This window comes from Aspergillus chevalieri, chromosome 3, assembly GCF_016861735.1.
Source record: "Aspergillus chevalieri M1 DNA, chromosome 3, nearly complete sequence".
NCBI classification, from domain to species: domain Eukaryota; kingdom Fungi; phylum Ascomycota; class Eurotiomycetes; order Eurotiales; family Aspergillaceae; genus Aspergillus; species Aspergillus chevalieri.
This window is the reverse complement of record NC_057364.1, coordinates 2,867,908-3,414,818: the sequence shown is the minus strand read 5'-3', so window position 1 is coordinate 3,414,818 and position 546,911 is coordinate 2,867,908. Positions and strand designations below refer to the sequence as shown.

The 546,911-nt window shown below is 48.4% G+C and overlaps 170 protein-coding genes and 1 non-coding gene across 171 annotated transcripts; 83 read left to right on the top strand and 88 right to left on the bottom strand.

Annotated features, from left to right (window-relative positions):
• Positions 1–5,343: 5,343 nt before the first annotated feature.
• On the bottom strand, positions 5,344–10,308 carry ACHE_31185S (putative NRPS-like protein biosynthetic cluster; the record flags this gene model as incomplete). Its single annotated transcript, XM_043277886.1, has 3 exons — positions 5,344–9,364; positions 9,412–10,224; positions 10,286–10,308. 3 exons carry the CDS (start codon positions 10,306–10,308, stop codon positions 5,344–5,346), a joined length of 4,857 nt encoding a protein of 1,618 aa, XP_043135720.1.
• Positions 10,309–17,653: 7,345 nt separating this feature from the next.
• On the bottom strand, positions 17,654–18,949 carry ACHE_31184S (Zn(II)2Cys6 transcription factor; the record flags this gene model as incomplete). Its single annotated transcript, XM_043277885.1, has 1 exon — positions 17,654–18,949. One exon carries the CDS (start codon positions 18,947–18,949, stop codon positions 17,654–17,656), a length of 1,296 nt encoding a protein of 431 aa, XP_043135719.1.
• Positions 18,950–20,321: 1,372 nt separating this feature from the next.
• Positions 20,322–21,441, bottom strand: PP1_2 (serine/threonine-protein phosphatase; the record flags this gene model as incomplete). The annotated part of the gene is made up of 4 exons (XM_043277884.1): positions 20,322–20,338; positions 20,459–20,714; positions 20,769–21,170; positions 21,265–21,441. The coding sequence occupies 4 exons, from the start codon at positions 21,439–21,441 to the stop codon at positions 20,322–20,324; spliced, it is 852 nt and encodes a 283-aa protein (XP_043135718.1).
• A 2,157-nt stretch (positions 21,442–23,598) lies between these two features.
• On the bottom strand, positions 23,599–24,286 carry ACHE_31182S (cysteine hydrolase; the record flags this gene model as incomplete). Its single annotated transcript, XM_043277883.1, has 2 exons — positions 23,599–23,811; positions 23,873–24,286. 2 exons carry the CDS (start codon positions 24,284–24,286, stop codon positions 23,599–23,601), a joined length of 627 nt encoding a protein of 208 aa, XP_043135717.1.
• Positions 24,287–25,560: 1,274 nt separating this feature from the next.
• Positions 25,561–26,205, top strand: ACHE_31181A (uncharacterized protein; the record flags this gene model as incomplete). Its single annotated transcript, XM_043277882.1, has 1 exon — positions 25,561–26,205. The coding sequence occupies one exon, from the start codon at positions 25,561–25,563 to the stop codon at positions 26,203–26,205; it is 645 nt and encodes a 214-aa protein (XP_043135716.1).
• Positions 26,206–27,769: 1,564 nt separating this feature from the next.
• ACHE_31180S (transcription factor domain-containing protein) lies at positions 27,770–29,813 on the bottom strand (the record flags this gene model as incomplete). The annotated part of the gene is made up of 4 exons (XM_043277881.1): positions 27,770–28,777; positions 28,837–29,593; positions 29,660–29,724; positions 29,769–29,813. 4 exons carry the CDS (start codon positions 29,811–29,813, stop codon positions 27,770–27,772), a joined length of 1,875 nt encoding a protein of 624 aa, XP_043135715.1.
• Positions 29,814–33,127: 3,314 nt separating this feature from the next.
• Positions 33,128–35,824, bottom strand: nip1 (translation initiation factor eIF3 core subunit c; the record flags this gene model as incomplete). The annotated part of the gene is made up of 2 exons (XM_043277880.1): positions 33,128–35,403; positions 35,479–35,824. The coding sequence occupies 2 exons, from the start codon at positions 35,822–35,824 to the stop codon at positions 33,128–33,130; spliced, it is 2,622 nt and encodes an 873-aa protein (XP_043135714.1).
• Positions 35,825–36,803: 979 nt separating this feature from the next.
• YAK1 (putative protein kinase Yak1) lies at positions 36,804–39,875 on the bottom strand (the record flags this gene model as incomplete). Its single annotated transcript, XM_043277879.1, has 8 exons — positions 36,804–37,552; positions 37,604–37,962; positions 38,016–38,135; positions 38,196–38,455; positions 38,510–38,669; positions 38,722–38,921; positions 38,977–39,263; positions 39,326–39,875. 8 exons carry the CDS (start codon positions 39,873–39,875, stop codon positions 36,804–36,806), a joined length of 2,685 nt encoding a protein of 894 aa, XP_043135713.1.
• A 1,840-nt stretch (positions 39,876–41,715) lies between these two features.
• On the top strand, positions 41,716–45,369 carry ACHE_31177A (DNA-dependent ATPase RAD26; the record flags this gene model as incomplete). The annotated part of the gene is made up of 2 exons (XM_043277878.1): positions 41,716–41,928; positions 41,977–45,369. 2 exons carry the CDS (start codon positions 41,716–41,718, stop codon positions 45,367–45,369), a joined length of 3,606 nt encoding a protein of 1,201 aa, XP_043135712.1.
• Positions 45,370–46,345: 976 nt separating this feature from the next.
• Positions 46,346–46,876, top strand: ACHE_31176A (uncharacterized protein; the record flags this gene model as incomplete). Its single annotated transcript, XM_043277877.1, has 1 exon — positions 46,346–46,876. One exon carries the CDS (start codon positions 46,346–46,348, stop codon positions 46,874–46,876), a length of 531 nt encoding a protein of 176 aa, XP_043135711.1.
• Positions 46,877–47,466: 590 nt separating this feature from the next.
• On the top strand, positions 47,467–48,416 carry ACHE_31175A (uncharacterized protein; the record flags this gene model as incomplete). Its single annotated transcript, XM_043277875.1, has 3 exons — positions 47,467–47,560; positions 47,607–48,212; positions 48,280–48,416. 3 exons carry the CDS (start codon positions 47,467–47,469, stop codon positions 48,414–48,416), a joined length of 837 nt encoding a protein of 278 aa, XP_043135710.1.
• Positions 48,417–49,097: 681 nt separating this feature from the next.
• Positions 49,098–49,598, bottom strand: ACHE_31174S (uncharacterized protein; the record flags this gene model as incomplete). Its single annotated transcript, XM_043277874.1, has 1 exon — positions 49,098–49,598. The coding sequence occupies one exon, from the start codon at positions 49,596–49,598 to the stop codon at positions 49,098–49,100; it is 501 nt and encodes a 166-aa protein (XP_043135709.1).
• Positions 49,599–49,623: 25 nt separating this feature from the next.
• Positions 49,624–50,757, bottom strand: ACHE_31173S (RNA polymerase II mediator complex subunit MED27 domain-containing protein; the record flags this gene model as incomplete). Its single annotated transcript, XM_043277873.1, has 3 exons — positions 49,624–49,773; positions 49,828–50,472; positions 50,542–50,757. The coding sequence occupies 3 exons, from the start codon at positions 50,755–50,757 to the stop codon at positions 49,624–49,626; spliced, it is 1,011 nt and encodes a 336-aa protein (XP_043135708.1).
• A 2,698-nt stretch (positions 50,758–53,455) lies between these two features.
• On the top strand, positions 53,456–55,846 carry ACHE_31172A (uncharacterized protein; the record flags this gene model as incomplete). Its single annotated transcript, XM_043277872.1, has 2 exons — positions 53,456–53,566; positions 53,621–55,846. 2 exons carry the CDS (start codon positions 53,456–53,458, stop codon positions 55,844–55,846), a joined length of 2,337 nt encoding a protein of 778 aa, XP_043135707.1.
• Positions 55,847–58,314: 2,468 nt separating this feature from the next.
• On the bottom strand, positions 58,315–60,551 carry ACHE_31171S (uncharacterized protein; the record flags this gene model as incomplete). Its single annotated transcript, XM_043277871.1, has 8 exons — positions 58,315–58,783; positions 58,850–59,071; positions 59,132–59,389; positions 59,446–59,563; positions 59,618–59,894; positions 59,956–60,006; positions 60,067–60,285; positions 60,363–60,551. The coding sequence occupies 8 exons, from the start codon at positions 60,549–60,551 to the stop codon at positions 58,315–58,317; spliced, it is 1,803 nt and encodes a 600-aa protein (XP_043135706.1).
• Positions 60,552–61,602: 1,051 nt separating this feature from the next.
• On the top strand, positions 61,603–62,691 carry ACHE_31170A (uncharacterized protein; the record flags this gene model as incomplete). Its single annotated transcript, XM_043277870.1, has 1 exon — positions 61,603–62,691. The coding sequence occupies one exon, from the start codon at positions 61,603–61,605 to the stop codon at positions 62,689–62,691; it is 1,089 nt and encodes a 362-aa protein (XP_043135705.1).
• A 12,327-nt stretch (positions 62,692–75,018) lies between these two features.
• Positions 75,019–75,273, top strand: ACHE_31169A (uncharacterized protein; the record flags this gene model as incomplete). Its single annotated transcript, XM_043277869.1, has 1 exon — positions 75,019–75,273. One exon carries the CDS (start codon positions 75,019–75,021, stop codon positions 75,271–75,273), a length of 255 nt encoding a protein of 84 aa, XP_043135704.1.
• A 485-nt stretch (positions 75,274–75,758) lies between these two features.
• ACHE_31168A (uncharacterized protein) lies at positions 75,759–76,301 on the top strand (the record flags this gene model as incomplete). The annotated part of the gene is made up of 1 exon (XM_043277868.1): positions 75,759–76,301. One exon carries the CDS (start codon positions 75,759–75,761, stop codon positions 76,299–76,301), a length of 543 nt encoding a protein of 180 aa, XP_043135703.1.
• Positions 76,302–76,375: 74 nt separating this feature from the next.
• ACHE_31167S (uncharacterized protein) lies at positions 76,376–78,234 on the bottom strand (the record flags this gene model as incomplete). The annotated part of the gene is made up of 3 exons (XM_043277867.1): positions 76,376–76,471; positions 76,525–77,777; positions 77,832–78,234. 3 exons carry the CDS (start codon positions 78,232–78,234, stop codon positions 76,376–76,378), a joined length of 1,752 nt encoding a protein of 583 aa, XP_043135702.1.
• A 1,657-nt stretch (positions 78,235–79,891) lies between these two features.
• Positions 79,892–81,040, top strand: ACHE_31166A (uncharacterized protein; the record flags this gene model as incomplete). The annotated part of the gene is made up of 3 exons (XM_043277866.1): positions 79,892–79,964; positions 80,017–80,118; positions 80,199–81,040. The coding sequence occupies 3 exons, from the start codon at positions 79,892–79,894 to the stop codon at positions 81,038–81,040; spliced, it is 1,017 nt and encodes a 338-aa protein (XP_043135701.1).
• Positions 81,041–86,299: 5,259 nt separating this feature from the next.
• ACHE_31165S (uncharacterized protein) lies at positions 86,300–86,642 on the bottom strand (the record flags this gene model as incomplete). Its single annotated transcript, XM_043277864.1, has 2 exons — positions 86,300–86,555; positions 86,617–86,642. 2 exons carry the CDS (start codon positions 86,640–86,642, stop codon positions 86,300–86,302), a joined length of 282 nt encoding a protein of 93 aa, XP_043135700.1.
• Positions 86,643–87,142: 500 nt separating this feature from the next.
• Positions 87,143–87,946, top strand: ACHE_31164A (uncharacterized protein; the record flags this gene model as incomplete). Its single annotated transcript, XM_043277863.1, has 1 exon — positions 87,143–87,946. The coding sequence occupies one exon, from the start codon at positions 87,143–87,145 to the stop codon at positions 87,944–87,946; it is 804 nt and encodes a 267-aa protein (XP_043135699.1).
• A 495-nt stretch (positions 87,947–88,441) lies between these two features.
• On the top strand, positions 88,442–88,975 carry ACHE_31163A (uncharacterized protein; the record flags this gene model as incomplete). Its single annotated transcript, XM_043277862.1, has 1 exon — positions 88,442–88,975. One exon carries the CDS (start codon positions 88,442–88,444, stop codon positions 88,973–88,975), a length of 534 nt encoding a protein of 177 aa, XP_043135698.1.
• Positions 88,976–96,084: 7,109 nt separating this feature from the next.
• On the top strand, positions 96,085–96,802 carry ACHE_31162A (uncharacterized protein; the record flags this gene model as incomplete). Its single annotated transcript, XM_043277861.1, has 2 exons — positions 96,085–96,593; positions 96,664–96,802. 2 exons carry the CDS (start codon positions 96,085–96,087, stop codon positions 96,800–96,802), a joined length of 648 nt encoding a protein of 215 aa, XP_043135697.1.
• Positions 96,803–97,468: 666 nt separating this feature from the next.
• On the top strand, positions 97,469–99,550 carry ACHE_31161A (uncharacterized protein; the record flags this gene model as incomplete). The annotated part of the gene is made up of 1 exon (XM_043277860.1): positions 97,469–99,550. The coding sequence occupies one exon, from the start codon at positions 97,469–97,471 to the stop codon at positions 99,548–99,550; it is 2,082 nt and encodes a 693-aa protein (XP_043135696.1).
• Positions 99,551–101,001: 1,451 nt separating this feature from the next.
• Positions 101,002–105,828, bottom strand: ACHE_31160S (uncharacterized protein; the record flags this gene model as incomplete). The annotated part of the gene is made up of 1 exon (XM_043277859.1): positions 101,002–105,828. One exon carries the CDS (start codon positions 105,826–105,828, stop codon positions 101,002–101,004), a length of 4,827 nt encoding a protein of 1,608 aa, XP_043135695.1.
• Positions 105,829–109,422: 3,594 nt separating this feature from the next.
• Positions 109,423–110,748, bottom strand: ACHE_31159S (uncharacterized protein; the record flags this gene model as incomplete). The annotated part of the gene is made up of 1 exon (XM_043277858.1): positions 109,423–110,748. One exon carries the CDS (start codon positions 110,746–110,748, stop codon positions 109,423–109,425), a length of 1,326 nt encoding a protein of 441 aa, XP_043135694.1.
• A 10,890-nt stretch (positions 110,749–121,638) lies between these two features.
• Positions 121,639–122,124, bottom strand: ACHE_31158S (uncharacterized protein; the record flags this gene model as incomplete). The annotated part of the gene is made up of 1 exon (XM_043277857.1): positions 121,639–122,124. The coding sequence occupies one exon, from the start codon at positions 122,122–122,124 to the stop codon at positions 121,639–121,641; it is 486 nt and encodes a 161-aa protein (XP_043135693.1).
• Positions 122,125–126,425: 4,301 nt separating this feature from the next.
• ACHE_31157A (uncharacterized protein) lies at positions 126,426–126,861 on the top strand (the record flags this gene model as incomplete). The annotated part of the gene is made up of 2 exons (XM_043277856.1): positions 126,426–126,433; positions 126,486–126,861. 2 exons carry the CDS (start codon positions 126,426–126,428, stop codon positions 126,859–126,861), a joined length of 384 nt encoding a protein of 127 aa, XP_043135692.1.
• A 1,836-nt stretch (positions 126,862–128,697) lies between these two features.
• On the bottom strand, positions 128,698–129,087 carry ACHE_31156S (uncharacterized protein; the record flags this gene model as incomplete). The annotated part of the gene is made up of 1 exon (XM_043277855.1): positions 128,698–129,087. One exon carries the CDS (start codon positions 129,085–129,087, stop codon positions 128,698–128,700), a length of 390 nt encoding a protein of 129 aa, XP_043135691.1.
• A 7,553-nt stretch (positions 129,088–136,640) lies between these two features.
• Positions 136,641–137,306, top strand: ACHE_31155A (uncharacterized protein; the record flags this gene model as incomplete). The annotated part of the gene is made up of 1 exon (XM_043277852.1): positions 136,641–137,306. The coding sequence occupies one exon, from the start codon at positions 136,641–136,643 to the stop codon at positions 137,304–137,306; it is 666 nt and encodes a 221-aa protein (XP_043135690.1).
• Positions 137,307–140,836: 3,530 nt separating this feature from the next.
• On the bottom strand, positions 140,837–141,154 carry ACHE_31154S (uncharacterized protein; the record flags this gene model as incomplete). Its single annotated transcript, XM_043277851.1, has 1 exon — positions 140,837–141,154. The coding sequence occupies one exon, from the start codon at positions 141,152–141,154 to the stop codon at positions 140,837–140,839; it is 318 nt and encodes a 105-aa protein (XP_043135689.1).
• Positions 141,155–146,030: 4,876 nt separating this feature from the next.
• On the bottom strand, positions 146,031–147,038 carry ACHE_31153S (NAD-dependent epimerase/dehydratase family protein; the record flags this gene model as incomplete). The annotated part of the gene is made up of 1 exon (XM_043277850.1): positions 146,031–147,038. One exon carries the CDS (start codon positions 147,036–147,038, stop codon positions 146,031–146,033), a length of 1,008 nt encoding a protein of 335 aa, XP_043135688.1.
• Positions 147,039–153,323: 6,285 nt separating this feature from the next.
• ACHE_31152S (uncharacterized protein) lies at positions 153,324–155,671 on the bottom strand (the record flags this gene model as incomplete). The annotated part of the gene is made up of 4 exons (XM_043277849.1): positions 153,324–154,245; positions 154,302–155,023; positions 155,103–155,542; positions 155,608–155,671. 4 exons carry the CDS (start codon positions 155,669–155,671, stop codon positions 153,324–153,326), a joined length of 2,148 nt encoding a protein of 715 aa, XP_043135687.1.
• A 2,312-nt stretch (positions 155,672–157,983) lies between these two features.
• Positions 157,984–162,291, bottom strand: ACHE_31151S (uncharacterized protein; the record flags this gene model as incomplete). The annotated part of the gene is made up of 1 exon (XM_043277848.1): positions 157,984–162,291. One exon carries the CDS (start codon positions 162,289–162,291, stop codon positions 157,984–157,986), a length of 4,308 nt encoding a protein of 1,435 aa, XP_043135686.1.
• Positions 162,292–169,414: 7,123 nt separating this feature from the next.
• On the bottom strand, positions 169,415–173,897 carry ACHE_31150S (uncharacterized protein; the record flags this gene model as incomplete). The annotated part of the gene is made up of 4 exons (XM_043277847.1): positions 169,415–171,193; positions 171,246–171,277; positions 171,599–172,840; positions 172,907–173,897. 4 exons carry the CDS (start codon positions 173,895–173,897, stop codon positions 169,415–169,417), a joined length of 4,044 nt encoding a protein of 1,347 aa, XP_043135685.1.
• Positions 173,898–178,580: 4,683 nt separating this feature from the next.
• ACHE_31149A (C2HC-type zinc finger protein) lies at positions 178,581–179,624 on the top strand (the record flags this gene model as incomplete). The annotated part of the gene is made up of 2 exons (XM_043277846.1): positions 178,581–179,128; positions 179,198–179,624. 2 exons carry the CDS (start codon positions 178,581–178,583, stop codon positions 179,622–179,624), a joined length of 975 nt encoding a protein of 324 aa, XP_043135684.1.
• A 4,676-nt stretch (positions 179,625–184,300) lies between these two features.
• On the bottom strand, positions 184,301–188,092 carry ACHE_31148S (uncharacterized protein; the record flags this gene model as incomplete). The annotated part of the gene is made up of 1 exon (XM_043277845.1): positions 184,301–188,092. The coding sequence occupies one exon, from the start codon at positions 188,090–188,092 to the stop codon at positions 184,301–184,303; it is 3,792 nt and encodes a 1,263-aa protein (XP_043135683.1).
• Positions 188,093–190,549: 2,457 nt separating this feature from the next.
• On the top strand, positions 190,550–191,496 carry ACHE_31147A (C2H2-type zinc finger protein; the record flags this gene model as incomplete). The annotated part of the gene is made up of 2 exons (XM_043277844.1): positions 190,550–190,939; positions 190,996–191,496. 2 exons carry the CDS (start codon positions 190,550–190,552, stop codon positions 191,494–191,496), a joined length of 891 nt encoding a protein of 296 aa, XP_043135682.1.
• Positions 191,497–192,163: 667 nt separating this feature from the next.
• ACHE_31146S (putative MFS transporter) lies at positions 192,164–193,963 on the bottom strand (the record flags this gene model as incomplete). The annotated part of the gene is made up of 6 exons (XM_043277843.1): positions 192,164–192,323; positions 192,377–192,844; positions 192,891–193,305; positions 193,360–193,645; positions 193,699–193,724; positions 193,771–193,963. 6 exons carry the CDS (start codon positions 193,961–193,963, stop codon positions 192,164–192,166), a joined length of 1,548 nt encoding a protein of 515 aa, XP_043135681.1.
• A 1,292-nt stretch (positions 193,964–195,255) lies between these two features.
• ACHE_31145S (uncharacterized protein) lies at positions 195,256–196,269 on the bottom strand (the record flags this gene model as incomplete). The annotated part of the gene is made up of 1 exon (XM_043277841.1): positions 195,256–196,269. One exon carries the CDS (start codon positions 196,267–196,269, stop codon positions 195,256–195,258), a length of 1,014 nt encoding a protein of 337 aa, XP_043135680.1.
• Positions 196,270–197,229: 960 nt separating this feature from the next.
• Positions 197,230–198,076, bottom strand: ACHE_31144S (ESCRT-II subunit protein SNF8; the record flags this gene model as incomplete). Its single annotated transcript, XM_043277840.1, has 2 exons — positions 197,230–197,542; positions 197,601–198,076. The coding sequence occupies 2 exons, from the start codon at positions 198,074–198,076 to the stop codon at positions 197,230–197,232; spliced, it is 789 nt and encodes a 262-aa protein (XP_043135679.1).
• Positions 198,077–198,399: 323 nt separating this feature from the next.
• On the top strand, positions 198,400–199,921 carry RPL7 (60S ribosomal protein uL30; the record flags this gene model as incomplete). The annotated part of the gene is made up of 3 exons (XM_043277839.1): positions 198,400–198,416; positions 198,994–199,105; positions 199,295–199,921. 3 exons carry the CDS (start codon positions 198,400–198,402, stop codon positions 199,919–199,921), a joined length of 756 nt encoding a protein of 251 aa, XP_043135678.1.
• A 193-nt stretch (positions 199,922–200,114) lies between these two features.
• On the bottom strand, positions 200,115–201,423 carry ACHE_31142S (TDA10 family protein; the record flags this gene model as incomplete). Its single annotated transcript, XM_043277838.1, has 5 exons — positions 200,115–200,260; positions 200,307–200,422; positions 200,475–200,498; positions 200,555–201,057; positions 201,109–201,423. The coding sequence occupies 5 exons, from the start codon at positions 201,421–201,423 to the stop codon at positions 200,115–200,117; spliced, it is 1,104 nt and encodes a 367-aa protein (XP_043135677.1).
• A 623-nt stretch (positions 201,424–202,046) lies between these two features.
• On the top strand, positions 202,047–204,918 carry mfp (putative peroxisomal multifunctional beta-oxidation protein (MFP); the record flags this gene model as incomplete). Its single annotated transcript, XM_043277837.1, has 4 exons — positions 202,047–202,202; positions 202,261–202,597; positions 202,650–202,739; positions 202,796–204,918. The coding sequence occupies 4 exons, from the start codon at positions 202,047–202,049 to the stop codon at positions 204,916–204,918; spliced, it is 2,706 nt and encodes a 901-aa protein (XP_043135676.1).
• A 462-nt stretch (positions 204,919–205,380) lies between these two features.
• On the top strand, positions 205,381–207,702 carry ACHE_31140A (uncharacterized protein; the record flags this gene model as incomplete). Its single annotated transcript, XM_043277836.1, has 1 exon — positions 205,381–207,702. The coding sequence occupies one exon, from the start codon at positions 205,381–205,383 to the stop codon at positions 207,700–207,702; it is 2,322 nt and encodes a 773-aa protein (XP_043135675.1).
• A 5,715-nt stretch (positions 207,703–213,417) lies between these two features.
• Positions 213,418–215,049, top strand: ACHE_31139A (uncharacterized protein; the record flags this gene model as incomplete). Its single annotated transcript, XM_043277835.1, has 2 exons — positions 213,418–213,659; positions 213,783–215,049. The coding sequence occupies 2 exons, from the start codon at positions 213,418–213,420 to the stop codon at positions 215,047–215,049; spliced, it is 1,509 nt and encodes a 502-aa protein (XP_043135674.1).
• Positions 215,050–215,413: 364 nt separating this feature from the next.
• Positions 215,414–216,116, bottom strand: ACHE_31138S (uncharacterized protein; the record flags this gene model as incomplete). The annotated part of the gene is made up of 3 exons (XM_043277834.1): positions 215,414–215,440; positions 215,505–215,562; positions 215,632–216,116. 3 exons carry the CDS (start codon positions 216,114–216,116, stop codon positions 215,414–215,416), a joined length of 570 nt encoding a protein of 189 aa, XP_043135673.1.
• A 486-nt stretch (positions 216,117–216,602) lies between these two features.
• On the bottom strand, positions 216,603–218,589 carry ACHE_31137S (putative MFS drug transporter; the record flags this gene model as incomplete). Its single annotated transcript, XM_043277833.1, has 6 exons — positions 216,603–216,933; positions 216,988–217,041; positions 217,098–217,163; positions 217,215–217,404; positions 217,453–218,380; positions 218,440–218,589. The coding sequence occupies 6 exons, from the start codon at positions 218,587–218,589 to the stop codon at positions 216,603–216,605; spliced, it is 1,719 nt and encodes a 572-aa protein (XP_043135672.1).
• An 855-nt stretch (positions 218,590–219,444) lies between these two features.
• ACHE_31136A (putative cysteine synthase B) lies at positions 219,445–221,084 on the top strand (the record flags this gene model as incomplete). Its single annotated transcript, XM_043277832.1, has 2 exons — positions 219,445–219,634; positions 219,706–221,084. 2 exons carry the CDS (start codon positions 219,445–219,447, stop codon positions 221,082–221,084), a joined length of 1,569 nt encoding a protein of 522 aa, XP_043135671.1.
• Positions 221,085–221,417: 333 nt separating this feature from the next.
• On the top strand, positions 221,418–223,499 carry ACHE_31135A (ferric reductase family protein; the record flags this gene model as incomplete). The annotated part of the gene is made up of 5 exons (XM_043277830.1): positions 221,418–221,563; positions 221,612–221,983; positions 222,032–222,283; positions 222,329–223,435; positions 223,493–223,499. 5 exons carry the CDS (start codon positions 221,418–221,420, stop codon positions 223,497–223,499), a joined length of 1,884 nt encoding a protein of 627 aa, XP_043135670.1.
• A 7,292-nt stretch (positions 223,500–230,791) lies between these two features.
• On the top strand, positions 230,792–231,385 carry ACHE_31134A (uncharacterized protein; the record flags this gene model as incomplete). The annotated part of the gene is made up of 1 exon (XM_043277829.1): positions 230,792–231,385. The coding sequence occupies one exon, from the start codon at positions 230,792–230,794 to the stop codon at positions 231,383–231,385; it is 594 nt and encodes a 197-aa protein (XP_043135669.1).
• A 34-nt stretch (positions 231,386–231,419) lies between these two features.
• On the bottom strand, positions 231,420–232,732 carry ACHE_31133S (uncharacterized protein; the record flags this gene model as incomplete). The annotated part of the gene is made up of 5 exons (XM_043277828.1): positions 231,420–231,569; positions 231,614–231,715; positions 231,763–231,840; positions 231,892–232,056; positions 232,109–232,732. 5 exons carry the CDS (start codon positions 232,730–232,732, stop codon positions 231,420–231,422), a joined length of 1,119 nt encoding a protein of 372 aa, XP_043135668.1.
• Positions 232,733–236,499: 3,767 nt separating this feature from the next.
• Positions 236,500–237,255, top strand: ACHE_31132A (uncharacterized protein; the record flags this gene model as incomplete). Its single annotated transcript, XM_043277827.1, has 1 exon — positions 236,500–237,255. One exon carries the CDS (start codon positions 236,500–236,502, stop codon positions 237,253–237,255), a length of 756 nt encoding a protein of 251 aa, XP_043135667.1.
• Positions 237,256–237,809: 554 nt separating this feature from the next.
• ACHE_31131A (pyrroline-5-carboxylate reductase family protein) lies at positions 237,810–238,485 on the top strand (the record flags this gene model as incomplete). The annotated part of the gene is made up of 2 exons (XM_043277826.1): positions 237,810–237,855; positions 237,905–238,485. 2 exons carry the CDS (start codon positions 237,810–237,812, stop codon positions 238,483–238,485), a joined length of 627 nt encoding a protein of 208 aa, XP_043135666.1.
• A 4,071-nt stretch (positions 238,486–242,556) lies between these two features.
• Positions 242,557–244,402, bottom strand: ACHE_31130S (catalase; the record flags this gene model as incomplete). Its single annotated transcript, XM_043277825.1, has 7 exons — positions 242,557–243,047; positions 243,098–243,182; positions 243,253–243,672; positions 243,735–243,827; positions 243,887–244,121; positions 244,177–244,306; positions 244,369–244,402. 7 exons carry the CDS (start codon positions 244,400–244,402, stop codon positions 242,557–242,559), a joined length of 1,488 nt encoding a protein of 495 aa, XP_043135665.1.
• Positions 244,403–245,379: 977 nt separating this feature from the next.
• Positions 245,380–247,275, top strand: ACHE_31129A (GMC family oxidoreductase; the record flags this gene model as incomplete). The annotated part of the gene is made up of 3 exons (XM_043277824.1): positions 245,380–246,919; positions 246,975–247,138; positions 247,195–247,275. The coding sequence occupies 3 exons, from the start codon at positions 245,380–245,382 to the stop codon at positions 247,273–247,275; spliced, it is 1,785 nt and encodes a 594-aa protein (XP_043135664.1).
• A 3,079-nt stretch (positions 247,276–250,354) lies between these two features.
• farA (CeGAL family transcription factor) lies at positions 250,355–253,725 on the bottom strand (the record flags this gene model as incomplete). The annotated part of the gene is made up of 7 exons (XM_043277823.1): positions 250,355–250,403; positions 250,466–251,479; positions 251,530–252,936; positions 252,987–253,117; positions 253,179–253,196; positions 253,424–253,448; positions 253,583–253,725. The coding sequence occupies 7 exons, from the start codon at positions 253,723–253,725 to the stop codon at positions 250,355–250,357; spliced, it is 2,787 nt and encodes a 928-aa protein (XP_043135663.1).
• A 983-nt stretch (positions 253,726–254,708) lies between these two features.
• MCD4_6 (mannose-ethanolamine phosphotransferase MCD4) lies at positions 254,709–257,690 on the bottom strand (the record flags this gene model as incomplete). The annotated part of the gene is made up of 1 exon (XM_043277822.1): positions 254,709–257,690. One exon carries the CDS (start codon positions 257,688–257,690, stop codon positions 254,709–254,711), a length of 2,982 nt encoding a protein of 993 aa, XP_043135662.1.
• Positions 257,691–258,132: 442 nt separating this feature from the next.
• Positions 258,133–259,855, bottom strand: ACHE_31126S (putative chromosome segregation protein (Pcs1); the record flags this gene model as incomplete). The annotated part of the gene is made up of 3 exons (XM_043277821.1): positions 258,133–258,368; positions 258,426–258,860; positions 258,922–259,855. The coding sequence occupies 3 exons, from the start codon at positions 259,853–259,855 to the stop codon at positions 258,133–258,135; spliced, it is 1,605 nt and encodes a 534-aa protein (XP_043135661.1).
• Positions 259,856–260,188: 333 nt separating this feature from the next.
• ACHE_31125A (protein-degrading AAA family ATPase MSP1) lies at positions 260,189–261,490 on the top strand (the record flags this gene model as incomplete). Its single annotated transcript, XM_043277819.1, has 2 exons — positions 260,189–260,251; positions 260,303–261,490. The coding sequence occupies 2 exons, from the start codon at positions 260,189–260,191 to the stop codon at positions 261,488–261,490; spliced, it is 1,251 nt and encodes a 416-aa protein (XP_043135660.1).
• Positions 261,491–262,492: 1,002 nt separating this feature from the next.
• ACHE_31124A (putative LysM domain protein) lies at positions 262,493–264,364 on the top strand (the record flags this gene model as incomplete). The annotated part of the gene is made up of 2 exons (XM_043277818.1): positions 262,493–262,820; positions 262,884–264,364. 2 exons carry the CDS (start codon positions 262,493–262,495, stop codon positions 264,362–264,364), a joined length of 1,809 nt encoding a protein of 602 aa, XP_043135659.1.
• Positions 264,365–267,425: 3,061 nt separating this feature from the next.
• ACHE_31123S (uncharacterized protein) lies at positions 267,426–268,463 on the bottom strand (the record flags this gene model as incomplete). Its single annotated transcript, XM_043277817.1, has 2 exons — positions 267,426–268,218; positions 268,282–268,463. The coding sequence occupies 2 exons, from the start codon at positions 268,461–268,463 to the stop codon at positions 267,426–267,428; spliced, it is 975 nt and encodes a 324-aa protein (XP_043135658.1).
• Positions 268,464–268,876: 413 nt separating this feature from the next.
• Positions 268,877–270,497, bottom strand: STR3 (cystathionine beta-lyase STR3; the record flags this gene model as incomplete). Its single annotated transcript, XM_043277816.1, has 3 exons — positions 268,877–268,945; positions 268,999–270,042; positions 270,126–270,497. 3 exons carry the CDS (start codon positions 270,495–270,497, stop codon positions 268,877–268,879), a joined length of 1,485 nt encoding a protein of 494 aa, XP_043135657.1.
• Positions 270,498–272,057: 1,560 nt separating this feature from the next.
• Positions 272,058–272,504, top strand: ACHE_31121A (uncharacterized protein; the record flags this gene model as incomplete). Its single annotated transcript, XM_043277815.1, has 1 exon — positions 272,058–272,504. The coding sequence occupies one exon, from the start codon at positions 272,058–272,060 to the stop codon at positions 272,502–272,504; it is 447 nt and encodes a 148-aa protein (XP_043135656.1).
• Positions 272,505–273,299: 795 nt separating this feature from the next.
• ACHE_31120S (mitochondrial fission process 1 family protein) lies at positions 273,300–274,587 on the bottom strand (the record flags this gene model as incomplete). Its single annotated transcript, XM_043277814.1, has 3 exons — positions 273,300–273,656; positions 273,710–274,262; positions 274,451–274,587. 3 exons carry the CDS (start codon positions 274,585–274,587, stop codon positions 273,300–273,302), a joined length of 1,047 nt encoding a protein of 348 aa, XP_043135655.1.
• Positions 274,588–275,340: 753 nt separating this feature from the next.
• On the top strand, positions 275,341–275,752 carry ACHE_31119A (ATP19 family protein; the record flags this gene model as incomplete). The annotated part of the gene is made up of 3 exons (XM_043277813.1): positions 275,341–275,388; positions 275,519–275,652; positions 275,704–275,752. The coding sequence occupies 3 exons, from the start codon at positions 275,341–275,343 to the stop codon at positions 275,750–275,752; spliced, it is 231 nt and encodes a 76-aa protein (XP_043135654.1).
• Positions 275,753–276,062: 310 nt separating this feature from the next.
• ACHE_31118A (uncharacterized protein) lies at positions 276,063–277,070 on the top strand (the record flags this gene model as incomplete). The annotated part of the gene is made up of 1 exon (XM_043277812.1): positions 276,063–277,070. The coding sequence occupies one exon, from the start codon at positions 276,063–276,065 to the stop codon at positions 277,068–277,070; it is 1,008 nt and encodes a 335-aa protein (XP_043135653.1).
• Positions 277,071–277,562: 492 nt separating this feature from the next.
• Positions 277,563–278,611, top strand: HIS2 (histidinol-phosphatase; the record flags this gene model as incomplete). Its single annotated transcript, XM_043277811.1, has 3 exons — positions 277,563–277,721; positions 277,779–278,315; positions 278,375–278,611. 3 exons carry the CDS (start codon positions 277,563–277,565, stop codon positions 278,609–278,611), a joined length of 933 nt encoding a protein of 310 aa, XP_043135652.1.
• Positions 278,612–280,316: 1,705 nt separating this feature from the next.
• Positions 280,317–280,838, top strand: ACHE_31116A (uncharacterized protein; the record flags this gene model as incomplete). The annotated part of the gene is made up of 1 exon (XM_043277810.1): positions 280,317–280,838. One exon carries the CDS (start codon positions 280,317–280,319, stop codon positions 280,836–280,838), a length of 522 nt encoding a protein of 173 aa, XP_043135651.1.
• A 762-nt stretch (positions 280,839–281,600) lies between these two features.
• On the top strand, positions 281,601–282,080 carry FKBP3 (FKBP-type peptidyl-prolyl cis-trans isomerase; the record flags this gene model as incomplete). The annotated part of the gene is made up of 4 exons (XM_043277808.1): positions 281,601–281,734; positions 281,798–281,862; positions 281,915–281,975; positions 282,038–282,080. The coding sequence occupies 4 exons, from the start codon at positions 281,601–281,603 to the stop codon at positions 282,078–282,080; spliced, it is 303 nt and encodes a 100-aa protein (XP_043135650.1).
• Positions 282,081–282,964: 884 nt separating this feature from the next.
• On the bottom strand, positions 282,965–286,300 carry ACHE_31114S (putative mucin family signaling protein Msb2; the record flags this gene model as incomplete). The annotated part of the gene is made up of 3 exons (XM_043277807.1): positions 282,965–285,084; positions 285,178–285,363; positions 285,478–286,300. The coding sequence occupies 3 exons, from the start codon at positions 286,298–286,300 to the stop codon at positions 282,965–282,967; spliced, it is 3,129 nt and encodes a 1,042-aa protein (XP_043135649.1).
• Positions 286,301–289,302: 3,002 nt separating this feature from the next.
• On the bottom strand, positions 289,303–289,587 carry ACHE_31113S (uncharacterized protein; the record flags this gene model as incomplete). Its single annotated transcript, XM_043277806.1, has 2 exons — positions 289,303–289,494; positions 289,567–289,587. 2 exons carry the CDS (start codon positions 289,585–289,587, stop codon positions 289,303–289,305), a joined length of 213 nt encoding a protein of 70 aa, XP_043135648.1.
• Positions 289,588–296,693: 7,106 nt separating this feature from the next.
• Positions 296,694–297,940, bottom strand: ACHE_31112S (Zn(II)2Cys6 transcription factor domain-containing protein; the record flags this gene model as incomplete). The annotated part of the gene is made up of 2 exons (XM_043277805.1): positions 296,694–297,194; positions 297,245–297,940. 2 exons carry the CDS (start codon positions 297,938–297,940, stop codon positions 296,694–296,696), a joined length of 1,197 nt encoding a protein of 398 aa, XP_043135647.1.
• Positions 297,941–298,565: 625 nt separating this feature from the next.
• MDR1_3 (GTPase-activating protein) lies at positions 298,566–299,325 on the top strand (the record flags this gene model as incomplete). Its single annotated transcript, XM_043277804.1, has 2 exons — positions 298,566–298,970; positions 299,029–299,325. 2 exons carry the CDS (start codon positions 298,566–298,568, stop codon positions 299,323–299,325), a joined length of 702 nt encoding a protein of 233 aa, XP_043135646.1.
• A 3,366-nt stretch (positions 299,326–302,691) lies between these two features.
• Positions 302,692–304,905, bottom strand: ACHE_31110S (uncharacterized protein; the record flags this gene model as incomplete). The annotated part of the gene is made up of 1 exon (XM_043277803.1): positions 302,692–304,905. The coding sequence occupies one exon, from the start codon at positions 304,903–304,905 to the stop codon at positions 302,692–302,694; it is 2,214 nt and encodes a 737-aa protein (XP_043135645.1).
• A 402-nt stretch (positions 304,906–305,307) lies between these two features.
• ACHE_31109S (ESCRT-II subunit protein VPS36) lies at positions 305,308–307,300 on the bottom strand (the record flags this gene model as incomplete). Its single annotated transcript, XM_043277802.1, has 3 exons — positions 305,308–306,927; positions 306,979–307,114; positions 307,200–307,300. The coding sequence occupies 3 exons, from the start codon at positions 307,298–307,300 to the stop codon at positions 305,308–305,310; spliced, it is 1,857 nt and encodes a 618-aa protein (XP_043135644.1).
• Positions 307,301–307,774: 474 nt separating this feature from the next.
• Positions 307,775–309,400, top strand: ACHE_31108A (SAC3/GANP domain protein; the record flags this gene model as incomplete). The annotated part of the gene is made up of 3 exons (XM_043277801.1): positions 307,775–307,856; positions 307,911–309,126; positions 309,184–309,400. The coding sequence occupies 3 exons, from the start codon at positions 307,775–307,777 to the stop codon at positions 309,398–309,400; spliced, it is 1,515 nt and encodes a 504-aa protein (XP_043135643.1).
• Positions 309,401–310,638: 1,238 nt separating this feature from the next.
• Positions 310,639–312,880, top strand: BEM1 (phosphatidylinositol-3-phosphate-binding protein BEM1; the record flags this gene model as incomplete). The annotated part of the gene is made up of 4 exons (XM_043277800.1): positions 310,639–310,644; positions 310,730–310,831; positions 311,065–311,889; positions 311,942–312,880. 4 exons carry the CDS (start codon positions 310,639–310,641, stop codon positions 312,878–312,880), a joined length of 1,872 nt encoding a protein of 623 aa, XP_043135642.1.
• Positions 312,881–320,586: 7,706 nt separating this feature from the next.
• ACHE_31106S (double-stranded RNA binding motif domain-containing protein) lies at positions 320,587–321,280 on the bottom strand (the record flags this gene model as incomplete). Its single annotated transcript, XM_043277799.1, has 3 exons — positions 320,587–320,852; positions 321,087–321,146; positions 321,223–321,280. The coding sequence occupies 3 exons, from the start codon at positions 321,278–321,280 to the stop codon at positions 320,587–320,589; spliced, it is 384 nt and encodes a 127-aa protein (XP_043135641.1).
• A 2,920-nt stretch (positions 321,281–324,200) lies between these two features.
• On the bottom strand, positions 324,201–325,582 carry ACHE_31105S (uncharacterized protein; the record flags this gene model as incomplete). Its single annotated transcript, XM_043277797.1, has 2 exons — positions 324,201–324,378; positions 324,441–325,582. 2 exons carry the CDS (start codon positions 325,580–325,582, stop codon positions 324,201–324,203), a joined length of 1,320 nt encoding a protein of 439 aa, XP_043135640.1.
• Positions 325,583–327,831: 2,249 nt separating this feature from the next.
• Positions 327,832–328,149, top strand: ACHE_31104A (uncharacterized protein; the record flags this gene model as incomplete). Its single annotated transcript, XM_043277796.1, has 1 exon — positions 327,832–328,149. One exon carries the CDS (start codon positions 327,832–327,834, stop codon positions 328,147–328,149), a length of 318 nt encoding a protein of 105 aa, XP_043135639.1.
• Positions 328,150–328,563: 414 nt separating this feature from the next.
• ACHE_31103A (uncharacterized protein) lies at positions 328,564–329,067 on the top strand (the record flags this gene model as incomplete). Its single annotated transcript, XM_043277795.1, has 1 exon — positions 328,564–329,067. The coding sequence occupies one exon, from the start codon at positions 328,564–328,566 to the stop codon at positions 329,065–329,067; it is 504 nt and encodes a 167-aa protein (XP_043135638.1).
• An 815-nt stretch (positions 329,068–329,882) lies between these two features.
• On the top strand, positions 329,883–330,290 carry ACHE_31102A (uncharacterized protein; the record flags this gene model as incomplete). The annotated part of the gene is made up of 1 exon (XM_043277794.1): positions 329,883–330,290. The coding sequence occupies one exon, from the start codon at positions 329,883–329,885 to the stop codon at positions 330,288–330,290; it is 408 nt and encodes a 135-aa protein (XP_043135637.1).
• A 792-nt stretch (positions 330,291–331,082) lies between these two features.
• Positions 331,083–331,499, top strand: ACHE_31101A (uncharacterized protein; the record flags this gene model as incomplete). The annotated part of the gene is made up of 1 exon (XM_043277793.1): positions 331,083–331,499. One exon carries the CDS (start codon positions 331,083–331,085, stop codon positions 331,497–331,499), a length of 417 nt encoding a protein of 138 aa, XP_043135636.1.
• A 4,832-nt stretch (positions 331,500–336,331) lies between these two features.
• Positions 336,332–336,742, top strand: ACHE_31100A (uncharacterized protein; the record flags this gene model as incomplete). Its single annotated transcript, XM_043277792.1, has 1 exon — positions 336,332–336,742. The coding sequence occupies one exon, from the start codon at positions 336,332–336,334 to the stop codon at positions 336,740–336,742; it is 411 nt and encodes a 136-aa protein (XP_043135635.1).
• A 587-nt stretch (positions 336,743–337,329) lies between these two features.
• On the top strand, positions 337,330–337,785 carry ACHE_31099A (uncharacterized protein; the record flags this gene model as incomplete). Its single annotated transcript, XM_043277791.1, has 1 exon — positions 337,330–337,785. One exon carries the CDS (start codon positions 337,330–337,332, stop codon positions 337,783–337,785), a length of 456 nt encoding a protein of 151 aa, XP_043135634.1.
• A 401-nt stretch (positions 337,786–338,186) lies between these two features.
• Positions 338,187–339,482, bottom strand: ACHE_31098S (uncharacterized protein; the record flags this gene model as incomplete). The annotated part of the gene is made up of 3 exons (XM_043277790.1): positions 338,187–338,388; positions 338,448–338,940; positions 339,080–339,482. 3 exons carry the CDS (start codon positions 339,480–339,482, stop codon positions 338,187–338,189), a joined length of 1,098 nt encoding a protein of 365 aa, XP_043135633.1.
• A 1,011-nt stretch (positions 339,483–340,493) lies between these two features.
• lap1 (putative aminopeptidase) lies at positions 340,494–341,792 on the top strand (the record flags this gene model as incomplete). The annotated part of the gene is made up of 3 exons (XM_043277789.1): positions 340,494–340,682; positions 340,759–341,508; positions 341,559–341,792. The coding sequence occupies 3 exons, from the start codon at positions 340,494–340,496 to the stop codon at positions 341,790–341,792; spliced, it is 1,173 nt and encodes a 390-aa protein (XP_043135632.1).
• Positions 341,793–342,528: 736 nt separating this feature from the next.
• On the top strand, positions 342,529–343,608 carry ACHE_31096A (inositol monophosphatase family protein; the record flags this gene model as incomplete). Its single annotated transcript, XM_043277788.1, has 1 exon — positions 342,529–343,608. One exon carries the CDS (start codon positions 342,529–342,531, stop codon positions 343,606–343,608), a length of 1,080 nt encoding a protein of 359 aa, XP_043135631.1.
• A 453-nt stretch (positions 343,609–344,061) lies between these two features.
• ACHE_31095S (uncharacterized protein) lies at positions 344,062–344,417 on the bottom strand (the record flags this gene model as incomplete). The annotated part of the gene is made up of 2 exons (XM_043277786.1): positions 344,062–344,136; positions 344,181–344,417. The coding sequence occupies 2 exons, from the start codon at positions 344,415–344,417 to the stop codon at positions 344,062–344,064; spliced, it is 312 nt and encodes a 103-aa protein (XP_043135630.1).
• Positions 344,418–344,935: 518 nt separating this feature from the next.
• ACHE_31094A (DUF1774 domain-containing protein) lies at positions 344,936–345,928 on the top strand (the record flags this gene model as incomplete). The annotated part of the gene is made up of 4 exons (XM_043277785.1): positions 344,936–344,945; positions 344,990–345,200; positions 345,253–345,692; positions 345,741–345,928. The coding sequence occupies 4 exons, from the start codon at positions 344,936–344,938 to the stop codon at positions 345,926–345,928; spliced, it is 849 nt and encodes a 282-aa protein (XP_043135629.1).
• A 931-nt stretch (positions 345,929–346,859) lies between these two features.
• chsB (chitin synthase class II) lies at positions 346,860–350,353 on the top strand (the record flags this gene model as incomplete). Its single annotated transcript, XM_043277784.1, has 5 exons — positions 346,860–347,143; positions 347,207–348,927; positions 348,981–349,165; positions 349,215–349,381; positions 349,438–350,353. 5 exons carry the CDS (start codon positions 346,860–346,862, stop codon positions 350,351–350,353), a joined length of 3,273 nt encoding a protein of 1,090 aa, XP_043135628.1.
• Positions 350,354–351,461: 1,108 nt separating this feature from the next.
• Positions 351,462–352,151, bottom strand: ACHE_31092S (uncharacterized protein; the record flags this gene model as incomplete). Its single annotated transcript, XM_043277783.1, has 1 exon — positions 351,462–352,151. One exon carries the CDS (start codon positions 352,149–352,151, stop codon positions 351,462–351,464), a length of 690 nt encoding a protein of 229 aa, XP_043135627.1.
• A 2,036-nt stretch (positions 352,152–354,187) lies between these two features.
• On the top strand, positions 354,188–355,692 carry ACHE_31090A (uncharacterized protein; the record flags this gene model as incomplete). Its single annotated transcript, XM_043277782.1, has 5 exons — positions 354,188–354,501; positions 354,563–354,879; positions 354,931–355,238; positions 355,298–355,460; positions 355,511–355,692. The coding sequence occupies 5 exons, from the start codon at positions 354,188–354,190 to the stop codon at positions 355,690–355,692; spliced, it is 1,284 nt and encodes a 427-aa protein (XP_043135626.1).
• Positions 355,693–355,970: 278 nt separating this feature from the next.
• On the bottom strand, positions 355,971–356,894 carry ACHE_31091S (AN1-type zinc finger protein; the record flags this gene model as incomplete). The annotated part of the gene is made up of 1 exon (XM_043277781.1): positions 355,971–356,894. The coding sequence occupies one exon, from the start codon at positions 356,892–356,894 to the stop codon at positions 355,971–355,973; it is 924 nt and encodes a 307-aa protein (XP_043135625.1).
• A 553-nt stretch (positions 356,895–357,447) lies between these two features.
• TMP1 (thymidylate synthase) lies at positions 357,448–358,449 on the bottom strand (the record flags this gene model as incomplete). The annotated part of the gene is made up of 1 exon (XM_043277780.1): positions 357,448–358,449. The coding sequence occupies one exon, from the start codon at positions 358,447–358,449 to the stop codon at positions 357,448–357,450; it is 1,002 nt and encodes a 333-aa protein (XP_043135624.1).
• A 469-nt stretch (positions 358,450–358,918) lies between these two features.
• Positions 358,919–360,643, bottom strand: ACHE_31088S (tRNA-ribosyltransferase family protein; the record flags this gene model as incomplete). The annotated part of the gene is made up of 8 exons (XM_043277779.1): positions 358,919–359,105; positions 359,161–359,348; positions 359,400–359,477; positions 359,531–359,588; positions 359,649–359,969; positions 360,020–360,103; positions 360,162–360,412; positions 360,470–360,643. The coding sequence occupies 8 exons, from the start codon at positions 360,641–360,643 to the stop codon at positions 358,919–358,921; spliced, it is 1,341 nt and encodes a 446-aa protein (XP_043135623.1).
• Positions 360,644–361,409: 766 nt separating this feature from the next.
• ACHE_31087A (AFG1 family ATPase) lies at positions 361,410–363,163 on the top strand (the record flags this gene model as incomplete). Its single annotated transcript, XM_043277778.1, has 3 exons — positions 361,410–361,776; positions 361,844–362,811; positions 362,864–363,163. 3 exons carry the CDS (start codon positions 361,410–361,412, stop codon positions 363,161–363,163), a joined length of 1,635 nt encoding a protein of 544 aa, XP_043135622.1.
• Positions 363,164–363,928: 765 nt separating this feature from the next.
• CAT1 (catalase A) lies at positions 363,929–366,200 on the top strand (the record flags this gene model as incomplete). The annotated part of the gene is made up of 3 exons (XM_043277777.1): positions 363,929–364,108; positions 364,164–364,589; positions 364,644–366,200. 3 exons carry the CDS (start codon positions 363,929–363,931, stop codon positions 366,198–366,200), a joined length of 2,163 nt encoding a protein of 720 aa, XP_043135621.1.
• Positions 366,201–368,329: 2,129 nt separating this feature from the next.
• ACHE_31085A (putative di-, tri-valent inorganic cation transporter) lies at positions 368,330–368,969 on the top strand (the record flags this gene model as incomplete). Its single annotated transcript, XM_043277775.1, has 3 exons — positions 368,330–368,471; positions 368,521–368,600; positions 368,661–368,969. 3 exons carry the CDS (start codon positions 368,330–368,332, stop codon positions 368,967–368,969), a joined length of 531 nt encoding a protein of 176 aa, XP_043135620.1.
• Positions 368,970–369,505: 536 nt separating this feature from the next.
• On the top strand, positions 369,506–371,455 carry ACHE_31084A (uncharacterized protein; the record flags this gene model as incomplete). The annotated part of the gene is made up of 7 exons (XM_043277774.1): positions 369,506–369,787; positions 369,842–369,940; positions 369,989–370,062; positions 370,112–370,211; positions 370,259–370,680; positions 370,738–370,861; positions 370,916–371,455. The coding sequence occupies 7 exons, from the start codon at positions 369,506–369,508 to the stop codon at positions 371,453–371,455; spliced, it is 1,641 nt and encodes a 546-aa protein (XP_043135619.1).
• Positions 371,456–373,672: 2,217 nt separating this feature from the next.
• On the bottom strand, positions 373,673–377,053 carry ACHE_31083S (histone deacetylase hosB; the record flags this gene model as incomplete). Its single annotated transcript, XM_043277773.1, has 1 exon — positions 373,673–377,053. The coding sequence occupies one exon, from the start codon at positions 377,051–377,053 to the stop codon at positions 373,673–373,675; it is 3,381 nt and encodes a 1,126-aa protein (XP_043135618.1).
• Positions 377,054–377,725: 672 nt separating this feature from the next.
• Positions 377,726–378,025, bottom strand: ACHE_31082S (uncharacterized protein; the record flags this gene model as incomplete). The annotated part of the gene is made up of 1 exon (XM_043277772.1): positions 377,726–378,025. One exon carries the CDS (start codon positions 378,023–378,025, stop codon positions 377,726–377,728), a length of 300 nt encoding a protein of 99 aa, XP_043135617.1.
• A 1,276-nt stretch (positions 378,026–379,301) lies between these two features.
• Positions 379,302–380,156, top strand: ACHE_31081A (YggS family pyridoxal phosphate enzyme; the record flags this gene model as incomplete). Its single annotated transcript, XM_043277771.1, has 1 exon — positions 379,302–380,156. One exon carries the CDS (start codon positions 379,302–379,304, stop codon positions 380,154–380,156), a length of 855 nt encoding a protein of 284 aa, XP_043135616.1.
• A 315-nt stretch (positions 380,157–380,471) lies between these two features.
• Positions 380,472–383,427, bottom strand: ACHE_31080S (AP-2 complex subunit alpha; the record flags this gene model as incomplete). Its single annotated transcript, XM_043277770.1, has 4 exons — positions 380,472–380,573; positions 380,625–382,543; positions 382,591–382,925; positions 382,976–383,427. The coding sequence occupies 4 exons, from the start codon at positions 383,425–383,427 to the stop codon at positions 380,472–380,474; spliced, it is 2,808 nt and encodes a 935-aa protein (XP_043135615.1).
• A 399-nt stretch (positions 383,428–383,826) lies between these two features.
• ACHE_31079A (DUF924 family protein) lies at positions 383,827–384,537 on the top strand (the record flags this gene model as incomplete). The annotated part of the gene is made up of 1 exon (XM_043277769.1): positions 383,827–384,537. One exon carries the CDS (start codon positions 383,827–383,829, stop codon positions 384,535–384,537), a length of 711 nt encoding a protein of 236 aa, XP_043135614.1.
• A 108-nt stretch (positions 384,538–384,645) lies between these two features.
• ACHE_31078S (putative copper resistance protein Crd2) lies at positions 384,646–385,031 on the bottom strand (the record flags this gene model as incomplete). Its single annotated transcript, XM_043277768.1, has 2 exons — positions 384,646–384,815; positions 384,872–385,031. 2 exons carry the CDS (start codon positions 385,029–385,031, stop codon positions 384,646–384,648), a joined length of 330 nt encoding a protein of 109 aa, XP_043135613.1.
• A 1,614-nt stretch (positions 385,032–386,645) lies between these two features.
• Positions 386,646–388,452, bottom strand: ACHE_31077S (homeobox domain-containing protein; the record flags this gene model as incomplete). The annotated part of the gene is made up of 5 exons (XM_043277767.1): positions 386,646–386,998; positions 387,049–387,496; positions 387,559–387,691; positions 387,747–387,884; positions 387,944–388,452. 5 exons carry the CDS (start codon positions 388,450–388,452, stop codon positions 386,646–386,648), a joined length of 1,581 nt encoding a protein of 526 aa, XP_043135612.1.
• Positions 388,453–390,914: 2,462 nt separating this feature from the next.
• ACHE_31076A (uncharacterized protein) lies at positions 390,915–391,307 on the top strand (the record flags this gene model as incomplete). Its single annotated transcript, XM_043277766.1, has 1 exon — positions 390,915–391,307. One exon carries the CDS (start codon positions 390,915–390,917, stop codon positions 391,305–391,307), a length of 393 nt encoding a protein of 130 aa, XP_043135611.1.
• Positions 391,308–392,142: 835 nt separating this feature from the next.
• On the bottom strand, positions 392,143–394,634 carry ACHE_31075S (THO complex subunit THO1/HPR1; the record flags this gene model as incomplete). Its single annotated transcript, XM_043277764.1, has 7 exons — positions 392,143–392,734; positions 392,787–393,100; positions 393,155–393,304; positions 393,358–394,011; positions 394,074–394,192; positions 394,244–394,322; positions 394,395–394,634. The coding sequence occupies 7 exons, from the start codon at positions 394,632–394,634 to the stop codon at positions 392,143–392,145; spliced, it is 2,148 nt and encodes a 715-aa protein (XP_043135610.1).
• A 269-nt stretch (positions 394,635–394,903) lies between these two features.
• ACHE_31073A (RNA helicase aquarius) lies at positions 394,904–399,318 on the top strand (the record flags this gene model as incomplete). Its single annotated transcript, XM_043277763.1, has 4 exons — positions 394,904–395,139; positions 395,200–395,300; positions 395,360–398,827; positions 398,888–399,318. 4 exons carry the CDS (start codon positions 394,904–394,906, stop codon positions 399,316–399,318), a joined length of 4,236 nt encoding a protein of 1,411 aa, XP_043135609.1.
• Positions 399,319–399,716: 398 nt separating this feature from the next.
• On the bottom strand, positions 399,717–400,019 carry ACHE_31074S (uncharacterized protein; the record flags this gene model as incomplete). Its single annotated transcript, XM_043277762.1, has 1 exon — positions 399,717–400,019. One exon carries the CDS (start codon positions 400,017–400,019, stop codon positions 399,717–399,719), a length of 303 nt encoding a protein of 100 aa, XP_043135608.1.
• A 1,154-nt stretch (positions 400,020–401,173) lies between these two features.
• Positions 401,174–402,226, bottom strand: ACHE_31072S (PaaI family thioesterase; the record flags this gene model as incomplete). Its single annotated transcript, XM_043277761.1, has 8 exons — positions 401,174–401,249; positions 401,304–401,382; positions 401,452–401,470; positions 401,522–401,568; positions 401,631–401,702; positions 401,763–401,805; positions 401,862–401,927; positions 402,128–402,226. The coding sequence occupies 8 exons, from the start codon at positions 402,224–402,226 to the stop codon at positions 401,174–401,176; spliced, it is 501 nt and encodes a 166-aa protein (XP_043135607.1).
• A 249-nt stretch (positions 402,227–402,475) lies between these two features.
• TFB2 (TFIIH/NER complex subunit TFB2) lies at positions 402,476–404,020 on the top strand (the record flags this gene model as incomplete). Its single annotated transcript, XM_043277760.1, has 3 exons — positions 402,476–402,599; positions 402,656–402,743; positions 402,802–404,020. 3 exons carry the CDS (start codon positions 402,476–402,478, stop codon positions 404,018–404,020), a joined length of 1,431 nt encoding a protein of 476 aa, XP_043135606.1.
• A 342-nt stretch (positions 404,021–404,362) lies between these two features.
• ACHE_31070S (uncharacterized protein) lies at positions 404,363–405,235 on the bottom strand (the record flags this gene model as incomplete). Its single annotated transcript, XM_043277759.1, has 1 exon — positions 404,363–405,235. The coding sequence occupies one exon, from the start codon at positions 405,233–405,235 to the stop codon at positions 404,363–404,365; it is 873 nt and encodes a 290-aa protein (XP_043135605.1).
• Positions 405,236–406,291: 1,056 nt separating this feature from the next.
• On the bottom strand, positions 406,292–409,951 carry tof1 (putative DNA repair protein (Tof1); the record flags this gene model as incomplete). The annotated part of the gene is made up of 4 exons (XM_043277758.1): positions 406,292–407,334; positions 407,394–409,514; positions 409,570–409,807; positions 409,865–409,951. The coding sequence occupies 4 exons, from the start codon at positions 409,949–409,951 to the stop codon at positions 406,292–406,294; spliced, it is 3,489 nt and encodes a 1,162-aa protein (XP_043135604.1).
• Positions 409,952–410,251: 300 nt separating this feature from the next.
• On the top strand, positions 410,252–411,331 carry ACHE_31068A (3-hydroxyacyl-CoA dehydrogenase family protein; the record flags this gene model as incomplete). Its single annotated transcript, XM_043277757.1, has 3 exons — positions 410,252–410,377; positions 410,449–410,548; positions 410,601–411,331. 3 exons carry the CDS (start codon positions 410,252–410,254, stop codon positions 411,329–411,331), a joined length of 957 nt encoding a protein of 318 aa, XP_043135603.1.
• Positions 411,332–414,028: 2,697 nt separating this feature from the next.
• ACHE_31067A (uncharacterized protein) lies at positions 414,029–415,411 on the top strand (the record flags this gene model as incomplete). The annotated part of the gene is made up of 2 exons (XM_043277756.1): positions 414,029–414,080; positions 414,159–415,411. The coding sequence occupies 2 exons, from the start codon at positions 414,029–414,031 to the stop codon at positions 415,409–415,411; spliced, it is 1,305 nt and encodes a 434-aa protein (XP_043135602.1).
• A 790-nt stretch (positions 415,412–416,201) lies between these two features.
• arp6 (actin family protein) lies at positions 416,202–417,779 on the bottom strand (the record flags this gene model as incomplete). Its single annotated transcript, XM_043277755.1, has 4 exons — positions 416,202–416,340; positions 416,397–416,459; positions 416,510–417,221; positions 417,287–417,779. 4 exons carry the CDS (start codon positions 417,777–417,779, stop codon positions 416,202–416,204), a joined length of 1,407 nt encoding a protein of 468 aa, XP_043135601.1.
• A 616-nt stretch (positions 417,780–418,395) lies between these two features.
• On the top strand, positions 418,396–419,499 carry ACHE_31065A (uncharacterized protein; the record flags this gene model as incomplete). The annotated part of the gene is made up of 1 exon (XM_043277753.1): positions 418,396–419,499. One exon carries the CDS (start codon positions 418,396–418,398, stop codon positions 419,497–419,499), a length of 1,104 nt encoding a protein of 367 aa, XP_043135600.1.
• Positions 419,500–419,764: 265 nt separating this feature from the next.
• On the bottom strand, positions 419,765–422,875 carry ACHE_31064S (uncharacterized protein; the record flags this gene model as incomplete). Its single annotated transcript, XM_043277752.1, has 1 exon — positions 419,765–422,875. One exon carries the CDS (start codon positions 422,873–422,875, stop codon positions 419,765–419,767), a length of 3,111 nt encoding a protein of 1,036 aa, XP_043135599.1.
• Positions 422,876–424,013: 1,138 nt separating this feature from the next.
• ACHE_31063A (uncharacterized protein) lies at positions 424,014–425,045 on the top strand (the record flags this gene model as incomplete). The annotated part of the gene is made up of 1 exon (XM_043277751.1): positions 424,014–425,045. The coding sequence occupies one exon, from the start codon at positions 424,014–424,016 to the stop codon at positions 425,043–425,045; it is 1,032 nt and encodes a 343-aa protein (XP_043135598.1).
• Positions 425,046–426,178: 1,133 nt separating this feature from the next.
• ACHE_31062A (uncharacterized protein) lies at positions 426,179–427,672 on the top strand (the record flags this gene model as incomplete). Its single annotated transcript, XM_043277750.1, has 1 exon — positions 426,179–427,672. The coding sequence occupies one exon, from the start codon at positions 426,179–426,181 to the stop codon at positions 427,670–427,672; it is 1,494 nt and encodes a 497-aa protein (XP_043135597.1).
• A 659-nt stretch (positions 427,673–428,331) lies between these two features.
• RPL13 (60S ribosomal protein eL13) lies at positions 428,332–429,490 on the top strand (the record flags this gene model as incomplete). Its single annotated transcript, XM_043277749.1, has 5 exons — positions 428,332–428,334; positions 428,480–428,513; positions 428,591–428,637; positions 428,770–428,928; positions 429,053–429,490. 5 exons carry the CDS (start codon positions 428,332–428,334, stop codon positions 429,488–429,490), a joined length of 681 nt encoding a protein of 226 aa, XP_043135596.1.
• Positions 429,491–429,857: 367 nt separating this feature from the next.
• Positions 429,858–431,816, bottom strand: ACHE_31060S (uncharacterized protein; the record flags this gene model as incomplete). The annotated part of the gene is made up of 2 exons (XM_043277748.1): positions 429,858–430,824; positions 430,885–431,816. 2 exons carry the CDS (start codon positions 431,814–431,816, stop codon positions 429,858–429,860), a joined length of 1,899 nt encoding a protein of 632 aa, XP_043135595.1.
• Positions 431,817–432,166: 350 nt separating this feature from the next.
• ACHE_31059A (uncharacterized protein) lies at positions 432,167–433,069 on the top strand (the record flags this gene model as incomplete). Its single annotated transcript, XM_043277747.1, has 1 exon — positions 432,167–433,069. One exon carries the CDS (start codon positions 432,167–432,169, stop codon positions 433,067–433,069), a length of 903 nt encoding a protein of 300 aa, XP_043135594.1.
• Positions 433,070–433,750: 681 nt separating this feature from the next.
• On the bottom strand, positions 433,751–434,077 carry ACHE_31058S (uncharacterized protein; the record flags this gene model as incomplete). Its single annotated transcript, XM_043277746.1, has 1 exon — positions 433,751–434,077. One exon carries the CDS (start codon positions 434,075–434,077, stop codon positions 433,751–433,753), a length of 327 nt encoding a protein of 108 aa, XP_043135593.1.
• Positions 434,078–434,691: 614 nt separating this feature from the next.
• On the bottom strand, positions 434,692–435,519 carry ACHE_31057S (uncharacterized protein; the record flags this gene model as incomplete). The annotated part of the gene is made up of 2 exons (XM_043277745.1): positions 434,692–435,360; positions 435,415–435,519. The coding sequence occupies 2 exons, from the start codon at positions 435,517–435,519 to the stop codon at positions 434,692–434,694; spliced, it is 774 nt and encodes a 257-aa protein (XP_043135592.1).
• Positions 435,520–436,528: 1,009 nt separating this feature from the next.
• Positions 436,529–440,009, top strand: ACHE_31056A (uncharacterized protein; the record flags this gene model as incomplete). Its single annotated transcript, XM_043277744.1, has 4 exons — positions 436,529–436,543; positions 436,618–437,142; positions 437,191–439,773; positions 439,824–440,009. The coding sequence occupies 4 exons, from the start codon at positions 436,529–436,531 to the stop codon at positions 440,007–440,009; spliced, it is 3,309 nt and encodes a 1,102-aa protein (XP_043135591.1).
• A 254-nt stretch (positions 440,010–440,263) lies between these two features.
• On the top strand, positions 440,264–441,101 carry ACHE_31055A (DUF3245 domain-containing protein; the record flags this gene model as incomplete). The annotated part of the gene is made up of 2 exons (XM_043277740.1): positions 440,264–440,436; positions 440,504–441,101. The coding sequence occupies 2 exons, from the start codon at positions 440,264–440,266 to the stop codon at positions 441,099–441,101; spliced, it is 771 nt and encodes a 256-aa protein (XP_043135590.1).
• A 615-nt stretch (positions 441,102–441,716) lies between these two features.
• Positions 441,717–443,707, bottom strand: ACHE_31054S (uncharacterized protein; the record flags this gene model as incomplete). Its single annotated transcript, XM_043277739.1, has 4 exons — positions 441,717–442,954; positions 443,023–443,090; positions 443,148–443,246; positions 443,340–443,707. The coding sequence occupies 4 exons, from the start codon at positions 443,705–443,707 to the stop codon at positions 441,717–441,719; spliced, it is 1,773 nt and encodes a 590-aa protein (XP_043135589.1).
• Positions 443,708–445,154: 1,447 nt separating this feature from the next.
• Positions 445,155–446,771, top strand: ACHE_31053A (F-box domain protein; the record flags this gene model as incomplete). The annotated part of the gene is made up of 4 exons (XM_043277738.1): positions 445,155–445,237; positions 445,288–445,453; positions 445,509–445,882; positions 445,931–446,771. 4 exons carry the CDS (start codon positions 445,155–445,157, stop codon positions 446,769–446,771), a joined length of 1,464 nt encoding a protein of 487 aa, XP_043135588.1.
• Positions 446,772–447,264: 493 nt separating this feature from the next.
• TCA9 (succinate--CoA ligase (GDP-forming) subunit beta) lies at positions 447,265–448,964 on the bottom strand (the record flags this gene model as incomplete). The annotated part of the gene is made up of 7 exons (XM_043277737.1): positions 447,265–447,399; positions 447,451–447,790; positions 447,843–448,388; positions 448,457–448,556; positions 448,618–448,690; positions 448,764–448,841; positions 448,911–448,964. 7 exons carry the CDS (start codon positions 448,962–448,964, stop codon positions 447,265–447,267), a joined length of 1,326 nt encoding a protein of 441 aa, XP_043135587.1.
• Positions 448,965–449,440: 476 nt separating this feature from the next.
• ACHE_31051S (uncharacterized protein) lies at positions 449,441–450,141 on the bottom strand (the record flags this gene model as incomplete). Its single annotated transcript, XM_043277736.1, has 3 exons — positions 449,441–449,798; positions 449,858–449,952; positions 450,007–450,141. The coding sequence occupies 3 exons, from the start codon at positions 450,139–450,141 to the stop codon at positions 449,441–449,443; spliced, it is 588 nt and encodes a 195-aa protein (XP_043135586.1).
• A 33-nt stretch (positions 450,142–450,174) lies between these two features.
• Positions 450,175–450,631, bottom strand: ACHE_31050S (uncharacterized protein; the record flags this gene model as incomplete). Its single annotated transcript, XM_043277735.1, has 3 exons — positions 450,175–450,223; positions 450,287–450,511; positions 450,591–450,631. 3 exons carry the CDS (start codon positions 450,629–450,631, stop codon positions 450,175–450,177), a joined length of 315 nt encoding a protein of 104 aa, XP_043135585.1.
• A 615-nt stretch (positions 450,632–451,246) lies between these two features.
• On the top strand, positions 451,247–452,902 carry ACHE_31049A (putative C4-dicarboxylate transporter/malic acid transport protein; the record flags this gene model as incomplete). Its single annotated transcript, XM_043277734.1, has 4 exons — positions 451,247–451,658; positions 451,714–452,029; positions 452,088–452,498; positions 452,551–452,902. The coding sequence occupies 4 exons, from the start codon at positions 451,247–451,249 to the stop codon at positions 452,900–452,902; spliced, it is 1,491 nt and encodes a 496-aa protein (XP_043135584.1).
• Positions 452,903–453,564: 662 nt separating this feature from the next.
• HPT1 (xanthine phosphoribosyltransferase) lies at positions 453,565–454,467 on the top strand (the record flags this gene model as incomplete). The annotated part of the gene is made up of 5 exons (XM_043277733.1): positions 453,565–453,597; positions 453,721–453,827; positions 453,888–454,200; positions 454,258–454,367; positions 454,422–454,467. The coding sequence occupies 5 exons, from the start codon at positions 453,565–453,567 to the stop codon at positions 454,465–454,467; spliced, it is 609 nt and encodes a 202-aa protein (XP_043135583.1).
• Positions 454,468–455,121: 654 nt separating this feature from the next.
• Positions 455,122–455,547, bottom strand: ACHE_31047S (dolichol-phosphate mannosyltransferase subunit 3; the record flags this gene model as incomplete). Its single annotated transcript, XM_043277732.1, has 3 exons — positions 455,122–455,283; positions 455,352–455,420; positions 455,500–455,547. 3 exons carry the CDS (start codon positions 455,545–455,547, stop codon positions 455,122–455,124), a joined length of 279 nt encoding a protein of 92 aa, XP_043135582.1.
• Positions 455,548–456,301: 754 nt separating this feature from the next.
• ACHE_31046A (putative GTP binding protein) lies at positions 456,302–458,556 on the top strand (the record flags this gene model as incomplete). Its single annotated transcript, XM_043277731.1, has 6 exons — positions 456,302–456,644; positions 456,699–456,833; positions 456,884–457,003; positions 457,054–457,188; positions 457,243–458,414; positions 458,467–458,556. The coding sequence occupies 6 exons, from the start codon at positions 456,302–456,304 to the stop codon at positions 458,554–458,556; spliced, it is 1,995 nt and encodes a 664-aa protein (XP_043135581.1).
• A 369-nt stretch (positions 458,557–458,925) lies between these two features.
• On the top strand, positions 458,926–461,126 carry ACHE_31045A (ABC1 kinase family protein; the record flags this gene model as incomplete). Its single annotated transcript, XM_043277729.1, has 3 exons — positions 458,926–459,486; positions 459,549–460,888; positions 460,949–461,126. The coding sequence occupies 3 exons, from the start codon at positions 458,926–458,928 to the stop codon at positions 461,124–461,126; spliced, it is 2,079 nt and encodes a 692-aa protein (XP_043135580.1).
• Positions 461,127–462,799: 1,673 nt separating this feature from the next.
• On the bottom strand, positions 462,800–463,910 carry CYC3 (holocytochrome c synthase CYC3; the record flags this gene model as incomplete). Its single annotated transcript, XM_043277728.1, has 3 exons — positions 462,800–463,049; positions 463,108–463,766; positions 463,827–463,910. The coding sequence occupies 3 exons, from the start codon at positions 463,908–463,910 to the stop codon at positions 462,800–462,802; spliced, it is 993 nt and encodes a 330-aa protein (XP_043135579.1).
• Positions 463,911–464,231: 321 nt separating this feature from the next.
• ACHE_31043S (uncharacterized protein) lies at positions 464,232–466,510 on the bottom strand (the record flags this gene model as incomplete). Its single annotated transcript, XM_043277727.1, has 5 exons — positions 464,232–464,979; positions 465,037–465,161; positions 465,244–465,569; positions 465,645–466,142; positions 466,459–466,510. 5 exons carry the CDS (start codon positions 466,508–466,510, stop codon positions 464,232–464,234), a joined length of 1,749 nt encoding a protein of 582 aa, XP_043135578.1.
• Positions 466,511–467,399: 889 nt separating this feature from the next.
• ACHE_31042S (uncharacterized protein) lies at positions 467,400–467,567 on the bottom strand (the record flags this gene model as incomplete). The annotated part of the gene is made up of 1 exon (XM_043277726.1): positions 467,400–467,567. One exon carries the CDS (start codon positions 467,565–467,567, stop codon positions 467,400–467,402), a length of 168 nt encoding a protein of 55 aa, XP_043135577.1.
• A 1,151-nt stretch (positions 467,568–468,718) lies between these two features.
• On the bottom strand, positions 468,719–469,081 carry ACHE_31041S (uncharacterized protein; the record flags this gene model as incomplete). Its single annotated transcript, XM_043277725.1, has 1 exon — positions 468,719–469,081. One exon carries the CDS (start codon positions 469,079–469,081, stop codon positions 468,719–468,721), a length of 363 nt encoding a protein of 120 aa, XP_043135576.1.
• A 3,213-nt stretch (positions 469,082–472,294) lies between these two features.
• UBC6 (ubiquitin-conjugating enzyme E2) lies at positions 472,295–473,254 on the bottom strand (the record flags this gene model as incomplete). The annotated part of the gene is made up of 3 exons (XM_043277724.1): positions 472,295–473,021; positions 473,079–473,158; positions 473,228–473,254. The coding sequence occupies 3 exons, from the start codon at positions 473,252–473,254 to the stop codon at positions 472,295–472,297; spliced, it is 834 nt and encodes a 277-aa protein (XP_043135575.1).
• Positions 473,255–473,537: 283 nt separating this feature from the next.
• Positions 473,538–475,291, top strand: sam50 (SAM complex subunit SAM50; the record flags this gene model as incomplete). Its single annotated transcript, XM_043277723.1, has 4 exons — positions 473,538–473,570; positions 473,648–473,764; positions 473,836–474,022; positions 474,078–475,291. 4 exons carry the CDS (start codon positions 473,538–473,540, stop codon positions 475,289–475,291), a joined length of 1,551 nt encoding a protein of 516 aa, XP_043135574.1.
• Positions 475,292–475,638: 347 nt separating this feature from the next.
• Positions 475,639–476,659, top strand: ACHE_31038A (transporter YIP1; the record flags this gene model as incomplete). The annotated part of the gene is made up of 2 exons (XM_043277722.1): positions 475,639–475,989; positions 476,063–476,659. 2 exons carry the CDS (start codon positions 475,639–475,641, stop codon positions 476,657–476,659), a joined length of 948 nt encoding a protein of 315 aa, XP_043135573.1.
• A 387-nt stretch (positions 476,660–477,046) lies between these two features.
• On the bottom strand, positions 477,047–479,383 carry ACHE_31037S (putative ubiquitin fusion degradation protein (Ufd1); the record flags this gene model as incomplete). The annotated part of the gene is made up of 1 exon (XM_043277721.1): positions 477,047–479,383. One exon carries the CDS (start codon positions 479,381–479,383, stop codon positions 477,047–477,049), a length of 2,337 nt encoding a protein of 778 aa, XP_043135572.1.
• A 400-nt stretch (positions 479,384–479,783) lies between these two features.
• ACHE_31036S (uncharacterized protein) lies at positions 479,784–481,637 on the bottom strand (the record flags this gene model as incomplete). Its single annotated transcript, XM_043277720.1, has 3 exons — positions 479,784–479,834; positions 479,889–479,981; positions 480,045–481,637. 3 exons carry the CDS (start codon positions 481,635–481,637, stop codon positions 479,784–479,786), a joined length of 1,737 nt encoding a protein of 578 aa, XP_043135571.1.
• A 2,410-nt stretch (positions 481,638–484,047) lies between these two features.
• Positions 484,048–485,466, bottom strand: RPT6 (proteasome regulatory particle base subunit RPT6; the record flags this gene model as incomplete). Its single annotated transcript, XM_043277718.1, has 4 exons — positions 484,048–484,077; positions 484,155–484,383; positions 484,460–485,135; positions 485,232–485,466. 4 exons carry the CDS (start codon positions 485,464–485,466, stop codon positions 484,048–484,050), a joined length of 1,170 nt encoding a protein of 389 aa, XP_043135570.1.
• Positions 485,467–486,416: 950 nt separating this feature from the next.
• ACHE_31034A (calcium/hydrogen antiporter) lies at positions 486,417–490,005 on the top strand (the record flags this gene model as incomplete). Its single annotated transcript, XM_043277717.1, has 5 exons — positions 486,417–486,543; positions 486,633–488,458; positions 488,523–489,452; positions 489,516–489,679; positions 489,741–490,005. 5 exons carry the CDS (start codon positions 486,417–486,419, stop codon positions 490,003–490,005), a joined length of 3,312 nt encoding a protein of 1,103 aa, XP_043135569.1.
• Positions 490,006–490,405: 400 nt separating this feature from the next.
• ACHE_31033S (FGGY-family carbohydrate kinase) lies at positions 490,406–492,339 on the bottom strand (the record flags this gene model as incomplete). The annotated part of the gene is made up of 3 exons (XM_043277716.1): positions 490,406–491,458; positions 491,538–492,098; positions 492,166–492,339. 3 exons carry the CDS (start codon positions 492,337–492,339, stop codon positions 490,406–490,408), a joined length of 1,788 nt encoding a protein of 595 aa, XP_043135568.1.
• A 971-nt stretch (positions 492,340–493,310) lies between these two features.
• Positions 493,311–493,994, top strand: ACHE_31032A (uncharacterized protein; the record flags this gene model as incomplete). Its single annotated transcript, XM_043277715.1, has 2 exons — positions 493,311–493,870; positions 493,928–493,994. 2 exons carry the CDS (start codon positions 493,311–493,313, stop codon positions 493,992–493,994), a joined length of 627 nt encoding a protein of 208 aa, XP_043135567.1.
• Positions 493,995–494,369: 375 nt separating this feature from the next.
• On the bottom strand, positions 494,370–496,049 carry ACHE_31031S (F-box domain protein; the record flags this gene model as incomplete). The annotated part of the gene is made up of 2 exons (XM_043277714.1): positions 494,370–495,178; positions 495,245–496,049. The coding sequence occupies 2 exons, from the start codon at positions 496,047–496,049 to the stop codon at positions 494,370–494,372; spliced, it is 1,614 nt and encodes a 537-aa protein (XP_043135566.1).
• Positions 496,050–496,720: 671 nt separating this feature from the next.
• ptpA (putative protein tyrosine phosphatase (Pyp1)) lies at positions 496,721–499,207 on the bottom strand (the record flags this gene model as incomplete). The annotated part of the gene is made up of 2 exons (XM_043277713.1): positions 496,721–497,491; positions 497,591–499,207. 2 exons carry the CDS (start codon positions 499,205–499,207, stop codon positions 496,721–496,723), a joined length of 2,388 nt encoding a protein of 795 aa, XP_043135565.1.
• A 1,293-nt stretch (positions 499,208–500,500) lies between these two features.
• ACHE_t30018S lies at positions 500,501–500,615 on the bottom strand. The gene has a single exon. It is a non-coding gene; the product is annotated as a tRNA-Arg (tRNA).
• A 963-nt stretch (positions 500,616–501,578) lies between these two features.
• On the bottom strand, positions 501,579–506,225 carry ACHE_31029S (uncharacterized protein; the record flags this gene model as incomplete). Its single annotated transcript, XM_043277712.1, has 1 exon — positions 501,579–506,225. One exon carries the CDS (start codon positions 506,223–506,225, stop codon positions 501,579–501,581), a length of 4,647 nt encoding a protein of 1,548 aa, XP_043135564.1.
• A 1,934-nt stretch (positions 506,226–508,159) lies between these two features.
• COX16 (cytochrome c oxidase assembly protein COX16) lies at positions 508,160–508,618 on the bottom strand (the record flags this gene model as incomplete). Its single annotated transcript, XM_043277711.1, has 2 exons — positions 508,160–508,240; positions 508,295–508,618. The coding sequence occupies 2 exons, from the start codon at positions 508,616–508,618 to the stop codon at positions 508,160–508,162; spliced, it is 405 nt and encodes a 134-aa protein (XP_043135563.1).
• Positions 508,619–509,103: 485 nt separating this feature from the next.
• Positions 509,104–512,519, top strand: nic96 (linker nucleoporin NIC96; the record flags this gene model as incomplete). The annotated part of the gene is made up of 5 exons (XM_043277710.1): positions 509,104–509,549; positions 509,624–510,269; positions 510,324–511,305; positions 511,381–512,111; positions 512,193–512,519. 5 exons carry the CDS (start codon positions 509,104–509,106, stop codon positions 512,517–512,519), a joined length of 3,132 nt encoding a protein of 1,043 aa, XP_043135562.1.
• Positions 512,520–512,926: 407 nt separating this feature from the next.
• On the top strand, positions 512,927–514,801 carry RIB7_2 (RibD family protein; the record flags this gene model as incomplete). The annotated part of the gene is made up of 1 exon (XM_043277709.1): positions 512,927–514,801. The coding sequence occupies one exon, from the start codon at positions 512,927–512,929 to the stop codon at positions 514,799–514,801; it is 1,875 nt and encodes a 624-aa protein (XP_043135561.1).
• A 568-nt stretch (positions 514,802–515,369) lies between these two features.
• On the top strand, positions 515,370–517,075 carry ACHE_31025A (RCC1 domain-containing protein; the record flags this gene model as incomplete). The annotated part of the gene is made up of 2 exons (XM_043277707.1): positions 515,370–516,176; positions 516,251–517,075. The coding sequence occupies 2 exons, from the start codon at positions 515,370–515,372 to the stop codon at positions 517,073–517,075; spliced, it is 1,632 nt and encodes a 543-aa protein (XP_043135560.1).
• Positions 517,076–517,471: 396 nt separating this feature from the next.
• Positions 517,472–518,419, bottom strand: CSM3 (Chromosome segregation in meiosis protein 3; the record flags this gene model as incomplete). Its single annotated transcript, XM_043277706.1, has 3 exons — positions 517,472–518,002; positions 518,064–518,142; positions 518,205–518,419. 3 exons carry the CDS (start codon positions 518,417–518,419, stop codon positions 517,472–517,474), a joined length of 825 nt encoding a protein of 274 aa, XP_043135559.1.
• Positions 518,420–518,877: 458 nt separating this feature from the next.
• On the top strand, positions 518,878–519,693 carry ACHE_31023A (putative NADH-ubiquinone oxidoreductase 21 kDa subunit; the record flags this gene model as incomplete). The annotated part of the gene is made up of 5 exons (XM_043277705.1): positions 518,878–518,934; positions 519,007–519,023; positions 519,077–519,282; positions 519,353–519,555; positions 519,619–519,693. The coding sequence occupies 5 exons, from the start codon at positions 518,878–518,880 to the stop codon at positions 519,691–519,693; spliced, it is 558 nt and encodes a 185-aa protein (XP_043135558.1).
• A 225-nt stretch (positions 519,694–519,918) lies between these two features.
• TAD2 (nucleoside deaminase) lies at positions 519,919–520,778 on the bottom strand (the record flags this gene model as incomplete). The annotated part of the gene is made up of 5 exons (XM_043277704.1): positions 519,919–519,998; positions 520,062–520,159; positions 520,208–520,416; positions 520,541–520,645; positions 520,698–520,778. The coding sequence occupies 5 exons, from the start codon at positions 520,776–520,778 to the stop codon at positions 519,919–519,921; spliced, it is 573 nt and encodes a 190-aa protein (XP_043135557.1).
• A 455-nt stretch (positions 520,779–521,233) lies between these two features.
• On the top strand, positions 521,234–530,087 carry atrA (protein kinase MEC1; the record flags this gene model as incomplete). The annotated part of the gene is made up of 26 exons (XM_043277703.1): positions 521,234–521,828; positions 521,885–522,546; positions 522,605–522,888; positions 522,941–523,339; positions 523,414–523,566; positions 523,621–523,717; positions 523,815–524,306; positions 524,358–524,606; positions 524,663–525,892; positions 525,967–526,507; positions 526,563–527,037; positions 527,106–527,397; positions 527,455–527,552; positions 527,601–527,693; positions 527,751–527,912; positions 527,970–528,069; positions 528,118–528,312; positions 528,367–528,634; positions 528,679–528,876; positions 528,945–529,069; positions 529,132–529,214; positions 529,263–529,385; positions 529,444–529,531; positions 529,577–529,661; positions 529,719–529,837; positions 529,896–530,087. The coding sequence occupies 26 exons, from the start codon at positions 521,234–521,236 to the stop codon at positions 530,085–530,087; spliced, it is 7,398 nt and encodes a 2,465-aa protein (XP_043135556.1).
• A 1,575-nt stretch (positions 530,088–531,662) lies between these two features.
• On the bottom strand, positions 531,663–533,974 carry AFG2 (putative AAA family ATPase; the record flags this gene model as incomplete). The annotated part of the gene is made up of 2 exons (XM_043277702.1): positions 531,663–532,391; positions 532,448–533,974. The coding sequence occupies 2 exons, from the start codon at positions 533,972–533,974 to the stop codon at positions 531,663–531,665; spliced, it is 2,256 nt and encodes a 751-aa protein (XP_043135555.1).
• Positions 533,975–535,127: 1,153 nt separating this feature from the next.
• Positions 535,128–535,875, bottom strand: srgA (Rab family GTPase srgA; the record flags this gene model as incomplete). The annotated part of the gene is made up of 3 exons (XM_043277701.1): positions 535,128–535,450; positions 535,519–535,786; positions 535,846–535,875. 3 exons carry the CDS (start codon positions 535,873–535,875, stop codon positions 535,128–535,130), a joined length of 621 nt encoding a protein of 206 aa, XP_043135554.1.
• Positions 535,876–536,736: 861 nt separating this feature from the next.
• Positions 536,737–538,903, bottom strand: NCA2 (NCA2 family protein; the record flags this gene model as incomplete). Its single annotated transcript, XM_043277700.1, has 4 exons — positions 536,737–536,983; positions 537,033–537,158; positions 537,207–538,763; positions 538,818–538,903. The coding sequence occupies 4 exons, from the start codon at positions 538,901–538,903 to the stop codon at positions 536,737–536,739; spliced, it is 2,016 nt and encodes a 671-aa protein (XP_043135553.1).
• A 913-nt stretch (positions 538,904–539,816) lies between these two features.
• Positions 539,817–540,878, top strand: ERG25 (sterol desaturase family protein; the record flags this gene model as incomplete). Its single annotated transcript, XM_043277699.1, has 4 exons — positions 539,817–539,818; positions 539,873–540,119; positions 540,177–540,262; positions 540,314–540,878. Coding segments are annotated over 4 exons (900 nt in total).
• Positions 540,879–546,028: 5,150 nt separating this feature from the next.
• Positions 546,029–546,352, top strand: ACHE_31016A (uncharacterized protein; the record flags this gene model as incomplete). Its single annotated transcript, XM_043277698.1, has 1 exon — positions 546,029–546,352. The coding sequence occupies one exon, from the start codon at positions 546,029–546,031 to the stop codon at positions 546,350–546,352; it is 324 nt and encodes a 107-aa protein (XP_043135551.1).
• Positions 546,353–546,911: the final 559 nt, after the last annotated feature.

The window sequence follows — 546,911 nt, the reverse complement described above, 5'->3', positions numbered from 1 at the left end:
GCCAATATATGGTGGAAATTCACCATGGACATTCTATGACTAGTTAGAAATCACTTGGAGCATTGTAAAAGATTTAACCAACCATTTGGGTATGCCGCTTAAAAACTGGCTTGCAAGTTGGAAGCTGGTCAATGCATGCATAACCCTTATTGAAAAATTCATTTTTTGACCGATAATAGCTAGAAGTACTTAGTAATTGCTTCAAAGCTGTTTAGGAGATGTTTAAATACCTGTATGCATTTCGTTTTCCAATATTTGCCTCCAGGATTTGGATATTCCTCTGAGTATTTCGAATCACATCCCAACAATCCTCATCAACAAATGTATGATGATAGGATTGAAGAAATGGATTCAAAAATTCACATGCGTAGATACCAGAGCATTTCCAAGTCCATCTTTTAACTAAACAGTTGAAAAATGGGCATTTGACTGGTCTCCTTGGTCCATGTTGTTGACGCCGTGAGTATTGAATCTGTAACTGATTAGCAAGCACTTTAAAAGCAATTAGAAAGTACTCAACAGTACCTCATGAACAAGCTGCTCCATTTCATTCTGTGATCGCCCTCTAGATGCAACAACATATGAATATCCATGAATATGACTTGTCGGATACTCTGGTAAGTCATCAATATATTCAATTTTTGATGTCTGGAGAGAATGGCTTTTTGAATTTGTGAGTTGTACAGGAATGCCCTATTTCCGCATTGAGCCGTTAGCAATCAGTTAACAAATACTCAATTAAAATAAATACCTCGACATTGGGATCAGTCTCTGGACTTGATGAAGTAAAATCTTCTAAATTGAAGATTTCAGGCTGAGGATCCATAGTAATGAGAAGATCAACGTATACTTTGAAATCACATACAACTGTAACATAAGAAGAAAATTGAAATTGAAATTCAGAGTAATGGGTATTGTATTTGAATAAATCGCGTGTCACGTCCTCGCTGATTAATGGTCTTGGCGGTCATAAGTGTCACGCGTCCACGTTTTTGAGGTGGCGTGATCTGTGGACACGTATTTAATTACCTCGTGCGGGATAAATCGGCTTAATAAGAGACTTGGCGCTCACGTGCGGGGGGTCTAGGCCGCATGAGCTCACCGCTTGGCTCATGCGACCTGCGTACACCCGCTTCAGTTGGTACCTGTTGGAGTTGCGGCTTAGTCAGGGTCGAAAGTACGTATCGAGCGTATATGGTTGAGGTCTCTGATTTGTGCAAATGAAGCTATCTAGGATCCTATATAAGACCGTAGCTACCTAACAGAGTATCCTAAGCGAATGTGCGGTTTTAATAGCAATAAGGGCAAAGGAATGAATAAGCTGCTTGCGCCATATGATATCAGTGAGGCATCAATCAGGCATCAGTTGGTATTGTTCGGTAAGGAACCTCGATATTCCGACAGTACCCAGCGGGTCACGTGCCTCACCGCCCTCGCTTTCTGCCTGGTAGTTATAGTTAGCCTTAGGCCACTAAACAATCAACCATCCATCACACACCAAAAGGTATACCAATTGGGTCTTGGATACGGATACTCCGTACACCCTGAATAGAATTGCGGTGAACCCACTGATCAACACATCCACCAATAAACTCCCTGTCAGGCCACCTGCCAAGAGCCCTAAATTTAAGGCCTCCACATGGCCACTTTAAGGTTAACTAGAATTAAGGATAATAACGACGCCTTGGAACCTTTTTTTTTTTTTCTTTTTTACGCCTGAACCTTCACACAAACTAGTCGTTTCTGTCCCCATGGCCTCCGAGTCACAACACCGGCTCTTACGGCCGACCGAATCGAATCCGTTCTCGGATCCTGCCCCTCTCTCCCCTCAACAGTCGTGGGATCCACTCAGTTCCAGCCGGCAGACGGAGGATACAGCGTATCACCTAGTGCATGACGACTCCGGTGTGCTGGAACCCGAGTCCAGAGAGACGGGACTGGGGATCAGCCATGCCCAGACAATGCCAGGGGTGAGGAAGTGTACGTCGCAGGAGAGCTCCAATGCGGCGACTAGTCCGGGGCTGTTGACGCCCTCTCCGTGGGGTCTTCCGAGTCCGGGACCAAATCTGAGTCCGAGTGCGAGTGCCAAAGATAGCGCGTTTCGACACGTGAAATGTCCGAGTCGGGCGCCCATCTTGCATCGCCGGCTGTCGTGGGTCTCTGTTACTATTCTGTTTCTGGCGCTGTACGCGACGGTCTTTTCGGGCATTTATCTCGTCATTGGATTGTTGAAGCCGAGGTGGGAGAGCCGAATTGGCGATGGGGGGTTGGCGCCGTCGACGGCGAATCTGCTGAGTGCATTGTTCGCCAAGACGATTGAACTGTCGTATGTCACTGTCTGTGTGGCCTTTCTGGGCCAGGTGCTCAGTCGGCGCGCGTTGATGCAGGGCTCGCGCGGGATTAGCCTGTCGGATATGAGTATGCGGACGTGGATCATGCAGCCGGGATCGCTGATTATCCACTGGGAGAATGTCAAGTATTCCGGGTTGTCGTTTCTCGGGATGATTACCTTGACGGCGACGCTGGTGGCCATGCTGTATACCACCGCGGCCGAAGCTTTAGTCTCACCGAAGCTGCTGATGGGACCGGTAAAATTGATCACGCTGCAAGGTAATGTGGCCACCAGTTTTGCGAATACGTTGTATCTGGCCTCGCACTGTGACACGCCGGTCACTGTCGCGATGGACCCGGTCAATCGCAACATCACCTGTCTGGAAATGGAGCATGTCGGCCACGCCTATCACAACTACCAGCAGTGGATTACCGAATGGAGTAACCTGGTTAACCATGGCAATGGGACGTCGACAGAGCAGGCTGCGCGCCCGAGACCAATGGGGTCCATCCACGATAATACCACCATCACCGGCAGCTGGATCGACATTGCCGATATGACAGCGCTCTCATCGCAACACGGTCGACTGGTCAACAATGTCACCATGGCCATGCCACACGGCGGGATTTTATCCGCAGCCAAAGACCCCATCAACCGCATCCGACAGCCCCATGAAGCATCCGGCCAAGGCAAATACAGCCTCGAAGCATCGGTCCCCTCGCCCGCCGTGAATGTGCTCTGCGTGGGCATGACCAAGGAGGAACTCTCGCCGTTGATCTACACCGAGTGGCCCAATACCTCGTACCCGTTCAGCCCGACCAACTGGAGTGTTACACCCCCGCCGGATATCCCGCAGTATCCATCGTGGCTGAACCGGACCGTCGTCGACGATCTGTTTGGCTTTGGCGAGAAGTATGGTCAACGACCGCCGGTTTTTGGCAAGTATCCGAAGCCGTACAACAGCATGACTAACACGACGGGGTTGTGGCCCACCGACACCATCTACCTGCTCGGGGCGTCGCCGGATTTTATCAACGACCCGCCGTATGTGCTGTGTTCGCTCAAGGCGAAGCAGACGGGCGTCTGTTCGACGCGCTACGAAGCAGCCTCCAGCGGGGCCTCGCTCTACAGCCACTGCGAAGACGCCGCCAACGACCTCCAATACAACCGAACGAACAAGGAGGTCACCGAAGGCGTGTGGGAGCCCGACTGGAAGAATGTCGCCTCGGTCTGGGCCAACGCTCTCAGTCTAGGTTCCGGAATCGCCGACGGCCAAGCCAGCAACGACCGGCTCCTGATGCAATTCGTCCCCGGCTTCGACAACACCAGCCATACTTTCGCGCTGAACCGCACCCTCCCTTCCATCAGTGAAGCTCTCGCCGTGATGGCCGGGAGCACCCTCATCCTCAGCTCGCAGCACAGCCCCCTCGTCCACTTCTGGAACTACACCGAGCATATCCTCTCTCAGCCCACGCGCCAATCCTTCTCTGCCTCCGTCCAAGCCGTGGGATATGCTTCAGGGGGCGCCGAGAAATGGCATGGTGTCTTTTACGTCATTCTCGTCTTTGCCTTTATCACCAGCGCCATTTGTTTCGTCTTTCTGTTGCTTGAAGTCCGCGGCAAACAAGTGACGGATTTCACGGAGCCGCCGAATCTCTTCACACTCGCCATGAACAGTCCTTCTTCAGCACGGTTGCAAGGCGCGTGTGGCGGAGGACCGGAAGGAAGACAGCTGAAGGAGAGGTGGTTTGTGGGGATGGAAGAGGAAGACGAGCATTATTATATGAAGGCCAAAGCGGAGGAGAGCCAGGCGAATGTGTATCATTCGGGGGAGCGCGAGTCAATAGAGATGGAGAATATTCAGCTGAAGCCGGTAAGTCCGGCCGTCAATGACTTTAGGCGAGTGTCGCGGGGGAACAGTTTCTTTTCCAAGCTATATTGATCTGGTTTTAAGTGATCGGCGTGATATTCGATAGAGACGGTGGGTACGGATCTACATGATAGATCATGAATCTCCGGTACAGTAATAGTGAATGTATATAAGATTAATATATTGATTACTCTCACTGCGTCTCTATCTCCACCGGCCGCTGCACCGGATAAGCCGGAGTGTAGCCTGTAGCGGCACCGGCCCAAGCACCACCCGCACCGGGCATTCCTTTTGGTCTCCCTACTCATGACGGAGCAGGCAGCCCAGCTTCCTTCTGTAGCAATAAGGCGGGAGCTGGCAGCAGGCTACCTAATGCAGCACGAGTTTCCACATGAGAAGTAAGCTGCCGAAACCGTTTGGCCTTGTTGGCTGACAGTCAGGCCATCCAACGATCCTCGAAGCGCGCATTGGCCTCATGTTGGTATTCACGAAATTTGCGGTAGACCTCACCATCGCTAGGGGTTCTTTCATTGGAATATTCGTCCACGAATGCTGCCTGCAAGCCTGGGCTAATGTCCGCATGGTGGGAACGTTAGGAATCCACAAGTTCTTTTCTTTATCAAGGGAGAAATAAAGGTGGGGAGAAGCATAGGAAATTTATTGATGAAAAAACAAAAGAGAAATGAATAAAATCATAGGAGAGCGTACCATTCAGATAAAGGTCAACAGTCCACCACTGGCCGCTGGATGGCAGAAGTTCCTCACCAGCCTTGAGGCGATGTTGACCGTGGACACATAGTACCCGTCCAGTGGGAAACTGTTCGTTATTATCTACTATTCCGAGCCCGTGACACACCGATTCTCTTTTTGCTATATAAGATACCCCCCCAGTAAGACGATATTCGCGTTAAAACGATGGTAGCAGCTGGATAGAATGGATCGTCTTAATGAGGTTTGACTGTATGTACTTGAATCATAAACTCATAAATTGCAGTCGATCTAAATATTAACACCGAGATATTAAGGTGCCGTCAAAATTTAATAGTTCTATATACAAATATTAGGGATATCAACTTTTTATAACACAATCAAAACAACAAAAACCCCAGAAGGAAGAAGGTAAAGATAAAAGTCTAAGCGTTTAAGCACGCTTCCCCTCAAAGCCCTCAGCAGGCCATCCCTGCAACGTACTCCCATCCTCAACATGGTCACCCGAAAGTACCAAAGTATGCTCAAGAAGACAAGCATCCTGGCCCATCGAAGCACCGGACATCAACCGCGATCCAGCGCGCATGATACTCCGGTCCCCAACGTTCAGAGTGTGCAGCTCGAACTCACCACGCGAGTTCAAGTGGCAGACCAGACTAGAGTCGTCGACTGCAACACGGTTACCAAGAGTGAGAAGGTCAGGCTCAGTGAAGAAAATGTTGGGCGTGCCGTTTGCGTGAATCGCGCAGTCCTTTCCGATCTTTGCGCCAAGCAGGCGGTAGTACCAGACGATATAGGCAGAGCCGGTGAGCATGGGCAGAAGACCAGTACCGCCGTAGCAGTCCTTGATGAGTGTCTCGCAGGAGAGGAGGAATTGCCAGCGCTGGTTGTAGCTGCTCTTGTCCCAGTGGAAGGTGCCTTCCTTGCGGCGGCCCATGACCATCCACTTGATGCAGATGACGATGCCAAGGGCGATAAAGGCCTGGGCGGCGCTGACGCCGGAGAGGATCGAGGCGAGCAAACCGTACAAGACGAATGGGCGCCAGGGGCCTTGCTTGAAGCCGGCGGCGTCGCTGTGGGTCAGCGCAGCGCGGACGGCAAACAGGGAGAATAGGATAGTGAGGAGCCAGTAGACGGTGGTGATGACGACGGAGAGAACGGAGTAGATGACGATGTCCCAGATGCGGAGGACGTGGTAGTTGGCTTCGTGGCGGTAGAAGGCGCGACCGAAGGGCTTGCAGGTATCCTTTTCGTTGGTGCTGCTGTCGGTGACGGTCTTGTTCTTGGAGCTGATGGGGGTCTGCTTCTCGTTGGAAGTCTTCTCGCCGGCGCGCTTCTCGTCTTCGCTGTCGCCGTTGGCGCTGCTGCTGCTGCTTGCGACGACGGTGGGAGCGGTCGAGCTCGGCATCGTGGTAGAGGATGTTGGGAACTGCACGGCATCACCACCCTTGCTACCAGTCCAGATGGTGTTAGAAGCGTAGTCACCGTTGCGACGGAGCAGAGCACCAGAACCAATCATAGCCTCACGACCGATGGTAACACCAGGCAGAGCAACGACACGGTCACCAACCATGGTACCATCACCAATCACAACGCGGTCACGGCCATAGCCGTCCGAAGTGACAATGTTAGAGCGAGAACCGAAGACAACATCGTTACCAACCTCGACGAGGTCAAAGTCCGGAACAGCGGGACCAACACTGGGCCAGTAGACGCGCTTGCCAACCTTACCACCAAGGGCACGAATAGCCATCGAGACGAGTTCGTAGTGGCGACCAACAAGACGGGTGAGCTCGTGGATATCACCGGCGGGCAGGATCTGTGCGAGCACAGCGCTGCGCACCTTCTGGCGGGTAGTCTGCTTCGACGCAGGACCGGGCTTGGGCTTGCCGCAGATCAGATCCAAAAGGCTCTTGATGATCAAGACAGCGATGAAAAGCACAATAGGGCCACCGACAGCGCGGCAAATCTTTGCGGTAATGTGGAAGCCAATCCGCTGGCCACTGGTGAACCATTCCAGCGTAGCCAGGAACATATCAGCCGAGGGAACGGGGTACTGGCGCACCATGGGCACAAGACCACCCATCCAGGTGAGACGTGAAGCAACCCAGACGAGGATCTTGATTGGCTCGACGATGAACAGGCTCCAGAGCCAGTGCGGCGCAGGGATACGGGAGGTGAGCAAGTCACGGTTAGACTCATCAGCGTCCTGAAGTTCCCAGCTGGACGAGTTGGGACCGATGCAGGTGTTCTCAGGGATATCGGCACCAGGGGCGACGATGGACTTGATGCCGACTGACGCGTCCTTACCGATGCGGATTTTCTTCAGAAGCATGGAGGTGTTACGCTCCACGGCGAAGGGGCGGACCTGGCATGTATCGAGGACGACATTGTCTCCGATCTCGATGAGATCGTATTCACCGAGCTTGGCGGATGGCGAGAGAGTGACGTTTTTGCCGATCTTTGCACCGAGCAAACGGTAGAAGAGTGCACGGGACCAGTTGTAGCGGTTGAAGATACCCTTTCCGCACACCTGCAACGCCTTCTGGGTCAACCACCAGCGCGTGTGGTACGGACCCCACATGGGGAACATGCCCTCCTTGTAGCGGCCGATGACAAGCCACTTGAAGATGATACCACAGAAGGGAAACACAATGTGCGCAGCGACACGAGCAGATAACACAGCCAAAACAATCAGAACCAGACGACCAATGAGGACGTCGCGAATGGGGAACCGGGTCGAGCACTCAGCCATGACGTACGCGAACACAAGCCACTGGAACGCGCGCTTCATGGGAGCAAAGAACGCTATCGGGAACAGATGCAGGACCAGAAGAATCGGGTTCGTGCTGCTGTATGTCTTATCGCAACCAGGCAATTCGACTTCTCCATCATCGCCCTTGGCAGCCTTGATCTCGACAGCTTCGGTGATCTTGCGTTCCATGTCACCAACGGTGCTGTTGTGGAAAAGAACATCACCGGGAAGGAAGATACCAAATTCGCGACGGAGTTGCGAAACCAGACGACCAGCGCTCAGACTGTCACCGCCAGCGGCGAAGAAGTCGGTAAGAGCAGAGATGTCTTCTGGTCCGCAAGACAAGGCGGTAGCAAAGATCTCGCGCACGCGGCGCTGGATAGGCGACAGGTCGCCATCCGAGTTGCGGGCGCGGATGGCATCGTCGATGGCGCGCTGGTCGGGGTTTCCGAAGGGGTCAAGAGGCATGGGACCCTGGAGAAGCGTGATACGGCTAGGGATGAGGTAGCCGTCGAGCTGGTCGCGGAGGTCGCCGGGTGTGACATGGTCATCGTCTGGATTGTCCACAAACAGAACAGCCTGCGCGAACCCGTCGCGCGGGTGTGTCTGGATGTGGACGTCGGGGGTATTGGCCATCTCACTCAAAACCGAACGGATGATGTTGTCGTTGATGACACATTGCTGCTTCGGAATGGATGCACTGAGCGGCGTGCCGTTGGGCGGGCAGACAGCCTCGTAGTGTCGGTCGGCCAGGGGCGTAGTGGGGGTGAGAGTCTCCAAGCCCAACCGCTGGGCGAGCTTGATACGCTGGATCTTGTTGTTCGACTTGGGCACGCGGTCCATGTACACCACCACAGCGGGCCACTTGGGCTGGTGGATAATTGGGTGCAGCGCTTCATTCAGCTGGCGAAGATCAGGCCTGGTCTTGCCAGGGGGTGTAACGATGACCGCACCAACGACTTCCTGCAGGACCTCGTCGGGGGCAGAGAAAGCCAGTGTCTCGGTGACGCGGCCAAACAGTGGGGAGTTGGGATCCTTGGCCGCGGCCAGCACGGCATCTTCCACTTCGACGGGCGAGATAATTTCACCACCACGGTTGATGACCTCCTTGCTGCGACCAGTGATGTACAGGTACCCGTCAGCATCGAGGTATCCCAGATCACCAGTGTCGAACCAGCCGGATTCGTCAAATGCACTGAGATCGATCTTGCCCTCGGGGGTCAGGTATCCCTCAAAAGCGGGCGATCCACGAACACAGATGTGTCCCAGCATCTCAGGCCGCGGGACGGGCTTGCCACCCTCGAGGATGGCAACCTCAGGACCAACGATCCGTCCGGAAGTTCCCTGGCGATCAAGGGTGTAGTTCTTCGGTGGTGCAGCGATAGGCATGCACTCTGTCATACCGTAACTGGGGAGGATAACGCAGCGGAAAGTATCGCGGAGCTGCACGGCAAGCGTCGGGGGAAGACCACCACCAGCGTTACAGATGAACTGGATGACGCTTTGCTTGACAGCGTCGGGACGGTGCTCGGCTTCGCCAAGGATCATCTGGTGCATCGTGGGTGTGGCGTAGTACCAGGTTGGTGTCATATGAGGGCTTTGGACGGCGTCCCAGAACATGCTGGGGTCGAAAGAGGGACAGCAGATTGTGGCGCCACCGGCGAGAAGGGGGGAGAAGATACTTCGGAGGATACCACCGCTGCTGCTGTTAGTATTTACTATGTTTTGGTTTGAGAGGGGACGTACACATGGTTCAGCGGCATCATGTTAAGACAGGTGTCGGTTTCAGACAGTTCCACCGATTCCATGGTGGCCATGGTACCTGCAACGAGGTTGTAAGTTGTGATAGGAACCAGCTTCTTGTTACCACTGGTACCACTGGTAAAAAGGATAATGGCGATGTCGTCCCCGGCATTTGGGGCGAAGTCAACGGCACTAGAAGCACGTTGTGCAGAAACCACCCGGAATGTCAAATCCTCCAGTTGCTCGACGCCAAACACCGGCCGAATACCGTTGTCCAGCTGCAGCTTGCCAATATCAGCGTCCAGCGCCACAACAGCATCAGCTTGCACCTGCTCGATATCCATGTGCAACTGTTCTGGTACCGTGTTCGGTGCCATAGGCACAATCGTGTATTTGTTCGCAAAAGCGATAACAGCGACTGCCATAAGAGGGCCATTAGGCAGGATGACAGCGACACGGGGCTTGCCATGGCGGGAAGGCCCAACAGGCAACTGAAAGTTCTGCACGAACTGCCGGATGGCACCATGTGTCAGGTGTCGTCCAGTGCTGACATCGATGAAACCGGGGCGGGAGTCTGTCCCGATCAGTTCTGCGACGTTGGGGATGGCTGCTTTGACTTGTGCGCGGAGGCGGATGATGGATTCATCGTTTTTGATTTTGAGAGATTCGGGAAGGGATTTGTAGATGTCCTGGAAGCAAGCAAGGAGTTGACGGATGGGCCAGGGACCGGAGTGCGAGGAGAGGAGAGCGGAGAGATGGTGAGCGGCATCTGGGTGAGAGGCCTCACTGCGGAGGCGAAGTAGTTGTTCCATAAGGCTATGCGAGAGTCAGTATGGTGGAAAGAGACTTCAATAAAAAAAGAAACCTCAATACATACGAAGATCGTGGCGAATCCGCCATAGTGTACCATCAGAAGAAAAAAAAAATCTCCGCTGGTCAAAGACACGACACGTTTTCCTACAAGCCTGCGCAGTCGCACATTAAAAGGGGACCTCTTCACGTCTTATATGGTTGACATTGCTTCCCGATAATGCACACGATCCACCGGTAATTTGCAAATTATGGAGTACATCGAGGACCCTATTGCGTTTGCGCGTTCTCCATATGGCGGGACACTGGGTCAGACCATCGCTCAGCTTGGCACCAGGTTGAATCACAGCTGAACTGGATGGGATGGCACCAGCCAGCCAAAGGCAATTGTTTCGTCGTCTATTATTCCGTGGGCGTCAGCTAATCACAACCTAGAACATTGATAGACATTGTTCGGACGAGGGCCGCAGACGCCGAATGTCACAATCTGGTCCCTGTTTGGGGTCTATCGAAATTAAGTTTCTTTTTTATTCTGTTTGGACTCTTCCATTCTTTTGCCTAATCCGGTATTTACAGAGGGACGATCATGGCAAAAGATTGCCCCAGCTATCTACTTTCGACATTAATCTTGAGGGGTGATTATCGATGCTTTCCACATTCTCACTTGCTCTGTACTTGCTCTGTATGCTCCACGCAATTTGAATACCGCCACAGTCCGTAAATAACCCATCCTTCCAATCCTGCAGCACCAACGGAATTACCGCCAGGTGAAGTGGCCGTACGTGTTCGCAGGATCGTCGCTGATCGTCGGATTAGGGCTGGATCCATACCGCAGATCACGTGGGCCTGCGACGGCGGCTTCTTGGCGGTCTCTTGGCAAGGCTTGGCATGCGTCCCCTATTTTTCGGTCGCGGAGTATGGGTCGCGGAGTAGGCCAACGTGTATACAGCGACAAGAGGTGACAGCAAAAAGCAATATCAACTATTAGTTCCTGCAAACCGATAGTAGGATAGGATTCTCCGAGGCTGACTTGGTGATTCCGCTCTTCTTCTCTCCACTGAAACCATTTGTGTATCTCTTAGAGTCCGACGCGGAGTCCGTATTCCTTTACGGAAGGCCCCGGAACGCCTATCAGAATTTTCATAGGGGTTCCAACAGGGGGCTCCCAGTAAAGGAGGGAACCCCCAAGGTTCTGTCAATCACTGACATCCAATTCGAGAAACACCGATCTGCTTTAGTCCGTCAGCCTGGGGATCCCACATAGTAACTACTGGGGGCGATCAACGACTAGTTTTCGGTCAGGGCCCACAGCACGACTTTATTGAATTTTAATGGGTTTCATAATGACAAAATAACTCATGGACTGAAAACTTTGCCGTAGGGCAGTCGGTGTGCCTTCCCAGTGGCTTTCGGTCGGTGTACGTGTCCAATATTGTTTGTCCGCATTTCTTTATGTGCAAAATGTGTATATTCAACTACACTACGGCGTCTCCGTATTCAGGGTACATAACCCCGGGCAATCCCCCAATGATCCCTGATGATTTCAGCCTATCCCGAATATTAATACCAAGCCGAAGTCCCCATAGGATCATCGGAACCCGTCTTGGCTCGGCCGCATTACGCAACGTTCGGCTACAGAAGCTTTCTGCCTTATCAGATTTTCCGCAGCCGAGTTAACATTATCAATCAAGGACCCTCGCCATGCTCGGTACCAAAGTAATACTCTTTCGGCGCCGGAGCCCTCCGGAGTAAGCATCCACGGGTTATCAGTAGAAAAAAACATCCCACCACACTTCCCGGTTGGATTATTTTATCGGGGTCCCGGGGCCCGATGTCGGTAGACCCGGTTGTCCGAGTGGTGTGTGTGCGTATGTGCGTTCTATCAATATATTCAATATTCATGCAGACTGCAGAGTGCGTAACGGGTCTATTATATTCTTGGGTTACATGTCAGATCTAATTATTGGCTTTCTTTTTTTTCTTTCTTTTTTTGTCTATTGAAATTGTCGGGACCCTAGATCGAAGCTATTTCACACATGGCGCCGCACGTGATTGCCAATGGAGTATTCCGAGGGAAATTTTTTTAAGGAAGGACAAAAACTTGACAGATAATGCACAACAAATCCACAATGGCGAATCGCAACGTACTTCCCCTAACCGTTGATCGGTCCTTTAACCAATATGGTAGTGACACCGGCTGCTTTCGTAGGCCTCCGTGGGATGCACGGAATACGTCCTGGTACCTCGTGGGTAGCTTGCCCTGATGCACGTGCAATAGGGGTCCTACGGTTGAACGCCTACGCGATTGGGTATCATGAAGCGATAAGGGGCCAGCCCGAGTTCCCCCCGAGTCAGTGTCCGTCTGCCACGCGATATGTGTGCCTGAAGGGTACCTGAAGGTTGATATGCCGAAGAAACTTCCAGCCGGGTGTTTCGGAAAATCCAATCTAACCGAGATTCAACCCTGCTCGTAAGAAAAAAGGAATCTCGTAGGAGAAAAAAAATCGGAAAGTTTGTCTCATGTCCATCACCCCATGTCAGTGTCAGGTCCAAGAACCCAAAAAGTAGACCAAGCCCGTCGTTTACTCGACTCTTTCGAGTCGTTTCGACGAGATTTCAGGTTTAATCGTTGGCCAACGAGATCTCAAAACCACTACAATCATTAACTTTGTCCATGCACCTTCAACCTGTTGTAGGGCGGTGGCAAGATAACTTTATACTCTTGATGAACGAATCATAACTGCATACCCATGATCCAGGGGATTTATTCCTTTTCCACTGAGTGCTTTTTACATGCTCGCTGATGGTTCTAGTCCCAGCCATTCAGCGCCCGGCATCACTTCGGCATTTCGAGCGTCAGGCTGAACTCTGGAACTTTATTCCTAGTACGGGAATCGGCCAGGCTTCTTGAGGACCTTTACAGCACGCAGACGAAGTGCGGAAGGAATGGCCTCCCCGAGAGAGCTTGAGTGGTTTAGGGTTCTGGCCTCTAGTTTTGCATTGGGTGGATTGTGGTATGGCGTCGGCCAAGAAAGCGTTTCTTTTCTTCAAAATAGAGTGGCGTCTATGCGGGTTCGTGCCTGGTGGGGAGCTCTGTTTGTTCATCTTTTGGATGTTGCTGCTCTCAATTGCACCGTGCCTTGGACCTTCGCCGGATTCTTACAGGTGGCGAAAACTACTTCAACTGAAACAATGACATAGCAGCTCAATCAATTTGTACAGCTAAGCATGCCCAGTTTCCTTTTCTAGAGTATGCACAAGTTCTAGACGCCACCGGCCCAGATCCATCATGACGAATTGCAAACAAGTTTCATCATATTTGCCTGATACCGCCTGCACCTCGACAATTATGTACAGTATCACACATCTCTGACAGCGTCTGCCATACCTGATAGTAAAGTGTATGTCACCGCGGCGCACTGATCAACAGCCCTGCGTATCACATAAACATGCGGTATCTATCATCTGCACAGTACTGTACGTCTGCCGGTCAGTTCATTTCCCCAAAACGGAAACTCGTGCAGCGCTTTGCAGATAAGCGAGCAAGCCCAGTTGCCCAGCCTTGCCTCCAGCTGCTTCTCTTCGAATGATGTTAGCCTACACCCGCACGCGCATGCGGATGTGCATCCTCCAAAAGGAAAAGGCCACACACACCGCCAAGCATCTCCTCCATGTCCCTGCACCCGCCGGCCGTTGGTCTAGGTGCTTGACGGGGCGGGGAACAGATGGTGCGAGCTCTGGGCGGAAGCTCGCCACCGTTCAGCTGGTTGGAGGAAGGCGCTGACGTAGTATAGTTTGGTATAGTGGATTGAGGGAATTGAGGGGACTGGAGAGTAGGGTGGAAATCAAGGCCCACTTCCCAACGGTGGGGAATTGATCCTCCGCTTTGAGTGGTGGCGAAGATAACAGCTTGCACGAGGCTCTGGCTGAGTTGACAGGGCGATGGTTATGCATACGAGTACGAGTTGTTTGACGGGCTTTGAGAGCATGTGGTACGGAGTGACCGCTGGCACATTCTACGCTGAAGGCAATTTGATTTGTTATCTAGCAGTATTTATCAGCTCGGCTAGCAGATATATATTTACGCACTGGCACTTCGAACTGGAAAGATTTACACGTGAGACATTCCTGCCATTATTGCAGCATGCAATGGAAAAAGAGTTTTCTTTCAGTCAACAAGAAATAATAGTTACATTTCGGTAAAAACCAGCATGTTGTTACGTGGCCCCGGTACTCGGTGCATAAAATTATACACAACTATGCTTTTGCACTACCGCAGTTTAATATATGTTTTACCGGCACTAAATTAACACCACTGAGTTTACAAATTAATCCGAGACAATCTGACTCGTAGGCAGTTTCCGAAAAGTCCACAGCTCATTTCAGACCGGAATGCAGTCGAAAACACACAGTCCGGAATCACCGTTGACGACCGTCGCGACAAATCTGTCAAGTCGATCAAAGCCACGCCCATCCCACGATTCGTATGCCGCTCTCGGGACGAGTTATTATACCTGAGTCTGAGATCAGTGCCGTGCGCGTTGATCGGAACCACGGTAGTGCTGGTGATCTTTCCGGCGGCTTGTATACGAGCAGGGGCCAGAACATACGCTTGCCCTCCAAGCATGGGTTAAGCGAATTTTCAACATGCCTGCCGCGGTGTGTGATAACTTGAAGTATGGTGATAGGTCAACTCTGGCCTACTGTTGTCTTCATCACACAGGAACAGTCAGCGATCTTACTCTTGGTTATGAGCTATGTTCAAGCTCCGGATCTCCTCCATTTCTCCTTGAAAGCATGTTTTGCTCTCCCAGTGTCTTGCATGGTTTGGTTAGTTATTTCGCACATTCTTGCGGCTGGGCAGGGCGCCAACATTCCACAAGCTGATATACGCGGATACCGTTGTTGAACTCACCCAAATAGCTCTGACAAGCCAGGTCCTTCAGAACAATTCAAATTAAATAAGTAGGTGGCTTTCGACGCAGAACCTGAGTACAAGAGGCTAAACTAAGCTCAAACACAGGAAGGGGAAATCATTCGCACTGTTTACAGAGAGTACTGTTTAGCTCACACGTACAGGCCAAAAATCCAGTCGCAGCGTGTCGATATACAGCGATTCGTTCTCACAATCTTCAGATTTCGTGCCGTCGTTTACCCTCCCGATCGAAACAGACCCCGCGCTCATTTTCTTAAATAGTTGTACTCCGTACTACGCGCAGCTGAGCCACAGGGTTGAGAAAAGCATTCTGCTCCGGCTTCAGGATGCTGGGGTGCAGCCTGACTGACGCTCGTTGTAGAGCAAATGGAGTAGGTGCCTGAATTGGCGCTAAACAAAAGCCAGAGTGTTGATGATTCGAGGTCGAGCCAACACGCTTTGGAATACGGGCCAATATGCGGGAGGAGGGTATCTGGTAAGGATGTCGAAGGTGGTCTGCGAAATATTGATGTAGGTGATGCAGGCAAATCTTGAAGCATCTTTATTGCTTGTGACATTTTTGATGCTGAGCAGCCCCACTCTTCGTATGCAACTTGATATAAATGAATATACTCGAAGTCGGAGGTGCCGTCCGGGCGGCGGGTAAGGTCCAAGCGAACGATTTGGCTCCCATCACGCGGGTGATGGATCTGATGCAGAAATATGCCAAGGATGATGGGATCGTTGGTACTGACAATCTTGATCGCTGACGGAGTTGCCCAGTTATAAGGACACTCGTTCATGTACGTAGCTTAGTTCTTCGCGATCAATTACAAGTCATTCAGCATTGGTTACCTTTCTAGTTTCTGACTCGTCCGCACTTAACCAACAACTCAGTATACGTACTCGGTTGGCCTTGTTTCTCTATTCATTACCTTTACCGATTCTACTTGTTGATTATGTTACAGAGCCTGGAGGGGCGATATACCCATCGACATATTATCGAACCGGACCCGGAGGGGCATTGGGCATATGATTACTTTGGAAGACACTTAGGGTAAGTGTCCCGTCTCGAAATACAACTAAAACCCTAGGTACAATACGAGAGAAGCCAGGTTGTGACAACACTATGCCTGGCACATCCAATTAATTCAGGGGTGCCACAGGGCTCACCAGTGTCACCTATTCTGCTCATCATCTACCTCAGCGATGTGTTTGATGCAATCGAGAGGAGCATGGTTGGCATCCAGTCTCTTTCTTTTGCAGATGATATAGGTTTGCTTGTCTCAGGGCACTCTGTCAAAGAGATCTGCGACAAACTGCAAAAAGCAGCCAAGGTGGCCATTGAATGGGGGCACGATGATGCGGTCCAGTTTGATACAGGAAAAACAGAAGCAATCCTGCTTCGCAAATAAGGCCGGGAACTGAGAGATCAGATTCAACAAGCACGAGTGGAAGTGGCCACTGTGTGCCCTTCAATCAAGAAGCAACCCGATGGCTTGGTGTCTGGCTTGATTCTGGGCTGAATCTCAAGGCCCATTATCAGACCTGCATGCGCAAGGCACGGGCTGCAGAAAACTGGGTACAACACCTATGCCAGAGTCATGGACTCGCTTCAGGACTGACTCGCCAGGTCCAAGTTGCAGCGATGCAGTCGGTAGCCCTGTACGGAGCAGAACTCTGGTGGCAGGGCCAGAAGGATCGGAGGCAATTAAAACAGGAGAGGGGTAGCAGGGAAGGTAGCCTAAGCTGAGAGTCAGCCTCAGCCACACCCATCTTGCTCTGAAACACAAGGAGAGCACTGTGCTTGAAAGCCCTGCGCATACAGGCGGTTTGGGGCGAGGAAAAGGATCAGAGAGACTATAGAAGGGGGCTAGCGCTTCAGGAACCTATAGGTACAAGAGACTGTAGAATGACTGCTGACCTTGAGTCCATGAATCATGGTCTGTCATAGCTCTAGGCCTCGGTATGGACAATAAATTTGATTAAATAATAATAATACTCGCAACAGGTCCTCCCAAGCACGTGACAATTATGTTGGATGCCCGATGCGTTGGGCATACATTTACGCGAACCTTCATATGCTAGCTTCTGACCTTAGCAGGCGTTCTTCCTTCCTTTCTTTCTCTCCCTATCGAATCCTTCCTGTATATAGCTAGATAATAGCTTTGAAGGTCTAGCCCTTTACACCTTGTCATTAATTGCTGTGCTTTTCCCGTGTAGTATGAACTGTGGCTGCCTTGTGGGAGAGTCAACTCAAGAACTGGACATTTCAAAAATCAATCCTTTCATCGAATCCAGAAGTGACAGTTGCTCCCGTCCAGCTCTTCACTGGATCGAGGGAAAGCAATAGGGCGACTGTTGGAATACCCCCAAACAAGAGATTTTTCGTAACTGGTCCATGTTCAAGATAATGATGCTGTTTTTTTTTTTTTTTATTTGTAATAAGTTGTTATCTCACCAGCTAGTTTTTTAAGACCCTGATGAAAATACAATAGTATATAGAATGTGATATTTATGTCAATCACTGTGGGTGCATCTCATAATCGCATACAGCATAGTTCCATACTCGTCAAGATTTTCCAGCCAGCGATCCACTCTCGCATGCCTTCTAGAAATATCAGACGCAGTCATACCCAAGAAAGGAGGCCAAAGTTCATCAATAGTTAGACTACCCTCCATCCACTCCGCCATGTGGATGTTGTACTGCCTCTCCCACTCGAATCGACTACTTGCCTGCCACAGTAGTTTACTAGCTGGAGCTGGCAGACCCTGCAATTCAGTGCCGAGGAAAGTGGGCAGTCCCTCTTGGGTAGAAAGGATGCTATCGAACAGATACATCACAAATAGGGTCCGCCGTTTGGCCTCGACTGTAATCCACTCTTCCCATCTAGGACGCGCCCGTCGTTGATTAGCTGCACACAGGAGTCCTTGCTGAGATGAGGCGCACGCTAACTCTTGCAAATTTGTCATGATGTCACGGAAATGATCATTGCAGGCGTGGTTGAGCTGGAAGAAAAGGATCATTGAGTATATAAGGTGTGCCTGGAATGCAGCAAACAGACACTTGTCATCGTATTTGTCCCGTATTTTGTAAAGATTGTGCATTTCTCGTTGCAGAACCTTGACTGCAGCATCTTCGGTACCAGGTATGGGGTTTGAACATATCCGAACGAGACTTAAGCAAGTAGTAAGTGGAGACCCGGTTGGTTGTGCCATCATCTGTTTGGGATGGATGAACGGCAGAATACCACGACCATTCACCGCAACAACTGCGTACGACTTCAAAATATGGTAGATAAAGTTGCTGACACCGGTGGGGTATTGCTTGACGGTCTGGCCAGGAACAGGAATATAGGCTTGAATCCAGCGGTTCTTGATCTCGTCAGCGCTGATGGGACAAACTAGGTCGAGGCCGGAGAAGTCCATGTCATCCAAGCTTTCTGGCATGCGCGCAGCAGTATTAACAAAGCCTTCGTTCAATAATGGCAAAGGCCTTGATGAGGTTGTACTTGGGGATTTTGGCGGACGCGTTATCGGATCGTTGTACATGTTTGTTGCCAGCAGCCCCCTTTCGGGACTTGCAAATGACATATCTGATATTGAGAATGGGCTGGGTGGCTGGACCCCATTCAACCCCGGGTTCGTCATGGTTGGTGCTTCAGGAACATCTGCGTGAGGATAAGCACATGGTAGGCCTCGCTGCGTACATCTCGTACAACGTTCATTCCCGGCTTTGCGATCACATCTCACTTTTGCACTGGAACATTGCTGGCAAGCCTTTTGCCGAGAAGTGGAATATCTTGACGTTCTCATGTCCTTAGTGTTGTCATAACATTAGACGCAGGGAAATAGTAAGGTTATATGTGAGATGAGTGACTCCGGAGTTTTCGGTGACCAACCATCGGAATTCCGAGCATAACGGAGTTCCGAATTTTTGGTTTTATTTTGACTGCAGGGTGACGCCTTCGGCGAGCACGCTGGATGAGAGCGCTGCCTCCAGCTCTCAGGACGACGAATTCTCACTTTCTCATGATGTCCGGTGTCAGTACTCATCATTTGACTGAGGAAACCAAGAAGAATTTCCCTGTGGCGGCGATTGTGCGAACGTGTTGTTGTCCCTCAGCGCGCCCGCACAGAATGGTTGATAACAACAAGGAGTAGCTAAGGTTCCTGCCTGTCTTATCTCGCTATTATCGTTGAATCATAATGCCATGATACACTGGCATCGTACTGCCATCCGATTGGAGCACATCCTGTGGGCAGTTGTCCTAACCAGGCGCGTTACCATGCGCCCACCCTGTATTGATTCTAGGCTATGAGACGAGAGGACAGCTGGGGTTCCCCTGGCCTCATCATGCTATCCGACGAATTTGCCTGCCATGCAGCTGACTTCCACACTCGTGCCGATCTGCCTGCGAGAGATACGCTGACACCACACTGCACACCTGCAGACAATTAGTCGCGCCGCTGTGCCTGCGACCATCGACAATGGATCGTGCCGCTATGCCTACAATTGATTGGGATCGGTAGCGGCTGTGTTGTGGTACACACAATGAGCAGGCTCCCAGGCAAGGGATTTTGCTGAGGTTTTGCCCCAAAACTGGGGGTCGTGGGTTGGATTCCCGCCGCCGACTCAACATCTACCACAAAACGCTTGAACTTTACTAGCTCTGCCTAGTGTGGTCCTCAGACTCCTAGCACACCTAGTTTCCCCGGACAACCAGCTTGAGCTGGCAAAGAATACCACGAACATGAGGAGGGTATGGAAAACTGCAGGTCCCTCGAGCCACAGTTATTGTGGCGCTAGAGGAATACTCTGCGATGAATACTACCCAAATGCCCTGCGCAAATCGGCGGAATAGGGCGAGGAAAAAGAAACTGAACGATCAAAGATGTATCTAGAAACTCAGTAGGAGCTTGTGCTCACGAGCCGCACTGTTTCATAGCCCATAGGGCTCGGTAAGGACAATAAACTTGATTACTACTACTACTACTACTACTACTACTACTGCGGGGTGACTTAAATAAGTACAGTGTGGGCTATGAATTTATAAATTGAGGAAATAGATTGATGATTGAAAACGACTGATAAATCTCGATTTATTACGATTGCTTCTGTTGCTGATCATCTAAAGAGCTGGACCTGCCCCATTTCAGATTTCTAGAGATGGGCTTTTCTTTCTTCTTAGCTGGTTTCAATATCTAATTAATATAATTAGCAGGGCTTATATGATATCGAAAAAAAAAAAAAAAAAACTAGATTCCAGTTTCCACGCATCTGGAAGGAACAGAGAAGTTCCTCATTGACACTGATCATTGCACCTGCATTGTCAAACTCGCCACAGTAGTTCGGTGCACTGAATAGCGTCAATAGTTGTCGGTTGGCGAAGAATTCATACCCATCTTCCACACACTGGTGGGCGCGGCAAATAAGGTCTATATCATGTTTCTGAACGAAACGATTGACGACGTCCGAGCCGAATGTGAACGAGACACCACGGTCATTCTCACCCCAGCCATTGATATCCCTATCTGGATCTGCCCATAGAAGGTCACACAACAGACCGCAGTCGGGTATCTATAACGGTCAGCGCATAAGGATTTGAAAGGAGCTTGAAATTAGAGAACCTACATCTGTGGGACGCATGATCCGACGGATTTGCTCCATTGAATTTAGATCAGGACTAAGCCCTCCATGCATACAAAATATCTTCTCTTCGACAATAGCAGCGATTGGTAAACAATTGAAGCAATCGATGAACGTCTTCCATAGCTTGACACTATATCTGCGCTTGCACTCATCGTAGAAGCCATAGATTCGGTTAATTGAAGCACACTCGTGATTCCCGCGTAGAATAAAGAAGTTTTCAGGGTACTTGATCTTGTAGGCTAACAAAAGGCAGATGCACTCAACAGATTGTTTGCCACGATCGACGTAATCACCAAGAAACAGATAGTTAGCCTCTGGCGGGTAGCCACCATACTCAAACAGGCGCAGGAGATCGTAGTACTGGCCATGGACATCGCCACATATCTGTTTCACCCACAGATTAGAGCTGAAAACTTTCTGTACGGGGCTTTTATGTTTGAAATGGCGTCATTGAACGAATTGAGGGTCGAAGGCATACCTTTATGGGTGCCTCAAGTTCTAGTAATATAGGTTGTGAGACCAATAATTCTCGCGCTTTGTGACACAGATAACGAATCTCCGATTCCTGGAGTTGGACATATTGATCCGGTCGAGTACCTCTCACTTTAAGCAGCCTATTTATAATAGACTCCAAATTCACGTCCCGATCAGTCATAACGTATGATGCTGGCAATGGAGTGTGTTTAACTACTTTAATAGCTGCGAAACTGGAAAGCACAATAGGGCGAGGAGGAGATGCGATAAAAAACCAATTGTACAATTAAAAATCAAGGTATAAAAATAGTAAGGCTGGAAGCACCACATATAAACAAGTCCTCTATATACCCGTATAACCGGCTGGTGAGTTCGCCTTCGGACTTGAGGTCGCATTCGGACTTGAGATTTCAGGCCCGGGGATATTCTCTTGAACAAATATCTCGCTTGCCTTCGGTACATGGCCGGTGCCGAACTAAAAGAAGTCTTTTCGGACAGTGGATTCCGCTGGCATTTGCGTATTCTCTCGATAATAGTAATATAAATCTCCTTTCGAGCTCCAACTCAGTACATTGCTACGGCTTTTTTTTTTTTTTTTCCCTTTTATTACAACTGGTGTTTCAAAGGTCACTATATCTTGAACTTCCGTTTCTCGACCAATGAATGACGACATGGAAATCGAGCTTGCCCGGACGCCTGAGCGTTCAGGTCACAGTTCCACGACTATTTCGCAGTCAATCCAGATTCTCGATAAGTGGATTGAAGATTTGATGCACTGCAAGCCATTGCCAGAGGACACTGTCCGACGTTTATGTCTCCAGGTAAGACTTTTACACTCAATCTTCCGACCTTCCAAAGAAAGCAGCGTCTCATTAATTGCTGTCTCATTATAGGCAAGGGAAGTTGTACAGAGTGAATCAAATGTGCAGCCAGTCGTGCGTGCACTCCTTCAATGCTATCATTGATTGATCCAACTGATAGCCACTGTAGAAATGTCCAGTCACAGTGTGCGGCGATATACACGGCCAGTATCATGACTTAATAGAGCTTTTTCATATTACGGGGCCATGTCCAGATACAAACTACCTCTTCATGGGTGAGTCACTGGACAAAACACTTGTATGGGTGACTTGGAAGTGGGCGTTGATTCGATTCTTTTCCCTTCTTCTTCAAGGAGACTATGTCGACCGAGGCTATCATTCTGTTGAGTCGGTATCTCTTCTCATCTCTCTTAAGCTCCGGTACCCAAAACGAATTACGATTCTTCGCGGAAATCACGAATCTCGCCAGATCACGCAAGTTTATGGCTTTTATGATGAGTGTCTACGCAAATATGGCAGTGCTAATGTTTGGAAGTACTTCACTGACCTTTTTGATTATTTTCCTATTACTGCCCTTGTTGAAAATCAGATCCTTTGTCTGCATGGAGGCTTGAGTCCTTCTGTCAATACTCTTGATGAGATTCGTGCCATAGACCGAGTCCAGGAACCTCCTCATGGAGGCTCCATGTGTGATCTCCTCTGGAGCGACCCAGATGAAAGAACTGGTTGGGGAATTTCTCCTCGTGGAGCCGGCTATACCTTTGGACAGGACGTATCAGAAGCATTTAACCATACCAATGGCTTGAGTCTGGTCGCTAGAGCACATCAGATGGTGATGGATGGATATCTTTGGTCTCATGACAGACATGTGGTCACAATATTTTCCGGTATATCCCTGCAAAGTAAGGTACTTATTCTGAAGAATCATAATGCTGATGAAATCTCTGCTAGCCCCAAACTATTGTTACCGCTGCGGTAATCAAGCCGCAGTTATGGAAATCAATGAACTCTCTTGTTACAAACTGTAAGTTTTATCTTTCAGAATGAGTTGGGTTTGTATTCACACCTGCTGTCTTAGTATACAATTTGACCCTTCCCCAAGAACCGGTGAACCTACGATACAAAGACGGACACCGGATTACTTCTTATAAACCGTGTTTAACCAGGAAATTTACCAGAACGACGTTGCCCTTAACAAGCTATTCCCGGGAAATTGAACTATAATTAATATTTACATAACTATTAGGTTAGCTTACTTAACATAAGTATTTTACTCATACTTGGCAACTTACCTGTAGTTATACTTTTTTTTTCTTGGTCTCACCTTATGACTGCATCTTGTCCAAGACTGCTAATAATAAATCCGTCGAATTCCTCTATCATTCCAATAAGGATATTATCATTATCAGCATAAATTTGATTCCACTCTATGTGCAAGCCATAATAAGCCATTTGTCTGAGATTCAAGAGGATATATATCGCTTTTTATCCCACTATCCACTCTAAAGAGAACCATACTAAGAATGCTCTAGCGCCCCGAGAGCCTCCTCAATAGAAACAACCTTGATATTCATCTTAGGCAAAAGCATTTCGAGCATAACCTCAGAGAATGCAGGAGTTTGATCAACTGGCAACTCCAAGACATTATCCCTGATGACGTAAATGTTATAGTCCAAGTCAAACAGCCGGTAGATAGTGGACATCACAACACCAGAGAGAGTCAGGCCGGACTGTGACAAACAGGTTAATATAGCCTTGACTTGGGGGGATAAGAAAGGAAGAGTCACATACTATAATAACTGTCTTGATATTGCGCGCCTTCAAAATTTGCTCCAAGGCATTGCCCATCGTAGCGGACCATCTGGTCTTTTGAAGCACAACGTCCTCCTCATCAACCTTGAAATGCCCATCGATTTGCACTTCAGGGGAGCCGTTTCTGAACTCGCCATAGGGAACAATCAAATTGGCAAATGGTGAATTAGGCTGAACCTCAGGCTGGCCAGGATTGAAGGAGAGGGTGGAGAAAACAGTAAGGGGACGAGGAGATTTCTGGTGCACTGCATCATTCCACTTAGAGCAGTTCTTAATCATGGCCTGACCTTCATGGGTATCCTTGGCAGCGTTGATCAGCACCGACATCCAGTCCAAATTGAGGACTGCGTAGTTGTCACCAAAGCTTAGGGTACCGTTGGTCACAGAGGCCATGATTATTTGGTAGGTAGGGCCAGGGTCAGGCGTGGTAAGAAAGGAAAGGAAACACAAGACTGAATATTTTTGATTCTGTGCAATACAAAAAAGGAGCATCTTTGGAGCATTTATTACCATCCAGATAATGCTTCAACTCCGAACCCCGAAAGCCTTGTCGGAACTCCGAAGACCCCTTTCCAATTGCTTACGTTACGCAGTTCGTCACGCAGTATATATACACTTCATACTCCATTGTCTGTTTAATTCATTCTTTTGCTTCACAAATCCTGCATACTGCCTTAACTTACCTATCGCACACATCATGCCTTCAAAAGATGGTACTAGACCGGTTGATTTCGACGCTACAGCAAATGCAACTACTACAACTGAGACGTCACCGAGGGTTGCCACTCTAGAACCACCTTACAGCATATTTGATAAAAGACAAAAGTGGCTAATCATTATAATTGCTTCAACTGCTGCAACTTGTGAGTCTGTCTGTTGTAATAAAAGTTGAAATGGCTTATTGATATCTTGAAACAGTTTCAGGGTTCGCTTCTAATATATATTTTCCCGCCTTACCGACCATTGCGAATGATCTGAACGTCTCCCTCGAACTTGTCAACCTCTCTGTCACAACATATCTCATCTTTCAGGGCCTAGCACCCAGTCTCTGGGGTCCAGTCTCTGATGTAAAAGGTCGTCGCATGGCATACATATGTACATTCATTGTGTTTCTCTGTGCTTGTATTGGTCTTGCAGAAACTAAGAACTATGCTACACTTATCATCGTGAGATGCCTTCAGAGCACAGGCAGCGCCAGTACAATTGCAATTGGGTCTGGGGTGATTGGGGACATCACCACTCGTGCTGAACGTGGAGGCTATATGGGAATTTTCCAAGCGGGATTGCTTGTTCCTGTTGCTGTGGGACCTGTGATTGGAGGTGCAATTTCTGGGTCTCTGGGTTGGAAGGCCATTTTCTGGTTCCTGACTATCTACAGCGGCATCTTTCTCTGTTTTCTTATTCTCTTGCTTCCTGAAACCCTTCGATCAATTGTTGCAAACGGAAGTCGAACACCATTGAACCGATTGGCAAGATATCCGTTGAATATCTATCAGAAGACAACAAAAGTTCAATGGCAGAGCGAACGAAATAGTCAGCCGCAGTCTGCAACACCGAAAACCATCGACCTTCTGGGACCTTTTCGAATGCTTCTGAGCAACCACGCAGCTCCTATAATCTTCTTTCTTGCCGTCTACTATGCTGTATGGCAGATGAGCATCACTGCCATGTCCTCTCTTTTCAAGAGCCGCTATGGTTTGACTGAGATCCAAATTGGTCTGACCTTCATCGCCAATGGTGTGGGATCGATGGTTGGAACGCTAGTGACAGGCAGAATTCTTGATGCCGACTACCGCCGCGTCAAGGCCAAGTATGAGGCTTCATTGGACACCGAACAAGGAGATCAGGCCCACCAAATGAGTCAGGAGGAGGACTTTCCTTTGGAGAGCGCCCGCCTTCGACTTGTGCCCATCTTCTCCGTTCTGCAATGCTTCTCTATCATTCTCTTCGGATGGACCATCCAGTATCCCCACAAGGTGCATATTGCAGTACCTATCGTGTCAACCTTTATCACAGGATGGACGGCTGTATCCACACAGTCTCTCATCATGACCTACCTAGTCGACATTTTCCCTGACAGAAGTGCGGCGGCCAGCGCTAGTATGAACCTTGCGAGATGTCTGTTCGCTGCTGGTGGCACGAGTTTTATCATGCCCATGATCGACGGTGTTGGGGTTGGTGTGGCGTTCACAATTTGTGTCGCCGTACAGCTTGTAGCGTTGATCGGTCCTCTTATTCAGTGGAAATTTGCTGCTGGGTGGCGGAAGAAGGAGGGGGAGGAAGCCAGAGTAAAGGCTGAAATGACGGGCTAACGTTTAGGAGGTCATGGTTGGGCTTACTGCCATAATTTTTTCTGCGTCTTGCGTTTTCGTGGTAGAACACGAAAACTGCCGGAATATTATAGATACGTACGTTAGTTATAAATAGGTTAATGTATAATTTCCAATTCATCTCGGCAGTAGCTTTGTATATGTTTCGAACTTCAAAACAAATGATTGAAATGACTTCGTTCTCTTGATACTTTCTCGAACTGCAGTCTCCAACGAACTTCATGTACTAGTTGACAATAAAGAGCTACTCCTCAGTGGCGACCTCCCCCTCTACCTTCTGAGCGAGTTCCCGCACAGCGAAAAACTCAAATCTTATATTGAACGTCACGCTGAATTGATTGGTACTAGTTATTTGGACGTCGTTCTCCCCATTTGTCACTGACAATGGGGGTGCAAGGAAAAATGGGTGGTCGGAGCCTAGGCCTCGCTTAAACCCGTGGGCTTTTGGCAGGCGCCCATGGACTGTCAAACAAAGCAAGCATAGGAAATCCCATGAATTGCACATTTTATGCGGTTTCTGGCTGTATTTTATTATTATTATTATTATAATTCATACACGCATCTGTCAGCCTTGTAGGCCGAGTGGCGGCAGGTCCTGCGGGGCGGCCGGGTGAGCCGCCGTAATGATAATCGCTATGTACATCGTCGCCTTTCTACACATATCCTGATATATTATTCCGCATGTTGTATGTCCTGTGCTGCTGGTTTCGTACTGCTATTCCCGTGGCCAGGAAGATCCATGGGCTTGTTGGATACTATCTCGTTTCCGGCCCTACTTTTGCAAGCACATAATCTTGGCTGCGCTATGCTGCCGGTTGCTTCATGTCCATTGCTTTGACTCGGTATGTGGTTGGTAGATCCTGAAACTGGCCCAGAAGGTCTGTCTCAAGCATGTACCGCACCGTCTTCGGTACTAAGTCTGGCTGAGTTAGGTAGGCCCGGTAATCCAGCTCCCGCCTTGACCCCTGTGCAAGATGGCGCATCCGGGGTCTTGCCTGGTTTGTACAGTGGAGGAGAATATGGTGTGTATCTTGAATGTCACGCCCGCAAGGGCATTCGGTCGATTCCATAGCCCTAAAGGTGCCAAGGCAACTGGCGAGCGCAATCTTCCCAGTCTGCATTTGGATGAGGACTGATGTAGCGGCTCTCCGTATGCCTTGATATAGTTGCATTGGTGCCTTTGAAGGCTCTCTCCATAAACGACGGAGGGAGCTCCCGTGGGTGGAAGCGGCCCATTCAGTCTTCCATACACTGGCTGCCTCTATGCGGAGGGTTGGCCAAGAGGGTCAGTTCCTCCACAGCGTTGGATGCTGGAGAGTTAGCAGCTTCTTTTGCAAGAGCATCAGCACACTCATTGCCATAGACGCCTTCATGACCAGGGAGCCAACACAGCCGTATATTCCAGCCGCGTCCCTGCAGCTGAGATGCCGTGCGTATAGTCTCACTCAAGATATATTGGCCAGAAGGCCTTCCTGGGACTGAGCACGCTTGTACAGAGTATCCTGGATGAGCGTATTTAGAGACAGCAGTCGCCCAGGGCATAGAATCAGTTGATATGTGATATTACATTGTCTAATAACCAAGACCCGCTCCAATCAAATCCAACACCCTCCCAATTCCCACTCAACAGGTCCAAACCTCCAAAGTCCGTCTTACCGGCTGACTGCAGCAATACATCCACAGTCGCAGTCCCAGTCCCAGCATGACCGAGGGATGGCAGCTCAGTTTCGAGCGCAAGATTATTCAACATCCCCTGCGGAACCATCCCTGTCACCGCCATCTCCTCGCCACCAAAAAACACATTCCACTGCCGACACAACCCCTTCCCGAAATCTTCAAAGAATGGTACCATCTCCTCCTTCAACACCGGAACCGGATCCTCCCTATTCGGCTGCTGGCTTATCTCACCCCCAAGCCTCTGTAACGCACGCAGTGCGCCAAATGCAGAGCCCCATTGTTTCGAAAGAAGTCGTAGAGAATTTATCAACGTCTGTAATTCCTCAATAGCCGTACCCCGTACAATGGGGAACCGGATCGCGGGGATCAACGCAAGTCCTGCACACAAAGCGTAGAAAGCAAAAATAGGTCCTAGGCGAGAGAGCTCGTCGCGAGATAGGAATTCCTTGTATATACCTGAAATGAACGATGACGCGACCAAAGACCTGGCAGATGGAACCCCGTCGGATGTCGGTGTGCGGTCGAGGATAATTAGGTTCGCAAAGTACGTGAGCATGATCTGTCGGGCTTCAAGAGTGTATTGCAATGATGAACCAGGAATGAGGGTAGTTATATTTCGGAAGTCCTGTTTGACCCAGCGGTAGAGCGCGTTCTCGAGGGATTTATGGTGTTGATTGGGTTGTTGTTGAGGACGCAGACAGCTTTCCACAATATCCCCTAGAAGCTGGCATATTGATGCGTAGACGAGAAATAGCCGAGGTCTCGTTGTATCCTCGTCTTTATCAAAGTCATCCAGCGACGGAGGAAACACATCACTATCACAAAGGTTTATAGTCCGAGGCCGTCCAACACCAGCTGAAATAATACAATCTCGGACCTTATTTGTTAGCCACACTTCTTTTCCTTTCTCGTCTAATTCAGGGATCTGGAACTCACGACTAAAGTCCACCACAACCTCCTCTTCAACGCCCTCTTCCTCTTGCTCTCAACTGTGCCAGAACCCGGTGCCGGCTCCTTATGCAATCCAATCTGAAACGCGATTGCCTCCGCAGTTCTTAACCAAAACCCACTCGTATCAGTCGATATCATCTCCGGTCCGACGGGATTATACCAATGCAGCAGCACCGCGCTGACAATAGAAATAAGCGGATTTCGCTCATGCCCAAAGAAAAATAGTAATTTTGCGCGGCGGTAGAAATCCGCACTCGTTCCATGGGTACTGGGCTGCTTCGTCACACGGCTTGCTGCTAGTAGTATGGATTGAAGAAGGAGGTAGGACACCGATTGACCATGAAGCCATTCACGTTCAACAATTGGCGTCCATACATTGCAATACTGCATATAAGTCGCTATATAATCATCCTGCACTGATTTCGGTGGTAATTGGAATGCGCCTTGGTGCGTGAGAAGCTCAAGATCCAACGGCGAGAGTCTGGACCCTGATCCTGACTCTGGTCCTGAGTCTTGCTGGTCAGGCGAGGCGATTGCTTCGTCGAAGGACACGTGCCGTCCTAGGTAGCGGTCCCGGCCGCGATAGGTTTCAATCATATCATTTTTTCTGGATCTTTGCGTGGCTGGTGTCTGTGCTGTATAGCTTTGTGTTAGAGTTATATCGTTCTGGTTATGCTGCGGTTCCGCGCTCTCACGAGGTGAGAGACTGTTCGTGTATCGCTTGCGCTTCCTGGTATACATCCTATACCACCCAATTCATTCAGTCATTCGTATGCAAATATACATCGCAGCAATGGAATTATCTTACACGCATTCCTTCCCGGCCCTGTAACAATTGGAGCATGGGCGCCGACTGGCCAGGTCGCATTTGATCTTCGCCGGTTAGCCTCCCTCAATACAAAACATACTAGACAAACCTTTTTCTTGTGGCATATTATGCAGGCATTTTGCATTGTCCTCATTTTAGTGACTTTGAGAGTGCAGGTACGCGGAAATAATGCTAAGTTTAAAGCACCCCCGGGAATGCGGGGACTGGCCCGAGGCAAAAGGGAAGTGCCGGGAAGGACTTTACGACCTTTAAAAGCTGTTAGCTTAAAAATATATGAAATTTACTAAATAAAAGTTACATCAACCACGGCATCTTTAATATATCCGCGCCAGCTTAGGGTATCGACGTCTTCTCCCAGGTCAAAGTTCGGCCTGCACCAAAGGAAATAGCCGAAAGCCTGATTGGTGTCAAGTTCTGCAAGTAGCAACTATAGCCAAAGCGCAACGAGCACCGTACTTATCTTCTTGTCTCACGAATTTACCCGGGATGATCGGTAGTCTTCTTTAGAGTGCACCAGTTATTCCTAGTTAATGATACAAAAGAGACCATTGGGAGATTGTGGGGAAGGGTTAGGAAAATTTGACTTACTAACAAAGGCATGCTACGTAGCAGTTCTTCATCAAGTGTACAAAGACAAAACAGTAGTCCTTCTTATTCGGCTCCTGAAGGAATCCTAATCAGTGCCATTCAAAGTGATATTCTGAGATGCAATAGGGGTTCATGAGTCTAGGAAGTGGATCTATCTGGAAATTGGCAGTCAGAGGCCAGGTATTCCTCTTCTCTCAGAAATGGGTCCAATAGTCTTCACAGAATGGATAGAAAAAGAAAATAGAGGATAGTCTAGCTGGTCAGCCTAATACTGAAGCTGACCTTCCAATCCCCAGATTAAACAAGATGTGCTGTGTGTCCAAAGATTTTCTTCAAGAAGTCAAGAAATTCATCAAACTTACCGAACTAAACCTAGTGGTCGGTTGGACTTCCGGGACACAACACTGACCTCGAGGATCCTTTGACGACTCGCCAGTTTCTTGTTTCTGTGCTCAGTTATGTGTTGAGCATAGGTCCAGCACGTAGCATTTTCAAGTCGCGGGCCCATTCTGCCAACATTAAGCATCCGAATAGGCTAACAACATCTCTTAGCGATAAAGCATGGTTACCGGGATGTGTGTAGTAGTTTCGGGAATTCGTCTACTCCCGTTATTGTGATGGTTGATAAGAGATTTCGAATACATTGCCGTTGAGCACTGATTGCCTCAGGAGACAACACATGTCATTAGAGCATATATTTCTCCTCTTATAGAATTTGACCTGGATAAAGGCAACGAGTGGTCCAATTTGTATCTGGTAGTCACGGTGCGTGGTATAGCAGCAAACTGTGAAAACGCTGTGTCATAGTAGCATGTATCGAGGCTTTTCACGGGTCGATAAATAACGAGATCTGGGAAGCTTTCTTCACGTCTTACTCTATTTCGGACGCCTGGTCAAGTAGGGCCGTGGATAGATATAGTTCGCCTGAGGGCCATCATTCGAGGTCCACGAATGTCATGTTGTGCCGTTTACCGTGACGTTAGATCTGTGATCCTTCAATTTAACATGGCCCTGTTCCGAAAAAGAAACTCTCTTCTGCAGTTAGCCCACCGATCCTTCTTTTTCACTTCGCCATAGTGACAAGCAACGTGAAGAACCTTTCATTTGCATGATTATAGGGATTGTTTCCTGCATCGTAGAATATTCGCTTGTCAACTGTGGCATCTCCTCGCTGCAAAGGTAAGCCATCCCTGCTCCTGACCATACAGAGGTAGCCACGAGTGAGTGTTTTCCAATGCTCATTATCTAGTGTTGCGGGAACAAGCGTATGCATCCCGTCCCTAATTGGCTTCATTGTGTCTAACCGTCGCTTCGGCAGAAGACACAGATTTCCTGCAGTTGTTTCTTTCTGAGAAGGATACGGTGTGTTGAGCTCGTATTTGTGTCACGTATGTTATGATCCGGTCGCCATTCCACGTGCTTGCTGGCCAAAGCACAGAGCTTGCCAGGCCTAGGGAGACCTCTAATCCCCCGGGTGCACCATAGAAACAACTGATTCATCTTGATCTTCGAAGACATAGATCAGAGGCTAGCATTCATCACGGCAGGTGTCATTGTAATCCCTTCCTCTCCTTCGAGACGTTCTTCATGGCGTAAAACCGCGAACGGTATATTTAGTAAGACTATAAATTTTTCGTAAGCCTTCCGTGCAATGAAAAACGGGGTAGTCTATATAGGAGAATCGAGTTCAGTGAGGATACAACCTGTGGTATGAATACGCTGGTCATCTGTGGTTTCTCGCAACTCAAATGGCTTTGACAGCCTTAGGCATGTTTTTATAGTGAAGGGAAACACCCATGGGGGGCACGCCACCGACCAGAAAACATATGCAAATGGTTGTGTTTTGGGACTAGCTGGTATAAACCTGTGCTTATGATCAGCACAACTCATCTCATTTCATTCACAGACGCCTCTGACAAGACATGCCTTCCTTTCTATTCGTTCCAATGAGCCAAATATCCTTTCCGTTGGGTTCGACGTTGCTCTGATACAACACACCATATGTAGAACCATTGTTGCCCTTTGATACCTTTCGCTTCATCAAACATGGCGTAAGAAAATGAAAACAAACATACTGCGTGCTCCTCTGAATTCTTCCGGCGTCCTGCCCTGCCCGACCGTCCCGACTCCCTTAAATGATCTGGTTTCTGCGACAAATGGTCCGTACTATGCAAGGCCTCGTGGTATCAGCATGGCTCGGTTTGTTCAGATGACGAATTCCTGGTCAAATAGAATACCCAACCTGGTGCAGCTCGTATTCTAGTAACAATTTTTCAACGCATTGTACTGGAAAGCTGCAGGACGGAGAACAAAACGAGCCAGCCAACCAGTGCGCGATGGAAATCGACAGACGCAAATGGGCAGGCTGTGAGAAAGATCCGTGCCCCGTCTCTTTGTGTTGTATACGAGTACAGATCAGTCAGTTTGAATCGAAAGAGCTGTCTGTTTAGATTGGTTTAGCTGATTATCTTTCGTGTTAGCTAGTTTTTAATTTGCCATGGAGATCCACTGGTTATAAAACAGAGGAGTCCGGTTTATTGAAACCAGTAGATAGGCAGATCGATATAGATAGATAGATGCTGCAGAGATTCACTTGGACCGGTCCGTCGAGCTACAGAAAAGAAGTGAATGAACATTCTATTTTTGCTTTCTCCTATCACATTTTAGATCATCTCATCTCAGACATCAATTCATCTGCAAACTGCAAATCTGATAGGGCATACATGAGTTAAACACTGTGGGCTCCCGGTACCAAAAACAGCCATTAAAACGACTCAAAAACAGTAAAGAAAAAGGAAAAAAGGGAATCCGTAAAATGCCATTATAAACAAATTTTAAACAATCTCAACCTCAATCTCCTTAAGCCTTGATCGCTCCTCCCAATGCACCACCCCCGAATTGCTGACCACCAGGCCGACGGCCCTGCTGCCCGCCAGGTATTCTGGGCCCACCACCTCGAGCCTGGCCGCCACCACGGCCGCCACGGCCACCACGGGCGCCGGCGCCCTGATCGCGCTGGAAGGCGTTGGCCATGCCTTGGGTGCGCTGTTCGAGGGTCTTCTCGTTGGCCTCGAGGAGGTTCATGGATTTGTCGGCGAGGGTGACGATCTGGGATTGCAGGCGGGAGAGCTCGACGCCCTTGCGGAAGACGACGGCGTCATTGACCTGGTCGAGGGCGGCGGCGAGTTCCTCGTGCGAGATCATGCGGCTGATGACAGCGGCGATCTTCTTGGCGGGGAGGTCGAACATGGAGGAGAGCGTGGTGAGAGAGACGCTGTCGTAGAAGGGGGCGTAGGTGAAGAGGTAGGTGCGCAGGCCTTCCTCCTGGATCTGCGAGGAGAGCATGGCCTTGATCTTGTCGGGCTGCGGCATGAGGTCCCAGATCTTGATGGAGTTGAGCATGTTGGCGGCCTTTTGCCAGTCGCCGGCAGCGAGGAACTTGGCAGACATGATGACACCGTCGCGGGTGTTTTCGGCGGGGCCGGTGAAGACCTGGCGCTCGTTGTAGTCAAGCATGCGGCGGAAGGTCTTGGAAATGACGCGGCGCTTCATCTCAGGCGAGGACGACGTCTGCGCCATCAGGGGAACTTCCAGGAACATGCTCGAGGTGAGGTAAATGCACTCCAGAAGCTCCAGGTTGATGTGCATGTGGAAGGGCAGCTGGCGCTGGCGCTCGAGACGCTCCTGCTCGGGCGAGACGGTCGAGTACCGCTGGAGGATGATGCCCTGGGCGAGCAGCTCCTTTTGACGTCCGCTGCCGCAGACCTCGGAGAGGGTGTTCTGGGCTTCGTAGATGAGACCGGCACGGAACGCGCACAGACCGATCTGGACGAGCGTGCGGTTGAAGAGGATCTGGGTGCTGACGTCGAAGTTGGCAATGCTCTCAGTCAAATGGGACATGAGCATCAAGTCGCGAGACCGGTAGTATTGGTCGTGGAGGGCAAGGAAGTAGATCTGGCAAAGCATGGCACGTGCCTTGATGATGCCGTCGCTGTTGACGAAGAGGTAGTTGCAGAGGGCCTGGACGAGGTTGTTCACATCGCTGGCCTTCTCGCGAGGAGTAGTGGCAGACATCAAGGTCTCAGGAAGAGCCTTCCAAGCGCTCTCCTCGAGGATAGCAACAACCTGAGAAGGCTTGAAGTAGACGTGCTCCAACCGTCTCATGACGATTCTGTTGACGCTGTCCTGTCGAGGGTCGCTCTTGTCGGACTTGCTGATGCCCTCGACGTAGATCTGGGCGCGGACAAGGTTACTGTACAGCTGCTGCTCATCGCTCAACCGCTCAATGTACTCAGCAGTGTGGGGGTCGATCTGCTGCAGTGACCGGGTGAGTTCGTCGTCCAGTCTCTCGATGTACGACACGATGCTGCCGGGGATGTAGAAAATCTCGCCCTCGGCAGGCTGGGGCTGTCTGTCATCGTCATCCCACTCCTCAGCACCCTCAGCAACAACAAAGTTGCGGTTCTGCTCCAGAACACCCAAGAGAGCCGAAAGTTCCTTATCAGCAAGCTTCCACTGGTCGGGGCTCATGTAGTTGGCGGCCGAGGACGAGGAAAGGTCGAAACGGGTGGAGATGAGGGTCAGATACACACGGATGCGCTGGTAAGAAGTCTGAGCAACCTCTAGAAGCTTCTCCATAGTCTTGATTTGCTCCAGACGGTCGGTGTTCTTCTTTCCGCGGGACTCGAGGATCACACGGAGGTGCTTGAGGATACTCTCAGGAGTGTACTGCAGAGTCTTACCACCGCGACCAACAGTAGCAAAACCGTCGTCCTCCTCAACGGCGGCAGCGGGGGCCTGAACACGCTCGACCTTCGAGGGCTTGGGGGCAGCAACGGGGGCGGCAGCGGGCTTCTGGGGGGCAGCCTCCTCCTCGTCGCTCTCCATAAAGTCATCCTTGGCGGCACGGTACTTGTCGACCAGGGTGGCGTATTCCTTGTTGTTCTTCTTGATACGCTGCTTAACGGCGTTGAAGCCCTTGGAGTTGCTCTGGTTCATCTTCTTAGCGGAGGTCTTCTGCTTGGCGATAGTCTCGGTGACGAAATCCTCGAGGTCGGCAACAGTCTTGATGTAAATCTTGGGGGTCGGGCCAGCCTGTGTGATCTTGACGATCTGGCGGTTCAACTTATCGAATTCTGTCAAAATCAGCTTCCTATTCACATATCCCAGTCCATCCCCATCATCCACTCAATATGAAGGTGGTCACTCACCAGCCGAAATAACAGCCCAATCCCCAATCTTCTCAGCATTCTCAATCAACCGCACCGTATTTTCCAACTCCTCCAACCTCTTATCCTTCGCGCTCTTAACAACAGTAACCTTCTCCTCATCCTCACTCTCCTCGCTCTCTGAAACATCCTTCAAGAACGCACTAGCACCGGTCTTCCCACCGGCCTCCTCATCCTCAGACTCGTCCTCGTCCTCCTCAACATCCGAGTCCTCCTCGCTAGATTCTTCCTCTGCTTCGGATCTCTCCTCCTCCTCTTCGGAGAGGACCTCGTCCTCGGACTCGGAGGAGTCGCTGTCGCTGCCGGTGCCTTTGAAGAATCGCGACATGGTGGCGGGTTTTTTTCGGGGGTGTGGTTTTTTCGGTGGGGAACGGGGGGGGAGGTAAAAGGTAGCGGTCGCTCGTGAAGGGTCAAAAAGGCGTGTATAGAAAAGGAGTCGAGCGTGACTCAGACCGGCACAGGACAGGGGGTGGGATGGATCAACGTGGTTCCCTAAGGCTGGACGTTTCTTTGTGAAGGTGAGGGTTCCGAGCCGCAGAGGTTGGCCGCCGCGTGCCACACACGAATTTTAAGCGAGCGAGCACCTTTCCCCATATGGTAAATCTATGCCTGAGGCAGTAAGGCACCAGCTAGAAACCTGGGGATTCTACTCCGGATTATTACTGGTTTACTAGTGTAGATAACCGGATCATATTTTGCATATAAACAGAACAAGCAGAGGGTATACGTTTTGATCGCCTCGACATTACCGACCTGCGTCCCAGCTTAACAAATGCATCAACAGCATACAAAACGGGAAAAAAGATACAACAAACGCATGGCGAGGAGATAACATAGTAATGCCCAGTGGAAAATGGGAATGGCAATATGGAAATGTAACAAATACAAAGACTAGCATGGATCCTGACGCTTCAGGCCATGCATAAACATTTGGGGGGTTGCTCTTTGCGGAAAAGACATCTGTCTTGGACATACCCTCCGGTGGTCTGGCTTGTACATTCTTTTGACACGGCGGAGGGTTAAACACCAGATTTGCCCTTCGCTATTCCATATTCACTTCTCCCCTGAACTAGTAACACGGAAAATATCCGTTAGAAGGGATAGCTGACGGACGAAAAGAGACAGCAGTGAAAGGAAGCTCGCGGTATCAGGCGAGATTCCAATAACAGACAAACCACGGTAGTTTGGTGTAACCCTGCGTTAATTCCGCGTGGAAAACGCGTCTCGTCTTGCCCGAGTAACAAAAGAAACGGCTGAAATACCAAATGGCAGGCACCCGGCGGTGCAACTCACGAGCGATAACACGATCAATGCCATTGATTCTGGCCCACGAACCCTTCGCCCCCCAGGACACCATCCTCAAGAGTACGGATAAAGTCTCGGTTGCGCGTAGCACCGGCGCGACTTCCCCGTCGCCTCTGGTTCGCCGAATTCGAGTCAACATAGCCATCAGGTGGCGGCGGGTAGTATGCCGGACTGGGTTGTAACCGGATGGGCGCGTTCGGGTCGAGATGACTAGCAACCCGCTGGATCGTTGGCGGAACCCCTTGTGGGTCCATGGTGGAGGCACGCTGGCGACCAGCTCGAGTGGTCGCCTGGGCATACAAGCTTTGCGACGGCGCGTACTGTGTCTGAGGCACTTGTCCTGGCATAAGATGCATCTGGTTGTAGCCCGGCGGCTGTGTGGGATACGGGGGCGGTGCACCTTGCTGGCCAGTGAACATTCCGTTGTACATCGGGGGTGGCTGCGAGTGAGATGGATGAAACTGGTTCATTTGCATCGAGTAGGCATTCTGAGCTGCGGTGTGTGCGTGTGCCGCTTGTGCTGCTCTCTGTTTGCTTGCGGCCTCAGCCTGCTGTTGCTGCTGGATTCCAGGCGGGACGGTCTTGTTGAGCGAGGCGTACTTCAGATTCATCGGCGGTACAAAGGGTCCGGTGAACTTTTGCTGTGTAATGAACGGGTGCAGCTTGGCCTGTTGCGGCGACCATCGTTCAAGCGGGTTGATTGACAGCAGACCACGGACGAAGTCGATAAACGCCACTCGGTTGTTTAATTCTGCGATTGTCAGCTTACCATTTGGGAAACCTCGACAGCAAGGATAAATACCTCTCTCAACTTCCGCTTGCTTCATATTCTTCCGCGGCATGGGGTAGCTCCGAATGATCTCCTCCAATGTCGACGCCTGGAAGTACTTCTTGCTCGGCTGCTCCTTGGTGTTGTGCTCGCGAGAATATTGCTCCAAACTCTTCAGGCGGTAGGACTTCCTTCCGAACTCGTCTTGGGTCTTCTCAAAAAACTGTCCCGATTGCTTACCCATTTCAAGCATCCACGTCGGGGGCAAACCGAGCATCTCGACAATCCGGCATACCTGGTTGTATTCCGAAGAACCAGGGAAGAGCGGGAGACCGAGGAAAAGTTCGACCACAATACACCCGAGCGACCACATATCAATTGCAGAAGAGTATCTGTATGCGTTAGTATGAGCGCGGACGAAACGGAACAGAAGAGCTGCACGTACGGCAATCCGAGGAGAACCTCAGGAGAACGGTAGAATCTCGACTGGATATAGGTGTACACTGTCTGACGTTCGTCGCATGCAGACCCGAAGTCGATAACCTTGATGATCGGGCTCTCCAGACTGCGCGGGGTCGGGTTAGCTGTTGTGGGATCACCAACTGTCGCAATAGGCGGAACTAACTTCTTCAGCAATATATTCTCAGGTTTGAGATCGCAGTGAATCAAGTGCGCCTTGTTCAGAAGGCTTAGGGCATTGAGAAGCTGCTGCGCAAAGACGCGCACTAATGTCGTACTCAGTCCTCGGAATTGATTCTGCTTGATCAATTCGTAAAGATTGACGCTAAGCAACTCGAAGGCCAGGCAGAGATGTTGTTTGTGAATGAAAGTATCTTTCAAACGGAGCAGGTGATGGTCGTCGTTCTTGTCGTACTTGCTATTGAGCTGTGCGAGCTGGATATTAGTACGAATCTACCAAAATCGACGCAGGAAACTCACCAAGTCCAGGACAGATACTTCCATCATACTTTGGTTGAAGTATGCGGTCTTGTTCTTGATGACCTTGACGGCAACAACCTCTTGCGTTTTCAGGTTCTGGCACTTGACGACTTGTCCGAATGTCCCTTGTCCCAGCACATCCAGAATGAGGTACCGGTTCCTGCAGGGTCAGCGTACGTGTCGCACGAGACAGTGAAAACAGTAGAGCTTACTTGTGGCCTGCATCTTCACTTCCAAGGATATCGTTGACGTATAAGATGTAATCGCTATCTTCGTTATCGTAACCATCGTTCTTCACACCCTTGCTCGGTTTCGTCAAAACTCGTCGCGGGTTTCTGGAGGATTCGTAATTGAAGTTCGGGTTGCATATCCGATAAGAGGCAGGAAGGTGGGTCGTCAACGCGTGCAGCGGCTGTGTTGTTTTAGATTCTTGGTCGCATATTCGGGGACCCAGACTCGGAACTTACACTGATGAAACCTCCCTCGGGGTTCGCACGTCTGTAGGCAGGTTGTGCGTTGACCCGTGGTTGGAGCTCCTGGAGCGACTTTATTTTCTGGAATTTGGGCACCGGACCCCTGCCAGGAGTGGGCTGTTGACTTCCACCAGAAATGGAGCCAGATCGCGGTGACCGTCCATCGTATCCAAACGGAGCACTCAATTGCGACGTAGCCGACGATGGGTAGTATTGTTCCGGGGGAGTCATTTCAGTGGACGTCGACTGCAACGGAGGAAGATGCGGGGGGCGAGACGAAGCTGTTGAGACCCAGTCAGCATGCAATGATTGAAGGAAAGAAACCCTTCGCGAATGTACTCACATAGAGGCGACTGATACGCCTGGGGCGGCGACATGTAATTCGACGACTTTGTTGGTGAGCGCCGAAGATTGTTATTTTGACCGGGCGGCAGAGCATATGGATTGTGAGACTTGCCCGGACTAGCATTGTACGGGGCCGATGGGGAGAGAGCGTTCTTCGGGGAATATCTGCGAGCGGCGGTGGATTCCTCGGTAGGAAAATATTGAGAGGATGGTCGAGCGTAATGGTTCGTTCTGACCGAGTATTTGGCCCGGTTGTAGGGGTCGCTATCGTCCATCATGGTATCCGCATCAGGGACGAAATCCCGATTCCGTGGAGGCGCCGTGGGCGACGAGGCAATGGACATGGGTTTGGAGCCTGAATTCATCGAGAGGGCACGAGAAGGCATGCCGGCGGGCGTTTGGAAGGCCTCGTACTGGTATCCCATAGGTGGCTGGGACGAAGCCGGCTGGGCGCCATATTTGGAGGGAGTCGACGTCAATCCATTATTGTACTGCGCGGGACGGCCACCCATCAAGGGATCTTGATATGGCTGCCACTGAGGATCCATATCTTCTCTTCTTGTTGTTCCAATCCAACACCTGTCCAGCAATTATGTCTGCAATGTTGTCTCCGAGGGGGTGACTCGGGAGGCAATTTGAGGGAATGGGCGTCGTTACCGTCCGAGGGCGAAACTGAACATCCGTCTCTGCTGCGATCGCGTTGAGGAAACAAGTCGAAGAAAGAAGGGCTTGAGTACAGAGTACAGAATACGTAATACTCTATAGTTTAGCAGTAATGGGAGGTGGTGCTGGTGCTGGTGGAGGGCTATGACAGCAGCGGGGACGGCACACGCACGTCGTAGCGCAATCGATCGGGCGGATATCTTGTGTGTACCGGAAAGAGGAGGTAGATTCGGGCGAGAGGGGCGACAGACACGACGCAGGCGACACCCAGATGAATTGATTCGAGAACTAGATCTTCTGAGTTGTTTCGCACCGCATTATACCCGGGGAGATTCGTGAGTGGTCGGTTTTTCGTGGGCTGTTGGACTGCTATCGTTGAGCGGTCGCAATTCACCAGTGGAAATGAAGCCACAGCCACAGCCACCAATAGGCACGATCGCCTCGAGATATGAACTCGAAAGGGGCAAAAGAGAGAAATAAGAGAAATAAGAGGGTAAGGGGGGAAACAGTGAACGAGGGAAGAAGAAATGAAGGTGTCAACTGCTGGATCCGGGAGAGCAAATCCGGATGAGGGGGGCCAGAAGCACTGAAATACAGGGCCACAATAGGAAAGGCACCCCGGTTAACAGGAATGCACAGTGAGTGCAGATACAGAGAGAACGATATACAACAACGACGACAACGACAACAGAGGAAACAAAAGGAGAGAAGAAAAATCAGAGTCGACGTTGCCAGGTGAGGGAGGTGAGGTGGAGTTACTGGCGAGACCTCAGGCGGCGGTTGGGCGAGACTCGGGAGACAGATGTACAATTGAAGAGTAGGCAGTAGACAGTAGATAGTAGACAGTACGCAGTATATTAGAGACAGAATAATTATAGAGAACTAGTATAATTAGGATCCAACTGAGACAGGTAAGCTACAACTGCACCAGCCTCACCTAACTCAACCTCATCCGTGGATATATTTCGTGGATGTATGGATGATGACGAGGTTACCATCACACATAAACCTCGACCGTTGCGATATCTCGCACGGCCATCAGATAAAAATGCATGTGCTCTGGCTGTAAGTCTACTATGTATATAAAAGTAGCGGTGCTCGTGCACGGTGTGAAGGAATCCATGGTGTGCATCTGGCATTGGTGGCCTCGATCTATATCTTCCTAGACGCATGCAAGGATTACATGATTGACTGTGAGACAGTCCTCGCCCCTATAGCCATTACACACAGTCATTGTACAGAACATTCATTTCTCTCTTTTTCTAAGGCCACGGAATACTTTGTATAATTGCCATGTTTTATTCTGCGATGTTGAACATGTTTCTTCGTGACGTGACCCCGAAAGGCGGTAAATAGATCAATGTCACGTGGCTGTATTCTGCCACTCAATCAAGGCGGTCTGCTGCCATGATCATTCGCATAGTTACCTGTTGAGCCTCCATCTCTGCTGCCTACCTGCCAACAGGGTTTATACTGGATCTGGAGGTCGCTGGAAGGACTTCATTTATTTACCCAAAGTACGACTCACCAGTAAGTCTGTCATTTCTAAACACCCTTGAGCCCTTCAAAATCTGACAACGCCACCGCCGCAGATATGACTACGAGAGATCTATAGCCATTTTCTTTGTTTTATTGCAGCTACACTTTGGCCTCTGGCAGACTTTGTTGGGTACACCTCTGATTTATTTGATTTAATTTGTCATATAGAAAGTACAGCGCAGCAGCATGGACCACGTGAAAGAGGACCCAGAGGCGCGGACAGAGGAGACTCCTCTCAATACTATCCCGCAAGACGATGGACCGGTCTCCTCAGAAACACCGGAGTTAAAAGAGGAAATCCCCCCGGAGCAAGCGGACATGGACGAGGCAAGCCGCTTGAGGGAGCTCCATGCTGACGTCCGCAACCAAGATGATCTCGAAAGGGACATTACGCGCCAGGTATGATATACTGCCAATGGAAGCTCAGTATAGCTCTAACCTCTCCAGGCGGACCGGCTGCTCAACGAGCAAGCGGACGAACGCGACAACAAGAGACTAGAAAAGACCCGTCATGAGAAGGAGAAGATAGAGGCACAGATTCTGAGACTACACCAACGAGCTTCACAGCCAGTTGGAACAGCCGCTCGAGCTCGCATACAGAATGATATACAGAAGCTTGGGTCTCAGGACTCATCACTGGCGAAAGACCTGGAAGAGATTCAACAACGTATCGATGCCAGACGTGAAGGCCAGGAGACGGCCTCCCAGGTGACCGGGACAGGAAGAATGCCCAACGAGTCACGTAGGGACTACCTTATCCGGACCGGAAAGATTACACCGTTTGCCAAGATGAGCGGCGGTCCTGAGGAGGGGCCTCTAGCTAGTTTACGGGATGCTCTAGTGGATGCAGAGGACGAGCGTGACGAAAGCGAAGCTCTGGAGCAAATGAAGAATAGAATGGATGTGTCGCATCGAGACCTTAGACGTCCTGGGTTTGGTTTTGATGAAAGCACTGAAGTCAGTTCGGAGGCACCAGAGGATCGTCCGAAGAAGAAGAGAAAGTTGCAACAGCGTAGCCGTGCCGAGGATCGCCATATCAAGCGTGAAGAAGAAGAGGCGGAAGTCCCTTCAGATCAAGAAGATTCCGCAAGCTATGTGGCATCAGAAGTTGCAGGCGAAAGCGACGACGACTTTGTTGCGGAGGAAGACGAAGAGAAAGGCAAGAAACGTGCTAAGAAAGTGACCAAACCTGAAGATGGGATAGAAGATCTCAGTGTGTTAGACGATGGAAGAGAAGAAATCTATCAAGCCAGACTGCAGGATTGGGTCAGCCGGAGAAGTGCTGCCAGAAAACGTGCACGGGAAGCCCGACGTGCAGCTGGGGAGGACGAGAATGAAGACGAACAGCCAGAAGACGAGGAATGGTTCATGCCACATCCGACCGTGCCTGATCTGGACTATGACAATGGCTACCGTGCACCTGGCGATGTCCATCAATACCTGTTCGACTACCAGAAAACCGGAATGCAATGGCTTTGGGAGCTCCACCAGCAACATGTAGGAGGCATCATCGGTGATGAAATGGGCCTTGGGAAGACTATCCAAGTTATCGGCTATTTGGCGGCTTTACATTACAGCAAACAGTTCACCAAACCCGCGCTTGTCGTATGCCCGGCAACGGTGATGAAGCAATGGGTGAACGAGTTTCATCGCTGGTGGCCGCCGTTTCGAGTCTCGATTCTGCACACCTCGGGCAGTGGAATGGTGAATGTCCGCAATGAGAGCAGTCAAGAAGATGCGCTTCTCACGCAGAAGTACAGCGGTGGTGGTGCTCGTGGGTTGACCGGGGCCCAGAAAGCGGCGAGGAAAGTTACCAAGCGAGTAGCAGAAGAGGGCCACGTTCTTGTCACTACGTACGCTGGACTACAAACGTATGCGCCACTGCTGATTCCTATGGAATGGGGATGTGCAGTCCTGGACGAAGGACACAAGATCCGCAATCCTGATACATCCATTACCTTCCATTGCAAGGAGCTTCGAACACCGCATCGGATTATCCTCTCAGGTACCCCGATGCAGAACAACCTAACAGAGCTCTGGTCACTGTTTGACTTCGTCTTTCCTATGCGATTAGGAACACTAGTCAACTTTCGAAACCAGTTTGACTTCCCTATTCGACAGGGAGGATATGCGAATGCATCGAACCTACAAGTGCAAACGGCTGCCAAATGCGCCGAGACGCTAAAGGATGCTATCACCCCGTATTTGCTGCAGCGATTCAAGATCGACGTGGCGGCGGATCTCCCAAAGAAGAGCGAGCAAGTGCTTTTCTGCAAGTTGACGGTGCCTCAGATGCAGGCGTACAAGGCTTTTCTGGGGTCGGAGGAGATGCAGTCTATACTGACAGGACGGCGTCAAGCATTGTTTGGTATTGATATACTGCGCAAAATTTGCAACCATCCGGATCTCTTGGATCGCAAGGTCACGTCTGGAAATACAAATTATGGGCGCGCCAGCCAGTCCGGCAAGATGCAGGTAGTCAAGTCGCTGTTGCATTTGTGGAAAGACACGGGCCATAAGACCCTGCTATTCACACAACACCGCATCATGCTTGACATTCTGGAGAAACTCGTCCGATCGCTGCCTGACTTTCAGTATCGTCGCATGGACGGTAGTACACCGATCAAGCTCCGACAGTCGATGGTAGACGAGTTTAACAACGACCCAAACCTACATGTCTTCCTGCTGACGACTCGCGTTGGTGGGCTGGGCGTGAATTTGACTGGCGCCGATCGGGTCATCATCTACGACCCGGACTGGAATCCGTCGACGGATGTGCAGGCGCGCGAGCGGGCATGGAGACTTGGGCAGAAGCGCGATGTCACAGTTTATCGTTTGATGACTGCCGGGACTATCGAGGAGAAGATTTATCATCGACAAATCTTCAAGCAGTTCTTGACGAACAAGATCTTAAAAGATCCCAAGCAACGATCGACCTTCCAGCTGAGCGACTTGCACGACCTCTTCACACTTGGCGACGAAAATGGCCAAACAGAAACGAGCAAACTGTTCCAAGACGCCGAAGTCAAGTACGAAAACACAAATTCCGAAGAAACTCAAGACCTCAGCAAAGTAACCGGCATCGCATCAATGGAAAAATTCCACGAACCCGAGCCTGAAACAAATAGCGCATCAACCCCGGATCCCAACGCCAATGATAATAAAACCGAGTCCCGCATAATGGAAGGCATATTCTCGCGAGCCGGCGTCCACTCCGCCCTAGAGCACGACCAAATCATAAACCCCAACGGCAAGCGAGCGGTTCGAGCGGACCCCAAGATCATCGAGGCAGAAGCCAAGCGCGTCGCAGCCGAAGCCGCAGAAGAACTACGCAGGGCTGGCGAAGCAGCACGCTCAGTACCCATTGGCACGCCCACGTGGACGGGGCAATCGGGGATCGCAGGACGGCCGGAGGATCAAAACCGTTCGTCAATGTTCGGGGGGAGTAGTAGCAGTGCCCGTCGTCGCGCGGCGGGCCCTTCGTCTGCGAACATATTGGCTAATCTTTCCGCGCGCTCTGCAACAATAACACCGAGGAGTGGTACTAGCACTCCAACAGGTAATACTACTGCCAGGGGCAGCATCACTTCTACCGCAACCGACACCGACACCGGCGGATTTAGCATACACATGATCCGGGATTTCATCCTGGCGCAAGGCGGGTCCGCATATTCGCAAAGTCTGGTCAACCAGTTCAACCGGTTCTGCACGACACCGCAGCGCACAGCGGAGTTTAAGGAGATGCTGAAGCGGATAGCGGTGCTGGAGCGGGGAGCAGGAGCCGGGGGTCGGAATGGACGGGGGAAGTGGGTGTTGAAACGGGAGTACGCCAAGAAGTGAGGAACCCACCGTTTGCGATGTTTTCCGATTATTTGGTGGGGTTTGGGCCTTTGAGTGGGTTCTAGGGGGCGAGGGTTTTGTTTTCTTGTTTTGTTTGGTTTACATTGGCTTGGGCATAGAGGTGTTTGTTTTGGGGGTTGGACCACGGATCGATATGGATCATTTCATCAGGGATCATCTGCATAAGATAGGGGTATGCATAATTTATAGTACATAGTAGAGAAATCAATTCGAATCATACGGAATCTCGAGAATACTACTGTGCAGGCGAGCTGCTACATACCGGCCGGTTACAACGCTTGAGAATGCGGAGTAGTCGCCTTAGAACCGAATCCCAAGTCTAGCATAAATAATGATACAAACGACAGAAAATAGAAGATAATGACATCAAACCAAACAAACGAAGCAATGAACCATCCACAGTTCACGACTGGAAATGACATCAATTCATCAACCTGACACTCTGACCAACATGCACACCATCACAACCCAACTAAACCAGACTAAACACACCAAATCTACAATTCACAGATAAAAACCTGAAAATCACACACTAAGCACCACAATGCAATAAATCTACATAGCCAATCTTGCCAATCTGCAATAAGACACTGTACATTTTGACTCGGGCTGATTACATCGAGCGGAAAATTCACACAACCCCTGAACTTGATCCGTGGATGTAGTGCACATCCTCATCTCTACTGTATCTGGGGAGATAAAAATAGGCGATCGACATGAGTAGTATGAGTGCTTTTTGTAGCCTTGTAGGTGATTGTTGTGGTCGAAATTGCCTCCCGTACTGCGTATCGTATCTCCATGTCTTGAACTCTTTTTCTCGTGTCGGTTCCGATCAAAGGAGTCCTGCAGGATATAAATACATACCACTCCCCCTTCTCTCACCAACAACACTCTTCTCTCCGCTCACTACTACACTCCATTCAATCCAAATTCTCAATTCTCAACGAAAACAACAATGAAGCTCCTCACCTCCCTCACAACCACCCTCCTGGCCACCGCTGCCACAGCCTCCCCCCTCATCTCCCGCGCCTCCTCCGACGAAGCCATCACCACCAAGAAATTCCACCTCAAGACCACCGCCAGCGACGCCTCCGCCCACAACAACCTCTACGTCTACGCCTACCACACGGGCGCAGGCCTCAACGACGCCGTGCTCAGCGCCAACGCAGACGACGCCAGCAAGGCGTTTGTCAACGGGACGAACGTGCAGTTTGACCTGGGGACGCCGTTTCCTTGGGGAGTGAATATGGTCGGGGCTACCAACTACGGCGCCTGGCAGCCCGTGCAAATCAACACCGGTTACGGCACTTCCGGCTTCGAGCTGGACAATGCGCATTTGAAGTGGAGTGAGCAGAATGGGTTTGGGGGATGGTTGGTGTGCGACTGGGTTCACAACGCCCCTCAGCTGTTTTACCTGTATGAGCCGATTAAGGCGGATGTGCCGTCGAGCTGCAGCAAGGTTGAGTTGCAGGCTGTTTATCTGTAAACACTACGATCGGGATATGATGGACGAAAGGTAAAATATGGATGGAGGATATGATTGCTTATGGCTCTGTTGTCGCTGTATCACTATGAACTTAATGTACAATAGTAATCTGTCTATATGGACTAGTTATGATTGCTCAATAATTGGCAAAATACTCCGACTCTGCTTCTTGTATGGCCAAAAATAGATGTCTCACATCCTCCCAATCGGGTTAGCTCCAGCGATCCTCCAGACCCTTTCTGTCAGTTTCTGTCTTTTCTCTTGTGCTATCATGCACTATTCTCTACCTTAATAAACAATAGTCACTCGTTATCCTGCTTCTGTATATTCCTCCTCGTTGACATCCTCTGTACATATCATTCGACCCGTGTCGCATCATCCCGATACTGTTTCACCGGACACCATCTGACTCGCTACCCCGGTGTTTCTAATACACCACTCTTAATAACCTCGTTTCGCACAATTCTTTTCGAAATTTACACCTGGCATCGACATCGAAATCCTCTCTCAGAAGAGGCTCATTGATCCTGTCCGATCCCCGGATATCGCATTGTTGACACTGTCGATCGGTGATTTACGGGACGATCAATATGCGGTTCTTTGTGTTTTTCAGTGTGCTGTGCATGCTGTTGGGGGTGGTTGCTAGTTATCAGGGGGATTCGGGGGAGATAGCAAGACGAGATGGTGAGCCGCACTGTATTTTGAATATCGACATAAGCTAACTCTTCAGACACGACTACTGCAGAAGCAGTCACCGGCGACGCTGCCTCTACCACTGAAGCCTCTGCGACTGCGACCGATTCAGATACTGCCTCTGCAACCGAATCCGCTACTGAACCTGCCAGTGAAAGCGATATCACTGGCACAAACACAAACACCAATACCGCAAGCGCAACAGGAACTGCCTCCAAAACCCAATCCTCCAGCAGCAGTACCTCCATCGACCCGCGCATGGGCGCCGGCGGCATCTCCATGCTCACCCCCACCCAAGGCGCAACCTCCTACTATAAAATCGGCGAAAAAGTCACCTTTGCCTGGAACTACACCTCGCTCGCCGTAACCCCCTCCGCCATCAACGTCGTCGCCTCCTGCAGCATGAACGACGCAACCTACACCATCTCGAACAACATGAGCGTCGCGGAGACGGGCAAGGTCACCTGGGACACGGGCAAGTACCAGGCGAACGCGACGGTGCCGCTGCTGACCGCGACGTATACGCTGATTGTGTACGACGTGGATGCGGAGATTGGGGATACGGCGAGTGCGGGGCATTTGAGTTCCCAGAATCAGTTTAGTTTTGGAATGTATGTGCCGCAGGCGTATACGCCGTTGAATGGTATGTCCCTCCCTCCCCCTTTTACCTGATTGGGATTTTTGCTGGATAGTTGGGCTGACGGAGGCAGAATACAAATGCGCGACGTGTAATGGTGCGCTTCCGGAACTCGATGGCCATGCTGTGAGGTTCGCTATGGGCATGGTTACTCTTACGGTACTCAGTTTCACATGGTTCGCTGGTGGATATGGTGTTTTTGCAGTTTGATGTTTTTTCGGATTTAAAGAGATGTTGATTTGATTTATATTATGGCATGGCGTTGTAAATGATGTTATGGGCTCGCATGGTGCATATATTTAAGTTAATACAGCACGCATTAATGGCATATAGCAACTTGTTCCGTTTCTAGAATTGGAGATTGGTTACTGGGCGCCGATACAACCCTGTCTCATGCACATGTTGCTTACCCCCGTCAAACAAAGCATATAGCAAGACAGACAAACCAAAGCTAGACAGAGTAACCTCATGTAGGCCAACGCTGTATAAAGAAGCTTTACGCAGATGCGGTACAAACAACGGTCTTTTTACACCGTCCCATAGCCCCAATTAGGGACGCCGCGGACGGACGTAGACAACGGAGGTGCCATGTCTCAAAACTCTACGGATAGATGAAGCTAACTTGCCTTTCTTCCCATCTTAGTTTGTTCATTGTCCATTGTAGTATTAAGTATCAAACCAAGACCAGTTATCGTTTTCCAAACGGAACATTGTACCAAGACCAGAACCACCCACCATAAAAATGGAAGCATACACCCTCCATCGAACCCGACCACTTCAAAACGATTCTCCCAAACCAACACAGCCACACGACAACCACCCCAAAAACGAACGAAAATGCCCTCATCCCACGGCTGGATCTGGCCCAAAGACCCCCGTCCCGGAAACCCCTCACACTGGCCGCACCGCTGGCGCCTCTTCGATATCCTCAGGAACAGAGGGCCGGATATTTTCGTTGGACGGATCAGCAGCACCAAGGACAAGAACAAGAGTAGGGACAGCAAGAAGAGAGAGGTCGAACTCGCGGCACCAATCGAACAACGTCCTCCGCGGAAACGGGATTGTGCTTGGGCACGGTGGGACGATATACACCCTTCCAGCACCAACACCAACACAGCCGGATCTGGAGAGAAGAAGACGAGATACGTGTACGCCTCGGCATTCCCCTGGACAACGCGCAAGCCGAATGAGCGGTACGATTTCCGGACGAGGCGGTATGCCGTACCTGACAGCGGGACGTGGAGTCGGGTTGAGCATTGTTCTGGAGATTTGGAGGGCCATGGCGGATGGACGGGGAGGGGGAAGAGGCATGTTATTCCAGTAAGGTATTGGGATAAGAATGGGGATATGTATCCGGCCGGGTATTGGCATGATGTTGTGTATGGGGGGCATGCGCGTTGCTGTGATTGTGGGTAGGTTAGAGGCATGCTGGGTGGAAGGCTTCCCAGGTTGATTGGGGCGGAGGAGACTGGCGACGGATGGTCGGGAGTTGGGCAGTTGAGTCGGTCATTTTGGTGCATTTTGCACAGGGGGTTTGTTTGATGGTTGTGTAGGAGATTATCATGTCCTGTTGTTGTTAATTTTGTATGTATGTTGATCCAGGACAGGGGCATGGACGTACCAAGACGAAAGCAAGATCCCACTGTCGCTGACGCGAATTCAAACAATCCACAACCGCAGCTTCAAGCTTGCTCACCGGCTTCCCAGGCGCGACCTTACTGCTAACCACCCACTTCAACCCCTCCTCACCATCGCGGCTCTGCACCTCAAACGCCATCCCCGCCTTAACCAACACTACAAGCACTGCATCCCTCTCCTTCGCCCCAACCACCCGCACACCAGGAACACCCCTCCCCACAAACCCCTCAACAACCCTCCTCCAATCCCCATCCACCTGTGCGCGTTCGCTGTCTTCTTGTGCTCTCCGCGCCTCTTCTCCCCGCGCATCCTCCTCCTTCTCAATTCCTTCAAGCAACACTCCATAATCCCGCTCCCACATCCCACTCGGCTGCAACAACACCCCGTTTCCCTCCTGGATCTTGGCGTCAACATGGTCCCAGATTTCCTTGAGTTCGGGACTCCGCCAGAGATCCTGAAAAGACTGCACCTCGGCGACGCCTGCGCGCGCTGTGGAGGAAAGCTGCTCGTAAAGCATTTGCGGGGATTTAGGGAGTGCCTTGCTGCCGCTTGCTGGGACCTGTGGGTTTACTATTGGGACAAGGGGTTCCAGTAGTCGTTCTGGGAGGAGGGTGCGGAGGTCGTGGATCTGCGGTCATTCATCAGCCATTATTCCCAAATTCAACATTGATATAAAGGGAAAGGAAGGGAGGGGTACCATAGATTCAAGTTTCTGCAACTTCGCCAGCGACGAAACGAGTTGTCGCTCTGTTGTCCAGACATTTGCATCGGTGGATTCTGCCGGTGCTGCTGGTGCCGGTGCTGTCACGGCGTGCTCGACTTTCGCGTCTGCCATTTTCGGGACGACGATTGAGTTTGAGCGGGCTTTGAGTGTTGCTGCTGGGATTTGGTTTTGGGGTTGAGTGCTGGCCATTGCGCTTTTATATTTTTATTCGGGGCGCAGGCGCATTGGACATGCAAACAGGTTCATTCACTATGTTGCGATGGCGGGTGGTTTTAGACGGGTAGATGTTTGATTGTCGGTTGTGGGTTCTGGGTCAGACGTGTCTCGTCGCTGCTTATCAGATGACTGGTTTATAAGACTTGCATGAGTAGATGTCGGGGATTGCTATTGTTAAAGTCTACAGTTCGATATCGACACGATTGGAGAAATGTTGGAGGTGGATCGCCGAGCGGTGATGTTGATGGCACCAGCCACACTGTGGCGGGACTGCAAAATTGCATTCCGAGATTAAAAATGCGAATTTTAAGTTGAGATTTGCACAAAATTTGCATTTTTGATTAGGTTGCCTAGGGCTTGGACGACAGAGAGAGAGAAATATGTAAATAAATATAATAAAATAGAAGATGACTTGTTTGCTAAAGTAGTGTGTATAATCAAATGTAGCCATCTTCAAATCCCAATTGCATTTAATGAGTGTTAGGTCAAGACAAAGGGAAATTCCCACCTGCATGACAATGGCTGTGCGGAAATTAATGAGCAAGTTGGCAGGCTAGGCCAACCACTCGGCTCTTTGTTAATCGTACCATCTCAAAATATCATAGTCAGGGAACGGAGGCCGATCGTGTCAAACAAACTCCAGCGCGTTCTGGCTCCCACCAAGCGCAATCCCACTCAGTTTGGTCGGTTGGCCGCTGATAGGGCACCAACTTCAAGAAGTGTGCCGCGCCATATGATGCGAGGTAGAGGATTGAGGTTATATGAATGGGTGGAAACCGTCTGCTTGTGCTCGGTGGTCAGAGGTCATGACAAGATAAGATTAGTCTGTCTAGGGCCATACATGTTCTCCCTAACTCATACGTTGACAAGATCACTTGAGTCGAGTGTCAACTGATACATATATAACCCCCAGGGACGCAAAGTGAGCACCAGGAACGCTTCCCAATTCTCATGATTACCTGTTAGATTATGCTAATGGCATTACCAAGGGATGGGACCACCAGAGAAAAAACAAGCTTGGGTATCCTCTGAAGTATTGTTGTGCTGAGCGTCCCGAGCTTTAATATGAAGACCAGCCCCATACACTCGGGAAACGAGTTTTCAGCCACTCCGGAGAAAAGCTTGGTATAGTGTTCGGGTCTTGAATTGCAGATCCGACGGAGGTCCACGTTTTTGTGACTGTCACTCCGTTAAAATCCTCTTTCATGATTCCGTGATCTCTGCCTAGATCGGGAACCCCCAGTTTATGGGATAGTAAGAGAGCCGTTGTCAACAAATTCTGTCTGCGAAGACGTCTAGCTAATTAGTAACAGAAAAGAGGCATTTCCCATCTGAAACCCTTCTTCAATAGGTTGTACAAGTTGGGAAAACTAATTTAATGTCAGGACAGACCAAGTCCTGTCCTGCCTTACCCAGAAGACTACAGACACGAGCGCTCATTTATTGTCGGTGACCAGCTCCAGAAAATTTGAAGTCCACCAAGTTACTGTTACACAATTATGATTCCTTAGGCGTCTTGTTACCTATCACAATGCCATCTTCTGTCGAACAGTACTTACACACTCAGGCTTAATGCACAAACTGGCATATGGAAAGTGATCAAGAGGGAGCCGAGGTAACGCCCACCACTGCAGACTCAGTGAGTTATTATGGAAGAAGGAAAGCATTAGCCGAGAAGTTTCATTCGGGGTATCGATGCCTCGACTACCGCGCGTTAATCATCACCAAGTCACAAATGACAGTATGACATGAACAGCGCCGAGGGATGGCCTCAATTTATGTTATGTGTCCGCGGCCGGACAATAAGGTAGTGGCGCCCCAGAATTACAGAACAAGACCGCGATTATGCATCGACAGAGAGCCAAAGCGTCCTTAAATCAAGGTATAGAAGAAGTTATACAACGACTGTTAAGCGCTTAATGCTCAATAACGATAGGGATATATGGGATGAAGGGCTCGTTGACGTCCGAACAGTCGGTATGCCCACCACAGAGCTCACTACGCTTGAGGCCAGGGTAGCATTTGTGGCAGATGCCAGGCTGAACCTACTTACAGCAAGAATATACAAGCATAAGGATTGACCAAATATTGTCGCTGAAGCCATGACACCGGCGAACTATGATACAAGGCTGCAATTATGGATCGACAGAGACCCAAAACTTCCCCGCATTGAGGTTGGACTTCTATTACGAACGAAACGCCAGCGGTTGGATATATACATTGAAAAGCGAATATCTCGTGAAGCTGAGGCTAGGGCCCAAGAAACGGCAAAGCCCTCAAGAAGAAAAACTAATAAGCTTCACTTCATTACAGGCATTTTATGCTATCGCCAATGGTTGTCTGCACGGTTTTGGTATCTTTATAGACATATGAGACCGCTATACATATTTGCGTCGTGGACACCCAAGGGCAAAAAAAAAATTATGTGAGATATTTCCTGAAGCAGTTAATAAACAAAACGGATTTAACTGACATAGGATTAATGTGGAATGAAACATAAAATAAAGCAAAGTAACGGGGATTCGCTGGCCCGGTGGGTTGGTGCCTGGGGTTGCCTGTTGAGGCTCAGGGTCGAGGCTGTGTCAAGAATGAATTTTATATAAACCCACCCCATCTCCCAGATATTTTCTAAATTCTTTCATTTCATTCCTCCCTCTTACAAACAGCCAACATGGCAGACATCGCGACTTCTGAGATCCAGGTCTACAACCTCCCCACCAAGACCGTCAACTTGACGCCTACGGGAGCGACCGTGGTCCGGGAGATCACCACCAAGATCCAGGTATGTAACCCCGCCCCTTTTGAGATTGAGATCGTATTCTAATCTTTCCGACAGCCCGGCCTGAATGAGATTACCATTCTGGGACTCGACCCCAAGGTCGACGTCGACTCCATCCGCATCGAAGGCTCCGGTCCAGCAACCATCACGGACATCCAGACCGAAGTAGTCCCTCGACAGCTGCTTTTCGAGGATGTCTATGGAGAGGAGTCCGATGATGACGATTCTAGCGACAGTGAAGACCCCAAGTTGAAGTCGCTTCGGGATGAGCGGACAAGTGCTGAGGAGAGACTTGACAAAGCTCGCAACAATGAAAACATGGCAGTCCGGGTGCTGGGTCTCATGGATTCTTATGGTAACAGAATGCAGCCTCAGCACACGGAGAGCGACAAGTTGCAGAATTTCCTCGAGTGCTACGTCGAACGATATGTGACAGAGAGTGAAAGGCACCGCAAGGCAAAGGCACAAGTGTCGAAGGAGGAGAAGGAGATCGGCTCACTCTCGGACAAAATACTGAAACTTGAACTACAACTTCAACGACGTCGTGACAAAACCCAGCGCGAGCGTGAGCAGGGGAAGTCGCAGGAGATGCGCAAGAGACAGGAGCAACGTCGTTTTTGGACGTATTCTGTGGGACAGGTCGTCGTGCACCTTGACAGCCAGTCGTCATTTACGCCCGGATCGAGCCGACGCAGTTCTTTCTCCGTTGTCGAGCAGGCGGCCGACATCCCAGCCGATTCTAGCGAGAGAGAGGTCACCCTGCGTCTGAGCTACGTCGTGCCTGGTGCGAAGTGGTTCTCTCGCTACGAGATGAGCATCAACACCCCTTCTTCAACCGCTCGAGTCACATACGGCGCAGAGTTCCAGAACCAAAGCTCTGAAACCTGGAGTGATACCAGAGTCACTCTGTCGACATCGCAGACTGCGTTCTCTGGGCTTCACGAGACCATTCCCTCTCTGCAGGTCTGGCATGTGAAGCTGATCAATCAGGATGACAGCAACGAACAGCCTTCATGGGAGAAAATCGTTCGCAGCGTGTCTGAGGGAGGACAGTCGACTGTCGACCGTCGTACTGCCAAAGAGGATTATCAGACGCAACTAATTTTATTGGAACAACAGAACAAACGCAGACTTCTAATGGCACGCCAGGAGCAAGATGCGCTGGCGCGAGAGGCACCGCAAGCACCGCAAGCACCGCAAGCACCTCCACCGCCGCCGCAGACCGGAGGCCTCTTTGGAGCACGACGGGAACCGGGAACGAGTCTTTTTGGAACGGCAGCACCGCGATCCTTTGGGGAAAATGTGCCGAACCCTTTTGCCTCAGGTGGCACGGGATCTCTCTTTGGAGGAACAGCATCGCAGGTGGCACCGGAGAGACAAGCCAACCAGTTCGTCAGCCAGATGCAGCAACAGTCCGCACCTATGGCAATGATGCAGCAGGCCGCACCCGTGGCAGCATCTGCACCTCCGCCCCCCCAACGACTAGCGGCAAATTCCTACGAGAATAACGATGACAATGACACCAACGAAAACAACGAAGAAAACTACGACGACGGAATCCCCGAGCCCCCCAACCTTGAATACCAAGACTCAACCCGCCAAGAGTACGGCCTGACAACAACCTACGACCTCCCCGGCCGCCGCACCCTAATCCCCTCAAGCGTCAACCGGCGCCACGCCCTCGCCAAACTTGACCTCAAATCCATAACGCTCCAGCACGTCATCGTCCCGAAGCATCGCTCCGCAGCCTTTTTCCGCGCTCGCATCCGCAACACATCATCTATACAGATCCTCCGCGGCAAAGTCGGTATGACCGTCGACAACGCCTTTCTCGGAACAACGACCATGCCCAACTGTGCACCTAACGATTTCTTCGACATTTCCCTCGGCGTGGACCCATCGATCCTGGTCACCTATGCGAAACCCACGGTGCGCCGCGAGACTAGCGGTTCTTTCTTCGGCAAGGAGGACACAGCGATTTTTAGACGCAGCTGCTGGGTGAAGAATACCAAGACCACCCCTGCGAATATCATCGTGCTGGACCAGGTCCCCATGAGCAACGACGAGAAGCTACAAATGGCGATTTCAGAGCCGAAGGGACTGGCTAGGGAAGGTGATAAGGTGGCCATCGCGGTGGAGGAAAGCAAGGGTAAAGGAGACGTGTTTCTGGGCAAGGACGGAGAGGTCAAGTGGGTTATGCAATTGGAGCCCGGGAAGGATGTGAGATTGGTGCTGGAGTATGAGATGAAGGCGCCAAGGGGGAATGATGTTAGCGTGTCGTGAGTCGCGTGACCATGATGCTTGCTATGGATTGATGATGTTGTTCGTGGATTGCTATCCTTGGATGGCTTCTTTTCATCTCAGTATCAGTAGCCAGAATACTCTTAAATGAATATAACTTTAGACATGAAACGTCGACATTAACGACATGAGAGAGATTATCTGATTCGTAGTATCGTATTAAGAACTCATACGTCCATACCCTTAGCGTAAGCAAACAGAATGCCTGATCTTCTTGCAGCTACACCGAACATTCTAGAGAGACTCACTCTTTCTCCCATTCTACAAGTCAATCTCACTTCAGCGACGACAGCAAATCTCGAAGATGATTGGTCAATATTACTTTCCCTGTCCATGCCCTTTTATTGGTTGCATACTGCTCTGCTAAATATCATGTAGTTTGCTTTGCTTACTGCGATGATTGGCTGTGACTTGTAATTCCCTAAACCGGCATACTCACATGCCATCTTTTCTGCATATATCCAGTAGTTGCTTATCCCTGTGACAAACAATGCATTGATGTCACCTACATAGATACCCCTCTCCACTCAGCTCGTACGACATTACTACTATATAAGCCAACGTATCCAACCGTAGCACGAACACCCCAAGCTCTCCAACCAGTTCTCCAATCAACCCAACCCTATCAATATATTACCAGAAAACCACAGAAGACCAAGCCAATACTACATTTTCTACCCATCCTCATAACAAACATGTCTACTATACCAATTACCGATTTTTCTTCGCCGGCCTCGCCCTCGCCCGTACCGGCCCGTCGAGACAGCAATAGCATACTCCCTCTGCCTCTGGCAACTCCGGCTATCGACGATGCTACTTCCTCGCAGGCGTCTACAATTTCAACACGGTCCGAAGTGAATGTCCCGGGTACGACAAGGTCCGAACGGACTATGTGGATTTTGAGGTTTATGAAGAGGAGGACGGGGCGGGTGTCGAGTTTGGAGGAATACTGATCTGTGCGTGTGATGTGATGGGTGTGATGGCTCTTTGATGCTGTCTTTGGCGTGCTGAGATAGCTTGATAATGCCAAATTTCTTGATTGTCTGATTTCATTGTGTGAGCAGGCTAAAAGGGTGAAACTTCTTCCCACTTATAAAAAGAAAACGACATGAGTAAACATGACACGAGCCAATCACAATTGCAATGAGAATTATATCCTCCCCCCAACCTTGGCCGCCAGCTTCCCAACCGAGACATCATCATCATCATCATCATCATCATCATCCAGCGTCTCATGCGTTTCCAGCATCACACCAAACCTACTCTATGTCCAATTCTCCAAGTCCACTACGAACAAGGAGTCAAATCCGTATGAAGCGAGTGTTCCTGATTGGCTAATAGCATGTTCGTCGATTGATAAGAGTTTAGCTAGTGTTCAGATTAGGACAGTTATCATTGGGGTGAATAGAGTGTTCGTGTTTGGAATCAGTTTGTTATTGGAAGGGCATGTTATCTCACTTGTCTGCCCCTCATATGGTGTCGTGGGGCCGATGCATCCACAGTACAATGGGGCGAAATCATTTGCTGAAGATCTCAACGAAGGAAAATATTCATTTTTATTCACCCACCTGCTCACAGCTCTCCTGTTGCCAGATGCTGAACAGCATTCTCCAAGTGTGATTTCAGAACGGCGACATGACGCAGGATGTCAAGGAACTCGCTGGGCCTATCAGAAATAAAACATGTACAGACCTTTGAGTCCATATATGATGACTTGCACATCTTGTATGCCTTGTTTTTTTATGCACAGGTAGCTAAGATGAAAGATGATAGTATCGGAGGAGTACAGCTATGCAGCCAGCATCCTTTGAGTATGGCCAAAACACACTCTGTATCATCTGGCGTTCATCTACTCTGTATGGGTCTTGGAATTGGGTCAACGGAGGATGGAAGATGGTCAGAAAGCTGGATAGCACAGCTCCGATCGGAGACAACGGGTCCCGTTCGTGCCAAGCAGAAAGATTATTGTTCATATAACGAAGCCGTGAGGCTCCACCGGGAGGACTTTAGATTTGTATCTAGCAACTAACCCTGGCAAAGACAAGAATACCCTTGACGTTCTTTTAGGTTCCAAGATGCTCTCCTTTCTCTACAGATCTTGGCGACCTGTCTATGTGTTCTTTGCATCGAGAACCGGCAGTATTGTGCAATCACTTAAAGTCTACCTTTTGCTAAAACTGCTCAAGAGAATGCATATCGATCTGTCCTGTAAGGCGCAGTGTGGATCGCTTACCTTTATCTGCTTTTCGAAACCAAAAGGGACTTGGTGGGTTGCTAGAACACATTTTCGATGGTGAAATGGCCAGGAGAGTATATTTATTTGATGCAACATAGTATGTATCGGCTTGTAGCATGTATGTACTTTTTAACCGCAATGGTAATTATTCCTCGAGACACATATTTTTGGCGCTGACGTGCTATAACAATCTGATTTCCCATCTTGACTGGCATCACTTTTCATCTCTGACTTCCAAGCTCTTGCTAATGGCCGCGCTGCATCCAGAAATCAAGTCTTTCTGCACCGCAATCCACTCGTTCGTCCACTTCTTCAACTTCTCGATGGCCTTCACATTATCCAGGTCCCCCGGATCAGCATAGTCATTCAACATCGGTTGTTCAGATCCCCTGATGCCATCCCATATTTTCTTCCATTTGCTTTTCTCAGGGGCCTCCTTGGCAACATTCAATCGCCAATACTTCTCTTTACCCGGGTTAGGAGCGAAAGCATTGATCAGCCCGCTGAACAGCAGATGGGTACTCTCAGTGTTCGTAGCAATGGAAGCAAAGCTCAGCATTGCTTTGTAAAAGGTAAGTCCGGGCTGCGACACTGGCACGTTCGGCGCCATCCCAGTCCCAATGCTCAAGAAGCAGTCTGCCGCTCGCAACTGGCCGTATTCAGATAGGACCTCGGTCCAGAGCCTAGGATGTTGAAAAATCAATATTAGCATGTGAAGCTATCCCAGATTTATCGAGTGAAGTGCATACCATCCCACCGGGTTATTGGCTAAAAGCCCACCGTCCACGAGCTTGATTTTGCCTATTTGCATAGGTTCAAAGTACCCTGGTGCGGCTGACGTAGCGCGCGCCGCCTCCCAAATTTTGATATTGGCAAGGTTAGGGTCTGGTGGATCAGAATCGCTCTTATATGAACGGAGGAAAACGGGTGCGCGGTTGCTGCCGCTCTCCTGGCGCACCGCCATGAGGAAACTAGAATGAGACTATTAATAATAATTCGACAAGCCCAACTTGAGGTACAGAATGTCATACATTTTGCATGAATCTTTTTCATCCAAGAGAAGAGCATCCTCGGGTTTCTCTACCCGGAGTCTTCGGCGGAGGAGGCCCTTGGTCACCTCCTCAAATTTAGCAGCAGAATGGAAATCACCGGTCGCGATATAGCGAACTTGCTTGCCGCCATAATCATTCAACCAGCCAGAGCCAAACACCTGCTCCATGAGCGCGCTGTATTCGTCCAAGCACTCTTGAACTGTCATCTTCAGCCGTCCCAGCATCAGCGCGATCAGCCTGTATGCAATTAGTATCCGAACATAGGATGCATCGATGCTTAGCATTGTGCTCACCCGCCCGTGCTGGTGCCAGCGATCATGTCAAAAACCTCACATGGCCGCTCGCGACCTACAGATTTCATAACCTCTTTGAGAATCATCAGGGATGAATATCCCCGCACGCCGCCCCCATCTTCAAACCGTGTTAGCTAAATAACAAGGACCATAACAAGACTAATTGACCTACCCAAAGACAACACGCGGAGAGGAGCCTTTCCCTTGCCGGTGTAGGTGTCAGCCCGCTCAGACACAGTTTTCACTTCGGGGGTGTATGCATCGTTCTCGATGTTCTGGGCGTTGAGTAGCTTCAGCATCCGGTCCGTGGTCCTCGCCGCTTCGGCATAGCTGGGAGGCCGCTCGGTATTTTCGTGCTCCCCGATTTCCAGTACGAGGCGCGCATTGCGTCCGAACACCTGCCAATTGCGAAAGCGTGCACAAGCCCTGACCGCAATAACATTTCCTTCCTAATGCGAAGGTGTGAGTGAAATCTGGCCGGACGTACTTGAATAGAAGGTGTATACATACTTCTAGACTAGTCAATAGGTCATGTTGCTGTCCAAACTTTTCACCAGGAAGCTAAAGGCACATTAGCCGGAATCGGTGCAATGTTGGCACTGCGTGCCCGGAAACACTTACCCAGACAAATTCATTTGACCCCATAATATTTTTGTGGCTTTGCCACACCAGCTTCACTCCCTCCTTGACCCTGGGGGTATCGGAAGATGCATTCTCGTAGATGGCTAGTTCCAGCCACGTCCAGTTACCCAAAGCACGGTCGCCGACGTAGTATTGGTCATGCGTTTCGGCAAAAAGCTGGACAGCTTTGAGATACTTAGTCAAGTGCCTATCAAGACTCTGTAAATAAATCGCGTGAGTGAAAAAGCCATTGAGGGCGGATTTTCTTCTCTATATGGCTGAAACATGAAGCTTACTGGAGTCTTGAACCATGTCGTGGTCGCAATTATCCCATCGTCTGCCGTGACAAGGGGGTCTTGATCATTTATTTCTTGGGGACGAACAAAAAATTTGCCTGGAGAATAACGCGGCTCTTGATCGGAGCTTTGCAAAGCAAACGGTTCCAAGTCTTGCAAGGATTCCGGGAGGGACGGATCTACTGTCATGATCTGGATTTTCGTGAATCAAACTGCATAAATTGACGAATCTCTGACGCCGCAATAGCGAGGCAATTTATATAATAACAGGAAGGGTACACTATTTTCATGAGCTGAACAATGACGGCTGAGAGGGGTTGACACCTCATGATGCATCCCTTCGATCTTCTCCCTCGCCAGTCATGGTGTCGACACGAAGATTTTCCAGTGCACTGGTGGGCCATATTCATGCATGAACATGGGTTTAATGCTTTCTCCACCGTCGCCCCGTAGCCTGTAGATAATAAGGGGAGACATTTCCCTTATGGCATCCGTGGTTTAATTTGTCGAAGCAGCACTGAGGGCTGGGCCCGCCACCTTCCCAATCGGGTTGAACGCATACTCAGCCTCGGGCACTCATTCAGACGACAATCCTTCGATGAAACAATGGATGCATAGACTGCTTTACCACGCTTTAATTCGCAGTGTTTTATCACGATAGAAGCTTTCTGAACATACACTGCGGAGCAATGCATGCGTTGTGTTCAAACATTTTTGGCGACATCTCGCGCTATAAAGCCAGAGAAAGAGCAATGATGATCCACAAAACAGATCAAACAGATCAACCACTATAGAGTACACCCACTTGTGGCTCAGTTGAATAGAAGTTTAGCTGGATCTTGCCCATGCGATATGCGGATCAGAAAAACGTGGCTGGCTGAATTTGCAGTGAGGCAAAGCCTCATGGATATGCCTTGATGATGTCAATCCGAAATATGGCCGCGATCATCGACCAATTGGAGAGTCGTACACCATCCACACCCGGCCAGTACAAACCACTGTCGTACACGATTTATCGACAGGAACCCTGGGGCCACATACCCCAACCGGATAATCAACCATCCAAAGGGGGGGGAGAAGAAGAGTCAGGCCACTACAGGCACTTCATCGGACCCTAAGTAGGCCGAAGTACTCGTTAAAAAGCTTGGCGCCTGGAACACCAAAATCAGCACCCAAGGAAAACACGTCTTTTTCACGCGTCATTTGACCGATAGGGGCCTCTAGGCACCTATAAACCACCATGGAGGCACAGGAACTCTGTGGTGGTGGTATATCGCACGCGTCACCCCCCGGAGTGGACAACGTGGCCTCCCAGTTCGCGGAAACAGAAGATATGCCAGTCACCCCAACGCCAATCCGTTGGCGATCTGGAAACATGATGCAACCTGAATTCAATGAAGGTAGCATGGAGAGTGCGAGCATGGATGAAAATGAGGGCCAGGAACACTGGCAAATCAGAGGATCCAGCCGGGCCCCCAGCCGGGCCCCCAGCCGGGCCAGTGAGGCCAGAAGCGGAATCAGGCAACGAAAGAGTCTACAAAAGACATTGATTGGAAGGCCAAAGCATCAAACCTCTTTACTAGATGTGAGCAAACACGCCCAGGTGTTGGTGGGTGCTTTGGAAGCAGCCCAGAACCAACAACAAGAAATGTTTCAAATGGTCCAGGAACAGGTACAGGCACACCTAGCAGAGGAGCTGTCCAACTGGAGAGCAGAACAGCAGGTTCATGGAGGACTCTATCTAGAGCGGGTCACAAAGCTGGAACTGGAAGTTAGCAAGCTTCGCACAGAGCTCACAGAAGCCCAGAACACTATCCAACGAATCAAACCAATGAAGCAAGACACACCAACAACAACCAATGCCCAATCAAGCCAAATGAACCAACACAATAGCAGCAAGGTCCCCAAGATAAGGGAAGCAACAAGCCAAAAGTCAAGGCAACAACCCACATTTGCAGACCTAGCTACGCTGCTTTCCACTAGACCTGGAGGGCAGGAATGGCAGGAGGTCACCAAAAAGAAGCAGAAGAACCGGCAAATCCAAGCAGTTGCTGCAGTTAGCCAGCCTGACCCAACCAAGCTTAAGCCAGCCAAAGACACCCCCAAAGAGGCACGGAGATTCCTATTTCGCCGGGAGGGAGGCAAGGCTGCCCCAAGATCAGAGAGAGAGGATATCATTCTGGCCATCAACCGAGCAGTAGCAAAGGCACACTTCCCAGCATTCATCCGGGTAGTGGACGCAGGATATACCAACACTGGAGCGATCACAATCCTTTTGGAGAAAGGTACCCTAGGCTCTATGCTCCTACCTGATGTTACAGACCCCTAAGGCACTAATCTCACGTGATTATGCGGGGAGTCAAGGCAGAATCATTGGACTATAAGCTCTGGTAATAATGCAGGAAGGACAGGGATCATAGGTGATAGTTAACAGGCGCATCACGTGATCAACTACCATATACCATGGCTTGGCATTGGTAGATGGTATACAACTACCACAATCACTACCATCAGAATGGTAGTCCATATGGTATACAAGCGGAGGATATATAAGGACACTCATTCATGCACCTAGTTAGTTCTTCGCGATCAATTCAAGTCTTACAGCATTGGTTACCTTCTAGTTTCTGACTCGTCCGCACTTAACCAACAACCCAGTATACGTACTCGGTTGGCCTTGTTTCTCTACTCGTTACCTTTACCGTTCCTACTTGTTGATTATCTTACGGAGCCTGGAGGGGGCGATATACCCATCAACGACTATTGAACTACGGAGCCTGGAGGGGGCGACATACCCATCAACGCATACGACATACCGAACCGGACCCGGAGGGGCATTGAGCATACGACTACTTGGGAACACTTAAGGTAAGTGTTCAGTCTCGAAATACAACTAACTAGAACCCTAGGTACGACACGAGAGAAGCCAGGTTGTGACACCTGACTATAAAGACCTATTGGTCACTGCAGCTCGGCAGGCGGATCCAGCAGTGATATCGGTCGAGCTACCTGAGCAATGGTACCGTGTCAAGGTCCATGGGGTCCCAATTAAACGTTATCTCACCTGTGGCCTGGCTCTGGCCCGTGAAGAGATTGAGCTGGGGACTGAATACCAGCTGAAGAGGAACCCAACATGGCTCCGGAGCTCAAAAGAGCTACACACCAGCAACCAAAAGTGCTCAACTATTGTTATTACAGTTGGCTCACTAGAGGAGGCTCGAAGGCTTCTTATCAACGGCATTCGCTTTGGGGGGTCCCGATATAAGACGGAGCAATACTGGGAAACAGGAGTGGATACAGTCTGCCCCAGGTGCTGCAAGCTAGGCCACCGAAGCTTCAAGGCCTGTGGTGGCCACCCACCGTGCTGCTTTATATGCGCGGGGCCCCATGAGGGCACTGAACATGTCTGCCGGGTGGTAGACTGCCCAGCCAAACCAGGAACCGCCTGTAAACACATCCCGGCCAAATGTGGCACCTGTGGAGGCCCACACCCCGCAACAGTAGGGAATTGCCCAGCCAAGCGAGCAGTGAGGAAGGAACTGAGAAAGAGAACTGTGGAGTCTAAGGACATATCCCAACTGGCTGAGAGACCTCAGCAAATGACCAGTGTGGAACCAGCTATTCTGAGCTCACCAGGATTCGCTTTCAGTGTGGTCAACCGAAACCAGCACCAATCACGACCACGGAGCAGCTCAGCTCCTAACAGCCCCCAGACCCAGCGATATCTGGGGCCCAGCCTGACAACAGGCCAAGAGGACACTGAGATGAGGGGCACTGACACCCCAGGGCAGTCAATGGCCCACTAATGCGACTACTCCAACATAATTGCCGCAAGACTTATGCAGTCACTGTTGCGGCTTTGGAGGCAGGACTGGAGCTAGGGGTGGGACTAGCATGCCTACAGGAACCATATATTGATATGGAGTTCCGACATGGAGGATATCAGATATATTGGCCAGAAGCAGGATCTCTTCGAGACCGGCGAGTGGCAGTAGCAATCCGGCGGGATATATTGAATGAAATGATTGTGGAGGCCCGAACAGATCTCCTTGATCACCCATACCTCATGGTAATGGATGTATGGGAGTTAAATCGGGCCCGGGAAAAAGCACGAAGAACCAGGATAATCAACTGCTACGACAATTGGTTAGGAATCGGCCATTGTTGGCATGGGGGGAATGAGAGACAGAGAAGAGCACTAGAGGATGTGCAATGGGACCAAGTCCTTGAGGGAAGATGCCTGCTTGTGGGAGATTTCAACGCCCATAGCCCACTATGGAACCCTCTAGCAAGAGCCCGTGTGAACGCCAGACCGCTAGAGAACTTGATAGACGAAGCAGGTCTCTACATCAACAATGAGCTAGGAGTTTCCACTCGACCGAAAAGAACTCCAGGGATCTCAATTATCGACTTGGCTCTAACCACGGTTAGTATGGGGCCTCTGGAAACATGGGTGATTGACCAAGAACACCCAACTGGTTCAGATCATGAACTGATAGTCATGGAATGGACCTCTCTGGAGCGAATACCCACAACGCCCTCACAGGATGTAACAGGGTGGCAGATCCAGACGCTTCAAGCCAACCCACAAGCCCTGGAAGAAGCCAGGGGGATTGGCAAGCAAGAACAGAATCTAGACCCTGTTTGGGGGACTCTTGCTCATCAGAAGACCTAGCTGGGGAAGCCACATGGATCCAGGAGGCCCTGACAGCAGTATTAAATCGACATGCAAAACAACTACGGGTGACTCCACTATCAAAACGCTGGTGGGGAACGGAGATTAAAGAGGCCCGTAGGACCTACAGTCAGGCAAGACGGGCATGGCAGGGTCAAGAGATCTCTACAACAGAATTGAGAGAGGTCCGAAATAACTACTATCGAGCCATCCGACGAGCGAAACGCACCTGCTGGGAAACCTTCCTGGAAGGGACAACTACCCACCCTGGCTCTGTGGACACAGTGAGATGCTGGCAAGCTCTGAAATACACAAAGCCCAGAACAGCTACAACTACGCCAACCCTGCATGGACCCCAGGGGCAGCTAGCCAGCTCCCTTGAGGAAAAGGAGGCCCTAATTCGGGAAACAGCCTTCCCCCAGGTACCAGGAGATAGCCAGGAAGTTGAGATCTCCCAAGGGTCCTGGCATAGTCAGGTGGATGAAGAAATAGTGAGACATGCTCTGTTTCACCAGGCAGTACAGAAGGCTCCAGGAATCGATCGTTTGAATTTTCGAGCCCTCCGGCTCTTGTGGGAATGGGACAGCCCTAGAATTGTTGCTCTGGCCCGACAATGTTTCCGGTTGGGTCTACATCCACCAGTATGGAAGGTAGCGAAGGGTATTCTGTTAAGGAAACCTAATAAACCAGACTACACAGCTGTGAAGGCCTACCGGGTGATTAGCTTACTAAACTGCCTAGGGAAGGTGGTTGAAAAGATAGCGGCAGATGCTATTGCCTACCACTGTGAGACTATGGGAGTACTACACCCAGGACAGATGGGAAGTCGCAAGCAACGGAGTGCAATTGACGCAGTGGCATGTCTGATACAGAACACCCATGAAGCCTGGAAACTCCAACAACTTATGGGAGCACTATTCCTTGACGTGAAGGGAGCATTCGACCATGTGAACCCAAGCCGACTGATAGCCCGACTGATTGAATTCAACCTAGATGGGGATCTGATCCGATGGGTACAGTCCTTCTTGACCGACAGATGGGTACAGCTACAGATTGACAACACACAGTGCCCAGCACACCCAGTTAACTCAGGGGTGCCACAGGGCTCGCCAGTGTCACCAATTCTCTTCATTATCTACCTCAGCGGTGTATTTGATGCAATTGAGAGGAGAGTGAATGGTATCCAGTGTCTCTCATTTGCAGACGACATAGGCCTGCTCGCTCCAGGATATTCAGTTAGAGAGGTCTGCAAGAAGCTGCAAGAAGCTGCCAAGGTGGCCATTGAGTGGGGGCATGGTAATGTGGTCCAGTTTGATGCAGGGAAAACAGAAGCAGTCCTACTTACTCGCAAACGGGGCCGGGAACTGAAAGATCAGATTCAACGAGCACGAGTGGAGGTAGATGGCCACTGTGTGCCCTTCAACTTAGAGGCAACGCGATGGCTTGGTGTCTGGCTTGATTCTGGGCTGAATCTCAAAGCCCACTATCAGACCTGTATGCGCAAGGCACGGGCTGCAGAAAACAGAGTACAACGCCTATGCCAGAGTCATGGACTTGCCCCAGGGCTAGCTCGTCAGGTTCAAGTAGCAGCAGTGCAATCAGTAGCCCTGTACGGAGCAGAGCTCTGGTGGCAGGGCCAGAAGGATCGGCTAGTGGGTATACAGCTCATGATCAATCGACAGGCCCGTGCAATCACCGGCATGTTGAAATCCACTCCTGTAGGGCCACTGGTCCGCGAAGCGGGCCTGGCACCAGCAGAGGCCCTACTGGAGGCCCGACAATTGAAATACACTACCCGGCTGCTCAGCTTACCGGAGAACCACCCAGCTAAGGAGATCCTCCCAGTGAGCTTCCGGGAAGGGGATCAGCACACCCAACCTGGGGAACAGACCCCAGGGAACCGACAATGGGCTGAGAGAAACAACCGAGGCCGATGGTCCCTGGGACAACACCTTGCTCGACAACTAGCCAATATTCTACCAGTGGACCCATCTGGGGGCTTTGAGAGCACAACACAGACAACCAGTAGCCAGTTCCCAGGCCAAATAGAGATGCTACCAGGTCCAGAGGCCCTAGTAGCAGCGCAATCTCTCCCTCCAGAGCTAGCAATCTGGTCAGATGGATCAAGATTAGAGAATGGCAAAAGTGGGGCAGGGATTGCTTGGCGAGAACCGGGAGGAACATGGAAGACCCGGGGTTCCCATTAGGCAAGGGATATGAGGTCTTTGATGCAGAGCTTCTGGGAGTTGTGCGAGCACTCCAGTTAGCAGAGAAAGTGGGGGATCAAAGACCAGTCACTATCCTGTTGGACTCCCAAGCAGCCATTGCAAGGATGCGACACACCCAGCCAGGGCCAGGTCAAGCATTAGTGATCCAAGCACATGCTATAGCCAAGAGACTACATGCCCGAGGTTGCCAAACCACTATCCAATGGGTGCCGGGACATGCAGGAATAGAAGGGAATGAGAGAGCTGACCAGGCAGCAAAACAGGCAGCCAGTAAGCCACCAGGAAGAGGCCCAAGAGAGATATCCCTGGCCTTCACCTGTAGAGCCCGAACAGAAGCCATTATAGCACAAAGGCAGAGATGGCTCAGCGAAGAACTTGGACAGCGATCCCAACAAGGTCAACGAACATACAGGCCACAGAGGAACTGGCGGCTCGACCCAGCAGCTGCAATAGCTCCCAAACACCTAGCAAGCCGTTATTTTCAACTGAAGTCAGGACATGCAGCCATAGGAACATACCTACATCGGATCCAGGTCCGGGAGGATGCAACCTGTGAGGGATGCGGTATATCAAGGGAGACAATACACCATCTTCTCTTTGAATGTCGGGAATGGCGACACCAACGAAACAGGCTCTACAAGGACCTGGAGACAGACGGAGTTATGAGGCCCACTACGGCAGAAGAATACCCACAAGGACGACTCCTAGGAGAGCCCAAAGCTACAAGGGCATTGCTACAACTCCTAGCCAGCGCCAGCATAGCTCTACCCCGGGCGCACCTACAGCAGACGGCAGAAAGGGCCCGAAGAGATGACGAATGGGGACTGGAAGCACTGGAAGAAGCAGTTAGAACAGGAGAGGGGTAGCAGGGAGGGTAGCCCAAGGCTGAGAGTCAGCCTAGGCCACACCCATCTTGCTCCAAAACACAAGGAGAGCACTGTGCTCAAAAGCCCTGCGCATACAGGCGGTCTGGGGCGAGGAAAAGGATCGGAAAGATTATAAAAGGGAGTGTTGTCCCGGCAACTTATAGGGACAAGAGACTGTAGAATAGCTGCTGGCCTCGAGTCCATGAATCATGGTCTATCATAGCTCTAGGGCTCGGTATGGACAATAAACTTGATTAAATAATAATAATAATAATCATCGGACCCTTCTTCACCCCAGAAACCATCCAGTAACCGATCAAAGATATCAAAACTTTGTCCTCATTGCAAACGAGGATATCACAAAATTGAACGCTGCTGGGTACTACACCCAGAACTCCGTCCACCAAAGGAAAAGGAGAATCCTCCATCTAATGACGCGTCCCCTAATGGGGATAATCAATCGAAACCTCTTACAGACACAACTGGTGTTGCCAATTTAGTCCGTTCAACAAGGCGATCGGACGATTGGATATTTATACTGGAGCCACATGCACTATCCACAGTGATAGGGCCGCATTTGCCAGTTATATGCCATTGTCTGTGGCATTATCTGTTGAGCCGTGTTGAAGGAGTTGGGTCTATTTATCTACCAATTGGAGAGCACATGGTAGAGTTGAAGAACACCCGACACGTCCCTACTTTGCATACTCGCTTATTATCCTTCAATCAGCTTGAAGACCAAGACTTTTATATCAACTGACAATAAGCCTTACCGTTTCCGGATAACCACGCCTGATAGATTATCATCTTTTCTTATTTCTCGGACAACAGCTGGAGGCATGTTTGATAGTTTAGAGAGTGAGAAAGGAGTGATAAATGTTGTAAATGACGCAAATGACCGGCTGGAAAATAAAGCGCGTAATTTGACGCCAAACCGGCCACCACCTGCATCTATTGAGACATGGCATCATCGCCTATCTCATATGAATCAGCATGGTTTGCAATACCTTCACCGAGTTGGACGAATCAATATTCAAGGGAAGAAGCTCCTCCCTACCTGTGATTTCTGTCGACGAGCGAAGACCACCCGACGCATGGAAAATGGCCCTACTCCTAGAGCCACACGCCCTGGTTGATGACTACATGTTGATATCTTTGGAGGCGGGCAAAGCTTAAGTCTGCCATCAGATGATGACGTTCCGCCAGCAAATGGCAAATACAAATATGTGATGATATTAACCGATGATGCGACGCGGATGAGATGGACTATCCCTTTGGAAAATCGTGTGAATCCCAATCACCACATCCGTACCCATATGGATTTTCTTCGACGTCTCGGTTATGAAACGGCCTACCTGCGCGGTGATGGCGAGTTCTTCAAGAATCCGCGTGAATGGGCAGGCATAAAGATAGAGCCATCAGCTCCATATTCACCCTGGCAAAATGGTGTCAGTGAACGGGGGATTCGGATCATCTTGGAGAGAACCCGGGCAGTTCTATACGCCTCTGGCTTACCTCGCCGATTTTAGCTAGAGGCCTTGATGGATACCACCCAAAAGGCCAATTATCTGCCCACATCGACACCGCTTTTTAACGATCCAACTCCCAACGGCAATATCTTGAATGAAAATATCAAGAAATCTCCCTTTTACATACCCGCTGAAGCATGGGAAAATCGTCCAATGGACATCTCTTATTATTGCCCATTCGGGGCGAAGATATGGTATCATCGTCATGGTACTGAGAAACCAACTGACAAGATGGATACACGCGGAGCGTACGGCCTACTTTTGGCCAATCTATCAAGTACAAATCAGTTAGTATGGAATACTGACAAGGATTCGATAATCCATGTTACGAATGGAAATGTAGATGAAGGGGATATCCCACTTACTGATTCAACATTCACTCCCCAACCTATCTCACTCGCTTCCTCGACCAATGAGACAACTCCTCCAACCCAACCTTATTCAAACGACAATCCACCCAATGATGGCATCATGATACGTCCTGCCAAAGGCTTCATAGCCTATGTCGCCGGTGCTACTTCTCGTGATATCCCGAGAACCATGAGATGCGCCATGGAACGAAAGGATAAGAATAAATGGCTCAAGGCCATGCAGCGCGAATTCTCTAAACTGCAAAGCAAAGAGATATTTGAGCTGGTAAGAATTAGCGATGTTCCAAAAGGGAAACGGATTTTTCCAGGAAAATGGGTGTACGACAGTAAGCAGGACTACCCACCTGACGATGAACGGTCCTATAAGGCCCGGTGGGTAATACTTGGCAACCTGGTTGAGAAAGATGACATGCAGTATGACTACTGCAAATATGCCCCAGTGGTATCCACAGCAGTTACCCGGCTACTTTTTGCTTTAGCCGCTGCATTTGGATGGAAGTTGCGAAAACTCGATGTCGCTGTAGCCTTTTTGAATGGCGATTTGATAGATGAGATCTATATGCGGCAACCATACGGGTTTCAACAAGGCGAAGGTTTGATATGGCGGTTGAAGAAATCAATATACGGCCTGACTCCGGCCGCACGTATCTGGTATGATACCCTCACCGCTGCACTTCATCGCCTAGGCTTTCGTACATGCTCGTACGATCCAGGCCTATTCATCCATCAAGAACGTCGACATCTATATATCACCACCCACGTCGACGACTTTCAGCTCGTCGCTGAACGCGACGAAGATATTGAATGGACGAAGGATGCTCTAGCTAAAGAGTGGGAAATCAAGGATGTTAGCGATATGACGTACTACCTTGGCATGGAAGTGGAATTCGTCAATGGACATATCAACTTACTCCAGCGCGAGTTTATCAAGAATCTTATTCAATCATTCGGGCTTGATAACACTAATCATCAAACAACACCTCTACCCCAGGGATTTGAGGTCGACGACGAGCCTGATAGGTCCATAATTACCCGTGAATACCAACAGGGAACTGACAAACTGCAATGGCTGGCAGTTAAAACTCGCCCTGATATAACTATCTGAAGCGGCAGGAACATTAGCCCGCTTCAACACTGCACCGACAAAGAAATGCTGGAATGGCCTCTTACACGTCATGCGTTACCTCAAGGGGACAATGAATGATGGCCTTACCTATGGCCCTGCCTTAATATCATTAACAATTAACTGCTTGCTAATCGGTTACTTAGACTTTAACTGGGCTGGTCCTAACTCGGGTCGGAAGTCAATCAGGGGTTATATCTTCCTGTACGAAGGATCCCCTATATTCTGGCAGTCAAAGCGCCAGACGTGCGTTGCGACAAGCAGCAATGAGGCTGAGTATATGGCAATATCAGAGGGTGTGCGAAATGCACGTGGCTATCCCAGAATCCCCACCTATCCTCCTCCACACGGATAGCGAAGGCGCCCAGGCGTTGGCGCCAACTGGGGGAACGAAGCGGTCAAAGCATATTGACGTGCGCTATCATCATACGGGAACTGCAATCATTGGCCCTGGTTAGCGTCGAGGGAATACGATCCCAGGATAATCCAGCTGATGGACTTACTAAGATCCAAGCACACCCAAGCATTGACATTTCCTTCACCTTATCAATATGGATCGCAACCATCTACATCCTACTTCGGATGGAGAGTAGATGAAGGAAGGATTGAAATGGTCGAGGATGGGCAAGCGACGCCTTTATGTATCCTCGATTTCTTTGGCACGCTATTTCAGCGAGCCAGTCATTGGCGAATATTTTGTCTGCTATTTCGTTTTCTGTCCATCTGCCCGATTCTCGCAATCATCTTTGTATTTAGAGGTTTTGGTCCGCGCTTCAGCTCGTTCGAGGGGGTGGTAACCAGCGGGTCACGTGCCTCACCGCCCTCGCTTTCTGCCCGGTAGTTATATAGTTAGCTTAGCCGATAGGCCACCAACCAATCAACCATCCATCACACACCAAAAAAATCATACCATGCTAAACTCTTAATAAACCACTCTTACGGACGCACACTCCCCAAATATCGCCGCTTAGTCATCGGTCTTTAAAGAGTCCTGGAGCCATGCGAGCGTTGGTGGTTGTAAAGTATTGAAATGAAAAGGTCGCGTTAGGTGGGGAATTTCTCGTATCAGGTTGTGGATCACGTGAACTTTTATCCCACCTGACACGACCTTCGACCCACCTACAGCTGACCTTGCGGTCATGGTGATTTTGCAGAGTACCATGAGCGCTTTAAACATGAGGATGCCTTGCTGACATGCTCATGTGGCTGCAGAAAGGAGCCCTCTCACTTCTATTTCTGCCGTGAGGGCCGCAAAGCAGCAGCCCACCCATGGGGCCAACAACCAGTGGCAGACATCCTCAAGAAAAAGACAGGATTCATTGCCTACGCGGATTGGCTGGGAAAATCGCAATTTTATACAGCCATCTGCAGGCGTCATTAGGATGCTAAATGCATCAAATCTGGGAACCTCTAGGCCTACCTCTGCCTGCCTGGTCCTCTCCTCCTCCCTCCTTTTCTCTTTCTCCTCCTTTTTCCCTTTTTGTTCATCCCCCCCTTTTCCGTTCCCTTCCCTCGGTTTCCCTTTAGGAAAACCCCAAGAGGCGCAGTATGCTGTTCAACAGTCATGAAAACCCAAGCAGTCCCCCGCGCGGGGGGCTACCTGTATTTAGATGATAGATGGTAGTTTAACTAGTTGACAGGCAGTTCCGATCTGCCCGTCGTATGTCCCGCTCCGGGACCAGGGTTCCTCCGCTTCCGAGATGCCAAGGAAGCATGTAAGGACCCGACCCTCGACGTTAAATAGATACATACATACATACACGTATTTAGATAGTTAAGCACTCAAGCACTTGTTCTACGTGTGGTTACCATAGACTTCAATATTACTCCTTTCGGCGTATACTAAACTTTCTATCTTCTGTACGTCATATAGCCTCGTGCAGTCGGATTATCGGCTCCCGATCCCCCGAACCTGAGCTACCCGCTTCAGTTTGCTTTGTTGATAAATACGACGTCACCTCCTTTCTTCCTTCCTCATGTTGATTATTCTCGTCGATAGCTACCTAGGTAGAACACATGAGTTGGATGTTCCATTATCCTAGTAGAACGTCGTGACAATGAACTTGTTGTGAATCAGGCTCACCTACTTCGCGGATAGTGCGCAGGCAGCGTGCATGAGAAGCGGAGACGAGAGGACACACTGTGCAACTTCGTTCTGATACATAAGAACAGTCCAACGTGTCTGTCCATTCCCCTTTTGATAAACTCTCAAGAGACTGGCTGTCTCGTCAGTCAAAATGATGTCGCATGTGCTCTTTGGCTGAAGGTCACACGTGGTTGAGGTCTGGTCGGGACAATAAACCTGCTAAAACGTCTCATATGTTGACTCGGGCCTATGGGTGTCCGATTTTGTTAGTATTTGGCGTCTGTCATCTACTGTGGTCGTGGCTGGAGACTTTGACTACCGTTCCGGCATAATAATTCGGCCGGAGTGCAGTTCAGGCTCCTTCGAATGCAATAGCCACAGGGAACCTTTTCATCGCATTTAATCCGCCGATTGCGGCAGTTTTGACTATTGCTACGCTCGTGAGCTCGATCAAAAACAAAAAAAAATACAACAGCCGGGATTCGCTGGTGGTCACCCACCCAACTACTAACCGGCCGGTGTGGGGTGCCTCCCGGGTGAGTTAGAGGGTGATGCCGCTTTTCGGTTGCGCGACCAGGAGTGAGTCTGAGTGATGCGCTGTAGAGAAGGTGAGCCATCACCCAACATCGCGCAGCGCTGCGCAATCTCAATCCTTAGAGATCCTTCTAATCCATTAGCATGCTACAGCCACTATCCATTGGCTGCCTTGTTCCAACTTCAAAGGCTGAACTACTTGGTATCTGCACATAGCCCCAAACAGAGCCCCCATCCTCTGATAAGTAAGCTCTCCTTGCCCTTAACGTAATCAACTACCGAGCTGCGCAGCTCTGTATTCCATATAAAATGGCACTTTTTATAACCTCAGATTCGAAGGTCTAGACCAGGATGTATGCGGATTGAGTTGGCGTACCTTCTTCATCTTTGCGTATAACTATATAATGAAGATAATGAGATATGAATGAGTGAGATTATGAGTGTTGAGGATGATGGAGCTTATCAATGTGCTGTGTAAAGCCTGAATAGCCCTAGACACGATAGGATATCCAACGGTCCTCAGGCCACCGAATCCGTCTTTCAAATGAACCAGCACAGAACCATGGTTAGCGTGTGTATAATAACAAGTTTTGCAGTAAAAGGGATTTTGAAGACAGATAGTTTATCGTAACCAGAATTCCATTATTCCGATTCAATAAATTTGCAAAGGATTCCTGCCTATGTATGCGCTAATGAAGTAAACACAAAACAATGGTCTTGGGTATATACGGCGAGCTTTCATATGCAATGCGTTGATTCTCTGCTGGTGATGGTTCGCTTGAGAATAGGAAGCGTAATGTACCAATTTGTGGTTCATGCGATTTCTTTGGTGTTTCTCCATGTTAAGGGCTAAGCCCGCAGTGCTAATGACTAGCTATCATACAAAAGATTTCGTTGAAGAAGAGAAGAACAGATGTCCGATCGGACAGTCTTATATACAAAAGTGCGTTATGCAGGGTAGGTAGTCAGATAACTACTCCGATCATCCCTCCGAATAACATTATTCACTCTACAGGCGCAGCCTGTGACACTCCAACCCGGATCCTTATCTCCGGTCGATCTATTGAAATACGCTGTACCTTGATATTGTGGGTAAAACCAATGTTGTTCACGATACTGTTGAGCGTGTGAGGGTCTAGTGTTGCTGAGCATGCAAACCAAGGTTTCACTTCTCCCAAGATACTGCGCAATTGATTCATTCGAGTGTAGACAGGCCGGAAGTCTCGTTCCCACAGGGATACAAAATGGACTGCATCAATCACCACAAGGCCGAGGCGTGCTTGGAACTAGGGATTGCGCAGCACGGCCGCAAACTGGTTGCCGATAGCCAGCTCAAGGCTGATAAGTATGTGTGTATATTTTCCTTCATGTATCTGCTCAAGGACATTGCCATTGATTGTATTCCGATTCAGGAGGCAGGGTTTGCCACCAATCCTTTTGATATAACTGGTCTGCTCTTCAACAATCTGCTGGAGAGGGAGAATGACGAGCGTTGTTGACTGTGATAGCAGGACTGACACGACCTGCAAGATCATACTCTTTCCAAACGATGTTTTGGCAATGAGAATGAGGTCTTTCTCTTCGTATATGAGGGTGTGGAGGCGAGTCTCTGTCCACTCCGTGGCCAATAAGCATAGATCTCGTTGGTTGCTTCATCAATTGCGATCAGCTGTTGGTCTTTCGAGGCTTCTCTCGCATGCTGGATTATCGCCTGCGCTTTTATGATCCTCTCTGGTGTTACTGAATCCTATCTCGGGCGATCGCATTGTCACATACCTTTTCTACGGGTATATCTGCTATCAACTATCCCTCCATAATCTAATTTTCCCTTGCTATTTCAATATCTGAGGTGTTGAAGGAGGTGTGAAGGCCTACACCTACGACCTTGATATATTCGGTGGGGAGAGCGAGGCGTTTCGGCCACGTTTGAACCATATCGATTCCTTGAAATTAGAACGTATCCGGCAGGCTTAAAGCTTTGATCATGGGTCATGGCACGGATAAGTCCTCGTTTGATTGGCAATACGTCACGGACATGATGGTTCAAAGATACGCTCATACGCTAGAGAGTGTTGTTTCTACGGATGTCACAGCAAATACGAAGCAATTGCACGACGATCTCAAGTTGTTGGATCCATTCTTCAACTTTGGAGGGCGAAACATCACCGCTGAGGCAGAGCGTCGCGCAACCCAGTTTATTCCCTTCAGAGCCCCGACCCAAGGCGTAGCAGCTCATGCTGTGCGTTCCATTGCAGACAGTGTCTGCTTCACACTATTGGAGGCTTTTGATGAACCGGACTATCACACAGCCGTGTCCATAATTCAAGACTTGATTAACTACCTTTCCTGGACAACCTTGAAAGAATGCCAGGGCTGTGCGGACAACGAAGTCTGCGTGATACTTATTCGGCCGATGGGCATATCGGAAAACTGGGGAAACCCGACATTTCATGATATCAAGAATCCTGGGGTGGAGTATTGGGGATGGGATTTCGTCCCGGGGCCAACGGAGCTTGATGATTCATGAATGCTATGTTTATTCTGATACCCTGTATGTATACAAACTGACGAGATAGCTATGGAATAAATGCTATCACTCGCCTATGTATAATGCAACGTCGGTTCATAAGTCTGCAGCACCTCTTCCCACCTTGGCGAGCCCATAAGAAGCACATTCGGCACCTCTCTCTCGACATACTGTCATAGACCGTCAGTATACCCCCTGATTTCAGAAGTAAATGGGTACTTACATCACGATACTTCCCCTCCATCCTCATCCTCAAAAAGCACTTAAATGGCATCGTATCCTGCATAAAATACTCCGCCACCTCCCTCCCCATCCCCTCTTCCTGCTGCTCCAAAACACCCCCAAGCACCTCCCTCACAATCCCCCACCCCCCGTCCCTCTCCAAACCCAGCGCACTAACAATCAACCCCACATGATTCTGCACAAGCGCATGATGCACTTTACTCCACACATTATGTAAATCATCCGTCAACGTTGCACCCCCAGGAGGCAAACTATCAAAGTTGACACCGAACTTTTTCAATGTGGGGACATGCATCCGCACACCACCGAAATCTCGCACTGCAAAACCTTTCACCTCACCGGTTTTCTGGCAAATGCGAGCAACGAGGTTCTGCCCATGCGCTTCAAGACCAATACCATACTGTGCTAGAGGCGGGAGGACCAGGGTGAAGAGCCGGGTTACATATGTGCGTAGCCAGGATTGTTTGTCAGTTGTTGTGTGAAGGTTGTATAAAATCTCTGCGTAGCTGCGGGTGTTGTTGTATGGTTGTTGGGCGAGTGCTGCTGCGATCACAAGACGCTCATTGTTGGCGTCTGCGCGGGCCTCAAGGTCATCGCGTAAGATGCAGGAGAGATGTTTCGCGTCGGCGAAGTTGTCCTGTGCGCCTGAGACTGCAGCGACTTCGCGGAAGACCCAGAGGTCTGTTGGGAGGAATTTCTCAAGCAGGGTTGTTTGTACTGGACCGCCGCATGTTGTCCAGGGGGTTATTGTGCGCAGGGCGGAGGTGATATGGCAGGCTAAGGAGAGTTTTATGTGGTAGCCGAAGTCACATTCTGGACGGAGAGTTAGTGTTCGCATTGACGCCTGTGCGTCTGCAATGTTGTCGATGGATTTTAGCACAATGGCGTTCGGAAAGCGTTGGTGCACGGAGGGGAGTTGGCGTGAGAGACAGGGGACTATGATCCTGTCGGGGGTTGGACTTGGGATCTCCAGAGTCTTAAGTAGGGGCTGGATGGTTGCTTCGAAGTCACCCGTTACGCGAAGCTCTGTCCGTGGGACAGAAAGAAAGGCGAGAGTTGGGGTAAGCATTTCAGGGATGTCAGAGGGTTGGGTTTGCTGGAGAGGCGGTTGGGCATAGCACAGGCGGTGATATGGGTGGCTTGGATGGCCGTATATCAGGGCTCGTTCCCAGGCGGCGGAGTTGTCGTCCAAGCTGAGAATTTTCTGGGATTCGCCGATGTCGAGCCATGTTTCTGCTTTCCATTAGCACTTATCCGCTCATTCACCCACAGGGGTTCAAGGCTTACCCTGATTCCGTGCTGAGTTACCCAATTCGAGGGCGATCTCGTTCAAGGTATCCTCATCGGCATCTTTGATTAGCCACGGACTTAGAAACCGGAATAATATTTCTGGATTGAGCTCTTCCTCTTGTCCATCGCCATTACCAATCACCACAGGCGGCTGCAAGCTATCTGGTCGCACAACAGCTGCAACCTTTCCATCTCTGGTCTCTAACACAGTGCCCGGCCGAAGACCGACTTTAAACCTTTTGCTAGCATTCTTCGCAGCGGGAAGATGACTGTGCAGATACAGATATTGGTCGTTTTTCGACCCCCCGATGGTAGCATCCACCAGACCTTCATTGACAATTTCGGCAAGGAGTCGCTTGGTAGTTTCGAAAAGTGCTTGGCTGTGCTTAGATATCTTCATTTCACCACTATCTGAACCAAGTAGAATCGATCGCAGTAACGATAAAAGAGAATGTATGGTTCTTGGGATAGTCATTTTGTCTTGTAGTTGTGAAATTGTATCTTGCCATCAACCAAGACGGGCCGTCGAGCCCTTTTATATCTCATCCGATCTATATTTCTTTTGCTCCGCTTCCAGAATACACTTTCCAGACATCTACCCACCTGCTCCAAAAGAGTCTCCGATTCGATGGCCAGTCCACAGCTCAGTAGACCTGCAGCCAGCCCCAGCCACCACCACCTGAAATGGAATCCATTTAATCTCCCGATCGGCGCGTGCCAGTCTACTGTCCATTTCCAAAGGTTACCAAAAAGAATCATCGGTCAGATAATCACGTCGGCACTTGGTGGCATGTCCCAATGCAAGGTCACCTTGTTTTCTAATGTCTGGCCCCATCCTGTGAGGGATGTACAGATGTATAGCTGTAGCTGACTATCGCATGTTATATTATTCGCCATCGGTCGGGTCTGCGTTAATCCATTTGGGACGGAGTACCCCTACGAGTATGCCTTTCTACGGCCCGTGTCCGGAATCTAGATTGTGCGGAGGCCTTGGTACAAACCGCTAGACTCGCCAGAGAAGAAATATACCCTTGTCGAGAGTCCGATGTCGACGACCTTCTCCATCCCACCTCGCACTTGACGCAGCAAGAGAAAGGTTATCTGCCATATGATCGACTATTATACGGGTAAATACAGGGGAAAGTAATCCGCAGCTTCACTTGACGCAGTGCAGGTGCATACACAATACTCGTACGGCAGGTGGTATGCCAATACATCCCTGGGACCTGCTAACGTTCCCATTTGCCGCGGACAGGATCTTCCACCCAACGTGGGGAAAATTCTCTTCCCCATTCTGTCAGGAGGATGCACTGCACTGCGCTGCAGGTGCAAGCCAGCTGGCTGGTGGAATGTGTAAAGAGTATCCGTACTTGCATTATTGTTGAAATTTAAAACGAAATCACGACGTCCACGTATATTCCGACGACTGGTCTGGTATTTTCTTATTTGTGCAGGTCGCCATTCGGGAGGGCTCTCAGCCAGCCAACGACCGGCTTCGTAACTCTGTGCTAGAGCCCTCCACAAGTGGGGATTCGGGCAATGAGTCTCAGAGACTTTATGCTCAGCTGAGCTGATTCAGTTGGAGGCAGAGCAGAGTATTGGCCTATTGGGGGCTGGCTTTTTGTAATCCGTCCAGGCAATTTCCATAGCCGGGTTGGTGTTTATAGAGAAATCTGATGTTGTGCGTTTTTATCGATAAGATGGTTTTGACCAAGATTTTGTGCATCCCCAGAACACCGTGAGACTGGTCAACCAATAACATCACCACAACGATCATTACTCTAAACACATAGTACGATACCAGATGGGATCCACCTCCTGCGATAGTAAACAAAGTAAGTTCAGCTGAATACACACTCCAGCTGAACTTCCCTCTAATACGCAGCTGATGTAAACCAGACAACGTGTAAAACCATAATTGGGAAGATCTACAAATGCAAAGAGGGGCACTAATGTAATCCTACTTATGACTTTGCCTATTTATTTAGTAGATTCAGCCAGGAAACGGATTGAACAATTTCATCTTTATCGGACTATAAGTCTATACTGGTATCAATATGACAACTTCAACAGAAACCATCCAGAAACCTCTGGAGAAATATGTTCATCCTCCAGAGACGAAGCACAAGCGTGAATACCATATCCAAATAAAATAGATCTAATATAAACTAACTAAAGATAGTGGACTACGCCAACCTAATTACCCTCGACATGGCCGAATTCGATCGACCAGGAGGAAAGGAAAGACTTGCCGCTCAACTCAAACAGACGGCCCATGAAATTGGTACCTCCCCTACCTTAACTATATCTATATGTGCTAATGAGTAGGCTTCTTCTACATCACCAACATTGGCTTAACCCAAGAACAAGTCGACCAGCAATTCGCCATCGCAAGAGAATTCTTCGCTTTGCCCGAAGAAGAACGCTTCAAGTTCCGTGCTCCACTCGAAGAAGGAATCTACAATGGTTACCGACCTCTTGGATCGATTGAAGTTCTCCCTGGGCTGTATGATAACCTGGAATCCTACAGCATCTTCAAATTCATCCCCGAGACGCAACGCAGTCAACCCGAGGTGATCAAGCGGTACTGGGCCGATATTGAGAAATTCCACCGTCATATGCATGAGAATGTCTCATATAAGATTCTTAAACTGCTGGCTATAATTTTGGAACTGGATGATGAGGATGAATTGGTTAAGGGGCATCTCTATGAAGCCAACTGTGATAGCTCGCTGCGGTATTTGATGTATCGAGCGAGAACGGAGGAGGAGAATACCAAATACAAGGATACGTATATCCGTGGCCATACAGACAAGGGTAGCTTGACGTTTGTCTTCCAACAGCCTGTTTCAGCACTCCAGGTGAAAGCAACTGATGAGTCCGACTGGGAACATGTCCGCATCCAGGCAGGTGTGGTAGCTGTGAACCTAGCACGCATGGTACAGATGCTCACAAATGGCTATCTCAAGGCTGGAATCCATCGGGTCATTGCCCCGCCTGAAGATCAAGCCTGCAATGATCGGCTAGGATTGCTGTATTTCGTCCTGCCGAGTGATCGGCTCAAGATGAAGGCGATGGATAGTCCATATTTGAGACGAGTGGGATATGGGAAGAATGAGGGGAGCATTGATTCTGATATTCCGGCGAATGAGTGGGTGAGGGCCAGATTTAGGAATAATTGGCTACCGTTTAATCAGAGACCCTAAATAGATTTGTCAGTGCTCAACACCCTGGGTGGACAATTCAGCTTACAATAAGTCAAAGTCTTTCTGAAAAGTCGCGTTAGCTTCATGGTTTAAAATTGGGCGGATCTGCTAAATCAACTGCGGATCATGATTCCCAGTGGTCTGTTGAGCATCCATGGACTGTAGAGCATAATTAAATGTGGGCTTTAAAAGTAAATCAAAACAATTTTACAGAACCAGTATCCGGTAGTTATATTGTTTGTAAACTCTTCTACGACACAAAACTGGCGTGGTATAAGTATTGAACAGCTATGCAGACAATATCACGGTGTATTGACAGATGGATGAAGCTATCTAGGAGGTAAAGGCGCATGGGAGATAATATCTCCTACGCATCTATGTGCTGAACCTACCCGCAGATAGCTGAACCATCCCGACGTACGGGAACGTCCAACAATAAGTAACATCTAAAAAAGCTTCTGTCTAATGTAAGAGATTACGGCCATCCACATGAAACACGGATTAGTAGAGTGCCTTTAGTTTCAGGTTACAAGGTGTCTAACGTAATCGGCAAACGAGCTGGACATGTAAGCGAGCTGGACATCCCACCCAAATCGCGTCCATGAATTAGAACCTTCTACTTTAAACACCCACCATGCCACCAAATCACGCTCGAAGCTCTAGAAATTTAGTAGAGCAAGAGGGTAGGATCTTGTTAGCTATTCAGGCTATTAGGAGGCAAGAAATTCCCTCAATTCGTGAAGCAGCACGCCGATTCAATGTACCGAAGTCAACTCTCTCCACGCGCCTTCATGGAACGATAAATCGCTCCGAATTACGCGCCAATAACCATAAATTGACAGAAATTGAAGAGGAATCGCTTCAAAGATGGATTCTCTCACTTGATGATCGTGGAGCAGCACCCCGACCTACTACTGTACAAGAAATTGCGAATATTCTTCTGGCAGCACATGGAACTACCCCGGTTCAAACAGTTGGGGAAAAATGGGTCTATAACTTTGTGAAAAGGCATCCTGAGCTTTCGACCCGATTTTCGAGACGCTACAATTATGAGCGCGCAAAATGTGAAGACCCAAAGATTATCACAGAGTGGTTTGATCTTGTGCAAAAAACAATACTTCAATATGGCATCAGCCCGGACGATATTTACAACTTTGACGAGACTGGTTTTGCAATGGGTTTAGCAACCACTGCAAAAGTCATTACAAGGGCTGAATACTATGGTCGACGATCACTCTTACAACCTGGGAATCGCGAGTGGGTGACTGTTATTGAATGTATAAATGCCTCAGGTTGGGCCTTGCCGCCGTGTGTGATTTTCAAAGGCAAGGTTTTCATTGAGGCTTGGTCTGATGGTCTTCCGGATGTTTGGCGATTTGAAGTAAGCCCAAATGGCTGGACTTCTGATGAAATTGGACTTTGATGGCTTCAAAAGCTCTTTATCCCATCGACGATTACTCGTATGAAAGGGAAATATCGGCTTTTGATACTTGACGGTCATGGTAGTCATTTGACACCAAAATTTGATGAATTATGCAGCCAAAATGATATTATTCCAATCTGTATGCCTGCACATTCATCACATCTTTTACAACCTCTTGATATCGGCTGTTTTTCGGTGTTAAAGCGATCATATGGCCGGCTTGTTGAAACCAAAATGCGTCTTAGGATCAACCATATTGACAAGTTCGACTTCCTTGAGGCTTACCCACACGCACGATTTGAAACATTCAAGCCTGAAACCATTAGAAATAGCTTTGCGGCTGCTGGCTTAGTACCATTCGATCCTGACAGAGTGCTTTCAAAGCTAAATATTCGTCTTTGCACACCAACCCCCCCAGTGAGCCGGGGTAGCGAATCAAGCCGCAATTTCACACCAAAAACTCCTCAAACGCTTAAGCAACTACGTCGACAAGCTTCATCAATTAAAAGGCTACTTAGACAGCGCTCACAAAGCCCACCAAGCCCAACACATCGTGCACTTAATCAGCTAGTAAAAGGCTGCCAACTCGCAATACAAAGTGCTACAATTTTAGCAAAGGAAAACACTGAATTACGTGCTGCCAATGAGAAGCAGAAGCAAAAGCGCACTCGGTCTAAAAGGCAGATACCTCATGAAGAAGGCTTGTCAGTTTTGGAGCTTCGTGAGCTAGTCACACAGCCAGAAGAAGCAATTGAAGCACCTCCCCCCCCCCCTCAGCTAAGAAGGCCTTCACCACCTTTACAGCCGCGAACAAGGGCTTTACCAAGGTGCGGAGCCTGTGGAAATGAGGGACATAAGAGAAATGCATGTCCAGTTAGACCTAATTAGCTAATTTCCTTAATTTAATGCCGTTTTGGTTGATACAAATGCATTTACAATTTATAGGTGGGGGTTGGTGTCCAGCTCGCTTACATGTCCAGCTCGTTTACCGATTACGTTACTGCTAACTAGTTAGCTTTATATACCATTCGTCCGCTTGGGCGATTCTATATACATATGTGCGCCGTGCGCAGTGGATATCCTATTAGTAACCCCCCCGTCGTCTCTCCCATTAAGCATACCGTTTATATGACAGGCGCAGCATCACATCGAGCGCATTGATGTTGTCATTGCCAATGCGGGAATTTGCAACCCCTAGGGTCCGGTGCAGGAAATGGCTGACTCGGACGTGCTTTCTCACTTTGAAGTGAACACGCTGTGACTGCTTAGACTGTTCAAAGCCAAAGCCAGTACTCCCAACTTCGTTTATATCTCTACGCTCCTGGTGAGCATCCTTGAGATTGAACAAATGCCTTCGTTAACTGCCGCTTATGAAATGTCGAAGGTGGCTGGAAATTATCTGGTCAGTAAGATCGATGCTGAAATAAGCACTTGACAGCTTTGTGGATCGATCCGGGTGGGTTCAAATTCCCACCCCCCCCCATTCCGCAAAGGATTCAGAAGACTCATGCTGGCGGTCTCATTTCTTAATGATAAGACTTGTTCAAACCGACATGGGTGGCCGCGCTGCGCAGTTCAATGGACTAGAGAAGGCTCCGGTGACCGTTGAGGATATTGTTCGTGGAATTACAAACCAGCTGTGAACAAATACTGATTATTATGACTATCTGAGGATTGCTAACATGTTTGCATATCGAAGCAGCGAAAAAGTCAACTACGTCTGGCCAATCTATTAACTATAATAGGGACAGGGTGCCCTGGTAGACGAGGCTCGAAAGTATCAAATACTCCCTTGGTCTATGACCTACAAGAATGACTATTTTTTGCCACACAGCACGTAGCATGATTCTCTTATTTCTAGATGAAAATAGATTACAAGACTTTAAACCCGCGAGACAGTGGAGAATCTATGGATCATTTACATTCCATGATCTGAAGCAATTTAAATTGTGATAGCAAATGTCAGTGAATATGCGCTAAAGGTTATGGAGTTCAGAAAACAGATATATCTACCGGACAAGAAGGGAGTGGTTTGATTGTTCAACGCAAGGACAACCCGTCCATGATGCATCGCCCTTAAGAGACAGTTCTGATAACAAGCCCAAACGCGCTTCATGTAGAGCTTACATATTCTCATGGAATCAATACATCGACTTCGAACTCCACTAGGTGCTCTGGAAATGGCAGACTTTCGATGCCCACCATGGTGAACAACGGCTGGTGATGAGGGCACCACTTCCGGATGTAGTGGACCATATTTTCCCGCGCTTGCTTCCGCATATTCGACAATGCTACAAAATATGCGCGCAGTTTCACAACATAATCCCAACCAGAACAATTCTCTTCAATAGCGTGCCCCGCCTGAACGAGTATGTGGGTGATCAGATCATTCACGTTTGTTAGCGATCTGTTCCTCGATCTTTGGGGAGGTATTCCTGGTCAGAGGGTACATACCCGCTATTGGAATATTATTAGACATACTGATAGGAGCGGTTATGGTATACTACTTTGTCCGGTTATGACTAGCCGATTGCCGGTGATGCAAGAATCGCTAAAACCATATCTCTCGCGGCATTCTTCTCCAAAGCCAGGTAGGTAGCTTAGTAAAAAGATAATAATAACCTGACCTTATTTTCGCTTCATGAGCAACCAAACATAAATTTAGAAAAAGGACAAAAACATACAACAGCCGGGATTCGCTGGTGGTCACCCACCCAACTACTAACCGGCCGGCGTGTGGCTTAAGTACGGCTGAGCGGACGGGAAGCCCTGTTCTCCACACCCTATGGTCGTATGTACTTACAATTTAGTAAAAGAGGAATATATGGGAGACACAACTATCTGACTTTCGCGCATTCGAAGTCTCACCCAGTGTTTCGGACATTGAGGCGGAGTGAGCTGACTGAAGGACTCGGGCCGTGAGATTGGCTTACACACACAGACAAGAAATATTAGAGAACTTTAATGCAGGTGAATAGCCCATTTAACCAATCCCTGTTTGGATCTCCACCATCCCGGATAGAGCTGACACAAAGGAGAGGCTCCGATCCTTGGGCTGTGTCTTTAGGGCAAAATGATCACATCGTTGCGTCAGCCAAAAATATGTCCGTCAAGATGATTTCTGAATTGAATTATACATCAGCGCCGAGATCTATAACCAAATCTCACAAAGACGACACAAATTGTAGTTTCTACGAGGTCAACTTTGCAATCTGACCTCCCCAAAGCGTGTTCAAGATAAGCGAGCTCTACACGAAGTATTCAGACAGCCGCGGGAGCGGTATCGAGATGGCAGTTTTTGCCAATTAGGATGTGAAGGCCGTTAATAAGAGTGCTTCTGCTTACCCTTGGCGTGATAGCAAGGGGTATTCGTGAGTTTTACTGCCATTCATGCATAATGAATTCCTTCTAACTATTGCAAACAGCCTAATGTCCTTTACCTGGAACTCCACAGCCGCCCGCCAAGCATGTGACGCTGGGAGCTGCTGTCCTGCTATCGTTCTTGTGGATACTTAGGGGGTATGAGATATTTTGTCTGGTGGCACAGGCGCACCAACTCAGGTGTCTAGATAGCAAAAGTACAAAGCGGTGACTATCCAGATGGGTTACCCATATTTTCTATAGCTAACAGTGTGGATATGGGGATCGGCTCTCATGCACATCAACAAATATGGCTAGCATTCATTTTCACAGTGCCGAGGTTAATATTATTAACAGTGGGAACTAGAAAAGTTGAATGCTGCATGGCATAGAAATTACATGATAGAAATTGATGAATTTCACATATAAATGACAACTCAACACCACCATAAGAAGAAAGGATAAAAGTGACTAAATCAATCTTCACTGGTGATGAGCCCAATTATCAAGTCACCATAGATCTCCCCCTTCAATTTGATATCTAAATCCAAGGCCAAATCCGCATTGACCCGAATCTTCAAGCCTTCTTTGCCTTCGTATCTCTTATCCCTGTTTGGGTCTTCTCGGGCCAGGTTGGTATACCCGTAACGTGGTCGCCTCTGTGGTGCTGGTTTGTTCGTGTTCGTAGGGTCCTTGGAAGGTTCATCCTTTGAAGGATCATGGGTACCTTCGCTAAAGAATTGTCAGTATCAGGCATTGGAGAGGCATAGGAGCGGGAAACATTATTGATTACTTGGTAGGATCTTTGCCCTGGAACATCGTGGGTGAAAAAGAGGTTTGGTACTTTCCGTGAAGTTGATAATGTTGCGAAATGACGCCGGTGCCCTGATAGGACCCTAATAGGAGGCACTCGGAGTACACTTTTAATGTGGACTGAATGATGGTAACTGTAACCCTTTCCCTCCTAGTGATGGCAATATTCATAAAATTTCTTTCAGCTGGTGAGTGTCGTGTTCAGCTGGCCATGGACCACTTTTAGTATCAACCATTCATGACGATCGCGGCCAATGCTCCAAGGGGTAAAGTTTCCCATATTAAAATGATCTCATAAAGTTAGGACGAGAACGGAGATGGGTGACGGTCGTCAGCTGGATGATCAGATACGTTGGTTTTTCCGCGACAGAAGTACCAATTAGCTCGGCAATTGGAGGCATCTTCGGACCACTGGCAAGAAGAACAGGTATTAAAGCTGTTATCCGCTATCTACTGGTGCTCTCCATTCTTCTTGTTGTTACTGCCAAATATATGACCACTACGCAATGCCTTTCTATTCGATTGCATTGAACTATGATTCTTCATGGCAGGGCGACGACGAAGGCCCTCACAACAACCGCTTTATTATCATCACCCCAGACAGGGCAACATCTGACCTGGTGTTTCGTGTAATTCAAGACAATCCGAGAAGCCTCACAAGCCGGATTTCCTTCCAAGAAGTGCGACGAATCTCCCCCCAGATGTGGTCATGGAGTGCGCCAGGCCACAACGACTACACAGCCCTGGAACACACCATTGTGGATATAAACCGCGGCAAAGTAAACTGCGATCAAAAGCACCTGGAAAAGCTCCGTGGGAAGGTGACACTGGACTATATCGGCGACTGGACCAAGCCACTTCCAATCATCCCACATCTGGACGCCGCCGATCATATCTCAGGGAACCACTTCTGCATTCGCAATAAACGTGCTCCCACTCAGTTCTGGGCCTATCCTTGGGTCAGTGAGGGGAAGCCCGTGACGGTATCTACAGCCAGACGCGCAAAATTTAGAATCAGGGCGATCGATGGCAGTGTGAGAAACGGAGAGACATTAATGGTGGATACCGACATGGTTTCTCTTGAACTTGTCTTTCCAGATCGTGGAGGGACAAGTTATTGGCCGGTCACTCTGGACAAAACAGATGGGGTTCTCATACCACAGCGGTCTGGATCCTCGGACACATTCACCCTTGGTTCACTCTTCTTAGGAGGATTCAGTGTGGACTTCTTCCCAAAAAATCTTGACAAACTGTACCCGTTCAAAATTCGAGATGAATCCGAAAGAGGGGAGCTCTGGGAACTATGTTGAGTCTAGCTGAAGCGAGTATCAGATCACCAGGCCGTGCGCGATAACAACATGTCAGAAGTGTTTGCGAAGGGGCCCATAACGAGAACCTCCAGCTGAAAATCCATTGTATTCCTGTCATGTAATACCACTTCGGAGTACATTTCCGCACAGAATGTAGAGCTGCATCATAAGCCAGAATTGCGGTATGCATGTATTTACAAATGCGAACAGTGGGTCGAATACACCGAACATGTTTTGTCAAATGAGCTAGACTAAGAGAATAGTCCAAGTAAGCAAGCACCAGCCATGGCTTCGACACTTAAAGCTGAAATCTAAAAATCACAGGAAGTGATCTAATTCCTGCGGTATTTTTGTTAAAAATACTATAAGCTGTTTGCGTTAGACGTAGACACATTTATACATCCTTTGCGATCCCGAGTAACTACTTCAACAATATCCCCTGGCTAATTGTGTTTCTTCTGCTTCCGATACACCATACGCTCTATACCCTCGAGAATGCAACCGTCCATGTTACTTGTCCTGCTTGGGACTCATTTCACCGTGGGGCAGCAGCAGGTATTCAAAGGCCTGGCCTCTGGAGTGGATGCCCATGACCTGGACGATACTAAGCTTTACCACTCTGGTCTATACAATGGAGGTTTCCAAGGATACGATCATGCCCCAGCTGCTACGGCCCAGGAATCTCAGACCTGTCCCGTTGGTCACTACTTCAATGGCGAACGCTGTGTTCGAAACCAGCAAGGTCACCCATGCATCCCAGGATGGGTGTATGACCCTCTCGCTGGGGAATGTCAGCATCAGGGCGGCACTCCCCCTCCCCCTCCCCCTTCAAATTGCGAATCAGAGAAGCAAAAATGCGAAGCAAATCTGTCCCAGTGTCGGAATGAAAACGGTCTTCTTTCCAACCAGAAGCAAGAAACCGAGCAAAAGCTCACCACATGCGAGCGCGAGAGGGACGAATGTAGGAAGCAGCCGCCGCTGCCGAGTAACCCTGGAAAATATGTCCCTGATCCTTCCGGTAAGGCATAAAAAGGGTACACTGTTCATGAGTTTTGTAACTAATGCTGGCGCCAGGGAAATACAAATGCAGTTTTATCCCGAACGGCGGCGGCGAGCCATGCAAAGGAAGATTAAGGACTTGGCCGCCCACAGGGACGCTTTTTTACCAAAAATTCTATTGGAATGACGGTAGCACATTCCCCAATCCATGGGTGACGTGGATAAATGGCCCAGCAGTCCTGGAAGTGGTGGATCAATGGTGTCGTGTGGCTCAATACGAGGTCAAAATCAATGGACAGTCTGCGGGCAAAACAAGCGACGTGGATTTCCAAAATAACTGTTACGCGGTTTCATGCCGCCCTAACAGGGATGAGTGTGTTAGTAAAGGTTACAGTCAAGGATTGTTCGAGATACCCCCTGGCAGGTCTCACAGAGTCGAGGTATATTGGGTAGATGGTAAACTGACCAATGCTTGGGGAGGCCTTTGGACGCACAATCAGGGGCTTTATCGGGTTTGGGACTCTTGTTCTTAGGCACATTATTCTCGACTGAAAAACACACAAAACTCATTGCAGAAGAATGCCTTGTAGCAACCGGCAATAGTGGAGTGAGAACTGTTCACACGATCTGGAGTGTCAATACCATGTTTAACGTTGAAGAATGGCATTTTCCACGCCAGTCATTCCATTCACTGGTCATAGCTGACTTCAATCAAGAAATATCCGTTATCATTGAAGTTAGGATCCTTGTAGTGGAAGGGCTAGACCAGCGCAGCGGCACTGCAATTGCAAGCCGATAATAAGCAAGTTGATAAGCACTCATTCTATTAACTATTGAGGTGTCTATAGATTTCAATATCACATCCTTCTAACAAAAAAAAAAAACTCCTCAGTGGCGAGCCCCCCCCCCCTACCTTCTGAGCGAGTTCCCGCACTGCGGAAAACTCGAATCTTATATTTAACTTCACGCGGAATCGATTGATACTACTTTCAACGTTGTTCTCCCCAGTTGTCGCTGACAATAGGGGGTGCAAAGAAGAAAGGGGTGGTTGGAGCCGCGTCTCCGTGGCCTGACCACTCATACAACCATAAGGACCACGACCAATGCGCCCATGCAGCTGCCATCCTCACAGAAACGGCAGAGCTGAAGCAAATAGCTGACCGGACCTAGGGACTGCCTCCCAGGGACCTATTCATCCGGTTCATGAGTTCAGTCGAAGACCTCGCAGCAAAGGTGCGCGACCGCCAAAGCAACAATGGTAGTGAAGACCATGACGGCCAGAAAGAAGTGCTTCAACAAATCCAAAACATGTTTGATAAGCAGACACAGGAGATAGTAACATTCATACTAGACACGAAGTAATGAAGGTCTTATTCTCTATTTTACGAGGCCAATATGGCCTAGCTGACGAGGGTACTAAGGTCGGAGAAATGTTCTAAATACAGGAAATTAGTGGTAAATCAACTGGTAATTTGATCGGCTAAATGAGTGCTGAAATATGGAAAAATCGCTCTTCTAGCGGTCATATTCGCATATACAGGTTGACATTAGATGAAAGAAATCAAAGACCTTGAATTCGAGTTTCAAGCGCTATCCCTTTACTTCTAGAGACACTCTAAAAACAAATCATAACACATTCACAGCCCTCAGCGTAGATCACCCCCCATTGTAGCCCCCAACTCCCTCGATGTACTCATGTATGCCCGTTTCCATCAGAAGAATACCCACAGTCTTCCACAAGATCGCTTTTGAGCAGCTCTATTGCATTCACATGAAAATGCTCATGAATTGAGGCGTCATTTGACAAGCTGAAATGGCCCGAATTCCCGCAAACTACTAGACGAGCTATGCACTGCTGAGACTCGAGCTGATTGGGCGAGGCTGAAGCATTCTCATACTCAGATGAGATCAGTTGGCCTGTTAAGGTCGGACTCCCTCCAGCTTGGTCAAGTAAGATAGAACATTCTGCGGTCCCTGATAAAGGGTGAAATACGCGGTGAAGAGGTGCTAGCTGAACCATGAAAGGCTTGACCGTTTCGTCCTCCGATCCTTTAGGTTCGAATAAACCAAAAATAACATCATGATTCTCGCCCCTGCCGGAAACTAGGAGAATTGATGGTGTTTGAATTGGAATTTGATGTTTCAGCTTATTCAAGTCAAGATGATCTCCTCTCTCAGACCAAGAAATAGAAATGTCCTGAGGAAGAACATAATGAGGTAGAATTATATCCAGCTGGCTTAGAATAGGAGGACTCAGGATGTTTGCTGAAGAGGGTATTTCCCGCCGGGGAGATCGAATAGATGCTTCTTGGAGGACTGCCCGCATTTCGTCTGCTGATAGAGAGCCTTCTTGGGGAAGGGGCTTGATCGATGTAAATGGGCCCAAGAGTTGATAGATACCCCGAAGTAAAGTTGGCTGTTGGAATGAGCAATATTATCAGGAGTGGGAGAGTAGCATTGAAAAACTAACCATGTGATTCTTGATAACCTGACTGAAATTATTCCAAGTGATTCCTGTTGCGCTTGGCTGAAATACTGCTAACATGCAGTCGGTGACTTTTTCTACCTGAATACGCCACGCTGAAAGATTGCTAAAATTAGCACGGCTATGGTATAAGTTCAGGAATATCATAAGCCGTAAAAAAGATCGGAAATCCCCAGTTGGAATTGATTGATCAAAATTCTTCGACCAGGAAGAAGGGAAATGTGAAGGAGGGGGGCTCTCAGGGCCAGAGATCATAACTCTAGGATTATTGGGATCTCGCGCCCGGTTCCTAACCATCCAAAGAGCTTTTTTCAAATGGTAATCATCATCCTCGTCTCTTGGCCTCCTATCCTCCTGGGCCTTGTCTGGACTGAGGCCTGCCATACTTTGAAACATAATGACGAGAAGATAATAGTTCCCAGCAAGATCTTCTGGATCACTGCTGAAGAGAATACATGCAGTGCGCAGAACATGAAGGACAAGAAGTTTCTCTGGGTTGTTTTGGTAAGGGAATGAGCCCATGTGCAACAGGGTTCGATGCAAGATGGGGATTGCATCAATAAGGAATGGTGTAATTTCTGTAGGAAGACTGCTCTGCATAAAGTCCTTTAAATTGGACTCAGACCAATCTTAGTCTAGTCAGCTTGAATTATCTTCAAATCATCTTTTCCTCACTGACATTTTGTTGACTCCAATTGGGAGCAAAAGGTGTTGAACACCGCTTCAAGCCAACGCTGTTGCTCATCACTGATTCCCTTGGGGCCAATTGCTAGACGGTGTGAATATCTTCGCAAAAGTTCATCTGATCAACATCAGTGGTGCATTAAGAGGGGTAATGCAGGAAAAAAAGATGATACCGCGGGTCTGCACTGAAGGGGGGAAAGCGAAGTCATTCTCACGAGCAGTTGAGGGAAATAAGCCCATGACTATTCCCACTTCAATCTTTCGTTTTCTTGTTAAGAGAAATAAAGGAGGGCGTCGTTGTTGACTGGCAGTGGAAGATGATGGTCTTGGCACTTGACAATTCGTGTTTCAGAACACTTCTCTTGCTTATTATTAAGAAGTAGTTGAATTTCTGCTTGATAAGTTCTTAGGACGCCTAGGTGTATAAATTGATTATCAGATATGATGCCTAGTCATGGGGGCCAAATGGCAACTTGAAGAACACAGCCTCCGCGTTGAGCTTACTTTAGTGTGCGTGTGTGTTCTTCTATTTATCGTCGGGGGCGAGTGCTTCCACGGAGGCGATGTGGCTCTGGTCCCAGAGCAGGACATTCGACGGGCAGATCGGAATTGCCTGTCCTCTAGCTAAACTACCATCTACCATCTAAATACAGGTAGTCCCCGCGCGGGGGGGCTGCTTGGGTTTTCATGACTGTTAAACATCAAACTGCGCATCTTGGGGTTTTCTTGAAGAGGAAACTGAAAATGGAAGGAAACGGAAAAAGGGAGGATGAACAAAAGGGAAAATGGAGGGGAAAGAGAAAAGGAGGGAGGAGAGGAGGAGGAGGGAGCCAGAGGTAAGCCTAGAGGCTCCCAGATTTGATGCATTCAGCATCCTAATGGCGTCTGCAGATGGCTGTGTAAGATTGCGATTTTCCCAGCCAATCCGCGTATGCGGTGAATCCTGTCTTTTTGGTGAGGATGTCTGCTACTGGTTGTTGGCCCCATGGATGTGCCGCTGCTTTGCGACCCTCTCAGCAAAAATAGAAATGGAAGGGCTCCTTTCTGCGGCCACATGAGCATGTCAGTAGGGCCTCATCATGCTTAAAGATGGTGCACTCTGACTGATAGTGCCCGTCGTCTCTGGTCCAGAAATAGTTCCATGGGCTGTATGGCTGCCTCCCGGTGGAGTGCTGTTGTTTGGGTGGTCCTATAGACTGGGAGAGTTTTTAGGAGCGCGCCGCGGAGTACTTAATCCAAGCGAGCTAACTGGGCAGCCACCCCATTGGAGACCAATTTCTGTTCGCCTATGATGCTCTGCCTTGGTCTGTGCCTTCCTGACCACCATTCCTCTGCTCCATAATACAGGACTGAGACCACGCAGGCTACTGTTGCTTGCCGCAGTAAAGGGGCCTTAACCCCTTGTACAGTGTTGGCCAGGGCTTGGATGCCACTGGCTGTGAGTTTGGCCTTGACTGCGAATGTTTGGGTGACACTCTGATTTTCAGTTTCCGGTCAAAATATATCCCAAGCCAGCATGCGGTGCTATTGAGTGAGGGAGGGGCGATCTCCACTGCTCCCTCTCCCCCTGGGGGTTGGATGGAGCAGCTGGGTTGTTCTTTTTCCAGCCTTTGGCGAAGTATTCCAAGCTATAGTAGTTGACAGAATCTCCTGACCTCGCTACTCGGGCCACCATTTATCCGATCTATCCTTATGACATACGACAGGCGGAGCGAAACCGCCTATCTGGTAGCTAAGCTAATTCTATCAATCACACTGGCGAAGAATCCCTCGCAGAAGCTTGCTGAAAAGTCCTGGGCTGCAGAAACGGCAATATACACCCAGGGGGAGGAAGGGGGAGAGAAAGAGGTGAAAAGGGAGAGGAGATTTTTGGGGTCAGCGTTTGAGGATAGTGTGCTGGGCATATTGTGCTGTAAAGGTGAGACCTCTGCAACCGTTTATGGCCTTTGTCGATATCAGCCACTGACGCGGTGTTGAGGCGTTGAGCCGCCAAAAATGATGAAAACTTATCCCTTGTATTGTATTCTATGCCAGCTCTAATCACCGATGAATAAGAGAGTAGGAACAGACCAGTGAGTAGGGATAGACATAGACAGGTGAGTAGGGTCAGACCGGGGAATAGGGACGGACTAGAGGATAGGGACAGACTAGGGAGTAGGGGTAGACTAGGGAGTAGAAATAGATTTTGAGTGAGAGTCACCAAAAGGGTTCGCACATGTCAATGGACAGATAAGATTATTCACGGAATAAAGCCTCACCAAGAAAGCACGGAGTTTGCTAGCAACCCACTTGGCCAAAGGGTCAGTGTATTAGCACAAAAATGACTGCCATGGACATGCTATTGTTGAAATACGCCACCTTGCATTTGAGAGTGATTGTGACAGCAGCTTGACACCTTCGTGGCTGATATCAACAAACGCCGCCATCTGAGCAAACCAAGAAAGTACCTAGCGCGGCCACACATCATGTAGATAAAAGCCTCTTTTCCTGTAGATAGATTTCCTCTCCTCTTTCCTTCTCCAGATTCGATATTCTCGTCGATGGCTACAATAGTCTAGATAGGAACATCGATTCATTATTATCTTCTATTCCGAGGCCGTGAAGAGTATGTCACGGAAGCTTCTAGAATGTGACATCTAATACAAACAAAGGAAAGCCTGGGTTAGGAGATAAAGAAGGTGGGATAACAGCAGTTTTGTAGATGAGAACAGACTTCAAAGGGACAGGAAGTGCTGCAAGAGATGCTCATGGGAGAAAGGATGGAAGCAGGGAAGGACACAGTCACCACAATGGGGCTTATAACTGGAGAGAACATGATGGTTGAGGGGGTATTTTTGGCTCCCCTCTGCAGCGACCGCAGCGAGAGCGTCTAGGTAGGTGATGTCGAATGAAGAATAACAAAAGGTCCATTTGAAACTAGTGTCACGGGCTCGGAATAGTAGATAATAACGAACTGAATTCCTATCTAAACTATTGTAGCCATCGACGAGAATATCGAATCTGGAGAAGAAAGAAGAAGAGGAAATCTATCTAGATAATGAAGAGGTTTTAAGAGGATTGTTGGCGACATGACTGGATGGTGTTTGTGATGTATCATCCATTGCCGTAGTGTTGAACCGCCATATGAGCTATCATATGTGAGCCGTCACAACTAGGGTTATGGAACCCGCGGCCTTGCGTGGAGGAAAAGCCTATGGACGTGGGAATATGCTCACCTGATGCTAAGACGGGAGTTGGTTAGCAGGATTCCTAAGACAGCCGCCGAAGTAGCCCTTTTCGGCCGCCTGCTAACTGTCAAGAATATAGTCCCTCGCTCTAGAGAGAGAAAAAAAAAAAAAGAAAACATACAACAGCCGGGATTCGCTGGTGGTCACCCACCCAACTACTAACCGGCCGGCGTGTGGCTTAACTATGGATGATAGTTCGGTGGGTGCCTCCCGGGTGAGTTAAAGGGTGATGCCGCTTTTCGGTCGCGCGACCAGGGGTGAGTTAGGGTGAGTGCGCTATAGATGAGGGTGAGCCATCACCCAACGTCGCGCAGCGCCGCGCAATCTCAATCCTTTGAAATCCTTCTAATCCAATGGCATGCTACAGCCACTGATCATTGGCTATCCTTTTCCAACTTCAAACACCGAGCTATCTTGGCATCTGCGCATAGCCATAAACAAATCTTTCCTTAAAAGTGATTCAGCATAGAAAGGTTTATATCTGCATCCATCATTGGCTGCTTCAGTAAACAGCATGATGCTGGCCTCATGCACTACCCCCTCCATGGGCGGCTATTGCAGCCATGTGGTTGGTGGGTGCAATCGCGAGGCTGCGGACAAACAGCCTCATGTCTCCCACGACTTTAGCTCCGTTTACCCTCCAGCTTCAAACGCTGATATCTTCGCCATCTAGTCGTTGACACAGCAAAACCTGTGTAAACCTCTGTTTTTGAAATCTGTGATAACTCGCGCTGTTAGCTGAAATGCGCCCGAGAAGCCGGAACGACTTTGCAATCGCGATTATCTGCGCCCTTCCCCTCGAGGCTGATGCCGTCGAAGCCCTTTTTGATGAAACGTACGATCGGTTAGGCAAACACTATGGCAAACAACCAGGCGATGCAAACGCGTATATCAATGGAAGAATTGGCAAGCACCATGCGGTCCTGTGCTACTTGCCAGGCATGGGAAAAGGAAGCGCTGCAAGTGTTGCCTCAAGCCTACGAGTCAGCTACACTGGCATCCAGCTTGCTTTAGTTGTTGGCATCTGCGGTGGTGCTCCACCACTACCGAAGTATGATGAGATATTTCTCGGTGATATTATCATCAGTGACACCGTGATGGAATACGACTTTGGCCGACAATACCCCGGTGGTTTCCAGCGAAAGACTGGTGTCAAGGACACACTTGGCAGACCGGATCGAGAAATTCGGATTTTCCTTAAGAGCCTTCAGGCTTATAATACCCGCGTTGAATTTCAGGACCAGGTACTCCAGTATCTTCACACACTTCAGCAAGCGGGGACAATGTGGCAACATCCAGGGGTTGATGATGTTCTTTTCAAGGCTTCTTATCTTCACAAGCATCATGGAGAGACTTTTTCTGTCAAGTGCTGCTGCTTGGGGAGTAATGTACCGGATAGTATTTGCCAAGATGCCTTGGAAAAAAATTGCGAAGATCTTGGATGTGACAATGATCAAGTGATACGTCGTCGAGAGCCCATCAAAGCAGCTAATATCTCTGTGCATATTGGAACGGTCGGCTCGGCTGATAAAGTAATGAAATCGGGACAACATCGTGATGCCATAAGCAGAAATGAGGAGGTCATTGGGTTTGAGATGGAGGGGGCAGGAGTGTGGGATAATGTTCCATGTGTTGTTATTAAAGGTGTGTGTGACTATGCAGACAGCCACAAGAGCAAAGCATGGCAAGCATATGCAGCAGCAACTGGAGCCTCAGCGGCAAAAGCTTTCTTGGAGTACTGGAGGCCTGTAAACCATGAAGGTCAGTGGACTACCTATCAACAGAAGTCAGTTTATATCAAATATCTTACTATGCTTTATAGATGCGAGCAAAACCCGTCACTTAATGATTCACTTTGAAAGAAATCCACGTTTTGTGGGCCGCCAGGATGAAATCCATAAATTAGAGGATTTGATCTCCATGCCTGACGGAGCAAAAAAGCTTGCCATTACTGGGCTAGGAGGAGTTGGGAAGACACAGGTAGCTCTAGAGCTAGCTTACCGAATGCGAGACAGGGAACCTGGATGTTCAATTTTCTGGATACCTTGCACCAGCAATGAGGCTGTTGAGCAGGCCTACATAGCAATTGCACAAACAGTAGGGATCCAAGATGTGAAGCCAGCAGAGATGAAAGAGCGTATCAAGGCTTACTTCAGCCAAATCGACAGGAAGTGGCTTCTGATCTTCGACAACGCGGATGATTCGGACATGTGGATGAAAGACAGCGGTGCAGCCTCAGCATTAAGAGACTTCCTTCCTTATAACACCCAAGGTCATATTATCTTCACCACTCGCAATCGAAAGTTAGCCGTGAAACTGGCATCATCTGACGTGGTACATGTTCGCGAGCTCGATGAAAAGGCTGGCTTGGAATTTCTGGAAAGGTCCCTGATTGAAGGAAGCCTGCTTAATGATCATCATGCAATGATCACTCTTCTTGAACAGCTTACCTTCCTTCCATTAGCTGTTACCCAAGCTGCAGCATACATGAATGAAAACAGCATAGGAGTGTCTGATTACTTGCTGCTTCTTCAAGAACAGGAGGCAGATGTTGTGGAGCTACTAAGTGAGGATTTTGATGATGATGGACGCTACAAGGATACCCAGAACCCAGTAGCCATGACATGGCTAATCTCCTTTCATCAGGTTCAGAAGCTTGATAGACTTGCTGCTGACTATCTATCACTTATGGCTTGTGTCGATCCGCGCAATATCCCAGAATCCTTCCTTCCACGGCCAGCATCAAAAAAGAAAATGATTGATGCCCTTGGGCTTTTAAGTGCCTACTCTTTCATTACTATTCAACCTGGAAATGAGTCCATAACTCTACATCGCCTGGTGCATCTGGCAACTCGGAACTGGATGAAAAAGGCGGATCAATTTACACTCTATATAAGAAAAACAGCAGACCGATTGAGCGAGACCTTCCCCCGTAACGATGATACCAACCGACAGCTTTGGAGGGAATACCTGCCCCACGCCCTATTCTTGTTGAATGAGAGCGTATTCCGTCAACAACAAGGGCACTATACTGACTACATACAGAATGTGGGCACCTGCTTGTACAGTGACGGGAGGTATAATGAAGCCGAAAAGCTGTTGGTGCAGGTGATGGAGACCCGGAAACAGGTGCTAGGGCCAGAGCATCCTGACACTCTGACCAGCATGGCCAGCCTCACAGCAACATACTGGAACCAAGGACAATGGAAGGAAGCAAAAGAGCTAGGGATACAAATGATGGAGACCCAGAAACAGGTACTAGGGCCAGAGCATCCTGACAGTCTGGCCAGCATTTCCAACCTCGCAGCAACATACCGGAATCAAGCAAGGTGGAAGGAAGCAGAAGCACTAGAGGTACATGTGATGGAGACCCAGAAACAGGTACTAGGGCCAGAGCATCCCTCCACTCTGATCAGCATTTCCAACCTCGCAGCAACGTACCGGAATCAAGGACGATGGAAAAAAGCAGAAGAGCTAGAGATACAGGTGATGGTGACCTCAGAACGGGTACTAGGGCCAAACCATCCCTCCACTTTGACCAGCATTTCCAACCTCGCAGCAACATACCGGAATCAAGGACGATGGAAAGAAGCAGAAAAGCTAGAGATACAGGTGATGGTGACCTCAGAACGGGTACTAGGGCCAAACCATCCCTCCACTTTGACCAGCATTTCCAACCTCGCAGCAACATACCGGAATCAAGGACGATGGAAGGAAGCAGAAGAGCTAGAGATACAGGTGATGGAGACCCAGAAACAAGTACTCGGGCCAAAACATCCCTCCACTTTGACCAGCATTTCCAACCTCGCAGCAACGTACCGGAATCAAGGACGATGGAAAAAAGCAGAAGAGCTAGAGATACAGGTGATGGAGACCCAGAAACAAGTACTCGGGCCAAAACATCCCTCCACTTTGACCAGCATGGCCAACCTCGCAGCAACATACCGGAATCAAGGACGATGGAAAGAAGCAGACGAGCTAGAGATACAGGTGATGGAGACCCGGAAACAGGTGCTAGGGCCAGAGCATCCTAACACTCTGCCCAGCGTGCACGACCTTGCCTATATTTTGAAACAACTGGGAATAATCCCAGATGCCTTAACTCTTATCAAGAAGTCTGTCGAGCCTGAAGAATCAACCCAAAGAGACTCAAAGCTTGTCACAGGCGGCAAATGGCGAGCATTTACTAGGATTTTCAGAAGACAATGATCTGCAATTCTAATTGATTAAACAATGACTTATATTTCAAGGCCCGGCCAGGCCTTTTGAGGACGAGTACTTGATCCTCTTCCTACTATGTAATTGGCGTGAATCCTGTATTGGTCTGTCTGCTGATCGCAAGCTAGTACGGCATTTGTCAGCTATGTATGTTGGGAGAGAAGTTGCATAAATGACAAGGGTGGAGAGGTATGACTGAGGATGCATGAGAAAGAGAAGATAAATCTTGACAATCTGCTAAATGTTGGTACCTGTCGGAATAACGTAATCTATCACCGAGCTGGCCGCCGCCCGCAGCGCGGACACACTAGATGCATTTTTTGAAGTCTTTCTCCCACAAAATGGATATATATTCTCTATAAAAAATATAGACTATTTCTCAAGACATTTTAGCCGATTGTGGCCTATTTTACCACATGTACTGCAGGTTGGTGGCTTACGCAGCCTGGTAACTGGCTGGTGTGCTTCCTCTACTATAGTCTCCTGTTCTTGCGCTTTTTGTAGTCCTTTAGCACCTGTCAGACTTCCTCCAGTCTGTATAAAGGCCCTAGGAGCTGCTATTCTCTGCCTTTGATGCCTATTTTCCATGCGAAGCTGGTGGACTTCATGCTGTAGTAGGATGGCATTTTGCATGGTCATCTCCACCCCTCTAATGACCTTTCCCATTGCCTCCTGCATAGTTGATGTGGATACCTGATGATTTTGGAGGTGATTAATTCGCTTCTTTTGGGCCTCAAGCTGGTTTATATCCGCTGGAGTCTTGCCTGCACCAAAGGATTGATTGCTATGTGATGATGAAGGCGGCGTCGGTGTTCTATGTGGTATACGAAGCTTTGAAGGGACTCGCTCAGGTGAGAATGGGACCAGGCCAGTTGCTGCAAAGCTGCTTCGAATATTTGATGATGATAGAGCTTGGTAATGGACAGTAGGGTATATATAGAGGAATTCTGTTTTATCAACAGCATTGATTTCCTTCTGCATTTTGTTCATGATTCTTTCGCTATATACGCGCTTCATGTCACGGGGCCAACCCGTGACCTATGCACGTGACCTTTGCACGTGATGCACAGAGATTGTTAGTATGAAACGGGGTCTCTCGGATCGTAGCTCAGAAGGGAAATCGGGAGTCGATTTATTCCGGACTAACGAGGTCTATATGGAGAGGACCAGCGGAAGGTAGAGCTATATTGTCTATCGAACGTGTATGCGCGTATGTAGCTGATTGAGTGCTTAATCTACAATATGTGTGCACACGTTGACTATAAGAATCTCCTGACCTCGCTACTCGGGCCAACTATTTATCCGATCGATCCTCATCACTCCCCTTCGTTCAATCGCCGCATATTCAAATCAATCAAAAACAATATCTGGCAATTTGATAAGCGGCGGTTGGACGCACGCTTCAACTTCTCATAGATGTTGAATTCTCTTTTCTCGCTTAATTAAGCGAGCCCCAGGTCTTCAACCAACCGTCCTTGACTAGCATGGTTGGTAACCTTCGTCAAGCCATCGGCAATCATCTTGTCGGTAGAGAGGTGCTCAAGGCAGATCTCCCCATTACCTATGTGGTCCCGGATGGCATGGTATCGTACGGCTATATGCTTCGTCTTTGGGTGATTGATTGGGTTGTCAGCAATCTTTATGGCGCCCTGGTTGTCCTCATAAATGGTAGTCGGAGCGTCACGATAAATGGATCCCTTTCCTATTGCATATAGGAAATGTCTAATCCAAACCGCTTGTTTGGCTGCCTCCGATACGGCCATATATTCAGCTTCCGTCGAGCTCTGTGCAGTAACCGATTGCTTTCTGCTCGACCAGGTGATTGGCGTGCCATTAATAAAGAAAATGAAACCAGTAGTCGACCGGTTCTTTGCTGAATTAGCGTACGCGGAATCAGCATATGCATATAACCCTTTTGGACTCCCCTTTGCACCAAACGTTAGGCCATAGCCCATGGTGCCTTTCACATATCGAAGCACATGCTTGGCCGCTGCCAAATGGACCTTCCTTGGCTCCGCGAGGTATTGAGACAGTTGATTGACTGCAAAAGCGATGTCCGGCCGTGTGGCTATCACCAAGAAAATCAACCGCCCAATTAGTCTCCGAAATAGCTTATGCTCAGCTCGTCCAAGCAGTGAGCTATCCGGCGCTTCCAATTTAATGCTCGGGCCAATGGGTGTGCTCACAGGCTTGCAATCAGCCATGCCAAATTCATCAAGAATTTGTTGTGCATAGGACTGCTGGTCCAGTTGAATAGACCTGTCTCTTCCCCATGTGAAGCGAATACCCAACAGCTTCTTGACCAATCCTGAATCAGTCATTGGATGGAACTCCTTGAGCTTCTGCTTCACCACGTCGATGTCATTGGCATCCTTGCCAAATATCACTATGTCATCCACATACACAGCGATAATCAGGCCCCTACCATTGATGAACACACTGGGGTCTGCAGTAATCGGTTTAAAGCCTATCTTCTTCAGGAAATCACTAATCTTTCGATGCCATAGATTAGCAGACTGGCGGAGGCCATACAGCGACTTCTTCAGCTCCAAAACTAGGCCTCTCGTGCTAGTAACATCTGGATCAAAGTCCTGCAGTCCTTCCGGGATTTCCATACAATTAGGCTTGTCGAGGTCGGAACCAGCGAATGCATTATTAGCATCAAGCACATGTGCCAATAAGCCTAGCTGGGCTGCTATAGCCAACAAGATTCGTAGGCTATCTATTCGAAATACTGGTGCAAACGTCTCGTTGAAATCGTCATCTGATTGCTCATTTCCCCTGGCAACCAGCCTGGCTTTGAAGCGGTCAATTCGGCCATCCGGGCCTAGCTTCACATCGAACACCCATCTGGTTGATGAAATCGTGCCTTCGGCTTCCTTCCGGGGAATTAGCTCCCATGTGCCAAAGCTTATTAAAGTGCTCAACTCTTTGTGAATCGCTTCCTTCCATTTCGAGCCATATATTGGATCATTAACGGCTTCGCTATACGACTTCGGTATACGGATTCCAGCTTTCTCACGTGCAGCACATGCTTTCTCTGCAACCTCATATTCTCTATCAGTCTGCAATAGCTCTGCAGCTACTGCTAGCCTAGCAAAATGGGCCCGCATGCGCTGAGCTGGACGATCACTATTCCCAGTGTCCTCCCCTTCAGCTTTGCGCTTGCGGCCATACATTTGCTCTGTCTGGCGGCTCTCCATCATTCTCTCTGATGGTTGACGTACGCGAGCAGACCGCCGTTCCATTTCAAGCTCAGACCGGTGGCGTCCGTCTTCAGGAACCGGTTCAGGCCTAGGCATATCCTTTGGTGTTTCATCAGCCTGCTCTCGGGGTTCTTTCTCAAGCACTTCATTGTTTGTATGTTCCACAGGAGCTCTCTGCTCCACCTCCCCTTCAGGCTGAACTTCAGACAGTTTCAACGGCTTATCTGTTGTGCCCCCAGTTGATGAAGAGGAATTCCTTTCCTTCTCTCCATCCTCTTTATTCAGTCGCATATTCAGCAATTCTGGCATTGAATTAATTGTCGGTTCGTTGGTGTGGAAGGGCTCATTGACTGGCAATCCTGCTCCAGCAGGCTCTTCAGTAGGCCTCTTAGAAGTCATTCCAATGGATGCTTGAGCAGGCGCTTCGGTAGGTGGTCCAACAGGTAGAACAGTACTGGTCAGCAGGCTTTGTATGTCAACTTGACCAGCTGACAGTTCGCTCAAATTGCCATTTTCCCGCTCTCGAAACTCGGGGTTAGTGACCAGCTTCAGTTCACTACCACCTCTAGGCAATACTAAATACTGCTTGTTGCTCTTCCCATACATCAGGAATGTGCCCTCCATTGCTCTGCTTTCCAACTTGCTCTCTGGTTTATGATAAAAGAGCACTCGGCAACCCCAAGCACGAAGATGGGCCAAGTCAGGCCTATGCCCATGCCATAGCTCATATGGTGTTTTCTCATCTTTGTCAACTTTCTCATGGCCATCTTCTTTCCTCTTCACCAATAATGTCCGGTTTCTCAGGTAATTTGCCGTGACAGCAGCATACTTCCAATAACGCTTGCTAATACCAGAGTCAATCAACAAGGCGCGCGCTATATCCATAATAACACGGTTGTATCGTTCCGCCACACCATTCTGTGCTGGTGTTTCAGCCTCAATAAATTCCAGTTCAATGCCTTTCTCTTCTGCCCATGGTCTCAATGCCACAAACTCAGCAGCATTATCAGTACGGATGACCAATAGCACTTTCCCTGACTGCCTTTCAACCTGGCGCAGCCAACTATCCAGTGTGTGCATTACACTTTCAGCCCTTCGGTCCATCTTGATGAAGATCCATGAATATCGCGTGCAATCATCAATCAATGACAGGTAATACCTTTCCTGCCCTATTCCTTCGCGATTTGGACCCCAAAAATCCATGTACACTCGTTCAAGCGGCTTTCTAGCTCTAGGAATTGGCGCATGGCTTTGCTTCTTCACCTTCTTGGCCTTCGCACACACCTCACAGTTATCATGGAGCAACTGGTCTTGTTTCCCCAGTTTCAGCTCATCTAGCTCCATATATTCAACACAGGTGTTAAATCGGCTTCTTCCTGCATGACCAAGGCGTCGATGAATGAGCTCCTGTTTCATTCGCGTTTGCTCATCGGCAGATAGGGCCATTCGGGCGTATTGCTGTCTTTTCGCTGCTTTTGGGCCAATAAATAGTGCATTGACGTGCCTGACTGAATGCAAGTATGTGGTCCGTCCATCTCGTTTTCCTTGGGCTACCACTTTCCCATCCTTCTTGAGCACATACCCCTTTCTAGAGCCAATTGATTGAAAGCCAGCCATATGTAGAACCTCTAATGACAGTAGGTTCTCTGCTAGGCCTGGCACATACACCACCCTACCTAACCTGGCTGACATGCCGTTTGGCAGGTTGAATCGAACGATCCCTCGTCCCTTGATGGGCATCTCAGTACCACTAGCAATAATCAAATGACCTCGGCTAGTCTCATCAAGGTACTCAAAAATGCTTCGATTGCCAGAGCACATACTTGTAGCCCCACTGTCAAAGCACCATCTTGATGGATCCATTCTAACTCGGTGTGCTCCTTCTATGATGTATTTGGCCCACTCAATCTTATATTCAGTGATGGGGCTAGCTTGCACATCCTCTGTTGCACAAGCATCATGCTCTTCAGGGAATTGGGCTTCTTCACATGTGAAGCCATCTTGCACGTCACTATCTTCATCCACATGGCCATCTCCAACGCAGCTACCTGCATCTTCAGCAGTATATTCAACAGCACATTCAGCTGCATGCATAGCAGTTTCCTCACTTATGTCTGCCACCTCAATGGCACGAGTACCATACTCGCTCATGTATCCGCCATCATCATTATCATCATCATCATTGTTGTTGCCAGCCATGCTACCTCCTTCCTTTGCAGACTTCCCTTTCTGCTTGGAGAATCGATTGGGCTTCTTGTTCCGGCCATCTCGGCCACCTTGGCGCTTGCTTTCATCAGCGCTAGCATCATGATCATCACGCTTGCTCAGACAATTCCTTGCTCGATGTCCAGTTTTCCCGCAAGCAAAGCACTTTGTGCCTTTCTTTTGAATCCTTGATGCCTTCTCAGTTGGTCCGCCTCGTAACTGGTCAAAATCTATTGCTCGTTTGAGCACATAGCTCTTGTTCAGGTTAACATCTGAGCTCATCACAGTCCCTTTGAGCATTGCATACTCTTCCCGCAGGCCACGGAGATACCAAATCACAACCAATTCATCAATATCGATCTTTTTGCTGCCGTTCATGTCGATTAATTCGCGTCCTAGTTGTTCGATTTCGCGGTAGGCGTCTTTGGCATTCACATTGGAACCTTGATACCAATTGGCCATTTTCATCAACTGCATGGCCTTCATCGCATTTGATGATTTCAGGTACGCCTCTTTCAGGTAGTCCCATTTCGCGCCGGCATTTGGCAGGTCCTTGATCTCCAGGACAATAGTGGGAGTAAGGCCTTGTTGAATAATCATGTCCGCCTTCATATCTACCTTCGTCCATTTCAAATTGTCTTTCCGTATTTGGTTATATGTCTCCTTTCCTACTTCGTAGTAGTAATCAATCGCCTGCCATGCAAATTGGACCTTTAACTGACTCTCCATTGCATAGAACCAGTATCGAGCGTTTTCCTCGTTCAGCTTCTCGATATTGAAGGAGTAGATCTTTATGCCAGGATCCTCTAGCGGCTCCTTTGATGGCATTTTGCTCTCACTTCCAGTCCCTACCATCATGACGTTCTCACAACCCAATAGGCTCCGCTGAGCAGATTACTGGCCGATAATCGTGTAGGGAACTAATCGAGGGTGAGGCCCGTAGTCGGAATCGTATCGATCGGTCTATAGAAGATGTTAAGCGACTATAGAACCCCCGGGGTGCCACACGCTGGTTAGGCGTCGATATATCCAAATATCTTGGGCAGGCCCGGGCTCATAACCAATGAAACGGGGTCTCTCGGATCGTAGCTCAGAAGGGAAATCGGGAGTCGATTTATTCCGGACTAACGAGGTCTATATGGAGAGGACCAGCGGAAGGTAGAGCTATATTGTCTATCGAACGTGTATGCGCGTATGTAGCTGATTGAGTGCTTAATCTACAATATGTGTGCACACGTTGACTATAAGAATCTCCTGACCTCGCTACTCGGGCCAACTATTTATCCGATCGATCCTCATCATAGTACCCAGCGGGTCACGTGTCTCACCGCCCTCGCTTTCTGCCCGGTAACGTAATTCACGAGCGAGTGGGCCACACAAGCGAGTGGGCCACCAAACGCGAAACACGTCGGTTTTATATACCCTTCCTTCTTCAACCACCCACCATGCCACCAATTCGCTCTCAAAGCTCTCGGTATTCACTAGAGCAGGAGGGTAGGATCTTATTAGCTATTCAGGCTATTAAGAATCAAGAAGTTAGCTCTATTCGCGAAGCAGCACACCACTTTCAAGTGCCTCGCTCTACTTTACAACGCCGCCTTGCTGGTGACGTCTTTCGCCCTGAATCACGCGCCAATAACCATAGATTGTCTCAAACAGAAGAGGAATCACTTGTAAAATGGATTCTCTCAATGGATTCCCGCGGAGCAGCGCCTCGGCCTACTGCTGTACAAGAAATGGCCAATCTTTTACTCGCGGCTCGTGGATCTACCCCAGTTCAAACAGTTGGCAAGAATTGGGTTACAAACTTTGTGAAAAGGCATTCTGAGCTTTCAACCCGATTCTCAAGGCGCTATAATTACGAGCGTGCAAAGTGTGAAGACCCAAAAATCATTCAAGAGTGGTTTAATTGTGTGCAACATACAATACTTCAATATGGCATTGACCCTGATGATATCTACAACTTCGATGAGACTGGCTTTGCAATGGGCTTAACTGCAACTGCAAAAGTGATTACAAGGTCTGAATACTATGGTCGGCGACCCCTTTTACAACCTGGAAATCGTGAATGGGCCACTGCAATTGAGGCAATAAGCGCGTCAGGCTGGGCCTTGCCTCCATGCATCATTTTCAAAGGCAAGGTCTTTATTGAGGGTTGGTTTGACAATGTACCAGGTGATTGGCTCTTTGAAGTTAGCCCAAATGGATGGACTTCTGATGAAATCGGGCTTCAGTGGCTCCAAAAAATTTTCATTCCATCAACAATCACTCGTACAAAAGGGAGGTATCGGCTTTTGATCCTTGATGGCCATGGTAGTCATTTGACACCAAAATTCGATGGAATTTGCGATCAAAATGATATTATCCCAATTTGTATGCCAGCACATTCATCACATCTTTTACAGCCACTTGATATTGGTTGTTTTGCAGTGTTAAAGCGATCATATGGTCAGCTTGTTGAAACCAAAATGCGTCTTGGGATCAACCATATCGACAAATTAGACTTCCTTGAGGCCTACCCACACGCACGAATTGAAGCTTTCAAACCCAACACCATCAAAAATAGCTTCACGGCAACTGGCTTAGTGCCTTTTGACCCTGATCGGGTGCTTTCAAAGCTCAACATTCAGCTTCGTACGCCAACCCCCCCTGGAAGCCGGGATAGTGATTGGGAGCCAAAAACGCCTTTGAACTATAAGCAATTACAAAAGCAATCCTCATCAATCAAAGCATTGCTCCGTATGAGATCAAGAAGCCCACCAAGTCCACTTAATACTGCGATAAATCAGATTCTTAAAGCGTGCCAAATCGGTATGCAATCAGCTGCTATTCTTGAGAAAGAAGTAAGTGAATTACGGGCTGCAAATGAGAAACAGAAGCAAAAGCGTACACGGTCTAAAAGGCAGATACCCCATGAAGGTGGCCTTTTAGCTCAGGAGGCTGTTGAACTAATTGAGACCCCGATTGAGGTCCCAATAGCTCCAGCACCCCCCTGGCCAAGACAGCCTTCACCACCTTTACAGCCGCGTACGAGGGCTTTACCGAAGTGCGGTATCTGTGGAAATGAAGGACATAAGAGAAATGCATGTCCAGACAGACCTAGCTAGCTTGTTTTGTTAATTATATGGCGTTTGGTTGAAATAAATGCATTTACATACTATATATGGGGAGTTGGTGGCCCACTCGCTTGTGTGGCCCACTCGCTTGTGAATTACGTTAAAGGCTATCTCAATCCCTTCTCATTTTAACCCTTGTTACATACCTCATTTCACACCTCTTAAAATAAAAACATTTCTTCTCCTTTTTCTCCATCTCTTTACCTTTCCAGTCTTGCAATCTTTCAGCTAAACTGAATTGATATGTCTGAACAAAAACATTCAGACCATAACTCCCATATGAGCCCATATCCTTCCAGTGATGAATGGAATTGCAGCACTTTCCTTGGCCCATTTTCACGGTTCAGAGACCCTTTCATGAACACAGCAAATGGATGTTCGAACCCTACTATGGGATAGACTGCGACATATCCTCATCCGCGGATACCACTTTGCTATCCACATCCAAATCCGCACGGATTTGGATATGACTCAGGTATCCAAATCCAAATCCAAATCCGCGTGGATAGGATGCGGATATCCGCATGGTATCCGCATTTGCACAATTCTCGCTAAATTAACTACATTCAGGCTGTCATGTGATGCATAACTCGCTGATTCAGATTCGTAAATATCAGTTATTTACGCCTGTTCTGATTGTAATAGGATCAGTTGGCACTTTTCCATTGTCCTCCTTATGAAATTTTTGAAAATGCTTAGGTATATTAGACCCTCTGCATTTGAAGTAATTCTAGTATCTCAAATTACAGGCGAAGTGGTGGTAGCTACTAATGATTTAGATATTAAAAGCTGACCTTGGGTGTTACAGGTGAAAATATATATTTACTGCTGGAGTGTGCAGGTGTATCCTCTACCAAGAGAACTACTCTCATGAAGATTGATTTAGGGGAACATTTGCCTGAATAAGATATCAAGCAGTAGCAGGAGCTGATTTTTATATATTTCCAATGCCTAGTCCATATAGTTCAATATGTAATTGTTGGAAAATCAAGAAAATGGGAACTTGATGATTTTATCGTGAACTTTGCGGATCTACATGGATAACTAATGGATATCATGCGGATAATCCAAGGATATCCATATCATATCCGCACTAGTGTTCATTTAAACCTATCATAATATAGAGCGTGTAATGGGCCGAAGCCTTGCTATCTAATATATAGATATGTACAAAAGAACTCGTTGGGGAAAGGAAAGAAAGAAAGAAAGACACGCTGGCGGTGGATTTATATACTCGTGATCAGGTGATCTACGATCACCTGACTTCGGCACGCTCTTGTGAATAGCTTCAATCGAGAACCATTTATGGTTCGAGGTGCCTTTCGGGCCTAGCCCGTTACATTACCCCCCTTCCTCGTCGCCTCCGCGATCGCCCCCCGGCGTGGGGTGGCTCATTTGGTATACTCAAGGCCGATTGGACAACAATCCCATTCATCGTTTTGTAGGTTTCCCAGTCATCCAATGCTATGGTATCCTCCATGTTCCTCGCATCGTTCCATTCCGGTTCCTGCCAGCCAATGTATTTGACTAAAAACTCATGTCTTTCGCCTCGTCCCCACCGTCGAAAACGCTCATCTAGTATTCGTTCGACCATATATTCTTCATTCCCATTGATCATTTCTGCAGGAGGTTGGTAGTCATCTTTCCGTTGGCTAGGGAAGGGATCCATTGCCGCTGGGCGGAGGAGCGCTGTATGAAACACGTTGTGGATTGTGCCTGGTGTGTTGAGGCGGTAGGCGTGGGATCCAATCTTTTCCAACACAGTAAATTTTGCCTGCCTGCTTCCCAGTTTCTTGCTAGGGCGTTCTGTTTGTATATTGCGCAGGTCAAGCCAGACTTTCTGCCCAACCTGGTATTCAGGGGCGACATCTCTTTGACGATTGGCATAGTCTTCTTGTTTCTGTTGGGCGACAGCCAGTTCTGTTGTGGCGATGTCAAGAGCTCCCCTTAGCTTGGCTGCAATTCGTTCACCTCGTTCACGCATGGTGCCCAGGTCTGGTGCTGAAAGGTTGATTTCAACATCCTCTTCTAACTGAAAGGGATCGACGTGGTAGCCGTGGTCAAGGAAGAATGGACTGACACCTGTGGAGGCAGCATCCCGGCTGCATATTGCAAGCTGTGCCATTGGTAGCAATGACGCCCAGTTCGATTGTGTGTGATCACAGAATGAGCGCAAGAATAGTTCAATAGTAGCATTCATTCGCTCAGTTTGGCCATCGGTTTCAGCGTGGTAGGCAGTTGATAATTGTCGTTTGATCCCCAGTAGCTCACAAAAACGCTTCCACATCTCATTGGTGAATTGTCTTCCTCTGTCTGATACAATACTGGCTGGAATGCCATGATAGCCAATGAAACTCTGAATAAGCTTCTGTGCTACTGTGTAGGTGTCGATCTTCTCACAGGGTATGGGGATGACACCTTTTCCAAGGCGATCGACAATAACCATGATGTTTTCATAACCATTTGAGATTGGTAACTTCTCGATGAAGTCAATTGCAATATATCTCCATTTTCGGTCTGGAATTGGTAGAGGCTTCAGTAGGCCTTGTCGGCGGTCTCTCCATACATTGTTGGCACTGCATTTGTCACAGTTCCGTACAAATCGTCTGACATCCTCAGAGATTGCAGGCCAGTAGACCCTTCGTGCCAGGATAGCATACATTGCGCTCCTCCCTGGATGGCCTGTAAGTACTGAGTCATGTGTTTCTTGTAGCAACCTTGTCCTCAGAGATTCAATGTCAGGGACCCATCGCCGGCCTCGGTAGCACAAGCGGTTGTTCGGTTCAATAGAGCATTCTGAGATTGAGGCTTTGATCCCCAGTTCACGTGGGAATTGATGTGCTCCTACTTGCACTGCTTCTCGTATACGACCATACTTTTCATCTAGTGGCTCTACCCGAGCCCAATGTTCATCAAGAGTCATATCCAGTAGCTCTTCCAACGATGGTCGCTCACTATTGAGATTGGTAGGTTCGTTCGCCTGTTCATATCCTTGAGGTGCGCTTGGCTCACTGTTATAGGGCTCCATGCCGACTGGTGCTAGAAGGATCCGGGACACATTAATAGGATGGGGTTCTTCAACTAGTCCTCTTTTGCTGCTTCCTTCCACTGGTCCGTCCTTGAGGATCTCAGGATCGAATAGTCGTTGTTCGCGATGCTTTAGCCGTTCATCACCCAATACAGGAACATCCTGCTCTCGTCGAGACAGTGCATCAGGGCGCCCTGCAAGCTTCCCTGGTCGGTAATGAAGTGTGAAGTTGTATCGGCTCAATAGATCTGCCCATCTCATCTGTCTCTCATTCAGTCGTCTCATGGTAGTAAAATAACGGAGATTGCGATGGTCTGTCAGTATCTGGAAATTTACCACTGATATGAGCTCTGATTCCCACTCTTTCAATGCATTGATGATCGCCAAAAGTTCCTTGTCATGAATCTGGTAGTTGCACTCTGCAGGAGTGTTTTTCTTGGAAAAGTACGCGCAAGGTCGTAATACACCATCATCATCATACTGTGAAAGTACGCCACCAGTGGCCCACCCTGATGAGTCAGTCTCGACGACAGTCTCGCGGTCTGGATCAAATTGCATGAGGATTGGTGCCGTTGTAAACATCCTTTTTAACTGTTGGAAGCTTTCCTTGCATTTATCATCCCACACAAAGGGTTTATCTTTTTGAGTCAACGCTGTTAGTGGAGTTGTAAGTTCAGAATAGTTTCGGATGAAACGTCTGTAGAAGTTCGCGAATCCCAAAAATGACCTGACACCTTTCACAGTGGTAGGGGCAGCCCAGTTCATGATTGCTTCAACCTTTGCTGGATCCATGCTGACACCTTTTCCTGCCTCAATAATGAATCCTAAATATTTTGTTGACTTCACTTCAAATTCGCATTTATCAATATCAATCTGTAAGCCAGCCTCTTGGAGACGGCCTAATACTTTGCAGACATGCTCTTGATGCTCTGACAATGTTCCATCCGTAAATATCAAGATGTCGTCAAGGTAAGCAGAAGCAAATTCATCTAGGAAATCTCGTAGGACCCAATTAACATAGCGTTGGAAGGTGCTCGGTGCATTGGCTAGTCCAAATGGTGTTACAAGCCATTCAAACAGCCCAAATCGAGTTCGGAATGCGGTCAACCATTCATCGCCGGCAGCGACACGAATCTTGTGAAAAGCAGCAATAACATCCAACTTGGTGAACCATTTTGCTTTCCCAATTCTTTCCAATGTTTCATTAATTAGTGGTAGGGGGTAGCGGTCCTTCTTTGTAATGGCGTTCAGTGCTCGGTAGTCAACACAAAATCGCAAGCCTCCACCAGGTTTCTTGACAAGCAATACAGGTGCTGCAGCAGGCGAATTGCTAACACGTATGAAGTTCTTTTCCAACAACTCTGTCAATGTCTTCCGTAGCACAAGCAGTTCATCCCTTGACATATTATAAAGGGGGCCCCATGGAGGTTCAGGGGTCGTTCCATCAGCGTTCTTATTGAGTTCAATCTTATGGTCGATATTTGGTCCTCGATATGGTGGTTGCTTGTCAGCTTCCTTCCGGTCAAATACTGATAGGAATTTATGGTAATGAGGTGGTAGTTTGGTGCGGGGGTCTGTCAGCAATTTGGGTCGTAATGCTTTCTCAATGTCCTTTAAACTTGCGGCGAAAATCTGTACGCTGCTGTCCTTTTTCTTTTGTCGGTTCCATAGTGCAAAAGCGTTCGCCCCGATGGGCTGGATATCCATTTGTGGTTGATCTTCCATGCTGCTAACAACAATGCCATTTGTGAAGCGCAATTTCGGACCATTCGGGTCGATAAACACTTGTTGGTCGTCTATCCATGCAAGGCCTAAAATCATGTCGAGTCCCCTACCCAGTTTAGGAACAACATACAGCCATGCAGTGTTTTGGTGGTTTCCCCCACGTTCAATGAGATTTTCGCTACCTCCCTTATACAATCATCCGTTGGGCCCTTGTAGTCGTCGATAGTTCGTGGTTTGATGGTTACACGCTCCAGTTGATGTTTTCGGGTAAAATTCTCAGAAACCATACCATATGTAGTACAACCGGTGTCCACTAACGTTCTGCTGACCTGTTCTCCATTGACTAATGCGGATACTCTGAATTCAGGTCTGTCAAACTTGACTCTTTTTCGGAAGTCGTTCCACTCCTTCTGAAGGTCTATCTGAGCTGCTGGGGCCGGTCGCCATGTAGGTAGATCCATCAACTGCTGGTGGTGCTCCTGCAAGAGACTTTTTGCAGGAGCTATTCTTTTCCCAGCTTGGGTTGTTCCCTCAACTGCTCTTCTTCATCTTCGAGTTCCGGCCCATGAATGTGTGAGCGAGCCATGCGGGTACTGTTCCTAGGACTGTCGTAGGGGCAATGGGAGATAAAATGCGTGGAGTCACCACAACGAAGGCAACGTCGTTCTTGTCTGCGGCGTTCCATTTCTTCTCGTGATACATGCTTAGCCACGCGTCGAGGTTGGCTGCGTGCAGAAGTTGTTGTTGTGGGTTCCCAGTCCATATCTTGGGGTGGAGAGGAAGCACGGGTGGTATTCACAGGGTGAGCTGGAGAAGTTGAGGTGGTATGCTTATTGTTCCGTGAGTACCGCAATTGGTTCTTCTCCATCCGGTCCGCAATCTGCTGTAGCTGGCGGCAATAGTCTTCAAATCCATTTTTCTTTTCAACAGTTTCAAGGCGTGTGTTCATCTCACGGTTTAATGCATTGTCTAGGTAGGACCTTTTTGTGTTTTCAGGCCAGTTATGGCCATCAGCTTCCATGAGTAGTCGGTTGAACTCAGTGAGAAAGACTGTGAAGGGCTTGTTGTTCTGTTTCAAGCTTGCAAGGTCTCGTACAGCCTTCTCCTCCAGATTCCGGTCCAGAAAGATGAAGTCCATTTGATCAAGCATTCCGTCCAGCTGGCTCTCAGTAGCTCCTTTCTTAGCAAACCGCTCCATCCAGGGCAGCACCTGCATAGCAGCCCCATCTGTTAGACGGCCAAAAGCATACCACATACGATCATAGGCATTGCCCAAGGCTTCTTTATCGACCTCAAGTTTAGCGCGCAGCTTGCTTCGAAACGGACGGTAGAGACTTCGGTTTCGACCATCAAAGACTTCTGGGTCTGTCAGCTTGGGTCGAGGTCTCCTAACAGGGTCCGCCATTGGTTGGGGGGCTATCTCTTCAATAGTCGGTTGTGGCAAGGGCTCTCTGGGTGGGCTCGTCAACTCTTCTTTGAGACGACGAAGATCTTCAATCCGCCGTTCTTCCATTTGTTGCAGTTGTCGTTGAAGTCCTGCAATAACTGCGACAAGATCTTGTGGGACAGGAGTGGTGGTCCCTCCTGAGTGTATATTGTCTCCCATGTTGCCGTCGGTTTGGTCGTTTGACTCGTGGTCGCTGATTTCCGCTGAAAATGTGGTCATATGACTGACTTGACTATTGATTTGTTTGTAAATAGCTCAACTATCCGTGAATTTCGATGTCTGATATCCGATGTCCAATGTATCCAGTTATCCGGTATGTCCAATCGTTCAATGTGTCCAGTGTGTCCAGTGTTTCCAGTGTGTCCAGTGTGTCCAGTGTGTCCAGTGTGCGATGTACGATCCGTTGCGCGTTCAATCCGATGCGTAATCCGTTGTTCAATAAATAAGTAGATAGATGAGGGCGAACGAGTTCTAATGTAATGGGCCGAAGCCTTGCTATCTAATATATAGATATGTACAAAAGAACTCGTTGGGGAAAGGAAAGAAAGAAAGAAAGACACGCTGGCGGTGGATTTATATACTCGTGATCAGGTGATCTACGATCACCTGACTTCGGCACGCTCTTGTGAATAGCTTCAATCGAGAACCATTTATGGTTCGAGGTGCCTTTCGGGCCTAGCCCGTTACAGAGCGGTACTCCATAATAATAGATCTATCTACTCTACATGTAACTCCCTGCAATAGTCAATGTCCCCTGAAGCCATGTTTAAATCTTTCTGTGAGTCCCTCACATTTTGCTCAGTGATAGTTTCCTATTTACACATTTTTCAATATGTCACAAAACCAACAATCTCAGTTTTCTGATTCTTTCTATGATTCTGACTTTTGTTACAGAACTCACTGTATCAGCCTCACGTGATGATACAGAGTTAAGACAGGCTCATTGGATAACAGCTCATGGAGAATATGCAAGAAGGAACAGGGATCAAATTGATATTCGGCGTGTTGGCACCTGATGATCACGTGTTTCACGTGATATGCAAGGAGTATACTAATATACAAGACGGATGTTATACCATCAGCCTGGTATAGGTATACAAGTATACTATGAAAACATCATACCAGGAAAAGGGAGGATATATAAGAACACTCATTCATGTACTTAGCTTAGTTCTTCGCGATCAATACAAGTCAATCAGCATTGGTTACCTTCTAGTTTCTGACTCGTCCGCACTTAACCAACAACCCAGTATACGTACTCGGTTGGCCTTGTTTCTCCATTCGATTACCTTTACCGTTTCTACTTGTTGATTATCTTACGGAGCCTGGAGGGGGCGATATACCCATCAACGCATACGACATACCGGACCGGACCCGGAGGGGCATTGAGCATACGATTACTTGGGAGACACTTAGGGTAAGTGTCCAGTCTCGAAATACAACTAGCTAGAACCCTAGGTACGACACGAGAGAAGCCAGGTTGTGACACATTGATCGCCAGTCAGTACGAGTCAGGTTTCGAGACTATATTGACTTAAAACACGAACCGCAACCATGTCCAACAACAGTAACAGCAACACTACTCCTAGATCCTCTCGTGGATCTGAGGGACGAACTCCGACTTATGAAGAGCTCTTTGGAATGGTTAGCCAGCTGCAGGAAAGCATCACTACTTTGGAAGAACGACAGTCAACCAAAGCTATCAAGGTTCGACCACCGGAACCCTTTGATGGTACTCGATACAAGTTGCGACCCTTCATCACCCAGTTGGACTTGTATGTCCGCATGAACCGGAGCAAGCTCATCTTTGAATCCGACAAAGTTCTACTTGCAGCAACTTATTTGACTGGACCAGCATTTGATTGGTTTGAACCTACTTTGCGCGACTTCCAGGAGAAAGATGAACAATACCATAACGACAATACCACTGAGGTTTTCAGCAGCTTCACTGAATTCAAGAAACGACTCCAGGGAACGTTTGGAGATATTGACGCCACACGGAACGCTGAACGGAAGCTATGGCGACTCAAACAGACAGGATCAGTAGCCAAGTTGGTATCTGATTTCCAGCAGATCATCACCCATCTGAACTGGGATGAAACGATGTACATTGCGAAATTCGAGGAAATGTTGAAGCCGGAGATCCAGGAGAAACTGGTCTGGATGGAACGACCGACTTCATTGAACGAACTCTTTGAACGAGCCGTCAAGATTGACAACACCCTGTATGACCTTAGAGTCAGACAGAAGGAGTCACGATATGGGAACACCTTTAGGGGAAACCCACGAACGAGCCACTATCGATCGAATGATAAACGACCAGCTCAACCACGAAGCCAAGGGTATGAAGATCCCTATGGACCACGACCAATGGAGCTGGATGCCACACAGCACAGGCCCTTCGTATCCGACAAGGAAAAAGAACGAAGGAGGAAAGAGAAACTTTGCTTCACATGCGGAAAGCCGGGCCACATGACGAAGGCATGCAGGCAACGACAGAACGTTAGGCCTCAGCAACAACAAAACGATAATAAGCAGCTGCACGCTACCCAGGAGAGAGGAGCGTATGACACCACAGGAATTGTGAACCCTGAACTCAGAGCAACAAATGATTATGGATGGCACATGCAAGAGGCTTCGGATGAGCATGGAGGACCATGGAGACCCAGAACTATGATAGTACCCAACCTGAGCCCATTGAGGAGGTTGATGGAAGAACAGACGACCCTCACACCGGAGGAGATTGATGAAATCATGAGTTCAAGTGAAGATGAATATTGGCCCAATGAACGGACGGTGGGATCCGACAGCGGAAGCGACAAAGCCCATATAAGGACGGATGGGTCCAAAAAAGCCATCAACGAGCCAGTTCAGGAGAAATCACTCGGCGAACTGCCCAACCAAGATTGGCCAGTTAATGATTTCCTTGACGAAGAGTACGGTGCTCAGTGGAATGGCCACGATCCCAACGTGGAGGAACTCCATGAGATACCGGAGACACCTCAGAACGCAACTCCCGAAAAAGATGAACAAGAAGAACAGAGTCTGGCAGAAGATAATGAGGGATACATGAAGTCCAGTGTGTATAGCCCTATCTCAAGACAACAGCTATGGTCCAAGCGATATACGGAACAACGAAAAGCCGATGAAGAAACAAATACCGACGTTGCCGCGTACTTCATTGATGATATAGTTATTTCACTCCAGGAGAACCCCAAGAGGCTCTCTAAAGGATTGAAGGAACTATTCAATGAATTGAACACGTATTGCCCACATCAGAACCTGAAATGTTGGGAACGAACGAACGAAACTTGGGATGAACACCTACGGAAATGCGACCAGCACCCATACACGTGCCACTACTGTGGACAGAACAATGGAGAACTATGGGGATACTTACGAGACATCACGACCAAACGACTACGAGGCCCCATCCACAGCTCATGCAAGTATGATTGGTGTGACTGTGTGCACTATCGAGAGCACCCAAAGCATAACCAATTACCTTGGATTGTGTGTTATAGCCATGCATGTGGAGAACACTATGATCGAAAGAAAATGGCGCATTATTTTCCAGAACGACCTAGGAAATATAACGACAGTTGTCCTTGTTGGGATTGGAACTGTGCATGCCGAGGATATCTACTGCATCCAGAGCATTCAAGTATGCACTGGACTGCTTGTTATGAAGATGACTGCATAGTCCACTTTGAACCCAAGGATTACTACCCAAGTCCACGACATCTACGGCAACCAAGATGGCAAGCGAGCCTATCAGCGACACAGCGAGGTTACCACTTGAAGTTTATGACTCCAGTTCTCAATCAACTAGCCAGAGTGATGGTTGACTCAGGAGCTACTGGAAATTACATGGATCCTAGATTCCAGCGACAATTGGGGATCTTAGGAATTGAGAAGGCGCAGCCAGAGCCTATCTCAGGACTGAATGGTGAAAATTTGGGAAGTCACTTGACAGTCGAATCGGGATTTGTCCCTATGGCTGTAGCGGATCATGAAGAAAGGATCAATTTCGACGTGACACCGCTGGGACAATACGATATAGTGTTGGGGATTCCCTGGCTCAGGAATCACAACCCAGAAATCAACTGGAAAACTGGACAAATGAACTTTGCGAATTGCGATTGCCCAAGAACCACAAAAGGACCGAGTCAACGGGAGGCCGGGACCTCACCACGATCTACAGGCAGGAGACCTGGTAGATACATGAAGCAACCAAGAGGTGGGTTGAGTAACAGAGAAATGAACGACACAGCGACGAACATCGTATTAGCAGCCACCAGGGCCTCAGAACGACATTGGCTGATGAACTTACCCGGATGGGCACCGGACACGACCCAGAAGTATTGCGAATGCTTGATGAACGAGGATACATCCAAGAGATCAGCATTGATTGAGGAGTATCGCTCAGGAAGAGTTGATAGCAACCAAGAAGCATCAGACTCAGAGCTAAGCTCATGGGAATGGATTGACCATAAGGAGCTAGCAGCAACGACTCAGGAACCACAGATTCCACAGGAGTATATTGAGTTTCAGCACTTGTTCAAGCAGCCCGAACGACCTGAACTACCAGACCACGGACCACACGATCATCACATACCCCTTATGGAAGGGAAGACACCGACATGCAAAAAGATTTACCCGATGTCAGAACGAGAATCGAAAATACTACGGGAATATATCGAGGAACAATTGGCGAAAGGATTCATCAGACCATCAACATCACCAGCAGGGCACGGAGTCCTATTTGTACCGAAAAAGGATGGAAGCCTACGACTATGTGCAGATTACCGACCACTCAACGCCATCACCATTAAGGATCGACATCCATTACCACGAGTTGATGAAATGCAAGACCGAATCAGAGGAGCAAAGTGGTTTACCAAATTCGACCTTGTAGACGCCTACAATCGACTACGGATCGCCAGAGGGGAAGAATGGAAAACGACCATCAGAACGAAATATGGACATTATGAATATTTGGTCATGCCATTTGGGCTTACCAACGCACCAGCATCATTTCAACGATTCATCTATGATGTACTTGGAGTATATCTCGACATCTTCGTGATAGTCTACCTTGACGACATCTTGGTCTTCTCCAACACCTTCAAAGAACATGTGCAGCATGTCAAGAAAGTACTGCAAAAACTTGAGGAAGCAAAGCTACGATTGAAGTTGAAAAAGTGCGAATTCCATGTTCAAGAAACTGAGTTCTTAGGACACTGGATCACTACAGAGGGAATCCAGATGGATAAGAACAAAGTTCAAACAATCTTGGATTGGCCAGAACTGAAGAACACCAAGGAAGTTCAACAGTTTACAGGACTTGTGAACTACTACCGACGATTCTTGAAGGACTATTCACAATTCATGACACCACTGTTCAAATTGTTGAAAAAGGGACAAGAGTTCCAATGGGGACCAGAACAACGACGAGCATTTCAACAAGCCAAGGAAAGAATTGTGTCTGCACCAGCACTTGTGCAGTTCGACCCAGAAAAGGAAACCACGATCGAAACAGATGCATCAGACTACGCCATTGGTATGAGGATGACTCAACCAGGACCAGATGGAAAACCACGAGCCGTTGCATTCCACTCAAGAAAACTAGTTCAAGCGGAGTTGAACTATGACATCCATGACAAGGAACTGCTAGCCATAGTGGTAGCATTCAAGACTTGGAGAGTTTACTTGGAAGGAGCACAACACACTGTACTTGTGAAAACAGATCACAAGAACCTGACCTTCTTCACAACAACCAAAGAGTTGACCCGAAGACAGGCCAGATGGGCTGAAGTACTATCACAATATGACTTCAAGATCATCCACTGCAAAGGAAATGAGAATGGACAAGCAGACGCACTCAGTCGACGACCAGACTATGAGATCAAAGACAGAACGATCAATCCAGCGATATTGAAAACGAACGAAGATGGAACCATCAGCTACAACCACCAGGTGTTAGCAGCGACAATGCACACCTCAAATGAACCTTTGGAAAGAAAAATTGTTGAAGAAACACGAAAAGATAAAATGATCCAGGATATGATTGAAAACTCAGCAGAAAACGACAAATTGACCACTGATGACAATGGATTAGTGTACTTGCACAATCTCATCTATGTGCCAAAGAGCATGAGAAGTGAGATCATCAGCATGCACCATGACACTCCACTCCACGGACATTTGGGAACAGAGAAAACAGCTGAACAAATAATGAGAAACTACTACTTCCCAAACACACAAAAAGTTGTTCAAGAATATGTGAAGAACTGTGAAACTTGCATTCGAGATAAAGCAGCAAGACACCAACCCTACGGAAAAATGCAATCCCCAGATGCTCCAACACATCCATGGGAATGGGTTACTATCGATTTCATCACACAGTTACCGACATCACAAGGATATGACTCCATCACAGTCATCACAGACCGAATGACCAAATATATCCATTTGGTACCAGCCAAAGGAACCATGACCGCAGCAGATATGGCACAAATATTCCTGAAGCATGTTATTACCAACCATGGAATGCCTCAGAAGATCACATCAGACCGAGACAAGCTGTTCACTTCAAAATTTTGGACGACACTCACGAACTTGATGGGTATAGAGCACCGCCTCACCACAGCCTACCACCCACAAGCAAATGGTCAAACTGAACGAACCAACCAAACGATTGAGCAATACCTACGGCACTACATCAACTATGAACAAGATGATTGGGTTAGATTCCTACCCATGGCACAGTTTGCATACAACAATGCAGAGCATTCAACACTCAAAGTAACGCCATTTTACGCCAATTATGGATACCACCCAGTGCTATATGAAAAGCCACGACCACAAGAGTCCACATCAGAAGCAGCAAACGAGACAGTTCAAAAGCTGAAGAACTTACACCACCAACTGTCAAGAGGCATTGACTTCATGAACCTACGAGCGGCTATATATTACGACAAGCACCACGGAGAGGGACCTACCTTAAAAGGGGGAGAAAGTATTCCTACTCCGCAGAAATATCAAAACGAAGCGACCAAGTCAAAAGCTCGATCACCAGAAGATTGGACCTTTCACCATTGAAGAAAAAACAGGACCAGTAAATTATCGCTTGAAACTACCGAAATCAATGAAGCGCATACATCCAATATTTCACATCTCGCTATTGGAACCAGCACCGAAAAACGCCATACCAACGGAAAACATCGAAATCGAAAGCAACGATGATGAATATGAAGTGGAACGAGTACTGGATTACCGACAAGTCAATGGACGACCATGTTACCTGATCAAATGGAAAGGGTACGATACCTCTGAGAACACATGGGAACCTATCGCGAACTTGACTGGTTGCCACCAGTTGGTGAAGGAATACCACCAGCGACAGCAGAATCGAAGTTCTCCCAGAAGGAAGGAGAATTCATCATCTGAGTCAAACTAGGATTGTTTGATGTCGCAGCAAGTTGAGCTGCCTCTGCATCAAGAAGGCGCTCAAATTCCTGAAGATCTTCATCAGGCACAGAAGACTCTTCTCCCATTCCTTCCAGCGCACCGAAATCATTATCCAGCATTTTCAAATTCCGCGATTCAAGAAAACGCTTCTGTTTGCGAAGACGCATCACTTTCATTAACAACTCATCGGACTGACGCTCAGCCTCTTCAAGCTGACTAGCAATACGCTCTCTCTCGCGATCGATTCGTTTCCACTCAGACTCTGCATGAACATCACGCTCGCATTTGCGACCAGAACGGACACAATGGCCACATTTCTGGGTAGAAGGAATTCGCTTGCACTCGACAGGGCGTCTCTCACTCATTTTCGAACAACGCTTACAAGGAAAAGATATCTCGCCTTCACGATAAATCCGATCAGCCAGCCTCAGACGATTGCGGTATTCAACTGACATGATGAGTCATGACATGAAGAAAGAAAAAGAAGTTGAACACCTCAGCGCTTACCTGGAAACTGCCGCAGCTTTATGACTTTCGAGGACGAAAGCCTGAAAGAGGGGGAGGTAATGTTACAGAACTCACTGTATCAGCCTCACGTGATGATACAGAGTTAAGACAGGCTCATTGGATAACAGCTCATGGAGAATATGCAAGAAGGAACAGGGATCAAATTGATATTGAAGCGGGTAGCTCAGGTTCGGGGAATCGGGAGCCGATAATCCGACTGCACGAGGCTATATGGCGTACAGAAGATGGAGAGTATATTATACGCCGAAGGGAATAATATTGAAGTCTATGGTAACCACACGTAGAACAAGTGCTTGAGTGCTTGACTATCTAAATACGTGTAAATATCGACCTATATAAAGATCCCCTGGCCTCGGTAATCGGGCCAACTATTTGTCCGATAGATCCTCATCAGATATTCGGCGTGTTGGCACCTGATGATCACGTGTTTCACGTGATATGAAAGGAGTATACTAATATACAAGACGGATGTTATACCATCAGCCTGGTATAGGTATACAAGTATACTATGAAAACATCATACCAGGAAAAGGGAGGATATATAAGAACACTCATTCATGTACTTAGCTTAGTTCTTCGCGATCAATACAAGTCAATCAGCATTGGTTACCTTCTAGTTTCTGACTCGTCCGCACTTAACCAACAACCCAGTATACGTACTCGGTTGGCCTTGTTTCTCCATTCGATTACCTTTACCGTTTCTACTTGTTGATTATCTTACGGAGCCTGGAGGGGGCGATATACCCATCAACGCATACGACATACCGGACCGGACCCGGAGGGGCATTGAGCATACGATTACTTGGGAGACACTTAGGGTAAGTGTCCAGTCTCGAAATACAACTAGCTAGAACCCTAGGTACGACACGAGAGAAGCCAGGTTGTGACAACTTTCTTCAATCAGACATTATACAACCATTCTCTGATAGTCAGCAAACCATCCTTTCTGCACCTGATTCAGACTTCACTTTTCCACCACCACGACCTCGTGCTCCTGATACTCTTGCTCGGGTTGGTCCTAAATTCCGCCAGAATTGGATTCTTTACAGCAATATGGCAAAAACCGACTTTGTTGAATGGTGGTTAAAAACAGACTTTGGATCAAAGAGGGAGGTGAGGAATACAATACATTGGGATGGTAGAAAATCATCCAAATGCTGGGAGCAATTTGAACAAGTTGCACATGAAAAGACTGGCGAGCCAAAGGTCATGTGTAAACGCTGCCATAATATCCTTGTTCACCCACATCATCGCCGTGCAGGATCATCTCCAATGCAAGCACACCTCAAAGGATCTGGCTGTCGCAGTCTAATACCAAGAAAGCGAGGTGTTGATCAGCTTCTACAGGACTCAGTAAGGCTAAGTGCTGATATAATTCTTTTTCTTACTTTAAGAACACTAATAATGTTAATAATTTCTAGTCACATTTATCCGCCAAGAGAGTGTTTACCCCAGATCTATGGATGGAAAAGCTGCTTAATTTCATCACTATTGCACGGCTTCCCTTCCGTATTGTTGAGCATCCTGAATTTAAGGACCTTGTTGAACTTGCACAGCTTGCCCCATCAAGACCAGATATCCCTTCCACCACAACTATTCGACGCCATCTACACACAATGGTTAAAGAACGACAACAAAAGCTGCTCCAGAGGCTTCCACCAGGAGGGAAGCTTTCAATTGCACTTGACTGCTGGACATCTCCCTTTTGCCAAGCATTTATGGCAATCACTGGCTATTTTATTGATCAGGAATGGAACTACTGTGAGATCCTTCTTGGCTTTGAGCCGCTTTATGGAACCCATACTGGCAGTAATCTAAGCTCAGTCCTCTTCAATATTCTCCAGGAGCATAATGTCACTGACCGTGTGCTATCAATCACAACTGATAATGCATCGAACAATAACACCATGATGTCAAGCATTCAAGCATCTGTTCAGGCACAAAATCTTAATAGTGATACCATTATTATCCGGGTTCCATGCATTGCACATGTTATTCAGCTGAGCTTGAATCAGCTCCTTGGGAAAATGAAAGCAAACCCAGTCAACGATACAACAGAGACAGAATGGTCAGATGCATGTACACACTCCCTTCATACAAGATATCAGACAAAGGAGATTGCAGACACATTAAACAAGGTATAATATGCTCTTATCCTCTACCCTAATATCTAATAACTACTAACAGTATTGAAAGGTTCGGAGCCTTGCTATCTTTATCAATGCAAGTCCACAGCGCCGGGAAGCATTCCTAGATCTTCAGACCAAACAGCCAAAGCTTGTTCCTTACCAAGATGTTCGTACACGCTGGAATTCTACATTTTTGATGCTTCGCCGTGCCAAACAACTGCAGCCTATTTTCGATGAATACTGTATGATGCATCAATATCTCCATTTCAAGCTCAATAAGGAGGAATGGCGCCAAATTGAGTATCTTCTTTGGGTTACCCAGCCTTTCTTTCAATTCACCACTGCCCTTTCAAAGACAAAGGATGTTACTGTTCATCTGATCTTTGGCATTTACAATAAGCTGTTTGACCACCTTGAGGCATCTATACAGCAGCTTCAGCGCAAGAAAGTCCCCTGGAAGAAGACAATGCTTGATGCACTAGAAGCAGCGCGGTCTAAGCTCTCTGATTACTATGGTAATACAGATAATGAGCTCCATGGTGATATCTTCGCAATTAGCACAATTATGGCTCCATCAAACAAGCTTCAGTTCTTTTCCACTAAGGATTGGGAGGATGATACAATTGACTATTGTGCACGATACCGCAATAGCCTTGACAACTATCTTGAGCGGTATAAAAAGCAGCTTTCTGATAAGCACATACTGTCAATGCATCAACCATCTACAAGCCCTACTTCTGAGCTTGAGATGCTACTTAACTCTACAACCCCCAGATCTCAGCATTCACAAACAAGAAAGAATAATGATGAGCTTACACAATATCTAGAGAGAGGTCAGTGCTTATTTTATGTCTTGGATGATTATGACTAACACTAATAGCAGGTCTTGTTTATACTCCTCCAAGACTCTTCTGGAAAGAGCATGAGCTTGAATTTCCAGCACTATCAAGCCTTGCTCGGGATATCCTTTCTATCCCAGCTAGTGGTGCTGGTGTTGAGCGCCTCTTTAACTCTGCTCGTGATATCTGTCATTATCGTCGAGGAAACCTCAAATCTGATACAATCAAGGATCTGATGATGTATATGTGCACATCAAAGTTTGAGATTAAACAAGAGGAGCTAGATTTGATAAAAGAGTATCTCTCAGCTGGTGAAATTACAGGCATTGAGGAGGAAAAAGCCCTCTCTCAGCCCCAGGAAGATTTGGAACCAATAAGCGACAATGAGGAAGATGATATACTATATAACTCACAGCCTGCAGCACCTAGTGAGCGTGCCCTAGGGAAACGATGCAGAAGCATTTCTTCTGAGCCAAGGGATGAGATAGACCATGAGCTTGATGATGATGATGGTGATCATCCTCTACCTAATATACCAGAAGAAAAGAGTAGTATGCAGGCACGTTCAAGAAGAGTTCGGAAACAGCCAAAGATGCCAGCTGGCTTTGAAATTGATAGATACTAGTTCCTATTAGAAGAATTACAATAAATTGAGTTATGACAAAAGTTCTCTTCGATCCAATATCAACAAATGTGAATTATTCAACCAGTAGACTTTCTTACAACTACAATACCATTTAATACTGCCAAGGATCGCATAAATTATGTAGACACAGATTCGTCAAATTTGCACTGTTTACATATCCACATGGATATCCAAATCCACATGCGGATAGCAAATGCTATCCAAATCCATATCCGCACGGATATGAGGATGTCAAATGCTATCCAAATCCGCAAATTTGCGGATTTGGATATGTATAATTTGGATATTTTGCGGATCGTGTCGCAGTCTACTATGGGAGCAAGTGGAGTGATACAAGAATATCCAATGCAAGGACTTTCCGCAGAGCTGGATGAATCTAATAATCCCTATAACTTCGGAAGTGATTTTCTTCCAGATGTGGGAAGTTGGCCAAACGAGTGAGTTTAAGTCTTGGCAAATACACATTATGCCAACTGACCAACATCATTGGTAGAGCCTATCAGACAAGTATTGATCCTTCGGACATGTTTAAGTATGATAGACGCTGAGCTTTGCTATGTTTATGATGGCTAAGACAAGAGTAGTGAGGCTGAAAGCCAACATTCATCCCCCGATTTCATGCATGACAATGGTGATGGGTTTTTCCCTATGGACAATCTCTCTATGGCCATCGATAGCCTTCCAATAAACATCCAGGGCCCCTCGGCTACGGTTCAGATGCTTTATTCCAGTGTAAAGGGCATGTCATCTGCCATTAAACGCTTATCTGCAGAAGTGGTCAGCACATCTCTGGCGGTCAAAAGCCTTAATGCAAAGACCAATCAGATTGCTGATACTATTGGCAACCTGTCTGAGACTGTGGATGAAATTGTCAAACGAGAACGGATAGCAATGGAGAGGTTTGGCAAATTCCCAAGCCAAGAGGGCCGACCTAGTCCTATTGCCTTTCGGCGGCCTTGATATGGTATACTATATGTTCACTGATCTCCCTTGTGGGACGACCTGCTCACATTGCTGTATTCCATGTGAGGTGCAGTTGTTTGTTTTGTTGATCACTACGGCGTTACCTCCTGTCTTCCTTCCTCATGTCAATTATTCGTCGATTGCTAACTAGGTAGAGCCAATGAGTTGGATGTTCCATTACCTTAGCTGAGCCCGTGACACCTTGCTCTTTTCTTTATTTCAAATTCCCTAGCTGCCTTCATCGCGACACTAGTCACAATGGGCAGATCTATATGGGAATAGATTTATATGTGATATAGAGAAGTAGAGACAATTAAGAAGAGGTAATTAATGGGACAAGATGTATCATAGCCATGGTTGTGAACAGAGCGTGGTCATGGATGAGGGCCATTCTCTCATCAGCGCCATACTTGATCCTATCATACACATGCTCCCGCCATATCATTACCCTAATTGAGCTTGAACAAACATGTTGGTTTGCCACTGTAAGTGTGAGCGGTTTGGTTGTACCCAAAATATTCTGATCCATTGTCCTCGGATGTTATTAGCCTCAAGTCTAGGATAGGAAGATGTGGTTTTGACGGTTAATCTGCGGTTCGTACTTTTGGCAACACTGACGATCATCCCCCAAATTCCAGATTCAGATTAGTGTTGGTCGCTTGTTTCCAACATATAATCCACCGGTGGCGTTCAAAGCTAGAGGTATATTCGCCCAACAAAGTTTGACAGCGCCCGGCCCGACAAACCCGTCCAATCAACTTTCATACAGAGTGAAACCCTGCTGTCTATTTGCTGATTGGATATTCCTGCTTAGCGACACTGTGTAGCTGTGAAATTGAATGGGTCCGCATTCTTTACCTTAAAGTTTACTGTTATGTAGGTGGAGCTCAAGAGTTTTGCAGCACAAGTGCTTCGCCAACCCCTGACCCGACAGTTCGGTTCAGCCGAATCCTGATAATTGTGGGCACTGATCTCCATTCATGGTCTTTTGCTTGAAATTAATACGGAGTACGGAGTACGTGTCCGGTCTCTTTCCATAATCAATGCAATAAGAAGTAAGATACATAATTACGGGATGGGCCACATTTCGCCACAGGCATCGGTTGGATAAATAGTCGGTCCAACTAGCAACGCCTTGGATGCCACTGTGGCCATACCATAGATTACTAGTTAACTATAAGGCGAGCTCAGCGCTTCTCTCAACAATCCAATCGTCTCTAGTTTCATATCATATCCACTGCAGGTTGTTACAAACTGTTAAGGGCTAAGCCCACAGTGCTAATGACTAGCTATCATACAAGAGATTCCGTTGAAGAAGAGAAGAACAGATGTCCGATCGGACAGTCTTTTATATACAAAAGTACCTTCTGCGGGGTACGTAGTCAGATAACCACTCCCATCATTCCTCCAGATAACATATCATTTATTCTACAGGCGCAGCCTGTGACACAAACACAAGTACGAAAAAAAAATTAAGTCCACACTCCAACAGTCCACTATGGCTTAGAATGCCTGTTGACTGAACCTCAACAGTGCAAATAGCATCCTTCTATGGCATCACTCTGTGGAAGCCAGCACTAACCTCAAAATCATGCTCCTGTTTTATTTTCACGAGTTTTCCACACCTGTAAATTATAACCAAAGCCAGAAACCCTGAAGCAGAAAGGCCGGTGGTGATAATGGTCAATAATGCCATAATTGACCAATTTCCTTCCCTTGCCGTGTAAATATTGACAAGTGATGTGACCAGCCCTGCTGTAGCATTGAGAAGTGTTGGACTGTAAAGGGCAACTCAGTTGAGTACAGTTACCCATATTGGTGCTTGAGTGTCACTTACATAAACAGGCGGTTGATGAGCCATATATAGTTGTTTTTTCGCTCCCAGAAAAGCCAGGCAGTCAATACGGCACCGAGGACAAAGAGAAACACTGCAATTGCTACAAGCGGGGGATTCTGGATGGTATTGAGGATGGCTTTACCAGCCTCAGTCTTGTCCAGACTCTTCTCTAGAGCATCCGATTTCTGAAGTGAAGTAAATGTGCCGGGAATAACCAGATACCCAGCAAGGAGCGCCCAGTGTGCAAACTCAGCAACTAGGTTTAAGTACCAGGGAACTTCATCAAGGAGCATCTGCTCATATCTGGTTTCGATAGAACGTAATGTGTTGGCCCGATTCACAGAAACATTTTCGTGGGGAGATGCTGGGGCCTGAGAGGCTTCCATCTTTGTGGAATAACTATGGAGGAACGGGTGTTCCTTAAGTACTTATAGAAGACCATTTGAGTGGGGCGAGCCTAAGACGTGTACTGTTTCAGTGGCCATTGGTTCCATGTTAAACACGTTACTAGGAGTACTACAGCCGAGTTTTTTGATGAAAGATTTAATCAACTTAAAAGATCAATAATTACTCAAGGCAAAACGGCTCCATAAACCTTGTTCACAAAGAAAAAGGATCAGGTAGTTCACTGGCTATGTGGCTTGACTGCCTTGAGCTGCACCCCAAGACCCAGCCCAACCTCTCTAGACAGTCTCTGTACATTGCTTTTTACTCTGAGCAATTGTACAAAGTGTATTAACAGGGCGAAGGCACCATGGCACCGCGCTGGTCTGTAGAAAAGGATGCTTGCAAATCTGGTCAGCAGCAATACAGCCAACTTATTCAATGGATCTTACCTCTAGGAGGTCATCAGCAGTTGTTGTAGGCGGCGCGCCGGCGAAGTCCTCAGCAAGCAGGCCAATCGTGCCACGTACTCTAGTTGGTTGCTCAAGTCGAAGCAGTCTCCGGGCTGCGTTGCAGACAGCCTGAATGTCTTTGGCCTTGCTGTGTATGCTACTTTTAGGCTTCTTTAGGAGAGTCTCGCCAATACCAGCTGTAAAAGTCAGGTAAACCCTGTATTGTGCTGGATTGACTGGATGTAATAGGCCGAAGCCTTACTATCTAGTATATAGATATGTACAAAAAGAACTCGTTGAAGGAAGGAAGAATCGTGTTGGAACCCAGGGTGTAGTGGACATATGGCTCAACCAATGGAATCTCAAAAGAGGTCTGTCTTGCTATATAGCTCCTATCTGGCAATTTTATGAGGGGCAAGCTGACTAATACAAAACAATCGGCAATTTAGATAGTCCACCTCCGAGCTATGGATTCCGACAAGAACCACCTCGAAGTCAGGTGACCTCTGGTCACCTGATCACGAGGACACGTCCAAATTCATTGCCCGCCATACTAACGATTTGTCGGAATCCATAGCTCGGAGGTGGACTATCTAAATTGCCGATTGTTTTGTATTAGTCAGCTTGCCCCTCATAAAATTGCCAGATAGGAGCTATATAGCAAGACAGACCTCTTTTGCGATTCCATTGGTTGAGCCATATGTCCACTACACCCTGGGTTCCAACAGTTATGAGCCCGGTTCGCCGCCGAAATCGTCAGTTTTGAAGCTATACACATAGGCTTGTGGTAGCGAGTGTTATAGGACAATTACCCCTGAGCAAGTTGAGCAACGAGCAACTGAACCCCTACAAAACAGAGTGGATTCATAAAACCATGGAGTCAAACAGTGTGGTCTCCGCCATGAAGGGCGATAAACTGAAGGACTCTCCTCAATGGAGAAACTGGTTTGCAAGAGTGAAGCTATTTGCTCGCCAGAAGAAGGTGTGGGACCTAGTAAACCCACAGATTGAGGAAGATTACCTCGAGCAGCCAATGCGCAAGCCGAAGAGGCCTCAATACCCAGAAGGTGGATCTGAGAGTGTTAAGCGTGAATGGAGAGATCGGCTTGACATCTATAAGCTTGATCTAGCGGAGTGGGAGCAGCAGGCAAAGGGCTTGGATGCTGTGAACGAATGGATCATCACTAACCTTGATCCAATTCACCATGCCTCCCTGCTTGACTATGAGACTCCGTATGAACGTTTGGTTTATCTCACAACTCGATTTGCCCGATCGAATGCATATGAGGAAGATATCCGTGCTCAGTGGAAGTGGTTCTCATCATCTCCGCCTAGAAAGGGCGTTGACATTAATCACTGGCTAGCCGACTGGAATACTCTGAGGGAACAAGCAGTTAGTTTAGATTTGCCTGAAGTGAAGAGTGCGAACAAGGATTTCCTTCGTGCAGTGAAAGACGTCTTGCCTACCTGGTGGCAGGCGAAGTATGAGTCAATCATAATGAACCATGAGGATTGGGAGACTCGAGATCTGATTGAAAACTTCCGAGGGTTCTACCAAGAGATGGTGCCACAGAAACCAACCAGTACTATCTCAAAAGCATCATTTTCGACATTCCAGGACTTTGAAGAGGCAGAAACAGACCAGCTGCAGAAACCACCACAGAAGCAAGGAAACAAGCCACCGATCCCTAAGCGCTGGTGCCCCTGTGGTAACCGAGGACATAAACCCTGGCTTTGCTATATAATTAATGAAGCCATACGCCCACAGGGCTGGACGGTGCAGAAGGCAAAGAAGCAAAAGGTGGATAAGGCCCTTAAGGATGATCCTCAATGGAAAGACTGGATTGAGACAAAAGTCAAGGAAAATAATGAGAGGCAGCAAAAGGAAGAGAAGCCCAATGAGTCAGCCAATAGTGCTCTGCCCTCACAGATATCCTTCTTCACGTCGACAGATATAGCAGCACTTAATAGTGCTCCAGAGAGCTTCCAGGATCTTAGATCTCGATGGATCCTTGATAATGCCTCATCGATGCACGTCTGCAATGACCGAAGCAGATTTGTCACCTATACATCAACGAGTTCGAGCCTGAAGACTGGTGACTCAACCACAAGAGTAGAAGGACTTGGTACAGTGAAGCTTCAAGGTGTGGACCCGACAACTGGTAAAGAGAAAGCTATCACACTTAGCAATGCCCTCTATTCACCTGGATTCCATACCAACCTTGTGTCATATGGAGCATTGAAGAAGAAAGGCGGCCGTTGGGATGAGGATGGGGATTGCATTCGTGACCCTAATGGTACACCAGTGGTTAGCCTTAAGCCAATCGATTCATTGAACTTGTGGGCATTTGATATACCCTATACAGCAGCAGGTCATGCACATGCAGTCCGAAAATCTGAACAGCCACTAGTGGCAGAAGCACCTGCAGAGATATGGCATCGAAGACTTGGACATGTTGCTCCACAGGTCATACAGAAAGCAGCTGATATGGTTGATGGTGTTAAAATCAAAGGTGAACTACCAGATTCGACCGCGCCAGAATCGACAGAGACAAGTATTTGTGAGGTCTGCAAGCTATCTCATGCACCAAGACAGATCTCAAGGCGTCCTATTGGACAAACATTTGGATGGTGTGGCCGAATCCATTTTGATTTGGTTCAGTTCTCACCTGGATATAATGGGCATCAGTGGATGACACACTTTTATGTTGAAGGCATCCGATTTCACTGGTTATACACTCATACATTCAAGTCTGAGTGTAGAGAAGCTGTCAGAAAATTCATTGCTTTGGTCAAGAACTGGTGGAACTTACCAATCAGAGCATTCCACTATGACAATGAGCAGTCCGCTGGAGATAATGTGGAAGCCTTTCTAAATAACTGTGGTATAATTGTTTCCCACAGTATTGTAGGGCACCCTGAACAAAATGGACCGGCTGAACGGTCAGGGGGTGTCATACTTGAAATGGCCCGACACCTGCGGATTGAGGGTGGCCAGCTACCAAAACAACTATGGCCTGAGTTTGTTAGCGCTGCAGCATGGATCCTAAACCGAATCCCCACTTATCTGAAGGATGAGAAACGATGGATAGTGCCCTGGGAAGAGGCACGCCATGAGTTTGCAGGAGATAGAATGAAGAAAACAAGCCTTGCAAACCTTCGTGTGTATGGTGCTCTATCCTACTGTCGAATCAGAAGCATTCCACGCAAAGAGAAGACCCATCCAAGAGCAGAAATCGGTTTCCTAGTTGGATATATTGCTTCAAACATATGGAAGATATGGTTCCCAGCCAGAGGGAAAGTTGAGGTCGTACGAGATGCTTTCTTTGATGAATCGAGGAAGTGGAAGCCAGATATGCAGTACTGGCAAGATGTTGACCTCCCCACGCAAGAACCAGTTATTTTAACTGAGTATCAACAACTAGATGCTATTCGACAGGACCTTAGTATGCCAGCTTCAGTACTACCACTCGAGGAGGATCAGAATAGGAACCATACAGATGACCAGCATGAAGAACCGGTTGACAGTCAGAAGGTGCAGATTCCGAAGGAAGATGAGATAATAGCTCAGGAAAGTGCTACGCCGGAAAAGAGATATGAGGCTCAAGAAACCATGCCTCAAGCCTCGCCTCAAGACACCTTACCAGGAGCGTTTCCCACAGAAGAACAGGTCCCACTACCACCTACTCCACCGTACGAAGCGCTGCAAAACACGCTGCAGGAAACAGATTTGAGCCCTGTCACTGCTCAGGGGGTGGAAGACCAGCTTGAACATCAGACACAGGAGCTGGATAATCAGGAGCAGACACCAGAGCTCCAAGTCAATGAGGAAGAGGAACAACTCTCCGACAGTGAACAACAGCTACAACAAGAGTTACAAGCTCCACGCAGCGGAGATGATGGCATTGACATATCAAATATCATCAGCGGTGGTAGAAGAAGGAAGGCCAGGGAGGATCATGAATATGTGGCTTATGCCACTACTGAGACTGAGGACCCCCTGAGCTATTGAGGGCATTCGCAGCTGCCTTATACACAGAAAAGCCGATCCAACGTCATCGAGATGACTTGCCACCACCACCAGAGAACTGGAAGGAGATGCTTAAGCATCCACATGCAGAGGGCTTCATGGAAGCATGTGCAAGGGAGATTCATACATTAACAGAGAAGTCAACGTTCACCATCATTGAGAAGCCAAAGGATGTTTCAAAGCAAGTCCTACCCTTACGCTGGGTTTTTGCATATAAGTTCAACCAGGATGGCTACCTTGTGAAGCTAAAGGCTCGAATTTGTGCCCGTGGAGACCTTGAGATGATCAGTCCTGAAGAGAAGAGAGCAGCTACATTAGCTGCCCGTACAGCAAGGATGATCTTTGCCTTAGTGGCCGCATTTAATCTTGACCTCCGCCAGCGAGATGCTGTTGGTGCTTTTCTCAACAGCAAGCTACTGAAGGAGATATACACACAGATGCCACAAGGTTTTGAACAGCCACGGAAGTGCTGGAAGCTCAATTGCGCACTATATGGCTTACGGATCTCACCGAAGCTATGGCAACAGGAGGCATCAAAGGTGCTCACCAAGCTAGGTCTTAAAGTCGTTCCAGAAGATCCTTGTGTGTTCGTGAAGGAAGGCATCATTGTCTTCTTCTATGTGGATGATATTCTTATTGCAAACCATCCAAGCGTACGAAATCAAGCAAGACAGCTTGAGAGAGACCTCGAGGCACATTGGGAACTCACCGACCATGGTGAAGCAGAGTGGTTCCTTAATATTCGGATACTGCGAGACAGACAGCAGCATAAGCTATGGCTGTGCCAGGATACATACATTAGCAGTGTCGCTATGAGATACCACCTCACACATCGCGCACCTGTCTATACGCCATTACCTGTTGAAGAGTTGATGCCATATGAAGGAACAGCTTCAGCAGAAGATATCAAACTATACCAGCAGAAAGTAGGATCATCACAGTATGCCACCACAATCACACGACCAGATGCAGCCAAAGCAGCAGCCAAATTGTCTCAATTCCTTATGAATCCAGGCCCACAGCATCAGAACGCAGTTGACCGAGTGATATGTTATCTATACACAACGCGTTTTAGGGCCATTGAGTTCGGAATTGGCAGCGGATTAGAGTCCATTGAATTTGCCAGCGATGCGTCATATGGGGATAATCCTGACCGGAAAAGCTCAGCAGGTTATATATGCCAGGTGTACGGAGGACCAGTGGATTGGAAAGCTTCAAAACAACCCACGGTCACCACCTCTACCACTGAAGCAGAACTGCTTGGCTTGTCAGAAACAGCACGCTCTCTCCAATGGTGGAAGCGGTTCGTTTCCAGGATCCAGTTTAACCCTGATCATACAATATCGATTCGATGTGACAACAGACAGACAGTTGAGCTGTTGACCTCAGAGCAAGCCAAAATCAGTACAAAGCTTCGACATGTCGATATCCATGGACACTGGTTAAGGCAGGAGGTCAGAGAGGGTCGAATCAAGGTTATATGGGTGCCAACAGGCCAGATGGTGGCAGATGGACTCACCAAGTTACTCCCTCGTCAGAAGCATGAGCACTTCGTTAAGATGCTCAGGATGGCTGATATAAGCCATATAACTGACTAGCCCAAGCAGAAGACAGAGGCCAGTCTATAGAAGGACCAGAAATGAAGGATTCCAGGCTGTGCAGCTCTCCCTGAAACAGGTAGAGCTGAGGGGGTGTGTCGGAATCCATAGCTCGGAGGTGGACTATCTAAATTGCCGATTGTTTTGTATTAGTCAGCTTGCCCCTCATAAAATTGCCAGATAGGAGCTATATAGCAAGACAGACCTCTTTTGCGATTCCATTGGTTGAGCCATATGTCCACTACACCCTGGGTTCCAACAGTTATGTACATGAATGAATAATCAATGCATAATGATGTATAAATCCGCATTGCGCAGCAATTCCGCATTGCGGAGGCCGCACTGTTCTAACACAAGGCCATAGTTGTTTGATACCTTGGCTCAGGGTGCAAAGTGCCGAGTGGGGTGGGAAAGTGAAGGAAGTAATGGAGAGGTTGTTAGCCTGTGTGCAAGGTGAGGTGATGAGGAGCATAAGTATGTAGACGAAGTTTCAACATGTTACTTTGCTACTGCATACTGCTGTTATTGCTAATTGCAGCTTCAGTTATTACACGGTTGAGTTGAGCTGACTGGACGCTATTCTTTGAGCAATTATGCTGTTACATACCAGGATGCAGATATGTCAACATTTAGGAATACTGTAACTACGATTGGCACAACACCTTCCACCCTGTGATACATCGTTCTCCATCACCCGTTGCACTCCTCCTGCCTTCAATTTCACCAGGTCCACATGCACCAGCGCAAAATGGCGCAGTCCCTGACCAGTATCCAATCAGATCCATTGCTGATATAGGAGATGGGCGCTCGCTGCTTGATAGGAGGGATTGGACGTTGTCTTGAATGTTATTAGCAACCGCTTTTTACTGACAAAAAAGTAAAGATGCCCTCAATATGCTTACTGATGTTGGAGTCGGACGGCGGCAGGACTGATTCTGTGCAGCCGCTGACCAGCAGCAGCATGCCTGGGAGAAGAGCGCTGGTCAAATGCATTTCCAACAGAATGTCACAAATCCGTACAGAAAGGTCCGCATAATCTGTATGTAGTTCTTTTAGTGGAAAGGAAGCGAAGCTGCAAAAAAACAAACAGCAGGACAGCAGGACAGGGGGAAAACTGTCCTGACTTATATATGTACTCCGGAGTGATCGCCAGTTGACCCCAGGGAGTGACGCGTGCACCGGAGTAAACATCGCCCCCTCATCATACTCCGTACATGCATACATACATGACACTATGCAAATCTTCAGGTTGCCTTTCAGCCAGCCACCGTGTCGATCAGTGGTTCAACTATGTGATATTAATAAGGTGCTGATGGGGATGGTGTGTGAGTAGTAGTAGTATTTATTTATACACACTCCTGCTCCCATATTTTCCAGAGAACTTACTCCGTAGTTATATCTTTCGTCCAAAGCCCAAACTAGTTTTTTTTTTTTTTTTCCCTTTTCCCACGGAGTACATTAATCAAAAACAGAAAATGAAGGCCTTCTTCGCCATTCTCTCGGCACTGGTGCCCTTCACTAACGCCATGACCCTCTCCGGAAACAACGTGGACATTCTGCGCTCTGCCGAATCCATCCTCCACGCTGCACAGGATCTTCCCAGCAGCGGCAACGACCACACCATGCACACCAACGACGATGGTCTCACGTTCCTCACCCACATTGCCCTCTACTCGGAGGTCCATGGGAACCTTACCTTCGCGGACACAGAAGTCCGGGCAAGTCACGACGTCGAACCCACAATCTGGCGTCTCTACATGGATTGCCGCGACTATTCCAAAGGGTTCGAGTTCCAGGCCCTTGACCCCTTCAATCGCCAGATCTGGTGGAATGTCAACTACGACCGAGTAATTGTCGGTGGGGGCTCGTATGACATGGCGGCCCGGTTCCAACTCCGGATCGGTAGAAAGAATGACAAGCAGAGTGACGGAGCCGGTACTGAGGACAAGCATCTGAGCGATGGGAATGACGAGCGCCAATGGATGTATATCATGAACAATAACAACGGATGCATCTTCTTCAACAAGGACGGCTTGGCCCGGACTGGAACTCTGAGCGCCTGCCACCCCATTAAGTTCAAGCAGATTGACGAGAAAGAATTGCCCATCTGGGAGGACCCGCTCAAGGCCTGTTCTTCTTAAATCACTTGGTATTGTGAACGATGATCGATATTCGAATACTATCTGTCTCGGTGGGAGGAATGGTGGATGGCGTTGGCATCTGCGCAACTTGGGTTATATATATTGTATTGTTCTATTAGGTAGAATAGCAGACAATAACGAACTGATATTCCTATCTAAACTATTGTAGCCGTCGACGAGAATATCGAATCTGAAGGAAAGAAAAGAAGAGGAAGGTCTATTCGAAGAAGTCATGAACAACCAACACAGGAAACCTCAATTCCCTGTTCCATTGATGGTGGCATCGCTATGTTGAGGGGTGTCAAAGCGGTGACGGTCAAAAGCGCTACGAAGGAAAGTGGACACAGGTGAAGCTCTAGCGCGGTACGTTTTATTGAGGCTACCTTCGTCAGGCTACTCACCCTCTGCTCAGTCTCTACTCAGTGATCAGCTCAGGCTGCTCAGGGCGTGCTCAGGGCATGCTCAGGTCTACGCAGTGAGCAAAAAGCGGCGAGGGGTGAGCACTAAAACGGAAAGGGAAGGCCTTCGAGCTGTCCAGAAAATCAAGTACGTATGTATGTACCACTTCATTTACCCTGGCCCCTCGCATCGACGGCGATATGTAGGATACAACAATAATATATATCTTGTACAAATGAGATAAATTACAATGAGAAGCAAGGAAAATGGGTTAAACAGCACTAAGAGAAAAAAGATGGTGTGTCAACTCGTTTAGTTAACAATAATCCACGGCCAGTCAACATGCGACCAAAAGATTGGCTGTGGATTGTTGAGGGATCAACCAACGACTTGTGGTCCAACTTAGAGCCACAGAGCTTTTTGCCACCAAACACACCTCATATTGGCGGTGTCATCTGTCTGCACCTTGACATTGGCCCTGTTCCCACCGATACCGAGCATGGTAGCATTGTGCCCCTGCTTCGGGAATATAGGCAGTCCAGGTCCATTCGGATTCCCTGTAGCAATGAAGTTGGTGATATATCCCTGCATTAACTTCGCAATCGAGGCCACCATGTGTGACACTCCAGTGGAGTGGTCTGTCGCCTCACCATTCCAGTAGGTATAGGAAACATCCTGGCCATGAAGAGCCGGTGCAACTTGAAATTCATAGTTGTAGGTCTCATTTTCGAAGGCGCGAGCGAGATAGTTGGTGTTGCAAGTAAATATCTCCTCATTCACCATGGCGATAGTTCGATTGATGCCGGAGTTATACCGTGCGCTGATCGCTGGGTCGCTGAAGTTGGCCGGATATAGTGTATTCACGATGTAGTCGATGACAGACAAGTCAATGCCGGGAAACAGAGCTCGAATTGCAGCAGTATTGTTGGCCCATGGTGGTGTAAATGAAGGACTCTCGTTCTTATTATGACCCACCATGACGCTAACGTTATGCGAGAAACCACCATTGAGCAGTGAAATTCCAGGAAGGGCAGGCACAAAGAGGCCATCGACAACTGGGCCCCATACATAATCGCTGTAGGAAGCATTGCCAACTTGCCAGGAATTAGCATTGATAAGAGCGTCGGAGCTCAGCCGGCGAGCTTCCTCAATTGTGCTGACATTCAACAGGGACAGGAAGGTCTGTGTTTTGTTCTCTTGTTTAAACTGCGAGACCGTCGGTGTTAGGCCAGGAGACTGAATAATAGCACGCTGGAATGGCGAGGGCTTATTACCCCCATAGGCGGTAATTTGGTGCATAATACTACCACCACCGGCCGACTCGCCCATCACAGTGACTTGATTGGGATCGCCGCCGAAGAGATGTATGTACTTCTGTACCCACTCCAAAGCCAGGCGCTGATCATATAGGCCTGCATTTGACACACCACCCATACCCTGGAGTGTTGGTCCTGCAAGCCATCCAAAGGCGCCAAGCCGGTAGTTCATGGCAACGTGAATAACTCCAGAAGCATTATTGGATTGGCTAGCTTTGATCAGTCCGGCAGGGTTGACACCTTTGCTACCTAGGGTATAGGCTCCTCCGTAAATCCTAGAAAGTATTAACTCCACATCCCCAGATTCACGCATGGACCTTACCAGACGACGACCGGAACTCTTCTGCGAATAGAGCGGTTGAAGACCTGCTTAGGCACCGTCACATCAAGAAATAGGCAATCTTCCGACACTGCAGTCCCGTGGTTGAGCTCAGAGATCAATGTAGGTAGAATTTCTGGGGCCATCTCGGCAAGATGAGTGTAGTTAAACCGGGATAGATCATTCAATATATAAGCCGATTGAAATGAGTTGGAAATTACTCCCCAAGCCGGTCCCGCCTGTGGGCAAATGTAAGATACATTGCCAGTTTGAACGACTGGGTTGCGACCAGTCGGTGGGACTGGTGCCGCGAAGCGCAGGTCGCCGAGCGGAGGCTGAGCATATCGAATGTTGGTGAACCGATAAAACTGACCAGTTTCCTGTAAAATTTTCGATTGGGGTAAGCCTTTGGTTGGTTTGAAATAACTGGTATAACCTACGTTGTAGGAGAGAGCCTGGTGTATCTCATATCCCAAATCAACTTTCGGCAGTGTCTGCTCCGCTGAAGAGAGCTGAAACAGCAGAGCCACAGTGGTAGAAAGAGACACAAACAAATTCTTCATCTTGAATGATACTATGGTTTCCAGCAAGATTCAGTCTATCCAATATCTTTTTATAGTTGCTTCTCCTGATGCTAAGCCTATCTGAAGGTCCACGTACGAGTATCATGGAACCCTTCGTAATTATTTCCAAATGAAGAGATATGTCCGAATAAATTGACCTGGACGCTATATAGAAACTTCTTTCCGCCATGTGGACCAAACTAGTTGCAATTTTCTTTTGCGATAGTCTGCCCGTTTCCAAGGGAAGAACAATGAAGAGCAGATTCTCGCTTGGTCAGTTTCGAGGGTTCCCACCTGTTTTTCGTAAACTATACCCGGAGCGGTTAGGGTGGTGTCGATCCACCACTCGTGGCAAACGGGGCAACTTGACGTTCAGCCCTGAATCTTTTCAATCTCCTCCCTAACACCGGAATAGCTAGGTGAAATTTTGAAACTATGGATTCTGAACAGCAAAGATTGGTAAATCACCTCAATGGATCATTCTTGTGCCTCCGCTTTTCAAACTAAGCGAACATCAAAGTTGGGTCAATCCGAAATATTCACGCAGTACTGTTGCGGACAGTCGCCGGCACATCCTGACGTACAAGGGGCAAATTTATATAAAAGGGCTATGCTTTCACAGTCGTTCCTCCCTGTTCGAACTCAAGTCGCCATAATTATACTTCTTCTATCAACCTCACGCACAATGGGCTCCTCGCAGCATCAGTACCAGCAAGCTGCTCCTCCCGAATATGGCCAGCAAACCCCAATGATGCATCAGCATCAGGGAAACCCTGCCCTATCATACTCTCAAGAGAACGAATGGAATTACTCTCTTTTCGACTGCTTCTCGCCAGGAGATGTTTGTATGTGAAAGGCTTTCACGGGTAATATTACCCCTTGTTCATCTTGGATACTTATTTGTGTATCAGGCCTCATTGGATGTTGCTTTCCCTATGTGACGTTTGGAAAGACCTCGGCTAGAATGAAGGACCCATCTCTGAGAAACTTCAGCATCTTCAACGGCGAGGTAGGTTCCGACTCAATATTTGGGATTCTCAAAAGTCCGCTGACTTCTGTCCTCAGTGCCTCTTGTGGGGTTGTCTTAGCCTCGGGTGGCTCAACTGGACCGTTCAGACTGCAAGGCGATCGGAATTGAGGAAACGTTTTGGTATCGAAGGTTCCTGCTGTGGAGACTGCATGGCCGTGTTCTTCTGCTCCCAGTGTACAGTCATCCAGGAAGAAAAGGAGGCCACAATGCGTTTGCACCATGAACAGAGCGGGTACAATCTGACCCAGCAGATGGTATATCCATGAAGGCCCTCGTTTCCTCCCCTGAGATATATACAGGAATTGACCGATCGTGGACCGGTCCGTTCAGCATGTATAATAAGAACTTAATATATAGTCCATATTTTGTATCTTAGATCACTCAATACCGACAATTTCCATTGGCCAGACCATTGATGACCTCCAACATGGATGAAGGTTGTGCCACACAGATAGTAAGACCCTGCGGCCCCACCCTTTGAGCCACCAGATGCTATTGCAGTAATGTAAGGCCACGGAGTAATGGGCCAATATTACCAGTGCAAGTGGGCATCGATTCTTTATCAGGTGAAGAAATCCTTCCGGTACCTTCCGCCCCCATTCCATGACAATAGTCGGATTGCTCTTATCAATATGCACTTTGTGTAACACAAGTCTCAATAAGTGGATAGCGGCCTTGTATGAGTCTGTTTCCGAAGCAACGCTAGGCGCGCCGTTGGCGATTATTAGCTCTTCAAGTCGATCGAGAGCTGTTTTCCCGGGATAGAGCGAAAAAGGGACAGGATCGGGCCTGTGTATGCCATCAATGAATGAGGCAATATTTAAATGCTTGCTGGCTTCAGCGAGGACAATGAACCAACTTTTGCAAAGACCGAATACTTGAAGTAGCTCATCGACGGGTGCAAAAGTAACGTCACGAGGTTGGGCTCGACCACTAGCAAAGCATATGATCGTGATGAGGCTTGAGAAGGTAATGGTTGCTGTAGCATTGGTAGCATTGATATCACCGATCACGGGCCGAAATTTTTCTAGAGCGTAAGCAAGATGTTGGTTCGCGTTCCGGACGTGAGTCGCTCTCAGAGGCATTGCACCTTGCACAGCGAATTGAAAGGCCGATAGGGCCATCATGCCATGTAATAGGAAACCATGAGCTTTTGCCGCATGTCTAGTTACAAGGTGGGCTACTCGAAGGGATGCCTCGTCAAGGGTGACGGTGTAGATCGTCGATGTAAACCAATTCTTGATCAGACACATGCCCTCACAGCTGAGATTGAGGCGAGGTACATCCGAAGCCATGCGATACAAAGATTTCCTTGAATTCAAAGGCATGAGAATATTCTCGGTCCGGAACTGGGCATGGCGGTTGATCGCACCCGGAGATACTGCACCAGGAGCATGGCCAGCTGATGGTGCTGAAGCCCATTTAATCCTTGCTGATGACTGATAATGGCAGTTCTGGCCACGAGTAGCACAATTTTTGCAGGCCGGTTGTTGTTCATCACACTATATCTTCCTTTCTTAGTGCCTGGCGGGTTCAACTAACGCATATAAGTTCGACAAAAATCGCACCTTCACCCGCCTTCGTTTGCATTGATCGCATCCATGGTGCGATTTTGGATGGCTACGACGCGAAGGCATGAATATGAAAGTAATCTCTCAGGGTTGTAAAGTTTGGGGTCAGCAGACGGTTACTGAGGGCGCTGGAAGGGTGATGGAACATGACGAAAGTCAAAAAGTCCTGGCGACGTGATCTGTCGGAATCCATATCTCGGAGGTGGACTATCTAAATTGCCGATTGTTTTGTATTAGTCAGCTTGCTCCTCATAAATTGCCAGATAGGAGCTATACAGTAATTCAGACCTCTTTTGCGATTCCATTGGTTGAGCCATATGTCCACTACTCCCTGGGTTCCGACACTTCATGATGGTCACATGACTGTACTATGTACATGAATGAATAATCAATGCATACTGATGCATAAGTCCGCATCGTGCAGCAATTCCGCATTGCGGAGGCCGCACGGTTCTAACACCAATGGTGGATTTCCTTTCCAAGAATACGTATCCAAGTCGCAGTAGCTGGGATATTGAAATCAAGCATATCAGCAGGCTGGTTTCAAGCAGGGGCCAAATGCTCGACAGAGAGTCATTGATCCAAGTTTCTCCATGTCAGTTGCTGTATGCGTTCGAGCAAGATGCGCGCATAATTCATTGAAAGATATCCAGTCTCGGATCCCTTGTTGTCTGTCTCTTGTGTCGTCCTTGTAGTCCTCGTTTAGGTCTGAAGGGATCTTATTTAGTATGCTACTTCTCTATTCAGAAAATGCAAGTTCCACATACCATCCCAGTCCTCCTGCGCGCCCCAGGTCAGCTCGTCTCGAAACCGTGGTGCTAGCTGAGAGAGAATCTTTTTTGCAATTATGCAAGTGATATTCGCAAGCAAAGGGCGAATGAGATGCGGCGGCATCAAAAAGGATTCCATGGTACCTTTGGAGAAAGTCCCAAGCTGTGGGCTCTGGCTGTAAATTTATTTTTGCTGCAATTGACAGGGCAACTGTCTCAGTTGTGATTTCCTTCTTCTCATGAAAATTCTTGAGCTCCATGAGAACATCCTTGATGAATTGTAGAGATTTCTCAGGCATGGGCATGTCCAGCCAGTCGCTTAGACAACGCTCGTACCATCGATCCATCTTTTCCCAATAAATGCCGATCTAGAATGACAAATATAAAAGGAAGAGAAAATCCCTCAGCTATATAAGTATTCCACTCTTGCCCACGCCTGAGAGGGGGTGAGCAATGGTCGTCCCAGCGGCCCAGAGAGATAGAACAGAAAGCACAGCAGTGATCTTCATAGTGTGAACAGACAAGTTTTGTGAGTTCGATGTTGCTGGTTCCTACTAGTATAGGGCTTGGACGTTCTTATATCCCTAGAGACAGGACAGGTAGCAAAAAAAAAAAAAAAAAGCCTTACCTCTTGCATTATCTGAGACATTTGATTCTGTGTCCAAGCCATCTAGCATAATTCACAGTGTCGACTTTTATGCCTTGTTCAATTGGGAAGGCAGGTGTCGGGACACAGCGATAGTCCGCTTTCTGCTGGGCAAACAGTGGAGATTCATAAGGCTGGTGGAGTTTAGGGAAGGGGGACTTTGCTTTATAGGGCATTTTGATCTGTCGCGATGGAATGATCATTCCCCATCTACTACAAGATATGAGTGCGGAGTAGAGCAGGTGGAGCCCTGAACCCACTCCTGTGACATCATTCCATTGGCTTCAGCCTCTGATGGCAATGTCAACCAAATCTTTGCCCATGATGATACCCCAAAGTGTGGTGACCGTACGTGTTCCCCTGTCCGGCCCTTTTCCCGGCCGAAAATGGCAGCCATTTGGCAAATTCAAATTGTTGTGGAGAACAAAAAGATATCTTTAATAAAGCATAAAAAACATACAACAGCCGGGATTCGCTGGTGGTCACCCACCCAACTACTAACCGGCCGGCGTGTGGCTTAAGTACGGCTGAGCGGACGGGAAGCCCTGTTCTCCACACCCTATGGTCGTATGTGCTAGACTTTCATTCTAAGAAATTGTATATGCTGCAAGACTTGAATATAAGATCACAAAATTCACAGTATACTATTCATGTAGCGCTGGGGAAATGGCAAGGATTGATTTTCGATCGCTTGCAGGTCTTGCATAAGCGCGGTCAGGGGCTTTCATGGGCTGTGAGTGAGATGTGTCCCCTCACAGCTCTTGCCATCATCTTCGCAGTGCTACAATATGGATTTCGACCCCCTCGCAAAGCAGCAATCAGATCTGGATCCAAAATTTACTTAAGAATGCGCCCAAGAAATTGGCACGCAAGCTTGCTTCCCGGCATTGTCCCGGTACACCAGCCACGGCTTCGTGGCGTTCGAATGGCGCTTTCAATATATGTTATCGAGTCACCTTCGACAATGGCCGTCGCGTCCTGGTTCGCTTCACGACCATTGGTCGAGTTGTTGCTCGTAAGCAAAAGGTCGAAGATGAAGTCGCTATCATGCAATATGTGGCCCAGCACACAGTGATCCCTGTTCCAAAGGTCTTGGGATTTGGAAAGTGCGCAGTTGGCCCGTATATTTTTATGGATTATATTGAGGTGGGGTTGTTGAACGGATGTCTCAGAGATCCGTCTCGGGAGATTGCCACTCTGCGTCCGATTCTCCACATGTCTGTCTTGAGAAGAGCTTATTTTGGCATGGCTGAAGTCCTGCTAAAGCTGTCACATTGGAGCTATGAGGCAGGACGAAACAGGCGAGTAGATCGTGTAAAAGCGACCACTCACCTTCAATATGAATCGATTTGCCCAGTTCGCTAATAACCCCCACAAGATACTTGGTTAACAGCGTTTCAACAATGCAGCGGATTATTTCGAGAAGCTTGCTCAATAACATTTTTATCGTCTTGAATTACAACGCAACGACGCAGTTACGGATGAAGCTGACTGCCGAAACAAGTATATCGCGCATTATCTTTTCCGTAAGTTGTCGCGTGATATATCCAAAGAATGAATCGAGGCTTTCTGTCACTGGAGTTGTTGATTGGGAGTTCACCTATGCTGCTCCTGTTGAATTCACGTATGCAGCTCCTTGGTGGCTCTTGTTGGAAAGACCAGAGAACTGGGAAGTTAATCTTGATAAATCCTTGGTGCGTTATATGCCGAGGTTTCACACTTTCCTTGGGGTCCTCGAGGACTGTGAGACCGAAGAAATCCAGACGGTTTCTTGTCACAATCTCAACAACTATCGATCTCTATGGAGAAATCATTGGAGACTGGGTTATTTTGGATTTTCCTTGTTTCACGACATAGCTTTATGTTTGATGACATCTATTAGAAGTCCATTGATCCGAGATTCTATGGTCCGTTCACAACGCTCAAGGATCGATTTGGTCTGCTCAGTGCGGAAGAGCGGGCAAAAATTGATACCATCGTTAAGGATAAAATGCAACAGAGAAGCAAGGGCACTTTGGTATCTCTTACAGTATTGACGAACTGGTTGAGCTATAAACATCTGATACTCCGTGGCGAATCCGAATCATTCATCTGCACCCTTACACCGAGTTTATCGCTTCGTATAGACTCCTGTGCTTACAGCATGATACCCTTTCTTGCCGACTCTCGCTGTTAGCTCACTCTTCCATTCCCCGCCGCTCACCAACCTCTCCACTGTCTTCTCAAATGTATACCTAGGTTCCCATCCCAGCTCCCTAATCGCCCTGCTTGAATCATAAACCCGATCAATTCTCTCATGATGCTTCCACCCTTTTTCCTTAAATAGGACATCCAGCTCCGGGAAGATCTTGTTTAACACCGCCGCTGGGTCCCGGTTCAGTGCATCAAGCGTATGCGCATCACTCTCGAAAGGCGACGGTGCGCTAATGATATACTTCCCCCATTGAATCTCCCTCGCCCTTCTCATTGCACATACCGAGGCACCCACAATATCCTCAATGTCACATCGCCGGTAAGCCAGCTCCAGAACCTTCAAATTTTCATCCCCCATAGCCGAGCGCCGGTCTTCATCATCATCTTCCTCGGGGAAAAAACGACTCGTGCGGAGAACCAGCACGGGCAAATTACTCTCCTTCTGCACCAGAGAGCATACATCCTCCGCCGCAACCTTCGTCACGCCATAGATATTCTTCGGCACGGGTGTTACAGATTCATCGATCCAGACGGCTGGCGAACCCGGTTTGGGACTCAGTGCGCTGCCAAACGTACTAGTTGTGCTGAAGAAAATAAAGCTCTCAATTTGGGCTGTGAATTTGGAGGACTCTTCAAGGAGGACTAGAGTGCCGAGAATGTTGGTTGAGATGAAGTCCTCCTTACTGTGGCTGCATATGTGCGGCTTGTGCAGGGTTGCAGTATGAAGGATGTGCTTGATGGGGTTGAAAGCGAAAATAGAGGCGATGAAAGCGCGGTCGCTAACAGAGCCTACGATTGTTGTCGTGGGTGAGGGGAGGATGTCGATGCCCAGGGGGTTGAAGCCCAGTGAGGGCAGAGTGAGCATGAGAGCGGTGCCGAGATGGCCAGCCGAACCGGTGACGAGAACATCGTATTGTGAAGACATTTTGAGAAGCCGGGAATTCACAAGGGTCGTTTCTGAGGGGAATTTTGGGAAGTTTGCGAGAATCTCGTCAAGAGATGCTTTCTGCTAGGAGCGGTACAGTTTATAGGAAATTCAATGGTGTCGTTACAATACCTTACAGTGACTCATACAGGAAACTCCACCAGCGGATTGGCGTTGCTTACATGTGATGGGGTGCTGGGAAAGTAAATATAATGCCAACAAGCACCTAGAAATTGAACCCTACTTTTATACAAATGATGTCAGATCCTGTTGGAATACACGTACCATAACCGAGGTAGTTACCACTCGAGAGATCTGCTGATTGGGACTTTATGACGTTTCTAGATCGAAGGATACATATTGTATTGCCCTTTTTCTACATGAGCAAAGATATACTGGCTAACAGGTAGAAAGATCGCATAGCTCGGCTATCAGAATCTGAATGTATCCACCTTGCTTTCCCAGTTAGAGATAATCACACATGGCTCCGCCACACGAGACAATATCTGTCGCTTCTCCCTGGCACAACAGTACTCAAATCACCAACAGGGAGTGAAATAGGAAAGTCCACGACTTCCAGCGTTTGTGTGATAAAGATCCACCAAACCAGTATACAAAGGGCAAAGTTAAATGCGCCTCCGGCCTGTTTTCCGTTAGCCATATATTTCATAAAAGGGCCATGGAGGCGTGACAAGTTGTCATTTCAAGCTAAATGCATTTTTCCAGCGGTGATAGAAAAGTACGAGCCTGCAATAACCCAAAGCACATGATCAGGCATAGGATGGTTCAGATTGGGTAGACTGGGTATACAAATATGAAACCGTCAGGGAGACAAAGTAGAGTCCAATACATGTGTTAATAGAGGATATGAGTTTAGAGACTGGATAATTCACCAAGGCTTGTATTATACATGTGACTTGTTTCACCTTCTAGAAAATTTCCTGTCGACAAGAAATGAATTCCGATGGTGAAGACATAAATAATGCCCCCTTGTACTATGAACAATGTACCAGCAGTATCATATCACACATCAGTGTCAACCCATCCCACACACTTGGAATTGGCAACTCAGTCGAGAAAGATGAACACCGCGCTGCATGTATTCCAGGGATAATGTCACCCCATTGTAAAAGCATAATTGTATAGAGCATAACGTACTCCACATGCGAATGTAACACACGGGCGAATGTAACACGAAATCGCTCCGCCGCGATGTTAACTCCAACATTTCCACCAATGCACTAAAATTCCATTAATACTATTTAGAATCATCTTCCTCAGACATCTCTACTACTATCTGACAGGAACGCGCATTGTGTCCGGCCTTTCCGCAATTGCCACAGCGCCGCGCGCGTGTCTCAGTCCGCGGTCGCCGACCAGCCCTAATGCGTGTTTCCTCCTTTAGTTGCACCTCAACCTCCATTTGATCCCCTAATTCCTGAGCTTCCAGTATAGAAAGCGACCCTCCTTTCCTTAGACGTGTTTTTTTAGCCCTCCGGCGTTTGCTAAGGGCCTCGTTTGCTGCCCGAAGATCATGAATCTCTGCTTTCATCAAATCCATCTTATGCATTATTCTCGTCGTTCCTTTCGCAAGGATGTCAACAGCATTCAATATTGATGTTGGAGAGCTATCTTGGTGATGAGAGATTCGGCGTTTTATAAGGTTTGTCTGGGATGATGCTTCAATTGGGTTATTTGGCGTTTTAGAGACCCAGCTATGGGAGGTACTCGGTCGTGAATTTGATGGTGTTGGCGTTTTGAATCGGACATCAAGCTTAGATATTACCCTCTCAGGGTCAAAAGGGATAAGTCCAGCCCCTCGAAAACCACCTTCAATATTTTTTCCTGTCATGGTGGCTTGGTACGCGGCGTAAAATGCAGGAAAGAAATCTTCTTTGGTGACATGGGTAATATGCGCCCGCATCAGCCCTTCAATATGCTTACCATAAGCAATCTTCAAAGGGCTAAAGTATCCGACATCAAGAGGTTGAAGGATATGGGACGAATGTGCAGGCATACAGAGTGTAATAATGTTGTTATTCTTGCAATAAAGCTCGAAGTCGGTTGAGTGGTGACTCTCATGGCCATCAAGGATCAGGAGACGATAACGACCGATTGTTCGGGCCTTTGTGTATTTGTCAAAGTGCTTGATCCATTCCAAGCCGAGTTCATTTGTTATCCAACCGCTTTCTGATGTAGCGATAACCCAATCCATTGGTAGTTGATTATTCTGATACCAAGAAAGAAGGTGATATTGACCTTTGACAATGATGTATGGCGGGATCGCCCAGCCACGAGCATTAACTCCCTGGATCACTGTGACCCATTCGCGATTGCCAGGCTGTTTTGCTTTTGCCTTGCCATGTCGTTCAGAGCTTGTGACAACCATTGTAGTCGAGATCACTCCCATCTGAAACCCAGTTTCATCAAAGTTATAGATATCTGCTTCCTGGATGCCATACTTCGCAATTGTGTTTTGAACAAGTGTAAACCAACGACCAATAACTTCTGGGTCTTCGCATAGAGCCCTCTGATAGTCATATTTCCGATTGAAACGAGTTGTGAGCTCTGGGTGCCGTTTGACAAAGGTGCTAGCCCAGTTTACCCCAACGCGTCCCGCGTCGCGCGTTGTGAGTAGTCTGCTGGCCATATCTTCCACACCAGACAACCGAGGAGGAAACCCTTTGGAATCTAGATCAAGTATGTGTTCGACAATTGTTGATTCCTCTAGATCAGTGAGCTTCCGTGAATTGGCTGATATATTGCATCGTGATCGCATGCCACCCCGGCGGCGACTAAGCTTCACATGATCCACGTGATAGATCCTGCCAGCGGCTCGAGCGCTTAGATTTTTATCATTTTGCATAGCTTGAAGGGCCAATATTACTTGGCTTTCATCATGTTTCTGAGGCATCGTTGGGTGTGGTGAAATTTGTAGTAGAAATCGGAAGTCGCGGCGGAGCGATTTCGTGTTACATTCGCCCGTGTGTTACATTCGCATGTGGAGTACGTTATCTCACACTATGGCAGTTCCCTGCCCACCGGCACCTCTCCATCCCAGCAAAGTACAAGCATTCAATGTCGATGCGAGCAAGATCCCAAGCAATGAGGTCAATGTGGGATTCTCTAATTTTCTGCAGAATTACCCTGACATGCGCGGGTTCTTCGGGCTCAGGTAGAGTTCCTCGAAGCTTTCGCGGGAGATTAGCAGGAAGATGCTCTCTGCCGTGACTGAGCTTCATTTATCTCCCATTATGTCACGTCACGCATTCAGCATTTAGCTAATACATAGAAGGTTGTGTGAAGAATTGAGGGGAAGTATCTATTTGACTGGTATGAATCGACTTCTCCACATCCGCACCTTACGAGACCACTCAGATGACCTAGTGTTTTCCATCAGGAGGTGGCGATCGGTGTTACTGCAGACAAGGGAGCTAATAATATCAATTGGTGAATTGACATGAGCTAGTCCCAAGGAACAGAGACAATAGTAATCTCGGCTCTCCAGAATAAAACGCCTCGGATCATCATTGCCTTTACCGACAGTTCTGGTCAACGCCAAAACGCCTATAATTCGAGCCTCGGTGACAGGCTCTATTTGAGTCTATTGGATAATGACAGCAAATGATCTCGTGTTGACTATCCATTTCGGCTGGTTGTTGTCGTCTATCATTACATATCGCGGGTGCTTATTTAGTGGACCTCTAAATTGCTATATATTCCGCGGATACAAGGATGCCGATCAAATGTGGTGGCCAAAGGCCTATCCTCGGGCCTAAGACATGCCCTTAGATCACCAATCCCCACGGGTCATAGAGAGACCCTCTTAGGAGGTCGATCCAATTAAAAAAAAAAAATACCATCGTGGATTGACTGCAAGAAAAGAATATCTATTTGAAAGATTCCGTCAGTGAAGAATGTATCTCCATCCGACCTTCAACATCATCCACCGTTCGGAATTCCAGATGGTCTGTAGTTCCGCGAAAAGATCTCATACCGCGCTGTAGGCTTGAAAGCCTTCCACTCGCCCTCCCTTGCGGACCCTGCATGTTATAGTACATGTCCTGTTTATACTCATTCGACACTTTCTGGGAATTATCACCATCTTGCAGAAAGCTCAGGATGCCCTGCACTCGCGCGCCAACGTATTGACCAAGAAAGCACCACAGCACGCAGGCCGTGATCAAGAGGGCGACTGCTGCTGTGGCGGCCATATAGGCAATAATGGTATGGTCTGGGATCCCATTCATGCTGAATATACTGGCTGCAAGTCCGGTAGGCAAGAAGAAAGCAGTGACGTATGTGAAGAGGGTGATATTCTCCGCCTCCTTGAGGGACTTCTTAGACCGGATGGCATCCTGTGCATTTGTTACAAGTGTGCCTGGCAATAGGGGATGGGTTACTTCTATTGAGTGTGTCAACTCTATGGGCTGGGCCTTGCCGCCATGCATCGTCTTCAAAGGATCAGTTCATATTGAGGGCTGGTATCAAGATTCGAAGCTACCACACAACTGGAGGATCGAAGTTAGTCCTAATGGATGGACATCAGACCAAATTGGACTCCGCTGGCTTTGAAAGGTCTTCATTCCTGAGACTATTAGCCGCACAACTGGAAAATACCGCCTCTTGATTCTAGATGGCCATGGTAGCCATCTAACCCCTGAATTCGACAAAGTATGCAGTGAGAACGATATCATTCCTATTTGTATGCCACCTCATTCATCGAATTATTGCCAGCCTCTTGATGTGAGCTGTTTTTCACCCTTAAAGGGAGCATACGGATCCTGGGTTGCAAATCGGATGCGGCAAGGTTTCAACCATATGGATAAACTTGACTTTCTTGAGGCGTATCCAGAAGCTCGGAAGCAAGCATTTACTCCGGATATATCAAGAGTGGATTTAGAGCTACTGGCTTGGTTCCATTCAATCCAGAGGAGGTGCTTGGGCGTTTTACTGTCCAACTTAAGACCCCTACACCACCGGGCAGTCAGTCAACCAATTCAGCACCAAAGACACCTTATAACTTGCGGCAACTGAAAAAGCAGGCATCTACAGTTAAAACTCTGCTTAAAAGGCATACAGGAAGCCCTATATCTCTTCTAGAAATGCGGTTGGACAAGATGATCAAAGGTCATGAAATGGCTTTAAATGAAGGTATTCTTGCTCGTCAAGAAATTCGGGAATTGCGAGCTTCACATGAAAAACAACTTCAAAAGCGCAAGAGATCTAGGAAGCAGATCACTGCTGGAGAAGGCCTTTCTATTCAGGAGGGCCAGGCTCTTGTACAGGGAAGGAGCCAGGAGGAAGAAGTCATGCCTACTACATCTACGGAACCAGCGCCCATGGCAGAATACCGCTCTGCACGGGCACCACCACGATGTAGTGATTGTAATATTTTAGGACATAAACGGACTCATTGCCCTAATCGCAATGGTAATTAGATTTTATATAGAAATACATTTTTTTGGTGTTGAAAAGACCCTTGTTTTCTGACATAGGTCGGAAGTGCGCAGCTCGCTTGTGGATTACGTTATCAAGCGTTTTTTGCTTTTCTCCGCGGTACGCGGTTTCCACAGCTGACCCCAGAATTCATGATACTTTTGTGTGTGTATGTCGAGACTTTTTCCTTGTCCGACCATTTTCGGTGTCTTTGGCCCTTCCGAATGTCATCAACCCTCACATAGCAATCGCGACCAGCAGTTAGACCATTTGTAATGACCTTGCCAAAGTTCTTTTCATTCCTAATACTAGGCGGAGCTTCTCCTTTGATGCGAAACAGCTCATCCTCGTCTATCGGTGGGGTAAAGTCCAAGAAATCGGGGTACTTGTAAAGCCATTCCTCCGGTACCTCGACTATGTTGCTAAGATCAATGAGTCTGCCGTACGGATTTTGTCGTTTCAGTGTCCTTTCGATTGCGAACGTCTGGCCATCGCTTCTTAAATCCAGATAACCTTGTAAAGGGCGATCAGCGATGGTGTCACGAATAGGCGAACCATCTCTGGGCCTGCTTTGCGAGCGTGCTTCTCGGGTTCTCGCTGGAGGTCTTGTTTGCTGCTGTACCTGAACAAACCCTAAATCCACCACCATTTCTTTGGAATCGCCGACAGGACCTCCTCCAGATTGTGACTGCGATTGCTCCACTTTTTCTTGGGATCGCAACAGAATATATGGAATCTCAAACCCAGCATGGAAATAGAAATCTCGAAATATCTCTCGGTCAAAAAGCGTAGGTTCTTTGTCATCGTTTAGCTGACCAGGAAAGAGCCCATTCTCGGAAGATGAATTCATGATGACCGTCTTGGCATGGATATGTCGGAAGCCGGAAAGTCGCGGTCGAACTGGTGGTTTTGGTTGGCCATTTCAATCGCCAACCCATACCGGAGCGGACTATCCCACTGAGATTCATCATTGCAGTCTTTGTCATGCTCAGTCTGATTTTGTACGAGCCGCTTCCAACCCTTTTCTTCGCCGTCAAAGAACCTCCACTCCAGCCCATAATAGAGGACGGTGTCTCTGTCGTGAAGCAAAAAGCGAGTCTCACGTGCACTGCGTGTTACACTAAGCATATGGCTTCTAACCACATCATTGAATAGGGTGAAGCGACGGAGATTCTGTTTGCGCATTCCGTCTGCGGTAAAGTCCAGCTCCGTGCCCGCCTTTGTTTTCCGAACTCCACGGGAGTAGAGATGGTCTTTAATATGTAAGAACTTCTCCAGCGTCTCGTTATATGTATCCTTCTGCACCGTTTCAACTCGACTGACAAGATCCTCAATGTTCTTCAATGCTTTCCAGATCCAGACTTGATCACTCAGACGGTATTTGGGAATATCCGATTCGGCTGAGTGCTGCCAGGTTGGCGTGAGATGATTTTTAGTTTTGACCAACTGGCCAAACCATTTTAGGGCAAATTCACGTAGCCAGCGACAGACGAACACTAAATCACAAGTGTTTTGGAACACCTTCAAGTACTCGGTTGCCTTGATGATGTGGCTTGGCATGTTCACTGGGCTATTGGCTGGAAGATCTGTTGCATCTGACTGGTCCGCCTCTCTACCGTCAACCCAAATGTTGGAGGAGAAAGCTGCTCTGGCACCCAAACGTGATACCCACTGAAGATGACCCGTGCATATCTCGTATATTCGTTGACGTACTTCTGGGGCGTCAGACAGGCGGCCGTGCATTTTCAACATGAACATGAATGCAAAGCTGTGCTGGGTCGGTTAACTCAGATTTCAAAGATGGCAATACACCAGAGCACTCACTAGCTTCCGGACACACTGACTCGGTGGTCTCCGAAGTCACCGCAGGTCAGCGCTATTGGTCTTATTGGTCTCGATTTTGGTGCTCTCCGGGAAAGGATATTAGATTGACCATCAGGAGAAGTCAATGCAATTGTCGGGCCATCATTCTTCAAGTTGTCAACTGATGCTGAATCCTTTCCATCAAATCCAGCGATGTCGAGCGGAATACTGCAGACGGACATAATATGTTCAAGGTTGCGACAGAGATGCCAACTCAAATTCGGATCTGTAGTAAACAACGCTGCCGAATCAGCCAATGTGGCAGTCTGGGGATCGAAAACAATATCCTTGCTTGAAATCAGGAATTTTCTCCAGTCTGCTCCAAATGTGATCGTGTGCAGCTTGAACGCTGCAGTGAATTCAACTGACTCATCCTGGCCCAAAGGGTGTGTGATGGGGATAGGTTTGACCCTTGGGTGTGTCGCTCTTTCCTCTTTGATGACATTCCATTGAAGCTCTTGCGCGACTCCTTCCCTGAACAAGCCTATCAGCACACAGATATGTTCTCGGTTGTCGTAAAGCCTTTCCTCATTGCTGCTGAGCTCTGGCAGATCTTGTATGACAATGATTCCATGGTCATGGATCCCTTTATAGTACTGTGTCCGGAGGTTGTCCTTCCTCTTGAGGTAGTCCAGATCTTGCATGGAGAAATTCGGATCCATTTGAAGCTTCAGCTCCGGGTTCTTTTCGCCAGTTGTGAGTTTCGGGTTTTCAACGTGTATTTGTTGCACGACCACATCGTGCTGGGCACCACAGCCTCACAGTGACCAAAAAGCCTTCCTTGGTGCGATAAGAGATGACCGGCCAGCGGCCATCCAGAAACTTCACCGTCGGCGGGTCAGAAGATAAATCGTTCTGGACCCTCAGACCAAACCCATTGGTGACGTCCTGGGCATTTTCCAGAAACTCAGTCGCGCGCCCAGAAATAAACCAAGACTCTGTGTCGGTGGATTCCAATCCGATCATGCCAGATTTGGGAGGATCGCGTGAGCCATTGTTCACAGGGCGACAGATACGTAGCAGAGAGCCATACGCGCCCGCGCTCGCCGTTGTGCCCTGGTCGCCGAAGGAAACGTACGGTTCGCGGCGCTTTGTAGTTTCTCGTCGCTGTCGGTGTTGTGGCTTCAAAGACGTTGGGCCAGACGTAGTTGTTGTTTTGGACGTTTTGTGGGGATGGGGTGTTTTGGAGACGCGACGAGGGCCTGCGGGGTTCGGTTTAGTGACTATTTATATACATATTTAGCCATAGCTTCGTCATTAAACTCACGCTTAACTAGGTTGCAAAATTCCTCTTCATCTTTTGCTGGAAGACTATTGAAGGGGAAGTCCATTGCGTCTTCAAATGCATAGGCAAGACTGCATCGCGCAGTCTCGAGGCAATCGCTTGGACGTTCAGTTTGCTTTAAGCGATGACAACCAAGCTTTTCTTTAGTAACTAATTGATTCAGGCCTGAGGAACTCAGCCTCTTCAAATGTTTTCTTTTCCCTCATTTTCCTGGGGTGAGGGGTTCGCCCGCGACATATCCCATAGCGTGACCGATCTGCAAGGCTACTGCACGTAGCAAGCATCTCAGCAGTAATTTGCATTCTGAGCTCTACGCCGCCTTCAAACAATGAAATTTGGATCATCTGCCTTTTGGAAAGCGCCATGTATGGAGTATAATTATAATGGTCGCGCGAGAAAGAGTGGTTCTCACCTAGCTTCTCACCCTGTCTATTACGCACTTACCGTTCTCGCCCATACACTCACTCCTGCTATATATTCTCCTTGACTATTATACATGGTACAGACGACCACAGGATGTGAAGAGCTGGGCTTCCCGTCCGCTCAGCTACTTTAGCCACATGCTGGCAGGTCAGTAGCTGGTGGGTTACCGCAATGGAATTTCTATTAACTCGATAAAAGAAGGCTAGGAAGCCCTTGACCTGTACCAAGATTCTAATCTTCATGAGGACCTGATGGAAGATTGGCAAAGGCACGGTCCGCCGCGGGAGTGGGACTTTCATGTGCCTTCGTTGACAGTCGCTGTCGGCTTTTGCACCTGGATCATGAAGGCGGTGGATCAGGGTTTGCTACTCTTTCTCCGCATATTCTAGTCGCTTCGATGCCTCTTTTGCTGTCAAGATCCTCATTGCGTCGTTGGAGAAAAACTAACCAAAGCCAGACCAGACGGTGACGACTGCCACAACATATCTATTTTCCCCAGCGTCAGCGAGACGGAGGAATCTGTTTGTGGCTATGTGCATATGCCAGATAGTCCAGTGTTTGGAGTTGGAAGAGGACAACCAGTGATCAGTGGCTCCAGCAAGCTAGTGGACCATAATGGAGGATTATATGTCATTCTTAAAAAGATAGTACATACGACCATAGGGTGTGGAAACAGGGCTTCCCGTCCGCTCAGCCGTACTTAAGCCACATGTTAAGTGCGGCAAGCCATCAATTCTGCCCTTTTCTCATTGCTGCTCTAAGGGTGATGCCTTGGTGAGCACTAGTTGGGTGCAGGTGATTGGGGTGATGCCTTTAGAGTCGAGGGTGAGCGTTGGGGTGATCAGTGGGTGAGCATGGCCTTGCGAAACCAAACGGTGTTCTGAAAGACTGTTTGGCATAAATGGGCTGCTGCTTCGCTTGAGCATCACCTTTTTCTTCTTCGTTTTTCTGCCTTGTGCCTTTCTAGAGACAGTTCTAAACCTAAAAGGAGTAATATTGAAGTCTATGGTAACCACACGTAGAACAAGTGCTTGAGTGCTTTTACTGTCTAAATACGTGTAAACACCGGCCTACATAAAGATCCCCTGGCCTCGGTAATCGGGCCGACTATTTATCCGATCGATTCTCATCAATTGAAGCTGGGTCTCTCGGATCGTAACTCAGAGGAAATCGGGAGTCGATTATTCCGGACTAAACGAGGTCTATATGGAGACGACTAGTTTGACGAAAGAGGTATATTGCCTAACGAACATACGTGCGTGTACACAGCTGATTGAGTGCTTAATCTACTATATGTGCGCACACCGCGACTATAAGAATCTTGATGAAGATCGGATGAATATCGGCCCGATCTAGTGAGCTCCGGAGAGGTTTTATCGTACGGCGATGAAGCTCTTAGTCAGTTCTTAGCAAGCACTCTACAGAAGACTCAATACTACGTATATTCTCTACTGCGCGATACTGTCGCTATAGTTCTCGGCTGTCATATAGGCCTCGTACGGTTATCCGGAGAATCGGCACCGCTGTCCCGAAGCTTCCCCGTTTCAAATCTCCTGGCCTCGCTATTCGCGCCAACCATTTATCCGATCAATCCTTATCAGAGACATCTGTCTGCTGAATCTATTGTCGCAACCCAGGGTGTTGTGGATATATGGCTCAACCAATGGAAATAATCAAAAGGTCTAAATTGCTATGAAGCCCCTTATCTGGCAATTTATGGGGGGGGGGGTGTCAGGGTGCGGGGTCAGGTGCAGGAATATGGTAAGAATTGACGAACAGATTAAGCTACAGGTCAGGCTATCTACAGGTTCATAGACAAGACGCAGCTCGAAGAGCTGCAACAGGATCGCGTTGGCGCAGATAGATAACTCTGTGGGTCACGTGCCCGGTCACGTGCATATATCACGGGCTAGCACCGTGACAGTACTCCCCTCCTCAAGGCCGAGCTCCGTCGAGGCCAGGCCCAGGCTTGTAGGGATAACGGCGATGGTAATTTGTTACGATCTCTTGAGCATGCTCCAGGTATGAGGCAGGTTCTTCAGTCAGCTCATCATAACCAGTCCATTTGACAGTATACTTCAAGCGAGGTCCTCCACGGCCTCTTCTTTCCCAACGGGAATCCAAGATGTCTTCAACTTGCCATTCTTCGAGTCCATCAACTTCAACAGGTGGTGGGGGCTCTTGTCTTTGGCCCGGGGCAGGGTTTCTGGCAGCAGGGCGAAGTAGGCTGACGTTGAATACTGGGTGTATCCTCATGCTGGCAGGCAGGTCAAGCTTATAAGCGTGCGGACTGACGATCTCAGTAATGCAGAATGGCCCTAAGTTCTTCCAGTCTAGCTTCTTCTGCGGGCGAAGGGTCCGGATATTGCGAGAATCTAGCCATACATACTGACCAACTTGGTAACAACGGGCAGGTTGTCTCTTCCGGTTGGCTTGTTCCTCCTGGCGAGCCTGGGCAGATATAATTTCTGTACGAACAAACTCAGTGATTAACTTCATCCGGCAGGCGAATTCCTCAGCATCTCTGGTGGGCTGGTTGGTAGGCTGGACAGGTTCAAATCCCATTCGTGGATGAAATCCATAGTTTGCAAAGAATGGGGAAACACAGGTAGTCTCAGAGCGGGTAGAATTAGCAGCAAACTCTGCTAGTGGTAGCCATTCAGACCAGTCATCTTGCAGGTAGGATACATAGGCGCGGAGGTATTGTTCCAGAACAGCATTAGTCCTCTCAGTCTGGCCATCAGTCTCAGGGTGATATGCAGTTGAGAGCAAGTTTGTGATTTGCAGGCGGCGCATCAGATGTTTCCAGAATTGGGCAATGAATTGCGGACCTCGGTCTGATACAATAGTTCGTGGCAGGCCATGGAGTTTCCAAACATTGCAAGTGTACAGGTGGGCAACTTCTTCTGCATTGCAGGTTCCCTTGCATGGAATGAAGTGTTTCATTTTTGTCAGTCGGTCTACTACAACCAGGATTGCATCATACCCATGGCTTGGCGGGAGATGTGTGATGAAGTCCATGCTAATGTCTTGCCAGGATCTTTCAGGAACAGGCAGAGGGCGCAGGAGGCCTTGACGGGCTTCTCTGGATGGTGTTATGCGGCGGCATGTGTGGCAGTTCTGGGTCCATTGCTCAACATATTGATACATTCCAGGCCAGTAGTATTCTCGGGACATGAGCTCATAGGTTTTGGATCGGCCAGGGTGTCCTGCAGCTGGCTTATCATGACATTGTCTCAATAGCTCGGCTTTTAACTCTCCATGATCTGGAACATAAAGTCGATTCCGGTAGAAGAGATAGTTGCCTCTTCTCTGGCAGTCAGCCAAGGTGATCTTAGGGTGTCGTGTGGCATTCTTGTCCAGGGCTTCCAGGATTGACTGTACTGTCTCATCAAGTGGGTATGCACTGTCCAGCAGATTCTTGATATCTTGTGGTGGTTCTGGCACGTTGTGATTGGTCTCATCAGCAAATCTAACTCTCCTTGTTTGAGCAGGTGTTCTGGGTGGGTTCACAATAGGGTTCTCAGCAGAATGAGCTTGGGCTCTAGTTGTAACGTTCAGGGTAACAGATGAACTGTCAGGTGCAAGCTCAAGGTTCTCTTTCTTCAGAACAGTCTGGCTTTGGTGTAGCAGGCGCTCATCCCCCTCCTTAGGGAGATCCTCTGACCTCCTGGTCAGGGCATCAGGTTTCACTCCTTGTTTGCCTGGGCGGTAAATGATCTTGAAGTTAAAACGGGACAGGAACTCAGACCAGCGGGCCTGTCGACGATTCAAGAGCTTGGTTGTCATGAAGTATTCCAGATTCCGGTGATCAGTGATAACTTTGACAGGAGATGGGGTTCCTTCCAGCTCAGGGCGCCATTCTTCGAAGCAGCGGATAATAGCCAATAACTCCTTATCATAGATCTCATAATTGCATTCAGTCACTGAGTGTTTCTTGGAGAAGAAAGCCACAGGGTGTAAGACACCATCATCGTCATACTGAGACAGGACTCCAGCAGAAACATAGTCAGAAGCATCAGTTTCCAGAATAACTTCCTTATTCCAGTCAAATGGTCTAAGGACAGGTGCAGTGGTGAAGGCCTTTTTCAGCATATTAAAGCTTAGCTCACAGGTAGTGTTCCATTTAAACTGGATGCCTTTCTTTGTCAGGTTCACTAGGGGTGTAATGATCTTGGAGAAATCCTTGATGAACCTCCGGTAGAAGTTTGCAAAGCCAATAAATGCTTGGACATCAGTCACACAAGTTGGGGTTTCCCAGTCAACAATAGTCTTCACTTTGTCAGGATCCATGCGTAGGCCATCTCGGCCAACAATGATACCCAGGAACTTGGTCTCAGGCACAGCAAATTCACACTTGGACAGTTTGGCAAAGAGGCCTGCATCTCGCAGTTTCTCAAGAACCAAGCAGACATGGCGGGTATGCTCCTCACGGGTCTTACTATAGATCAGGATGTCATCCAGATAGGCAGTGCAGAAGGTATCCAAGTAGTCTCGCAGGGTGTCATTCATGAATCGCTGGAATGAAGCAGGTGCACCAGTCAGACCAAAGGGCATCACAAGGGATTCAAATAACCCTAGTCGTGTACGGAAAGCAGTCAGGTATTCAAGTCCTTTCTTGATTCTCAGGTTATTGAAGGCAGAAATGATATCAATCTTGGTGAAATATTTCATCCCTTTCAGGTTGTTCAGGGTCTCCTTGGTCAGTGGTAGTGGGTAGCGATCTTTCACAGTGATGGCATTCAGGGCGCGATAGTCAACACAGAACCGGAGGCCTCCTCCAGGCTTCTTCACAAACAGGACAGGTGATGCAGCAGGTGATGAGCTGGGGCGAATAAACCCTTTCTTCAGGTTTTCCTCAATCCATTCCTTCAGGGCCTTCAGCTCTTCTCGGGACATTGGGTACAAGGGCCCAAATGGGGGCACTTTCCCATCTTGTAGCTTAATATCATGATCATATGGGCGGTGGGGTGGCAGGCGCTCAGCCTCCCTGGGTGAGAATACATCTGCAAAGTCTTGGAACTCAGGTGGTAGTTTCGCCATTGGGTCTTCTTCATCAGGCACAGGGTTCAGGGCAGCTTCAATATCATCAACGGTGACAGTAAACAGGCGATAACTCCTTCGGGCATAGGCACAGCAGGCAGACATGGATACAGCAGCAATATCTCGGTGTTTCAAGCGCTCAGGTCGGGGAGGCAGGTGTTTTGGGCGGGTCTTTTGTGGAATATCATGTAAAGCTCGTATTTTTGCAGGTCTCATGGGCATGTTGCAGTGTTCCTGGCAGTACTTGCTATCAAACAGGACAGTATGCTCAGCAAAGCCAATTCGGGGATCGTGGATCTTTAACCAGGGAAGTCCTAGTACAACAGGATAGTGCGCTAGCTGTGTGACCAGGAAGCAAGCCCTTCTCTCTTGGTGATCGTTAATTCTCATATGCATTTGGGCATAGTGGGTGATTGGTCCACTCTCAGCTTCTTGACCGTCAAAAGTCTCAAGGCGGATTGGTTTTTTCAGTGGCAGTAGCTCAAGACCTTTGTCTTGGGCCCATTCCTTATCAATAAATCTCTTTCCTTCGGCACCAGTGTCAAGCATGGCATAGCTTAGCAGTTCTTTTTCATGTCGGGACAGGGTTATGGGCAGAATCATCAGGTTTGAACGGTAGGATTCCTCTTCAACAGTTAATCCTTGGGTGGCAGCAGCAGAGATACGGATAGTGCGCTCATTCATCGTCTGGTCGCGACTTAGGCCAGACTCGCTCCTTTTGCTGACAGGTCTGGGGATGGGGAACGGTATCGTTCTGACACAGGTGTAGGTTCTGGGCTTGCGGGGAGAGTGAGGACGGGGGTGATAGATAGGCTGGGCGGACTCCCACAGGGCGATTATCAGGTAGTGGGCAGTTTCGGACCAAGTGGTTTTTGGAGCCACAACGGAAGCATTCCCCACGATCTCGACGGGAGGTTGTGTGACGGTGAGCAGAAGACAGATCCATAACATCAGTATTGTTTTCAGCAGGCTGCAGTGTAGCAGGGTGTTCAGTGGGTCTGACAGGGTTGGTGGGTTTTGTAGCTGAGGCATAGGTTCGGGCAGCAGGTGGAGGGTTATTCTCATAGTGACGGCGGCGGTTTTCCAAGTCTTGCAAGAAATTGGCAAACTGGTGATATTCACGGTTTGGGGGTTCATTATGCATGAGCATTCCTCGGAGTTCTCGGTTGATAGCTTGTTCCAGCAGGGTAGGCAGAACATCTTCAGACATTTCCCCTTCTAGAGCAAGGCGCTGGAACTCAGCAAAGAACATACCAAACTCTTTGTTGGCTTGGCGCAGGCGGAACAGTTCATTACGGGCATTGTTCACACGGTTCGGGTCACCAAAGGCTCGGTCCAGGATTTTTAGGATTTCTTCATAATCCTTTAACTGGCAGATTCCTTTCTTGATATATGGCAGAACTTGGGCATATGGAGCCCCTCTCAGGCGATTGGTAACATAGGTCATGCGGCTTTGCGGGGTGGGATAACGGTCATGGTTGACATTCATCTTCTCATGGATTTGGGAGATGAATCGGCGAAGATCCTTCCGGTCACCTTCAAATCGGTCTGGGTCAGGTAGGCGTTCAGAGAGTCTGGCAGAGCTGGTAGATGGGGGATCAACCGACGCAGGCGTTCCCACTGGAGCAACTGTGTGTATTTCAGCAGTGGGTTCAGGAGTTCGGGCAGGTGTATTAACCACAGGAGTTGCTAGGCGTAGTGCTTCATCCTTTTCCTTCAAGGCTTCTAGATATTTCTGCTGTGATTCCCGTAGTTGTTCCTTCTGATATTCAATGATTCCCTGGTCTCGGGCTTGGTTTTTCTCTTGTTTGAGGTGTAGGGCAGAGAGTTCTTCCTTCAGGCGGCTCACTTCCGTTTCAGAGGCTTGAAGCTTCAGGCTGGTCTGATCAGCTTGTCCTCTTGCTTCAGTAATAGCAGCCTCTGCCTCCTCAATATACTCATAAGCAAGGCGACAGTATTGAAACCATTCAGAGTGGTGGGTTGCAGCATGTTCAGTGAACTCCTCTAAACTGCCCGGCAAGAATGGTGGACGCGGGGCTGCAGACATCTTCAGGCGTCAACTCCTAAGGGTAGGAGCTGCGTAGTGTCAGGGTGCGGGGTCAGGTGCAGGAATATGGTAGGAATTGACGAACAGATTAAGCTACAGGTCAGGCTATCTACAGGTTCATAGACAAGACGCAGCTCGAAGAGCTGCAACAGGATCGCGTTGGCGCAGATAGATAACTCTGTGGGTCACGTGCCCGGTCACGTGCATATATCACGGGCTAGCACCGTGACAGGGGGGGGGGACTGACTAATACAAAACAAAATGTTGGAACCCAGGGTGTAGTGGACATATGGCTCAACCAATGGAATCGCAAAAGAGGTCTGTCTTGCTATATAGCTCCTATCTGGCAATTTTATGAGGGGCAAGCTGACTAATACAAAACAATCGGCAATTTAGATAGTCCACCTCCGAGCTATGGATTCCGACACACCCCCTCAGCTCTACCTGTTTCAGGGAGAGCTGCACAGCCTGGAATCCTTCATTTCTGGTCCTTCTATAGACTGGCCTCTGTCTTCTGCTTGGGCTAGTCAATCATATGGCTTATATCAGCCATCCTGAGCATCTTAACGAAGTGCTCATGCTTCTGACGAGGGAGTAACTTGGTGAGTCCATCTGCCACCATCTGGCCTGTTGGCACCCATATAACCTTGATTCGACCCTCTCTGACCTCCTGCCTTAACCAGTGTCCATGGATATCGACATGTCGAAGCTTTGTACTGATTTTGGCTTGCTCTGAGGTCAACAGCTCAACTGTCTGTCTGTTGTCACATCGAATCGATATTGTATGATCAGGGTTAAACTGGATCCTGGAAACGAACCGCTTCCACCATTGGAGAGAGCGTGCTGTTTCTGACAAGCCAAGCAGTTCTGCTTCAGTGGTAGAGGTGGTGACCGTGGGTTGTTTTGAAGCTTTCCAATCCACTGGTCCTCCGTACACCTGGCATATATAACCTGCTGAGCTTTTCCGGTCAGGATTATCCCCATATGACGCATCGCTGGCAAATTCAATGGACTCTAATCCGCTGCCAATTCCGAACTCAATGGCCCTAAAACGCGTTGTGTATAGATAACATATCACTCGGTCAACTGCGTTCTGATGCTGTGGGCCTGGATTCATAAGGAATTGAGACAATTTGGCTGCTGCTTTGGCTGCATCTGGTCGTGTGATTGTGGTGGCATACTGTGATGATCCTACTTTCTGCTGGTATAGTTTGATATCTTCTGCTGAAGCTGTTCCTTCATATGGCATCAACTCTTCAACAGGTAATGGCGTATAGACAGGTGCGCGATGTGTGAGGTGGTATCTCATAGCGACACTGCTAATGTATGTATCCTGGCACAGCCATAGCTTATGCTGCTGTCTGTCTCGCAGTATCCGAATATTAAGGAACCACTCTGCTTCACCATGGTCGGTGAGTTCCCAATGTGCCTCGAGGTCTCTCTCAAGCTGTCTTGCTTGATTTCGTACGCTTGGATGGTTTGCAATAAGAATATCATCCACATAGAAGAAGACAATGATGCCTTCCTTCACGAACACACAAGGATCTTCTGGAACGACTTTAAGACCTAGCTTGGTGAGCACCTTTGATGCCTCCTGTTGCCATAGCTTCGGTGAGATCCGTAAGCCATATAGTGCGCAATTGAGCTTCCAGCACTTCCGTGGCTGTTCAAAACCTTGTGGCATCTGTGTGTATATCTCCTTCAGTAGCTTGCTGTTGAGAAAAGCACCAACAGCATCTCGCTGGCGGAGGTCAAGATTAAATGCGGCCACTAAGGCAAAGATCATCCTTGCTGTACGGGCAGCTAATGTAGCTGCTCTCTTCTCTTCAGGACTGATCATCTCAAGGTCTCCACGGGCACAAATTCGAGCCTTTAGCTTCACAAGGTAGCCATCCTGGTTGAACTTATATGCAAAAACCCAGCGTAAGGGTAGGACTTGCTTTGAAACATCCTTTGGCTTCTCAATGATGGTGAACGTTGACTTCTCTGTTAATGTATGAATCTCCCTTGCACATGCTTCCATGAAGCCCTCTGCATGTGGATGCTTAAGCATCTCCTTCCAGTTCTCTGGTGGTGGTGGCAAGTCATCTCGATGACGTTGGATCGGCTTTTCTGTGTATAAGGCAGCTGCGAATGCCCTCAATAGCTCAGGGGGTCCTCAGTCTCAGTAGTGGCATAAGCCACATATTCATGATCCTCCCTGGCCTTCCTTCTCCTACCACCGCTGATGATATTTGATATGTCAATGCCATCATCTCTGCTGCGTGGAGCTTGTAACTCTTGTTGTAGCTGTTGTTCACTGTCGGAGAGTTGTTCCTCTTCCTCATTGACTTGGAGCTCTGGTGTCTGCTCCTGATTATCCAGCTCCTGTGTCTGATGTTCAAGCTGGTCTTCCACCCCCTGAGCAGTGACAGGGCTCAAATCTGTTTCCTGCAGCGTGTTTTGCAGCGCTTCGTACGGTGGAGTAGGTGGTAGTGGGACCTGTTCTTCTGTGGGAAACGCTCCTGGTAAGGTGTCTTGAGGCGAGGCTTGAGGCATGGTTTCTTGAGCCTCATATCTCTTTTCCGGCGTAGCACTTTCCTGAGCTATTATCTCATCTTCCTTCGGAATCTGCACCTTCTGACTGTCAACCGGTTCTTCATGCTGGTCATCTGTATGGTTCCTATTCTGATCCTCCTCGAGTGGTAGTACTGAAGCTGGCATACTAAGGTCCTGTCGAATAGCATCTAGTTGTTGATACTCAGTTAAAATAACTGGTTCTTGCGTGGGGAGGTCAACATCTTGCCAGTACTGCATATCTGGCTTCCACTTCCTCGATTCATCAAAGAAAGCATCTCGTACGACCTCAACTTTCCCTCTGGCTGGGAACCATATCTTCCATATGTTTGAAGCAATATATCCAACTAGGAAACCGATTTCTGCTCTTGGATGGGTCTTCTCTTTGCGTGGAATGCTTCTGATTCGACAGTAGGATAGAGCACCATACACACGAAGGTTTGCAAGGCTTGTTTTCTTCATTCTATCTCCTGCAAACTCATGGCGTGCCTCTTCCCAGGGCACTATCCATCGTTTCTCATCCTTCAGATAAGTGGGGATTCGGTTTAGGATCCATGCTGCAGCGCTAACAAACTCAGGCCATAGTTGTTTTGGTAGCTGGCCACCCTCAATCCGCAGGTGTCGGGCCATTTCAAGTATGACACCCCCTGACCGTTCAGCCGGTCCATTTTGTTCAGGGTGCCCTACAATACTGTGGGAAACAATTATACCACAGTTATTTAGAAAGGCTTCCACATTATCTCCAGCGGACTGCTCATTGTCATAGTGGAATGCTCTGATTGGTAAGTTCCACCAGTTCTTGACCAAAGCAATGAATTTTCTGACAGCTTCTCTACACTCAGACTTGAATGTATGAGTGTATAACCAGTGAAATCGGATGCCTTCAACATAAAAGTGTGTCATCCACTGATGCCCATTATATCCAGGTGAGAACTGAACCAAATCAAAATGGATTCGGCCACACCATCCAAATGTTTGTCCAATAGGACGCCTTGAGATCTGTCTTGGTGCATGAGATAGCTTGCAGACCTCACAAATACTTGTCTCTGTCGATTCTGGCGCGGTCGAATCTGGTAGTTCACCTTTGATTTTAACACCATCAACCATATCAGCTGCTTTCTGTATGACCTGTGGAGCAACATGTCCAAGTCTTCGATGCCATATCTCTGCAGGTGCTTCTGCCACTAGTGGCTGTTCAGATTTTCGGACTGCATGTGCATGACCTGCTGCTGTATAGGGTATATCAAATGCCCACAAGTTCAATGGATCGATTGGCTTAAGGCTAACCACTGGTGTACCATTAGGGTCACAAATGCAATCCCCATCCTCATCCCAACGGCCGCCTTTCTTCTTCAATGCTCCATATGACACAAGGTTGGTATGGAATCCAGGTGAATAGAGGGCATTGCTAAGTGTGATAGCTTTCTCTTTACCAGTTGTCGGGTCCACACCTTGAAGCTTCACTGTACCAAGTCCTTCTACTCTTGTGGTTGAGTCACCAGTCTTCAGGCTCGAACTCGTTGATGTATAGGTGACAAATCTGCTTCGGTCATTGCAGACGTGCATCGATGAGGCATTATCAAGGATCCATCGAGATCTAAGATCCTGGAAGCTCTCTGGAGCACTATTAAGTGCTGCTATATCTGTCGACGTGAAGAAGGATATCTGTGAGGGCAGAGCACTATTGGCTGACTCATTGGGCTTCTCTTCCTTTTGCTGCCTCTCATTATTTTCCTTGACTTTTGTCTCAATCCAGTCTTTCCATTGAGGATCATCCTTAAGGGCCTTATCCACCTTTTGCTTCTTTGCCTTCTGCACCGTCCAGCCCTGTGGGCGTATGGCTTCATTAATTATATAGCAAAGCCAGGGTTTATGTCCTCGGTTACCACAGGGGCACCAGCGCTTAGGGATCGGTGGCTTGTTTCCTTGCTTCTGTGGTGGTTTCTGCAGCTGGTCTGTTTCTGCCTCTTCAAAGTCCTGGAATGTCGAAAATGATGCTTTTGAGATAGTACTGGTTGGTTTCTGTGGCACCATCTCTTGGTAGAACCCTCGGAAGTTTTCAATCAGATCTCGAGTCTCCCAATCCTCATGGTTCATTATGATTGACTCATACTTCGCCTGCCACCAGGTAGGCAAGACGTCTTTCACTGCACGAAGGAAATCCTTGTTTGCACTCTTCACTTCAGGCAAATCTAAACTAACTGCTTGTTCCCTCAGAGTATTCCAGTCAGCTAGCCAGTGATTAATGTCAACGCCCTTTCTAGGCGGAGATGATGAGAACCACTTCCACTGAGCACGGATATCTTCCTCATATGCATTCGATCGGGCAAATCGAGTTGTGAGATAAACCAAACGTTCATACGGAGTCTCATAGTCAAGCAGGGAGGCATGGTGAATTGGATCAAGGTTAGTGATGATCCATTCGTTCACAGCATCCAAGCCCTTTGCCTGCTGCTCCCACTCCGCTAGATCAAGCTTATAGATGTCAAGCTGATCTCTCCATTCACGCTTAACACTCTCAGATCCACCTTCTGGGTATTGAGGCCTCTTCGGCTTGCGCATTGGCTGCTCGAGGTAATCTTCCTCAATCTGTGGGTTTACTAGGTCCCACACCTTCTTCTGGCGAGCAAATAGCTTCACTCTTGCAAACCAGTTTCTCCATTGAGGAGAGTCCTTCAGTTTATCGCCCTTCATGGCGGAGACCACACTGTTTGACTCCATGGTTTTATGAATCCACTCTGTTTTGTAGGGGTTCAGTTGCTCGTTGCTCAACTTGCTCAGGGGTAATCGTCCTATAACACTCGCTACCACAAGCCTATGTGTATAGCTTCAAAACTGACGATTTCGGCGGCGAACCGGGCTCATAACTGTTGGAACCCAGGGTGTAGTGGACATATGGCTCAACCAATGGAATCGCAAAAGAGGTCTGTCTTGCTATATAGCTCCTATCTGGCAATTTTATGAGGGGCAAGCTGACTAATACAAAACAATCGGCAATTTAGATAGTCCACCTCCGAGCTATGGATTCCGACACAAAACAATCGGCAATCTCAATATTCCGTCTCCGAGTACTGGATTCCAACATCTGATCCTGTCGCAGCTCGAACAGCTGCGTCCTGTCTATGAACCTGTAGATGTCTGACTGTAGCTTATCCTGTTCGTCAATTCACTAATATATTTCTGTACCTGACCCTGCACCCTGACATCCTACTACTACTATCGTGGCCCAATGCAACTGACTGGATTATGTGTTTCTGAAGCCAGACAAAACTTCACCATGATATGTATACCTATTTATTATTATTTAATCAAGTTTATTGTCCATACCGAGCCCTAAAGCTATGACAGACCATTATTCATGGACTTGAATATGTATATCTACAAAAACAAACATTTAATGCGGCATAAGTACCTATAAACTATAGTTATCACAATCAAAGACGCATCCCAACGGTGTCTCAACCTGGAAAGCTCGTTCAACCCATCCTTCTCAAAACGACCACAACTTCCTGTATAGTGCTTAACCATCTATCATCAAATCGCGGTGGCTATATGAACTTTCGGCGTCGTCTATCGGGCTGATTATTTATCCATCCGATTCTCATCAGGTACTAACAAAAAGGTGACCAGGCCGTCACAAGAATATTGAACCTGAGAAAGAAAAGATGGGAAGAAGAAGACCTATTTACACGAAGAAATTTTATAGGGGTTGTGGCGTCGCTAAGCAGCCGTTCGTCTTAATTGCTCGCGTGGCATTGTAACAATTGCTTGCCATCTTGATGGTGTTTGTCGAACGTCGAGAGCGGTGCTGAGCTGAGCCGTCACGGATATGAAGGAAACCCTTCCAGATGAATGACCAAGGCCTAATATACCTGCTTTAAATCCCAAGCACGTTGGACGAAATTGTGGGGGAAGCCATAACACCCTTCTGCCCCGAAAGCAGAGCCATTCGTTTTCTAGAATAGATATATCAACATTGATTTCGGACAAGACTGGGCTGGAATGGCCGTCAAGGGCTTGGCGCAGATCGCCTGTACTGGGATCCCAAATCTTGACAGTCTTGTCACGAGAGCCAGATGCAGATGCCAGCAGCTGGCCATTGGGCGAGAAGGCCACAGACCGGACCCAATCAGAATGGCCTTCAAGTGTGTGGTGTAGGTCGCCTGTGTTGGGGTCCCAAAGCTTGACAGTCTTGTCATTAGAGCCAGATGCCAGCAGCTTACAATTGGGCGAGAAGGCCACAGACTCAACCCATCCAGAATGGCCTTCAAGTGTGCGGTGCACCTTGCCTGTGCGGGGATTCCAAAGCTTGATAGTCTTGTCATAAGAGCCAGATGCCAGTAGCTTACCATTGGGCGAGAAGGCCACAGACAGAACTCGACTATAATGGCCCCGAAAGGTCTGGCGCACCTTGCCTGTGCGGGGATTCCAAAGCTTGATAGTCTTGTCATAAGAGCCAGATGCCAGCAGCTTGCCATTAGGTGAGAAGGTTACAGACTTAACTGTTCCAGAATGGCCCTGAAGGGTCTGGTGCAAGTCACCTGTGTTGGGATCCCAAAGCTTGATAGTCTTGTCATGGGAGCCAGATGCCAGCAGCTGGTCATTGGGCGAGAAGGCCACAGACTCAACTCGACTAGAATAGCCCTGAACGGTCTGGCGCAGATCGGCTGTGATGGGATCCCAAAGCTTGATAGTCTTGTCCTGGGAGCATGATGCCAGCAACTGGCCATTTGGCGAGAAAGCCACAGATTCAACCCATCCAGAATGGCCCTCAAGGGTCTGGCGCAGATTGCCTATGATGGGATCCCAAAGCTTGATAGTCTTGTCCTGGGAGCAAGATGTCAGCAGCTGGCCATTGGGCGAGAAGGCAACAGACCGAACCCAATCAGAATGGCCTTCAAGGGTATGGTGCAGGTCGCCTGTGTTGGGGTCCCAAAGCTTGATAGTCTTGTCATGGGAGCTAGATGCCAGCAGCTGGCCATTGGGCGAGAAGGCCACAGACCGAACCCAATCAGAATGGCCTTCAAGGGTATGGTGCAGGTCGCCTGTGTTGGGGTCCCAAAGCTTGATAGTCTTGTCATGGGAGCCAGATGCCAGCAGCTGGCCATTGGGCGAGAAGGCCACAGACCGAACCCAATCAGAATGGCCTTCAAGTGTGTGGTGCAGGTCGCCTGTGTTGGGGTCCCAAAGCTTGATAGTCTTGTCATTGGAGCCAGATGCCAGCAGCTGGCCATTGGGCGAAAAGGCCACAGACTCAACCCATCCAGAATGGCCCTCAAGGGTTTGTAATTCCACGCTCCAGTTCTCCTCAACCCGTGGCAATTGGCCCCAAGCCGCCAACTCACTATGAAATTGTCCTTTAATTGTTGAGTTGTTGGGGGCAAAAATAAGCCCTGATGAGTAAAGTTGCAGTGGAGCACTAGCAACTATTTGCCGATTTTTACGAACAAACCGTTTTGCATCATAAAAGAACCCTGATATTTCTGAATATTTGTCGCCCTGTATACATTAGTATAAGTGGGAACCACAACAGCCCTCCGTGGAGACAAACCTGTATAAGTGACTCCAGCTTCTCAATAGTCACTATTACCTCAGACATATATCCCAAGATACTCATTGCTTCCAGCCAGTGAAGAAAATGCCCTTTAAAAAATGAAAACGCCTTAATCAACTCTGTAACTGGATCCTCGCTCTGTACTAAGTGTTGAGCCCAGTATCGACAAGAGTATCGCAATTCAGGAGGTATATAGGAATCAAGGCAAGACCTGACAATCTCACTGCGGTGCGTGCCGTCGCTTTGTAGATTGCAGATATTTTTTTTCAGATGATGCTGCATAATCTGAAGGCATCGTGTTGTGAGGTTCTGATTTACATCCTTCTCATTTACCCAGAATTGGTTTTTACCTTTCTGATGATCCAGAAGAAAATCTCGGAATGATAGATGGAAAACTCTGACAGGGGTGTCAAAATCATTTGGTATACTGAGAACTGAGTGGAGTCGACCTAACCGGCATTCAACATCCTCTCGCTCTCTGTCCAGCAGCTGGCTAAGGGCATTTATTGAGAGTGGGGTGGCAAGAATAATCACAGCTCCAACTATCCTCTTGAAATCTTCAAGTAATTGCTGTGACTCCTCCTCATTCTGGCCAGTAAGGAGTTGCTTTAGCACAGGAACATATATCCTATCCATCTTGGACACATAAATTGTTTGATCTGATAGAAACTCGTCAAGCCGTTTCTTGGGGTTCCAATTCACATCACCAATAAATCGACATAAGGTAGCAGCTGCAATGAACAAAGGGAAGGCTTTGTCAATCAGTATTTTAACAGTTGCATCCCCGGGCCAAGTTGATGAAAATGAGCGCTCTCGTCTTAAACGGGAGAATTGATCCTTAAAATACAATGATATATCGCGCTCTATCACTGGCTCGGGAATCTCATGAAGAACCAAATCCTGGTAAACACCAGTTATCTCTGTGAAGCCCAGCTTGATTGGCAACTCAGGTCTGCTTGTTAAAAAAAATCGAAGTTGCATTGAAGTCGACCTTCGTACTTGTGGCAGAAGCCGGAGAATGACCCGTATATCATCTTCACAATCGCATTCATCCAGAGCATCGATCACGATCACTCTGGTTGTCGTCTCCCCGCCCTGTTCAATTCGAAGCAGTGGGTCAATAAGAAGCTTTTCAAATTGTTCCTCCAATTCGTTTTCTGAAATATTTGGATCATCGTCGATTGCCATTTGGACTTCTGGGAACATGTGGGGTAGGCCATTGATCAGTTGCTCTACCAATGTTGGGAAAAGCTTCTTTGCTGTTCCTCGGTCCTCTTCACCTCTCTTAAAGAAGAAGGTTGCTCCGAGTAGATGTTGCCGTTTAAGACAACCCGCAACTGTTCGGGAGATTGTTGACTTTCCAGTCCCAGCCATGCCGTTCAGCCACAATATGGATTTTCCGTCCGGTGATTTTGTCCAATCTTCAATTTCTCGCAGCAGCTCAACTCGGGTTCCTGAAAGACATTCGGTGTGTTGATTATCATAAGAGTTAAATGCTGCTCCGGCGGCAGTTTTCAATCCTTGCAAATCTATTTTTTTGACAACAGAGTTGGTACTACTGTTCAAGCTTTTCAGTTCTTTGGCAATTGTTACTAAGGTAAATTTGTAAGTCAAACTGCAGTTATAAAAAGACTATGAAATTTGTAGAGGTTACTTACAAGTATCCGTCACCAATTTCTCTTGTGATACCTGACCATGAGGCACATAACTAAGTAGTTCTTTTGTATAGGATGCAGCTGCCAATGCAGCATAACCCTGCCATCTCTTGGTCTTGTGAGAGTCGGCATAGTCACAAAGACCACGAATAACAATACATGGAAAGTCTAGCATCAAGCCAGCAGCCTCCATTTCAAAGCACAATGCACCAGTATCCTTCTGCAGCCGCTCCCTTGTTTTCCCATGTTTAACAACAGCATTTCCTGATGCAATAATACCATAATGTGGCTGTGGTTCATTGTCCTCGCGCTCAGGCCTGCTGACCTCCCATTCTGCCAAACAATTGTCACAGGTATCTGCGGTGGGGGGATGCTCATACTCAGTTTGGAAGAGCCGATCATTTCGCGGTTCTGGTCTGCCGAAATTCCGTCGTGTGCGCGCGTTTTTCTGGATTACCTTCTCAATATAATATGGGTAGGAAGGATCTTTTGTTAACATATGAGTCCTCATCTTGTCAGCCGCAACCAACAATAATCTAGGTGGACTGTTCAATGACCCAGTACGGGTGAGTTTTCCATCTTCACCAATTCGTCCCATATCATGCTGGAGTACGCCACCACATGTATCCGTAGGATAACTGATTACAATATCACCCAGTCGGATATCATTGGTGGCGGTTGGAATTCCTCCTCCAATCCCAACCATCAACCCAACTCGTAATGACTTTGAAAAAGTCCGCATCATATTATTGGCAACTATTGTGGCTGAAGTCGTCCCATATCGCCCTCCCATACATGCAATCACAACATGATGTTTGCCGATTCGACCCAAGGTATATATGTTTGTGTCCGCATTGTCTTGTTCATCAAGTGGACCAAAATCCTCATCAAGCATTTCCTCAGCGGCGGCCGCCTCAATAGGTAAGGCACAGATCCAGCCAATTTGGTAACTTTCCAGTGGTGGAGAAGACGCCATGGTGTTTCCTTTGGTCATGAGCACAATACCGATCACATCAGTTCCAGTATCGGAGCCGGTCCAAGCGGATGGAAGATAAAAGACAGTATAAATGAGGCCTTGAAGAGAAAAATGTCATTCAGATGGCAAGAGAGAACATGCTGAGTTGGCATTGCCAACCCCACCTTGGTGAGGCTGACTGACTAGGTTCGGTTGATTAGTGTGGGCCGACAGCGGAGTAATGCCATCCGACCTGTAACCTGTAGTGGCTGTACAGTAATTCAGATCTCTTTTGCGATTCCATTGGTTGAAAGATAGATCAACTCTCTGGACGACTACCAGATGATTCAATAGCACATTCTATATTGTCCATATAGCTTCATAACAGCTCCTCCTCTTTCAATCTCCGGATCTAATAGTATCACTGCCGGATTATCTGCAGCCCCGACCGTACCGCTCTACATGAGAGCATTTCATCATGTTGGAGTGAGGTTGATATAGCGCTCCATTTAGCGGTGTCACGGTGCCAACCCTGATGATCTATCGGACAAATAGTCGGCCCGATTACCGAGGCCAGGGGATCTTTATATAGGTCGGTGTTTACACGTATTTAGATAGTTAAGCACTCAAGCACTTGTTCTACGTGTGGTTACCATAGACTTCAATATCACTCCTTTCGGCGTATACTAAACTCTCTATCTTCTGTACGCCATATAGCCTCGTGCAGTCGGATTATCGGCTCCCGATTCCCCGAACCTGAGCTACCCGCTTCAATACACCGATGGGAATCCATTACCCATCTGCTTCTTCCCTTTGGCGCTTCCTACTCTGTGCACTCATAGAACCTGCCTCAACCAATCATTCTGATATCCTACGTTACTGCTCTGCTTCTCTACTTACAGATACATAGACAAGACGCAGCAGGTCATGTGCCTCACCGCCCTTGCTTTCTGTCCAGTAGTTACATAGTTAGCTTAGCGATAGGCCACCAACCAACCAACCATTCACTAACCAAAAGGTGGACTGCCAGAATGACAGAATAGTAGAAAGATTATCCTTATGTTGAATCACTGTTAAGGAAAGATTTGTTTGTGTTTAGGTGCAGATGCCAAGATAGCTCGGTGTTCGAAGTCGGCAAAGGACAGCCAATGGTCAGTGGCTGTAGCATGCCATTGAATTAGAAGGATTCCAAAGGATTGAGATTGCGCGGCGCTGCGCGATGTTGGGTGATGGCTCACCCTCTCTATAGCGCACTCACCCAGACTCAACCCTGGTCGCGCGGCCAGAAGGAAGGGGCATAGGATAGTTCTACAATAAAAACTAGTACATACGACCATAGGGTGTGGAAAACAGGGCTTCCCGTCCGCTCAGCCGTACTTAAGCCACACGCCGGCCGGTTAGTAGTTGGGTGGGTGACCACCAGCGAATCCCGGCTGTTGTATGTTTTTGTTTTTTTTTTTTTACAGTGCTCATCACTGAACAATAATTGTTTTTGCTCGTTTCTCATTGCCGCTCTAAGGGTGAGCATGTCCTTGCAAAACCCCATCGGGTCACACGCCTCACCCGAGACAGTCAACTATGTTTGCCCATTGAAAGTCCCGTGGACTCAGGTGACCCACAGCAACTTGTTGAAATCATGGCTTAGTCAGGGTTGAAAGTAACTAACTACGTATCAAGCGTATATGGTCGAGGTCTCTGATTTTTGCCAATGAAGCTATCTAGGATCCTATATAAGACCGTAGACTACCTAACAGAGTATTCTAAGCGAATGTGCGATTTTAATAGCAATAAACGATTGCAATAAGGGCCAATGAGTGAAAAGACTGCTTGCGCCATATGATATCAGTGAGGCATGAATCAGGCATCAGTTGGTATCGTTCGGTAAGGAACCTCTCTATTCCCAGGTTACAGGTCGGGTGGCATCGTTCTAGAGGTGCGGTGCCGCGCTAGTGAGTCACATGACTCATTTAGCGGCTTCCGGCACTTACAATACCATGTTTTAATTACCCGGCATCTGAGTTTTACAGATTCCTGACCATTAGATATCATTATCTATTTGCTGTAGTTTTGCTCGCCGTTCCATAAGTTCCAACTCTTTTTCTTCATTTAGAAGTTGTTTTGCCTGGTTTTGGAGCTGTTTCTCTCGTATTTCTTCCTCTTTATCCTTCAATTGAAGCTCAAACTCACAGAGCTCTAGAGCTTGCCGTTGTTGCTCAATATTTAATATATTCTGTGAGGAGATCCGACGAAGGCTTTGTGAAGTGGATGAGGCAGAACTAGTTTGTAACTGGTTAGTAACTGGTTATTGATTGATTAGAAAATGCGTACCCTGAAACCCGTGATTGGGATCGAAACCTTTGAGGTTGCGGTTCTTGTTGAGAGTCCATTGATAAATGATCTGAGGATGAGCGACGACGCTTTCAAGATTCTAGGCAATTTCCAAGTCATTAACAAAGATTGCCATCATAAATGATGGATATATATATATATATTACCTTCCCGTGCCATGTGTCGTAAATAATTAACTTCCATATTTGCTGTTCGATATGAATGGTGAATCCCAAAGCGAGTCTGATTTATATATTGAAGAACATCATTTTTATCAAGTTTTGCAGAACTAGAAATCATTAGCAACCACTTAAGATGTAGTCTTTAACTGGTTGTAAACTAGTTTTCAACTACTTACTTTTGGATTGCTGCTACTAATGTCAATCGCTTTCCTGCTGCATTAGCCTTGTGATGAGATTGCTCAGCTGAATTAGTATGATTTCGAATTGAATCATAGATAGAGGCAGGAATATTAGAGCAGCTTTTATGAAGGCCAGCTTTAATAACTGGTTGCCTCTTATGCTCAGCCCAAGCCTGTACCTTTGGCTCTTCGTGAACTAAGGCAGTTAGTAACTGGCTGTTAACTGGTTGGAAACCAGTTGAGGAATACTTATCAATAAATCACACAACTGATCATAATCGTCTTCAGACTTGCAGTCAATCAGAGCCGCCATTCGACTCCATATTCCTGACCCTCTATTATTATTCCCCACTGCTTCAGTGATAGTTCGAAAAAAATGAACACGGCAAAAAATAATTATTCCCTTTAATTGCCAGAGTATTGGTCGGTGGAGAGGGTCAATTTCTTGAAGGAAGCGCCCAAGGCCTATACAGTTAGTGAGTACTTTGCAAGTGATTTGTAACTAGTTACTTACCAGTATACTGTTTAGTATCCATGTCCACAACAATACCATATATTCCAGTGGAATGTATAGAACTAAACTTAATAGCATCTCCAGTGACCTTTTGAATAAGAGAGAATACTCTTTTAAACAAGAGATAATAGCCCTCAGTTGTTTCCTGATTTGTGAAAACTCGGAAAAGGGTGATGACTATTACAACTAGTCAGTAACTAGTTAGCTAGTAATTGATCATTGGATACCTACTTTTTCCATGTTCATGAAGATAAGTTGCAAATGCAACTTCATTTATCTCTTTTTCTCGAATTCGTTTGTATGACATGTCGACTTCAAAAGAAGATAATTGACTCAAGAGCTGGATTTGCTCTTTAAAAGCACAGAGAATCATTATACCCTCAGTATCAAAATATTTCTCTTGAATGTATTCCTATAATGAGTTAGTAACTAGCTTCCAACTGGTTTGCAAGTACTTACCCTGATAAATGGATTTGTATTATATATATACAAGACCCCATTATAGCCCTGACCAGCTGGGTATGAAAGCAATCGTTGTTTCTGTATGATAGCAGAAATGCGATCTAGGTTTGAAAAAGATGTGTGTATTTCAGCAGGTGTAGAAGCATTATACTGAGAACAAAAAGCCTCTAGTTCTGGACTTCGTAGGAATTGAGCCATTAACTGGTTAGTAACTAGCTTAAAAGTGTTGAAGAAGCATTTAGCATTTACCTCGAGTTAGGCTTGGGTTTCTCATCTGCCTAATTATGTTCTGAACCCCTTTTAGAATAAGCTCTGGTGGCTTATGTGGAGGAGGAGGAGGAGGAGGATGTTTATGGATTCCCTGAGATGTAAAGACAACATAAGGACAATCTTGAATATCAATTGGTACCAGTGCAGTAAAAGTAACATCACATTTAAGATGTTCTAATCTGCCAGGTCCTTGAATATGATCAAAATCTAAATAGTTCATAAGTACTGTGCAACCAGTTTCCAAGCAGTTAAGAACCACATATGACATACCACAATACTTTCGACGAGATGTCAGTGGCTCAATGACAGCACATTCTTCCTGAGATGGCAGGATTGAATCATTGAATAACTGCTCTAGGAAGTCAATGTCAATTGAAGTATGGCCTTTAACTGTCACAGGCTGCGCCTGTAGAATAAATGATATGTTATTCGGAGAGATGATCGGAGGGGTTACCAGACTACCTACCCCGCACGGCGTACATTTGTATATAAAGCTGTCCGATCGGACATCCGTTCTCCTGTTCTTCAACGAAATCTTTTGTGTGATAGCTAGTCATTAGCACTACGGGCTTAGCCCTTAACATTAGATTTCGTTCCTTTCCTTTCCTATCGGCGGCTCAATCGTGCGATAGTGGGATCGACCGAGAATAGTATAATCACGCACGACGAGAACCACGACGATAACCACGACGATAACCACGACGATAACCACGACGATAACCACGACGATAACCACGACGACAAGAACTATTGCTCTACTATATACAACAGCAACTGGCTAGAACTCATGCCCACATATGAAGCCCCTACCATTAGCGATCACGAAGAATCCGCACTGAGCGCTGAACCGGAAACTACAGACTCACAGGAGACCCCAAGCACTATGAGCCAAAGCAATGATAGCAATAGTGTGCACCAGCGCCCCCGACAAATCCTACCGGATCCTGAGGTGTTTAAGGGAGATATTGCTTCCTATCAGAACTTCAAGCATCTCCTGAAAGCGAAGCTCCATGTTGACAGGAAGGCCCTGGGAGGTCCTTACGAATGCCTATGGTATGCCTATGGACGATTGTCTGGCAATGCAGCTAGCCATATTCTTCCATGGATGATTGCCAACGCTGATTCGCCCACTATGGTAAACGACGATACAGTGACCAAACTCTTCGAACATCTTGATTTCAACTATATGGATAAGGAGCTCCAGAGGAAGGCTATGTACAACCTCAGCACATTGAAACAAGGCAACAAAACCATCAATGAACTGCTTGCAACCTTTGACCGTTATCTGATGGAGGCTGGCCAACAGAACCAGCCCGACAATATGAAGATTTTTTGGTTGGAAAACACCCTCAATGATGATATATTCAATCGGCTTGTTAACGCGCCTACCTGCAAAACATTTAGCGAATACTGTGTTCAACTCCAGGGTATCTATGATAGGCATCAGAAATACCAACAGCGCTCTGCAGAACACCGACGTCCCCCTAATCGACGGACAACTACACCCATGTTTCCTCCTCCAGCAACCTCCCCCACAGCTACTTCTACCCAAGGAGACCCCATGGACTGGGAGCCCACCATTTCTCGTGCCCGAAACCCCCAACGCAAGCGGGCTCGATGGGTCAGTGGCAAAGAGATTGAGCACCGGAAGCAGGAGGGATGCTGTTTCCGATGCGGCTCTGCTGGTCATCAGATTAGCCAGTGCCCATTTCTCCCTGCACAACGTCCTACACCTAGGGTTGCTGAATTCACTGCAGAGGATGTCACAGATGCTGTCCTGGATGACACTCAAGCCACACCAGTGCCTGATGTACCTTCGGGAAAAGCCTAACTCCTGTGCAAAGTCGCCCACAGGAGTCAGAGCTAGATCGGTTACAGAGATATTGGCGTACCTTCAATCAAAACGTTCACTTCAATGGTCCCCCACTGCTAGTTAGCTCCTTAGTCAATGGAAAGAGCAATTGCAAAACATTAGCAGATTCTGGTTGTACAACATATGGTATCATATCTGAACGCTACGCCTCACGTCACCGATTACAGCGCATATCCATCTCCCCCGGAGCATGCGAGGATTTGATGGTCCACGAGATGGTCTAATCACAGAAGTCGCCTATTTTTCTATGGACGTTGGTGGGAATAAACAACAGGAAATGTATGCATACATTGTTCCCCGCATTGATGGTGAAGACCTCATTCTTGGCCTACCTTGGCTTTACCACCAAGGAGTGTCCATTATTGCACACAGCCCCCTGGGTGTACCTGCTCTACGTCTGGCCAATGGTGATCACGTCCCCTCGCTGCAGCATGAACCAGACATGGAGATCCATCAGGTCAGCGCTCAATCATTCAGGGTCTGGATGGATCGCCGCAAGAAAAACCATAGTGTACAGATATTTACTGCCAGCATGCGGGATATTGAGAAGGCCCTAGAGGTTAAACATCACTCTGACCCTAGAGAAAAGCTACCCAAGCAGTATCATGCCTGGTTAGAAGTGTTTGAACGGAAGAAGGCGGACACCTTGCCCCCACACCGTGGACCACAGGTGGATCACAAAATTGAGTTAGTAGGGAAGGATGAGAAGGGAAGCACACCTGAACCCCCCTGGGGTCCACTATACAACATGTCCCGGGGAGAGCTCCTTGTACTGCGGAAAACCCTGCGGGAACTCTTGGACAAGCAGTTCATACGTGTTAGTGATTCCCCTGCAGCTGCACCAGTCCTATTTGTCAAGAAACCTGGGGGTGGCTTGCGATTTTGTTGTGACTATCGTGCCCTTAATGCAATCTCCAAGAAGGACCGATATCCACTACCCCTGATTAATGAGACTTTGGAGCGTATTGGAAAAGCTAGATGGTTTACCAAGCTGGATGTTATTGCCGCCTTCCATAAGATCCGCATTGCGAAGGGATATGAATGGTTAACTGCATTCCGCACACGTTTTGGCCTCTTTGAATGGCTAGTCACACCTTTCGGCCTCGCCAATGCACCAAGCACCTTCCAACGCTATGTGAACTGGACTCTACAGGAATTCCTTGATGAATTTGTGTCTGCATACCTAGATGACATTCTAGTTTTCTCCTCTGGATCCCTTCAGGACCACTGTGAAAAAGTCTCCAAAGTCCTGCAACGGCTCAAGGATGCTGGTCTTCAGCTTGATATTGACAAGTGCGAATTTGAAGTACAATCCACCAAGTACCTGGGCTTTATTATTGAGGCAGGCAAAGGCATCCGCATGGACCCTGCCAAATTATCAGCTATCAAGGATTGGGCAGCCCCAACCAGTGTACAGGGGGTGCGTTCCTTCCTAGGGTTCGCCAATTTTTATCGACGGTTCATACGAAACTTTGCAAATATCACAGCACCACTCACTTCACTCACCAAGAAGGAAGCAAAATTCACATGGAATTCAGACGCTGACAAGGCTTTCAACCAGCTCAAGGAGATGTTTACCACTGCACCTATCTTAACGCAATTTGATCCAGACCGCGCTACAGTGGTAGAGGCTGACTCCTCTGGCTGGGCTACTGGTGGTGTATTGTCCCAATATGATGACAATGGGGTACTGCGCCCATGTGCCTTCTTCTCAAAAAAGAACTCACCTGCAGAATGCAACTATGAGATCCATGACAAGGAGTTGCTAGCAATCATCAATTGTTTGAAGGAATGGGAATCAGAGCTCATTAGCACACCCAAGTTCATCATTATCACTGATCATAAGAATCTCCGCTATTTTATGAAGCTGCGACGCCTTAATGAACGACAGATGCGCTGGGCAGATATATTGAGCCGCTATGACTTCTACCTCCAGTACCGACCTGGGAAACTTGCCCTTACTCCTGACGCCCTATCTCGCCGAGATCAAGACATGCCCAATGACCCAGGTGATGAACGACTGCAGATGCGAGAGAAGCGCCTCTTGGACCCTAATGCATTTGTTGAGACCAGTGAATGCACCATATGCTGTGTGTCAGCTGTACAGGTCGACAAGTCCATTCAAATCCTACCAATCCATACTAGTAATGGAACTACAGAAAATGAAAACACCACCTCAGATCTTGAACAGCAATGGAGCCATGCAGAAGCTGAGGATACCACTATGCCCATACTTTGTGATGCCATCCGTGCAGGATTACCTCATTTCCCTCCTGAATTGGGAATCCGGGTCTCAATTGGCGAATGTGAATTAGACTCTGATGGTCGGATCCTCTTTCGCAAACGACGATGGGTTCCCAATAATGAACCTTTACGAACAAGATTAATGCAAGAAGCCCATGACTCCCCACTGTCTGGGCATCCAGGTAGCACTGCACTATATAGTCTACTTGCTCGACAACTTTTCTGGCCCAATATGAGTGCAGATGTGAAACGTTTTGTCAAGAATTGTGACCAATGTGGAGCTACCAACATATGGCGAGATCGACGACAAGGACTGCTGAAACCCTTACCTATCCCAGATCGCAAATGGCGTGAACTCTCCATGGATTTTATAGAAGGACTGCCAGAGTCAAATGGTTACAGTGCTATCCTGGTGATAGTAGACCGCCTCACAAAAGGGACTATCCTAATCCCTTGTGCAAGGACAGGAAGTGACTACATTGTACCAAAGTTCCTGCAGCATGTTGTGGCATACCATGGCCTCCCAGCTGCTATCACCTCTGATCGCGGCTCACAGTTTGTGGGTGAACTCTGGGAACGCATGTGTAGCCTCCTCAAGATCAATCGACGCCTATCCACTGCCTACCACCCCCAAACTGATGGGCAAACAGAGCGCATGAATGCAGTTGTTGAGAGCTATCTCCGTAACTTTTGCAACTTTGCACAGGACAACTGGTCAGAAATCCTACCTATGGCGCAGCTTGCAATTGCCAACCAGACTGCAGCTTCTACTGGGTTCAGCCCCTTTTTCCTTGACCATGGGTTCCACTTGGAGACACTTCAACTAGTTGAACCAGTCACTGAAGAACTCCAACAATCATCCAGTGGGTCTGCAGGTGCACGAATAGCTGACAAACTCAAGAATGCATTGGAGGTCGCTCAAAGTGAGTTAGCTGCAGCCCAGGAACGACAGGAACAATATGCCAACCGTTACCGAAACCTTGCACCACACTACAAGCCTGGTGATAAAGTTTGGCTCGCCCTGCATAATATCCGAACAAGCCGTCCCAGCAAGAAGCTTGATGTGCGCCAGGCCAAATATACCATCCTAGCACAGATTAGCCCGTATGCCTACCGACTGAACACACCAGAGGGTATCCACCCTGTCTTCCATGTTGACCTCCTCCGGCCAGCAGCAAACAACCCCTTTCCCAGTCAGCGCAATGACGACTATCAGCCCCCAGCTGTGCTTGTTGACGGCGAGGAAGAATACCAGGTGGAGCGTATACTGGACTACCGACAGATCCGCCGTGGACGGGGATTTCAGCGACAATACCTAGTGAAATGGACCGGTTATCTACATCCTGAATGGACTGCTGCGCACAACATGGAGAATACCGCCGCACTGGATGAATGGGAGCAACGCCACAGAAGCCAGAGCCCTGTGAGGGATGGGGATGATTCTTAGGAGGGGGGTGTTGTCACAGGCTGCGCCTGTAGAATAAATGATATGTTATTCGGAGAGATGATCGGAGGGGTTACCAGACTACCTACCCCGCACGGCGTACATTTGTATATAAAGCTGTCCGATCGGACATCCGTTCTCCTGTTCTTCAACGAAATCTTTTGTGTGATAGCTAGTCATTAGCACTACGGGCTTAGCCCTTAACATTAACTGAGCTATAGTAATGCTTTTGGAGAAAGTCTGCTGTTCCGTGTACACACCCAATATATGGATGGTATTCATTGTTCACGTCCTATGTAACTAGTCAGAAAGCAGGGTTAAACTAGTTATGAAGTAGTCTTACAGGATAAAAGTGCCTTTTGAATTTTGGTGCACAAGTTGGAAGTTGCTCAAGGCATGCATGACCCTTTTGAAAGAATGCTTTCTTTGACCGATAAAGACTAGAATATCCATAATTAGTTAGTAAACAGTATTTGCTAGTTATGAAGCAGTTGATGCATAGCTACCTATATGCATTTCGTTTTCGAATGTCCCTTTCAATCAAATCAATATTCTTTCGAATATTCTGGATTTCCTCCCATGCAGTCTCATCAAGGTAAGTGTGATATAGTGTACGGAGGCTTGGCTTTAAATATTCACATGTTAAAGCTCCAGAACATCTCCACATCCATTTCTTTACTGAACAGTTTAGAAATGATGATTTGACACTTGCTCTGGCACCACGGATACTTGCGCGGGAGTGTCAGGGTGCGGGGTCAGGTGCAGGAATATGGTAGGAATTGACGAACAGATTAAGCTACAGGTCAGGCTATCTACAGGTTCATAGACAAGACGCAGCTCGAAGAGCTGCAACAGGATCGCGTTGGCGCAGATAGATAACTCTGTGGGTCACGTGCCCGGTCACGTGCATATATCACGGGCTAGCACCGTGACAGTACTCCCCTCCTCAAGGCCGAGCTCCGTCGAGGCCAGGCCCAGGCTTGTAGGGATAACGGCGATGGTAATTTGTTACGATCTCTTGAGCATGCTCCAGGTATGAGGCAGGTTCTTCAGTCAGCTCATCATAACCAGTCCATTTGACAGTATACTTCAAGCGAGGTCCTCCACGGCCTCTTCTTTCCCAACGGGAATCCAAGATGTCTTCAACTTGCCATTCTTCGAGTCCATCAACTTCAACAGGTGGTGGGGGCTCTTGTCTTTGGCCCGGGGCAGGGTTTCTGGCAGCAGGGCGAAGTAGGCTGACGTTGAATACTGGGTGTATCCTCATGCTGGCAGGCAGGTCAAGCTTATAAGCGTGCGGACTGACGATCTCAGTAATGCAGAATGGCCCTAAGTTCTTCCAGTCTAGCTTCTTCTGCGGGCGAAGGGTCCGGATATTGCGAGAATCTAGCCATACATACTGACCAACTTGGTAACAACGGGCAGGTTGTCTCTTCCGGTTGGCTTGTTCCTCCTGGCGAGCCTGGGCAGATATAATTTCTGTACGAACAAACTCAGTGATTAACTTCATCCGGCAGGCGAATTCCTCAGCATCTCTGGTGGGCTGGTTGGTAGGCTGGACAGGTTCAAATCCCATTCGTGGATGAAATCCATAGTTTGCAAAGAATGGGGAAACACAGGTAGTCTCAGAGCGGGTAGAATTAGCAGCAAACTCTGCTAGTGGTAGCCATTCAGACCAGTCATCTTGCAGGTAGGATACATAGGCGCGGAGGTATTGTTCCAGAACAGCATTAGTCCTCTCAGTCTGGCCATCAGTCTCAGGGTGATATGCAGTTGAGAGCAAGTTTGTGATTTGCAGGCGGCGCATCAGATGTTTCCAGAATTGGGCAATGAATTGCGGACCTCGGTCTGATACAATAGTTCGTGGCAGGCCATGGAGTTTCCAAACATTGCAAGTGTACAGGTGGGCAACTTCTTCTGCATTGCAGGTTCCCTTGCATGGAATGAAGTGTTTCATTTTTGTCAGTCGGTCTACTACAACCAGGATTGCATCATACCCATGGCTTGGCGGGAGATGTGTGATGAAGTCCATGCTAATGTCTTGCCAGGATCTTTCAGGAACAGGCAGAGGGCGCAGGAGGCCTTGACGGGCTTCTCTGGATGGTGTTATGCGGCGGCATGTGTGGCAGTTCTGGGTCCATTGCTCAACATATTGATACATTCCAGGCCAGTAGTATTCTCGGGACATGAGCTCATAGGTTTTGGATCGGCCAGGGTGTCCTGCAGCTGGCTTATCATGACATTGTCTCAATAGCTCGGCTTTTAACTCTCCATGATCTGGAACATAAAGTCGATTCCGGTAGAAGAGATAGTTGCCTCTTCTCTGGCAGTCAGCCAAGGTGATCTTAGGGTGTCGTGTGGCATTCTTGTCCAGGGCTTCCAGGATTGACTGTACTGTCTCATCAAGTGGGTATGCACTGTCCAGCAGATTCTTGATATCTTGTGGTGGTTCTGGCACGTTGTGATTGGTCTCATCAGCAAATCTAACTCTCCTTGTTTGAGCAGGTGTTCTGGGTGGGTTCACAATAGGGTTCTCAGCAGAATGAGCTTGGGCTCTAGTTGTAACGTTCAGGGTAACAGATGAACTGTCAGGTGCAAGCTCAAGGTTCTCTTTCTTCAGAACAGTCTGGCTTTGGTGTAGCAGGCGCTCATCCCCCTCCTTAGGGAGATCCTCTGACCTCCTGGTCAGGGCATCAGGTTTCACTCCTTGTTTGCCTGGGCGGTAAATGATCTTGAAGTTAAAACGGGACAGGAACTCAGACCAGCGGGCCTGTCGACGATTCAAGAGCTTGGTTGTCATGAAGTATTCCAGATTCCGGTGATCAGTGATAACTTTGACAGGAGATGGGGTTCCTTCCAGCTCAGGGCGCCATTCTTCGAAGCAGCGGATAATAGCCAATAACTCCTTATCATAGATCTCATAATTGCATTCAGTCACTGAGTGTTTCTTGGAGAAGAAAGCCACAGGGTGTAAGACACCATCATCGTCATACTGAGACAGGACTCCAGCAGAAACATAGTCAGAAGCATCAGTTTCCAGAATAACTTCCTTATTCCAGTCAAATGGTCTAAGGACAGGTGCAGTGGTGAAGGCCTTTTTCAGCATATTAAAGCTTAGCTCACAGGTAGTGTTCCATTTAAACTGGATGCCTTTCTTTGTCAGGTTCACTAGGGGTGTAATGATCTTGGAGAAATCCTTGATGAACCTCCGGTAGAAGTTTGCAAAGCCAATAAATGCTTGGACATCAGTCACACAAGTTGGGGTTTCCCAGTCAACAATAGTCTTCACTTTGTCAGGATCCATGCGTAGGCCATCTCGGCCAACAATGATACCCAGGAACTTGGTCTCAGGCACAGCAAATTCACACTTGGACAGTTTGGCAAAGAGGCCTGCATCTCGCAGTTTCTCAAGAACCAAGCAGACATGGCGGGTATGCTCCTCACGGGTCTTACTATAGATCAGGATGTCATCCAGATAGGCAGTGCAGAAGGTATCCAAGTAGTCTCGCAGGGTGTCATTCATGAATCGCTGGAATGAAGCAGGTGCACCAGTCAGACCAAAGGGCATCACAAGGGATTCAAATAACCCTAGTCGTGTACGGAAAGCAGTCAGGTATTCAAGTCCTTTCTTGATTCTCAGGTTATTGAAGGCAGAAATGATATCAATCTTGGTGAAATATTTCATCCCTTTCAGGTTGTTCAGGGTCTCCTTGGTCAGTGGTAGTGGGTAGCGATCTTTCACAGTGATGGCATTCAGGGCGCGATAGTCAACACAGAACCGGAGGCCTCCTCCAGGCTTCTTCACAAACAGGACAGGTGATGCAGCAGGTGATGAGCTGGGGCGAATAAACCCTTTCTTCAGGTTTTCCTCAATCCATTCCTTCAGGGCCTTCAGCTCTTCTCGGGACATTGGGTACAAGGGCCCAAATGGGGGCACTTTCCCATCTTGTAGCTTAATATCATGATCATATGGGCGGTGGGGTGGCAGGCGCTCAGCCTCCCTGGGTGAGAATACATCTGCAAAGTCTTGGAACTCAGGTGGTAGTTTCGCCATTGGGTCTTCTTCATCAGGCACAGGGTTCAGGGCAGCTTCAATATCATCAACGGTGACAGTAAACAGGCGATAACTCCTTCGGGCATAGGCACAGCAGGCAGACATGGATACAGCAGCAATATCTCGGTGTTTCAAGCGCTCAGGTCGGGGAGGCAGGTGTTTTGGGCGGGTCTTTTGTGGAATATCATGTAAAGCTCGTATTTTTGCAGGTCTCATGGGCATGTTGCAGTGTTCCTGGCAGTACTTGCTATCAAACAGGACAGTATGCTCAGCAAAGCCAATTCGGGGATCGTGGATCTTTAACCAGGGAAGTCCTAGTACAACAGGATAGTGCGCTAGCTGTGTGACCAGGAAGCAAGCCCTTCTCTCTTGGTGATCGTTAATTCTCATATGCATTTGGGCATAGTGGGTGATTGGTCCACTCTCAGCTTCTTGACCGTCAAAAGTCTCAAGGCGGATTGGTTTTTTCAGTGGCAGTAGCTCAAGACCTTTGTCTTGGGCCCATTCCTTATCAATAAATCTCTTTCCTTCGGCACCAGTGTCAAGCATGGCATAGCTTAGCAGTTCTTTTTCATGTCGGGACAGGGTTATGGGCAGAATCATCAGGTTTGAACGGTAGGATTCCTCTTCAACAGTTAATCCTTGGGTGGCAGCAGCAGAGATACGGATAGTGCGCTCATTCATCGTCTGGTCGCGACTTAGGCCAGACTCGCTCCTTTTGCTGACAGGTCTGGGGATGGGGAACGGTATCGTTCTGACACAGGTGTAGGTTCTGGGCTTGCGGGGGAGTGAGGACGGGGTGATAGATAGGCTGGGCGGACTCCCACAGGGCGATTATCAGGTAGTGGGCAGTTTCGGACCAAGTGGTTTTTGGAGCCACAACGGAAGCATTCCCCACGATCTCGACGGGAGGTTGTGTGACGGTGAGCAGAAGACAGATCCATAACATCAGTATTGTTTTCAGCAGGCTGCAGTGTAGCAGGGTGTTCAGTGGGTCTGACAGGGTTGGTGGGTTTTGTAGCTGAGGCATAGGTTCGGGCAGCAGGTGGAGGGTTATTCTCATAGTGACGGCGGCGGTTTTCCAAGTCTTGCAAGAAATTGGCAAACTGGTGATATTCACGGTTTGGGGGTTCATTATGCATGAGCATTCCTCGGAGTTCTCGGTTGATAGCTTGTTCCAGCAGGGTAGGCAGAACATCTTCAGACATTTCCCCTTCTAGAGCAAGGCGCTGGAACTCAGCAAAGAACATACCAAACTCTTTGTTGGCTTGGCGCAGGCGGAACAGTTCATTACGGGCATTGTTCACACGGTTCGGGTCACCAAAGGCTCGGTCCAGGATTTTTAGGATTTCTTCATAATCCTTTAACTGGCAGATTCCTTTCTTGATATATGGCAGAACTTGGGCATATGGAGCCCCTCTCAGGCGATTGGTAACATAGGTCATGCGGCTTTGCGGGGTGGGATAACGGTCATGGTTGACATTCATCTTCTCATGGATTTGGGAGATGAATCGGCGAAGATCCTTCCGGTCACCTTCAAATCGGTCTGGGTCAGGTAGGCGTTCAGAGAGTCTGGCAGAGCTGGTAGATGGGGGATCAACCGACGCAGGCGTTCCCACTGGAGCAACTGTGTGTATTTCAGCAGTGGGTTCAGGAGTTCGGGCAGGTGTATTAACCACAGGAGTTGCTAGGCGTAGTGCTTCATCCTTTTCCTTCAAGGCTTCTAGATATTTCTGCTGTGATTCCCGTAGTTGTTCCTTCTGATATTCAATGATTCCCTGGTCTCGGGCTTGGTTTTTCTCTTGTTTGAGGTGTAGGGCAGAGAGTTCTTCCTTCAGGCGGCTCACTTCCGTTTCAGAGGCTTGAAGCTTCAGGCTGGTCTGATCAGCTTGTCCTCTTGCTTCAGTAATAGCAGCCTCTGCCTCCTCAATATACTCATAAGCAAGGCGACAGTATTGAAACCATTCAGAGTGGTGGGTTGCAGCATGTTCAGTGAACTCCTCTAAACTGCCCGGCAAGAATGGTGGACGCGGGGCTGCAGACATCTTCAGGCGTCAACTCCTAAGGGTAGGAGCTGCGTAGTGTCAGGGTGCGGGGTCAGGTGCAGGAATATGGTAGGAATTGACGAACAGATTAAGCTACAGGTCAGGCTATCTACAGGTTCATAGACAAGACGCAGCTCGAAGAGCTGCAACAGGATCGCGTTGGCGCAGATAGATAACTCTGTGGGTCACGTGCCCGGTCACGTGCATATATCACGGGCTAGCACCGTGACAGGGAGTATTGTATCTTTTAACTAGTTAGTGGCCAGTTGCCAACCATTTGATAACCAGTTATAAATGAGTGTACAAGTACATACATCTTGTATTAGATGCTCTGCTTCCTGTAATCGGCCAACAACAGATACAATATAGGTGTACCCATGTCTATGTGTTCTTGGGTACTCTGGCAGATCATCTGTATACTCAATAAACAGTGTTTGAAGTGGATTTGATTTTGCATCTGTTAATTGAATGAAAGCGCTTGGTTGCTAAGTGATTTGAAAGTAGTTAGTAAGTAGTTGGGATTACTCTGGTAACCAAATTTCTCACCTCTTCAGCGGCATCAATATTTGAAACTATATCTTCCTCGCCAAAACTTCCTGAAGAATCTTCTGGATCCATATTGACAGTCGTAAGCAGTTAGTAACTGAGTGGTAACTAGTGAAATATAGTCTGGATCTTTTAAGCGAGAAGAACGAAATATTTACAGAAGGAAATTTAGAATTGAATTTCACAGTTCGTACAAACAGTATTTAAAGGTCAGGTGCCGCGCCGCTTGTGCCAAGAGCGGCGGGGCCGGCTTCCGGCTTCTCTGAACCGGCACATGACCTGTGTACTCCTCTATTCCGACACAACTTAATAACAACTTCCTCACAAACTTGTGAAGAGAACACGTTAGTCCAGAAAAAGAGATAGTATCATTTGTCTTGTTTCAGTTTAGCGCCACACGTCGCGCCCCATTGCTCTTGTCAGTCATGATAAAGAGATCTATGACTTAGAACCTCCCCAGCTTTCTCTCCATCTTGCCTCAGCCTTTTTTTTTCCATCGTCTGTCATCAGTTGGCCTTTTTCTCTTCATGGTCTGTGGCAAGCTGCAAGGATGTTCGAGTGCGAGGAGTGTGGTGACGAATTCTGGTACTACGAAGACCTCACCGACCATCTGGAAGATTACAACCACTGGCGTGAGTGCGAGACTTGCACAAGAATCTTCACCACCCAGCGCGCTTGTAACCAGCATATGAACGCCACCGACCACTGGGCACCTCGATATGAATGTGAGACTTGTACTAGAGAGTTTATGTCTCAGAATGCTGCCAACCAGCATATGAATGCTCTTGGACATTGGGCGCCTAAAGTTCCCTGCGAATCGTGCTCTGTGAAGTTCCACACTCAGCAAGCTGCGGATCAGCATATGAAGGCTCGGAATCATTTCAGAAATTACTGCAGAACTTGTGATCGTCGATTTATGAATGAAAATAATCTGCGAGCTGTAATTATCATGTCCCTTTCCAGGCGCAATTGATGCTAATGAGACTTTTACTGTAGCACCTCAATTCCAAGACCCACCGTGGCACCAACGTCCCCTGTCCTTTCTGCAAGGCAAAATACACATCAGCCAATGGCCTCGCTCATCACCTTGAAACAGGTTCCTGTCCTAACGCCCCCAAGCTTAATCGCGAGACTATCTACCGTATGATTCGCGAGCGTGACCCCCACGGAGTCATTACTAAAAGGCAGATTGAATGGCATGGAAGAGTTACCGCTGGATACACAGCGACTGATCGCGCATTTAACGGATCTTACTGGGAATGCTACATCTGCCATAGACAGTTTCGGCTCAGACCTCACCTGAACCAGCACCTCAATTCGCCTGTCCACCAGCAGAAGGTGTACCATTGTCCGAAGCGGGCTTGTGCGAAGGAGTTTGTTGCCTTGGCTGGTTTATTCAATCATCTTGAGAGTGAGAGTTGCGGTATGATGAGATTTGAAAATGTGCAGCGACACGTAGGCAATTTCATTCAGGGACGGCACCTCATCGCTTTCTAGTGGTGTTTATTTGGTACGATAGTCTTTCCTGGACTCATCACATAACACTGGGGAATTCAAATCGGTCTATTTCTTGCACTGAAGGCATTTCTGTTGTTCAGGAATTCCATACAAGGGTATCTCGCTAAGCTGATCATAGTTATAGTCTCTTTTGAACATATCATAGATAGTCAGGTCCCGAGACACTGTGTGCTGCCTAAATTGGTTGCCTGTTCCTGTGTAACTGGATAATTCTAGAATGATTTTAGAATGAAGCTCTTTTCCAGATGTGCAGTGCATGTTACGAATAGACCTCGCCAAACCCTCTTTGAGAAGGATTTCAAAGGATCGAAATTGCGCAGTGCTGCACAATGTTGGGTGATTGCTCACCCTCTCTATAGTGCACTCACCCAGGAGGCACCCACTGAACTATTGACTGAAGGTAAGCCACACGCCGGCCGGTTAGTAGTTGGGTGAGTGACCACCAGCGAATCCCGGCAGTTGTATTTTTTTTTTTTTTTCAATGCATGCCTTTGAAAGGTTCTATTTGTTATTGTGACATATTTCGTACTTCCCCCAACCCAGAGGCACATATTTTAACACTATTTCGTCTCTGGAGTAGGGATTCTGGCTCAGGATCGGTATTGGGAGTCAATTGTCATAACCCATTGATTCCCATCCAATTATATTATAACGCGTATCGAAAGAACGGGTTCTGCTTGTCAGTCAGGTCGTCGAAGGCTATCTTGTCTCGCTGCACCTCGTCCAGGTCCAACATGTCCCGAGCTCGGTTTTCTCTCCACAGCACCAAATAAAGCACGGCGGCAGCGGCAATAGTGATACAATAGCTATGAGATTGTCAGACTGTATACACAATTAAACATCTAGTATGCAAACCCACCAGATAATAAGGCCCTTCCACAGCTCTGGATAATGCTGAGCTTTGGACCCGCTGTTGACCAACTGCGGTCCGATAATGTTTCCCACAGAATAAGCAACGAAGACTGTGGCTGCCATGACAGTTTTCTTGGTGGCGCCGGCCACATTGCTGGCGCCAATGGTGATAATGAGGCTAACCACCGGTCCGAAGAAGCCGGTGAGTGCATAGCCCGCGACCGGCGTAGTTGGTTGATAGCCCCACTGCGACTTCCAGATCATCGCACAGCCGGCTATCACAGGAAGGCAGCAGGCAATCAGCATCGGGATCCGAGTATTGGGGACGCGGGTAGGGATGTATCCACACAGCGGGATGAAGATGACACAAACGCCTCCAACAGGAAATTGGAATAGGATAGAATCAAGTGTGTTGTAGCCAAAGGTAGAAACAATCAAAGGGCCGAAGCCAGAGATGGCACCATTAATGGTATATCTATGCTGGTAAGCATGTGCATATAAGATTTGGAAGGGAGACTTACGCCGCAGCCATCATGATGGCTACCAGGTAGATCTTGAAGTCCAACAGCGATTCTTTGATTTGGTCGAGTTTGATCCGTTGGCAGCGGACACCGGTCTGGCCTTTCCGCAGTCGCTCCACTGCCACCATTCGTTCTTCTGGAGTCAGGAACCAAGCGGAGACTGGGGAGTTAGGCATCGTGCAGCACCAGAGACCGAACAGGAATGTCAAAGCACCCGCAAGAATGTAAATATACTGCCATCTTGTCAAGGAGCCCGAAGTAATTTGTCCGAAGCCGTAGTTGAGTGCTCCACCGATGATCGTGAACCAGCCGGTGCCGGAGAACCACCAAGCCTGTCGGAGAGCCTGCTCTTCCTGCGTGTAGTAGCTACTGACGATGGTCATGAACCCGGTTGGAATTACGCTTTCGATGAATCCTGGTCCTGGTTAGATAGGGTTGCTATACACTCCTGGGCCCATGTGAGGTGTACCAAGAAAGAAGCGCTGCACAAACAATCCACGCCACGATGTCACGCCGGCCGTGGCCGCACATACAATGGCCCAGAGGAGGACCACGGGCCCCAGGACATAACGAGTGCTAAACCTCTGGAATATGAAGGTCATTGGGTAGAGACCCGCCAGCATTCCAAAATAGAAAATTGACGTTGCCCAGCTGAGCCGTGAAGTGTCAACTGATGGAGGAGAAGTGGAATGGTCGACTACTTGTAACGCCAAGTCGGTTGTCATGCCGAAGAGTGATGCACTGCCCAAGATAGCCTAGCAAGCAGATCAATGTATTGTCCCCAGAAAGAAGACTGGTCCTATCGTACCTTGTCATAGTATACCATACCATAGCCTGCACGAGTTAGCCAGAACCTCTGATGGTCAGGAATATTACTCACCTATTAACATAGCAGGCATGAAAAACAGATCAATTTTTCGCAGCACCCTTTTTTCTATGAGAGGGTTGATCTCCTGCGCCACATCGCTGACCAAAGCCAACGCTGCATCTTTCTCGGAGCTGATATTTGCAGGGTTGTTAGCATTTGCAATGTCTTGGAGCTGAATCATTTTTCCACATCCACAGCATTCCATAGAAACATCAGGCGAATTCCGTCAAACTTTGATGTTAAGATCGACAACGGTTGACTCACCGCCTTCGACGAGAGGCAGAATTTCATAGTGACAATTTGATGGTTTGATAATATCAACGTCGACTTTGTGAGCAAAGCAGCGGCACATCCATGGGGCCAACAACCAGTAGTGGACATCCTCACCAAAAAGGCCGGGTTCACTGCATATGCAGATTGGCTGGGTAGATCACAATTCTATACTGCCATCTGTAAACGCCATTAGGATGCTAAATGCATCAAACATGGGAACCTCTAGGCTTACCTCTGGTTTCCTTCTCTCTGTTTCTCCTTTTCGTCTGCCCCCCTCCCCCTCCTCTTCCCATCTCTCCCCCCTCCTTTCTCCTACTTCTCCTTGCCTCAGTTTTCGTATCAAGAAAACCTGAAGACACTCAGTTCGCTCTTAACAGCTGTGAAAATCCAAGCAGCTCCCCGCGCGGGGAGCTACCTGTATTTAGATGATAGATGGTAGTTTAGCTAGGTGACAGGCAGTCCCGATCTGCCCGTCGTATGTCCCGCACCGGGACCAGGGTTCTCCCGCTCCGAGGTGTGAAGCTCCAAGGATGCGTGGAAAGACCCGACCCTCGACGTTAAATAGAAACACACACACACACACACACACACACTTTGTGAGCAGACTGTAAGTTATTTCTTATGAATTTGTCAAGGTGGGAGGCAATAGTCAAAACATATAGGCCTTTGCTACATGAGAATCTATGTATATATAGCTCGTTATTACATTCACGATACAATATGACATGCAATTATAACCAAGAAGCATACTAATCACTCTTCATCCGGTGATGGAATATAAAACCCTCCCCAATACCTCGGTCCCGGAATATCCAGGTTTTTCACATCACGGCATGTTGGATGGTCATAATCTTCCGCAGCGCCTAAGGGCGAGACGGGAACCATGCACATCTCGTTGTCTTTGCAGCCAGTGCATTCCTTCCGCGTTGTCCAAGAAAGGTACTCTACAAGATAGGTGATTTTGCTCATTGTGGTCTTGTAATCGGCTTCCCATGCCTCAAGCAATGCCCAGCAGATTTCCTGGGCAACAGACCGGACGGCCAGTGCAGCTGCACCCTGCGTGGGAGCAAGCAAGGGAATGAATTGGGGTTTTCAGCGGTCAGCTTCGAGCGTGATGTTCCTCCTGTGGTACTCAACGAACGGCTTTAGGAGTCGTTCGATATTCTCACGTACTTCCGCCTCGTCGGGCACGCCAGAAGCCAGATATTTCAATGTATGCGAGTATCACTCGACGATCATATCAGTAATAGCCTGCCAATTGAACGAGGAATCGCTAGGATCATGCGTCATGACGAGAGTTTCCAATCCCTGTCTGATTGGTTCCAGTGACGACGACTCGAGATGCTCCAATCTAGGCCGATACTTTTTGCTCTCCCCACCAAAGATATCAAGATCATGTGCAAATGCCGTGACAAAGTGGTCGTAATTCAGACGCACCCGGTTCCCACCAATCCCATGATACCGCGACGCGACGGACAACCACGACCCTACATCCGGCTGAAGATCGGCTAGAGTCTTTTTCTTCGACCGATTACCCTTATCCAGCGACTTTATGGGCTTCGCCCGTACAGCGCGAACGAATTTCAGATCCCTCTCGAACGAGCATAGGATAACCTCGGTACCGATCTCCATGCGTAGTATCCCGTCTAGGCGATCGCCCCACGTCTCGCGGAGGATTCGACACATTTCAACTGCGGCCTCGGCTTCGTCCACGATTTGAGATTCGTGGATGGTGTCGTCGAGGAAGATGCGTTTCTGCGAATCCTGCGTTCCGTTATTCGACCATGCTGCTGATAGACCGTCGATGTAAAGAAGGCGGAGGTCTCGTGCAGCGGCGTACGTATGTAGCCAGCCACTTTCTTCGTCAGCTTCTGGTCCCGATGACAGTGGCTCCTGGCCCTGGCCATGGGCTGGTGCTCTGCATGGATTATGAGATTCGATCAAGGGCGGGGGTAATTTGGCAAATAGTATGGCTTGTGCTAGCTCAAAAGACAACCACTCCATTCCAGTGGTTGGGTTGGGAGTTCCCGTGCCGTGATAAAGCTGCGTGCCGGCTGGCACAGAGGCCAAGAAGAAGGACATGCCATAGTGGTAGAGAGTAGAGTCCCATTCTCGCATGGACGAGTGAATGGCATTGAAGATGTGATTGGCGTTGCGGACAGTCAGCTCTTCATGAGCAGCAATAGCTGCGGCTGAGAAGCCAGCTAGGAGGGCCAGAGAGGCGAGTTGTACTCGCATAGTAATTCCTGTTTCCTCTTTTGGAAGAAATGAGGCTGTCGAGAAGCTCAATGGATCAGGACATACAGGACACGGAACACGACGGCTCAATGCCTTTAAGTGAGTCGGAAATCGCGAGCGGATCACATCTGGGTTGTTTACATATCAAATTGGTTTCCTTAGATAAGGTTTAGGGCGACTGAGGCGCTCAGCGAGCTCGGGGCTGAACTCGCTGCAGAAAATCAGTTCAGCTGAGGCGGGGCAGAGTCATCGCCGCTAGTTGAAAGACCGTATGGATCAATAATGGAGAAGTGCAGCTCGCCGCTGGGCGATGGAATATCCCTGCCGCGGTATTCCCTTCCAAAGCTTCTTCCCAAATTCTTCTATTCGGTTGCAGGACACTGCTTTGGTGCTGACTTCCGTGCTTTGTTGTAGTAGTATGGCTGGGACCGATTGATATGTTGGCTGGCCAGAATGACCGATCAGAGAACCCGTCGATCACCCGATCGCTTGATCCATAGTTGTGATGAAAAGATGATAGGATCAGGGGACTACGGCTATGCAGCCTGCATCCTTTGACTATGGCCAATGCATACATTCTTAATGCACTGTACATTCTTCCTGTCTCTTTGAACTTCTGTCGCAACGATTTTCTTTAGTAGTTAGTTGATGACCATGACTAGAGCTCAGTATTGTAGGCAGCGGTATCATGTTGCTGTATCAATGTGTATGTCTTTGTGTTAGAGTAAGAAGTATGTACAACTCTATACCGCGCGAACACGATCTATGTCGTGGGAGGCATTCAAGGCAGTTGTTTACTAACTGGCGCGTCCAAGACGCTGGGCATCATGCTTGATGCGGTTTGCCTAATTCCTTCAAGCGCGGGGGTTGAAGGTTGGCAGGTAGAGACCTGTCTATCGGGGCCGTGATGGGACTGGGAACGGGGAGAAGTCGATTGCATATATTTTTGTCCAAGGGCAGTCACCCACTATCATCCAACAGGTTTTGCGGCGACCAATACTCATTTTCATCGCCCTGCGCGTCTAACCAAACCAGACCATCCGCCAGAAGATCATCAACGACGGTCTGCGCTCTTGCTTTCTCCCAGTTCAGATTCAAACGTAGCATAGAGACGCTGACGAAACCTAGAACTTGGATTGCTTCGAGAACGGTAGCCTGGTCTGTGTTGAGCTCTTTGGGAACCGACCGGATGTACTGCTTGCTGCCGACGGAGATGATGGAAAAACCGGAGCCGAGGGGTTCGAGGGATTTTACGGCGCGGAGGATATCATCTCTATTCAAGTAAGCATATTAGCAATAATCCTTGTTCATTCGAGGGTGGAGATGCCCACTCAGTGACCTCCAACCCACTCCCAATCGCCCTCCCCTTCCCCACCCTCCTCCGACACTCCTCAACCCCGATCAACCCCCCATTCTCACTCCTTGTCTCCCGACAAAGCTCTACAACTCTCACGGCAACCTCGAAATAAAAGTCATTCATATCCCCGCCCATAATCTGCGTCCAGAAACTACCCCCCTCACCCAGTCCCCTCCGTCCATTTTTCCCTCTCACGTTGCTGGCTGCCAGTGGATCAACTCCGATCGCATTGCACATGCGCGCGAATTCAGCGCGAAATGTGGGATTCGAACGGATCGTTGAGCTGTGTTCTAGGGCGAAGCTGTGCAGGACGGATTGGAAGACGGAGAGCTGGGTTTGGAGGGAGGAGGTATGCGTGGAGCGGAGGTTGGCACCGTGGGTGGCGTAGGATTGGGTTGTTTGGGTGCGGTTTGTGAAGGCGCCGAGGCCGACGCCGCGACGGGTTGACATGTTGATGCAGAAAAGGTATCTACTATGGAGTATTATGATAGGTTCGACATCCGTATGCGCTGTACTGTGATCGAGGTTGAGATGAGGTCCAGATGTTATCTCCGCATCGGCCATGTGACACAAGCCCTTATCATGATACAAGATAAGGGTTGATTACCGCATCCGGTTTAGCAGATCAATAGGCTGGACTAACCACACTAAGCCTAGCCGGACTCCACCCACAAACTCGTTTTTCTCAACTCCCGCCGAACATTTTCTCTTCCTTCTCAGCACGACAACCTTCGCCCATCGCCAACTTCGCGAACTCTTTAAGGACCGTCACAATGGCCTCGACTGCTGTGTATGCCTCTCTTTGAATCATTGCGATTCGCTACGAGCATGTGAGGTTCAGTTTATGGTCGTCCTTCTCGCTGGAGATGCTTCGGTCGATTCTGACCGAATGGCACCAGCTCGATTTTCCCGCGACCTTTCATATCTGTCTCGTCTGATATACCTGAGGGAAGGGATTGGAAGTGTCTGGGGTGTTGAGGTTGAAGGCGCAATGGCTTTCTCCTTGAAAAATATTGTTGTGGGCTGTCGTTGGATTGGTTTTGGTCTTGCGAAATCTTGGCCAGAAACAATGCAACGAGTGGCATCAACAGAAATTCCCGAGCGTTATGCTTGGGGTATTGTCGGATGAGGATGCAATACTGTTTGTTCAGCACCACTGAGAACTCTGCGAACCTTGTCGCTGGAATACGCACAAGTAGTAGCGGAAGCGGATGGTCGTCTGGCAAATGTATCTGGCCTCACCGATTAAAATTATTTCGTCGAGTTTTCCCCCCTTTAGCCTTCAGTTGAGAATGTGGCGCTGTAGCTGCAATTCTTACACTCGGCGAAATTTTACCTTTGCGGACAGACTGAACTGACCTTCACAGTACCGTTCCCACCAAGGACCAGGTCCTTGTCCCCGAGACCCTCCTCAAGAAGCGCAAGAGCCAGGAGCAGGCCCGCGCTGTCCGCCGTGAGGAGCTCGAGAAGAAGAAGCAGGTTAGTGAAGATTTTCCTCTTATTTCGTTCTTTCATTGTATGATGTATAAAACACCACCACGCGACTAGACTTACCAGGTCAATGCTGTCGCTTTCGTTAACCATCTTTCGGGGCTGATCAATGCTCATCTCTATTTTTTGTTGGAGTTTTTTTTTTTGAGACACCAACGCTTACTGAATGAACTACAGGCCAACAAGGAGAAGCGCTCCACTATCTTCAAGCGTGCCGAGTCCTACGTCAAGGAGTACCGCGACACTGAGCGTGAGAAGATCCGCCTTGGTCGTGTCGCCCGTCAGCAGGGCAACTTCTACGTCCCTGACGAGGCCAAGCTCGTCTTCGTTGTCCGTATCAAGGGTATCAACAAGATCGCTCCTCAGCCCCGCAAGATCTTGCAGCTCCTGCGTCTGATCCAGATCAACAACGGTGTCTTCATCCGTCTCACCAAGGCCACCCAGGAGATGTTGACCATTGTCAACCCCTACATCGCCTACGGTTACCCCAACCTCAAGTCCGTCCGTGAGCTTGTCTACAAGCGCGGTTACGGTAAGGTCAACGCCCAGCGTGTGCCTCTCACCGACAACCAGATCATCGAGGAGCAGCTCGGCAAGTACGGCATTGTCTGCATGGAGGACTTGATCCACGAGATCTACACCGTCGGCCCCAACTTCAAGCAGGCCAACAACTTCCTCTGGCCCTTCAAGCTCTCCAACCCCACTGGTGGCTTCCACCCCCGCAAGGTCAAGCACTTCATCCAGGGTGGTGACACTGGTAACCGTGAGGACTACATCAACGCTCTCATCCGCCAGATGAACTAGATTCGCTCTGGGGCGAGGGTTTATTTTTCTTCTAAAAAATAAAAGTATTTTTAATGGGTTGTTTGGGTGGCAAGCATGTTCTCAATTAGCGCTACGATTTATGATTCCCAATTGAAACGTTCAGACAACCCAATCATTCTCACGAGTAAATATTTTGTAGTATTCGTCTTGAATATATGTACAGACCTCTATCCTAGTACAAAAGGACCTCCTGAACCCTCCTGTTCTTATCAACAACCAGACGCAACTGCTTCCCCTTCCATTTCGACTCGGGAACTCCCTCTTTTCTAAAAGCGCCGTTGCGGAGTGTCTCCGTGAAGAGTTCGTAGGACGGGTAATCTAACATCATTAGTTTCTACCGCGTAGTCGAATTGTTGCAACGTACAGCCATCGACAAAGTGGTTAACTTGTTCCTCGGTCATGCCAGTGCCTTTGGTCGCGCGCAGAGTGCGCTCTTGCTCCTGTCGCCACTCATAGACATAGTGGATGTTTTGCGCGTCGCTAGACTCAACAATCAGTATGCGATAAAGCAAGTCTCAGGAGGTGGTCTCACATGTGAATTAAAGCATCAAGCTGGCTGTATATCAATCAGCACACGCCCGTCCCCGTCAACTCAGAAAAGAAGGAACGTACTCCGTCAACGCATCATACCCCCTCAACGCCTCATTAACAGCCCTCACATCCTCAAATCTCACATGCCCCAATCTCCCATCATAATTCTCCTCCTCCTTCCTCCTAACCGCATTTTCCCACATCTTCCTTAGCGTATCATCACTCCACGCCCGAAACCCAACACACCACCCCTCGAAAATCACCACCCCAACCCTCCTCTCTCCCTCTTTATTAACAGCCTCCCATTTTCCCTCAGGCACGCGATCCCCCTGCCCGCCAAATGCAGACTTATCATACTGCGGGATCTTCGTGGGCCGGCCCTCACGTAGCGATTCGAACACTTTTAGGCCCAGGGACAGGTCATGCGTGGAAGGCTGGCCGCGGTGCTGCAGGAGGGGGTTTTGCGGGTTTGTTGTTGCGAGGTGTTGTTGGTCGGCATGAGTCAGGTAGATATCGTCGAGGGAGAGGGTAGTTACGGGGAGGGAGTAGGGGGGGTTGCGCAGGGTATGGTGCAGCGTGGAAACCTGTGCTTGTTAGCAACCAGCGTAATCAATCCGGTGAGGAATGCGACGTACGAGAACCGTCTTGCCCGCTCCTTGAACACCGTTCAACCCCAGAAACAATGGCGGGGCTTGGTCGGGGTTGGATGCATAGCGCGCTTGGTGGGCTTTTACGCGGTCGAGGAGGAAAGGGATGCAGTGTTGGGATTTGTCGTCGATGATTTCGGGCATTTTGCTTGTTGTTCTGAGACCCGAGTTGTGTTGTACGGGTGGTAGAGTATATGTACTTGTGGAGAGGGGAGATATATATATCAGCGTCGCAGAGCGGAGAGAAATCCGAGCGGAGGGGGAATTGTTTAGGCTGAATGTTCTAATGGCATGGCGGTGCATTCTACAACTTATTCAATCTTCAACTATATAAGAAAGACTATCCAATAGATATTTTCTGCCAGAGCATTGTATAGAGGGTTGTACTGGTTGGAAGCACATGACAATGACGTATTGCATAAATATGCATCACGTGGCTGAGTCAGCGCTTGCACAGAATTATGCAGCATCATGCGCATATGAACGAACACAGGATAACACTATTACACTTGACACAGGCAAGGAAACAAATGAATTAACATGGAGTAGCTATCCCCGGAATTGCCATTCGTAAGAATACCAGTAATTAACGCACTCCGGCAGCCATCGGCATGTGAAGCAGGTCTGTAATGTAATTAATTACATCGTTTCCAGACCAACTCCGAGCCGAGGTCCCAGAAGCAACCGAGAGCTGTTGCTCGACCGTTCTTAATACCCCCGGATTTCCTCCCCTCTTCTTTCTTTTATTTTCCTCTGTATCCTATCTTTGCTCTAATACCTATCACTCATCACTATATTATTGTTTGATTATATATTACTCTCCTCGACTCTCCTTGACTAACCGCGGAGATACGTGCGGAGAGTACGGAACTGAACCTCACCTCAGATCTCCTGTCTTTCTTTCATCCTCATATCCTCATCTGAAAATGTCCGACTTACGCTTCGATAACCAGACCGTCGTCGTCACCGGTGCCGGTGGTGGTCTCGGAAAGGCTTATGCCACTTTCTTCGCCTCGCGAGGCGCCAACGTCGTCGTTAACGACCTGGGCGGTTCTCACGCCGGCGAGGGCAAGTCGTCAAAGGTACATACACAGACACTTTCCCCTTCAATCAAATATCAAATAGCTAATAAGTGAAAAGGCCGCAGACGTCGTGGTAAACGAAATCCGGTCCGCCGGCGGCAAGGCCGTCGCCAACTACGACAGTGTCGAGAACGGCGAAGCCATCATCAACACCGCAATCCAGAACTTCGGCCGCGTGGACGTGCTCATCAACAACGCTGGTATTCTGCGCGATGTCAGCTTTAAGAACATGAAGGACCAGGACTGGGATTTGATTAACAAGGTGCATACGTATGGTGCTTATAAGTGTGCTAAGGCTGCCTGGCCGCACTTCCGGAAACAGAAGTATGGGCGCGTGATTAACACTGCTTCGGCGGCGGGGTTGTTCGGGAGCTTTGGGCAAGCTAATTATTCTGGTGAGCAGCCTACGATATTATGGATATTAGATTTAGTGCTAATGGCGAATAGCTGCCAAGTTGGGTCAGGTTGGCTTTACGGAGACCCTCGCTAAGGAGGGTATCAAGTATAACATTATTGCCAATGTTATCGCTCCTATTGGTACGTCCCTTGGTTGGTTATATCTTACAAGTGATCAATCCTGCTAACATCAACAGCTGCAAGCCGTATGACCGCTACTGTTATGCCCCCCGATGTTCTCGAGAACCTGAAGCCCGATTGGGTGGTTCCCCTGGTGGCTGTCTTGGTCCACTCCTCGAACACTTCCGAGACTGGCTCGATCTTTGAAGTCGGCGGTGGCCACATGGCTAAGCTCCGCTGGGAGCGTGCCAAGGGTGCTCTCTTGAAGACTGATGCTTCGTTGACCCCTGGCGCCATCGCTAGAAAGTGGAACGATGTCAACGACTTCTCTCAGCCCGACTATCCCACCGGCCCTGCTGACTTCATGAGCCTGTTGGAAGACGGCTTGAAATTGCCCAGTGCTACCGCTGGCGAGGAGCCCAACTTCAAGGGCAAGGTTGCCCTTATCACCGGTGCCGGCAGTGGTCTCGGTCGCGCATACGCTTTGCAGTTTGCCAAGCTTGGTGCCTCCATTGTTGTGAACGACTTGGTCAACCCCGACCCTGTTGTTGAGGAAATCAAGAAGTTGGGTGGCAAGGCTGTTGGCAACAAGGCCTCTTGCGAGGATGGTGATGCTGTTGTCAAGTCTGCCATTGATGCCTTCGGACGTATCGATATCCTGGTCAACAACGCTGGTATCCTGCGTGACAAGGCTTTCACCAACATGGACGACAACCTGTGGAACCCCGTTGTCAATGTCCACCTGCGCGGTACCTACAAGGTTACCAAGGCTGCCTGGCCGTACATGCTTAAGCAGAAGTATGGCCGTATTGTCAACACTGCTAGCACGAGCGGTATCTACGGTAACTTTGGCCAGGCCAACTACGCTGCCGCCAAGCTCGGTATCCTTGGTTTCTCCCGTACTCTGGCTCTCGAAGGCGCCAAGTACAACATCAAGGTGAACACCATTGCCCCCAACGCTGGTACCAACATGACCCGTACCATCATGCCCGAGGAGATGGTCCAGGCTTTCAAGCCCGACTACGTCGCTCCCTTGGTCGTTCTCCTTTGCTCCGACAACGTCCCTGGAGCTGGCACCAAGGGTCTGTACGAGTGCGGTAGCGGCTGGTTCTCCGCCACCCGCTGGCAACGCTCTGGCGGTCATGGCTTCCCCGTGGACGTGCAACTGACTCCCGAGGAGGTTGCCAAGAACTTGCAGAAGATCATCAACTTTGATGACGGCCGTGCCGACCACCCCGAGGACGGCCAGGCTGGTGCTGAGAGAATCATGGCCAACATGGCCAACCGCAAGGGCGGTGATTCCGAGGGCGAAAGCAGCATCCTGCAGAACATTGAGAAGGCCAAGAAGCTGTCTGCTGACGGTACACCCTTTGACTACGTTGACCGCGACATCATTTTGTACAACCTCAGTTTGGGTGCCAAGCGCACAGACCTCCCTCTAGTCTACGAAAACAACGAGCACTTCCAGGCCCTGCCTACCTACGGCGTGATTCCCTGGTTCAACACGGCCACTCCCTGGAACATGGAAGACATTGTGGCCAACTTCTCGCCCATGATGCTGCTGCACGGTGAGCAGTACATGGAGGTCCGCAAGTTCCCCATTCCCACTGCCGCCAACACCCTCACCTACCCTAAGCTCATCGACGTCGTCGACAAGGGCAACGCCGCCCTCGTGGTCGCCGGCTACACCACTAAGGACGCCAAGACAGGCGAGGACCTCTTCTACAACGAGTCGACTGTTTTCATCCGCGGTAGCGGTGGTTTTGGTGGCTCTCCTAAACCCGCTGCCGCTCGCCCCAAGGCCGCCACCAACCCGTACAAGGCTCCCCAGCGCCAGCCCGACGCCGTCGTTGAGGAGAAGACCTCGGAGGACCAGGCCGCTCTGTACCGCCTGAACGGCGACCGCAACCCTCTGCACATCGACCCCGAATTCAGCAAGGTCGGCGGCTTCAAGACTCCCATTCTGCACGGTCTGTGCTCGCTGGGTGTCTCTGGCAAGCATGTGTTCGGCAAGTTTGGCCAGTTCAAGAACCTCAAGGTCCGCTTTGCTGGTGTCGTTCTTCCCGGTCAGACTCTTAAGACGGAGATGTGGAAAGAAGGAAACACGGTTGTCTTCCAGGCTACGGTTGTGGAGACCGGTAAGCCGGCGATTACGGGCGCTGGCGCTGAGCTCTTGGAGGGCGCTAAGGCTAAGCTGTAAACTAGTAATATGGTAATGGGGGACATCGGAGTATCAGAATGTGTATATATGATTTGTTTGTACGATGCAATTTATGTTCTATTTTGTTCTGTCTTGGGTTTGATCAGATCTAACTCCGTACATTCCGATCTATGGCGTAGACGAGGCGATCTGGCGATGCGCTGACATGTAAGCCGGATCAATAACCATTGGACATTCAAACAGAAAGCAATAAAAAACACGACTGAAAGAAATCCAATAAGACATTGAATCTGACTCACTCTATACTATACATAGTAGAAAAAGAAAAGTGGAGGGTTACATAACCACAGCTGAAAGAAGCCCCCGCAGTCTCCGAAAAAGAGCACCTGTCAAGTCACACCTCGTCATCTCTACCCTCCAGTATCCACCCCTCTACAACACAACTGGCCTCTACCGTTACGATCATGTAGCACCTTCTTCATTCAAAGCAGTTGAACAACTATGGTGCTCTCGCTATCTGTCCCTAGCTTCTCCAGATCTTCCTCGTCCTCATCCCAGGCGACACCTGAAACTAACAACAACAACAACAACCAGAATCAACGACGCCTTCACCGACCATCAACCTCAACAAAACACCCATGGCGTCCAACGTCTGTCATCTCCTCCTCCACCGACCACCACCCATCCTCCTCCAGCAATAGCACCAGCAGCACCATTCTCCGCACCCCATTCACAACTTCCCGCACCCGCACTCTCCCAAAAACAGAAGAACAACTCGAAGAACACCACCGCGAACAAGCAGAACTCAACACCGCGCTAGAAACACTCGCCCGGGTCTTCCCGGATGTCAAAGTCGAGGTCTTCCGGGAGATGCTGGTGCGGTTCGATGGGAATAGTCGAGTCGAGGTTTGTGTCGACGAGTTGATACGGCATAAGAAGGAGTGGGTTGCGGGGAGGTGGAATGTTCCTGATGGTGATAACGCTGGATCTGGGACAGCGGCAGGTGCAGCTGGAGGTGTGGTTGGGGGTGTTGGTGAAGATGAAGGGGCGGTGCCGTACGAAGAACGATTCCGGTCCGACGAATATAAAGCCGCTGTTAAGGCTGCGTTGGGGAAAGAGTTTACTGCGCTGAGCAAGAGTACCATGGACGCGGTTCTCGCGGAGGTGAATTTCTGCTATCACCGGGCGAGACCTACCCTACGGGATTTGGCGAGACGGACGTGGCGCGCGACGTTTAATAATTTGTTCCCGTCGTTTAAGCGGAAGAAAGATCGCGATGAGCATCCGTTACTGATGTGGCAGCGGCGGGCGGATGGGGAGGCTGTTCCCAAGTTGAAAGAGACGGGTTGTGCGGAGTTAGATCGGGAACTGCACGAGGCGTTACTGGCGCCGTTGTTGCGGCAGAAACAGGAAGAGCAGGAGGGGAGGGACTACCAGTTAGCGGAGGAGTTGAACGAGAGTGAGGCGAAGGCTGCGGATGCGCTGTATGAATGTGAGTGCTGTCTGGCGGATGTGACGTTTGAGCAGATATCGACGTGTTCGGTGGCTGGGCATGTTATATGCTACGGATGTATACAGAGGACTGTGCACGAGGCGCTTTTTGGACAGGGGTGGAATAAATCCGTTGATATGGAACGGTCGACGCTGAAGTGTCTTGCGCCGCTCTCGCATGGGAACTGCGAGGGGAGTTTACACCCTGGTATTGTGAAGCAGGCGATTCTGCTGGATAAAGCTGGGTTCGAGACGCATCAGAAGTTCGAGGATCGTCTGGCTAGCGAGGCGCTGCTGAAATCGCAGTACAAGCTTATTCGCTGCCCGTTTTGCTCGTACGCTGAGGTTGATCCGGTTTACCATCCTTCGGTTAGGGGTGTGCGATGGCGGTTTCGCAGTAATGGAGCGCTGGCTGCGATTATCTTGGTTATTGTCTATATCGATTTGATCTGTTTACTCGCAGTGCCTGCGCTTATCCTCTGGTTGATGGATCCGTCTGCCATCCCTGCCATCCTACAGAATTCGCTGCTGAATCTGTGTCTCAAGACCCGTCCGAAACGGTTTACTTGTGCGCATCCGGCCTGTCGACGGGCTAGTTGCATAACCTGCCAGAAACCATGGCGAGACCCGCACGTTTGTCACGAACCATTGCTCCTCGATTTACGCGCAACAGTCGAAGCAGCGCGCACGGCAGCCGTGAAACGAACATGCCCCCGATGCGGTCTATCGTTTGTGAAGTCGTCCGGCTGCAACAAACTAACCTGCGTCTGCGGCTACTCAATGTGCTACCTCTGCCGCAAAGCCCTAGGACCACCCCTTGAACCAGCACTCCAACTCCGTCGTCGAAGACCACTCCGCCGAAATCAGGAAAACATCCCTCCTGGTGAAGAAGAAGACATATACGAAGACAACGACCAACCCGAAGAACCAGAAGGCTACCGGCACTTCTGCGAACACTTCCGTCCGAACCCCGGCTCGCGCTGCACCGAGTGCAACAAATGCGACCTCTACCAATCCGAAGATGAAGATGCCGTTGCACGACGGGCTGGTGAGCGTGCGGAGCGCGAGTGGCGGATACGTCAGGGTATGACCGGCGGCGCTGGCGCTGTTGTCCCAGGTGTGGGAAATCGGAATGTCAACCTTGATTTTTCGACTGAGGGCAAGGGGAAAGGGAAACGTGGTAGTGAAGGGATGTGGTGGGATAATGGCAAAAGCGATTGGAATTGGAAGTATTGGATGGTTGATATGTGGTCCGATGGGTCGTGGAGGGTGGAGGGGCAGACGGCGGTGGATTGGGTTGTGGAGAGGGTTGTTGTTGTTGATGAGATTTAATTTCCTTTTTTCTTGCTTTATTCGCGCTTTCGGGGTTACTTTCTTGTGTTTGTCTTATTCTAATACTCTTTTGACTGGCGTTGTTGGGGTTAGGTGGATGAATTTGTTGCATGACTGATGATGAGATGACATTGCTTTTTTCTTTTGTTTCTTAGTTGCTCAATTATATAGTACGGACTTGACTTAGGGTCACTAATACAATACAATACAATCGATTGGATAAATCACCCTCTCTCTATGGTAAAAACGCTTTCTTCGTGCGCTTATTCCTTCAACGAGCGTTTTGCTCCGGTTTGTACCTTTCAATGGCAGTGCGAAAACAAAACTTTACACTCGGATCCGAACCCTTCAGGGGTATTGAAACCGCATGTTGCTATCGTAGATCACTCGTGCTGATGCCTAGCATGATGCCTTGGTGTTAGGACGGAAAGTATGTCCTACCCGATCTTTCAAACAGACGGATGACAACAGTGTCGTTTGTACCTGGTACAAATGCACCATGTGTTCTTGCATGGCTGTAGGAATGCTGAATATGAGGAGGCTGCTATTGATTCTGAATGTACTCGCTCTATTTGGCTTGGTTCAATTTGGGAGAATGTAGTCTGCCGGGCACAATGCAAGACCCGACAGACTGCTTTGAGGCGATGTTTCTCGTGTAACTATATAATCGAAACTGTGTGGTAGGACAAAGGCAAGAAGCTCGACGCCTGTCAATTGTCTGTTCGATTCAATTCGATATTCATAACCCGGGATATCTCTTTTTGACCGACTTTAATCCAAATGGCTGATTTGACAGCCGTGGCTGCACTCTCGGCTCTTCTCTTTTCTTCAAGTGTGCTGTTTCGTGTTACCTTGACTTCGTCGCGGATGTGCTGAGGTATTGCTTGAAAGGCCATGCTTGGTGGACTGGAAAAGAAGACGTGTGTGGCTTACTTGCGGAGGAAATGGTTTGATGGAACCATTGGTGTGCACATAGGTCTCAATGTAGGTGCAGCTGTGCACTGGTCTAAGATGTTCATGTAATCTAGACTAGACAGTCTGAGGCAATGGAGACACCATCGAACCAAGCAGAAGTTGTGCAACAAGAGGAAACCATATATCCACCAGATTTGTGATCTCGACTCCGTAATAGTAGGGGGTTTGATTGCCAGGAGTAAATCCAGGACGATGTAGGATGCCGGGCACTGTACACCGCGACCATGTTCAGGCCATATCTCTTTAATTTCTTCTGTAGCTGTTTGATTGAAACTGTCTTATAGGAAAGAAGCGCGAAACTTGGGAATATAATATGTGATAAGTCCTTTGGCCTCTCGCTAGTATCGACGCGGATGCTTCGGCACCTCGACGGCTCTATCTTTTCGAGCTGTTTCCAAACGGAGTTTTCATGGCGTCTTTTTCGAAACAAGACAATGATGCCACAGCCTTGTATCCGTCGTTGGAAAGGGCCGCACATTGCCCAACATCGCGTTGGCGGGTAAGTCGCACAGAAAGGAGGAACAAACGCATTGGATATCATACAGGTCGATAGCACCTAAGGAATGTAACAGCATTTTCATCCTCCAATTCAATCTCCAGTGTATCCATGTAGGCGGCCCTAGCACGTCCTTAAAGTTTGCGACTTCTTCCAATACGAGGCTGTAAAAGCTGGATAGGTGGTGACTGGTAGCTATAACCACGCACTCAACTCCTCACTTCATTCACTGCAGGAATATGAAGCCGTAGCTTTTTTTGGCTCTTCTCTGATGTATGCAGGGCCCCATATTCTTGAGCATTAAGCCCCATTTGGACATGGGGTTAACTTCTCTGGCAAATTGAGAGGAAGTAAGCAGGTGATTATCGTCTCCAATTTGGGAGTGTAACTCCTGTTCAATCAGAATCCAGACACTCTGATCCATAAGTATCTCACAAGGTTCAATACATACAATAGCTGATGGAGACGCCTGCACTGTAGTGAACTGAGTGAAGGACCTACCTGTAGACAGGTCTAGCCGGGATAAGCCTACAAGATAAGAACCAAATGTTAGAACATGTTGACCCTCTATCTGGGTTTTCAATAAAGATATGTCAACATAAACAGCCAGTATAAAGAAATTGTTCTGAGTCGGATCTATAAAATTCTCATCGACCAGTGTATCTAACGTTATGACCTTAGCAGTTATTATAATTATCTAGTGATATTCATTTGATTACGAAAGAAATGATTAGGGCAGGCCGTACGGTCTCCGAACCCGAGGATCGGAGTAGCTGCTGTTACCGAACCACCAGCATTCGGTCCGGATTTCGTTTGGTCAAATGCAAATGCACATGTTCTGATAAATGTTTAATCGTTTTTCAATGGCCGACAAGTAGTCCGGAAGGGGGATGGTTCATTTTTGCAGCCAATGAGGCTGGTCCTATTTGTCCGGTTACCGGCAGAAAATAACGTTCTCGGCCTGCATATCTAAAATCTTAGCGCCTTGTATAGTTCAGTTTGTAGAGCATAAGTATCACATTTATGTCTAGTACTTTACAAAATGCCTTCTGATCTTTTCGCCGGCTTTTCTTCGCAATTCATCGCCACTTCTTTGGGTGCCCGTATATTTGTGCGAGTTAGCGAGCCGAAAGGAACGAAACCTCCTTTGCTGTTACTGCACGGCTTCCCTCAAACTCATGTTGAGTTCCACAAGATAACGTTCTTCCTTCTGCCACATTTCATCATAGTCCTCCTCGATCTCCGTGGTTATGGTGCCTCTTCTGTTCCACACAGTTCCAATGGCTCCGGTTATTCTAAACGCCTAATGGGACAGGACTGTGCTTCTGTCATGGAGCAGTTGGGTTAAGTGATGAGAAATTCGCCATTTGGTCATGATCGTAGCGCACGGGTGGCATATCGAACTGCATTTGATATGCCCGAAAAACCTTCAAAGGTTGTGGTTGTCGACATTGTCCCAACAGCATCGATGTTCAGGGCTTTGGAGATGTCAAGGCCGGATTGAAAGCCTGACATTGACTGTCCCTTGCACAATCTGAACCATTTCCTGAGAGGATGATCGGAGCAAATGAGGATGGTAGGGTATTTTTGGAACACACCTTGTCCTCGTGGACTGCGGCTGAAAACTTTGATTCAGCAACAATAGAAAAGTATAGAGAAGCCTACTGCAATGAGGAGAAAATCCATACATTTTGTGAGGATTATAGAACTGGAGCTTTCTTCGACAGGGTTTACGATGAAGAGGAGTTGGAGCGAGGAAGGAAGATTGAGGTCCCTGTGTTGGCCGTTTGGGGGTGAAAGAGGCCTTTTCGCAGAGGCCACGAAGAAAGACGCTCCTTTGGAAGTAAGTTACAAGAAAGAGAAAAGCAAGCAAGACCTGTAGAGATCAGTGAGCTCTTGAAGAGTCCCTGGGCTTCTGCGATGTGTCTTTGACACACTGTCCAGACCACTTCCAATCATCCGACAATAGTAATCGCTATAAGAATCCGGACACAAAATGTGATCGCTGATACTCCATGGACCAAATGACTCGCAGCTGCGCAGATATCCGCCATATCATTTTGCAAAGGATATCACAGCAATGGCGACCAAACGCAGCTGAGCTGCTAGATCCGACGTGTCAGAAGACGTTTGTTATGGAGCGGAACAAACCACGAGAATATGGAGCACTTAAACATAGGGCCCAGTCCTGCCGATGGTTAGGAGGTCAGTCTCGTAATGATATAGAAAGTGAAGACCACCTACATCATTAGCTAACTCCAGTCCGTCCTGGATAAAAGATGTTCCATGGTTGTTGTCAATATTTGGGAGAGTCTTGAAAGCACGTCATTCTGCCTGTTCTTTTCACTTGCAACAGGAAGTAACCGAACGTATCAGTTTCGTAAGAAGAGAATAAAACCAAAAAGGCAAATAGAACTAGTGATTTGTTTCCCGCGTACCCTTTCCCTTCGAATGCTCCATTTCTCTCCGTCGATTCTTCATAACAAAGACCCTTGAGTGTGTTCACGTGAACTCCAAGAGAATGAACCGGGGTCAAGGTTGCATGTCATCGAGTGCCTGTCGACAAGGTTGCTTCTGTAGAGCCCTCTTTGATATCAAAGATCTCGACATTTGCGCAATTGCGTGTGGCCTCTGGGGTTCTCGGTGCTGAGATCCGTTACTGTCAGCATGATCTCTACGAAGATGCATTGAGCTGTGTTCACTCGTGGGAGCAGGTGCGTCCTAACGGTTGTCTGGAAACCTAATTAGTGGATTGCTCAAGCGACCTGAAGAGGCAATATGCTGAATTTACCGAGCCTGAGCGGAAAGTGCACTTGAAAGGCAGCATTTAAAACGCAGTATTTTCTCCATTGCGGTTTCCCACACACCCTAACCTGACAGACTTCCCACTGACAGTGTAATGGAGACGAAGATTGGGACAGCCTCCTCATTTCGATGTCTCCGTCGGGAGGATTTTTGCTGCTAGTGCGACTAAACGATATCAGCAATCCAGGTTCCCGGATGATGCTCCCCTGTGAAGGAGCTCAAGTTTGCACAGAATAGCCCAGCAACCGATTTCAAACATCATCTAGTGCCTCGACACAGCTGACAAAACGACGTAATGTTAGCCATGATGATGCAGTGGCCAGGTAATGAGCAACCTACCATGCCATGCCTAGAAATATTATGAGGGAGCCCTAGTTCCTTACCCGTTGCAGCTTGTATATAAAATATTTCAAAACAAGACACCACAAACCTGAAATTCAGCGTCAGTACTGGCAAAAAATTAGGTCAAGGCTTGCAGATACATACAGCACCATCAAATTCCAGTCAGCGTTGGATACATCAAATGAAGCGTTTGATATAAACTGGAGAGATGTCCACGAGGGCAGAGACGCCTTTCATGTTGGATGTTTAGCCCACGAGAACAAAGCAATTTCTCTTGGAAATCCTTTGTGGGCTCCAGAAGTCGAACCACATAACAAGTTGTATAATTCCTTTTTCCTTCCACTGCCGGGTTGTGTTCCAGGCAGGAACCGGGGTGATCATTTGTGGCGTCACGGGGCAGTTGATAACACTGTATTAACATGGTCTCGTCTTTTCCATACGAATAGGTTTATCCATTATGGAGCAAGCGATTGATTCAACCAGAGTTCAAGGTCGTGAAGACGGACCGGACAGGACTCATTGTGTGCGGATGCCGTCAGAGTGGTCTCCGATGATCCGTAAAGCCACCCGTTCGTATAGACTTAGACAATAAATCGTGTTATTGGTGCTTTTGTTTATATATCCAACCCACCAGAACTGTCGTTGATCCAGGCCCCATCTGGAGTATGTTTGTCAGTACCATCATGGTCGAAAGGAAGGACCTATACGTACATGTCATAAAACCCGGGGAAAAAGCCGTGACATCTGATTCTTGCACGCAGGCGAAAGCATACTCTGGACGTCATCACATTGTTACACGCAAACATATCGAGCTGTATGTGAGTCCAGAGACACCAGTAAAGTTGTACGGGAAATAGAGGGACAGAGTGCTCTACCGTATTTTTTAAAGAAAGGAACTGAAATATAAAGGATCTAACATCATCGCAGACCAAGCATAATAATGACAAAATAGTGAAGGTAAAAACTATATAGAAACCATAACGTATTCAACGGGCGAGCGGCGAATACGGCCGAAGTGCGAATTTTCCCCGCAACCACCAAAATATTCAACACAACCATTTTTAACACATCATTTCTTCTACTTTTTATACACAAAAATGCCTTTATCTAAGGAAGCCCGTATGCAAATGGCTATTACTGCATGGAAAGAGAAAAAAGTTCAATCAAAATTGAAAGCCGCCCAGATATATGGTGTCTCTGAATCCTCCCTCCGCAAGCGGCTTAATGGAATCAAACCACGTACAGAAACACGTGCAAATGGCCATAAATTGACAGAATATGAAGAAGAAGTGCTTGTCAAGAGTCTACTAGATGCAGACAAGCGAGGATTCTCAATTCGGTCAGAATTCCTGCGTGGAATGGCGCAAATTTTACTTCGTGAGCGTACACAAGATCCAACTGCAATTCTTGGAATCAACTGGGCCTATTCCTTTACCAAACGTCGTCCTGAACTACGTACAAGATACAATCGAAGAATCACATACCAGCGGGCAAAACAAGAGGATCCAAAGGTTCTTAAAGAGTGGTTTGAGATTGTACGCAAGGTTATCCAAGAACATGGTATACATGAAGATGATATCTGGAATTTTGACGAAACTGGCTTTGCAATGGGACTCTGCACAACATCCAAGGTTATTACTGCAGCAGAACGCAGTGAGAGACCTCGTACAGTTATCCAGGGAAATCGTGAATGGGTCACAATCATTGAATGTGTGAGCTCTAAGGGCATTCTTATTCCAGCGGCAATTATCTTGAAGGGGAAAGAACACCAGGCTGCTTGGTATGAAGAGGATAATCTTCCCCTGGATTGGAAGCTTACCAACAGTCCAAATGGCTGGACAACTGATGCGATTGGTCTCAAGTGGTTAAAGCAAATTTTTGATCCTTTTTCAAAGCTGCATTCAACTGGCGCGAAGCGGTTGCTTATCCTTGATGGTCATTCAAGTCACCAAACTGCTGAATTTGATGATTTCTGCAAGAACAATTCAATTATCTGTCTTTGTATGCCTCCACATACATCTCATCTTCTTCAGCCCCTGGATGTCGGGGTTTTTGGGCCGCTCAAACGCGCATATGGAAAACTAGTGGAAGGTATGATGGTGGCTGGAAACAACCACATTGACAAGGAAGATTTTCTACATTTATACCCTCCTGCACGCAAAGCAGCATTTACCAAAGGGAATATATGCAGTGGCTTTGCAGGTGCAGGTCTTAAACCATTGAATCAGGGTCGGGTTCTTGAGAAAATCACCTTTCAACTTCGTACACCAACACCACCGCCAAATCTAACTGAAGGCTCAATCTCGTCTGCTTTTCAAACACCTCAAAATCCTCGCCAGTTAGACCATAAGGTTCGCAGCCTACAAAGAAGTCTTCGGAAAAAAAGGACACTTTCTAGCAGCCCAATCTCTCATATTCAACATCTTGAGAAGGCTGCACAGATGGCGATGAATATGAACCTCATTCTACAAGAAGACATCAAGGTTCTACGGGCTGAAAATGAGCGGAAAATGAAGAAGAAGGCAAGGAAACACACTTCTCTAGGGGATGACCTCTTTATCTCTGTACAGGAAGGCCGTGAGCATATTCAGCAGCTTGATACTATTCAGCAGCTTGATGCACAGCTTAATGAGCAACTTAATGATGCTACACCTCGCCAGCGAGCTCCACCACGCTGTAGTGGTTGTGGGATTATTGGGCACACTATAAGGAGATGTCCTAGTAAATAGACATGTATTTAACTAGGAGATAGTCTCATTCAGTCAGATTGAATGGTGTTGGTGGTTGAAAAGCTTCGAAAAGTAATGGTTGCGGGGAAAATTCGCACTTCGGCCGTATTCGCCGCTCGCCCGTTGAATACGTTAGTATATGAAGTGATCTCTGTATACGGCCGCAGAAGTCAGAAAAATCGAAGAAGAGAAGAGTGAAGAAAAGAAGAAAATGTATATATGCCCAACAACTACTGAATCAGCTTTTCTAGCGGTGAATCAAATGCCCAAACGACGCGTGATGATGAAACTCATACATGCATAAATACAGCAAACAAAGAAATCCAAGACCTCGATGCCTTTATCAGCTCCGGTTCCCTGCGGATTACCATCCTTGTTCGTTATGATCCATCTATGTATCCCGCGACAGTCAGTGGCACTGTTCCTTCTAAAGAGTAAAGGTTGTTTGCACTTACTAATTGCAGTATCCTCTCTGTCGCTGTCCATTCTTCTCCCTCCCCGTCCGGGACATCACTGCTCATCTCACATCAGCCACCGCGTCAAGAAAAAGCAGACCAATGAATGCAACAGAAAGAGTCTCACACTTGAAAAAAAGAAGCGACATCCCCAACCTCTGTCATTACTACCTCTCTCACCCCCTCCACATCCATCCCCGACTCTTTCCTCAAAAACACAAACCTCGAACCCCCCAAAAACATCCTAACCTGCCCGAACAACCTCCTCAACCCCTCCTCATACTCCGCATCCCTTCCCACATCTCTATTCACCCTCCCATTAACCCCATTAGCCCAACTCCCACCACCCCGAACACCCGTACCACTCCCCCCCTCAAACACGACCGCATTAATATGTGTAACCCCCGCAAGAAGCAGCCCCCTCACAGTGCCTACTGCATCATACTGCGAAAACAAATCAATTTTAACGGGGATCACAAGCGATGTGTCGTGTTTCGGGAGGTGGAAGAAGGAAGTCGAGATTTCGGGTGTTAGGAAGCGGGTTGCTGCGAGGAGGGTGGTGTTAGGGCGGCGGAGGAGGGTTGAGGAGATGAATTTGGGGAGGGCTGTCATGTTATGGCGTGGGTTAGATTTGTTTGCCAGTTTTTTTTTTTTTTTTGTGCTTATTGGGTCGGATCGGGTATTAGGATCGAGGGTGGATTGGAATGGGGGAGGTACTTTACCTTGGTCGGAGTTGAGGATTAGGTATGTCGGCATATTGCTATAATATTGTTATGATTTGTGATGTTATATGAGAAAAGAATAAGAAACGAAAAGACTCGATGCACTCCGTATATATTTTCGATAATATACATGCCCGACCACCAATTTGTCAAACGCACGCCCGTCAGTTCACAATTCGTCAATATCCACGCTTCTTTGTTCCCTCGCCTCGTATTAGCGTCCTGTCGCCCGATATCAACTCATGATTAGCGCCGAACAAACAATGAACTCGTGTGATAGTCGTTTTTAGCGTGCATTGACGTATTACCCCATTGAGTAATAATAGTAATAGCGATGGTCCATTCTGATCATGTACTATCACATTCACGTTCACTTTCACTTTTTCTCCTCGTCGCGATTCCCTTTCTCTTTCGCAGCTTCGATCCGTTGCCGTCCTTCCTCTTTTAACTTCTTGTCGTCATCCCGGTTCAGTGCAACCTGTGGCATGAGCACGACAGCTAACACGAATGCGAACGCTGAGAGCGCCGCGCCGATGATGAAAATTATCCGGAAGCCCTTGCGATAGGCTGGGATTATTAGCGAGCGGGCATGCTCGGCTTCGTCGGCGGGGAGCTTGGAGAGGTAGTTTGTTGGGCTGGCGAGGAAAGAGCGGGTTTCAGCGGAGGAAAGGCCGAGGGAAGAGATTGATGATGAAATCAGGTTGTTGCTGGTTCAGTTAGTTGTCTGGAATCTGGATTATTGGAAATTGAGGAGGACATACATGATTGTACCGGCGATGGCGAGGCCGAGGGTTCCTCCGAGGTTACGGACGAAGCTGGACGGTGTATGCGTTAGCTATTTGTCGATGTTGGGAATGGAGGTGATAAATACTTCCGGAACGCAGTGACAACAGCCATTTCGCGTCGTTCGACACCAGCTTGTACGGCAATAAGGGCCCTATGCACTATGTAAGTATTTGGAATCGCTCCATGGCGAATGAGGACTCACGGCTGCAATGTATTTCCAACACCAACACCCGTCAAAATACCGTATCCGATTTGCTTTCCGACTCCGGAGTTCTCATCCAGAGTCGAGAACAGTCCCAGGCCAACGGCCCAGATCATCCATCCGAAGAGAATACACTCACGGTAGCGACCGACCCAATGCACGATCAGGCCGGAGGCGGTGCTACTCACAGCTGCTCATGTTAGCATCCTGCCATAGGCAATGTGATAAAAGAACATACTCTGGAACAAAGTGATGGGCAACAACATCGCACCCGCCTTAACAGTCGAGTAGTTAAACACCAATTGATAAAACGTCGGGATGTAATACACTTGCACGAGAAAGTTCCACCCATTGACGAACATCGTCAAGCAAGCACCATTCACAATCCTCGATTTGAAGATGTGCATAGGAACCAACGGCGTCGAAGCGCCCTTCCACTGCCAGAGCACGAAGCCAATGGATACAGCGACACCAACTACCAGCGTCGCGATGACGTGCGCTGAGTTCCAGACATATTCACCACCACCCCAGTTCAATCCGAGGAGTAGCACAGCTGTACCGCCCAGGGCAAGACCGGCACCGACAAAGTCAACAGCTTTGAGCTTAGCCTTCCAATCGCCCTCTACTGGACGCAGAGGCATGAAGAAAAACACAGCCAGCGTGCAAATAGCAGTGAGTGGCAGATTCAATCTGAAAATCCATCTCCACGAGTCCTCGTTGACACTCGCCAATGCACCTCCAATAACCGGTCCAATGCCATTCGCAATGGCAACAACCGCGCCCAGAATACCCTGATACTTCCCTCGTTCTCTCAACGGCACGACATCGCTCACAATCATCTGTGCCACACTCATCAACCCACCACCACCAATACCAGTAAAGGCGCGGAAGATGATGAGTTGCGTGGCCGACTGAGCAAGAGACGCGGCCAACGAGCCAAAGAAGAAAATCGCTAACCCGACGAAGAGGACGAGTTTGCGGGACCAGATATCGGACAGACGGCCGTACAGTAATTGGAAGCAGGTCGAGGTGACGAAGTAGCCGCCTGAGATCCAGGAGGTTTTGTCGCTGGCTCCCAATGCATTGCCGATAATGGACAAACTGGCCGCGAGGGTGGTTTGGTCCATCAATGCGACAAGATCGACTGTTGAGCAGGCGAGGAAGATCTATTCGTGGGGTACATGGTTAGCATCGTCTAAACACCAACCAGGGTGTATGTAGGTACCGTGATAATAGTCCTCTTAGGAACATAATTGGTCTGTTCATTGAAAACAAACCCGCCATTATTGCCATTGCCTTCAACAGGAGTCTCTGGCTGCGAGACTGACTGCGGCGTGCTTGGACTGGCCTGCTTAGCCTCGACCTCGGAAGCCATGATGCTTGTCTGACCGTGACACTCAGATATCCTCCGAGACGTTGACAAAAAGAAAAGAAAAAACCGCACAAAAGCCGCACAGAAAACACCGGAGCTTAAAACGCACCCCGGTCCAATCTTCCGAATTCTTCATATTTCGGTCCCCTGCCAAACTAGTTATTTCCCTGCTGTCATAATTTTTCCCGAGGAGAATCTCCGTCAAAGTGGCTTTGTAGAAAGCCGCCGATCATCCTGCCAAAGATCTGCACAAGAAAAAGGACACTAAATTAAACCCGCTCAAACACTCTCACCCAAGGTCCTCTGCCTTCTCGCTTGCAACAGAATACACACGGTCGATTGCGCTTGGCAGTGAGTACCCTGTTCGTGAGGATAGCGATCGCTGGGCGCTTGTGTGCTTCCTACCCTCCTTGATAGAGTAACTCAAGGCTTCAGCCGACATTACGGGGCTGATCTTGACTGCATCAAGCATCTCGAGGTTTCTGGGCATTGGCCTCAAAGGTACTTTTTCATATTGTCTGGGCTTGCATGGCGAATGTATCCCGTCGGCAAACAACTCGCATATGAGGGTTCAATGCGTGTTGTTGTCGGATGTTTCCCGCATATACCGAGTATAGTAGTAGTTTCGCTGTCACTGGCATCCGGAGGGTTGCTGTATAGTGGGGTACGTTGACGCGGTTATTGGCAAAAGTTAATAGGACAAGGCGAAATATTGAAAGTTCAAGGACGGGAAAATAAACGAGAATTAAAGAGGGGAAGCTTGTACGCGCAGGGCTTTATAAGCTACCCCTCTGCTGTACTCTGTGCTCCAACCCTAGACCTGTCATTCTTCCTTCAGTTCTTCATCTCAGAGGCACAATGGCGGGAAACGAACGAAACGTCTACACGGGCCCAGACGCCCTGAAGAAATACTTCGACCCGGACTCAGCGCCTCCGCTACCGTTGGTTGAGCTGCCGGAGCACTTGAATCCATTCTACAAGGATGGCGTCCGCATCTATGCAAAGATGATGACCATGCATCCTGCCAACAATGTCAAAGCCATGCCAGGTAACATTACCCACCCCGAGGGAAAAAGACCCTACGTGTCGCTGCATCGATACTAATCTAATCCTGCATAGCAATGAACATGCTCCAATCAAGCGTAACACCCTCCACCAAAACTGTCATCGAATACAGCTCGGGCTCAACCGTGATCTCCATGGCCATGATCGCCCGGGTAATGCACGGCATCGACGACGTGCGCGCGTTTCTGAGCAATAAAACCTCCGAAGCTAAACTGCGCCTTATGCAGTTCTTCGGGCTCGACATCACGCTCTTCGGAGGACCTTCGCAGCCCGAGCCGTTTGATGAGCGCGGGGGTATTCAGAATGCGCGATCGATGGCCCTGGGATCCGGGGAGATCCTTAACCCGAACCAGTACGAGAATGATGATAACTGGGGCGCGCATGTGCGATGGACGGGGCCACAGATCTTCAAACAGTTACCCGAGATCAACGTGCTGTGCGCGGGGATGGGGACCTCAGGGACTATGACGGGTCTGGGGACGTATTTTAAGGAAGCGAAGCCTAGTGTGGTAAGGCTGGGAGTTTGTACGGCGGCGGGAGATAGGGTTCCTGGGCCGAGATCGTTTGCGTTGTTGGCGCCGGTTGAGTTTCCGTGGAGGGCTGCGGTGGATGTTATTGAGGAGGTGAACTCTTATGACTCTTTCTCGTGGTCGTTGGATTTGTGCCGCGAGGGTATTGTTTGTGGGCCGTCGTCTGGGTTCAATCTGAAGGGGTTGTTCCAGATGTTCGAGAAACGCAAGGAGGCAGGGACTCTGTCTGAACTCGCCGGTCCGGATGGCCTCATCCACTCTGTGTTCCTTTGCTGCGACTTGCCATACCAGTATATCTCCGAGTACTTTTCGAAGCTGGGAGCTGACAAGTTCCATCCCATTCGCAATGAGGACCTAACACAAGTCGATCTCTACCGCTACGACGAAAGCTGGGAACGCAGCCCCATCGTCCTCTTCACCCACTTCTACGAAACCCCGAAATCTCTCACCCAAAACCTCCTCTCCAACCTCATCCTCCGCCCGCAATGCTGCGTCCTCGACCTCCGCACCGCTCCCGACTTTTCCACCTGGCACCTCCCGGGCTCCGTCAACATCCCGTTGCAGAGTCTGAACTCCCACACTCCGAAGCCGTTCTCGGACCCGCAGGTCCTGGAAGCCGAGTGGCGCGAATTAGAGGGGATTTTCAGTGAAGAAAAGGCCATTGCGCAGTTAAAGGGACGCCATGTGCTGGTGATTTGCTATAATGGGGACACGGCAAGAATCGCGACGAGTGTTCTGCGGGCAAAGGGAATCGAGGGTGACAGTCTGCGGGGAGGATACCAGGCACTGCGTGACCACGGTCTATGGACCGAGGGTGGTGTTGAGGTCCCTGCGCCGGTGGAAGAAAAGCATGAGATGCCCTATCCGACCGCAGTCCCGGTGGCATCTGGCCCGATGAATTGATCGCTATCATTTGTGTATATTTTCATGTTCAAATGTGTCTTCAGATTGAATACGAATAATGGTACGGAATCAGCATCCGCTGTCAAAGTGTGTAGAAATAAATGCGCGCAAATGTGCTCAGCACATCCCAATTAACTCCCGGCGCTAAAACGCTTGAAATCTGCTCAATTGTGAGCATTGCCGGGGGTTATTAACCAATCAACAATAACCATTTCGAATGACCTTGTTGCCGGCACGTGTTCTCGTATTTTAATCTTAAGTATGAATATATCAATAATGCTTCGTCCTCTTGACTTTACACTGTAGAATACTAATAATACTACTAACTGCAAGATGATGGACATGGACATGTCGGGAGGCTCTGGCTCCGGGGGCGTCCCCTGGTTGGACCAACCGGTGATGTTACATTCTTCCCGCGCCGACAGCTGCTCCATGACTCCCGAGCAATGCGCATATCGCAACTACCACTGGAGATACTGGTAGGCACTTTTCAACTGCTTCCGGAAGAGGTTGACTAACCGTTGCAGGTATGAGGCTGACCACGTGTACTCGCTCAATACAGTATATTTCTTCTGTGCGACGATCGGGGTCTTCGCCATCGCCAATTTTCTAGCCAAGTATGCGCCGGTTCAAGTCAAGAGGAGTGCCGCTTGGAAGAAGGCCACGGCGGGGTTACGGTATTTAGCGTATAGGGGGTATGAATTGCCGGTCGTGAGGTATTGGTCGCCAAGTTTGGGGGTTATCCTACTCGGACTTGCGGGGACAGTGTTCTGTTTTGCGATGACGCTCGGTCCGAAGCCCTATTACTGGCCTGAGGTGCAGACCGGCTCTTATGGGAGCAGTCCGCCTATTGCAACGAGGACGGGGTGGATGGCTTTGGCTGTGCTGCCCTTTGTTTTGTACGTCTGGAGGTCTGGAGTGTGCCGCATATGCTGACAGGCTGATAGGGCGTTCGGAGCCAAAGCGAATATGATCTCGGCGTTGACTGGTGTGCCTCATGAGAAGTTGCAGGTCTTTCATCAATGGTCTAGTTATGCCATGTTCGTTCTCGGCCTGATTCACACCTTCCCGTTTATCGTGTATCATATCCACAAGGGCGATATGGTTATGGAGTGGAACACGAGCTTGACATACTGGACCGGTGTTGCAACGCTTATTCCACAGGCTTATTTGACGGTCATGTCATTGCCATCTATACGGTATGCCAACACTCGCATGGTGGTGAGATGATGCTAATTGTATAGGAATCGGTACTACGAATTCTTCAAAGCAACTCACTTCATCGTCGCATTGCTGTTCATTCTCTTCTTTTTTTTCCACTGCGACTTCCGACTATCCTCCTGGTACGATATCCCGCTTCATACACTGATGTCCGCTAACTCAACTAGGGACTACTTCATCGCCGCCGGCGCAATCTACCTCCTCTCCCTCTTCACAGCCCAGATCCGCACCTACTTCATCCACGGCGTCCACTCCGCAACCCTCGACCTCCTCCCCTCCGGCCTCCTCCGCGTGAAGGTCCCTACCATCATATCCTGGCACCCCGGCCAACACGTCTTCGTCCGCTTCTTCACCCTCGGCCTACACTCGCTCACAGCACATCCGTTCACGATCAGCTCCATCGCCTACGATCCAGAAAGAGTCGGGAAAGCATCCGAGATTGTCTTCTACATCAAGCCAAAACACGGTGTTACAGGCCGTCTTGCCAAGATCGCTGAAAAGAGTCCCAGTTGCACAAGGAAGGTTTTGTTGGAGGGTCCGTATGGGGGGCTTTCTGAAACACGTCTCGGACAGTTCGATCATATACTTGTGATCGCTGGTGGCTCAGGTGGCGGATTCTCATTATCGGTTCTCGAAGAAGCGCTGAAACAACCTTCCCTCGCACACGGAAATATCCAAATTGTCTTCGCGACTCGCCAGCAGAACATGGCAGATTGGTATATCGACGAAGTCGAAACAAAACTATCCACCTTCAACGCTTCCAAAAACAACTCCATCTCTGTCTACATCACATCTCACAACCAACCCGCCCCTACCAACAAAGACACCACAGACCCAGACCCAGACGCCGAACCAAGCGATACCAAAAACAAAGACCTCCCCGAACAAAATGTAACCTCTGCATCCACATGCTCGGGATCATACAGCATCGCTGTGAATAGACCGTTCCGGCCTAACCTCCCCGAGATCGTCGCTGCTGCTACCAACAGAGAATCGGGGAAACGGGTTGGAGTGTTTGTTTGCGGGCCGGCTAGTATGTTGCATGATACGCGTAATGCGGCTGCGCGGGCGCAGAGGGAGGTGCTAAGGGGGAATGTCGAGGAGGTGTTTTTGCATACAGAGCCTTTTTCGTGGGTTTTCCTGACCTTTTCTCTAGAGTGTGGGTGATGGCTAACTGATTTTTCTAGGTGGTGAGCGAAATGTGTGTTGATTATGTTGATGTGGAATTGTGTAAATACATGAAAAGTTTTGCATCGGGAATGGATACTTGCATTATTCTGTTTCTCTGTTCTTCCCTGTATGATCATGCACCTGTGTGTCTCTGGTCAACCGGGCTGCCGCATCTGTTTGCATCTGACATGTCATCACTGACTGTTCCTGCACGCGCCATAGGCAGTAATCAAAGGATATTCCCTTTCTTTGCTGATCGAACATTCTAGCTGCTTTCTCCATTCAATATAGTTCTTCATGGAAAGTGTATATGAGCGTCTTCTTCAAAGCATTCACATCACCTTTATCTCCGTATATACCAATCCCATCCTTCTTGCACCTATTCTATATACTTCTATATACGACCGTCTTCATTTGAAGAACTATATATCGTCTATAATTGTTTTTTGCTTCTCATGATCTGTTTGCTGTGACCATATACCGTCCTGGACTTGATCAAGAGCATAAAGCTTTGTGGAGACCATCTCACCAGCACGAATGGTCTGTTCTTGTCAACGAAGTCGATACTCCAACAGATACTTCCAGATCGCCCTGATTATCCGTAGTCGACAAGAGTTTCCGAGCGCGAACGAGGTGGAACGAAAGCAAGTACTTTATGAAATCGATGAATGTCTGCGCAATGCTTTCTTTGGGTTTGTAGTGCTTTAAGAGTTGCTAACCTATCTACAATCTAGGAGACCAGACCTGCTGGAAGATTCGACAATTTCTTCATCGGCAGTGGCCCCTGGTAAATTGGATGAGTTCATATATGAAGCAGCTGTGGTTCTATTCTGTGAGTGTCTCTCCTTTTACAGAAGACCTGATAATAACGTACCATGCAGATATACGCTCTATATATTACCATGCTCAATCGTTCCGTTAAGACAGGCAAAACAGACGCGGCATACTCCATTGATCACCTCCAGCGAGTGGCAATATTGAACTGAAACCATGCTTGACGGCTGTCTGTGGCTTGGCTACATAATTGATTGGGCGTTGATGAAATGGCTCCAAGATAGCTGTCCTTCTATACGAAGTCACCGGCTTTGGATGCATCTTAACATGTACCCAATATTGCTTTGATCATATCAACCCGCTGTTATCGTGCTTCGATATTTGGGTAAATGCTCTTGGCCACCGCCATTTGTTACCGAGTTCTACACGCCGAGCCGTGCCCACTGAAAGACCGCACACAACAGGTGTCGCAAGGGTGCAAACAGCACCTTCTCTCACCAGATGTCACACAACAAGTGAAAGACAAGCATCAGCACGAATGGTATTTCTTGCTGCCGACCAAGTCCTCCTGGTACGCTTTTTCTCCCGATACTTGATAACCGAAAAGAACCAGAAGAACTAGCACCATAAAGCCAAAGTCAGGGCTTGCAAAGATAAACACCCGAAGGACTCTCCGCGAACATGTAGAGCCACTGAAGATTTGTTCTTTTTTTTGTTTTTGGGGTGTGGTGGATTAAATCCGATGTCAATTATGCCGAATTTCGTTCTGTTAGTATATCCCTGCTGAAGAAGAAGGATGATACGAGGCTAACATACTGTCATAGATATATACGGTCCCGTTCACCTTGGCAACAAGTCGGTTGAGAGGATGAAAGTCATATGGGCCACAGCTGTTGCCTTCCTTGAATGCCAATATCGAATTTAAGCTAATCCGGACACGTTGTCTGTGTTTATTGTTCATGAATGTTACGGCTCTGAATTCCACCGTTATGTGAGTGTTAGCCCCGGATCGAGATACGCACAGCGACCTCCCGCACTGCTGCGTGAGTCAGCCAATGAATCAACTACACTCGAAAATGGCGGTAGCAGATATTTTGGAGCCATGAAGAAGCGTTCAAAGTAGTATGGAAGAGACCAGGTGGAAGCCAGAGGAAAAAGAGGTGGCCAAACCTCTAGAACTAGTCCGGTAACGCGAACTGTGGTTACATCGCAGTTTTGACCGATTCACAGCATAATGCCTCCGTCTATCTCGCCCTGAGAGCTTTGGTCTGGTGCCATCCGGTTGGATGCTCTTGGTCGTTTGCCGTTATTCGCCATGAATCCTACCCCATGGTCAGTTGGTCGGGGCTGTGGTTGAAAGTGAAACGTACTGGCACACGAAATGGACTTCAGGTTCGGAGACAATCTCGTAACCCAATGCTTACGAGGACAGACAACAATCAGGCAACATTCGCATATCTCTGGGGCACATACAATGGGAATATTGTTCTCATACTGGTATCAGACATCTCGGAGGGCTTGCACAAGTAGGTATCTTTCCTGTGTGAAAAATATGTTGGTATCCCGCCCCCTTAAGAAAAATATGGCACTCACATGTAATACTTTGCAGAGATATGACAACAATGTTCCTATCAGATTTGCGTGCTATATACTATACTGCCCTGCAGCACAGCGGAGTGAGGTGCAGAGTTCAAGATGTTCTGTACATTGACCGTGGCTTGCTTTTCGCTCTTTATGCTACAATGGAGCCCGTTACGCTCTCCGCGGGCTCCATTGTTCGAGGAGATTGTCACACAAGATGCGGCAACCATGTCAATGAGAACATAACGGTATTTGCATGGAGCTACCGACTCCAAAATAATCGTGCCTCCGCAAGTGCCTTTATCCATGCCGTAACCAGCGTAGAACACCTGAAACTCAGTTCGTGCCTCTGGGCGACCACGAGTGAGCAGATACCGCTGAGAGTGAGGGAGTGAAAAGCAAAGCTATCAACACGCTGCAGATATTGAACGCAAGACCAGTTCGACACGATTAACAAAAATGGATCAATCCGTGCCGTTTGTGCGCAACGAGAAATTCAACACCATATAACCCTCCCTGGCCTTGGTGGCTTGGTGCTATCAATTCCATGGGGAGAGCGCAGCGACACGCTGACAATGAACCTCGCGCTGTGGTGGCTGATTATGCTAGCCTATTAAAAAAGTAATCTGGTTTAGCATTGGGTCTCGCTGTCGTATGTTCCGTCGCAAATACAAGGCTCCGAGGAAGACGTTGGATACGAATGAGCTAAATGTTGCATTTGCAGAAATCCATGACGCTGCTCGTATGTGACTTTCATTATTTATCAATTTGATTTGATGCAGAGACGCAAAAGCCTTGCTTGGGCTGACAGAGAAGTGTATGTCGGCGAAATGGGGTTCTGGACAAGACTTTCGAAGGAGTTGCCATGCCCTGTTTCTAATATTATGGAGGCACTGTCCAGCAAACGGTTTGATTTACATCGGGGATATCGGGGAGATAGCGGCGACTTACTGGTGGTCGAGGTGAAATGTCCCTTTCCTTTGCTGCTGTCTACGGAGTTCCGCGTTTCAACATCAAAAAAAAAAAAAAAATAAGATGGTAGTAATTAATATTACCTTCTTTGATCATTCGCTTCTGGATATATTGTGTGCTAGTATGTCTCGCTCTAGAAGGAAACGAGTTACTGACCTGGCTTTACAGGGATATATACGCTCTATATACCGCTAGTTTTCCCGCGTCCTATGTGTCCTTTTAGGCACCAAGTTGCCGACCACTATAATTGTCGTCTGTTCACAGTGAAAGGATTCTGGAATGATTAACGTCCGCGATCCCGCTTGTAAGGGAGTCAAGCAAAGACGCTATGTTATCGCCGGACTGGGACATGATTTTGGATGTAATGGACTTCTCTCTTCTACTCGAATCAACTTCCCATTTTTCTAACCAAACACAAGAATCGATCCTTACAAATACACTGGGCCGGTTCTCACGCGGGGCTATGCAGTACAGCATGATACTCTTTGACACTTCCACGCCGCATGCTGACCGAGATTTTGCCCTAGAGTCCAGACCTATTAGCACGCTACACCAGCGATATCAGAGCACTTCGCGTCTGCATGGGACAAGCAGATGGAAAACATGGCAAAACGCCCTTGGCCATTGTAATAAGCGCTCGCCAAACGCCGTTATACCTGTGGCTTTCGAATATTTCTGTCATGAATATCGTCATTGGGTATCGCCAAACGTTAAGGCATCTTTGGCTTTTCCCTGCTGTTAGAAATACTCATTAAGGTACGAAATCCATCTCTATAGAGGCGAAATGCTTCTGCTTTGTTGCTTGTGTAGCATGTGCTACACTCTACGTTCCCGGATCTCAGTGATGGTAAGTGTCCATCTCTACCTAAATCAGTACTCAAGCCGGTCAACTGAAGACGGACAGAGGATTCAAAAACCAAGCTTATTGAAGCGGAGAACCAAAGGGTGGCGAATGATTTTCTGTATTCCTTCAGCTACGAGACGATCCCGGTGCAAGTGCAACAATTATCCACGCCTTTTGGACTCCGCCGACCAAGCTCCATCTTCCCATTTAGTTGGAAATATCATTAATTCATCGTGGCTCCGATAACCCCCCCACCCCTCCCAAATCCGTACACGTCTCTCTTCACCAGGTGGTATGACCACTCACATCGGACATGGGCTTCAAAATTAAGATCTACATCAGGTCATTAAGCCACGGTTACAAGCCCTATCTTACGGCGCTGATATGCTATAGATCCGATATCCATGACGATACAGAACTCAGTGATTTTACAAGCAAGACGAATACCGCCACATTGCACCCTCACCAAGTATAGAGGATTCCTTTACCAAACTTTGATCCGACTTCGTCAGTACCAAATATTTAAACACGCACACGGGAACAGACATGCATGAACCCAATGTCTACAGGGCTACGGCCTCATTTGTTTTCACTGATTGGTCGTGGGTTCAAAAAAATCCATGCGTGAAATAGATGAGCCGTCACTGGGAAGAATCCCAAGCGCCAGCCCGATATGATCACCACGTCGACGGACATCGTCATGGGCAATACATTTTTGAATTTGAGCGAGGGGTAATCGGCCTCTATATGGGTTGATCATGATGGGTGGCTGGCTTCTGAGCCTCTTATCATTGTTCGTTTGTTTCATCAATGCACGGTTTGTCCGGTTTAACCAGATACTTGAGGAACATGATAATCGAAACACTCCACGGACTGTAAAAAGTGAGGGGATGCAAGCAATTCTTCTTTCACTAACGGGGAAGCCCCGTAACCAGGGGCCAATGCTACCTCAAAATCGGAAGACGGATACCGGCTATATCTATCCTACAGTCGTGACCGTGTGACAGGAAGCATCGTGTCCCAAAGTATTTCGAGCAACAAGTGGGAAGCCTCTGAATCTGCTGAATTAGGACTTCAACATACCGACTTCAACATCTACATAAACGGAGCCCACAAGGGACCATTCCCATACAACGCTTGTTGTTTTGGTTCATAAATGGCTATAGAGTCAATTCCGCCGTGGAAATTGAGCTATGAAGTCGTAGACTGGTGCTGCTAGGCCTCTAATGGTCTAAGAAGATTAGCAGATGATCGATCCATCACAATGTAATGCTATACCACACCGATGACCATATGATTAATGGCCAACAGACGGAGATCCGAATACCAGCGTCTGACGGACATTTCAACTCCTGAAACGCGTATAGATGATCCAGGGTCAAGGTTAGCTATCCTTCGAGGCAGACAGTCCTTGAAATGTGACACCTGGTGATGACTTTATATTGTGGCAAAGATGATCTTCTCTGGTTACCGAGGGCATCCATTCTGTGCGACCAGCCGGGCGTCTAGTGACGATTCCAACAACGCGAATTCGGCCAGTATTACCTGGATAATCAAACCTGACGTTAGTAACTATACGATCTCCTGCTAGTATTCTAAACTCATATTCTCGTTTTACAGATCGGCTTTAGAGGTGATCGCTTCAACAAAGACCCATATGGCAGCGACGGGAGATCCATGAGGCAAGACAAAAACCATCCTTATTGAGCATCACCATAATTTCGGGAATGGCACTACCGCCATTCAAAATCTGGCAAATGCCAAAAATTGAGTGCGCCGATGATGAGAACAAGGTTCAACTACTGGCACTGAGTATTGACTCGGTCGATGTTCCATGGCCTGCGATTGGACAGGAAGACCACACAGGCTATCGCGCTGGATATACTTTTCCGATTGCCATTCTCCTTTAGTCGTGTCTAAGTCGGTAATTCTGTGGTCTCATATATAGTCAGTCTCACCTCATACTTCGTGGAAGGGCTCAGCTCCTTCAGATGTTTTCTTCCCCGTCGATCGGCTAAAATGAGGATAGGGAGTCAACATTCACATACACCACTTCGGAATAACGACAACTGCTTCCTCGGGAGAAACTTGAAACCATTCGATGTGTGGCTTAGACAGCCATGGTAATTGACCTTGATGTTGTGATTCTTCAGTTCTGCGTGACATAGAGCTTGTACTTGATGAGTATTTGGGATAGCCACTCGAAGGATCGGGCAACAGGATACAGGGCTTTGGGATTTCTGTTACAATCAAAAAGCCCATTCTTCAAGACGCTCTTCTAAGGTACGACGGGTGTTGTTGAATTGATCGCGAAGAACTAAGCTAAGTACATGAATGAGCGTCCTTACATATCTTTCTTGGTCGTATCAGTGATCGGTTATTCCATATCACTGCTATGATATCTCGTAGTCCTGCTATATTATTTCGTATCGTCGTTATGCTGTAACATGATAAGAATCGACGGATGAATGGTTGGCCCGAGTAGCGAAGTCAGGAGATTCTCATAGTCGACGTGCGCACACATATTGTAGATTAAGCACTCAACCAGCTGTGTACACCCACGTACGTTTGATAGGCAATATACCTCTTTGTTAAGCTCGTCCTCTCCATAGACCTCGTTAGTCCGGAATAAACCGACTCCCGATTTCCCTTTGAGCTACGATCCGAGAGACCCCGCTTCAATATCAACTTGATCCCTTTTCCTTGCATATCTACCTCCAACTATCATCCAATGATTCTGCCTCGACTCCATATAATCACGTGAAGCTGATACAACAAGGTCTGGCAAATAAGTAAAGAACTTATAATGCCTGCGCAATGCATACATTCAGCCCCAGCCACCCTATTTCTCAGCCAATACCATCAACTGGATCAAAAAGCAGGATATCAGATATCCTATGAACAGGTTAACTGAAGCTTTGAGATTATTATTCGGCCAACATGAATAACATAAACCCCCCTCTCACAAGACTGTCCTCCATCATTCCCGGTCAACTAAATCATGACCAGCATGACAAGATACACTGACCAAACCATTCCCTGAAATGCGCATCTCCCAAATGTCAGGAATGACGCCCCCCGCGTATTCAACGTTCTCAAATCCGGTGGTCTCGCCATCGTCCCAACAGAAGCGGGCTATGGATTGATGGCATCCTCGGCTGAAGCCATCGAAAAGGCGTTCGCGGCCAAACAACGTCGGCCAGGACATGCTCAGGGGATTGTAGGATCATATGAGCTTCATCGTGAACTGCATATTCTGGATGAGAGACGTTTTGAGATGACGCGTGTGCTTACTCAAGATATGGATATGGGGTTTGGGATTGTGGCGCCGTATAAGAGCGACCATCCGATTTTGCAGACGTTGTCACCGCAGACATTGGGGAATATTACCAAGAATGGGACGATTGCTATGTTTGTGGGTGGGGGATCACTATTACGAGAGATATGCAGACTCAATTATGAAGCCGGTCAGATAATGGTTGGATCCAGTGCGAATATTACTGGGAGTGGACAAAAGTTTAGAGTGGAGGACATCGAAGATGAGGTTAAAGATGCAGCGGATTTGATTGTGGACTATGGCCTGCAACGGTATCATATCTACGGACGACCATCCACCAATATGGACTTTGGACAGATGAAGGTTCTCAGAATGGGATCGTGCTATGAATTGTTCCGAGAGCGGATGCGCAGATTCTGGGGGGTGGAATTATCGGAGGATCCCGAGTACAAGACTGATTGATTGGCTATAGAAAGTTTATGTAGATGTGACGATATCAAGCATTGGCTTCCTTCTCAGACTCCAGCAACCACCGTCCAACCAAGACTTTGAGAACAGTTTGCGCCTTGAGCAGGTCACCTTGGGATATAACGCTCTCTTCATCTTCGGTAGAATCTTGGATCTGGTTCTTCGGCTCTTCCTCGGTCTGAAAAGTTAGCTTTGAAAAATCCGTACGAGTGTCCAACGTACCTGCTTCTGGTTACCAAACTTGTCAAACACCTCGATGTATTTGGCACTCTCGCTATCCTGGGTAACAGCATCGTATGCTTCCTGAATATGCAGATCCTCAATCTGTTTGTTGTTAGCACCGCAATCTCCACCGAGGCATATCAACATACCAGCTTCTGGGGGTCTCCCAACTTGGAGGCTGTGGCCTCATTTTCGACATTCTTTTTAACCAGGGTATTCACCTCATTCTATAGTAAAGCATTAGATGAATTCGATAACTAGAAAAGAAGAGAACATACCTCTATGATCTGCCAAGCAGCAGTGTCATCATCTGCTTCTAAAAGGACTGCATTTCTATAAACCTCGCGCAAACTCAACTCGAATCCTGATGGAGCTCCAGCAGAGATGGTCATGCCACCCGATCTTTCTTCTTCAAATTGCCGTGCTGCAATTTGTCTCATTCCCTGCGGTTCTGTTACTCTATATTCCTTATGCGAAGCATATACGAGACCTTACCCTTTCCAAACGGCGCAAAAGATCAAGCATGGGATTCAGAGATGGAATTTTGTCAAGATCAGGGAGTTTGTGACGCAGGTGGCTGTACTGCCACGTCTTTTCCACGTACTTCCATTTCTTTTGAACTGCCCAATAGCTCGCCTCCGCGAACCAGTAACAATTGTATGACGCAAAGTCGTAATTCCGGTGCTCTTTGGTAGTCCCGGCTAGGACATTAGCCAGATCAAGAACGCCGAGACTGTTATCCTGCAGGTATATCGTGTACAGAGGCAGGGGAAGATCAACCCCACTGGCAGTATCGCCCAGACTATTGCCTGAGCTGGAAGATGAGATGCAACCGAGGCTTGCCAACGATTTGGCGGCCCATTTCCATCGACCGATGATGATTTGGTCCTGTGCTTGTTGTCGCTCAGCAATGATGCGAGTGCGAGCTCCTGTGCTGGTTTGTTCGATTAAAATCTGAAGATACTCGTGGTACCATGTGTTGTGCACGTCTTTGACATGAGTGATGGATTTGACCACGCAGTTTTTGTATGCGTCTTTGTTGGCGAGGAGGAGGCTCTCCCACTTCTCAGTTTGTATGACATCTTGTTTGTTGACGAAAAGATGGGGAATTGGAGACATGATGGTAGATTGTGGATAGAGTAGAAGTTGAAGAGTTCTGAATGATTAATGTTGAGCTGCCAGAAACAGTCTTTATATACCTTTCGAGTGCGCCATTTTTGTCATTTGCCTTTACCCTTCAGCTCTTCAGCTCTTCAGCTCTTCAGCTTTTATCCATCTTTCAGCTTTCATTTTTCAGCTGTATATGACTGCCGACACGTCATGGTGCAGATCTTTCAGCTCGCGCCTTTTCCAAATATCGGTCATCGTCAAGGTCCAATGTGAGTTGATAATGCATCAATGGGTATATCGCCCCCCTCCAGGCTTTGTAAGACAAGTATGATTAGTAAGGTAGCAAATAGAGAAACAAGGCCAACTGATTATGTATAGTTACTAGGTTCCTGGTTAAGTGCAGACAAGTCAGAAACTAGAAAGGTATCACGGGCTCAGACTAGTAAATAATAACGAAATGATATTCCTATCTAGGCTATTGTAGCCATCGACGAGAATATCGGATCTGGAGAAGAAAAGAGGAAAGGGAGTCTTTCTAGACAATGAAGAGGTTTTAAGAGGATTGTTGGCGACATGGCTGAGTAGCAGTATTTGTGATGTATCATCCATTGCTGCAGTGTTGAGCCGCACCGTCACAAAAGGTAACCAACGCTGAATGACTTGAATTGATTGCAAAGAACTAAGTTAAGTACATGAATAAGCGTCCTTAATATATCTTGGTCATATCAGTGATCCGTTATTCCATATCACTGCTATGATGCCTTGTAGCCCTGCTATGTTATTTCGTATCGTCATTATGCTGGAACATATCACTGATATGCTGACCATGTGACATGACTGCCAAATATCGACTTGATCCCTGTTCCTTCGGTATAAAAACCCTTACTCGGGAACCACAATTTTCCTAATCCCATCATTTTTGGCGCTGCAGTGGGATGGCAAAAGTATTCGAAATCCACATTTACAGTATAGTGCTAGATAGCCTCTACCGCTTGTCAAGAATGGTGATTTTGCCTGATGACTTTTGACATGATGGTATACATGTTTCTAGAGATCTAATGAGCCCTTTGATTGGCCACATTGAGTTCGCCCAGTGGTTCTTATTGCTGATTGGCCAATTTGAGTACACAATCGGTCCTTCGGCTCTGATTGGTTACTTCGAGTACATTTTCGAGTTCCAATTCATTTCTTTGTCATTTTTGCTTAGATGGCGTGTTTAGATCGAGAACTCATCTATTGATTCCCGTATCAAAAAAGAACGGTTCAACAAGTGCTTATAAATAGGAGGGGGTTCGTCTCCCCAGACAGCTTTGCAATTGCCCGCTTCATTGAACACTTTCTTTTCGACCACTTCTCGCTGAGCATTTGCAGCTACTGAAACCAAAATTTTCAGATTTCTCTGCTAGAGTCTGGTGTGGGCTTTGATGAATGCTTCTCACGCGTCGCATAACATGCAGACGCTCATTGACAGTAAACGGCCTTCTCCATCTTCGGATGTCGAAAAATTCACAGACTGCCTCCCTCCAACAGCCGAGTCCAACCCCGAGATTTCCGAAATCACTTACCCCGAGGGTGGTCGAGATGCCTGGCTGGTGGTGCTGGGTGCATGGTGTGGTTTGACAGCATCAATGGGTATTTACAACTCTGCTGGCGTGTTCGAAGTCGTTGTCTCCGAGGTGCTTCTACCAGAAGAGAAATCATCTACCCTCGGCTGGATATTTTCCATCTACGCTTTCGTAAATTGGGTCTGTGGAGCGCAAGTTGGTCCGACATTTGACGCAATGGGTCCTCGTGCACTGCTCATTGCGGGGACTGTTTGCACACTCATTGGTATTTTCTCGCTTAGTGCCTGTACAGGTAAGATGCTCTTGCCTAACATGGGCCAAAGAAAGAAAATAATATCCATTTGGTCTGGTTCTTAAGACCTTCATTCGCGTACTAATACAGATACAGAATATTATCAGATCTTCCTTTCATTCTCCATATTGACTGGCATCGGTTCATCTCTTCTTATTACACCATCGATGGGCTGCGTTGCTCATTGGTTCATGAGGCGACGTGCGTTTGCCAGTGGTATAGCTTGGATAGGATCTAGCTTCGGCGGTATCATCATTCCCCTGATGATACAATCCCTTCTACCTCAAGTTGGCTGGGGTTGGTCAATTCGAATTGTCGGGTTTGTTTTGCTTGTGCTATGCACAATCAGCGTGGCATTTTGTCGAAGCAGGGTTCCACCGCGCAAAGGGGAAAAGACGACCTGGCGAGATACATTGCCGGACCCGCGAATATTCATGGATGGGACAGGAGCTATGGCGCTCACTACCGCTGGAGTTGTTTTGATGGACTTAGCCTACTTCATACCGATCACATACATTCCAAGCTACTACATTGATCGGCAGGGGTTGTCCCATCAAGATACTTTGACAGGATCGGCGGCATTTGCATACCAGCTTCTCGCCATCCTCAATGCTGCTTCAAGTGTTGGACGGTACGTGGCGGGTGACCTAGCGGACCGATTTGGTCGATATAATACCATGATTGTTTGTTTATTTCTTTGCGTCATATCTGTTGTTTGTTTTTGGCTACCAGATATTGTCGTACCAAGTCTGGGGAATGACGCACTCCTGATGGTCTTTATACTTCTATTCGGGTTTCTCAGCGGCTCAAATGTGAGCTTGACGCCGATCTGTCTCGGTCAGCTTTGCAAAACATACGACTATGGGCGCTATTATGCAAGCTGTTACACAGTGGTAGCTTTCGGGGTGTTGGCAAGTATCCCTATCGCTGGTAGCCTTCTCGACGCAGTAGAGGCTACAAGCAAAGAAAGATACTGGGCAACTGCTCTTTTTGCCGGACTGTGCTATGTGGGTTCTTTTCTATGTTTATTGAGCGTCAGAATCAGAGTGAAAGGCTGGAGTTGGAGAGTGAAATGGTAAATATCCCGTGCAACATTGGCAAATCTGTTCATTCTGCTTGCATGGTTGGGGCGATCCATTGAATCTATGTTATATCCAAAACATTTGAGTGGCGCCATTCCTCGTTAATTGCTTGGAATTCACTTTGTCCGTTTACTTCCAACCAAGATTGGGGGGGGGGGGAAGAAAAGAAAAGGAAAACGCGTTTGATATAGCATCAATCGATATTCCCCCTGGTTAGGTACACAATATGGACATACCTGGGCCTACAGGTCGCTCTAGAAATCCTATGCATAAGTTTCAGAGCCACGCACCCGCTATGGCTTGCCGTACACCTCAAACGAGAAATGATTTATAATAATCAAGCAGTGACCCTGAAACCCTCGGGTGTCACGGGTGTCAACCCGAGGATACTCCTATCACATATACCTGAATTTGGTATAGCCAGGTTACAAGTGAGCCGCCCTCGTTCAAAAATGAAGCGGGGGTCTCTCGGATCGTAGCTCAAAGGGAAATCGGGGGTCGATTTATTCCGGACTAACGAGGTCTATGGAGAGGGCTAGCTTAACGAAGAGGTATATTGCCTATCAAACGTACGTGGGTGTACACAGCTGGTTGAGTGCTCAATCTACAATATGTATGCGCGCGTCGACTATGAAGAATCTCCTGGCCTCGCTACTCGGGCGAACTGTTTATCCGTCAAATCTCATCAGGTACTAACAATCGAGACACTCGCTTCCTGGCACATAGACTTATCGCATACTTAAGAGCCATGTACTTTACGCTCAATTTTTAATGCATTGACTCTATTAGCTTTGATTCAAGGCTTTGCCAGTTCCAGGGCTGCATTTCAAGCTCAAGATGCAAGCACCTCAGTTAAGCCCCTCAATCACTCTTGATGGCTTTCGAGACTGCCACTCCCGCTGGCTCGCTATAACGCACCGCGCTCCTGCTTCGCATTTTTCTTTTGTCTACGGTGTGGTATCCACGAAGATATACTGCCGCCCCACCTGCGCGGCTCGTCCTGCCCGGAGAGCGAATGTTGTATTCTATGACACAAAATTCGAAGCTCAGCGTGACGGGTTCCGCCCCTGCAAGAGGTGTAAACCGGATAACGCTCTATTCTTTGGAGACAAAGAAGAAGTTGTTTTAAAGACACTAGCACTTCTACGGACACAGCATGGTGGATCTGTGATGAAACGAGGCTTGAAGGAGTTGGCAAAAGAAGTGGGGGTTACGCCGAGCTATCTTTGTCGCGTGTTCAAGAAGACTCTGGGAATCACGATAAAAGTGTATATGATGGAGTTCGAGAGGAGGCCTGGTGATGCTGAAATACAAAGATTCTCTCACTCACCGAACAACGTCGGGTCGGTTGTGCAGGACGCCGGGGAAGGTCCTCTTACGCCAGCATCAACAGCAAGAAGCCCTCCGGTTCCCATTGGGGATTGGAGGAATCAGTTGGCAGAAGGATACGTTGGAAATTTGGAGGTAGATTCGGCGTCCAATTTCAACCTCGATGAATGGTTCTTGACTGAAGAGTTCATGGATCTAGCATCTTCCTATGGGGACCCTCAAGTGAACCACGATGACATAAGCCAAGAACATGCTTCAATATGACAGCTGCATGCTCTTTAGCGTAGTATACCCTATCAAGGAGGAAGTGAAAACCTGATTTGTCGCCTGACGCTCTTGATCACATTCTCAACCCATTTCCTTCGCGTCATGATCTAGAATCAAAATGAATCCAATGCATCTAGACTAATATTAAGTGCTCGAAGTAAGTTGTTAAAATCTACTACCATAGAAAGGATTAATGGGTTGATGAGGTGCGAAGCGAGGATTTTAAGGTCAATGGCAGCATGGGCGGTTCTTAGCCAATGCGGAGATGGAGACAGTGGGACCCCATCCTCGGACACTTTGGGACTTTGGAGATGGTCTATAGTCGGGACTTCATTAAAATAGAAATATAAGCACTGATTAGTATTGAACTGCTTCCTCCAGGGCTTGACATTGCGAAGAAGAGGAAGGCGGGTCCTCATCGGAAACGTACCCGATGAGGGGGAGAAATGTGAGTACGCGCAGTAAATGCTACCTTCCGTTCTTTTTCCCTTCTCTTCCGCTTGCACTCTTTCAAGTGCTGAGACTAGATATTCTGGTTATTCAACCTCATCATGGCAAAACACCTCAGCAACGTGACTCTCTGTTTTCTAGGGTGTGGTATGTGGACATTCTTGTAATGGTCGTATCTCGAGCTGACTTGTAATAGGGAACCAGGGAGCTGCTATCCTAAAAGGAGTGCTCTCTGCTTCATCAGACAAAGCAGAGAAGCCTCTATTCACTCGGTTAATTGCCTGTGTTCGCAGCCAAAATTCTGAACAAAAGCTAGCGGAGAGGTTCTCTCAGCACCTCGACAAACTCGTGGTTTCTCACAGTAACAATGTCCAGGCAGTGCAAGCGTCAGACATTATCATCCTAGGCACTGATCCGGCCGACATTGAGACTGTCCTAAGACAGCCGGGACTCCGTGAGGCCTTAGCCAACAAGCTCCTAATCAGCATTGCGGCGGGCTGGACGAGGGAAAAGCTCGAGCAGGTACTCTACGGTAGCGAAACTAGGGCTCGCAACACTAGTGAGAGGGCCTGGGTAGTGCGTGCCTTGCCCAACATCGCCGCGCAGGTATCCGAATCGCTCACAGCCATTGAAATGTCCGAGCCTGCTGTACCCGAGCCATATATTCAAATCACAAACGAAACGATGTGGGTTAAAGCAGTCTTGAAGGAATTGAAGCTAGTTAACACTTGGTGGTGCAAGCAGAGGCACGACCGTCAGGAAGGCATCAGACTGTAGAGAAAGGTTTTCCCTGAAAGGAGCACAGATTAGAGATTGCCGGATCATCCTTTGGAATGGAGGAAATCGACTTATCATGCTCTGTATAATTTGAATATTTGATATTACGCTTAGATGGCCTGCCAGCAGGTGCTCATGAGTTAAGAAACCTGCGATGATGGATATTGGCATGTGGAAAAAATGAAAGAGGCCAGTCAGACTATTCCACTTGAATTTATGCCTCACTGGTGGGACAGAAGGAAAATGACCGCAATCCCCTGCCACATTGATGATGCCGTCTCCTACTTGAGAGGGTAAAGGGCAATGACGGTGAAAAGTACTAGAAGAAGGAAATGAACATGGGTGCAACTCTAGCGTGGCGCATTTTATTGAGGCTACCTTACTCAGGCTACTCATCTCTCTGCTCAGTCCCTGCTCAGTGCATCAGCTGAGGGCGCTTAGGGCGTGGTCAGGTCTACCCAGTGAGCAAAAGGGGCGAGGGGTGAGCACCAAAACGGAAAGAGGAAGTGTTCGAGCTGTCTAGAATCTGTCTTTATCCACTTTCTTGTTCGGCTTCAAACTGGAAAAAAGAAAAAGAAAAAGGTTCTTTATTGAGCTTCAATCTAGACTGCAACTCGCTTGGAGCAAGCCTTGGCAGCAGAAAAGTAGTCGGATTGAGAGAATGCTTGCAGTACTTTGCGCGCGCGTTGTATAACCTTTAAAATCAGCATTGATCTGGCCGACAGAAAAGGAAGGATTGTACGTGAAAACCCATGCCATAGGACTCAGGGGTATAGGTGGCCAGGATGCCACGAGGGAAATATAACACGTGCCCAGGTTTCGCACTCACCGTCTGCCCTGTCTCGTCGGAAATATTGAACTCTCCTTCAGTGATAAACTTCATTTCATCATCATAATCATCATCATCATTATTTATTCCTACACACATCTGTCAGCCATATTGGCCGATTGGCGGCAGCTCACTGCGGGACGATTGGGCGAATGGCCAAATATTTACATGCTGGCCCAACGGCAGCCGAGAGGTGACGATATATAACTATACATAATATATAGACGCCAAATCGGTTGATGATTCCGGCTTCGCAGGGTGGTCAGGCAAGCTTGTACAGTTGAAAAAGCTGTAAATTTAGCGGCCTCAGAGAGGCGGCTAGCCCTAGTAATCTGCCTTGTTCCCATCTCATCTATTGCAAAGGACAACTGGACATCTCGTCTAGATCAGACGGATGGCCAGTTTTAACAGCCCATGTAAGGACGAATCTGACTGGCTCCTTTTATATTAATCTCGTGTGGAGATTTGATACGACGTTGGTAAGGCATTGAACTGCCCAAGGAATCTTTTGCTCAGCGTAAAGCGTGCGGCTTTGGTGACTAGATCTGGCCTTGTTAGAAATGACCGCCAATCACGATATTGCGTGCCAGGGGCAATGGAGTAGTATGTGGCGGACATCTTGTCGACCTCAGCCACATGAGCAGTCGGTGGTCTCCATGGCATTGAATGTGCCAAGGTAACTAGCGAGGGCGATCTTCCCTGTTAGCATCTGAACCAGCGCTGAGCTGGCGGCCCGGCGGAGCCTGTAGTGCAGATGGAGAGTTGCACGGGTGGGTTCACTGAAGAGACAGCGGAGCAAGGCCCCGTGATCGCTAAACTCCTATGAAACCTTCCACTGCTCGTTGGCGTGTGATCGTATTATCTGGCGTTGACTGACCTGGAGGACAGGTTTCATACTAGCATTGGCGTCTACTGGGGCGTCTACTGGGGCGTCCGCTGTTTGGCGTGCAAGTTCATCAGCTTGTTCATTGCTGTAAACTCCTTCGTGGCCAGGGATCAATTGCAGTTGGGGATCCCAGCCTCGTTCCCGCAGCGCGTTCACCATTCTCGCAATAGATCATAAGATATATTGCCCAGAGCTCCACCCAGGGTGCTCGCAAGCCTGAATAGCTGCTTGATTATCTGTAAACATTACCACCTGGCGGCTCCGATCGAGGTTAAAATGCCGCCGGACTGGGGTGCTAGCTCATATAGTCCGTTGAAGTGCTATGAGTATCCCCTGCAATTCTGCTGCGTAGACCGTGTGTCTAGCTAGGGTGCCCAGGCAAGCGGTGTATCTCCCTTGCTGGGAGACCACCGCTGCCGCTGCCACCCCGCGCTCTGTTGCGCTGCGACTAGTATAGGCAATGATATCGGCTCCCTTCCGGAGCACTGATTGGTGGGCATTGAGGGCTGATTCCGGGTGTCAGCAATGTTGATTGAGGGGCCGTCCCACCAGGGGGGACAAACATACGGGTGAACCACTTCCATGCGTTTGATGGCCAAGTGCCACTCCAGTCTCTCTAGTGGGGACATCAAGGAATCATTATTGGGGTCAATAAGTCGTGACAGCCGGGCGTGATCTCGTTGCGTTTTTGGTAGTGGGCGTTGACCAGAACGTCGGATCTCATGGAGTAAATGATGAAGCGGCGAGGTATATATCCGGAGGCAGCCTTCCTCTGCCTGGCGTGCCACAGTGATCGGCGCCGGAAGCACATGGAGAGCAATCTGCAGCGTCGCTCGGGAGGTCGTTCGAAAAGCACCGGCGATCCGATACAAGATTTGCCATTGAATAGAATTCAATGCCTTGGTGGCGGCCTTGATCGCGCCTTGAAAGCCATGTCCTGCTCGAACGGGCCACGTTAAGGAGGCATATGTGATCTGTGGCCAGAGAATTGCAGTATACATCCGGCGCAAGTGCAAAAGCCCTATGCTCCATGTGGATCCCGCGATCGAGTGAAGAGCTGCAGTCAGCTCCGCCGCTCGCTCACCAGATAGGTATACTTCCTAGTTGGCTCTAATTATTTCGGCCTTGCACCTGCATATCTCACTATTTGGTTAGTCAACGCCATCTATATTTCCCTGCTTCTGATCAGCATCAGCCAGTCAGATGCGCTGACATTGCCTCGTATTTGAGCGCTATAGGTACAGATTACAGGAGCAGAATCAATGATGGCGTCCACATTCGTAATGTGGCCGTCGCACATCTGTTAGCTTTGGACAACAAAATCCCAGAAAAAAGACTTGTTCACAGGCGCGTACAGCTCTTGGATGAAAGTGCAGAGAGTGCTGAGAAGCAATTGTTTAGATATCCCGGCCGATGGATACTAACAGGGCTGGGGCCAAATACAAATGCAGCGCGATCATCTGCACGATCTACCAAAAATGTAGAAAAATGCGGGGTTCAGCAAGGCGGGGTATGTAGATTTGAGACTCAAATGTCACCTACTACGTGTTCCGTAAGCATAGCATGTCGGCGGAATTGTATGTGTTGCCTGGCAGCTGGCACGGTTTCGATGGCTTGTTCCCATTGACGCGATAATATATAGAACGTATATCCGCAGGGTACGTTATTATCGGGTCTTCTGTAGAAGGAAAGATGCTCACAGAATAGAACCACAGCTGCTTCATATATGAACTCATCCAATTTACAAGGGGCCACTGCCGATGAAGAAATTGTCGAATCTTCCAGCAGTTCTGGTCTCCTAGATTGTAGATAGGTCAGCAACTCTTAAAGCAACCCAAAGAAAGCATTGCGCAGACATCCATCGATTTTACAAAGTACTTGCTTTCGCTGCACCTCGTTCGTTTTCGGGAAATCTTATCGATTATGGATAATTAGGGTGAGAGATGACTGGGTCGCGTCTGATCAGTGAGGATGGTATGAATTTTCTACCAGAAGTATCCTTAGAATGCAAGACATTATGCAGATCATTGAACAACGAGCCTGAGATTATGAATTACCAAGTTCAAGGGACAATTTGTAGTTCCCAACCTGGATAAATTATACAGGCATTTCTTCCGGTTGCAAAGGAAACAAGGAGGTAAATATGGTATCCGAACATCCTCAGGAACGAGATCCAGAGTAATGAGACGTTCTTCCAGCCATACTGCGAATGCTTCCAACCTCGGAAACTCTATACATGGTCTGGAATTTGGCTCTGAACAATATCATGCTCAAACAGGCATTTTCGTTTGTAATATCACTGAAATTTAGGGTTATCTAACTATCCATTACAGTATCTGACCACCAGCATCACACCTTACAATCTAGCAGTCTCCCTAATCCTCGCTGCAAGCATATTCCCCATCTCCAAATCCACCCTCCCAAACATCTCAATAACACCCCTTTTCAAGTCATCCGAAACTCCCTCCAAACTCCCCGCAACATTCGAAACCCACAGCCTCCGTTCCGCATCATCAAATACCCTCCTCCACAACTCCCTCGGCTGCACATAATCATCCTCAGTATCCGGAACCTCATTTAATCCAAGAGTAGTTCCCCCTCGGAGCCATTCGTCATGTCGCACCGCTTGCGCAGTCGATGCAGACTCGCTCCTAATGCCGTGTCGGGTGGATCCGTTGCGAACGTAACTCGGCGTTGCTCCGTAGTTGGAAGTGATTGTGGCCGCGCCGTCGCGCTGGTAGGGGGCGTTCACTGGGGCAATTGGTTGGTTAGGGGGGAGATGCTGGTAGTTTGCGCCGAGACGGTATCGTTGGGCGTCTGGGTATGCGAACATGCGTGCTTGAAGCACTTTATACCGTTAAGTAATCTTCTATTACTTCGAAAGGGCCAGTACTTACTCGGATCTGGGGAGGAAGTAATGCCAGGAACCATGTTTGACGGCGAAAAAGCCGCTTGTTCGATTTCCGCGAAGTAGTTTACCGGCTATTATTCACCATCAATAACGGCTCAAATAGAACGAAGAGGAAAGAGTCAAACCAATAAAGAGACTTACATTCTTATTCAACGTCATCTTCCCAACAGGAATCAACGGAAAGTCTTTATGATTCCAGACCTTGGTAATATCAAACATCGCCAGGCCGTGTCTCTCAGCCTGTTTAGGGTCCATAACCTGGATATACAAACCCCACGACGGGTAATCTCCGCGAGAAATTGCATCGAACAGCTCCTGTGTGTGGAAATCCGGATTCACACCGGCAAGGCGCATGGCCTCGTCTGAGGACGCGTTGCCTACCCCCTGCAGCAGACGGAGGTGGAACTTGCAGTACTTAAAGGACCCATCGGGGGCAAGTAGCTTGAATGTATGCACACCAAAGCCTGTAATGCGGCGGACTGAGGCCGGGATGCCACGAGAGCCAAAGAGGTGAACTAGAGCATGAACGCTTTCAGGGTTGTGGACGTGGAAGTCCCAAAACTGGTGTATCTTTGAGTCAGCTTTGCAAGAGGAAAAAAAAAAAAAAAAAGCCCAATGTTTACCATGTTTGCATCGGCCGTATTCGACTGCGGATGCTTCTTGTGACTGCGATTTACCGAGGGGAACTTGACAGGATCCCGGACGAAGAAAACAGGCTGTTAAAGTCTCCGTCAGATTCTTTCTCCATAAAAAGGGATTCCGTTTTGCGACATACCACATGGTTTCCCACAATATCATGATTGCCTTCCTCAGTATAAAACTTAACAGAAAACCCCCGGACATCTCGAACAGTATCCGGGCTTCCCTTTTCACCTCCAGTTGTACTGATCCGGCATAGCACTGGCGTCTTCTTTCCAACACTCTGAAGGAATTTTGCCCCAGTCAGATGTGAAACATCATGAGTGACTTCGAATTCACCCCAAGCACCGGCTGCTTTAGCATGGACGACTCTGCATGGGTCAGCCGAGGGGGTTCATAAGACTCAGTTCCAAGTGATGAGCTTACCTTTCTGGAATCCGTTCCCGATTGAAATGTGCTAAAGTCTCGAGGAGTAGTGTGTCTTGGAGTGGAACCAGACCACCTCCCCCGAAAGTTGGGAGGGTTGTGCTGACTGCAGGGTCTGAAAGGGGCTGTCCTGTAGAAGAGAACGGCAAGGTTAGTGATAGATGTGCATGTATGAGTAGGATGTTACTCTACCTTCGCCCAAGGTAAAGTTGGAAGCGGGCTTCATGGCTTAGATGATTACTGCGTGTAAGTAAGAGTGATGGAATCAGAAGTGCTGAGAGAATAGGGATAATAGATGTTTCTCGCTTGAGCCTATACATTCGTCCTTTATATATAGATTTCGTGTCTCCTCACATCCATACTCAGATATGTCAGCCCCAAGAAAGCCAGCGTCGTCCGTTACTTGCCGATGTCCCGATTCTACAGCCAGTTGTATTAGAAAACATTCTCCTCTAAGTGGCGTATCAGTGATTCCTCCAGGAAGATTGAGATATCGGGATGAATTCGGACACACACGCCGGTAGCCCGCAACTACCCTGACGATATCAGGTACATATGCGGAGAACAATTTTTTTCTGCTTTGATTTTCCCCTCATCTATAATTAAGTTATACATTGTTGTTCCGTGAGGGGAATAGCATGTCCGGAGGCATGAAAGATTATTCACTCCGTCCAATCTGTGGGTGCATTTGAGAAGGGCAAGCACCTATACACAGCATGGAGATCCACATTTCTCAACAGGATTCCCCTCACGATGGATACCGCGGATCATAAATGTATTTATTCTGGAAGAGGAAATACTAATTGACCTCTCGGCGAGGGACAAGCTATACTCCGAGCGAATCCCGATGCTTTGCCGACGCGGTCTAGCTTCGGGGAGTTCCACGGAATGTTCGACGCTGGTTCCTTTTTTGTGGACCTCGCCTGTCATGGAAACTAAGTTGAGACTATGAGTAAGACTGTCACGAACCCGTTGAATGTATGGAATAGTAACTCAACGACGTGAGGAGAGAATGGAATGCACACGGAAGTCGGCTACCTCCTCATCAGCAATCATAGAGGCAAATGGGCCCTACAAGACTGATCATGACCATGAAAAAAGAAGTATTTATATAGATCGAGGGACCCCTCCAGGACAACACTACATTCATCACTCAGTTTCAATAGTGAATATCCGAATTCTTCACATCTTCCCCTCGGTACAATGGCTACCAATACAAACAATTCTCGATTTGACTTCATCATTGCCGGCGGCGGCACTGCTGGAAACGCCGTCGCTGGCCGTTTGGCTGAAAATCCAAACGTCCGCGTCCTAGTCATCGAGGCCGGCACTGCCAACCCACACCAAATTGAAGACATCACCACCCCATCCAAGTCCTTCGGAATCCGAGGCAGCAAGTACGACTGGGCCTACAAGAGCGCCATGATCAAGCGCGACGACTATGAGCGTACCGAGAAACCAAACACCCGCGGCAAGATTCTTGGTGGCAGCTCCTGTGCCAACTACTTCACCTGGATCCCTGGATCCAAAGCCACCTTTGACGACTGGGCTGAGTTTGGCGGTGATGAATGGACCTGGGACAATTGTGTCGAGTATCTCCGCAAATGTGCGACCTATCACGATGATGAGAAACTGTACCCGTCCGACCTCGACAAGATCGGAACTGGTGGTCCTGTTCAGATTGCCCATGCGGAGCTTGTCCCAGAGCTCCAACCTTTCCGGGAAGCACTGACAAGCGCCTGGGTGTCGAAGGGTGAGCCTCTCTCGGAAGACATCTACTCGGGTGAGATGCATGGCCTCACTCACTGTGTGGACACGATCTATAAGGGAGAGCGCCAGGGCAGTTTCCTCTATCTGCAAAACAAGCCGAACGTCACTATTCTTTCGTCCTGCAATACTAAGCGCCTACTGATCGATGGCGCGAGCAACACATGTGTGGGTATCTCCGTCATCAATCCATCGACCGGCGCTGAACACGACTTCTATGCGGACCGGGAAGTCATCGTTTCCCAGGGCGTCTTCGAGACTCCAAAGTTGCTTTTGCTTAGCGGCATCGGCCCTGCAGCAGAATTGGCCCAGCACGGAATCAAGACTGTAGTTGACTCCCCGCATGTTGGAAAGCACTTACTCGACCATCCTATTGTCCCTTTTGTCCTACGACTGAAAGATGGCTATGCGCTTGACGACCACCTTTTGCGTGCGGGCCCCTCCAACGAAGCTGCAGTTGCCGCCTACCGCCGAGACAAGACCGGCCCAGCAGCATCCGGCCTTCTGGAACTCGTAGGCTTCCCCCGAATCGACGAGCGTCTGGAAAAATATCCCGCCTACCGCGAAGCCAAAGCAGCAAACAACGGCCTTGATCCCTTTGGACCAGGCGGCCAACCACATTTCGAACTGGACTTTGTGGGCATGTTCAGCACTGCGTTCCAGTGGCATTACCCTGTGCCGAAGGAGGGCAGCTACATGACGGTCATAGTGGACCTTCTGCGCCCAGTGTCTGAAGGTGGCGAGGTCACGCTCAATAGCGCGAATCCGCTTATTGACCCCAATATCAACTTGAACTTTTTCGCCAATGACCTGGATATCTTGGCTATGCGTGAGGGTGTCCGATGGACCTATGATGTTCTCCTAAACGGCCAAGGATTCAAAGACATTGTTGTCGGGGAGTATCCCTGGGAGATGCCCATCCACTCGGACGAGGCTATGAACAAAGCCGTGTTGGAGCGGAGTCAGACCGGATTCCGTAAGTATCTATCAATCTCCTTTTCTATCCGTTGCAGTTACTAATTGTATTTCAGACCCTTGTGGCACAGCGCGTCTGTCGAAGAGCATTCGCCAGGGTGTTGTTGATTCCAAGCTCCGCGTTCATGGTGTCAAGAACCTTCGCGTCATGGATGCTTCTGTCATGCCCGTCATTCCTGACTGTCGCATTCAAAACTCAGTGTACATGATTGGCGAGAAGGTAAGACCAAACCTACGTCCTTCCAAAGCATGGCACAACTAACGAATAAATTTCAGGGTGCCGATATTATCAAGGCCCAGCACAAAGACTTGTATGAAAGGCAGAATATCCCATACTTTGTTCCAAGTAGGCTGTGAGCAGGTCAAGAACGGTGTTGAACATGGGATGATTGCACATTGGAGTTTTCTGGCTTCTATTGTTTTCTTATGTATTGGTTAGGCTTTGCATAATATCAGAGAAAAATTGAGATGGTTGACAAATGTATGCCGAATGACGATTCGTCGATAAGGAAGCCAAAGGCGTAGAGTAATGTTCAAGGACTTGATTTCTCTTTCTGTTTGCTTATGGCGCTTGGCTTTGCATATTTTGACATAGATCCTGGGTAGATGATGTTTATACGTTGGCCCAATTCAAGCGACCCTCCATTTAAAACATTGGTCGTGGGAGCTTTAATGTGATTGTTTGTCACGAGGCTACAGTGAATGAGCTACCTATCACTATTCACCAAAAGCCTATCCATTCCTTCTGATCACCATGCATGACACATACCCGGTACCTCTCAACTATCTCGGTGGTCGGTTACTGGCATTGCTTTTCAATGCATGATCAACTACCAAAACGCGGAAGGTTTACTTGAAGTACATTTGTTTGCCTATGGCTGCTGCAACAATTCACCTTTTATTTCTCGCACTTTAAGGAACTTATTGGGCTCATCGAGCATCTGGTTGAAGCAATCATTGACTCCTGGCTCGACCGAAGGGAAGGAAAACCGGACAATATTCAGATGTGGACGCCTATGAAAGAACTTACAGACTGTCACGAGCACCTTCGGGGGCAGATTGGTCGAAATCACTCTTCGGAAGAGCATTATGCTGGAATTGTAAGAAATGGCTACGAGAGGGAGAATGATATAAAACCAACAGCCACTACTGACGCTCCTAATAGCCAGACTGGACATATCCAGTCAAAAGTTTTTGGACTGTCCGTCGCTCAAGCCAGATCGACACTCTGGGCGTACTGGTTCCTAGCATGCATCGCCCACAATACCCCGTGTTTGGTGACCATACATTGTTGGAAAGTCGAAACATGGAGCACGCGCTGTTACAACCCACTCTACCAGGGAAGCCGAGAGACAGATCTTCACGAACGAATTGCAAACGGACTAAGCATTCTGACAAAAAGTGCTCGAGATTGCCACAGGGCTCTCGAGAAGATTCGCTGGAAAAGAGTATCGCGGCATAAGCGAATAATGAATGTGTATTGGGCAATCTTGAGGATGTCATCGAAAACGAATTCATAGCAATGGGGTTACTCAGTTGCGGAAGATTTATACCTGTGACCTACATACCTGCGCAATGATACTTGATTTCCTGGGAGAACTAAAATACTCCGCAATCAATAATGAGATCATTTAGCCCGAAGTAGTGTTCTCACAGTCGCAATGTTACCATTACTATTTACAACGGCAAGCAGGAGTGTGAAAAAATACGATACCCACAAGGGAAAGCAATCAGTAAACTTAACTCCGTCTCAAAAACCTCTTCAGTTTATAAAAGATGAGATGTACGAGTTGTATCAACTCACTGAGGATAATGTGGCCGGACCTACCTTTGGTACGATCTACCATCCAATGAAGACCCATTGCCAACAAGCCATTATGACCCGGTTCCTCAGTCAAAAACTGGACGAATCCCGCATTCTTCAGAGGCTAAAGCCGTGACCACCTCACTTCCGTGGTCCGATATGCTTTGTCTGTCTTTTCTACTATCCACCACAGAATCGCCCCACACATAGACTTTATGGTCACATAAGTATTGCAAGCCCATAATTGAATAAGTCAATGCGAATGATAGAATAAGATAGAATAAGGGGTGTGACTCATGCTCCTATCTATCTACATATCATTCAGTCGACCAGCGTTTCACGAGGATATCCATCCTCTCCAAATTGGCCCCAATCATCTCGGCGCACGTTGTGGTGCGTTTTCTGCCAATCTTCAAGAACAATTCCATAGGTTGTACCCTCAACGTTGATACTAGTAACCATGTTAGAAAGAAGGTCTGAAAAACAACACGAGTCGCACTCCCATAGAAAACCCCAAAAAGGGGCCTAACAATAACGCAACCAATGCCACTTCGATGAACTCGAAACCAAACCTCACAAACAAATAGTGTTACCAATTGATATGATCTCCGAGGCAGGAACACAACCGTCACAGAAATGACAAGCTTTGGAAATTAAGCGGTATAAACACGGGTGCCCACGTCAAATCCGCGTTGCACCCAGGCATATCAAATCACCGATTCATAGAACGTATACGTACTTACTGATTAGCGATAAGTACATACACGATTTCTTTTGCCATATGCATCATGGCATATCAACCGCCTACCAGAGCACAATGCACTCGAACAGTTCTGTCGATTTATGACATTTGCTATCCATCGACGTAGTGGCTGATGAAACCGGGGATGAATGTTGATGAAAGATCGTAGCAGACACATCAGGCTGTCCTTTAGTTCTATGAAGCTTGGAACAGAGAAGATGCTCCAGAACGATAGATGGATTTTATACGTCTATGGGGGCGGCAGAGGTCCACGACCTGAAAACGGGCTTTTCGTATGTCCGTTTGACTTTTGGTCAACGTGCCGTGCTATGAATGTGTATCAACGGCAGCGAGAGGATACATCAGCTGGGAAATGAGAACTTGGGATTGATGGGTACTCTGAGGAGTGGCCAGCGAGATTGAGTCGAAAACGCTGGTGTCGATATTCGGAAACTCATAAAGGAATGCTAATATCCTGGTACGAATTGGACAGGAAACAAATGGTAAAGATAAGGAAACCAAGTCCGTGCCATGCTATGTATAGATAAAACAAGCATGAAAAGGTCACAGTCAAACAAAAGAACAAAACCATAGTATACTCAGAAACAGATCACAATTCACCGAAGATGGTAGCGCTGAATCGAGCATCTGGGGCCCCATATGCCATCTATTACCAGAACTATCTGGTCCAGGGAACTCATCAATTAAGCGATGGAAATGTGAAGTGTTTGAGAATGTATATTGTTGAATCACAGAAAACAAATTCCATCCATAACTAGATTACACAACCGAGCGCCAGCCAGGGTAGTTCCAAACAAGCACAAGACGCAAAAACAAATCTATATACATAGAAAACACCGATAAAACCAAACCCAACCTGACTCAGTAAATCAACCAGCCATTTCGCCAAAACTACCGTTGATACCGAAGAATTGGAACCTGCAGAGCACACGGTTAGCACACACACACCAGTTACAATAGATAGAGGGAGAGGGACGTACCAATCCTCAACATTCAACGTCGTCGGCGCAGTAGGTCCACTCCGAGAACTACTACTCCAGTTATCATCTTGGCTGGCGTTTTCCAGGCCCGCCGTGCTCAGCGGCGGATCGAGGCCTTGCATCGGCCAGGTTTGCTGGTTCTCGACATCGAACATCTGCTGTGATTGTTGCGGTTGCACGCTTATTCCGGCTGGAATGGCGGAGAGCATTTCTGGGCTACCTTGGGTGCCGGCGCCGGAGACTGTGCGGGGCATGTGTTGGTTGCTCACCATCATGCGTTGTTGCATGTTCTGTGTTTGGAGCTGGCTTTGCATTTGCAGTTGGGGGTCGACTGCACCGTCGTGTGGTGAGGCTAGTTCGGGGAAGAAAGCTGTGCCGTCGGGGAACAGTTGCTCGGGTTGGAAGTTTTCCCAGAGGGATGGGGAGAGGTTAGGCGAGGTTCGTGTGACAAGGAAGAGATCGGGGGGAGTCGCTGGCAAAGAGAATTGTCCATTGAAGGGCGTCGTTGGTCGTGTATTCCCACGGGAGAGACCCGTGCCAGTCAAAGATTCTCGAGGCACACCAGGCGAACCATGGGGAAGATTCGATGCCGAATGCTGTCCCAGTTCATCCCTGGATGGCGTGGCCGCAGGAGTTTGCGGACGAGATCGCTCGTACGAGACTGGGGGAGTGGGGCCTCCATTCGGCAGACTCAGATCCATGTCGTCGAACTTGCGCTTGGGAGGTAGGTCGGGTCGTCTCGGGGGCGGAGGTGGATGATGAATTTGACCTTCTGGCCGTACGCGCTGGTGTCGCTTTCCGGCAGCCTTCTGTAGGCGCTCTTCGAGAACCTTGTTGCCCAGAATGGACTCAAATAGGGTATGCACCATTTTGGCCACCAGCCACACCTTCGATACGTCCTTGAGAGCTTGCATACAGATGTTGATTCTCTCTTGGCAGGTAGCTACGATGGAGGGCACCGACGACCTCATTTGATACACGTGCATGATCAATGCCGAGAACAGACTGTAAACACTGCAGGGAGTTAGCGACTGACCATGAATAAAATGAGCAAGCTGACGTACATGAACGCAGGAGTATATCTGATCTCATCATGCGTCTGCAAATTCTCGACAATAGACGTGATCATCCCAGCGGCTTGGAAAGCAATCGTCCGTGACGGGTATGCCATTTCCTCGACTCTGTAGCTGCTCGGCACTGACGAGGCTGGCGGCATGTGCGCACGATGAAGAAGACAGAGAGTAGTGTAGTAATTGGCATGCAGAAGAGCGGCCCAGAAGTGATGGCGGGACCGTTGCCAGCAGACTTCCTTAGGGCAGTTCTGAAGCCAATCTGCCAAAGCCATGTCCGAATGGGTGAGATCCATGGCATTCATCCGCCTGGACTTGGATGCCACCGAGTACTGTTGCGAGAGAACCAGTCCCATGATCTCACAGAGTTTGACATATTGAAGGAAGAACTGCACATGCACCGGATCAGGGCCATACTCAGCAGGAAAATCGATTTCGTCCTCGAGGAAGTCCTCCTCGGTCAACATTCCGACATCCGAATCGTCCGTATTGATGCCAATCGGGCGTCCAAGGGCCACAGCGACAGAGCGATCTCGCGTGAAGAGAGTCCACCATATCCGCTTCCACAGTCGCTTGTCCGGCTTGCTGAGCTGGGACGATTCGACGCTTCTATGCATGCCCGATCCTTGCGCGACGACCATGGCAACCCTCGTCCAGTAGAAAACATTTTTTGTGACATCTTCAGGGCCTTCCCAGTACCAGCCCAGGAGGACCAATGCCTGCACGATGGTCACCCGATCATCCTCGTAGTTGGCATCATACAACGCCTTTGCCCGTTTATAAAATGTCATAGCCGCTGGCGTGGTCGAGCCATTGGCATCCATGAGCTGCGAGTTCGTGCACACTCTAGAGCCTGCAAGGAGAATGGCTTGCAGCAGCAGCAAGGATGGGGGATTCTTAGGATCACGATATTGGCGCATGAAGCGATTACGGTTGATGATGGGAACGACGGGGGCGACCCATTTAAAATATGCATCCACCAATTCATCGCAAAGTGGCTTCGGCGGCAGCAGGAATGCACCCCGCTGGTGGAGGATATCGAGTTCGAGACTATCCAGATCCGTCAAGGTAGAGCGCGACCCCCTAACATTCGGCGGGAGAGGATAATGGACGACATCCGTGGTGCCATGGCGATCCTGCACCAACAAGGACAAGTTCGAGGATTCTCCGAGATAGGCGACTCGACCTGCTTCTTTTATCGGGGCGCGCGCGAACTTGGGTTTCATAAGTTGGGCATAGGCGGAGTTGTCGGATGCCTGTTGCTCGGCCTGCGAGTCAGTAAGGGTTGTAACCGGCATGCCGTCGACGGCCATGCGGTCCTTGCGGTACCCAAAAGCAGCATCCTTTTCCTGCGATGGGAAGACGGTTTGCCGGGGTTTTATGTCGTTGCGCTCGTCGTTCCTACAAACCCATGTTAGACCGGTCGCGGAACACGCGCGGACAATATATACCCAGTATCATACCCATTCGGCTCTTTCGACTTTGCATTCTTTTTTCGCTTTGGCGTTGGAATTTTGCACTCGATGGAAAAGGCTACACAGTTGGTGCATGGCACACCTAGACTGGCCGCATCGCAACGAACCTGGACACGGGCGCGGTCAGCGGTCGGGGGATCAGACGGAACAGCGACGGGGACGACTCACTTTTCGAGCGTGGCAGGTCTATAAAATCAGATATAACATTAGCCATAGTCCAATAAATAAGAAAAAGAAATGATAGCGTTATCTATGCGACAGTATGCATGTTATGCACACCAACGTGCCTGCAAGCCATAGCCACCGCCCAAGAAAAGCCTCGGCACCTCGGCTCATACACAGTCGCGTCGACCCTCGAAGGAAGCAGAAAAGGACCAGACAGCAACGAGAACAAATAAAAATAAGAGACGTACCTCGCAAGCGCGCGACGCCCGTTGTCTGTCAGATTAGGTAAATATTAGCATGTGTTTTCCTTTCCTTTTACCCCAGATATCCATCCAACTCTCTTCACTTCCCCCTCAACCCCGCGACAGCACCGCAACCATCACCACCACCAATCTAAGACAACCCACCTTCTAAAACTCATCTGGCCGTTTGGACCGGTGCGCACGGTAATTCCCGAAGTACCCGTCGAGCCCGCAGTACTCGGGGCCGGGGAGGCTTTGGAGGAAGCAGCTCGAGCAGAATCGTGGTAAGAGTCCGCGGCGGTGTTCATTGCCTGGTGTAGAGCAGTTTGGGTGAAATTATTTCTCCATCCAGTCCGGTGGTTTGAAGATAGGATAATAGAAATAAGACGCTAAATGGGTGTGTTGGATTGTCGTCGGGAAGAGAAAGAGATCAAAAAAGAATAATGGAAGCGCCGATAGTTTCGGGCGTGTCGTTAGTCAGGCTGGGTTTTTTGGCAACTCGATTTTCGGGGTCGTGAATGAAAACAGGGGGAGAAGAAGGAAGGGGGCTTGAAGAGTATACAGTAGTAGTAATAGTCACCACAGAGAACAAACAATAAACAGGGCAATAGGGAAGAAAACACCAAAGAATTTCTCCTGCAATGGGATTGAACAAGGGTCCTCTGGGGTTAATCCAAGCCAGGAGGGAAACGGAGTGCGAGTCCACTGGGACGGTGCGTGGAAATACCAGTTTCACTACCAACTAGTGCTTCGTACGCATATGTCAAGTCTACTGCCACGCTCAGATCAGCTTTTGGCCCTGAAAAAGCCTTGTGGCTTCACTTTTTGGGAAGAGTTTGCGATCGATCAATACTTTTACTACGGAGTACTACGAAGGATGTACTCTGTATCTACGTACCCCATTATATACACCAGTTTTCTTCTCCCTACACATCGCAGTATACACATACCCCATACTCCGTACTCGTATCCCCTCTGCATACACTGACGCAACCCCCGCAACCCCAGACTCTGAATCCCTTGTGATGCCGAGGTCCAGCATCCCAGATTCTTTAAGTACTCTGTCATTATGCCAACCTCCCGCTTGGCAGTGTCGATCTGGAGGGTCGATATGTATCAGGGTGCTACTAGTACAAGGCAAACGCCAATAATTGGTCCATCATTCCATCCAGAATCTATAAGCCACGCCAGATTAGATATATTACAACATGTATTGGCCCAGAATTCTATTACACAGTAGATGCGAGAAAAAGAAAGAAAGAAAAAAAACATTAAAAGAAAAGACGACAAATCAGTGCCTCCGGTCTGATTCCACACTCCCATCAACAGCCTCAACTGCTGCACTCGCAGTCTTGATATCCACTCCGCTAACAAAAACCTCGCTCAGAAACTCCAACCCCGCCACAAACGTGCACAGGAAACTCGCTATGCAAAAATGACTGATCGTGGTGCCAATGTCGAGCCAAGATCCTTCGTCCTTCACCATGTAGAAGAAGTTCAGCGTCATCACGTCCGATATCGACATGACAACCATGAATAATGCACTAGGGGGCACTTGTAGTCTGCGGTTGAGGATGCCCAGGTTTGCGCTGATGATTGCAAAGGGGATGAGAATCTTGAGGATGAGGAGAGCGCCTTGGCTGAAGGGGCTGAAGGTGGGGATTAGGCGGTATACGGATTCGAGGGAGAAGGAGGAGATGGAGGCAATGTTTCCCGTGCTGAAGAACGCGGATTGGAGCAGGAAGAAGAAGAATAGGGCGACGCGGGTATCGGAGAGCGTTAGCGAGCGGTAGTGGTATGTTTGGTCGGAGACGGTTGTCGCAGATTCGGTGCTTGGTTTCTTTGGGACGTTGTTGGCCTTGCCGGTTGGGTTGGCCGGTGCGGCGGTATGGACGTAGATTGCATGTTCGAGTCGAACCCAAGTGATCAGGGTCATGCAGAACACAAAATAGAACAGTCCTTCGTAGGAGATGGTGAGGATGATAAAGGTAGGCGAGAATGTGAGGAAAAGCACCATCAACCGGTGGATATAGTGGCCGTTAGGATACAGACGGTGGAGGAAGGGCAGCAGCAGTGATGCAACCAGCACGCCCCATCCGACCACCTGGTTACCAAGCGGAAGTCCCTGCTTAGCTTGCAGAGAAGCAGCACTGGAACGGGTAACAATCGTCGCAAGCAAAACCATACCGATCTGCATACCCATGATGATCCGCGAACCACTGTTGTTCACAGCATCTGACACCTGTGTTTTGCTCCGCTTCAAGATGTCGCCCTCAAAGAGAAGATACAAGAGACCGGTAAAGAACATCAACAAGGCACCTTGTGTTATCGTGGTGATGCTTTCAATCTTCACCACCGGCAACAGAGTAAATGTACTCATAAGACAGCAGCCGATAGCCCATGTCGCCGATAAGAAAGCATGCTTCTTGACAAAATTAATGCCATACGCGACGGGCCACAAAGCACCCAACACAAAACAAACTGTGAAGATCTCCCGATGGAAATAAGATTGGACTAATCCTTCCAGAACACCAAGGAATATCACAATCTGAATGCCAAAGCTTAAATACCCCGCGGCAGAATTGACATGGCCCAGCAAGATCGCGCGACCAGCAGACAACGCCTTTCTCCGGGCAATCACTTCCTCCCAAAAATAGATCGGGAATGCCGCATAGAAGTAGTATCTCCATGAGGACTGCTGGTACAGCAGAACGGAAAACAGAGCGGCCAAAACGGACGAGAAGAACATGGTACTCCCTAGAGTCCGGTTCGAATCGGAAGTTCCATGCAAAACGTGCAAGTCAATGACAGTGGTCAGCGCGTAGGCGATCCATCCCAAGTAACCCAGGGTGACAATAGTTCTTAAGAACAGCCAGTCATACGTCTGTAAGTAGCGAAGACCTTCCAGGGCGGTCACCATGAGGGCGGAGGACATTGTAATCGACTCGTCGTATGCACCAGCGGCGATCAAATCGTCAATCGACTTGAGGTGCTCCTCCACAGAGGTCTCACCGTGGTCCGCTAACGGCTCGTAGGGCGTATACCGAAGCAACACAGCCCGCTTTTGCTCCTCCTTGACACGGTACATTTCCAGAATTTCCCGCGCGTTCGCGAACGAAGCCAGTGCCTTCTCCTTGGGACTAGCATCGATGTAATCCAATGGCAATTGTCCCACAGAGTTGACGGGAAAGTCAAGTCCGACCAAGTATGTCATCAGGGCAGCGACATCAGCCTGCGCGACATCGTGGCGTTGGAAGCTGTCCAGAGCCCAATCAGATGAGACGCCATCTTCATGGCCAGACGGAGTGCCATCCTGCGGCATTCGTGGAGTAGCCACGCCCGATCCCCAAGCGACTAACGGGGTTCTGGTGTTGTCGGGGTGTCCATCTCCATGACTGCCCAGGTCACTCATGCCATGGTCCGCGGTGAAGATAAACGCAGTCTTATCGTCATTGTAGAAGTCCTCCACAAGTTTTGTAATCTCGTTGACGCCCTGGTCAACGATCTTGATGTTGTGCAGATATTCCTTGGAATAAGGACGGTACGCATGGCCGGTAGTATCGAGACCGAGAAGATGCAAGAAAAAGACCAATTTATCCTCGCGCAGTTTCGCATTCAACTCTGGATCATGTTTTGCCGCTCCAAACAGCCCCTTCACTCTATCAAAAACCCAAGTATCCAGCTGCGTCGCATCGGTCGTAAAGTCCTCCGCCTCTTCGCCGTACATGTCTGCATCAACCCTCCCAGGAACCGCACCCTCCTTGAACATAGCAAGGATATCCGGACTTCCCCAGCTCCATGTATGCCGACTCCGGTTGAAGACACTATCAAAATTCACTGGGTTTAACTTCCACCCCGTCGTCACCGACGACACATCCTCATACAATCCCGCAATAAGCGCAACATGACCGGGTCTCGACTCGGTAGGCACACGGGTATGCGAAATCCCAAACGTCCCATGCGAAAGCGCTCGCGATCTAATAAACGGCGCAAGATGTATCGGTTCACTGTTCTCGTTCTTCTCAGCGTCCGCAGGGTTCTCCGGCGACGGGTCAGGTAGTGCTTGGAAGGCCTTGTCGGCACGTAAGCCGTCCGCGACGAACAGGAAGAGGCGTTTTGCTGGTGCTTCGATGTTTGGTTCGCGTTCGACGCCAAATGGCCTCATGCCACTCACGATCGGGCTGACGAAGTAGATATCGAAGATCGAATAGGCGTATATCAGGTGGAATATTACCGCGAGGGTCAGGAACCCAACGCGGCCGAGTCGCGCCATGATTTCCCACCCAAGAGGAATTGGGGCAAAAAGAATGTAAGCTATAGAATCGCCCCTCGATCACGGCCAAGGACAAAATATAATCGGAAAATAACAAGCAGCTGTCAATCCATCTCAGGATTATTTGGAGGACACTTAATCTGCTAAACCGCGGCGGCATCATTCGCCGGTGTCACCGCCAATCAGAGACGGCTGATGGAGCACGGCGGTGGGCTACGGTACGCTGCAGTCCACTTTACGCAGCCCCTGGAGGACCTTACGAGGACATGTACATGTGTATACAAGTAGTTAAGTGACGCTGTTTATGGACCAGTCTGCATACACAAATGCAAGTTCCTAACGCCTGTGCTATTCGAAAGAATCCAATTGTGTCACCAAGACTCCTGCTATGCGAAAAAGGCAAACCCTATCAAGTCTTTAAAAATTAACAATCGCTGCGCCATCAACCAGAAGCAGAAGCAGAAGAGCTATTCCGTCGCTTGGTGAGCGTATCAATAACTCGGGTATAGAACTTTGACGCCTGCTGACGGGAGAACGTGATGTCCACCGTGAGATATTCGGGCAAGATAGCAACCAAGTCACGGTCCCGGTTCTCATCCAAAAGGGGTATATATTGGAATTCAGCTGATTCAAAGTTGGCAGAGGACACATGAGGAACGGTCAATTTGAAGTGAAGTGCTATCCTTAGGTTAGCGCATTCTCTAAATTTGCAGAACAGATTGCCCAGAAACTTACTTCCGTTGCTACCGGTTTGGATACAATCGTATAGGCTGTCAGCTTCTCTCCTCTTCACGTCCCGGATGATCAGGCCTGTGAGATCACTGTAAAGGTCTTCCTTGAGCTGCGCGTACTGAGCTGCGTGGGCAGCTTCCGCACTCGCAGCAGCATTGGCACGGTTAGCACCACCCTTGATGGCGCTCCCCGGGACCTTCACTACAGCACTTTCGAGACTTGCAGCCGTGTTTCGAGCAGCAGAGAGTTTAGTTTGCAATGCCTTGACTTCAGACTGGGCGGCCGCAAGTTGACTAGTCGCCTCTTCGGCTTGTGACTTGAACTGAGCCACTTCCGCATCTCGGTCCTTCAATTGTTTTTGGAGCGCGCGGCTTTGCTGGCCAAGTGCCCTCTGCGCTTCGAGTTCCTGCTTGAGAGAGCTAATAAGATCATTGGAAGCTGTAAAAACGAGTCAAATTAGTATCCGCACCCTTTGAACCCTTTGGTTTGAGATACATACCAATTGTCATTGCATCACACTGTTTTCGTAGCTTCTCCATGTTGCTGTTTGCTTCAACAATTCCTATTTCTCTCAGGTTACGATACCTGTTTTCCAAGGTATCGCATTTCTTCGTAAGGTCACCGATTTTACGTCTCAGCTCCGGCTCTGTGCTAGTCTTCCCGTCTTCCAACCTTCGTTTCTGTGGAGAGAGGGAGAAACGGGGAATGGAAGACCTGTGGAACATGGATTTCGTTGGCGATAAGGAGCGCCTAGGTGCTGGCTCTTCAATGATTGTCTCATCGACAACATCAGCAGCAGTCTTTTGACTCTCAGGAACTGTTTCATCGGCTTCATCAACCTCCATCTCCTGTTTCACGGGCGACTCTGTTCGCTGCTTGGGCTTGTCAAGAGACTTGGTCTTGCGGGGGGTTGGCGTGTATTGAAATTCACCATCAGATTTGATGAGCTTCTCCGCATTGCTGCTGGCTTTCTCCCGATCACGGCCATTTGTAAGTTTCACATCTTTCGCATTCTTGGTCGCCTTTGGAGCATTATCCTGCGCAACTTGTAGGTCGTCATCCGATCCAGCCTCATCATCCCTCTCTTGCGATTTCGAATTCTGTCGTTTTGTTTGTTTGGGTTCCTCCTTTTCCGACACCTGTTCTGCCCCGTCCGTCGAAGAACGACCTCCGCTGCCCTTTGGCCTCCCTCGCTTTTTCTTCGCAGGAACTTCATGCGCCTGAGTCTGCACAGTAGAATTCCCCGAGCGAGTCTTCATTGGCGGGGGTAGCTTGCTTTCCGTAGCTTTCGCAGCCGGTCTTCCTCGCGCGCGTTTAGCAGGACGTTCGGTGTCTGGGTCGGGGCCGCTGTCGGTGCCATTGACCTGCATGACATCCTCATCGTCGGAGCCGACAAGGCCCGATAGCTTGGTTGTCGCCTTTCGCTTTGGCATTTTGAGCACATTTGAATTGATCGTAGAGCTGATTGTTTGTATTTCTTTGTCCCACGCGACAGCAGCACCACAACAACCGCGCATGCTTTCACCGCCTTCACACATGTGACGCCTCGGGCAAGCCACACTCGCCGATCACCGCCACAACTGCGTTCGCCGAACCGACAGACGAACCTCAGCCTGCCAGCTGGATCGCATCGCTGGACTTTGGCTCTGTTGCTATTTATTATTCCTGGAGGGTCCAGAATTGCTGCGAGTGTCTGTTCTCTTCTTCAACGCTGATTATTTCGAGTTATTTGTATCAAAGCTCTTGAATTGGGTTGCTTTGCGGTCATGGCGGCGCGCAGTGCACGATGGCAGCAGTTCCTACAAGAGCTGGTGATGGTGGCTGGGACAGTGAGTCAACTACTTTTGTTGATGATTGATATGGTCAACTGATGCTTGCAGTCGGTTTCTGCATACTTCCTCATCAGATATCTCTTGTCACGTCTTGATTTCGATCCCGAGAGTCAGAAGAAAGAGGAACAGCGGAGGAAGTCGGCTGCTATCCTCCGACGACTGGACGGCGGCGATGACTCGGACGATGGTCCAGCACAAAAGGGGGGCAAACGGGGTCGAAGAGAGAGGAAGGGGGATCTGGTCCTGACGCAGTATGAACAAGCAATTGCCATGGACGTCGTGGCACCCGACGACATCCCCGTGTCTTTCGAAGATATTGGCGGTCTATCCGAGATCATTGACGAGTTGAAAGAATCCGTTATCTATCCGCTAACCATGCCCCATCTTTACGCTTCGACGTCTTCCCTCCTCACTGCTCCATCTGGCGTTCTGTTATATGGTCCTCCTGGTTGCGGAAAGACGATGTTGGCCAAGGCTCTCGCTCACGAAAGCGGAGCGTGCTTTATCAATTTACATATCTCAACATTGACGGAAAAGTGGTACGGTGATTCGAATAAACTCGTCAATGCTGTTTTTAGTCTGGCCCGAAAACTGCAACCCGCGATTGTTTTCATCGACGAAATCGATGCCGTGTTGGGCACAAGGCGGAGCGGTGAACACGAGGCTAGTGGTATGGTCAAGGCTGAATTCATGACACATTGGGATGGTCTTACCTCGGCCAATTCGTCAGGAGAGCCCCAGCGTGTTGTCGTGCTTGGTGCTACCAATCGTATCCAAGACATTGACGACGCCATTCTTCGACGGATGCCCAAGAAGTTCCCTGTGGCACTCCCTGCGGCTGAACAGCGATTGAGGATTCTCAACCTCGTTCTCAAAGACACCAAGATTGATTTTGACAATTTCGATCTCCAATATCTTGTCAAGGGAATGGCTGGTATGTCCGGCAGCGACATTAAGGAGTCTTGCCGTGATGCCGCCATGGTTCCTGTCAGAGAGTTAATCCGACAGAAAACAGCGGAGGGTCAGATGATGACTGCTGTTGATCCAACGAACGTCAGAGGCCTTCGAACGGAAGATTTCTTCACGCAGGCTGGAGGTGTTAAAATCATTTCTCCGCCAGGGCAGTCTCAGTCTCAAACCAGCAAGCAGGCCTCGGAGAAGGAATGGAGCACCGACGACGCAACATCCGAAGTTGATGCACGACCCTCTACGGAGATGGCAGAGCCTCCCGAGTAAGAGTAAGCGTGATTGATTCACGCTCGTTTGTTTTGTTTGTTTCATATGACGCTTGTATATGCCAGCCATCTACAGTGCGAGGGAAATGGCGTTATGTTCTGGATATTCATCCAAATCTCCTTTCTACATGGCCACAGGGCCATCCATGTTTAACGAGATATACCACTTTGTTTCAAGCCTTTTGTGGATAGACTATCTGATCGTTCTGTACTATCTATTGCAATGGGTACCATCTCCGTCCGTGACTTTCGTATACAGAATACGTGTTGTGGCGTTCCAGTAAGAGGATCTCAATTACAACTGCAGGTAATCAACCTGATTATTCTCCGTGTTATGTCTGTACATTGATATCTTGCATTGTATCCTCGTGGTAATATATGTCCAATGCGAGCCATACAAATGGCCGAGAGATAGTACGAATTTCCCTTTTGGGAGCGGCGAGTGTCGATCTAGCGACCGGAACACCTGACAGCTTGGGCGCGCCCAGAAAACACACAATCCTGGCAATATACCATTTATTACTTTCTTTCTCCTGTTTAAGTCAGTGATTCTTTGCTTCTTTCCTCCCCCTGTCTACTTTGTAGCAGACGCTGCAACTTCCCCGTACTGCAGCTCACGCCTCCCCGCCGCCCAGCCCTGTGGCTACGTACGCTCCCCCGAGGGTCGGCCGACATCATCAAGGAGGCTCTCACTCCTACCAAACTCTCACCTTTCCTATATTGCTCCTTAGGACAATCTCTTGCCACATATTCTCTGTCTCCTAACTGTTCTGAATTCATACGGATTCGAAAGAGGATCCCGATTCATGCCTCCTGGAGTAGTGCTACGCTCTCTTGCCCCCCGAAGCTTCAGGACACGGATGCGAAACATCGGCCGAATTACGAACGGTCTCTGCTAGGAGACATCGATGGACGGTCTATAAGTCGAGAGAGCTGGCTCGAAGGGATCTGAACGATCTACGATAATCATCCTACGATCACACCCACATTTCCACCAACGGGAATGAGTTCCAGTAGCGGCCTTCGCGATGGCCTCAGCCCGGGTACCTCAACGAATACAACCTCACGATCGAACTCCGCAATCCGATCACGAACACGCCGTTTAGTCTCGTTCAATGACGATGAGGAGGATAATAACGGAATGACACGACCGTCGTCTGCGCTATCCTCGAGCCTTCCGTCGGATCGACAAACTGCCCGATCTCGAGGTGCGACGCCATCGCCGTTCACATCAAGAGGAGCTTCCCCCCTTCCCATGAGTCATCCCTCGCGAGCTACAGAGTCCGTGAATAATCGTGGTAGACAAAATGGTGGGGTGGGTGGTTCTTCAGGTGCGTTCAGTTATGATGGGAAAGATCAGTTTGGATTTGCTGAGTCGTCGCGGGCTGCTGTAGATCTTTTGGATGCGTCTTGGTCATCGCTGCAGAGTCTGGCTTCCTCCGTTTTAGGGAGTGATATTACACGGCCAGCTGCCAATGGTAGTCCCCGGACGCATGCCAGGAAGCCGTCTCGTCCGGATCCGTGGATGCGGAATACTTCGAGGACCAGCACGCCAGTCTCGTGGGGACCGTCATCGCCAGGAACGCCGGAGATTGGATCTGGGACAAGAGAGGAGCGACAAGCGTACGTGCAGGCAAAGAAGCGGGAGGCATTGCTTTTGGCGGATGCAGGGCCGAGTATTAGCGGGAACACTCGACACAAACGGCGAGATTCCGGCGATAATCCGGCTCATTTAGCCATTGATCCTGACCAAGACGAGGAGGCGTTGGTGTACATACACCATGTGCAGAAGACTGACACCATCACCAGTGTTACCATCCGATATGGTTGCCAACCAGCAATCTTTCGAAAGGCCAATGGCTTTTGGCCTAGCGATAGCATTCAGAGCAGGAAGACGGTTCTTCTACCGGTCGATTCTTGCTCCGTGAAGGGGCGACCTATCCGTCCTACAACAAATACAGATCTTTTGGATAGTACGGAGGACCTGAATGGGAGCTCGATCTCCCCAGCACCAGATGGCACCACGGACCGGAAAGAAGCGACATCGACCGAGGTTGAAGGGGACCGGGTGTGGAAGCCCGAGTCATGGGTGCAGATCGATAACTTCACAGATCCCGTGGAAATCGGACGTGTCCCTCGAAGGGCATTGGGATTCTTCCCTCGCACACGCCGGAAATCCATTTCTTACTCTGATGCAGAATCGCCATCGACATCCCAGGGAACAACGACCAACACAGCATCATCGTCTGTGTCCTCTCTTCACGATTCGCAGTCCTCGCAATCCACCGTCGTCCCACCAAGCCGGCCACATGTGGATCCGTCAGGGTCGAAAAAGCCCGGCGTCCGCCACCAGCGCCAACGCAGCAACATCCAACTCGCAGGCCCAGGAGTAGGTACACTAGATCGCAGCACAATGGCCCCCGGACCAGCCCTGGATGGCCTAAGCAAATTCCTCTCCCAGCACCTCCCAACCCTAGCGCCCCCACCACCACCAGCCACAAACCCAGACAGTGGCGCCTTCGAATCAACCTCTACCACACACGGTACCGCAACAAACAGCCTCGATAATATCGGCGGCGCGTTCGAAGGCTGGTTCAAGAAAGTGACATCCCGTGCAAAGGCCGGCTTCAACGAACTCCAACAAACCACCTCAAACCCAGGCAGCGGCCGGCTGCAACCTACAACGACGGAAAGCGACCTAATCGAAATGGATGATGGCCTGGAATCGAGAAATAATTATAATCTTTTGGGAGAGCCAGGGAGGAAACCTGATTATAACCGTACCGGATCATCCGCATCTGCCCTAGGAGATCGCGGCAGCACCGGGACGAGCAGGACTCGTACCCCCGGTGGATCGAGTTATAAGGATGACTGATTGATCCTGAATCATCCCTTTTGTGCCAGTACATACATAATAGATTTTTGCGTTCGATCCAGAGTCTATGCTTTTTTGCTTGCGATTATCCAGCGCTGAACTTGAGCTTCAATCGGCTTTATATTACCCCCTTCAGTGAATCGTGATTTGTTTCTGAGTATACTATTTCATCATTCTTTTTTGTCTTGACTTTGGCTTTTCATGCTTGCTTTTAAGTATACATAGCATGGCGCAACAGGAAAATCCGATTTGGTTCTTTGAATTACATATATAGCTCAAATGTTTGTTCTATTGTTGTTTACCTACTTAGTTGGTTTTCCAAACCATGTCAGATTATGCGTGCCCATTTCTTCTGCATGTGTCCTCTGTTACGGCCCTGGGTGTTCTTCCTTGGCTGTGAGATGATGAGCGACAGTTCAGTGAGCTGTCTGTTGCAGATATGTCAGTTGGGCTGTTGGTGGATTTGTTCGAGACAATAGCATCATAAGTGTCAGAACCACGTGCATTTATTTGGCAAGACTGATAGTTGGAGCAGGTGGGATGGGCGCACCCCTTCATCGTTTTCGCAGGTGTTCCCAATATCAATGCCAACGTTCTTGAAATATCGAATCTTGCCAGACTGGCTCTTTGTGTTGAATTATACCCACAAGTCAGATATACGAGAAACCCGCTGCCAATTCTGTGCCTTCGGGCATTACAACCGTTATGCCAGAGCGTTAACTAGCTTGAGGCAACCTCTAGCTTTCTGTTCTCTCGCTTCAAGAAGCCACGGCGTCATCACACATAGATCGACTACATTAGAGAACGAATTTCTTTCGCGAATATCATCTTCGATTTTGATCTAGCAAGATATCGACTGAAAATACTTATCGCCAACCAGCAAGTACACTGTGTGGGTTAGTCTGTTGATATATCTGGAGTGGACACTGTGCATTGTGACATGCAGATAAGCACCCATAGTCTATATAGACCTTATTGGAGTGGTTCGTCCATCTTCCTGAATCCGTGTCATAGTTTGCATCAAGCGGTGGCAATCTTCCGTTATCGTGCTCGGTTTTGAATATGTCGAGAAGGCTTTAGGGCGATCTCTGCTCTGTTCAGTAGATCTGACGGGGATATGGTGAGTTTCATAGGTTATGTGTTGAAGACCCAATTGGTGTATGGCTACGTTCATCACACTTGCTGGGTCATAACGTCACGGTATTCTGTGGTTGTCGGCACCCGGAGTAAAATCAACTACGTGTAGCAGGTCAAGGATAGCGAAGTGATTGGTGATATGAAGGTCTTATAGGGTCTTCGTCCAGGGAACCCGAACTGCAATATCCTTTGCAACGGCCCTTTACCTGGAAAGCTTCTCGGATGTGGATGTTTGTATTGATGGGAAAGGGGAAGGAATAATGAGACAACTCGGATAAAATTGATAGTTCGCGATTCGCGCTGAAGTAGCTACCGTAGCAAAGTAGCCAGTGTAAGGTGAGCTGACCTGGTCAAACCAGTCCCAGCTACGCTGGCCTATAGCCTTTAGTCTAAATGTACTCGGCGGAGACTTTGCGCAGTCTATTTATGTTCAGGTCAATGTTGACATCGAGACAAGAGATGCTATAGTGGAACAGGATATGTTCCTCAAGTTTGATAGCCTGTGCAGCAGCAATGCAGATAGACAGCTCCAGGAATATTATCTATTATTGAGAATCAGCCAAAACACGTCCAATACGGGAGGTCTCGATAAACTTATCTCTCTCTATAACAGGGTTACTCCAGCACCAAAGTTCGATATCCCCTTTCACCCATCTGTCCTTCACACATGACCATTTCATAAGCAGTGCAGCCTTCATGGTTCTCACACCACCCACAAGCCACACATCACGGTCAGAGCACAGTTGCTTGCGCCTCTCTGACCAGCCACTTTCGACAACCAGTATCGGATGGGTTAACCCTTCTGGGATAAGGCACCTACCTGGCTTCCTGCGTGTAGAAGTATAGGGTGCAAAGAACCCGCCAATATCTATGATGGGTGCCAGTATCTATTAGTAGGGAGGAAAGCTCTCATTGACTTTGAAATAGCAACGTTTCTTGCTATGAGGAGATGCTCAATACCCCATGCAATACGTGTGCTTTCTCATCTTCCACGACTGCTGTTTGCTACTAGACATAATATGGTAGCGTGGCGAAAGCGAGAACAATTGCCTCTGTGTTTTGACTGACCGAGGTATCTGAATTCCTCAGAAAAGCAAGCACCGCACCAAGGACTAAGATCCCAGGCACTATATATATACCCTCCACTAATTAGTATGGCTTTGCTAGTATCGATATGTGTTGTAGAAGTATGGAAGCAGGATCAACATAACCCGCCATACATTCATTGCTCATTTCTGCAGCGATGTTGATTCCAGTGAATTTAAGAAGCCTCAACAGTTGCTTGAACACGTCCTTTTAGCCCTTTATTATTCTGGGTGTTTCTCGTTAGAATTTGACCTGAAACACGGCGTGGTGTCGTCCGACATTTGGAACCCTAAAACCTATACAGTATGCGATTTGAGTTATAGCCTGTAGGTATGTATCTAAACTGAATGCCTGCTATGATTACGGCTATACTGGATATTCTAGATAGGTGCTTTCTTGATGCAATGTACCCTTTTATATATATATCTAGGATACGGCGCAGTGTTATTTGATCATAGGGCTCGTCAATATCAAGTCGATTATATATCAGGCCAGTTTTAAGCAACATGAAAGAAACTATTGCCATGGTAGATACATTCACCATTCTATTATCTGCCTTTCATCTTCTATACCATGTTGTAAATACAAAATATATCCAAGGGTACACGCATATTTAACAAACACCAATAGTCAACAGTAACCCGATAGACGCCTTTTAAGCCAACTCAATCCAATATAGACATAACCAAACATCGTAAGTGTGAGCGGAGAGTGTCATCGACCAACATAAAAGTGATAATATATACAGAACATCACCCAACAAGATCAAGTAACAATCAAATAACACAAGAATCGAAGCAAAATGTCCTCTGAAATAAAACAAGACCCCCGGAGAAGGCTACCCCCCCAACAACCCCATCAACCCCTCCCTCATCCTAACATTAACAACACCCCCGACGCCGTAAGCCGGCACAATCTTCCCCATTCGCGCAAACGAACTACTCAAATAATCCCTTCGAATCCGCGGCCACCGATCACCCCAGAAACTCAGCCCCCCAGCCGGCTGCCGATTATACAGATCCAAGCCCAGAAGATGCATAGGCGTGCTCACGAATTGCATTAGAGCGGGACACGAGAATTGTGCTAGCGCGGTTTTTGTGGAGGGCGACGTGGCGAGGGTGTCGGGGATGTAGGGGGCGATGAGGGAGGGGATGTTGAAGGAGGCGAAGATTGTGATGCTGTCGCGGAGGCAGAAGAGGGTGTAGGAGATTTTGGGGACGGTTTTGGTTTGGCCGTGCGGGTGGCAAGTTGACGGGGATTGGGAGAAGAAGGATTCTTTTGGTGTTGAGGTCGACGACGACGAGGAGGATCGTGATGTTGACGAGGAGGGAGAAGCACCGAATAACTTCGCAAACACCGCATCCTTGTATACGCATATCCCCATGTTCACGCTCGTGGTAGCCAGGAACTTGGCCGTTCCCGGGAAAACGGTGGAAAAGGGTTTATCCCGTAGCGTTGACGTTATTGTGTCAATTGTGTTTGCTGTCAGATACGTCCCTGTGTAGAGGGTGTATATAAGGAAGAACGGCGTGCTGAGGAAGAATCCGGCCGGATGACGCGCCATCGACTTGAAGCATGAGGTGATGGTGTTTCGGATTGGGAGGCCTTTGGCAGCTTTTTCGATGATTGCCCTGGAGCAGGGATATATTAGCTTCTCATTTTCTGCTTCTTTTAGTTAATTGAGGTGTAGATACCGATCAATAACAGTGATAACCGGGCAGGTCAGTAGCCCGGCCGTAGCAGCACTGGCAACATCAACACCCAACCGAGCGCCTAACCGGTCTGTATTCCATTTTCTCGACGACGAGGTCGAACGCTCAGAAAGGGCAGTCATGGTGAGAGACGGTGTTTCCTGAGGAATTGCATTTCGAGTCATTCCCGGAGCTCAGCGATAACGGAGCTGAACTTGGCTTGGCTTGCGCGAGGATTAAATCGCGACGCCTGGGAAAGAGATGAGAAGGGAATGGAAGGTGGGAGGAATGCGAATGCAACGGAGGTTAAAAAGAATTACAAAGACATGGCTCTGATAAGTGCAATTATAAGTTGCGATTCGCAATCGCCATGCAATTCGTCCGGGGAAAAAGAAAATATGCTCGGTGAGTCTCGGCTCGGATCTGGGCCCGATGCCGTCCGGAGATCCGATGATGCATACACTTAACTATACATGTATACACTTATTTAACGAACAGATATACCTGTAGAGAATGATATGCAGTTTTCTATTTACCCCAACGCCATGATATACCCAAGCATAAAGCATACACATTGCACATATAACCCTTAACGTATCTACGCAGAGGCCGCGTTCACGGCCTGAAAGTCGTCCGGAGTGATGTGGACCGCGCCGGCTTGAACGAGCTGTACGGCATATTAGTCTGAGTAAAATATATCTAGAGAAGAGGGGAACCTACCGCCCGGCGCAAATCATCAATCAGATCATCCACATCCTCAATACCGACACACAACCGGATAAGATCCTCCGGCATGGCACGCTCCTGGCGCGTCTTGGCGTCGATACTGGCATGACTCATCCGGCACGGCATACTGATCAAGCTGTTGACACACCCAAAGCTAACACTGATAGCCCAGATGCGCGCACTCTCAACAATGCGCTCGCTAACTCCCACATCGCCCGTCTCGAACGACAGCACTGCTCCAGACCCCCGCGCCATGGAGTGGTGAAGGTCGTATTGCGGGTGCGACCGCAGGCCCGGGTATCGCACCTTGAAACCGTGGGCCTCAAGGAACTCAGCAATACGCTGGGCATTGCTCTGTTGTTGGTCCATGCGGACCTTGAGTGTCTTGACACCACGCATCAACAGCCATGAGTCGAAAGGCGAAAGACCGCATCCCGACGCATTGATCGGGAAGTACAACCGCTCTCCCAGAGCCAAGTCGTTGACTGCGATAACACCGGCCATGAGGTCATGATGGCCCGACAGGTACTTGGTACCACTCTCGTAAACAATATCAGCGCCAAGATCGAGCGGGCTCAGCAGCAGCGGAGACATCATTGTGTTATCGACCGCCACCAAACAGTTGGGGTTGATCTGGTGCGCGGCAGCCGCGATCTGTGGGATGTCGACGACCTTGATCAGCGGGTTGGTGGGGGTTTCAAGCAGGACCATGGCCGTCTTGGGAGTCAGGACTTCGGACACCTTCTCCGGCACGGTAGTGTCAACGTGGTGCACAATAATACCACCGTTGGTCGACAGATACTTCAATAGCCGGTTCGTACCGCCGTATAGGTCATCTCCAGTGACAACTTCATCGCCAGGACGAAGCAACCGGGTGATCACGTCCAGCGCAGCCATACCCGATGTCACGACCAGGGCGCGTTGGGCCGACATGACCTTGGCGAGATGGCGCTCAAGATGGGTTCGAGTGGGATTTCCGGAGCGAGTGTAATCATATTCACCACCGCCATCGCCAGACGCTTGTTTAAAGGTAGCGCTCTACAGAGATCATCAATTAGCCTCACATTCCCTTTAGTGTCAAGCGCAAACCTGAACAAGCTCTTGCTACCGTCATGACTCACCTGGTAAATCGGGACACTGCTAGCATTGTATTGGTCGTTGCTCTCGGTGTACACTAGCTCGGTGGCAATCGCATATTTCCTCCCTGTGCGTGGGCTCGAGGGAGCCGGCGATGGAGGAAGATTGTGACCGTCAATGTCAACGTGAGGGACGGCCTTCTTCAGCACGTCCGAAGACGATGGCGCGGGCGCCGACATCGCTGCGGGGCGGGGCGGAGATTTAAGAGAGAAGGAGAACCAGGGGAGGACGAGGGCGCTGTCAGTACAGAAAGAACAGGTATAAACACAGCGATAGCAATTGAGACGAAACAGGCAATCTGGCTGCAAAGAAAGAAGAATCCAAACAAATGCGTTGAGAAGTGGGAGGCAAACCATTGATAGAATTCCCCGGACTCCGATCTGTTCACAGTCCCGTGACTGCTCAACGCTGATTGGTCAACTCCGATGTCGTCATCGGCCTTGTCTTAGTAAGATCCAAATCGGGCATTATGAGTGGCTTCATGTTCCCCGTGTATATTTTAGGGCTTTAATGTGCACTCTTAACACCCCTTATGTTTTCCCTCTTGTGTTGGACCCTTATGGTACCAATAGCTGCCAGTGAATTAAATGGATTAAGTGGAAACTCCGTCATTTCGCATAAAGGATAGCACTAGTAATGCGTAACTATTGTGAACCCCGAGGAAAGACCCCGTAACAGGTAAATGGAACTCTACTTCCCTCTCCCTCTCCCTCTCCATCGACACTCCAATACAGCTACCAATACATGATGTAGTTATTTAGCGCCACAGAGATACGTTAGGTTATACGATTTGCAAAGAGGCTGTGCTGATGCACTGAAGCGCTGAACGAGGGCCGTGTCAAAGCAACCAATCCAACAATCATTATAAGAATCTCACATTTGTCTTTTCTCTTCCTACTCTTCAACTTAAACATAAACTTCGAAAATGAGTGAGCCGAGCGTTGACTCATTTCTAAGATACTCCGGAACGGATAGATGGTACATCTTTCCAATAGCAGCAGCAAACGACTAGCAGCATCCAGACCAGATCCACCAACTCTCTCCCTCTCTCTGGGGTCCCTAAGCTCTTCAGCCACCCTGAACAAAAATGGAAAGCCCGGAATCCTCATAATCATCTACCGATCACTAAATGATACCCCTAGCTGCTTTCGATTTAACTGTTCTTCTCTGTTAGTGTTTCCGCGGCATATATCCCTGAGCGGCGAGCAGATAAGAACCAGCAGAGCTCCAAGAAATGAGAAATAGCAAGATGATGACAACAACAGCGAGCCCCAGATCGAAAGGGACGGCACAACATGCACATCCGAGCACAAAAAAGTCATCGTCGAAGAGTTCTAAAGCGCCATTACCATGACAGAGCAAGTACAATCCGACCTCCACAAGAATTGGCTACGACACGATATTTGCATTTACAGGACTATGGTTAAGCATTTGAATATCCGTCGTTATGTTGATTGCTCCGGTAGATATCCCCCATCTTCTGCTATTTACAAGGCAGTCCAGAGATACATGCTGAGGATATGCAGGTTCTGGTGCTATCTTGTATGAGATCCAAACATGCCCGGATCCCTTTTGCGCATCATGATTGGTACTAATTTGATTCATCAGAGTGGGTTGTATAATTTTAGTTGGAAGAATGTCGAGGCTCTAAGTTATTCGTAATGTGGTGTCGTGCCGATGCCGACTGTCTAGCTCGTTAAATTAACTGTCCTCTACAGTGATAATGATGGTAACACAGGCAAGTACTTGATAGCAGGTATATTCTTGCTTATAGTCATCACATGACTACATAGATGATTTAGCAGTTTGTTAATCGTTACACAACATCCCTATATATTCAGACCACAATAGACAACCAACATTGAAAGAACAGCTACCCATCCATTCTTTCCAAAACCCGTCCAACCATCATCAAAATGGGCGGCGGTCCAGAAATCCCACAAATCCCAGCCATCAGAGCACGCCACGATGCCCTCAAACACACCTACCGAACGGCCCTCGACAACATAGAAGAAATCCTCCTCGGCCCCAGCGTCCTGCAAAACCTGCACATCAAAAACGTCCCCTTACCACTGAATAATGGACATCCCTGTCCAGCCATTGAGCCATCGTTCTTCACGCCGTTAGATGAGAACATCACATTCAGGAATCCTGACGATGGATTCATGCCGAAGAAGTACCCATCGCTTGAGGGACTAAAACCGCTGTACAAGGCCTGTATGATTTCAGAGTACATTGCTGAATATATTCGGGCTACGCTGGAAGACACGGAGGATATTAGTCTTGAATATTGGACTCAATGGTATGATACGATATCCTTGCTCTACCTTACTCTCCATGCAGTTATGACCTACTATTATTGAGAAAGTGACAAGTACTAAAAAAGCATCATTAGTCCCGACGGAGACAGTGGGACCATGTTGTCTAATAGTAAACGGGTGAACACTGCCGTTTGTCGTCATCCCAGATACTACCCGCATTATAAAGTCCTGATGGCGAGTGATGTCGAATTCAACGATGACGGTGACGATAATAGACTTACATATGGGGAATTACTGAACATTTGTGAGATAATGATGGACAACTTCAAGGACTACAGGATACATGCTGATTCTACGTATATGAAAGCTCCGGTAAGCTATACCATCTAGTATATTCGTTCATAGATTGATACTGACTCTGATTCCGATGTTGATGTAGGTTATGATATTATCCTGCCTGGGATCTCAACATGTCCGGATCCTCATGGCTCATCATGATGGTACTGATCTGGTTGTTCGTCGAAGTGAGTTGTTTGATTTGAGTTGGAAGAATGTTGATGTTTTGAGGTTGTTTTTGAGATGGTGGTGTTCTGATGGTGTGGGGGATGCGGAGTGTATCTAGCTCCCCCGTGACTTGATTGTTATGAATGAGTGTGGTTAGGTATCTGAAATCAGATCTACAATGCAGCTTAGCCAGTTCATGAGACTAAAATATGAACAGTGGTATTGATATCCATCACCTCAAATTCAATATACAAATGCAACACCTCCGGAAACCAACAAACGAAAATAAAAAATGAGTTGGGTATGTAAAAATAACACAATGGAAGGAGAAACCATAAATCCATCACCAATCCACCTCTGAAGTGCAACCAACACCCCCCCTTAAAAAGAAGATCAATCACCCTTCTTCTTCTCCCCCGCCCCAACCAACTCCTTTAACATAGCCACAGGCCCAGAAGACCCCTTCTCCGCACGCTCCTGTCTCCGCTGCTCCTTCGCCCGCTGTCTCTCCTCGCGATACTCCTCCCACGACAGTCCATCAGTTGCAGAGGATACAGGGATGGCTTCGGGGTTCTGGGAGTCCAAGAAATGAGAGAGAGAAGTCGAGTCTTTTTCGTGGTCAGTAGGAAGAGACTTGATGGCATCCTGGCCGAAGTACGAGCCGATGGCGGCGCGGAAACCGTATTCGACGGCTTCGTCAAGGGGTTCGTCGAAGATGTAGGGCAGGAGGGGGACAACGGAGAGACCGATCTGCTCGCGTTAGTATGCTTCTTGATGTATTAGGTTCGGGGCAAGGGACGTACTCCGATAGGCGCCCACGTGCGCAAGAGCGTACTCTTATAATTCTTCATCATGCGCCCCGAGTACTTCACGACGGAATGGATAGTAAATGCCGGCAGCGCCATACTCGCCAACCCCTGGAACACAGCTCTCTTCGCCATGACGACCCGGTAATCCTCGATCAGCGGGATTCCCGTCGTCTTCCACGGCATCAGATTTCCATCTGCATATTCAGACGGTCTTGAGTTGTTTCCAGTAGTCAAATCGCCCGTCGCCATTCCCTTGAGCACCTCTTCTTGCGTAAGATCCTTGGCATCCTTGTATGCCTCTCCCGCGGGTGCTAATGCGCGACGGTTCCGGAGGTAAGCCTTGTAACCCTCGTGTCCGACATCACCGAGAAGGTACGTCCAGGAGATAGCGTATGCAGAGCGCACGAGGTAAGGATGTGCGACTGGACGGAAGGATTCACCAATGTCGGAGGTGTAAGCGACATAACGGTGGGCAGAGAGAAGGAGGGTGCGGATGCGATTCGCGTAGGCGGCGTAACGGTAGGAGGTATCAGTTGAGTTTACAGAGCTGCTTGATTAGCATCTGTAGGAGTAGCAAGGTGATGGTGGTGTTGGTAACCATGACGCGTTGAGGCCCGATGGTACTTGCGGGGATGGATTTGCGGGGTGGACGCGGAGATAGTGCATAGCCAACGTGACCGGTCGAAGAGAGGGATGCAGTAACGCAGTGGGAAAATTGTCAATGGAGGAACATACTACGGAGAATAGACATCGTCGTAAAACCCATCATCATGGTCTACCAGTTTCTGAAGCTGAGGAGGAAGCTTGCGACGAGGGACAGGCCCTAACGTCGCATCGGACGAAGGGGACTCTTGCCGGGATTCCCAGACCATATTGATTGGGATAGTAGGGAGCTGTAGTATTAAGAATGAAAGAGAGTAAAGGGATAGAAGGGAAATGAAGTAGAAAGAAAGAAAAAAAATCAAAAGAGGACAATCAGGAAATGGGAAAATAGGAAAGAGGAAGTGGAGGAAGCTCGCTAAAGGGTTACAGCCAGTATTAAAACGAATGGCATGACCGGCCTCACAGCCGGTGTCAGTGTGTCAGTCTAATATCTTAGTGAATATTAACTACTCTAGTCCGGTCCGTCGCAGAAAAAGCTCAATAACCGTACAGCCGACAGGGAAGAGATCACTTCCCCGAGGTAAGCCGTACTTTAGCCCTCGCCCATGTTCCTTCGCGACACACAGTATCTATACACCATATACTGTAGTACTTCAGCATATATAGTGCCCCCGGGTACTCATAGAGTCATGAATCAACAATTAACTTCATGACAGCATCGGGATGCCGTATCTCGTTCTACCGGCGGTGCAGTCGTCAAATGATGTCACGCTCGTGTTATTCCCGCATCCAATCCCGAATATCACGTGCATCGGACCGTTCCGGGATATCACATGATAGCAGGTGCTGACTCAACCCTCATTCAGATTCTCCCGCACTAGTCCCAATATGGTAACGACCACAGGTGACCCGAACCTCACTCAGTCCCGTTCCGCAGGTCCTTTTCGCATCAACGCTCCATTGAGTCTCCGTGAACCCTCTGTCAACCCTTCGAATCAACTTCCCTCCTCAATACCGTCATAATGGTTGTCTACTACCAAATCGCCGGCAAGAAGGTCGGCTCTCACGTTGTATGTGCCGTCCTTTAACTGTGTTCCTCCCCTCCTTCGGTCCGATTGTCGGTCACCGTCAAACACACGTCACTTCACCTACGAAACTACACCTTGAAGGTATACAATACTAATCAGACGGACGAAATAGCTCGCCATGGGCGTCCTCGGTAGCACTTTCGGTGGTACCTTCCTCGCTACCCGCGGTGGCAGCAAGGAGCAGCAGCAGAAGCAGCAGGGCCCCCCGGTCCAGGCTGGCTCCAAGGACGAGGAGGACTTTATCCAGTGCGTTCCTTTACTCCCGGGCATATCGCATATCATGCTAATGCAAAACAGGAAATTCCTGCAGTCAGCGGACGGCGGCGACCAAAAAGCCCAGCAGTAAAAGTGACATTCGCGCGGTACCCTGACAGAACGAACATCCACGCGAGAGTTTCCTAATCGATTGGAACTGCTTTTTCACGACGCAAAAATAATGAGATGTGGCATTGCGATTCATCAGTTATGCTGGTGAACGCGGGGGACGGTACAGAAGTTGCATTGACATTGGCCATTGTGGGAGATGTGAATCTGTACATATAAAGGTATAAATGCATTGATTCGCCTTTACCTCGTTCAATTGGTTGCCATCAAGTTTGGTATGAGGATGGGATCAATAAGCTATGCAGTACTCCGTAGATCGATAGTTATCTGATATGCAGAACAACAATCGCATTGACAGTCATAAAGTTTTATCCGCGGAACTGACTACGCCGGACTATGCCCGAGTGACATGCCGAGCTGATCGCAACGAGGCCGGTAGATCTACAACTCCAATATTTTCTACTCTACTACTTCAACTTTCAATCTCTCAATTTCCAACGTATACAATCTACCTCAATGCCCTAAATCCAAAGCAAAACCACCACGTGATTGAACCAAATTCCCCGCAATATCCTCCGCTGTCCCGAATCCAATCCCACCACCTCCAGTTACTCCTCGCACCCCTACACCACCCAAAGAGCGAGCAAGCCAAGGAAAACACCATGAAACCACACCCCTTCCCCCTTTCCCTAAACATCGGCACCGACATCGTCCACCTGCCCCGCATCGCCCGCCTCGTTTCCCGCCCAAACGGCTACCTCACCCGCTTCACCCGCCGCATTCTAAGCGACCAGGAACAAGCCGACTTCCGGAAACGATTCAACCTACCTCCCGGTGAAGACGTACCGCTGGAGTCGCGGCTGTACCCTACGCATAGGCGACTACACGTGCAGACGAATGTGAATACGAATGCGAACGGGAGTACAGGTGGGATAAGCGCAAGCGCAGGACCAACATCATCGCTAAGCACAGAAATGGCGCGCTGGCTCGCTGGCCGGTTCGCCGCGAAAGAAGCCGCTAGAAAAGCTGCGCCGGGGGGCGCTGCGAATGTGGGGTGGAAGGATGTGGTTGTTATTCGGGAGGACGAGGGGACTACTGGATTTAAACCCGAATCTGGGATTAGTACAACAGCAGAGGAGTCGGAGTCGGCGTCGGGGACAGGGAGTAAGGGTAGGACTAAGACGTCTGTTGAGAGGATCCGGGAGATGCGCAGGGAGAGGGGCAGTGGAAGGCCGGGGATTCTATATTTGGATGCGAATGGGGGGCCTGGGAGGATGGGGAAGTTATCAATTTCGCATGATGGGGAGTATGTTGTCGCGACGGTATTGGCGACGGGTTAGCCTAGCCTAGCTATCTTTGTAGTGAGCTGTTGGAGAGATAGGATGTCTGGACCGAGGTGTATTGATAGTGGGATGTTTGTACGATAATGGCGATTGACAGATATTATCTCGTGTAGTTGGATATCTGTCATTGTAAATAGCTAAAACAATCAGTATATGAATGATACCCTTATATTTTGTTCTGTCCTGGTGTCAGTAAATCGAGCAGCATACAAGTACCGAGTTCCTATCACGGACCTCCGCAGCGCAGTTGATATTTTCGCTGCTCCTCAGTCCTTCACCTATAGACTCAGCCAATCTCCCTATCTTTAATCTTTAGCTCTATATTATTTATACGTATTCCCTATTCTTGAAACCCGACCCTCTCCCTTACTCTATCACATCGACTCACGCGGGGTAAGCACAAGTATCTCCGTCGAAGTTGCACTCAACGCAATCTTGAAGCATTAACTGACTCACTCCAGCTAAGAAGCTCGCCCAAATAAAAATACAATGCCATTCTCCCACCACAGCCACTCGGGCCAATTCTGCCCTGGCCACGCCAAAAACACCCTTGAAGAGGTCATCCAAACAGCCATCGCCAAGAACTTCAAGGTCTTCTGCCTGACAGAGCACATGCCCAGGACCCAAGAGGATTTATATCCAGAGGAGGTACTCACCACCTACTACTCCCCGTTATGTTATAGGGTCGCTAAATGTTGTATGTAGATCGAAGCCGGCGACACCTACTCAGGCATGCTCGCCAACGAAGCAGCCTACTACGAAGAAGCCCTGCGCCTACGCGAGAAGTACGCCTCGCAAATCAAAATCCTAATCGGCTTTGAAATTGAATGGATTCGTCCCGTTTCGTCTACATTAGTCCAGGACTCACTGTCGCGTTACCCATTCGAGTTCTTCGTCGGCTCCGTGCACCACATGCACACGGAACCGATTGACTACGACCGTCCTATGTACGAGCGTGCTCGTGAGAAGGCGGGTGATACTGATGAGCGGTTGTTTGAGGATTACTTCGATGCGCAGTATGAGATGCTGAAGGAACTGAAGCCGTTGGTGGTGGGGCATTTCGATCTGATTCGGTTGAAGAGTGATGACCCTGAGCGCAGCTTTCGGCAGTGGAAGGGTGTTTGGGAGAGGATTATGCGGAATCTGGAGTTCGTAGCTGGGTATGGGGGGATGTTGGAGTTGAATTCGGCGGCGTTGAGGAAGGGGATGAGTGAGCCTTATCCTAAAGGGGAGATTTGCAAGGTATGTCTCCTATTCTATTCCATCATATATCAAAAAAAGACAGGAACCTGACGGCTCAGGAATTCCTCTCACTCGGCGGCCGCTTCTGCCTCTCCGATGATAGTCACGGCATCGACCAGGTCGGATTGAATTTCCACCGGGTCCTCGACTTTATCGAAACCGTTGGTATCTCAACCCTGCACTACTTGCAGCTGTCAGAGACCGATACGGATACTGCATCTAGCGCCGATGACCGATTCCCCCGGACGCAGGTTGCTTCGATTGGCGTTGCTGATGCCAGAGCGTTGTGGACTTAAGCCCTGTAACTAATTAACAACATACATGCCTGGTTTCCTAGACACATTGAAGATTCTTCCTTCCGGGTTTAGCGCTCAGTCCTTGCCTGTTTAAGCTCACTGTAGCACATTGAGGATCTAATTGAGCAGCCAAGTCGAGAATGTAAGTAAGCATTCAAGCGCAACGACTACTTGATCAATTCGATCCGCTATGCCTCCATGTATGCTTTTCTAGAAACTGGATCCTATTGAGGAGCCGATCTTCCTCTTCTACGTTCTAGGGCCAGGCACAAATCGGGGTATGGGGATGAGGGACAGGTATTCTTTACAGCTGTTCCTATTCAGCTCTTGCATGATGCCCTGAGATAATGGCGAATAATTTACAAACTTCCAAATTCATCCACGCCCCCTCTCAATACGAAATTGATTTTCTCCGGCTCTGGCCGCTTTCCTCTTTCCGTGTTAGTGCACGCCCTGAGCCCTCCCTGAGCAGATGGCGTATAGGAATAGCGGCTGATGGCGACGAGATATGAACCGGAAACATGGCGAATGGGTGGAAGAAGCGCCGGTGGACGATAGAATGGAGCAGCGCAGAGGCCACAAGGGGAGGATATGTGTCTAGGATCATGATAGGAACCTTACGGGCCGTATTTGCTGCAGTGTAACAGAATTCGCGATATTTCTAGAAGAATTTCAGGTGGATGTTTCTTTGTTGGAGAGTCTACTCGGGGTCGGGGCAGAACTATCTTGGGTTATCATCGCCAAGTGGTAAGAATAGACACATTGAGAGCGTCTGGGAATAATTGGGATTCCAAAGGATTAACAATTTTACCAAAGACAACCATATTTTCAGCACAATGAACGGCCATTCGGACATGATCCTGGGTATGAGAGGCGGGAGGAGTTATTATTATCATTATTATTTAATCAAATTTATTGTCTATACCGAGCCCTAGAGCTATGACAGACCATGATTCATGCATGGACTTACGAATCTGTATCGAACGAGCTGGGTTCCGACTACACGTGCGCATTTGATCCTTCAAGATGCTCATAGGAAATATGGGGAAGTGGTGCGCATTGGGTCCAATGTGGCCTCATTTAGTAATCCGGAAGCGATTCCGACTGTGTATCCTGTGAGGCCGGGAGTGCCAAAGGTAGTCCTTGTTCTGCTTCTTCATATTCAATATTCGGGTGACGGGCAATTCAACCAAATAGGGCGATTTTTGTGTGACTTTACGTCCCTACACCAGAAGTGATGGTGCATTACACGCCGTCTTCAACACTACTGATGAGCACATCTTCAAGCAGATTAAGAACCCCATTGCACTCATTTTTGGCATCACGATTACTGCAACCTTCGAGCCCCTTGTGGAGGAGGTATCACAGTGCATTCGTGACAGGTTCGACGAGCGGTTCGCCATCACGGAGCAGGTCTTTGACATGGGACAATGGCTGCATTTCTTCGCATTTGACGTTATGGGCACAACGAGATTCTCCAAGCGATATGGGTTTTTGGATGAAGGGAAAGACGTGGGCGGAATGCTAAGGACGATTGTTGATACATGAGGACTGCTGTTCCGGTGAGATTGAGCTCCAAGCTCTTATCTGGATTCTGGGGGACAGAATCCTTTTTAAACTGACGGTAGAGGCACAGATGACACAATCCCCTTTGTTAGATAGGGTTCTAGGAAAGGATATTCTTGCCGAGACGTTCTGGCAAGCCATGCGGGGCACCGCATCCCTCTCAATCCTAGGCTTCCTCACCCAGGCCATCAAGGAAAAGAAAGAAAGGCTAGGAGAATGTGGCGACAAAATTGACGGCAGTCACATAGACCTCCTCTCACGCTACATCCATCTGCAAAAGAACAATACGGGGTTTCCCGCCTGGATGTTTTCCAACGTTATTGCCGGCTCCGACTCGGTCGGTACTGTCATGCGCACCCTCCTGTTCCACCTCCTAGTCTACTCGAGCACTCTTGAGAAACTCCACGAGGAGCTGAAAGCTGCGGATCTCTCCCGTCCCTTTCCTCGTTATAATGAGGTGCGCAAGCTTCCCTACCTCGATGCATGTGTTCAGGAAGCGGCCCAGATCCATCCGCCTTTCGCTTTACCCTTTGAACGGGTCGTTCCGGACGGCGGCATCACGGTCCTTGGGCGTAATCTCCCTGAAGGTACGGTCGTCGCTGGTAACCCGTACGTTGTGAACTGGGATCCCAATACGTTTGGTGAGGATGCGGTGTTTTAAAGGCCGGAAAGGTGGCTCCGTGGGAGATGTTTCGCATAAGAAGAAGCTGGAAGGAAGTATTCTAACGGTTCGTATTATATAAAACCCTCCTTCTTCTTCTTTTCTTTTTTTATCATGTGTATGCTTATTGTGCCGGGCGATGCATCTGTCTCGGACGACACATAGGAATCCTTGAAATCAAAAAGTTGATCCCGTTCTTGATTTTGATGATGCAAGTATCTTCCTTTCGTGAAAGTGTGAGCACAGGTACTGACCGGGGGTAGATGCGGATTGTTGATCGAAAAAGATTCGAGGTGGAGAAATGCCCTAAGGCTGAGTAGAACCTGCGCTCGAGCACATCTCTGTTATCCGATCAGGACATTGGACTGATACGTTCTTTACGACCAGAATGGACATTATTTCTGGCCATCTTCTATAGTTAACGTTTAAGGAGTTGCTCAGTGAAATTCTTGAAATTCTCAAAAAGCATCAGTTGATCTTGGACGTAGGCGACTGTCTTTTTAGAGGCAATGGGGTGCTTAACCCAAATAGGAATGCTATAGCACTTCGAGTAATTCGGCGTCACTCAAGTGTACTCTGTACAGTGCATATAAACCCCGCCACAAACCCCCAATTACATCAAACTGATTGGATGCCGCAACCTCGACCCCACCATATTTAACCACCATTTTCCCACCTCCCACTTTCCACCCCCTAATCTCAATTCCCTTCTGTCTACATTTATCAATCAATAAACAAAAGAAAACAAACAAAGTCAGCAAAATGGGCGTCACCAAGCAAACCCTTCAACCCGGCAACGGCGTCGACTACCCGCAGAAGAACTCCCTGTGCGCTATCGCCTACACCGGTGCTCTCTATGACGCGTCCAAGGCTGATAACTATTTCATGGGAAAGGAGTACGTCTCTCTATTTTCTTGAAAAATAACTGAGTTCAGTGAACGGTAATTGACGCGAAGCAGATTCGACTCGTCGAGGAGCAGGGGTCCGTTGAAGGTGAACATTGGCATGGGGAAGGTTATTGAGGGTATGTTACCCTTTTGTCTACTTGGCTGAACGTACTAATATTATCTGTGCAGGCTGGGACCAAGGAGTCCTGCAGATGAGTCTCGGCGAGAAGGCCATCTTGACAATTTCCAGGTACGCCTCTCGCCCACCCCCAGCCCCTCTTCTCTGTAATAAACACATGCTGACAATCACAGCGACTCTGCTTACGGTCCTCGGTTCGTGTCATCTCATCCCTAACCCGGGATATAGATATATGCTGATACTAATCAATGTAGTGGTTTCCCGGGCCTTATCCCCCCGCACTCGGATCTTGTTTTGTAAGTTTCCATTCTCGAGACCAAATTAATCCAATGGCATTGTACGGGCTAACGGTTGTTTAGTGAGTGCCACCTTGTTTCGATTGACGGCAAGTCTGTCTAGACTAGGTTCGAGTTCGAATATAGGAAATGGAATGATTCGCTTGGGCGTTTCTCAGTGCGTGTTAACTGGCATTCGTAGCTCGTGATCCAACTTCGTTAGTAGAGTGCAGCGTGCAGCTACATATCCTAAACTTACAAAGTCCTACAACATTCTAGACATCACAAGGAAAAATCAACTGTACAAACATATTGATCATTCATGACGCGACATTACAATGCCCCGTCTCTCTACTGTGACTGACTGTACAACTGTACAAAAACTAACAAAACAAAACCAATCCAGAGATAGACTATAACTGTTCAAAATCGGGGATAGGGAAAGGGTGGAACAGGACATCACTCATCAAATAACCTACCACCCGACCATTAAGTGAGTACAAAAATAAGAGGAGAAAAGACGGGTGTAAGTAAAATATAGGAAGAAGAAAGATGTAAGAATTCGGTGGGAGGAATAGATATTCCACTCGCTGATCACCAAAGGATAGTAAGAAGAAAAGAAAAAAAAAAAAAAGCCACACAAACATATGGGGAATAAAGTAAAAAGAAGAGAAAATAAGAAGAAAAAGGGGTCTCCGCGAGTAAGACCCATGAAGAAAATTGATACAGGTAGAATATCAAAGTAATGTCCAACATAATACACACATCTTCTTGAATATGACAATGCCGAAGAATCTTTTAGTGGTCTGTTTCCTTATGAAACCTCTAGTTCCATCCCAGAGAGTTCTCGGCCATAACAGGCGCACTGATCATCTGGGTCCGGTTGCTCCTGAGACTGTGCGGAGACAAACGACCACCGGTAGCAAAGAGAGAACCGCCTCCGCGGCCCTCGCTCTGCTGCTCGACATTCGAGTTGGTGCGCTGATGAAGTTGACGTCTCTTGCGGTAGCGACGGGCCACCCAGAACATACCGGCACCATAGGCGGCAGCACCACCAACAACACCAACACCAATACCGACAGAGCTGGCGCGAGTGGACGAAGAGCCGCTGGCACCGCCGTCGGCGTTGTCATCAGTAGAGTTGGAGTCGTCATCGTCGTCGTTGCTGCCGTTCGATCCACCACCACTGGACGAGCCGCTTCCGCTGCTCGAAGAGCCAGACTCACCAACGACCAGAGGGATAGTGGGGTCGATCATCGACATCAGAGCGTTGACAGACGGGCTGGGTTGGTGGTAGAGACGAGATCCGGGGTTGTGCAGCTGGTCACGCAGCTCTTCAATTGCGTCCGTAGGGATGTAAGCCATGGCAACAGTCGCAACATAGCCCGTGCTGGCAGAGTTGTCATAGGGCTGGATCGCAAACATCGAGATCTCATCACCAAGCACGTCCAGAGCGTATCCCAGACCCTGCGGGATGTACAAGAAGATCTGCGATGACGACAGAGTCGTGCTTGCCACAAAGCTGTAGCGCAGCTTGCCGTTGAAACCGATCTGGATGAGGGACGAGTTGGCGGGGATGTCTGGCACACCACCGGCAGGCGAAATAGATCCAGGAAGCTGAGTAGGCTGGCTGGTCGCAGTGGCAGTGTGGTGGGTCTCAGTCTCGTGCGTTGTGCTCGGAGGCTCAACCAGAATAGTTGAGGGAACCCAATCGTTGTCCTCCGTCGTGGTAGGCTTGTGGGTGACGGCCTGAGTAGTAGACGAGGTCGTCTGCTGCTCAGTAGTGGACGTAGGAGTCGGGCTGCTGGATGGCGTAGGAGTAGGCGATGCCTTGCTAGTGGCTACCACCGATGGCTTGCTGGAACCGAACAAACCAGTAGAAGGCGTAGGGTGGGCAGAGCTACCAGGAGCAGCTTCACCGGTAGGGGAAGGAGACTTCGAAGTACCGAAGAGGCCGCTGGAAGTTGCGCTGGTAGAAGACTCGGGGCCCAGAAGGGAGCCCAACAGTCCGCCCAAAAGACCCTCCGATGAAGTTGCGGAGGCAGGTGTCGATGTAGGGACGTTGACGGAGATGGATTGCAGACCAGACGAAGAAGGTTCACCCAACAGACCACCCAGAAGGCCGCCAAGAAGACCTTCGCTGGGAGTGGGAGTGGGCGAGCCAACTCTGAACGATGAAGCAGATCCACTGGGCCGAATGAGGGGCTTGCTAGAGGTCGATTCACCTCCAAGAAGGCCACCAACCAAGCCATCGACCAGACCCTTGCTAGTAGGGGAGGGAGAAGCGGATCCACTGGATGACGGGGTTGGCTTGTCATCATCTCCGAGCAGACCGCCGACAAGACCGTCAACCAGACCCTCGCTGGTGCTCGAGGCAGCAGGTGAAGCGACAGTAGAAGATGGCGAGCCCGAGTTGCTAGCGGTGGGCGTAGTACCGGAGTCATCACCTCCCAGGAGACCACCAAGCAACCCTTTTTCTTTGCTGGAACTTGGAGTGCTAGAGGGCGTAGCACTGGTGCTGGCCGAGTCATCGCCTCCCAGGATGTTTCCTAATCCGAGAAGACCGCCATCATTGGTGCTAGTGGGCGTAGAAGAGGTCGTGGTCGAGTTGGATGCGCCGGTCTTGCTGGCCGTAGGCGTGGCAGAGCTGTCATCTCCTCCAAGGATGTTTCCTAGACCAAGCAGGCCACCATCGTTGGTGCTCGAGGCGGCAGTAGAAGATGGCGAGCCCGGGTTGCTAGCGGTGGGCGTAGTACCGGAGTCATCCCCTCCCAGGAGACCACCAAGAAGACCCTTCTCCTTGCTGGTGCTGGCGGTGCTCGACGCAGAGTTTGTCGTAGTCTTCGAATCCCCGCCCAAAAGACCATCAAGTAAACCACCATCGCTGTCCTTGGTGGCGCTCGGAGTGCTGGAAGCAGGAGAGCTTGTCGTCTTGGATGAACCACCTCCAAGGAGACCATCAAGCAGTCCACCGTCATTGTCTTTGGTGGCGCTGGCGGTGCTCGACGCAGGAGAGCTGGTCGTCTGGGATGAACCACCTCCAAGGAGACCATCAAGCAGTCCACCGTCATTGTCTTTGGTGGTGCTGGCGGTGCTCGACGCGGAAGAGCTGGCCGTCTGGGACGAACCACCTCCAAGGAGACCATCAAGCAGTCCACCGTCATTGTCTTTGGTGGTGCTGGCGGTGCTCGACGCGGGAGAGCTGGTCGTCTGGGACGAACCACCTCCAAGGAGACCATCAAGCAAACCACCGTTATTGTCCTTGCTAGCGCTCGCAGTGTTCGACGCAGGAGTACTAGCGGGAGTCTGAGACTCGGTGCTGGAGCTGGAGGAACCACCTCCAAGGAGACCATCAAGCAGTCCACCGTCATGGTCGTCGGAGGTGCTCGAAGAGCTAGGCGCAGGAGAGCTAGACGGGGTCAGGGACTCGGAAGTTTCGCTCGAAGTGGCTGGGGCGGACGAAGAGCTCGAATCACCTCCCAAGATACCTTCGAGGAGGCCACCACTCTGGTTGTCGGAGGTGCTCGAAGAGCTAGGAGCCGGGGTAGACGAGGCGCCCGAATCACCGCCCAGAATGCCTGCAAGGACGCCACCATCATTGTCATCGCTCGAGCTGGGCGCAGGGCTGCTCGATGTCGTTGGCTCGGGAGAGGACGGGGCCGGAGACGATGTAGGAGACGGGGAAGCGGATTCGGGTGTTTCTTCGGTAGGGGTAACAGAGCTGGCAGCGGACGAAGCGGGAGCACTCGAGACAGCCGTCTCGGAGGTCCAAATTGAAGTAGTGACCGTCGAGGCACCAGCTGCCGTACTGGAGGGCGTACCGGTGATGGTGTGTGTCTGACCATTGAGATCGACGGAAAGTGTCAAGGGCAAGAGAACCGTCGGCGGAACAGAAGCCGTTGGCTCGGGAGTGTTGGATCCACCACCCAAGATGCCATCCAAAAATCCAGAATTGCCCTGGGCGCTCGATGCGCCCTCGTTAGGATGCTGCGACTGCGAGCCAGAGTTGCCTGTGAGGGCATCAATGAGGCCTCTCTTGGCCGCTTTGGGAAGATACTGGGGTCTCAATTCTTGCGCGTCTGGGGCGTCCTGCGCGGCGACGAAATCTAGACCTCCCATGGACAGGAAGGCCGCGAAAACGGCGACAGTTTTGGGCAGCATGATGGGCCACTAGGCGTACGCAATAACGTTAGTATCTCCAACCCACAGTCCACGTAATCGCAAACAACGGGAACACAAGTGCACGCACGCTACCCGGAAACAATCGTAGAGAACGTATATGGCGTTTTTTTTCGAAGCAATAGAAAAGAATGGACAGAGCAATGGGCTCAATGAACGAATCGCGAAATCTTCAAAGGTTGAACAGCGCGGTCGATTGGCGAGTCATATAATTCATCGAACAGGGTATAACCGATATAAGACGAAGGTATGGTATCGATGTCGACGTCTTTGTTCCAACTTAATCAAAATCCTTTGTATCAACCGATGCGACAATAGCGAGGAAGCGGTCGATTTGAAAGATGCGTTGCGAACGATCAGCCCGAGGCGGTGCTTTCCAACTCTTTTCTTTTCCACCACACACAATATGTATAACGTAGCCTTGGGAGTGGCGGTGACTTGAAGCTGGTAAAATGACGATTTTATTCTAATTATTTTAACAGAAATTCAAAACGAGTGGAAAGGAGAAGATGGCGATAAGCCAAATTCCCGATAAAACGAGCGTGGTTGGATGCTGTAAGGAGCGAGCGAGCGACAGAAAAAGGAGGCGTTTAAAACGAAGCCAGTGTTGATGCTTTAAGTGGAGGGAAATCGGATGCGCGACCGGGCTGTATCTGTTATTATGTCCGTTGACGTGAAGTGATGGGGGAGGACGTCAACGACAGCACCGACGAAGCAACAACGACAGAGCAAAGAATCGTATATAATAAAGGAGTGAAAAGGGAAGGAAAAAAAAGAAGGGAAAAAGAGAAAAGGAAAGGAAGGGAAAAAAAGACGCGAGTCGTGCAGGTGGAAAAAAGAGACACAGTCAGAAAGAGGCAGAGAGGCAGACAAGGAGGGCGGGTGCCATTGAATCGGGTTTAGTGTAGGGGGGAAACTGCGCCCCCTCTTCCTTGGTATTACAATACCTTACCATATGGGAAAACCTTAGGCTAGTAATTTACCAGCCTACCGCATGTGCACGGTGGAGTGACAGGTGGGTCCGGAGATGCAGCAGTACGGTATCTTTGATATCATTATCTTGCAGTATCTTGATACAGCTCTGTGCTATACTATATGAGCAATACTATAGAGTATCAAAAGTATCAAGAGTATCATTACTTGTATAGTATGGAATTCTATACCAGCAGTTATCAACAAAAGAAGAGGTCAAAAGTACAGTGGAGTCCTTCTCCGTCATCCCACAGGAACCGTACCACCCCGTATCCCTTTACAATACCATACACCAGCGTTATTTGGATCGACACAAGTTCTCGAATCTGGGCGAGTGCTGCTTCCTTTTGCCAGGATTTGCTCAAGGCTAGTGCGAATTAACCAAACTATCACTTATTATTTGCTTCCTATGCACTCCTTTCTGCACTTCACAGCAAACGTTGAATCGCATCAGTTCTCCGTACTCTGAACGATCGAATGATCTGTCCCATGTACTCTGCACTGTCCACTGCTATGGATCAATGATAAAAAGGTTCGGACCACCGCCGGACCTAGACCAGGCATTATTTTATGGCTCGTGTTTCGGCAGGTATTGAGCTAAGCAGAGGTACCGTATGGTAATACGGTGGCTGTACGGGTGGAGCTCAGATGAGTACGAGTATTTGTAGAGCACAAGTACGTACCAGCCTACAACATGGACACAGAGATTAAACGGTGGCAACTTAAAAAGGAGCTACCGGAGCTTTTAAGAAAGCGCATAGAGAAATATCAAATTCTTCACTGTTGACAATGATGCAAGCCATGTGCCTGAAGAATGCACTGCCCGATCCGGCATCCTGAAACTGCCAGCCGGGAATCAAACCACATTCCAATCGTGTTTCAATCATCCATCCAGACTCAGCCCAAGTGAGAGTACTCTGTACTCCGGAGTAGAATACTTCATACGGATTAGGCACCTCAAGTTAAAATGAGAAAAATACTCAGGGTCCACGAATTTCTTTTTGCCCTACACAAATCAAATACGGGCGAACAGACCGCACGCTGATCCTCATGTCCAGATCTGAGTTTGCCGATTTTCGACGTGTACTCTCGGTTTGCCATCGGATTCTATGGATATCGTTACTAGGCTACGGTATTTATGAAGGATGGGCTCTTCTCCGTACTTGTAACGCTCGTGCTTGTGCTAATGGGTGGTGGTCTTGGTGTACTTGTACAGTATGTATGTGCTTGTGTAACCACGGTATTCGGGTACGACTACCGAATCTATTTTTATCTTCACATCACAGCATTTATACCTGCCACCTACTCCGTAGGGAGATTCTCATATCTACTCTAGTTACATAAAATTGTATAGGTGTAGCAACTCTACCAGTACAGAGCGACATAAATTTTTCTTCTACTTGTCCTGTACTGTACCTGTACTGTACCTGTACTGTGTGTACAGTCCCACCGCGGAAATTACGCTAAGCCTGTTCCTGAATCAGTCAGTCTTATGAACCCACTGCGTTCCACGGTTGGCGGAATTGCATCCAGGTACCTGTACGGAGTACCTGTACCTGTACCGTTGTACAAGGTACGGAGGTTATCATAACGGTCGGATAGAGTGATAGGTGCATGGATAATGGCATAATCTCCGTACCACTAGATTCCGCATAATTATGCAGGTATGCTTAGCTGCCAATGGTACATCGATCCGGGTAAAGACCTACAATTGTCCAAAGAGGAAATATACTTCTCACCTGAGAGTATACATACTTGGTACAAGCGCATTATATAGAAGTGAACAAAGAGGGAATCAATAAATTTAGCAAGAAAAGTTGTCATGTAGGCAGCACATCAGCTCTGTAGCTGATTAGTTGGTGCATCGCTGAGATATATATCCTGTCACTCTTCGACCTTCGACCAACTCCAACAACTATGAAAACGAATATTGAGAATTAGACGCTTTGAAAGGTGAATAGTCTCGCTTTAATTATACACATAGAAGAAAAGAACGAGAAAAACAACGGCATTTACCGAAACGCAATAAAACCATGTTGATCCTTGATACCCTCATCTTCCTTCACATCCTCCTTCCTCATCTCCTCACCACCCTCCAACATTAACTCCTCCCTCAACGCCGCGACTCTCTTCTTCTTCCTAAATATCTCCGCCTCCTCTCTCTCTCTCTCCAGGGCGACCGTGAGCCGTTCAAGTTCCTTCCACTGTCGAATCGACAAGCGTCCGTCAGTCAACGCATTCCTGAATCGCGCCAGGGTAGACAGAAATATAGTCACCTTCTTGTCAAGTCCGTTCATGTTGCCGGTGCCGCCCTTGGTAATCTCTTGGGTGTTGTTCCTCGTGTATTTTGTGGCTTTGTGGGTGGAGGGTGTGGCTGTGGATAATGGCCATTGCGCGCCGTCACGCTGTTTGGGGGAAGGGCTTTATTTTGCTTATGCCCTATTTGTTGGATCGGCAATCAATCATATGTATGAAGATAATATTCTTCTAATAACCACCTACCTGCGATGGAGCTGCTGAGCGGTTTGTTGGAACCTGACGTGGGATAAGATGAGATGAAAGAAGAAAGTGCGCAAGTTGGGGCAAGTATTTCTCTACTGTAGATGGTTTCTGTGGAAGCCTAAATGCAATCTTATCTCACCAAACCAACCCTTTGATATGAGTGATGCTGAAGAGTAATAAGCCACATTTACAACTGTGGTCTGCTTTATGAGTAACAATTACTGCCTATCACTGCATTGTGAGTTTAAGACCAGTGCTAATTGTAGCTTCTCAGCATCAGTCTCATGAAACATTCCAACTTGCACTATGGTAATGCGTGATTCTTAATGGGAACTTCATAATGAAGACTAACTGCATTGTATCTAAGGATGCTAACTCTCCACAAGTGGCATTTAGAACTTTTTAGGGCAGCAAAATGAGCTATATCAGCTGCTACACATCGAATGATGTCTGCTTTTATTACATACTCAACCTGGAGATCCCAGGGTCTACATATTCAACTGCTAGCAGCTAACCATCGCGCTGATGCGTCTCGTTTCCTTGTTAATCGACGAAAGTTATATAGTGGTGGGGAAAGCTAAGATATCAAGTGTTCCTTAATGGGTCTAGTAAGAGTATGCGAGCATAAAGCGGTGTGCACATACCAAATCCCTATATGTATAGCACAGAAGGCACCATCATACCCTAGGCGGGCTATCCTGTATGCAAGTCGCACGGTATGGTCAGCACCCATGGATATGCGCACAAACTGCAAAAAGCATCATCCCAAACTCATCTGTCGACTGCACCCACCGCCCGATCCGCTTCCTCCTCACCTCTGACCCCGTCTCCGACGATCCCCACAGCTCCGAAATTTGCAACATCCCATCCTCCCAAAAAAACAACTCCTCAGTGGCGAACCCCCCCCTACCTTCTGAGCGAGTTCCCGCACTGCGGAAAACTCGAATCTTATATTTAACTTCACGCGGAATCGATTAATACTACTTTCAACGTTGTTCTCCCCAGTTGTCGTTGGCAATGGGGGGTGCAAAGAAGAAAGGGGTGGTTGGAGCCGCATCTCCGTGGCCTAACCACTCATATAATCATAAGGACCACGACCAATGCGCCCATGCAGCTGCTATCCTTACAGAAACAGCGGAGCTGAAGCAAATTGCTGACCGGACCCAGGGATTACCTCCCAGGGATCTATTCATCCGGTTCATGAGTTCGGTTGAAGACCTTGCAGCAAAGGTGCGCGACCGCATCAGCAACAATGGTAGTGAAGACCATGACGGCCAGAAAAAGGTGCTTGAACAAATCCAAACCATGTTCGATAAGCAGACACAGGAGATGAAAGCTTTACAATGGCAGCCCCCAAAAGTAACCAGCAGCCCCCCAGCATCTAGTCCCTCCGGCCATGCAAAATCATTCCGGGATGCGGCTCTAGCAAGTCACCTGACATCAGCAAAATCTTCTTTGGTCTCGGGCTGGGTGCAGGGCAACACCAATGGATCTGTCGGTACGAATGGAACACCAAGCACCTCTCCAAGCAGCCCAGCAACACCATTCCCACTGAAAACAGACCTGGAGATCCATATCCGAAGCACTGATCGCCAAATTGTTGACCCATTGCGCCACCAGAAGGAGGCCAGGGTCGTGGAGCGAGCAAACCGTGCTATTAAAGAATCAAACAACAGTATCATTGCCCACCGATCAGTCTCAACAGGCCGCATCCTCCCCAGTGGGGACATCATCCTACGTGCAGAGAGCCTGGAGGATGTGGAACAACTGGTCAGAGCAGCAAAAGACTGGTGCTGTGCCTTTGGAGATAATGCAACCATCAAAAGAAGAACATACCGTGTTGTCATGAATGGCGTCAACTGCCATCTTGACCTAGCAGCTGCACCAGCTCGCATAAAGGCCGATAACCTAGGGCGTCTGGCCTCTGCCCCCACAACAATCACATATACTGGATGGCTCCTTGGCCCCCGACATATAGCAGAACATAAACCAGAAACATCCAAGCTAATTGTTGAGTTTGATAATGATCGAGCTGCCAACATTGCCATACTGCTTGGCCTGGCACTTGATGGCCGCGACCACCCATGTGAATACTACGACCAAACTCATCGGATCCAGCAGTGCTTCAACTGCCAAGCATATGGCCACATAGCTCGAAACTGCAAGCGACCTACCTCATGTGCATACTGTGCACAAAACCATTCCTCTCAGGAATGTCCCACAGCAAGAGACCGCACTAAGGCCCAATGTGCAGTCTGCCAGAAACAGAACACTAAGCGAAGTGAGAAGGTCTCAGGGGACCATTTTGCCTTTGACCGCAGCTGCCCAGCCCGTGTGGAACAGGTGGAGATTGCACGTCATAACAGAGCCAGTGGACGTGGATGGTATGAGAGTGCTCCAGTCTCCCTCAGCTCTGTAGCCCTCTCAGGGGAGGAACAAGACCCCACCCCTGCAGAAGCTGCAGAACACCACACTCAACGCCGTGGCCCAGGCCGACCCAGAAAGAGCAATAAAAGACCTCGCACAGAAGATGAACCTGAACTAAACAGTGTTATGGCGGATACCCAACCAGAAATGGAGACAAACACCCAGACCCAAACTCTGCAGCTCAGGGAGGGCCCTCGCCAACAGTCCAGAGCAAGAGCTCTCAGACAGACCAGAAACCGAAGCAAAAGCTATACCCAGCACCATGGTCGAGAGTCCGATGATGAGCAAAACCAGTATCCCTCCAATGAAGACCAAATGGAGGAGGAACTGTGATCAATAATGGACCCTAAACAAATTCGAATCCTGCAGGCCAACTGCTGGAAATCACGAGAGAAAGTGATGATACACCTCTTTGGTGAGAAAGAGGTGCGCGACCTAGAGATCCTGGCTATCCAGGAGCCCTACATCAACAGACACACAAACCAAGTGACCACATATTCACAAATGCTTGGAAACCGCTTTCACCTCCTGATCAAGCCTACTAGCAAGGACACTAATGGGGCTAATATGCCACGGGTATGCTTCTTTGTTAGCAAGGCACTGGATCCAAAGAGGTGGGTGATAAAGCATCATACGAAGGACCTGAGCACCTTGACACTTCACACAAAAATAGGCCCCATACATATTCATAACGCATACAATCCCAGCCCTGCAACAGGCCAACCCAGTGTCATTGGTGCATTGCACAATGCACTGGCTGAATATCCCAACCAAAAACATATGGTAGTGGGCGACTTTAACCTCCATCATCCGATGTGGGCCCGACCTGACTACAACCACCGCCATGAGGAAGCAGATGATCTCATCAGGGTAGCTGAAGACCACGGCTTAGAACTGCTTACACCACCAGGCACCATTACATATGAGAAGTATACAGGCAGAGGTAGTCACCAGACTACAATTGACCTGGCATGGGCCACCGCTGAGGTAACAGATCTCCTGGTGCACTGTCAAGACCGACGGGACTGGATGCATGCAGCAGACCACATACCGATTCTCACAGAATTGGATATATCTGTGCAGAAAGCTCCAGAGAGGCTAAAGATGAAGTGGCAGGAAGCTGACTGGGATGCCTTCCTGAAGGCATTGACCACAAACCTCCAGCCCACATGCTCCCTAACTACCACCAAGGAGATAGACACCACAGTCGACCACCTGATCAGAACCATCCAGCAATCTGCAGAGGGCACAGTCCCTGTAGCCAAGATCACTCCCTACTCCCGCCCAGGATACCCTCTGGAACTGAAGAGACTACGCAACAATGTTAACCGCACACGGCGCTGGGCTACCTCTGGCCAGGAGGAAGATATCAAGGCATTCCATCAGGCCAGGCACAGACTGGGCCGAGAAACCACTAAACTGAGCCGGAACAACCACCGGAGCCGTGTGGAGGAGGCAACTGAGTCAATAGAAGGCTTCTGGAAACTAGCCCGATGGGCACGCCGCCGTGGAGGTGTCCAACCAACCTACACACCAACTCTTCATGCGGGGAACCAAGCATATGACACTCCAGAAAGGAAAGCACAGGCGCTGCAGGAGGCTCTATTTCCCCCAATTCCTGAGGCAGATCTCTCAGACATCCCTGGCTATGAATACCCTGAACCACTACAGATGCCTACCATCACAGAGAAAGAGGTCTGTCAGGCAGTCCAGCGGGCTGCACCAAACAAGGCCCCCGGTCCTGATGGAATACCGAACCTGACATTACATCGCGCCATAGCCATTCCGGCCTTCCTAAGTCACCTCACCAACCTGTTCAATGCATGCCTGCAGTTGGGATACTGCCCAGAGCACTTCCGAAAGTCAACTACAGTGGTACTGCGAAAACCTGGCAAACCGGACTATGCAGATCCAAAGGCATACAGACCAATAGCCCTGCTTAATACAATTGGAAAAGCATTAGAGGCAGTTATTGCAACCCGCATAAGCTATATGATTGAAGCATACAGTCTCCTACCACAGACCCATGTTGGTGGCCGCAGAGGGAGATCATGTGAACATGCTATTCACCTCCTGCTGGAACGAGTCCATGCATCATGGCGTACTGGTGCATTGGTAGCCACACTGCTCACCTTGGATGTTAGTGGTGCATTTGACAATGCTGCACATGAACGCTTGATCCATAACCTCCGGAAACGAAGGGTCCCAATCAATGCTGTCAACTGGATAGCAAGCTTCCTACACCACCGCATCACAGATATTGTACTGATGGAGGGTGCAACAGGCCAGTTTACCACAAACACAGGCATACCCCAAGGCTCACCTCTCTCTCCAATTCTTTACCTGTTCTACAATGCAGACCTAATCGACCGAATACATGAGGCTTACCCTGGAAAAGCTATGGTGACTGGCTACATTGATGATATATGCATACTTGTCTGGAGCCGAGCTGCTGCAGCTAACTGCCGACGTCTTGAGCAAATACACAAGATAGCAGAACAATGGGAAACTCAACATGCCTCCAAGTTCGCCCCAGCAAAATATGGCCTGATACATCTATGGCGGAAGGTCCGAGGTGTTCCTAGACCCTTGAGCTCAACCAATGCTTCAGTCAAAGTGCAAGGGGTAGAGGTTAAGCCAGTGCCTACCCTTCGCTACCTTGGTGTCCAGTTAGACCAGCATCTCACTGGCATGAAGCAAATTGAACACGCCCAAGTTAAAGCAACTGAAATGATAGCAGCGCTCCGCTCCATAGCAGGCTCAACCTGGGGAATTACCCTATCCCATCTCCGCCAAATGTACACGGCAGTGTTGTGGCCACAGATCACATTTGCCAGTTCCACATGGTTCATACGGGCTGGATGGGGCTTCAAGGCGGCAGAAAATGCTGCTAGGAAAGCCTTGGAATCTATCCAGCACAAGGCCCTCTATAGGATTGCTGGTGCATTCAGAACAACCTCTCGAGCTGCTTTAGAGATATGTCTCAACATACATCCTCCAATGATTGCACTGGAACGCGCGGCTAAAGAATCATATCTCCGGATAGCCACCTCTCCCCTTATGGCCACCCTCATTGAGATACGCCACTCTGGCCAACGACCAGCACCAAAGAATGCATGGGAACGACGGCGACACATGCAATGGGCCACCACCCCAGAACACGACCCTCTGACATCACCGCTAGAACGGTGGGGACGGCGAATTGCAATCCCTCAGAACAGACTGGAGGTTATACACCCACATGTGACCCCTCCATGGTGGTCAGGTCTGGAATCCCACATAGCAGAAACTCGGGAAGATGCCTTAACAGCTCACCAAGCCACTGTACATAGCGGCGCTGACATCATTGCATACACAGATGGCAGCTTGACAGAACAGGGAGTTGGGGCAGCAGTGGTTTCACCTCTAGGGCGCCAGGCAGTTCACATTGGCTTCCCAGCTACTCATACTGTATATGCAGCGGAATTGCGAGGCATAGAGATGGCTCTCACCCAAATAGGCAACATGTTCAGACTGACATCACAACGTTCCCATCGGGCCTATACAGCAATCATCTTTACAGACAATCAGGCGGCAATTCAAGCATGTTCAGCTCCAGGAAGGTCTTCTGGCCAATATATCCTGAGCAAGATTACACGCACTGCATCTCAACTACAGGAGCGCGGCTGGGATATACAGCTGTATTGGCTCCCGGGTCATGAAGGCATCTATGGCAATGAGTATGCTGATGCTCTTGCAAAAGAAGCCGCTAACTCCCCAGCACCCAACCCCAACGGTGTGGAGGAGCTCACTCTCAAAGCTAGCATCCGAAGAACCCTCCGCATAGAAGCAGCAAGTGCATGGAAGTCTGAATGGGCTACCTCCACCCATGGGAACTCCCTCCGTCGTCTATGGAAAGAACCCTCAAAAGCACCGATGCAACTATATCAAGGCCTACGAAGAGCCGCCACATCAGTCCTCATTCAAATGCAAACTGGGAAGATTGCGCTGGCTAGTTATCTTGGCACCTTTAACGCTATGGAATCAACTGAATGCTCTTGTGGACGTGGCCTTCAAGATATACGCCACGTTCTCCTCCACTGTACAAACCAGGCAGGACCCCGGATGCGCCATCTTACACAGGGATCAAGGCGGGAGCTGGATTACCGGGCCTACCTAACACAGCCAGACCTGGTACCAAAAGCAGTGCGCTTCATGCTTGAAACAGGCCTCCTAGGCCAGTTTCAAACTCTACCAACCACATACCGAGTCACAACAACAGACTTGGGGCAACCGGCAGCATAGCGCAGCCGAGGTTACACGCTTGCAGAAGTAGGGAAGGAAACGAGACAGTATCCAACAATCCCATGGATCTTCGTGGCCATGGGAACAGCAGCACGAAAACCAGCAGCACGGGATATACAACAAGCGGAATGAGATATCAGGATATGTGTATAAAGGCGACGATGTACATAGAGACTACCATTACGGCGGCTTACCCGGCTGCCCCGCAGGACCTGCCGCCACTCGGCCTATAGGGCTGACAGATGCGTGTATGAATAATAATAATAATAATAATAATAATCCCATCCTCCCATTTCGACAGGTGCCGATTATATTCCCTCGCCCAAGAACCCCGATCAGAAGCCTCCCATAGCGCCTTACTCTCAGGGACAAGAATATCCCTCAACTCATCAGACAAGAAATTTGGAAGACCTTTGTCGGCGTTGTACACATTCGTAAAGAGGTACATTGTGAACAGTGTGCGTCGTTTGGAAGAAGCGATGATCCAGGATTCCCAAGTTGGTCGCATTCGCGAGAGCTCGGCTTTGCAGGTGAGACCTGCTTTTGCGGTGCGGAAGGCGAGGTCTTGGAGGGTTATCATGCTTGGGTCATCTACTAGGGAGACGTTTTCGATTGGGGAGAAGTACGCCGTTATTAAGTAAATGAGGTATACTTGGAAGGAACATAGTGTGTCGAAGTCGCTTGTGACGTCCTAATTCATGGTCAAGGGAGTATTTTCAATGGAAGGGAACAAAATCATACCTCTCGGGAGAGTCTCTCCATCTCCTGTCTGACGGTTGACAAGACCATTGCCTCGCTTCCCGCAACTCTGTTCATCCACATGCGCACCAGAGAAATGCAGTTCGCTATTGTTCGGGGCATCGGTTTGTTGCTGAGTTGCAGTGGGTGAATGAATGGAGGAAGGCTTTCCTCATCGAGTAGATAGTTGGGGTATGAGCGAAGCACGCAGACGAGGAACTGCACGGTAAACGGGCTGAACAGCTTGGGGACATGCCCCGTTACGGTGAAAAGGTAGGGCTGCAGCCAGCGATCGCGGATCTCTTCGGCGTCTGCCATTGGCACGAGGTCAACATAATCAAAATTCAGATCGGTGTCCACCGTCTGCGTAGGTTCATGCTGAGAGTAGATATGCGGTATATCCGACGCATAGCCAGACACAGGACCCGGAAACGCTGCTGCTGTTGGGATAGTGGAAAAGTCCGCAAGTGATGGCTCAAAGCTGAGACTATCTTCTGCTGAGTTCCTGTCATCTAAAGTCGCAGGACTTGATCGATGTACGTGCGAAACCGCGGGATACCGACAATGCTTGCCGCGGGCCCGGCATCGCGAGCAGGTCGGCTTCTCGAGGCCGCATCGGGCTTTGGAGCTCGTGCAATTCTGGCAGGCCTTCTTGCGGGGAGGGGCTTTTTCTTTGGTTCCCATGGATTTTGAATCCATGATGTGAGTGCGTCACAGTAGAGGGCCCCGGGACCATGATCTAGATCGATGGCCCGGAACCCCGCGCTCTCTACAACGGAACTCCGACCCTATATAAAAAAGCTCCATTTTCAACCTGGAACTCAAACCCTGCAACTCCCAGACAAGACCAACTGCCAAGTCTATACAATCAATACACCTGATCCAATTCAATTAAAATGCTCAAAGTCTACACATCAGACCATTCCACCTCTGTACACTTCTGTACTGCAAACCCACAGCTGGCCCTCTCCAACTCAGCACTCTATCTGTTCCCGAACATCCAACCAGACTTACAAACCCTAGACGTAGGCTGCAGCCCAGGAAGCATGGAAACCCAAGCTGTGAGGCGTCTGTGGACCCGGAGTCCCGAGTCCCTTGGCTCAAAGCTCATTTTTCGGAATTCAAGAATTGAAGCCACCTGGGCTACATCGTTGCTCGGAATTCCGAAAGCAAGGTGAACAATGGACGATAAAAGCCCCCTATATTTGGGAAAGCCCACCAGCTATTTATTTCGCTTCACTCTCTTGAGCATGCTGATACATCTGAGAAAGCTTATTGCAACCTGCTCCTAAGCCATCACATCTTTTGCCAACGGTCTGACAGGATGAATGCTCTAGTCCGCGAGAGCTTGTTTGGACGCCTTTCGAATTTTTTGACCAATAACAAGTTCTTTCCATACCCTGAACTTGAAGCGCCTAAGATTAAAGCGCTGCCAGTGTCAGCTTCAGTCTCAGCTACATCGAGCACTTCGACGGCGCCCGAGCCCATCCAACAGTTTCTGATTGAATTCTCAGGTCCCAATGACCCGGACACACCCAGGAACTGGTCAAAATTAGCAAAGACGCTCGTCATGTTGGATGTGATGTTCCTGAACTTCAGCTTCTATGCCGCATCAGCAATTTTTACACCGAGTATTACTGGTATCGAGGAGCAACTCGGCGCCACCACCGCTGAAGGAACTCTAGGGCTATCGCTCTTTGTCATTGCCTATGGCATCGGACCCTTGTTTGTACGTACAGCCAAACCAAAATAAGACTTCGGCTAATAAGCCGATTTACATTTTATAGTTGTCTCCTCTGTCAAACCTCCCAGCTATCGGACGTACACCGGTGTATGTCCTGGGATCTCTTGTCTTCTGTCTGTTCAACATCGGCACCGCTCTTGGAAAGAACATTGAAACTATCCTCATACTCCGATTTTTTGGTGGCTTCTTTGGAAGCGCCCCAATAAGCGTTGGAGGGGCAACTCTGATGGAAGTATACGGCCCGAGCGAAGTGCCGTATGCTATTGCTTTATATGCAGTAAGCGGAGTTTGTGGGCCGATTTTAGGACCGGTATGCCATCCGTTCTACCATCAAACATGAAAAATTAAGGTCAGCTAATTTCAGCTCTCAGATCTTTGGCACTCTAGTCATGTTCGTACCTGCCCAGCTTTGTACCCTAGCTATGATTGCTAACTCACATATAGCGAGCGTTGGAACACTTGGGAAGCAAGTTTATGGCTTCTCGCTGGAATTACCGCTTTCACAACATTGTTCATCTTCTTTTTATTACCGGAAACCCTGCCTTCCAACATTCTTCTTCGTCGAGCGCAACGCCTACGCACACAAACTGGAAATTCTTTATATCGAAGCCAATCTGAAATGGATATATCAACGACGAGTTTTGGCACCATGATTCTAAAGCAGACAGTGAACGATTTCAGAATATCCTGCATGGATCCGGTAATTATTTTTGTGAACATACACACGATGCTGATATATGGCATTCTCTATCTATGGTTTGAATTTTTTCCGTTTGGTAAGACCATTCAGTCCAATTCCGCAACTTTTACCCCTTGACTTACAAATTTTTCATAGTCTTTAATGGGATATACCATTTTACTCCCATAGAACAAGCTCGTGGGTTCCCCTGCTACTCAATATCGTGGTAATATTAAGCTTATATGTTCTTTGGCAGTTGCGTTTTTCGGTATCCTCGTCGGCGCGGTCATATCCGTTGTGACATACGTGCTCTGGCTTCATTTCTCCTACCAGCCCCGTGCATCAAGACCAGATACCAGTATTGATCCTGAAGCAAGACTAATTCCCGGGCAAATCGGTGCCATTTGCATTCCAATATGTCTGTTCATATTTGCGTGGACATCACGACCAGAGTACGTTTGAAACGGTACTAATAGGAAATGCTGCTTACTGAATATATTTAGTGTACACTGGATTGTCCCAATAATCGGCACTGCTTTTTTTGCACCGGGCTTCTACCTCACTTTCCAGTCTATTCTCAATTATCTTGGAGAATCTTATCCGAGACACGTTGCCAGCGTGTTTGCCGGCAATACCTTTTTTAGGAGCTCATTTGGAGGTGCATTACCTTTGGCTGCCCCTCGGATGCTACAGTCTCTTGGTATTGGATGGGCGTCCAGTACTTTGGGATTCATTTCCATTGCCATGCTTCCGCTTCCTTTCATTCTGGAAAGGGTATGTTGAAACGTATTTCAGAGTTGTCTTAGTCACCAGCTAATTCATTTTGATAGTATGGAAAGAGGCTACGGTCGTGGAGCAAATTCGCAAACTAGGGTATAGGACCCAGGCCATGCGAGTGTTCACAACAATTCCACTTGACCGTGGTCGCTGTTTCTGGTGTGGGTGGTAAAAGCATAAGTTAAGCGGGCCAGTAAACAGAACCACGTCGGCATTCGTATTGTTATCCAAGGCAATCCCGTAACGGTCATTAAATTCTTTCAGTCGCTTGAGGATCTTATGTCGTTGCTTGCAGATTTGTTCTCGCTGGGTCCGATTGCCCGAACGGGCAGGCATTGGTTTGGTTTTTGTATCCGTCATACTTAAGTTCCTTGAGATCTTGACTCATCTGAAATTACGAGCAGAAATACCTATATCTATTTGAGCTTCTAAATCCAATGGAGGAGCTCGCAGAATAATATCACAATTATACGCCAACACACCCGCACATCAGACGATCATCAGTGGCTGATATTAGCCTAGGTTGCTATAATTCACTATTAATAGTATTGCTGGCTCATTCTTATTAATTCATATTGAGTAGTTATATCGAGTTTAATCAGTGAAAGATTCTACATGCTCCCTAGGGTTTATTCACAGCCGACCATTATAGCCTTTAGATAGATATACATAGGAACCAACGAGCAATGAATATCCGATCTTCTCATTTTGCCTTCAATCTTTTTTTCGCGCCCCTCCAAGCAGTCATGATTATTTCTTTTGGTTTGGTGACATGTCAAATCCCCTATTAACACTGCATGAGTATCTGGTGCTCTGTACAGATGGTGTTACCAGGGACATATATCTCTCTCAAAACACCCATCAAAAACTTGAGCAATAACACAGTGAGCTCACACATGTTATACAACCTCCGTATCATTCGAAGAGACCTCATGCTGTATACTCTGCTTGACTCATTCAGCGGCACGCCCGGGATGACGAGTTATTGTCAAAGCAAGAATGGGCTAAACTCCGAAATATTTGCCCAGGAGGCACTTGGAGCAGAATTCATGGCAGCGGTTGAATTCGTCCTTGGCACCCGAGAAGGTTCAAACCTGGAGAAATCAGAAACCAGGATCTTGTACAAAATATCCCAGCGTTTGACGTAGACTCATTCCATTCAGATGCTAATGCGTGCGGGTACTCATTGATTTGTCCAATGACCAGCGCACTGCGTCAAGCTATGCTGGAATCTACAAGTACCAAGCGAGAGCTGACAGCATTCTTCATCTAAGAACGGACTTGTTCAGGGCCACGCCTGTCTCTTGAGCCATGTTGACGCTAATATATGAGCATATGCAGCCTTTACACTCCCCTGAAGCTCTGCAGAAGAAATCCAAAGAGCCAGATGTTTCTGTCCGGGTGGTTATCAGAAGATATCTTCTGTTGTTCTGGGTCTCGCTCGCAGCCAAAGACTTCCCAGAGAGAAATGTCGAGGAGAAACTCCTTCCCACCATACTGCAAGTTCATTCCACAGTTACAGTGAAATAGTAAACCAGCAAGCATGCTTGAAATACCACCTGGGTTGATGGAAAGGCTAGATTTGTGAGAATCCTAAGATAAAGTGACAGATGACTCTGCGGACACCCGCCTAGTAGATGCTTTTTACCAGGTCACACCGGTCAACGTTCATCAGAGAACAGTGTCAGCCACCTTGATCTCTGTCGATATAATACTTCGTCTGGACGCGACTTAAGAGGCTTGGAGAAATCTACCACAGCCATCCCGAAAAAGGGATGGTGCCATTTTGATAGAAATACAAAAAAGCACAAAAGAGAAACTAATACTAATTAATTCTGTCATGACAACTGCGCGAACACAGGGATCTAAATACAACGGACGAACTGAATCAGAACGATAATTTCAGGCATCCAGCTAAGTTGTTTGATCCCAGCCATGCTGGCGAAACGACTTTGTGAAGAGAAGAATAAAAGATTCACCGTTAGCAACGCATGTTCTTCCGGTTTCGTGTCAACGGTACACGCGTGGTCCGGATGAACGAGTTCAGGCCTCAATTCAGAGTCTATGGTGCCGAGTACTGTGGCAATATTTTTCAAGTATTATTATCCTTATATCATTGTGAGTGTAGAATGTCATGTATAGCTAAATTTACTAGGAGAGTGTCCATAAGCAGTTAATTATACATAGTCATAAAGTCATAAACCCAAGCTATCCAAAGCCAAATAAGTGCCCTTCTGACAAATAAGCAATCTAATCCCTACGCCGTCTCTCAGACTCAAACACCGTAAACGCATCAACACCACGTCCATCAGAACCACCGGTACGGAAGTACTCCGTGACAACACCAAAGGCATAGCATGTTCCCGCGGCTGCAGTGCCAGTGAAGAGCATCCGGCGGATAGCGTTGTTGAATGCGGAGCGCTGCCTTCGTGGAGTTTCCGTCTCTGTTTTGGAGGTTTCCGTCTCTGATTTGGGGGGCCATAATAACGCATTCTTTTCAACGAGATATTTGTCAACTGGGTTCATGTCTATGTCTTCATATTCCTTGGCTTCGAGAGATGGCTTGTCTGATGGTTTCTTTTCAGAATCGGGGAACTTCTTGAATACGAGAATATCACCACCACCAGACACAATCTCAAATCCTTCCTTCCGCATTTCCTCAAAGTAAGGCAGGAACTTCGCCGGATTGCTCAACCGGGGAAGGACATCGCTGGGACGGAGGATCTCATCTGAAGGAGCGAGCGAACTGTCCGTGTCCGCCGTAGTAACCTGCATAGTAAATGGATCGTACGCGAGCACACGGTACGTCGCTGGAGATGCAGATTTAATAGGAGAGTGTGTTTCGGGAATGTGGTCAATGATCTTTGTGGGGTCCTGAGGTTCATCTTGTACTTGCGGTTGAGTGGACTGAGGGGCTTCTGTTTCCTGTAATGAAGACTGCGTCTCGGTATAGTTTGCTGCTTTTGTGCTTCTCTCATCAACAGAGCCCAAAGCATCTTGAGACTCAGGCTTTAATTCAGTGACCGAATTCTCATCTGCCGGAGTAATTTCCTCCAAAGTGCCGTCAACCTTCTTACTCTGGGCATCGGATTTGATATCCAACTCTTTTGAGGGGTAAGAGGCGCGGATATCGCTTGCACGCAGCAGATCCAGCTCTTCGTTTTCGGGGACGAGGAAAGGCTCTGATTGCTGTGGCGAATCCTGAATCTTGAGCTTCTCTGGCTCTTTTTTGTCCACGTAGAAGAAGCCCTTCATTTTTCGACCTCCATTCGGCTGCGCATCAAGATTGAGACTCTTTGGCTGCTGGGTATCAGCCAGACTGGAATTTTCGGCGCCTGGGTGTTGTAGGGATACGTCTTCATTCTTGGGATCAGCCACAGCAGACGTAATTCCAGTCGGCGCTTCATCAATGGCAGTGCTCTTTGCGGTGGATGGCGCTTCATGCGATGGCCAAAGTGTGTGGTCATAATTAACACCATGGTCCTCAGGTCGTGCTACTTCACCTGCACGTTGTTCTGGTTCTTTGTGCTGCACGCCGTCAATGTCTGGATCGGATGTCACGGCCGTAGCCTCGCTAGAGCTCTTGGTAGGAGATGAAAATCCAAGACGATCATCTTCCAAATTCGACTCGCTGCCCGGAACGTTTAATGTGCCGCCCCTAGATGATGCGCCGGATTCACCCGTCGTAGCTGATGCGGCAGGCTTCGGAACCATACGGCCACTAATCGGGTCAAACTTGAGACCACTTCCTTTGGTTTCCACGAAGCCCTGCGGCTGCGAAGCCTCAAACACTGGTGCCACATTATCTTTTGCCGTTGGCGCATCTTTTGCCCGCGCACCGCCCGCATTCGACTCGCTCCCCTCCGACTTAACACGCGCCGTGGTATCCGCATCCTTCACCTTCGCGTTCACATTCTTTGTATCCCCATCGCTTTTCTCAAATCCAAATAACGACCGACACAGGTCCGTAAACGTATTCTCCCGCTTACCCCATAGCCCCATCCCCATCCCCATCGCGCTCGAATAAGACCCATACCTCCCAAACAACACCCCATACGGATCCCTCTCAATTTCTCCTTTCACCTCCTCCATCCGCTGCCGCGCTCGTAGTCTCTCCGCTTCAAAGAAGTCTTTTGTCCCGATTTTATCGAATCCAGCCCATCCGGACCGCGATCCCAGGCTCCAGCTCCGCCACGGATCTGAATTCTCTAGCGGTGTCTGGTTTTGATAATGAGGAGGTTTTGGGTTTGGGTCTGTGACTCGTCGACGGATCTTTCTCTCTGTTCGGACCCAGTTGATGCCGTTGTAGGTTCCGCGAGAGTGTCGGTGGCTTTGCCATATCGTGCGGTGTTGTTGGAGGTGTGCGGTAGTAGGGGTGCGGATGGCGTGGTGGGTGTTCGTAGCGGAGAGCATCCTGGGACATCGGGCTGCCCTGGTGCTTGATGCTAGACTTGCGAGAGTCATGATGATTTCATGCCATATGGCGCGTTTGGATGATGGAGTATAGTCAAGCTTCGCGATAGGAGTATGGATGGAGCTTAAGCTTATCACAGCGGGATTTAAGAGGGTATTTCACGAACGGAAGAGGTATTGATTTGTTTCTTTGGATGATAAGTAAAGCTAGTACAGAGTGAGTTCTGATATATAAGCACGCACAGCCCAAGGGATAAACTGAAGGCGTTGGGGATGGAGTGAGGTCAGTCGGCGCTGGAAGCTTCCCCGGGCGCTTTTGCGGGGTTACCGGACCGATCCACCGCCGATTGCGGTGATCGCTACATAATAGGTGAACAAAGTACGGAGTAGTATTCATTCAGCAAGTCTTGGTTCTATCATTTTATCATTGCCAATGAATAGTAATGTAAGAATCTATAGGGCAAGAAGGGATACACCAGTATCGATATCCTTGCTAGGTTCAGAGGTGATATAGTTTCTCCAAAACCGTAGACCTTCGATACCCTCTTCTCTGCACAGAAGCCCCTTATCCTCAGCCATTTCCAGTTCTTCGGCTGCAACTCCAACACTCCATTTGAACCGTTGGGCGGCTTCTTGCGCCGTCACGGCGCGGCCAAACAGACGCCAGTCCCACGCCACAGGCTCGGTTGGTGGAATGTGCCGGAGTTCCTCCATCCAGTCTTGCAATATCTTAAGCGTCTTTTCGTCACTCCAGTCATATCGCTGGACGACCAGGAGACCGGTCTTGAAGCGGCGTAGGCGAACCGGCAGCTTGAGCTTTTCCCATAATTCTGCTGCTCGCTGGAAGTCGGCCGGGCTGACGAGTTCGACACCGTTTCGGGACCTGTTGAAGATTGCCCAGAGGTCGATAAGACTCATGGTGCCGCCTTCTTTATGTAAAACGCCTTGCCGATCGTCAGTGAGATACTCAGCCAGGTTCCGCGACAACTCGGACAGATAGAGATTCTCTGCTCCAGATCCTAGCATATCCTTTGTCGTTGACATTCCCAGGGCAGCAGCGGATTCCGAAAGGACCGCATTCGCTTCGACGGTACCCTCGCCACTTGACATGCCCGATTCTCTACCCAATGTTTCCGCAAGAGAGACAATCTGTTTCGCGGACGCCATCAAGGCCTCAAGATCCTCAAATGCATTACCGATGACAAACTCATTGTTCTTGCGAGCTTCAAGACCACGTCGCTCAAGGCCTGCAATTCCAGCCATTGATCGAGCAGGCATCGGGAGACCCGTGTCCGCAGCTGACGCAACTGCTCCTGGGCTCGGGGACGAAGCAGCCTGCGACGGCATAGGCACGGGTGGAGCATCGTAAAGAAGCCATTTCCTTTGGATTAAAGCACTCTTTAATCGTTCGTAAAAAGATTTTTCGCCACCTCCGCGAAACGAAAGTTTGACGCTCTCTGCAGTATCCGTATTTTTGATACTATCTTGTTCGAAAACCGGAGCAGGGGATTCAGAACGACGCTGATCACCGTTCAGCGTTTTCAAGGCGTTCACGGAGGCCAACGGTGCACCACAGATTTCACATTCTAAAAGGGACGGGTGGTTCACGAAAGTACATCGAGGGCAAGAAACGGAGGTGCCCGTCTCCGAAGGCAATTGCAGTTGACTGCCGTCAGTTGGGACAGGACTCTCGGGTCCTGGTTGAGCGGTTGCAGGCTCCCGATTAGTTGCAGCTGTGATCGCAGCCTTCAAAACCGTCGTAAAAGGAGGTTTAATGCCACATGCCAAGCAAGGAGGGAGGTAAGTCGATGCCGTAGCTGTAGCTGGGTCAAAGTTCGACGGCACAGGGTTCGAGAAGGAGCATATTGGGCAAATCCAAGTAGCATTCACGGGCTTTGGTGACGGCGACTTTGGCTGCGAGGCACGCAGTTGCGAAGTAAGCGTCTTGGCAGGTTGGAGATTCGAGGCTTGTGGTATCGACGGACTACTGCCCACGCTTTTCGAGCTATCAAGCTTGTTCTTCGCCGGCTTCGGGTGTAAAACGATCTTCGGTGAGGACTTAAGGAAGCCGGCCTGGGAGACGTCAGTTTATAGCTAAAATCTGGGGCGCATTCATTTCCGTACTTGGTAATCTGGTTTATCAATCTCCTTCAGGTCAATCCCAACAGAGTATTTCCGGGGCTCGTCCACGGCGACGTAGCAGATTCGGTGGGAAGTAAGATAGGCATGTCCATTTTGGTAGTTTGGGACTTTGTATTTGCTATCAGACCGGTCAGAAGATAAGTACATAGGTAGGATTGACCATAAAACAAAGCAAGCAGCTTGGAGAGGGCGAAGTAGCTCACCCTTCATACAACCCCACTGCGTCCTGGACAAAGATTAGAGTCTCATCGGGTAACAGTGATGGACGGAGAGCGGTGGTCAGGTCCAGAGCCTTGAGAAACATCTAGTAAATGCAGCCAGCATTTCTCCACCATTGGAACTCGGGCAGAGAAACAGTTAATGGCAGGTTTATCTGTATGCAGGGACATGTTGGAGAACCGGAGGGACCATCATCATATGGGGGATTACGGGAGCCCACAGCGGCCACTTCCGCACCCAGAATTCCTAAGCGAGTTCAGCGCTTTTCTTCTGTTCCTCGACTGTGTCGACGCATCCGTCTTTCTACCCACCCTACAATCTTGCTCTTTGTTTTGTCTTATTCCTTTGACATATCTCGGGCTCTCTTTTCTTTGTCTTTTGTGGTTTATTCCACTCGAATCTCTTGGTGTACAGCTGTTGTACAGATTATAGGGGTTTTCACATAAGGTCATTTTCGTAGTCTCCTTCGGTTCTATCATTGCTCCTTTTTTATTTCTCTCTTATATCTATTCTTCTCTTTTTTTTTTCTTTTTCTTCTTGCATATCTTCAGTTTTCGGTATGAGTTCTGGAATCCCACCATGGCGCGCAACGGCGTCAGCAACAACCACTGCTACAACTCCCTTTGCCGGACATGGACATGGTAAGTTTTACCCTTGCGGGGGCCCAACGGAATCGGTGCTAACCTTGAGACCAGCGACACCTGCATATATCCCAGTTCAAGCCCGCCGTAGCCTTGCTCAACCCAAACCCACCCCTACTCCCTCGCAATCGACCTCCTCGGAAGCTCCACGGAAACGAGTAGCTTGGCCGCCCGCTCTTCGGTTGTATGTACAGCGATGTTTCGTACCGGAACATCAGATCCCCAGCGTCACCAGACAAGAGATGGAGGCCAAGTTAAAATCGGTCATTACCGAGGCCGCAGAGGGTGACAAGCTTGATGCAATCAATTGGGACACCCTGCCGCTGCCGCAAGTCATGGTACAGAACGAGCGGAATAGGATCTTGGCCAACCCCAGCGTGTCAGCGTGGGGTGAGGAGGCCTCGCGAAAGCGAAAGTCCACGGAGTACACGCCTGCGGATACGAAGAATAATATATCTCCTCCCTGGAGACAGACTAACAATGACCAGAAGTTTGAAGATCGAGTGACTTACAGCCCCACAGACAAACGTCAGCGGATAGATTACAAGAACCCAAGTAAGTCGAAAGCTAATCTTGAGATGCGGCGGAAACGGTTTGAAGAACCTCGATCCCGATTCGGGTCGTCGCCGTCGTCCCCACGTGGCGAATCGCCCGTTGCTACTGCCTACCAAGGCCCCATTGTCGGAAGGTGCCAGGATCTGGAAAAAAACTATTTCCGATTGACATCTGCGCCTAACCCGGACACTGTGCGACCGCTCTCGGTGTTGCAGAAGACGCTGGATCTACTGAAGAAGAAATGGAAACGGGACAATAACTATGGCTATATCTGCGACCAGTTCAAATCATTGCGACAGGACTTGACGGTGCAGCGCATCAGGAATGAGTTTACGGTTAATGTGTACGAGATTCATGCGCGGATTGCCTTGGAGAAAGGAGACCTTGGTGAGTATAATCAGTGCCAAACCCAGTTGCGCGCGTTATATACACAGCAACTTGGCGGACACCCAACGGAGTTCAAGGCATATCGCATTTTGTATTTCATCCACACACGCAACTGGACGGCGATGAACGACGCGTTGGCGGACTTAAGGGCGGCCGACAAGCGGGACCCGGCCGTGAAGCATGCCCTGGATGTCCGGTCGGCGTTGGCCCTGGGGAACTACCATCGGTTTTTCCAGCTGTATTTGGATACGCCGAATATGGGAGCTTACCTGATGGACATGTTTGTGGACCGCGAACGCCTATCAGCCTTGACGGCAATTTGTAAAGCGTGAGTGTTTCTAAGTATTTTCTTCCACCTCTGTTGGGATCAGGCTAATGAGAACAGGTATAAACCCGATGTGAATATTCGGTTCATCACTGAAGAGTTAGGATTCGAGTCGGACGAGCAGAGCGCCCGATTTGTGCTGGACCACACGTCGGAGGAGCTGCTGCAGGAGAAAGACGGGGCTGTGAAGCTGCTAACAGGCGGCCGAGCTGGGCAGATGTTTGAAGCGGCCAAGAATGAGGCGCATCGGGTGGTCGACATCAAGGGACAGATATAGTTTTTTTTTTTTTTGTGCCCTTTTACTTTATTCGTTGTTCGTTTATTGATGATTGAGACATGGGATATGCGGGAACGGGCCCGCGATGATGCATCTACGGAGTTATACCCCGGGGAATTTTTCGTTTACTGCAATAAGGCATGTGGATCATGGCAAAATGTACAGAGTACAGAGTCGGATACGAGTACAAGTACAGCAATTATAGACCGTTAGTTTTCACTCCACCACGTCCAGCGGAACAGCAGTCGTAAGTGCCGGCAAATAAAGGAACAAGTGGAAACCCGAAGACTGGCACGGCAGCAGCTGAAATGCAGCCCAACTCCACCATATCCACCGCGAGATACAAATCAGAAGCCAGCATGCCCGACGCTGTTGTTTTGTCGGGACGAACGGTCCAGCAAGTGGTCCTGGAGATGAAAAGCGCCCCGGTCCACCTGTCCGCCACGAGGCATTTTGTTGTGTCCAGAATTCGGTGGTCTGGACGTCTTTGTATGAAGCACCGAGGCAGTGCACCTTGCATGTGTATTGTATTCCGGAGAGAGCTGCATGGTTATTCCAGCAGGATAAGAGTAATATGCTGAATCCTTGCCGATGTTTGCGCTGGGCCGGATTGACAGCCGCGCCATGGAAACACAAGGATGAAAATTGAGAATGCAATATTAGTACACGGGGGAGCACAGCACAAGGAGACTAATTGATAATTAAAAATGTACTAGTATTTTAGGCCGCAGATGGGCAAGTAGATTGTCGTTGATTGTACTGGAATATCATCAGATCGCCTTACAGACAGCCTTTCCTTTTTTTCGCCTCTTGATTTTCCTACCTTTTCTTCCCTCCTTTCCCCGCCACCAGATTGCGAAGTGATTAAAGAGTGTGTGTGAGTGAAGGAAAACCAGAAAGAAAGAACCAAGGAATAAAGGCTGAAAAGGGAATTTCGAGAAGAAATCAAAAGATCGCAACAGCCCATCAGAAAGCAGAGGCGTTAAAAAGTTACAGTCAGCCAGGGAACTCGTTCAACAACCACCTTTGGTCCTTTTGCTTTCTCCTCTGCTCGTTCTGATTTGCTTCTCCTCGGTTTAATACTAAAGTCTATCGCCATCGCATCTCATCGCGGATTATCATCATCATTATCATTCCTTCTTTCTATCTATCATCTGTCGAGTCGCTACTCGTCTGATCCATCATTACTCGCTGCTGTCTGTTTCTGTCTGTCTCATATATCCTATCTTCCTCCAGGCATGAAGGTGAGTCTATTGTTCCTCTTCCTCGGCTTCATATCCTCTCTCTGTCTCCCCCTCTGTCTATGTACTTACTCTATTCTAATAACAGGCCATCCGTCGCTCCCTCAAAGGGGACAAGGACCCCAAACCTCACCATCATCACCTCTCGCTGACCCCCAAATCCGCTATTGCCATCCTCCCACCCAAAAAGGTGAGTTTCCTTTTTGAGGCTCTTTTCTTTGGCCTTCCCCCTTTTTCTCCCCACCATTAATATCATTACTCTACCACTCCCACCACCACTGCTCCACGCACACAAATCTCACATTCTTTATATCCTTTTCACACACTCTTTATATTCTTCTTGCTTGTCTATATATATATATATATATATTTCTCTTCTTGTATTATTATTGTTAAAACCCCCGCTCATTACCAATCTCTTAGGTCATCAAAGCCCTCTACGACTACCACCCCGACCACTCCAATTCCCAGGAACTCGCTTTCAGCAAGGGAGATTTTTTTCACGTCATCAGCAGGGAGGACGACGGCGACTGGTACGAAGCCTGTAATCCTCTCATCCCTAGTGCTAGGGGGCTGGTGCCCGTGTCGTTTTTCGAAGTCGTCGGCAAAACCGAGAGAGACAGTTCCGGCGCCGGTGGTCGTTCTTCTTCCTTGATCGACCTCCACCAGCATCACCACCATAAAAAAGAACCCCACGACTCGGGTTTTTCGGATCGCTTGCTCTCCCCTTTGGGTTCTTCCGACTCTGCGCATCATTCCTCCCCGTCCAAATCGTCTTCTATCTCCTTCCCGCGACTATCAACAATGGGCAAAGGCTCGGGTGCGATGGTCTACGGCGTCGTCCAGTATGATTTCCAGGCCGAGCGACCGGATGAACTCGACGCCAAGGCCGGCGAGGCCATTATCGTTATCGCTCTATCCAACCCGGAGTGGTTTGTCGCCAAACCTATCGGTCGTCTCGGTGGTCCCGGTCTTATCCCCGTCTCCTTCCTAGAATTGCGGGACATGCAAACCGGTCAAGCTGTCACCGATCCGCTCGACGCTGTCCGGCGCGCCGGCGTTCCAAAGGTTGAGGAATGGAAGAAAATGACGGCCGAATACAAGAATAGCAGCATCACACTGGGCCATCTCGATTCTGCTGCTGCATCCTCTGGCGGCGGCGGCGGCAGCGGCAGCGGCGTCCCGTCCATCACCGCGGGCATGAATAAGATGTCTATGAGCCATACAAGCCAGAATGGCAATACCTATGTATGTATCCTCCGCTGAATCTAAGATAATGAACACTACTGACATCGCATAGGGATACCACCAACGCAACCCCAGCAAAGGAACGCTGTCCTCTCACCACGTCTCGCATCCCTACCCGCAAAATTTCCACCCACCACCGCTCATGGCCCCCGTCGCAGCGTCCATTCCTCGATACTGTTTCGACAACGATAAATACTGGTACATTATTGAAGCGAAGATGGAGGACGGTCGTTGCTGGGAATTGCCGCGATATTACCATGATTTTTACGACTTTCAGATCGCGCTATTGACCCAGTTTGAAGATGAGGCCGGAAACCGCGGCAAGGCCCGAACTCTGCCGTTCATGCCCGGACCCGTTACCCATGTGACCGATGCCATCTCGAATGGTCGTCGACAGAACCTGGACGAGTACATTAAGAAACTGTTGTCCATGCCCCCGCACATCTCCCGCTGCACATTAGTCCGTCAGCTGTTTGCCCCGCGCCCGGGCGATTTCGAAATCGATCCGAGCGCCTTCGGGGAGGACGCGCGATACTCGGCCGGATCGCACCAATCCTCGTCGGCACAAGAGGCCTCGCGCACCGCTTCGCGCCAGTCATCCCAGGTACACCTCAGCGCGCAACCCGACCGGGCCTCTCACCAGCGGGGTCAGGGATCCATCTCTCAGTCCAACGGAGCGCCCCCGGCTATGAACCGCCAACCCAGCTCCCTCACGCAAGTGTCTAGCTCGAGCGGTAACGCGAGCGGTGGTGGCGCCATGAAGGTCAAGGTCTTCTTCCAAGATGATCTGATCGCCATCCGCGTCCCCAGCGACATCAACCTCCAGCAACTCAAGGAGAAACTCACAGACCGGCTCAAGATCGGCGACGGCATTGTGGTGCAATACAAAGACGAACCCTCTGGCACCGTGGTTGACCTGAACAACGACGGCGATCTCGACACCGCCATCCAGCGCAACTCCAAGCTGACGTTGGTGGTCGGAGTGGCATAATCCTTGTTATTCTTTCACTCATTTTCTCTTCTTCGATCTTAACTCTTTATTATCGACATCACGATAGATCCTGGCATCTTTTTTTGTCTTTCGCCTTTTTTTTTTATAACTATATTCCACGGTGGCCATGGTGTCCCGGCGTTTTTACTTTCTACTATTTTCTGGTTGACGGCTGATATTGATCGGCTTTCGTTTTGTTAGGAGCGCTTCATTTTTTTTTCTGCTTGGTTTCTGAAGTTGATGATTGATAAACGTGATGTCCGACATGTTTATGTGATTATGTATTTGTCTCCTGGTTTTTGATGATTGTCTGCTTTTTCATACCCTTGTGGCGTGTCTTGTATATAGTCTAAAATTGTTTATTTTCTTTTGGTTTTTTAATCGTGCAAGCATATCTTAATGGTACTCTAATACCTCGAATCCACCGAACCTCGAATCTAGAATTCGAATTCGAATACAGACAACCCACGCTACGCTACCGGCCAGCTACAGATCTGTGCACCGTATGACATGTACCACCATAGAGAGTCGACCGCGTGTAGCAGCGCATGCAATGGGAAAAAAAAAAAAAAAAAGGCAAGTATAGAATAGCAACGTGGTACAGAGAAATGGAAAAATGCAAGTGCTCTACATGATATGACTAGTTTCCTGCACTGCATACCGGCGTTTGGATTCAATGCTCTATAACTGCTTCAAAGTGCAGTGATACTAGATTGCTATAGTGAGACTAATTGGGGCGCAATCAAGATGAATCCCGTAATATCAGTAGGGAGTGACTATCTATAAAACTGTCGCTCTTCCAAGATCTCTTCTATTCCGGAGACGGAGAGTATCTATTCATCGGCCAAATATACCATTGAGCTGCCTCTTCATCATATCCTACTCTAGCCAAATATGGGATAGTTGTTGGCACTGAATGAATGCTATATGAAGGATAGGTAAGTAGCTGAGTATCTAACAAGCAGTGAAGGTTTGGCTGGTTATGGGGAGTAAAAAGTGACTTGTCTGTTTCTTCCAACAACTGTCATCTATTATCCTCCACCATCCTCTTACCTTATCTCCATCGGCTCCTTTTCCTCTTGTTTTCTCGGTGCTCGTCAAGAGCGCATCGTCATTATCCAACGACTCTTTTATTGATTTCCTTTTTTCTTCTCGTTCGAATCCGTCTTCCTAAAATTGCATCTGGAATCTTAGGAACGATGCTTTTAATGACTGTTTCGTGCGGATACTACGTGGAACACGAATATATCAAGCAGACATGTTTTCGAGCGAGTAAGTTCGTTTGCTCGTATAGACTTGACATCGCCAATCCCTGGGCTTTAGTATACAAAACACCAGACGGCGTTCATTTGTCCGGCGTGGGCTCGATGACACGATTCCATAGACGATAAAACAAATCTTCTGCCAGCCAGTGTTGCCCCCGACGGAAGCGAAAAGTGGGAGCAATGGGTGGTCGCTGCATGGAGCTGAACGAGGAAGACACTAGGTCATGTATCCAGAACGCCTTTGTTTTCCATTTGGACCGTTGGGAGTCTCTCATGGAGATATTTTGAGCCCGGTCAGTTGGATCTGGACAGGCTTTGAAGCGTGTAGAGTAGCGCCAAGATTGTTGGGTGAGTACTCGATATATAAAATGCTGTTAAACCAGCTGGTCTCTTTTCATTACTGATCTGTTGGGGGGGGGGTTTCTGTAGTAACATGGCCGGTTAGTCATAAATACAGTGAGCGCTTAGACAAGCTGACAGTTGACGACTTCGAGAGCTTGGCAAAAAATTTCCAGAATCGCCCGGAAGTGATCTGGTGAGGGAGAGCACAACAGACTGTTTTAGATGGCTTCCGGTGGAGATTCGAGAAATGATACCCATCAACCTACCAACCGACGAATTCCTCAAACTTCGATGTGTGTCCCGGTCAATGGCAACCCTTTTCACAAGTCCGGCATTCTGGAAAAGCAGATTTTCTCTATCCCATGAACAAGGATTCCTCCATGATATCCCTCAGAAAAACTGGAAAAGTGCTGATGATTCCCGACGAAATGAATCGAGTACCGACTGGCGTCTTCTCTACCACTGTAGTAACCCCACTACCAAGACAGAAAGGGACGGTAACTTCAGACTCCAGATCAGGAGAGGATTCTGGCAGATAAACCGATGGCTGGCGCAAGCCTGTTTCATGAGAGTCCGTGGAGATGGTAAGGGGAATCAGTGCACTAAGTGCACATATAAGACCGATGGGTGTATTGCGGGCACATATTGCTATACACAAGACCCCAAATTCAACAAGGATATCTATATTGGGCGATTTCTTGTCAAGATGGTATCTTTTCTATTCGAGACTCTCACTCTGGGCGCACGTATATATCTGGCATCGAGCTATTCTTTGATGACAGGCCGAGTGTGATCCTGGGTTATGAGAGTGTGGAAGTTCATATCTTGGACGCCAATCCATTTGAAGTGCTCAACGTTGCATATAGCGATGCTGTGATTCATGTGCTGCAGGTATTTATTGGCTCGTCGCCTTCAATCTGGGTGGGAGAACCAGACGAGGCTACTGATAGCACAAAAAGGTTGATTCTGGACGAGATAGATATCTTGTGCTCGAGATTCGATGTATGTTTGACCCTGCATCTCATTTTATATCTTTGTTTATGTTCTGGACTAATGTTGACAGGGAACAAAGTTAATAATGCTTGAGATTGGAGGGCTGGCTACAAGAGACGCGAGGAGCTTTAAGAGGCCGGGGTTAATACAGTAAAGTTTCTATTGTGTCCAGGCGTGTGAATAAACATAAAACTTTCATTTTTCTGTCTTCTTATTTGCCACAGCAGTAAGTGTAGACGTCTCAGCTGAGATAAACTGACTGCACTGCGAAAGAAAGAAGGGTAATGGGAGAGGGTAAGCATTTGAGGCGGAAGTTGAGAGACACGTTAGACCGTGGGAGAGTAATTGAGCATTAATGTACGCAGTATGCATTTGGTTAATTTGTTTGATGAGAGTTTTGCCTCGGTTTCCCCTGGTCCTTCTTGTAATATTAGATTTCCGTTGGAGCCTTAAAAGGAAGGTTTCTGTAATTAGTTAACTATCCCTTCTTTGCTCACCTTGCAGCCATATAGCGCGATATTGTAGCATCTCAATCATTGCCACTTCGCCTCGACGTCCATCTATTTCGACCATTCATCCAAACACCGTCGTCTGTGCCGGAAAATCGTAAAACGTCTGAACATATCCCGGCCGAGACGAGGCGCGAAGTCCGCGCATTTCCAATTCTCGCAACCCTAATCAACTCGCCCAGCCTTTCTCGCACCATTTATCTCATTCAGGTACACGTTAAGGAACACCACAGCCAGCCACTGACCCGGGAATCCCTGCTGTTGCTTTTCCACCTTTTATCACGTCTTGACGCCTAGTCGACTCTTGACGCCTAGTCGATGCCCCAAAAGAACTAGTCTCGCGGATGTCCGAGGTGCCACAAGCAAAAGGAGATAAAAAGAACGATTAGCGCTTTATGTGGTCGTTCTGATGATGCTCAGTTTGGCTTGAATGGGAGAAGAATGGGAAATCCACACCATTCCCACACAACGTTCGCCACGAAGACGAACTTTTGGCCCGATCACAGAAGTCCAGACATTTCTTGCTGACTGGCGCCTTGCGTTATTTGGTCAGGCGCCATACATACATTGACCATTCATGTTTGCACTGACTGACCCAACATAGAAGTTCTGAAACCCAGATAAATTGTCCGTAGTCTTCATGAATAGACTTTGGGGTTTATTATCGGCTTCCAGTTGCCAATAAGGTTTGCGAAGAATGTAGTAGTCAAAGTTTGAAACATCCCAGTGATAGAGATGTAAGTGTTGACGGAGTCATCACGCAAACATACACTGAGCTGCTGCTGGCGGAGCCAGCTGTACGTGACATCAACTAAGCTTTTTTTAAATGGTCATTGTCAAACCGGTTAGACTTGGCCTCAATTTAGACCTTATCTCCATGATCCAATCTTCAATACATAACAGGGCCGGGATATAACTAACTGGGGCCGTTGGAGCGGTTGCGAGTGTGCATATTGTTCATGAGAGAGCCAGGAGATTCCTAGGAAAGCTCTAGAACCATGTATTGCTGGTTTTCTGGTTTTCTCTACCCGATGGCCGGAGTAGAGGGCACCATAAACATGATGCTTGGGACTTTAGGGTGATGAGACATGAAGCCCGTCTCTTTTCAGGGTTAGCATAACGACATCAAAAAACATTATATAATCGACCCTCAAACTGACCAGGCCACAAGGGGAGCTCTCAACGGATCTGAACTGCCCTGAATCTGTTTCTTGAAGAACGCAAAAAGAAGAAATATTCATCTTGCTCTTTGTTCTATTGACTTTCCTCCAGTTTTCCATCTCCTGAACTACGCACTCTCTTGTCGGGAGCGTGAAGCTGGCCTCCTTCGTACATAAAGTAGATATCACAGTTTACCACTGTTATGGGAAGTACAGCTTAAATTCCAAAAACAGTCAATATAGCACTTCAAATATCTCCAGTTTCTCAAAGTGACCTGCGCAAAGAAGTGTCACTCTCGGCAGGGCCTTTTAGCCGTCAGGCCGAGGCTTCGCATTTGCGACGTATGGGCCATTTGGCCCATTGAGACAACGGGGCGTGGATCCCACGTCCACGTGGCTGAGAAGCCATTAGCCTTGGTTGAAATCCTCCGCCCCTTTGGCGCTGGCGGTAATGCCAAGGTAACCAGGTAACCATAGCAGCGTTACTGTCTGGTTGCGAAAACTCTGTAGGGAAAGCCAGGTAGAAAGTGGGACTTCGCCTTGTCAAAGGCTGCATCAATCTATTATCCAAGACCGACAAGCACTTGAGCGATAAGGTAGCATCCTGAAGTCATCCAAGCGCTATTGGATGTACATTAGTTCTCTTGTCCATATCGTAGCTGACTATCACTTTCCTTTAACCTGCTATTCACAGTTTAGTAGCGATTGGAATCAGCCATTGTATGGAATGATATGCATCTGATGTCGGCGGCTTCATCGTCATCTTCATTTGATCATTTGCATGTAGTAGCGGTATATCCAAGTACTAGCATAGATTCTAAATATTGGATATGGAGGTACGTCGATGATCGTTTGTTATGCTGGTAGACTCTCACGTTCTACTTGCAAAGAAGGCCAAAGACACGGGAAGCTGTCCAGCATACTATCTTTGCCGTGGTCTGCCAAAGCCGATAGAATTGGTCGTTCCGAGGTACCAAGGTTGCTAAAGGATCTTTTGTTGTAGTAGCGATCTGGTGCATCATAGGTGCGACTACATGACTTCCTTGAGCAAGATGACCTTCTCTTCCTGCTTCATGCTCAGGAGCAAAATGTCCCATATAGCATGACGACACGGATGAATATGATGAGAGCATTTCTGGCACCCTCATCCTCCAATTCACATCCTACGCAAGAGCCACTCCAGTATCTCGCGGGACAAGGGAACATCATCCAATAGAGCAAAGCGAACGTTTTTTTTTTTTTTTTTTTGACAAGGGCGTCAACGCGAGAAGTAATCAACAGGCGGCTAATATAGGAATACCACTTAAGGCGTCTCTTGCTTCTCGTGTACACGAGTCTAAGTAGATCTTCCTACCGTCTGTTCCGGTTGCAATTTGCTTGTAGATCGTTTATACAAGTTGTCACAGTATGACTTCCATAAGTCATTTGCTGCCATCGTTAGACGTTCCGCAAGAAATTTTGCTTGCCTTTCTTCACCAGCAGAATGTATCGCACGGCATAGCGATGTGAATGGAAACGACTTGTTGCTGTACGTGGCAGAACCAACAATATGCTCTTGGGCATATTTAAAGGGGACACCATAGAATCGTTTGAAATTCTCCTTCCAGGATTCTACGAGTGCCGGTTGCAAAGGACAGGCACCGCTTTTCTTCCAATCGCAGCCTGCAAATGAGTCGCACCAGTGTCCTGGTAAGCGCCATTAAACAAAGCCATACGGGCTTTGCTTGGGCGAGGCGTACGGCAATGGCGCCCGGGAACAGTACTGGATCGCTCGTTGCATCAGGCTACCTCCTAGGACCAGGCTGCTCTGCTTGTTTCATATATCAGCCGGTTCTAGGCCGAACTGCTCTGCGTTCGCAATTTGTCTGGAGATCTTCTGATCATTAGATTGCAGAGCAATTTGAGAAGTCTGTTTTCGCTCGGTCAAATTTCATCTAAAAATAAATCCCAGATGGCACGAAGGATCAACGATTGGAGCCGGTTTCTCAGTATGGATTGATAGACCAGTGATGTATGATCCTCCTGTCTCATCAATCTAATTTCATAACTCAGCAGGCGAGGCAAAATTTATATCCAGAATTAAAACAGAAACCCGAAATTTGAGTCAAAGATAAGCCAGCCGAGAAAGAGGAAGAAGTGGGAAAAGGCCAAGAAGTTTATTGATACCGGTGCTGACGAGACTAAGAGCAGAAGAACACAAAAGAAGAGAAGGAAAGAAAAAGAGAACAGTGCCATTCATTGAGATATAGTCACCATGAAAGCAAACTCTACAACCCCCCTCCCTGAGACTCGGATAAACTTATACGAGTTTACGGGACGATAGACCACGGTCAACACAAACTCGGCGCATTCCTGGAACGCCTGAGGACGTACCAGGGAACGGCACGTGCATCACCCGAATTAAGGTTAAGCTCATGTCAGGCTAACTATACTGAGGTCTATCAACCTGGTTGCATCTACGAGTATCTACATATAGATCTATTTGCTTGTCTTGAGATAGTAGTAGAATGAATTCGAATGGATAAGTAGAAGTCCTTCTATTTTTGTAGAACAAATTTACCCGAATAAAATGCCATACGTACTGTTATTTCCGAGTGTCGAAAAAGAGGCTAAAGAAACCAAACCAAGACAAGAATGAAGAATACAAATAGCAGAAACATAGTGAAGATAGAACCCCATGCAATATCAGTCAATCATAGTCTCCAACTAGCAGCCTCCAACAAATCAAATCAGATCCTCGTTCATCGTTAAAATCTTCGCAAAGCCCGGAGGGGAAAAACCGTTCGGGAATAATAAATAAATGAAAAAAAAAAAAAAAAAAAAACAAGAATACACAAGAGGGAAAAAAACAAAAAAAAAAAAAAAAGACCATTCATCGCAGATCTTGTGTCATGATTATTTATCGTCATAATTCGTAAAACGGGTTGAGTTCTGTTTTCGGGTTCAGGTTGTCGCGTAAAAGGAAAATAAGAACGAATACGGAGTACATAAGTGAAGTGGATCAAGAGACCTATCACTTGTCCTGGTGTAGCGCAGGTCGGCACGAAGGGAAAAAAGAAAAGGAAAAAAAAAAAAGGATCCGCAACGGATAGGACGTGGCACGTTCAGATCTCGAGATACGTATCATCCACCGAGAATGGTGTTCACCGGACCGGCGCCGCTTCTTTCGAGACATTGTGGGATGGAGAATGCCAGCAATCGGAGCCAGTTGTCGGACACATTTCTGTAAGACCGAGGTGTCGGTGTCGTTTCGGATCCGTCGCATGCGATTGAAATAAAACGTAAAAGAGGCAAAGAGGTCAAGGTGAAGAAGTGGAGGGCAAAAAAAAAAAAAAAAAAACCAATGAGAAGGCAATTGCAAACCATCACAAGAAAGTAAACCAACCAAACAAAATAACCACCCTAACCGATTCAAGTCAAGCCAAATCAAACCGAAATCAATAAGGCCACATTTGGGGCCATGTCCGTAATTGTCCCTGGAACGGGGTGCTGGCGTTGGCGTCGGCCATTTGATTTTCAATCTGTCCCTGGTCCGGGGCACTCGCGATGGTGCCGGTCATTTCTTTCTCACGTTTGAATACCATGAGTGCCACCTCGGCGGCATCTTCTCTGGCATTATGGACGTAATTCCCGTCGTACCAGTATCGTGCTCTGAATGTTCGGCCTTGGACCTTAACCACGCTGGACCAGGCAGTGCGGCCGCCTGGAGAACAAAGAAAAAAAAAATAATCAGTATCACGGATTGTTGCTCAAAAGTCGGTGAGTAATTGATTTCTTAAGCTCCACCATTTTGATGCCGGCACACGCAACAGGAAATGTTAGAAGATTGGAGAGGGAGTGAACGGTTCGATCCAGGTTGGTGGAAGGGGAAGGGAAAAGAAAGCAATGCAAAGAAAGAGAGCAAATTAGAAGAAGTAGGGAAAGGAAGGCAATATACCTCGACGATCGGAACAATCCTCAAAAAATGGAGGTGGCATTTTGGCATTTCTACAGAAATCTTGAATATCAGAGTCAACCATCATTCCGGGGCATGATATTTCCAACCAAATATAAGGGGCATTGGCACGACATACTTTCAAGAAGCCACTGCCAGCGACCACCGGTCTCTTGGGAGTTCGAACCATAAGTCATCGTTGCAATTAGGTAAAGAAGGCAAAGTCCGGCAAATGTTTGGTCTGCTTGTGGTGATCAAGAAAAGCGAGTGTATATATATTTTTGTGTGTGTATCAAGCCCACACGACACCTCGACCGTTAGGAATAATCGACTGTGGAGCGATAGTCCGGCAGTAAACGGAAGGAGCAAAGAGAGAGAAGAGGAAGAAGGAGAGAATGATGTTGGGCAAAAGTCAATTGGAAGAACGAGGGTTGTTTTCCTGGAATGATTTTCGCTTTTTCAGACTTTTCCTCTTTTTTTATCTTATCCTGTCAGTCTTTTGAACGGTTTTCCAAGAAATTTGTATGGGAAGCGGGGAGTCAGTCATATAAACTGTGGATCATGAATCAAAAAAACCCCAAAACGGTTTCGTTGAAAAAAAAAATCTTTTTTCTTTTCAAAAAAATAATTTTCAGTGTTTTTTTGTCATGGCAAACACGGGGCCTAACCAGCAAACCTAACAGAAGGGGCTTATGCAGGTTGCTGTGGACATGGAGACAAGGCAGCGTCATCAAATTTTCCTTGCCCCTCCGAGTCTTGTCTTATCTGCCCACTCGAAGAACCGCAAGTTGCATGGGGAACATGCGGATCATTTTGAGGCTGCAAGCTGGAACGGCCCGGCGCACGCCGATTGAATGTGCACCCTTGAAGAAACGCCAGATAGAACCAGGGAGAGGGAAGCACTAGTCTCCACCCTCAGCCCAGATCCATTCAGTGACAGGGCAAGAATTGACAGAAGGAGAAGCAAAGAGATACAGGGCCGATACAAAGTGTCAAGAGAGCAGCAATTGACCATGATACAACAGCCAACAGTTTCCCGGACGGTTTCTGGACAACTCAGTGCACTATCTTTTGTTTTCTTTTTCTTTTTCTTTTTTTTTTGCCGCCGTTTTTTTCGCCTCCCTCGCTCAATGGTTATGTTGTGTCCGACGAGTAAAGCAACCGATGACTATGATCGGTACCCAAAGAAGCGGGAGAACAGAATTGGTCCAAAACACAAAAAGACCAAAAAAAAAAAAAAAAACAAAATCAGCGGGAACGCTCCCGACTCGAACGGGGAAAAAAGTAAAGAGGCCCTTCTGGAATGAAAAAACAAAAATACTGGAACCGTCCACCAACCACCTATGGAGGGGTAAAGCAAAGTAAAGTTGACTTGACTTCTCGTTGCCCAAAAGCGGAGAGGGCTCCATTGGAAAAAACACAAGAGCGACGAATTGAAGTCAGAATCAACCCGTTTGGGACCACATGGAGGACCGCAAAGCGGGCCCCGCGAGGCCACCATCGAATTGCCAGCTCATCAATCAATCCGGCCGGGTCCAAATTGTCGAGACAGTTCAAGGCTTGAAGCGCACCCGTTCCTCTTTTTTTTTTTTTTTTCTTTGTCCAGCCAACTAACTAGCCACACAAATTCTCTCCACCGGGCTGCTTTGCATGAACGGGGAATTGTGAGAGAAAGCGGCTGCCGTTGTCGGAGACTGGCAGATAAATTTGACGGTCGAAAGAACGGCTGATTGGAACATGGCTCTTTTCCGTCTTCTCAAAATCGACGTCTGCAGGGGACTAAAGCTAGGTTGATGCCAGCAAAGTTGACGCAGGAAAAAATAAAAGTAACGGAGTGAAACGGATCTGATGTACCCTATTGCAACCCCGATGGAGGAATGGTTATGATTCGCTGATTAGCATGTTGAGGTCTCCGCGGTCTCGTTGTCGATGCAGGCGTTAATGCCCAACATGACGGCCTTTGTCTGTATCGGGGTTCGGGACAGCATTTCACGATCATCGAGGTGAACCATGGAAATCAAGTCTTGATGGGCGATGTAACAAACATTCCTTATCCAATGATTGGGTTAAGGCGTCGTCAAGAAAGCGCCGGCGCTGAAGCGAGATAGGAACGTGGAAGGGATAGGAGGAGAGGAGAGGCTCAACTGCCCCGCAATATCAAGTTTGGTACTTTCCCAGAGCCAATGAACCGGACGTACCTCAACAATACAGAGAGAGGGCTGGAAAAGAATTGAAAAAAAAAAAAAAATAACCATGATAATGATAAAATAAACAGCAGGTTTCTGGACAGAAACAAGAACAGAGAAACGAAAAAAACAGGGGTCGGAATTGATATCGGGCCTCGTGGTCCAATCAGTCTCTCACCCGTAGCAGTGAGTCTCTCGCTTATATCCCGTATTTCGGTCATGGTTCGTCCCATCGTACTCCGTATAACAGTGGATGCACGACAAAAGCAGTCACATCTAGTCCGTTCCAGAACAAGGTCAAGATGGAAAGTCTGTACAAAAGAATCAATTTGTCCGGTTCATTGGGACGGAGACCCGTAAGGCCATTTTTGCAGACAGGTGTCACTGCGCAGTATACATGCTGATCATATATAACTAAAAATGGAAACAAAACACAAGGATTCTGGTCCAATCGAACGAATATTAGTCCAGATGCAAGACACATTGACGCCTAAAAGATTCATATAGCCGCCCAACCCTAAGTAACCAAGATGCCTAAGTTGAAATGTCCAAAGATGATATTAAACAGGAGTGAAAAGTAATAAAAGAAAGTGCCAGTCATATGCAGTGTCGTCAAGTCATTAGTAACATAGGAAAAATCTAGGCGTAAGCTCAGGTCGATGCAGATGCGCAAGGGTGATCAAAGACCGAGTGCGAATGTCACGCGTGATCTCCAATCAAAATGGAGAGTATTATTCCGACAGTAGTCCGGGCTCCTCTTCTGTGCTCGAGGAATGGCGGTGGGATTTTGTGCTGGCAACCCCCGCGATTATATCAAGGAAGGCTGCAGTCACTTTCGACTACCATCCCTTGCCATGTTGCACCATCCGAAAATAACATCCAATGTAAGTTTCCTTCGTGGTCGTAATCATCATATCGTCGCAATTATAGCTCATGCTGACCCGCGGCGGTGAAACACCTCATCAATGAGCCGCTTGGGCCCCAGCAAGTCGATACTTTTGGAGGAAAAGGCCCTCATCGGGTCCAGAAGATGAGCAGATCTACTGGAGTGCCAACGGCGCCGGATGCAGTCGTCAACCAAGACGATCAGTCCAGTGGCCACAATTGCACTGCAAACGCTTTTGTTAGCTGCAGCCCTGTAAGAAAAAGAGAGGGCCCATGATCTACTTACTCCGCAACATCCGTCATCCTCTCATATTCTGTCGATTCGCTGATCCACAGGGATGATGGTGGGATCCAGCCGCCCTTGTCCTCCTCCTCAATGGCTTCCATGGGGGTCATGATATCGGGAACCAAGTGGGCGACTGTCTTGGACGTTTGCATGTTGACCAAGTAATATGACACCAAGTCGCGCAAATTGCCCTCCTTTCGACATTGTCGTCGCCATTGGTACTTGGTTGTCCAGTACTCGAACTCATAGTGCTTTGATATCCCCCTTTTCACCTCCACGTGAGCATAGTTGGAGAATTCCATCATTGTCGTGTCGACGAATGGCATCTGCTCTCGATCGTCGTCATCTTGGTCAAACTCTTCATCAGTCGGGACGACTGGTGCATCGTTCAAGGATTTCGATCCCGAATCCCGGCGTCTTCTCTCTGGAGACCCATGGTTTGATCGCAGACTTGCCAGAGCAGTGCTCCACGAACGAGTCAATCGCTTGTCGAGACCAGGTGACGAAGCCCTCTTTCTCTCGGTGTGACAGACCTCGCGACCTGAATCCCGACAGTAGCGACGGAAAGAAAACTTCCTCGAGAACAAGTCGTACATACGAAGATGAAACAGCGTGATATCTTGCTGGAACCCGGCCCGGTGTGGAACCATTGTATCCACACGCAGGTTCATATTCCCATCAAGCGTCGAATCGTCATGTCGAATGAGAAGCCGTCGCGACGAGGGAAACAAGTCGCCAAAGCTGAGCGGATTCGAGGGAAGCGGATCTGTCGGAAAAAACTCGGGCCTGCGTTCGACAACCACATAGCGAGGCTCCTCCTCAGGAATGTCTTCGGGGACGGTTGATGCATATGTCGACGCAGAGTCTTTGGGGCCAATCGCGGACACTTCATCATCATCGCCGTACTCGACACTTTCCAGCACCTCTGCTTCGTCGTCATCCTCGGGATCCACTGGCTGCTTCTCCTTCTGCTTAGACGTGGGCCGGTGATCGCTGTAGATCGTAGGGGCCGTGCTCTTCGAGCGTGCGGAAGCTTCACTGCTCGTTGAAGAACTGGTACCTGGTCGAAAACAGTTATGGCAGGCACGACGCGACTTGTGGTAGGCTTCCATAATGGCGCGAATATAACAGCGCAAACGCATGCGGACTCCGGGATAAGTTGAAATAATCTTTGCGACAGGTATCGTATATAAGTATATAACTCGGTTTGGGCGCGGTATGATGCGGGCTGCTGAATCGGGAAGGCCAAAGAAATGGTAGTAAACAAAGCAAGTTATACACAGAACAAACAGAGCTCAACCACGCAGTCAGACACAAATGCACATTCTTCAAAGAGAAGAAAGAACAGAAGTGAGTCACAAGGTTTGAAAAATCTGCGAGACTTGTGTGTTATATGGTCGACAACACATTCGCCATTCACGTGGGCGGATGTGGATGGATGCAGGAAAAGAAAAGGCAAGACACGATGAGAAGGGATCTTTGGGTGCAATGTTACTGGGGAGAGTTCTTTGAAATAAAAAGGGAGAAAAAGAAAAAAAAAATAGAAGATAAGAAAACAGCGGTATTCAAGTCTAATAATAAGAATGAAGCAAGAGAAACAGGAATGTCGCCCAGAGTGAGCAAGCAGGCCAGGCACACACAGGTAAGGCAGAGGCAGTGTGGTGGATATGGCAGCAGCACCGGCAAAGCGGAAAGGGAATTAAAACAGGGCGACAATTTGGGTCCAAAAGAAAAAAAGAAAACATGCGGGATTTGAGCATTAAGTGGCGCAGGGAAATAAGATACATTAAGATACAGATGATGCCGAAAGACACGTTGATCGCCCAAGTATGAAAAGGAGCACTGAACTGTCCTACTCTTTTTTTACAACCACCGCCGGTCTTAGTCGGTGCTCCTCCTCCACAGACAGCTGCATTCTTGGGGCTTTGTTGGGTCTGGCATTCTTGGGTGTCAGAATTGTTTCTTATTCATTATTTTGTCGTGGGGATGAAGAGGTGAACCCGCGATGTTGATAATCCGGTCGGTGTCAGCCAAAGTCGTGATATGAATTTTTTTCCCTCTAAAAGTGACGCTGACGGAATCGATTGGAAATAGTGGAAATAGAGAATATCCATTGACACATACCACGAGACAAGCTATTGCCTCACCAGCAGCCTGACATCCACCGCAATGGACACCGACCCCGAAGATCTTGAAAGGATCTCTCCCATTCGCGCCTGACGTGCAGGGCCCTGCAACCACCTCATTCCAGAACTTAATATCCATCCGGCGGTCGAGCGTATTACTTGGCACCAAGTGTTTTAAACTTCATACTATTGACATGGCTGGTGATCGAAAAGCCGCAAATCGGAAGGATGGGTATCATGGCGATAATAATCGGCGCCATTATCATTACGGCTAGGCATTGACGCTGACAAGAGTAATCCCCGGAGTCCTATGAGTGCTTTATTATCGGCCGAGCGGTATTACAATAGCAGAGCAGCGACTAAATCCGGTTCCTGTCGCAATGAGCTACACCGTTTGTGGAGAGAGGTCGTGCGGTGTATGTGTCAAACGGATCACGCTCACGGAGAGTATGGAGAACAGAGGACGGAGTACAGAGTACAGTACTCTGTACGCAGTTACCATTGCTACCCCTGCAGACTATACCCGATTGTTTCACCTGTCATGCAGGTAGGCAACAGGATCTCAAATTCAAGTTTGTTGGGCCTAAAGACCTGGGGAGGAGACCGGAGAACGTTCTCGTCCCGGGCTCGAGTAATTCTCCAACTGCGCCTTGTGGCTGCCCAAGATGGCGCAGTCTTGGCCATACTCGAATATAGGAAATATTTATAGCATTATGAGGGGTGGAATGTGCAGAGCATCGCGAGGCGGATATTACAATTGGGAGCACAATTAGGCGAGGTTGTACCACGGTACAACTGCGGATCGGACCGAATCACTGACGGTCGGTTATTCTCCCTCAACAGGGATTCCGACTTCGCTCGAGAGTTATCACACGCATATCTGACCACTCAGATTCACATGCGATGCGATGACAGCTGGATTTCACTAATCGAGTACTCTGTAAGGACAGCATTCCTGCATACGGTGTAAAGAATGACATCCCATCTCGTGACCTCATAACTATCCCGTTCAGGGCATGTCCATCCACGCTGGATTGGAGGGGAAATGGCCCGATCGCTGGCGGATCGCCTGGAAATCTGGAGTTTTGAAGACTATGACATCATCGCGTTCTGCTGTTGTTAGAACACCACGTTATTCATCGGAAAATATATTCTTCACAGCCAATTAACATTATCATTTAGACCTACGGCGTAAATGTTCCATGGTTTCTCGACACTAGGCACCATGAAGGATTTTTTCTTCTTCGATAACCATAATCGCCTCAATGTTCTATACCGTAAACAAACTAACACACAGACCATCAACAGTGAGCCAAATCATGCGAAACAACACGCCAAACGAAGACCACCAAACCTTTTACTCCCTCCCTCACTCCCCTCGCACCATCTTCCTCTCCATCAGCTGTGCAGACACCTACATCCTCATGAATAACCTCACCAAGCCCGTATCCCCCTTCATGTGCCATATCTCAAGCTTCATTTGCGCTGCGAGTCTCAGCGTGATCCTGTCATCTTGTGCCTATGCTGTTGTTTTCGACTCAGAGACGGTTTATACCACGAAGAGACGGGTTGAAGGAAAATGAGAAAAGAGGACGTGCTATCACGGTGAAAAGGCCGTTGATTTGGGCTTGAGGGCCAAAAGTATGGTCAGAAGACGCCGGAGCATCTGGGGGATGTTTGGCTGGATGGTGTTCGTCATGAGACGGCGTTTGTTCGTATTGGGTAGGGCTGGCTAGAATGTGCTGAGCTAGTTCAATTGAATTGATCGTCGTAATTGCGATTGAGATCATATCTAATGGAGTTCAACAGAGCATTGAAATCCGCAGCCGTACCTGCCCTCACTCCGCACGTGAATCGCTCCTTCCATTCACTGTTAGCACCACTAGACCAAACCAAAACCGTCAGAATCCCAAGGCTACTTTCTTTCTCGCCACCATTACTATCCTCCACGTGGATATTCCATATCCTTCTGCTACCGCTTACAAGAACTGCCCAATATGGCATCCGGAAGGTTCCAAATTCTTTACAGCGTCCCCTACGAGCCTACATTCCTCTTCCTCCTAATTCTTCCCACGATTATTATTTACGCCTGCGCCATGGCCATGGCCTACGTGTATTCGCCTTGCATCTGCACCGCCCTGACCGTTATCCGGGGTATTCTACTCACCTTTATCGCCGCTGTTTGTCTCCTCGCAATCATACTCGATCCGAAGGTGAACTACGTCTCCAAGGAGTACATCATCAAATCCAATGACGAAGACATCATCGCCGACCATCACTTCGACCATTCCCATCCACCTGCCACCAAAGGCAAGCAATGCACCGCCGTCATGACGGTCGAGGGGAAGATTGTGGGCTACGTGAGCACAGTCGATCACGATGAGAACTCCGGTGATAAGGAAGCCACAGTCAGCGAGGACAGCTTGGGGAAGGGAGCAATTGGGGATATCGTGAGGCTGGCCGTGGAGACGGGCGTGTTGTGCGGGTTATACGACCTTTGATTGGATTCCGCAGTCAAAAGATTATTCTTGACGAGGAAACACTGCCAAAAAGCATTCAGTTCGGGGACAATCTGTTCAGAGAAGCATACATGGAGATCTGAACGGCCTGTGTCGGTTGCGCTCTTGTTTCTGTTTGGTTCCGTTGTGCTGGATGATATCTGAGCGTTGATGTGTCGGCTGGCTTGGGGGTTTCATGTCTTTCTGGCTTTGCTGGAACGGTGTCCATGCGTTAGTGGTTTCATGATTAAGACGGTTTGGTTGGGTTTGTTGCTGGTTTTCGTGGTTCTTTTAGTGATGGCTTTGGTCTTCGGAATCGGTTACGCTTCATATATTGATTACGGTTGATTTTATACTGGCTGTCTGTAAGCAAAAGAATGATAGCTGCTTCGAATCTTCATCTTACTGGAAACATCATCTCTACTCTGTGTAGCCGGCGGACATGGTCCATGTGGTCGTTTACTGCTCAATCATGCCACTGAAGCAGCATGTAGCTGATGTATTCAAATTTATTTTCCTGTTCGCGAATCCATACTCCTATATCTAGATCTAATGGTGGCTCATGAAGCCTACAAGGCTCTGGTTCCTGCTTGTATTTCATACCACAATCGCTCCTTCCTCCAGTCTCGCCCTCGCAAATAGACCAAAACAAACGCCAGCGTTCTCTTGATTCATTTTCTCCCCATAGCCACAATCATCCTCTACTTTAATCTGTTATTCTACCGCACTCCTTCCAGAATCTTAAAGTACATTCTACTGAATCAACAAACGAGCGCATCTTACTCGCCTCTTCAACAAACCTCACGGAAACCCGAACAATGCCGAACGAGAACGTCCAGACCTTCTACCGTCGTCCCTATTCTCCGCTATCCTTCTTCGTCATAATCTCATTCAACCTTGTCACCTATATCTGTCTGAAATTCGCCACCGCCTTCGCAAAGCCCCAAATTGCAGCGACCCTAACATTGATCCGCATTGCCGAGTTTACGTTCGTCCTGGGGTTGTCTTTTATCGCGATACTTCTTGATCCCGGAACTACGTTCAGCAGGATGAGGAAGATCCAGAGGAATGGCAATGGCAATGGCGGTGGGGGTTCCTACAAGTACAAGGTTAAGCGTCCGCTGTTTGGCTTTAAGAATCTCAAATATAGCTTGGACTCGCCGGCTGGGATGGCGGATGTTTGGTGGGATGGGGTGCGGTATGAGCGGGCTGTGTTTGAGCTTTGATTGATTGGAGTGTTTGTTGGTGTGTTAATGTTTGGGCTGTTGTCGGTTCTTGGTTGGGAGGGTATTTTGGTAACTTATGTCGGGGCATTCGTCTTCGTCTTTTGGTAATGGATTTTGTGCGGTTCGGTCTCGGGACTTGAATTTTATAGAAGCTGGCTGGGAGTGGGGACGTGATTTGCGAAAGAGTCGCCCGGCCGGAGAAGGGGTTGTTCTGCGGATTTTGGATAAGATAAACAGCGGATTTATCAAGCTGTATTCAATTGGTATTACTCATGTGCATCCCGCTCAAGGTTGATGTATAGCACTACTACCTTAATGATCTTTTACTGCATTCGTCATCCACGTCCTTGATCAGCTATTCATCTTCGAGATGTGTGTACTCGCCGTTATCTTCGACTCATCAATCGAATACACCACGAAGAAGTGGATGATTGAAGAAAATGTCGAAATCGGATGAGGGCAAGCCGGGTGGAGAAGTGTGTCCATTTCCATAGAAAACACCAGTAGGGTAGTATGTCTAACCTTACCAAATTGTATTCGTACTGTCTATACCAAACCAAAAATAGAAGTCCCTTGTTCTTGCCTGTCATACGGGTATCGCTCCTTCCGTTCAGTCAACACTACTAGATTACCAAAACAATCCGTCCCGGATTTCTTCTTTCCTGCCACTTACCATCACCATCCTCTACCCGAAGCCTTTTGATAAGAAAGATCATACTATCCCACAGAATCCTTCCCAAATCCCAGATCTACGTCCAAATCAACCTTTTATTATCTCCACGACGCAACAACATGTCTGCTGCTACCCAGACTTTCTACCACCGGTCATATTACCCGCACCGCGCCTTCATTGGCATTTTGTTCTGGATCATCACCTACATCTTTTGCACGAGCATCAACGCCTTCGCCTCCCCCTCACCTCTTTTCCGTTTCGGTCTGAACTTCATCAGCGGCGCTGCACTCGGCTCCATCATCGTGACGTGCGTGTGGCTGATCCTTATCGATCCGGAGATGACTTGGAATACAACCAAATGGGTTAGGGGCGCCTGGGATGGGGGAGAGGGTAATAGACGGATGGTGGCACGGCAGATTAGAGTCAAGAGACCGATCATGGGCTTTGCGTGCATGAAGTATTCTGTGGAGAGTCCGGAGGATGGGGAGGTTTGGGTCGATGGTTATAAGCATGAGGAGGCGCTGCTTCAGCTTTGAAGGAAGTGGATTGGATTTTGTCTGTTGGTTTGGCGTTGTGCTGGTGTTCGTCGTTTGGGTTTGATGTTGGTGGTCCAGAACGGCTGGGGCTTGGTCCTTGGTTTCGCGCGTTAATATCGGGAAGGGGAATCGTCTTCGGTCGTTCTCTGTTTTGGTCTGGTTGTTAGTAATATCCGGGACTTGGTTGATTTTATATTGATGTCGATTTTACTCCAGGAAGCATTGAAATCGTTTTACAGAGTCCAGAATGCAGCCCTCAATCCTTATCTTAATTACGTTGCTAATGGATATATAGAGTGAGAATTAGAGTCCTTAGACAACCAACGACGAAGAGAGGCATCATGGTTCGTACCTGCCTGTGAATTGACCGCACTTCTCCCAGTTCTGGAAACAGCAAAACAGCCCGCCAGGATTTCCCAGGCCTCTTCTTTTCTGTCCCACCACCACCACCTTCATATATTCCTCTCCAAAGTATCGCATTTACACTCGAATCAGCTCTTATCTCTCAGTTCCTTCTACCATTTCGAGCTTCCACCCTTCCAACCCGCACAATGGAACCCGAGAAAAACAATGAAACGACGACCGCCGAGCCAACCCATTAGCAGACTTTATCACAATCATTACTCCCGTCGCTTCTTCAACTTATCGATTGTTGTCCTGATAAATCCTTTTTATTTACTTCCATGGATTTCCACCTGGATACTCTATCCTCATCTATCTCCTGCTTAGCGCTGCGATGGGATTTGCTATAGACGCCATCCTCATGGACCCGGACACCGCAATCCGAAGCACTTGGCGTCTTGAGGGTGAGGTAGTGAAAATGGCGAGGGAGAAAATGGTGGAAATGTGGTTATCGTCCAGCGTCCTCTGCTCAGTTTTGAACACTGCAAGACTCGGATTGAGATACCGGACTGTATTGCTGTTGAGCTTTTTGGAGGCGTATGTCATGAAGAGGCTCATATCCGGCTTTAGTCGCTTGGGATTGGGTTTGTCGTTGTCGGTGTTTGGTGCCTCCGTCAGGTCGGTGGTTATCTGTCAATGACTTTGATTGACTGGCTATTGATTTGATGTTACCTTGTTTTCATGGTTCTATGGGCTTTTTTGCGCTTCTTGTTTTGGTTTTGAGTTCTTCTGCGTCGAAATATTTCGCTTGGTGCGTCACTGTTTGGGGAAGCGTGGTTTGTTCTAATCACTGTTTGGACTTGATCAGTTTTTACGATACGTCAATCATCCCTATAGGGTTATCGATTGGGTTCAATGCCCGTTATTCAATTACTTGGTTACATTTCCTATGTTAACCCAATTAAACTAACCTTCTTTCTAACCAATGTAAAGGGGTAAACTCGACCGAAGACTGCAGAATTTCTTGAGAAGCCTTCTCTCTCTCTTCCTTACTCTTCCACCATCACCTTCTTCTCTTACCGACCCATATCAATCAGCTCAAGCTATCTCATCATAGCGCACTCTTCTTTTATCAAACTCTCCATTCCAATCCAACCAAAAACCCAAATCAAGCAAAGGACAGCCGCCATGGTGAAGAACTACCAGATAATCTACATCCGTCCCTATCCCGTCTTCGCCGTGTGAGGCATCATCGCCTGGCTTACGCTCGCCTTCGTCTACGTTCACTACTTTGTTGGTGTGTACTACGCTGCCCAGTCCCCTGCCATCCTCGGTGCTTATGCGAGACTCGTGGTTCTCGTCTACCTGCTTGCCATTGTCACCAACCCAGATACGGAGTTCTACTTCAGGAAAAAGATAGAGGAGAAGGGGGATGGAGAAAAGGGAGATGCTGACGGAAATGAACGGGAGGCACGATTGTGAGGCCGTTGATTGGTCTTAATCGTTGGGAGGTTCGGTTTGTGATGCCTGAGTTTCTGGGAGATAGTTGGATTGATGGGGTCCGACACGATGAAGCGTTGATTAGGATTTGAGCTGGTTGGATGGTTGGTTTCCATAGTTATGCTCGCGTCTCAGCTTCTTCTATTTGTCTCGTTCTTCGCGGTTTTTGTTTGCTTCATTAGGTTTCCGGTGGCGTTGGGGATTGATGGTTTTGATGATGGGTTGGTGTTCGGTTTTTCGTATCTGGTTTGGAGGTTTCGTTTAGCGTGTGGATTATTGATTTACATGATTATACTGGGGATCTCTTTGTACCCTAACTTTGGGGCATCCTTTCGTTTATAAGGAGCAACTACCAGAGTCTGCAGCCAGATAGCTTTTACGTTGTGTATGTTATGCTACGTTCATGGTGACTCGGAAATGATACCGCTCCATAATATTTGAGAACTCATAATTCTCCAGATATTTAATTAGACTGTACCAGTAATATGCATATGACCCGATTGCCCGTATAAGTGTACTTCGTCTTACTTCTTCATTCCAATTCAGCCTCCACCTTCTCTCTTTCATGACCACCATCAACTTCTCCAAAGCATCTGACCTTAAACCCACCTCTATCATCCAAGCTCATTATCAACGTCCCTCAAATAATTCCGCAAGCAATCTGACACATCCACAGAATGCGTAACCGCTACCAAGTTCTATACGATTATCCCTACAACGCAGCATACATATTCGTCCTTATTGCCATCCTGACCATTGCTTTTATCTCTATTCACATTAAATTTGCCGTCCACATGCCGTCTCAGCTTCCCATTTCCTTTGGTCTCCACTGGGGCCTTATCTGCGGAATCTGTCTGCTTGGACTCTTCTGTGGCGTACTTGACGACGAAGCGCAACGTATCTGGGAACGGCGCGGGGGTGGTGATGGTAGCGCGTGAGTTGTCACAGTGAGACGGCCGCTGGTTGTTTTTCGGAAATAAAGAGTGAATGTGCTGCTTGAGAATATTGAAGCGGTGGCGGGTTGGAATTGGATTGATGGAGTTATGTATGAGGAAGCTGTGTTTGAGCTTCGATTTGGTTTGTTTTGTTGGGGTTTCGCTGTGTGTTATGTGTATGCTGGTGTTGGGTGCGTTTTTGAGTGGTGTCTGGGCAGAATGGAGGAAATAATTCGAAATACAGGTTGCCATTGTATGGGATTCTTAAATGGGTGGACTTTCTGGTGTTATTCTTGGGGCTTCTTCAATCAGTTGAGTCGAAGTTGACATGGGAATCGCTAGTCCTTCAAGAAATGTATATAACCAAGAAATTGAATTGATCGTTCTATTTAGCAATGAAATTTAAAAGTACCGTATAGGTCAAGTCGAAGCTGAACAAAGTACAGAGAGACCCTGGCTCCTACCTGCTTGTGCCCAAAATCGGTCCTTCCCCTTTAGGTTCACTGCCACATAGAACGTACCCCAAGATCTCTTCTCTTCCCTCCCACTTCCCACCACTACTATCATCGCCTTTTCTACGAGTGCTATATATTTCTCATCTCAATTCCGGTGATCCTCAAAAAAATAAATAAAAATGTAAATAGAAAAAACTCCCGTATCCTAAATTCTTTCCTCTTATGATTCACACTATCCTCTTCTACTCATCGATTGCCATTTACTCTAGATTATTATCTCTCTACAAATCTCGAGAGTCGCTACCAGAAAAAGCCACCCCAAATACCTGCACATCCTCTATTATCTTTTGTTATAGCTCTATGGTCAATGATATACTTATAGCTAAGCCGAACAACTCCCATTTTACAGTACGAAGCTGAACAAAACAGGAAGTCGTGGTTTCCACCCCAGTGTGGCCGTTTCGGTCCTTCCAACTCAAGACAGAAGACCATAACCTCAGGGCTTCCCCATATTCTCCACTTCTTCTTCTCCTCCACCACATATCCACGAAATTAATATCTACCTCTCGGACGAACATAATAACTTCCAATATCCACATCAAAAACCAATATTAACAAAAAAAAACCACCTTCCGCAAATAATGGCAACCCAGAGAGTCCTCTAGGACCGGCCCTACCCTCTCCCAATCCTCTTCATCTACTTTTCCATTGTCAGCATCGTCTACGCCGTCTGCGAAACATCTGTCGCAGCGGAGGCTCCTTCGCTTCTCGAAGTTTATCTCAGATGACATATAGGCATCGTTTGTGTCGTCTGCTTTCTAGCTGCCGTACTTAATCTGTATGTGTTTCGCTGGTCCTCGACACGCGTGGTGGGAGGCAACGGTGACGGTACTGGTGAAGGTGGCAGAAGTGTGGAGGATCGACAGCTTGTGAAGGTTGTCAGGCCAATTATCTGGTTCAGGCTTTTCGAACATCATGTTGAGACTACAGTTTGTGCTTGGATTGATAAGAAGAAGCACGAAAAGGTCATTGTGCGGATTTGGCTGTGTGGTTGTTGTTCTGTGGTTCTGTTAGGGCTTAGTTGGTGGTTGTTGTGTTGGATTGGCAAAAATGGGCGGTCGTTTTGTTCTGGGTGTTTGTTCCTTTGGTAGGAATTGAGGAGGAAAGCTCAGGTGTAGGATTCTGTTTTGGGGGTTTCACTGTTGGTTATGTGTCGTTTTGAATTTGGTTAACAGGTGAATGAGGTTGAAGCAGGCGCGGCAGGACTGGGAGTTGGAAGCTTTATTCTACAATCATTAGCATGCTGGCTAAGAATTATACAGCTAAACCAATCGAATTCAACTTTGTGTTTATCAGTTGACGCTCCTGTATATATCATATAGACCTGGATGGAGTCTGCCGACCTCTTACCCAGCTGCATCGTACCTTCCGTTCCAACCTATATGTCTGGACAGACTGAATCGCCAGAACGCCCTCGGGAATCCTTCGCCTCTACCATTCCAACCACCTCACATCTAAACAACGTCACTCTACTTATCAACTTCCTTAATCAACTACGGACCGCATCACAAACACCCTCAATAACAACCAACCAACCAAAATGCCGCCCTCCAAGCAAATCTTCTACCTCTGCCTCTACAATCCAGTCTCCTTCTGCGGCTCCATCGCCGTCATGGCCATAACCTACACCTTCATCAGCATCGACTTCGTCTTCGGTCTAAAGCACTCGCCACTCCTCACATTCTTCCTCGAAATGTTATCTGTCGTCCTTCTCGGCCTCGTGATATTCTTATCCGTCTGGGCTGCTGTGATAGATCCTGCACTGTGCTTTATCACAGAGAGGAATATTGGGGGCATGTGGAGGGGGGTGGGGAGGAGCAGGTTGTCAAGGCTAAGAGGCCTCTTGTCTAAGAGGCCTCTTGTTGGAAATGATGACTTGAAGTTGGAGGCTGATACGCCGAATGATTCGGAAGGGGTTTGGAAGGATGGGTACAGGCATGCGAGGCGCTGATTAGGCTGTGAAGGGGTCGGGCTTTAGTTGGTGTTGGCCCGTTCGTTGTCGTCGGTTGTCGTTGGTTGGTGTGTCGAGATGTTGGCGTCGTCTATGGGTCTTTGGTTGGAGTGGTTTTGTGGGTGGGTACTTTGGTATTGGTGGAAGGGATGAACATGGCACTCTGTGTATGATGGTGTGCTTCTTCTTTGGAGCTGCTTTGGTGGTTTCACAAGCAAAGCACTTTCTAGGGTGTGAATAACCTTATACTGCGAATTGGCCAAAGCACGTTATTTGGCTCGTTATTCGAAATGTATATTGTTAATCCAATTTAATAAAGCTTCATATACATTGATCGATGTCACCGTATAGATCTGAATAGTAGGGTGTTCCTACCTCCGTCGCACCTTCCGTTCCGTCCAGTATCCCAGAATATCCCTAACAATCCTTCTCCCCTACTAACCACACCATCCTCTTGCATAAATCGATCACATCTTATTCTGGATTACCAATTAACACCCTACTCTGAATCGTCGATTAATGCTTCATCTTAAATTACTACCTCTACAAACCAACCGAAAAACTAAAACCCCTCACAACAACCCAAAATGCCACACCAAGTGTTCTACGTCCGACCCTACAATCCCCTCCACGAGTTCGCCACCCTCGCAATCATATGCACCGCATTCACCTGCATCAATGGATACACCACGTGCCACCCAGTTTCTTCCATCAGCTTCACCCTAAACCTGGTCAACGGCTTCCTGGGCGGCGGCGCGGTTGGATTATGCCTCTGCAACATTTCATTCGAGCCTACGATGACCTGGACGACAGAGAAGAGGGTTGGTGGTAGTTGTGTGGACATTGAGGCGGTTGGGGATGGGGACAGTGCTGGTGCTGGTGCCGGAGGTGGGAGTTTGAGTGGGGGCAATAGCGGATCGGGAAGGATTGTCAAGGTGAAGAGGCCGATTTTCGGGTTCAAGCGTTTCGAAAGGACATTTGAGACTGAGGATGAAGTTTGGAGGGACGGGTTTCGGTATGAGAAGGCATTTGTTAGGATTTGAGGTTGGGTGGTCTTTGTTGTCTTTTGGTTATTGGGATTTTGTTTGGTGGTGGTGAGGTTTGGTTTGCTTGGGTCTGTTGGCGGTCTCAGTGGTGTTTATTTTGCAGGGAGGTTTGGTGAGTTCACTGGTAGCTTGGTTTGGGGGTATTTTTGCTAATGGGAAGCAGATGCGGACATGGGCACTCTTTGAGGCCAGAGCACTTTCTGGTAAGAATTGAATTGATTACGGATACATGTTTATAATCGTTCGTTATGTGCATGACAATCACAATCATTCATGACTGGCCCAGAATCCAACCCTAGAAGATCAATTATATCAGTCGACATTAAGCCATCCGAACGAAGCCAGACCCAGATGAACTCCGATCCCGCGACTATTCAACTATACAGTACCCGGTGCATCTAGATCTGGGTCCAAAGAGCCGGAGGAAGAGTCTCTCCGGGCTTGATCATGGCTTCCTGGTGACAGACCGAAACCAGACCACGCCTGTCAGCAGCCGGTGGACGGAAGCCAACATATGCCTCACGCCGCGCCGGCTCCCCTACTGTGACGGACCATGTGTGCAGGCCGTAATAAGAGGCAATCGAGTGGACGAGCCAACGGCTATTATGTCGGTCAGTAAATGGTTCTTCTATTTGCTTTCCCACATCGTATGCACTCACCCAAATCCAGCAGCCCGGTCCTCAACCTGACTCTCAAGTACCATCTTCTCCCCGTCCCGCTCATCATGCGTGTACATGGCCTCCCGCATCTCTTGGAGCCTAGTTTTGTGCGCCGGCGAATCATGCATTTGTCCGTTCCGGCCCACAAAGACCACTTCATCCTCAGAATCGTCAGACTCTGGGGCATCTTGGAGGCCCTCCCTCTGCAGCAGAAGCTGTTTCTCATTCCAATTATAAATAAATTGCCTGATGTCTTCCTCCAAGTCCTGGAGCATACCACGTGCTGCACGAGCGTGTTTCAACCTCAGGCGCAGTTCCTTTGGAACACGGTGCTTCTCTTCTTTGGTGACTGTGGTCTTCTTATCGATATGCGCATAGTGGTGGTCCCAGAGAGGAGCGAGAAAGTATGGTACCTCGTGACGGGGGTAGGTAGGCCCGACGACCCAGTCGTTGGGAGAGGGTGGTTCGGCCCATGGATTGTTGAGCAGACGATCTTTTGGCATGATGGTCAGCATTTACAGGCGACGTTCGATACAAGCTTGCGGAATAGATTTTGACGCGTCATGGTCGGTAATAAGCGTATGTACGCCGTGGCGTTGCGCTTTACTTCCCGTTGAACGCTCAAGACATACCGTTCTCCCAACGCTGTCTCCTCCGGCTCCCATCCTTCCCCTTTTGCAACGCCTCGCGCCGCCTCAGACTGTCCCGACGAAGAGGCTCCCTCTTCCGGAAAGATACAGTAGGCACCTTCGCCTCCTGGGGTTCCTTGGGCGCGCTCGTTCGCGTGACTAGTCTCATGCGCGAGGACCGGTGATCACTCACCGGAATATCATCGAGTGGGATGGTCAACGGGAGCGAAGCGCCACGCAAGGACCGGCTCTCGTCATTAACAGTGACTGATTCAGAGAGTGTGAGGTCTTCCAGTGATGCCGTCGCTTGCTCCGTCCAGACAGAGATCGCGCGGGTTTGCTGGGGTGTTAGGGACCCCTGGGGCCGCGGGTCGTGCGGTTGGTGCAGTTCCGGATGAATGGCCATTGCGAATGGAGATGCGGTCGGAGCGGGGATTCGGGTGGCGCTTGTTTCGGCGTGTGGGAGAGCGGTTATCGGTCAGTATACACTCTCTGTACGCGACAAGATGGTCGATGGAGTACGAAGTAGAGGAAGAGGACGAAGAGCGGGGATGCGAAGAAACAGATAAGACCAAGATAGCCTACCGAGCGTGACGCGCCGGAGCGTCAGGATTGGAGGGCCGATGGGTCGATCCTTTGAGTCAGGGCAGTGGGCACGAGAATGAGAATGTTGCATTATTGGTGGATTGTCAGCGGCAGCCCTAGCCCTGAGTGCCTGGGTCGGAAGAACTCGGAATAACGATAATGCGAAGTCATCAGTTATGCTGGTTGATGCTGATGCCCTTATGCCTGATTGGGCTGATGTCAATGAGGTCACCATGTTTACCCCGGAGTACAAAACCAAACAGTACGGAATACTTTGTAATACTTTGCACGTACAGAGTTGTACTATTTTACTTTCTTCTCTACACTGTAGTGTACTCGTATCAAGAACCATAATCCACTTGTAAGGCCTAAAGGGACCACCCCAAGTTCCAGACACGCCCAGACCCAATGGAGGATTGCCCAGTCCACGCCTGGCCCAATCGGGGGAACTAGGGTGAACTGTCTCAACCAACACCAAGTATTATTGTGAGTAAGACATCACACTATTCCTAGTATAAATGTGTAGACATGTCACTCTGCAGCGTATATTATTGTTACTTTTGACAGGCAACAGACAAAAAGACCCTGTCCAACTTGGCACTCCACCTCGGGCGGCTAAACCTCCCTTTATTGCTCTTCTGGTTTATCATTATTTAGTCTGTCTCAGCCCCGGAGTCTTGACGCAACGATCACGTCTCGTCTCTTTCTCTTATAATCCCTAGTCATAATCATATTTTCTTATTATTGTTGTTAGTATTCTTGTTATCCTCTCTGTTCCCCCTGATTCCTCTAATCGTTCCTCGTTATTCTACCTAGTCTATCTATCTCCGCAATGAAGATCACCACTGCTCTTGCGCTGAGCGCAACGGCATCGGGCGTGTTGGGAGCTGTGCTTCCCCAGCAGGAACCATTGACTGGTCACACAGTTCACGTCCACCATGAACCCGAGAAATTCCTCATCGAGCTGGCTCCGTATCAAACCAGATGGGTGACCGAAGAGGAGAAATGGGCTCTCAAATTGGTGTGTACTATGGACTCCATTTACACCGCACCCCAGATAAACCTCAGATCCAGACTAATCGGTATCATTTCTACAGGATGGCGTCAACTTCATCGATGTCACCGAAGCGCGCAACACAGGAACATACCCCTCCGTCATCCGTACAACCAACACAGTCCGTTACCCAGGGAAGATGGAACACCGCGAGAACGTCACCCAGCTAGCCCGGGGTCTCTCGAGGCAGAACATGGAGCAGAACCTGAAGCGCTTTACATCCTTCCACACGCGCTACTACAAGTCGTCGACGGGTGTGGAGTCCGCGACATGGTTGTACGAGCAGGTCGCCGGCATCGTCACGCAGTCTGGAGCCGACAAGCATGGCGCTACGGTAGTGCAATTCGCTCATCCCTGGGGCCAATCGAGTGTTATTGCGAGGATTCCTGGTCGCAGTGAGAAAACGGTCGTCGTCAGCGCTCACCAGGACAGTATTAACTTGTTCTTGCCGTCGATTCTGGCTGCGCCGGGTGCGGATGATGATGGGAGCGGGACGGTGACCATTCTAGAGACTCTGCGGGCGCTGCTGCACTCTGAGGATGTTGTGAGTGGCAAGGCGCCTAATACGGTCGAGTTTCACTGGTATTCGGGTGAGGAGGGGGGTTTGCTGGGCTCCCAGGAGGTTTGGGCGCAGTACAGACAGGACCGCAGGGATGTCAAGGCTATGCTACAGCAAGACATGACTGGTTACGTTCAGGGAACGTTGGATGCTGGTCGCGAGGAGGCCATCGGAGTTATCGTGGACTTTGTCGACCAGGATCTTACGCGCTTCATCAAGGATGTCATCACTACAGTAAGCTTATTATTTACTCCTCATTTCCAGGCGCATGCTGATGAATATAGTACTGTGAGATCCCCTTCGTCGAGACCAAGTGCGGTTACGCCTGCTCCGACCACGCCTCAGCCAGCAGACAGGGATACCCTGCTGCGATGGCTATCGAGGGTGAAATGGAGAACACAAACAAGAAGATCCACACGACTGATGACCAGATCAAGTACCTGAGCTTCGATCACATGCGTCAACATGCTACAATGGCATTAGGCTTTGTCTACGAACTGGCTTTTGCGCCGTTTTAATCTCTCCCTCCTCGCTGTTACTTATTCCTTAATGCTCAGTATACCTTCGAAAGATGATATTACTTGAATCTGGCGTTGTGCGACCGCGTCATGGATGATGATCACATGTTGTCTGGTTTGTCGGGCCTGCTTGCTTCGAGTGTACCACTTGACCTCATGTTGCTGCATTCTTATATCTTGCCGTATACCCATGGTTCAGTACATACGGATAGATTATTGATACTTATTCCTACGTGTCAAGACGCGATATTTATCCCCATTACTTATTTCGTAAAACACGGGGTACAGTACTCCTGAAATAAGTCCCACGTGACATCATACGTAAAAAGTCCTCCGCCAAATGGCGGCAATTACTTGCTGTGGCTCTACAGATCGCAGCCACACATGTGAATCCGGATTGCAACCAGGAAATTGTTCTTTTTTCTCGCACTCAGGCTCGCCAGGGCCTTGAATATTCCATCTGTTGTAATCGAGCGGGCTTCTCATGTATGGTGTCATTTATCCCGCTTCTTTGCACGCGCGCACTGCTAACACGTACACCAGACCGCCTATTGGGATCAAATTCCAGACCGATTGAAAAGCAAAAGCCGGTCTTTTTGCTTGAGTGTTGATCTTCAAGATTAATTTGATCGTCTCTTTTTAACACGATCTCAATTGCTACACCGGCTGGCACAAAAATTCTCGGCCCTGCAATTCTACGTCATTGGCTTGAATATCGCTGCCGAGAACGACCATCATGGACTTCTCCGGCCCCTATGCCAAAGAGCTCGAGCTCGCATGTCTGACTGTGCAACGGGCGACTCTCTTGACGAAAAAGCTCCTTGAGGCAGTCGATAAGGGAACATTGGGTAAAAGCGACGATAGTCCCGTGACGATTGCCGATTTCGCTGCCCAGGCATTGATCATCGGCGCAATCCACAATGCCTTTCCTGGCGATGAATTCGTGGGCGAGGAAGACTCGACGGCGCTGAGACAGGATGAGACTCTTCTCGAGCGTACTTGGGAACTTGCCTCGACGTCCCGTCTTGATGATGAGGCTAGTGAGAGCTTGCTCTATACTCCGCAATCCAGGGAGGAGATGCTGGAGATCATTGACCTGGGTGCTAAGGGGCAGTGTACCCCTCGGAGTCGCGCGTGGGTTTTGGACCCCGTGGACGGGACTGCGACGTTCATGAAGAACCAGCAGTACGCGGTATGTCTGTCACTGGTGGAGAACGGGCAGCAGAAGATCGGTGTTCTGGGCGGTCCGAACCTGAATCTCGAAAACGGGCGGATTCAGGAAGAAGTCACTGATCAGGATGGATATGGTCACCAGGTCCTCGCCGTTGCGGGCGAGGGCGCATGGATCAGGAAGATGAGCACGGGTTCGCTCCTCCCCGCAACCAAGCTCAACCCCGTGGCACAGATCATGGATCCGAGTAAGATTCAATTCGTCGATTGCTCAGCAGCTACATCGTCCGATTTTGAACTTCATGCGCGCGTTGCAAAGCGGCTAGGTGCCCCGTGGCCGCCGCGCGCTGATCTCTGGGCTGCGCAGCTGCGCTATGTAGCGATTGCCATTGGCGGGTGTCATGTGTTGATTAAGGTCCCTCGCAAGACATCCTACCGATCGAAGATCTGGGATCATTCCGGGGGGATGTTGATTGCGCAGGAGCTTGGAGTTACTGTTACGGACCTTTCGGGGAACCCGGTGGATTGTAGTCTTGGGCGGACGCTGGCGGGGTGTTATGGGATGGTTGTTGCGCCTGCTTCTATCCATGGACGGATTGTTGAGGCTATTCGGGACACTATGGAGGAGTCGGATGATGATGAATGAACAGTCGCCGGATTGGTATTGGGTCGTGCCTTAATTGGATTTAATGCCGACGTGCCCTGTCCGGTAGTTATAAGCGCTCCGCCACTCAACCGTCCATGCCCCCAAAATTTTCCATGAATTACCTCAATAGATACTTCATCTCCCAAACGTCTGGCTATCTGGCATGCCTTTACCAAAAATCTATAGCAACATCTCCCTTGGCTCCCTCTGTGGACCATTTGACATGTCTGATTGATCCGATCACTTTCGAGCCATCATAATAAGCAATGTAAACGTGGACACCTTCCAATCCTGCGGTGATGTGAGATTCATCATGCTTGCATCTGACCTTCCTGCTGTGTCCACGAAACTAGAGGTGTTATAATCGATGGCGCCGCTCCCCAAAGATTAGTGTCATTACATTTTATGGCAAGGGATAGGAATACATTTAACGTATGACAGCTTTGGTAGCCTCTAAATTTCGCAGTTTTCCCGCAAGCCCACCCAATCACGGTCCTGGCTATTGGGAGTATCGCACTCCCAGATAACCTACACAACATTAATATACAGTCATTTGGAGAGTAAATTCCTACCTTGATGTTGGCGAGCCGGCGGAGGCTTTGGAAAGATCGAGAAAGGCCGCCTGGGTCTGAAAAGGTTTCTTCGCTTAATTCCCGTATCCTCGCGTAAGGGGCTGCAGGTATGATGCTCCACAGCAAGAAGCCCTCCTTGGCCGCCTCGGCATCGTTTTGGCTCGTGAGCTGCAGAACGGGGCCTTCCTCCGCGGCCTGTTGCGTGCGAAATGGGAGAAGCCATCGCAAGAATAGCATTTGACGCCTTTGTGTTCATGCTCATGTCCTCCGTCCCTGGCGCCTTGAGTATCGTGTCGTGTTTCAATCGGATTGCCTTCGCCTGTGGCACGTTCAGCGTCGTGCTGGGTTTGGGGGGATGGATTTGCCCTTGAGGACGCTGGCGTAAGATCGGGCCATGTTGAACGTGATGAGAGGTTGGTGGAGAGAATCTCCGAAACAGCTTTGCATTCACTCCGCTGGCTCTATTAACTTTATAGAGAATCTCTGGCAAATGGACAGCAATTTCACAATGATCAACAATTGTCAATTCAACATGGACCATAGAAATAAATACGAGCACTGGATACATAGAAGGGGATATATCTATACATGTCCCGTGGATCGTTCCCTACCTGCATACTCTGTAAATGCGGATAGACGTCATCATTGCAGTTGCATCATCGACTAGAAGTACGAGGACATTGATATAAAAGTTGATACTCCTGCATTCTCATATATTTCTTTTGCATTGTACATTGTTTTATGGAGATAGGAAAATGGCATCTTGTAAGTTACTTTGTCAGTTCCACTGGATATATACTGATTTCTAGACAACCCATTTGCGCGCCGGGAATCTCATTCCACGTCTGCTCTCTCGACATATCGCATCCTCGTCCCTCTTTCGTGGGTGCTGGTCGTCATCGTAGGTATCTACTATACTGTCAACTCTCCCGACATCAAGCATGGCCATCGCATCTTCAAACAAGGCAACAAACACACCACGCCGTTTAGCCTGAACGGGACGCTGACTGGGATTTACTGGTACTTCACCTGACCGGAACATATCTATACGCACATATACTAACAACGACAGGATCCTCATCCTTCTTTCCCAACTCAGCTACGTTTACCACCTTTTCTCCCGACAAACTGCCCTAGTAACCTCCGCCGCCAACATCGCCTCCCACTTTATCCTCAACAACCTCGCCCTCTTCATCTGGATCCTTCTCTGGACCCGCAACCACTTTTGGGGCTCCGAGATCTTCCTCATCCTCAACTTCATTAACCTGCATGCAGCATACTGGCGCCATCGCCGGCTTCCGGCCTTCGTGCACCTTCCTGCTATCGCGGGGCCTTATGCATGGACGTTGTTTGGGTTGTTCTGGAATGGAGCTGTTGCGGTGAATAGTAATAAGCTGCCGGCCAGGATCGTGGCGAATGTGTTTATTTGGGTGTTGTTTGCGGTTGGGAGTGGACACATTGTGTCAACGCAGGATTATGGTTTGGGGTATTGTTTGAGTTGGTTGATGCTTGGTGAGTCTTTCCATCTTTCCATGAGTGTGCAGGAGCTAATTTGAGCAGCGTTGGCCGTCAAGCAACTCGCAATCAAGGTTATCGCTTTGCAGTGGATTTTCGCATTCGTCATCTTTGCGATTTTCCTGATTGAATCGGTCTATTTGTCTAGCACCAAGTACTATGGTCGTGACTCGCTGTTCCGCCGCGTGGCGCATCCAGAGACGGATCGCGAGCGTGAGCCGTTGCTTAATTGAGAATAAAATGAACATGCGATATCTGGATCTGGATCTGGGACTCGGGGCATCCCTTGGGAGTGTCTGAGATGGGTCGGTTTATGTTGTGTGGGTCTACCGGCTGGTTGTATCGATCTATGGTACTGTCTTGGGTTTGCTTTAATTTATTGTGTTTCCATGCTGAAGTGTATCGGTGGTTCTGTGGTTCTGGTTTGGGTGGTGGGCCGATATGTATATATTTCGGAGTTCTACCACGGCACGATGCACATGGATCAATAGTGTATACAGGCACGAGGAACACTACTTCGGACATAAAAATTGGATTAACATTGCAGAATACAATTCCGAATAATCAAGTGAACTGAACACGCAAGGTACAGCCGGCTTTACTGGTGCATTCACTCCGAATTGCTGTCCGTCGCCCCGCCGCCAATCGCCGTTGCCGTGACGACAACCCTCAGAAACAGTCTACGAGCTACGAGCTTAGCGCTGCGAAACAGCTCAGCTCCGGTTCCTGGGCAAGCCGTGGTTTAATTTCATTCTAATTGTCTTCATCCCCGTGTTCTGTTTTCTTGTGGACGTGTTTCTGTGTTGGTTGTTTACTTTTATAAAGTATCGCCGCCTCACCGTCTATCTACTTGTACACATACACATACTCACCGTTACTTCAGCATTCTTCAGCAGCTCGTGCTGATTTGTTTACTTTTTTTTTTAAACATATCGCAGAGGAACAGGTCCTGCAACTCTCAGACTGTCTGTGAGTGAGTGGCATTCTTGATCTTCTCGATCCAGTAAGGAATGACAGCGTTGCTAACTGCCGTTTGTCCGCCGTCCTTCAGACTTGAGCAAACGAACCCTCACCTTTGCTGCCTTGACCATTTCTTTTTGTTTGACTGTCATGATATGAGCAGCTCTTGAGTCAAAGGAAACAGGCTTGAACAAACACGCCACGATGAATCCCCACTCATCACGCATGTACCCTCATGCCCGAAACTACTCCGAAGACGAACCGCCGGCCTACAGTGCATATGGCGATTCCGCGTCTCTGCTCGAGAACGAGTCGCCGCCCCGTCACGGTGGACCAACGATGAGGTTGTTGCCTACGTCGGGGACGGGTGTGGACGAGGAGCTTGATGATGAGGATTTGCAGGATCATACCTCGTCGTATCAGTATGAGTCTGAGTACCCGTCGTCGGAGTATCAGTATCAGTATCCGGATGAGGATGGGATGTCACGGTTCGTAAGCTGTCTCATGTGAGCTAGTGGCCATGACTAACCTGTTTTATTTGTGTTGGACAGCCGTCAATACTCCCGCGGTTACTACCAATACGACGGCTACGATGATTCCCCCTCCCGACCACCCTCGAGTCTACACCACATCCCGTCAATTCCTCCTCCAACAGCCTCTGCAGTCGACGCCCAGGACTATTCATCCCGCCCAGGCTCTCCCCTGCGCCCTTGGAGTCCCGCTCGCTCAGACTGGACCAGACCACCCAGACCCCCTTCAGTTTCTAGCTCGCAATACGAACGGGCCGATCTTAACGGCAGTCCACGACCAGGCACACCTAGTACCCGTTACGGAGGTAGTCCGAGACGTCCATTGCCACCAGCACCGCTGTTCTCAGCACCGACGGCTTCTGGTACTGGACAGGACACGAGTATTGATATTGGTGATGGCCATGATGACGATCCCTTTGGAGGACATGGTAGGATGGTAGATCCATTTGACCAGCGTGCGAGTTTCATGAGCGAGTCGACAATTATCACGGATGAGAAAGATGCAATGACCAAAATTGATCTCGACGATGATGAATACGACGAGGATGAGGAGTCCGTCGATCCGAACCTGCATTATGGTCCGGCACCTCTGAAGCAAGGCCGTCGTGGTGTTCGGGATACCCAGATGACGAAAAAGGAAGTGCAGCTGATCAACGGTGAACTTATCCTGGAGTGCAAGATCCCGACAATCTTGCATAGTTTCTTGCCGAGACGTGACGATCGCGAGTTTACGCATATGCGGTATACGGCAGTTACCTGTGACCCCGATGATTTCACGCAAAAGGGCTACAAGCTCCGCCAGCAGATCGGCAATACGATGCGCGAGACAGAACTGTTTATCTGTGTGACCATGTACAACGAAGACGAAATCGGCTTCACCCGGACCATGCACGGTATCATGCGAAATATCAGCCATCTCTGCTCGCGGACCAAGTCCCGGACATGGGGCAAGGACGGATGGAAGAAGATCGTGGTGTGCATTGTGGCTGACGGTCGTAAGAAAGTGCATCCTCGTACGCTGAATGCCCTAGCCGCGCTTGGTGTGTACCAGGAGGGTATTGCCAAGAACATTGTCAACCAGAAGCAGGTCACGGCGCACGTGTATGAGTATACGACGCAGGTGTCTTTGGATCCGGACTTGAAGTTCAAGGGTGCGGAGAAGGGGATTATGCCGTGCCAGATCTTGTTCTGTTTGAAGGAGCATAATCTGAAGAAGCTTAACTCGCACAGATGGTTCTTCAATGCTTTTGGTCGTGCTTTGCAGCCTAATATTTGCATATTGCTCGATGTTGGAACCAAGCCCGCTCCTACCGCCCTCTACCATCTCTGGAAAGCCTTTGACCAAGACTCCAACGTCGCTGGTGCGGCCGGAGAAATCAAAGCCGGAAAGGGCAAGAACATGTCCGGTCTCTTGAATCCCCTCGTTGCAAGTCAGAACTTCGAGTACAAGATGTCCAACATCCTCGATAAACCCCTGGAATCGGTCTTCGGATACATTACCGTGTTGCCCGGTGCGTTGAGTGCGTATCGTTTCTTCGCACTGCAGAATGATGCCGATGGCAACGGACCGTTGAACCAGTATTTCAAGGGAGAGTCCCTTGTGGGACAGGACGCGGATGTTTTCACGGCGAATATGTATCTTGCTGAGGATCGTATTCTGTGCTGGGAGTTGGTTGCTAAGAGGGAGGAGAGATGGGTTTTGAGGTTTGTTAAGAGTGCGGTTGGTGAAACTGATGTTCCCGGTACGCTCCCTTTCCCTTCTAACCGGTAAGCTGCATGGTGCTAACTTGTCTAGATACTGTGCCGGAGTTTATCTCACAGCGTCGTCGCTGGCTCAACGGTGCTTTCTTCGCTGCTGTGTATTCCATCGTCAACGGTAAACAGATTTGGAAGACAGACCATACGTTTGCACGGAAGATCCTGCTTCAGATTGAGTCTTTCTATCAGATTCTGAACCTTCTCTTTACGTATTTCGGATTGGTATGTCCTCGCCCCTTTTATTTTGATGTTGATATGCTAATATGTGCAGGCAAACTTTTACTTGGCATTTTACTTCATCGCTGGCTCCCTTTGCGACAAGAAGATCGATCCATTCGGTCACAATGTGGGCAAGTATATCTTCATAGTGCTACGATACGCGTGTATCCTGGTTATGTGTCTACAGTTCATCATTTCGATGGGTAATCGACCCCAAGGGTAAGTCCTTGTCCCCTCCCATTCCGCATAACAAACAGCTCTAATAGAATTGATAGCGCAAAAAAACTATACCTCTCCGGCATAATCGTCTACAGCATAATCATGATCTACACAGCCTTCTGCACACTCTACCTCGTCGTCCTCGAACTCATATCCGCAACAGGCGGCGATGTCGACCTCCCCGTCTCCGATGGCCTAATGGTCAACATCGTCGTCTCGCTCCTCTCCACCATCGGTCTCTATTTCTTCACATCCTTCCTCTACCTCGACCCCTGGCACATGTTCACCTCGTCCGCGCAGTATTTCGCCCTCCTCCCGTCGTACATCTGCACCCTACAAGTCTACGCTTTCTGCAACACCCACGACGTAACCTGGGGAACAAAAGGCGACAACGCGCTAAACACCGATCTCGGTACAGCGCGGATAGTCAATGGCTCCGTCGTTGAACTCGAAATGCCCTCCGAACAACTCGACATTGACTCCGGGTATGATGCGGCGCTGCGCAACCTCCGCGACAGACTGGAAGTCCCCGAATCGCCACCCTCCGAATCCCAAATGCAAGAGGACTACTACCGCGCCGTCCGCACGTACATGGTTTCCATCTGGATGGTTGCCAACGTCATTCTCGCCATGGCTGTTTCTGAAATCTACGGTGTCGACTCGGGTGGTACGAACGTGTACCTCGCTATTATCCTGTGGTCTGTCGCTGTGCTGGCGTTGATTCGTGCTGTCGGATCAACTACCTACGCTATCCTGTTCGTCGTGCAGAAGATTGTTGAGGGTAAGACGAAGTTCGACGCAGGGAATATCGCGAATGCGAACGCTGCCGCGAGCGTCAATGCCAGCGCTGTCGGGAGCAGTACTAGTACGGCGCTACGGTATGGTGGTGGAACGAATGTTAAGGAGAAGTTTATGGAGGCTTGGTGGGCTACTAAGAGGGGGGTTGGGAAGATGATGTTTTGGAGGAAGTAATTTTTTTATTGAATTGGAAGGAACGGTTTCTTCTGTTGGTTTTTGATATCTCTTATGTTTTGTTTGTATGATGTATGGATCTTTTATGATTAGGGTTTGGGATTGGATTAGTTTCGGGATATGTAATTATGGCTTGATGATTGTTTAATGATTGTGTAAATGATATTCATGCATGTCGTGATTCCGGTAGCGTTTATGAAACTGTAAAACTAAAATAAAAGGTGCGCCCAATCAATCCGACTTCGTAACGATGCTATCAAAATACAGATCCAACATTGCCTGGATATGTTTTGCAGTGAACCCTTTGTGCTTTGAGTCAAAGTACTCCCGTCCGCTTCTATCCCTAGGCCACGGCGTGAGCTTCGTCGCCAATTGGGTTCTAGTCAACCATGAATAGTTCCGCTGGAGTTTCGTTTTGAGAGCCTCCGTTTGGTAGGGCTCGCGGTTTTGCTGCTTCCAGGAGAGAAATACAGAATGTCCCTTTGGGGTTATCTGTAGGAAATCTCTCCTCCGTGGTATTAGTTTCAATCTGATGAGAGCGTATCACGAAACCGAACATCACAATCAACACCCCTGCAGTTTAGAAACTCTTCAAGAACTCATGGCAGCTTCGCGTCATCTTCCCTTGAATTAGTACTGTATCTACGAAATACCACAGAAAGACCATCCACACGATTGTCCTCCTATGCATTCTAGGCGGACCACTCCTGCGGAAATCACTTAGAAGGATGTCCATGTCCTCTGCAGGCGTGCGGCCCTTGTGTACAGCAAGTTGGCATCTCTTATGTTGTTTTTGGTGCGCTGAGATTGTGTTTTCATTTCCAGGTTGTTCAATGTACTTGGAAAAAGATTCTGTTCAAGGCCGTGCGATATCCTAGAAGCCAGCATAGGTAGGATAGCGGACGACCAGACCGTGCGCGATGGAGGGACTAGATGGCGACCATCATTGGTGCCTTATCGGACACCTTGGGATTTTGGGTGTTGAATGTAATCATAATCGTTGAGGATATTTCCGAATTCTTCCAAGTAATATAAAGAATAGCGTATCCGGCTCTGTTGATAGCGGACATCCAATCAAAGATAGATTCGTACTGATACATCAGCGTCCTCAGCTCGCATAGCAGTACCCCTGGGTGATAACACCAGATCCGCGGGTCTTGCGCGCGCATGCTTGAACTGAGCGAGTAGATAGTCTGATTGTGGCGAGATTTAGGTTCAATTCTGTTGTGTGCTTTTGCATATGCGGTAGTTGGGTGTTGAGAATGTAGAAATATTCTGTGCGATGAATGAATCGTATTCTGAATGCAAAGTGTTTATCCTGTTGATGTGGTTGTCGTATGATTTCTAGCAGACGTCGTGATAGACGGTCAATAAGGCATGTTACGTCTCGGATCCGCTCGTCGATATTGGAGTCTGAATATGCACGCATAGGTCGATCTAGAGGGAATTCCTTGTCGTCCAGCCATAGGTATAGCAGAGCATTCTTGAGCGGTGAAGCTTTCAAAACAGGCTGCTGAGCTAAGGTTGCGATGAGGAATAGCTTGGTCTGATATCCATCCTCAGGGTCCACAGAGCCTAGCATTTGGTCGAATAGCTGGTTCAGTTCCTTAGGAACCGTGTATAGCGTTTGGATGAGATATTCAGGTGTGACTCGATAGCCTATACCCTTTAGAAATGAGCGCACTACTAAACGAGCCCATAGGAACACGCCCTCTGAGAGTCTCTCAATCTCATCCACCAAACATTTGTACGCATGCTTGACTCGGTCAAAATTAGGGTCCATTTTAAACTTCACCATATTGGACTTCCAAATATCGTCTTGGATGAGTTAGTGAATTTGGATTTGAATGCTCATCTCAGCTGCGAAGAGTGGAGGAAAGGGACGTGTGGCCGACTGCTGACGCATAGCTTCACATTCTCTGAATTTGTCCAGGACTGGAGATCGCGGGCTGTGTACCAGTGGTCTACCTCGCCATCTTCAAATTCGTCGAGTCCGCCGATGAAGAGACAAATGCGGTGGTTTGAAGTCGCTTCCTCGCTCATCAAACGATTAAATGCGCCTTTATCTCCTCGAAACGGAACGGGGTCCGGTGAAATTGCAATCCCGGACACCAAACCACTCCAGAGCCCAGGAAAACACCAGGATATAAATCCAGGACACTGCGTGATAATCTCGAATAGAATATGTCTGTAAAGACCTCCGAGAGACATTTGGAGTTCGTCCCCCAAGCCACAGAGAACCGTGCGAACCTCAATTGCTTACCTCCGGCCCAGCGTTGCAGTTCTTGTTGAAATCGCGAAGCCTGGCTCGGGAACTTCATTAGTGTCAACTTTCCAGCGCCAGCTTTCCCGGATATATGGAACATGTGACAGTCTGAGTTGAGCCATGTCAGGAATTCTAGACTGGTTTGTTCTCGCATGTATTCATCGTCTTCTTGTATGTTTTTCTGTTGGTTCCCCGTTTTATTGTCACTTTTGTCTACCATCCATGTAAAATTTCAGTTGCCGCATCGCTGATATTGTCTTCCCGCTTGTATATGGATGGGAACATCAAACGCTGAAGGATGTGGTTCTGGTTAAATATGGAAGCTGTGACGCTCTGAAGCTTTACTAGCAGGACACCAATCTTGCTTAATGACGGAGAGAAGCCTGAGGTGCCATCTTTATTCTCTGCTGCTGCTGGTACAGGCCTTGGGTGCAGCTGTAGCATTTTTATTGACGTTGTGATTTCGTCTCGGAGAGCTTGAAGTTGCTTTGTTGTCTCATTTTGAAGTTGTTTTGCTTCGCTCTCAATCTTATCAAGCTTTGATTTAACTGCAGAATGCTGCTGGTCGCTCTCCTCGCTGTTGCTCCTCGTCAACATTAAATAAAAAATCAATGAATCGGATGATGTACTCCATCATGAGATGCGAACGAATCAAGATCTGCGATTGAAACTCGCTTATTTTCTGTTCTAGACTCAATATCCATCTCTTTCCGTAAACTCCATCATGTCACTCTCATACTCTGCCAGTTCGACCTCCTATCAGTCGTCTTCAATAGACTGAGAATCTTAGAGAGCTCCTTGGAAACGCCATGGCAAGCAATAGCTAAGTGGAAAAGTCCCTTTTCGTTTTCAGTCCGGTCAGGGCCAGGTAAATTTAACCAGTAGGCCTTTTGTCACGACATTCAGATCCTCCAGGAGTACGTTCAGAGTAGTGTTTTCGAATGTCATTCCATTGCCTAAATTGAATATCTGGTGACCGCCGCATACTATCTTGCAAGCGAATTCAATAAAGTTGATAATGCTATAGCAAGACCGATAGCCGTAAGGGGATCCATGGTGTTCTCGAGTGGCTTTAAGCCAAGTCGAAGATGGAAGTTATGGAAAGAGGATAACACAGGAAATAAACACTTATACAAGTAGACATAAAGGGTATGGATTAGCACCATCAACAGAAAAGGCTGTCCAGTAAGCTTGAGCGCATCGATTTCTGGAACACCCATGTCTTAAAGATAGACTGCAACGCCCCGTTCCTGAGAACCTTGTCATTCTTCCCATAAAATCTCAGTGTACATTGTAGGTTTCATAGTTTATGTCTGACCAAAGTGACTTTGACATAACAAATGAATCTTTGACGGAAAAAGGGCGGGTTGGCCGTTCAAACAAATATCACATAGCAATCCGAGCCATAGTAAGTGTGCATCTAATGTCGAAACATGCGAGCTCGCAGTGTAGGAAGCGATGGGAGGTTGCGAGATATTTTTGAGTCGTGTTGAAGGTCTCGTGACACAACACCATGTGACCACTCGAACCTCGCAGTGCATTCTACTCCAAACCCATCATCAGCAATCATGACCTGGAGGGTACTTTCACGCCCCCGGGTACCATATACCCTCCTTCAACATCGAAGTTATATAAAATCCCCGTCTTTGTTTTCAATCCTGCATCCTGCATATACGATCTTCCGTCCTACATCCCATCTGTCTAACCGGCAACCGAAGATTATCGATTCTGCCAGGAAAATTGAAGAAGAAACACTCCCTGGCTATGTCGCAGAGCGCTACTATCCCGCATATATTGGCCAAGTATTTAATTCGCGGTATCGAGTTGTGACCAAGCTGGGCTTCGGAGCTACCTCGACGGTCTGGTTATGTCGTGATGTACGGTCAGTTACACAGGCCCAGCAACAGAGAAAAATGGCGCGCAGCTGACAAGTATAACCAAAGAGAGAACCGCTATCTAACCCTAAAGCTCCACACCCGAACAAATCACCCAATTCGTGAATTGCAAATCATGAAGCACCTACAAAGCATCCAGCAAAGACACGGCGGCAAGAAGTATATACGCGTTGCATTGGACTCTTTCCAAGTGGAAGGTCCGCATGGAATACACCATTGTCTTGTTTATGAACCTGCTGGGATGGATATGAACGAGTTGCTGGATGTCTTTGAAGGAACCCTACCCGTGGCTGTTCACAGGACTGCTATTCGGAGTGTTCTTGTTGCGTTGAGTTATCTGCATAAGTCCAATGTTGTTCATACCGGTCAGTCAATAATAAGGACCCCTTATTACTGACACATCCTAATCGCTTCAGATGTCCAACCAAACAACATCCTCCTAAGCCTCGACAACGATGACGAATTCGTCCTCGACGAACTCGCGAACTCAGAAACCACCAACCCAACACCCCGCAAACACCTGCACAACCGCACAGTTTACACCTCCCGCTACATGCCCATAACAACCGGCGAACTCGTCCTCTGCGATCTCGGCGAGGCACGAATACTCCAACGTAACAAGAAGCAAGATGGGCTTATCATGCCAAATGCCTACCGAGCACCGGAAATACTGCTTGATATGGAATGGGATGAGAAGGCTGATATATGGGCGGTGGGGCAGACGGTATGTTCTTTTTTCTGGGTTTGTGATGCGCTATGGTTACCTTACATGGGGATATACAGGCATGGAGTTTGTTCGAGAAAGGACATATATTCCCAAACCGCCCCCTAGAAACAGATCTCGACCACGCACATCGCTTCGCAGAAATGATATCCCTTCTAGGACCTCCACCATTTGAGTTCCTTCGCCGGAGTGAGGAAAGTCTGAAGTTCTGGGATGAACATGGCAAGTCTACCAAGTCTTATAGCCTGTCCGTTTGCTAAATACATTGGCAGGAAACTGGCGAGGCGCTGTCCCAATCCCTGAGGGATCACTTGAAGATCGGGAGTGTCAGCTTGAAGGGCGTGATAAGGTCGTTTTTCTGGGGTTTATACGGAGGGCTTTGTGTTGGGTACCTAAGGAGAGGGCTAGTGCTCGGGATCTTATGTGCGATGAGTGGGTTAGGGGGTGGTTATAAGGACGAATTACGGACGGAGGGATGTATAGTATAGATCCTGTATATAATAGGGTTTACTCGTGTATGTTTATCCTGATGAATTACGGATTATGCTGTGGAGCGGAAATAATGTTTCAGATGATGGACATGGATACTTGTATTTCACTTGTATCCAAATTTGATGGGTATCCATTTGAAATAACACACAGACACACACACATACATACAAAAGATTAAGAAATACTATGGTCATACAGATGGAAACGGCGGACCGGAAAAGCAGACCACATACATAAGGTCTACTTCCCCAACATAACGCCCGCTCCTCTCAACATGACGATGGTATGTCCATGTTTGACCTTTCCTCCACCGATTGCCTCCGAAAATTCAAGGAACTCTCCTGATTCGACGTGGAAGATCCGTAACCGCCCCTCTTCACCAACGCGATTATTGTCATTCTGGACACGTAACCGCTTTGCGGCGTCATCGAGCACCCGTCCCACCTTCCACCTCGTGTCGAAATAAAGATCGGCAGCAGGAGGCTCGTTCTTCTCTGTATCACATGTCCCTACAACGTGCAGATATAAACGTCTCTCCGCGGGGACGCCGGCGTCTCCCTTCGCAGTGCGTTTCATGGTATTCAGCGTTGCGGGGCCACTTGGCCTCGACTTTGTTGTCGTTGTCGTTGTCGTAGCCGCCTGACTTTTCTCCTTGCTCCAAGTCCTCACTCGCGAAAACATAGACCGTAATGTCTCGTTCGCGGAGGCCCCAGCCCCAGCTGGCCGGGCGCCTAACGGTGTCATCTTCGTGCAATCATGCTCCTCCTTTAATCTGTGCTTCAAACAATACTGCCTATTACAGTTGGGACACTGCACGCCGGGGTCCTTCAACGTGTTAATAAGCGTCTTGCACGACAAATGCGCGCACTGGTCCGAATTGTAGATATTCGGTTTCTCGATGGGTGTGCTGCTCTTGACATTGTCGGTTCCTGCCCTCCGTCGTGCCCATTCTCCTGCTCGGGAGCACTTGTGTGCTGTTTCACTGCGGTGGTCTAGGCAGAATGTGCCCTCGCAGGAGCCGCAGCGGAAGGGAAGGAAGTCGAGTTGGCCGCAGAACTCGAACTGGCAGTGACGGCCGATGGTTTCGAGGTCTTTCTCGGCTAGTTGGTTGGTGTATTCAGTGTTCGATTTGGCGGCCCCTTTGGAGATGGAGATGGGCGCCATGGCGAGTGATGTGTCGGATTAAAGACGTAGGCAGGATAAGATAAAGAGAGAATGAGTTAGGTAGGTAGCAAATGTGATAGAAAATGCGAAAGTAAATATAAAAGCAAAGAGATGGCAGCACAGACGATACCTGTGCTGCTGGTTGGAGAAAGAAGGAGAGAGGGAAGGAGAGGAGGAAGAGGTATAAGTAGGAAAGAATCCGGCTGCCTATAAGTTATGCGATGCCTAGAATGGTAGATGCAATAGATATGAAATGAAAGAAAGGTAGGAGACAGCGTTCCTGCCTGAAGATGAATGAATTGGAGATGATTGTCTGGAAATGGCCGAAGAGCCTCGAAGACGCTGGTATTTGCGGAGACATGACTCAGCACAGTGGCGCAGATCTTTCCAGGCGTGGCGGTGTGATCTTCTGATCTGGAGATAAGATTGTCTAACTCCGAACGGGCAAAGACTTTATGAAATATGATGTAGTATTTCCTATTATATATGGCGTATAACTCATGTACATCCTGAAGTCCTGGTATCATGCATTTCGAAACTAATAAAATGTGACCTAGACACTCATCTTCATCTTGATTGCCTTATGCGGCTGGTATCCGATCACTTCAAACTGATCATCCTTCCAGCCATCAATGACACCGCTTCCCCGGTCATCACGCTTGATCTTTAATTCCGGGAACTCATTAGGCTCGCGAGTAAGCTGCTCATTCAGAGCGTCGATGTGGTCGAGATAGACATGAGCATCACCCATAGTATGAATCAACGTTCCGGGATTCAAGTCTGTCGCGTGCGCCAGGATATGAGTCAAAAGTGCGTAGGAAGCAATGTTGAACGGAACTCCCAAACCCATATCACACGATCGCTGGTAAAGTTGGCAAGATAAAGTTCCCTTCTTCTTGCTTTCACCTTCAGCAGACGGTGGGTAGGAAACGTAGAACTGAGCGAACATGTGGCACGGCGGCAAGGCCATCTTCTCCAGATCCGCAGGGTTCCACGCACTCATGATGATGCGCCGATCAAATGGCGTCTCCTTCAACTTGCGCACCACGTCCGCCAGTTGGTCATACCCTTGGCCAGTGTAATCAGTCTTTGCATCAACATACTCCGCCCCAAAATGTCTCCACTGGAACCCATAGACAGGTCCCAGATCGCCGACCTCTCGGTGTCCAAGTCCAACTTTATCCAGGAACTCCCGACTGCCATTCCCATCCCAGATCTTGATCCCGACTTCAGAAAGAGGGACGGACGATGTGCTTCCGGAAATAAACCAGAGCAGTTCTGCCAGGACGGCGCGCAGGAAAACGCGCTTGGTCGTGAGAAGGGGCAGGACGGGGATCGGGTCGGAGGAAGGTGTAGGACCCGGTTTGGACAGGGAGAAGCGTAGCTGCGGGGGCGCGAAGATGGATCGTGTCCCTGTGCCAGTGCGGTCGGGACGGTGCTCGCCCTCGGCAAGGATGGTGCGGATGAGGTTCAAGTACTGGTGTTCTTCGTGGGAGGGGTTGTGCGGCGGGGATGGCGAGGAAGCCTGCGCTTTTTGCTCTGGAGTAACAGTCATGATGTTGTGTTCGTGAGTATTTATGTCATGTAAAGGCGAATGACTATATACGATCTCGAGCTGATGTTCCTTGAACAGGAGTGGCTTAATTGCCTGCGAGGGGAATACGGAGTCATTTTTCCAGACGCGGGGACGCGACGCGCCGCGAAGTCACATGACTGATAAGCCAATCTGTATCATTACGATATTGGTAATTTTGGCAGCAGACGCCTCTATTTTGTATAGTTATTTTCGCTATATCGCACAGCCGTGATGAGAATTGGATGCATTGGAAGACATCGAGTATTGAGATAGCAGAAGGAATACATATCAGTCATTCCGGCATTCCCAAGTCTTCGGATATTGAGATGTATCGCTATATGCTAGCGAAAGGCTATTCTAAATGCACGCTCAGCTGGTAAACAATCAAAGCGTCTTTTTGCTTTTCTTGTAAGAATTCTAAATTGAGATGACAACAAGTAGAAGATGCTTAATCCGCGAGCAAATCAACCCCAACTCGCCGGAGCGCACCTACAACCCACTCCGGGTAATTTAATTTATCCCCATAGAGCTTGCTAAAGAACTCGTGCAAGAAAGCAGGGAATCTATCTTCAATGATAGCTTGTCGGGCAGACCCCATGAGGGCAATGAGGTAATGAACGTTATGAATAGTGAGACTAGTAGATTGTGAGCAATGATCACCCAAGACTTTTTGAAAAAGTGCACACTTACAGATGAGCGCCGACAGTCTCCTTCGAAGCCAGGTGATGAATATATGCTCTGGTAATCCCTAATCCTCCCTTATCTCGAGGCGTGCAGCAGGCGCAATTACACCCTTCCACAACCGGGCCAAAGTCGTCTGCGAAGGAGTAATGCCGAAGGTCGAGGCTACCATTCGGGGTAACAGCATTGCCAAATCGCTATGCCCGTGTCATTCAAGCTATTCATTAATTGGAAAGACCAGGACTTACCGCTGTTCTCGTCGGCCAGACACAATCAAACATATCTGCGCCGAGTGCGGTTGCAACGATCAGATCTTCGGGGTAGCCCTGAGAAGCAATTTAGAGTGTACCCTAAAGAAAGCTGACAGCATCAAACTCACCACGCCCATCACGTATCTTGGCTTTCTTTCTGGAAGTAACCCGGTACAGGTATCCACCCTATGTGACAGACGTTAGTACGACCGGTATTTGGCCCACGATTGAACAGAACAAGCGTACACTTTGCAGAAGTCCTCTTTCGCTTCACCACCAGAAAGGCCACCAATAGCGATTCCCGGGGTATCTCGCGCGACCATCTCAGCGCAGCATTTTCTCCGCAAATCCAGATCCAAGCCACCCTGGATGATACAGAACAGATTCTGTCTCTCCGGGTATTTATGCGCTGCTGTGCATCGGTCTAACCATCGGACAGACCGTTCCATAGCTTCCTCAATTCTGGCATGATCAGGTGATGTAGTTGCGATCACATCATCTAGCTGCATGATGATATCTGATCCGATCGAATTTTGAAGGGAAATGGAATGTTCGGGGGTAAGGAGCCTTAAGTTCTTTGTCAGATAATTTCGAAGGCATCTTCCCGGAACACATACATAGGCGAGCCATCATGAGGGCTGAGGAACCGAACACCTTCTTCTGTGACATTCGCGAGCTTAAGCAATGATACCATTTGAAAGCTAAGAGATCAAGTACGTTAGCCCTCGTAGAAACTTTCCTCAACATAAGCAAGCTCACCCGCCGCTATCAGTCAGGATGTTTCGATCCCATCCTTGCAACTTATGTGCGCCGCTCACTTTGTCCAGGACAGCCTGTCCCGGTTTCAGACCCAAATGGTACGTGTTATTCAAACACAGCATACACCCTGTCTGCTTCAGTTGGTCATACGTCAGACCTTTGAGGGACGCCTGCGTCGCAACAGGCATGAATATCGGCAATGAGACAGCTCCATGGGGTAGACGCAGTGTGCTTGCCCGAGCTTTGGTTGTCTGTCAAGGATGTTAGAATGACAAATCATACAGTGAACCGGCGTGCTATAGAATTACAGAGCATTTGGCATGGATGTCAAATTTCAATGCAGAAGGCATTGGCGTGTGCTCCGTGGGGGTTGTTGATGTTGTCGACATGACCATGCTTCGAGCCCCGCGCAAGGCTGCGGAGCATGCACTTTTATACTTGAAAGATCCTGTTATAATGGTATACTTAAACAGTGTGCACATCTGTCAGGCGGAAGAGATCTTCATCAACAATCAATAGTAAGCTATGTTAGCAAGTTTCTGTGGACTTTGCTCAATATAAAAAAAGAAAAGGTAGTGGCATTCCAGCGATGCCTTATCGATAAGCGTTTGCAGTGTTTGAATCATGGACTCGTGTAAATACAATACGTTACTCGTATCAAAGGAGACCACTACAGCCACAAAAAAAAAAAAAGACAAAGGCGCATGTTTATCTCCGGTTTGACCACTCGACCATCATGATTTCACTGTTATTATATACGATCGATCTTATCCTATAAATTGATTTGGTCTTGAGAAGAGCAAAGAAAAGATAAAGCGGAAGATAGAAAGGAAAAGATACGACAGAGACAGAGAAGTTGTATCTGAAGTATGCATAGTATATGCCCCACAATAAGCTTCACTGCAATTGCCGACCCACAGTCAGTCACATGACTTTCTCCGCGGTTCTTTTTCGCCGCAATTACTCCAAACAATCGCTCGTGGGATGTTCTGGAAATCCTCGATTCGTACTCAATATTCCGTCCTTAATGCTTGAACAATTTCTTCTTATTAAAGGAAATAGCTCTCTCTCTCTCTCTCTCTCTCTCTCTTTTTTTTTTTTTTTTTTTTGACTAGATTCTTCTACCATCCTTCGTTGCTCCCGATCTCCGACGAGGAACCTCGGTTACCGCAATTCTCCAGAGGCTGGGTTGGGAAGATTGTACGATAAAGCGGCTACCTGCACATAAGCGATTTACGGATATTTCCAATGAGCCGGCCAACTGCAAGGCTTTGCGCGGATTGCCTGCCTGGTGCACTCAGGCCCATAGCGCTTCCCGCACCTGCTCCGCGGCGGGGTACACCGAGACGAGTGCGTATTGCGGAGTCTAGGAGAAGTCTACATGGTGTGCAAGGGCGTCGACAGGGGCCCTACATAGCGAGTCATGATGTGCATCAGTGTGGTAACATGAAGGGTCTGCCGCGTCCTTGCGAGAATGTGCGACAGTTTGCGACCGCGAGCGAGAATAAGGGAGAAGCCAAAGGGGAGTCGAAGAATGTACCGGAGGATGGCCCTTTGAAGGAATATGAGGATCGCATTGCGCAGGGCAGACTGAGGAGCGACCCGTATCAGAGACGTAGGTGCAATGAAATCATTTTGGTGATGAATGTGGACGATAGCTGACCCTTAAATCCGTACTTTAGATATCATCGAAAGCCTCCAGGCTCTTTTCGAGAATCTCAAGTCGTATAACCCACCTAAAGTCAACCACCCCAGCGTTGAGTCGCTCGACCTCCAGCCCAAGAAGTCGTTCTTTGGCTCTCTGTTTGGCGGTGGTAGAAATCCCGACGAACCAACCATCCCCAAAGATCTCCCCAAGGGCTTATATATGTTCGGTGATGTTGGATGTGGGAAGACCATGCTTATGGATCTGTTCTTCGAAACGCTGCCGCCGAACATCAGAGCCAAGACACGGATTCACTTCCACAACTTTATGCAGGATGTACACAGGCGCATGCATCAAGCAAAGATGAAGCACGGCAATGATATCGATGCACTGCCTTTGGTGGCTGCGGATATTGCTGAGGCATCCAGTGTGTTGTGCTTCGATGAGTTTCAGTGTACAGACGTTGCGGATGCCATGATTTTGAGGAGGCTTCTCGATTTTCTCATGTCTCACGGTGTTGTTCTTGTGACGACGTCCAACAGACATCCGGATGAATTGTACAAGAACGGTATCCAACGCGAGTCATTCATCCCCTGCATTAACCTCTTGAAGACAGCGCTGAGCGTGATCAACCTTAACTCACCCACGGACTACCGTAAAATCCCCCGTCCGCCATCCGGTGTGTACCACCATCCGCTTGGACCTGAGGCAGACCAACATGTCCAGAAATGGCTCGACTTTCTGGGTGACCCGGTTAATGACCCTCCGCACCCTGCCACGCAGGAGGTCTGGGGACGCAAGATTGAAGTTCCCCTGGCCAGTGGCCGCGCTGCACAGTTCAAGTTTCAGCAGTTGCTCGGAAGTGCCACCGGTGCGGCAGACTATATCGAGTTGGTTCGGAACTACGATGCCTTTATCGTGACTGATGTGCCTGGGATGACCATCAATGAACGGGATCTGGCACGGAGATTCATCACGTTCATTGATGCAGTCTATGAGGGCAGGGTAAGTCATCGCTTATGAATCATGCGAAACGTTACATGCTAACTCGCGATAGGCCAAATTAGTCCTCACGACCGAGGTCCCCCTTACTCACCTCTTTATCTCCGAATCTGAAGCCAAGAGTTCCACTAGTGACGGCGAAGACCTCTCAGATGCCATGCGTATGATGATGGATGATTTGGGTCTCTCCGTACAGGCTCTCAAATCCACATCCATTTTCAGCGGTGATGAGGAGCGGTTTGCTTTTGCTCGTGCGCTCTCCAGACTGGCAGAGATGGGCAGCAAGGAGTGGGTAGAGAGGGGTCTGGGTGTTGGGATGTTCGTGGATGACAAGCAAAGCGAGCACAAGATGTAGACTCCTTCTCTTTTTCTATTCTTTTTCTGTTGTACATAAGGTCCCTGTGTATATACTATGTAGACAAGCTAGACGGGGCCATAGACATAACTAGAACACGACACTGTATACATATTGCAATGTATAATGCAGTGATACTCTGCGATACTACACAGTACTACTCTACATACTGCTGCTGATCAATCGGCCTCTCATGATTTGCTCTGGCTGCGTTCCAAATGGGGAAGGGAGGTCAATGACGTCATCCATCCAAATCAAGACACAGCTTGACCTACGGCGTCACATTACTAACCCCAACTGTCGAGACTCTTGACCGACAACGTCACTTCGTCCCTGTCTGCAATGCGAACCATTCCTGTTCCTTGTTTTCTTCTCTCCCTCGCTCTCCACATACCTGTGGACACTTCAGCTGGTCGAAAGGAACGCTGATTACATATCGACTCTGCGCCAATGGGCCATACCCCTGAGGCGATTACTGGTCGAGAGCTGCGATGCTGATAAACGAATGCGTCCAAGTGCGTCTGTCGAGTAACCCCAGATTATCAAGATCGAACGGTGGACCGAAAACGTTACATCATTGGACAAGTTGACGTAAAGAAGGTCTCCAGCCTGCGAGAATTAGAAATGTACCAGCTGAGAGTGTACTTATATGGGCTGATGTCCGCTGGGTGCGTCTTGTCTGTTGGCGACTTTCGCTACTAGCTTTTTGACGATCTGACTACATCTTTTTCTATACTCCCGCTAGACTTGTTACTGCATTCCACCATGACAACGTCAGATGCCAAGGTCGTCGACCTCCAGAAGGATACTGTCGAGATCGATAACAAAAAGCATATGACAACCGACTATGGGATTAAGATCTCGAACGCAGATAATTGGCTGCGGGTGGCCCATGAGAACCACAGTGGCCCCTCGTTACTAGAAGACCAGATTGCTCGGGAGAAGGTTGGATCCCGAGATACCTGCTGAATTGGTGAGAATAGCTACTGACTGATAATAGATTATGCGCTTCGACCATGAGCGTATCCCAGAGCGTGTTGTCCATGCCCGTGGCACCGGAGCATTTGGTACATTTAGACTCCACAAGAGCGCAAAAGACTACACCACAGCTGGTGTCTTGACTGACACCTCTCGCGAGACTCCATTGTTCCTGCGCTTCTCGACAGTCCAGGGAAGCAAGGGAGGTGCAGACACCGTTCGGGATGTCCGGGGGTTTGCATTGAAGATGTATACACCTGAGGGTAACTGGGATATCGTTGGAAACAACATTCCGGTTTTCTTCATCCAAGATGCTATGAAGTTCCCGGACGTCGTCCATTCCGTGAAGCCAGAACCGCATAATGAAGTGCCTCAGGGACAGAGTGCGCATAACAATTTCTGGGATTTTGCCTATATGCACACGGAAACCTCACACATGCAGCAATGGGTATGTGATATCACTCTAGGAGCTAAGGTGCAAGTGCTAACGAAACGATACCAGATCATGTCTGACAGAGCAATTCCTCGCTCGTACCGGATGATGCAAGGGTTCGGTGTCAATACCTTTTCCTTGGTTAACTCCGAGGGCAAGCGTCATTTTGTGAAGTTTATTTTCACGCCCGAGCTTGGAGTTCACTCCTTGGTATGGGATGAAGCCTTGAAGATCGGCGGTCAAGACCCAGATTTCCACCGCAAGGACCTTATGGATGCCATTAATGCCGGCCAGTTCCCCAAGTGGAAGTTTGGCATGCAGATTATCCCCGAGGAAAAGCAAGACAACTTCGAATTCGACATCCTGGACGCGACCAAGATCTGGCCTGAGGACCTAGTGCCCATTGAATACTTTGGTGAACTTGAACTTAACCGAAATGTTGATGAATTCTTCCCCCAGACTGAGCAGGTTGCGTTCTGCACCAGCCACGTCGTGCCTGGCATTGATTTCTCCGACGATCCATTGCTTCAGGGCCGGAATTTCTCCTACTTTGACACGCAGATCTCCCGCTTAGGCCCTAACTGGCAAGAGCTGCCGATTAACCGACCGGTATGTCCGTATCTGAGCCTTGTTAACCGCGATGGGGCCATGAAACACCGTATCACCAAGGGCACGGTCAACTACTGGCCCAACCGCTTCGAAGCCAATCCTCCTGCGCCGGAATCCCAGGGCGGATTTACCTCGTATCCTGAGAAGATTCAGGGCAAGAAAGCTCGCATGCTTTCTCACAAATTCAAGGAACACTACAACCAAGCCCAATTGTACTACAACTCCCTTTCCGATATCGAGAAGATTCACTCGGCCAAGGCATTCTCGTTCGAGTTGGATCACTGCGATGACCCTACCGTCTACAAGCGCATGTCGGAGCGTCTGACTTACATCGACCTCGGCTTAGCTCAGACCGTTGCGATGAATGTAGGCGGTGATAAGCCCACCAAGGCGCCCAAAGAAAACAAGGGTCAAAAGGCAAAGGGTCTGAGCCAGCTGGAATATTTCCCGGAGACCCCTACCATCGCAACCCGTCGCATTGCTGTTCTGTTAGCTGACGGCTTTGACTACGCCACATACACGACCATCAAAGAAGTCCTTCAGAAGCAAAACGCTTTCGTCTTCACCATTGGTGCACAGCGCCAGGGTGTACAGGCTGTGTCCGGCGAGACTGTGACCCCCGACCACCACTTCTCAGGCATGCGGTCGACCCTCTTCGACGCGGTCTTTGTCCCTGGCGGGAAGCATATCGAAGTACTTCGCAAGAACGGAGTCGCCAAGTACTGGATTACAGAATCGTTTGCGCATCTCAAGGCGATTGCTGGATTGAACGAGGCTGTCGATTTCATTGCGAAGCAGATTGACTTGGATGCTGTCAAGTTCGCTGCTGCATCAAAGGGTAACGTGACAGAAAGTTATGGTGTGGTTACTGGCCACGGAAGCCCCGGCGACTTGCTCAAGGTGTCGGATGTGTCCAAGGACTCGAAGGGCCTCGCAGAGCAGTTTATCTGGCATGTTTCGAGACACAGGAATTGGCAGAGAGAGTTGGATGGGTTGAGTGATGAGATTGCTGCTTGATTTAGTTAAGAGATATCTAGTATATGTACTTTTAATCTGTAATATGATTACCTGTGAAAGAACCTACCTTATACCGGCTTTCTTGCAGCATTTAAAAAGTTATCTTTGGCATTATCTATAGATTTTTGATAGTAGAGTGAGGGCAAGTGACGTCTTATATACTGTCTAACCAGGCTAGTTAACATTAAAAAGACGCCATATCTAGCTGTAGAAGAGGCCATCTTGTAATTTTTAGTATCTTTCACAGGAACTCAAATTCCAGTTGGAATTTAAGCAAAATATACATTGAAACTCAGTTCAATGCTGTTGTCCGTCGCCAAAGGTTTTGGAATCCCGCAAACGTGCTACCGGTGTACTACATATATACTGCCACCGGCCGAATAACCACCAAGTTATTCCCAGCAGCAATAGCTTTCGAAACGGCGCATGATCCTAATGCAAGCGTCCTCCCAGAACGAACGGTATACAGGGGGCTCATTGCACAACCATGATCAGAGAAAGAAAAGACCGATACGCAGGCAGGCAGCATTTTAGACTCATGATGTCGGCCCATACCTGACAGACCGTGCAGAACAGGAATCCCAGGCATGCTGCGGTACATAGTAACTAACTCGTCCGTTCATCAAGCAGATTATCTAGGTCAACAGAAGCGTTGCCGTGGGGGGTCACATCACCTACATTCTCGAGCAGCAGCATTGCATCGCCAGTAATGCAAGCCGCATACCACAGTGCAAAGCGTTACACGGCAGGCGCAAGAAAATAGCCGGAGATGCGCATTTGCGCATTGACAATGACAGCCAAAAAGAAAAGCAAGCTGAAAAAGGAGAAATGAGAAATGACTACAGATATCTTGCCTGGAAAGGAGCTAAGCTAAGTGTCTGGCAAGTAATTTCTTTCGTCACTGTAAGAGCCTCTCTTTCTACTTCCCCTCTTCTTCTCCCTTGGAAAAACGAGTACATATGACATAGGAGGACTGCGTCTAAATTCGCATCTGTCTTTTCTCGTGCGCGCGACTTTGTTCCGATTTGGAATCAATCGGATATGGCAATACTGATATCGCGTTCCCAGCGCTTAACGGCTGTTATTGGGATCGCGTGTATTTTCTTTCTTGCTGAGATTTCCGGTATGCATTTGTCTTGCCCTTTTTTTTTTTTTTTACTTTGATTTGTTAATTTCTCTTGGGAATGAGCTGGTTTTGGGGAATTAGAGAACGTTTCCCTCGATTTCCGAGACATTGAACGAATGGACATGTTACTTGGTTGATTTACTGACTTGCTTATTCCAGTCGGTTTCTATACGCGTTCTCTCGCTCTCGTGGCAGATGCGTTTCATTATGTATGTTTCAGCTCGACGCATCGGATATTTTGTGATGTATGGTTGATGGCTGACTTCGATGTTAGTTGAATGATCTTGTGGGATTTATTGTTGCATTGGTTGCTGTCAAGGTAAACATCCACTATCTAATATCCGAAAGTTGAGTTTGAGAATATAGGAAGACTAATTTGAGCTCGATATCAGGTCTCCGAACGAGATGACCCGCCCAAATCCCTCACCTTCGGATGGCAACGGTCCCAGTTACTGGGTGCATTTTTCAACGGCGCCCTTCTCTTTGCATTAGGGATTAGCATCTTCCTGCAGTCGATTGAGCGATTTGTGTCACTTCAACGTTCGTTTCGAGATACATGGATGCGGGGTGGTTTAGATGTGCTGACGTCGCGATAGACGTGGAGAATCCGAAGTTGATATTCATTATGGGCTGTGTTGGGTTTGGATTGAATATACTCAGTGCTTTGTTCCTGCATGGTATGTGATAATGGTTCTGCTGGTGTGGGCCAGGGACTGATTCGGTGTGCAGAACATCATGACCATCATCAACACGGCCACAGTCATGGTCACAGTCACAGCCATGATCATGAGCATGGCCATGCCCGTAATCCCCAAATGCTCGAGGATAGCATTAGTATCGCAGAATCTGAATTCCGCGATGCTGCTTGCAAGGCACGTCCCATTGCCCCAATCCTCTGTCTCAATGCTAACTGGAACAGCATCATGGCCACAAACATCAATATCAACCCAAGACAGCTTCCAGCAGCCGCGATTTGGGAATGATGGGAGTGTTGCTACATGTCATGGGCGACGCAGCGAATAACTTGGGAGTTATGGCAGCGGCCTTGGTTATCTGGCTCACGCATTATGAGGGTAGATATTATGCGGATCCGGGGACGAGTATGGGAATAGGGATTATGATTATCTTGACATCGCTTCCTTTGAGTATGTACCTCTTTGATGTGTCTGGTGGGCGGTTGCTTACCATGAACAGTGCGCCACTCCGGTCACATTTTACTGGAGAGCCTCCCCAATGGAGTCAGCGTGGACGATGTGCGGCACGATTTAGAATTGGTAACCAGGACATCCCCCCTATCAGGTCCCTTTCCAAACACAAACTAACAACCACCACAGATCCCCGGCGTCCTAGCCATCCACGAACTACACATCTGGCGCCTTAACCAACAGAAAGTTTTAGCTTCCGTTCACGTCGTCGTCTCAGAGCGCACAATTCCCGAATTCCTGAAAATAGCCAAAACCATGAACGAATGTTTCCACGAATACGGGGTCCATTCGGTGACACTGCAGCCCGAGATTACGTCGCATATCCCTGTGAAGGAAGACCAGGAGTCTGAGGAGATGCAGTATTTGCGGAGGAAATCGTTGGAGAAATGTCAGGTTGTGTGTAGTCGGGTCTGTGAGGATTTGACATGTTGTGGATAGAGGATGTTCGTGATGTTGGATGCAAATTGCAATGGATAGAATGTTAGTAAATGAATTTGCATATAAATACCCAGAAGAAACGCCTTCATTTCAATTTTATTCCGTTCCGTTTTATTTATATTCTATACTTCCAATGAGATCTCCCATTTTTATCTTTCCGACAATCCGAGATACGGAATCGATTCCGATAGCAGAGCAGGATCACTTCTCCCAAATGCCTAACATTGACATAACACTTTATACACACATTCATGAAGCAAAAACGCTGAATAGCATACAACTTTTGAGATAAGGAATGGCGCCGATATCCACTCAGCTGCTTTATTCATTGATGCTGGACCTCCGAAATGCGCGGGGCCTGGAGGATGAGGGGAAATCCCGTATGCATGTATATCGGATTAACGGGCGGTAGGTACATAGCTTGCCATATATAACGTTGCTTACGGCTCTTTTTCAGTTTCTTCTTTCTTTTTGTACCTTTTTGTACACTTTATCTCAAATCAGAACACTTGTAATCAACCAACCATACTATAATCATGTCTCAACCTCAGCCCTGGGAGCTCCAAGCCCGCAAAGCAAAAGACATTCTCGAAAATTCCATCCCCAAGCAATGGCTCCTCCCAGAAGACAAATTTCCGCCTGCGGATGAGAAAAGCGTGATAGACTTCCCGCGCAAAAGCGGGTTGCTTACTGAACGAGAGCTCGGCATCACCGAACTGTCTGCTACGGCGCTCGTGGCGGAAATGGGAGCGGGCGAGTTAAGTGCTGAAGAGGTCGTGGTTGCATTTTTGAAGAGGTCTGTCCTGGGACATCAGTTGGTGAGTATTATAGTTTAAAATTCGAGTTTGGAGAGGGCTGCTAACGTTGTGTAGTTCAACTTTGCGACAGAGTTTATGGCGGATAAGGCTATCGCGCGAGCTAAAGAGCTAGATGAGTATTATCAGCGGACTGGGAAGTTGGTTGGGGCCTTGGTGAGTAGATACGCAGATCTACACTGATTGATAGGACTAATGATATAGCACGGCGTCCCAATCAGCGTAAAGGAGCATGTCGGCATTAAAGGTCTGACCTGCAATGCAGGCTTTGTGGCATGGTATGGTTTTCCTACCGCGACACGAGTTTCTTCAGCTAACAAAATCCAGGGCCGACCAAGTAGCCACCGAAGACGCCTTGCTCCTCCAATGCCTAGAGAAAGCAGGCGCCGTCTTCCACGTCCGCACAAACCAACCCCAATCTCTTATGGTACTCCAGCCAACCCCATCAATCACGGTTATAGCTGACAAGAAAAGCACCTCGACTGTAGTAACAACCTCACCGGCACTACCCTAAACCCTCACAACCGGACACTCAGCCCCGGGGGGTCATCAGGCGGCGAAGGCGCCTCCACAGGTTTTAAATGCGCTCCTCTAGGCGTTGGATCAGATATAGGAGGTTCCATTCGAGTCCCTGCTGCATTTTCTGGCTCGTACGGATTGAAAACGACGGCGTCGAGAAACCCTACGACCGGAATCAAGGCTGCTGGGCCCGGACAAGAGTCAATCAGGGGTGTAATTGGGCCTTTGGCAAGCCAGAGTATTGAGGATTTGGAGCTGTTTCAACAAGTTATCATTGATCAGGAGCCGTGGGACGTTGAGACGAGCTTGGCTCCAGTGCCTTGGAAGAGGGCTATGCCGACGAGGGATATAACTGTTGGGATTATGTGGGATGACGGGTATTTTTGCTCTCTGTATGAGCCGTTAATGAAGTATATCGCTGACCATTCGATTAGAACTGTCCGCCCTCATCCACCAATTATCAGAGCACTCAAATACGCAAAAGAAAAGCTCATGGCAGCCGGTGTCAAGATCGTCGACTGGGAACCCTACAAGCACGATCATGGCTGGGAGATAGTGGTGCGTATTACGCCAAAATTCCGATACACCAGTACCAAGCTAATAAATGAATAGTCCGCCATGTACTTCGCGGACGGCACAGAAGCCCAACAAACCGTCCTCAAGCAATCCGGCGAACCCTACCTCCCCCTAACCAAGTGGGCCTTCGAATACTCCACCGGAACACCCCTCACCGTCTCAGAGAATTGGGCCCTGAATTACGCCCGGGATCACTACCGCGACGAATACCACGCGCTCATGAAATCCCGCGGTGTGGACTTCATCCTCGCCCCGACCTATTTGGGCGTCGCGGCTGTGCTTGGCGAACCGCAGTACTGGAATTACACGGCTATCTGGAATATACTCGACCAGCCGGCTGTTGTATTTCCAAGTGGACTTGTGGTTGACGAAGAGCTGGATAAAGCAGAGGAGGGGTATCAGCCCAGAAATGCGGCTGATGAGAGAGAGTGGAAGAAGTATAGACCTGAAAGGTATGTCGGGGCACCGATTGGGTTGCAGCTGGTTGGGAAGAGGTTTAAGGACGAGGAGGTTTTGGCGGCTGCTAAGGTGGTTGAGGGGGTTTTGGGGGCTGAGGCTAGTAGGGAGATGAATTAGAATTTTTAGTATTCACTGGTAATCAAGCTTTGAGAAGTACTAGTATCATTCACTTTAAGCCTACCTATAATCGTGACATTGTCTTAAATTCTCCTCAATTCTTCCAGACGTACAGGCTATCAAGGCAGTGTCAATTTCCGCTGATTGGCATCTATATCCATTACTTGATGGCTATCAGAGACCAGCGGATTTTGCTGTGATAACCGCTATCAAAGGAAGAACACCAGATTTCATATGGAAGTTCTACGGCTGGGATTTTTAGCTCCCTAATAGACAGACACGAGATCTATCACGATATTTCCCCAGTCAAATCAGGAAAAGCCCAATCTGCTTGTCTTAAGAACCGCCGAAAATCCGAAAAGTGTAACAAGCGTGTGTAAAACACGATACTTTCCTTACTGTGCTGTCATTGGCAAATGGCTGTCCAGCAAGACACTGTGATATGGCTGGTTGCATTTTGAAACACTAGGTGCAGTGACAGAAATGGAATCTGTATAGGGCTTAGGATGTTGACAGTTTCATTCAGTGTTTCAATTGGCAACCATCATTGAATCACCTTACACAACTTGCGAGAGTGCTTCCGGCTTTTAAAACAGAAATGACCGACGTTATGTCTGTTTTGTTGCTTACTTTACCGGTTTTTGTAACTTGGAACCGGTCTAAAACAGTTGCCTTCCAACGCGTTGATGATAAGCTCACGAAAGGATGGGATATTCTGGATGCCAAATCTTCTTGAGTTGAAAGATACACATCTGTTGATCATCGAAGCAGATGTTACGGGGGTCTCAGCCCTCCAGCTCCCGGGCCTAGTAAAATCGACCTTCTTGCAAGCGTGACGGTCTCGAGCAATAGGAATCTAGTGGTAGACTATCTGACGAAATTCTAACATGAGGAGAGGAAGGAAAGAGGCAGGCCTGCCGGCGACGAGCTATCTAGTGTGTGCGAGCGGTTAAGCGATGCTCAGTGGATGTCCTACGCCAAACAGGCCAAAGTAATCAAGCATGCTACAGCTAGCGAGTGTTCCTGTTCCGTGACAGCAAAACCTGTCCTTATCGGTGAAGATTCCCTGCAACAGCAAAAACGACAATCCGACCAAAAAAAAATGTTTGACAAGCGGTGATGCTAAGTCTTATAAAATCTTGCATTTGGCCTTGCATCCCAACGACAAAGCCATCTGTTCCTCAGTTGGAAGTCAGGATTGACGCCGAATATCGATCCCAAATCCAATTTTATTGACTCGTTCAAGAAGCTCGAAAGGATCTAGGTACCAGGTGCTGGCCATGTTGACTTGCTGGTCTGTGCCATATTAACAGCATTCGTCTCATCCAGCCCGTGATATACCGAATGCAAGCATCACTTGAATCACTTTATGCCTCAGTTTCTTCATCATTATTTCATTGTGTCCTCACAGAAGACAGACTCCTATACTTCTTGGAAAGCTTCAAGCCAAGCTACATCCGGGGAGCAGCCAACTATGAGATTTCGTCCAATTCCGCTTCACTATTTGTGTGCGAGTCGTTGGGCTTACGCGGCCTCTCGAGTTTTCACGGCTTGCTCAAACGAGAATCGAAGAAAATCTAAAGTCCGGTACGACATTCTAAGCAACGAAAGGTCGAAACGAGCTTGAAGGATGTTGAAGAAACATTCAACATAGGGTGATCGACAAGCCATGATGGGACATAGCACTAAGCCGTCAACCACCCAGGAGAATCCGGCCGTTGGTAAACTTCCTCTAACATCATGTTTCTCTAGTGTTGTAAAGTTGAAGTCGGTTTATTGCCCTAATACGCATCTGATTACTACAGCGTTCATTTAGATCGTGAGAAGAGCTGTATGCATTCAAAATGGACCAGGATAGAACTGAAGAGAAGATGTACTTAGCATGTTGTACGACTGAATTCAAAAAGCCTGGTATTAGATACATCTGATCATTGCATTTTGGTTATTCCGAGTATGTATTAGGTATGATTGCAGAATAGACAAAAATAGGGTAAAAGAAAAACCCATACAAACACGCCTAGGGGTATATTCCAACAAACCAGAAAGAGCGAATGAAATGGATCGAAAAGACATGAAAACCAACCAGCACGAACTCGAACAAATATGGGATATCAAGAAATAAAGATAAAATGACGCGGGGCATTAATTAAACGCAACACCAATTCATTAGGCGATGACGGAAAGGCAACGCAAAGAGAATGAGAGAGAAGAGGGAATCTACTCCCGACGGGCATATACATCAACCTGTCCATCATAACCGACATTAACATAAGACCCATCCCCAGTCGACTCGTCCGGAACCGCATGGCTAAATCCAGTAGACGGACGACTCCCAAACGGGGTCGGATTTCCAGATGCAGAAGCAAATGGAATCGCATCATTGGACGTGAATGTAGGAAGTCCGTATTTGGATTGCACAATTGACGCAGTGGGCGAAACCAGCGACTGCTGCCGCGGGTTGAAGGTATCCTGCGTTGTGGCTGTGGATGCAGATGCGGGGGTAAGCGGGGGAGTAGTGCTTGTTGTGGTTGCGGTTGCAGCGAAGGAGGACCGCGCTGAGGTCTTTCGCGAACCTGGTCTGCCGACTGTGACAGTGCTGGGAATTGAAGCCATATCGGGCGAGGGACCTCTGGTTTCTTGTTTCGTTTCGAGTGGGGATGCTGTAGACGGTGGCGCTGATGCAGAGAAGCCAGGGTGCTTGATAGTGGATGATTTGAGAGCGCTGCTGGACTTTTGAGATCGAGAGGCCTTGGCCGCCTTTTTGCGTTCCTCTGCTGCTTTCTTTTCTCGTGCGGCGTTTTCCTCTGGAGAGGGGACCTTTAGCTTGATATTGAGTTTTCGCACGCCGGCCGTGAGACTGTCCATATCGTCGGGTCGGGTGTTTTCCGCGCCTGCTGGGAGTGGGGTTTCGCTTGATGCTGTTGGCAGCAACCCGGATGGAACCTGAGGCACTGGGGGAACGTTTTGGGGAGGGCTTGTAGAACACTTTGGAGTAGTTCCACGGCTGGTGCTGGTCCTCCGGGAAGTTGTAGACCGGTTGCTTGCCGCAGTACCAGGACGTGATTGAGTAGTTGTCGCACACGATGGCGCTCTCCCATCGTCAGGTTTGTCCGTAGCGGAGGCAGCACTCTTCCTGCGATCCATGCGAGTAGCTGGCGAGTTATCCAGAGACGGGATCAGATCACTAGCTGGGTCGATGGTGGTCCGTCGAGTCCCCTTGACCGCCTGGCGTTTCGGGGTGAATTCGGTTTTGGGTGTGCTTGGTAGAGACTGCTTAGGCTTTCGCACACGGAGCTGCATCCGACTGGCTTCACGCGCGACTGGCTCAGCCGGAGCAGCCGGAGCAGCTGGAGCTATTGGAATACCCTCCGCAGCTGCTTGACGTTCCCGGCGTATGCGCGACGCTTCAGCATTAAGGTCCTCCGGTCGACAGCTCATCGTTTGCCGGTCACTCGGGATCAGGATCTTGGATAGCTCGTGCGTTGCAGTAGCCCACCCAACTTCAGGCAGTGGGGGTAGCTCTGGTTCACAGGTGACATAGCCACCGACTGACATTCGATCTCGGGCTGATGGCACAACTTTGGCAGTAAACGATTGCGTCGACGCAAGATACGTCGGGATTTTCCCATTACTTTTCACAGCCGGCGTAGGGTAAACCCAGGCTTCTAGCTCTTCGAGCAAGGATGATGACCACCAGGTAGGGTCGTAAGAACTTGTCTGGATCTTTTGAGCATTGATCCCCAACTCCTGAGGTACGTCTTGTAGATCTAGGCGATCGGTCATCTCGGATGCGAGATGATCAATCTGTTGATCTTCCGTCACGCTAGCCGTCGCATCACTCAATCCTGAAAGGTGGCTGAGAACTCCACTCGTCAAAGCCCGATCGCTGTAACCCCCTTCTAGCACACTGATCACTCGACCATCAGTTCCCAACCCATCTTCCTCAGCCATGCGCGCGACATCTGCAGTGAATTTGGCGTAGAACTCGGTAGGAACATTCACCTTATGTCGCTGCATACCAGCACCCTCCCATTCACTCGCATCGAAGCCAGCGGAAATGAAAATGGCAGCCTTGGGTTTAGGTCCGTTAGGAGTGCTAGCAAGGCGCTCTGTGTGCAGTCGCAGGAAAGCACGGGCCTTCTCTAGTAGAATAGCGTACTTGGTAGCATACAATTCCCAGAACTCCGATTCAGTCTTCCAAGGGTCTAGATGGACATTCCAGATCGACTGACTGTGCGCCTTGTCGATGCACACGCTTGCATTGCGCACTTTCTCAAAATCACCCATCTCGCACGGGTAGGAGTTGATGTCGTGCAGACTGAAATAGCCGATTCTCGTCTTCTTATAGAGCGCTGCATTCTTGGGCGCAGTCGCAGCCCGACTGTTCTGTTCCCATGTGATTTCCTGCGAACCATCACCGTGGTGCAAATCAAAATCCAGGATAGCAGCATGGGTTAGGCCATGTGTCATGGCAGCATATGAAATACCGACGTGGACATTGTTAATCCAGCAAAATCCAGACGGATGGCCGGACGAACAATGGTGACCAGGCGGACGAATGCAGACAAACGCCCGCTTCGTAGACGAGGGACCAAAGACGGCATCCACTCCCTCACATACACCACCTAGGGCACCCTCAAAAGCATCCAAAGACTCAGAGCACAAGTACAGATCCCCCTGATGAAACTCAGGCGCATGGTCATCCTTCCCAGCGCTGCGCGGGCGAACCAATTCCTTCCCATTCAGTGCAAGTCGCGACTCAGCCGCATCGCACATGGTCTGAAGATCATCCATCCATTTGTTTCCATGCACGTGCGCGACCGCGGGGGAAGTAAGGGCCAACGATCGCGCCGTCTTACGGATCTGAAACGGGGGCGCAGGCAAGGCGCGAGGGTCCAGACTAGGATGCGGCGCGTAGCGCTCACCGGCATGTCTGCGCCCCAGACGGACGTAAGCAGCAGATACGCCAAGCACACCGGCGCGAATACGTTCTGGCCTCTCAACTATTGAGCCTAGAGTAGCGCGAGAACTCCTGGGTCGCGCGAAACGATGGCCGTAGCAGGCATCGTGGACCACGACAAGGGTTCTGGATTGTAGATCGGCAGAGTGATGCCAGTCGATGTCTTTTTGGAAATGCTCTGCAGCGATCGTCGCAGCAGTTGGGATTATTTCCTGCACGGGAGCCTTCTTTGACATCATGTTGTTTGTTGTGGTGGGGGAGGTCGCGAAGTTGGAGGAGGAGCGCCGCGACAGAGTACCGGTGGACGAGCTAGCGCTGTTGCGAACAGATCGCAACGATGCGGTTGAAGAGCGTTTCTGCAAGCTAGGTGTTGACTTGCGACTCTCGTCCCTCAGCGATCCAGAGCTAGGGATACGTCTAGGGGCCGTCTGGTTGTGGTGATTATCTCTCGAGGCTGAACGCGGGGTGGCATCGGAGGGAGAGAGCAAGGATGGCGATGATAGGGCGGGCGAAACGGGCGCAGGAGCCACAGAAGCAGAAGCTAGTGACTGAGGATTTAAATTCAAATGATGCGACGAAGCAGCCTTGGAGGAGGCGAATGGGACTGGGGGGAGATCATCACGGTTGGAGGGGTCCATGGTGAGAACATGGGGATCAAAGTCAGAGTGAAAGAGGATGGAACTGGTTAGACAATGAGACGGACAAAGAGAAGCAAGGTGAATGAATACAAGTACAATGTAGAACGTTCTTGAGGGGTGAGGCTGGAGAGATGGAAGAATGGAGGGAGTTGTAGAGGCTCAAGTTCAGGATCTCCAATACGGGGCAAGGGGGGTCGATCTTCCATTCCACGCCCGCATGAAGAACCACCACTGCTTAGTGCTACATCTAGAACATCATGCACATGTGATGCCTCGAATATATGATTTTTAATTGAATTTTTTGCCTGCCATATACAGGTGCTATATACAAATGAACCAGAATGAGTGATATCGGGCAATTAATCCCTTTACTTTAAAAGAAAACCCCCAATAGTGAAGAAATAAAGACTTTTCAGCCTGAGAAAGAAACCAACTCCTCCAGATGAGATGAAGATAAAGAAATATGACCTGCCTCCAATCTATCTAGATAACGCCGGTTATCCCAGAAAAAGATCCAATCAGTCCACCAACGCCAGTGCCGGATTCAAAGGAGAGAAAAACGGTCAATGCTAAAGAAACGAAGAGACGAGAAACGAAATGAAACGAAAGTCGACGAACGAATGTCAAGTAATCACGAAAAGGAAAAACGGGAAGAAAGTTCAGAATGAGAGACTAGATCGAATTTCGCGATCGCAAGCTGCTCCATGAAAACCACCTCTTCGGAGCAAGAGACTTTTCACTCAGAGTCGAATGCCGCTTCTGAGTCTTCTTCAATTTCTTGTTGTGCTTTTTCAACAGCTTATGCTCCGTCTTCCAGCCCTTCGAGGCATGCCAATGGCAGAAGCAGTGCATGCGAACGGCTTCGATGGCGACACCAGGGCATTCGTGTTCTTTGTGGGGAGCGCAGATGAGGTTGCCGGAATTTTCTTCACACCGGCACCATTCGTATACGGTGAGGTATTGTTGGCACATGTTGGCGGTTGAGTTTGTACGTGAGGATATGAGAGGATTGGATAGGTCTGGAGGATCCGCGAGGTTCCGGCAGGATTTTGTTCGGCTTGTTTAACAGTAGGAATCGTAAGATTGACAATGGCAGATGTTGAGCAGGGTATTTCGATGCCGTCGGAGTAATTCAATGATGTGTATCCATTGAATTTGGGGAAGGTCCAACTGGGATCTGGGCCATGCTCTAGAGGGATTTACCTCATGGCCAGTAGCCCTGACAGCAGCGCAGATGAGCAAGTAGTAAATGCTCTGTATAAAGCACACAGAGCACAAAGAATACAGAATAGATAGACAGGAAGGAAAAAGACAACCTGTCAAGGCACAGAGGAATAAGGAGGCAGAGAGGGTAAAAAAAAAAGTTGAAAGCAACAAAACAGGAAAAGGGAGATGGAGGGGAACTAAGAATAAGTGTGAGAATTATACAAATAGTCAGGAGTTGATCAGTTGACGTCAACTATCCACTACCAACTACACTTTTTTACATAGTCCACTGTAGTATAAGTAGTGAATCATGAATGGATGACGCTCTCTTTCTCTCTTTTTCTCTCTCTAAACGCCTTTTCGGTAGCGACAACCAAGACGACTGGTTCGGATGGGGCGCTATGACATCAGTGAATCCTTCGGCGTATCGCTTCCCGTCTCTACGCAATTCATTCTATACAAAGAAATCACCAATTGAAACTTTATAAATATGATCCATATGATCCTTCTACAAACCGCCAAGGTTACAGGATACATATGATTCTCATGAAGCTCGGAGAATGATATACAGGGTACATAGTACAGGCATCCCCCCTCTCCTATTACAAATGAGCATGGGCATCCGGAGCTCCCGGTGGACGCTTTCCCGCGTCATCGGCAAACTATTGTACTAGTCGCCCGGTCTTTGTACTATGATATGTAGCAGGGTATCACGATAAATATACGAATAATTTGCACAAGCTCCTGTATACAACTAGTAGTTGTGGATGGCATATCTTTCATTTCTTTTCTTTTTATGCCCAGTGCACTCCCTCCTGTTCCCCAGATACGCCCTAACCCCATTGGGATAGCGGGGACGCTCCCTGCCAGAACCGGATATTCATACCGCCGATCTCCCGGGGTCACGTGAATTCTACGAGCCAGATCGTCTAACCCGGTCTGGCTAGTCGCCTCAGGTGTCATCGGTTTACTTTTACACCCAGCATTCTTCAATATCTCTATTCAAGAACAAAACAGGACAAGCACGCAGAAAACAAGAGCAATGACAGAACCGTCACCCACAATGATAACCCCTGCCTCCTCCACCCGCACAACAACCCTCCTCACCAACCTCTCCGCCGTCACTTCCCGCATCTCTGCCGCTGCAGCATCAGCCGCGTCAACATCCACATCATCCGCATCCACCATAAAGACAGCTCAACAACCCCAACCCCGCCTCATCGCCGTCTCCAAACTCAAACCGGCCTCCGACATCTTAGCCCTCCACTCCCCCCCAACCTCCCACCTCCACTTCGGTGAAAACTACCTCCAAGAACTCCTCGAGAAGTCCCGTCTTCTCCCACCGACAATTCGATGGCACTTTATCGGCGGATTGCAGTCGAATAAATGCGTTTTGCTGGCGAGGGAGGTGCGCGGGCTGTGGGCGGTTGAGAGTGTGGATTCGGAGAAGAAGGCTTCTTTGCTGGATAAGGGCTGGGGAGAGCGGAAGTACCTCGATTCTAATGATGTCGAGGAGAAGGAGAGGAAGTTGAGGGTGTTTGTGCAGGTGAATACGTCCGGGGAGGAGAACAAGGCGGGTATTGAGCCGGATGCTGCGCCGGGTTTGTGTCGGTTCATTAAGGATAAGTGTTCGCGGTTGCAGTTGCAGGGTGTTATGACTATTGGGGCAATTGCGCGGTCGAAGGCTACGACGCCGGAGAATGAGAATGAAGATTTTATCTGCTTGCGCGAGACGAGGGATCGGATTGTTAAGGAGTTGGGATTGAAGGAGCTGGAGTTGAGTATGGGTATGAGTGAGGATTTTGAGGGGGCTATTGCGCTGGGCAGTGATGAGGTTCGCGTTGGTACGACTATCTTTGGGGATAGGCCACCCAAGTCTGAGGCTAGGATTGTTTGAGGTGATTGGGTTATGGATTATGAAGCATGAAGTTGCATCTTTACTGTACAACACAACGATTATTCTTACAGGAATACGAAAGCGTCCTGATTATATCCTTGTCCTTGTGTGTAAATCTATTAATGACAATAATGAATAAATACACCAACCACCTCAACAACAACAAGACAAAACAGGGGAATCAAACGAAGACAATGCATGGTTACATTTGAATAAATGCGGTATGGTATATGGCAGAAACAACATACCGCCACTACAATTATGATAATCGGATCGAAAAGTATGCAAAATGCAGAAAACACACGGGACAGCAGTCTATGCACCGTCCTTAGTGCCCTGCGACAGCTTCAGCTCCATCTGCTTGACCAGCGATTGCGGTACGCCTTCTTGCGTCGCGCGGATGGTAATCCGGTACATCTGCGCATGTTAGCTTCTGCAATTCATATTGAGCGAGGGCAAAAGGCTCACCTTCCGCTCATAGTTCGGCTCCAACCGTAACAGACACCCAGTCTTCCCACCCGCAAACTGATAAACCCCACAGCCGACAATGTTCCTTGGATTCGGATCCACGCCATCCAGAATCCGCCACCTGAAGCCTTCCACGAGTCTCCTCGTAAACGTCTCCGTGATGCTCTTGCCCTTCGCCGTGACTCCAAACGTGTGCTGCGACTCCAGCGGTCCTCCGCCAATCTGTCTCCAGCGCTTGAAGAATTCTTCAGCGGACAAGGTCGAGGGCTCCATATACTTGTGCATCTGGATCGGGAGCTGCAGGGTGTATGCTTGCAGGGCACCGGCCAAGTACGAGATACGGATTGTTGGGGCGGCTGCGAAGGCGCCGTGGGCTTCGAAGAAGAAGGTCTGCTGTGTTTGGCCGGCGGCGGGGACGTGTGGTTCGGGAAGGTTCTTTGAGTCGATCTTCAATTGTGGTGATGACGGGTTGTCCAGTGTCGTTGTCAGGGATCCGATTGGGTAAGACGACTTGTTGGTCAGGTAGATCTTCACCACACCCATGTGGCCACGAAACTCAGACCGCAAACCGACCTGGATCTGGGCATCTTCGAACAGCACACCCTCGTCTGCAAAGTAACACCGGTTGTATCCAACCTCCCATTCGGGGGTGAGGTGTGCAGCGCTGGCAAGGTTTGGCGGTGGTGCAGCAGACGGACCGCTGAGATCCAATCCGGCCAAGTCGCCTGCGCTTGACACGGGCGATGCTGCACTAGCAGCGCCGCTGCTGCCGTTGACGATCGTGGTGAAGGTGCGCTTGAGTCCCGTGTTCTGCGCCATGAGAACCTCCTTTTTGTCCGCGTTAGCGTCCTTGCCTCCCACGACCCAGGTCTTCCTTTCGGTCGTTCCGGCGGTTCTCTGGTGTAACCGCGACAGAAGGATAGATGCCCGCTCGGAGAAGGGTGGCATTTCGTCGCACACCGTCCGAAGGAGGTCGTCCGTGGGAAGCGTCGCCAGCGACAGGTATTCGAACGCTCGCTGCTGCAGTTCCGAGTCAGGGGAGTGACAGTATAACCGGAAAATGTGGAGAAGTTGGGGCTTAATTTCAGGGAAGAGATTGACAAATTTGACAAACGACGAAAGAATCATTGCCCGTGTGTTGTCAGTGCTGGTGATCATCTTGGCCTGCAAGGCGATGAATTGCTCAATCGGGCTGGAACCCTGGTTGTCGGCAATCAGATGTCCAAACTCTCCTAGAACATAGCAACCAATCTTGACCAAGCTCTCGTGGCAGTCAGTCTTCAGGTAGCCAAGCAATGTATGCGCAGCATAAGCCTGAATTTCCTCATTGTTCGTCACGATCTGAATCACACGCTGCCAAACTTCGTCATTGACGTGGTCACCTGCCAGGGAGAGGAGCTTGAAAGTCATGTCGATGTACCACTGGGCGTCGGTGGCGTATTTTTCCGTGAGAATGGCTACCTTCAGCACCATCTCCTCCCGAATTGCGTAGTCGGCTGTCTGCAGATAACGCAAGAGTTCGTTGACGATGGGGCCGGCATTAGACGTATCACACATACTGTATAGCAGGTCCAAACCCTTACGCCGGACACTGATATCTCGGTCACGAAGCGAACCCAAGATGATATTCTGATGCTTTTTGATGGGGTCGAGTGTCTCTGCCCGGGCTGCAAAGTGTACCATGGCTTCCAACCCCAGATACCGGACGTTGGTCTCCCGCGACTGGATGTATTTGCCCAAGCGCGACGAGATTTGCATCATGAGGTTGTGTTCAGTGTCCATGTGAATGAGCAGGTTAATTGCCTCGAACAGAATTGCGTTCTGAGCATTGTTCTGCTGGACGTTCTTCGGCGTATCCATGGCGACATGCATGATTTGTTGCAAGGACTCGCGGATAATTTCCCGCACATGGCTGTCCTCTACTCGAATGAGCAAGCTTCCTGACAGGAGATGTAAAGGTACATACCGGAAGGAGGATAGTACTGTAGCAGCCGGAGGAACTTGACCTGAATCCATGGGCATGGAACGCGGTAGTAAAGGTAATCTGGAGCAACATCGTTGTCCACGACAACCTTCTTCAGCCGCTGTGCGGCCTTGACGTAGCATCCCCTATATTCTTCTGGCTTATCCTGGGCCAATGCCATGACCAGCGAGGTAATCGACAGAGTAACACCCATATCGGGGTCATCCATGATGGAGATGATACGTTCGGCCCATTCGTTCTGCACAATGCCGGGATATTTGCGGTAAAGTCGTAAAAGCGTCAGGGCGGCCTTCTTTTTGACGAATGCTTTCGAGGTTCTGCATCAATTAGCATCCAGGCGCAAGCAACAGAAACGGTGGGAACGCACGGAGAAATCAATAGTCGATGAACATCCGTAGCCAAAGCCTCACCCATCTCCCTCCCACCAACATTAGCAACAGCATGCAGCGCCAAGCAATTATTCAACTCATTATAATCCAACAAGTCCTTCCGAATACTATTAACAACCAAATGCAGCAACTCATGCTGCTCATGCAAAAACAGCGTAACGGCCAGATACCCAATCTGCTTTTCCGAATACTTGGTACTCGAAATCAGATTCACAGCCTCAAGATGTCCGAAATCCACATCATATCCCTGGATATAGACATAGAGCAGCTTGCAAACGTATTTCTTCTTCTGGTACCCGTTCAAACTGCCACCCTTGAACTTCTGTCGAATGTTGGCCAATTCCTTGTTCACCCGTTTTTCCTCAAGTTCTCGCGCGCGTGCATTGCGCAGGTCCGCAATGAACTGGACTAATCCTCGCATGGATGCCATGGTGTTGCTGGAATTGGCATGTATTTGGTCGCACCGGTTATGGTTTCAAGGGAATAGGGGCGTAGTAAACTATGTGTCGGCGGCGTTCTCGCACACTTTTCGGCTTTCCGGTCGTAGGACAACGGTTTTCAGGGCACGGCGTCATACAATCATTCCCGGTTCGTTTTTTTTTTGTTTTTGCTCAGTATTTATTCCGCATCGATCATGGCGTGCGGTATGGTGAGGAAACCGCAATTCTGCAACGAAGCTCGAGGGGATCAGATAAACGCGACAGGGGGTGGAGGTGGCTCAGGGACGCGGGTTCGGTATCGTTTCAGTTCACCCACACAATCGAACTGTGCCTAAACCAGATCAAATGAGGAGAGCTATGTCCAAACAAACCAGCATACAACGATCCAGATGCTCGTGTGTCCAATACGATGCTCAACCTCGTTGTCGCTTTCCCGCCGATCCGCGCCGGCGTTCCGCTGTGGCGGTGCGAGGAAGAACATTGATGCGGTGGCGGTGCGATACCCTTGTTCTCCGCACTCCAACTGCACCAACTCTCTAAAGAAGATACCAATACGAATATCGAGAGGAATAATGATGGCGCGACCTTACACCCGCATCCTCGACTTCTGGTTCAGCCCCAAATCCTCCCCAACCTACCTCCAAGAAAAACCCTTCTGGTACGGCAGCCCATCCGACGACGCATACGTCCGCCATCACCTCAGCGCAGACTACGAATCCGCCCAATCCGGCTCTCTAGATGACTGGCAGCACCTAGGCGACGGCGAGGGCGCGCTTGCCCTAATCTTACTCCTCGACCAGGTCCCCCGGAATATCTTCCGAGGTTCGCCGCGGGCGTATGCCACGGATAACAAAGCCGTAGCCGTGGCGCGGTATGCGGTGCTGGACCGTGGGTGGGATCGTGGCATGCCGACTATTCAGAGGAGGTATATGTATTCGCCGTTTAATCATTCCGAGCATATTAAGGATCAGGAGGTGTCGGTGAGGTTGTTTACGGAGTTGGGGGATGGGTATCATTTGCATTGGGCGAGGAATTTTTATGAGCAGATTAAACGGGATGGAAGGTTTAAGCATAGGGATACGGTGTTGGGGAGGAAGTAATGGTAATAGTAATGGTAGTGATATTATTGATGTTTTCGTGGATCCAATCCATATCCGAACCTAACGCCTGAACCAGATGCATAGAGATTGTTTAAACACAAGATCATTTCACCGTCCAAACGAGGTGAAGTCGGTCTCAATAGCCGACTCGACCGCATCCGCTCTCTCGCAAGTACACGATGCCTCGGGCCTGGCTCCGCACGGGCAGCTGGAACCACTGAACGGCTGGTTTTCGCTCGTCGATCGTTCACAGGTACATTGACCAACGGGGCGGGATCCTATATCAATTAGTACCTCGAGATTTAACGCATTTCTGAATAATGGGAAAACATACTGCACGAACATCTCGCGCCGGAAACAGCGTTCTCAGTCGAAGCTTTATTGCAGGAACAGTGGAGGGCGTTTTCCTTGCCGCAGGAGCACTTCGCCTGGGCAGCGCAGACACAACCACTGTCTCCAGAGGTCTTGCAGCAGGTGGTGTTGGGGTGGACCATTTTGTTGTCGTCGTTGTTGGAATGTATGACGTAAGATTCTGAGGTCGATCTCGGAGATCACTGAACGATATGATGCGACAATCACGACAGATGCAGGTTGCAAATCAGGAACAGTGAACTTTGAACTAGTCAAAAGAAGATGATTTCTGAATAGAGATGTCTCTGTCAACAACAGGGAACCAGGTATTTATATTCCCTCCTCATGAAATAATGACTGTTCGCAGCCACCGGGGCATTACCAACGCGAGCTCTCTGATTGGCTGTAGCTGTGCCGCTTTGTCAGCCATTTCGCCTTCAATACAACTTGGCTTTTCGTGTCTTTTCTGTATACTGTCATTTCTTATTTTGGACGGGCTGTTATTGGTTAGGATTGTTAATTGCTAGTTTCTCGTTGGTTTTCTGTCTTTATGTTACTGGTTTTTGGGAACCTTGTCACTGGTAGACATAGCACACCGCTCCGTACTACCACTGTCTCTTAGAATATAGCTATGTTTGATTGGCGCTTGTTTGGACCTGCGCTAGACTGCACGAGTTACTTCGACGTAGTTCGTTAATTATTTATCGGCAAAGTATAGAAACATATGGAAGATGACAGACTGCGACATCACTGGTCACAGTACAGAGCACGCCGTAATGTAGTCAAGCTGCTGCTAGCGACATATATGCCTTATACCAGAAGGACCTAAAAGTGTGATGGTCGATGTGTACTCCGTACATAGATTTACATCGCGTCCCTAGGGGCATTCGATCGATGTCTTTTGCCATAAGCAGCTAAAGAACACAGATACCAACGGCTGTCAGCATCTTACACGCATGAACCAGCATCTCACATATCACATCTTAAAAGCACATTTTAATCCTACATACGCACACGCATACACAGCGCAGAATCCATGTTTACATCTGTGGAACGCACTGCGCCTCGGCCCGTCTGCAACCTAATCTCACCTACTATATAAGCATCGGCATCGGCATCGGCATCGCATCGGCATCGGTATGCAATGCAAGATATAATAACTAATGTATATGGTATACATAATCAACGAATACGGATAGCACATAACACTATTTCTTTTCGCGGTGACACAAGTCAGTACTCTGTATGTAAATAGATTTTTTTTGGCTGATTTGATTGGCCAAGACCAGATCTCAACGGTGATATGACAGATCCGATCAAGATTAAATGAAGCGTGGCTGCGATTGGCTCTGAAGTTTAATTAATTAATCCATATTGTATTGGCATGTGTATGTCGCAGATTTTTATCTTATTTCTACTGCAGTAGCTTAAAATGAGCGCAAGGAAATTTGATATTGATAACAGTAGTATATTCAGATCACTAACCCACCAGGGGTAGTGAGGCAATATTAACATAGAATAAAACAAGGCGGACGGCAAATGCGATCCTCGATAAATCCAGGTGGAAAAAGCAAATAACGCCATGCAAAATGGTGATACAGTTACACGATACCTCCCTTCAATAATTTCAATAACCATGCGACTCAGGGAGGAAGCCAAAATGCAGTTCGATTCGCTCCTGAAACGCAACTCTTCGAGGTCGCAACGATGCAGACATTGAATGTTGTATATATAGTAAGAAGAGCATCCGGGTGCTCTTAGAGGTAAGAGGCATAGTCTAACGAATGACTTCCAAATCTGGCCCTCATGGGGTCCATCATTTGGGGAGGGTTCATTCGGCCAGCGGCCGTGGTTGGGGGCATGTGTCCCGTGTCGGATGGATAGGTCGTCATGCCCGCCGTGTTTGCTTGTGTATATGGGATGTTGTTGTTCATCGGATAGGACTGAGGGTCGTAGGAATAGGGTCGATAATCGGGAGAATCCGAAACGGGAACGGAGTGTAGAGCAGGAATCTGACGAGGTGGTTGCAAGGAGGCGTTGACATCCATCCCACCATAGCCCTTTGGAGGCGGCATCGCCATAGACGAGTGGTAGTTGGGAACTTGTTGACCTTTTGTTCGTTAGTTTTCTTCCTTATATTCTTGGCTTCGACAAACGTACCATGCTGGTCAATGCTGTAGGGAATCGACGCTTCCTGCTGGTCGGTAGGCGAGACAGAGCCCTCAATAGGTCGGTTGGGATCGTATCCCGGAACTATAGCGTTGGCAGGCCTTGGAATTCCGTAGTCCATAGGTCGTCGTCCATAGGGTAGTCCATGACCAAGTGATTCCGTACTAGGGCTTGAGAACCGGCTGTAGCTATGCGGGAAACCGGAATATGCATCGGAGAAACTGCTAGATCGCGGGAACGGATAAGCACCGCGACCGGCTCGGTGAAGATCCGCCAGGGAAGTAGGAATAGCTGGTCGATTGGGGGCCATGGGATAAGCATCTTGAGGTCGTTCCGCAGCCGGGGTGGGTGGGAAGTAGCCTCCACCGGCCGACGGCGCACTCATTGGGGACATGGCATATTCGTCGTCATTTGGACGGTTTGAGTTGGTCAGTAGACCCTGGAGAATGGTTAGTGTTGAGTTCCTTTTTAAACTCGAAACTGAGCCCGGGGTGACGCTACCGGTGTTTCGGATGTGGATTTGTGGTCAAAAGGAGTTCGTAAGACCTGGGTAGTGTCAAAATCATCTGGCAAGGCCCGCGACTTTAACATTCGTTCGCGGTCATTGCTAGTCAGGCGCTTAAGCTTTGCCCGTCTGGAGAAGGTCAGATACCGTATAACTGTCCAAAAAGGGTAAAAGAAAAACGAACCTGTTTTGAAACCAGACTTGCACTTGCCTCGGAGTCAGACCGGGGATCTCTTTTGATAGACGCTCCCGATGGGCTGCATCTGGATGGGCCTGACGAGTGAACTCGCTCATCAAGAACCGGGTTTGGTTATGAGTGAGACTGCTTCGTTAGCCGGTCGTCCCTATAGATAGATGAGGACTATGAGGGACAGTACTCACCGAAATCGCTTCATTTTCTTCTTTTCGAGCTTTCCATCGGAAGGCGTATTCTGCCGTTCCCCTCCATCGTCCGATGGAGTCATAGCTCCTTCCGCGATCTCCTTGTCATGGAGATGGGAGTCTGAGTGTTTCCTCTTCCGTTCCAAGCTGGATTCGCGCGTAGCCGGACTTGAACTGGTAGCATCCTGACTGACACTCGACAGAAGCGGTTCACTGCGGTTGAACTTTTCTAGATGCGTCCGTGAGAGGCGAGCGTCAGTGGTCGCTTGGACGGTGCGATCGTCTGCGCGTTTTGGGGGCATCAACTCTGCCTGGACCGGGGTGTTGATAGTAGAGAGAGTAGAAGAGACTGCCGGCAGCACTGGATCTCCCGTCCTTTCCGGTTGGTTGCTGGAGAGACCCTGTTCTGAGAGCCAAGTGTTTGCTGCTGATGCTGGGGTCTGAATGGCGGAGAAATGTGAAGATGCAGCAGGAGAGGGCAGCCAGAGACACGGGCCACTGACGGACATCGTATACACACCGGATATACACCAGGGTTATTTGTTTACCTCATAAACGAGAGTAACGAGAGGATGAAGAGAAGCAAAAGAAGTGAAAGAGTGATGAGAAGTCAGTCAGCCAGAGAGAGAGACCCTGGAGGAGGCAGACGACAGACTGAGTGGGGCGGGCCAGGGCGTTCGGGATGTTTCCTGAAGGAGTCGAGATTCCGATGGCAGTAGTACTGTAGTGCTGTGGTGTTTTACTATGTAGAATAACGAGGGGAAGTATAGACCATAGACCAGTGAAGAAACGAAGGACAAAAAAAAAAAAAGGTGACTCTTAGGAATATCAAGTCCAAAGCATTAAAAGAAAAAGGATGAGAGAATGGATCTTGTTGCAGGCGATGGTGGAAATAAGAACATCAGGACTGCTCCGATAAACGATGGAAATAGAACCCACCATAGACTCAACGGTGCAGATTCTCCGATGCTAAGAAAAAATAAAAAATAAATAATAAATAAAAGCGAAAAAAAAAAAGAAAAACGAGGACGGACCACCGCTTGATAGTCTAACACGAGAATAACCAGGAATAATACCGTTATTACTAGGCCCAACTAACTGTTAGTAGCATGGACTAGTGATGCTACAGGCACTAGTGCTGAGAGAACTCCTGTCAGGTCTGTGGCCACTGGTTTTAGGGCAACGGCTGGGCTGCTGCAGCAGTGGGGTATTGTGGAGTAGGCCAGGTACGAGTGGGAGAGTTCCGTTACTCCTACCTGATTAACATGACTGTTGTAGGAATATCCTTATTACCCATGATATTCATCTACAGATCTACCGGGTTATCATTGTGCGCTTGTACGGGGGGCTCCATGTATTTTCTGTATTCTTTTTTTTCCTGTTTACTGTACTGTACGGTAAAACTAACCAGATCAAGCTAGATGCGGTCTCGCCCGCCTGCCAAGAAAGCATTCGTAGGCCTCGACCAGTCAGGCATTGATAAATACAGCGGGCCCGCCATGTGTCGTTGAGACGGGCTCAAGCGGTGGACCTTGCGAGGGATCCTTCTAGCCGAGGTTGCCTTACTTTGCAGTACGGAATACTCTGTACGCAGTAGTTATTCATCACTATCATGTATTCAGAGGCGTAGTCATTAGCTATCAGATTGCTATGCGAGTACATACTGTACTTTTTACGGAGTACTATTCAATACGGAGTATGTGTGTAGGGGCAGAAGTACCAACTAAAAAGGAAATGATCAACGGATGACAACAGCGGTAATATTACCATACAGAAATCCTTCTGGAAAGCAAGTGTCACCTGTCAGTCATCTTACACACAGAGTTTATCGGCTTTACATCGGGAGTTTAATCCCGCCTGGGCAATGTTTAGAGTGCTTTGGATGGGGTACTATGTACTCTGTACAATGGCAATATATTGCACTCTAAACATACTACAATGCTTATACGGACCTTACAGCCCTTACAGATACAGAACAATACCATACTTCCGGCAGAAGAAATCTCGGAACTGCCGACCGAACGGGAGGAGCTGAAACCACACGGGCCGGAGTAACATTCCCCCGAATGGTATGATCCGTGGCATTATTAATCTCAACGATAACCACATGGAAGTGGGCATGAGGTGGGCATCAATAGTGGGTTTTGAAACCATTTACAAGAAACAAACAATGAGCCCTGAGCAGCAGTTGAAAAGCAAGTCTTGCGGGGAGATCAGTGTGCATCTTAACCCGTATCCTGTATATCCTGTATATCCTCTGGACTCTGAACATATTACCTCAGCCTGTGTTTCATAGTATCGGCCGGGACTGAAGCATACTGCTCGGATTATCCATGGAGTCGTCCGTACCAAACATTCAGATCAGGGTCCGATCGATGGAGAACCTGTAATTTCCCATCTCTTGGATCTCAGAATGATACCTCATCTGGGCTCCTGGCCAATGCTCCCTCGCTTTCTCGCTCTCTTTTGTTCCCCTCCAACTACGATGTACTCCGTACTCGTACTCCCGCTTTGGCTGTCGTGATAGTCCCTCTACATATTCTCATACGTCCCAGCGTTCCGGATCTCCTCCGCGAACAAGCCAGCCTCTCACATAAATCAATTCCGACCACAAACTGAAACATGCCCCCTCCTATAGCACGGCCCTATTATATCCAAATAAACATAGCGATGGGGTCGAGTCTAGAAAATCTCTCTATCCATCCGATTCCACGGTTTCTTATCCTTCCATCCCGTCAAGTTGAGGACGCGCCTATGCAGGAACAAGTCTCCATTCTAATCAAATGCGCTGATCTTGTTTACATTATACGAGCTATACACTCTGGCGGAGTCCTTTCTGCTACTACTATACTACCGTGGTCCGCTCGGATTGAATGTTAATATCTGTGATGCGATTTGACAGGCCCCCTTGGCGCTATCTGTCGAAACTATATGTTGGTGGCTGTCTGATTGACATGACCGGGTAGCCGATATGGCAAACCTTGCGGTATGGAGTACATATTGTTCATCCACCTGTCTGTGTCCGTCAATCAACCTGAATGGCTTGAAGAACCTGCAATCTCCGGTGTTGAAGAATATCAGCATGCAGCCCTGCGGCACATCCCAGTTGACCTCTCATCCAACAGAGATGTACTCCCGCGGAGCCCTGGTTCTGCCCATCAAAAGCACCTCGTCCAATCCGGAAACCGCGTATCCCCACGCTCTGATCTCTGCCACAAACCGGCTTGCGGAGCGCTTTCCATGTTGCGTCCCATCCCACTACATCCCGCCACAGTTTGTCCCTCCTCGACCCCGCTGTCAAAAGGACGGATGCCAGAAAAAGCAAGCAAGAGTCAGGACCACTGCTAATCCCTTGATCCAGTGAAACAGACAATCACAGACACAGCCAGACGCGCACTCAACGAGAACAATGGAACCCATTCACTTCCTTCCTCCTCCCAACCCCCTGGTCCATACATACGGAGTATGCCCTCCACTTCCCTTTCCACGCGAGTAATGAATCAATAGTCGAATGCACTGTTCCTCTTCATCTCCGAACAGTCCTGGCCACGCTGCCGGTTTTTCCCTTTTTTTGTTCCCCTCTTTCCTCCCTTCCTCTCTCTCTCCACTTTCCGAATACCTATTCTTAGCCGTTGTCTGTTGTCCGTTGACATCGGCCGGCGCGTACCGGACATATTCCCAGTCCCAGTTCCCTGCTCGGTCTAATCCCGTCCGATCCTATCCACCCCATCCCCATCACTATCTCATATCTCATAAGTAAAACCGGTAAGCACCGGGCAGAGTTAAGTGAACTTAGGAGCTTTGGACCCGCCTCGCTTCGATGAGAGATCTTCCTACTCTAACCACCACTCTATTCTGCCATCCATGCATATGCATGGGTTTCCTTCCGTTCACCCCCTCTCCTTTTAGCGCCAACGGCTAACGGACAGCGGTTAAAAAAAGAAAAAGAATAGAACGGAGGATGATCAGTGTCGGTAAAATACTCGACTCGTATGTATTATGCACGCACGTAACTACATGTACACGCACAGTTGTATGTATGTGGACCGGCCACATATTCCTTCGGTTCTGCTCTTCATGACACCCCTCGTACCCTTTACCCCTTACGATGACCAGCATCACCAGTCGACCGGTGGAGAAGCGACTACTGCAGCCCCAGCCGCAAAAAGCCCAGTAGAGGAAGATACGATGACCACCGATCAACCATCGTCGGCCGGATGCAAATCTCCTTCGGAAACTCCGGCCGATGCGTTACTACCGCCGTTTCCGCCTTCTGTGTTTTCTGTCGCCACTTCTTCCATGGTTTGTTCTGGTGCAGGGGCGGGTGCGGGTACGGGTGCAGACGCTTCTTCTGGTGCAGACTGTTGTTGTGCCGGCTGCTCTGGCGCTGGGGCGGTCTCGGGTGCTGAGGTTGGTTCTTGTGATGTTTGTTCTGATGCTTGCTCTTGCGCCTGCTCTTGCGCCTGTTCCTGTGTCTGCTCTCGTGTTTGTTCCTGCGTTTGTCCCTCAGGTGCTGGTGTCTGCATCTGTGTCTGCGATTGAGACGCTCCTGCTCCCTTTTCAAAATCTGGGAGCGAAGGATCCTCAAACAGCGCTTTCAGGTTCTTTCCATCATCAATCTTGTCGAACGCAGCTAGCTTATTCCGTGATGACAGACGCAGGATCCGCCATGTCTTGCTCGCCTTCGACCGTAAAGCGTTGTCCTTTTCCTCCTTCGACTGGGCCATGTCAATATCGAGTTCATCGTCCATGATGCCCATCATGAACGAGTCTGCCGTCGGGACGTCGAACCTAAACATGATCGATTAGTCGACATCGAAGTTGATCCGCGGGCATAACATACCGGTTTGGCTCCTTGAGTCGGTCAAGGCTAGCGAGTGCCTCGCCTTCGGACAGGAACTTCAGGTCAAGGGATCCCATGGGCGAAGGACGGAGTCGTTTGTTGGAGTACGTTTTGGACGCTTGCTCTCGGGCAGCAATGTACTCGGACACAGAGATGGGGGGTTGCTCGATCAGTGGACAGCCTTCGGCTTTCCACCGGACCCAGTTCTTGTCCCGCGAGAGAACTGTGTCGACCATACGGTAGTAAAATTTGCCGCCTGCCCCTTCCTGGAGGTATTCCTCGATCGCCTTTCGCATTTTGGTTGCCCATTTGGCCTGCTCGGGTTAGAAGTTGTCCATGGCCGATCGATGGCAGTAGGTGTTACCTACATCTTCGTCACCCAACACAAAGCCGTAAAGCACGGACTTGTTGGTCAAGTCGGCTAGACGGGCCTTGGCCTTTGGCGTAAGGGAAAGCATAAAGTCCAAGAGAATTAGGGCCTGCACAAGGACATGTCTCCGGAACGCTGTATCATTGACCTACATCGTGTCAGCACGTATAACTTCGTATAACTTCGTATACTGTAGCCTACCTCTAGATCAAACAGATCTCTGCTGGTAAGATACTTCGGGTTGAAGCTGCTTGCGATCTCAGTGTCATCCGATGTGCGCTTCCGCTTCATCGCCTTGCGCAGTTCTTCTGCTGACTTGTTACTTTGGCTTTCGAGATCCGTGTTGATGTTTTTGAAAGTTGAAAGTGTCGACTCAAGTCCGGTCTTGAAAGTCGCAAAGTGCTGAGGATCAAACATTCTGGTTGGTGCTGAAAAGTATGCTTGCAAGCCCCAGAACATCGGGTATAATGCATCCAAATCGACCTTCTTCTCGGCCTCTCTGTTGGTATTATCCGATACGACGACCTTCGGGGTCTTCGGAGTCTCTTGGTCGCCAGAGGGTTGCTGGGTATCCTTCTCGGCTTTCTGTTCCTCAGATTCTTTCTGATCCGCCATCTCAATGTCCGCCTCCTCATTCCCTTTCGATGCTATCTTGGTGTTTCCGTCGAAGGTCGTGACATTTTCGGTGTGGTATTCTCCGCGAAGGTTGACGGCACTCTTGTCTCCAAGTGGGAAGCTCTGGAAAAGGAAAATGAACACCCGTCCACAGAAAACCGTATCCTCTGCTCGAGATAGTCGCCGGAGTAGTTCGTTACACGATCGAAGGATGACTAGACTTTTCTGTTTGAAGTGTTTCTTGGAGGTGTCAGTAAATAGGCCATGGTAGAATAGCTTAGCTCCTAGAGGCAGGTACATACCTTGGTGTTGCGTTCCCTGCGTGACTCCAGGTAGTCAAAGACCTTTCGACACCCATCGATCGTCTGGCTATCAAGGAGCTCTTCAATTAACCAGAAAATGAGACCCGGCTCGCATTGTTCTAGGCACATTAGTTCATGGATCAAGGCTCCTGTTCACATACACAACCAACCATTATCGGAGAAAATACAGACGATATCAAGCAAATTCCAGATCTGAATAAATGAAGGATCATCGATTGATGTTGTCGCCTTGACAAAAATCCATGGTCAGCCCTCTTCCGTCCGTAACTATGCGTCTCATGATAAAGGGGCAATCCATACAAGAACGCTGTAGAATTTCTCCCTGAAAGCAATCTCAACAGCAGCAAACTGCGTCTGTTGATTCATTCCATCCACCACATGTGCGTCATCTCCCTGCACCTGCCATATCGACTCGCCCAACTGCGCTTCAGTCAACGGAGGCTCGATCTGCTTGTCCGGTTTCACGCGCTCAGCCCGATCGAGGAGATCATCGACCAGTTCCCTGTAGGTTCGAGTCGCCTCGACATCCACGTCCGCCATCTTGACCCCCAAGCAGCGAAATTGTGATCCGTGGTCGAACAAGATTGTAGTTTCGTCGTCCAGTAATGTCGCACGCGCGGGTTGGCTAAGATGATCTCAGGGCCATTCACCGCGGCTCTGCGGAATTTAGCCGCCGGAGAGTCACTAACCGCGCGGCAGAAGCTTGTCCCCGTTCCACCCGCAACGAACCACTTGCGCAAATGGTGCAACTGGACCGGAACCGCGCCTGGACTTTTAAACCTTTCTAGGAGCGATCCCAACCTCGAGGAATGGGGCTACAGACTCGTCCGGCGATGGCGCAAGGTCTTGATTCCAGGCCGACCGTGGAGGACTTTCGCGAAGACAGCGCTTGGGTGAAGTTGGCCAAGACCTATTGGCTCGAGGCGTCGAATGTCCGCAAAGCGAAGCAGGATGTTATCAAAAAGGAAATTTGGGATCCTTTGGAGGCGGAGGGCTTCAATGTTCGTTCGCTTCTTACATTGGAGAATCTGAGCATTTTGGAGAAGTACGATCCGCCATTGCTCTATATCGGAAACAAGAGAACAGAGCTAACATTGCTTCATAGGTACCTCTGGCCAACATACACCGAAGATGCTTCGAATTACCATGTTTTGTTGATAGCATTGATTGTTAGCATCAAGCAACGCGAACATCTTTCGATATGGGGTATGCACAATGTGATGGACTGAAATAAAAGTGTTGAGGACGGAGCTAACTGGCTACAGGAATATTCTCCGACAGACCAGACGAATTCTCCAGTCTATTCCACCGAATCCTCTCGATGAGCGTCGATAGCTCGTTAGCCGTGTCCTCGCGATTATCGATCCTATCCTTCATTATCAGCGCTTTCCAATCCCTCGAGAACACCCTGGTACGAAAAGAATGCGCGCCTCTTGTTTCCATCTCGATCTGGCACAACCTGCCAAGTGACGAAGCGAGAGAACGTATACTTAGCAAGGGACCAATGTTGAAGAAAGCATGGAGAGCTTCGGCGAAGCGATACGACGCGGGAGACGAGCCAACAAAGGCAAAAATGCGATTCGAGAGGTCATGGCTTTATACGATGCTTCTTGATTTTACACGGAGGCTGAACGGACTGTCGCAGGAGCAGGTGGACGATTTACGATACTGCGAACGCTTCCTCGAATTCTTGGTTGACTTGGAAAGCCAACTTCCCACAAGGCGTTATGTCAACACGCTCCTAAAAGACCTCAACCTGCTATCCGTGATTCGCCTATCTCAGCTATACCGTTCCCCTGAAAATGCGCTATTCCGCGACTTCTGCAATCTCCTCAAGCATTTCGTTAACTTCGCGATCGACGACTATTCGGGTCAGGCTCTGTCACCGCAGGCTGTGTACGATATCCATTGCCAGGAGTTGGCGAAGCTGCAGAGGACGTCCATGAAGTTCTTCAAGGACAAGTTGACGATTCTTGCATTGTCAAACTACGGTTCTATTGAGCAGCGTTCTGAGTTAGAGGGGCAATTGTCTTCCTTGGAAGATTCGGAGCTTCAGAGTCTGTGCTCTCACCTTGGTTTCAGGACAACTTACCCCCAACAGTCGCAGGTTACGCCCAACCGCAATCTGTATCTGGAGATACTATTGTCATTCTACGAACGAAAGCTACCCTTCCAGGAAGCTGCGTCGCATTTAACGATCGTTCCCACGGAGGAAAGTCTTTATGACCCAGCGCTCATTCGAAACGAAACTTACGACGGATCGAGACCACTCGCTATCCCGAAGTTGAATCTTCAGTATCTGAGCCTTGGTGACTTCCTTTGGCGTTCATTCCTGCTATACCGCTCCGAAGCGTTTTTCCAGATTCGTAAAGATATGGAGTCAGTTGTTAAGCGGATGCAACCGCGCGCAAGTCGAGACGGCAGAACGCTAACATTTGATGGATTCTCCCGAATGGCCATTCCGATCTCGAAGCCGGCTATCATTGAAGTCGCACCCCCAAAGGTTGGCTCGGCCAACCCAGCTTTTGTCCGCGCCGAGATTGCCATCGAGGTTGGAAGATTGGCAGACAATGTTCGAAGGGAGTGGGAATCGCTTCGTCCAGACGATGTTGTTTTCCTCCTGGCGGTCCAGCAAACTCCCTCGAACAAGTTTGGGATTCGCGATCAACCGGAAGGCCCTAGTCTGACATACCTCCGGTCTGCTGAAGTCGTGCAAGTTCTTGATGAGCAAGGCCGGCCCCTGCGCGAACCTGTCGGTGCGAATGGTTACCATCACAGACCACGTGTCAGGAGGTTGCTGCTCAACCTGGACACTGCTGCTTTCAAGGCGGACAAGGACCGGAATGCGCAGGGACGACCGGATATCTATCCGTTAATAAACGTGATCGCAAAGAGGAAAGGAAGAGAGAACAACTTCAAGTCCATCCTCCAGACAATGCAGAAACTCATCGTCTCAGACATCACCCTCCCATCCTGGATCCAGGACATCTTCCTGGGATATGGAGACCCGGCCGGTGCTCGATACACGGAACTTCCGAACCGTCTCAAGTCGGTTGATTTCCGTGATACATTTTTGAACTGGCAGCACTTGGTGGAGAGCTTCCCTGGCTTGACCATTGAGCCCTCCGGAAGTGAGGACTCGAGCTTTGGTCCTCCGTATATACTGGAATATGTTGAAAATAGTGCGCAGTCTGCTTCAGCCAACCCGCCGAAAAAGCGGCGGAGAGATCAAGCTGAAAAGGCAACAGAACCAAGCTCAGTTCGTGCTTCGACCTATAAGCCTCCGAACCCGGGCCCTTACCCGGTCGATGCGCCCAAGCTGAACACTGTCCGTTTCACCCCAGCCCAGGTGGAAGCTATCACATCCGGGACACAACCTGGCCTCAGTGTGATTGTGGGCCCTCCAGGAACTGGAAAGACAGATGTTGCAACACAGATTATCAATAATGTTTATCACAATTTCCCCAGCGAGCGCACGTTACTCATTGCCCACAGCAATCAGGCTCTCAATCAACTCTTCCAGAAGATTGTGTCGCTTGACATTGACGAGCGCCATCTTCTACGACTCGGTCATGGTGAAGAGGAGCTGGAAACAGAGTCGAATTACAGCAAATATGGTCGAGTCGAGTCTTTCCTCGACAATCGCTACTATTACCTGTCCGAAGTTGCACGGCTAGCGGCATCAATCGCAGCAGAAGGTGCTCATGGTAACTCCTGCGAGACTGCTGGTTACTTCAACACGGTCTACGTTCAACCAGCGTGGGCGAAGTTCTGGGACTATGCCCGCGCTGAAAACACCTCTACTGAGGAAATAATTTCTGCCTTCCCATTCCATACCTATTTCTCTAATGCACCACAGCCTGTCTTCGACGCTTCTGCTACAAGAGATACTGTACTGGACGTGGCAGAAGGTTGCCAGCGGCATATTGCGAAGATCTTCTCCGAACTGGAAGATATCCGTCCTTTTGAAGTTCTAAGACAACCTCGGGATAGGGCCAACTACCTCTTGGTGAAGGAGGCCAGGATTATCGCAATGACATCGACCCACGCAGCCATGCGGCGCAAGGAAATCGCCGATCTTGGCTTCCACTACGATAATGTCATTGTGGAAGAAGCTGCGCAGATCACAGAAATTGAGAGCTTCATCCCTGCCGCCCTTCAGAACATGAAGAACGGTGAACTGCCACTAAAACGCGTTGTGCTCTGTGGTGATCACCTCCAAAACTCTCCCATCATCCAAAACCTTGCTTTCCGCCAGTACGCTCATTTCGAGCAAAGTCTCTTCCTGCGTCTAGTCCGGTTAGGTGTGCCTACTATCACACTTGACCAGCAGGGACGGGCAAGACCCAGCATCGCAGAGCTCTTCCGGTGGCGCTATGATAAGCTGGGCAACCTCCCGGTGGTCGAGACAGCACAGGAGTTCAAGCAGGCGAACTCCGGGTTCCAGTTCGATTACCAATTCATCAATGTCCTCGACTACCTGGGCTCGGGTGAGAGAGAACCCACTCCTCATTTCATTCAGAACCTGGGTGAAGCCGAGTATGCTGTGGCCATGTACCAGTATATGCGACTTCTCGGTTACCCGGCGTCGAAGATTACCATTTTGGCAACATATGCAGGGCAAACAGCGTTGATCAAGGATGTCTTGAACCATCGCTGTGCCAAGAACAACCTGTTCGGTATGCCCAAGATTGTCACGACGGTGGACAAGTATCAGGGTGAACAGAACGACTGTAAGTTTCCTTCCCGTAGCATATATTATTGGTCATTTCCCATGCTAACTCAATTCACAGATGTCATCCTATCTCTCACGCGAACCCGCACAGTCGGCTACATGCGTGATGTCCGCCGTCTAACAGTCGCATTCTCCCGTGCCCGCCTCGGCCTCTACATCCTCGGTCGTCGTGAAGTCTTCGAATCCTGCTACGAACTCAAACCCGCCTTCGACATTCTCTTCCAACGCCCCGACAAACTCATGCTCGCGCCCGGTGAGATGTTCCCGACCACGCGTTCCCTGGACGATGAAGTCCAGGGTACACCGATGGAGGGAGTGGAACATCTGGGACAGTACGTGTTTGAGATGACTCAGGCGAAGCTGAAGGCCATGGGCGAGGATATCATGGTAGAAGATGCAATGCCGGATGCTGGTGCGGAGCTGGTTGATGAGGACGAGGTCATGCTGGGAGCTGGAGAGGAGCAGGATGAGGAGGATTATGTTGCATGAGTGCATTATTTAGGTACTAGATATAGTTCTATTAACTTGTTCACATACGATATGTCCCGGGCTTGTTTCTTCGGATGTCCAACCAGCTGTTGCCGGCATCTACTGCATATATTATTTTCTCTGCTTGAACTCTTGTGAAAAGTAATAATGATATTCGGGATTGGTGACCACATACTTGCAGCCGTATTATGGACTTTATTGTAGTCAGCTCGTTTTTATTCGATATATCTATCTAGATCTATACGCCAATAATAGTCCCATGCATTACAATCGGATCAACCTAGCGAGGTCCATTTATGACAGAAGCTATCAAAAACTCCGCTCTTGCCCCTTGGACTGCTTGACGATACTGTACATGATCTTCAGGTCTCTGACCTATATCAGGTCTGGCTCATCGATCATCTCGCCCAACCCTGCATCCATTCCGACTCAATCGCCACACTCGCGGTAATGTGGTCTGAGGATCCATACATCAACATAGCCCTCAATAAGTTCGCGAAACAAGCCATTTCCTCCGGGCTGAATTCATATCGTCCCATGCTGCATATTCTTTCACTCAATGGTCGAAAAGGCGCCAGATAGAGACGCAGTGAGTCTTGCCTCATTGATCTATTGTCGAGGAAAAGCTCCCCCCGTTTCTCCCATCGGTCCCACCAGCGACGAGGAAGCGGTCCTAGAATATTAATCATGTCAGCAACCATATCATCTTCGTTTGGAAAGAGGCCCTCAAAAAGTACGCTCTGATCAATGACCTGATAAATAGTGCACGCAAGAGTTCACATGTCAGCAGCCTGGCCAACTGGTTCACAGAAGATACTTTCTAGGGAAGAAGTAGCGTCGGAGTACGTAGTTTCTTGTGTTGTTCATTTGGAAGAAGGCCTCGCCAAACTCTGAGATCATGATTTGGGCGTCCATAATTTCTTCGCTTGACTGAATGATATAGTGGGCGAGACACAATATTTGGGGAACCCTGGACTATCTTCACCTAGCCTCTTGACCGGCACCCTCACAGGCTCTTCCAAACGGGCGTAGAGCTGATCAATGGTCATGTTCTCAAAATGCTGTCGGAGAAGGATATTTTTCAAGTGCAAATTGCCGTGAACCACTCCACAGGAGTGAATATAATCCAGTCCTAGTAAAAGCTGGACAGCTAAAGATCTGGCCATGCTGACTGGGAAATTCAAGGTAACGGGGTCTCGTTCTGTTTGTGCAATAGTGCACCCAGCGACTTCGCTGACAATGCACAGGTGGCCATTAGGACCACTGATAGTAAAACCATTCAGAATTGATGGAATATAAGCGCGTCCTAGATGGTCTGACTGTCCTGAGTTCAACGCGTGTAATACCTTGTTTTCAGAGTAGCTCTGCGTGGAATCAGCAGCCAAGGTCTTCATCGCAACATACTTTGCTTCCAGATGATCTTTGGCAAGCCAGACCGTTGCATAGCTTCCCCAGCCAAGATTATGGACAACCTCATAGCGACTGTTGAGAAATCGGTCACCTAAATGAGTTTGATGGTAACTACCGGGGCAATATCCGCTAAGAGACTCAACGCTATCTTCAAAAGTCTGGGTCTATAGCAATAGTGGTCGCCAGGCTGGTTTCCGAGCTGATTGACTGACTGTTTGTAGGATAAGGCTCAGTCTCCGAGGAGGCTGAGAAATATATCGTGTCACTTATTTTGAGAGGTATGAAAACCATGTTTGCTCGATGATAGTTGTGGTAACCCGGTGAAAGTAGGATAGTCAACTCGAGGCGCGGCCATTTCCCGCTACCGAAGAATACTGTCGGTCAAATAGTCCGCTTTTATGTACAACGATTTGCACCCAATGTAGGTATGCAAGTAATAATGGCATTAGGGATTCTGTTCGTTTTGCTCCTTGAGTTGCTCAACGATATTCTGCGGATCCTTCCAGGCGAGTGCGACGAATCTGTTACTGGTTAGCGCTTCAACCATGCCTCGCATAAGGACAGTATAGACGTACTTTGTGTGGCTTCCTCTTGCGACGATGTCGCCTGCAGGGTTGGTGAACTTGATGTTGGTGTACGCGAGGGTTTTGCCGACTTTCTTTGTCAGTAGATGCACAATTGCGAGGTATTTTGCAGGACATGGGTTTAGCAAGTATGGCCTACATTTATCACAGGTGACCTCCTAGTAAGAAGTTAGTATTTGTGCATATCACATGGGAATTATGGAACGTACAGCCAAGACCTTGTCGCCAATCTTCCCTCCGGAGCTCAGGTACGTCACTGAGGTAATAGTAAGTCAACAATGAAGCTCCATGACAGTTCAATCGTTCCGGATAACCTACCGCTGAGATCCGTCGAGACACCTGTAGCGAAGAGACCTCGAGAGGCCACGGCCAAGGATCCACCAAGGTCGACTTAAAGCAAAGTCAGCGACCTGTACATGATATGTTATGAGACATTCTCAATTGGCCTACCCATGCTAGCAATTGTGCCTCCATGGAGGATGTTCAAGCGGTTCTGATGGAATTCAGTTTGTAAGCATCGGCAAAGTATATATCCAAGTTACTGCTTACCGTGTGCTCCTTCTGGACATCCAATTCAAAGTTGACAACACCAGGTTTGGCAGCAGTTACCTGCAGCTGAGGCACGTTAGTCCATGCCGATATGCTAGCCGATGCCACAGCCTATAAAAAGGCGATATATATTTGGCATAACACCGTCTTGATGTCCCATAAAAGATTGAATTCATCCATGACAGTGCTTACATTGTTCAAAAGACTACATACCATGAATCTATCAGCTGGACGTTCTATCACCAAGAGTGAGCATTATTACTTACCGAGGCTCTAAACCCGAGGTTGCCCGAAAGGACTCCCAGACCTATGTAGATGTAGAGATCAGTATGTTGGGATGTAGTTGTGCAAGTCGACTTTTCCATACCGATCTAACAAAACGCAAAGCAGTCATCTTCACAGCACTATCTATAAAGCAAGAGAAATTTGTTCTGGTGATGAATCGGGGAAATTGTTGACACTCCGTACTGCGTGAAGTCATCGCCATAGGACTGCACAAGTGGCCGCGTGGGTCACCGGAGCTCTTGCGATGAAGCATCAACTGCGATTGTTTTGTGTTTGCTTTTGTCGCTGTGGTCGCATCATGCAACTGAGGTGATAGTATTCTCCTCAAAATGGCTGCTGCACCATCCCGTCCGTTCGATTTCCTGGAGGGCCTGCCTGGGACGGTTTTCTACAAGCTGTACCAGCAGCCATCCACGGCCCTCGCGATTTTCAGGCGCATGTTGCCGGATCTGGGTATGTTCGCTATGCGCTTACAGAGAAGCAAAGTAGAAGATATTGACGAAAGCTAGCAAAATGTTTTGTGATGGCATTGCTGTACCTCAAAGATCCCCTTCCTGCGGCGGATCTGGAGGATTGGGTCAGATCGGAGAGTTTGAGGTGAGTACCGTTTGCCTCTATCACTATGTTTAAGATCTAACAGATGATCGCGTACAAGAGAACGAGATAACGCGCTATCGATACTGGGACGACTACACATTCTAACAAACACTACAACATCGAATAATGTCCGCGCTTACATGGTCACGAACCCGTTCGCCGCCTCCCTCCGCCAGGCTCTCATGGGAACCGAACAAACACAATCCTTTGGTGTCCTTTCACAACTAGGCGATGAAACAGCGGTTACCATTTCCGATCTAGACGAATATGCGGGACGGCAATGGGAAGGTGTGCTGGGATACATGGTGGGAACCAGTGGACTAGGAATCCAGCGCGACGTCAATCTGAGTAAGGGTGTTAAACAACTCCTCCAGGCGGGGCACCTGGTCGAGATTAGAGACCGTCGGGTTGAGATCACGAAAGATGGATTCGCGTTCGTCCTGCAGGATGTCGGTACGCAGGTGTGGCATATTTTAATCCTCTATGTTGAAAGCGCGGAGCATATCGGGATGGACAGCGTCGAGGTCCTTTCGTTTATCTTCCTCCTAAGTAGCTTGGAATTGGGCAAGTCATACCAAAAGAAGAATTTGACTTCGAATCAAATCCGTACCCTGACCGATCTGGCCGACTTTGGTATCGTATACCAAGAAAGTCCCGAAACCACTCGGTTTTACCCGACCCGTCTCGCCACAACGCTCACATCCGACTCCAGCGCGCTCAGCAACCCGATATCTGGCTCATTGACCGGAACAGACACATCGAGCGAAGCTGGCTCGGGGTTCATCATCGTCGAAACCAACTACCGCATATACGCATACACATCATCGCCCCTCCAAATCTCCCTAATCGCCTTATTCTCCACCTTGAAATACCGCTTCCCAAACCTAATCACTGGCAAAATCACCCGCCAATCCGTCCGCCGCGCCGTCGAAATGGGCATCACTGCAGACCAGATTATATCGTACATCTCCACGCATGCACACCCGCAAATGCGCAAACACAATATCGCCAAGACTGCGAACCCGCAAGCTGGAGTCCCGCCATCGGTCCTCCCGCCTACCGTGGTCGACCAAATCCGACTCTGGCAGCTTGAGCGTGACCGTGTCAAGGCGACGGCTGGATTCCTGTTCAAGGATTTCGTCAGCTTTGCGGAATATGAATCGCCGTGTCGGTATGCGGAGGATATTGGGGTTCTTACGTGGAAGTCTGATCGGAAGAGAATGTTTTTCGTGACGAGGCATGAGCAAGTGGCTGCGTTTTTGAGGAGTAGAAAGTGATGATATCTTTGAAAGCTGTTTAGAAGGGGAGTTCCAGAAACAAAATGGCGCACGTTGGTTTAGCATGGTAAGGCGTTACGGGTGTCAACATACTTTATGATTAATAATTTTGGGTATATAGAATGTTGTCATCAGTTTACAGATCATAGGAGAACAGGCGCGTCCAACCATCAAATGAAGTCTTGTCTATGCTACATGAATATTACAGATTACTCAATGCCTTTGGTATAACCCGCACAATTACAATCAAACCCCCAATGCCAATAATTTTCTAGTATCTTTCCCAAGTATCACGAAACCGTGCGAACCACCCAGTCTAGTTCATCTAAAAGCAATGCAACATCAACCCATCCACCGATCCCCCTTCACACCAATATACTCACTCTGAAACGCCCTCAGACTCCAACTCGCCTCCTCCGTCAAGCACGCATTCTCTAGCACCATAAACGCCCTCTTAATCCGATAATTCGCCAAATTCCTCTCTGCACTCCCATCCGGACGCGAGTAGCTCGAGAGCATGCCAAATCCCGTCGCAGTGTCGGGCTGGTTGAACGAGTCTTCGTAGTGGAATGCGTTGGTTAGGGTGACGAAGCGGCCGAGCCAGTATTGGGTGGGCTGGGGTTGAGAGACTTGGTGGAGAGGGTGGGAGAGTTCGTTATCTTCCTCTTGGGGTTGCGACTCGCTGAGGGGTGAGGTCCGTTGCTGGGTCATTCGATCTGCGCGGGTTCTGTGTCTGCTTCGTTCTTGCGTCCTGGTGGTTCGCCTGTAGGTGATCTCGTCGGGTTGATGAATAGGTGGCATGGTTGGGTTTGTGTCGTATGATGATTTCTTCAAGGTCTCTGAGCTCCTTCTGGTCCAGTAGAACCTGCCTGACTCGACGTTGTCGATTGGTTGTGGCATTTTGTTTGCCATTCCATCCGGTGAAGCAAGCGTGCCGGAGAGTCGAGAACCCTTTTCTGTCGGTAATTGGGAAAGCGGTCGCGTATTGCTGGTAGCATGAGCTCTGGGTTGCACTTTCCTAGCCATTGGATTCTGCAGGGTGTCGTCCAATTGCCCTTTCTCAATGGCGGTTTCCTCTCGCGGAAACCTTGAAGACAAAACGCGACTGCCAAGTCGTCCATTATGGGAAACCAAGGAAGAAAGAGAATGACGATTATGTCCTGCCTCAATCTTAGTAAAGTACGGTGTGGTCGCTGACGTAGAAATGGGGATCATTGTGCGAGACTTGGTAGTGCGTGCAACGGCTTCCACGCAATCGGAGTTGGACAGTGGTTCGTCTTCGTGAACGTGTGCCTGTGGTGGAACGTATGAAGAAGGAGCAGGCCCTGAGACTATATCATGGTATCTAAGTTGTTGGTTGTTGCTTGGATACTGATACGAAAAGGTCCATCTTCTTGTTCCAATGTCGTTCTCCATCCTGTCCTTCCCCTTACCCATAGCCCGTCTTCCCAAAGATGAAAACACACTCTTCCTTCGTTCCCTCTGATAGGTCTTCTGAGATTGAAGATTATCGTCTGGCAGATCTAGGGGCGTTGGGACTCTCGACTTTAGACGTGATTTTGACGCCGTTGTTGTCGTGTTCTCTTGACTCGAATCTATCCGTAATTTGGCGATCGTCGTAGTCTCGACGCTTCTGGATGCCGTGGGCGCAGATAGACGTGGTGTTCGTAGCTTTAAGCGTCGAAGTCGACTCTTGTCCGTTTCTCTCAGCGGTTGCCGTTCTGAAGGGGAGGAACCATTGTGATTCAGTCTAGGACGTCGTGTAGGCAGAGGCAAAGAAGAATGGCGGTGCTTTCGATTAGTTGATGACTTTCGAGAGAGGAGCGATGAGAGGGATTTGCTTTTTGAAATGGAAGTGGTAGTCGTGGTAGTTACGTTGATAGAGAAAGTATTGGGGTGGTTAGTGTGTGCGGTGTGTTGGGGACAATTGTCTTCACGATGGCTGTCAGCGGATTTTCTTCTAAGAATGTGCAGGGGATTTGGCATATTGATTTGAATATGCCTCCCTAGTGGTCGTTACGCGGTTAGAAAGATAGTTGTTGTTGGGAAGGTTAGGGTTCTGGGGTTTTGTTTGTTTGCCAGTCAGGAAAGTAATGACAATGAGTTAGCTTATTGGCCAAACCGCAATGATATGTGCAGCTTCATATTCACTATTACCTTTTATAAATAAAAACGCCAAATACAAATGCATTCACCTCAGGTGTATCTATTTTCCCAAGACAAATCCAACCAAACGCCTCATCAAATCATCGACATTTCAACAAAAGACAACTATTCCGAATCGCTCTCTATCACGAACCCAGCCCGTATACGTCTTCGACCTGGTGCAGTAGGCACTACATCTTCATCGCCATTATCGCCTGCAATATTTGTATCTGCCGTCTTCGTCGCTAACATTTCATCTTGATCAGCAGAATCAGACTCCCTTCGTCGATCCCGACCAAATGCAAGATCATCGTCGAAATCGAGGTCATCCTCAATGGGCGCAAAACGCGAATCCTCAGCAAGTGAATCTTCCTTCTCAGACGTGTCGCCAACCCCGGTCATAAGAATATCATCGTCGTTGTCCTCGTCACTGTCACCGTTGGCTTCGGCCTGAGGACGACGTTGTCGCTTGCTCTGGGCCCCTGCGACATCGCTCTTCCGCTTTCGCCCGCCTTTCTTCTTGCCTGGTCCATCGCCCAGATCCCCAGTAAGGAGAGCTTTCTTGACCCGATCGGCTTGGGCTTTCCGTCTCTCTTCCTCGAGTCGGAAGAATTCCTCATCGTCACCGCTTTCTTCGTCACTTGCATGGATGAAGAGATCACTCTTGATCTTTGCCTGGCGGGCGCGGGCATTATCCAAGCGTGACTTTCGTCGTGCCTCTATTGCCTCGTCATCTAGTGGTTCCTTCTCGCTGTCCTGATTCCGCTTCTTCTTGCGCTTTTTCTTCAGTTCATCCAGGGCATTTGACTTGTTCCGCAGATTTGGTGGAAAAAGGAAACCGTCCGGTACATCGTCCTCGCCCTCCGAATCGGACCCAAAGTTGACATTACCCTTAGATTCAGAATCATTGCCTCTTGCATTCTCACCATATTTCCGCCGAAGTAGTTCCCGAGGGTCGTTGTCATCGGAAATAGGCTTGTCAAGGGATTGGTCAATCATAGTTTTGGTGTTTTTGAGATCTTGCGAGCTTAGGGCCGAAGGAACGACCCATTGCGCGCCAGCAACATCCTCCATTCCAAGTCTTTCAAGCTTAACCAACGTCATCAGTAGACGGAGTTTAGCGTTCGAAAACATGGCGTTACGAATTTTTTCATCAGGCGGCGTGACGGCTACACGCCTGTTAGTATAATGACTACCAGGGGGAGAAGAAGGTTTGGATGAGACATACCAATCATCGGGTTAGGGGCGTCCGGTTTCTGGGACCCTTCAGCTTGCCGTTCTGCCTCATTGGCCTCCCAAGACTCTCGCTCATCGGCTGCCGATCCCAGAACCTCACCGATCCATTTGACAAACTCCGTCTGTTCATCCTTAACCATTGCAGCTACCACGATTCCAAGCTTATCTTCAGCCGTTGTGGCTTCTTTAGGATTGACCTCAAGCTCAGCAGGTGCCTTTTTGACACCGGATATCGTTTGCCTCTCGTGTCCGTATTCAAGATAGAATACAGTCGCGTTGATCTTGCTGAATAGCATCTCTGTGACCAATGCGGGGCGCTGCTCCATCTTCTTTACCATCCGCCTTATTATGTGTTTGACCAACTCCTCCCATTCTCGGAAAATTGGCTGACTTGATTCCAGAGCTCCGGGTCCTTTGATCATCCGGTAGAAGAGGTTGATAATGTCGACCCGGAACAGCAACACCGTCATCTCTTGCTTGAAAGCAATCCGGTAAAAGTAACGGTGAGTGCGTTTCAGTTGCTCCGTGTCCAACTCCCTGTAATTTCTAGTGAAAGCGACAAAAGTGTCGACGCATTTCTGGTTACAAAATCTAGCCGAGAATCGTGTGAAGTCGAACTTGCGTTCTCTAGATACTCTCTCTGCATCTTCATGGTCTTCGTCCTCGGAAGCGTGCTCTTCTTCATCATTCCCAACGGCGGGCTGGTCTTGTTTCGCCTTTCGCCGAGCTTTTCGGCGGGATCGCACCTGCATATCCGTATTCGTCTTCGAGTAACGCTCTAGCATTCGCAAGAATACGTGTGCAAGCTCTGTACACGCATCAAGATAGCCGAAACCTTGATCCTTGAAACCGCGAATAATAGACAGAATCCGGTCATGGGTCGTCTCTTCGTAGAAGATCCGGCTTTGGATATTTTCGGCGATTTCCTGATCTTCTTCAAGCGGCGAGAGTGCCATTTCTTGGACAGTCAATAGAATTTGCGTGAAACAACGCATCTCGGCAGTTAGGTCTTCCCAATCCTTGTTGTCCACGGCGTACTGCATAGCGCGGTTCAGAAATACGAAGGTCTCTTGGTTCAGAACACTGGCAACCAAGCCAAAACTGTCGGGTTCAATGTCTTTCGAATGCTTCCCTTCTTTTGCATGCTTCTTGCGCTGGCGATCACGCCGTGCCCGCTCCGCCTCCAGGAACCAAGCAACGGTATAGAAGTATTGACGAGAATTGATATTGACCACTCGATCGGCCTCCCGTTCAATTGCCTTCCGGACGTGGGTCAAGAGTGGGTTGAAGCCTGAATCCAGGAATTCCTCCACAAACCTACGCAGGTTTTTCGATGCAGTAGATGAGATATTGACTGGCGACGTAAAATCATCGTTCACTGTGACCTCAGTTATCCTTCTACGTTGCAGGGGTTTGTTCCACTTCTTGGTCTGGTCCATTTTTTGCATCGTTGCTTGACCACCTTTGAGAACATCCTGCCCCGAGACAGTGGAAACCTTGGCATCATCCCGTTTGACCCAGATCATAGTGCCGAATCTGCCATGTCGTGTTGGAGCATTCTTTGTGTACTCTCTTCGTAGCGATGACTCTTGTCGTAGAAGGTCATCAAGCTCATTTGTCCGTTTTACGCTTCGCTGTTCATCGTCCATAAACAGCTTTTCCACGTTGATACCTTTGACGATATGGAACAGAATCTCAAGAAGGACCACGTCTTGTAAGTTAAAGTCGTCACCAACGTTCGAGCACATGGTTAGAAGGAGGGCAAACGCATCCTGCTCCTGGAACGCATTGATGGTTGTAGACCTAGAGGTTTCCTCCTCTTCACCCTCTGCCACAAGACGAGTATCCGGTGTGATGATCGTTACATTTCGAAGTAGGTAGAGCATAAGCTTGAGGATTCCTTCGTCTCGGTTCGTGCGTTCAGATCGAGGTACGGCCATACTGGGAAGGCCAATTCGGATGACGGTGCGGAGGATACCGGCGCTGGCATTGCTCAGAAGACCCTTCTTATACTGAACCTGGACTTGTTGTAGATACGGCATATGGCGGGCGTGGTTTACGGTCATTTCCTTGTGTATTTCCAACGGCCAAGTCATAGGAACCAACAATTCCACTACCAGATATCAGCATCGTTGTCCCTGTTCGAAATCCCATTGGGTAGCACTCACAGCACGCCAAAGCTATCCTCGACATATGTCTGCTGGCCTTCTCGTTGCTTCCCCATAGTGTAAGGATCGGTATCAAGTCGCCGTTCACGAGATTCGATTCTCCCAGACATCGCGCAACATCCATCCGGTTGTTTTTCTCATCGTATAGCCTCAGCCACCGCTTAATGTCTCGTAAACATGCCAGCGCATCGTCTCCCAGGACATATCGGTCTGCATATTCGCCGTTAAAACCACCGAGCTGCGTGGGCCATCAGCAACGTCTCTCCCCTCCCCGCAGAGTATTCGAGCAACCTACCGCAGTCACCAAACTATAGACATAAGCTCGAACGTCCGGGTCCACGACCTGGACATTCTGGCCGAAAACGGCACCGTCGTCTTCCATAATGCCGTCGTTGCCGTGGCCAATTCGTTTGGCTTAACTGAATTTCTCGATAACGACCAATATCCCATAGCGGCAATGCGCGCCCGCGCAACCAATGAGCACGCGTCTTTCACGCGTCGTCCGCGCCGAGAAAGCCTCGGGCGGTCGGAGGATTAATTCCGCCGCCGAGCCGAAAATAGCCGATGACGTCGCGTCACATGATTGATATCGGGGTTATACAGACTATCTATTCTTCCCCTTCTTTTGTTTTGTTTTCATATCCAACATAATTGACCGGTTAGCGAGAATCATACTGTCACCATGTTGTCTTCTCTCCGGATGCTCGGCCAGCGAGGCCCCTCCATTGCCTCTCGTGCTTTCAGCGCCACTTCCCCGGCTTCGGCTGCCGAGGTCAAGTCGCTGGGTGTTATTGGAGCTGGTCAGATGGTAGGCAATACCCTTCATACACACACATATCCTCCAAAAGTTGTTGAATTTAATGCTGAAAATGAGTTCAGGGACTGGGAATTGCTCTGGTGGCTGCCCAAAAGGCCGGTGTCCCCGTGACATTGGTTGATAACTCTCAAGCATCGTTGGATAAGGGTCTCAAGTTTGCCGGTAACGATTAGACCAATTCTGCGACTAATGTGCACGGATTAACGCCTCTCAGATAAGCTCCTTGAAAAGGACATCTCTAAAGAGCGTATCACCCGGGATGCAGCAGACAGTGCTCGTGCCCGCATCTCTCCCAGTCTAAAAATGGAGGACCTTTCCTCGGTGGATTTTGTCATCGAGGCTGTCCCTGAAGTCCCCGACCTCAAGACCTCCATTTTCTCCCAATTGGCTCAAATTGCTTCCAAGGATGCTATTCTCGCAACAAACACCTCGTCGATTTCCATCACCAAGATCGCCGCTGCAACCACCAAGGACGCTACGGACTTGCAGGCTCCTTCGCGGGTTATCTCGACGCACTTCATGAACCCGGTGCCAATTCAGAAGGGCGTTGAGATCATCTCCGGTTTGCAGACCTCGAAGGAGACTCTCGACACCGCTGTCGAGTTTGTGAAGCGCATGGGCAAGGTCTCATCTGTCTCGGCTGATGCGCCCGGTTTCCTCGCCAATCGTATTCTGATGCCTTATATTAACGAGGCTATCATCTGCTTGGAGACTGGTATCGGCGGCCGCGAAGACATTGACAGCATTATGAAGAATGGAACGAATGTCCCAATGGGTCCGTTGACATTGGCGGACTTTATTGGTCTTGACACTTGCTTGGCTATCATGAACGTCCTGCATCAGGAGATTGGTGACAGCAAGTACAGGCCATCTGGTCTGCTGCGGAGGATGGTTGATGCCGGTTGGTTGGGTAAGAAGTCCGGCAAGGGCTTCTACGAGTACTAATAGATGTATATGATTGTCTTACAGCGTAGTACATAGTTGAAGCATTATGAAACAGATCCCATTGTTATTATTCAAGAGCCCTCACAATTCCTTGAGTAATTCTTTTCGCCAAGTAGCTGACTTTTCGTCACAATCAAAGTGGTGGTAATTGTTGGAAGCATGGTAAGTTAGAACATGGCACAGGCCAGCAATTGGTGGTATACACCCATAAGATGAGCCGTCAATTGAAGTGGAATATCCTGACTCATACCACTATTTGCAAGAAAAAGTCAAGAGATTGAACTCAATCAATAGGATAAGCGTCTCTAAGAGAAGGGGTATCTCGACGAATCCATGGAATTTGCACATGTATCGGTTGCTCGATCACTTTTATATGATTATCGTAACTCGTTCTCCCTGGGTTTTGGGATTGGGACGCGACAACGAACTAGGGGAGCAGACACAGAACCGCGGTCTGTTCGGTTATGCTGACATTTTGAGTCGTGTAGAGCTGAACGATGCCATACAATCCCCACTTTTTTTTTTTTTTTTTTGGCTCGAGACACCTTAGGGCTTCGATGGATATTCCCCAAAGGGGGAGTTTGTACAGTAAATTACTTGAACCTAATCAAATCCTTTCTCCTTCCGTGTATTAAAATCTCATACACGCGTTCAGCCATGCCAGCACGGGCATAGTAGGCATAGTGACTTTCACATTAAATCTGTCCAAGTCGAAGTGGTCCAATTGGCCGGGTCCGAACCCAAATATTTTAGACTTTGAACCGGTTTTATGACATATTGTAGCTACGAGCTTGCGGGTTATGGAATAACTAATTATTTTGTCTTTCTTTTTTTCATCAATCTTGTAGAAACCATGCTGTAGCTGCATCGAGAAAGTCAAGCAGGCACCTCCACCAGCATGGACAGGTTGGTGAGGAAGCTACTCGTCACATTGAGCAAGAAGAGTTAACAGAGGTCATCATGCTTATTGATTTTGTTATTTGCAAGCCATTTCCGGCGTCTGACGTAGGTCATATAATACAGTTGATGGCCAGATCGGCATGGCCATGTTGAGGGATCTGTGTACAGCTCTTCATCAACTTGGCGAAACAACAACTTCTTTCGTCAAGATGCAGATTAGGGTTTTACTAGGGCCGCGTGTTTTTGTTCAAGTGTAAACGTAAGGTGATTAGGCAGAGTCCCATTTGACTGGCCATTAGCTCCTCGCCACATTGTATCCTGTGCACACGCTACCCGACATTACCTCTTGAAACGTTTCGCTCAATGAGCATAGTGCGTCTACTATTATTGGGCAGCAGCGTGGCAGTGATTTAACCAAAGCATTCGCTTTCAGTAACCCCGCGAGTCATATCATTGCTCTGAGATACTTGTACTCCCAGCTTCGAACCACGTCCCACCTCCAAAGCCATGACACTGAGAAAGCAACCACATATTGCGGCATTTAACTGCTATGGGCATCATCCTTGTCAGGTCATCTTCCTTCTAAAGAATGGTGTGACCTTGCTCGTTTCGATACGAGCACAATCTTGGGTGCATGAGCAAGCTTTGGGCCGCCATGCTAGTCTTCATGCGTGCAACGTGGTCATCCATGTGATGATCACCAAGGGTCTGTTCTCACGACATGAGCTCGGACCTAAGACGTTTTTTCGCGCAATTTAGCATTTCTGCAGCTAATTTGGGGGGGAAGGGTGTTAGGTGTAGGTGAAATGTTGCTGTCACATTGCAGCCATCGTGTGGTCCTCGGAACCTGGATACCGTGGAATAAGACAAGTTGTCGAGGAGACGTGAGTGGCCGGAGTGAATAGCGATATATATAATGCATCGCAGTAAATTCAGTGCCCGAGAAGGATCTCCCAAATGGGAGCTCCTCGGACTCTTTGCGCCGCAGGATCAGTGGACCAATAAGTCGCCACAGGCCTAGACAGGGGTCTCAACGGGGTATTACAAGCTTAGGAGACATTTATAGACCAGCAGATATGGATATTACTATCCCACGAGTACTATTGGACTGCAAACCTGAAGATGTGGATGTTTCCAGCGCGGCTATCTCGGTTATGCACGTAAATCCCCACACACGCGGCTAGAACCAGACACATCGGGTTGGATCACTGCACATTCTCTATCAGAAAAGGCAGCCAAGAGGCGCATGGACTTCTATACAAAGTACTGTGGAGAATAGGGTTGAAGCTGCTTAAATTGCACCCAGCCTGTTCCATGGGACAGTTGAACTCAATGAGGAACTAGGATGTTATACGCGTATTCTGTGCGCAAGCCACACCTGGCGATCGCTTGCATTATCAGGGGTTTGAACCAACCTCTAGTGGATCGTGTGGAATATGATAAATAGCCCGGTTGGTTCGGGCCCAGAATGTTCAGCGCATAAACATGATTCGTCTCTTCATGCCCTATCTGGCTGAGGATGCGGTGCTGACTGTGCTCGTACTTTGAACCCTATGGCAGAATGACCCATTGCTGAAGCGAGGCTACCTCAATAGGCAGCTGTAAATCTAGATCCCTGTTACATTGTTCTATAGGAATTCCGCGTTTGCCGCAGAAAATCAGAGAGTACGTTGTTCATAAAGTTATGGACAGGTATACTATATCAGAAGGTTGATAAAAGACAACACATTCTTTTTCATGTAACAACGATCAGTCTTTTTCTCTTGGATTGTTGTATACGAGAAGTACTCGAAAAAAATGGATACCGAACAACATAGATGCCCTTGTCCCGCATGCCAAAATAGACAAGGTCTGTGGGCTCGCTCCCTTTGGCATCGTTATGCCTGTCCGCAAGAGTATGAGTACTGACCAACAGCAAATCTCTTAGCTTCATCGACCGTACCGGACGAAATTGGCCAAATCCTAGAAGGTATAGAATCTCCTCTTGAGAAACTATTTTTCTTCCACTTTTTGCACTCAACATCGCATATTTTGACGCTTCCGTCGGACCAGAATGAAGACCCGGTTATATCGGTTGTGACTCCCATGGCAGCCGAGCATCCGATGGTTCTCAAGGCTGTTCTCTGTCTGGGAGCCTCACATATGATGAATCACATGTCTTCCAGCGATACCGAGGCCTGTATGTTTGCTGGTGAGAAACAGAAATTGTTACAAGAAACAGAAGAGCTCCAAGACTCGCGAGTCACCGCTCTGCAGGACCTCGATAGCCGGACACAGGAAAGAAGAGCTGAATATGAAGCCTTGCTTACGAGTTACCTCTTATTATACCTCTACGAACTTTCAGAAGGGACAGATGATGAATCGTGGCAAGTGCGGCTTGGCAGGGCTAGGGATATCGTTTTCAGCGTGTGGGAGGAACAGCAGGGTGAATCTGACGAAGGGGATGACGAGGAAGATGAAGGTCCGGACCGTGAAGAGCTGGAGGAACTCGGATTCGATGGCTTTCTTATGCAATTTTTCCTCTACCATGACATCCTCGCCAGCGTAACTGCCCAGCGGCCTAAAAGCAACTTGATCAGCTGTCGGCTAGAGGCCTCTTCTTCACCCAATACCGATCAAAAGGAGCATATGTTCGGAGTGTATAACGGTTTAATCGATATCATTTCGCGCATCGCCTCTCTCCGTTCAGATGCCAATACAGCACCTCTTCTTCAAGCAACAGTAATCGCTGAAGCTGTTGGTATCTGGCAAGATATTGACGATTGGAAGCTCCCTGACAATGGAATATCAGAAGACTACCGCAACATGTGCGAGGCCTGGATCGCTGCTGCTTTCATTTGGTTATTTTCTATCGTCTACCCTGACCGGATTGCCGATGAAAAGGTGCAGACTATGGTCGATAGGGGCTTGCAATGCCTGTCTTCTGTTGAATTACCAGGTTTGCTATCGTTTACACAATTTCCGGTCTTTGTCATTGGGATGGCTTGCATACAGCAACAGAGCCGAAGGGTCAGCAAAGAGCAATTATATCGTATCAAGGAATTTCGTCAATTTCGGAATGCTCAAGTGTGCAGGGTTGTTATTGGATCTGCTTGGGAGGCATATGATACAGGAGACGGACATAGCTGGGATTGGATTCGCCTCATGGAAGTGCAAGAAACGAACGTATCAGTTACCTGAGTATATTTAAATAATACAATTGAACTTCTCAATCCGTTCCTAAATTGAAATTCTCGTTCGACTGCTCCATTCTTTTTAACAGTCCGTTATTCTTTTTGCCCAATATGAAGAACTCGCGGAGACCCTAGAAGTCATCATAAGTATTGCTAACATTGGAATTGACTGATCTTTCATCGGCTGTAGACTCCGCATTCAAATTTTACAGTACTGGTCGACTTGACAGTCCAACGCTGGTATATTTCATGGTTGAATGTGCGTTTCTTTCTTGTATTGAACGGACTTACTGATGTCGTAAATTGCATGGCATAACACAGAGTCCTGTCTCTCTGAGGTGAAGTGGTTTGTGAGCATATTTGCATCACGGGACACCGTAGCCCATCGACTCGGATTCCCAGGCATACTTCATCGTGAAATTGAGTTGCCCTAGCTTGCTTGCTACTGTGCATTGCTGCAAATTGTTCTGGCTTTCCTTAACTTGGCTCGGGAAGATGGTCAGCGAACGTTCGTGGTGTACTAGGGGACGTTTTGATGCTTGATAAATTGCGACAAAGCACTGGTATGATGGTGACAAGAGATATAGAAAATGGATGTACGTAGCACCTATACAAGTGAATTCACACGTTCCTCTAAAATACTAGTCTGTGGAGGCATAATATCAAGCTTTACTATAATGAATAGATGATATACATCAAGGGTATCATAACCATTGCGAGATATATACGAAAATCTGGAATAAAACATGCCAATCCATTAACTCCACACCACCATGCTAAGAAAAGAGAAGACAACTTCAGACAGCACCAGCAAACTTCCGACCAGCCCACAAAGAACCGTGTTCTTGATACTCCTGGCGGGTAATGGCCACTTTCTTTAGCTCGTCTCTGTTCGTTGCGAGTCGGGATGCGCCCAGCCAAGCGGAGCGAATAGGGCTGGGAGATTCACTGTTAGCATGCAAGTCACAAAGGGGACATGGGCTATTATATACTCTTCGGGGCATCGGACTCGAACGGTGCATTCAGATGTGGCAATCTGGCGTAGCTCCGTTTGTCTAAAAGCCATTAGCAAAAGCATATATGGCAAGCTAGAAAGAGCGCATACAATCTCTCCATGAACCCGGGAATCAAGGCGTTCCCGCCAACGACCAAGACGTTCGCCAAAAACACTGGATGTAACCCTGGTGGCAGCACAGACAGACTCTGAAGTATAATATCCGATATACCGGCTTGCTTCATGCCAATATCACTTGGCGTGAACAGAATCTCGGGTACTGTAAAACGTTCATTTCCCAGAACCAACACATCCTCGGACAATGCTTCAGCGCCGGCCTCCCCAGACAAGACACTCTTCCTCTTCTTCGCACCCAGAAGCGGATCATGTGGTCGCATGAAGCCCTTTTTGCCTGCGTTGGGGTCCGGAAGTACATAGTCGACCACAATCCCTTCACCAGGGTCAGGTTGGTCACGCTTCCGGTTCCCTTTCCATGTCCGTTCCATGTCTCTGGAGATGTCGTCACTCACGAAACAGACTGCCTCCTTGACCTCGTTCATGATATATGTTTCGTCAACCATGTTGTATTGCCGCATCGATACCATCTCTTTGAGGTAATTTGTCAAGTGTTTCCCTCCCAAATCGAGCCTGCGGATCGCGCGCTGTAAAGGTTGTCCTTTATAGACCGGGGTGACGGTGGTATGGGAATATCCGGAATCGACAACAAGTAGGCATTCGGCGGGAGACACAATGGTATCTGGTTTCTGCGAAATCGGATCTCCAAAGAGCGAGTATACTTCGTTCCAAGCGTTCAGCGACGGACCTAGCGGAAACAAATCAGTGAGAACCGATCTCAGAAAAGAACACTTTCCATATTCCTATCCTTACCCACGCATCGCAAATACCCCCCGAAACCCCACTCCTCCATAACCATCTCATCCGCATTCTTCTGCAGCACCGGCAAAGCATTCGGCGCCTCCGTAAGCACCAACGTCGTTTCCTCGGGACTCGCAATCCTAAACTCCTTACTCCGCACCGTCTTTTCATCGAAAAACGAATGCTCCCAAATCTCTTTCTGTGCTTCCCAGTTCACGATGTATCCCTTTTCCACCGGGCGCCGGAACATCATCTCATTCAGGTCTGTGGGTTGCGCGTTGAGCTGTGAGCCGATGTAGATGCGGTTTCCACGTGTTTTTGCGATTGTATTTGGTATTGTGTTGCAGGTTGATAGTGGCTCTTCTGAGGGAGGAGATTCAGGCGCATAGCCTGCTTTCATGGTGTATGCGCCATTGTCGATGATGAAGGTCTTCTCCGGGAGGGATCGCGCTCGCGCTTCGGTGGTTGAGGATTTGTTTGGGAGGCGGGGTTTTGTAGTCCCCATGATGAATCAATTCTGGTTGCGATATTAAACTCTTATTTTGAAATCATAATAAGAGATAAATTCGAAAAGTTGCGCTGGAGTGCTGCAATTGACCTGACAGCTTCTGACGACGGAGATCGGAGCTGAAGCTAAACGTTTCCCCGATCATGGTCCGATTAGGAAACTAGGGCTCTTGATTAGGGCACTACGAGGCATTCGAGATTTTGCATGCTGAACTTTTTGGTTTCTCTTCTATATAGTGTTTCGTTTGATTATTGGTACCATTTTCAGGGGAATAGCATGGAGTATAGATTATTATCTTATCACTGCGCTTCTTGCCTACAAGTGAGCAATCCGCGTTCCGCCATAGGACATTTTCATTAGAATATCTTATACTAAAATACCTCAGCATGAATTAAATCATTTAAGAATAGCTGTTCATTTATAATACTAGTTGACTCACATATGTCCAGCAGTAATTCGCTGTGAGGCAAGGTCCTTGCAGGTGACCCCGCCAAGCCCTAATCAGCAGCCCCGCAGTCCCTCCGAAATTTCTCTCCCGCCGCATCCAACATCAACCATCTAGAGTTATTCCTCTACTCAACACCCGACAATACCACGCGCACCACCAGCCAAAATGCCCCAAAAACTCTCCCTCGTCCTAACAACAAGCCTCACCCTCCTCGACCAATTCCAAACCATCATCTACTCCCCGCCCCAAAAACCCGTTCCCAACGACACGGACGATGCGAAGAGAAAAGATGACGCTCTGTCCCTCCTAACAGCCTCCTCGCATGCTTTACACTCACAAGTTACGAAACTTTCGCTCCTTACTATCACGGCGCCATTTACGCGTTCTGCTATTTGTACGGTGCTTAGCGCGTTGAATGAATCCGTGCTTCCGTCGCTTGTTACGGCTGCGTTACTCGTGAACCCGGATGACTTTACGAAGGCGTTCCACGCTGAGATTCAGATACTGGCGAAGGCAGCACTAAAAGAGCTAGCTGCGCTGATTGGTGAAGTTAAGGGTGTCGCGGATAAGAATGATAAAGCACAGAGTGAAGGGAAGAAAGAAGAGGATCTCTCACAGGCGGAGAAGGATGTTGTGACTGTTGCGACGGGTCGGGTTTGGGATGCGTGCGATGTCCTTGTTGATGTTGCGACGAAGGGGGTTGTGGGGTTTGTGATCCGGCGTGTTGAGCAATGGAGGGATCTTGTGAAGGATGCGGTTGAGGAGATCGAGGAGTGGGATCCTGATGAAGATGATGATTTCTTCGATGATTTGCTGGGTGAGGACGGGAAGGGTGCCGGTGACGACGAGAGTGATGAGAATGATGATGAGGACGAGGATACGGCTATTTCGCACGCTCGCAAGAAGTCGACTCTCCGTGTTCTCAAACCCGTTGCGCAAATCTTCCCCGCCATCTCCACGAATCGGTTGAAGAATGCCGGTAATGCTCCCGTCGCGTCTAATGCCAATGTCCGCAAAATCGAGTCCCTTATGGTCAACTTATATTCCATCCCCGAGGATATCGACGAGGTAGCAGGTGCGCTGTACGAAGCAAACTGGGAAAAGCATACACGGTTCCTGGGCAAGATCAAAGATGATGCTGCGAAGGCTGTTGGCCTGGTAAAGGCTCCTTGGGGAGCAGAGGGCACAGTGGACAAGTTTACGACTTGGTCGAAAACTTGGCTAAAGGTTGTGGATGAGGTTAGCAAGTCGATTGATGAGACAAGCTAGTGCGATCATGGAGTCTTAGATACGAATAAAGCAAACGCATAGCCTGGTGCACGTCTACAAATTCTCCAAATTTTGAATTTGCTATGTTTTGTCTATATCCAATTAGTAGTACATATATTATTAATCCCGAAAATATGCAAGAAACAACAGAAGCGCAAATGCCCGCTTCAGAATATTTACACATAAAATGTGGAACAAGGAATATAGCCACATCCAAAGACGACGGCCAAGTACAACCATCTAGCCTACCTTAAAGCGGACTCGCTTATTCCTCAAAATCCCCCTCTTCATCTGACTCCAACTCACGAAGCTCATCAGTCGAAATCCGATCCTTTAACCACTCCAAAACCGCATCCGTACCCTTCGCAACAGTCTGCCATCTTGGAACCCGGAACGTATTGCCAGCGACCTCAAATCGTCTCAAAGCCGATCCGCCGCCCCAGTTCTTGCTGGATCCCTCTGCTCTCAGCAAGCCGACCTTCGGTGGAAGAGCGTTAATGTTGTTGTTTCCAACGTCTAAGACCTGGAGGCCTTGGACTGCCTCGAATTCCAGGTTATCGAACTGGTTATCGGCGGCAATGAAGGTCTTTAGATTGGGGTACATCTGGCGAGCCGCGGGAACATTGCCGGTAAGGCGGTTGATGGAGACGTCTAGAAAGGTGAGTAGTGGGGCCGAAAGGTTAGTTAAGATAGGCTCCATGGTGGCGAGGCCGGTCGAGGTAAGGGTCAGGTTCTGGAGATTCGGGAGGGAGATAGACGATGAAAAAAGAGCAAAGCTGTTCAGCGGGTTGTGTGACAAATCGAGGTCAATCAGACTGTGAGCCAGCATATTGAGTGCTGGCACAGGGAAATTCGATAGCTCATTATGCTGCAGATAGAGACATCGAATATCCTGGGAATTGGCGATTCCTTCGAGCTGCTCTGTCTCCAATTCCCGCGTTTCCGTGTAGGATCTATCAAGAACTCCTCCCGGTCTAATCTGCCAAGAAGTGGTAGACGTAGTGGCACTCGCTGTTGTCGTTTGGGCTGGACTCTCGGGTAGATCCACAGCTAGAGTTTCAGCTGGCGTTTCCGCTCGAGTTTCTGGAGCAAGAGTAAACTGGGTCGCGACAGAGCCTTCGTCGTCGTCCGTATCTGCTTGGATTTCTGGTTCGCATCGGTTCCGCAGGGCCTGCTTAATCTCATCCGTGGTCATACTCAGGAACTTCCGTTCGCGGATCGGATTATTGGCGATACGGAACGTCACCAAACTGTCCATCAATCCAATCTTTTCATCCAATCGTGGGATGTTATTTCCCGTTAAGTCAACGTTACGGATACTGTTGAGTTCGATGAAGCCTTGTGGAATCTCGCTCAGAGAGTTGTCCTCCATAAGCAATGACAATAGTGCCTGCCAGGTAGAGACATTCGGCAAGCTTTTGATGCGGTTCACACTCAAGGACAGAGTCTGTACGCTAGGAAGCTCGAGCTGGTCGTTGTCTGACAGCTTCTCCAACGCATTGTTGACAACGTCCAGGTTCTGCAACGCACTCAACTGCTGCACAGTCGCAGGAATCAAAGTTCCTGCCAACTTGTTCTTCGGTGCACGGATGTCCCTCAGAGGAACTCGACTAAGAGCCTCAAACGGCAGTGTGACCATTTCATTTTGACCAATGTCCAGCGATCTCAGAGCACTTAATTCTCCAAGCTCTTCGGGAAGCTCCGTGAGGGAGTTTTCATGCAAATCCAAGGCTTCCAGATCCCGAAGTTTGCCAATGGCAGAAGGGAGAGCACCCTGTAACTGATTCTTAGCCAGCTTCAGGTCGCGCAGCCACTCCATTTCCCAAACCACATGTAGATCATCTGTGGTCAATTGGTTGTTGGAAAGATTTAAGCTATGGAGATGTTGCAGCCTTCTGAAACCCATAGGAAGAGACCGGAGCAGGTTACCATGGAGATCGAGTATCTCCAAGCCACCAAATTGGATTCCCTTCTCTTCAGAATCGTAATCGACATTCTCTGGATCAACATCAGGAAATGCAGCGTCCGGAATCACCGTTAATTCGTTATCCGCAGCAATGAATTTGACCAGGTCCACGCATTCGTACCAATCGGTGGACGAGTCAGGATTGAACTCGTACATGGTCATGACCTCCTGCGGGATCTCTGTCAGAGACATGGCCGCAATATTCAGAATACCAGAGGTCCGAGCAGACTCCACGCGCTTCCGAAAAAGCCCGTGATTAGAATCCTTGGGCTGCTGGTTGAAAGGATCGGCGATATCGAATGGGTCGGCAGGAGCTGCTGCTGTTGTTTGTGTGGCGTTCTGTGCCGCTGCTTTTCGGGCGGCCTTGGCTTTCGCAATGCTGTCCCTCAGGGCGTTCGATGATTTCAAGGTCTTTCTTGTTTCGATTTCCGACTGTTGCTTCACTGACAGGTCCGGGGCCGTAGAAGTGGCCGACGACTTTCTTGAGTCCGCGGAATGTGGTGGGCGTTTGAGCGAAGAGTTCGATGGCACTTTCCGTGTCTTCTTCACTTGTAACGTCTGCGCCGGGAGTGCCATGTTTGAATCTGCTGGTTTCACGGAGGGTGGTCTGCTCAGAGACTGGCGTGGCTTTGGCGCGGTGGCCGCTTCCGTGCTCTTTGTTCCACCATACAGACTCGTTCTCGTAGAGGGTCGCCTCAATTTTGAGGGGCTTTCAGGAGCTGCTACTGCTTGGTCCTGGTCAGTTGGTGTGCTGTTCGTGGGCAGTGTCGGAGTTGCTGATATCCGGGATCTGGATGGGAGGCGCATTGTGGACGGATGCTGGGAGGACAATAGATCGCTACCAATCGGTTGGCGAGCGAATGACGACACCGATGGGGATCGCGAGTAGTTGGTCATGGAGGAGGTCGGACGAGACGGGGAGCGAATCGGGCTCGTGGCGTTGAAGAAACTGGACTGTCTTCTCGACGGAGCTGGCGAGGGCGGGATCTTGGATAGCGTCTCGATCGTCCTGTCTGACAGCGATGGCTTCTCCAACATGGTACGCCCGCGAGTATCTGAATCATCCAACTCCGATCCATTGGTATACACAGTCGAAGCATCATCATCCAGCTCCTCCGCTTCTTGTCTTGCAATGTCGCTCACTCCCGTCTGGGGTACTCCGGATCGACGGTACGTGCCCTTCAGCGACGATGATGGACTAGGAAGGGCCGGCTTCTTGAACACAATATCTTCGGACGGTCTGCGCAGCTTGGTAGCGTCAAGGCCTGGATCTGCTTGCAACCTTTCCCGCGATGGTGAAGGTTTAAGCGATTTTGACGCGGTGGACGTAGGCAAAGGCAATCGGGAAGCTCTTGGGACCGGCCGCGGGATCCCACTAGGTTTCATTGGTGTTCTGGGTTGATTATCCATCTTTGCGCATTACTTGGATTTGCACGTCAATGCGGACGAACAGGAGGGGGGTGCGGATTGGTTGGGGCTGGTTTGCGGATAGCGGGCACGAGATCAGGGGGAAGCGATGGAGACTCCCATTTCTAGGGGGAGGGGACGGATTGAAGGTCGTAATAAAGAAGATAGAATAAGCAAGTACGTGGCGAAATACCCCGCCAGAACGTATGACCGTATCAGAGGAAGCTGGTCCAAGCTGCGATACGGAGAGAATTCAAGTGCTTGTCTTTGCCTGGAGTTGTTTGTCCTGGTTGTTTACATTGATGCCTGAGGCCATTATCGGGATGGATGTGGTGATTCGCTTCATACTGCTCCGTAGATGGTTAAGGCCTTACCAATTAAATAGTGAATAATTACTGTGAAATGATAGACGAGTTCCTGAATATAGATAGCGGTGGTACCATGGTACTACTGGACAACTGCAAAGGAAAAGTCATGTGACCTACAATGAATATATGGGAGCGGATAATTTGCACAGGTGCTGCATAGCGCATTATGCCCTGCCATTTTTTTGATCCTCATTACGGAGTATGGGGCTGTACTCAGGACTTTAGTGAAGCACATTGAGTCAGTGAGTTGTACTCCGGAGTACTCCATAGCTGAAGAGCTGTAGTATGATGATGTGTAGTTCTGCCATGAATCTTATACGAGTACCTGATCTCCTGCCGCTAACTAAAGCATGAGGACTCTCGATGTTTCAGGGCTTTCTCAGTCGAAATACTGTGAGGCATGTATACAATTTTGAAATCCCGAGCCACTTCTTCTGTTAAGAATTGGAATGACGCCAGATCCGCTCGAGACGGACGGATATCTCGGCCACCTCGCAGATCAGGCTGGTTTAATGATCTACATTGCATAAACCACTATAGCCGTGAGTCGCAACCATTTTCATTAATAATGCCGGGGAAATGGAGAAGAGGGCAGCTTGTTTCCGAGAGATCCGATGATTGGCGCATGTCGGTATGCTTCTAGATATGCAATGTAGATCAGTCTGCAAAAGATATATAGCTGGTGCTCTGCCAGAGTTCTGCGAGGTGAGATTCAAAACATACACTCTCTACCATTTCTTCTTTCAAACTTGATCGCATTTCTCCCCATCCAGATGCGCGCGTTCTCATATATCCTAGGCTACAGCAGCGCCTTGCTAGCCTGTCTTCCCACATGCCTCGCCGCACCGTATCAAAGCAGGAATGCAGGCCCCTATGACGGCGCACCAGTATCGACTGTCTTCCAGCTAGACCGTAATCAAACCTGGTTCGAGAACCTCGTGGTACAGCGCAATGGTAGCATCCTCGCAACTCGCATCGACGTTCCGGAACTCTGGTCGATTGACCCAGCAACCAAGAATGGTACCAGCAGTCAAGGAGTGGGCTCGTTGCTCTACAAGTTTCCCAACGCCACGAGCCTCCTAGGCATCGCGGAGCTTGAAAGAGATGTGTTCGCGATTGTCTCGGGCAACCTTTCTCTCCCCAGTACTATATCGACACCGGGATCCTACAAGATTTGGACCATCGATCTCGCCGGCGAAAAGCCCCATGCGAAACTTCTTGCACCGGTTCCCGGTGGGGTGTTCTTGGATGGGCTGGTCAAATTCAGTGATGATCTCCTCTTGACCACGGACGCCGGCAAGGGCGCCATTTGGCGCGTCAACACCACGACTGGAGAAAGCTCCCAGGTCTTGTCCCATCCGTCCATGAAACCAGCGGATGGGCAGCCAATCCTGGTAGGCGTGAATGGATTGAAGGTCCAAAATGGTTACATCTATTACACCAGTACCACCAAAGAGGTGTTTGCTCGCTTCCCTGTCGATGAGAACGCGACCCCTACTGGCCCTATCGAGGTAATTACTAGTGGATTCACCTTCGACGATTTCGCGTTGGCGGACGATGGCACGGCGTACCTGTCGACAAACCCACAAAATCAATTGCTGAAGATCTCACCGGAGGGCAAGGTCCGCCTTATTGCTGGAAGTCAGGTTACGAAAGCTGTCGCAGGGTCTACGGCAGTTGCTTTCGCCAATGATGAGCAATCGATTTTGTATGTCTCGACGAGCGGTGCGTCGGTCGAGCCGGTCCTTTGCAAGACGGTGGAGCCTGCCAAGATCGTGGTTGTCAAGCTGAGAGGGGTATCTTGAGCTGAGTGACTGGTCTAGTTTAGTCTGTGTCTCCTGTACCTACAGTAGTCCTGCATCCATATCCATGCAATGAGTAAATAGTAAAATAATAATCTTGACATGTCATGTAATGCTTCTACATTGATACTCATATGAGCAGAGAGATCGGCACTTTGCATGGAGTATGCACTTGCAGGCTGGAAGTACTAGCCCCTGTGTTGTAATGCCGCATAACCGGCATGGAGCATGAAGAAGATCTCCAGCATTCCACGTCTCATTTCGACCAAGTGACCTGCTTACCAGCTGACTCTCTAGCTGCAAGAAAACTGACTCTGGAATATAATACACCTATAGTTCATGACTCTGTCTCCAGCCTGCAACGCTTCGTACTCCGGACAAGTGCCTGGTTGCTGGAGTGACGAGCGCCGGGGGATCGGCTGCGGCAGTTGTTTATGTCCCTCTGATCCCCACGCTAACCACATTCGGTAATAGGAGGGTTCTGGCGCGCGGCTGGGCTCACGTGGACCGTGACAGGCAACTCTTATTGGCTGCAGGTCACGTTCCCAGCCCCTTCAATAACTCCAGCCGGAGCTCTCAGGCATCAAAACGACCGTCCGCCGCATCTTCCTCCCACTTCCGACAACTCCCATGCATACATACTACTACTGGTGCATGCCCCAGCCGGTTTCATTCATTCAATCCCCATTCTTATTTCTCAACTCTTATTTCTTTACGTCTCGCGCGCGCTTTATCTACCCCCTTACTCCTCTGACATCTCGTGCGTCTTTCCTCTCTTTGTGCGCATGGTCTTACTGTGTCAGTCTTAGACAGCAACAACCCTATCGGTGATAAGCCCAAACATCCCACTCTACACCGTCATCATCATTCCGGATTCTTAAATCACCAACACACACCTTGCATATCGCAAGTTCGGTTCTCTTTCCTCCAAAGTCCAATTGTCTGACACGATTGCGACTTCGATATCGCATTATTGAAAGCATCGCTATAAAGTCGACTTCGGTTGATCAGTGATCATTTCTATCCGATCTCACATCGGTACGTTCTGGACGGCGCTTCCTACTACGCTGTTTGCGAGCAATTGACTGATTCGCTATTCAGTGAGGTCCTGACCTACCACTCATACAGTTCAGACCATGTCGCAAGACACTGAACCTCAGTTCTCGCAAGGTTCTCTTGCGCCTCCTGTAGAGTTTAACATTCCAGCGAATTCAGTCCAGCGGACAAAACTTTCTGCATCTCCAGATTTCACAAGGGCTGAAAGCCATACATCGCAGTCAGAGAAAAGCAAGTTACTCTCGCCCCCTCCATTGTCCGCATCAGACATGACCCCACCGCCATCGACGCAAGTGCCGGGAGCTCCTCTCCGTCGCTCCCGATCCCGATCCCGGTCAAACTCCCTCCTGGAATCCCCTCCAAATATGGAAAAGTCGCTGTGCGCCGCATACGGGGCTTCCGAAAACCTTCCAACAGTCGAAGATATCAACACAGCCAGCGAACACCAACTTCGCGCCATTTCCAAGGATTTGCTTAACATAGCCCAAGAAGCTCGCATGTCCGCTCTACACTTTAAGCTGCAACATGGCTTGTTATCATTCTCGAGCAATGAGGCGATCAAGCGCGCTGAGGTCGAGCACCAATTGGCAAGACGTGAGGTTGAGATTCTCCAGAGCTCAGAGTATCGCAACCGTCATGGCCCAGCCGAAATCAAACCATTGCAGCCAATTTCTAATGCGGAGCTGGAATTGGCCCTCAGGAGGAATCAAGAGCTCGAGAGGAACAATGACACCCTTGATCGAAGACTGCGTCGCGCAAAGAGACTCATCGAGCAAGAAAAGGTCAAATCCGATATGCTCAACGAGGAAAACCAGCGATTAAAGGGGCGCATTCGGGACAATCGGCAACACCTTTCCTTGATGATTGAGCAAGGATCCATGTCTCTCAGTCCCCACACAGAGCTCCACACTCCTCGCAGAAGATCTGGCCGCCACTTTTCCGATCACAGTAATACGAGTATTCATTATGGCAGCCACCAATTGAGCAGAGAAGAAAGTGGTCTTGCGGCTCTTCTTGCTGCGGGCCAATTTGCGGACCAATTCTCCAAAAGTCAAGAATCCGCGAGCGTTGCTTCCACTCCTGATCAAAATTTCGCGCACAGTCAGCATCCCAACGGCGACATTTATGGTTCCCATCAAGTGTTGCCTATCCCGAAGACTCCTTCCCGCTCCCAGAAAGCCCACCAGCAGTACTTGACTCCGGTGGGAAACGCCCGTCAAGAGCAGTACGAACGGGATAGCACCATCTCTGCCTCGGATATCGAGGAAGCGGAAACTGTACAGGAAGAGGATGAAGAAGAAAGAGAAGAAGAGGCTCCAGGTTCGCAAGCTAGTTCATTGGCAACAGATATGCTTCGCCGCAATGCTGGGAGTCGTCATCAAGAGACTCGAAGTTCCGCCAATGTTCCAAAGACCAGTACCCTATTGCAGACAAAATTGTTTGGTCAGGTGAAGAAAGCCGGAGCTGAGCCTGCTGTTAGTTTGAAACGCAAAGCGACTAATGAGGAAGAGCGAGGGGTAAAGAAGTCCAAGGCGGTGGGACTTGGTATTGGCGCATGGGGCAATCGCGCATAGCGTTTCGCTGCTTTCCCTTTCTATTCCCCTTTCGGCGTTCCACATCTTGGGCCTCTGGCTAGGTCCTGTACTGGCGTTTTGGATCTTTGATTGCTGTTAATGATGATTGATGAACGTATCGTATGCAAATCTTGGACAGGCATGGTGTTTTTTTTTTTTTTTTTTGAGGTTGGATCGACTGTTTCGAGTACCACTAGGCTATAGGGTAGTCATTGGAGTCCGCTTTGGATCTTAGGTAGCGAAAAATCAAAGGAAAGAAAGAACAAAGAAAGCGTCATCTTGCGAAACGTAGTTCTTGTAGACGGACAGTCGTCTTACTAAGCCTGTAACAACAGGTATCCCTCGTTTAGAGCACTCGGGAGCTGCAGACTGACGAAAATGCCATTTATTGTAACACTTGAAAATTAAAAACAAACACGAGAGCAAAAGGTAGGAAAACTGCAAGTTATATCGTTGTTTTTCCTTGTAGATGAAAGCCGCCTTCCGAAAGAGGAAAGTAGGCTAGGGCTCGCTAAGCGAGGCGGCTCTGCGCGGGCGGCCACACCAAAAAAGTTCCGCCCAATATTGAAACGAGTCTTTCCGCTGGAGTTTCGAGATACGACCAGACACCTCCCACGACGACAACGACCATCTCCCGGACTTGATCCCCATCCGTCACAATGGTGCGTTTGGATCCCTGCTATTTCGATTTACCGATTTTTACGGACAGATCGAGATGAGAGCTTTCCCGGAGCTTTTATCTTGTTCTGGATCGGGTATGGAGGAGGGAACAATTACTGATCTTTTGTGCGTGTGAGCGGTATATAGGCGATCAAGCACAACAACCAAATCCTCAACCAGCGTAAGTGAAGCCCGTGGAGAATTTTTGGCCTGCGAAATTTTTATGGGAATTGATGGACTGATGGGGATCTTATACAGACTTCCGCAAGGACTGGCAGCGTCGTGTGCGCGTCCACTTCGACCAGGTACGATATCGACTATCTCCAAATCCTCCCCCATGATTGAACGAATTGTGTTATACGAATTAAACGACATACGATTCTCGATTCGGGGGAAACGCAAAATTTACGGCGGACTAATGAATTTTTTTCGAATAGCCCGGTCGCAAGCACCGCAGACGTGATGCCCGTCTCGCTAAGGCCGCCGCCGTCGCTCCCCGTCCGGTTGACCAGCTGCGTCCCGTTGTGAGATGCCCTACCGTCAAGTACAACCGTCGTGTCCGGTCTGGTCGTGGTTTCACCCGGGCTGAGCTGAAGGTAATTTTGCCCCTCGAAGATGGAATCGACAACGGACGAGGACGACTTGGATCGCACGTCTGCCGTCTGCTTTGGGTTGGATCAAACAGGATGAAACGGAGACTTACATGGTTCGATTTTATAGGAAGCTGGTATCCCCGCCAAGCTCGCCCGCACTGTCGGTATTGCCGTTGACAACCGCCGTGTCAACTACTCCAAGGAGTCGCTCGTCGCCAACGTCGACCGCCTCAAGGACTACAAGGCCCGCCTGATCCTCTTCCCCCGCAAGAGCGGTCAGTTCAAGAAGCTTGACTCGTCCGCTGACGAGGTCAACGCCGCCAAGGCTGCTTTCGCCGCCGAGGGCAAGACCGAGGGCTACGCTACCAAGGTTGGCGCTGCCTTCCCCGTCAACAACCCCACCGCCGAGGAGGCCATCACCGAGATCAGCCGTGACAGCCTGCCCAAGGGTGAGGAGGCTGCTTACAGGAAACTGCGGGATGCCCGTAGTGAGGCCCGTCACCAGGGTATCCGGGAGAAGCGCGCGAAGGCTAAGGCTGAGGAGGCTGCTGCTGCCAAGAAATAAACAATGTGACTGTTAATGATGATCGGGTCGTTTTTCCAGTCGGGGATTACTAGTGTACTGTGGCATGGCGTGGTCTCTTTTCCTTTTAAACCTTTTGTCGGTAAAAAAATGCTCCGAATTTTTCTTAAATAAATGATGTCCCAATTTTATGTTGTATCTTATTTCTGGTGAAAAGTACCCGGAGTTAGGTTGAGACTTGTTCCCCAAGGGAAGAACTTGCTCTACGAATGTTACCCTCTTTGAAGAAATTGAGCTCCCGATCAACCCTTACTCTCCACCTAGATTTATGTATATGTTTGTATGAATCGTCCCATACACTTACCGTCAAAATACCTATATGTACACAGATATCCATAACAATATATCCTCACCTCACAGGCAACTTCCCTTTCGATCCTTTATCATGGGTATCATCAAGACCAAACAACACTCCTACAACAGCATCAACAGCTCGCACAATAGCGCCCGGCTCAATATCTCCAACGCTATCACTATCCGCCCCCTGCTCATCCCTCAAGAGAGTATTGAACAGCTTCTTAGTCTCCTGTTCAATCTTCTTGCCCGACGCAGACGGAGACGCGATGCTGACCTCAGGGAATAGCCGAGGCTCACTTGTCCATTCGTCAAGGGTTAATGCGCACGAGATGAGTACACGAAGGGGCTTGGATGTATCTTTCAGACAGAATGTCATGCTCGTGCGGTCTAGATGAGGGAGTACATGGCGGAGGTCAGATGTGTCTTCCTTGCGGTTTGGTTCCCGGTGTTTACGAAGTGCAAGTAATTTGGAGTGTCGGGCTTCGATTCTTGACCAGATTTGTGCACGCGAAATGGATGCTTCCCAGTATCGATTGATGCCCCAGCAAAGGCCGGATACGTCGAGTTTCAAGAGCGGATTTGAGAGCCTAGTGTCGATCCAGCGTCGTAGTCCTTCTGGTACGTTGCTAGACCCGTCGTTCTTGGGTATAGATATGGATAGTAGGGATTGTGTTTCTGGATTCGTTTCGTAGTTGAGGGTTATGTTGTAGAGGTTTTGCGGAAATGGTGGCCCGGTTGATAATGTCAGGCTATGCGATTCGGTTAGGGGTGCTGATTCCGAGGCGGATACTTTGTTGGAATGTGTCGTTAAGGACAGTGGCGCGAAAACTGTCAGGTATTGTTTCGCTTGCGCGTGTTCCTTCATGGCGAAGGGGTTGGTTGGAGATGGCGGTTCGTGTACGGGCTTGGGAGGAGCTTTTGAAGAGAAGGGTAGTAGGGCAGAGAGGATGGATGAGATCGAGGCGTTTGTTGGAGGTGATGATTGCTTGTGAGAAGCATTTTCCGATGATAACAAGGAGCTGTGGCATGATCAGTAAGTTTGTCTGACTTGTTATTTGGTCTTATTCTGGCGGACTCACATGAGTTTGTTCAAATCCTTACGAAACTCTGTTTTCATATTTGGGTTGTTCAGCTTCTCGGTCCATGCTTCCAATTCCGCGACGTCGTCTTTCAATCGTTTTAATTCAGCGGAAAGCTCTTTCTTAGTCTGTTGCCTTTTCAACTCGGCATCTGACAAAAGCGCTCTATACGCATTCAAAGCCTTGTTAGTTGGATTGCCAGTTGCATCAAAATTTTCCAGCTTCAGTACGCTTGGTTTCGGGGTATCATCGATCCGTTGCCGTGTCCTCCTTTCATACCGAGCAGAAGGGCTGCTGCTCAAAAGCCCCTTCGGTCGACCGGGTGGCTTCTCCAGCCCTAATTGAGTAGGCGTTGGCGGTAGTTCTGGTTCCTCTAGTCCATCCAGAAATGAGGGACCTTGATCCATATTGTCTTCATTCACATCGTTGCCCAACTCCGCCAATTGATCCTCAGGTGTATCGTCAGGCAGGGGGTCAGCGGTCTCGTTCTTCGGTTTCGCCTCAGGAGTCCCGAACGCTAAATCTAACGGCCCGATTTTCCTTGATACCCGTCGCGGGGGAACAGCAAACGCACTGCGCGGCGATAATGTCGGACCATCCATTGGACTCGCACCAGGAGCTATTGACGGCCGAAGTGCCTTTCTATCGCGCAATCCAAATGTTCTCGAATCCACCTGTTCTTGCTCCTGCTGTTGACCATTGTTGCTGCCGCTGTCGTTACGCGCGGATCTCGTGGGCGAGCGACTGAGCGCGCGTGCTAGAACTTCTGGATGCGATCTCGCTAGACTTGCTTTTGTTGGCGACTGAAATGACGGGCGGCGCTGGTGAAATCGACCATTATTTTCGTGGGCTTTCTGGTTCATCTGCAACGCGTCGATTGCGGCGGCTGTTGTCTCGCTCGTCTTGCGCCGTTTGGCCGGAGAGGAGAGCATGGTCTGTCTGCAGCACCACTTTCACAGGGGAGCTGTGCCGGCGTATGTATGTTCTTTGTGATTAGGCGTTAAATGTAGAGAGCATGCTGATGTCGTTATTTCCCCGTTGTGAACCCACCGAATGGCGAATCGCATTTGCTTGCTTGCTTCACGTCGGCGATCAACATTCCATGGGGTGTTTATGCTGTTTGCAGTTTGATATCACGTGATTTATATGTTCAGTGTATTCGTCTGTAATCATTACACATCGCTCAGTTCTGTCAAAATTGGTGCTCTTCAAGTTCAATGCTTTACTATATTAATCTCATTGCCCTTTAACAGTCACAATGCTGCAATGTGAAGATTCATGAATGCGACGGCCGTCCGGAAGGAAAACGAGAAATCTCGCTAAATCCCGGTACGTCATAATCGGCATGTGTATTATTACAGAGCGCATTTCCCTTCTCTTCCACCACCAGCACCGATCCATAATGGAGTGGCTTCCAGTTGCTGCCCGGAAGCAATCGCTTCTTGGAAGAAGCCTTTTAAACCGAACACGCCCATTTCTATCGTCGCAAGCCTCACGTCCTCATTATGCCTTCCCTCCGAGTTCCCGACGCATGAACTCTCGTGAGCGTACAACCGAGGCCGACATAGATGGTGACGAAGAAGAAACTCGCCAGGCTTATCCATTATCGGGATACTACCAAGACATTCTCTCAACTAAATCACCCTACCGTCGACAAGCACCTACCTCGCGGCCCGTCCCCACGAAACCCGAGAAATCAACACCAGCCTCCACGGTCGAACCACAGTCCCCGAAGGACAAGATGTCGATTGTCTTCGGTAGCCGGCTTCAAACTCCCGGTAGATCATCGCGGTATGATCCAGGCTCCACGCCTCCCGAGTCGATGTGGAAAACTATCAATGGGGTTGCGATCCCTCCCCGGCCGTCGGAACCAGATAACTGCTGTATGAGTGGCTGCGCTCATTGTGTATGGGATGATTATCGTGATGATATGGAAGAGTGGGCCAATAGGCTCGAGCAGGCGAAGGCGAGGGGTGTACCGAAGACGCCGGATATGCGACAGAATAAGAGGGCCGAGGTTGAGAGTGCGAGTATGAGTATGGATGATGATGGGGGTGGCAGTGAGGCGAATTGGCCTGTGGAGGACCAGAAGGAGGATATCTTTGCCGGTATCCCTGTGGGAATTCGGGAGTTCATGAAGACGGAGAAGAAGTTGAAGAAGAAGCACCAGGAAGCCACGGCATGAGAGTTGGTTCTTTTCTGAATTGACGGAAGAAAAGGAAGAAAGAAAATCTGAGCTCTTTGGCATTCAGACTAATGTTTCATTTTGTTAGATACCCTGTGTATATTGGTTAGCATTGTGAGGAGTCATGTTCATGAGTTGGAATGTATAGAAATATATAGAGGCTGTATAGTGACAGGACCACACAAGTGATGTGAAATAAACAAATTTGTTCATAAAAACCAAATACTATACAGCATTTGCTGTCTTCCTACAATTCTAATACCCAGCCCTACTGCTTTTTGCTCTGATTCTGGGCATTGTCGGATGCAGAGACCTGATATCCATTCTTCTTGATTGGCTGGTCTCAGCTATTGGCGCTAAACCTATAGTGGTCATTGATCACGATGTATATGAACTAAACCCAAACGGGTCACATATCACGATGTCCCCATCAGAATAATTCAATGAGGGCATTGATGGTGAATTTATGAGGGGACAATAATCATATATAAAGTGGCGCAGAGGCAGCCCAGGTTACTCTCACATTCGTACTCTCGTTTAACATACAAGAGAATCAAACTCATCGCACTTGAATTGAATTGTGAAAACAACCCATTATGGCTACAAGTTTCTCAGCAGAAAGACAGGATGTCGCAATTGTAGAGATTGCACTCTTCTCAATCATTCAGGCGGTCCAATTCATCACAAGATTTGTACAGGAATGGCGGTTCTGGCATCACAAGAAAAACCGAAGCATCGGGCGATGCTTGTTTTACTCATGGTTTGGGTTGATAGGTTTGCTGGCGCAGCGTAAGTGGAATAGAGACACCACTGAAAGATTAAGGACAGGCCACTGATCTGGATGATCCCCAAGTTCGCATCGCCGGTTCTGCAATGGCGCTTGCCAATCCTCAGCCGAGCAAGTCTGCGTTGATCGCTGAATATGGCCTCCAAAGCATTGGTCTTTCGCCACTTTTTTTTGAAGTGAGCCTCATCTTGTTGCTCAGGTACGTATGCAATGGCTTCCATCACTCTTGAGGACGAGGCTTACGGACTTGCGCCGGTCATATAGCGGACAGGCCGGTAAAGTTGGTCCAAGAAAATCGACACAACCTGAGACTGTTCGTTTCATGCTTCACTTCTTTCGCTTCCCGATATTCATCAGCTTGGTTGCTGTCATCGTGGGGAGATGTATCAACATTCGCGCTGGTGATATTGCAGGGTCAATTGTTTTTGCCATCTCATTCATCTCCTTCTGTGGTTATATTGCTATACTTGCAGTAAAATCCAGGGCATATTTCACAGTGACCGGATACCAAGGGGTTCTGTTGGCTTTGGCAGCGCTTCCTTTTTTGGCGGTCAGGGTTATATACTTTTTGCTTGGAGAGTATGGTCCACCAGGTCTCAAGCAGGTAAATGGCGACAGCTGTGTTGCAGTTGGAATGGGACTTCTGATGGAGGCCATTGTTGTCTTGATCCTGTTCACAGCACGTTTGGTGATGGAGCCGATTTGGTATTTTGGAGGTGACTATGAGAGAGTGCCATCAGAATGGAATGAGTAGGAAGCAATGTCTTGCCGCATGTTCACAAAGTCGTGAGATGGCGAAAAAATTTTGCACATAGTTTGAAGACAAGTAGTGACCTTAGTCAGGAAGAGATCGTTCAAGCCGCTGCGGTTGTAAAGCTGGATAAACATTCGAAAATTGTATAAGCCAACCCTTGATCCATGATTTGACCACAGGTCCCGCGACTTCAAATGCTACCCGCAAAGGGAATGCCATCTGGTACGGTCCAAGGAGACCTCTGCCATTGTATTCGACAGACTTGCAGATCTGGTCCCGGAAGTACACCGTCATGGCCTCATGCTCGCCGGGGTAGCCGCAAGCTTTGAAGATCTCGTGTATGATCACCATGTAAGAGTAATAACCGCAGAATACCGACGCATTGGTTGGGTCTGAATATGAGAGAACCATGGGGTGCAGTTTATCTCCGGAAGGCGAGATGGTTTCCCTTGGGGGAGGTGCGATACATGAATATCTGTCATACCACGCATCCAACTTGTGTTGCATTTCGAGAGTGCGCGTGAGAGTTTCCCACATCTGTGTCCACGTCTCTGGACTTGCTGGGTCCGCCTGTTTGAGAGCATAGAGTCTATGTATAAGACTTGGGGCGAATGTGAAATACGCAATAAACTCTTCGATCAGATTTCCCAGACCTGCTGGCAAGAATGTGTCACTGTGCTCCTTCATCGCAAGATGCCATCTCTCTGATGCTAGGAAGCATTCTTGACCGGAGAATATGGAATTCATGATCTGTCCAAGTGTCAGATTAGTACATCTAGGGTTGACGGTATTACTGGTACATACAATAATTCCACGGGAAGCCTTGAGTAGGATGCTGTCAAATTCGTTTCGGTAACAATCAAGTCCTCGGAATTCAGCTAATCGGCTCAACCCCTTGGCATGCTTCATCCAGGATTCAGAATCTCGTGTGTTGGAGAAAAGCTCGTTCAGTCAGAATGCTGACAGGGTTTATTCAAAGGTTATACATGTAATATCTCACCTCATATAAGCATGACAGAATCACTGCGCAGAGGATGTCTGAGGAGACGCATTCCGTGGGATTGTTCAAAGATCTTTGGAGTCTGTGTAAAGCCTTCACATACGCAGATTGCCCATAACGGATAATATGTTGGTTTCCAGTAGCATTTCCCAAGTGATGAGCAGTAAAGGATCTGATAGTAGCATCCAATGTTTCGTTCCGTCCATAAATAGTTGGCAGAAACCCAAACCAACGAGTGATGATATGAGGAGAAGCCGCAGAAGACGCCGTTGAAAAATCTGCAACCAATATACTTAGGCCCTGTTGAATATGCTGCAATGAGGACTGGTTGGCATGCTCTATCAGTGGCTGATACACTTCCTCTTGTAAGTGAGATCTCGTGGAATCCGTGCCAGTTCGACGGCGGCGTTGAGCACGGTAGGGATTTCCAGACACAAATTTGAAGCCACGGTCATAGCCAGGACACGGCCTCCCATAAGTTTCACATCGTTGACATCCTGGATGTCTCTCGTCACACTATTTCTTGTCAGCAATGTCCTTGATCATACATCTTAGAAGAGTTCTGAAATACCAACCTTCACCCGTCGCTGAACACAGAGCAAGCATCCGCTACTTCGAGGTACCCCGACCATTTATTAGAAAATCTGTTAAAACTTCTACAATAGAGGGCATTGCGGTGAAATCAGGCAGAAGGGTACGGAAAAGCGTGCCAAGACATCAGATCGGGGAACGCGGAGGAGAGACCACGATATTTTTTTACAATACCGTCGAGATGACTACTGGCCTTTGAAGAGGACCCTTGGTTCTCCTTTCCTGTTGCTTGTATGTTATTCTGAACTGCGACCACTCAAGACGGCTTCATTTATGGAGCGTTCGCTGAAGTGCCCCGCCTGACGTTCGAAGGCGTCTCGCGCAAGAATGCGAAGCTATTTGGTAAGTGCCTGGAAATACACGATCGTTCATTTATAGGAAAATAAAAGTCCTAATTTGGTATTCCCTGGAATTAGCGAGTCCCGCGCACACTTCTGTCCGTCAGGAATAGGTCGTCGAAAACCGAATTCGCTTTCCGTCGTTTCTCCGGTGCCTGTTCATACAACCCTCAGCGTTCCGCTTCCTACGTGACCCATACAGAACCTAGAGCCTCAGGCGCGACCCTTCATGGACGGAGGCCAGACTTTATACGAGTAAATCGATCGGGCTCACCCGTTTGCTATCCGACGGGATTCGAACCAATTCTTGGATTGCCGGTTTCTGTTGTTGGAGAAGACCACCCAAAAGACGCCATCGAGGAGGAAGATCCCGATAACGATGAGCGATATGGATTGCTACCCCAAGACTCGGATTACAATGGTTTAGGCAAATGGCTTGTTGAATCTCCGCTGGAGACTATACGTGCTGAATTTGAGAAACACAATCTTGTGACAGTGGTGACCCACTCCTTGATTTTGGAAACCGTGGTTATCTATTCTATCAAGTGCCATGTCCATGTTACCGGCAAACCCGTATTTGCAAACTGCAATGGCAGGACGGAGGTATGCAAATAGACCTTTAGTGCTTTTTCTTTGGCTGATTTCCTCTAGGAAGAGGCGGCACGCAAAGCTGCCCTACTCATTGTGCAAAAAATGCACACGCATGGTACATTGCAAATATTAAATCGTTTAAGGGAGGGCGGGAGCCTGGAGCTCGCAATGAACACAGACCTACTCGCAACCATGCGCAGCGCCTTACCGGATCTAATGCGCGCAGGACAGACTCCCGTCGAGAGAAGGCGTTGGTTCCTACCTAGGACTCTTGCAAGAAATCCTTCTGAAGCTGCGCAAATGCAGAAGCAGCCCTCGGACCAACAGTGCCAGGCGGCCGATCTGCCAATCAACGCCATGAAGGATCAAATCCTTGACATGATCCAGTACAACACATACAGCATCATTGTAGCGGAGGCTGGCGCTGGAAAATCGAGTCAGCTGCCCCAAATGCTGCTCGATCATGCAATTGCAGGGTCAGCAGCGGCTTGCAAAATCTTCTGTGTACAGCCATATCGAATTGCCGCGTCTTCGCTTGCTCGACGGGTTGCGAAGGAGAGGGGCGAGGAGCTTGGACAAAGCATTGAATACAAAATCCATATCGACGATCATCTTGGTGTATTCGGAGTACCTATCACGTATTGCACAGCCGGCACTTTGCTGCGACAGTTGCGGCTTGCACCATCCCTTCTTGATTCGGTGTCATACATCATTCTGGATGAGGTTCACGAACGAACCGTTGATCTTGACCTTACAATGCTCTTTTTGAGGAAAGTCATCAATGAACGCCGAGTAATGAAAGCTCACACACCGAAGGTCGTGATTATGAGTGCGACTCCAGACATTGATCGCGTTGCTTCTTATTTCGGGGATGAGTCGAAAGCAGGCTATGCTGTGCCTCACCTTTACATTCCGAGCCCAAGCCGCTCGGCTAAGAAGCAATACCTTGATGACTTATTACCATCTTTACAAACCATGTATCAGGAGAGCATAGCATCCCCATACCTCCAAGAGCACAAGACACGAACCTACCTCGGGCGCCATTATTATCAGTCTAAGAAAAATAAAATGGTTCGCAAGATGAATCCAGCCAAGTCAGATTTGACGTCTCTTGAGAACGACCATTTTGTACCTATCGGCTTGGTCTGCCTGACAATCAGCTATGTTTTGTCCACTACCGACGAAGGCACCATTCTGGTCTTTCTCCCAAGTCTGCCGCATATCACTGAAGTCCACAGAAATCTCCGACACTACGGCAAAGGGCTTGGGATTGACTTTGCTGATACGGAACGAGTTGAGATCCTGCGACTGCATTCTAATCTCCCGGACAATTACGATGACGTTTTCAGCGATAGCCGGCCAGGATGCCGGCGGATTATCCTGGCAACAGACATTGTCGAGACGTCTGTAACCCTGCCTGGCGTAAAGCATGTGATTGACACTGGCCAAACACATCGTAGGGTCTATGACCCGCAAGCGAGATTCAGCCGGCAACTTTGCCAGTGGGTTAGCAAGTCCAATCTTGCCCGACGTGCTGGCTGGGCAGAACGAGTACAAGACGGTGGATACTTTGCTTTGTACCCGCGCAGCCTGCAATATCGTTTTGATACTAATCCGCCTTCGGAGATCTCCCAGGATAGCCTTCAGAATGCCTGTCTGATTGCCAAAAAAGCAGACCCAACCACGCGCATTGAAGTCATCATGGAGCAGTTGATTGAACCACCAAATAAATCCCGCGTCAACGAAGCAGTTCAGAATCTGCAATACATACGGGCTATGAACTTGCGTGGTCACCCTACGGTGCTCGGTGATATTTTGTCCGAAATACCATTAGACCCCTGTCATGGCAAGCTGGTCTTGCTGGGCGTCATTTTCCGCTGTCTAGACCCTCTCCTCATCCTTGCGGCTATGGGGGGCGACTTGGCCTTGTTCCATACGTCGCGTGGCATTGAGCGGCGCATGGCCTCGAGGGATTGGCGCATTAAGTATTCCATAAACAGCTGGAGTGACCACATCAGCGCGATCAACGCCTTCAAGTCCTTACGTAAGGTGTGGTACCATCAGGGAACTGTGGAAACGTTGGCACGCGCCTTTGGCCGTAGTATCAACTACGATCGATTCCGGGAAGCGCTGGACATAGCACAGGAAACCCATAGGATCCTCGTCCGCGCGGGAATCATCCCTCAACAGTTTTACACCGATGATTCTCAATTCCGGTTCGGCGGTCCGGAAATGAACGTGAATTCACTTCACGCCCCCCTCATCAAGGCCTTGATTCTCCAATCCACATATCCCAACCTTGCTGCGCCGGTGCCGAATGACGACTCGGTCTACCGCACCAGACGCCACAACAAGAGCTTCCCTCATGCGTTTGGGGTGAACGGTATCACACCACCGCGTTGCATACTCACTTACAACAAAGGGTATACAGAACGTTTCATTGCGGACAGATTCATTCTGGGTAACACCAGCCATGTCACTCCGTTGGCGGCGTGTCTCTTCGGAGGGCAACTTCGGGGGACCAGTAACACGTTGTGCATGGATGAGTGGCTGGAATTCAGTATCCGACTCAGTGAGGGCTCTGAGAAAGATAGTGGACAGACTGCTAAGGAGCTGATTGAATTCCGCAAAGCACTTGATAGGGTTAGTCCTCCCAGCTTGGTCTCTCTTTTACATCTTACTAACTTGAACAGGCAATCATTGCAGCCTTTAAAACACTCACTATCCCATACGAGAATGTGGATGAGGGCTTGCCACCACCGAGATCCAATGTAACCCGTGATCTCATTCTAGATACCGTTTCAAAGAGCGTTGTTGACGTTCTTGATCGAGACAATGAGAAAGTCCCCATTGCTGCGCATGCACAGCCTGAGAATTGATTGATATGTCACATGTACATATTTGTACTACGCCAGGATATGATATACCACTTCTGTATTATAGAACGCAATAGACAATTCCTACATTCATACACTACCTTAATTCCCAATAAAGTAACCATGCCAAGCCCAAGTCGGTCCCCCAGGCGGTAACCATATTGCCGCCCATATCAAAAGTTTCTCGTACATTTTCCACCTCGAAATCACCTCAAGATATAACGAAAAGGAAAAAAAGAATAAAAAAGAAGGGCAAAATGTCCTCAACAGAAATAATTCTCAACCGCGCAAATGTCGCCCTCGCCCGCAGCCAACGCCTCGTCGCCTCATGGCTCCCCCCGCAAACCACTGAAGAACAGTCCTCGAATACTAAATCGGAAGAAGAGCTGCAGAGAGAAGAGGATGAGATTTTTACAGCTGTTCCGGAGACGTATATCGCCCTTTTCCCTCTGATGGTATTCGGAGAGAATGTATATGCTAATGGGGTAAATGTACAGACTGGGCGTAGGAGCCCCGTTGCCCTCCAAACTCCCCGACGGAAGCTGGAACCGCGCAGAACTCGACTCGAACGATGCGCTGAGGAGACAATTACTGGGGAGGAATTATCAGAATGTTATGAAGGAGAAGGAGAGGGAGAGGGAGAGGGAGGCTAGGCAAAGGGCCTCTGCTGCGAATGCGAGTGCGAACGGGGATGCAAACAATTCGAAATCGGGCGTTAATAACGAGGCTGTTGAGGAAGACAGTTATGACGAAGAGGATGGGCGGACGGTGGCTGTTGGGAGGAAATTTGTGAAGGGCCAGGGGCAGGGCCAGGGTCTGACGAAGAATCAGAAAAAGAAAAATAATAAGAAGCGGAAGGCTGCAGAGGAGCAAGCGCAGTCTGAGACCGCGGCTGCTGCTGCTGCTTCTGGTGATAGTCTGGACCAAGAGGGACAAGAGGTTGAGGCTCAGGGCGATGATCAGGAAGGCTCTTCAGCGAAGCAAGATGCAGGGACATCAGGATCGTCGTCGCGACCAGCTTCTAGGAGAAAGAAGGCGACAAGTTTCTTGGATGAGATACTGGCTGAGAGATCTAAAAAGAGAAAGGAGAGGTGAACGTGATTTATGGAGAATATACCCATGCATTGTTATGATTACATTGTGGACTATTATTTGGTTTGTATATACGGAGTTCATTTTGTGTCATTATTTTTGTCAATAATATCAATTTTACTTCATCTAGGGCCAAATTACAGTCGAGCTGGAAGAAAACCATATGCGAACTAATGTAATGTCATTATTATTCAAATTCGAAATTCACATCTCCAAGCTGTGGCTTTAGAATGCTATCGAAAATAGTTTGTCCAAGCTTTGCTCCAACCAGGGTATAATGATAATAGTAATATGATGAATCAACATATGCTGCTCAGATCCAAATATTCCAGCGTTTGCAACAAGTTGATTTAAGGTGACAGAACCAATATATGCTTTGAACCCTCGTCTCAAACATGCAGGCAAATGGTGGCTTTTCCAGGAAGCCAGCTTTGTATAAAAAAATATACACAAAAATGATTCATCCAAAGCGGGTAAAATTAAATAAAGCAAGGTAATGCAGGGAATCAAAGCACCACGGGAAAGGTGTCGGCCAGTAAATTGATCTGGCTGTAATTATATTCGGAGCCACTGCGAACTGCCTGTGGCAGTTCAGGGATTGCTCAAGCCGATGCTAAATCATTCCAAACGTTTCCGTTTGCGGTCGTCGTTCATTGCTTGATCCTCATCGGGTCGCTCAGCGGTATCAGCCGGGTTGAGGAGCGAATGAACGTTACTGGCCATGCTGGACCGTCGGGTTGCTGGCAGGGATGACTCGTGTCGGGGATATCGGGGTCCGAACGTCCAGCCATTATCGGCACTGAGCATGGATGACGAGGGTGCATCAGCGCTCGTAGGAGGGGTTATATTGCGCGAATGCGGAGGTCTGCGCGGAGCACCCATTTCGTATTGAGCCAACACATCTCGGACTTGTTGTTCACTTGAGGTTGGGGTGCGATGTGGCGACGGAGGCCAGTGGGGCGGCGGTGGTGGTGGGTGATGAGTCGAGAAGGGCGAAACACCCGGTGGCGGCCAGCCGTGCTGGCGAATATCAGCGGACGTATGTCGTCGCCCAAGGTTGGGTCCCGGAGGAGACGAGACGGAGGAAAGCGGGTGAGGCATGGGTGGCTGAGGCGTTACAACGGAGGGGACCTGGGGACGGTTGTGATTCGGGGAAGGATGGGCAGCAGCACTGACGGAGCCATAACGACGCGGAGAAACAGCCAAGTGCGGAGGCATAGGAGGCCGGATCATATTGGGCCGGAAAGAAGTTTCGATTACCGACGGTCGACGGCTATCGTCCATTGGCATCTGTCGAGGAGAGAGCGGCGCGCCCGGTGGCTCGACGGCGACGTTTGCAAAGTAAGGCGGCTGTCGCGCTGAGAGATATGGATCATGAGGGTTCTCCAAAGCACGGACGGAATCGAGGTGTCTTTCCAGTTCACTCTGCATACTGACGACGTCGCGATACAGAGGGCTATCCCGATCAGGAACCATCGCTTGTACGAATCGCGAGATCGAATAAGTCCAGTGATAGCATCTGGAAAGACCCTCTGCCATAGCCTGGCACCTTGAGTTGAGTGCCATATTGCCTTCTTCTGCACGGCCCAGACGGTTATACATGTCGTAGAGCGAATGTTCGAGCGCCATCAAACGTGTCTCTGTAGCATCAGGAACTGGCTCGGCTGGCGTACCAGGCTGCGACGCAGCGGTGGTCTTGTGGCCAGGGAAGGAGTCGCGGTGAATCAAAGCATGACGAGAAGCCCGGCGCTTGATTTCTCTCAATCCTACTAGATCTCCGCGTTTGAAGTTGCCGTTGCCGTGTTTGAATTCCCAGAGTGCGGAATCGGGGGATCCGGTATGGAAGACGTCGCTCACTAATTAAACCCAACGTTAGCGCCGGGTGGATTGGTGCTAAAACGAAAGCGCATCCGATTTCCCATACCTTTGTGGAAGCCGTACATGTTGAGTTGTCTAACAAAGGATGAAATGTTGGTGTGCTTGAAATATTGACTGAGGAGTATCAGCACCAAAATCACAGGCGCGGGATTGTGCAAGGAGTATACTAACGCAAGAACTTTTGAGAATTCGGATGTGGGAGACATGACAAAGCTATCGTTCGTACTGGACCAGGAGATGAGATGCTGAATGCTAGGATCCTCGAGCATACTACCGATATTGGTCAGTAAAGATGTCTTACTCTCCATTGACTGACAGCCAAAACTACTACACGCGACTGAAGCACCAAAGGAAAATACATACTTGTATAGTTTGTGAATGAATGCTGTCTGTACGACTTTGGGCTGCTGGGCAGCAGCGGCAGCTCCGATGGCCTGGTTCGGGCCATTGCTGTTGTTATTGGTATTATTGTTGGTGTTGCTGCCGCTGGTATTCGAATTGTTCGCATCTGTAGAACCATTGGGCGCATTGGCGTTGGAGTTTGCGCCGTCGGAATTTGAGGGCGCAGTACCCCCGGTGGATGGAGTTACATCCATTGGGTCACCGGACGACTGATTTGAGCCGGTCACGGAAGAGGAGAGGACAGGAAGGTTGCGAGTCTTGCCGGGAGCATGGGTGGTGACAGTAGGAGCAAAGGTGACTTTGGTCGGGGGATCGGCAAGGCCACTCATTTCGCGCGACGGCTGACAGACGGCAAGACGATAGAGAGGACGACGAATAGCGGAGGAATTGGCGAGAATGATTATTTCTCCCCCTCCCCCTGGGAAAAGAAAGAGAGAGGATTTAGGGAGCGTGGGGTGGAAGAAAAGGAATTGCTAGCAGATGCAGGGGAACCACCTGGAACCACCTGACAGGAAGGGGCGGGGAGACGCAAGGGAAGATCCGGGTGCTTGTGCTAGAAGGGGACAGACAGACACTAAAGAGTGTTAATTCCACAATATGAAAAGCCAGCCGGAGAGAGAACGTGGGAAGCGTGGGTATAATTATTGTGGCAGCTCGAGCCTGGGCCAGAAAAGTCGCGCGCGGATCAACAGGGTGATAATAATGAGAAATAAATAGGAACCTTTAGGTTTGGTTTTTAAGTGTTATCCTTTGTTGGTCATTGCGAGGCCAGTTGACTTCTCCTTCGCGTTGGTTGGGAAAGACCACTCTGTATTGTTTTTTTTTTTTTTTAGGGGCCCGGACCCGTTTTGCGCCCCTATCTTATACTAGGTATATAATAGCGGTCGATGATTGTGGGAGGGGAAAAAGTGGGATCCGGAAGGTGAACGGAAGGTGAACGGAAGGTCAACGGAAGGTCAACGGAAGAGAAAGAGAAGGAAAAAGGAAAAAGAGAGACGATGAAAAGAAGGCGAAGAAACTAAACCGAGGCGAGGAGGAAGAAAAAAGCTGCAGAAAAGAGGCGAAGACCGGGCGAGAAGAAGAAGAAAAAGCAGAGGACGATCGGATCTGCAAAGCTCAATTGGTCCGGATTTTAGTACAACATCCGCGGCCCAGCCAGCTGATGTTTGACAGAGAATAGAAGAAAAATGGAAGAAGGCAAAAGAGGCAAGAGGCAACCTCGGACAAGGCTACGGTTGAAGGGAAGGTTGCGGTTCTCAGGGCGAGAAGAGACAGTAAACTATGCATAAAATATGACAGAATGAGTGTGAAATCGGCGGGAATTGAGCAAGAAAAAGATGCGATGAAAATGACTATAACTATTGTGTTGGTGGAAGACGGAGAAAAGAGCAGAGGATGAAGAGGCAAAGATTTTATATATATACAGAACACAAGGAACAAAGAATGTCTGTATAACTGAACGTCTATTGTAGTGAGCAATAATGAGGATGATAATTATGTTTTGTTCTTTACAGAGGTTGACCTCTCTATTCCACTCTATCTCCACTACTGTGTTATATATCTCACCCATTCACCTCACTTTTGCTCCCACCACACCATATATATACATGCATCGTTCAACTACTCACAAAATCATAAATTCAACCAGATGCTCTCTTTCACTTTCTCCCTGAAAATCAATCCTCCCAAGGCGGTGGACTCGTTCATAATAAACATCCCATCGTCGTTTGACTCTTTTTGCTGCTTTCCCGAGTCACCACCCGGTAAAAGACCGCCATGGAGATCTATCACGACCACCAGGTCGAAGAGATCCTGATACGCTTTCAGAATCTGCGTTCAAAATCGGGTCGACGCGCTGTGTATGTTTATGTCTCCCTGTCGCGTCACATTTGCTAACCTACCGTCGCAGATACCTCAATGTACTGAATGAGCTGCGCGTCGATGAAAGACGCGAATTGAAGAACCATATCGACAAAAGTAGCTTTCATCGGGATATTCTGGGCTCACTGCCTTTAGAACTGGCTGTCCAGATTACTTCGTACCTGGAAATCGCAGATCTCTTCATCCTACAGAGTGTATGTATATACACACCCATCACATGTATACAATAGCTCCCGCTAACAAGAACAGGTCTGCAAACGCTGGAAGTCCCTCCTCACAAACCGCCTAGTCCGCGACTCAGTCCTCAACTGGCGCTATGGACCAGGCACCGTGGACACATCCTCGAACCTAGCGTTCCTCCAGTTCGCCAGAGACCGGGTCATGCTGGAGCGTGGCCAGCCAGTCTCCCAGAGCCACTTCTCCTGGCAGTTGCAGACTTACCAGATCAGTATGAATCCCATGGACTACTGCAGCGGTAGATACGCGTGGGTTGAAATGGACACGTTCGTGTTTGTGCGTCATCTGCGCTCCGGGGTCTTGCAGCGCTTCTGTACCGAGAACCGGGATATTTTTGATAATGTCCGTATCACGGATCAGATTGTTGCTGCGCTTTCTCGTCGCGGGTTAGTCTCCCCCCTTTCTGCCTTTGCATGAATGTCTAACAAGGTTAGGACCTGCCACGTCTGGCACCTCCACGCCAACACAGAAGGCGTCTTCCACCTCCCCTCCGCCAACTTCAACAAGTTCGTCGCCAACGGCACAAAAGTCGCCTTCGGCTTCCGCGAAAACGTCCTTCAATGGGACCTCTCCACCCAAACCACCCACGCTATCCGCGTCCCCACAGGACTGCACCTCATCATCCTGCACCCAACCCTCGACCGCCTCGCCACAGTGCACATCTCCAACCGCGACACGGGCCGTTTCGCAGGATCTATCCCCACAGACCGTGCTGTCTTCACGATGCGCCGGTTCTACCGCAACGGAAGCACGGGTGCGTTCCTGGACGAGGAACCCGACATCCTCCCGCTACCTAGCGACATCGGCCCTGGCGGGAACTTCTACGAAGACCTCACGGACCGTAAGGCGCGCTGTAACCACCGTCTTGGCTCGTTGCATATAAATTGGCATAATAACCGCGATCTAACAGAAGCGCTCATTCTAACTGCTGACCCGCGCACGTTCCAAATCTACATGCATCGCACGCACCAGGGGAGTATCCATAACGTTGGACTGTCTATGGCGGCTATCGCGCCGGATTTACTGTACTATATCAGAAAGGCAGATGGAGATCCGACCATTTGGATTTCAAACCCGCGCGCGAAACGGGCGCATCGGCCTTCTCCGATGCTGAGTCGGGAGTTGTTGAGGAAAGGGGTGAAATGGGAGGAGTTTGATCGTAAGTTTTTGATTCTGGGGGATGAGTGTTCGGTGCTGCTTGTTGATGCGAGTGGGTTGAGGGTTTGGTCTTTTGATCGGGAGGAGCAAGCTATGGGGGCGATTCCCATTTCTTGAAATGATTTTGGTGCGTTTCTGGATTTGGTGGTTTAGGATTTGGACTGGATCGTTTGAATTATGCGGATTGCATTGGATGATATCCTGGATATGAACTGCTTGTTATGTGATATGTATGTGTACGATATGACGAGACATGTCTGTTTCTAATTCTACTGGGCCAAAATTGGGGTCGAAGACATTAACAAATGAAATGAAAACCTGAAAAAGGACGATATACAGTAATCCATCAATAATCTCTATAAATTCCACAGCTGTTCCCTGTCGTCAAACAAGAACCATTCCCAGTTGCTCAGTCGTAGTCACATCGGTTCTCGGGTCGTCTCTCTGACCTACCATGCTAAGAGGGAAACGGAGTCTATCTTCCCTTGGTAACCGATCACTAACCCCCTGAAAGGAAAAAAAAAATTGAAAAGAGTCGAATGGTGAAATGGTTATAAAAAGAACAGAAAATCGAGAAAGAGAGGGATAAGTAAATGCACTGTCACGGCGCTTAGATGCCGAGAGTGAACTCAACACCAACGTCAATCTCGCGGGCCATCTTGACAACCTTCGAGAACTGAACCGACTTCTCGGCGGCGTTCTGGAGGTCCTCAATGGAGAAGATCTTGAGACCAGAGTCGTTGATCTATGAACTTTGGTTAGCACCTCTCCTGCTTCTATGGGGGAATGAACATACCAGCTTGTGAGCCTGCTCCATGTTGGTACCCTGCAGACGGGCAATGATAGGAGTGCGGAGACCCATCTCCTGAACGACGTTGATAAGACCCTGGGCAATGGCGTCACAGCGGACAATACCACCGAAGATGTTGACGAAAATGGCAGACACCTTGGGGTCGCTGGTGATCAACTCGAAAGCGGACTTAATAGCCGCGGGGGTAGCACCACCACCAACATCAAGGAAGTTGGCAGGATTACCACCGTTGAGCTTGATGATATCCATGGTGGCCATGGCGAGACCAGCACCGTTGACCAAGCATCCAATGTCACCGTCAAGCTTGATGAAGTTCAGGCCATGCCTATACCATTGGTTAGAAAAAAGGACATGGTCAAGTCAAAGGGTAGACGTACTCAGCAGCCTTGACCTCATCAGCGTCCTCCTGTGTGGTGTCTCTCCACGAGAAGACCTCCTGCTGTCTGAATTCGGCATTCTCGTCAAAGCCAAGCTTGGCATCCATGGCCAGAACCTGGTGATCGGAGGTCTCCGAAAGGGGGTTAATCTCAATCTGAGTAGCATCCTTCTCCATAAAGACCTTGTACAGGTTCTGGATTGTGGTCTTGGCGTCCTCGATGCACTGCTCGGAGAAGCCGAGGTTGGTAGCGATTGTGCGGGCGATCTCGTCGGTAACACCGACCTTGATGTCGATGGGAGTGGTGATGATGGCCTCAGGGTTTTCCTTGGCGACGGCCTCAATGTCCATACCACCCTGTGACGAGGCGACAATGACGGGGGTCTGAGAACCACGGTCCATAAGAACGGCGAGGTAGAATTCCCTGCGGGCGAACTTGCGCTCACAGATGTAGACGGCATTGCAAGCACGGCCAGCGGCGCCAGTTTGCTTGGTGATGAGCTTCTGTCCGATCATCTGGTCGGCGAACATCTTAGCCTCGGTGGGCCTAGAATGAAGTCACCGTCAACAAACAGAACACTCTTTGAATGTAAAAATTTTATAGAACCAACTCACGAGTAGATCACGCGCACACCTCCCTTGAGGCCATTGTCGAAGTGACCCTTACCACGACCACCAGCGAGGACCTGGGCCTTGATGACCATGTCGTCGTTACCTGTAATACCCGGTCTTAGTACGCTGCGCGCTTTTTAGGTTCGAGAATTGAAATCATGTACCGAGCGACTTGGCGACAGCCTCGGCTTCCTCAGCGGAACGGGCGACCTCGCCCTTGGGCATGCCGACGCCATACTATAAACGCGTATATCAGTAATTGGGAGTTTGGCGGAAAAAGAAAGAGGGGGTGGAGACGTAATGTGCGTACCGACTTCAGCAAATTTGCGGACAGGTATTCATGGATGGAGAGGTTTCTCTGTTGCTGAGCGATTCTCGAGGGCGTTCCCTAAATAAAGCAAGCGATTGTATGAGTGACTATAGCCGGGTATAAGTATATATAGATTAAAGATCTTACCGTCGCAGCACGGAAGGCCGTCGCAAATGGGCGGCTACGGGCGAGCTTAAACATGATGGATATGATGTAAGAGAAAGAGGGGAGAGTGGTCGAATCAACAAAAAGATAGCAAGGGCTCTCAAGAAAAATAACCTGAGAGAGAAGGTAAAAGAGAGGGAGTGGTTAAGAGAGGGACAGCTTTCTTTTTCACGGCTGCGATGCTCGGGATGGATAATTGCTTTGGCCTTGAGACGACGGTTGGCGGGTCACCTGACAGCCAACCAACGGGCGTTTCGAGATGACTAATCGGTTGTGATTCCGAAGCGAAGACATCACGGAAAGCCCCATCGAGATTGAGTTTTCAGAGATTTATGTACAAGGATATAGAATGATTGAACATTGGTTAAGGAGAGAGCTACTACTGTGAGAAGACTGTACAAGAAAGTGGAGGAATATAAAAAATTATACATGTACACGCCGTACCATGCCCCCCTCTCCCCGTCACAATGACGGCAAATTATTTACACTACTCGGGTAAGATAGGGCCATGTTTACCTCCTCAATCGGGAAAGTTTGAACATCCCGGTCATCATCCGGTCAAAGACCCCAGACCATGCCCAACCCCCAACCAACAACCAAATTAACCAGCTCTTGTTTCCTTCCCAGATCCAACTCTTTCGGCCCTGCGCCCACGGCCATAACCAACGCCATGGTGCGGACCCGTAAAGAACCTGGGCTACCACACTCCGTGCATATGCATCATGCGGCATAGCACCGTCTTGGCTGTGTTTTACGCGACGTAGATATTGGTCTTCGATGGGAGCGTATAGGGAGTTTGGCAGTAGGGCGCGGTCCGTCCGGGCAATGCGAGATTGTACGCCACCGGTCACGACGGTGGTGACATTTACTCTATGACATTATCAGGCTTCGTCCTCCATTGGAATTGACCGAGAAATACAATGACTTACCCAAATGGTGCCAATTCAACCCGCAAAGAATCACTCCACGAGTGCAGAGCTGCTTTCGAAGCGTTGTAAACGGAACCAAACACATAGGGAATGATCTGGAGTACATCAGTTAACACGGCAATGATAGCACAAAATGATCGAATGCTCACCCCCGCAACAGACCCAATCTGCACAATAGTCCCCTTGGCCTTGATAAGCAGCGGCAAGAATGTCTTGCACATATGAATCACAGAAAAGAAGTTGGTTTCAAAAGTGTGACGAGCTTCGGGCAGGTCTGCCTCCATGGCAGGAACCGTGTAGTCTGCGTCTTGTCAATATCATGGTGCTGGCCTCCAGAACAAGAACCAATTGTACATACTTCGACCCCTGATAACTGCAGTCAGTACTCGCATATCACTTCGCGCCTCTCTAGAGAGTGAGACTACTCACGCATTATTCACCAAATAATCTAATCCCTTCTCCCCAAGCCTTCGCTCCACCTCCTCATAGCAGAATCGCACACTATCTTCATCATCAACCACAAGACTCAGAGTGTCGATTCCCAATGCCTCCAGTTCTTCGATTGTTTTCGCATCCCGTGCTGTCGCAAACACGCGTAGCCCGTTTCGGTGGAATTCGCGCGCGAGCGAGTTTCCGATTCCGCCGGGAGAGCATCTGAATCAGATATCGTAAGATTAGTTTCCGCATTTTTGTAGATGGGCAGAGTAGATTAGAATCGGATTGATCGCTTTACCCTGTGATGAGAACGGAGCGGCGATTATCAGCAGCAGCCATGAGGACAGTGGTTAATTAAAGCAGCAAGATAATGTAAATCATGTAAGCTAAATATCCCTCTTCCAGATATGAAAGATTACACCAAAATATGAAATGAGAAGGAGAATAATTCTGCAACGCTGTCGGACACGAGCCTCGGGCCAATCAGGCGGGGGTTTTGTGTGCTTCGGTCTACTCCGGGGTATGGAGTGTAGAGTGCTAAATATTGGCATATGATACTGCACATTGGTTCTACAAGCATCAGTTGTATGAATATATGCAATTTGCCATTTTTGCAGCAACTGACACCGAATATTGTTAAAGATGCTGGTTGGCTCAGAAAGAAAAAGAAAAGAAGCACGTAGCTCTCCCGTGCCGATACCCGAAGAAAGTTCTCTTATTCCAACCACTACGGACTTCTGTATCCCAAATCTCCTTTTGCTGCATTTTGCATCTGCTGTCTTTTATCTTTGCAATGCACGCGCTAGAATATTTAGCTTGACTCGTCGATTTCTGTCACTGCTACTATTCTCGATATTCATGTGCTGATTTCAGCCCGGAACCTAGCCATTGGGTTCCTTTTCTTGACGTGGAATCGTCGCTTCAAGACAGAAGGATCTCTGCCATTATGGAATTATGCCCCTTAATGTCTCTACAATGACAATGAAGGGTGTACTACAACGCCCACCTCCCAGACACATGAGAAGTCGCGGGGATGAGGGGTTCAGGACCCCGACATTTGAAGATGCGGAACACGACCTGTCGACAGGCAGTAATGGAACATTGTTGAGCCAACCAACAGCGCAGGCATTGCGCGACGCCCATACATCGGCATTGGAGTCATTGCAAGGGTCGTCCACTCGAGTGATCACTGGGACGATCGCGAGGAAGAACAGCAAGATCAATGATACTGAGTCGGCCGATTATGTAGAGACCGACTCGTCGTCCGCCGTCAATCTCAGCTGGAGAGAACGTATCCGCCATTTCACCTGGGCCTATTTCACATTGACCATGGCAACCGGGGGAATCGCAAACGCCTTGTATGCTGGTCAGTAAATGAACATAGATTGTCGTGGTTCTCGCACTGATTGGCATTTATTTAGTCCCTTATCGATTTCGAGGCCTTGAAACAATTGGCATTATCGTTTTTCTGTTCAACGTTGTGCTGTACCTTGCCATATGGGGTCTGCTCATCACTCGATTTTACCTCTATCCATACACCTTCAAGGCGTCTTTTCTGCACCCGACAGAATCACTATTCGTCCCTGCGTGCATTGTCTCCTTTGGAACAATCTTGATCAACGTCTCGCAATATGGCCCAGAGAATACAGGTTATTGGCTGGCCAAGGCCGTCGGTATTCTGTATTGGATTGACGCGATTCTGGCAGTGATCTTCTCGGCAGGGATATACCTCCTTCTGTGCGTTCAATATCGCTCATTTCCCTTTCACAAGAGTTCGCTTATTGATGATGTTCAGGTGGTCAACGCAGACGTTTACTATAGCTCAGATGACCCCGATTTGGATTTTCCCGGCATATCCAATGTTGATTATCGGGCCTCACGCTGGCATTCTGAGTAGTAAACTTGAACCTTCTCGCTGTTTGACCATCATCATCGGTGGCATGACTATTCAAGGAGTTGGATTCCTGGTGTCCTTGATGGTGTATTCGGCCTTCATTTATAGATTGATGTCGCAGAAGTTGCCCAAGGAAAACGTGCGGCCAGGTATGTTCGTCTCTGTCGGACCTAGCGCCTTCACTGTCTCAGGGATTGTGAATATGGCTTCCGAAATGAAGAGATGCTTTCCTAATAATTTCATGGGCAATGGGGCCCTGGCTGCTGATGTTCTGAGATTCGTCATCAACTTCGGCGCCTTGTGGTTATGGGGGTAAGTTTTGTGACAGCCCATCTCTGCGGTAGGTTAGCTAATCGTCATCCAGTCTGGCCATCTTCTTTTTCTTTATAGCAAGTTTTGCCCATTGGTCGACAATCGGACACGGACGGATCAAATTCTCGATGGCCTGGTTTTCTTTCGTGTTCCCCAACACTGCACTGGTAAGTGCCACCTTCGCAATTGGCAATGCATTCTCATGTAAACCGATTCTGATCGTCGGGTGTGTCATGGTGTTCCCTCTCATTTTGATGTATATCTTCGTGTTCAGCATGATGGTGCGAGCAATTGTCCTGCGCCATATCCTATGGCCTCAGAAGGGTGAGGATAAAGATGAGGGTGGGTTTGAGATGAACCGGGTGCAGCCTGAGATTCCAGCCATTCGAACAATGGAGGTTTGATGTGATACCATAGACACAAGTAACTGTTTGTTCAATTAGCGACTTTCCCAAACCGTAAACCTCGGCTTTTGCTCAGTAAACCATGGATAGTTCTTGACTGGGTCAGGATACCGCGTACCTCTAATGTACAAACGAAATCAATGACTCTGTTGGCAAGTTGCGGAGGGGTAATATGAGATAAAGCAATCTGTATATTTCCCTGAGGACGGAGATCGATCGGGAAAGATCAGATGGGGCAGGACCCTTGCTGCACGTGCTTTTTTGGGGGTAGTAACAGTTCGGCGAATGCCGCCATGGACCAAATAGGCGAGGCACATGATTGGCGGCGCATTCCATGGATAGAGATAGGCATAGACAGTTGTCGCGTGTCTAGGCAAGGGAAATTTTTCAAGTAGGCAGACAGGGTGAGAAGAATTTTGACTCACAGTTCATTCATTTCTCCTCATTCATTTCTGTACTCTACACCTTATAGAGAATATTAACAACCTTCCACATACAGACTCTGTCTGACAGCTGATATTCTGTCTATCGCCGTTATCCGCGCCCCACCCAGGACTTTTTTCCATCGCCCCTCGAATTTGATCTTTTTATATATATATTTTTTTCCCTCCATACGCTTGCCTATTACCCCCACTGAACTTGTCCAGTTCAATACCATCAAGATGCCGCAGAAAGTCTATGTCACATATAACCAGGTATGTTGCGGATACGTCGAAACTGCATGGAAGGCGCATGGATTCCATATTCCCTGCTCTCTTCTCGCTTACATCTAATACCAAGCATTCAAATATCGACTAACCTTGTCTTCATTCGGATAGGTGCACAAGCTCTGTCAGACCTCCGCCGAAAAGATTCTTGATGTCTTCCGCCCTAACCTTATGATCGCTATTGGCGGTGGTGGTTATGTCCCTGCCCGCATTCTCCGGTACGCTTTTGTTCAAGAGAGGAGTCACAAAGGTTTAATACTGATTAATCGCTCGAATAGGTCCTTCTTGAAGCGCCCCGGCGAGCCCAACATCCCCATCCAGGCTATTGGTCTGTCGCTTTACGAAGACTTGGGTCGCGGTGACCCCGAAGAGGTTCCCGGTACCAAGGTCACTCGCACACAATGGCTGGACCTGAGCTCGCTGGAGATGAACAACCTGATCGGAAAGAACATCCTCATCGTGGACGAGGTCGATGACACCCGGACAACGCTGGAATACGCCGTTAGGGAACTCCAGAAGGACGTTGAGACGGCGCAGAAGCAGTTGGGTCGTGAGGGCGAGAAGACCAACTTCTTCGTCTTTGTACTTCACGTACGTTGTCCCTGAAATTTGGATAGCATTATGGATCCCCTTGCTAATTTCCAACAGAACAAGAACAAGGCCAAGAAGGGCGAGCTGCCTGAGGACATGATGGAGAAGTACTACCACGCATCTTTGACCACTGACGATGTGTGGATTTGCTATCCGTGGGAAGCCAAGTAAGTGAAGAAGCTCTACAGTTTTTGTTTTCCGTTACTCATACGTTTTCACAGGGACATCGACGAACACGACCGCTTGTCCAAGGAGAACCCTCTTTAAAATCAGACCTTAGCTTCGTTCTACCATTCCATCCACCCTCGACACCAAGCATTCCAGCCCATCCTATGGTTCGATCTTGCGCGTCAGATATATGTTGGGCATACCGCGCCACGAGATGAAAAGATGTCTTTGATCAACGGGAATCATGATCATGATGCTAAAAGAATTATTTCGGTATATCTGGATTCAGCTTGATTTATAAACGATATATATCCAAATTTCGCCTTTGCTTTGCTGAGATTTTTGGGGATGTGATTATTTGCAGTGGGATATAGATTTGCTTCTGATTCATTACATTAAAAGGAGTTGGAGCATTTGCTCGAGCAAGTCTTTTGGAGCCATTTGAGTCGCTATCAAATCGGAATTATATTAAACCCAGCATTTGGATAACCACTGGAGATTCCCTTATTACCTCGATAATCGTATAGGCCCGCTGGCTGCACCTTTTAGATCGGGAGATCCATGGGCAGGAATCAAAGACCCCCATCCAATACCATCATTACCATTGCCATTGACAATTAGTTGTCCCCATCCCAAACGTGTAGCGACGCCCGAATCCCGCGGAATACTAACGCAAGAACAGAAAGCAACCCTACACGCCTAACCCAGCTCAGTCCAAACAGACCGCGCGACAAACAAGAAAACAAAAACTCTTTAGTCCACGTCGACATCCCCCCGACGCAGATCAGCCTTGGCCAGCTCAATCTCTTTCTGCAGTTCGTCGTGCGCCTCAGGGACGTCGTTGAAGGTCATGATCGCCACTCCCAGCCGGCCGAGCAGGTAGCATCCGAAGGATATCAGGGCGTAGAAGGGGAGCTATCAATGAGAATACGGCATCAGCGTTAAGTGGTAATAGATAAATAGAAAGGAGTGGATGGACATACAACAGGGATTACTTCGTACTGGACGGTCTCATTTAGGGGGACGAGACCCAGGTAGAGAACGAGGTAGAGCTAGAACCGGCAGAAAGAAAGATCCAGATAGTCAGCAAGAAAAACACTCGGCATAATGGCCATCACCAATTGAGCATACCGAAGAAACCAGCAGCAGAACTGAGAGAGTCTGTTGAGCGCGCGTCATGATGAACCACGAATCAATCAGGGTGTATGCGGTTGAACAATCGGATTGGTTGCAATCAAAAGGAGGGACTGGAAAGCAGAATCCGTGAGAGAAAGAAAGTGCACATAAGTTCCTTGTTGGTTAATGCGGTATAGGACTGCACGAGAAAACTTGGTTGTACTTTCTCCTGCACGTATGCGAAAGCAATGGTCAATTCTCTCCGATGCGCCTCGTGGCCGCGGTGGTCGCCGTATTAGGATGGAGTTCCGCATGCAGTCCATGACTCGGTATTGCTTTGACAGTTGTTATGAATAGTTCTAGATTTAAGGGAAATCGACATATTTATGTACTCTATCTATACTACCCTATTAAACATAGCGAGTTGGTTGATTGAAACTACAGGGACTATTGGCGTACTATCGTAGGAACAAATGGTGCCTTTAAGGGGCCTCAGGCTGCAATCTCGATCCCTGAACCATCGCCGGCCGTCGAGATGCACCGAGTACAAATACTAGGCGAGATGTCCATTCTCTCATCCACTAGCTTTTCTATATTCCAAATTTAGTGTCACGGCTTCCCGGATACTTGCAGGAGATCTACGTCTTTGTGAAGTGTCCTTCTAGCTGTCATCGTTGGCTAGATATCATACAAGTGGCACTCTGTTGATTTCTAATTCAAAACAAGCCTGGGTATCCCGGATACTTGAGCTCGATTTGATCCTTCTTTTCTAAAGAAGGCCGATCCCATCGATTTTCAACCGGACTGCTTTGGGAATATGGCTTCTCAATATGAGATGAATACCGCCGGCGAGCGTGTTTCTGCTCCAGACACGCAAGTACAGAAATCAGCTGTCGAATTCCCTTCAGTGGAAGACATCCTCTCAGACTCGACTGCATTGCCGCCTCGCCTGCCAACAGAGAGAACAGATTCATTGCCAGCAGAAGAACAAACGAATCTACTCACGTCTTTGCAAGAGATTCTGAAGAACTTCGAAGGCGAGAATGAAGCAGACGTCGAAGCTTTCAAAGATGTACGATCTATCCTGGATAAGCTATGGAGTTGCGATTCAGACTATCTGGTTCAAGCAGCGAATGTTTTGGCGAACGGGAGCAGAAATCGTGAGTACAGCTGAACGTCCTGCTAGCAAACATAGAATCTGACAGGTAGTTTAGCATCGTGGAGGTTACCTTACGGTCAGTCGGGAATCTTGGACTTTTTCCTTCGCTTAATTGCTTCGAGCGAGATCACCGATAATGAGTTACTGCTGCACTCTCTGCGGTTGGGTGGAAATTCGTGTGCCGATACAGGTGTGTGCATGTTTTGCCGGCGCAATAACAAAGATTCTAACCCTATTCAGACGAAAACAGATTAACCGTCGTGAAAGACAACTATACACTTGCTATTATTCGCCATCTGTTGAACCCGGGTCTTACCCAGGTGGTAATACCCGTCTTATATAACATATGCATGGACTTTGGTGCGGTTGGATCCCTACCTATGTTATTCATCTTACTAACTGGACTATAGAGTCGGCTCATGCTCAGGTCGCTGAGAACAGAATTGCGTATATACTATCGAAATTAATCAAAGACGGTGTATTTTCTGATAACGAAGCGTTGCTTGACTATTCCCACGAACTTATAGAACTAGCGGCGGAGCAAGGTACGACACTTTCTTTATCTACTTATTTTCTTTTCTGACGATGATGGTATATAGGACAAGGGGTTGAGAGTTCCCCCGATGGAACGATTTCGCTTTTACTGGAGCTTGCTGCTGACAAGAAGACCACCTTCTCCCAATCTTCCTGCGTTGTTAACAGTCTCGTGAAGTATCTGGAGAATGAACGATTCCAACACGTCTGTATATCGAATGGCATGGTCGAGCGTGTGCTCTCGGTCCTCCAACGGTCACTCTCCCTCGAGGTGAATCGGTCATCCGTCGAAGAAGCGAAGGCGCTGGTCCAGCTACAATTGAAACTCAACCAGACATTGGCCGAACTCTCAGGCTCGGAATTGTTTGCGAAATTCTATCCGCTTGAGTCGCCAATTTTCCAGATTTTGAAGTCCTGGCTGACTGCAAGTGAAGACCAGCTCCAGATCTGCTCATGTGTTATGCTGGGTAACCTGGCCCGATCAGACGAAGTGTGCGAGAAGATGGTTTGCGATTTAGGTCTGCATAAAGAGTTGATCTCGATCCTCAAGAGTGACGCCAGAGGCGGCGTTCTTCACTCCTCACTCGGCTTTCTGAAGAACCTGGCAATTGCCGGTAACAACAGGCAGCACCTGGGCAATGCCGGTATAATACCTGCGATAGCGCCTCTATGGGGTTACGAGACGGTTCCGCAGGTTCAGTTCGCTGCTACCAGCATGGCTCGTCAGCTGATCGTATCGTCATATGAAAACGTCACGAGATTACTGGAAGCACTTCCTGAGGGCGATGCTTCAGCAGAAAAGCCGACATATCTGTCATTGTTGCTTGGTCTCTTCGAGAAAACCGATTCAGCCCCGATTAAGACCGAAATCGGACGAAGTGTCGCCTCCATCTGCCGCACTCTTATCCCGAAGGCTAAGGAATCCGAAACAGGCGCCCCCTTGGATAGCCTCTTCAGCTTACATGAACACATTGCACGTCCGATAGGCGCTATGATCACCCAGACCCAGTGGCCCGTTGTCCGGAGTGAAGGGTGGTTTGCTTTGGCCTTGATGGCGTCTTGCAAACAGGGTACCCTAGCGGCCTTGGACTGTCTGCAGAATATGGAAGCCTACTCGTTGCTTGAGAAGACGCTGAGTGCAAGTGACTCGGATTCAGCGACTGAAATGGAAAAGGTACAACGGGCTAAGGATCGCGATAACACCATTATCCTCGTGAAGGAGTTGCTCTCTAATGATGTAAGTTGATTCTCTTCTTCTAGATGAAAGATGTGCTAATTGTGTACAGCAGGGCGTGCTAGAAGAAGACTGGAAAGCCTCATTAGAGGGTTTGATGAACGACCATGTCTCGCGGCATTTGAAAGGAAGTGAAGATAGCTGAACGGGTGTTCTGAGATAGAGTGTATGTCTACAATAATAGAAGCATAAACTATCAGTACAGCTGTTATACCAAGCACTATACTTCCGTACAATTCAACACCTTGTCTGCAAATTCCTACCGCAATCTGTGAATAAATCCCTACAAAGATGGTGATGATGATATGTTGCGTAGTCGGCGATGACGTCGTACCACGTGCTACTCCGAATGGCCGCCGATGTTTCCTTGCGGGCTCCGCGAAGCACCTACAATACACCACTCTACACTTACACCTTTCACAATTCAATGGCTTTCCCTGCTTGGCTACAGAGCCTCTCTTACGCTCTTCCATGATCGCCGCGGCCTCTCGTAGGCGCTTGCTTGCATGAGAACATGGGGACGGCCGTCCTCTTTGGCCGTTTCTGTCTGCACCGTGGTGGAAGTTCGACCCAACTATTGTCCCGCTTTGCTTCGCCGTCGCGATTACGCTTTGCCTGTCCGCCATCATGGCCGCGAAGACAATTCAGTGGAGGTGGCTATTCGGGGTATTCGAAAAGAGCCCCTGTGGCCAGGACAGTGCTACTGGCTGCCTTGACTCCAGGTGCCTTCCTGGAGCTGGCGGAGGAAGGGGACTCGGGTGACAAAACCGGGGAGTTACATATGCTGGAGGCATCGCGTGCAGAAGTTCGGACTGGCGTCTCGAAGGATGCGCGGGGGCTGAAGAGACTCCGTGAGCAGCTTTTTGTTCTGTGGTATTGTTATATCTACGATCCGATCGCGACCGGGTTTCGATTCGTGCACTTGGTGTTCATCTTTATGCCGGTCATTCTCACATTCCCGGTGGTTTGGTTTGGGAAACGACTGGAGGACCGCAGTGGAGAACGGGCAGGGACATTATGGTGGTTCCAATTCTTGGTCCGGGCAATGGAGCGTGCTGGTCCGGCGTTTATCAAGGTGGGTTGTCTTTGCCGGATCTATACAGACGCGCATACTGATTCGTCTTTCTTTACTTACAGCTTGGACAATGGGCGGCTTCTCGAACCGATATCTTCCCTCCGGAATTATGCAGCATTATGTCCTCTCTCCATTCCAACGCCCCAGCACATCCGTTACACGCGACAAAGAAGACTATAAGCAAAGCTTTCAATGGGATGCCGTTCGAGGATATCTTCGAAGACTTCCAGGAGGAACCCCTCGGTGTAGGCGCAATTGCGCAAGTGTACAAGGCGAGACTGAAGCGGAGCTTGGCTTCTGAGGATAAGGACATCTCTCAGGAGCCCGAGAGCCTGCGAGGTAAGGTCCGAAAGAATGTCGATGTGCTGGTGAAGAGCTCGCCCAAACGGGTTCCATCGTCATATGTGGCTATTAAGGTGCTTCATCCAAAGGTTGAACGGGTCATCCGGAGGGATTTGAGGATCATGTCTTTCTTCGCGTCCTTGATCAATGCCATCCCTACAATGAATTGGTTATCGTTGCCGGACGAAGTCGGACAGTTCGGAGAGATGATGAAGTTACAATTGGATCTTCGGATTGAGGCGTCCAACCTCGCTATCTTCCGTGAGAAGTTCAAGTCACGCACCACTGCTTGGTTCCCATTCCCATACTTGGATTACAGTACCCGGGAGGTGCTGGTGGAGGAGTTTGCGCAGGGAATTCCACTTTCAACCTTCATGGAGCTCGGTGGAGGTGTCTATCAGCAGGAGATAGCAAGTGAAGGTCTAGATGCGTTTCTGCACATGCTGCTGATCGACAACTTTATTCACGCGGATTTGCACCCGGGCAACATTATGGTACGGTTCTACCAACCAAGTGAGCTAGATCTTTCGCTGCGAAAGAGCACCCGGGCATCAGAAGCCCCGACAAAGGCTGAGGTCGATGTAACGGAAAGCGTGCTTAAACGTCTAAAGCCGCATCTAAAGGATGCACAAGACTTTGAGAACGCACTCAACCAGCTAAATGCCGAGGGATACCGTCCACAATTAATCTTCATCGACACCGGCCTAGTGACACAGCTCAATGAATCTAACAGGAGGAATTTCCTCGATCTCTTCCGCGCAGTCGCAGAGTTTGATGGATACAGAGCAGGCCAGCTAATGGTTGAACGATGCCGGCAGCCAGATGCAGTGATTGATCCCGATGTCTTTGCGTTGAGAATGCAGCATTTGATTCTGAGCATCAAGTCCCGGACGTTCGCGCTGGGGAACATTAAAATCGGTGATATCCTCAGCGAGGTTCTGTTCATGGTGCGGGCCCACCACGTCCGACTCGAGGGTGATTTTGTGAATGTCGTTATCTCAATACTTCTTCTTGAAGGTATCGGGCGTAGTCTCGATCCGGATCTGGACCTTTTCAAGCGGTAAGCCTCAGTCCTTTTCTGATCATTGTACATTGGGTTGCAACTCTAACGCATTAATAGTGCACTTCCTCTCCTACGTGAACTTGGATCCGGTGCTTCATTCATGCAATCCGTACGCTCGGGCGACACTTCTATGCTGCGCGTTTGGGTTGGCCTTGAGGCACGTACGTTGCTCCAGGCCAGCATTGAAAGCGTCGAGAACTGCGTCAAGTATGATTTGTTGTCGCCGAATATCTAGATGATGGACAGAACATGAAGAAATCGCTGTAGGTATGCCGTGAGCCTTTGTCTGTTCGCAGTCATGGTCTAAGACTCTCATAGACTTCATGAAGTAATACTATGTTCTGGGTTATGAAATATCGATTCAACGACTGTGTTAGTATGATAGTGAACTAGTCACTTTTTTTTTTTTTGTGGCAGATGCTGGATGCTGAAGGTGTATGGGTATCATGTTTTGTACCAGTTAGGCATGTGGTTTACTTTGAGCAATAGAATATGAATATCCATAATGCAAGAATTCATGGTATCTTTCCGTTTCCATAGAGCGATGTAATTGGCATTTCAGAACATGCAGCTCAATTAGAGTAGATATCACTACCCTCATCGTCCGACTCAGTCTGAGACTTGTCAAGTGAGATGGCATCTCCAACAGACCATACAAGTAACAAATGAGACCAACAAAGATCCTAACAAATTCTTTCCGATCCTTTTGTTCTAGAAGATCATAATGTTCAGAAAAACAAACACCCAGCGGAGACCCAGGAGCCTTTCGCTCTACCAAATCCCGGAGATATGAATTAGAGCAAGAAGCACTGACAAATTGAATGGTAATCCAGTTATGCTGACGACGAATGCGTTGTAGTTATCCAATGTGGGATTCTGCTCGTATATGGAGCGGCTTCACGTGCAATGCTTAAACACCCGGAGCTTTTCCAGTCTGTATCCAAGCCATCAGCGATAGTTCAAACAACAGGCAAGGTCCATAATCACATACCAAGTATATCGTGAGTGGGAGGCTCGATTCCTGGTCCGTACGCCTGAAGAATGCGCAGTCGTTTCGTAGAGAGCCTTTTACATTGAAAGATGATATGTGGAATGGGATTGAGCAGTAACCGAATCTCCTACTTTCATAATTAGCATCAAAATGTAAATAACAGATATGAAATGAAATGAAATGAGCTTGCAGGGCATCTGAGCTGTCGATAAGATCCTTGAAGCCATGTGCGATGGATGTAAGCTCTGCTTGAGGTAGGTATCCAGATTGGAAGCACTTCCCAAACCGAATCAAGCTCAGAAAGAATCATCTCGCATTTGTTGCCTGGGTGCGTGAGATGTGTGAAGACCTCATCTCTGGTTGGTCTGGCAAAATCGCCGGCAAGAGTAACGAATACTGCTAACAGGTTAGCATGGCAGTAGATGCGCAAAGAGTGATCTGGTGGCATTGGCATACATGGGTCGTCATCTTCGGGTAGGTCGGCATCCTCGATGATGGCAGAGGCTAAGAGGTGGTGATGTTTTTTCGATGTTTAGTCCTTGTAGATATCTTAGTGTCCACTTATTCGGTGCTTGGAAGAGATGTTCGCTGCTAAATGGGGTTGCAAACACCATGTTGAATGAGGCGTATGACTTGAAATGCGAGAGGGTTGCTATACGTAGATGATACGTAGGAATTGATGAATCTGTTAACCCAAGGTCGCCTACAATCCTGTATCTCATAGTGAGAGCCCAGCCAGCTTAATTAGAGTTGACGAAAATCTATATGCAGTTAAAAAGACATGAAGAAAACAACCAAACAGACCATGAACCACCAGACGCCCGCGCCTCGTCTAAGCATACAACGTTACAGCAATGAGTGGAGAAGCATCAAGTTCGTTCAAGAAGAAAAGGATAATTCATGCAGCGCTCAATGAATCAATCATGAGCCTTTCCACGAGCGGAACCACCACTGGCCCGCCACCAGACGTCTCCCCCCCATCTCATCAGTCGTTCAACGGCGGCCGTTGGAGTATCCAAGGCTGGTCGAATGTCAAGGAAGAACACTGGTTCACCGGAAGGTTCCGGAGGTCCTGAGTAGTAGTCGATCACATAGCGGACTTCCTTAGGGCCTGATGGTGTCTGTCGCATGACGTACCAGTCGTGGCGGTCGAATGGAGGACTCGTCCTAATAACCGACATTAGTTGACTGCAGTCCAATTTCATACATAACAAGGACTACTCACTCAAACTTGGCCGGATACAGCCACCCCAATGCCTGGAGTATTTGCGCCTTAGGAGTCAGCTCCTTCGGCCGACCCTGGAATCTAAGAAGACGAGGCGTTGATTCCTCATCAACAATCCCCATAACTTCATCTCTAAATGCATCCATGGCGATATTCTCTTCACCCCGCTTGCACTTATCCCATGCACTCTTGAAACCCTTGGCGAAGATACGCTCCCAGCCGACGATCTCATCCCAAGCACCCTCGTTTAGGAAATTGTGAACTGCAACCATCGATTCCACAGCATCCTGAGGTGTGTCGGTGAAGCCCTTGCGCAGCATCGCGTTGTACATCTGCTGAGGAGATGGGTATTCCCAGTTACCATCTGAGTCGCCCCGCGGTATCGAAGAGATTTCTCGCTCGACGGGGAGATCGACATTCTGATTCGGGGCTCGTTCCTGGGAGATGGACGAGAACATGTAATTCAGGGGGTTGAGCTTGGATAAGGTTGAGGGCTTGTTCTCGGAAGAAGACGGGGGCTGCGACGGCGAGGGTGTGGTTTTCAGGGGCGTATAGAATGGAGAGTCCAGAGACTTGACCGGACAGGCACTGGGTGGCTCAGGGTGAGATGGCGGGGGTGAAGCGGGAGTAGCGTTCGAAGCATGCATTGGGCATCCCGGCTATATACAAGCAATGGTTAGAAAATTAGATCAATTTGCTCTAGACTGGCGAGAACTAACTGGAGGGGAGGCATCGGACGATGCCAATGGATTCGGAGCCACAGGCCCTGACTTTGGTAGCGGGTCTGCCCAGAACCAACCCATATTGAATGAAGTGAGGTATGTATTGAGCGGGTTCAGACAAAAATCAAGAATAAAATCACCAAAAATCTTGACTGGAGGATTATTGCTATTAGGATAAAAATTGGTTGCGCGAAAAGGCATGGATCAGAAAACATTGCGGAGGATGACATAAGAATGCCAGTGGCCAATCAGAAAAATCATAATTATCCCCTTATCTTATCGGATATCAACTGCTTAAGGACTCATACAAAAAAACAATTTCTATCGACACAAAAGCCTAATATGACAAATCTACACAGATTCGAATGAAGAATCAAGGAAAACGACCAAGGGGTTATGAACCTAGTAGGCCCCAATGATGCCTGTTGGAACAAAAGCGACAACCTTGTCCCAGATGGTTTTCCAGATCGGACTTTGAACCTGAGAAACATAAAGGTATTCGCTCAATGAATCTGATACCTGATCCCAGTGACTCCATCCACAGATTACTGCGATAGTTGCGAGCTGCTCAATAAACCAGTCATGTTCAATCTGTCCTGTTGAGCCCTGGGCCCCGATGAACAGTGCCCATGCAAGAAGCACGGCGTTCTCCTCCGGTAGCTGCGCCAGCAGTGGAAGTGTGCATTTGTTTGCTGCACTCTTTAAATGTTTTGTGAGCGCGCGGCCAAGACCTGTCGACGGTGGGGAGACAATCAAAAGATTATTGAGGTAGCAAATTGCCGCTGTCCTGGTGACCGCTTCAATCGGGTGAAGAACTGTTACTTCAGACTCAGAATCAACGTAGCTGACAAATCGATGCTCGATTTCGCATATAAAAAGGCGGAAAAATTCATGGTCCTTGGGCTGGAGAGAAAACGGGTTTGTTTGAATTGCCTCGCTATAAAAGGCAACCCCACGAAACGCATGGATGACCCTTCGTAGGGAGCAACTCAACAGTGTGTTTGCACAGAGAGCGTTGCCAAAGCGGTTGGTTAGTGAGAACTCCGGCGGCTGAATCCGCTCTTGGACATCTACTGGTACATGCTTCGAGCCCCAAGCAAGTGGGAATACCGGTGTAGTCATAAGGCCCGAAGCAGCCTTGATATCGACTCTAATCGCAGTTTAGCAAAGGGAAAGCGTCATTTTACCGGGGACAAAGAACGCATACACAACAATAGCAGCCCAAATGGACGAACCACGAATGCCGCGGGCCGTGATTCCTCCCCGCATGTCCACCATGTGTTTCAAACCTTTAAGATGGATCCTGATCTCCGAGAAAAGACCTACGATCAACTGTAAAGTGTCAGACCAGCTTGAGACGAACGAGCATATGGCAAGTATAAAGTGATCAAATGACCATGGGGAATGCTCTTACCGCGCTGGTCAGGAGGCTAACAATCGTATCGAACGCTTCATTGCTAAGTGCCCGATTTGGATCGCGTACTTTGGCCTCCATCTCCCGAATGCATCTATCTTTCATGATATAATAGTCTGGGTCATAAAGGCTGCGGGATGAGCCTTCCGCATCTATTAGATCCGAATGACGTCCGGAAAGAATAGCTCGATGTGCCGCACACATGCTCATCAAGCCGAAAAAGCTGCCAGCATCCGAGAAGGCGGATGTGGTCGTGAGCGCCTTGTTGGCTTGTTTTGATCCATTTTGCGCATTCGGAAACGTCGTCGGTACGTATACAGTCTCATCTTTTGATTTTCAATATCACGAATTAGTCACTATTTGCCAAGGAGGTACAAACTATCGGTCTGATCACAACTTACAGTATAGTATCAATTCCGGGACCATGGATGGCATTCCAGCAACACACTGCAAGGTACTAAATGGATCGAGTTCCCAAATTATTTGGGACACGGGATTTGAACTCGACCCGTTTAGGGGATTGCTGGCACCCCATTGTGTCAAAAACTGCTGTTTTGGCTGGCGGAGGACAAGATCAACACTGGACTCTGTCACTTGAGGAGGAGAAGACGACGACGAGGATGAAGATGACGATGGAGAAGAAGAGCTCCAGCATGACGTTGCTTGATCGCTGGAGGAATCCTCAGAACTGTCCGGCACAATGTGGGCGGGGGCGGGTTTGGGGAGTTTCTGCAATTGAGCTTCCCGCTTGGAGCCTCGCTTCAGGCCAGCTAGTCGTTCACGACGACGCACATCGCGCATAACGTGAGAGCGGATAGCCTTGCGGGACTTGACATTTTTAATTCGTTTGGAACTGAAGTCTTGATCATGATCGATGAAAGTAAATGTCGGCCGATCCACTAACGATGCTGGGGATCCTGAGTGTGGAGCTGACGATCATGCTCCACAAAACCCCAGGAACCGACAGATTAGCTTCGAGTCCACGAAGGATTTAATCGCACGACGAAAATGTCGCACAGAAAACTCATGGATATCAGGTTGCATTGCAACTCTTTCGCGTTGTGTGTGAGACAAGCATTCAAAGAAAAAGAGACAAAGCGGATACAGTGCGATACGGGAAAACAACAGCCCGGAAGGAAAGGGAAAAAAAAAAAAAGTACGAAGATACTAACAAACAAAACAAGGAAGAAAGAAGAAAGAAGAAGAAATACTAACCTGCAGGAAAAGGATGGGTAGGAACAGCATTCATGACGCTGGCTTTCTGCATCTCGACGATGTTCCAAACCGCAAAGCGATAGACACTGGAGCAAACAGAGCAAGGGAAACAACACACAGGTTACTCCCGATGGGCCTGGGGACGAATTCCCGGCGCAGGTAAACCGACAGCCATGCAGACAACTGCAGGCAACTCACAGGTAGAGAGACACACCGAACCGATATTCTAGATTATCGACCTGGAAATTCGCAGTGATACAAACGGGAGCACAAAAAAAGAGCGGACCAAGCAATGAGAATAAGTTCCTGAGATTAAGAGGGGGAAAAGTAGAAGGAGGGAAAAGGATGGAAGAAACGGGAAAGGAGGATGAAAGGATGGGATGAAAAGAGGCAGCAAGAGGCGGAGAGAAGCAGGCCAACAGCCCTCCCTGCACTCGGCCATCCCACCAGGAACAATGGCAAAAAAGCCTATCTGTAGGGGATTTCTTTGTTTCCACGAGCCATCACAGTGATGATGATGTGTAGAGTGAGGATATCTGCTACAGGATTGGAGGATGACTCGACACGGACCATGTATACTGACTGCCGCCAAACACCGTCCTTTGTGAGTGTAACGCCAATCAGCTGCGAGGACGGTTTCGCTCGTATACCCTGCTACTGTACACTGCCGGCTTAACTTTTCTCCATCTCCGGATTGAAGTCTTTAATTCTGATAAACGAGGCCGTCGATCTGCCGGTAAGGCTGCCACAAATAAGTATTCTTCTAGACACTGTAAATACACGATGGCGTTGGTATTGGCATCGGTCATATACTACTGAACAAAGAAAAGGGAGGGAAAATACAACTTGTTTCCCCTTGTGCCTCCAGCCTTCTTTGTCTCGAACCCGATCTCTTCCGCAGTCGTAACCTCCTTAGTCCGAAATCGTCCTATTTTCTTGACCTACATGAGTCGACGGGTGTAACTGATGGTGCATGGGCCGGTTGTAGGAGTCTGACTGGGATCCTTCAGAGACTCGTCCGCAAAAGCGAGCGCATCCGTTGCGAACTGGCCAATGTCAAACTGTTCTGCGTTGCCCTGCGCTTGAAGCTTCTGAATAGCATCTCTCATCCAGCTAACGCAGTTCTGTTCTGGCACGCATTCTTGACCGGTAGCGGGATTGGATCAAGATGCGCCTGTATCTCTCCATCGGTGATCTCATTTGGCACCTTACCAATCATCGCCTTTCCAAGAAGACGACTGAGTTGCAGCATGTCAACGTTATATTCCACCTGAGAATCCAGTTTCGTTCCGGATTGCGGTCTTCGCCAGTCATAGGGTCAAGGTCAATGGCATCAGTAACATCGTAAGCGTTGCAACTGTTGCTGACAGGGTCTTTGAAGAGGAGTTCCCAGTGATATGCTGCAGGGCCCAGTCGCTGTCGATGCTCTCCGAGTGAGAACTTACTGCCGTAGTGTAAGATGAAGTACACTTAGCGCTTCCTTTTCGAAGCCGGGAGGTATTTGCGAACGGAGGTCTATATACTACCTAAACAGATGTCATGTCAGTAGATACCCATATAGAATAACACCACTTAGGATTACAAGGATTACTTATTACCCATGATAGTCCTGGAGTTGGTAGATTATCGGTCGTAAGCTGTGATGTAATTATGCTTCGATTGTATGCCAAAGAAAAGGATGATACCTCCCATTCACTGACTTGTAAAGCAGATTTCTATATTGCAATGGAACCTTCACTAGAAAGCAGATTTGTCGCCCAATCTCACCAGTACCTGTACTACCTTCACAGTATATCTGCTGCATTGCCAGGCCACTCAAGTGCATGTACATGAGCAGTGAAGGCATTGGTATTTTTACATGTAACAAGGGTCCTACGAGGACATGTGATGTGTAAAACACTTCATTCAACAAGAACATCATACATGAAGGCAAATTACAAATTGACAGCTCGCTTCCGTCTTTTCTCCTGCTATTGAAGAACACTTTTCTGCATCTCTCCCGTACTGGTCTTGGGTAGCTCCTGAACAATCTGAACCTCCCAAGGAACCATGAACCTACCCATATTAGAGCTCTCAGGGACCCAGGCTAATCACATCTTGACCCTTTACTTTTGAACCAGGTGTCGTGGTAATGAATTCCACGAGGGTTTCTCCCCCTCTCTCGTCCGGGACCCGATCACAGCAGCTTCGATGATGTTCGGATGTTTCATGAGAATATTATCCACGGCTACTGACGAGATATTCTCTCCTTCCGAGATGGTTAGTATAAATGTGTGATGTTAAGCTTATAGCCCACGGGATTAAGCTTGCCACTAATGATGGTGTCCTTTGCGCGGTCCAAGATCTGAATTGCTCCATTAGGATGCCACACTGCCAAATCTTCAGTACGCATCCATCCTCCGGCAAAGAGTTTTTCGGTCAATTCCGGATACTTGAAGTACTTTTTAGCACACAGGTTCTCCTGCAGGATAATCTCCCCGACCTCCAGCGCATCGGCAGTAAATCTGATTAGCATATTGGCATTCTTCGAAGAAGAAGTGCCAGTTAACTGGTTGGCCTGGGCTGGGATGCACTGCAAATGCGTAGTGTTTGGATCACTACCAGTGCCATCCCCGGAGACCATCGAGGAATAGACATCACCTTAGGGGCCCTTGGAATTGTGGAATGAACTACAAAGAAATATGAAAGCAAACAAGAACAGTCGAATATCGATGTTGAGTTTGCAGCAACAGTCGATGCCATTGAAAGGATCGATTGCACGCCACGGTGCAGGATTTTTGTTGCAGCGAGTTGAAGTCCATGGATAATATTGCAGACCTAGGTGCGAATGTATATGAACATACAACTGGTGGCTTGTCACGTCCTCTGAGATATTTTGCAACTCTTCCGAGAGAGCGCTGCTCGAATTGGGGCGATTGATCACGAGGGTAGGCTGCATGATTATGCAGAATATAAAAAACACGGTGCAAAGCTTCTGAAGCATTTCTTGAGGAGAAGAAAAAAGGGCACGAATATGCAAATGGATTTCTGCGAGGCTCACGCACGTTTACCGCAGCAATTGATAGCATCAAAATCAGCCAGGAAGCCTCTCAGGAAGCCCTTCTCGAGAAGACCGATGTTGGGGTTGTTCACTTCGCGTGGGAGATATGACTCGCTTGGGCATTATGGACAAGAGGAAAATAAAATAATCATGCACTACAAAGGTTCATTTGATATATTGAAATGTGTTTCTCATTTACCCCGGATCAGACCCCAGAAATTGCGGGGATTTCCCCAGTTTCTTAGCAAAAGCCGGTAAGCCATGCGGAACATGCGGCCCGCACAGCTTCCCGCATCGTGTACTTGTAAACATTCTGTCCTTTGACAACTTAAAAAAAAAAAAAAGACGCTTCCTCTTAATCCGTTAGACTCGATCCTCACCCCGCTCATTCTGAATTTGTTCCGCCTTTGCTCCATGTCCCCCATGGGAAATGAAAGAGGGGAACGCGTACAAAGCTAAGTGCTACTGTCAGTATTCTCCTTTGATCATGGCTCGGTGATTGTGCTGTCCATACCTTGTTTTCTCTGCTGCCAGACCAGCATACATGATGTACCAAGCATTGAACGATGCCCAGTAGTGCAAAACCCCCACCAGCTTTGGTCAGCAGCAAATGAGGCTTGCCGGCATGGCCTGTCAGAAGATGGGCAATCCCCATCATAAGGAAGGCTAAATCAACGACACAGAGAAAAGTGAAGAAGGCCATCGTGGACTTCATGGTGCACAGGGTCAGCAGGACTGTGAAGATAAACCAGCGCTAATCTGGGTCAGTAACGAATGTTTAGATATATATTTCAAAAAACGCCATGCCATCAGGAAGGTCCAAAGTCCGATATTGTATTCCTGTTTGCTTGAATATTCCGCCTCAACGCCAAAGGTGGGTGTCGGGATAATTCAAAGGCGAAGAAAAAGGCTCCATAGGAAGCGAAGGCAGTTGCGCCGAATGTGTTACCAATGGCTATTTCCCTACTTCACTTAACTGTGTCTTTGTATTATTGGGAGAATAATGCATGGCCACTATACCACATGCCAGCGGCAAACTGGGCGACTCCGCCCTAAGCTAATGACGGCCCGATAATGATATTTGGCACCTTGATACCTTGAGTTTGAAGGCTAACCAGAGCCAACACAAAGGTCACCAAAACAAACTCTCCCAGTCCCAAGGGAGTTGGGTCCCCTAGTGTCCATGGAGGCTGTGATGCCATCGAAGTATTGATCGTATCAACTTTCCTGGCGCAGTTTATGCAATCATCCATTCCAATCTTACTTGCCATCAGAGGATCAATATATTCCTGGTGTTGGTGGGATTGCTTGGGTGCTGACATAGTAATTTCAAAGCTGGTGGAAGATAGGATACACGAACTAGTCATAGAGATTCAATGTGTTTTGAAAGAAACAGACTCCGAATATGGTTTGTCTCTATTCATATTCTGCCTCCTTCCCGCAAATGAACAGATCTGCTTCCCCAGATTCTCCCAATCTCAGGCCAAACCGCTACTTTGCTCAACCAAAAGACGGTGAGGCCTCAATTCTGCGGGGAAATGATGGTTAAACAAGGGCTCAGCCTGGCTGCATGGCGGGGTAGTGATTCCATTGGTCTTGGCTATACGATCTACAAGGGCCGGTCCAGTCAAAGTCAACTGCGTCCGCGAGGAGCACATGTCAGTGGATCGAGTTGTGGCGCTGCAAGACAGCTGCTTGGCTGGATTCTCCTAGCAGACCTCCTATCCATGCTTTAGTGGAAGTTGGGGGGTCAATTCTCAGCCCCCAATCCTTGATGTACGGCTGGGAGGTTGCCGTCTCAGTATTACATACCATCTGGATTGATCTGAGCTCGGAGAGTAGTAATTCAAGCATGGGGTTGAGGCTGTAGCTTCGTGCGCAGCGCTAAAGGACCTCATATTGTGAGAGAAGAGTGATCCGTATGAAGCGCGCGAGGATATCTTCTCGTGACGGTGCTGAAACCTCTTAATTTGAAGGCATGTCCTTCTGACAATAATTGGCCGGACTATTCCGTCCGATGTTGGATATAACACGATGTATATGACAGTATATAGTTGCGGACAAACACGGTCCGTTTCCGGGAGAGAATCCTTTAATTGGGACAGCATTATTTTTACGGGGGCATCTTCTCCTGCATCCAGGCTTGAGAAATTTCTCGCTAATACCAGAGGAGACCGGGCCGATCGAAAAGTTGCAGGTGGACCTTCCACTGAGGGGTTAGTTTACTTAGGGCTTGACGCAGCTCACTTTTGGTAGAGTTGTTCATGAACAGGAAAATGGAAGCTCACAGGCCTTGCCGATTCTTCTACACTTTCTGGAAGTAGCCATTATCCATGAACAAATACATACAACAGTGGAAAGTAGCAGATGTTGAGACAGTGATAACACGCTTGATTATGCATGCTATTCAAGACTTCTATGTCCTTGACAACAGCATCATGTGAAGATTGGCGCATCGAATCTTCTTTCCTTCTCGGTGCCTATCTTCAAATGCTTTCCTAGCCAAGGTAATGGTAATGATCTCATAAGATCGGCAAATAGCTAAAAGAAAAAAAAAAAAAAGAGAACGCCGATCCCTTCCTCAAGACGCCATGAACCATGAGATGCACCAAGGAAACCATGCTGACGAATAGAATAATCAAAAAGCATCGAGTGAAACAAATCGCAAATGGAAGGAGCAGGATAAGGGGTCAGAGGGAGGGTCAGAAAGAACCTCGAAATGACAGAAAACAACAAAGCATCCGCATCACTAACATAAAGAAGGGGGAAAGAAAAAGCAAAGGGGCGTGTTAGATCTTATCCTTGAACATCATTTACCAGTCTCGTAAGCAATGCATAGCCGAAGATAACGGCCAGACCAATCCATATCTTATTGCGTTGCACCCAGCTCTGACCGGCCTCCCGTGCGACATGGCCTCCCTCCATAACGTTTCCGATTCGATTGCTAGTACCATAAGCACGTCTGCGCAGTGCATTAGTCTCAGGAGAGCATTTGTTCGCCGTCGCATTCAGGTCGGGAATGAGTTGCCCAGTCGTCGAGTCGATACGGTTGTCCTTCATCCATTTCCAATTTTCTTCGTCTAATTCCGGCCACTCAGTGCGAAACTTCAGTCCACCGTCACCAGCCTTCACGTTGTTAATACCTTTGGCTGTAGGTGTCACTCCCGGGGTGGCATTGGCATGAGAGCCCCCACCAGTGGAGTTCCACCATCGTGATCGCGCCGCCAGGACTCTTCGTTCCGGCTCAGATGCACTAACGCTACCAGTCGTCATCTCCTCGCTGGTCATGAAAGAAAGAAGTCCGATAAGGATGGTCGACACCTCCCATGCAGGGTTGAAGGACTTAGGGTGGAAGTCACTGATGCTGAGGCAAAGTCGAGTAGACGGCTGGAATCGACCACTTGGGGTATGCATGCGAATGGCTGGAGGCGCGAAAGGATATTCCGGGGGAAACACTAGAGTACCCCAGTACTGCCCATTCTCATACGGTGTCCCCGGAGGGCCGGTAAGGATATAATGCCATCTTTAAAAAGTCATGTTAGTCTCCAACTGGCAAGAGAAATGATGCGGCAATACCGACTCGAGGATGTTCGACTCTGAGGGGTGTGCGATGATGTAAGGAGGGGGGTTCTTTTGAATATTTTGGTATTCACGGGTGAGCTATTTCGATCGTTAGCATTGAATGGATTTTCATCGCATGGCTTGATCATTTAAGCCAGTAATATTTACCCGCTTATACGCTGCTTTTGTCGCCATCTGTGCTGGTGGTTATAGTTGTGAATCTCAAATGAAATAGATAGGCGAATGAAACGAAGATAATGGAAAAAAGAGAAGGAGAAGTAGAGAGTGGATCTCTAGCAGCGACAGTAGATAGCTTCAGTCGCGCAGTAACGGCACTGACGGAGAAGGCGACCGGCCAGGAGGGTCAATGGTCACGTGTCCCGCGGCTTCCCTCCCATTTTCGCAGCTCCGGCGGAAGAAGGCATCATTATCCGAGAAAGCCTGCCCACGGTCTCTCTGGACCATTGCAGCCGTCGCAATGTCCTCTCCACTGTCTGCCGAAGATGACGACGTATGTCATGCGCCCCTGCATTGGGCTATTCTTCTTTAAGTTTCTCCTAGCTAACGACGGTGCGTGCGTGCCTATAGATCTTCGGGCGTCTCCAGCAGCGTGCGGATCCGAAGGTGCAGGAGGAGCAACAGCAGGCTATGAACGAACGGGTCCGAGCAATTTATCAGAAGGCTCAGACACGGCTCGGGGAATTGGTATGTTCTTTTCTGGGACGTCTATTTCACTGTTTAAGAGCTCCCGGCTAACCGGTGGGATATGATATCAGATCGATCAAAACTCGACTCTCCCCTGTGCTATCTCTTCTATCCAGGTCGTAAATGCACCCAACACGCGCAGAGGCTTCCTGGAGCGAATCTTCAACCCATTGTTGAGCGCGAACAGAAATAGGCCATACTCCCTTGCTGAGGCTTTGCGAGAAGTCTCGGCACGCGCCGAAAAGCTTAGCAGATTCGGTTGGACCTACCTACGATCCTTTGGATAGAATAATATAGCTAACATGATGTCTAGACCTCTTCCAAGAGCCAATCCAGGTATACCTTGACCAGAGTCCGGATGCAGACGTGAGGTCAGGACTCGCCAATATCGACGTCTACTTAGCGGCTAAAGAGAAATCCCGCGTTCTGTTGAAGACCGGAACCGACCTCGGAAATACGGAGGGCTCTGCTTATGGTAACCTTCTCTGGCGCAACGTTCTTGGCGGCGCCGAAACGTTGAACTTAAACGCTTCTTTGGGCACTAGGACAAGGTCGGCTTATCAGGCAGCCTTTGAAAGCCCTATCCTTAGTGACCCAGACTTCCGCTTTGAAATCGGCGGGATTGCCAGCTCTACCCAGAAGTCTTGGGCAAGTCACGAGGAGGTTGTCAAGGGAGGTTGGAGCAAGCTCCGCTGGCTGAACCGGTCCGGACACCGCCACGAACTTGGTTACAACGGATTTTGGAGACAGATGACGGGTCTGGCTGAACAGGCATCGCCCACCGTTCGCGCAGATGCTGGAGACAGCGTGAAAAGCAGTGTCTTCCACAGCTGGGCCAACGACCAGAGAGATAACCCGTTGCTTCCGTCTCGCGGATACTACGCCAAAACCTTTAACGAATTAGCTGGTTTGGGTCCATTGAAAGGCGACGTTTCTTTCTGGAAATCTGAAGTTGAGACACAGGGAGCCCTGCCGATCCCAATCCCGTTCATGAAAGGTGATAGTGGCATCAGCTTCACCACTGGGTTCCGTGCTGGCATTCTCTATCCTCTAGGACTTGACTTCAAATCTCAGCCCCAGTTGTCTCGCGTCAATGACCGCTTCTTCCTTGGTGGACCTACCGACGTTCGTGGCTTCCGTCTCTGTGGCCTTGGTCCTCATGATGGAGCTGATGCCGTGGGAGGTGACGTGTACGCCGCTGGTAGTGCCAATCTGCTCTTCCCACTGCCCCGCGTTGGTACTGGGAAGCCCTTACGTCTGCAAGCATTCGTGAACGGTGGTCGGTTGCTGCCCCTCCGGACCTCGAACCAGAGCACCCCTACCACCAGTGTAGAGGTCCAGGATGCCATGACTTCTACAATCTCGGAGTTGGCCAATGAAATGCCTAGCGTCGCTGCTGGCTTTGGACTTGTCTATGCTCATCCAGTTGCGAGATTTGAATTGAACTTCTCTCTTCCTTTGGGGTTGCGGAAGGGCGAAGAAGGACGAAAGGGGTTGCAGTTGGGAATCGGCATCAACTTTCTGTAAAAAAATCTGTATCATGCAAAAGCTTGGACAAATTTCTGTAGCGTTAAATGTATTCTTCTAGTCATTCCAAAGGAAGACCATGATTTTGATTGCATGCAATAGACAAATGGCGCTAAACCCTATTTGTAGTTACTGTATATGATTAGTCAGACAATCGACGTTCAATCGTGTAACCTGTTCCCAACCTGTCCTCGATCTGTCCTCGATCTGTCCTCACGAAACGAACAATCGCCATAATAAAGATAGACTTGTCCAGCTCTCTGCGACCATTACTAAAATACATACAATTCTTCTAGTCGTTACCCATATTCCCTAAACTCAGCGACCTTCATTACCAACTGGCCGCAATGGCCCAATACTATCCGCAGCAGCAACCATACGGAGCTCAGGCTTCTGCGCAAAACCTCCAGTTCTTCCCTTCATCTTACAGCTCTCTATCCGGACACACGACACCTTCTCAAGCAGCATATGGCGGCGGCTTCGGGACCCCCCCTTATCCTGCTGCCCAGGCGTATCCCGGGGGCGGGACCGGTGGCTACGGGGGTTTTGGATCTCCGGCCGCAGGAGTGAGTGGGAGGATGGGTGAGCAGGGTGGATTAAGGACGGGATGGCTGGCAGCGTTTGGGACAGAAGGGTATGAAGGAGAGCCACCACTGTTGGAGGAGTTGGGCGTCAATTTTGAGCACATTCGGACAAAGGTGAGTCGAGGAATCGCGCAAAGGCATACAAGTACAATACCGGGAGCTGACCTGGGTAAAAAAAAAAAAAAAGACATTGACTGTGTTGAACCCGTTCGCTCGAATTGATCAACACCTCATGGACGATAGCGATCTCTACGGCGCCCTCCTTTACATCGTCCTCTACGGAACCTTCCTCCTCCTCTCCGGTAAAGTCTTCTACGGCTACATCTACGGCGTCGCAGTCTTCGGCACCGTCGCCCTACATCTAATCCTCAGTCTCATGTCCCCTGCCCTTGATACATCCGCAAGCCCCAACGCAGCAGACCCAACCAACTACGACCCGCATAGCAAGCCGGAGGGTTCCACCGCCGTTGGCCACTTCTCGGCGACTTTGACGTTCCCCCGCTCCGCGAGTGTGCTGGGATACTGTTTCTTGCCTCTTGTGATGACGAGCCTGATTGGCATCTTGGCACCCATGGATACTATGTTCGGATACTTGTTGACCACCGCTGCGGTGGGGTGGTGCACGTACAGCTCGTCGGGGATGTTCTGTGCCGTGGCCAGGATGCGCGGTATGCGAGGACTGGTCGCATATCCGTTGGCGCTGTTTTACGTCGTCTTTGGAATTATGGGGATTTTCTCGTCGAGGGGGAGTGGGACACTCGCTGCGAAGACCGGGACTGCTTAATTGATGGCAGTTGGTCTTCTGTAATTATCTTTCCTTTGGTCGCTGTACCTGCTTTTCTCCTATGGGTTGGGCGATCCTTAATTGAATATGGTATGGGTGGTTTGCGTTTGCCATCGCGTATCCGACATTGGGGAACTTCTTTTTGAAATGTCAATTAGCGTGGGTTCTTTATATTAGCATTGATGAATATGACGAATATAAAGCTTTCCTTGCATTATACTATGGGTAATTGGGAAGATTATCATGGTTTAAGGAATGTGGAACTCTGTCTTTATGTACTCAACTCTTGCTGTCATCGCAAATGCATGTTTATCTTCATCAAAATCATATAGTTAGAATGAACTACTTATTACACATTCATGCAACCGTACCCAACCCCATTATAGCTTATGCAACAGCTCGAACATCCTCCCCCTTCGACGGTGCCCAATTATCCAACCACTCCTTTGCCCTATCCAAATTCCCACTTGTAGCTTCAACAGCAGCAACGCACCAAGCCAGATCATACGTCTTCCCACCAGAAGTCACATCCCCTTCTGCCGCTAGCATCTCAGCCATAGTGCGGCGCTGCTGACCAGTTTGGTCAGTGCAGAAGAAGAATGGTGCGGTGTTGGGCGTGCTATCTGGTTGCAAGTTGATGGCGTTGGTCAGTGGGCGTGTTGCGGTTAAGATGTTCGCAGTGGTCATGGTTGGCGGTTGGGTGTTATTAGTGTTGTTGTTGGATTTTCCGGTCTTGCAATACTCGTTCTGGCACCACTGTTTCCCGCAGCCGGTCATCATTTGCGAGAGGTATCGGCGCTCGATGCGGCGGCGGAGTGCCTTTCCATCTGGATCGTAGGTGTCGACGTATAGCGGTCCGAAACAGATGTTACATAGGCCTAGGGAGTCGTTCTTCACGCCTCCGCTCCGTGCATCCAGCGTGCGCCCGCAGTTCTGGTTCAAACAGATACGAGGTGGTGGTCGCGATAAGCGTTCGAGATCGTGATGGCGCAGATGTGTATTCATGTCGCGCAGTCGGATAATCTTGTTGCATAGATGGCATTCCGTAGTACGTCCTCCATCGACAAGCTCATGCGGCGTAAGGCCCGAGAGTAGCACTTCAGGGTCATGTAAGTCAGGCTCCGACTCGCCTTGCTGGGAAACCACGAGGTGACAGAATCGACACAATATTGGTTTTCCGGGGCAGACGGTCGTACGATGCTGGGCCAGTCGTGGAAGACCTTCTGCCTCGAATCCACAAGCTGAACATGAGCATGTTTCGTGGAATATCCTGTTGTGACTTTCCTTGCTTGCGGCATCATTGCCATAAGAATTATCGTGCTCACAGTGCCAGTGGTTTTGCCATTCTGGGGACCTCTTCTGGAAGACATTGCGGCATTGAGGGCAGACCACATTGTTCCGGAAACAGAAATTCTCATGTAGGACTAATGTCCTTTGAGGCACCCATTGCAGACAGTTTTTGCATTGAACATCTTCAGGATCCTGAGGACCCGACTCGTCTTCTTTCTCGATATCTTCCGACTCTGAAGGGTTCGTCACGATGCGTAGTTTGTACGGCGCGGGCGTCTTCTGACCCGCATCTGTCGCATCTCGTGTGGAGAAAGGGAAAGCATGCGCAGATACATACAGGGTTTCTGCCCCTTCCAACTCGACATTGGTCGACGCGATCTTGATGCGTTTCGACGGCTGACTCGAAAAGTCACCAAAGACATGCTCGTCATCCCTGGGCCGGTTCCGTTGGCGAGAAGAGAAAGGGCTGGCAAAGAGAGACACGTTGGTATCATCATCCAAAACGTCAATTTCGACGGCAATGGTGTCTTCGCGATTCCAGTCGCGAAGCTCATAATCGACATACTCCCCAGGCACTACCTGGCCTGTGATGGTCTCCCCTAGGCTAAGTGCGCCTCCAATCGAGCTGCCTCCTTTGCTCCCAGGCGCGCGAGACTCCTTTTCCAACCGCTTCCGTAATGTCTCTCTGGCTTGGTCTTCTGTTAAAGCCAGTATATCTACTTCTAAATCTGTATCAACGACACAGATCCCGTCGCCCTGAGGCTCCACCCTGTCAACCAGAAACCTGAACGACTCATTCCGTCCTCCAGATACAGCAAGGATCTCGCCGGTAGTCAATGTTGTGAAGTTGTCGCGCAAGTACCGTTCCAGCAACGCCTTCCAGTCTTCCGGATCGTAACCTGCCTCGAGTGGGCGGAGGCGAACGTAGGTACCTTTCGGCAACTGCTTCGCATGTACCGTGACGGTCGGTCCTTGAGTCTTTACCCCGTTCATAGCCCCAGACTGCTCAACATCCGATGCTTCGCTGTTGGTCTGCGACTCCTCGATCCCCAGCGCATCCCGAAGAAATGCACTTAAACCAACCTCGTTCTCCGGCGCAGAGAACTCCCGAATCCCAGCATATATCACGCGGCCATTCTGAGGGTTCACGACGCGGAATGTCAGCGGATGAGGGAGTTGGTGTTGGCGATCGGCGTCCTGTTCGCGGGCTCGCGATTCGGCGGCAAAGGTATGCGGGTTGAACGGATCGAAGGCGCGGGTATGTATGAGCGCGCCTCGCGGGGATACCTCCTGGATAGGGGCGACTGCGAGCAATTCCTCGAGGGCGCGTTGTGGTAATGTGATCTTATCGCCGGGCAGTCGGGGGGTCTGTGGTGGCGGGGTGACGATGAATTGCGATGACCAGCGCAGGGAGTCTTCGGCACCAGCCATCATGTGAAGGGAAGATGGATAAAAAGTGACGGTGTGAAAAGTTGGAAATTTGGAAGATGTTGTCGAAACCGCATCTCAAGCATTTGAGTTGCTCCAGAAGCATTGCGTGCCTTCTGGAAGATACCACCCGCTGTCAGCGGAGAATATCGCCGCCGCAGGTTTAAAATTAGTAAGTCCGATCTATTTTATACAAAAACGTCATTTTGTCATGAAATGATAGGAGTTTTGATTCGCAGATGTGCTGCATCAAGAAATATTTACAAAATGGTATCAACGCGGATTCCCATATGCTTACGCCAGCTGAATTGACATTAAACAAGTAACAAAAAAACAAGAAATACACACATCGGAATGGGAGATAAGAATCGGTTTATGCATTGGACAAAATTGATCGCTGACAGAATCAATTGAAGCCCCTCAAGCGATGGCGTGCGCTTGTATTGCACCAATCACACTAGAGGCAGTCAGTCTTTGATCTTCCGATCTTGCTGGAGGAGATCCAGCTTACCATATGGTCAGAGCAACCCTCGTTATGCTCGATACAATATTCACCACGGCAGTTCTGGCATTTTCGTTCGACTTCAAGCTTGCAGCTCATGCACTGCCATCTCATCATTAGCGATCAGTTTCATCATGCCATGCCGGCTGATATAATGTCACTTACTGTTGGACCACATTCCCAGCAGTCTTTGCTAACACCATGCTCAAGCTCCTGTTCCGGCACTGGACTAGCGCTGCCACTGGCGCTACCAGACCCCTGGACTGCCGTTTGATGTGGCGAGAGATTGGCCCTGATCCGAACGGGCTGGGGCAAGCAGTCGGAGCAAAACCACTTACTGCAGCGGTGGCACCGTCGATCGGTTATGCAGTCCGTGCAACGGGCAATAAAAGCCGGGTTCTCGTCAGAGTACAGGACAGGACGCTTGGCGGCCTTGATGGAGGACGAATGGAGAGGCACGGGAGTGAGTAAAGGAAAGTTATCGAGAGCGGATTGGCCCCAAATAGCCGGAGCCTCGGGGCAGGTGTTGCAGCTGTCACAGCCCTGAGGTCCTAGGGCTACCGTAGCAATGGCTGGCCTCAGAGATCGACCTTCTGGCTGATTTGTGGATGAAACTAGGTTGTGTCTAGGTGCGCGACATAAGACTGCATCGAAGGCAATGATGCCTTCGCATTTTTCAATGGTTCTCGCCCATTCCTCGTCGACATTGTTTTTGAGTAGTTGGCCGGATGGGCGATACCAGGCATTCTGCACCTGGGACTGGGCTGGTTCCAGAGTGGGCTCCTTCACTGGCGGAGGCGTGGCACTAGGCGGCTGGCATCTAGAGGCCCACCAATCGCGATATCGAGGCCGCACAGGGGCGCGAGGTTGGTTCTCCATGGGGGTGAAGTGGTAAATGCCCTTGACTCGCGGGGTTCCCGGAGGGCGCGTTGGCCGCACCGCATACTGGAGGACCTGCATCAGTTTCCGCTCGTTGAGGTGTTGGCAGTCCCTGATTGACAAAATATTGACATTGAAGCGATCCGACAACACAATATCCCCGACTACATCAGCCGGGACGGAAAGACCATCCAAAATCAAGGTTCGCACGCTCTGGAGGATCGATCGCCGTGCTAGGTTGTCAAAGACGCCCCTCAAAGGCGCCGCATAGAATTCATCTTCTGTCACCATGCCTTCATCCATGGGCACGCTCGCAGCAGCACCCAAGGGAGCGGCCTGGGCGCCGCAACATTGAGTAAGGTCGAGGTGACGAAACACATAGGGTGTGTCGAGAACCATTGACCGGATAAAGCGCGAAGTCGACGACAGAGCCAGCAGTGACGAGGCAGACAGATACGGAGCCATATGGTCGAGAATCAAGCCATTGGATAGCAGGTCCACGAGCGAGGCCCGTTTGGGCGGCATCACAGTCACGGTGCATGGTGGCTGCTCAACATCACTCTCCTCACTGTCAGATGCCACCTCATGCACCACCGGCTCTAGGCCGATTTCCTTGGCTGACAGGCGACGAGAACCATAGAAGTCGGGGGCTCGTGCGATGAGATGTTGGCGGTAAGCGGCCATGGCCCCGATGGCCAGCTCGTCCCGCTGGATAGCCGTCGCAGCAACATGCGGTTGGATTTCCTGGAGAGCGGCCTTGGCCTTGACGAGCTCCGTCTCAAGTAATTCGATGGTAGATTGAAGGACAGCCGGCATGGCTTTGTGATTACCGGGGTCGATAGCAGTGACCAATGTTGACCAGAGTTCTGTCTGAGCCATGACAACCTACGGGAGTAGTAGCCAAATGGATAGGAGATGGAATTATGTCCAAGGAGCTGGCACAGTATTAGTATTTAAGGCCGTTGAATACGATTCAGGTGCGATCACGATGGGTCAACTCACCGAAATAAGCTTCTTAGCTAGTATAGCTCCGTATTGTACGAGTGCAACAGTGAGAATAAGTTCAATGGAGAATGAATGAAGAAAAGGAAGGAAAATGGACACTGGAAAACAGAGCCGAGATTGGAAACTATGACTCTATACAGTTTGTATAGAGATACCGGTGTAGTTGTAGATCTGGTGAACTGACCGGTAACGGGTACTAAGTTTATATACTTGTACACAGGATGACCTCACCCCGGACAATGCATCCCTCCACCCTCTCGGACTTATAATTTCTTTTTTCTGTCTGGGGGGTAAAGATGCAGTGGCATTATAATCAATCAGTCAGCAGAATGCAGATGGGATGGATGCTGATCTGGCGGCCTTCAATTAGCTGGACTTAAAGTGAGAGGATAAGGATACCGCGCTGTAACTTACAATACACACCCAAAAAAGGAAAAATGCATGCCCCACTGACGCCGAGACGCTGGAAAAGATCCGCGGTCACGCGCTTGGCGGCTTCCATTCGACTCCGGTGTACCCTATGTAATCTCCTAGTAGTACACTATGCACTCCCCTCCCTGCTAAGACTATCATGATCCTAACATAGTCTAATTTATCCCCTGCAATGCATACACAAATGCCACGGCAGATCACAGCAGGTTTATTGGTTCTTGGCTACTTGGCAATTCTTGACCATTTCAGATCCGCCAAGTGCCAAGCCTGCTGTGTGTATAAGCCAAAAAAAATATGCAGGCGATCAGATGACCCTGTACTAGATAACGTTTTGTACATAATGGGATAACGACATTCCATTACTCGAACACTTCAACTCATTCAAATCTGATACGGAGTACATAGTGCTCTCTCCGTGGAAACCCCGGACTGGATTACCGGGATCCATTCTCCGAATAATCACCCCGTACTCCGTACAGAGTACACTGCCTCTCAGTGCCAAGTATTAACCACTTACATAGTCCGTGAGATGTTCCCCGGTCATTCCCCCCTGTCGGCAGGAAGCCGATGTTGCTCTTGGTCTTGCTCCGCCGCCTCCGGGATGGTTGCTGTAACGGAGTACGGAGAGCGGAGTGATGGTCTGCAGATCCCGACCAAGATATTGATGCCATACGGAGTCCTCACTTGTTCCCCCCACCCTCCTCCGAGTTATCAGGATCGACGGAGTACAGCGCATTCTGCGTGCTCAAACAGAAAATCCTTTGTGCTCAGAATACGGAGTAACTTGGGTGACGCCAGAAAGGCCACACAATGTCTTGGCTCTTGTGTTGTTCTTATGGTTTCTGTTACTCTGTACTATGTAGGGTTGCTTCTAGAATTGGCCCGTCAATTTCCAATAAGCTCGGGGAAAACACCTTAACCGTAACTGAAGATGCTTTATATCTATAAACATCCACAAGAATACACCAAAATACACCCTTTTAATATACAGCTCCCAACTCCTTCATCTCCTAAAGTGGTTCCGCATAACATGTATATGCACACCGGAATGTTTTATTGCCGCTTCGCTCTCTCCAGAATTATGTCTTATCTTGAAGCGACTGTTGCATGTCCCATACCTCAAACTCCATTGTCTATATCCAGCATATGTAGAAAACTATTCTGCTCATTGGTTGGCCTCGCCATCTTCACTGCATCCATTGGTATCATGTCTCGATATATTGTCCCGGAGGAACTAAAGGCGACCATTGGGCGGCGAACTCCAGCTGGGCAAAGGAAACATGGGGTAAGTATGTGCGATGAGGTATGTAAACGCAGCAGTGACAATACACGAACTATTCAAGGTCGAACACGCTTGTAGACATGAGTTGACAAGCATGCCGACCTGTAATTGTGCATAAGCAATACGCAAACAAAGAGCAGTGCATCGCTTCGCTTGTGCTGGCGTCAGTTTCCTGATATATCCAATTAGAACGCCCCATCCGTCATCATTACTCTTGACGTGCATGGACGAAGCTGCTGTTCCTCACTCTCATTCGGGAAAGATCCTAGTACTGCCACTCTTCTGTGCTGATACCCAAAGCCTATAAAATAAAGGTTCCATACAAGGCAGCCATGATAGTATTGCATATATAGAGTACAGTATTTCGTACCACGTCATTAATCACGTGGAATCACAATCATCCGGCTACGGAGTACATTGCATGACCCTCAAGTGGAAGGAAAGGGAGACCTCAATCCCTGCAGATAGATGGAGAATAACTAGTGATAAGGTAGTATGCAGAGTAGTATTACATGTCGTCGTGCACCAGTGCCCATCTCTCCAGAAAGGAAAGTCGCCATGCCCAGCCGCCTACTTCCAAAGCTTGCCAAGAGCAGTTTCCTACACAATCAATCAGCATCCCACAGAACCAAGGTAAAAGAAGACAGGCAGAAACAAAAGAAGATGGGATGACATACCTTGTCATCGTGCTTGTTAAGGATCTTGGCGGTGGCCAGGTCGAAATCCTCTTGGGTGACATGCACCCGCCGCTCTCGCAGGGCGTACATGCCTGCTTCCGTGCAAACACCCTTCAACTCTGCTCCAGAGCAACCGTTCATCTTCTCTGCGATCTTCGTCAGGTTGATGCCACGGGTCAGATTCATTGACCGGGAATGAATCCGGAGAATATCCGCACGAGCCTCCACCCTGGTGATTGACGAGGTGGGAGGTCAGCACTCTTATACATTCCAAGAAGACAAGGGGGAAGAAGTAAGTTACTTACGACGGTGGGGGGAACTCAATCTTCCGGTCAATCCGTCCCGGCCGCAGCAAGGCCGGGTCGAGGATATCCAATCGGTTGGTGGCCATAATAATCTTGATATTCTTGGTGGGTTCAAATCCATCCAGCTGGTTGAGCAGTTCCAACATAGTACGCTGCACCTCCGAGTCTCCACCGCCGGCAGAATCGATACGACTGGAACCGATACTGTCGATTTCGTCCATGAAGATGATACTCGGAGCATGCTCTCGTGCCATTACGAATAGTTCACGGACCATCCTGCTTCCTTCACCGATATACTTTTGGACCAGCTCGGATCCACTAACCCTGATGAACCGGCAGTCCGTATGATGAGCCACTGCTCGAGCAAGGAGCGTTTTCCCGGTTCCGGGAGGCCCGTATAGAAGAACTCCCTTGGGTTGTGCGATACCCAGCGACTCGAAAAGCTCTGGATGCTTAAGACCCAACTCAATAACTTCCTTGATTTCCTTGATTTGCTGATCCAAACCACCGATCATGTCGTATGTGCTGTCGGGAACCTTCTCGACCATCATGAGCGAAACCAGGGGGTCAACAGAGGACGGGAGCATCTTTTCGAGCTTGTAGGAATCGGACAAAAGGGCCACCCGCTTGCCCACGGTGAGCTTCCCAATGTCAACGCCATCCGCAATGTCGACAACTGTAGAAGAGAAAAACGGACCGTGTCAGCCAAACGTTCCACGCCCTGTGGCAACAGAACCCAAAAAGAATTCATTCCGCCCAGACGAAAACTTACCATATTTTCCTTCTGGGTGAACCTTGACGAGAACCTTCTTGGTACTCATCACCTTGACCACTTCGCCGACGTAGGAGCCGGGCTGTTGAAGAAGGCCCAGCTCCTCCCGCAGTAGGCGTACTCTTGAGTTGTAGTCATTTCGTTGTGCTTCCAGTCGACGTAAGACAGCTTGACCTTGAATAATCTCGAGCTTCATGCTCTCGATCTTGTTGCGGTAGTAGTTGTCGAGCGCCATGATGGGTGAACGAGACACGCTCCTTCGAGCACCCAGGACAACACTACTCGGAGCTTTAGGGGAAAGACGTTGACAGGAGCTCCCAGAATAGAAGAAATAGAGTGATCAGTAATTGAAAAGTCGAGAGAATGGGAGGATACCGATGTGAAGGGGAGGAAGAGGTAAAGGAGCGGGTTGGATGGGTTGGATGGAGTCAAGCGGCTGTCATCAAACAGCTGCTGTTGGAGTCGGCGTGTGGCTTGAGCGCTGATCTCAGTAATCCACTAGCCACTGTTTCTGCCTGAGGTACATAATATATGGCAGTGCAATCACGCACATCATTGCGGTCAGACGCTGAGTCAGCACTTTCATTCCTTATCTGCATCACAAGACAGGCTTTTATTGGTCAAGACCGCTCTCCATGGCAGCTGGGGCAGTGGGCCAATCAAAAGCGGTAAAGCATACACTCATGCCATCATCCATGAAACCATTCAATTTATTTATTTTCTTGGAACTCGCTCAGCTGACGGCGGGGGATGGCAGTACATACTATCTACGCAGAATCATTTATTTATTTAAACAGACCAGATTTCATATCTTTCTCTTTCTCTGAATGAGCAGAAAGTCTACACCTGTCCTGTCCTTGGTGGCTTTTGTCTGATGCTCTCACGTCTTCCGCGGCTTGAATTAGCCAGCCTCTTTCTGACGCTCCGACGGCAGTGTTAAAAGAGAACACCATGCCATTTCTCATCCAAGACGACAACTAGCCGGAAATTCTTTGCTTCTGTTGTTGCCTTAAGTGCTGGTCACTTTATTGTAAATTTCTTCCCCCCGTGTTTCGCCTCTTCCTTTTTCTCTTTGCCTTATCAAGGGCTCCTCCGTTTCGTATCCCTTTTTGTTGCAGTCTCAGCATTCTTTGCCCCCCCCCCTAAATAAAAGGATAAGAAGCAAAAGAAGAAAAGTGAAAAGATATGGATTCCTATAGAACAGGCGTTGGTTCATCTGATCCCATGCCTTCAGAAGCTGAGAATCTTCCTTCTGGAACTGGGGCCAGTCGCCGACCAGCGAGACCTCCGGGACAGAGTAGGAGAAGCTACGGTGCGCATCATTCAATTTCTTACGGATCATCCCAATGAAAGCTCAAATTTAGCTCACATTTTTTGCGACAGGTACATTGGAACCTGCAGACCCGGAAGAAGGAGAAAGTTCCAGTCGCATGCCTGTTTCGCAGTCGCCATCAATAGCGCCCTTGCAACAACAATCTGATAGACCGAGAAAGCCTTCTATCTCGCGCCATATGTCTTTCAAGCGACAAAAACCACACAAGAGACAGGAGTTCTCCACCGATGACGACGTCAAGGAGGTCCAGGAGGACATAGCCATCAAGCAGGCGAACAATCCGCAACCATCCCCGAGAATACGTCCACTGCGCACACAAAGCTCGACTTTGAGACGAAGATTGAGTGCTCGACCTACCACCCTGGCGCGAGCAGACTCCGACACTAACCTCGCAGATGAGTCGGGCTTACCGGGCCCTGGGTTGGGAATTCAAGAAGAAGCAGAATCGCCTTCGCAGCCAGATGACAATGGAGGTGATAATAGTACTGACCATGACCATGAGATTGACGATGAAGATACGACCAGTGATGCAGAAAGCTTCACGCTCAAGGACCGCCAACAGGCGATCAATGAAACACATCCCTTTGGTATAAGGATATGGAAGCCTGCATTGTACAAAAAGAGTCGGTCGGTGGAGAAGACAGCAGAAGGTGATATCCACTCCTCGCCAGGAGGTCGAGTGAGCATGATGCTTTTCTTGACCAACCTGCTGTGGTCGCTTTTCTTTGGATGGTGGCTTGCTCTTGCCGCTCTTCTGGGCGCAGTGGCATGCTTCATTTTCGCATATTCACCAAGTGCGGTGGCATATGGGAGGGTCTTCGCAGGCCTTTCGTGGTATATTCTCTATCCATTCGGGTCCTTCGTCCAGCTAGAGACTGATGAACACTATGCTGAAGAAGACGAAGGAGAAGGGCGCAGTATCAGCGAATATGAACAATGGCAGAACGGCGACATTGAGCATGGAGGGCTCTTCTTTGGCCCTCGCAACAATCGGTCTCTGGTTGGCCGGCGTAGGAACAGTGTTGACTCTGCAGGTGAACAGGACAGTCTCCTTGGCCGGCCGCAGAGAGGCCATCATCGAGATCTCTCTTTAAGTCACCCCAAACGACGCTTGTTCGGTCGTGGAAAGTGGACTCTGGGTCGGGTCGTCTTCTATACATTCTTCTATTTCCTCATTGGACCCCTGATGCTCCTGGTTTCCCTAGTCTGCTGGTTGCTCGTGCTCTGGATCCCGATGGCCCGTGTCACCACTGTCCTCCTCAACCATCTCCGTCGACATCCTCTTGCTCTGTCATTCCATTCCGATGCAACAAGTACGCGACCCAACTCTGATTCGTCGTCATCTTCTTCATCCATACTCTTGTGCACATACCGTGCGGCCGGCTTAAGATACTGGAAATATACTGTGGACGGAACAAACATCTTCTTAATCAACCTCCTCTGCGTGGTATTGTTTGCAATCTTTGATTACTACTTCCTGAGTCAAACTCTTGGCCTGCAATCCCCGTTGACGCATCCAGGTTTGATTTTCATGCTTTCCCTCATTTCCATCATCCCATTGGCATATTTCATTGGCCAGGCTGTGGCATCGATATCCGCACAGTCATCAATGGGCTTGGGTGCGGCCATAAATGCTTTCTTCTCGACTATAGTAGAGGTCTATCTTTATTGTGTCGCTTTGACCGAGGGTAAAGCCCAGCTTGTTGAAGGCAGTATCATCGGTAGTATCTTCGCCGGCATTCTATTCCTCCCTGGGTTGTCCATGTGTTTTGGTGCTATCAAGCGCAAGACTCAACGGTTCAACGTGAAATCTGCCGGAGTGACGTCCACCATGTTGATGTTCGCTGTAATCGCTGCATTTGGGCCTACGTTGTTCTACCAAATCTATGGCAGCGTGAGTTTCCACTTGTTTTAGCTACTTGCCCTTGTATCCCCGGACTGACCCTTCATGTTACTAGCACGAGTTAAACTGCCGCTCTTGCAGTTCAGTCGCGGGCGCCGTTAGCAGCGATTGCCGTCGTTGCTATTTTTCTCAAGTTCCTGCCGTCAATGACAAGTTCTTCCGCAAGGCTGTTCAACCCTACTCGTGGTTTGCCGCATTGTTTTTGTTCCTGTCCTATGTGATAGGTCTATGGTTTACTCTAAGAACTCATGCTGCCCTCATATGGGCTACCGAAGCTGAAGAAAAGAGGGCTGTGGCTATTGCTCAGGATCCAGCTCCCTACGAACCGAGACACCTTCTGTTCCCTGATGGACCACAAGCGTCTAGCAGTGTGAGCCCCAACGCTAAGGCTTCCATCCGTGAGTCCCAGTTGTACAAACGGATACTGGGACAGTCCTTGAAGCAAGTTGGTTTGCCGGACATCAATCCAGACGACACGTTGGAGCAATCGACATCGAGCGCTGGTCGTGATAACAACAAATCTCCGTATCTCGTTCCTCCGCGCCCCGAATCAGCAGGACTAAAAAATTTCAGCGGTCTTTCCAGCCAAGATAATGAAAACCTGGTCCGCCAGGTAACAGAAGTCGCAGCTACGGCTGCAGCTGTCGCTGCTCGTGATGCAGCTCGAGCGCGGAAGCCATCAATTCAACAGCCTCCCTTGCGCCAAACCAATAGTAAGGACAAGGGAACCCCTGACCCAGTGAAGGCGATTCTTGAGAACGAGGACGTTGGACTCGAACACGCGCATGCCAGCGGTGGCCATGATGCGCCCAATTGGAGTAGAACCAAGAGTTCCATCGTGCTTCTTGGTGCTACGGTGCTCTATGCAATCATCGCTGAAATCCTCGTGAACACTGTAGATGTGGTGTTGGAGAGTGTTGACATTGATGAAAAGTTTTTGGGTATCACGCTTTTTGCATTGGTTCCCAACACCACGGAATTCTTGGTATGTTGCTTATTCCCGTCCCTGTTATACCATTTCGATTTACTCATGAACGACATCATTAAGAACGCTATTTCCTTTGCAATGAATGGAAACATCGCATTGTCCATGGAGATCGGCTCGGCCTACGCACTACAAGTCTGCCTTCTACAGATCCCAGCCCTGGTCTTGTTCAGCGCCTTCTACGGCCGTCTAATCGACCAATCCGAGCTCTTGAATCACTCATTCAAGTATATAAATTCTCCAAGCCCATAAAAGGCATCAACAATTTGCTGACGCATCTTAATCTAGCCTTATCTTTCCTCAATGGGACATGATCTGCGTCATACTCTGCGTCTTCCTTCTATCCTACGTTCACGGAGAAGGAAAGAGCAACTACTTCAAGGGATCGATCCTTGTCCTCACGTATCTTGTTGTGATCATCGGTTTTTACCTATCCGGCTACAGTAACCTAGAGACCATGGGTGTGGACCGGTTCGATACACTAGCCCTCAGCGCTGACAGGGCCGAGAAGTTTTACACCATAGGCCGATCTAGTAGCGGAAACGCGTATTGAGATGCGCATCTGCGTAAGTATTGATAACGAATGTTCAAATCAAGGAAGAAGGAAGGGACGGAGATTGGAACAATTATCATATGCTTAGCACTATGTACATCATGAGATAGACTACCCCTTTGTATACATCACGCGATGGGATTTGATAGCTTCGGTCAACGGTCTGGTTACAGATTGGCGTTAGGTCCTTCTAAGTCTATTTTTACGGCTTTACCTTTAGAATGCGCATCACTGAAATGATTTTTTTTTTTTTTTGGCTTTGAAATTCTTGATTATCGTAAAACGTTGCCCAATATTACAGTACATTTGGTTCGTTCAGATCACCTTTTTCTCTAATCCTCCTGAAATACCTTCTTTCAGTCACCTATGCCATAACATAATCATACATCTATTATCCGCTTTATTTCCACGAGTTCACCGTCTGATCGACAAGTGCGCGATATTCCTGCTGCTTATGGCATTGCTCGAGGAATATTTTGTACTTCACGTCGAGCAGAGCCTTCTCGTTCTGATTCGTGGACGGGGATACCTTCCTTCCAGGCTTGCTAAATCGGTCCATGATATCCCATAGGTCCTCGGTTTTCCCCTCATCATCGGCACTGGCTGCTTTGGCACCCAACATGGCAGCTCCGTGGCATACGGCGGCATGAACGTACCGCGGTATCACAACGGGCATGTTACAGGCAGTAGCAACCAGTCCAACCAGGATGTCATTCTGGCATTGAGAACCAGACATGAAGACGGATGTAAGCTTGTGGCCAGCTTCGTTCATGGTTTCGACAATTTGCTTTGTCTGCAACGCAATGAATTCAAGCGTGGCATAATAATGGATGGCAAGACCATCAACCGTCTTATCGCTGCTGAGACCAATGACCGAACCTTTCATCCCCGGATCTGCGATGGGAGAGCGGTTGCCCCAGAGATCACCATAGAAGAAGAAGTGGCGTGCCAGATAGGAGATACTGGGGGCCTTTTGTTCTTGGGCCATCTCCTTCAAGTGCTCGTTCAGATAGACGTATATATTGGCGTTGTACGACTCTGCAATGGATTTTGCCTGATGGTAGGCCGGGTGAGTTTCGATAACATACTTAAGGAGCTCCCCTGTTGCAGATTGGCCACCTTCGGCCATCCAATATCCAGGCTGGATGGTGTCGCGGTATGGGCCCCAAACTCCCGGAACGAAAACAGGGCCAGGGGACATGGCAAGGTGGCAGGTAGAAGTTCCCGCCACAGCCGCAAGACGCCCAAAGGCTTGAGTTTTGTCGTTTTTCGCGACATCAGTGCTCAGCTGACCCGATTCAAGATCAACCTTGGCGCCGACAGTCCCGATCCAACCAGCGTATGCATCAATGACAGGGCTACCAACAGCGATTCCTGCTGGTAAGCCAAGCTCCATGGCTGCCTTTTCGGAAAGGTGACCGACGAGTTCACCGGCACTGAGGTAATCACCGTTCTAAAGAAATGGAAGAATAGGTTAGCTTTCAAGGCCCTAATTCAAAGCTTCTGAAACGATTGTAAAGAAACAGGCTCACCACCCCGTCGACTCCACCCATCCGCTTGAAGTTATCTTCTGTAAGGTCCTTGAGGCCAATATCTGCAAGGAAATCTTCCTGCCAACCCTTCACACTTCCATCAACACCGACGGGAACATAACCTTGTTTGCATACGACGCTGCAAAAGCTTCGCTTCTCGTCGCCGGTCGCGATGTATGCTAGTGCATCAGCCAGATCGTAGAATTTGCACTTGTCGAAGAGTTCCTTGGGCATATGGTTCTTCAACCACAGCACCTTGGGGATCTCCATCTCAATGGACATTTTGCCGCCCACGTAGCGGAGCAGGTTGTGCTGAGTGGCATTCACCACTTCGGTTTCTTCCACCGGACGGTGGTCCAGCCAAAGGATGACATTGCGGTCTGAGTCAAAGTCGGGGCCTGTTATGGAAACTGGCTCGTTGTTGACGTTGGAGAAAACGGACAATGAGCATGTAGCATCGAAGCCGATACCCTTGATTGATTCAGGGGCAACATTGTTCTGGTCGATGGCTCGCTGGACGCAAAGACAGATGCAACGCCAGATGTCAGTAGTGGATTGTTCCTACGTGTTTGGCCATTGGGTCAGTAAAGATCCTGAGCAAGAACTCAAGCTCTGCTCTCTAACTTACATAGTATCCCTGCTGCGGTTGCCAGAGACCAATGTTTTCTGAGGATAAACCGACGATATCACCCTTTGCGTCAATGATGCAAGCACGGGCACTGCCGGTGCCAACGTCGATCCCGATGAAATGATCGAGGTGACTGTAGCCCTGCTGGGAAGGACGGTGGTGAGGGGAAGCCATGATGGCTACGGAGGAAAGAAAGATGATTGGAAGCTTTTTCGAAAAGTTGTGTCGAAGATAGAAAGAATCCTTTCTCCTGGGTAGTTTCAATGCTATCAGCTAACTAGACTCAAAGAATTGGGGAAATTCTTCCCGCAAGAGCGGCAACGAGCTTACAGGAGATGCTCTGCTAGTCGTCTGTACTTCAGAATATCTGGACGAAAAGCAGGTTGTTACAGAGGAAAGCATATAAATAAAGATATATCCAGGACAGGATTGGTGGCGGGACCGGATTTACCAGGCGAGAGGGAGCTATGACCGCATCGGACCCAGTGGGGGTTGATGACATTAATTCGTGGGGAAATCGGACGGTGGAGTCATGTGTTTCGCAGAACACATAAATGCTATGCCCAGAGCAAGCATCCAACTTTCCCATCTATCAAAATCTTGAACAGCAGCGGATTACTATCCTCCGGCCAATGGCTAGTATGGAAAACACCGATATTCCAACTCAATTGCGATCCACGACAGGGATCTCCGGGTATTAGGCTATTAGTATCATCATAGATCCGCAAACGTTGCTATCTTTATGCCTCAGGAACAAATGATGCAAATGGAATGGCAATAATACAGTACTTGTATTGTATCGTAAATCCTCGGCGGACCTTCCATTTTGGGCTACCATCATCAATTCAACTTCTTGCAGAGCTGTCTACATGCGTGGAGGTACTTGTCCGCACCAGATATTCCTTGCAAGCGACTCGTAGAAGTCGAACTCAATTCAGGTATGTTTGTTTGAAATTTCTTAGCCATTGGTTTACGGCCTTTTTTTTTTAGAGCCCCGGAGCCCAAGACTGACCATCTTTATCAGTGATCCTGTCGCAACATGAAGCGCGCCTCTTCATGAACCTGATACCCTGAGAATTCTCCCGTCTGGATATCCAAAAATATCGTTGATCACATTATCTAGTCTCCCGACAAAACTGCCCATCATGCTGTGCTCGCCCATAATCCTTCCGGTTCTCTCTTTCCTGGCCTCACACGTGGCCGCGACGTCCTCTTCTGAACAGGCCGCAACCGACATTCTGTACTGGCCCGTGGCGTCTTCTCAACCCTCGACCCTCGCTCGCGTATCATACGACCCGACGTCTTTGGAATCAAACGTCTTGTCGTATTTTCCTCCCGCCGCAAGCCGCAAGACTACAGACGCGGAAGACCACATCGATAAGCTCGTCCGCATTGGCCTATACACATCGACTCCAGCTAATCCCAAACAATGGGTTGGCACCGTCACTTCGTTTTCGTCTCTTACAGGTGTTGGTGATGGCAAACCAACAATTCAGCTTCATCTGGGCCCTTCGGATGAGGTCTACCGTGTTTCCCTAAGACTATCGTCGTCTTCATCTTCGAGTGATGCCACAGAACAAATCAAGCCGGGCGTTGAGCTGGTACGTACCGAATCAGGGCCACGCCCACGCCTCAACCGGCCTGTCGTGGTCAGTCCAGATGGGCAGGGTCCGCAGGAGGTTGTCGAGAAGACATTCTTCCAAAAGTGAGTTCTCCCTTCCCGTCCTCATTAAATGATGCATCTGACAACATCATGCCACAGATATTGGTGGGTTTTCCTCATAGTAACGTTTCTGGCAATGTCTGGTGGTGGAGAGGGTCAACAATAAGCACTACTTACAGAGTACTGCATATAATCTAACAATTACTATCGGGAACGTCTGTGTTGAAAAGTACGTTCTTTGCAAAGTAGCCGACTGTAATATAGTAACATCTTCCACACTTTGCTGAGCAGCCTTATTATATATTCCTACCTGGGGCGCTTTGTCAAGATCACGCTACAACAATCCTACAATGATCATTGTATGGTGTATCAAACTTCTAGTATATATATCAAAGCATATCAAAACAAGCAATAGTGGACATCAAACGTGAAACAAGACCATTAACATACACAAGCTGAGGAGCGATGTTGTCTGCTTCTTTCTACTACAGCATTTGGCGCCCAGAAGTCATTGTGACACAACTACTCCAAACAGCCTCATTCAAGCAAGCGAGCCATTATAATAAGGCCAGTGATAAATTGTCTTTTCACCTTTGGCCAACGGGCTGATGTTCCAGCGCACCACGCCGCGATCTGTGAGAGCCAACAACTCATCTTCATTTTCCAAGAATCGCAGCTTGAAACAAACAGCTTCTAGCGGAAGGACAATGGGATGCAATTCGACCGCTCCAGTATTTTCTGATCGCGAAGATGGTCGATAGAAGTCATCGCTGTTCTCTCCGATAAGTGCATTAGGTTCCAATGCCCAGACATAGATGGTATTCCAGTTGGCCATTGCGATGCGTGTGCCGCGGGTTGAAGCAGCAATAATGCCACCTAGAGAGCTTGTTGGGACCTGATAGCCGCAGAAATGCCCAACTATTGTCCATCCCTGAAGTCGTCGCCCGCGTTCAAGGTTCAAAACATGCCCGCAGTTGTAAGATCGGCAGAATGCTTCAGATTTCAATAAGCACGCAACAGTCCAGTTCTCCTCTCGATGTTTGGCGATCCCGAAAGAGAGATATCTCCAATTACACGCTGGGTTACCGTCGTGGGAGGTTGTTCTATGCGTGCCAAAGAATGGAATCGATATTGAGAACAAAAGACTCAAGGAATTAGAAAACCGCACCCTGCTTGTATTCCGATGTAGGTCAAATGTTGTCAGGTGTTGATAAGACCCATATAAAGTTTGTGCCCGGTGGTAGTAAAGTAGTTGGCTTGATCTATCGTTGAAGCTGAGGTCTATCACTGGCCCTCCAACCGGGCGCTGTCCGCTTTCATCAATCAGACTTGACGAGTCGTAACTAATTTCTAGTGTTTGTCAGCGAATGTATGGTAGATATACGAGAATGGAGAATGGGTGGTGGAATAACCAACCGATTATGTTTGTATCCTTATCAGATACCTCATCCGTTACATTATACAGGACAACTTCGAAATCATGATCATCACGAGGATGTTGCCAGGAGATAGCAAACGTGTCCCTGTCGGCAACCGCAATGGCCAAGGCCTCATACTCAGAATGATCCGGTAAATAGCACGTCCGAATATGGTGATCGGATGACTGTATTTCAAAGTGAAACAGAACGACCGTTCCATTATGGCTCGACTGTAATGCTTGTTGGACAAACGGATGATTTGCATCTGGACCATGTTCATCTATATTGGGTGTAAACCGGCAAAGGACATAGACATCACGCTCCCCACAAACGGTCGTCTTGAGCACTTCCATTACCCCCAGTTGCTGCTCGTACTGTTCTGGCACCTTCAATCGAGCCCGGGGTGAAATGGATCCCTCATATTCAGCGTGAAAGAGGAATACATCAGGTTGGCCCTTGACGACAAGTGCAAGATTGGTATCCCCGGAAGGCGCAAGTGATGAGGCTTGAACATCAATTTCCTGAGATTCGAAACTGTATGCCTTGCAACTTGCGCGGAATTCTGCGCCATATAATTGCCGAAAGGAGCGCTTAATCAACAATTGGAATAACTCTTTTGTCTCGAGGGAATCCACGCCTGTAACTACACCAGGTGTTTGGTATACATGATGCAAGACCAAACTGTGACAACTTGTCGCAACTTCATAGAGAGCACGGCAAGCAGCCGTGGCTTGTAAATATGCGGGAGTGCTGGTATTTTTCAGAACAAGTAATAATAACTCCGGGGGAAGTTCCAAGAGCATGATTTCAGCAAGTCTTGTTGGCTGCTGCTTCGTACCAGGCACAGATTAGGCAAAATGATTCGGAAAGCGGGTATGGGGTTTTGTTAGATATATGGAGAATTATCCAAGTAGATGTAACTGATAGATAGACACAAAAAAGAATTACAGCTTGGATCGAGCACCTGGTGAGATTTCCTTTTTATAAATCGGATGCGCTAAAGGCGGAGAGCATCCTGAGGCTCCCAGCCACCATTGTTGCCTATATTTACTCTGTACAGAAGGCTCCAACAGATGAGACTGGCCACAATAGCCAGGCAGAAGTCCTTTGCCAGGTCTGGATTGGAGCCCAGCTTAAAGTGAATTTATTGTAGATGCGATATTAGCAAGCAGCTTTGAGAAAGTACGAATTAGGGCTATTCCCTTCTTTAATCCATAATACGCCACGGTCCCCAAACGAACAACACCCAAGAATGCGTTATGTATATACATGCACCAAAGCAGTATGACAGATTATAAGCATAGTTATTCGTCCAAGGAATCCCTGCTGATAATCCCCAAGCCATAATGTGAAATCAAGCAATTTGCATCATTGCGATGGGTATCCCATGTAAACAAGAAAAACGCATCAATCAAATAAAAAATCGCGCGGGTGCAAAAGAAAATTATGAACCCCAATTTGTTCAGACGAACTTTCATTGGGAGATATCATCCCCATCTGACATCTGAGAAACAACCCATTCGAGTACACTCTCGTAACATAACACAAACTGACCGAGGTTCTGTACCATACTCGGTCTCTGAGTCCGAAAATCGGCGACGGTCTTTGCGATGAGATCCAGCTCGTCATTATAGACCCACTCATCAGTCGGGTAATTGTTATCATTAGTTGATGAATGCTGCGCCCTGGAGCGCTGTCGTTTTAGCATGTCCAGTACACTATCAACGGCACAGAATGTACCGGTGCGACCACAGCCCGCACTACAGTGTACCAAAACCGACCGTTGCCCCTGCGGTTCTGCCTCATTACTGCTGAAAGCGGTATTACTGGTGGTCTCGATGATTTTGTTACACTGCTCAATCAACTGCAACAGATGAGATGGCTGCGCGGTAGTGCCGAAATCAGGCCAATAGGGATACTGGAGCTGCGTAACTTCCCGTAGCGGCTGGAATGGAAACGCAGAGTGGGACAGACCAAAGTGTCTGACAATAATGCAAGGATCGTCACCCTCGTTCTGCTGATTGGAGTCGACTTGGGCCGCCGATGGCTTTATGCCGGAGTCGTTCGCCAGTGACGAACCCGGCCTGTCCATGTAGACATATCTCTGCGAGAAGTTTTTGACCTGAAGAGGCCCGTACATCCCGGACTCCCAGTACGGATGACACTTCACTTGGCCCCGTTCGAATTCTGCGGTGAGCGCAACAACCAATCTGATATCTTGCTCCCAGACAACGCGCCAAAAATCCTAACAAGCATATCAGCCGATATTCAACACAAGATACTTCAAAGCAGAAGGACCCATAAAATCACAAAGAGAAAAAGAAAGAAAAAAGGAGGAACTCACTTTGAATGTATCCGGCACAGGAGCCTGGGTCGCTATGTAGCTTCTGTTACTATATTCGGCTTTCAAATGGTTGCCGTTCACATAATCACAGCCACCGATTGGCTCATTTTGGAGTTGAACACGAGAATGATCAAATGGATAAATATCGTTATACCTATTCTTGGTCCCCTTTTCAATGCCTGCAATGCGATATTTTTTCGATGAGACAGCGTCGGAAGTCGATCCATAAGAGAACGCCTGCTTCATGCGCTCCAATTCCTTTTCTTCAAGCTTCAAGAATTTTTGCGAGACACCGTGACCTCGATCACTGGGATTCGAAGCATCCCGCAACCAGGAGGGTAACAACCGTCTTTTTGACTCGGTTAACTGCTTGGGAAGTTGAAGAGACATCTGCCCAACACCTCCTAGGAGATCCATGTGCTGGCGAATATTCCCGAAAAAGGGAATGACTGTGGCGGAGGACTCCGGCAAAGCACACCCACCGGCGACTGGAGCAACGGCTGGAAGGCTAATATGCATTGTAGTTGGCTTCTTCGGGGCAGCCGTTGTTGCAGCCTGCAGTTGTTCTCCTTGCTGATTTTGCGTGAGGCCGGGAAAGCAGTTCGAGAACGTCTTGAAGCCACCTTTTAGGATCATCGCTTCACCATCCCAACCCTCAACCGTGAACTTCTTCAGCAAATTTGATAGCGGCCCCGCATCCTTGGGGTCAGCTGTAGCGGCATCATAGACGATAATATAGCGGCAGTGTCTCCATCTCGCGAAGTTCTTCTTGGCGCTATCATCCGTAAATGTGTTCTCCAACTTCCGTGTGTCGAACGAAGGCCGCTTAACCAGGGTGGTTGGGATGCAAAGATTCAGCGACCCTCTGATATTAGACTGCGCAAAATGCGTAAACGGACGCACATCCAAGAAGATTGATTCCCGATGGGCTGATATGACTAACTCGGCGCAACGCTCGGCAGATACGAAGTTGACCCCATGAGCGGGATGCAATGCCTGAGATCCGGATTCGGGAGTATTTTGGCACGAAACGGTATTTGCCAACCCACCCTGGAACGACAGCTGAAAGGGACGGACCGGCTGAACGGATGTCTGTTGCATTGAATCCTGAGAACGCGAATCATCGATTTGAGAGACATCTGGCCTATGGCTGTTTCGAACTGTGTGCTCTGGTTCTTGAAAATAGGAATTCCGAGGGCTCGAATGCAAAGCGGCAGTGCGCTCCGACGAATTGGTCTTTTGCAACTCAGGATTCCATGGTAGGCCGTGTAAGACGGACATTCTGCAATTCCCTTCGTTCACGGTGGGACTTCTCATATAATCGCCCTGGATGTCCTCGTAGAGTGACTTCTGGGGTAGTAGCTGCGGTCTTTGACTGGAGAATGTTGATTGGGTATGGGGCTGAGAAGCTATGTCCCAGTTATTCCTTGCATGAAGACTTTGCTTCAAATCATGTGGATTGCTGGCATCATTTGCGCCAATAGCAAAGTAATTGGGGCTCAAATGACCTGACACGGTATGATGGTGACCAGTGCTGGCGCTGGCAAGTGGCTGGTTTTGAGTATCTTGATGCCACGGGGACGAAGGGGAATGCCTCGGACCTGTCATGGCAGACATAATTCTTTACTCTCTCTCTTTCTTTCTTCCTCCTCGAAATAAGAGAAATCGGGGAACAAGCTAGGATGTTAAACGAATGACCAAGCTTGCCATCTCGATATTTCGTGAATGAGAATTAAAAAAAAAAAAGAATGCAAATGAAAATGAAAGAAAGGGCAAGGCAATAGAAAATTATGAAAAGAAGAATGGCACTTCGTCGAAGATTATTGTTGACCAACGGGAGGATGCACGGGTATCCGTTGTGGCTTTATTTTATCTCAAAGTTTTGGTGGCAAGCGAAAGGAAGTCCGTAAGTTGTTGTACTAATGAAAAGACACAGTCGATTCTTTTTTCCTTCTTTTTAAGACCGGCGAGGGAAGCTTTGGTGGCGTCTGCAATCCAGCATTTCTGACGAAGAAAAATGAAGTAACCCAAGGAAGAAAAAAAAAAAAAAAGGGGGGGGGAGATAGAGCAAAAGAGCAAGCAGCCGATGGAGAGAAGGGAGATTGACAGGGAACCGGAATGGGAACAAATTGGAGACCCAAAAAGACAGGTGAAAGTCGTTGGTTCTAGCCACCTGAACACAACTTGGGGCTCACTTAAAGGGGGGAACTCCGCGAGGGATCGAATGCGAATTGTCTGTAAGGTTCCTGAGCCAATTGAAGCCAAAAACAATCGACAATTGTGGAGAGGAGGGGTATGGCTTGATATCATTGATCCACCGCCATCAGTCAGAACAAGTCAAAAAAGGTTATGTACAGGGAAGGGAGACAGAGGAGGATCAATAATCCAGAATAAAGGTAAGAATGGGTGGAGGAAGGAAAAATAAGAGACCGATTGGAGAAGAATAAAAATGAGGGAGAGGAGACTCGGAGAGGAGGCGAAAAAAAAGGAAAAATCTGGAGGCGAGGGAATTTGAAGGGGAACCGAACCTGGTAAGAGGCCTATGACGTTATGCCAGCCAGCGGCAAAAAAAAGTGTGCAGAAAACATGGGATTCCCCCGATCAGAATTCATTCAGTTGCAGCGGGCCGTTCTGGAATCGCCATTTACTGTGTAGTCCCCAATGATAACACGGGATGATGATAATTCACCAAACAACCAAGCATTTAGTCTCTGTATTGTTGGCCTAATAAAAAATAGTCCTCACTCCAAGTAGGCCTCACTTGTGCGCTTCAGAGTAGCGATGGAGGAGAGTAATCACAGTGGAAAGGAAACTGAGGGTATTCTTCCATCACAAATAGATAATGACAACAACAATAATAATTGATATGTTTGAAATGCGTGCAAAGAGAGAAAGAAAAAAAAAAATGAAAGCTCCCGGCGGGGCTCGAACCCGCAGCCTCAAGATTATATACATCTTCTGCACCGTTTAACGGCCCAGAAAATCTGAGTAGAAGTCTTGCGCGCTACCATTGCGCCACGGGAGCGAATTGGTTGGAAAGTTTTTTAGTAATTTAGTCCATAAATTACTGCAGCTCTCAGCTCTTAGCGCTCACTCATAGCCTCAATAACTACTAGTCATTAATTTAACAATAATTAATGTCATCGGCAACATATTTTTCGTTCAAAACACAGCCGCTGTCCGTCCCGGGGGGAGGGGAACCAACTGGGGCCGGTTAATCATATTTGTATATATCTCTCGACTAGGTAGCTGTAAGACAGGGGGGTTGAAACAGCGTGATGAGCGCACTGCGGTCTATATGCGTAGTATTGCTGAGACTAATCGCGGGTGTGCGGAAGTTCGCCCACCAGCACCGCGAAGTATCTGATGAGAGTCAATCGGACAATAGTCGGCCCGAATACCGGGCTAGGAGATTCTTATATACACAGTATATATGTATAGGCCAGCGTGTACGCATATTTAGATAGTCAAGCACCCATTCTGCTATCATGGTGTCTATAGAGATCAATGTCACATTCTGTGTAATTCAAATTTCCTCTTCCTATATAGCCTCGTGCAGTCCGGATAATCGACTCCCCGACTTCCCCGACTTGGAATCTACCCGTTTCAGTATCCTCGCGGCATTGAAGCGGGTAGCTCAGGTTCGGGGAATCGGGAGCCGATAATCCGACTGCACGAGGCTATATGGCGTACAGAAGATGGAGAGTATATTATACGCCGAAGGGAATAATATTGAAGTCTATGGTAACCACACGTAGAACAAGTGCTTGAGTGCTTGACTATCTAAATACGTGTAAATATCGACCTATATAAAGATCCCCTGGCCTCGGTAATCGGGCCAACTATTTGTCCGATAGATCCTCATCACTCCCCTTCGTACAATCGCCGCTCTCTCAAATCAATCAAAATAACAGATCTGGCAATTTGATAAGCGGCGGTTGGACGCACGCTTCAACTCTCACATGTGTTGAATCCTTTCCTTACTTGATTAAGCAAGGCCCAGGTCCTCAACCAACCGCCCTTGACTCACGTGGTTGGCAGCCTTCGTCAAGCCATCGGCAATCATCTTGTCGGTAGGGAGATATGCAAGCTGGATCTCTCCATTGCCTATATGGTCCCTAATGGCATGATATCGTACGGCTATATGCTTCGTCTTCGGGTGGTCAACCGGGTTGTCAGCGATCTTTATGGCGCCCTGATTATCCTCATAAATGGTGGTCGGAACGTTGCAAAATATAGACCCTTTCCCTATGGCATATAGGAAATGTCTAATCCAAATTGCTTGCTTGGCTGCTTCCGACACGGCCATATATTCAGCTTCTGTTGAGCTCTGTGCAGTGACTGATTGTTTTCTGCTTATCCAGCTGATTGGCGTCCCATTAATGGAGAAAACGAAACCAGTAGTTGACCGATTCTTTGCTGAATTGGCATACGCAGAATCAGCATATGCATATAACCCTTGGCTCCCCTTTGCACCAAACGTTAGGCCATAGCCTATAGTGCTTTTAACATATCGAAGCACATGCTTTGCTGCTGCCAAATGAACCTCCCTTGGCTCCGCGAGATATTGAGACAGTTGATTGACCGCAAAAGCAATGTCAGGCCGTGTGGCTATCACCAAGAAAATCAACCGCCCAATTAATCTCCGAAATAGCTTATGCTCAGTTCGTCCAAGCAGTGAGCTATCTGGTGTTTCCAATTTAACGCTTGGGCCAATGGGTGTGCTTGCTGGCTTGCAATCAGCCATGCCAAACTCCTCAAGAATTTGCTGTGCATAGGGCTCCTGGTCCAGCCGTATAGACCTGTCTCTTCCCCATGTGAAGCGAATGCCCAATAGTTTCCTAACTAACCCTGAATCAGTCATCGGATGGAACTCCTTGAGCTTCTGCTTCACTGTGTTGATGTCCCTGACATCCTTGCCAAATATCACTATGTCATCTACATACACAGCGATAATCAGACCCCTGCTGTTGAGAAAAATACTAGGGTCTGCAGTGATGGATTTAAAGCCTATATTCTTCAGGAAATTGCTAATCTTTTGATGCCATAGATTAGCAGACTGACGGAGGCCATAGAGTGATTTCTTCAACTCCAAAACCAAACCTCTAGTAGCCTCTGGATCAAAGTCTTGCAGTCCCTCTGGAATTTCCATGCAATTAGGCTTATCGAGATCGGAACCGGCGAATGCATTTATAGCATCGAGCACATGTGCTTCCAAGCCGAACAGGGCTGCTATAGCCACCAGAATCCGCAGACTATCTAGCCGAAATACTGGTGCGAACGTTTCATCGAAATCATCATCCGATTGCTCATTGCCTCTGACAACCAGTCTGGCCTTGAAGCGATCAATTCGACCATCGAGGCCTAGCTTCACATCAAACACCCATCTGGTTGATGAGATCGTTCCTTCGGCTTCTTTTCGGGGCTTCAATTCCCATGTGCCAAAGCCTATTAGGGTGCTTAGCTCTTTGTGGATAGCTTCTTTCCACTTTGAGCCATATATCGGATCGTTAACGGCTTCATTGTATGATTTCGGTATGCGGATTCCAGCTTTCTCACGTGCAGCACGTGCTCCTTCTGTAGCCTCATATTCTCGATCTCCAATCAGTAGCTCAGTAGCTACTGCAAGTCTCGCCAAATGTGCTCGCAAGCGCTGAGCTGGACGATCACTATTCCCAGTGTCCTCCCCTTCAGCTTTGCGCTTGCGACCATAAATCTTCTCAGTTTGGCGACTCTCCATCAATGTACTTGATGGCTGGCGTGTACGACCTGAATGTCGTCTCTCTACCTGATGCTCATCAATTGCACCAGTGTCACTCTGTGGGAGATTTTCTTGTCTTTTCTCCCCTTCAAGTAAAACTTTCTTCTGATGTCCTTCTCCCAGCGGGGCATCAACCTCACGTTGTTCTTCCCACTGAGTATCAGCTTCATTACCCGCATTATCTACCTTGCTTGCAGATTTCAGCGGTGATCCATCCACCTCCGGTGTGGATTCATTGGTCTCCCTTGACTGACCATTTGCGACACCTTGCTGATCACTTGCCTCCTTTCCACCCAATGGTGCAGCATCTCTCTGCTGACTTTCCACATCAATAGCCATTGGTGTTGGCCTTGGCGCATCATTCACATTGGTTGCTGGTTCCATCATTGGTGCCTCAAATGCACTAGAATCCTTATCCATTGTCAAATATCCAGGTTCCCGTTCCCGGAATTTTGGATTGGTGACCAATCGAATTTCATCAGCGCCCTTTGGCAATACAGCATATTGTTTGTCGCTCTTCCCATACAGAAGGAAAGTTCCTTCCATCACCCTGCTCTCAAGCTTATCATTCGATCTCTGGTGATAGAGTACCCGGCATCCCCAAATTCGCAGATGGGTTAGGTCTGGCTCATACCCATGCCATAGCTCATATGGCGTCTTACCACCACTACCCTTAGCTCCTGTTGTCCGATTCCGCAGGTAATTAGCTGTAACTACCGCGTACTTCCAGTACCTCTTGCTGATTCCAGAATTGAACAGCAATGCCCTGGTGACTTCAAGGATAAACCGATTGAATCGCTCCGCAACTCCATTTTGCGGAGGGGTATAAGGCTCAGTGAACTCCAATTGGATGCCCTTCAACTGGGCCCATGGTTCCAGGGCTAGGAACTCCTTTGCATTGTCAGTCCTTATGACCAATAACATTTTGCCAGTCTCTCGCTCAGCCTGGCGCAGCCATAGCTCCAGTGTATTCTGTACTGAGCTAGACGTCCGGTCCTTCTTGATAAAGACCCATGAATACCTCGTGCAATCGTCAATCAGCGACAGGTAGTATCTCTCTTCTCCTACGCCTCCAACATATGGACCCCAATAATCCATATACACTCGTTGGAGCGGTCTCCTTGCTCTAGGGACTGGGAGATGACTCTGACTCTTCACCTGCTTCGCCTTGACACATATCTCGCAATCATCATCCAGCAGTTTATCTCGTTTGCGCACTTTCAATTCATCCATATCCATGGTTTCAACACACCAATTAAAGCGCTTCCTTCCAGGATGTCCCAATCGTTGATGGATGATCTCACGGCGTTGTTCAGTTTCATCATCAGCCCTAACAGCTCGCCTGCTAAGCAGCTGCAATATTGTCCTCTCATCAGGCTTTGCATTTAATTCCACACACTTCCTTGCTTGCTCTGGCTTCACATACAGAGCATTCGTGTATGATACCGTATCTAGGTAGGTCGATTTTCCAATTCGCCGTCCTCTAGCAACTATCTTCCCATCCTTCAGTAGTGTGTATCCTCGAATTGAACCCCTTGATTCAAATCCAGCAACATGGAGAGCTTCCAAAGATAGAAGATTCTCTGTCAACCCAGGTACATATATGACATTGCTTAATCGGACAGTTGCAGAGCCATTTGGCAGGTTAAATTTGACTGTTCCCCTGCCCAAAATTGGCATTTGAACTCCACTTGCAATAGTCAGTGTTCCTCGGCTTTTCATGTCCAATTTCTCAAAAATGTCCCTATTGCCTGTTGACATGCTTGTTGCTCCACTGTCAAAACACCATACTGATGGACAGCTGCCATTTGCCTGGCTTCCCTTTTCACTCGTGAAACGACCCAGTTCTGACCTCTCAGCTGCATATGAACTGAACTCGCACAATTCCTCTTGGGAAGAATCATCGTCTTGCTCTCCAGCAAGTCGACCCTTCTGCTTTGATGATTTGCCTTGTCGACCTTCTCGCCGACTTTCTTGTCGACCTCCTCGCCGATGTTCTTGCCGACCTTCTCGTCGACCTTTGGGCTTTTGTTGATCCCATTCTATATCACTTTCACTGTCCTCATGCTTGCTCTGACATTCCCTCGCGAAATGTCCGGCCCGGCCGCACACATAGCATTTGGACCCCTTTTTCTTCTTGTTGCCATGATTGGAGACCCGTGATCCCTTCTCAGTTGACCCACTCTTCATGTGCATCATATCATCAATTCGATTGAGGATATAATCTTCATCTAGTGTCACATTCGAGCTCATCACAGTATCTCTCAAAGTCGCATATTTATCTCCCAAGCCACGGAGATACCAAAGCACGACCAGCTCCTCAATGGTGATCTTATTACCACCGTTCATGTCAACAAATTCCTTTCCCAGTTGTTTTATTTCTCGGTATGCTTCCTTCTCGTTCATCCTTGTGGAATCCCATGTCCAATTGGCCATCTTCATCAATTTCATGGCCTTTTTGGCATTGGATGACTTCAAGAAGATCTCCTTAAGGCGATCCCATTTCAATCCAGCATTGTCTAGGTCCTTGATATCGAGTATGGTCACTGGTTGAAGGCCTTGCTCAATAATCATGTCTGCCTTCAGGTTGATTTTGAACCACTCAACATCCTCCCTCAGAATAGTGCTGAATTCCTTCCTTCCTACCTCATGGTAGTACTCAATCGCCTCCCAAGAGAACTGGGCTTTCAACTGGTTCTCCATCACATGAAACCAGTACCTTGCGTTTTCCTCGCACAGCTTGTCGATTGTAAAAGGATATATCTTGATCCCTTTCTCCTGTGTTGGTTTCTTCCGGATTGGTACAGACTTCCTAACATCCTCATCGTTCACTTGCGACGGCGTCAATGTCGGGTTCTCAGGTCTTCCAGCCATGATAGCGTTCTCACGACTCAATGGGCTTCGCCGAGCAGATTATTTGGCCGTTAATCATGTGGGAAGGTCTCGAGGGTGAGGCTCGCAATCGTCGATTGATCGGTCGGTCTATATATGCGGTAAAGCGATATACAGAACCCCCAGGATGCCGCACGCTGGTTAGGCGTTGATATATCCAAATATCTTGGGCAGGCCCGGGCTCATAACCAATGAAGCGGGTAGCTCAGGTTCGGGGAATCGGGAGCCGATAATCCGACTGCACGAGGCTATATGGCGTACAGAAGATGGAGAGTATATTATACGCCGAAGGGAATAATATTGAAGTCTATGGTAACCACACGTAGAACAAGTGCTTGAGTGCTTGACTATCTAAATACGTGTAAATATCGACCTATATAAAGATCCCCTGGCCTCGGTAATCGGGCCAACTATTTGTCCGATAGATCCTCATCAGGCATGATCTGTCATGTGACCTCGGGCGATTATGTACATGAGTAAACGATGGATAACTTAGTTAACTAATAAGTTAGTTAAGTTAGTGTAACTTACAAGTCAGCACTGTGTAAGCAGTTCCGCGTTGCGGAGGCCGCGCTGTGGCCTCCGTGCTATACAAGTTCTAACAGCAGCCTAATGACGAGAATATCGAATCTGGAGAAGAAAACCAAAGAAAGAGGAAAAGTCTATTTACATGAAGAAATTCATAGAAGAAGCAGACGTTGGTCTTAATTGCTCGCATGGCATTATTTGCCATGTTGATCTTTTTGTCAATAAGGGCTCTGAGCCATCACATTAATGGAGCAAAGACTGGCAATGCTGAATGAAGAAGTGCAATGAAAGATAAAGAGAGACAGAGAAAGAGACAGTCCTCTCCATTTATTCTCTGTTAGGTGGACTTGACCGAGCAATGTACTGCACCGCATTTATCAATATATTTGCAGAATGGGCAACATTATTTTGAAAGTATGTGGATGTTTTGAACTTGCTGTGACGACTGATAATTAAGTATTATATCCGAAAAAACACCAACAACATAGTTTGAAGCTGGATCCCATAAAATGTCACTCTTCTAGAGACTTCTCTTACAGTGATGAGTAAAGGAGATCCATATAGTATTAGAGGCACAGGTAACTAACTCCCCATTCATCTAACCATGATCTATCAAGTTCCATGGTCTCTGGATACTTCCACGGACAACGGCTTTTGTTGTATATCACCACACTTGATAATTAATTTCAAGATTTTTACATAGACACTTAAGAAACTTCTAGTAGAGTAGACATAGAAGCTAAGAATTCCAAACGCCGTTGGCTACACAATGTATGTGGTTGTGGAACATGATATCTTAGTAAATTCCATCGTTATCCAATGGGATTCTGTATGTCATTTCGAGCGATAGTATGTACGGACAATAGAGCCCCGGGAACACGGCAGGATCCGCATTGCTGACACTTTCATATGGAGTAAAGAATGCCATGGTTTTTGTACGCCGACCTCATGTAACATGATTTCTTTCGACCTGATGTCATCCTGCCTCTCGTTCTTGCTCTCATTCTACAGCTAACGGACTTAGGCAATGATTCAAGGGCCGGAAGAATTCAGATCGGTACGCAGTAACCTCTCACACCACAGCGCATTCATGACTGGAACTGTGGCGTAGTCCAGATATGCACGGGACAACACGGCATTTGGCATGTTCGATGAAGCAATTCGATGGCAGAGTATGGACACGGACACAGCATGGTCTTGTATCTGACGTCAACTGAGATAAAGTAGAACCCTCCCAGGTTCTGGCTGGAGATTGATGACTGCATGTTTGATCCCATGGGAACCGAATAGGAGACGCCTTGTTTAGCAGCGTCTACCATCCGGATCTGGACACCCCGACGGTATGTGTAGATGCAAAGTGAACAAGGCCTTGTTCGCCCGAAAAGTGTTCACAGTCTTCCGTCTGGCTCGCCTTTGAATCTCTGGACTCGCTTTTGTTCCCAGTTATCCAAATCCTTGGCCATTAGCCTCTTCAGAGTTGTTAGTGTATATGGTAATCAATGGAGAATATCATGATGACATACGTAATATTCTTCCCTTTCATCACCGATAACTCTTCTTCGCGGGTTCCTCTTGATTCCCTCTTCCCCATCCGGCCCTCGGAGACCAAGGTCCATTGCTTCCTCTTTACTCAATTGCTGCACTTTGCGATCATAACGCTCATATCTAAGGGCGGCAGCTGGGGTCAGAGCAAAAGATGCAGCGACGATGACCGTGATGAAGGGAAGGCCAAATAGTATGAACGGATGCCTGCTTAATCTGGATCGGTATGCCGCACCAATTCGTTCTCCGAGAGGCGACGACGCTGTCGGTGTACGGCGAAAAGTTTTGGCTTGAAAGGCAGGCATGGCTCTTTTAATTATTAAGGTCCTTAACAGAATGTATTGAGCATGAACAATGTCTCAAAAGAAGAGACTCAATCGATTGAGGATTGGGCTTGTCAGGCGCAGAACAAAAAATTGTTCCCATCGGGCGCCTAAGGCAAATAATCACTGCCATTTAGAAATTGCAGGCGGAACAAATAATCATCCGGCATATAGCTAGATGAATTTGGAAGTGTAGTTAGCTTTTCCATAAACACAGAATCAACAGGGCGACACACGAGCAAGGTGAGCCTTTATAACTGGCTGTTTATGTGAATTTGGCCAGAGTTACAATCTCTGCGCTTCGGATTTGTGAGTTTTACATACACTCATTAAGTTCTACCCAACCCATCTGAGCCCAGTATTTATTTTGTTGACTCTCTTTTAAAGAAAGCCCAGCAGCATACCCAACCGTCCCCTTTTACTTTTGTTATCCTACTGCGACTGCGGCTCCTGGCAAGGCCTGGTCAATGGCTTCCTCAAATTTCGGGTCCTTGTTTGGGGCCACGCCATCGACACAACAACGGCAATCACAGCAACCACAGCAGCAGCCAGCGAGTATATTTTCTCCGAATAATCAATCCAGCATCTTCGGAAATACCGCTACAACCCAAGTTGCTCCCGCCAACTCCATCTTCGGCTCCCAGCCTCAAGCCCAGCAACAGCCTAGTCAGGGTTCTCTCTTTGGGCAGAGCCAAGCGCAGCCAGTGCGGTCTTCTGGCCAAACAACCCAACCTGCATTTTTCAACAGCTTGCTGGAGCGTGGTAAAAAGAGGCCATTGTCCACCGTTGGTCAGAACAGCAGTTTTGAGGAGTTGCCCAGCCTTCAATTGGGACTCGATGACATCCGAAGAAAGGCAAGAGAGCTTGGTTCAGGAGGACCCAAAGATTCCCAGCATGGTCTGAACTCCAAAGCGTAAGTAAAGTTCTTCAAGACTGGCCGTCTTATCTACTTCAGAAGACGCGACTGACATCTGATTGGGTCTACAGTCACTATTTATTGGCAGCGTCAGGAGTGTCGCCAGGGCACGCAATTCGAGATCTCAAGGAATTGGATCCCCAGGCCACGATATCAGCCCCTTCCAAAGAACAGGATGCCTTCGATCCGGATAATCAAAAGTTCTTGAGGAACATGCAACAGCGTGGACGGCAGGTGATGATCGCTGAAAGCCTCGCTCGAGCCCACAAAGACTTTGACGCATTCTTGGAAGAAAAGGTAGATTTGGACTGGGAGGAACAACGCCGGAAGATATTCCAGCACTTTGGGCTTGCGCAGGGCAGCGACAGCATGGGGGCAACCGCGAAGGTGTCGGGTGGTCGCTCAACGAGGCAGTTCAAGCAGCCTGGTTCTGTTGGCCAGTCGCCAGGCTCCCGCAGGAGTGTCTTTGGTCGGTCAGGTCTAGAGAAGTCTGTTATTGGTGCTCCAGGCACCGGATTTGCCCGTCCTCAGATTTTTGAAGATCCCGCCGAACGCAGCGAAGGGCCAGCCGTCCATGCCCCAGATCTACGATTCTTGCGAGAAAAGATGGGCTACTACGCAGACCGGGTCCAGCTACTGAACTCCGCCCGACTTCAGGGGCACACTTTCCCCGTACTTCACGAATTCTCCGGCGTTGAGCAACATGCTGGCGGAGATGTAAGTCATGATCTTAACGTAGCGTTTATCCTCGCATTGGCTGATAATTAGTAGGTCCCTCGGCAGCTTTTTGACGCATACCAAGCGCTGATATGCATTGTCAATGAGAGTCCGAAGGTCATGAGCGCATCCAATCCCGGTAGCATTCAGGAACGACGATTCTCGGAAGATTACCTCGACGAAACGCTGAATTCTCGCAGAGCGATCAACCTGCGCAAGCGGATAGTTGAGGGCTCGCGATCATTCCTTGAGAAGTCGTTTTATGACGATGTCGAGAATGTGATTGCCAAGAACCCCCGAGAAGCACAGCTTGGTGGTATACCGAGTGTGATTAACAAAATTCGCGCCTATGTCCGACTCCGAGCTGCCCGAAAAGATCTGGCACCAGATGGAACTGAGCTGCAGATGGTGGGTCACGATTATTGCTGGATACTGATATTCTACCTCCTTCGATGTGGATTTATCACTGAAGCAGCGGAATATGTGAGCCAAGATCCTGGTTTCCGGTCGTTGGATCACAAATTTGTGACCTACATGACTACCTACGCACAAAATCGACGGCTGCCGAGAGATCTGCAGCAGAAGATCAATGGCGAGTACCAACAGCGTTCGCGCAATGCTCCAGAAAATACAGTTGATCCTTATAGGATGGCATGTTACAAGATCATTGGGCGTTGCGAACTTAGCCGGAGGCGCTTGGAAGGGATCAACCAAAGTGTCGAAGATTGGATATGGTTGCAATTCACCTTGGCAAGAGAGGACGACCGCGCCGAGGAAGTTGCGGGCGACGTCTTTGGCCTAGAGGATATCCAGACCGACATCATAGAAATTGGGCAACGAGTATTCGGAAAAGGACAAGAAGGACCAGGTGGCTACGGTACTTTCTTCCTCCTACAGATCCTGGGTGGAATGTTTGAACAGGCTGTCTCGTACCTTGGATCTTATGCTCCGGTCAGTGCCGTGCATTTCGCAGTTGCGTTGGCCTACTATGGCCTTCTGCGTGTCTCCGATTTCTATACATCCGGCGAAGAAATTTGTGAGCAAACCCCCAATTCTAACACCTTTTGCTTCGAAGATCGGTCGTGCGTTGCTAACTATAGGGGGAAAACAGTGTCGTTTACGGTTAAACAACACCCGCAAATCAACTTTGGATATCTTGTTACGCAGTACACTCGGGAGTTTCGTACCGGTTTTGTTGAAGCAGCTGTTGACTACTTCTCGCTACTTTGCCTCAATGCTGATCTTCCCGGATCTCTTGGTAAATCACAGGCATCGGTGTGTCATGAAGCCTTGCGAGAGTTTATCTTGGAAACCAGAGATTTTGCCAAACTGCTCGGTGATATACGGTCTGATGGAACCAGGATCAAGGGTGTCATTGAGCAGCGTCTGGGCTTAATCAAGCTGGTTGATCAAGATGAATTCCTGAAGACCATAACAGTGCAGGCTGCTGCTGTTGCCGATGACAAGGGCTTGATAACAGATGCTGTTCTCCTGTACCATCTTGCTGAGGACTACGACCACGTCATTGACATAATTAACCGGGCGCTGTCTGATGCAGTGGCTGTTGACTTGGGAGGTTCAGGTCTGAAGCTGCAGCCTCTGCTCCCTAGGACGCATACGTTGAAAGACGGCCAGGAAGTGGCAGAGCCGGGAAGTAGCCTCAGCTTGACTGCGGTGGAAGATCCGGTTGTTTTGGCGAAGAACATGATCGGTCTCTATAACACCAATGCTTTGTACTACCAACGTATCCGTCAAATCAACCGTGACACCTGTGGCTTATTGCTTCGGATGATGGAAGCAAAGGCAGAAGTTGAGGCAGGTAAATGGACACCAGCTCTTGATGTGAGTTCTCAACATGCGTTTCTTTTTCCTTCGGCTTCCTTTCTCTTTCCAATGCAGTGCTGACAAATTTTTGCGTTGCAGGCTATAAATGAGTTGAACATCCTTCCACTACGGGCCAGGAGCTCTGTTTCTTACATTCGGAGCGCAGCCCAGGCATTTTCGTCGTTCCCTCCGATTATTTCACGCAATGTTGGACATGTCATCATGTGGAGTATCGCCTGTATTGGCCATGAAAGGGAACGTTTGAACTCCGGGGCGTACGAGAACGAGATCAGACAGGGAATGGCTGACGAGCTGCTGGTCATGGCGAAAGATCTGATGATCTTTTCGGGCATGGTTAAGTATAAATTGCCGCCGAGAGTCTATGAGACTCTTGCTCGTGCTGGGGCGGAAATCGGTGCATATTAGATAGTGTTTATCTTTGCTAGGATGAAGACAGCAGGGAAATTCGGCTTCATAGATCTAATTCCATAGTTTTGACATCAAATGATGGATATTGCTTTCTTCCCACATGCAAAGTGGGCCTGTCCCGCTGGCAGCCTCAGGCGCCGAAATCCTATCGACCATCATCTGGTACAGCGTGAATCCCACTCGATAACTTGTGCGCCCGTGGGGGGATCAGTCGCCAGTAGCTCCTTTTTGCCTGTGAATTATCAACTGAAAAGGAAAATACCACATCAATTTATAGTGTACTGTCCTGCCGAGCTGAAAAAATTTGTTCAAAAAGCGAAGGCTGTGCGTGCGCATTGCTGTATGCATGTTTGCATGTTTAGCTGAATCCGAAACAAACCCAACATAACGCTACGTTCGACGACATGGACCATGACCTTTCAGATGCATCCGACTTGAGCCTGAAATCGATGTCGTCGGATCCCGACGTGGAATCCCCGCACAATGAAACCCCGGCGCAAACAAAAGACGGGCTAGCAGTTCACTCGGATGGGGGAGACATGGAGGCGGCCTACAACGAACCCATAACATCGAGGGACTCGGCACATCAGGATCAACCACCTTCTCCAGCTGGAAATGAACAGCTTCCCCATAATGACATTGGGGAGGACGGCGACAACGCTGGTCATATCATCCGCTCGTCAAATGGGAACACAATAGCCAACTATAGCCTTTTCAACAACCCGCCAAATCTTGCGAGAATCCGACGAGTGATGTTCGAGTGCAAGGACCCAATCGAGATCAGCCTCGACGAGTTTGAGACATATTGGCCTTTCATCGATAACGTTTGGGTGAAACAGAGATCCAATTCGAGCAAAGAGGGCCATTGCACAACAGACTATTACATGTGCCGCCTACGGCGTCCAACCCACCGCTCGTCCGAAACACGTCCCTTGCCCGAAGGGAAACGTCCTAGGAAGAAACGGGTGCGGGAAGGCGGTATCTGCAACTTTCAAATCAAAGTCGTTAAGTTTGAAGGTGCATATTCGACGGTAACGATTTCGCGGACTCCCGGAAGCAGTACCGTTCACTCGCATGATCTCAATTATATCGACAAAGTCAAGCGGAATTCAGGCCTTATGGAATTTGCCCGGAAGGAAGCAGTGAAAGGATATTTGCCCTCTTCGATCTACACAAAATTTCAGGAGGAACCTGAGAAACTTTACGAAGCGGGCGGCAAGTTCTGTACAGTCACGGATGTCCGAAATGTCTCAGCAAAATGGCGGATGCAGAATCCTGAAGTGAGACTCGTTCCGCATGATGGCTATGAATATCAAAAGGGACATGGGATAGTGAGAGTCCATGGATCCAACGATATTAAAAGAAACACATCTGATTCGAATCCTCCACAAGAAAGTCTGAATCATCCTTTACCGCCGGATACTTTGCAATTCCCTCAATTCACCTTGGACTTTCTAGAACCCTATATGCCCGACCATGATGAAAAGCGCCAACTCCCCCACGTCACTCTATCGTATGCATCTTCTATGGATTCCAAGATCTCGCTTGAACCAGGGATGCAAACTGTCCTGTCAGGGCCAGAAGCGAAACTAATGACACACTACTTGAGATCTCGTCACGATGCAATCCTGATTGGAGTCGGAACTGTCCTTGCTGATAACCCAGGACTGAATTGTAGACTTGAGGGAGCCGGTGGATTTGGTGGCCTTGGAAGGATGTGGCAACCGCGGCCGGTTATCATTGATCCCACCGGACGATGGCCTGTTCAACCGGAATGCAGAATGTTACGAACTGCAGTGGAGGGTAAGGGCAAAGCTCCGTGGGTTGTTGTGTCTCCAGGGGCACAGATCCATCCTCAAAAGTTGATGATGCTGAAAGGCCATGGGGGTGACTTCCTTCGCATCGTGGAGTACAATCAGAATTGGCGACTCCGCTGGGAGGTTATTCTGCATGCCCTTGCATCTGAAGGAATCAAAAGCGTCATGATTGAAGGTGGAGGAACAGTTCTAAGCGAATTACTGAATCCTGAATACACCGACTTTATCGATTCTATTGTTGTGACTGTTGCTCCTACCTATCTTGGCCGCGGTGGAGTGGGTGTAAGCCCCGACTCAAAACGAGATGAGCAGGGCAAACCGAATGCTGCCCTGAACCCTCGAGATGTAACATGGATGCCTTTGGGGCAAAATGTGATCATGTGCGGCAAGATTCGACCAACTTCACCGCCCGAGGTGACAAGCAGTACAGTGGATGTTGCAATGGATCAGCAAAATGGATAGAATAGGAGACAAGAGAGGTGTATATATATGCATATCTTCACTGGAGAGAGAGTAGAGAGGGGGAGAGAGAGAGATTGATGACCCTCATGATTATGATGCCTGTCTTCTGCCTATTTAAGAATGATAGTGACTGAATCCCTGTCTGTGATGGGGTAATTACACCACTCTTTTCCATTCACCCCAATGATTATTTATCATTATTTTAATTGCATGACTTTCTTAACTCTTTCATTCTCCGGAATGTGGCATTCTGACAAAGCAGCCTAGTTTGAGGTTAGCGCGTTTTCCTTTGTCGGCGAGCAACAAAACACAACAAAAACAACTGTCTCATCGCGTCAATGGAAAAAAAATTTCCTTTCCCTTTCACTCATACACTGAACTGGCCAGGATCCCCCTTTTCTTCTTACTCTCATTCTTTGTCTCTTTGATTCCCATCATTCAACTGGGCTTTCCCGGATCTACCGGATCTCCTGCTTATAAACAACGCTTGACACCCGAGTATTTTGCGCAGACTCGTCGCACATTCGCGCGCAGCAAGACAGTTTTCGCATCCTGATTCAGCACAATAATGCCTCCTAAAGGGGCAGCAATCGCACAGTCCAAGGCTGCTGCAAAGCCGAAAACCACCACCACAAAGAAGACTACTACTGCTGCAACTAAGGGACGCACATCGCAAACCACTACAACTGCTAAAAAGTCGAGCACCGCTACTTCCAAGGCCAAAGCTAGCGAGCCTGCGAAATCGCGCAAAGCGAAGACTACCACTGAGGCTGCTACAACTGCGCCGGCTTCTAAGAAGCGCAAGGCCACATCCATTGATCGCGAAGAGCCCGTTTCACAGCCCAAGAAGGCTCGCGTCACCAAACCCGCTACTGCTCCCAAGCCAAAACCACCGAAGGTTGTCATCAACACTGCGCCCTCGACGCGCTTGAACGTTTATGTGTTCGGAGAAGGTAGCTCCGGTGAGCTTGGATTGGGCCCTGCAAAGAATGCCGTCGATGTGAAGCGCCCACGCCTCAATCCTCTCCTGCCGGCGGATGATATTGGCGTCGTTCAAGTCGCGGTTGGTGGTATGCATTGTGTTGCTCTCACTCATGACAATAAAATCTTGACTTGGGGCGTCAATGATCAAGGCGCGCTCGGAAGGAACACTACTTGGGAGGGCGGTTACAAAGACATCGATGATGCCGATAATAGTGATTCGGATGATGATTCGGACGATGACAGCGGACTGAATCCTCACGAGTCTACACCCACCGCTATTCCAGCGGAGTCATTTCCCGATGGCACAGTGTTCGTCGAGGTTGTTGCTGGTGACAGCTCTAGTTTCGCTTTGACCGACGATGGCCTTGTATATGGCTGGGGAACTTTCAGGGTAAGTGAACTTTTATCCCCTCTCTACGCACTCACTCACATGATATCACATCATGCTAACTCCGACTTATCTAGAGCAACGATGGCATTTTGGGTTTTGATGCCGAAACTAAAGTTCAATCGACTCCAGCCCTTATTCCGTCTCTGAAGAAAATCAAGCACTTGGTGTGTGGAGACAACCATGTTCTTGCATTGAATGAAAAAGGGGCTGTCTTCTCATGGGGCTCTGGCCAGCAAAATCAGTTGGGACGACGTATCATTGAACGCAACCGACTGCACGGTCTACAGCCTCGGGAATTCGGCCTCCCCAAGAACATTGTGCACATCAGCTCCGGTGCTTTCCACTCTTTTGCCATCCATGAATCCGGAAAAGTGTACGCCTGGGGACTTAATAGTTTTGGTGAAACCGGAATTCGGGAAGGCGCTGGTGATGCAGAAGCGGCTATTGTGCATCCTACCCTTGTGAAATCTCTAACAGAGAAGAACATTACTCAGATTTCTGGTGGTGCTCACCACTCCATGGCTGCGAACAAGGATGGGCAATGTCTTGTATGGGGCCGGATTGACGGTTATCAGACGGGTATGAAAATTGACAATCTCTCGGATGAAGCGGTGATCAAGGATGAGCGTGATCGCCCCCGAATCTTGATTGAACCGACGGCTGTTCCTGGCATCAATGCCAGTGTTGTCGCAGCGGGATCGGATCACTCGCTTGCTATTGATGTGGACGGCCGCGCGTGGTCGTGGGGCTTTTCTGCGACTTACCAAACCGGACAGGGTACGCAGGATGATATCGAAATCGCGACTGTAATTGAGAACACCGCTGTTCGCGGCAAGAAGCTGAACTGGGCTGGTGCTGGTGGTCAATTCTCGGTCTTGACTGAACCCGCCAACCAATGATTGCATGTATTCATAACTTTCTTGGGAAACAATTTTAACCGGCATTTTGAATTCCTCCCAAGCCGTGTTGCGACGCTCTGTGTCCTTTAATTCGGTGTGCTGCATACTGATTTGGTGGTGGTTTTGTACTGATATTGTTATTTCATTGTGCTAGTGGCCGGGCGAACTTGTATGTAAGAGATGGTGCTTTCCGGTTGTTGAATAGATTGATTCCTCGGGATTCATAATTTGCGTTCGTATTCATACGTCCCCGGTTGGATGCAAGGCGATAAGACTTCTATTCCTGGATGACTACTCCGATCAATATAGGACATTTGAGAGATAATTCAATCAGATTATTTTGATTTAAACACGCGTTTATGCTATTAAGACACATCATAGTTCAAATTGACATGATCAAGGACCTGGAGCTTCTAACTCGCGCAGAACTTCAAGGTCATCTTCGTATGTATCCTCGTTAGAGGGTTCTGGTATCGTTGAACCCTTATTCGGTGCGGGATTTTCATCTTCCTGTTCCTTTAATAAAACATCTAGATCGTCATCCTCAGGTTCAGATTCGTTTAACGTGTGCTGACCACCCTCGTCGTCTGACATGAACAGCTCTTCATCTGACCTATTTTTATCCTGGGGCATGGTAGCATTGGTATCGTCGCCATCGAGACCCTCGATGTTTGCGCGTGATTCGCTAATATGCGCATTAGGGAATGGCTGTCCGTTTCCTTGACTTCTTTCCGGTAGAGTATCTTTGAACGTGTCCATCGATGATTTCGGCTTTTCCTCGTCTATCCATTCCCGGCGCATTGTCTGTAAACGCTTGGAGTGACCCAATTTTTCAATGATGGAAAGTCCATCGGCGAACTTGGCACGGGGAAACAGGTCATCGAGCCATAATTGGTAGAAATTCAATAGGCGTGCCGCATCAGAAAACTATGTAGGCATTTCATCAGTGCTTGTCCTTCTTATGCGGTCAAGCGGTAGCGTAGCGTACCTCGTGTCCCTTTCCCTTGAATCGCAACTTTGTTTTAGCTGTACGGCGCAGCTTTGGAATCCCGTTCTGAGAAAGCAATCTGGGAAAGATATGAGCACAAGGCCGCGTCAGTGTAAGAATACGATTAAATTCGATCCTCACCGGCTCTCATCCAGTTTCGCAACAGGTTGGCGCTTCTTCGAGACCTTGACTTCTTCGTCAAGACCCAATCCTAATCCTGGGCCTTCAGACCCTGAGGGTGGCTTCGCAGCATTGGTCTTAGACGTTGTCGAAACATCTCGTAGAATGTCATCTAAGCCGACATCATAATCGAAAAGGTCATTGATCTGAGACTCCTGAGTGCCTTCGCTCCCCATGTTTAGAAGCTAGTGGGTAAGTTAATAAATGAAACAATATGCACTCAAGCTGTCTTCGTATCTAGTAGCAGCCATCCTTTGATTAGACACGCGTGGATAGATAATGGCTACGCGACATGGTGCCTTAGGCAGATATTCCGCCAGTGGAATACCAACGCACAGAGTTCCATATACAACTGAAATAGAAAATCCCAGCACGATAACACAGTTTGAGAGTAATCAATTGTCTGCTTAACTCGATAGAGTAACCATACGATCAGTAGGTTGGTGATAATTAATTCAATGTGTCCGATAGCAAGGTAGGTATTACCTACCGCGGACATTGATTGGCCGATAATGCTCACACACGCTAATCCCCATTTGAAAGACAGCGCTCTTGGCACTCCTCCGAACTCAACTCCATCGTAGCGGAATCCCGTCGTTAGTATTCCCCTCAAAACGGTCCCAGCATCGTCATTATGGCATCCGACAACAAGACGATTGTTCCCCCTAGGCGGGCGAATACTGATTACCCGGTACGTTTGTTCGACTGCTCGTCCAGCAATGGTGGGGCCATCCTGCTAATAATTGTATCTTTTGACTTGCAGCTCATTGACTCCGATCCGTACGATTGACCCCTCACAATACCGTTGTCTAGGGTTATTAACGTCAATTTAGACACGTGAGACGAGTTTTCGGATACGCTAGACCCTCTGATTACGCCATTGCTGGTGGCATGGCTGCTGCCTCCCCATTCTCGTTCTGGATGATGGAACGGGTGAGTCCGTCCCATGTGGGCAAAGGAGGCTTCGCCCCGGTTATGCGTCTAGCGACAGCTATCGGCCTTGTCGGAGGTCTCCATATCCTTTATCAGCGATCTTGCAGTATGTCAATTCCGGGATATAATCTCATGGCGCCTCGCCTTTTATGTTTATCTTGCTAATAACACCACAGACCGCTTCTACGGGTTTACGGAGAATTCAAGGGAGGTCCAAATGGACAATAGGGAGATGGTTGACAAAGTCAAGAAGGGCGAGCCTTTGTACGGTGCCTCGAAACTTTCCTCTTACCTACAAGGCGTGGCGGCGAGGAACTCGCGATATTCTGAACTGTTTATCCATGTTATCCCATGGGTCAACGCCGTCAATCACGATCAGGTTAGTCGCTTTAACATTGCCTGCGTCTCCCCTCATGATATATGGACTGACTAGTGAAATCAGCACGGAATTGACACCGCCAAGTATTATCAACAAGCTGAGAGGGAACTTGAAGCTGAGAAGGCCGGCTCTAACTAAAGTTGTAGTGTTACAGGCATGAAAACGCTGGAAGATTTGACTGCCAATCCCGCCTTATCTGTTGTGGGCTCCTGTATACTTATTCCTCTTGGCGCTACTGTGGTTTATAATGCAAGGTCTTTCCAAAAGAATCTTTGAGAAAACACAACATTAGTAGTAACAATATTATTCGCTTTCTATGTCAATGGATTCATTACGGTCGAGATGGCGTTGACTATCTAACTATTACATATAATCGAAGCCCTCGGTGTCGCCTTCAAAGCTTGTGTTCAATTCACGGTTCTTTTTTGGACGAGGCTTCGGTGCTAATGGACATGAGCAACTAGTTGACAAAATAACTCTCATTGTGCATAGGTGTATGTGCTTACCCTTTTCGTTTTCTTGTATATAAAAGCGTCGAAGTAGCATTATTGCTTCTTTGCGAAACAGTCCACCATACACTGGATACGGCGAATCAATGGCATGGCTGTTGCGGGTCAGCACTGAAATATTGGCAGGACTGTGTTTTAATTACTCAGAATGCAACGAAAGCACGCTTCCTGTTCCTCCAAACCGTTCATTACCACAGCCAAAATATACAGCCCGTATTTGGTATTGCCTCAATGCAGATGCACACATAACACATGGTTCAACAGTCACATAAAGATCTGTTGAATGCAGATGTGATCTGGGATGACTTTGCAGCATCTGTTGAATGGCAATGAACTCGGCATGTCTTGTACCCTGTTCAATGTCAGCTCACAGACTCAATGTGACATAATTTAACCGTGTATGATACAAACGTGGAAATTTAATGGGCAATGCAGCCTTTATACAAGCAATCCATGATGTTCTCTGGCAAACTCACATTCATTGACTTGTTTGTGTCATTCATCCCAGATCCGACTATTTGACCATTATACACCAAGACACATCCCACAGGCGTTTCATTTGCCTGAAGTGCCTTTTCTCCCTAATGAATGGTGAGCTTGCTCAACGATAGGAGGGAGCTCAATAATCCTTACCATGAGCAATGCTTGCTTCATAAAATACGCATGGTTATAATCCTCCTGAGATACATCTAAAAAGTTGTGCGTTGCCTCCATATCTTCGCATCTGATCTCCTATCTTGTAGGTTACCAAGTCAGTCTGGAGATTTTATTCTGATATTGCTCTGCGGCTATCGAAATCCAGGGAGTAACTAATGGGTTTTGTATGTGTAAGGTGATACTCCATGATGAAAATTTATTATTACATGTCAGTATTATTTACTCGTAATTGAAAGAATCGCAACTACGAAACTTGTATTATTAACGTTTCTCAGAACTTCATGAGGTCATGATAAATTCTCGTTCTTAATTCAAAATACATTCGCGTATTTACATTACGTCTTGACTTCCTTTTCAGGTCTAGCGGTATTTCTCCCGCGCAATATCTATTTACTCCAGTATTCAATACTCCGACCTCCGTACTTACCCCAATTTTCAGCTAGTGAACATGCACCTAAACTCACAGTGAGTTTTTCCTCAGTGCTGAAAGACTTAGATCTGAAGTATCACATATGGGACTCGGTGATGAGCTGAGAGGGTTTCGATACCCAGCAGCGCAAGAGAATGGCGGTTGGAAGTCCGCGGAGCCGGCTTCATCAATATTGGCCGCGCAACTTGCTCCGCGTCTGTCATCCGAAGGGGGGCAGACTCACCATTTGACAAGAGAGACATTTGCGCAGCTTCGCCAAGAGCTTGCAGGTGGAATATATAGCCAGCTACGTCTGGACGATAGTGTCGCAGATGTCAACAAGTTAATCTGCATCGTCCTAAAAGCCGGTCTGGAGCCTATCCTTCCTGTGGATGAAGGCCCGCGTGATTATAGCCTGGAGAGACAGATCATAGACTGTCTTGACATTATACAGATGGCGGTTGAAAAAGCCCCCCAGGTCTTGGTCGAAATATCAGACCCGGGACTTCTGGGCGTTGACATCCATGCACCACTCTTCACTTGGCTATTTCTACGGTTGGTTGATCTGCTGGGAAACTGGAATAATGAGACTATTGAGGCCAAGACCGTTTCCACGTTCTCAAGCATCTTGTATCCGCAGCTCAGGCCATGGCTTTCCTGTCAACCTGTTTCTACATTCCTGCGAGCTTGCACAATGGGTCTGTTTCGGCTTAGGGTTGTATTCATAAGGGTGTTCAACTAATTATTTTTACAGACATATTGTTATCCCTAGAGGATCTGATCCTCCCGATACCGCGAGGTCTTGGTAGAAACAAACCCACTATACCGACCCCAGGGGGGACTCTTCTTGTAGAACTAGACAGACTCGGTCTTCCCCGTGCACTTTTTGAGCGAAGAGTCTCTTTAGGGACTAACTCGCAAGCGATAATCTTAGCTCTCCGACTGTTGGACTCTTTCCACCCAAGGTTCAAACGCAATCCTTGCATGAAACACGAAGACCTTCTGGCTCGTCAGAACCTGGCTTGGATCTTGAATGGGTATCAACGTCTGTGGAAAGTCATCCTCAACTTGCATCAGAACACCGTGTCCAGCGCTTTGGACAGTACATCATGGATCGCTCTGCAATTTCTGGCGTCGCTGCAATCCAAAAGCGAGCTGGAATCCTTTCGTTCAGGTCTGCAATCAGATATAGAATTATTGCAGACGTGGCTTCAATGTCTGAGTGAGGCATTCAGGTTGGATGGTTTCAGCCAGATGCCTGATCTTCAGCTGGGGTTGAGTTCGTTTCTTTGTCACCTTGATGAAGCCACTAAAGACCCGAACATGCCTGTTGACTGTATGAACTACACACTTCTACCCGTTCTAATCAATATCAGGAAGGACTCCATGTTCCTGGTACTCGATTCGAACCTTCAGGTATCTAGCCCAAATAATGTTTGCCTAAAGGATGACGAGGCTAATCAATCCTTTTCAGAAATCAATACAAGGCCTGCTCGAAAAGCTCATACCAGTAAATCCGAATGAAGCCGAGACGTATATTGCGGGGACCACTGGTCTCAAGAAAAAAACAATGAGAGCGGTTGCAGATCAGTACATGTCGCAAAATGAAGATTCTCCCCCTTCGAAGCGCCTATGTCTACCACGTCCACATGTCATACATGGAACCCAAAACACTCTCCAGCAACTCGTGGCTAATTTATCCGCGTTGCTTCACTGTGAGCCCTGCGAGAACCTTCAAGACTTGAGACAAGCCATTTCGTAGGTTATTTAACGCGACCAATATATAATGAAGTGCTGACAGATATGAAAGCAAATCATTTGTGGAGCTTGCCGAGCAAGAAAAATGTGAGGTCCTAAATTTGCTGGGAGTTACGGCGTGTTCTATGGCTGGAAATCCTTTAACAAGACCCGTTGGTGCCATAACCAAAGATATACCCCTGTGTCAGGCCTGCGATAGCGAGGATTTCAAGAATGATTCTGTGCCGCAATGGCGATGTTCTGATTTTGACGAGTTATGGCATATATTTGCCTATATCTTACCTAATATCACGCGTGCTCCAGGCCTCAGAATAACAGCGATGATTGCTTTGAGAAGAGCCTTGGTACATGCTCCGAACTCTAGTCAGATGCAGCTCGTCTCCTCGGTGTTCGGTGAATTCTGCCTGCATTCGCTCCGAAGTTCGATGAGGGAGCTGCGAGTTATCACTGGGTATATCTCTTCTCCCTCTCCCTTCTTCTCTTGCTTTTATCGAGAACTATTCAAGGAGATTGACTAGTCTACAGGCACTCGGTGACAGCATTCATCAGGAAGAATTTGGATCCAGAGATTCGTCGCAGTAACTTCGTCGTGATTCTAGAATGGCTTAGGAATCTCTCCGAGAAGCATGAGACATCGTTTCATGAAACCTGTATACTGACTCTGTGCCGACTTGCAAGGTATGTAATGGTTTTGTATGTTGAGTATTAGGGTTAATCTGATGCGCCTAGCAGGCTCTCGGACGATGAAGAAATGAATATAATTCTCCTTCATCTAGTGGAGTATCTTGGTCATTCGAATCCATTTGTTTGTGCAGTGGCATATGCAGAAGTACGTACTTGTTGTTCACTACCCTATTTTTACGTTATTGTTTCCAGTACTCCTCCAATAATGCGTATGCCCGCTCTTGGCTAACAGCAAATATTAGCTCTCCAAACTAGCGCAGCATTTTTCTTTGACACCTGCTGGTTTGTTCCGGCCCTTCTGGAGGACCATTTCTGTGACCGTTGTTGAAAACTTCCAGTCTCGCCCATATATGGCAGAGCAACTTTGTGACTTGCTTGGAATGACAGTAGATGACTTCCTTCGGTTGACCGAAATTTACATCTTGCCCTATTTGGTGCTCACACGGAAACGAAATCTTATCTCCAAAGTTGGGGCAACCTACAAAGAGGTCAAGTCGCCTTTCGACATCTGTTCTGAAAAAAATAATCTTGCCGCGATTCTTGCTTTCCTCCTGAGTCAACCCTCGCCCAATCCGGAAGCAATGGCAATGTCGGTTTTAGCGGATGTGGACACAGCCTTCAAAGGCCGTACACTAGCAGAACTCGTTAGAACCGAACCGATTCTTATTGCCTGCGACCTGCTAAAAGGCCTTGGAGACTCGAGAGAGGCTAAAGGAAACGACTTGCAATCAAGGGTAAGTTGTCCAAAAATTAGACCTGGCTTTCGGTACTGAGATGAATAAAAGTTTCATAGAGCGCTCGATCTCCTGGCCGCTCTCGTTCCACGTAAATCGTTCCATGGAAGTGCATCGAAGAAGGTTGATTTGCTAGGCCATTTCGTGGAAGAACATGTTCTGGGTATAATAACACAATTTGCGCACGCCGTCAATGATTTTCAGGTCAGACAACCGCTGGCTGAAAAGAAGAGATATATACTGGCAATTGGAGAGATGATAAAGATCGCTCGAGGTCATGTTAGCAGTGCATTGCCCCAGGTTAGTTTATGTCTATATGGTATCGCCTTCTGCTTCATGGGTGCTAATGAATTCAGATTTGTGCTTGTTTGAAATCGGCCCTTGACATTCCAGGACTCTGCGATCATGCTTTTAGGGTTTGGGGAGTACTTATAAAATCGCTGGAGCGGGATGAAGTTGAACCCCTGATTGACCAGACCCTATCCATCGTGATTAAATACTGGGTAAGATTCACTGAGGCGAGTAAGAGACTTTCTTATGAGATCATCGAACACATCGTGAGAGACCATGACGATCTAGTGCAGGGATCCTTCAGCACAATGCCTTCCTTGGCCTCAATACCAGCGATGGCTGAATTTGAAAACTGGCTAAACGGGCTCAAAGGGCAAATGGATGTACGGAGTCAATTCTTTGCATTCATCCGCCGATGTCAAAGCGAAAGCGCCACCGTTGTCGAGCAGGCTTTAACGGAACTGGTACCCTATCTATCAAAACATGAGAGCTTCCTCCATAGCTCTGTCCTCAGTGAGCAGCCAGATCCCGTCGTCGCACAATTAATGCGGATCCTTTTGGACTGCTGTGTGAAATTCAAAACCAGCTCAGACTCTATTACGGTCCTTTCCGCACGATGCCTGGGCCTCATAGGCTGTCTAGATCCGAATCGAGTAGACTCGGTCAAAGAGAAGAAGGACATTCTCGTCTTATCAAATTTTGACAGCATGGAGGAGACGTTTGATTTCATACTCTTCTTTTTACAGCACATCTTAGTCGAGGCATTCCTATCAGCATCCAACACTCGAGCCCAGGGATTCCTCGCGTATGCAATGCAGAATTTGCTCAGATTTTGCAAGCTAGATTCGGCTGTAATCCAGCGCCACCGTGATGTTCAAACAGACGATAAATACCGTCGTTGGCTAGAGCTCCCTGAGACTGTACGAAACACATTGACACCATTTCTCACATCAAAGTACACAGTCACCGTTGGCGCTATCCAACCAAACTGCAAGTATCCACTGTTCTATGCTGGAATGACACATGGCGAATGGCTACGGACATTTGTTCAGGATCTGCTGCAGAAAGGAAGTGGTGACAATGCACAGTTCATATTCGGAATTTGCAGTCGCATTGTCAAAGGCCAGGATATCTCCATAGCGTCCTTCCTTCTTCCTTTTGCAGTGCTTAATCGCATAGTTGGCGGCCCAGAGGAAGAGAAGTTGGATTTGCAGTTTGAGTTGACAACTGTTTTATCACACCCTCTCCCTGAAGCAAGCAATCATGTGAGCGAAGCTATGATATTATGTAGCCAAGTGAGATTTTCCCCGTCCCCGTTTCCAATGTGTATCTGAGAATCCTAAGAGCTAATCTACGTATCATCGGTCAGAGTGTTTTTGAAGTTCTGGATTATTTGTCAAGGTGGCTGCAAGGGAAAAAGAAACAATTCAACAGTATGAGTAGCCATGGTCATCATTCCAGTCGATTCCATCAAGAAACCGCTCGGAAGTCGCTTGCAGGGGCATATTCCTCACATATCAAGGCTGTCGAAAATCTCTTGGCTTCGATACCACCGGAAGTCATTTCTAAGAGAGCCGTTGAGTGTAAATCCTTCTCCAGGGCTCTCTTTCATTGGGAACAATACATTAGGCAATGCAATAATCAGGCGGTTGAACAGGAGCAGACCAACATCGAACCGCTCTATCAACGTCTACAAGACATCTATAGCCAAATCGACGAACCAGACGGCTTAGAAGGCATCTCAGCTCATTTACATGTGCTTAATGTCGACCAGCAAGTCCTTGAGCACCGAAAAGCCGGGAGGTGGGCTACCGCGCAAAGTTGGTATGAATTACAACTCGAGAAAGAACCAAAAAATAGCGATGCTCAATGGAACCTTCTTACCTGCCTTAAAGAATCTGGACAGCAGGGTAAACCTCCCACACTAGCTATTTGTGTTCTGAAATTCGACTCACTTTCTTTTAGATGCTATCCTTACTCGATTCGAAGTCCTCAAAGCGAACGATTCTGCGCTCTCCCGACTCCTTCCCTTCGCTGTGGAAGCTTCATGGATTACAGGAAGATGGACGAAACTCCACAACTATCTCCAGTTACGCTCAGAACAAAATACGGGGTATTTCAATATTGGTATTGGATCAGCTCTCAACGCTTTCCGGCAGGGCGATAAAATATCTTTCGGGGAAATAGTCAACAGCCTACGGCTTAACGTCGTAAAGTCCTTGACTCCAAATTCCGTCGCATCATTACAATTATGTCATGATAGCATCCTTAGGCTTCATGCCTTAACAGAAGTGGAATGCATAGCTAACTCTGGCAGCGAGGGAGCGAATTCAGGTTCACTCGTTACCGATGCTTTGAACCGTCGCTTAGATGTCCTTGGTGGATATATCACTGATAAGCAATACCTCCTTGGCTTGAGGAGGGCGATGATGGAGCTCACGTAAGTCTTCGGCAGGTTCTTCTCTTCTGTTGCCCCCTTTCTTATCCTTGTACTCACAAGCATTTCAGAGGCCACTTTACAGATTCCGACATAGCTGCTGCTTGGCTGACCAGCGCTCGTCTCTCACGTAAAAGTAATTTCATCAACCAAGCATACCATTCAATGCTTCATGCTGCTAGATTAAAAGACAAATCAGCGACAGTTGAACACGCGCGACTTCTGTGGAAGGATGGTCACCATCGCAAAGCCATTCAAACCCTAAAAGGCGCAATAACTGCGAATGAGTTTGCAGAAAATCTTCCATTGCCAGGCGATGCTGAATTGAACCAAAATCAAAATCAGAACATGCTTGCCGCCAGGGTATGATCCAGTTATCTTAGCACAACTTTTAGGAAGCTTACATGCTAAGTCCACCAGGCGCATCTCTTGCTAGCAAAATGGACTGATAGAGCGGGGCAAACACAATCAGATGTCATAGTCCAGCGATACCGTGAAGCTATCAAACTTCATACGAGGTGAGGTGTACCACTTGGAAGTTAGGGATACCGACTAACCGACATCAGGTGGGAGAAAGCGCATTATTACCTGGGTAAGCATTACAATAAGATATTGGACTCTGAAAAAAACAAACCGCTTGGAAAAGAAGCCCAGATATAGTGAGTTTTTTTTTTTTTTTCTGATCGTGCGCCAGTGCGAGGCTTACAGTATCTCAGTTTGAGTGGTGAAGCTTCGAAACTCGTGATCGATAACTATCTCCGCTCGTTGGCACATGGCAATAAATATGTATTCCAAACATTGCCGAAAGTGCTCACACTTTGGCTGGAACATGCGTCGACCGTTGACCAGCCATTTGATCCAAAGAGAGGTGATAATGAGTAAGATACTACTGCCCCTGCGTGCAGTTGAGAATCGAGCTTGTTAAAAACATCAAGGGACTTCCAAGCGCATACATTGAACCAACGGAAAAAGAGCCTGGATGACATGCACACACAACTGAAAAAATACACGATGAGCCGGATGCCAGCAGTGCTAGTAAGTATGCAACTCTAGAAGCGACTGGAAAATCACTAATAGCATTAGTTATTCACAATACTCCCTCAAGTGGTTGCGCGAATTTGTCATCAAAACTGGACAGTATATGATCTATTAACGAAAATTGTGACCAGGGCAGTTAACTCTTTTCCTCAACAAGGTTTATGGACAGTCCTTGCTGTAGTCAAGTCTTCTTCTAAAGACCGGGCCTCGAGGGGGGTCAACTGCCTGCACAAAATCATGGTATGTTTAAGAGAAAACGATATACTCATTGGCCAATATACTGAAACGAAACAGGAGTTGAATAAAAAGTCGAACATGCGCAACATGATTAATCAGGGGCAGAAGTTTTCTGAAGAAATGCTGCAGTTATGCGTGACGCGCATAGAAGATAAAGCTTCTAGAATCAGTCTGGCACGGAACTTAGGGTTCAACCATAAAGTTGCACCTTGTCGATTGGTTGTCCCATTTCAGACCATGTTAACTCCAAGCCTCCCTGCCAGCCATGAATCAGAGTATTTAAAGGGATTTAGCGCTTTCCCACGAGATCCCACTACCATAGATGGTACGTCGCCTAATGAAGTTGCAAGTCACATCTAACTTTCATAGCTGTTCGAGACGACGCCCTGGTCTTAAAATCACTTCAGAAGCCACGAAAGATCAGCATTAGAGGATCTGATGGGAAGAATTACAATATTCTTTGTAAACCTAAAGATGATCTTCGCAAAGATCAGCGTCTCATGGAATTCAACAACATGATCAACAGGTTTTTGAAACGGGATGTTGAGTCAAGCAAACGGCGCATGTGTAAGTTGTGGCCGCAGTACCTCCCCCACTTCTTTATATATATATATGCATTGGCTGATCTAAGACAGATATCAAAACCTATGCCGTGACACCTCTGAATGAGGAATGTGGGCTCATCGAGTGGGTTGATAACCTACAACCATTGAGAAACCCTATCATCAGGCTATTGAGAGAAAGGGGCATTGCACCAAATGTATGGGAACCCCTAATCTACTGTCAGTTATTATAGACCCTGGAATGCTCATTCTATCATAGTACAAGGAAGTTGCACATTACCTGGCCGAAGCATGCTCGGACATCTCAAAACTCCCTTTATTCACAACCAAGGTTCTGGCAAAGTTAGTATTCACGACATGGCATACATTGAAAAATGCTAAAAGATATAGATTGCCTCCTGTGTTGCATGAATGGTTTGTTGAAATGTTTCCGGAGACAGGAGCATGGTTTGTTGCAAGACTGAGGTACACTCGGTCCTGCGCTGTCATGTCAATGGTGGGATATGTTCTAGGGTATGTTGGATCCGTACACGTGTATCAAAGGACAGCTTCGATTGATCTCTCACTGTAGGTTGGGTGACCGGCACGGTGAGAATATTCTATTCGAAGAGGGAACAGGCGGAGTTTTACATGTTGATTTCAACTGTTTATTTGACAAGGTATGGTGCGCTATACGCCCATAGAATCATTACTGATGCCTCCAGGGATTAACATTTGATAAACCTGAGTTGGTCCCGTTCCGTCTGACCCAGAACATGACTGATGCATTCGGAGCTTATGGGTATAATGGTACGACTCTTGACTGTTAACAGGTGTAAACGTTCACTAAATGTTCTCGATGGCTAGGTCCCTTTCGGAGAACATGCGAAATCAGCCTCGGTCTTTTGCGCCAGAATGAAGATGCTTTGATGACTGTATTGGAAACCTTCCTGCATGATCCAACAACCGATTTTATCCCCCGAAAGGTAAGACTCCCAGTCTGTCAGAATCACACATGGATACTGAGACATGTACTATGTATAGCGCCGCACTCATGCGAGTGTACCCGAGACTCCTGCTAGTGTTTTAGAAAATGTGCGCAACAAACTCCGGGGTCTCCTTCCTGGGGAATCTGTCCCACTCTCGGTGGACGGTCATGTGGATGAACTTATTATGCAGGCAACAGATCATAAAAATCTCGCCGCGATGTATATTGGATGGTGTCCATTTTTTTAAAACGATGATCGAAGCGCATATTTGGTTTATTTTATTTATTTCCTTTTCTTTTTCTAATTATCATGTAGTTTATGAAGAGCTTCTCGCTTGTTCCTCTTCTTATCCTTCACACTATACAGGTAGATATATGATATGAATCGAGATAACTGCTCTGCCACCAAAAAAATGAACAATCTCCTCTGTTCCACTAATTACGACTTCTGCTCCTGCTCCGACCTCGACTTCTGTCACTATGACTGCTGTAGTCATAACTGCTATAACTAGGACTTCGGCGCCTACGACGTCGTGGGCTTTCCGCGGGCAGATTACCTCTTCTTGGTGGTGATGCCGACGGAGAATGAGAAAACGAACGAAAGCGGCGAGGAGATCGGGATCGAGATAGTGAGCGTGGCCGATACAAATCATGTCTTTCTGAGTGTCGAGCACGACCGTATCGCCTTGGGGACCTGCGAGAGTATGGAGAACGACGGGAAGGACGATTATCTGAGGGTTCGCGCTGGTTATGTCTTTTGCGACCAAAGCCTGCATGGGAGGGCGGCGGTGAACGTGAGAATGCCCGTCTAGGGAGAACTATGGATACATTCAATGTAGCGCCATCAAGCTGAGCTTCATGCATATGGGCGATTGCCGCTTCGGCATCTGCAGGGTCATAGTACAGGATATACGCTGTTCCTCTGTTTGTCATGACTGCAATGCGTTAGTATCGAATGCATATGATCACAATGCAGGAGAATCCCTTACAAGCTCTATTCATGGGAAGGTCAACGGACTCGATATCTCCGAAGCTACCAAAGATTTCCCGTAGATGAGCCGCAGTGACATTTTTAGTTAACTTCTCAATTACAATCTGAAGCCAGGTGTCAGCAAGCAAGGCCAAGGTAGTCAGCTGAAGTAGAGAAACAAGGGAAAGAAGAAACAAGGGAAAGAAAGGAAGTGAGAGTGTGTGTGAGAGTGAGTGTGTATGTGTGTGTGTGCAGACCTTCGAACTTCTTGGGGGGGTATTGTTAGAACTCGGGGTTCGACTAAACGATCGGCTCCTATGCCAACTTCGAGATCTACCTCGACTTCGACTTCTGGAGAGTGCGCGTAGTGATGGAGATCGTGATCTGCTTTTTGAACGGTTGCCGTTGTAGCGAGAAGTGTCACGTTCAAATGACGGGCTCCGACTCGTGACTTTTGCAGAATGTCGCGATGATTCTGATCGTGGCGAAACAATAGGCGAGCGCCCTCTTGGAGCCATTGGAGAATCGGGTTGACAAGTTAATTGCTTTCAAAACCTTGAAACTGATATCAAAATGGATGGGATGTATTCAGATGTCTGTATGTTCAGAAGAGCATTTGAAGTTGCAAAGTACCTATAGAATGATGGAAGCTCCCAAAGTAGGTACGAACTTTAAGTTCCCACTAGCCATTCTAGACTAAGTACGGGGTATCCACCGGAGGTACATAATAATCACTGCCTTTTTCTTCTAGAATTTCCCTTCCCCCTTCATTCTTTTTACAGGAAAAACAAAATAAATATGTATAACATAGCAACATATATATTTGGTGCACAAAACTGATTATATTAGGGAATCAGAGTTCACGAGCATCCCTCCATTGCTCATACTCTTCGATAACCTCGCTCGTGATTTGCCTTGGAACCTGTTCAAGAGCATGCTCGAAGTGTCGCCATCTGACATTTTGTTCTTGGCCCGTCTCCTCTTCTTCATCCAATGCTGCATCTCCAGCTGTCTCACAGACACTGATGATCTCAGCTCCCGAATAGCCCTCAGTTTTGGATGCCAGATCCACTAGATCCACCTCCGGATGGACTGCCGACTTGCTGACCCAGATGTTCAAAATCTCTTTTCGTGCTTCAAAATCCGGCAAACCAATGTAGAGTATATTGTCCAAGCGGCCAGGGCGCATTAAAGCCGGATCGATAACATCAGGTTTATTCGTCGCAGCAACCACTAGGACATTCCTCAATTCCTCAATTCCATCCATCTCATTCAGTAGCGTTGTGAGCACATTGACGCCCCCCTGCGACGTACTGCTGCGCTTAGATGCGATCGCATCGATCTCATCAAAGAAAATAATACTAGGCCGAGCGGACCGAGCTTTCCGAAATATTTCTCGCAAGGCTCGTTCAGATTCTCCCACGTACATGCTTAGAACCTCGGCTCCTTTTACCGCCAAAAAGTTCAATCCTGCTTCTGTAGCCAGTGCTTTCACGGTGAGTGTTTTAGAGCAACCGGGAGGGCCGTAGAGAAGGATTCCTTTCTTGCTATTGACATTAAGTCTTTCCATTCGTTCAGGAAACTATTACCGTCAGCGGATTACTTCTTTTTGTAACAGTTTTCGTGGGGAAAGCTTACCTTGAGTGGTCTTTGAACGGCTTTCTGGAGACGCTTCTTGATGTCGTGCTGCCCACCGATATCTGACCATCGCACTTTCGGCGTCTCTAAGAAGACTTCTCGCATGGCAGTAGGGCGAGTCTCTTGTAATGCGGAAATAACATCGGGCTCCTGGATCTCTAAAGGCACAATGACTTCCTTGACATCCTGTCCTTCACTTTCGTCCACACGATCTTGGTCGAGAACCCTAGGTGGTCCCTGTTTCTGGGGCAATTGACGCTGTCGTGCTTTACGGCAGATGAGTTGCAGTAGAGCAAAGAGGTCAGCACCTACATAGCCGTGCGTCCTCTCCGCGATCATTTCAATGAGTTCGTTGCTCAGCGCGGTGGTGGAATTCCCACGAATAGCGCGTAGAATTTCTGCGCGATCCTGAGACGTAGGGACTTGAAGCTCAATCTCGGTCGCTAGTCGATGGGGTGTCCTCAGCGCATCATCGACATCATTCGGATGGCGAGTAGCTGCTGCAACCAGGACCAGAGATCCTTTGACAATATCCAAACATTCACAAAGCACAGATGACAGGGACTGAGAATCAAAGGATGTTCGCTTTGGTGCAACATATTCCAACTGATCGATTATCACAGCACTTGGCTGGCAGCGAATTGCTTCCTGAAACACATTGCGAATCTTGGCTTCACTGTCGCCTGCATTCCTGCCAAAAGTAGAAGAACCAATGGTGAACGTTTTTCTCCAGCCTGCTGCCTGTACCTGGCGCAAGAGTCCAGTTTTACCTGTTCCTTTGGGACCGTAAAGAAGAATGCCCCGGCTATGTTCGTAAAAAGGCGGCATCGCAGCCCGCCATTCATTCGAATTAAAATCCGCTAGGCTTTGATTGATCAAGTCAATTTGACGGGACATCCCACCTAAGCCCGACGGCTGCACTTGGAGATCAGAAACTGCATTGGCTACAGTTGCACTGAATCCCTCACCGATTCTGACTTTGGTGTTTTCAGTAAACCGAAATAAAGTACTAGCAGAACTTCGGTCCTGAGGTCTTATATCTGCCGCTTTGAAACTCCTACGCTGGCCTTTAAGTTCTAACTCAAAGACTAAACCAACAGCGAGAAGTTCACATCTTGATAGGGGAAGCTCTAGGCACCAAATCCAATGAGGGTTATCGGCATGAGAAAGCTGACCATATTTGGAAAGCCTGTCAGAATCAGAGCAATCCTGTAAAGAGAGAGATTCAATTGGCTCTAGATCGCTATCCGCCTTGTAGATTGAAACTTTCTCTCCAATTTTGATCCTGTAGCAGTCTTGTAAAGCTCTCGAGGTTTGCACGACGGTATTTTGTATGTTCTCTGTGGCGGTCCAAGCTATGGCGGTTTTCGGGGGTCCTTCAGCCGGTTTCAGGTTACAAACATCTCCAGCCCGAAGTTTGAGAGCAGCTAATGATGAAGACGATAGATTGACACGAAAGGCATCTTTGAAATCACTCCTCGGTTGTTTTGAAAGTGGTCGAACGGTAAAAAGGCGAGTCTCTGACATATCGCCAATCTCTTCTTTTGGAGAAAAAAATCGTTACTTCAAATCTGCACCTGAAACCTTAATTACCAGTCTCCATGTTCGAGTAGAGTATCACAGCTTCTGGTATATAGATAGTCGGATCAAGATTCATACGTAGAACGATCTAACCCTTGGTAGTGTACTCTACCTGTACAAACACAGCCATTTCAATGTCGGTCCCTGAAGGCAGATAAAGAAACAAGAAGAAGAAAAAAAAAAAAAACGGTAAACTCAAGTCAGTTCGAATGGCCCTGAGAAAGGAAAGAGGGAAAAGGTTAGGGAGAGAGAGGGGAGAGAGGGGGGGGAAAAAAGGAAAAAAGAGGGGCAGAGAGAGGATAGGGCTCCTGCGGGGAAAAATCTAAGGTGGGTCAAAGATCGATTGAAATTAACTTGCCTTCCCAACAAACTACTTGTACCAATGCAGGTGAGATTGAAAGCAGAAACATTTGAGAATTGTCATGGGTGGTTGGTTCATGGTCCATCTAGTGTGTAAAAGTTCAGTTCTGCCATCTCAAGTGTCATCCGAAGCTCGAAACTTAGCATCTAATCAGTATCATAATAGACCACTCAATATGCATAGACCTGCTGTGTTGTTGAATGGTCGTTATCCCAATTGGTACTCGCGTTGCGAGTAGTAGATGCCTGTGTAGTCCCAATGATAATAGCGTATACAAGACTGGAACATTACGGAGCTGCTTTCCTTTTCCTTTTCTTTTTCTTCCGAGGAAGGGGGCTATCAGTGGCCAGTTACAGAAATATGAAGCATAGGAACATGGATGCCAGTGTTGCCAAGTCTCGTCAAGGGCTTCATAAGAATGATAACACTTCTATATAATGAAGACACATTGTTCACATCCAATTACACATACACTGTGACAGGAACATCATTGCAAGAGAAAAGAGGAAAAGAAACGAAAAAGAAGAATAAAGAGACAATCATTAACGCCAGTTGACAAGCTCCGAGAAGAAAGCCATCCGAGGAACTACCAGTCCCAAATGGCCATATTATGAACAGACATGTCGTTATAGTGCCACACCTTTTGAAAGGCTAAGTCTGAGCAAATCGCGAAGCCTTCGAGTATCAAGGCATGGCACTTAGAATGGTAATAAACAAGGCTGTAAATGAGCGGAAAACCTAACAACATTTCCCCCCAGTACTGCCACTCAAACCGGAACCTTGTTGGTCTATATTGACACCCTGCGATCCGGCTTGCTCTGACTTGGACATGTCCATGCCCTTCTTGATGTCAGAGGCAAGGCTGAAGAACGCATTTTCGATGTTGATGTTGTTTTTAGCGGAAACTTCGAGGAATGGGATGCCGAGCTCATCAGCAAGTCGCTGACCCTGTTCAGTTGAGACGGCTCGTTTCTCCTCCCAGTCACATTTGTTTCCAATGAGTATTTTGTGCACGCCTTCACTTGCATGTTGCTCAACATTAGAGAACCAAGTTCGAATGTCTGGAATAAAAGAAAATTTAGCAATGCGAGAGATTTCCATGCCACCACAGCTACAAAGGAATCCTTACTGTGAAATGAGCGTTCATCAGTGACATCATAAACAAGAAGTATACCCATCGCTCCTCTGTAATATGCCGTTGTGATCGTTCTGAAGCGCTCCTGACCAGCTGTATCCCATATCTGGAGTTTTACCCTCTTACCGTCCAACTCAATTGTCCGAATTTTGAAGTCGATGCCAATGGTGGTGATAAAAGATGGAGTGAAAGAATCTTCGCTGAATCGCAGAAGACAGCAAGATTTTCCAACTCCAGAATCACCAATCAGCAGCAATTTGATCTATGATATGGGCAAAGGCACTTAGTAAATGGGAGTAACTGACAAGGATCGAAACTTACCAGGAAATCGTAATTCCTTGTGCCCGCCATGATGCTATGATCCAGTTACGTAGGAAGCTATAAGACGCAAAATCCGAACAAAGTGACGGTCCCTTAGTTTGATGCTTATGTGTATTAGTGGCCGGTGGAACTTTCTTTGTATTCCTCCTTTTCTTTTCTCCCCCCCTCTTCCCTTCGGTAGTGTCGTCTGCAGGGTAACTGCAGCCACCGAATGGTGGCAGTTATTCTGGCCTTCCTGGCGCACCTATAAGGAGCGGGCGGGGACGAGGTGGTCAGGGGACTCGGCTGAAATCGCCTCACGATTCACAATTTTGATAACTGTCCGTTGAAGAACAAGATCAGGGAAGATTAGGTAGGTAGTTCACTGATAAGAGAATAATGTTTTTGTCATGGAAGAATGACAACGTTGTGTAGAGAGGTGAGTGCCTGTTGTTTGTCCAAGTGGAGGTGGTGACCGTAGAGTCGTACTCCGTAGGATAAGCTAGGGATGTACTCCGTACTCTCCATTGTAATAATACCTACTCTGTATGGACTAGTGCCAACCCACCCAACCCCATACGCAATACTTGTCATAGTACATAGTACGTACTCAATAAGATCCCTAATTTAATGTCACCCATACAAGTTATGTAGATATTAAATAGTACTACCATGTATGGAGAAGTTACTTATTATACATATCTAGATAAATGAAGTGTAATACTTGCTTATCTTACACTCCATACTTACGTACGCCATGTTTCCTAACTAACTACTATACTACATGATTCGACAAGTGCCCTCTGGCGACAAAAGCAATGGAATTTCATGAGGCATAGCACGGCTAATTATTCTACCCAAATAATCTGAAGAAAGCCGCCGACAGGAAACGGGGAGAAGCATCAACAGCCATCACTGGAACCACCTAGAGTACGTGTACCCTATCCGCCTGACGACCTGCAGTTGCCTGTCAGCACCACGTTGGATGTCGATAAGGTCGCTGACATCCTCATTGAACTTCCGAAGGTCAGCTCCTTTCAGGACAGTCCTCGCCCTTTGAAGCAGATATTCTGCGTCGCATATCAAGAGCCCATGATCTTTGAAATTGAGAATGCCATTTGTGGTAAGTGATGATCCTGCCAAAGTCCGGTCAACGTTCCTATGCATAAATTAGCGTTGTCGTTGATTCACATTGACTTGAAGAGTACCGTAAAGCATGTCTCAACTGGTGATGCTCCTCGTTTCTTCGCAGACCCTTTCTGCTACCAAAAAGGCCGCAAATCCATTGGAAAACAGAATATGAAACCAATATTCCTGGGGTGATGCCAACGAAGCTACATAACGTCAATTTTTATTCACGAGTGCCGACGAGCTGCACATACCCGAAAACAAGTTCTTGACTCTTCAGAAGAGAATCGATGCCGCTCATTGCTATCTCCACATCGACCTTGGTCTTTTGGATTTGGATCAAAAGAGCGCGTATCAAATCGCCTCGTACAGTCCCAACGAAAGGACTACGCAGATCTCGTTCGTATGCTTTCAATACCGGCGTCAGATCACCTTCTCTGACGCTGTTTGTTATAGTAAGTTTATCTGTTGCTGCAGGATCTCCTTTGGTCAGCGTTTGATGGTCCTGAACGAAATCAACCACCATCCTCTCCAAACTTGCCCGGTCTGCCTCCAAGCTGTTTTTGCTCAGGATCGCAATCTCGCTTGCTTTGTCATGTCTGATTGTTCCAATAAGCCGTTGGATTGGTTCAACCACCCAGTTACTCCAGAAATCGACCGCTGTTGATCCAATTTCTAGAATCCACCGGATGATCTCGGTACGCTTGTTCGCTAAGATTTTCAAAGAAGTACTTGCTGAAAAGAGCAATAAAGAGAATGGCAACCAATAGCGCATAAGGCGTGACGGATGGCCATATTTCCGAGCAACTACCTTTGAAGATAATTGATACTTTGGTAAAAGGTCCTGAAGAATATGGACAAGCCGATCAATGAGTATCCCAGGGTGTTCAGAGATCAAACCCTCGTTAAGCTGTTCCATAACGAAGTGTTCTTCTGCATTGGTCATCGTAAAAACCTTGTGTTCGAAATCGACGACACCAATTTCTTCCGTTGTATTGCATAGAATGGTCTCCATTAGAATGACGCTTCTAAGTACCGTGTCCCGCCACTGGTTTCCAGAAATTTTGTGGTCGTTTCCAAGGTTGAATGATAAACATTCTTCCATGAGGAGGCCGATGCTGCTGGCAAGCAGATCCCTCATCGTTTTCAAGGATTTTTGTTTTCGTCGAACGTCCGACCTGCACGTCGCAAGATGTGATGAAATTATGTTTCGCATGGAGTACGTACGGTGTAGACGGACAGACTGTCTAAGCAAGTCATAGAAATGTGCCCATCTAGCTGACATCGAATGATAGTGTCGGTCCTGGGTTGCTCTGTTTGCTGTATAGGAATACAAGCCTCTTACACCATGCCATATTCGCAAAGGCGATGTCTGCACTAAATGTAACCAAGTGGACCAGGAAGAATCCAGGATCTCATCCCAGTAGAGAATTTCGTCGTTGAAAACACGCGTTTGCTCCACAAAGCTGTTCAGTAATAACCCCAGTGTTTGTATGGCAGCCTTCGCTGTGACTAGCCAAAAAAGATCCAATTCATTTGCGGTATATTCATCAAGTTGGCCTCCATGCTGTTTGGGAAGTCGGCGAGAGACGTTAGAAATCAGAGTCACAAGTTTGTCAGGTTTGAGCAAATTGTGAGCCGTAGACGTTATGGAAAGTGATTGAACAGCACTTTGTAAAGCGACTAATTGCTGCGACCGATATTGAAATTGGTCAACAGATCCTATGGAGTCCATCGCTACATCGTCACGTATCTTTTCAATGACTTGCTGCTGGAACCTGTCAAGCTGGGTGTCCAGTCGACAAGTATTTCTGGATGGTTTTTAGCCCAAGTCAATTCGTGTGTGTATATGGATAAAACCTCACTCTTTGATAATGATCATCCTCGATGCTGAAAGAACAGTGATTTTCTCTTTCTTTCTCTTTTTCTTGTTGTGGTGAGGTTTGGTCATGAATCAAGGTTTATAATAAATACTACTCTGTACATTGGGCACTAATGTTGTCATAGTCTGGGAACAACAAAGATTTGCTTAGGAAACTCCATCGATCACTACTATTGAATTAAAAAGGGAGATAAACATACACCAGTCTTATAGGCATTTATATTATCATACAACATTAGAGCAGACTTCAAAAGCAAATTCGAGATACCACTATGTATTCCGGTCTGATACTTCAAGCAGTGTCCAAGCTGCAGAACCGTCTTAAACCCTTCAGAAGTGCTCTACTATGGATCACTATGTAGAGACTAGATTGTCTTGGGGCACAGAATACGTTATTTTGTTCTGGAATGCTGACAATCATTCTTGCATACTTGACTTAGCTCACAAATTTTATGCCTCATTATTGAGGCCAAATTACAAGAACATGGAAAAATCAGGTGTGTATCAATAATACACCTTCTGAAGTATTCCGTACTCCGTACGGAGTATGATAGGGGTATGGGGCAATACTCTGTATGGTTAGTAATTCAACCAAGGTGATTTAGGATTCATGTGGGTACTAATCGTGTACCCCTTAAAAGGCGGCAGTGGTGTTGGAAAACCATAGGCTGGTTCTAGTGCATAGTGGAGCATAATATCGGTCCTAATCGGCTAGGCAGTGGTGCCAGGGAGAGACCAGAAAAATGGCCGAAAAAAAAGAAGTAAGGTCTCGCCACTTCGGGAATAGATGTCCTGATCCCACAGCGTTGACCAGCGGCTTGTCCCTGAAATACGTAGCATCCGCCCACTCAGCACTTCATTCTTTACACATCCGAGTCTCATCCTATTTCCATCCCAATTTTCCAATTGCAGGTTGTTAAGTTGTAGCAATTGTCTGTCCTTGCCGCTACTATATTAATCTGCTTTAGGCAGGCTAAACACAATGTGAGTTTTCTATTCTCAACACAGCCTGTTGCTTTTCATCTAACGTTGTCAAAGGAATTCGACGCTACTTGCAGCTCCCCCTGACACTTATTGGGGCCACTTCGAGGAGATATCGAAGTACAACACTCACCTGAATCTGATCGAGAAGCTATGGACAACGTGGTATGCGTGGATGCAGAATGATGTGCTCGCTACAGGCATCATGTCTTTCTTGATGCATGAAATTGTTTATTTTGGGCGCTCTTTGCCTTGGATCTTTATCGACAGTTTGGGGTTGCTCAAAAACTACAAAATTCAGAATGTAAGTGAAGGAACAACCAAGTCGCATATTATAGGCATCATTCTGACTCGCCTGCAGAACAAAATACCCTCGTTGCAGGAGCAATGGAACTGCGCCAAGTTCGTGCTTCTTAGCCATTTTACTGTTGAATTGCCTCAAATTTGGTGAGTATAGTCTTCTGCTCCACGCAAAAGCGCGACTAACGTCGCCCCAAGGCTGTTCCACCCAATGGCTCAATTCTTTGGACTTTCCACCTCGGTTCCTTTCCCTTCTGTGTGGACCATGGCCTATCAAATTGCAATTTTCTTTGTTTTGGAGGACACGTGGCACTATTTCTCTCACCGCGCCCTTCACTGGGGCCCCTTATACAAGGCCATTCACAAGATTCACCATCAGTACTCTGCACCTTTCGGCATGGCAGCCGAGTATGCGTCCCCAATTGAGGTTATGATTCTTGGGTTTGGCACTGTCGGTTGTCCAATCCTCTGGTGTGCGGTGACTGGAGATCTGCACATCTTCACTATGTACGTTTGGATCGTGTTGCGCCTGTTTCAGGCCATCGATGCGCACAGCGGTTACGAATTCCCTTGGAGTCTTCACCATTTCCTCCCATTCTGGGCTGGCGCTGACCACCACGACCTCCACCACGAGAAATTCATTGGCAACTATTCCAGCAGCTTCCGGTGGTGGGACTACTTGCTTGACACTGAATATTCCCCCGAGGCCCTCAAGCGGCGAAGGGAAAACAAGGCTATCGGGACAACGAAAAAGGCGGAATGATTGATGGTTAGGTCAGTGATAACTTGGGGGATAAAGGTGCAGCTGCTATTGATTATTACCGGGCATGGTTCTTATGCATGATTGTCATTTACAGATTTACACGAAAACATTATAATAATAATACATTAATAGTCAAAAGTCCTGGGCTTCGCTGGTTACACATATATACACATGTGATTGATTGGTTTCGTCGAATTGAAACATTGATGCGCCTTCAAACTACAAAGAATGTATGCGGTCTTCTCAGATGGGATATAGTCTAATAACCAATGGGCCTCTAGTATCAAGACTGAATTCATTGGATAAGTTACAAGTTTTTATACCTTCTTTCTTGGCAACCATATGAAGGTGAGTCTTATTTAACAGAAATTTGACTCAGTTTTATATTTCGGAACCTTGGCACATGAACTACATCTATTGATTCTACGCCTATAATCTTTTATTCTTTTGTATCTCAAAAATCATAACTTCTTGTGCTTACTGGCGCAATCCTCTTAGAATATCAATAAGCAAAGGATACTTTAGTATACTAGACTAGTGTAGCACATGATTAATATAGACCGTTGAATTTTTCTATCATCTGTAATGATTATTTTGGTGTTAACTATAGAGGATAAATTGTGGTGTAAAAAAATTTTTTATGATGTTATACTTTGAATGACTATTTAAATTTAAAGACAATTCTGTTACATAGTAGAATCTCATTGTGTTACATAAGAAGCTAATAGATTTTCATATCAGTCTGATGGAGAATGGGATTTTATATCTATTGAATTAATTTTCTGATTATAAAGTAGCAAGGATGAATATCTGATTGATATTTAGAATCTTGATCTTTATAATCAATTTCATATTAATAAAAATTATAAACTATTATCCGTCTTATTTTTTTATCAGAACTAAGTTCAATTTATACACAAAATCTCTTGAAATATTTTGCCCTCAAAGTCTTGTCATATCGGAGTTTCTAAATGAAAATGAGTTTGAAATATGATATAGTCTAATGAATCTAATGAATTGATTGATATCTTTCAATAGAATATGAAATGTATCAAGAATGATTTTAAATAATATAAAAAAAAATTTACTACATATTCTATATCTATTTGAGATATATAAGCATTATATCCTGTCCTGCTCCGTAGGCAGTAATGTTAAATTTTCCATAGATTAGATAATAATCTGAATATTAGCATTTTTTTCATATGCATGACTTTCTTCGATCTCCCATTAGCGAGCAATTCAATAATTAATCTGCCATTTTAGGTGATTATTATATTTTACCTTTTCTAGCTTTCTTTTCTTGAATGTACTCCTGCAGTTCCTACTTATGAAAACCATATTTTTTTTTGAAACTATGTCATGGATGAATATGGAACATTGTATACCAAAGAGAATAGAGAAGTAAATCGCCTATTCAAGCCTGTTTAATAATATTTATTGTGATATTATGGTCAGCAATCTCATTCAATAAGTGCTGAAAAAATCTTTTAACGTAGTTGATAAGCGAGCGGCGCGGATAAGCGAACAGCGCACTTCCTTCGGATCCTCATATTCAAGCATCAATTATAATACTAAATCACAGTAATCAATTGATTTTATTCATGAATATACGTAACAAGCCTTTTTTTTCATATCTTTGCAAGTCCTAGAGTTATGCCCAGTCCTTCCGCACCTGCTACAGTGTCGCTGAGTTGGCTCAGTCTGTATTTTCCGACTACCTTCCTCGCGTATTTTACGCTCTAGTTGCGCATCAATATCCTTCTGGTTAATCAAATCTTGTCCATCTTCTACAGAAAGTACCCCTTCATGTTGTAGACGGTTTTTTTTTTAGCGCGTCCGCGCTTGCTGTGTTCCCGATTTGCCTTATCTAGTGAATGGACTCAGGCGTTCAAAAAGGTAATTGTGTGGGCTAATGCTTGCGTTCCTCTTGCAAGTTGGTCAACAGCAGTATATATTGGTTTTGGAGAGCTGCTCTGGTGTCTAGAGATACGAGTCTTGATGAATGTAGACTGCGAAACTGCTTCAGTTGAGTTGTGTGGCGTTTGAGAAACCCAATGGTTGGTAGAAGTTGGAGGCAAGTCAGATGATGTTTTGTCCCTAACCTGACGTCTAGCTTTGACAGAACAGCTTCAGGGTCCAGAGGTACTAAACCAGAGCCTCTGAATCCTGCCTTGACATTTTCTTTGGTCATAGACATAAAAGAATGTCTCGCGAAACGCAATGAGGAAATCAAGTTTGGTAACATGATTAATGTGTGACTTGATGAGTCCTTCTATCTGGCGACTGTACGCCCGCTTGGTTGGACTAAAGCAACATCAAGTGGCTGAAGAAGGTGAGATGAGTGAGGTGGCGTACAGATGGTGATGATGTTCCTGTCCTTGCAAAATTGGTTGAACTTGGCCGAATGGTGGCTCTCATGGCCGTCAAGCAATAACATCCAATATACACCCTTCACGCGGGAAGCTGTGTATTTATCAAAATGCTGAATCCATTCAAGGCCAGTCTCATTGTCGGTCTATCTATTATGGGTGGTTCCAATCACCCATTCTGGCGGAAGGTTGCTCTCTGAGTACCAGTTCGCCAGATGGTAAGCTCCTTGAGAAGTATGATAAATGGCGGGATTGATTCCCTGGATAACCGTAAACCATTCCTGATTACCAGGCTGGACTCTTTTTGTTCGTCCACGTCGATCAGCGCGCGTCACTACAATTGATGGCAGTATAACACCCATCATAAATCCAGTCTTGTCAAAGTTATAGACATCAGCATCTTCAATGCCGTACTTGGCTCGCATATTCCATACAAGATTGAACCATGCCTGAATTCTCTCAGGATCTTTGGACAGGGCTCTTTGGTAGTCGTATGGGCGATTTAGGCGTGTCTTGAGCTCTGGTTGTCGCTTAACATAGTTCAATGCCCAGGCGCTTCCCAACACGTCCCGCGTTGCGATCCGCAAGCAGAAGATTCGCGATATCTTCAACATCAGCCAATCTAGGCGAAAACCCTCGCAAGTCCAGATCTAATACACGTCGGACCATAACCTCCTCTTCCAGTTTTGTTAATCTAGTTGAATTTGGCTGAAGATCCTGTCGAGCGCTTCTACCGTTCATTCTGGCGCGTAAGGTCGTCTGTGACACATTATAGATCCAACCAGCTTCTCGAATACTAATTCCATCGCGTTTTTTGATAGACTGAATAGCCTACAAGAGTCTACTTTCTTTGGAAGGGGATTCATTTGTTGTTGTTGAAAATCACGAGTTGAAGATGAGACCGGTCGTGAGGCACCAAGTGCGCCGTTCGCTTATCCGCGCCGCTCGCTTATCAACTACGTTATCTCATGTCACTCTCTTTTGAAGGTATAGGTTGCCACTATGGTCTCATTTAAATGCCTAGAGCATGATCATCGTCTTGTATCTTTGGAAAAAATGCTCTTCAAATAGCCCAGCCTATTGAATATATAACACCATAAGAATAAACCCTATATATCTAATTGATGTAAGAGGATTTTAGAATACTGAAATGTAGTATTAAAATTTAGAAAAATGGAGACTGTTAAGGACTTATTCCATTAGTTCTTTTTATATTTTTATGGTAACCATCTCTGTTTTCCTCTATGCGTCTTTATTTACATATAGCTTAGCTATTCTTTTGGATTAGAGATGTTAGTTCCTCTATAGATTCAGCTATTATTATGGAATTTTGTACTCATTTTGACTAACAAGCTGTATTTTCTAACTATGTTGATACTTATTGAAAGAAAATTTATACATATGGAAAACTCAAGGATACTTCATGGCATGATTAGCCACTAAAGATGTTGTTGAGTAATTTTTTTATATTCATTATCTTTCTATAATGCTATATTAAGTCCCAATATTTTAAATCTTGTCTAAGTTTTTTGAGATTTTGAATTTAGAAAAGAGCTAAGAGCTAGAAGATAATAGAGGGGAGGTATATACAGTCAAGTCTCGCTATAACGGATCACCCCTATAGCGAATTCTGGCTATAACGAGCAAATTTTTCCGCCCGAATTAATTCCCCATATAAAACCCACACCCTCTTGACTCTTTCGAATTTGCCTTTCTTTTGCCACGAATTCGTTATATCCATTTAAACCTGCCATCCAAAATGCCTCGTAAAGCAATCCCCGATAGTCAGAAAAAAGCTCTCCGGCAGCAGTATCAAAGGCAATATCCTAAGCCACGTCAACGTGAGCTTATTCCTTGGTTTAAAAAGGAATTTAATCATCAAATCAGCGCCTCTACCGTCTGTGAAATCCTTTCTGACCGCTATCTTTTTCTTGACCAGGATATCCCTTCCTCCTCCCTCTCCTCCTCAAAGCACCGGACTGCGAACTGGCCGATTCTTGAAGAAATATTATATGACTGGCAACAAATCATCCAAAACCGAGGTGGAATTGTGACTGGCGAAATTCTTGTTGAGAAGGCACGACATATCTGGCATCAAATCCCAGAATACCAGAACCAACCAGTCCCGGAGTTCAGTGTCGGATGGCTTGCTGGCTTCAAAAAGCGCTACAAGATTCAGAAGCAAAATAATCATGGAGAAGCTTTTTCTGTGCCTGAATCAGCTGCTGAAGAGATGAAGTCTATTAAAACACTTTGTGGAGAGTTCTTGGAGGAGGATATCTATAATATGGATGAAACGGGGCTCTTTTGGCGACAATCTCCTACATCTGGATTGGCAACTGAAAACCGACCTGGGCCCAGAAAGGATAAAAGTCGGATTACTCTAGTTGCCTGTACAAATTGTACAGGCTCTGACCGGGTTCCTCTCTGGATAATTGGACAAGCAAAAGTTCCCCATTCTCTTCGTGGGGTCAATATTCAAGCTCTTGGAGGTGTTTGGCGCTCAAATAAGAAAGCCTGGATGACTTCTCTAATAATGAGAGAATGGCTTATATCCTTTTACTCTCATGTAGGAGGAAACCGATCAATACTTCTCTTATTAGACAACTTCCGTGCCCATATTCAAGGCATTGAATTAGCACCACCTCCATCTAATATCCGAGTCGAATTCCTTCCAGCCAATTCAACCAGTCTTTATCAACCTCTTGATCAAGGCACCTCCAGATCTTTCTACGCTCTATACCTGAAGCCCAGCGTGTGGGCCAAATCAGAGAGGCTATGAGTCTTCATAACTTTCTCAACCCTCCTAATGAAGACATGGTGGATATTGCAGACAATGATGACTTAAATGAAGTTATTTCCTTCCATTTAAGCCACAATGTGGAGTCAGAATTTGAGATGGAACCTGAGGATATACCACCTGTGCAGCCACCATCAGTGAAACAGGCTTTAGATTGCCTCCGGACTCTGCTTTTATACGAGGAATTTCAGGAAGATGCCCAACAGAGTGATATTCAATGTCTTGAGCGGTTGGAGCGGCATTTAGTCTACCAAGAGGTGGACCGGCGTATGCAGACTACGCTAGATGGATGGATTAGATAATGATATATATCAATGCCAAGGATTTTTATATAGCGAATATTGCCTATAACGAGCAGATTAGGCTGCCGAGACTCGTTCGTTATAGCGAGACTTGACTGTATATGGTATCAAAAACTATAGAAGCAATATTAAAGTAGATAGACATGCTAGAGAATTAATATAAGTTGACAACAAATTGAAAGTTATATCAGAGAAATTTAGATGTTACTTGTTAAAATATGAATAAATTTAATATATTTAATATATTTACTTAATACAGGCATGTAATTGCTGAATGCAACAAAAGTAGCACTTTTAAGAGAAATATTAAGGATATCTAACCTGAAGAAGCCCGTATAAATTGAAATCTTAAGCAATTGAATTAGGAACCACGATTTAGATCCATTTATTCCTCAGAGTCATCCACTGGGGCCTTGAGTGAGCCGCCTATGGCGGCAAGGTCGGCTACAAGCGCTATGCGGCCGGGTTGTGGCATCTGCCGGTGATCTGGCCGACTCTGCTGCTCCCGGCTGAGCACGCACTGATCAGCGATTTCCTTGCATTCAGCTTCCTGTACTAC